The following is a 575,884-nucleotide window of genomic DNA, read 5'->3' on the forward strand; positions in this document are numbered from 1 at the left end:
GCTGATATATATAAATCAAAGCTCAATTCACTTTTATGTGGTCATAAATCAGCTGTGAAGACCTCAGGAAAGGAAGATAAGAGATAAACTCTCCATCAGAAGGAGCTCACAGACAAATTCTCAGTTAACTTACTCTGCTTTCAGCAATAGGAATTGCAACACAGACGTTAGCAGATCAATAGTACAAAACTTTTAATGAACTCCGATTGCAAAACAGATATTTTCAGACAAAAATTCATGCATTTAAGTAAAACAAAATTGTGCCTAATGGTGTCCATATTGTATAAGAATGGATTAACCCCATCACTGCCAAGAAATCTGTTAATGTTAAGCAGACATTCAAGAGTACAAGGGGATTAACACAAAGATAAAGGGGAAAAAAATCAGAACAAAATATAAAATTATCACTTCAGTTCAGAAAGTTAGCACACTATATCTTTCTTAATCAAATACATTAAAAAGGAAGCTTTTCAAAATAAAAGCTGTGCTCTTCAATAAATAGTTTTGTATTTTATCTTGCTTAGAGAACACACAGCCCCAATAACTCTTCTGAAGCCAGGTAGGAAGTCTACGCTCAGAGTTTCAAGGTGGTCCTGTTCCCACTAAGACAAAATATTGTATCAGTATGTCCTTCTGAAGTAATAAGGCAAAACTCGCAAGAGGTAATAAACATTTACTATCTTGCCATATGGTGGGAAGGGATTTGGTTTGAAATCCAGGCATGGTTATGTTTCGTTCCTCCTGGCATCATAACAGTTGAATGAGCACATTAATATTACACTCAAGAAAGTACCAAAGAGATGTAGGTAGTCAGAGGCAGGAGCTAGAGCTACTCACAATGAATTCTAACACCGTGACAGGTTTACATCAGAGAAGAACTCTGCACTGAATACACATGGCTGCATTTTCAAACAACGTTCAGACTGACTTCTATGTCATTAGAATACCCATTGAATGATCTAGCAAGTAAAGGTCCAACAGTACAACTGTCCATAGAATAGAGTGATATCTGCTTTGCCCTAAACTTTTCTAGAATACAGAAAGCTACGCAGGCCAAAGCATTCCCTGTCACCTGGCACTTTATAGTGACAACAACAGAGACATCATGACGTCATTATGAGCGTCAAGTGTGGTATCTATAGCTTGAAAGATGGTCAGTCTAGTGGTGGCTAATCCCTATGGTGAGTACCAAACTCATGCAATCTATCAACACTATCTTGGAGAGAACCTCTAATAACAAATATTGTTCGGTGGCATGGTTTCATAGTTTGATCTGTGTCAGTAAGAAATGATCAGGACCGAATGAAGGTTAAAATCTGCCATCCAAACTAAAATTTTCAACCGGTTTTATTTTCTAGGATCAGCAATGCACAAACAAAAACTTGAAAGGTTACCCAGGAGTGCACCATCCATGAAGTGAGTGGAGAACATTCCCATTAATTCCTTACTCTGGCAACAGGTCTAATTAAAGCAGCAAATTGTCTCTTCAGTGAGGAAGAGGACTTGGATTCTAGTGCTACCTACTAGAAGTAGCAATCCTAAAAAAGAATATTAACCCTTTAATGAGTCTTGCCATATGACTTTGGTTAAAAGCCAAACCAGGCAATCTATTTGCATAAACGTGTTTCAGGGAGTTTGCTCCTCATCATGGCGAAGCAGCTGGTCTGATTTGGCTGGATGAGAGGCCTCTGACGAGGGTCTAACGGGTAACATCTATAATTGGGGAGAGTGATATGTCAGGCATGTCACTCTCTACAAGGAAAGATGTTACCTTTGTTTCAGAGTTATATAGGTACCATTTATCTTACGAATACCCTGGTGTTACCCAAATAAATATATTTACTGCTTATAAAAACACTAAAAGTAACTGAATTATAAACAATAACACAGTAAACAAAAGTTTTTCTAAGGATGGCAAAGGGTCTGGTACTCAGGGTGAAATAGATAAAGAAACAATTTAGCATATAATTAGTTATGCAGATTCTTGTAATGTCACTGCATTGTTACTGTTTTGTTCCTGGTGGTGGAAAAATCTTTTTCTTCCTGTATACTACAAATTACAACCTGTTCTCAAAATTCCCTAATATCTCAATGTGTTATTAGGTGGATTCCTGTTGTGAATTCTGCTCTTGGGCTCCCTCCGGTGGTTATGAGTGGTAGTGCTGCGGTAGTTGAATCGCAGCATTTATCAGGTGTATCTATTTTTTGCAATTTGGGCTGGGCTATATAGCCTTGCTTGATCCTTTAGTCAGTGCCAGTTGTCCATTGTTTTTGGAGAATTCACATCCCTTCTGGTCTCTCCTGTTTGCTGTGCTTTTCTTCAAAAATAAGTCCTGGCTTTGTTTTTTCTGTCCACCTGCTGTGGACCTTATAGTTCTGTGCATTTTCATGTTTTTGTCTTGTCCAGCTTAGTCTGTGAAGGATTTTTTGCAGCCTAGCCATTTCTCTGGAGATGCAGATATACCCTCCATGTCTTTAGTCAGATGTGGTGTTTTGTATTTTCTGTGGTGGATATTTTCTAGTGTTTTAATACTGACCGCATAGTACTCTGTTTTATTCTTTCTTTTTAGCTAGTATGGCCTCCTATGCTAAATCCTGATTTCATTTCTGCGTATGTTATTTCCCTCTCCTCTCACAGTCAATATTTGTGGGGGGCTGTCTTTCCTTTGGGGATTTTCTCTGAGGCAAGATAGGTTTCCAGTTTCTGTCTTTAGGGGTAGTTATTTCTTAGGCTGTGTCGAGGGGTCTAGGGAGTGTTAGGTACCCCCCACGGCTACTTCTAGTTGCGCTGTTAAGTTCAGGGTTTGCGGTCAGTACAGGTTCCACCTTCTCCAGAGTACGTCTCATGCTGCTCCAAGGCCACCAGATCATAACAGATTCCCAAGCGAAAGGTCACTGGTTTGAATCGAAGTGCAACCATGAAGAATATTTACAAAGAAAAGAAAAACATCATCATTTAGCTCATCGATAGCAGTCTCTCGGCCAAGAAAATTGCCAAACCGCATCATGTGAGCGCCATGACAGTTGGAATAATACGAAATGAAGTCTGTGCATCCATTCAAAAGCCAAGAGGTGGACGTCCAGGCAAAATATCGGAGACAATAAGTTGGCTAATCACAAGGTCTGTCAGTTCTGGGCGACAAAGACGGCAGTGGAGGTGGCTCATATGCTTTGTAATAGTGAGATCACAGACCTCCATACAGGCAACGTGCGACGCACCTTACACAAGTCTGGAATGGTGGCCCGAAAAAAGGTGAAGAAGCCTCGACTTCAATATCGTTATAAAAAGCGATTGCATAAGTTTGCAAAAAAGTACAAAAAGTGGACAGTAGAAAATTGAAAATTGTGACTTGGAGCGATACGAAAGCCGCTAGATTGGCTCAATTGGATGCAAATAGGCCAGGAAGAAAAAAGGGAAAAAGGGACTAATTGATAGAGGAATTAAAGGGAATGTCACCACATTTGACCCATCTAAACTATTAATATGGGCATACAGGCTATAAACTGGTGAAAACAGTCTTACCTGTATGTTTCATATCAAATGTGTTGTTGCTGAGAAATCACCTTTTTCACTTTATGTAAAGTTATATGAAAAAGTTTGGGCACCCCTATTAATCTTAGGCTTAATGTTTTATTAAAATTGTTTTTTTTTGCAACAGCTATTTCAGCTTCATATATCTAATAACTGTTGGACACAGTAATGTTTCTGCCTTGAAATGAGGTTTATTGTACTAACAGAAAATGTGCAATTTGCATTCAAACAAAATTTGACAGGTGCATAATTATTGGCACCCTTATCATTTTCTTGTTTTAGATACTCCTACCTACTTTTTACTGACTTACTAAAGCACTTTCTTTGGTTTTCTAACCTCATTGAGCTTTGAACTTCATAGCCAGGTGTATGCAATCATGAGAAAAGCTACTTAAAGTGGCCACTTGCAAGTTGTTCTCCTGTTTGAATCTCCTCTGAAGAGTGGAATCGTGGGCTCCTCAAAACAACTGTCTAATGATCTGAAAACAAAGATTATTCAACATAGTTGTTCAAGGGAAGGATACAAAAAGCTGTCTCAGAGATTTAACCTGCCAATTTCCACTGTGAGGAACATAGTAAGGAAATGGAAGAACTCAGGTACAGTTCTTGTTAAGGCCATAAGTGGCAGGCCAAGAAAAACATCAGAAAGGCAGAGAAGAATGGTGAGATCAGTCAAGGACAATCCTCAGACCACCTCCAGAGAGCTGCAGCATCAACTTGCTGCAGATGGTGTCACTGTGCATCGGTCAACTATACAACGCACTGTGGACAAGGAGAAGCTGTATGGGAGAGTGATGCGAAAGAAGCAGTTTCTGCAAGCACGCCACAGAGTCGGCTGAGGTATGCAAAAGCACATTTGGAGAAGCCAATTTCTTTTTAGAAGAAGGTCCTGTGGACTGATGAAACCAAGATTGAGTTGTTTGGTCATACAAAAAGGCATTATGCATGGCGGCCAAAAAACACAGCATTCCAAGAAAAACACTTGCTACCCACAGTAAAATTTGGTGGAGGTTCCATCATGCTTTGGGGCTGTGTGGCCAATGCCGGCACCGGGAATCTTGTTAAAGTTGAGGGATGCATGGATTCCTCTCAGTATCAGCAGATTCTTGACAATAATGTTCATGAATCAGTGACAAAGTTGAAGTTGCGCAGGGGATGGATCTTTCAGCAAGACAATGATCCAAAACACTGCTCCAAATCTACTCAGGCATTCACGCAGAGGAGCAATTACACTGTTCTGGAATGGCCATCCTAGTCCCCAGACCTGAATATCATTGAACATCTGTGGGATCATTTGAAGAGGGCTGTCCATGCTCGGTGACTATCAAACTTAACTGAACTGGAATTGTTTTGTAAAGAGGAATGGTCAAAAATACCTTCATCCAGGATCCAGGAACTCATTAAAAGCCACAGGAAGCGACTAGAGGCTGTTATTTTTGCAAAACGAGAATCTACTAAATATTAATGTCACTTTTCTGGTGGGGTGCCCATACTTATGCACCTGGCAAATTTTGTTTGAATGCAGATTGCTCATTTTCTGTTAGTACAATAAACCTCATTTCAAGGCAGAAACATTACTGTGTCGAACAGTTATTAGATACATGAAACTGAAATAGCTGTTGCAAAAAATCTATTTTTATAAAACATTAAGCTTAAGATTAATAGGGGTGCCCAAACTTTTTCATATAACTGTAAGTGACCTCTTCCAGGCTCCGAGGCGGATGGTGCCTGGAGATAACTCTGCCCCCAGAGATTATTTTAAATGTAAGGAGGAGTTACCAGAGTGATGTGACATGGTTACCAGTGTTATGTGCAATGGTTACCACTGTTACGGTACCAGTGTGATGTGTAATGGCCGCTCTCTGCTGTCCTGATAACTGACACATCTGCAGGTTCCTCTCAGCTTCAGTTTTCAAGTTTTCAGGTCACAGGCAGACAGGGCTGCAATATTGTTGCAATACATCAGAGCCGAGAGAGAAGAAAAAATGTGCTTGTAAAAGACAAATTTAATTTCTCCTGTCCTGTGTTGGGTACTTCTCTCACACTGGGAACGCCTCCTTCTTGTAAAATAAGCTCAGGAGGCAGAGTTATCTTCAGGAACCATCTGTCCCAGAGGCTGGAAGAGGTTACTTATATAAAGTGATAAAAGATTATTTCGGTAGTCTATAACCTGTATGGCCATATTAATAGTTTCAATAGGTCAAACGTGATGACAGATTCCTTTTAAGGAACTGTCAAGTTCGATGGAGGAAGCCTGATAATATGAGGTTGTTTCACAGCCAAAGGCGTAGGATTCTTGACCAGGAAAGATGGTGGTCTCAATGCTGAGCTATATATGAGTATCTTACAAGACGAGGTACTTCGTACACGCAAGTACTATTGGTATGAAAAGGACAACATAGGTGCTTGATTGGTCATCACAGTCCCCAGACCTCAACCCAATTGAACACTTGTGGTTGAGTTTAAGAAAAAGCTGTATACATTCCCAAGTGAGAACTTTGGGAACATGTAGAAGAGACCTGGGATCAGATTTTGGTGGAGACATGCTTGAGTCTGATCGAGAGTATGCCCAGAAGGATTCAGACAGTGTGGAAAACCAAAGGTGGATTTACAAAATACTAATAAAATAATAAAAATTTAGATTTTCAGTAGTGGATAGTAAGATATGGAGCCTGAAAGTCAAAAGATCAAAACATTGTTACCCTTTTGCTCATCAGTGTATAGCAAGTAGGAAAAATCACTAGCTCTTCTCACATTCATTATGCCATTGCCATTTAAATTCCTTTGAATAGGCTGCTTAGCTTTAGAACCCCCTTTTAAAAAATATATCCTAAAATACCTCATAAACATTGAAGTATTGGCAAGAAGAGGCAACTATCTAATGCATATGGGGACCTCTGACTCTTCCCTGGCTCAAGACTCAGGCTGATAAGGGTTGGGTAATTTGAATTCAGATGCCAGGCCCTTTTGTTTTCCAGGAGATAATCTGCTTCAAGAGCTGTCTTTCCTGTCTATTCTAGAAAGCACATGAACGCGGTAGAACGCATTGACTTCAATGATCTGTGTGTAACACTTCAGTTCTTCTATGGTGGTTCTGCAGGAAAGCCAAACACTATTCAAACTACATCTATTTGCTTGGGGTCTCCTCAGGAATGTGTTATCCAGGTTTTTCCAGAAACCCTTCTAATAGAATGGGATTACACAACATGAGCATCCCTGAATAACTGTTACACTGAGGTGCCCTCCTGTGGTTAATTGCACTAGGTTGAGTAGCTCTCTATACAAGTCATTTGCATTATTGCACTCATGTAGGCATGTGTCTGCTGTTTCATAAGGGCTAGCTATGTATCTAAGCAACTAACAAATACACTTTGTTAAATTGAGGAACATCACATGATACAGGTAACCTAGAACTTAAAGTTTATCTCCAGTAGAGATCTTCATACTAGTTATTAAAAATGTAAAATGTTAAATTATTACTTAAGGTAAACATAAGCAATAAACTTAGAGTCAAAGGCTGAATATAGTCTTTTTCTCATAAAATAGCCAGTGTTAAAAGCATGATGGGTACTTGGTTTATTTCCCCAGAAATCTTCAGAAAGCTTTGAGTTATGTTGGGTTCACAAGATTAGTCTCTTGATTTTACACACTCTAACAGCCATAAATTACTAACTAATCTCTGTTATTCCAAACCCACACATCATGAGGAACAAAGAGAATACCTTTTCCGTCACTTTATATATATATATATATATATATATATATATATATATATAGTGTTCTTGGTAATTAGGTCATCATTGGGAGCCCTCAGAGCATCATTATAGGGGCCATCTTTTTCTGCTGAAATGACCCTGCTTGGTACGGTAAATATAATGGACACTAAATGGCACAACTGGAAGTTTTTAATTCAAGCCTTTGTGGTCAGTGTTAAAAAACCCTCTTCACACATTCATTCACTATTACAAAAAAAATTGTAGGCATAATTGTGAAGGTGAGGTTGAAACAGTAACCACAAAAAATGCTACCATCTCGGATTGGAATGTTTCTAAACTGGTGGACTACACTTTGACACCTGACCCCAGGTCTGGTAGGCCAAATGCCAAAGAATATTTGCTTCCTCACAAGCGGCCATTTTCTTCCCCGGTATCTTTCTCTTCAATTGCTTCTAGGCCTCGTTTGGATTTTGAATCAGTTGTCATGCTTGAAGCTTTGCTTAGACCACTGGATAGACAAGCCTGCTGGATTTGTCTCATGTTCTCCATTGCTTCATTTTTGGCATTCTTCAATAAATCTCCCTGGCCCTAAAGAAAAACAAGAAAAAGTTTAACAATGGATCCACAAATTCAATGCTATACCTGGTCATGTGAAAGAGCATTTTCATTCACTAAAATGTCACTAGTGAACAAATTTACATATGTGGATTTGTCTGGACTAAGACATTGGATCTCAGATATCATTTTATTCACCTTCCTATGACCTTCATGCCCATACAGATGTCTTAGAAGGGGCGACCTACTGACAGAGTCCCTTTAAATTAGGGAATAAAACATATACATAATTATATACGCATACATTAATTTATAACAGCAGTGAATTATCCACAAATATACATATATATATTTGTGTATACAGTTTAGTTATTGCTGGTATCTATTTATATAATTGTCTTGTAATATTTTCATTTCCTGTTCAGTCCAGATGTCACTGTATCCCAGAATTCCAAGCGGCGGAAGTTCACCGACCGCCATATTGGGACACCCAAGTGATGGGTGTCTCAATATGGAAACTGCTGCTTGTATCAACCTATTGCGTGGTACCACCAGCGGAACACCATCGCACCACACACAAACACTCAATATGCCGTACGCACCACTCACACACACACACACACACACACTTTCACACTCACTTTCACACTCTCACACACACACACTCACTCACGCAGCCTCTTGCGTGGTACCACAAGTGGAACACCGTCGCAAACACGCCACAGCAAGGAACAGCCGAATAATTCACTGACTGCCGCCATCTTTGTACAGGAGGAGTGCATGCGCAGTTTTAATGTGACCACCGCCATCTGCCTACACAAAGATGGCTGCGGTCTGATTTATTGCGCCTTTGTGAATTATGTGCAGGTGCAGTGAATCATTCGGCTGATCCCGGCGGCAGATGCACGACGTGTCTACAGGCAGAGGAAGCCGGTCACATTAAAGGGGTTTTCCCTCGAACAAAAGTACATTTTAAAAATTTACTGTGTCTGAATACCACATCTCCTGGGCAGGGGAGGAAGCAAAAGATAATGCTGACATTACAGCAGGGAACCACAGTGGATTCATTTTGTGAGGTAAAATATTTCGTTGACTGTTTTTAAGAAATATTTTACCTCACAAAATGCATCCTCTGCGTTGTCCTGCTGTAATGTCAGTATTGTTTTTTGCTTCCTCCCCTGCCCAGGAGCTGTGGTATGTTCAGTACATGATCAGACACAGACAATTTTTAAAATTAACTTTTGTTCGTGGGAAAACCCATTTAAAAAGCAAATACCAATGCCAACATGGCTCCTCATAAAAAGTATGTCAATAACAATGAAAAGAAAGCAGCAAAGGCACAACGTCGAAGACAACAAAGGGCAAATGAGACTCTTGAAGAGCAACAGCAATGCTGGGACAAAAACAATGCATATAAGCGTAGGCGTCAATCACATGAGTCCCTTGATGCAAAAGTCATTAGATTATCACAGGATGCCATTAGACAACAACAGCGCTGTATGCCTGCGCCATCGTGACAGTACCGCCCTCCCGATGCGATAGCATCAGGCCTCCATCTAGTATATACATAAATAAATGCCAGCAGTGAATTAACTGCAAACAAATATATATATTATATATGTATATAGTATAGGGGTCCCAACCTTTGGCCCAAGATGTGTGGCTTGCGGCTTTCTGCCAGTTTGAAGAATAAGCACTAGGTCTAGCAATCAGCTATGAAGAGCAGGAGTCCAAATGGAGACTTTTGTGAGTAGCCTGGCACATAAAATAAGGTCTTACTGTGAATATACAGTCGGGCAAAAAAGTATTTAGTCAGTCAGCAATAGTGCAAGTTCCACCACTTAAAAAGATGAGAGGCGTCTGTAATTTACATCATAGGTAGACCTCAACTGTGGGAGACAAACTGAGAAAAAAAAATCCAGAAAATCACATTGTCTGTTTTTTTTAAAATTTTATTTGCATATTATGGTGGAAAATAAGTATTTGGTCAGAAACAAAATTTCATCTCAATACTTTGTAATATATCCTTTGTTGGCAATGACAGAGGTCAAACGTTTTCTGTAAGTCTTCACAAGGTTGCCACACACTGTTGTTGGTATGTTGGCCCATTCCTCCATGCAGATCTCCTCTAGAGCAGTGATGTTTTTGGCTTTTCGCTTGGCAACACGGACTTTCAACTCCCTCCAAAGGTTTTCTATAGGGTTGAGATCTGGAGACTGGCTAGGCCACTCCAGGACCTTGAAATGCTTCTTACAAAGCCACTCCTTCATTGCCCTGGTGGTGTGCTTTGGATCATTGTCATGTTGAAGGACCCAGCCACGTTTCATCTTCAATGCCCTTGCTGATGGAAGGAGGTTTGCACTCAAAATCTCACGATACATGGCCCCATTCATTCTTTCATGTACCCGGATCAGTCGTCCTGGCCCCTTTGCAGAGAAACAGCCCCAAAGCATGATGTTTCCACCACCATGCTTTACAGTAGGTATGGTGTTTGATGGATGCAACTCAGTATTCTTTTTCCTCCAAACATGACAAGTTGTGTTTCTACCAAACAGTTCCAGTTTGGTTTCATCAGACCATAGGACATTCTCCCAAAACTCCTCTGGATCATCCAAATGCTCTCTAGCAAACTTCAGACGGGCCCGGACATGTACTGGCTTAAGCAGTGGGACACGTCTGGCACTGCAGGATCTGAGTCCATGGTGGCGTAGTGTGTTACTTATGGTAGGCCTTGTTACATTGGTCCCAGCTCTCTGCAGTTCATTCACTAGGTCCCCCCGCGTGGTTCTGGGATTTTTGCTCACCGTTCTTGTGATCATTCTGACCCCATGGGGTGGGATTTTGCGTGGAGCTCCAGATCGAGGGAGATTATCAGTGGTCTTGTATGTCTTCCATTTTCTAATTATTGCTCCCACTGTTGATTTCTTCACTCCAAGCTGGTTGGCTATTGCAGATTCAGTCTTCCCAGCCTGGTGCAGGGCTACAATTTTGTTTCTGGTGTCCTTTGACAGCCCTTTGGTCTTCACCATAGTGGAGTTTGGAGTCAGACTGTTTGAGGGTGTGCACAGGTGTCTTTTTATACTGATAACAAGTTTAAACAGGTGCCATTACTACAGGTAATGAGTGGAGGAAAGAGGAGACTCTTAAAGAAGAAGTTACAGGTCTGTGAGAGCCAGAAATCTTGATTGTTTGTTTCTGACCAAATACTTATTTTCCACCATAATATGCAAATAAAATGTTAAAAAAACAGACAATGTGATTTTCTGGATTTTTTTTCCTCCGTTTGTCTCCCATAGTTGAGGTCTACCTATGATGTAAATTACAGACGCCTCTCATCTTTTTAAGTGGTGGAACTTGCACTATTGCTGACTGACTAAATACTTTTTTGCCCCACTGTATGTGTGGCGGGGATGGGGTGAGAAATAAATATAGTAAACTGGAGATAGGATGATACTTTTAGTTAGAAGGGAGCTTGAAGCTGGAGAGAGTGCTTGATACAAGATTACAAAATGAGGGTAAAGAGGGAACCCTTGGATGTACCGTAATTATTCTGCCTATCTAGGAGAGTAGCACAAGATCTCAGAGTGCTTTCTATGGATAAGTTTTAGATGTCATCACACAGCTAATGGATAGCTCTGAGTGTCACTACTGTGGGGGAGAAGGGGCACTGGATGTGGCTTGCGACCATCTTTGAGTTGAATGTAGCTCTCAAGGTAAGACATTTTGGGGATTGCTGATATAGTGAATAAACTGCATAACCTACATCAATGCAAATAATTAAATTAACTTGATTAATTCCCCATATAAATGTATGATTTTGATTTTGTCAGAGTCACAAAATCTTGTTCGCCCTGCCCAAATCTCAGCAGCTTCACAGCTTTTGTGAGAGCAGAAGCAGCAGTAGGAATAAGAGAAGTGAAGAGAGCTGAGGAACTCAGGAGAGCATGTAAGGACTAGCCCAAACAGAGTTGGGACAGCTGAGTCTTCCTGCAACATCTTCTGTCACCTCAGGCTGATAAAAGAATTAGTAAGGGCCTTTCACACTGCGCTTTGTCACACATTAATTGGTCCTATCAGGGCTTATGTCCTGACCCCCGCGCCAAAAGGGATTCAGGCATATGCGCTGATGGGTGCCGAAAGAGTCACCGTGTGCTGTGTCGTGCATCATTTTCTGGTGTATACATCTATTGGTGGTGGACACTCAGACGTAGTAGACTGCTAAATTACTTGCCCCAAAAAGCTTTTCTAACTTTTTGAGAGACAAATTAAATTACAAAAAAAGATTAAAAAAAACAATTAAATATAAAAAATAATAAATGTATTACATTTATTAAAGGGTTTTCACTTATTAAGGTGCGCCCGACCCCCAGCAGGCAGGAAGCCTGGAGGCAGGGAAGCAATGTGTTTCTGAAGGCAAGCTGGAAACAATCCTTTAATAATTTTAAAAAATGGCTAAATGTCTCAAAAGGCATTAAGAGGCATCAATGGGTTAAGTAGGGACGAAAAACTTAAATATTCTGGAGTAAAAAGCTTTGAAAAATCGCATAATTTTAATACTGGCGGAAGTACTAAAATTATGCAATTTTTGGTATTCTGACACCATTTTCACCCAGTGCCAACAAATTAGGCAAACTTTTGCCAGGACAGGGGTCTGGCAACTGCTGCTCGTCAAATTCAGTAGGGTCAGCGGCATTCGCTATTCCAAAAATCTAACTCCAGCAAGAACTGGAGTAGGATTTATAGCGAAGAGTACATAGAGCTGTACACTGCTCATCCGGCACCCCTGATTCAAAAAAAGGGGTCTCATCATCAAGACTGGTGTGAACAACATTGGCCTTGATGAATCAGGCTCTCTGTGTGCATTTATTAGACATCTATCACAGTGACAAAGCAAATGGGTGCATACAATAAAATCAACTTCTCCAATAACATAAATATCAATACATTTCAATGAAAATGACAACAATGTTTATATTTTTTAGCTTTTGCAGGTATTTATAATACTTAAAGAGAACCTTTCAGCCCAATTTTGTGATGTAAAGACATAGCTGTAATGTCGGTGTAATGAAGATTACATTGATACCTTTCGTGAAGATATCAGCATTTTTGTTCTTCTTTAATCACCATTTGAAGTTTAATGCTAGTTAGATTTTGATGTACAGGGGCCAATGTCACGGGTGTGTCTGACTGCATAAGGTCTCAGTAGTTTGCTTTGCAGACTTCTTCCTGGTCCTTCTGACTCTAGGACCCAGTGGCAACCTTCCTTCTACTCTAATGGACACACCTGGGACCGAGTGTTTATAACTCCCAGCTTGCTGCTGGAAGTTGCCGGTGATATTTCCATTTTCCTGTTGAAGCTTGAAGCTATAGCAGTCTGCTATCTTCCTCTTTGGTGTTTTGAGGACGTATGTGTTTCTCTCTGAGTATGCTCAAGCTAAGTGTTCCCCTTATTTGTGTATCCCATTTGTGTTTAGTCCTTCCCTTTACAAGGCTTATCGTCAGGGTCAGGCAGGGGTTAGGTATCCTGCTCGGCGATAGGTGCGGAACCTATATAGGGAGGCTTAGGGCAGATAGGGTGACGTTAGATCTGTCTACGGGTCTCCACTCCCCCTTCACTAGTTTTGAGCTCACTTCCCCTTATCCCTTCTTGTTGCCCTTAGCCTTTCCTACACTGTGTGTGACAGCTAGACTGTGCATTGGGTCTTCTCCTCTCTGCAAATGATTCCGCAACCACTCTGCCTGCCTCCAGTCTATGAATGACCTGCCTCCTGTCTTTGAAATCTCAGTTGTGACCTGCCATTTAAGGACTGGAGGCAAAGAAGCCAGGGAATCACAGACAGGGTGGAGAAGATCCAGTATACAGTCCGGCCCCTGTGCACCAAAATATAACTAGCAAAAAAACTTCAAATTGTGATTAAAGAAGAACAACAAAGAGGATTTTTTCGCCAAAGTTATCAACTTAATCAGTATAATAGCACAATTACAGCAATGTCTTTACTTTACATTACAAAATTGTGCTGACGGGTTCTCTTTAAGCCGAACAGAGCATATGTAATGAATTGCATAAATAATTATTATTCAGTAGGAAGCATTGTTCATACTAGGGGACAATACATATTGTACAGTGTACTTTAATAAGTAGTACAGTCTTTGTGCTCATGACACGCTAAGACCACAGTTTAACCATGACTTCACATTAAAAATAGATTAACCTTGTCAATAATTTAGATACTGAGAGCTGCTTAAGTGTCAGTTCTATGCTTAATCGTCACAGTTCTTTTAACGTAGAAATGACATGCAAATATGTATTTTTTTCATGTAATAAGCACATTTTCCATGTACTGTATAATTGACACTGTCAATTGCGTATGGCTCAAAAGTTCTTCATCATGAAAGTTCTCGGCCAACAACCTACTAGTCTAGTTTTTTCTGTATTCTGTCATTTTTGCAGTGCTGATGTTGTTGTAAGTTACTTTATAACAACTGTATCTCTTTTTTTTTTAACCCCTTACTGCCATTGGATGGGACAGTACGTCCAATGGCAATACCCCCACTTTGATGTGGGCTCCGGCGGAAAGCCCGCATTAAAGCCAGGACATGTGAGCTGTTTTGATTCTGAAATGGTTTTTTGTGACACATTGACCTTTATGTTAGTGGTAAATTTAAGATTATACTTTTTGCATTTATTTATGAAAATATCAGAAGTTTGGAAAAAAATTAGCAATTTTCAAAATTAAGTTTTTATGCCCTTAAACCAGAGAGTTGTTTTTTATACCTTGAGAAAGGTGCCAGTCTGGTGCAGAAACGCATTGCTACTAAGAAAAAACGTTTTGGAATCCCAAGGCTCTTCATTCCCGCAGCACAGCCAGCCTAAACCTGCCAGCTTCCATTTGTGCTGTTATACCTCTGGAAGAAATTTTCCTCCAGCCACTGGGCAGCAGCAGCGGTTTTCCATGCCTGCACACAACACCTTTAGGTGACTGCTAGAGTTGAGCGACCTTGACCTTTTTAGAGTCGAGCCGGGTTTCGCGAAACCCGACTATCTCAAAAGTCGGGTCGAGTGAAATCGGCCGATTATGACGTAAAGTCGGGATCGACCGAAACACGAAACCCAATGCAAGTCAATGGGGCAGCATAGTCGGCAGTGAGTGGGGGCCAGGAAAACACCTAGAGTGCCCATTTTAATGTCAAAACCATCCATTCTTCTTAATGAAGCTTGTCAAGCGTAATTTACCTTATAATAATTGGAAGGCATTTGAAATTGGGGGTCATTTGGCTAAAGTTGTGGTGGGTAGGGCTGGTTCAAGTAATTAGTGGGCCCAGGAAATCTGGACCACGTCACGGCAGTGGAGCAGGGAGAGGTAAGTATTTCAACTTTGCAAGTGCTGTGAACCTGAGCAAGCAGGGGGGGCCCACTCGTTGGCATTGGCACTGGCACAGGGCCCCTCAAAGTACAGCGGTGTGTTTGCACGGCGGGGGCGCCTCCCACCGGCAGCAACACTTTTGCATACTATGAGAGGCCCTGTGCCAGTGACGTCGCCATCTAGTATTCCTCCCCCCACCTGATGAAGGAACCTGCACTTTCATCTGCACCTTCCTCTTTGTCCCCGTGTAAGGTGGTATGGTATGCGGGAAGAGCAACCTGACTTTCAGCAGGGTCACAATGTTGTTGTGTAGCGTGCACGGGGAATGTTGCGTTATGGGTCAATGTACCAGCAGACTCATCTATCACTGGCTGGGCAATGGGCAGGATGAGGAGGAAACACAGATATAGGCCCAAATAATAAAGTGGGCTAAATGCAGTTCAAAATTGGTAACACAGGAATAACCAGGGGGCATTGCAGTGGAGGACAACTGGAATGAGAGGCTGACACAGAGAGTAGGCCCAAATCAGTAAGTAGTCGAAATGCAGTTCAAAATTGGCAACCGTAGTAAACAGGCGGCACAGCTTTGTTCAGTGGAGGAGAACAGCAAGGAGTGTCAGACACCGATAGTAGGCCCCAACCCAACTAGTAGGCCAAATGCAGTCTAACATTAACAACTACTTAACGAGCGCCTGAAAACGGAATTTCAGGACAGGAAACCAGGAGAACAGCAAGGAGCGGCAGACACTGTTAGTAGGCCCCAAACCAACTAGTACGCCAAATGCAGTTGTTCCATTTAACCACAATTTAACGAGAGCCTGAAGATAGAAGCTCAGGAAAGGAAACCTGGGGAACACCTTGGAGTGTAACACACCATCTCTCTCCACCCGATACCCATTTTGTAGGCCTAATGCAGTGTAGTTTTCTACAACTACTAAACGAGAGTCGGAAGATCGAAGCAATGGCGAGGAAACCTGGAGAACACCTTGGAGTGTAACACACCATCTCTCTCCACCCCATACCCATTTTGGAGGCCTAATGCTGTGTAGTTTTCTACAACTACTAAACGAGAGTCGGAAGATCGAAGCAATGGCGAGGAAACCTGGAGAACACCTTGGAGTGTAACACACCATCTCTCTCCACCCCATACCCATTTTGTAGGCCTAATGCAGCCTACTTTCCGACAACTACTAAACGAGAGCATGAAGATCGAAGCTCAGGAAAGGCAACCTGGGGAACACCTTGGAGTGTAACACACCCTCTCTCTACACCACGGAAGGGCTGATTCTTAGGAAGGAAGGCTGTCGGAAAGAAGCAGGGCGCGTCCGAGGGTGATTATATTCTTATTAGGTATATACTCACCCTCGGACGCGCCCTGCTTCTTTATATGTAATGAATGTTTATTTGCAATGTGGTTTTGACTTACTCTATTTTTTTGGTAAATAATGATTTTATTATTTTCATTGTTTTGCATCTTCTTGGCAATAATATAAAGAAGACGCGACAGGACAACACTCGGTGGATGCCATATCTGTGTTTTAAATTGAAAAAAACTTTCAGTTAACTACTTGCAGGAGAAAGTTATTGTAGCTGGTGGCCATTTTTAGTACTGTACCAGATTTTTGTTGTATGTGTTTGTTTTTAATGTTAAAATGTCTGCATTTGATATCTCTCCAGTATTTTCTTTTTTATAAGCAAAATACTTATTTTTATATTTTCTGATGTTGGTTCAAGGGGTACACGGGCAGCAGTAGACAGGTCAGTGGAGGCCTAGTGGAAGGAGGGACCGCAGACAGGCTTCGAAGCCCTAACATAATAAATTGGGCTGGCTGTAGGCAATTTAAAATTGGTTCCAGGGGAACCCGGGCAGCAGTAGACAGGTCAGTGGAGGCCTAGTGGAAGGAGGGACCGCAGACAGGCTTCGAAGCCCTAACATAATAAATTGGGCTGGCTGTAGGCAATTTAAAATTGGTTCCAGGGGAACCCGGGCAGCAGTAGACAGGTCAGTGGAGGCCTAGTGGAAGGAGGGACCGCAGACAGGCTTCGAAGCCCTAACATAATAAATTGGGCTGGCTGTAGGCAATTTAAAATTGGTTCCAGGGGAACCCGGGCAGCAGTAGACAGGTCAGTGGAGGCCTAGTGAAAGGAGGGACCACAGACAGGCTTCGAAGCCCTAACATAATAAATTGGGCTGGCTGTAGGCAATTTAAAATTGGTTCCAGGGGAACCCGGGCAGCAGTAGACAGGTCAGTGGAGGCCTAGTGGAAGGAGGGACCGCAGACAGGCTTCGAAGCCCTAACATAATAAATTGGCCTGGCTGTAGGCAATTTACAATTGGTTCCAGGGGAACACGGGCGGCAGTAGACAGGTCAGTGGAGGCCTAGTGGAAGGAGGGACAGCAGACAGGCTTCGAAGCCCTAACATAATAAATTGGGCTGGCTGTAAGCAATTTAAAATTGGTTCCAGGGGAACCCGGGCAGCAGTAGACAGGTCAGTGGAGGCCTAGTGGAAGGAGGGACCGCAGACAGGCTTCGAAGCCCTAACATAATAAATTGGGCTGGCTGTAGGCAATTTAAAATTGGTTCCAGGGGAACACGGGCAGCAGTGGCCTGGTCAGTGTAGTAGTAGTGGAAAAACGGGCCGCAGACAGGCTTCGAAGCCCTAACATAATAAATTGGGCGGGCTGTAGGCAATTTAAAATTGGTTCCAGGGGAACCCGGGCAGCAGTAGACAGGTCAGTGGAGGCCTAGTGGAAGGAGGGACCGCAGACAGGCTTCGAAGCCCTAACATAATAAATTGGGCTGGCTGTAGGCAATTTAAAATTGGTTCCAGGGGAACCCGGGCAGCAGTAGACAGGTCAGTGGAGGCCTAGTGGAAGGAGGGACCGCAGACAGGCTTCGAAGCCCTAACATAATAAATTGGGCTGGCTGTAGGCAATTTAAAATTGGTTCCAGGGGAACCCGGGCAGCAGTAGACAGGTCAGTGGAGGCCTAGTGGAAGGAGGGACCGCAGACAGGCTTCGAAGCCCTAACATAATAAATTGGGCTGGCTGTAGGCAATTTAAAATTGGTTCCAGGGGAACCCGGGCAGCAGTAGACAGGTCAGTGGAGGCCTAGTGGAAGGAGTGACCGCAGACAGGCTTCGAAGGCCTAACATAAGAAAAATGTCAATACAATGGTATTGACAGTGCCAGGCATTGAAGGATGTCAGCGCATAGACTAAACATTGGTGGAGCTGTGAGAGAAAATTTTGCAAGTGGTAGAGCACTGTTTGACCTGGGGGGGGGGGACTGTCTTGTGGCCGGCGGTACAGGCCCAGGGCCCCTCATATTACAACGGTGTGTCTGACGTTGGGTGCGCACCACCACCGCCAGACACTTTATTGTACTATGAGGGACCTAGTGGCAGTGCCGTCGACCAAAAACGGGCACACCCACCTCTTCAGACAAACAGTACTCTCACGGGTGCTGGCGCCAAGTGGCGATACCACGGCCCCGTGTGGGGACTTTGGCCATTTAGGGAGGTGTTAACATGTCGGATGCTGGACAATCAGGTGCTGCAAATTACGAGATTGGAAAAGTCGTTCAGAATAGTCCACAGGCAAGACCTTTACATAGGAAAGCTAGGTGTCAGCTGGGCAAGGTGGGGCAAAAGATTTCGAAATCCAGTTGTGGTTCATTTTAATGAAGGTTAGATCATCTACATTTTGGGTAGCCAGACGAGTCCTTTTTTCTGTTAGTATTGAACCTGCAGCACTGAATACTCTTTCTGATAGGACACTAGCTGCCGGGCAAGCAAGCTCCTGCAATGCATATTCTGCCAATTCTGGCCAGGTGTCTAATTTTGATGCCCAGTAATCAAATGGGAATGACGGTTGAGGGAGAACGTCGATAAGGGATGAAAAATAGTTAGTAACCATACTGGACAAATGTTGTCTCCTGTCACTTTGAATTGATGCTGCAGTACCTGTCCTGTCTGCGGTCATAGCAAAATCACTCCACAACCTGGTCAGAAAACCCCTCTGGCCAACGACACTTCTGATTTCTGCCCCTCTAACACCTCTGGTCTGCTGGCCCCTGCAGCTCGTGTTAGAACGATCACGGGCGCTGTGTGCAGGGAATGCCAGAAGCAAACGGTCAACAAGAGTTGATTGTTTGGTTGCTAATATTAGTTCCAAGTTCTCATGTGGCATTATATTTTGCAATTTGCCTTTATAGCGAGGATCAAGGAGGCAGGCCAACCAGTAATCGTCATCGTTCATCATTTTTGTTATGCGTGTGTCCCTTTTGAGGATACGTAAGGCATAATCCGCCATGTGGGCCAAAGTTCCAGTTCTCAAATCTGTGGTTGTGCTTGATTGAGGGGCAGTTTCAGGCAAATCCACGTCACTTGTGTCCCTCCAAAAACCAGAACCCGGCCTTGCCGCGCCAACAATTTCCACTGGCCCCGGAAAAGCTTCCTCATTAAAAATATAATCATCCCCATCATCCTCCTCGTCCTCCTCTTCGCCCGCTACCTCGTCATGTACACTGCCCTGGCCAGACAATGGCTGACTGTCATCAAGGCTTTCCTCTGCCTCAGCTGCAGACGCCTGATCCTTTATGTGCGTCAAACTTTGCATCAGCAGACGCATTAGGGGGATGCTCATGCTTATTATGGCGTTGTCTGCACTAACCAGCCGTGTGCATTCCTCAAAACACTGAAGGACTTGACACATGTCTTGAATCTTCGACCACTGCACACCTGACAACTCCATGTCTGCCATCCTACTGCCTGCCCGTGTATGTGTATCCTCCCACAAAAACATAACAGCCCGCCTCTGTTCACACAGTCTCTGAAGCATGTGCAGTGTTGAGTTCCACCTTGTTGCAACGTCTATGATTAGGCGATGCTGGAGAAGGTTCAAAGAACGCTGATAGGTCTGCATACGGCTGGAGTGTACGGGCGAACGGCGGATATGTGAGCAAAGTCCACGCACTTTGAGGAGCAGGTCGGATAACCTCGGATAACTTTTCAGGAAGCACTGCACCACCAGGTTTAAGGTGTGAGCCAGGCAAGGAATGTGTTTCAGTTGGGAAATGGAGATGGCAGCCATGAAATTCCTTCCGTTATCACTCACTACCTTGCCTGCCTCAAGATCTACAGTGCCCAGCCACGACTGCGTTTCTCTCTGCAAGAACTCGGACAGAACTTCAGCGGTGTGTCTGTTGTCGCCCAAACACTTCATAGCCAATACAGCCTGCTGACGTTTGCCAGTAGCTGCCCCATAATGGGAGACCTGGTGTGCAACAGTGGCAACTGCGGATGGAGTGGTTGTGCGACTGCGGTCTGTGGACGAGGTCTCGCTTCTGCAGGAGGACGAGGAGGAGGAGGAGGGGGTGCGAATGGCTACAGCCAACTGTTTCCTAGACCGTGGGCTAGGCAGAACTGTCCCAAACTTGCTGTCCCCTGTGGACCCTGCATCCACCACATTTACCCAGTGTGCCGTGATGGACACGTAACGTTCCTGGCCATGCCTACTGGTCCATGCATCTGTTGTCAGGTGCACCTTTGTGCTCACAGATTGCCTGAGTGCATGGACGATGCGCTCTTTAACATGCTGGTGGAGGGCTGGGATGGCTTTTCTGGAAAAAAAGTGTCGACTGGGTAGCTCGTAGCGTGGTACAGCGTAGTCCATCAGGGCTTTGAAAGCTTCGCTTTCAACTAACCGGTAGGGCATCATCTCTAACGAGATTAGTCTAGCTATGTGGGCGTTCAAACCCTGTGTACGCGGATGCGAGGCTAAGTACTTCCTTTTTCTAACCATAGTCTCATGTAGGGTGAGCTGGACTGGAGAGCTGGAGATCGTGGAACTAGCGGGGGTGCCGGTGGACATGGCAGACTGAGAGACGGTGGGAGATGGTATTGTTGCCGCCGGTGCCCTAGATGCAGTGTTTCCTACTACGAAACTGGTGATTCCCTGACCCTGACTTCTTTGGCCTGGCAAAGAAACCTGCACAGATACTGCAGGTGGTGCAGAAAATGGTGGCCCTACACTGCCGGAAGGGATGTTGCGTTGATGACTAGCTTCATTGGCCGAGGGTGCTACAACCTTAACCCCTTTCTGCCATCAGACGTACTATTGCGTCCATGGGGGGTGGGCCCTACTTCCCAAGGACGCAATAGTACGTCATATGCGATCGGCAGCGCTCACGGGGGGAGCGGCGCCGATCGCGGCCGGGTGTCAGCTGCCTATCGCAGCTGACATCCGGCACTATGTGCCAGGAGCGGTCACGGACCGCCCCCGGCACATTAACCCCCGGCACACCGCGATCAAAGATGATCGCGATGTGCCGGCGGTGCAGGGAAGCACCGCGCAGGGAGGGGGGCTCCCTGCGGGCTTCCCTGAGACCCCCGCAGCAACGCGATGTGATCGCGTTGCTGCGAGGGTCTTGCCGCCCTCCCTCCCTGCTCCAGGTCCCGGATCCAAGATGGCCGCGGATCCGGGTCCTGCAGGGAGGGAGGTGGCTTCACAGAGCCTGCTCAGAGCAGGCACTGTGAAGCCTGCACTGCTGCATGTCAGATCAGTGATCTGACAGAGTGCTGTGCAAACTGTCAGATCACTGATCTGTGATGTCCCCCCCTGGGACAAAGTAAAAAAGTAAAAAAAAAATTTTCCAAATGTGTAAAAAAAATTAAAAAAAAATATTCCTAAATAATGAAAAAAAAAAAAAAATATTCCCATAAATACATTTCTTCATCTAAATAAAAAAAAAAAAAAACAATAAAAGTACACATATTTAGTATCGCCGCGTCCGTATCGACTCGCCCTATAAAACTGGCACACTAGTTAACCCCTTCAGTAAACACCGTAAGAAAAAAAAAAAAAAAAACGAGGCAAAAAACGACGCTTTATTATCATACCGCCGAACAAAAAGTGGAATAACACGTGATCAAAAAGACAGATATAAACAACCATGGTACCGCTGAAAGCGTCATCTTGTCCCGCAAAAAACGAGCCACCATACAGCATCATCAGCAAAAAAATGAAAAAGTTATAGTCCTGAGAATAAAGCGATGCCAAAATAATTATTTTTTCTATAAAATAGTTTTTATCGTATAAAAGCGCCAAAACATAAAAAAATGATATAAATGAGATGTCGCTGTAATCGTACTGACCCGAAGAATAAAACTGCTTTATCAATTTTACCAAACGCGGAACGGTATAAACGCCTCCCCCAAAAGAAATTCATGAATAGCTGGTTTTTGGTCATTCTGTCTCACAAAAATCGGAATAAAAAGCGATCAAAAAATGTCACGTGCCCGAAAATGTTACCAATAAAAACGTCAACTCGTCGCGTAAAAAACAAGACCTCACATGACTGTGTGGACCAAAATATGGAAAAATTATAGCTCTCAAAATGTGGTAACGCAAAAAATATTTTTTGCAATAAAAAGCGTCTTTCAGTGTGTGACGGCTGCCAATCATAAAAATCCGCTAAAAAACCCGCTATAAAAGTAAATCAAACCCCCCTTCATCACCCCCTTAGTTAGGGAAAAATAAAAAAATGTATTTATTTCCATTTTCCCATTAGGGCTAGGGTTAGGGCTAGGGTTAGGGCTAGGGTTAGGGCTAGTGTTAGGGTTAGGGCTAGGGTTAGGGCTAGGGTTAGGGCTAGGGCTAGGGTTAGGGCTAGGGTTAGGGCTAGGGTTAGGGTTAGGGCTAGGGTTAGGGTTAGGGCTAGGGTTAGGGCTAGGGTTAGGGTTAGGGCTAGGGTTAGGGCTAGGGTTAGGGCTAGGGTTAGGGCTAGGGTTAGGGCTAGGGCTAGGGTTAGGGTTGGGGCTAGGGTTAGGGCTAGGGTTAGGGCTAGGGTTAGGGCTACAGTTAGGGTTGGGGCTAAAGTTACAGTTAGGGTTTAGATTACATTTACAGTTGGGAATAGGGTTGGGATTAGGGTTAGGGGTGTGTCAGGGTTAGAGGTGTGGTTAGGGTTACCGTTGGAATTAGGGTTAGGGGAGTGTTTGGATTAGGGTTTCAGTTATAATTGGGGGGTTTCCACTGTTTAGGCACATCAGGGGCTCTCCAAAAGCGACATGGCGTCCGATCTCAATTCCAGCCAATTCTGCGTTGAAAAAGTAAAACAGTGCTTCTTTCCTTCCGAGCTCACCCGTGTGCCCAAACAGGGGTTTACCCCAACATATGGGGTATCAGCGTACTCAGGACAAATAGGACAACAACTGTTGGGGTCCAATTTCTCCTGTTACCCTTGGGAAAATACAAAACTGGGGGCTAAAAAATAATTTTTGTGGGAAAAAAAAGATTTTTTATTTTTACGGCTCTGCGTTATAAACTGTAGTGAAACACTTGGGGTTCAAAGTTCTCACAACACATCTAGATAAGTTCCCGGGGGGGTCTAGTTTCCAATATGGGGTCACTTGTGGGGGGTTTCTACTGTTTAGGTACATTAGGGGCTCTGCAAACGCAATGTGACGCCTGCAGACCATTGCATCTAAGTCTGCATTCAAATGGCACTCCTTCCCTTCCGAGCCCTCCCATGCGCCCAAACAGTGGTTTCCCCCCACATATGGGGTATCAGCGCACTCAGGACAAATTGGACAACACATTTTTGGGTCCAATTTCTCCTGTTACCCTCGGGAAAATACAAAACTGGGGGCTAAAAAATAATTTTTGTGGGAAAAAAATTTTGTTTTATTTTTACGGCTCTCCATTATAAACCTCTGTGAAGCCCTTGGTGGGTCAAAGCGCTCACCACACATCTAGATAAGTTCCTTAGGGGGTCTACTTTCCAAAATGGTGTCACTTGTGGGGGGTTTCTACTGTTTAGGTACATTAGGGGCTCTGCAAACGCAATGTGACGCCTGCAGACCATTCCATCTAAGTCTGCATTCAAATGGCACTCCTTCCCTTCCGAGCCCTCCCATGCGCCCAAACAGTGGTTTCCCCCCACATATGGGGTATCAGCGCACTCAGGACAAATTGGACAACACATTTTTGGGTCCAATTTCTCCTGTTACCCTCGGGAAAATACAAAACTGGGGGCTAAAAAATAATTTTTGTGGGAAAAAATTTTTGTTTTATTTTTACGGCTCTCCATTATAAACCTCTGTGAAGCCCTTGGTGGGTCAAAGCGCTCACCACACATCTAGATAAGTTCCTTAGGGGGTCTACTTTCCAAAATGGTGTCACTTGTGAGTGGTTTCTACTATTTAGGTACATTAGGGGCTCTGCAAACGCAACATGGCGTCTCATCTCAATTCCTGTCAATTTTGCATTGAAAAGTCAAACGGCGCTCCTTCCTTTCCGAGCTCTCCCATCCGCCCAAACAGTGGTTTACCCCCACATATGGGGTATCAGCGCACTCAGGACAAATTGTACAACAACTATTGGGGTCCAATTTCTTCTCTTACCCTTGGAAAAATAAAAAATTGGGGGCGAAAAGATAATTTTTGTGAAAAAATATGATTTTTTTATTTTTACGGTTCTGCATTATAAACTTCTGTGAAGCACTGGGTGGGTCAAAGTGCTCACCACACCTCTAGATAAGTTCCTTAGGGGGTCTACTTTCCAAAATGGTGTCACTTGTGGGGGGTTTCAATGTTTAGGCACATCAGTGGCTTTCCAAACGCAACATGGCATCCCATCTCAATTCCTGTCAATTTTGCATTGAAAAGTCAAACGGCGCTCCTTCCCTTCCGAGCTCTCCCATCCGCCCAAACAGTGGTTTACCCCCACATATGGGATATCAGCTTACTCAGGACAAATTGTACAACAACTATTGGGGTCCAATTTCTTCTCTTACCCTTGGAAAAATAAAAAATTGGGGGCGAAAAGATAATTTGTGTGAAAAAATATGATTTTTTATTTTTACGGTTCTACATTATAAACTTCTGTGAAGCACTTGGTGGGTGAAAGAGCTCACCACACCTCTATATAAGTTCCTTAGGGGGTCTACTTTCCAAAATGGTGTCACTTGTGGGGGGTTTCAATGTTTAGGCACATCAGGGGCTCTCCAAACGAAACATGGTGTCCCATCTCAATTCCTGTCAATTTTGCATTGAAAAGTCAAATGGCGCTCCTTCGCTTCCGAGCTGTGCCATGCGCCCAAACAGTGGTTTACCCCCACATGTGGGGTATTGGCGTACTCAGGACAAATTGTACAACAATGATTGCGGTCCATTTTCTCCTGTTACCCTTGGTAAAATAAAACAAATTGGAGCTGAATTAAATTTTTTGTGAAAAAAAGTTAAATGTTCATTTTTATTTAAACATTCAAAAAATTCCTGTGAAGCACCAGAAGGGTTAATAAACTTCTTGAATGTGGTTTTAAGCACCTTGAGGGGTGTAGTTTTTAGAATGGTGTCACACTTGGGTATTTTCTATCATATAGACCCCTCAAAATGACTTCAAATGAGATGTGGTCCCTAAAAAAAAATGGTGTTGTAGAAATGAGAAATTGCTGGTCAACTTTTCACCCTTATAACTCCCTAACAAAAAAAAATTTTGGTTCCAAAATTGTGCTGATGTAAAGTAGACATGTGGGAAATGTTACTTATTAAGTATTTTGTGTGACATATATCTGTGATTTAATTGCATAAAAATTCAAAGTTGGAAAATTGCGAAATTTTCATAATTTTCGCCAAATTTCCGTTTTTTTCACAAATAAACGCAGGTACTATCAAAGAATTTTTACCATTGTCATGAAGTACAATATGTCACGAGAAAACAATGTCAGATTCACTGGGATCCGTTGAAGCGTTCCAGAGTTATAACCTCATAAAGGGACAGTGGTCAGAATTGTAAAAATTGGCCCGGTCATTAACGTGCAAACCACCCTTGGGGGTAAAGGGGTTAAGGGACGTTTGGTAGTTAGTCCAAGCTTGCAAATGCATGGTGGTTAAATGTCTATGCATGCAACTTGTATTGAGACTTTTCAGATTCTGCCCTCTGCTTAAGGTAGTTGAACATTTTTGACAGATGACTTTGCGCTGATCAATTGGATGTTGTTTAAAAAAATGCCAGACTGCACTCTTTCTAGCATCGGATACCTTTTCAGGCATTGCAGACTGAGCTTTAACCGGATGGCCACGCTGTCCTCCAACAGGTTTTGACTTTGCCACGCGTTTTGGGCAAGATACGGGCCCGGCAGATGGAACCTGTTGCGATGTTGATGCCTGCTGCGGCCCCTCCTCCTCCGCTTCAGAACTGCTGCCGCCTGCACCCTGTTCCCCCAATGGCTGCCAATCGGGGTCAAGAACTGGGTCATCTATTACCTCTTCTTGTAGCTCGTGTGCAACTTCGTCTGTGTCACCTTGTCGGTCGGTGGTATAGCGTTCGTGATGGGGCAACATAGTCTCATCAGGGTCTGATTCTTGATCAGCACCCTGCGAGGGCAATGTTGTGGTCTGAGTCAAAGGACCAGCATAGTAGTCTGGCTGTGGCTGTGCATAAGTGCACTCCATGTCAGATTCAACTTGTAATGGGCATGGACTGTTTACTGCTTCACTTTCTAAGCCAGGGACGGTATGTGTAAAGAGCTCCATGGAGTAACCCGTTGTGTCGCCTGCTGCATTCTTCTCTGTTGTTGTTTTTGCTGAAGAGGACAAGGAAGCGACTTGTCCCTGACCGTGAACATCCACTAACGACGCGCTGCTTTTACTTTTACCAGTTTCACGAGAGGAGGCAAAAGAGCTAGAGGCTGAGTCAGCAAGATAAGCCAAAACTTGCTCTTGCTGCTCCGGCTTTAAAAGCGGTTTTCCTACTCCCAGAAAAGGGAGCGTTCGAGGCCTTGTGTAGCCAGACGACGAACCTGGCTCCACAGCTCCAGACTTAGGTGCAATATTTTTTTTCCCACGACCACCTGATGCTCCACCACTACCCTCATTACCAGCTGACAATGAACGCCCCCGGCCACGACCTCTTCCACCAGACTTCCTCATTGTTTTAAAAACGTTACCAAACTAACGGTATTTGTTGCAGTCACACAACTTACACGGTGAGCTATAACTTCAGTATGATTTAGCTACCCCTTTACAGGTGGGTGAGACCACAACGAAAATCAGGCACAATGTTACACACTCTGTTGTTGGTGGCAACACATGAGAGAGATGCCACACACGCAGGACTGTCACTGAAGCGCAAATGTAAATATTAATCTCCCACTGATTTGTGTTTTTTTTTTTAAAAAAAGGAGACTTTAGAAAAAAAAAAAATAAAAAAAAAAATGATTTTTTAAGGAAGAATTTAGAAACCAAATAAAATAAAATGATTTTTTTTAGGGAGAATTTAGAAAACAAATAAAACAAAAAATAGGCTTTCTAGGGCCCACTGAGAGAGGACGCACACAGGAGTCAGGAGTGGCACACAAGCCCAGAGGCCAATATTTATCTCCCACTGATTGATTAAGTGATTTTTTCAGGTAGATTTTGGAACCGAAATCAAGCAAAAAAATTAATAGGCTTTCTATGGCCCACAATTGGAGAGAGAGAGATGGCACACCCAGGAGTCAAGACTGGCACACAAGCAGAAAGGGCAATATTAATCACCCACTGATTTGTTTTTGTTTTTTTTTTTTCAGGGAGACTTTAGAAAAAAAAAATACAAAAAAAATGATTTTCTTTCAGGAATAATTTAGAAACCAAATAAAATAAAATGATTTTTTCAGGGAGAATTTAGAAAACAAATAAAACAAAAAATAGGCTTTCTAGGGCCCACTGAGTGAGAGAGGACGCACACAGGAGTCAGGAGTGGCACACAAGCCCAGAGGCCAATATTTATCTCCCACTGATTGATTTAGTGATTTTTTCAGGTAGATTTTGGAACCCAAATCAAGCAAAAAAATAAATAGGCTTTCTATGGCCCACTATTTGTGAGAGAGATGGCACGCTCAGGACTGGCACACAAGCCCAGAGGCCAATATTAATCTCCCACTTTTTTTTTTTTTCCAGGGAAAATTTATAAACCCAATAAAAAAAATAATAAATAGGTTTTCTATGGCCCACTATCTGAGAGAGAGAGATGGCACGCTTAGGACTGGCACACAAGCCCAAAGGCCAATATTAATCTCCCACTGATTGATTTATTGATTTTTTCAGGTAGATTTTGGAACCCAAATCAAGCAAAAAAATAAATAGGCTTTCTATGGCCCACTGAGAGATGGCACACACAGGAGTAAGGAGTGGCACACAAGCCCTGAGGCCAATATTTTTCTCCCACTGATTGATGTAGTGATTTTTTCAGGTAGATTTTAGAACCCAAATCAAGCAAAAAAATAAATAGGCTTTCTATGGCCCACTGAGTGAGAGATGACACAGACAGGGATGGCACTCTAGCAGAAATGCCAATCTTAATCTCCCACAAAAAAAAAAAAAAAAAAAGGAACTGTCCTTCAATTACTATCTCCCTGCAGTAATCTCAGCCAGGTATGGCAGGCAGCAATAAGGAGTGGACTGATGCACAAATTAAATAAAAAGTGTGGACAAACAAACAAGATAGCTGTGCAGAAAGGAAGGAACAAGAGGATTTGTGCTTTGAAAAAAGCAGTTGGTTTGCACAGCGGCGTACACACAGCAATGCAGCTATCAGGGAGCCTTCTAGGGCAGCCCAATGAGCTACAGCGCTGAGGGGAAAAAAAAAAAATGTAGCTTCCACTGTCCCTGCACACCGAAGGTGGTGTTGGGCAGTGGAAATCGCTACAGCACAAGCGGTTTGGTGGTTAATGGACCCTGCCTAACGCTATCCCTGCTTCTGATGAAGCGGCAGCAACCTCTCCCTAGGCTCAGATCAGCAGCAGTAACATGGCGGTCGGCGGGAACGCCCCTTTATAGCCCCTGTGACGCCGCGGACAGCAAGCCAATCACTGCAATGCCCTTCTCTAAGATGGTGGGGACCAGGACCTATGTCATCACGCTGCCCACACTCTGCGTTTACCTTCATTGGCTGAGAAATGGCGCTTTTCGCGTCATTGAAACGCGACTTTGGCGCGAAAGTCGCGTACCGCATGGCCGACCCCGCACAGGGGTCGGATCGGGTTTCATGAAACCCGACTTTGTCAAAAGTCGGCGACTTTTGAAAATGTTCGACCCGTTTCGCTCAACCCTAGTGACTGCTACCATTGATGATACAATACCTATCCCTTTCCAGATGGTATTGCCTTATTTTGGGTGCGCTTCTGTCCAGAGCTTCTCTACACCAGAGAATTATGTCACATCACATAGATAATAAGATTTACCACATGTCTGCTTTACATCAGCATCGATTTTGAAACATATTTTTTGTTACAAAGTTAGAAGGATTAATAGTTAATCAACAATTTCTCATTTTTTCAACAAAATTTAGAAAACCAAGTTTTTAGGGACCACAACACGTTTCAAGTGACTTTGAGGGGCCTATATGACAGAAAATAGCCAAAAGTTATGCCATTTTAAAAACTGCTCCCCTCAAAGTGCTCAAAACCACATTTAAAATAGTTATTAACCCTTCAGGTTTTTTCACAGGAATTAAAGCAATATGTAAGGAAAAATCTTACTTTTTACACAAATTTGTTGTGCAATTTCTCCTGAGTACGCCGATACCCCATATGTGGTGGAAAATTACTGTTTTGGTGCACTGCAGAGCTCGAAAGGGAAGGAGCACCATTTGACTTTTGGAACGCAAAATTGCATGAAATCAATAGCAGACGCCATGCTGTGTTCGCAGAGCTCTTGATGTGTCTAAGTTGTCGGAATAAGTGACTCCATTTTGTAAGCTATACCCCTCAATAAACTTATCTAGAGGCGTGATGAGCACCTTGAACTCACAGGTGCGTCACAGAATTTTATAACATTGAGTTGTGAAAATTAAAAAATAAATTTTTAATGCAAAAATGTTGGTTTAGTCGCAAATATTTCTCCTGAGTACACAGATACCCCATATGTGGTGGAAAACTACTAGTTGGAGACATGGCAGGACTCAGAATGGAAGGAGCGCCAATTGAATTCTGGAGCGCAATTTTGGCAGGAATACATTGCGGATGTCATGTCAAATTTTAAGAGCCGTTGCCATGCCAAAATAGCAGAAACAGCCACAAGTGACATCATCTTGGAAACTACACCTCTTGAGGAAATCATCTAGGGGTGTAGTAGCATTTTTAACTTTTAGGCGATTCACAGAATTGTATAACATTAGGCTGAGTAAATGGAAAATTATCATTTTTTCCACTAAAATGTTGCTTTGGCCCCAAGTTTTTAATTTTTAAAAGGGATAATAGGAGAAAATGAAAGATACAATTTGTTACACATTTTCCCATGAGTATGCAAATACCTCATATGTGATCAAAAACGGCTTTTGAGGTTCAGTGCAAAGCTCAGAAAGGAAGAAGCGCCATATTGGAGTTCAGATTTTGCTGGAAAAGTTTAAGGGTGCCATGTTACATTAGCAGAACCCTTAAGGTGCCAGAACAGCAGAACCCTCTATACGTGACCCCATTTTACAAATTACAACCCCAATGAATTCATCTAGCGGTGCAGTGAGCATGTTGACACCACATGTGCTTCATAGAATTTTACACCATTGGGAGGCGAAAAATAATTACACTTTTTACACTAAAATGTTGTTTTAGCCCCAAATTTTTTATTTTTAGAAGCGCTAATAGGAAACAATGGACCTCAGTTTGTAGTGCAATTTCTCTTAAATGTGCCAATACCCTAAATGTAATTGGGAACTACTTTTCAGGCACAGTGGAAAGTTCAGAGTTATGGAGAGAGAAATGTAGTGCATATTTTGTGGTAAGGTTTGTGGTTGCCATGACACACTGGAAGAGCCCTTGTGGTGCTAGAACAGCAGAACTCCCCCCCATAAGTGACCACAATTTACAATCTGCATATCTCATTGAATTAATCTAAGGGTGCAGTGACACTACGATTGTGTCACAGAATTTTATACTATTGGGCAGAGAAGAAAAATAATTTTTAGTGTTGGTGGAGCGCCCGCTAGGGCCGTGGGAATACTCGGTACCGGGCCGGTTCTTAAAGGGATGTAGTCACGGCTGCAGTGACCCGGTCCATGGCTTTGGGCGTACAATATAAAAGTCAATTAAAGGGTAATAAAGTTTATGAGATTGTTCATGACGCCACCTGTGGTGTTCGGCAATGGATGTGTTGTGAATTCTGCTCTGGGGTTCCCTCCAGTGGTTGTAGGTGGGAATGCAGTTGTCTCTGAGTCGCAGTCCTGGCCAGGTGTATCTGCTGATTGCAGTTCTTACTGGGATATTTAGGTGTGCGGGATTCATTAGTCCTTGCCAGTTGTCAATGTTTCTTGTGAAGTGTTGGATCACTTTCTGGCTTCTCCTGCTTAGCTGCCAATTCAGCAAAGATAAGTGTCTGTTTCTTTTTCTGTGGCACACTTGCAGTGTGCTTATATTCTGTGCTATTCATTTGTTTTTCTCTTGTCCAGCTTAGACTGTGTCAGTGTTTTCTCTGTCTTGTTGGATTCTCTGGAGTTGCAGATATACGCTCCACATCTTTAGTTAGATGGTGGAGTTTTTGTATTTTCTGCTGTGGATATTTTTGGAATGATTTTTAATACTGACCGCTTAGTATCCTGTCCTATCCTTTCCTATTTAGCTAGTGTGTGCCTCATTTGCTAAATCCTGTTTCCTGCCTGCGTGTGTCTTTTCCTCTACTACTCACAGTCAATATTTGTGGGGGGCTGCCTATCCTTTGGGGTTCTGCTCTGAGGCAAGGTAGAAACCTAGACACCTCCGGCTGTGTCGAGGTGTCTAGGTTTTGTTAGGTACATCCCACGGCTACTTCTAGTTGCGGTGTTAAGATCAGGGTTTGCGGTCAGTATAGTTACCACCTACTCCAGTGAAAGTTTTCATGCTGCTCCAAGGTCACCTGATCATAACAGTACAACTGGCCAATAATGAGTTAAATGCATCTCAGAAGAAGGGAAGAAAGGTCTTAAGCCATTTTTTTTCTTCAGTCTACTTTGTCTTCTCCTCCCTCTTTATCTCTGGGTGGCTGAAGAGCCTGGTGCTAGCATGAATGTTCAGGAATTAGCTTCTCGTGTAGACCAGCTTGCTGCTAGGGTACAGGGTATTTCTGATTATATTGTTCAGATTTCTGTTTTAGAACCGAAGATTCCTACTCCTGATTTGTTTTTTGGTGACAGGTCCAAATTTTTGAGTTTTAAAAACAACTGTAAACTGTTTATTGCTTTGAGACCTCGATCCTCCAGTGATTCCATTCAGCAGGTTAAAATTGTCATCTCCCTGCTGCGTGGCGACCCGCAGGATTGGGCATTTTCCCTGGAATCTGGGAATCCGGCTTTGCTTGATGTAGACTCCTTTTTCCAGGCTTTGGGATTGTTATATGATGAACCTAATTCTGTGGATCAAGCTGAGAAGACCTTGTTGGCCCTGTCTCAGGGTCAAAAGGCGGCAGAATTGTATTGTCAGAAATTCAGAAAATGGTCGGTGTTGACTAAATGGAATAATGATGCTTTGGCGGCAATTTTCAGAAAGGGTCTTTCTGAATCCGGTCTGAGTGAGTCTATGTCTCTGGCCATTCAGATTGATCGGCGCTTGCGGGAGCGCAGAACTGTGCGCGCTGTGGCGTTATCCTCAGAGCAAATTCCTGAGCCTATGCAGTGTGATAGGATTCTGTCTAGAACGGAACGAAAAGGTTTCAGACGTCAGAATAGGTTGTGTTATTATTGTGGCGACGCTTCTCATGTCATTTCTGTCTACCCTAAGCGGACAAAGAGGATTGCCAGTTCAATTACCATCAGTACTGTACAACCTAAATTTTTGTTATCTGTGTCCTTGATCTGCTCATTGTCATCATTTTCTGTCATGTCGTTTGTGGATTCAGGCGCCGCCTTAAACTTAATGGACTTTGAGTTTGCCAAGCATTGTGGTTTTCCCTTGCAGCCTTTGCAGAACCCTATTCCTTTAAGGGGTATTGATGCTAGACCCTTGGCTAAAAATAAGCCCCAGTTTTGGACACAGGTGACCATGCGCATGGTGCCAGCCCATCAGGAAGATTGTCGATTTCTGGTGTTGCATAATTTGCATGATGCTATCGTGCTGGGTTTTCCGTGGTTGAAGGTACATAATCCTGTGTTGGATTGGAAGTCCATGTCTGTGACTAGTTGGGGTTGTCAGGGGGTTCATAATGATGTTCCTTTGATGTCAATCTCTTCTTCCTCTTCTGAAATTCCAGAGTTTTTGTCTGATTTTCAGGATGTATTCGATGAGCCCAAGTCCAGTTTCCTTCCACCGCACAGGGACTGCGATTGTGCTATTGACTTAATTCCAGGCTGTAAGTTTCCTAAGGGTCGACTTTTCAACCTGTCTGTGCCTGAACATACCGCCATGCGGAGCTATATTAAGGAGTCTTTGGAGAAAGGGCATATTCGACCATCTTCTTCACCGTTGGGAGCGGGGTTCTTTTTTTGTTGCTAAAAAAGATGGTTCCTTGAGACCCTGTATTGATTATCGCCTCTTGAATAAGATCACGGTCAAGTTTCAATATCCTTTACCTTTGCTTTCCGATTTGTTTGCTAGGATTAAGGGAGCTAGTTGGTTTACGAAGATTGATCTTCGGGGGGCATATAATCTTGTTCGTATTAAGCAGGGTGATGAATGGAAAACTGCGTTTAACACGCCCGAAGGCCATTTAGAATACCTTGTGATGCCATTCGGACTCTCTAATGCTCCATCTGTTTTTCAGTCCTTCATGCATGATATCTTCCGGACTTATCTAGATAAATTCTTGATTGTATATTTGGACGATATTTTGATTTTTTCCGATGATTGGGAGTCTCATGTGCAACAGGTCAGGATGGTAATTCAGATCCTTCGTGACAATGCTTTGTTTGTGAAAGGGTCTAAGTGTCTCTTTGGGGTGCAGAAGGTTTCTTTTTTGGGCTTTATTTTTTTCCCCTCGTCTATAGAGATGGATTCGGTTAAGGTTCAGGCCATTCATGATTGGATTCATCCCACATACGTGAAGAGCCTTCAGAAATTTTGGGGTTTTGTAAATTTTTATCGCCGTTTCATTGCTAATTTTTCCAGCGTGGTTAAACCCTTGACCGATTTGACGAAGAAAGGCGCTGATGTGGCGAATTGGTCCTCTGCGGCTGTCTCTGCCTTTCAGGAGCTTAAACGTCGATTTACTTCTGCTCCGGTGTTGCTCCAACCGGATGTTTCTCTTCCGTTTCAGGTTGAGGTTGATGCTTCTGAGATTGGGGCAGGGGCCGTTTTGTCTCAGAGGGATCCTGTTGGTTCCTTGATGAAACCGTGTGCCTTCTTTTCCCGTACGTTTTCGCCTGCTGAACGCAATTATGATGTCGGCAATCGGGAGTTGTTGGCTATGAAGTGGGCGTTTGAGGAGTGGCGACATTGGCTTGAGGGAGCTAAGCACCGTATTGTGGTCTTGACCGATCATAAGAATTTGATTTACCTCGAGTCTGCCAAACGGCTGAATCCTAGACAGGCTCGATGGTCCTTGTTTTTTTCCAGTTTTGATTTCGTGGTCTCGTACCTTCCGGGTTCTAAGAATATTAAGGCTGATGCCCTCTCTAGGACTTTTTTGCCTCATTCTCCTGAGATCTTAGAACCGGTCGGTATTCTGAAAGAAGGGGTGGTCCTTTCTGCCATTTCCCCTGATTTACGACGGGTTCTTCCGGAATTTCAGGCTGACAAACCTGACCGCTGTCCTGTGGGGAAACTGTTTGTTCCTGACAGATGGACTAGTAGAGTGATATCTGAGGTTCACTGTTCCGTGTTGGCTGGTCATCCTGGCATTTTTGGTATCAGAGACTTGGTTGGTAGGTCCTTTTGTTGGCCTTTTTTGTCGCGTGATGTGCGTTCTTTTGTGCAGTCCTGTGGGACTTGTGCGCGGGCCAAGCCTTGTTCCCGTGCTAGTGGCATGCTTTTGCCATTGCCAGTCCCTGAGAGGCCCTGGACGCATATTTCGATGGATTTTATTTCTGATCTTCCGGTCTCCCAGAAGATGTCTGTTATCTGGGTTGTTTGTGACCGGTTCTCTAAGATGGTTCATTTGGTGCCTTTGCCTAAATTGCCTTCCTCTTCAGATTTGGTTCCGTTGTTTTTTCAGCATGTGGTTCGTTTGCATGGTATTCCGGAGAATATTGTATCCGACAGAGGTTCCCAGTTTGTTTCTAGGTTTTGGCGGGCCTTTTGTGCTAGGCTGGGCATTGATTTGTCTTTTTCTTCTGCATTTCATCCTCAGACAAATGGCCAGACTGAGCGAACTAATCAGACTTTGGAGACTTATTTGAGATGCTTTGTGTCTGCTGATCAGGATGATTGGGTGGCCTTCTTGCCATTGGCCGAGTTTGCCCTTAATAATCGGGCTAGTTCGGCTACTTTGGTTTCGCCTTTCTTTTGTAATTTTGGTTTTCATCCTCGTTTTTCTTCTGGGCAGGTTGAGCCTTCTGACTGTCCTGGTGTGGATTCTGTGGTTGACAGGTTGCAGCAGATTTGGGCTCATGTGGTGGACAATTTGGTGTTGTCTCAGGAGGAGGCTCAACGTTTTGCTAACCGTCGTCGGTGTGTTGGTTCCCGGCTTCGGGTTGGAGATCTGGTCTGGTTGTCTTCCCGTCATGTTCCTATGAAGGTTTCTTCCCCTAAGTTTAAGCCTCGGTTTATTGGTCCTTATAAGATTTCTGAGATTATTAATCCGGTGTCTTTTCGTTTGGCGCTTCCGACCTCTTGCTATCCAGAATGTCTTCCATAGATCTTTATTGCGGAAATATGTGGTGCCCGTTGTTCCCTCTGTTGATCCTCCGGCCCCTGTGTTGGTTGATGGAGAGTTGGAGTATGTGGTTGAGAAGATTTTGGATTCTCGTTTTTCGAGGCGGAGGCTTCAGTACCTTGTCAAATGGAAGGGTTATGGCCAGGAGGATAATTCTTGGGTTTTTGCCTCTGATGTCCATGCTGCTGATTTGGTCAGTGCCTTTCATTTGGCTCATCCTGATCGTCCTGGGGGCCCTGGTGAGGGTTCGGTGACCCATCCTCAAGGGGGGGTACTGTTGTGAATTCTGCTCTTGGGTTCCCTCCAGTGGTTGTAGGTGGGAATGCAGTTGTCTCTGAGTCGCAGTCCTGGCCAGGTGTATCTGCTGATTGCAGTTCTTACTGGGATATTTAGGTGTGCGGGATTCATTAGTCCTTGCCAGTTGTCAATGTTTCTTGTGAAGTGTTGGATCACTTTCTGGCTTCTCCTGCTTAGCTGCCAATTCAGCAAAGATAAGGGTCTGGTTCTTTTTCTGTGGCACACTTGCAGTGTGCTTATATTCTGTGCTATTCATTTGTTTTTCTCTTGTCCAGCTTAGACTGTGTCAGTGTTTTCTCTGTCTTGTTGGATTCTCTGGAGTTGCAGATATACGCTCCACATCTTTAGTTAGATGGTGGAGTTATTGTACTTTCTGCTGTGGATATTTTTGGAAGGATTTTTAATACTGACCGCTTAGTATCCTGTCCTATCCTTTCCTATTTAGCTAGTGTGTGCCTCATTTGCTAAATCCTGTTTCCTGCCTGCGTGTGTCTTTTCCTCTACTACTCACAGTCAATATTTGTGGGGGGCTGCCTATCCTTTGGGGTTCTGCTCTGAGGCAAGGTAGAAATTTCTATTTCCATCTATAGGGGCATTTAGTCCTCCGGCTGTGTCGAGGTGTCTAGGTTTTGTTAGGCACACCCCACGGCTACTTCTAGTTGCGGTGTTAAGATCAGGGTTTGTGGTCAGTATAGTTACCACCTACTCCAGTGAAAGTTTTCATGCTGCTCCAAGGTCACCTGATCATAACATAGATGGTCGATGCTGCGGTTCAGGTCCCCTGGGGCAGTTGGTGACGCAGAAGAGTTGGTACAGCTCTCCATGGTTAGAGCTAGGCCCCAAGGCAGTTATGGTGTTAAATGTGATGGTGGTGGTGAAAGTGCAGGGCAGGTGGCGCAGCAATCATTCAGAGGACACAGCAGGGTGAAGTTTCCTCAGTTTACTCACAGTTCATATAGACAGTCCCCAGCTGGGGGTTGTGTACTCTTAGTCCCATGGATCCTATGTGGCTGTCTTTTTGGCAAATGTGTGTAGCTGTGGCTTGTACAGTGACCACAACCTCCGGCTTGCTATCTAAGCCTTGTAGTTCTCCACTAGTCTGAAAGCCGGTTCCCCCACTGCGACGTGGTCCCTCCACCCAACTACAGTCGGCGTGGATTCGGGTCCCAGATGTGGATTGTTCACTACCCGTGCCCCTAGGACCTCTTCTTCCTCTCTCACTCTCTGGAACTTCTCTCTGTCTTCCTTGTTCTCTTTTCTCTGGTGCTGGGATGAGCTCCTCACTCAAGTCCCCAGCTTTAACTGTCTCTTATGTCTCCTCTGCTCCACTCCTGCTCACAGACTCACCAACTTTTTAGACCTTTCCTGACTCCTTCTTGTTTCCATGACAATTCTACTCTCTCCACCCACACCCTCTACCTAGTCCCTCCCTGCACCTGAGAGGTCTGGTGTTGGATGAAAGTGTTTGGGTTCTGGTTAGTGCCACCTTCCTCACCTGAGAGGAGAACCACACCTCTGGCTGAGGTGCAGTACCTCTGTGGCGACTGGACCCTCAGGGGTGCCACATTAGTGCCCTCACTCACATATGCAAATTATCTCTAAGTAGTCCTGCAAGATATTGTTTCTTACAACTGCCCAGGTTATTAGGCTTAATTGACATTCTCCACATGGCTCACAGCAGATCTCAGACTACAGCAACTTTGCTCATTCACAAGACTTTATTCCTCGCTAATCAGGTGCAATGCGCAGGTGAAGGTGGGGAGAGCTCATCCGATTTCCTGGCAGGAAAGAAAGAATTTTTGTGAATGCAGAAAATTGCAGTCGGTTGAGACATGCTGTGGGCCATGTGAAAAATGTTAATCAAACTTAGGGGTGCTTGATTTGTGACTTTGACAGTTTATGGAAACAACACCTTTCTTGACTCAACAGAGATGATTCACTTGTGTGAATGGGGGCATTAAAAGTTATTTGTGCACAAATATGACTAACTGTATGCTACATAAAGAACATGAATTTATTCCGGAATTGCTGGGTTATGAATTGAAATAATACGTGAAACATTGGATGCCTGAGGACCTGACAGATTTCCTTTAAAGCTTCAGCATACTATGACATCTTGGACAATAGGCTTCCAAGTTTGTGGAAACAATTTGGAGAAGGCCCCTTTCTGTTCTGGCATGACTGTGTCCCAGTACACAAAGCAAGGTCCAAAACGACTAAGGGTATGTTTCCACGTTCAGTTAACACTCTGGGTTTGACGCTGCATTCATCCGCAGCGTCAAACCCGTAGCAGCCAAATGTTACAGGAGAGTGGATGGGCTTTGAAGAAATCCCATCTCCACTATGTGTGCACGGATGCCTCTGGTTTCCCTGCATAAACAGACCTGCAACGCGTCTTTCCAGACCGCAGCATGTCAATTTATCTTGCGGAGAAGCTCCATCTCCGCAAGATAAATATCACCATCCAATGTATAGCACGCGGTGATTCCGCATAGTTCAATGAACACAAGTGGAATCACCTGCGTTCAAAAGCCGGCAGCACTCTGGACTGAGCGGACATGTGCTAATACTGAACATGGAAACATACCCTTCGTGAAATAACTTGACTGGATCCTACAGAATCCTCCCCCTCATCTCAGGCACTTTGGGGTGAACTCCACAGAACCTTTAAGGTGAACTGGAAAAGATATTGCAAGCCAGAACCTCTCAGTTAACATCAGTAATTGAGCTCACAAATGCTGTTTTGGATTAATTGCCAAAAACTCTATAAACACAAAATACTGTAGAAAAACCGCCAAGTAGAGTGGATGCCGCAAAATTGGAATAAACTTCATATCAATGCCTATAGATTTAGAATGGGATGTCTTTAAAATATCCTGTAGATGTAATGTGTAGGTGCCTGAATACTTTTTTCCATATAGTATATGTTTTTCAGCTTAAAGAGGGTCTTTTGCCAAATTCTTCATGTTGAACTGGTAAGATGTTGTCATATTAGCTGCAAAGAGGAATACATTTTTTTTTTATTTCACTTCTCCGCTACTGATATATCAGCAAAGTATTTGGCACCTAATGAGCTAGCAACACTTAAGTCCAAGTCGGTGTTATCAGATATTTTTCACTGGGGGCATGTCATTCTTCCGCATGTATGAGTTCACCAATCATAAGTAGGCCGTCACACAGCAGAAAATGAACACGCTGCCGCAATTGCTTAGAAGAGGTTTCTCTAAGTTTAGCTGTGTCACATTACAAACCTTACTTTCAGGTCTCCTGCTCTCATTCTACTGTCAGCTCTGTTGCACTGCCCCTCTACCACATTGCCTGGCCAGAGATGAGTCACACTTATATCTTTTATACTCAAAGCAACTGGTAATAGCTCTATTGTGAGAGCACAAGAAGCTACTCCTGTGTGAGACGTAATAACAGCCTGATCTGTTCTCATTGCAGAGTGATTACAAGTTGCTCTCAGCACAACTGAGATCAGTGTGACTCATTTCCGGACAAGTAGTGTGGAGGGGTGAGGCAGTACAGCAAAGCAGACCATTATATGAGAGGAGGAGAGCTGATAGAAGGGTTTGTAAATGTGACACAGCTAAACTCAGCTGCACTTTCTAATCATGCAGGAGGGAACACCAGGAGATCATGCTAAATCATTACATCTCACATACTGAGAAACCTGGTCTAATCTATTGTGGGTGGGCATGTTCTTTTACTGCTGGGTTGCTATCTGCTTATGATTAAGTTTCTCCCATGCATTCCCCCTACGCTGGAACTCTCTACCCCAACATATCATTTATTATGTATACCCCTCTTCACATGTAAAGCATCATGGAGTAAATGACGCTATAATTATAAATAATAATAATAATAATGATAAAAATAAGAAAATTGGGCAACTCATACAGGGAGAAGAAATACACGCCCCTAGAAAAAATATTTTATATCAAATAAAAGTAGTTAAGAATAGTCAACACATTAGGTCCCAAATACTTGTTTGCTAATATCTCCGTAATGGAGAAGCGAAATAAAATAAATAAAATTAACAAAACTTGTATTCCACTCAACAGGCACTATTACATTATGTACCCAGTAAAACAAAAAATTTGGTGAAAGGACCTCTTTATTATCTTTATGTAAAATGTATGTGTTGTGATACATGTCTTCACATGTACATATTTCCTCTAAGTGATCACCCCCTGGCTTTTTCCTCAGTTTTTCATGTTTTAACAAATTTTATTTGGGTTTTTTAACAAAAATTCAGTAACAAATATGGAACATTTTTGCTCTGGCATGGTATTTTTCTGGAATGATGAATGCAGAATCTTTGCACATTTAAACACAGTGTCTTGTAATGAAATATCCCGCGTACAAAACACAGCCTATTAACTTGAGAACAATGGGTGTTTCATTGTTTTCTAATGCCAATTTTCAACTTGGCAAATTGTAAACATAAATTAAAATAAATAAGCGCAGAGCAAATTTTTATTGCCTGGGGAGATAGAAATTTCTAGTGACTAGCATGAAATATTCCAGTCCCAAGTAGTTGCTACCACGTGGTGGTGCCAAGAGACTACAATAGTGTATTTTAGAAGCTGGCTGAAGATAAGAGACACAAATTAGAAGCATGTTTCTTCAGCAGAGAGGACAATTACCGTTGCCAAATTATTAGATCAGCTCTGAGGTCAATATTTGGGCTCCTGATCATTAACCCTAGCCTGGACGGATCTTCAAACAACTGGTATTGATTACTTATTCCTTTTTGTCCAATGTCATTATTACACTTATGATAATTATTCTGGATCTAGTCCAGCACCTCTCTTTTAGGACCCCTTCACACATCCTGATATTTCAGTAATGGAAAAACTAGTAACGGTGCTATTTGTGTCCGTGCGTTCGTGTGTACAATCTGTGTGCTGATCGTGTACACCAGCTATGAGACAGCTAGTGGAATAGAATGAAGAAAAGAAATGACAGATGTTAGGTGTTCGATGTGCAAAGACAGAGAATAGATAGCAAGCAAGATAGATAGATAGCAAGATAGATATTCGTGAGAAATATAATTACCGTAGTTCCTTGTGTGTGTATTTTACTATACTTGTATTACGCTAATAAATAACTAATTGAAAAAAAACGACATGTGGTCCCCCTTATTTCTGATTACCAGCACAGATAAAGCAGACAGCTGAGGCTGATGTTATAAGGCTGGGAAGGTCCATAGATACACCAATTCTGACACTTTGCCTGTCTCTTCTCAATTGCCATGGTGTGTTTTACCTGTGCTCACTATTAGTGATGAGCGAATATACTCGTTACTCGAGATTTCCCGAGCATGCTCGGGTGTCCTCCGAGTATTTTTTCGCGCTTGGAGTTTTAGTTTTTAGCGCCGCAGCTGAATGATTTACATCTGTTAGCCAGCATAAGTACATAGCAACAAGGCAACCCCCACATGTACTTATGCTGGCTATCAGATGTAAATCATTCAGCTGCGGCGCTAAAAACTAAAACTCCGAGCACTAAAAAATACTCGGAAGACACCCGAGCGTGCTCGGGAAATCTCGAGTAACGAGTATATTCGCTCATTACTACTCACTATCAAAAATAGGGGGTCCCCACAGCATTTTTTTTAAATTATTTATTACGTACAATACAGTACACAAGCAAGGAAGTAATTATATATCTCATGAATACTTATCTTGCTATTGATCTTCCCATCTATCTATATCTTTGCACATCTAACACCTAAAAATCTGTGATTTCTATTCTGCATTCTATTCCAGCATGTGTCACACGAACAGGCACACTGATGTCACACTTAATGTCATAACATGCGTACGTGTGCGAGACGTATTGACAGCCGTGAAAAAAACGTACATGTCGACGTGTTGGTCACATGGTCCATGTGAACACACACACGTGTGCACAGCCCCTAATGCATAGTTCAATACTTCTACTCTCAGTTTTGGAATTAGCATAATATTATAAGGTTCACGATGTGTATCATATAAATTTACTTTTTTTATTCCATTTTTGCAATCAAACAGACTTTAAGAAGCTAATTAACACTTGTAGACAACAGCATGACTACAAAAATGCAGCATAAAATGAAAATGTGGTTTTTTTTTTAGTATACCGCAGATTTGGGATGTAATATCCCAAATTCAGAAATGGCCAAATGTGACTAAAGAATATGCTGACCATAGGGATTGCCATATTACATTTTTTGTCTATTAAAGGAAAAAATGGGAAAAAAGTGAGAACGTTTCCAGAGATAGGGCAAGTTGCTGTTAAAAAACTGAAACACTATAGCTGCTGTTAGCTAGAATTAATATTTTCCCCTTATCAAAATACAAAACAGCTGATCACACGTGCCTCTTATAACAAAGTGTGAAGAGGATATCAGGGGATTCTACCTGTGATTACCAGCTATTATCTTTTGTATTGGTACAGGGGGCTGTAATGCACAATCTCTGGTCATCATTTCTCTCTTTCTCTTCACATTATGGCTCTGGTTCTCTGGACCTTCAGCACCACATTATAGTAGTCAAAGTTAATGTTACTAACACCATCGCCAACATTAGCAGGAGAGCAGAAAAGCAATGTAAAATGTTTTATTTATTATCGTTTTCCCACTCTGGTAAGAATTGTTGAATAGTAGATGTGTATTTAAATGAATTAATTAAACAAGTGTAAGGCTGTGTGCACACGATGCAGATTTGGTGCAGAACTTTCTGCATAAAATCTGCACTAAATCTGCATCTCCTGGCAGAATCCGCAGGTGCGTTTTTGATGCGTTTTTGTGCGTTTTTGATGTGTTTTTTATGCAGATTTTACCAATGGATTTCTATTATGGAGGGGTGCAGAAACGCTGCAGAACTGCACAAAAGAAGTGACATGCACTTCTTTGAAATCTGCAGCGTTTCTGCGCAGATTTTTCTGCACCATGTGCACAGCTTTTTTTTTTTCACATTGATTTACATTGTACTGTACTGTAAATCATAGTGCAGTTCTGCAGCGTTTCTGCTGCAGAAAAATCTGCTGCAGTTCTGCACTAAATCTTCATCGTGTGCACATACCCTAAAAAGTAAACTAAACTAAAACCGTCTAATTTTACAACAGGATAAAATGTATCCATCATTGGCTACACAGAAATGTTGTTCAATCCAATACTGAAAAATCCTTTTTTTTTTCCAAAGCTGGTCTCTTCGCACCACAGATCTCAGGATATGTTGAGCCAAGAGGACAAAAAGGTAGAACACATCTGTACATTGGAATAATGTCTGAGATAATCCGGAATTCTAAACCCAGTCTATGTGCACATGTAAGGCTACGTTCACATTTGCGTTGTTGTGTGCTGCGTCGGCGACGCAACGCACAACGCACGCAAAACGCTGCATTTTGTGACGCATGCGTTCATTTTTATAGCGCAAAAAAAATGCAACAAGCAGCGTCCTCTGCGCCCTGACGCTTGCGCCCAAAAAACGCATGAGTCACAAAACGCAACACAACGCATGTTCATGCGCCCCCCATGTTAAATATAGGGGCGCATGGCGCATGCGTCGCCGCGGTTGCGCCCGACGCACCGCAAATGTGAACGTAGCCTAAGCATTTGCTGTGGTTTTGTCACGTTTTCTTTCGTGCAGTTGTCACAAAAATTGTAGTATGTCCTACTGCCAGCAAAGTGAATGAGATTCCTGAAGTCCCATGAAAATGTTGCCTATTTTTTCTTTGCAGCTTCAAAGCGGTTTCAAATCTTCAGCATGTCGATTATTTCAGTGTTTTTTAAAGTGTTTTTCTCCCATTCCAATGCATGGGGGAAAACACATCAAAAACGCAAGCAAAAACGTCAAATATGCATTATTTCGTGCAGCATTTTTCTGCCAATGCATTAGTCTTTGCAGCAGGTCAGTAAAATAACCATAACTTCCATCTCCCCCTCCAATCCAGAGCAGCTGGTGGTGGTCTTTTTCAAATCTCTCTTTTACTGGGAAAAGGGGAGATGTGATTTCATCTTTTATATATTTTTATATTTTTTTATATATTTTTAAAAACTTTTTATTTTTTAATCTTGCGAATGCTTGATTACTTATACTATATACAGCAATATAATTACAGTATATGCTGCAATAGACGGCTTCTTATGAAGTCCAGCAATAGGACCAACTTGTTTGTGATGGGGGCCTTCATCAGACCCCCAGCTGCCATGTTAACCCTTTGACACCACTTACCATAGTTCTTTGGTGCTTCCAACTGCTCTGTAATCTGCTAGTAACTTTTTTTTAATAAGAGAAAATCACTGATGAAACAATAACGTTAAAAACTAAACAGTGATGAAAAGCTGCTCCAAAACACTATGGAGAATTTCTACTAAATATGACACAGTTCTGGTTTATTTTGGCTGTGGAGATCCAACTGTAGTTACATAACAGAGGTACATACAGGCACAGAGGGATCATTTTAGTTCAAAAGAGCTATAGAATCTCATGTTCTCTTTTAAACGTGCGTCTCCCAGGCAGGAGTCGTTACAAAAATAATCCAGTTAGGATCCTTGGGCGACTGCCTGATGACGCCATTCAAACACAATCTACGCTCAAAGGCATACAAATGGAATCACACAAAGCAAGGGCTATTTTAGGACATGCGATAATTTGCTAACATTACATAGCCCTTAATCGTCCATCACATTCTTAAACCTAATATTTAAACATTCTTAAGTCAGAGAACAAAATCTAAAAGGAGTCCAATTTACATTAATCATGAATAAGGGAATTTAGCAAACTCGCAGTAATTTTTTTTAATAAGCTCATACGTAGACTGTGTCTATAATGGAACCATTTATGTCAATGCTACAAAATTGAATAATATCCTATATAAATGTATTAAAAAATATTTCCCCCTTCATCTATTCCCTATAGTCAACCTAGTATGCAAGTCAAACCAGGTCAGAAGACAGTAAAGGTAATAATGGGCTTAGTAAAAAAAAAAAAAAAAAAGAGGGAACTTGGAGAGTGGTTAGCGGATATTTTGTCCCTGTAACAGGAAACCGAGAAAGGGCATGAATCAGATGAGAAGAGACAGGCCATGTAGAGGGCACCTCGATAAAGGTAGTGAAAAAGCCTGCAGTTTGCTGGGCTATACGGTTTACGAAACAAGGCTTCATGCTGTGTTACATGCAGGAAAAAATGATAAAAATGCTTCTGTAAAGGTCTAAGGGAGAATGTTTCTCCTTGTGGGGAGTGCCAAGCTGGTGTAAGGAGACTTATAGGCCATGCAATGCTCCTTTGGGAATTCAAGTTCTCTTCTTCTCTGAAGAAGCTATTTGCATCTGTAAGGTAGAAGCATTTTCTGTTAGTATGACAAATCTGGTACCGTGGCAGGTAATGGGAACAAACATGTTTACAATGATGCCTGAGGGGAGAGAGGTGGGACACAATGTCTACCAAGAGGGACTCTGTTGCAAAAAAATGTAGCACTATGGCTGATAATTTGGACTATGTATTTGGCAATGGGGGCACTGTGTTTAGACATGGGAGCTCAGTACCCACAGGTAAAAACAGTAATCAAAAGTCACAGTTACTATATTGGGGCTGAGCACATATTAAAGTACAGCCCTCCCAACATATGTAAAGGATATAGTCACGATAGTGGAGTACTCCTAATAATATGGCAAAGCTGAGAACGGAGTAAACGGAAATCCACCAAGAAGTAATATAAACCAAATACATTTTATTAAGACTTAACATTAAAAGTATACTAAAGAAAGAGTACATGACAATTAAAGAAATGTGGAGGAAGCATGGAGATAGGCAAGGAGAGGGTAGAAGTCAGAGAAGGACATAGGGAAGCAGAACCACAAGATGACTAAAGCGTATGTATTCAGTTATAGGATGTATCCTGTATACCAACAGCACAAATTGCCATAAGGGATCACTTCTGCTTACCCATAGTAGGTCTGTTCTCAGGTCCAGAGTTTGTAAAGAGTAGGAGAGCTGAACAGCTCACCTCAATCAACTGCTTAGTGGCCACTGCTGGGTGCTACCGATCAGCTCCACCACTAGAGCGGAGAACAGCTAATCGTGGGGGTGCTGGATGTCAAACCCTCTCTGACCTGATATTGATGAACTACACTTAGGATAGGCATTTTAGGAAGAGAAAAAGAGACGATTCATAAACAGGCACATCTCAAATGTAATATTTTTTTTTCGGTAATACAAAAAAAAACAAATTCATACAAATTAAAACCACTTAAAAATGTGCACAAAACTAATGTCCCACAATGAAAATAACAGTCTAGGCTCAAATAATTAGGCAATAGACTCCCCCACAGGAGATATCAACAAGTAGCCAAGAAAGGACTACCCAGCAAACATGTAACAAAGAAATGAAGATACAAAGAAATACATATAAACAATAACAAAACATCAGATATCACACGAGCAGTACCAATAATAAAGATGTGAATTAACACATTGAATATACACCAGTCCAAGGGAAAAGGATAAATGAATTAGATGCTAAGAAAAATCCCTGTCAGGGACAAAAGAATCCCCATACGTATTGCCATAATTCGGCTTCCTCAGGGGGTGGAGCTGTTATAAGTGCATCATTGTTGTATATACAATAGCTTAAAGGGAACCTGTCACCTGAATTTGGCGGGACTGGTTTTGGGTCATATGGGCGGAGTTTTCGGGTGTTTGATTCACCCTTTCCTTACCCGCTGGCTGCATGCTGGCTGCAATATTAGATTGAAGTTCATTCTCTGTCCTCCGTAGTACACGCCTGCACAAGGCAATCATGTCTTGCACTGGCGTGTACTATGGAGGACAGAGAATGAACTTCAATCTAATATTGCAGCCAGCATGCAGCCAGCGGGTAAGGAAAGGGTGATTCAAACACCCGAAAACTCCGCCCATATGACCCAAAACCGGTCCCGCCAAATTCAGGTGACAGGTTCCCTTTAAGTAAAAATCAAAAACATGAAGAAAACAAATAGCAAGGGAGAAAGTAATTGGATGGAATAAGATGGGATATATTGATTCTTACCCTTTAGGATAGGTCATCGATATAATCACAGTGAAACACCCTTTTAAGGAAAAACATGATCCCATTAATTGGTAAATATCTCACATTTTCGTGTTAAATCAGCTCTCTTTAGTCCTCAGCAAACATCCATCTGGTACAGAGCACTGACTGCTCTGTGCAAAGACTCAGCTTCAGCTAAGGACGGATTACAGGGTTTAGAATAAATCTATATATTTTTTCTAAAGAGTAGGCGGTAAAATCATGTTATATATAGAGTCTTAGGTTGTGACAGACAATAGCTCATTTCAAACAAGAGGGAACGAGAATTAAACAGCCTTTGTGTTTTGTTTAGTAATAACTTAAGGGTGAAAATCCAAAGGCTGTGTATGTGTGTGGGATTAGGGGGGATAATGGCAACGGTTTAGTAACCCATAGAAATATAAGTTGTTATTACTACAATGTGATGCCAGTATTTATAGTGTCAATTATTTAACAGAAATTGCATAGGTTACGAATACTTCCTTATTGGTGTTTCATGTAGAAAATTAGCGCTGTTCTATGTAGTAATAATTATATGATCATGGCAGTCTCTAGGCCACTGATGGGACCTTGTAAGCAGAGACCAGATGGACCGCCAGAGCATCAGCCCTGAATCGGAGGAGGATTGGATAGCTAAGTAGTGTAGAAAAACTGCGATCATAATATTCAGACCGCTTTTCTCAGATGAGGAGACATCGGTCATGTGAAAAAAAACTTGCAAGTGGCGGAATGTGAAGAACAAACCTGATATACATGTCTAAAAAAACCTGCATACACATAGCACATTGACTAACAAAACATGTCCCATCGTACAAAAGAAACAACTTCACCAAGAGAAATAGGTTATGAGTAACAGAAATCTTGACGAGCTGCATTTAACTTAAGGGAAGAGTTCACTATTGAACACTTTTGTCTCAGTGACATGTCAGAAGATGACTAAAGGTGGACCTCCTCTATAAGAAGAACGTAATTTCCATGACATTAGTTAAAATGTATAGCAAAAAACTGGGCACTCATCTTAACGTGATCAAGTGAAGTTTTAATGGTGTCCACAAGGTAGTAACAGAAACGTTTTGGTCCTGATAATGGACCTTCATCAGTCACCGTTATAGTATATGTAGAGATATGGGTGGACCCATGAGATCACTTATTACTAGAGGTAGTCAATCCAGGCTATTTGTGAAATGACTGCCTTTATTGAGGTGTGAGTGGTCAGGATAGGGGCGACAGATCAGAGCATATAGTAAAGAGCTGCCTGCATATAGAGGACACGGTATCCACCGCTCGTCCCCACGCCATCCAGGCAGGCGCACGCTACCCGGGCTTTCTGGAGACCGGCTAGCCCTCATACAGGTCATTCCTCCTCTATATGCAGGCAGCACTCTACTATATGCTCTGATCTGTCAGCCCCTATCCTGACCACTCACACCTCAATAAAGGCAGTAATTTCACAAATAGCCTGGATTGACTAACTCTAGCAATAAGTGATCTTATGGGTCCATATAAATAAAAAAGTAGAAAAAACGCAGTAGCACTCATCAATCAGTGGCAATACAAACGTTGTTTATTGGAACATGCAGTAAACCATCTTCACGGTTCCAGGGAGGGAGTGAGAGTAGGAGTGCGACAGGCAAGACGACGACGGTCATTTCGCGCTAATGCCAAGCGCTTCAACGGGTCTCATGGGTCCACCCATATCTCTACATATACTATAATGGAGACTGATGAAGGTCCATTATCAGGACCAAAACATTTCTGTTACTACCTTGTGGACACCATTAAAACCTCACTTGATCACGTTAAGTTGAGTGCCGAGTTTTTTTGCTATATATCTTACGGTGTGGGAACCTACTCTGGCACCTCCCTTAAACGGCTGTGCACATGCTTATTTATTTACATTAGTTAAAATGTGGCACAGAACCTCCATATGTCATCCAGGGCTAAAACTGTGGCACAAAGCATCGCAGAACCTATAATGCAATGTTCCTAGAGGACACATTGACTTATAGAGGCTCGATACAAAGGAAGACAGCACACCAATGGGTTTATAATATGGACCAGTATGTGTAACACTGCCCATCTTATGTACAATGCAAACAGCATTAACATGTCTGAGATTAACTAAGTACACCCTCTCTGAATCTTATTGTTTTACATATTGGGATTTACTTCAAAAAAATCAATTGATGCTTGGAAAATCCTAAAGTTCGGTAAACACAAACTCAGACGAACAACAACCCATACAAATGATACTGTGTCACTATTAATTGAACCCCTTTCTCAGAGAAATTTTCATTTCTGCTCTTTCATTATTCCCTCCCCTTCTTCCAAGAGCCATAACTTTTACTTTTCTCTTAATTTTCTAATGACAGGTGTATGAGGGCTTGATTCTTGCAGGAGGAGTTGTATTTTATTTTACAGCATCTATTGTGCTGTAAAAAAAATATCTAGCAGCATGATTTTCTAGGTCAGTACAATTACAGTGAAATTAACCTTGTATGCTTCTTTTTATATAAGTTGTGAAAAACAATTGGATATATATGGTACTGTATTTTTTAGATTATAAAATGCACTTTTTTCCCTCCAAATTTGCATCTTATAATCCGAATGTAGCTTACCAGCTGCAGTGGAGCGGAGTCACAGGAGGTAGGGTCGCTGCTGCAGGAGGCCGACGGCAGGAGAGAGACAATGCTGCGGGTCCTGTGCTAGGAGTGCATGTCCTGGTGGTATGAGGCTGCAGGCCTTGGGCTTTCATAAAATTTTGAACGTAGTCCCCTTCCCATTAATTTCACATCGGGAAATTTACAGCATTTAACGAGTTAATTATTACTATTTTTTATGTTTTTAATGGGGGATGGTTGATTAAAATTTTTATAATTTTTTAAAACAATTTTTCTTTAGTCCCTGAAATTACTTGTATTACTTGGTAACTTCAAATCTCAGAGAGACAGGAGAATCTGGGAGTATAAACTTATGACAACCATTGGCACACTTAGTGCAGGAATGAATGTGTTGCATGGATTTATGTCTTTTTACATCAATGAAGGAATTTGCACTTCAGACCTTATGGGGCATCATAACACAGAACCAGACCCCAATCAGAGGACAATAAAACATTCACTCCCTTTCTACGAACTGTTCCAATATTTATGGACACAACTGTTTACCACTCTCCCATAATGACAGTTCTGTGCTGTGTTGTATATAAATATGTGATTCTACAGATGTTGTATTAGTCTATGCCTGATGAAGAGGCCTGAGTAGTCTCGAAAACCTGCAATTTGTTACCATCTTTTCAGTTAGCCATTAAAAGGTATCAACCACTGAGGACTCGCAATTCCAAATATTAGTCCCTTTAGGGGACATGAACCTGCAATCATCTGATCTACCACAGTATTGAAGTATATAATAAAAATCACAATCTTTTAAAAAGCTCACAGGCTGATCTTCACAGAATCACCATCATGGCAGGTATGGGTTCCTTCAGCAAGCTGCGATGCCGTTGTTTGAGGCAGATGCTGGCTATGTACACAGCCAGCGCTTGCCAGGTATGACACAGTCTCAGCTCCGGAGAAGGCATCATACATGGGTTTCCAACATAAGATGTACCAGTAGGTACAATGTTAGGAATGGGTTAACAAAAGCCAAACAAAATGCAGAAATTGTGTGTGAGAAGTTAAGAACACCCTTATGAGCATGACTAATTGTTCATCAGTAAGTGGGACCACCTCCATAAGCGCAGAGTTTTGACAGTTTGTATTCAGGAATGTGTTAATATCAGCAATCGTCTTACAGAAACAATTATTGCTTCTTTAAGCAATTGTCTGAGAAGGGTTTTAAGGTCATTTCCAAACAATAAAGGAATCCACCATTGTACAAAGAGAAAGATGATTCACAAGTGGAAAGCATTCAAGACAGTTGACAATCTTTCCAGGAATGGACGTCCCAGCAAATTCACCCCAAGATCAGAGCATGCAATGCTCAAAGAAATTGCAAAAACCTAAGAGCTAATGCTCAGACTCTTAAAAACCTCAGCTTGAATGTTAATTGTTTACATTCACTACAGTACAATTGGAGAAAGACTGAACAAGTATGTCTTCATTTTGAAGGCTTGTTAAGATAAAGCATCTTCTTTCTAAAAAACAACATGGCAGAAAAGCTTAAAATTAGCAAAGTTTCATCTGACCAAACTGCAAGACTTTTGGAACAATGCCCGTTGGACAGTTAAGGACTAAAATTTGGATGTTTGGCCATAATGTCATCCACCAGGTTTGACCAAAATCAACCAAAGCATATCAGCAAAAACCCCTCATATTAGTAGTCAGCATTGTGGTTAAGAGGTGATAACTTGTGCTTGTTTTGCAGCTACAGGACCTGGGCACCTTGTGGTTATTGAGTGCACCACGAACATTATTAACCCCTTAAGCCCCAAGGGTGGTTTGCACGTTAATGACCGGGCCAATTTTTACAATTCTGACCACTGTCCCTTTATGAGGTTATAACTCTGGAACGCTTCAATGGATCCTGATGATTCTGACACTGTTTTCTCGTGACATATTGTACTTCATGTTGTTGGTAAAATTTATTTGATATTACCTGCATTTATTTGTGAAAAAACTGAAATTTGGCGAAAATTTTGAAAATTTCGCAATTTTCCAACTTTTAATTTTTATGCCCTTAAATCACAGAAATATGTCACACAAAATACTTATTAAGTAACATTTCCCACATGTCTACTTTACATCAGCACAATTTTGTAACCAAAATTTTTTTTTTTAAGGGTTAAAAGTTGACCAGCAATTTCTCATTTTTACAACACCATTCTTTTTTAGGGACCACATCTCATTTGAAGTCATTTTGAGGGGTCTATATGATAGAAAATAACCAAGTGTGACACCATTCTAAAATCTGCACCCCTCAAGGTGCTCAAAATCACATTCAAGAAGTTTATTAAACCTTCAGGTGTTTCACAGGAATTTTTGGAATGTTTAAAAAAAAAAAAATGAACATTTAACTTTTTTTCACAAAAAATTTACTTCAGCTCCAATTTTTTTTTATTTTACCAGGGGTAACAGGAGAAAATGGACCCCAAAAGTTGTTGTACAATTTGTCCTGAGTACGCCGATACCCCATATGTGGGTGTAAACGACTGTTTGGGCGCATAGCAGAGATCGGAAGGGAAGTAGTGCCGTTTGACTTTTCAATGCAAAATTGACTGGAATTGAGATGGGACGCCATGTCGCGTTTGGAGAGCCCCCGACGTGCCTAAACATTGAAACCCCCCACAAGTGACACCATTTTGGAAAGTAGAACCCCTAAGAAACTTATCTAGATGGGATGTGAGAGCTTTGAACCCCCAAGTGTTTCACTACAGTTTATAATTCAGAGCCGTGAAAATAAAAAATCTTTTTTTTTCACAAAAAATATTTTTTAGCCCCCAGTTTTGTATTTTCACCAGGGTAACAGGAAAAATTGGACCCCAAAAGTTGTTGTCAAATTTGTCCTGAGTACGCCGATACCCCATATGCGGGGGGGAACCACCGTTTGGGCACATGGCAGAGCTTGGAAGGGAAGGAGCGCCGTTTGGAATGCAGACAGATGGATTGGTCTGCAGGCATCACATTGCATTTGCAGAGCCCCTGATGTACCTAAACAGTAGAAACCCCCCACAAGTGACCCCATATTGAAAACTAGACCCCCCATGGAACTTGAAAAAGGCATCAGCCGAAACGCGCATCGGGGTGGGCGCGGTAGTGAGTGCACAGTGACCCATATTTTCATCTACGGGTACGTACTATCTTTACATCTACGACTGTCCCTGACACAGACGATCTATATTACTTGGCAGTTATGTTCGTATTACCTTCTATGTATGGTATATTGTCCCTAATATTGGATACTTAAATGCGCACCTACCTGTGCCCTGGTTATGCGTGTTGAGGATACCATGGGGGATCTTTTCCCCGCTGTTTGTTCACCTGCTACTCTTAATAAAGATTATTTGTTTATTTGCAAATAATTGGACTTTTGACTGCTCTTTTTTTCTCTTTGGTTTATCTTTATATAGATGTGTTGTGAGAACTTTTAACCCCCAAGTATTTCACTACAGTTTATAACGCAGAGCCGTGAAAATAAAAAATCATTTTTTTCCCACAAAAAAGGGTTTTTAGCCCCCCAAATTTTTATTTTCCCAAGGGTAAGAAGAGAAATTCGACCCCAAAAGTTGTCCAATTTGTCCTGAGTATGTAGATACCCCATATGTTGGGATATAAACCCCTGTTTGGGCGCACGGGAGAGCTTGGAAGGGAAGGAGCAGTTTTACTTTTACATTGCAGAATTGGCTGGAATTGAGATCGGGCGCCATGTCGCGTTTGGAAACTCCCAATTCTAACTGAACCCCCTAACCCAAAAACACCCCTAACCCTAATCTCAACTCTAACCATAACCCTAACCACACCCCTAACCCGAACATGCCCCTAACCCTAATCCCAACCACACCCCTATCCCTAACCACACCCCTAACCCCAATACACCCTAACCACACCCCTAAATCCAACACACCCCTAACACTAATCCCAACCATAACCCTAACCACACCATTAAACCTGACACACCCCTAACCCTAATCCCAACCGTAAATGTAATCCAAACCATAACTTTAGCCCCAACCCTAACCCTAACTTTAGCCCCAACCCTAACTTTAGCCCCAACCCTAACTGTAGCCCTAACCCCAACCCTAACCCTAGCCCCAACTCTAGCCCTAACCCCAACCCTAGCCCTAACCTCAACCCTAGCCCCAACCCTAACCCTAGCCCCAACCCTAGCCCCAACCCCAACCCTAGCCCCAACCCTAACCCTAGCCCCAACCCTAGCCATAACCCTAACCCTATTGGGAAAATGGAAATAAATACATTTTTTAATTTTATTATTTTTCCCTAAGGGGGTGATGAAGCGGGTTTTGATTTACTCTAATAGCTTTTTTTAGCGGATTTTTAGGATTGGCAGCTGTCACACACTAAAAGACGCTTTTTATTGCATAAAATAGTTTTTGCGTCTCCACATTTTGAGAGCTAAAATTTTTCCATATTTTGATCCACAGAGTCATGTGAGGTCTTGTTTTTTGCGGGACGAGTTGACGTTTTTATTGGTAAAATTTTCGGACACGTGACTTTTTTGATCGCTTTTTATTCCGATTTTTGTGAGGCAGAATGACCAAAAACCAGCTATTCATGAATTTCTTTTTGGGAGGGCGCTTATACTGTTCCACGTTTGGTAAAATTGATAAAGCAGTTTGATTCTTCGGGTCAGTACGATTACAGCAATACCTCATTTATATCATTTTTCATGTTTTGGTGCTTTTATACGGTAAAAACTATTTTAGAGAAAAAATAATTATGTTTGCATCGCTTTATTCTGAGAACTATAACTTTTTTATTTTTTCGCTGATGATGCTGTATGGCTGGTCGTTTTTTGCGGGACAAGATGACGTTTTCAGTGGTACCATGGTTATTTATATCCGTATTTTTGATCGTGTGTTATTCCACTTTTTGTTCGGCGGTATGATAATAAAGCGTCGTTTTTTGCCTCTTTTTTTACGGTGTTCACTGAAGGGGTTAAATAGTGGGAGGCGAGGTCGTTACGGACGCGGCGAAACTAAATATTTATATAGTATTTATGGGAACAATATTTTTTTTTTCTCTCTATTTAGTTTTTTTTTTTTTTTTAACACATGTGAATATTTTTTTTTACACTTTATAACATTGCCCCAGGGGGGCATCATGTTATAGGGTCAGATCGCTGATCTGACACTTTGCAGAGCATTGTGTCAGATCAGCGATCTCACAGGCAGTACTCCAGGCTTGCTGGCGCCTGCTCTGAGCAGGCGCTGGTAAGCCACCTTCCTGCAGAACCCGGAAGCAGCCCCGCACCATTTTGGATCTGGGGCCTACAGGGAGAAGGAGGTAGGAGACCCTCGGAGCAACGCGATCACATCGTATTGCTCCGAGCATCTCAGGGAAGCACGCTGGGAGCCCCCTCTTTGCGCGATGCCTCCCTATGCCGCCGGAACGTTGCGATTATGTTTGATCGCAGTGTTCCGGGGGTTAGTGTGCCAGGAGCGGTCAGCAACTGCTCCTGGCACATAGTGCCGGATGTCAGCTGCGATAGTCAGCTGACACCTGTTGGCGATCGGCCACGCTCGCCCCTGAGAGCATGGCCGATCGCATATGACGTACTATCCCGTCACTAGGAATCAATTCCCAGGTCACCTCGACGGGATAGTACGTCATATGGGATTAAGGGGTTAAATAGCAAAGAATTCTAGAATCAAATGTGAGGCTATCCATCCAAAAGCAAAAACTAGGTCATAAAACCGGAAAGTGATCCTAAGTACACTAACAAATCTACATCAGAATGGCTAAAAAGGAAAGAATAAAACGTTGTCATGTCTCAGCCATAGTCTAGACCTCAATCCAATGCAGGTAAATAATGTGGCGGGTCTTTGAGAGAGCTGTACATAAACAAAAACCCATAAACCTCAGTGACCCTAAAGAGTACCCATCGTCTCTTTTTATGTAAAGGGAATTAGATTTTGCTTCCCCCACCTGAGAGCAGCATGATGTAGCGACTCAGACCAGGATTCCAAAGATGTGTTACTTACTGGACTATGTGCTACAGTTTTAATAAAATCACCGTTCTCTACTGCAGATCTACTAAGTACTCCTACCTCCCAGCCTCCCAAAAAGGCCCCTTCTTTGATAGAAAGCTCCAAATTGTCAGATCTCGCCATTCATAGAGGGATCTAAAAACCTTTGGTGGCTGCTTTTGAAGTTTAAAGAAGACACATCAAGTTCTCACTATCCAAGTAAAACAATGGATGGCTTTATTCAATAATCCACAAAAGATATGATATGAAAAGCGTTTCAGATCAATTATGTTTAATTAAGTAATAAGGCACATCCAAAGATAGACTAAGTGTGAAAAAGAGAGATGCCGTAAAGGGGCTACCAGGTACACATAAAATTGGCCATTTTTATGCGCTAAACGCTCTCATTTTTCATATTTCTAGTGCAGTAATGCAGTTCAAATTTCGTGTTTTCAAGTTTACATGTTTTAGCGCTGCAGTGTGCTGCCTTATTTACTTAACTATATGCGAGTTGGCGACTCTAGGTTCAGCACCTGTTCACACTTAGTCTATGTTTGGATGTGCCGGTCAGGTTTTTTAAATGAAATCAGATCAATTATGATCCTTCTTCAGGGTATCTATACTATATGTCTTGTTCATACTTTTTGTGGATTATTCAATAAAGCCATTCATTATTTTATTTGGAACATGGGAGCTGGATGTTTCTTCGTTTTCCCGCTCATTACACAAACAGGGTGATCCATGCACCTGGTGGTGAGAGTGAGCTGGACTTTTTTTAATATTGCTCTCACAGTTAAAGAACAAGATCTCGCTCTTTACACTAATCCAGCGTTGTCGCGTAGTTTACTGAGCTGTTACTGAATGATAACCGCTGTAATGATGGCGTCGTTTTTGTAAATAAACAATGATACTGTATCATTTGTTATGTGAACATCTTCAATTGCGGTTGTAGTTGCCAAAAGTTTTTAATTCTTCTAGGACCAGATTTTTTTTTTAATGGCGTCATGAAACATAAAACCAAAGGATTCAAACTTTGCTTAGCGTACATAGCTTTTCTCATGACTGTAGGTTTGAAAACAATGGTTAATAGAATTGTATCTGTAATATTGGATTATGCCACATATTACAAAAGCAGTAAAGGGCTAGAAGGAAATAAAAAGCACAAAAGGGTCTTATCTGGGTACAAGGAGATAAATTCTATTTAAATTTACTCACCAGATTGAGCCCTATCACAGGCTCATAAAGACATAAGCTGCTGCAGATCCACCGGCCTTCTCCTGCCCAACCAAAGATTAAAAAATGGGATATAGAGGTAGATTCTTCTCTGCGCCGCTTATAAAATTAGAAGTCCAATTAAGTAATCCAATGAAAAAGTGGCTTTATTCAACGCGTTCCGAAGCACCACAGCTCCTTCATCAGGATAACCATATAGAATGTACCTTCTATGTGGCATCCTGATGAAGGAGCCGTGATGCTTCGAAATGCGTTCAATAAAGCCACTTTTTCATTGGATTACTTAATTGGACTTCTAATTTTATAAGCGGCAAAGAGAAGAATCTACCTCTATATCCCATTTTTTTACATATTACAAAAGAGGCAAGAGGAGGTTATGACAATTTTGCCATTTCCAATCACATTCACAAAGCTCATTGTTGCTTTTTATTTAAGCTACATTTTTATTTAAGGCAAAATTGTATTTAATTCTATTTTGCACATCTTCCAAGTCATGTGTCAGGATCCCCTTGAAATGAAAATATCTAATTGCATATTTCATTCACAACCCATGGTTAAACAGCTGGGAGTGTTAATTACATTTCCATTCTTTTTCACCAAGTACAAAACACCTTTAGTATACATTTAGAGAAAGTAAATGAATTGCACATTTACCATAATGCAGGATAAAGTTCTTGCAGCTAAGTTCTTATCACTTAAGTGTTCCATTAATAATGTTGTTTCAAAATATGAATAGGAACTTTCTATTGTTCGTCATCTCTACTTACTATAAAGAAACAGTGATTGAAGATGACACCAATGAAACTGAAAAAAACTGCATTGTGCATGAACAAAGGCTAAGAACCATTTATGACAGCTTCAATGCATTATTACACTGATCATTATGAAGAAAGCCAAGATGTCAATGAATTATGAAACTTATGTGATGAACTCCTCTCACTGCATCCATTAATGAAAATATCTCCACCTGAGAAGATATGTCTACAATTGTTTGCAATCACCTTTACATACAATAAGGTGGCGCCCTCCATGGGATAAGGGATGTAAGTTCCTCTCTGGGGTATCAATTTATTGAAAACTCTAGATGTAAAAAGAACCCATGCTCACAACCATATTCCGAATTCAAAAACTATGGCTCAATACTGTACCTCTGATTTTACACAAAAGATTTTTTTCTTCTGAATTCTTTGAGAATTCTTGGAAAATAGCAGATTACAAGTATCACTAAAAACATATTTCCCATTATTGATTGACTCCAGTGTTTCACATTCCTACTAATAAATATATATTGAGCCTATACTGTTGTATCATTGCTGATCTCTTCCTGATGTTATGTAAATGGAAAATCAATGTTTATTTCCAAAAGCAGAAAATCTATACTGCTGGTGACATAGCAGATCTGTCTTCTTTCCAATCCTTTCTAAACTTTTTTTCATGCGCCGTCAACATCTCAGTTCTCATATGGGCCAGACCATGTTATCCTCAAAATATTAATGGGCTAGGCTAGAGTCCTGCTTCTCTGAATTGCTAGTTTTTCCAAGCTATATGATGAGTCAGTCTACTACTTCTTCAGTTTTCAAGTTCTCATAGGTGCCAAAATATATCTTCCACTCAATTATGTATCATACAACAGCTTTCCTAAAAAAAAAGCTTACACTCACCTCCTGCGCCATTCCAGCAGTGTTGGCACTTGAGTTCCCAGGGCACTCATGTGGTTATGACACGAGCCTGGCGCCCAATCAGCGTTGGCGTCACCGTCTCCACCTTTGGAGAAATCAAACATCAAGAAGAAGTGAAGGAACGGCCACAGCCTGGACTTCCTCTTCATGCCCGATTTGTCCAAAGGTCGGGCCAGCGACGCCAGCGCTGATTGGGCATCATAAGAACTGAGCGAGAGTCCCAGGAATCCAAGTGCCGACACCGCTGGAACGTCGTCAGAACGGGAGGGGAGTAAAAAAATGTTTTATTTTATCGGGGCCAAGTGTGGGGTATGAAAAGGAGTTGTTCAAGTAATGGACAACTTCATTATAGTGATAAAATATGTTCTATCGGGACTGTAAGGTGATTGATTTTAAAGATACAAACCCTTCAGACATTAAAATAGAAAATAATATTTCTAGGGTAGTGAAAGTTACAATACATATAAAACAGACTGAGTTCCAGTTCAAAGGCATATGCTACTTTTAAATGCCCAATTTTCTTAGCAGCCTATACACAGGGGATAGAGCCATTACCTTTATTCATCTTTTACAGTTATAATTATTACAGTGGCTCTCTATGCCAAGTCTGTGTTTACTCTCCGTGCTATGAATATATCGCACTATTTGCCGCACTGTTATTTTAACTCTAGCATAAAACGAGCCGGATTACTTATTGTTACACTTTGCCGTCTTTATCCTCCTGGAAATATAAAAGCACATAATAACAACCCACACTTCGGTCTGTGATTTTCCAGTGCCACATTCGTAAATTACTGTTGATTTTAGCCTCTACAAAGTAATGCCACAATTTTTTTCCTGGATGCAAATTATGGGAGAAACCACAATTATGTTTCCCGTTAGTAAATTCTCTCTATGTGCATCTCATTTTTTAGTACTTTAATATAATTTGGGGATTTTAGTAGAAAATGAACTGCACATATTTAATTGTGTACTATTAATTAAAGGGGTGTTCACATCTTCATTTTTTGGGAGCACACTACCCCTTGCATCCAGGAAGCCATAAAGCAGAGCAGTGAATCTTGCCTGAAGACTGACAGCTCAGAAGCGGCATAGTGTGAACTAAGTGCTTTCCCAAGCTGTTAGCACAGGCAGCTTTGCAAGGGCATTGAGGCTGATCGGATCCAATGATCCGGAAAGCTTCAGAGCGCCATGACCAAGATCTTGGACGCAGCGCATGCTACTTGCATAGGTAACTTGAAATGTAATCAAGGCGTTGTACAGTATAAAATTAAGGCCTTCATTCTTGACAAGGGAGATGATTTTTAATAAGAATTAAATTGCAAAGTTGCAATTTTACCCATTTAAGAACTTAAGACAACCTTGTTATACTCAGAAAATGATTATGAGCATTTTCTAAAGGAGCACTGTGGGCAAAACTTGCACAATGCGGTATGTCTAGGGAGGCCTCTCAAATTACCTTTAATATTTCTTCTCTGAAGTGGTCTTTAACTAATAAACTGATTGCTAGAACAAGACATTCTCTTTATCCTCCATGGAGAGGCAATGTTGCCTGTGTGGGTCATTACCTACCAAAGGGACAAAGAGATCGATGGAGGGCCTCTGAAAATTAATCTAGTCAAAACCTATACCTCATCTCTGAAAGTACATTTTGGAACAAAAATGAAGTGTGCACTTAAAGTGAACCTGACAGCGGATACATGCTGCCTGATTCATGGGCAGCATGTATCAGACACTGGCTGCAGGATAACGCTGGTGTCTCTGCATCCCTTCCCCTGGCAGAGACCCCAACGCTCTCTTCGTAACAGCCCTGCACCTTCTTCTCCTCCTTCTGCCTTTCCTGCCTTGCCTCCGGCGCCCCTACTCTTCGCCTTCTTCCCCAGCAGACGCCAACATACTCATCACCGCGGTCCTGCGCCCGTGCTCTGCGCACTGCTTGCAGATCCTCGGGCGCAGTGCTTAGGGCAACCGTGCGGTCCAGACTTCTAAAAGGGAACCTGTCAGCAGGATTGTGCTGAGTAACCTACAGACACTGTCAGGTCGGCGCCGTTATACTGATTAAAATGATACCTGGGTTGATGAAATTCGTCCTGTTCTTGTTTTTTAATCTGTATTTTCAATTTTGTGTTAATGAGATTCTCGTGCTCCGGGGCGGCCTGTGAGGGGTCTTCATGTGGTGGTCTTCTTAGGTATTCATCTATATGGCTTATGACAGGTCACTGATCATTTACACTGCTATAAAAGCTGTACGCAGACTACTTTACATTGTATCAAAGTGTCAGATCTCCAGTGTTGTCCCGTGAAAACATAGAATAAAATATTTACAAAAATGTCAGGGGTGTACTCACTTTTGTGATTTACTGAATCTATTCATACTGGTTCAGATACATGTCGCTACATTCATAACGTATTCAGAAAGATAAATAATGGGTTAATACATGTTTTATTCAATTGTCCAGGCCATGACTATCTGATGCATTTGGGGACAGAGTTTGGTGAAGCGAGCACTGTGTGTCAGAACTATATCTCCTTGTCCTCCACTCACACAGAACAATGGTGGTGATGGTGAGCTAAGGCTGGGCTGAGAACACAATACCCTGCTTTCTGTTAGTCTTTCTGGGCGATCTCTCTCTACTTACTGCCGCAAGCTCCTAAATTAAATATGATTTATGCTTAACCCCTTCTTTGACAGGAAGACATATGTCTGGCCTAGAAATGTGCGCTAGAATTTTACAGAGTAAGACATATGTTCTATAAATATAAAAATGCCTTCATGCACTGACTAAACATAGACGGTCAGCCTCTAAATATTTAATGCATCGAGTCCCAGAACTTTCTTATCATTCAGAAACCCAATACTGCACTAACGTACAACGAAACAATCCCACATAGCTCCGGTTGTTTAAAATGTAGCTGGGCACTTTAGTAAGAAGATGGGTTAATGTAAAAAAAAAAACCGATGGGTTTATTTTAAAATGCTTATTCTTTTATGTTACTCTGATTTCCATATGACAGGGAATCACATTTATTCTCCAGCATCATCTTTCTTATCACAAGGATGCATGCAGACACACAGCATGGACGCTCTGAATTAGGGGACAAGCTAGGTCACATTAGCTGTGGCTGGCTGAGGAACGCTGGAACACAAAGTCAACTGCTCATGGTTCTCCAAGCCAGTGGTCTGCAAACTCTAAGGCTATGTGCACACGGTCAGGATTTCTTGTAGAAATTTCCGGAGCGAAACCGGACATTTTCTGCAAGAAATCCGCATGCGTTTTTCTCGCGTTTTTACTGCGTTTTTGGTGCGTTTTTTTTTGCGTATTTTTCTGGAGATTCCCAATGCAATAATATAGTGGGAAATTCGCAAAAAATCTGCAAAATTAATGAACATGCTGCGTTTTTATACCGTGCATCATGTGCACAAAAAATGCGGAATGCATTCTAAATGATGGAATGCATAATGTATGCATTTTTTTCCGCATTTTTATAGCGTTTTTATAGCGGAAAAATGCGAAAAATCTGTAACGTGTGCACACAGCCTAAAAGGGAACCTTTTATTGTAGCCACATACAGTGTTGTCCGGTCCAATGGTCATCTCTGGTCTTGATCCAGCACCTCCTCTCTTTCCACAATCACTGTCCTCCATCCCTGCTTCATGTGCATGATGTGTCCTACATAGTGTTGAGCGATACCTTCCGATATCGGGAAATATCGGGATTAGATTGGATCGGCCGATATCCAAAAAATATTGGATATTGCCAATACCGATACCGGAAACCAATGCAAGTCAATGGGACACAAATATCGGAATGAAAATAAGCTCTTTCTTTCCTTGTACATTCTGTTCCGGAGGGAAGAAGAGTGTGGGCGGTGCGTGGGCGGAGACTGCGCGTCTGTGTCGGACCGTGGGGGGTCTGTGCGGGCCTCTCGGGGGTCTGTGCGGCCTGCCGGGGGTCTGTATGGGCCTCTCGCCGGTCTGTGTGGCCTGCTGGGAGTCTGTGCGGCCTGCCGGGGGTCTGTACGGGCCTCTTGGGGGTCTATGCGGTCTGCCGGGGGTCTGTGCGGCCTGCCGGGGGTCTACGGCCTCTCGGGGGTCTGTGCGGCCTGCCGGGGGTCTCTGCGGGCCTCTAGGGGGTCTTTGTGTTTGTGTCCAGGCATCGTCCGATGGGACTATTATGAAAAAAGCTAGAAGTTATGCAAAACGTGATCGCTCCTCCAAATAATATGAGAAGTAAGCAGCTTCTTATAATAAACTCTTAAGTAGAGTTGAGCAAAAGGATTTTCAACACCCTGGTCCAGCAACCATGTTAGTAGTCCATGACCATGGGGACCAAAGCACTGGGGACCTCCTACTTCTTGCAACATGCCGGGAACCTCTTCTAATTAGCATGTCCTGTAATGATACCTCAGTGAAATGTGACAAAAGCATAAAGTTTCAGGGGCCTACTAATCAGAGGAGGAGTGGGGACTCTGCAGGTAATAGGAGATTCATGGGGCTTTGATCTGGGGGCCATGGACTTCTGATGTGACTTCCACATTAGAGCACTGGAAATTTAATTGTTCAAATTTTATTTAGACTGAATCTAAACATTTTCAGGCCATTTGTACTTATCAGTAATTTGGTTTCTAATTGTTAGCCAAAACCTTAACTGAACCATAAACAGTAATAATGGAAAGATTTACACCTATTCCATGTTTTCAATCTACTCCTGGTTTTGGTTTGCAAATAGGGATCAAGGAGTTCCAACTGTGTAGCTGAATGTTCATTTACATAACCATGCCACTTTCTATTGGGCAACACTCCATCCATGCACCGCCTTACCCTGCTCCATGCTTGCGGAAGCAGGTGCTCCTAGTGGACCTTCCAGGAGAGTTACAAATACCAAACAACAATGAGAATATTACTTTTCTCTGAACTTTCATTTAAACTTTCTTTAGTCCCTCTAGGACACTTAGTTCTACTAGGAAATTTGGGCCTAGCAATGCTCATGTGGGAAATGATATATGCAAATTTTCTCTTTAGAGAGGAAGTGGACTATATCGCTAGTGCGACCTATTGAAGATAGCAATCCTAAAAGTTAATTTTAACCCTTTAACCACATGATTTAGGATAAAATAAAGCAAACCAGACCCTACATTTGACATGTGTTTCTTGGTATTAGCCCCTCTTCAGTGCAAAGCAAGAGATTTGCCTATGTGAGAGGCCTCTGAGAAGCGATCTAAACAGGAATGTTTGTTGTTACGGAGAGTCCTAAGCTGATGAAAGTAGACTTACACACCATGTAATGCTGGGCTGGGAAATTAAATATCTGCATAATACCTGAAGAGGCTATCTGGATATTTAATTAATGTGTGTCTGCAAATGGAAGGACTTTTATGACTTCTTACCCTAAGTCATTTTGGAAGGCTCATTAAAAGGTCAATATTGACTTCTGGGATTGCTACATCAAATGCTAGAGTTCAAATCCTCTTCCTCTCTGAAAAAGTTATTTGCATTCAGAATTTTTGGACATTTTGGAGTGTCAAGTGTCGAGAAGAAACTAGGAAAGACATCCCAGCGGAGACCGGATAAGCTTTAGAAGAGGAGCTGGAGGAAATCGTTAAGAGTATCACTTTTTACCCTTTCTGAGCCCTTTGAAGAACAAACGTCTTCAGCAGCACAACCTCTCTAGAAAATGATGCACTATATATATATGTGTGTGTGTATATATACATATATATGTATATATAATTTGTATTTTTTCTACATTAAATATTTTTATTTGCTTAACCTCCAATACCAATTTAAGAACACTTTAAGATCACTGGTGCTTAATGTTAGGTAGTCCTGAAGCTTACAAAGCAGTGTCCTCAAATGGTTGTAAATATCAATAGGAGTATGCAATCCCATACACAGAGTAAGAGAAAAAAAACTAAAACACAGCCTTAAAGAAACAAATCACAAGGTTTTCCCAAGGTTATAAACTAAAGCCACCACCACTATCTGCTCTATTGCCCCAACTCCCTCTGCATATGCATAAAAAATACCTCTTGTACTTCTGGCATATGGCGTGGGTCATCCGGTCAGGCATTCTACTTTATCCACAAATCAGTGAAACTCTTGCTTCTGAATAAATAAAGCATTGGCTTGTGGGAAGTGAAATCGCTGCTGGGAAGTATGCATTATAAGACTTTGCTGTGCCCTTATTGGCTGGAACAACGTGTGCCTGTGCAGGTCTATGGTTCAACGGCACGGGTGCAGCGATCAGTGGATGACATAGAACACATCCACATCAATCAAGAAAAGGAGGTCAGCATCTGCCGGGATTAAGGAGATGCTGAGAAAAGGAAAAAAGACACCCAATGAACAGCACCGTGCCATATATGCTAGAGGTATAAAAAGTATTTTTTGGCTTATGCAGAGAGAGCAGGGGGGTGTAAAACACAGGTTGGTGGACTGCAGTAATAGAGCAGTTAAAGGGACACTGTCACCTGAATTTGGAGGGAACAATCTTCAGCCATGGAGGCGGAGTTTTTGATTCACCCTTTCCTTACCCACTGGCTGCATGCTGGCTGCAGTATTGGATTGAAGTTCATTCTCTGTCCTCCATAGTACACGCCTGCGCTAGACAAGATTGCCTTGTGCAGGCGTGTACTACGGAGGACAGAGAATGAACTTCAATCCAATATTGCAGCCAGCATGCAGCCAGCGGGTAAGGAAAGGGTGAATCAAAAACCCAAAAACCCCGCCTCCATGGCTGAAGATTGTTCCCTCCAAATTCAGGTGACAGTGTCCCTTTAAAGGTGATGGCTTTAGTTTATATTGGGAAAACCTGGTTACAAGTTCCCTTTAAAAAAAAAGAAAGAAATAATTGAACCAAGAAATAGAAAAAAATAGTAAAGTAGAATGAGAAATCACAGGGAAAAAATGCAAAGAAGGGCTGTTGGGTCAGGCCAGTGAAATGAAAGCCATCTATCAAAATGTCGAATGGTACTTAAGAATGCAATCCATGAAGCATTGTGTTCTACAAATCTTCATCTTTATCTGATAGGTACAGGACATTTATCATTCGTCATGATAGTATATTTTGAATTGACAGTTGTTTACTAGTATTAGGTAACTTTCATGACTTTCAATTCTGAAAGAACAGCAGTGATAAGTGAGGCGAAGATTCTAGATATGCATGTGGTTTCAGTCAATAAACCTTATGTCGGGGTACAGCCTATGTTTGGACAAGTGACAGAACAGACGTTAGCCTTTGGACTCTTCCACCGTCCACAAGGCATGGTGCTGCTCTCCCACAAGTTATTTCTATGTTTCCATGTAGTGATGCTTTACAAAAGGAGCAGCACATAAGGTTTACAGAACTGCTAGATGCCATTTCTCTTACGGTATTTCACGCATACATCCTATGTAATATTATATACAGAGGGTGAAATAAGTATTGAACACGTCACCAATTTTCTAAGTACATAGATTTCTTAAGGTGCAACTTACATGAAATTCTCACCAGATGTCCATAACAACCCATCCAATCCACACAGGCAAAAAAAAGCAAACCATAGATGTTCATAAATTAAGTTATGTGTAATGATCAGAAATGACACAAGGATAAAGTATTGAACACACTTACTGAAATGTATTAATACCTCGAAAGAAAAGTATCTGTTGGTGGTGACAGCTTTAAGACGCCTCCTGTATGGAGAAACTAGTCGCATGCTTTGATTTTGGCTCATTCTTCCATACAAACACTTTTCAAATCCTAAAGGTTCCGTCAGCTCCTTCCCTGATCTCTGAGCTTTACTACCTTTCAAAAATTTTCTACTGAATTCAGGTCAGGGGATTGGCAGGAGCATTTTAGTAGCTTTATCTGCTTTCTGTGAAATCAATTGAGAATTGGCTGTGTGTTTTAAATCTTACTTGAAATGTCCACCCTCGTTTCATCTTCATTATCCGTTCATAGAGATATTGCGAGAGAGGGTTCAGAAGATAGCGATGTCTGGTCTCACAAACTCCTGTACTGGTTAGAAGTACTTCACTATCTTATTAAACAGTGCAGGTTTTTTCCTTGCTGGCAGTGCAAGGGTTAATCTGTTCAGTTGAAGCTTCTGGAAAGCTCCTACCTGGATTGTCTCACCTGTTCAATGTTGAACACTCCCCTCTGCTATATATACTCGCCTCTTGCACTTAGGAATTACCAGTGTGTTTTTACTGGCTGGTTTGGAGTTGCAGGTGTAGTTCGTTTTTGGAGTTGGTGTTTGGAGATCTGTTCAGGAGACTGTTGCTTGGAGTTTTGTTTGTGTGCACATCATCATCCTCTCCTATTAGGCTTCTCCTTTAACCCTTCTGTGTTCCTCTCGGTTGTTTAGCAAGTGTATTTTGTATGATTGCTATTTTAATTTATTCCTGTTCATCTTCCCTTATTTGTCTGGTTAGAGTTATCCTACATACCCAGGCTTTCCATCTCCCTGGATGGGGGAAGGGAAAGATAAGGATTGATATAGGAGAATAGCAAGGCACATGAACATCTCCACCTTCAGGAGTAATACAGGGGATAGGGATAGACTAGGGCGCCCCTAGCTTTAGTGACGTGGTTAGCGCCCACAGTCCCAAGGCATTGCGTGACATCCTTTTAGACGGCAGCAGAATGTCTCAGTACATTTTTCCTTCCTTCAATTATTTGAAGTTTGCCAGTGCTGTATGCTGAAAAACTTTACTGTCGGTATGGTATTTTTGGGGTGATATGCCGTGCCTTCTGGTTTCCAAATATGGGATGTATTATGGCATCCAAATAGTTCAATTTTGGTCTCATTTGAACAGACTATATTGTCCCAGTATTTCACAGGTTTGTCTAAATGTTGTCGAGTAAACTTTAAATGTGCTTGAACATGCTTTTTTTCAGCAATGGAGTCTTGCATGGTGAGTGTGCATACAGACCACGGAGGTTGAATACATTACTTATAGTTTTCTTTGAAATAATTCTACCTGCTGATTCCAGGTCTTCCTGTAGCTCTCCACAGGTGGTCCTTGGCTCTTGGACAACTCTTCTGATTAATTTTATTCCTCTGTCTGAAATCTTGCGGGGAGCACCTGGTTGTGGCCGATCTATGGTGAAATAATGTTCTTTCCACTTCCTAATTATAGCCCCACTGGAACCTTCACTAGTTTAGAAATGATTCTTTAACCAAAGTCATCAGTATGTATTGTAACAATAAGGTTGCAAAGGTCTGGAGACAGCTCACTGGTTTTACCCATCATGAGTTGTTTTTTTTGTGTGGCACCGTCGTAATGAGACACCTTTTATAGGCAATTAGTTGAACCAGGTGATATTATTTTTCGCTAAATGGCAGGATTGCTTTTTAATTACTGACAGATTTCAGCTGGTGTCATGTCTTTCCAAGGCTTTCTGCACCTCTCTTTCTTCATGTGTTCAACACCTTTCACTGTGTTATTCCTCATTATTACACATAACTTAATTTATGGACATCTATGGTTTGATTCATTTGCCTGTGTGGATTGGATGGGTTGTTACACACATCTGGTGAGAATTTCATGCTAATAGCATCTTTAGAAATATATTTACTTAGAAAATTGTTGACGTGCTCAATAGTTATTTCACCTGCTGTAGGTGGAGTGCAAAGTGGAGTAACTTTGTGCATTACATTTTTCCTTTGCTCTACAGCCTCATTACTTACTCCAGAAATATTACTATACTAAAATACATATGCACCAAATCTTGAAGAAGTTTACATTATCATAAATAGGCAAAATCGCAAGGTGCTTGCAAAAACATTTTTGTAATTGGCTTGTTATTAAATATCTTCTGGGCTTTCTAGAATGGAACCATTTTAAATTTTACGGTTTGCTTAGATGCCTAGACTGCAGAGGTGCCCAGTAACCACTGGTGGCTGGTCACCTAGGCAAGGAGAGCAGGAGAGGCAAGGAGAGCAGTGCTTACCTAGGCAAGGAGAGCAGTGCTTACATGATCTTTGTTATAGAGCTTGTAAGTACTCATGTGTAGCTGGCTATATAGCTGGATCCAGCCAGGTTCAGTGCATCCACACCAACAATGCTGCAGGGGCAAAGCTGCCTCTGCTTGCATCTTCGGAGAGAGCACATTTCGGGAAACAGGTACAACCATGCTACTGGTTTGAAATGTCAGTGATTCAGAAGCGCATTGCCTCCCGTCAAGCAAGGACTCGGGATACAGAGGAGTGGTGCACTACTGAGCAATGATCTTAAGACAATTTGTTTAGTATGAAGACCAAATGGGCCTCAACAAACAATGTGCCATTTTGTGATTTTACAAAAAATATATAAATCACATTTGTCACAATTCTTCCCAATGATCAAATGCAATGGTGATTGACCGGATAAATGGAGTCAGTTTTCACAACTTTTTTGATTAGTTAGATTGTTTTGGAGCGAAAACTAATCCTAATAGAAAAGTTATTTTGTCATCCACTATTCTGGGATACTGGAGCAATTTGTCATCACTTTCTCGATTCACTGAAGAGTACCTGTTTAAGGGGAATCAGTCACCACATTTGACCTATCTAAGCTATTAATATGGGCATACAGGCTATAGAATGCTGATAAAAGTCCTACCTGTATGCTTCATATCAGATGTGTTTTTGTTGATAAATCATCTTTTAACACTTTGTATAAAATACCTCTACCAGGCTCTGGAAAGGACGCTGCCTGGAAGATAACTCTGCCTCCAGTTTGCTTTAAGGAGAATTTCAGAAGATTCAAGATACAAAGATTGGCACCATTTCCGGCCATTTTCTGGGTTGTAGCCTGCATTTTTCACCATTTTTTTTATATCTCCAATTGTCCTTAGACACTAGCTGCTATGAAGTATTTCATATGGCGCATGCAAAGAATGGAGGAGATCCTGCTCCTCTAACTCTCTACAGCAGCGGTGTCAAACTGCATTCCTCGAGGGCCACAAACCATGCGCGTTTTCAAGATTTCCTTAGCATTGCACAAGGTGCTGTAATCATGATGTGTGTAGGTGATTAAATTATCACCTGTGCAGTACAAGGAAATCCTGAAAACATGACCTGTTTGCAGCCCTTGAGGAATGCAGTTTGACACCCCTGCTCTACAGCACACACTCAGAAGCAGCATGGAGGGCAACCTATAGCAGTAATGAGAAGACTAGCTGAGAATCCAACACTAGGGCTAGCAGCTGCTAACTGCTGCCCCATTTTTCCGACCTCCCACTCTATACACTTCTATTCACAGAATTTTGAAGGTATTTTTCATACCTGCCCTAATATTTTTGCCCACTTTTTATATATTGGTCACAGTGTGCTTCAGTCAATTGAGAATTCCACAGTTTGGCACTTGTTTAGTTTTGCTAAATTTCCTAAAATCGGATTTTTACAGTTGAAATCAATATTAAAAACACATCAGGTAAAGAGATTGCAGTGTGCTATTTTTCTAAGAGGCTTAAGTACTGAAAGGATTACGGATCGGAGAAACGATTCTAGGAAGAATTGCAATTAGTGGCTGTAATTATCAAAGCAAGTTAGATCTGATTACTATTCAGAAAACATGTCTCATTGGTTTATTATGCTATACACACATACATACAGCTCTGGTAAAAATTCAGAGACCACCACATCAAAACCCTGTCATGGGCAGCCCAATCTCCAGACCTGAACCCCATTGAAAACCTCTGGAATGTAATGAAGATGATGATGGATAGTCACAAGCCATCAAACAAAGAAGAACTGCTTACATTTGTGCGCCAGAAGCAGCGTGAAAGACTGGTGGAAAGCATGCCAAGAAGCATGAAAGCTGTGATTAAAGATCATGGTTATTCCACAAAATATTGATTTCTGAACTCTTCCCGAGTTAAAACATTAGTATTGTTGTTTCTAAATGATCATGAACTTGTTTTCTTTACATTATTTGAGGTCTGAAAGCAGGTTTTTTTTTTTTTTTTTTTACAATTTTTCTTTGTCAGAAAAAAAATACAAAATTTACTGGTTGGAAATTTGGAGACATGTTGTCAGAAGTTTATAGAATAAGAGAACAATTTATATTTTACTCAAAAATAAACCCATAAAGAGGAAAATCAGACAAACAACATTTTGCAGTGGTCTCTTAATTTTTGCCAGAGCTGTATGTTCCTTGATGCAATCACAAAGCCAGCGTCTAGTTCATGCTGCCCGTCATTTGGGCAGCATAACTCTAATAACAGGTTCCATGTATGTATGCCCCACAAATAAATTATTTCTGGAAAAATTATCTTATTTATTCCAGATGGACTGGGCGGTGCAATCAATTTGTAAGGAATCTCCAGAGAAGGGAATTTTCTAAATTTGAGAAAGCTTTTCAACTACTGTATTTTGATATTGTAGACATAGGAAAAAAGCCAAGCAAATTTCCAACACACAAGTTGGCATCTTGAATTACAGGTTGGTCTTCCAATTTTCAACATGTTTGCACTATTTTAACAACCAGGTTATTTTACCTTCTTCGTGACTAGGCACATTTTTGGTTTTTTTCCTGCTTGCGGTTTAAAGAGCTATAAAAAAATTTTCTCGATTGAATACCGGTATATATATATTAATTTTCCAGTTTTTTTTTCCCCGAGGGTCTACTTTGTATGCAATCTTCATATACTCTTCATTTTATTGTTAAAATCAAACGTTTTTTTCACAATTTATTTGTTATACAGCCAAAAAGGACCACTAAAGTACCTTTCAAAATGTGATTGTCCCTCTATAACATGTATTTTTATATTTTGGACACATTTTTAGTCAAAGTTTACGGCGCTAGTAACAGTGATTTGAAATGGCAGCAAGTTTTTTTTTTCCCTGTATTTCAACATTTATTTTTTCTGATTTGCCCTGTAACTGGGGATAGTACATTAGCTCAAGTTACAGGGCAAAGTTAGCTTCCTGGCTGCATAGATGAGCTGACTGGGTCTTCTATGACTTTCATCCCTACAGCTAGTGATCACATGATTACTGAGCCCAAAGGAGAAAATGCTGTCAATGCTTCATATAGTTTATACACAGCTTGACTCCCCATGGAGACGGGAATGTCTAACAGTCGGCTCTCCAATCGTGCAGCTGCTATAATATGTAGTGACATTTTAGAAATTCATTGCCGAGTATAATATGGACCCGTCTTATGTTTAAAGGCTTTGGGTGGTCTGGAAGAAGTTAAGGAGCCCACAATGACTCATGAACTTTCTACCATCCATTCCACTACAGCTTCCATGTCCCTGGCCCTTTCTTTTTCATTATCACAGAATTTTAATGGATTATTGTTTAAAAAATGTTTTAACGTCACATCATAACTAAGTCACTGGTGAGTTTGCCTTGTCTAGTCATTGAATACAACCCTCTTGTCACACTATTCTATTGGTTGATGAGGCACTTTGCATCCATATCTACTACATGCTAGACCACTATGGTTTTGTCATGTAGGACAGAAAAGCCCATTGGTCCTTTTCATCTTCCTGCTATCTCTTTGAACCTCGGGCCAATTTCCACCTATTGCTAACAATAGGTTACCTCTGGTAATCAGGGAGGTGTCTTCTTTCCCCAGGGGGCACAAAGCCACAAAAATTGCCTGTCTCAATGAATTTATCTTAAAAATATATTTGTGCCTTGTATTGTTATGATCCGGTGACCTTGGAGCAGCATGAAAACTTTAACTGGAGTAGGTGGTAACTATACTGACCGCAAATCCTGATCTTAACACCGCAACTAGAAGAAGCCGGGGGGTGTACCTAACAAGACCTAGACACCTCGTCACAGCTGGAGGACTAAATACCCCTAAAGATGGAAATAGGAATACTATCTTGCCTCAGAGCAGAACCCCAAAGGATAGGCAGCCCCCCACAAATATTGGCTGTGAGTAGGAGAGGAAAAACACACACAGTCAGAAAACAGGATTTAGCACAAGAGGCCGCTCTAGCTAAAATAGGAAAGGATAGGACAGAGTTCTGTGCGGTCAGTATTAAAACCCTTCCAAAAATATCCACAGCAGATTATACAAAAATTCCTCCATCTAACTAAAGACGTGGAACGTATATCTGCAACTCCAGAGACTACTAAACTCAGAGCAGGAATACAATCAAAAACAAGCACACAGCTTGTGTGCGATAGAAAAAGAAACAGACACTTATCTTTGCTGAATTGGCAGCTAAGCAGGAGAAGCCAGACAGAGATCAAATACTTCCCAAGAAACATTGACAACTGGCAAGGACTAATGAGTCCTGCAAACCTAAATACTCCAGTCAGAACTGCAATCAGTAGATACACCTGTCCAGGACTGCAGCCCAGAGACAACTGCATTACCACCTACAACCACCGGAGGGAGCCCAAAAGCAGAATTCACAACTTTGTATTTCACATTTCTTAAATCATACATTGTCAAAACTAGAGTAAAAGCATGGTCTGTAATCTCTCTTGGTATCTCTGTTGCTTACACTTTACTCTTTTGGCGTCATTTTTCTGGCTCAATATGACTTTTGGGGTTTGGAAATACTTTGCAAGTTTGTTGATCATTGTATTAACCATTAGATAGCCCAATTTTTTGTTTTGTTTGATTTTTAAAGACAGTCACGAATTGAACACCAAGCTAGGGTTTATACCAGAGAAAGCTGAATGTGTCAAGTAGCACTGTACATACCTTCAGCACTGTGATGTTCCAGGCGAAGCTCTCAATAGCTTTGCTCAGTTTTCTGCCTTTCAGCCCTTCCTTTGTCCCCAGACTATGCAGTTCCTCATGAAATTCCATCCCTACATAGAGCAAAGACAAGAAAGGGAAGTCTACAGGGCAGAACCAAGAACTATTTGTGGAGATAGACAAAAGAACTGTGTTGTATAGACACTTCTCCCTCCAACAGATTTTTACTTCTCTTACCAATTAGGTTATTTCACATCTTTGTAGTTTTTATGACTGAGTGGGATAATTTGTCAATCCTACTAACTGACAAACTTGCAAATATAAAATTATCATCTCCAACATCCACTACCTTTTTGCATTTAAAGTTTTTAACGAGTAATAGAAATGGTAAAAACAATACGTGAATTTATTATTTATCTCATTTTCATCCGTGCTCTTCTCCTTGCTTAACCAAATATATATTGCAGGAAATAAGCAATGACAATATGACTGCAAGATTACACCTTACAGAGTTTATTTGCAGTCTGTTACCATGCAGGCACACAGCTCTGCATAAAAGCTGAAGACATGAAAATCTAGCACATTTTTAATTAAGACTACTTGCAATATTTATTCAATTTTAATTTTTAGATGCTTTAAAATAAAATTGGTTGTGATGGTGGCGCAGCCTTAACCTGATGTCAAGACCCAAAAAATCACAAGACCCATTCACAAGACCCCTTCATGCAGCACAAGCTTTACCAGTCTTCATGGCTTTAATCTGGCTTTATACACAAGATATTAAGCATGATAGTTTTGATTTCTGAATGTAGAAAAAAAATTGGGGTCATACCTGTTTTCTGACACTGCAATATCTTCTCATGGATTACATCTGCTGCCTCGATCAAAGACCGGCTCTCTTGTATCATCTATGAGACCAAACAAACATCCAAACAGGTAAATTATTCTTGACATTATTATCCCTGAAAAGCAGTAAGATGACCAAGGGGTTCCTGACAATTGGGATAGCAACAGACGAAGGTATTACAATAATCCTTTCAAATGCCAATCTAATCCTCCATTTTCAGGTGTACATCCAAAAACTCCTATTCATCAAGGCAATTTTTGTCAGAATTCAGAAATAAATTGCTTTCAGGGGAAAAAAAAAAAAAAAAAAAATCGCTAAATCTTGCAACTTTTGATGTTCTTACACAAGTTTCAGCCTTGCTAAAATGGGTGGTGCTAAAGCGAAATGGGGGTGTGATGCCACAGCAGGTCTAATTTATGACGAGCTTTGCTGTACTTACCCCAGAAGACTGGCAAAAGAGAGTATGGAATTGCAGTTGCTACTTTCTGTGAGGTAAAACATTTCACTGCTTGTTTACAATGTTTTACCCTCTTGGGAAAAATCAGCTGCAATCCCATTCTGAGAAAATATTCTAAAAAATTCCCACGCTAGAGTTCATATGAGTTAATGCCACCAGGGGGCGGAGCACCGCAAGTCAACGAAGCTACGTTCCCCTGCATTCCATTCATTCCCCAGTTTTTACAGCCAGGGCAGCTGCATTAGCAGGCTCCTGGTTGTACATTTATTTAACCCCTTCAGATGGATTTACATCGTGGGACATGACTGTACGGCGGACAGGTATGGGATATTGTGTTTTTTTATTTTCCTTTTTTTCAGAAGAACGAGGGTCGTCCGTTGGATTGAGCGTACAATAAAGATATTAAAACCCCATGTGTTTATTTATTTCATTAAAATACTTTATTCATAATGTGTGTGTGTGTGTGTGTTTTTAACCCTTTATTACTATTGGATTAATAATGGATAGGTGTCTTATTGACATCTCTCAATTTTTAACCAGGCTTAATGTTGCCTTACATTAGCAAGGTGACATTAACCCCTTATTACCCCTTATCCCACTGCTACTCGGGAGTGGGAAGAGAGTGGCTAATTGCCAGAATAGGCTCATCTTACAGATGTGCCTTTTCTGGGGTGGCTGGGGGCAGATGTTTTTAGCTGGGGGGGGCAATAACCATGGCCCCTCTCTAGGCTATTAATATCTGCCTTATTATTATTATTTATTGTTATAGTGCCATATATTCCATGGCGCTTTACATGTGAGGAGGAGTATACATAATAAAAACAAGTACAATAATCTTAAACAATACAAGTCATAACTGGTACAGGAGGAGTGAGGACCCTGCCCGCGAAGGCTCACAATCTACAAGGGATGGGTGAGAATACAGTAGGTGAGGATAGAGCTGGTCATGCAGCGGTTTGGTCGATCGGTGGTTACTGCAGGTTGTAGGCTTGTCGGAAGAGGTGGGTCTTCAGGTTCTTTTTGAAGGTTTCGATGGTAGGCGAGAGTCTGATGTGTTGTGGTGGAGGGTTTCAGAGTAGGGGTGATACGCAAGAGAAATCTTGTATAGGATTGTGGGAAGAGGAGATAAGAGGGGAGTAGAGAAGGAGATCTTGTGAGGATCGGAGGTTGCGTGTAGGTAAGTACCGGGAGACGAGGTCACAGATGTATGGAGGAGACAGGTTGTGGATGGCTTTGTACGTCATGGTTAGGGTTTTGTACTGGAGTCTCTGGGCAATGGGGAGCCAGTGAAGGGATTGACAGAGGGGAGAGGCCGTGGAATAGCGGGGGGACAGGTGGATTAGTCGGGCAGCAGAGTTTAGAATAGATTGGAAGGGTGCGAGAGTGTTAGAGGGGAGGCTGCAGAGCAGGAGGTTGCAGTAGTCAAGGCGAAAGATGATAAGGGCATGGACTAGGGTTTTTGCAGATTCTTGGTTGAGGAATGAACGGATTCGTGAAATATTTTTGAGTTGAAGTCGGCAGGAAGTGGAAAGGGCTTGGATATGTGGTTTGAAGGAGAGATCAGCGTCAAGGATTACCCCGAGGCAGCGAGCTTGTGGGACTGGGGAGAGTGGGCACCCATTTACTGTAATGGATAGGTTCGTTGGGGAGGGTCAAGTGAGATGGGGGAAAGATGATGAATTCTGTTTTGTCCATGTTAAGCTTGAGAAATTCTAGCGGAGAAGAAGGATGAAATAGTGGACAGACATTAAGGGATTCTGGTTAGTAGGGAGGTGATATCTGGTCCAGAGACGTAGATCTGTGTGTCATCAGCATAGAGGTGATACTGAAAGTCATGAGATTCTATGAGCTGTCCCAGGCCAAAGGTGTAAATGGAGAAGAGCAGGGCCCCAAGGACTGAACCTTGTGGGACTCCGACAGATAGGGGGCGAGGTGAGGAGGTGGTGTGTGAGTGGGAGACGCTGAAAGTCCGGTCTGTTAGGTATGATGAGATCCAGGATAGGGCCAAGTCTGTGATGCCAGGGGATGAGAGGGTCTGTAATAATATGGAATGGTCCACTGTGTCAAAGACAGCCGACAGGTCGAGGATGAGGAGAACAGAGTAGTGTCGCTTGCTCTTGGCGGTTAAGAGGTCATTGGTGACCTTAGTTAGGGCAGTTTCAGTGGAATGGTGTGACCAGAAGCCAGATTGTAAGCGGTCAAAGAGGGAGCAAGAAGAGGGATGGGAGGACAGTTCAAGGTAAACGTGTTGTTCCAGTAGTTTGGAGGCATAAGGGAGAAGTGATATAGGGCGATAGCTAGATACAGAGGTTGGGTCAAGAGAGGGCTTTTTGAGGATAGGTGTGATGGAGGCATGTTTAAAGCTTGAGGGGAAAACACCAGTTGTTAGTGATAGGTTGAAGAGATGGGTTAGGGTTTGGATGAAGACTGTGGTGAGGTTTGGGATGAGGTGGGATGGGAGCGGGTCAAGTGCACAGGTGGTGAGATGCGATCTTGAGAGTAGAGTGGAGAGTTGATCTTCAGTAATGGTGGAGAAGTTGGTTTTGGAGGTGGAGGGCTGGGAAGTCGCCTTCAGTCACTGGCTTTCCCACTCTGGCGGAGAAAATTGCGCAGGAGCCCAAGCCATTTTTTTCAGTGATTTAACCATTTATTTTAATACCTAGAGATCCCAAATTTTGTACACACACACTACTAACATTATTAGTGAGGAATATGTAAAAATATAACAGATATGAAATGGTTTACTGTATGTAAACCATGTCTCATATCCTGTCGGGTTTGATAAGGAGACAGCAAAAACCGGCAATTGAATTACCGGCTTTTATGCTATCTAGCTCTGCATTAAATATATATACACACACACACACATACATATACAGGAGTTGGACAAAATAATGGAAACACCTGGAAACATGAACAAAAGTTAGTTTAATCTGGTGTAGGTCCACCTTTTTCGGTGATTACAGCCTCAATTCTCCGAGGTATGGATTCATACAAGGTGTGAATTGTTTCCAAAGGAATTTTAGCCCATTCTGCAGTTAAAACACCCTCCAGTTCTTCGAGCGACAATGGCAGCGGAAATCGACATCTAACTTGAATCTCTAAAATCGACCATAAATGCTCAATAATGTTAAGGTCTGGGGATTGTGGGGGCCAGATGAGATGCTCAACTTCATTAGAATGTTCCTCGTGCCATGCTTTAACGATTCTAGCTGTATGAATTGGTGCATTATCATCCTGAAAGATGGCGTTCCCCTCCGGGAACAGTGCTTGAACCATTGGATGAACTTGGTCGCCCAAAATGCCTAAATAATCTCGGCTGTTAATTATGAAGGGATATCACTGACCCAGCGGATCTCCACGAAATAGCACCCCAGATCATCACAGAACCTCCACCATGTTTTACGGTTGGGAGAAGGCAGTCTGGATGGAATGCTTCTTTCGGCTGTCTCCAAACGTACACTTGGCCGGAGGTCGAAAATAGGGTAAACTATGATTAATCTGAGAATATCACTTTCCACTGCTCGAGGGACCAATTCTGGAGGTTTCTACACCACTCTAAACGCTTGGAAACATTTGTCATTGAGAGCAGCGGTTTTCTAATTGAAGCTCTTTCGTGGAATCCACATTTGTGCAGCTCCCGATGAACAGTTTTTGTGGAAACTGTTCTGTAGGTGTTCATTGAGCTCAGCAGTGATTTTTGGAGCCGTGGTCTTGCGATCCTCTCTCACAATTTGCTTTAGAGTCCGACGGTTTCTCTCAGTCAACTTTGACTTTCGGCCGGACCTGTGCTTTGCTGTGGACATTTTTCCTTCTCTTTCAAACACAGTCATTACTTTGGAGACACTACCTCTTGACACGCCAAGCATTCGGGCACTTTCTATTACACTAGCGCCTGCCAAACGAGCACCAACAATTTGGCCTCTTTGAAAATCCGAGAGGTCTGCCATTAGTATCAGGTTCTCATCAATACTCTTACAATTATGCAAAACAAACAATATTTACATACACATATCACATAACACAAATAATCAACTACAAACCATTACCATATGTCACGGTTTGCATGTTTATCACGTTTGAAGATTATGATGTCAAAACGTTAGGTGTTTCCATTATTTTGTCCAACCCCTGTATATAGACTGTATATATGCTCTCATGAATATTTGAGCCCATGGATCCATTCTATATCCATTTTGCAAGCCGGTGAGAAAATCTCGCCGTACGGATGCCATACGGATGCCACACAGATAATTTTTGGAGAAAAAATTGCATCCTCGCATTGAATAAGGATCACTGTTCAGGAACTTTTCTGTGTATCTCGGCCATAAAAAACAGACCGTATTGTGATACGTTAGGTCTGACCCAGGCAAAAGGGTGTAAGAACAGATGATACAAGGGTCCTGTTTTACATGGAAAAACCAGGGATAGTTAGATAAATATGTTGAGGCTGTAGGCTAGTCTGAAGAAATGCGTTTTTAGGGCACGCTTAAAACTGTGGGTATTGGGGAATAATCAAATTGTCCTGGGTAGTGCATTCCAAAGATAAATTTATATTGAAATCTCAAATGGATGGGTAACGACTGCAATGACTGTCACAGGATAGAGGCAACGGTGTAACGGTTGATGAGGAATATGATCCTGGCTGCTGCATTCAGGACAGATTGGAGAGGGGAGAGTTTAGTAAGAGGGAAACTGATTAGTAGAGAGTTACAATACTCCAGACGAGAATGAATAAGAGCTACAGTAAGAGTTTTACAGAGTCAAAAGTAAGAAAAGGTTGAATTCTAGAAATGTTGTTTAGGTGTAGATGACAAGAGCGAGCGAGTGATCAGATGTAGTGAATGAAAGATCTGACTCAACTATGACCCCATGACAATGGGCAAGTTGCTGGGGAGTAATGATAAAGCCACACACGGATATGGCAATATCAGGCATAGGTAGGTTTAGTGGAGGGAGGAGACACAAGAAGTTCAGTTTTTGACAGGTTCAGTTTAAGATAAAGGGAGCACATGATGTTAGAGACAGCATTTAGACAATCACTGGTATTTTATAATAATGCAGTCGGGATGTGAGGAGTAGAGGTGTATAATTGGGTGTCATCAGAATAGAGATGGTACTGAAAACCAAATCTACTGATTGTTTGTCCAATGGGGCAGTATACAAAGAGCAGGAGGGGGCCAAGGACTGATCTTTGAGGAACTCCTAAAGTAAGGGGAAAAGGAGAAGAGCCAGCAAAAGATACAGTGAAGGAGCACTCAGAGGTAGGAGGAGAACCAGGAGAGGACAGTGTCCTTGAGGCCGATAGAGCGGAGCATACTGAGGAGGAGTTCGTGATCCATAGTGTCGAATGCTGCAGAGAGATCCAGGAGAATCAACATGGAGTAGTGACCATTAGATTCAGCTGCTAGTAAATCACTTTAGTGAGGGCAGTTTCAGTAGATTATAAAGAGAGGAAACCTGATTGTAGAGGGTCAAGAGGAGATTGATCTGAGAGCTAGCGGATTAGATTACAAAGATACTGGCTCACATGAGGTCTGCCCCAGGAAAGGAAGACCAAGAGTCACCTCTGCTTCTGAGGATATCCGAGTCACCAGCCTCAGAAATCGCAGGTTAACAGCAGCTCAGATTTGAGACCAGGTCAATGCCACACAGAGTTCTAGCAGCAGACACATCTCTACAACAACTGTTAAGAGGAGACTTTGTGCAGGAGGTCTCCATGGTAAAATAGCTGCTAGGAAACCACTGTTAAGGACAGGCAACAAGCAGAAGAGACTTGTTTGGGCTAAAGAACACAAGGAATGGACAGTAGACCAGTGGAAATCTGTGCTTTGGTCTGATGAGTCCAAATTTGAGATCTTTGGTTCCAACCACCGTATCTTTGTGCGATGCGGAAAAGGTGAATGGATGGACTCTACATGCCTGGTTCCCACCACGAAGCATGGAGGAGGAGGTGTGATGTGGGGGGATGCATTGCTGGTGACACTGTTGGGGATTTATTCAAAATTGAAGGCATACTGAACCAGCATGGCTACCACAGCATCTTGCAGCGGCATGCTATTCCATCGAGTTTGCTTTTAGTTGGGCCATCATTTATTTTTCAACAGGACAATGACCCCAAACACACCTCCAGGCTGTATAAGGGCTACTTGACCAAGAAGGAGAGTGATGGGGTGCTACGCCAGGTGTCCTCCAGTCACCAGACCTGAACCCAATCAAGATGATTTGGGATGAGCCAGACCGCAGAGTGAAGGCAAACAAGTGCAAAGCATCTCTGGGAGCTCCTTCCAGATTGTTGGAAGACCATTCCCGGTGACTACCTCTTGAAGCTCATCAAGAGAATGCCAAGAGTGTGCAAAGAAGTCATCAAAGCAAAAGGTGGCTACTTTGAAGAACCTAGAATATAAGACATAATTTCAGTTGTTTCACACTTTTTTGTTAAGTATATAATTCCACATGTGTTAATTCATGGTTCTGATGCCTTCAGTGTGAATGTACAATTTTCATAGTCATAAAAATACAGAAAAATCTTTAAATGAGAAGGTGTGTCCAAACTTTTGGTCGGTACTGTATGTGGAGTCGGGAAGGATTTTTTTTCCCCAATGTGGAGCTTACTGTTTGCCACATGGTTTTTTTTGTCTTCCTCTGGATCAACATATTAGGGCATGTTAGGTTAGGGTATGGGTTGAACTAGATGGACTTAACGTCTTCTTTCAACCTTAAAAACTATGTCACTATGTTACTTCTTCCGTGACTGATTCAAAGACAGAGAGTGAGCTAGATGCAGTGGGGGGAGGGAGAACAGTGCACGATATGAAGGGATTGGGAGAGAATTTCCTGTCGGATATGGTCAATTTCTTCTTTGAAATAATTGGCCAAATCGTCAGTGCTGAGATCAGTGGTAGAAGCCTGCACTCTTGGATTGAGAAGGGAATGAAAAGTGTCAAAGAGACCTGTAGGATTATTGGATAGTGAGGTGATGAGGGTGTTGAAGTAGATTTGTTTTGAGATATGAAGGGCAGAGTTGTATGTTTCAAGTATAAACTTACAATGGATGAAAACTTTGGCCAGATTAAACTTTCTCCACAGACGTTCGACGCACCTGGAGCACCGCTGTAGGAAACGTGTTTGTAGAGTGTACCAGGGTTGTCAGCATTTGTGCTGAGTTGTTCCATGTGTAGGAGCTTCAGCTTTTTCCAGGCCACTTTGCAGTGTTTTACTATAATGTTTCAGTGCAAAGTAAGGAGATGAGAGGGAGAAGATTGGGACCAATGATGACTGCAAATTCTTCATAAGTTTCTAGGTGTCAATGACATGTATATTTCTATAAGTGTGGAAAGTGGGCATGTCCTGAGTGGGGTGACCGTTCTTGACAGGGAATGAAAGAAGGTGGTGGTCAGACAGTGGGAGAGGGGAGTTGGTAAAATCATGCACTGAGCAGAGCCGGTAGAAGACCAGGTCAAGCATATTTCTGTCTTCATGTGTAGGAGAGTTAGTAAGCTGTGAAAGGCCAAAGGAGGAGGTTAGAGATAAAAGGTAAGTGGCAGATGGGGAGAGGGGATCACCAATGGGGATGTTAGAGTCTCCCATGATGAGAGTGGTGATGTCACAGGATAGAATATATAGAAGCCAGGTGGCAAAGTGATCAAGGAAATGATGGGAGGGGCCCGGAGGACGATGCACAACCAACACTCGAAGGGATGAGGGGATGTAGAGTCTGACAGAATAGACCTCAAAAGAAGGGAAGATAAGCGAGGGTACTTGGGGGTACAATTGAACAGGAAGAGTTTTCCAGGCCTCTTTTTTAGGGATTTTTTGCAACTGTTTTTGGTGCTCCATACCCTAAAAGCAACAGACTATTTTAGTAAAAAATAATAAATGGCATAATAAAACCCTCTCATATAGTCAGAATTTGCAGAAGCAAATCTGCATTGGATGGTAAATCAAAACAACAGTAAAAAAACCTGCAGCTACAGTTAAAGATTACTGGCAAAAATGCCCATGCTGATTTACAAATCATTTAGCTCTATTATGGTTCAGTGAAGCTAACTGGCAGTTTATCAGTGTATAATCTGCAAGAAAAAAAATATAGTGAATTGCAACATTTATAAAATGGTCATTTTTGCATCTTTTTTCCCATTGCGAATGAATGGGGAATAAATAAAAACATTCACATCATTACTGTTAACTTTATTCTGCACAATTTTAAGAGCAAAATCCTTAAAGTGAACCTCTCAGCAGAATTATGCTCAGTAAACTACAGACAGTGTCAGGTTGGCCCTGTTATACTGATTAAACCACAACCACAAGATGCATTTCATCAACCAAGGTTTATTCTTTATTTTCAGTTGTGAGTTAATGATATACTCGTGCTTCAGGGTGGCCTGTGTGCGAGGGATCTATAATATTAATATATTCATTATATTTAATGATATACATTTCTTGAGAAAAAAATTATCTACATCAAAATGGCGCTGGCAGCCGCACCTGCACATTAGCACTATTCGGAAAGCAATAGATGCTACTGCGTAGATGCCACTGCTGGCGCCATTTTAATAGAAAAAAAAATTGGTCTCCACCAACTGTCTGCGCAGTAGCATCTTTCGGATCAGTTTCACTTGTCTTTCACAAGGGGGACTTGTCAGGGAGTCACAAAAACACTGAACTTTAGGAAGGCAAAGTTTGACGAGCTTAGAGATACCCTTAATCTGGTTGACTGGGACAATATCCTCAGAAATAAGGATACAGATAATAAATGGGAAATGTTTAAGAACATCCTAAATAGGCACTGTAAGCGGTTTATACCTTGTGGGAATAAAAGGACAAGAAATAGGAAAAACCCAATGTGGCAATGTGGCTAAACAAAGTAGCAAGAGGGGCAATTAACAGTAAAAAGAGCATTTAAACTAAAGGAGGATGGCACCATTGAAGCTCTAAAAAACTATATGGAAAAAATACTTTATTTAAAAAACTAATTCAAGCTGCCAAAAAGGAAACAGAGAAGCACATTGCTAAGTAAAGTAAACTAATTCCAAACTGTTCTTCAACTATATCAATAGCAAAAAAAAAATCATAAGTGAAAGTGTAGGCCCCTTAAAAAATTGTGAGGAAAGAATGGTTGTAGATGACGAGGAAAAAGCTAATCTATTAAACATCTTCTTCTTCACAGTATTCACGGTGGAAAATGAAATGCTAGGTGAAATGCCACGAGACAAAGAAAACCCTATATTAAGGGTCACCAATCTAACCCAAGAATAGGTGCAAAAACCCTCTAAATAAGATTAAAATAGATAAATATCCGGGTCCGTATGGCATACACCCACGAGTACTAAGAGAACTACCGTATATACTCGAGTATAAGCCGACCCGAGTATAAGCCGACCCCCCTAATTTTGCCACAAAAAACTGGGAAAACTTATTGACTCGAGTATAAGCCTAGGGTGGAAATGCAGCATTTACCGGTGAATTTCAAAAATAAAAATAGATCATTATTTCCCCATAGCTGTGCCATATAGTGCTCTGCACCGTTCATATTTCCCCATAGGTGTGAACCATATAGTGCTCTGCACCGTTCATTGTGCCCCCTAGCTGTGCCATATACGGTGCTCTGCACCGTTCATTGTGCCCCATAGATGTGCCATATACAGTGCTCTGCACCGTTCACTGTGCCCCATAGATGTGCCATATACAGTGCTCTGCACCGTTCACTGTGCCCCATAGATGTGCCATATACAGTGCTCTGCACCGTTCATTGTGCCCCATAGATGTGCCATATACAGTGCTCTGCACCGTTCACTGTGCCCCATAGATGTGCCATATACAGTGCTCTGCACCGTTCACTGTGCCCCATAGATGTGCCATATACAGTGCTCTGCACCGTTCATTGTGCCCCATAGATGTGCCATATACAGTGCTCTGCACCGTTCACTGTGCCCCATAGCTGTGCTGTGCCATATACGATGCTCTGCACCGTTCACTGTGCCCTATAGCTGTGCTGTGCCATATACGGTGCTCTGCACCGTTCACTGTGCCCTATAGCTGTGCTGTGCCATATACGGTGCTCTGCACCGTTCACTGTGCCCCATAGCTGTGCTGTGCCATATACGGTGCTCTGCACCGTTCACTGTGCCCCATAGCTGTGCTGTGCCATATACGGTGCTCTGCACCGTTCACTGTGCCCCATAGCTGTGCTGTGCCATATACGGTGCTCTGCACCGTTCACTGTGCCCCATAGCTGTGCTGTGCCATATTCGGTGCTCTGCACCGTTCACTGTGCCCCATAGCTGTGCTGTGCCATATACGGTGCTCTGCACCATTCACTGTGCCCCATAGCTGTGCTGTGCCATATACGGTGCTCTGCACCGTTCACTGTGCCCCATAGCTGTGCTGTGCCATATACGGTGCTCTGCACCGTTCACTGTGCCCCATAGCTGTGCTGTGCCATATACGGTGCTCTGCACCGTTCACTGTGCCCCATAGCTGTGCTGTGCCATATACGGTGCTCTGCACCGTTCACTGTGCCCCATAGCTGTGCTGTGCCATAGACGGTGCTCTGCACCGTTCACTGTGCCCCATAGCTGTGCTGTGCCATATACGGTGCTCTGCACCGTTCACTGTGCCCCATAGCTGTGCTGTGCCATATACGGTGCTCTGCACCGTTCACTGTGCCCCATAGCTGTGCTGTGCCATATACGGTGCTCTGCACCGTTCACTGTGCCCCATAGCTGTGCTGTGCCATATACGGTGCTCTGCACCGTTCACTGTACCCCATAGCTGTGCTGTGCCATATACGGTGCTCTGCACCGTTCACTGTGCCCCATAGCTGTGCTGTGCCATATACAGTGCTCTGCACCGTTCACTGTGCCCCATAGATGTTCCACATAAATTTGTGCCGCCGCTGCCGCAATAAAGAAAAAAAAACACATACTCACCTCCCTTGATTGCAGCTCCCGGCGTCTCGTTCCGGCGCCTCCATCTTCCCGGCGTCTCTGCTCTGACTGATCAGGCAGAGGGCGCCGCGCACACTGTATGCGTCATCGCGCCCTCTGCCTGATCAGTCAGAGAGCGCAGACGCCGGGAAGATGGAGGCGCCGGCCGGGAAGATGGATCGGCGCCCGGCGGCTGGAACGAGGACAGGTGAATATGCTATACTTACCTAGTCCTGGCGATCCTCGCGCTGTCCCCTCCTGTCTTCGGTGCCGCAGCTTCTTTCTCTATCAGCGGTCACCGGCACCGCTGATTAGAGAAATGAATAAGCGGCTCCGCCCCTATGGGAGGTGGAGCCGCTTATTCATTTCTGTAATGAGCGGTCCCACGTGACCGCTGAAGAGAGGAAGAAACTGCAGCGCCGAAGCCCGTGGGACGGCAGGGACAGCGCGAGGATCGCTGGGACTAGGTAAGTATACCCCAGCGCCCTCAGCCCCTCACCTGCCGACCCCACCGCTACCGTGACTCGAGTATAAGCCGAGGGGGGCACTTTCAGCCCAAAAATTTGGGCTGAAAATCTCGGCTTATACTCGAGTATATACGGTAAGTAATGTAATAGACAAGCCATTATTTCTTATATTTAGGGACTCTATAGCGACAGGGTCTGTTCCACAGGACTGGCGCATAGCAAATGTGGTACCAATATTCAAAAAGGGCTCTAAATGTGAACCTGGAAGTTATAGGCCAGTAAGTCTAACCTCTATTGTTGGTAAAATATTTGAAGGGTTTCTGAGGGATGTTATTCTGGATTATTTCAATGAGAATAACTTTTTAACTCCATATCAGCATGGGTTTATAAGGATTCGTTCCTGTCAAACCAATCTAATCAGTCTTTATGAAGAGGTAAGCTGTAGACAAGTTCAAGGTGAGTCATTGGATGTGGTATACAGGTCCTTCTCAAAAAATTAGCATATAGTGTTAAATTTCATTATTTACCATAATGTAATGATTACAATTAAACTTTCATATATTATAGATTCATTATCCACCAACTGAAATTTGTCAGGTCTTTTATTGTTTTAATACTGATGATTTTGGCATACAACTCCTGATAACCCAAAAAACCTGTCTCAATAAATTAGCATATCAAGAAAAGGTTCTCTAAACGACCTATTACCCTAATCTTCTGAATCAACTAATTAACTCTAAACACATGCAAAAGATACCTGAGGCTTTTATAAACTCCCTGCCTGGTTCATTACTCAAAACCCCCATCATGGGTAAGACTAGCGACCTGACAGATGTCAAGAAGGCCATCATTGACACCCTCAAGCAAGAGGGTAAGACCCAGAAAGAAATTCCTCAACAAATAGGCTGTTCCCAGAGTGCTGTATCAAGGCACCTCAATGGTAAGTCTGTTGGAAGGAAACAATGTGGCAGAAAACGCTGTACAACGAGAAGAGGAGACCGGACCCTGAGGAAGATTGTGGAGAAGGACCGATTCCAGACCTTGGGGAACCTGAGGAAGCAGTGGACTGAGTCTGGTGTGGAAACATCCAGAGCCACCGTGCATAGGCGTGTGCAGGAAATGGGCTACAGGTGCCGCATTCCCCAGGTAAAGCCACTTTTGAACCATAAACAGCGGCAGAGGCGCCTGACCTGGGCTACAGAGAAGCAGCACTGGACTGCTGCTAAGTGGTCCCAAGTACTTTTTTCTGATGAAAGCAAATTTTGCATGTCATTCGGAAATCAAGGTGCCAGAGTCTGGAGGAAGACTGGGGAGAAGGAAATGCCAAAATGCCTGAAGTCCAGTGTCAAGTACCCACAGTCAGTGATGGTGTGGGGTGCCATGTCAGCTGCTGGTGTTGGTCCACTGTGTTTCATCAAGGGCAGGGTCAATGCAGCTAGCTATCAGGAGATTTTGGAGCACTTCATGCTTCCATTGGCTGAAATGCTTTATAGAGATGAAGATTTCATTTTTCAGCACAACCTGGCACCTGCTCACAGTGCCAAAACCACTGGTAAATGGTTTACTGACCATGGTATTACTGTGCTCAATTGGCCTGCCAACTCTCCTGACCTGAACCCCATAGAGAATCTGTGGGATATTGTGAAGAGAAAGTTGAGAGACGCAAGACCCAACACTCTGGATGAGCTTAAGGCCGCTATTGAAGCATCCTGGGCCTCCATAACATCTCAGCAGTGTCACAGGCTGATTGCCTCCATGCCACGCCGCATTGAAGCAGTCATTTCTGCCAAAGGATTCCCGAACAAGTATTGAGTGCATAACTGAACATTATTATTTGATGGTTTTTTTGTTTGTTATTAAAAAACACTTTTATTTGATTGGATGGGTGAAATATGCTAATTTATTGAGACAGGTTTTTTGGGTTATCAGGAGTTGTATGCCAAAATCATCAGTATTAAAACAATAAAAGACCTGACAAATTTCAGTTGGTGGATAATGAATCTATAATATATGAAAGTTTAATTGTAATCATTACATTATGGTAAATAATGAAATTTAACACTATATGCAAATTTTTTGAGAAGGACCTGTATCTTGATTTTTCCAAGAGTTTGATACCGTGCCACACAAGAGGTTGGTACAAAAAATGGGAATACTGGGTCTGGGGGAAAATGTGTGTAAATGGGTTAGTAACTGGCTTAGTGATAGAAAGCAGAGGGTGGTTATAAATGGTATAGTCTCTAACTGGGTCGCTGTGACCAGTGGGTTACCGCAGGGGTCAGTGTTAGGACCTATTCTCTTCAACATATTTATTAACTATCTGGTAGAAGGTTTACACAGTAAAATATCAATATTTGCAGATGATACAAAACTATGTAAAGCAGTTAATACAAAAGAAGATCGTATTCTGCTACAGATGGATCTGGATAAGTTGAAAACTTGGGCTGAAAGGTGGCAGATGCAGTTTAAAGGGACTCTGTCACCTGAATTTGGCGGGACTGGTTTTGGGTCATATGGGCGGAGTTTTCAGGTGTTTGATTCACCCTTTCCTTACCCGCTGGCTGCATGCTGGCTGCAATATTGGATTGAAGTTCATTCTCTGTCCTCCATAGTACACGCCTGCGCAAAGCAATCTTGCCTTGTGCAGGCATGTACTACGGAGGACAGAGAATGAACGTCAATCCAATATTGCAGCCTGCATGCAGCCAGCGGGTAAGGAAAGGGTGAATCAAACACCTGAAAACTCCGCCCATATGACCCAAAACCAGTCCCGCCAAATTCAGGTGACAGGTTCCCTTTAACAATGATAAATGTAAGGTTATATGGAGCGCCCCCACATGCAGGGCCGCGGGTTACTCGGTACTGGTCCTCTCTGGCTCAGTTCTGGGGATGTCACGGTGGCTGGACCCGGTCCGTGACCCTGCTAAGGGACATCCAATAAAAGGTGATACAAGTCTGTCAAGGTTTCGTGACACCACCTGTGGTATTCGGTCAGGGCGACCGACGCTGATTGGGGTCCACTGGGGTGATGTGATGGCAGCTAGATGGTAAACCTTCCTACAGGTGAAGTATGTCCCCAGGGCTTCCCAGTAATGTGGATGGTGATGGTGTGAGGTGCAGACAATAACGATGACACAGGGTTGAAGTCTCTTTACTGGTGACTTCAGGATCCTCAATCCAGAGCACAGTTAACAGGGCTGTCTGAGACCGGCCGGTCCGAAGGCACATCCAGAGTTCCCTTTGCAGGTGGAAATCGTTGCCTACCACTAGCGCCTGTGTGTTGTAGTGCTTCCCTGCAGAGCATTCGGGATAGTCCTCACAACTTCTGTTCTCGTTCTTTCTCGTTATTTCTATTCTCTGTCCCACAAGTTGGTTATGGCTAGGACGCACCCGTTTCACGGGTAGGCTCGGAGCTCTTCCGGGACCCTAGACACGCCCCTCTCCACGGTTGTCCCCTATGTCTGCTTAGGTGATGTATGGTAGACAGCCAACCTATAATTAACTGTCCTGCGGTATTTGAAGTAAGGCATAAAGTCAGTCACTTCCTCGGTGTTCCGGGCAACGGCTACGCGCCTCAGTAGGATGTTTCCGTTCTCGGGGCACGACTCCTACTGGCTCTCCTTTATGCTTGATCTCATTTCTCACTGTCCACAATATCCTTCGCTTTGTGTCCTTTCTAAGGATACCGCCGCAAGGTAGTGCAGGCGTGGTTCCGTTTCGTTCTGTTCTTGTCGCCAAGTCTCTGCCAGGTTCCCACGCCTGACAGGGACTCCCCTGAAGTCCCCCCCACAACATCCCCTGCCACGGGATGTTGCCTGGGCAAAACCCAGTCAGCTTCTGTCCTAACTTCCTATCCAACCCCTAGTTTTATCAGTGTGAGGAGTGGCCTAATAAATAAAACCTTTTGCTCCCCCTAGTGGCCGGAGTGTGAAGTGTAATGTGTGCTTGTGATACCTGGTCAGATGAACTCCTTTAGTGCCATCAGACGTACCATCACTCCCCTTAGTGGCAGAGCGACATTACTGCAACGACCAGGTCTCTGGGGCGCTGCATTATACACATGGAAAGAAGGAATTAATATCACCATTACACACTGAACGGGAAACCACTGGGTAAATCTGACATGGAGAAGTACTTGGGGATCCTAGTTGATGATAAGCTTACCTGGAGCAGCAAACAGGATCATGAGGTGCATTAAAAGAGGTCTGAATACAGATGATGAGAGCATTATACTGCCTCTGTACAAATCCCTGGTTAGACCGCACATGGAGCACTGTGTACAGTTTTGGGCACCGATGCTCAGGAAGGAAATAATGGAACTAGAGCGAGTACAAAGGAGGGCAACACAATTAATAAAAGGGATGGGGGAACTACAATACCCAGAGAGATTAGCAAAATTAGGATTATTTAGTCTAGAAAAAAGACGACTGAGGGGCGATCTAATAACCATATATAAGGAGACAATACAAATATCTCTCCGAGGATCTGTTTATACCAAGGAAGGTGACGGTCTCAAGGGGGCATTCTCTGCGTCTGGAGGAGAGAAGATTTTTCCACCAACATAGAAGAGGATTCTTTACTGTTAGGGCACTGGGAATCTGGAATTCCTTGCCTGAGGAGGTGGTGATGGCAAACTCAGTCAAGGGGTTCAAGAGAGGCCTGGATGTCTTCCTGGAGCGTAACAATATTGTATCTCCGGCGGCAACATTTTGATGGAGCCAATTTTTTTTTCTCTAGCCAAATAGAACCGGTGGCGGTAGCATCTATCTCATTCCAAATGATCCTACTGCACAGGCACGGCCGGCGCTATCTTGGAGGAGACAAATTTATTTATTTTTTCTCTAGCAAAATGGCACTGGCGCCTGCGCAGTAGCATCTATCCCGTAACAAATGATGCTACTGAGCAGGCGCCACCAGCGCCATTTTGGTTAGGACTTTTTTTCCCCTCCAGAAATGTATATCACTAAATTAAATGAATATATGGATATTACAGATCCGATCATGGTACAGCACAGGCGCCGGCATGATGAATGTAATTTTTTTTTTCAAACAATAAGAACACAGTATACATTATCTAAAATAGGGGACAGGACACTGAGGGACCAGTGACCTGTCATAAGCCATATAAGATGCATATGTAAGCAGAGCACCACATGAAACCCCCCCCAAAGGCCGCCCTGAAACAAGTGAAAACTACAAATAAAGATTAAACAACAACCACAAGACGGATTTCATCAACCAAGGTATCATTTTAATCAGTATAATCAGTATAACAGCACCAAACTGACATTGTGTTCCATTTAAATTGCCTACAACAGCACCAGATTCTGCTTAATGAATATCTTGATAAATTTGCCATCTCCTACAACAGAAACAGATGTTGTAGATAGGTGCCTGGGAATATCCTATTAGAAGGATAACTACTGTATGTTAATTTGCATTTGTACTGCTACTACACTGTGTACAAAACTGAGCAAAAAGTGCCGTGTTCAAATATGGAAATGTGTCACTTAGGCCAATATCTTAATAAAAAAAGAAAGAATTCTCTATGCTATCATCTATAATATATTCAAAATCTGTAGGAGGGTATACAAAACGTGGGATATCAAAGATGGTTTAATTATTAGATGTATGAATGTTTAAAAGGTTGAAAACTTCAATTAGTGTTAACAAGTTTACAAAGATAAGTTGGGCTGGCAGCTGCTCTGCTAAATCCTGTCATCGTCTCCGCAACCGCAAGTAAAGAAGCAAATAAGCCAAAGTGATGTAATATATTACACAGTATACACTTTAGTATATTTGCGCAGATTACCGGTAAGTCAAGCATACCAACTTTAAGGGCACAAATATATAGCCTTCTTTGAAAAATTTGTGTACAGCCTTGAAAGGTTTTAATTGGGTCGTAAGTTGAAAGCTTATTTTCACATAAACGCATGATGTATCAGAAATAGATTCCATCCCTGTCTGACTAGTAGGCATCTAACTGCCAAGGCCCCTAACCTTAGGATGAAGGATACAAAAGCTATGCTACCCACTCCACAAGGAACTATTCAAGTGAATGGGGCTGTGGAGTGGTACGGGGTGGTGAGAAGTGCTGCTGTGCAAAGTAATAAACATATATGGGGACAGTACGAATAACCTATAGTCTCAGGACTAACGGCTGTCCTGTAAGACAGGCCACCCCGAACAGAAACTGCTTCTACAAAGGTAAAAAAAAACCTAGATACTGGAGATATAGGAACATACTTAAAGGAGTTTTCCAATTATAACTCTAGTCAAGTGAGTGGCTCGTTCTGCTCATTAGTGAGGATCACAGAGATCAGCCCACAACCAATCTAGTAACCATCACCTATTAAGTGGATTGGTGATAACTTGCTCTAACCAGAATACCCCTTTATGCTGGCAAAACATGTCAGCTATCTTGGTGCGGCTGATTATCCATGTGTAGTGAATGAGCTTTGGGTGTTAAAATATATTATGCCTGATCCTTATTTTCCCTAGCATCATCTGCCGGGAAGAGTCTGAAAACCCCCTGACACAAAGGTTAATAACTATTAATTCCTGCTGTTTCAACCCAGACAAAATAACAAAAATTTGGAGTATGGCATCAGCTATTACTGCAGGTAGATGTATCATTATCAGGTAAAAATTAAATTGCTTTATCAGCTTTTGTTGTGTCCTGTAGTTGGTCAAGTGCATGGAAAGAGTCCTGACTGGTTCCAGGTGAGATAATATTCAACAATGTACAATATCAGTCAGTTCTAATTTTTAATACTATTATTTGGATGCAAGCATTGTTGGCATCGGTAGACTTCTACTGCACAACACTGTTTCCCCCTACTTCCTAAGTCTCCACTCTATCAAAAGACCTTCATACGCATTAGACTAATGTTGGATGAAAACGCCGGTAATGACAGGTTGAGCAGACGGTCTAATAGGTAAGGGGGGCGCTGGCCAATTGATGGTCGGGAGAGATATCGATCACACATGTCTGATTTCAGACTGCAGAGAACATTGTTCTCTCTGACAAACAGCCAGCGATCCGCTAGATGACTTTCTCATAGAGAACAATTACATTGTTCTGGAATGGCCATCCCAGTCCCCAGACCTGAATATCATTAAACATCTGTGGGATCATTTGGAGAGGGCTGTCCATGCTCGGTGACCATCAGACTTAACTGAACTGGAATTGTTTTGTAAAGAGGAATGGTCAAAAATACCTTCATCCAGGATCCAGGAACTCATTAAAAGCTACAGGAAGCAACTAGAGGCTGTTATTTTTGCAAAAGGAGGATCTACTAAATATTAATGTCACTTTTCTGGTGGGGTGCCCATACTTATGCACCTGTGAAATTTTGGTTGAATGCAGATTGCACATTTTCTGTTAGTACAATAAACCTCATTTCAAGGCAGAAACATTACTGTGTCCAACAGTTATTAGATATATGAAACTGAAATAGCTGTTGCAAAAAAAAAACAATTTTTATAAAACATTAAGCTTAAGATTAATAGGGGTGCCCAAACTTTTTAATATAACTGTAGCCTGACATCAAGCTTAGATATTATCCTTACATTCGATCTAAATCCATGTTAATGGAGAATATAAAGATTCTTCTACAGACCAATTCTGAAGTCGCTGCAGTGAGTCAGACACTACAAAATGCTACAGAGAACAAATCCAACAAATTCCTTTGAGATTAGACAAGTGTAAAATGTCCAAGACTTCTTTCCAATGTTGGTTTATATAACATAATTGCTGTGCTTTCAGCTGGATTGTACACTTGCAGGACAGGAAAGAATTCATTTCCATGAGATATATTCCTGTTATTCCAAATCAACCCTAGAGCTCAAAGAGGAGCATATAGAAACACAGCACACAAATAAGCAAAATGATTGGCAAAATGCCTAACAATTACAAATCTGCTGACATTCTTAATCTCCTGCTGGCAGTCTAAACAAGATCTGCCTGGCACAAATTTAAAGTTGCTTTTTTCCTATTTTTGTTTTACTTTTCATAAATCCACCAGTAGCAATTACCTCCCTATTTCTGTTACTGAACAGAAGGCTAGCGTGAATGACAAATACCATGCACATTTCCTATATGTATTTTTACCTAAATGGTGCTTCTTCTGCACTGCCATTTGTTTTTGCTTTATGCTTTTTTTTGTTTAGCTAACATTTGTTCAAATAATGGAGATATAGGTACATTACCACGCTCCTGTAGATATACTGCTGTTTGGAAGGATGAAAAAGTGCAGTCTGGTTTGGGGGCCAATGTTAAAATATACCGTATGTACATATGCATGATAGGTATATAGGAGTATATGTTGACAAGTGGCTACCCCCAACAAGGTGCAGTTATTGTAGGTGCTCTCATAGCACAGGTCTATGGTGCTATTCAAACAATGGAGTGGAAATTGGTATCTCAATTAACATAGGCACATTTTGAGATAAAAGTTTAACATAACTTGTGTTATTATCAATATTAAGTATCAACATCTATTTCCTATTATAGCACATACAAAAACTACAGCAAATATATGTGCCTTGGCGGGGTAGCCAATTGTCAACCTATACTTCAATATACCTATTCCACATACATATTATTTTTTGACAAAACCAGCCTGCACATTTTCATCCTTCCAAAAGCAGCATATCTGCAGTGGCACGGTAGTGTCCCTATATCTCCAAGTTTTGACATTTTAATGAATCAGCACACAGACCCGTATCTCTACTAGCAGCCCTATTCATCCAGCAAAGTTCTACCTCCCAAAAGTGACAGGTTAAGCACCAGTGTTTTTAACTGATTTTTTTTTTTTAAAGCAGGTATTAAAGTTATTAAAGTTGCCAACTACCTGCCTGTTCTATTATAACCCGGCTCAGAACGGTCATGGACTGCTCCTGCTGGCGATTCAGCTGCTTCAAGTCAACAGAGCAGCTTTTTACTTTCCAGGATGCTGTTGATGTGGTATGACTGCCAATGTCATGCTGATTGACAGCCAGCTTCCCGCAGTTAGGAATTAGTGAGCCGGCTGTCAATGAGCATGACATGGGTAATCACGTCCCGTCAACAGAGCAAAGCGGAAGAGAAGCCATTGCTCTATTGTTGTGACATCAGAGGAAGTCGCAGACTCATAGGCAGGTACAGTGTGTGACCGCTCTGCATCTGCAGAAATCTGTGCTAGGCAGAACAGGCAGGTAGTTAGCAACTACTGTAACTGCATGTTAGTTCTTATGCGCATAGTAAAAGAATTAGATAGCCCTGGATAACACCTTAAATGATTGGTGGATTGGTGGGAGACTTAGGGCTCACGCAGACATGGGCATATTGGTCCGAGCACGTACTGCTCATGCACGGACGGGCTATGTGACAGCACATATGTTTCTGTGAAGCTGTCACGCTTGAGTTGGGAGAGCCGCGTCCAGTCCATGCATTAGAGGTCTGAGTGTGGACTGATTTGCAAGGACCTCTGCATGAGCCCAAAGTCAAAAGTCCATTTTTTTGCAAACAAGAAAAAAATCAACCATTTTTCATCAGTGTACTGCATCAGACTTTCATCCATTCATGGTTCGTATGTCAGTTGTTAACATCAGCGAGCATCGTTTTTTTATATGCAAAAAAATCAAAATCAAAAAGGTGGTTTCCAAACATCTCCTACCCAGTAGACACTAAAAACAGACAGCATTAAAATGCCATGTGGATGACATTTTCAGGGACTCTCTGTCCTTTTCAATCAACTATTGGCTTGAATGGGCCATTTTGATCCTCACGTTGGGAGGATGGCTGACATGTTTCATAGTAACATAGTAACATAGTAACATAGTTAGTAAGGCCGAAAAAAGACATTTGTCCATCCAGTTCAGCCTATATTCCATCATAATAAATCCCCAGATCTACGTCCTTCTACAGAACCTAATAATTGTATGATACAATATTGTTCTGCTCCAGGAAGACATCCAGGCCTCTCTTGAACCCCTCGACTGAGTTCGCCATCACCACCTCCTCAGGCAAGCAATTCCAGATTCTCACTGCCCTAACAGTAAAGAATCCTCTTCTATGTTGGTGGAAAAACCTTCTCTCCTCCAGACGCAAAGAATGCCCCCTTGTGCCCGTCACCTTCCTTGATATAAACAGATCCTCAGCGAGATATTTGTATTGTCCCCTTATATACTTATACATGGTTATTAGATCGCCCCTCAGTCGTCTTTTTTCTAGACTAAATAATCCTAATTTCGCTAATCTATCTGGGTATTGTAGTTCTCCCATCCCCTTTATTAATTTTGTTGCCCTCCTTTGTACTCTCTCTAGTTCCATTATATCCTTCCTGAGCACCGGTGCACAAAACTGGACACAGTACTCCATGTGCGGTCTAACTAGGGATTTGTACAGAGGCAGTATAATGCTCTCATCATGTGTATCCAGACCTCTTTTAATGCACCCCATGATCCTGTTTGCCTTGGCAGCTGCTGCCTGGCACTGGCTGCTCCAGGTAAGTTTATCATTAACTAGGATCCCCAAGTCCTTCTCCCTGTCAGATTTACCCAGTGGTTTCCCATTCAGTGTGTAATGGTGATATTGATTCCTTCTTCCCATGTGTATAACCTTACATTTATCATTGTTAAACCTCATCTGCCACCTTTCAGTTTCCAACTTATCCAGATCCATCTGTAGCAGAATACTATCTTCTCTTGTATTAACTGCTTTACATAGTTTTGTATCATCTGCAAATATCGATATTTTACTGTGTAAACCTTCTACCAGATCATTAATGAATATGTTGAAGAGAACAGGTCCCAATTCTGACCCCTGCGGTACCCCACTGGTCACAGCGACCCAGTTAGAGACTATACCATTTATAACCACCCTCTGCTTTCTATCACTAAGCCAGTTACTAACCCATTTACACACATTTTCCCCCAGACCAAGCATTCTCATTTTGTGTACCAACCTCTTGTGCGGCACGGTATCAAACGCTTTGGAAAAATCGAGATATACCACGTCCAATGACTCACCGTGGTCCAGCCTATAGCTTACCTCTTCATAAAAACTGATTAGATTGGTTTGACAGGAGCGATTTCTCATAAACCCATGCTGATATGGAGTTAAACAGTTATTCTCATTGAGATAATCCAGAATAACATCCCTCAGAAACCCTTCAAATATTTTACCAACAATAGAGGTTAGACTTACTGGCCTATAATTTCCAGGTTCACTTTTAGAGCCCTTTTTGAATATTGGCACCACATTTGCTATGCGCCAATCCTGCGGAACAGACCCCGTCGCTATAGAGTCCCTAAAAATAAGAAATAATGGTTTATCTATTACATTACTTAGTTCTCTTAGTACTCGTGGGTGTATGCCATCCGGACCCGGAGATTTATCTATTTTGATCTTATTTAGCCGGTTTCGCACCTCTTCTTGGGTTAGATTGGTGACCCTTAATATAGGGTTTTCATTGTTTCTTGGGATTTCACCTAGCATTTCATTTTCCACCGTGAATACCGTGGAGAAGAAGGTGTTTAATATGTTAGCTTTTTCCTCGTCATCTACAACCATTCTTTCTTCACTATTTTTTAAGGGGCCTACATTTTCAGTTTTTATTCTTTTACTATTGATATAGTTGAAGAACAGTTTGGGATTAGTTTTACTCTCCTTAGCAATGTGCTTCTCTGTTTCCTTTTTGGCAGCTTTAATTAGTTTTTTAGATAAAGTATTTTTCTCCCTATAGTTTTTTAGAGCTTCAATGGTGCCATCCTGCTTTAGTAGTGCAAATGCTTTCTTTTTACTGTTAATTGCCTGTCTTACTTCTTTGTTTAGCCACATTGGGTTTTTCCTATTTCTAGTCCTTTTATTCCCACAAGGTATAAACCGCTTACACTGCCTATTTAGGATGTTCTTAAACATTTCCCATTTATTATCTGTATTCTTATTTCTGAGGATATTGTCCCAGTCTACCAGATTAAGGGCATCTCTAAGCTGGTCAAACTTTGCCTTCCTAAAGTTCAGTGTTTTTGTGACTCCCTGACAAGTCCCCCTAGTGAAAGACAGGTGAAACTGTACAATATTGTGGTCGCTATTTCCTAGATGCCCGACCACCTGCAGATTTGTTATTCTGTCAGGTCTATTAGATAGTATTAGGTCTAAAAGTGCTGCTCCTCTGGTTGGATTCTGCACCAATTGTGAAAGATAATTTTTCTTGGTTATTAGCAGAAACCTGTTGCCTTTCTGGGTTTCACAGGTTTCTGTTTCCCAGTTAATATCTGGGTAGTTAAAGTCCCCCATAACCAGGACCTCATTATGGGTTGCAGCTTCATCTATCTGCTTTAGAAGTAGACAGGTTCATACACTATAATGAAAAACACAGATAGTACACACATGACAAAAAATGAGGCCTAACTAGTTCTGCAGTCCTTTACTAATTTCTGATTAGTAATGCAATGTTGTGGTTCCCTGCACTGCAGGTGGCTGGAAGCATCTCTGTGCAGGGAAACACAATATTCCCCAATTAATTTGACTAAAACTTATCATTTAGGCGTAGAGCAAAATTTGAGTACCGTGGCAGTGTGAAAGAAAAGCTAAAGAGACCTCTGTCCGTTCTTTCTCCAGATTAAGCAGATAACTCCCAACAATTTACCATGAGACACAAATAAAACTTCACTAATGTAATCAAATTGCCAAGACTGAAAGTTCCTGATATAATTCTAAGATACTAAGCAGGTTATTCCCAGCTAAATACTGGTTGATGAAGTATTTTTTTTTTAAATTCTGAAACCTCTCTCAATTTTATTATAGGTCTGCCTACATGAACTAGGAATTAGTCCCACTATGGACAGCGCTGCGGGTCGGAAGAATTCAGAAACTCGCTCGATTAATTTTACTCATAAAAGGAGATATTCCAGTAACATACAGTACATACTTATTACATTTTATACCAATGAATTAAAAAATATAAATATATGCACAGAGTTGCCTTTAAAAATAGATGATGGAAACGGACCATTACTAACACAAGCCGACTTATTTTCCAATAAATTCTGGTTACACTAAAAGATTAATGATGTAATTTTGTCACACAAAGTAAAAACTGAACAGTTCCTTTAAAGTTTAGTCATTTTTCCAAACCAAATCCAATAGTGGCTAATGTGCCCGATCACGGATACTGTACACCCTTATCTTCGCGCTCTGAAATAGGATAGGACATTTTAGAGGTTAGGAAACTTTAAAGGCACAAGGCAATAGCACTCTGCAAACACTGAATGCATCAGTTACACTATTGTCACATTTATAAAATTGTGAGGTTCTTCGAGCAGATTTTGATCAAAGTACCTGAGCCTATCTGGCTGAGACAAAACAAGCACGTTTTAGAAGAGATGCTATGCTAAACAAACTTCTCTAATTAGGCATTAAGTACACTTGTTAAAGAAGCACTGCACTATACATTTTTTTCTTGCACGTGTGTATATGTGCATATAATGTAGTGTGAGTGTACTAATATACTCACCTAACACCGCTCTCTCCAGCGTCCAGAACCGTTTCGGTTCTCTTCTAAGTGACATCACGGCAATTGTGACTATCCGCTTACTCAAATTCAAATTCAAATGAGCTTTATTGGCAGGACTAAGTACATGTTAGCATTGCCAAAGCATATGGTAAAAATACGGGGGTGGGGGATGGGGGGCATATAGAGGTCCAGGGAATATCAAATTCTTTTTAGAGGATAGGGGATGTTTCCAGGGTGGGGTATAGGAGTCCATGACATATCGGGCTCTTTAGTCGGGGGATAGGGATATGTCCAGTGTTGGGGTACGGGAGTCCATGACATATCAGGCTCCTCTTAGTCTGTGGCAGGCACTGACATATTCCGCTGCTACGGCCACTGCACTTTCCTCTTCCCCCAGTATTATCGGCAGTTTCTCTTCCTCCTCCTTGGAGGTGAAATCTGGGAGGAGATCAGACAGCCTCTTGAAGTGAGTGTCCCTCACTGCGGAGTATTTGGGGCACCTCAGCAGGAAGTGGGCCTCATCCTCCACGGCCTCCTGGGGGCACTGCTGGCAGAGTCTGTTCTCTCGAGGCTTGTAGTTCTGTCGGTGCCGCCTGGATTCGATGAGTAGGCTGTGGGCGCTCAGTCTGTACCGGCTCAGGATCTGTCGATCTTTGGGGTTTTCTAGTTTCTCTAGATATGGGGCCAGTTTGTACTCCCTCTGTAGATTCCGGTATATTGTCAGTTTCTGGGATTTGTTTATGTCGTTCCTCCAGATGCTGAGATATTCCTCTTTGACTTTGTGTACCATTTTCTGGATTTCACCTTTTGTCAGGCCATGGAGGTTGATGGCTTGGTCAGACTGGCTTTGGGTACTTTTCCTTGGGAGGCTTCCTGAGGCTTCCTGGTGTAGGAAGGCTTTGTGATGGTAACTCTATGCATCAGGCGGAAGTCTCTTTTACAATGTGAACCTGTGGTGTCTTGCTGTGATTTTCCATAGACTTACAGTCGTGCTCAACAGTTTTACATACCCCGGGGCAGAATTTTTGCTTTCTTGGCTTTTTTTCAGAGAATATGAATGATAACACCAAAACCTTTTCTCCACTCATGGTTAATGTATGGGTGAAGCCATTTATTATCAAACTACTGAGTTTTCTTTTTATTAAATCATAATGACAACCCAAAACTTTCAAATGACCCTGATAAAAAGTTCACATACCCCATTTCTTAACACCATGTATTGCCCCCTCTAACATCTATGACAGCTTGAAGTCTTTTGTGGTAGTTGTGGATGAGGTTCTTTATTTTCTCAGATGGTAAAGCTGCCACTCTTCTTGGCAAAAAGCCTCCAGTTCCTGTAAATTCCTGGGCTGTCTAGCATGAAATCTCCCCAGAGTGGCTCAATGATATTGAGGTCAGAAGACTAAGAATGCCACTCCAGAACCTGCAATTTGGTCTGCTGTAGCCAATGACAGGGCAACTTGACCTTGTGTTTTGGATTGCTGTCAGGTTGGAACATCCAAGTACGCCAAATGCGCAGCTTCTGGGCTGATGATTGCAAATTTGCCTCCAGTATTTGCTGATAACGTGCTGCATTCACCTTTGGTTCAACTTTGACCTGGTTTTCTGTGCCTTTGTAGCTCACACATCCCCAAAACATCAGTGATCCACCTCCGTGCTTTACAGTAGGAATGGTGTTCTTTTTATTATAGACCTTGTTGACCTCTCTTCAAATGTAAGTGCAATTTTGGTCTCATCACTCCAAATTACCTTGTTCCAGAAGTATTAAGGCTTGTCTCTGCTTTTTTGCGTATTTATTGTAGGTGAGATACTTTGTAGCATTTGCGCAGTAATGGCTTTCTTCTAGCGACTCGACCATGTAGCCCATTTTTCTTCAAGTGCCTCCTTATTGTGCATCTTGAAGCAGCCACACCACTAGTTTTCAGAGAGTCCTGTATTTCAGCCGATGTTATTTGTGGGGTTTTTCTTTGCATCCCAAACAATTTTCCTGGCAGTTGTGGATGACATTTCTGTTGGTTTACTTGTCCGTGGTTTTGTGTTTATAGAGCCCCTGATTTTCAATTTGTTAATCACAGTTTGAATGCTGCTGACTGGCATTACTAATTCCTTGGATATCTTTTTGTATCCCTTTACTGTTTTATACAGTTCAACTACCTTTTCCCATAGATCCATTGACAATTCTTTTCCTTTCCCCATGACTCACAATCCAGAAATGTCAGTGGCTGGATGAAAGATTCAAGAGTCTGTTTGGGTCCCAGAAACTCACTCAGCTTTTATGCACACACACTGATTGCAAGCAAACAGGTCACATGAGAGGATGTTACCTTTAGTAGCCATTCAAACCACCCAACCACTAACCATGAGTGGAGAAAAAATTTTGGTGTTATTCATATTCTCTGAAAAAAGAGCAAGAAAGCAAAAATTCTGCCGGGGTATGTAAACTTTTGAGCACAACGGTCCATTGTAAAAGCCACCTCCTGGGTCATACAGAGCCCAGTGCGACCCAGCAAGATTTGCAGAGCAGTGATGTCATGGAGCAGTGAAGCAGAACAGCGCTGGACACCAGAGAGAGCAGCAGTAGGTGAGTATATTAACACACTGCACTACACTACATGGGAATACAGTGGACATCCCTGCATATGCAGAGAGGCAGATAAGTACAAGTCCCTCTTCTCCTGCTCCCTGTCTCTCCTTCGGGATGTCAGGTACACCGCTTTTGGTGTGTTTTCCTCACACAGTGGAGTACTGCTGGCAGGGAAAGCAAAGACAAGTAAACTTAGTTATTAAACACATACATTTAGTGTTTATATGACTTATAGTGGGGTCATTAAAGAGGGTATAAGGGGACTGATAAAGAGCTCCTAATACCTTCTAGGGGAAAATCCTGATGACGGGTTCTCTTAAAATGCGAATTCTTTTAAATGTTCCTTGTCCAATCATTGATGGAACACTAATGTCAGTTTTGCACAATGAGTGGATGTAATACTAGGTTTGAAACTATGATAGAGTCTGGTATTGTACACGGGGGCCTGACAATGGCATTGCCATAAGGGTGTGAAATCATCTAATCATACAGATGAATATTTGGATCCCAATTCATCAAACCATTTCCATCAGAATTCTGGTGTAGATCGCTTTGAAAAGTTGCAACTCAGAGTCACGCAAAAATGTTGAGACTTTGCTGTTCTCTTGCTAGTTTTTGGAGAAGCTGGGGTGGGACACGGTTGTGACTCCACAGCTCATCTAATTCATGATGAACTGTGGTATTCCCTATGCCAGGAATCCCACTCTAGTCCCTGACTGGAGTAAGATTTAGGACATGGCGCACTGAGGTACATGCCACTCGTCAGATGCTCCAGTTAATGAAGAGCTATGCACCTCTTTATGAATCGGTCTGGTCTGTCTCCACCATGCCCCCTCATCAAGACCAGTGAAAAACTAATTGCTGGTCCTGATGAATCAGGGTTTGATTTTTATGTATACTCTGTGCATCCCAGTAATCTAATATTTCCTTATAGATGTTCTAAGAAAGTTTAGCTTTCCTTGGGATGACTGACGATACTGCTGACCTACTTCCTATGCTGAAATTTGGTTCCAATGCAGGAGGGTTGTTTGGGCTGAGGGACCCCCGCTATCCTTTAACCCTTAAAGCATGCACAGGATTTTTTCTGTATACGGTTATCTATGCACATAGATCTTTTCCACAAAGAGGTAAATGTCTGTTTGAAATCACAGTGGAGCGCACCAGCTAATATAATGGGAGTTTTCTATTGTACAATTTGTATGAAAATCATTTCGCTGGCTAAATAATGAAAACAAGTCATTATTTTCCAAATGGAACGTGGTGTAGTCTAACAATGTTTAATGACCCACAGCACGCTAGGAAAATCATTATGTGCCTGTAGCACTCTTATTATAAGGAGGCTTCTGAAAGGCAATGCTGGCAGCGAGAAATGCTTGTGTTACGCTATACAATACACTCTAAGGTATTCATAGGATTAATAGTGTAACTTGTGTACACTCTCAGAAGCATTGCTGACACGGCCAGCAACGGGGCCATCAATCACGGGTATAAACAGACATGCCAACCTGCCTTGTTTCATGGCAGTAGGTGTAAGTCAGATGCATTGATGTCGCCTTTTTCACGTATGACAAAGAGGACTTATGACTGTCCAGAAAAATCAATGAAGGTATATGAAATTCAAAATGATGTCTTGAGTTACAAAGCACTCATTATTGCAGATGCCGGAAAGCATACACTCCCTGCTGCACTGTCTATACGGGCAAGAGAGGATGGAGGTGTATGCGCCGACATTTGTAGCCTCTAGAAAAGCTTAAAGAAAACAATGTCCTGCTGATGACTCATATATTACTGTGTCCATGAGACAAAAAAAACGAAGATCAAAAATATAGTTTTCAATATTTTTCAATTTAGTATGGATTTCCACTACTAATGGCAAGGGCAGACATCTTTTACATATTTTAACTTCCACAAAATTGTGCAAATTGATAAATCTGCCCCATAATTTATTTTTTTCTTTTATATAATTAATGGGAAATGAAAAAAATGGAGGCAGCAAACTAGCTTGAAAAGGTGAAAAACTTGGGTTACTTAATATCCCATAATGGTGACGTTTTGGTTCTGGTTGAGAACTGTTTTTGAGAAAGGTTGTCACCCAGAACCGAAATGTCACCATTATAGGATATTAAGTAACACAAGTTTTTCACCTTTTCAAATTGGTGTGCTGTCTCCATTTTTTCATTTTATACTGAAGGTTTAGTCTTTGTCTTGGAGGCTTGACACCCCAACTTTTTGCTGGTGCTGCTTCTATTTTGTTTGTTTTTTTCTATAATTAATGTGGCTAGAATAATTGGATGATGCTTTTCCTGTTACTAGGCATGAGCCGATGCTCTACTTTTTGGGAGGACACAATGTTGAGATGATGCCTCTTAAACGTCAGTAAAATAAACATTTGCTCGTTTGATAAACCGGCTGCAATGTTTTCCGGTAGACGCGAGACTACATTAACACTTATAGTCCAGGACCGCAGTGCGTCCCACAGGCAGCCTGCATCATAGAAGTGACCTATTTGTTAGCATTATTCGGACAGCACGGATAACACACTCATTACATAGCTGTCATCGACTCATGCTGGCTGCCCTGCATGTGTGATGTGCGCTAACCCAGCTGAGAAGAGACCAACATATACAGTATTTTTAGCTACTAGGGATGAGGAGCGCATAACAGCTATTTCTACAAAGCCTTGTTCGGCACTGACACAATAATTAGTTTGCCCTCAATGGGAGCAAATAAATGATACAGAAGCTATAAATAAGGCAGACCAAATAATAGCAGCCATAGTGGTGCCGCTATCAGACAGAAAATGGCACACCATTTCAAGAGGAGTCTCATTTTTACCATTCTCGGTAGCAACTCAACAGTAATTTAAGATCCTGTTTTTTTCCCCATTTTCCCTTTTACGATTTTGATCATTACAGTCCATTCATGAAGAAAGACGAAGTAATAATAACAGCAGCCAAGAACAACAGGTTTATTTAACTGGCCAAAATGTTTGAGGTGCACAGGCTTACAGGCTAATATGTCTCCACGTAGAGGAAAAATGTAGAATTCCAAGATGTAGATTTTAATGTCTTGTTCTTCATGAGGAACCAATCCCGTCCATTCATGGACAACACAGGTAGTTACTAAACTACCTGCCTGTTCTGCCTGGCACCAATCTTTGCCAGCTCAGAGCGATCACGGATCAGCGATTCTGATGACAGTGAGGTCTGATTATTTTTCCACGGACCAATAGATATGAATGACGAAGTGCAATATGATAATTTGATGCAACTTGTGTATGCTGCCAGTGGTCTGAAAGAAAAATCGGATGGAGACAAGTGTCAAAATGACGGATAGCACTGGTCCAATTTTTACAGTTGTCTACACAAGCTATTAGGATTATATGGGTCCAGGAGGTCAGATCCAAACCAAGTGATAAGATATATTATCAATGATTTCAGCCTCATGGAGGTAGACACAGGTACACTGTCTCTTTAAGACTCTCACTGGTTTATTAAGAATGCTGCATAAGCCAATGCAGAGTTAGCAAAAATAAACAAGGCCTTCATGGCCTAAGGAAAAACAAAAAATAACATACAACACAGTACGTGTGGTTGCGGGGCTCTGCCCATTCAGGGAGTTAATATATAATGGTTCAGCTTCCTTTTCATGACACATAGCACTGCAGTTCCACTCTCCAGGTGTACCGAACCATGAATGCCTCAGAAGGCCAAATGTTTAGACCTCAAACAACCTCCCACCCGCTCTATGGTTGTCCAAAATCCCCAGGCCTCAAAATGAGCCGATTAACCCCTCTCAACACATAGTGTGCTGGAGCAAATTTCTGGTTTTCACATCACTGAAGCTAACACCCTCAGTGAAACGTATCTCCCCTCTAGCACTTTTCCAGTGACTATGTCACATACCCCCCTGCCCAAAGATGGGGGTTTTGGCACCTTCACTCACTATACAGGGCAGTTTGGACAGGGTATTTGCGCTCCCATGCAATTTCAAGGGCTTGTGCGTCACAGGAAAACAAAAGTCCTGAAACGCTAGAAGCCACCTAGTCACCTGTGCATTGTTCCTCTTCCTTTCCCTCATTCATCTCAGTGGCACATGATCTGACAATAGTCTAAACCTTTGGCCTAACAGGTGGTTTTCTTCTCCCTAGATGGTGGACCTTGTAGTTTACGTCACTAATTTTTTTGACCATCTCGTAAGGCACCTTTCGACAGTGGGTATCAATGTCTAAGAAGAGGTTTCACATGCACCCATTCAGATGGAGACGTTTATTCTCAGTGAGGTAGGTCAAGCGTAGGACCTGGTATAAGAGAGATGCCGTAAAGAGGCTACCAGGTATACATAAAATTGGCCATTTTTATGCGCTAAAAGCTCTCATTTTTCATATTTCTAGTGCAGTAATGCAGTTCAAATTTCGTGTTCTCAAGTTTGCATGTTTTAGCGCTGCAGTGTGCTGCCTTATTTACTTAACTATATACGAGTTGGCGACTCTGGGTTCAGCACCTGTTCACACTTAGTCCATGTTTGGATGTGCAGGTCAGGTTTTTGAAATGTAAGACTCACTAAAGAGACTGAGGATAGGAAAGGTATCTTTGCGGTCAGCACAAAAAACTACAAAAAGACCACGCAGAGTGTGCAAAAAGACCTCCGCACCGACTCACGGTGCGGAGGTGCCACTCTGCATCCCAGAGCTTCCAGCTAGCAAGGCAAAATCATGATAGCAAGCTGGACAAGAAAACAATGAACAAATAATTAACTAGCAGGGACTTAGCTTCTGCTGGAGTAGACAGGTCACCAGAAAGATCCAAGAGCGAACTGAACCAGTACAAGAACATTGACAGCTGGCATGGAGTAACGATCTGAGTGGAGTTAAATAGAGCAGCCAGCCAAAGAATAAACTAAGTCACCTGTGGAAGGAACCTCAGAAGCAGCAGCTCCACTCACAGCCACCAGAGGGAGTCCATGGACAGAACTCGCCAAAGTACCATTCATGACCACAGGAGGGAGTTCGATAACAGAATTCACAACAGTACCCCCCCTTGAGGAGGGGTCACCGAATCCTCACCAGAGCCCCCAGGCCGATCAGGATGAGCCAAATGAAAGGCACGAACTAGATCGGCAGCATGAACATCAGAGGCAAAAACCCAGGTACTGGAGTTTCCGTCTCGAAATACGAGAATCCAAAATCTTCTCCACCACATACTCCAACTCCCCCTCGACCAACACCGGGGCAGGAGGATCAACGGAGGGAACCATAGGCACCACGTATCTCCGCAATAACGACCTATGGAACACATTATGGATGGCAAAAGAAGCTGGAAGGGCCAAACGAAATGACACAGGATTGAGAACTTCAGAAATCTTATACGGACCAATGAAACGAGGCTTAAACTTAGGAGAGGAAACCTTCATAGGAACATAACGAGACGACAACCAAACCAAATCCCCAACACGAAGTCGGGGACCAACACAGCGCCGGCGGTTAGCGAAACGTTGAGCCTTCTCCTGGGACAATGTCAAATTGTCCACCACATGAGTCCAAATCTGCTGCAACCTGTCCACCACAGTATCCACACCAGGACAGTCCGAAGGCTCAACCTGCCCTGAAGAGAAACGAGGATGGAAACCAGAATTACAGAAAAAAGGCGAAACCAAAGTAGCCGAGCTGGCCCGATTATTAAGGGCGAACTCAGCGAAAGGCAAGAAGGACACCCAATCATACTGATCAGCAGAAACAAAGCATCTCAGATATGTTTCCAAAGTCTGATTAGTTCGTTTGGTTTGGCCATTTGTCTGAGGATGGAAAGCCGAAGAAAACGACAAATCAATGCCCATCTTAGCACAAAAGGACCGCCAAAACCTCGAAACAAACTGGGAACCTCTGTCCGAGACGATGTTCTCCGGAATGCCATGCAAACGAACTACATGCTGGAAAAACAATGGCACCAAATCAGAGGAGGAAGGCAATTTAGACAAGGGTACCAAATGGACCATCTTAGAGAAGCGATCACAAACCACCCAAATGACAGACATCCTTTGAGAGACAGGGAGATCTGAAATAAAATCCATGGAAATATGCGTCCAGGGCCTCTTCGGGACCGGCAAGGGCAAAAGCAAACCACTGGCACGAGAACAGCAGGGCTTAGCCCGAGCACAAGTCCCACAGGACTGCACAAAAGAATGCACATCACGTGACAAAGAAGGCCACCAAAAGGATCTAGCCACCAAATCTCTGGTACCAAAGATTCCAGGATGACCAGCCAACACCGAACAATGAACCTCAGAGATAACTTTATTGGTCCACCTATCAGGGACAAACAGTTTCTCCGCTGGACAACGGTCAGGTCTATCAGCCTGAAACTTCTGCAGCACCCGCCGCAAATCAGGGGAGATGGCAGACAAAATTACCCCCTCTTTGAAAATACCCGCCGGCTCAGGAACACCCGGAGAGTCAGGCACAAAACTCCTTGACAGGGCATCAGCCTTCACATTCTTAGAGCCCGGAAGGTACGAAACCACAAAATCAAAACGGGAGAAAAACAGCGACCATCGAGCCTGTCTAGGATTCAACCGCTTGGCAGACTCGAGATAAGTCAAATTCTTGTGATCCGTCAAGACCACCACGCGATGCTTGGCTCCTTCAAGCCAATGTCGCCACTCCTCGAATGCCCACTTCATGGCCAACAACTCTCGATTGCCAACATCATAATTGCGCTCAGCAGGCGAGAACTTTCTAGAAAAGAAGGCACAAGGTTTCATCACCGAGCCATCAGAACTTCTTTGCGACAAAACAGCCCCTGCTCCAATCTCAGAAGCATCAACCTCGACCTGAAACGGGAGCGAAACATCTGGCTGGCACAACACAGGGGTAGAAGAAAAACGACGCTTCAACTCCTGAAAAGCCTCTACAGCCGCAGAGGACCAATTGACCACATCAGCACCTTTCTTGGTCAAATCAGTCAACGGTTTAACAACACTAGAAAAATTAGCGATGAAGCGACGGTAAAAATTAGCAAAGCCCAGGAACTTCTGCAGGCTCTTCACAGATGTCGGCTGAGTCCAATCATAAATGGCCTGAACTTTAACAGGGTCTATCTCGATAGTAGAAGGGGAAAAAATGAAACCCAAAAATGAAACTTTCTGAACTCCAAAGAGACACTTTGACCCCTTCACAAACAAGGAATTTGCACGAAGGACCTGGAACACCATTCTGACCTGCTTCACATGAGACTCCCAATCATCCGAAAAGACCAAAATATCATCCAAATATACAATCATGAATCTATCCAGGTACTCTCGGAAGATGTCATGCATAAAGGACTGAAATACAAATGGAGCATTAGAAAGCCCGAATGGCATAATCAGGTACTCAAAATGGCCCTCGGGCGTATTAAATGCCGTTTTCCATTCATCGCCCTGTTTAATACGCACAAGATTATACACCCCTCGAAGATCTATCTTGGTGAACCAACTAGCCCCCTTAATCCGAGCAAACAAATCAGACAGCAGCGGCAAAGGGTACTGAAATTTGACTGTGATCTTATTAAGAAGGCGGTAATCAATACAAGGTCTCAAAGAACCATCCTTCTTGGCCACAAAAAAGAACCCTGCTCCCAACGGTGATGACGACTGGCGAATATGACCTTTCTCCAAGGATTCCTTTATATAACTCCGCATAGCGGCGTGCTCTGGCACAGATAAATTGAACAGTCGGCCCTTAGGAAACTTACTACCAGGAATCAAATTAATAGCACAATCGCAATCCCTATGACGAGGTAGGGCACTGGATTTGGGCTCATCAAATACATCCTGGTAATCCGACAAAAACTCAGGGACTTCAGAAGGAGTGGAAGGCGAAATTGACAGCAATGGAACATCACCATGTACCCCTTGACAACCCCAGCTGGACACAGACATAGATTTCCAATCCAATACTGGATTATGGACCTGTAGCCATGGCAACCCCAAAACGACCACATCATGCAGATTATGCAACACCAAAAAGCGAATATCCTCCTGATGTGCAGGAGCCATGCACATGGTCAATTGAGTCCAGTACTGAGGCTTATTCTTGGCCAAAGGCATAGCATCAATTCCTCTCAATGGAATAGGATACTGCAAGGGCTCCAAGAAAAAACCACAGCGCCTGGCAAACTCCAAGTCCATCAAATTCAGGGCAGCGCCTGAATCCACAAATGCCATAACAGAATAGGACGACAAAGAGCAAATCAGAGTAACGGACAAAAGAAATTTAGACTGTACCGTACCAATGGTGGCAGACCTAGCGAACCGCTTAGTGCGCTTAGGACAATCGGAGATAGCATGAGTGGAATCACCACAGTAAAAACACAGCCCATTCCGACGTCTGTGTTCTTGCCGTTCAGCTCTGGTCAAAGTCCTATCACACTGCATAGGCTCAGGCCTATTCTCAGAGAATACCGCCAAATGGTGCACAGCTTTGCGCTCACGCAAGCGCCGATCGATCTGAATGGCCAAGGACATAGACTCATTCAGACCAGCAGGCGTGGGAAATCCCACCATGACATCCTTAAGGGCTTCAGAAAGACCCTTTCTGAAAATTGCCGCCAGGGCACACTCATTCCACTGAGTAAGCACAGACCACTTTCTAAACTTCTGACAATATACCTCCGCTTCATCCTGACCCTGACACAAATCCAGCAAGATTTTCTCTGCCTGATCCACTGAATTTGGTTCATCATAAAGCAATCCAAGCGCCAGAAAAAACGCATCTACATCACGCAATGCAGGATCTCCTGGCGCAAGGGAAAATGCCCAGTCTTGAGGGTCGCCACGCAACAAAGAAATAATGATTTTTACTTGTTGAACGGGGTCACCAGAGGAGCGGGGTTTCAAAGCAAGAAACAGTTTACAATTATTTTTGAAATTCAGGAACTTAGATCTATCCCCAGAAAACAAATCAGGAATTGGAATTCTAGGCTCTAACATCGGATTCTGAACCACAAAATCTTGAATGTTTTGTACCCTTGCAGTGAGATGATCCACACAAGAGGACAGACCTTGAATGTCCATATCTACACCTGTGTCCTGAACCACCCAGAGGTTAAGGGGAAAAGAAAGACAAAACACACTGCAGAGAAAAAAAATGGTCTCAGAACTTCTCTTATCCCTCTATTGAGATGTATTAACACTTTGGGCCAGCTGTACTGTTATGGACCTGGTGGTTAGGAGCACCCGGAACGACCTGTTAAACTAACACAGGACAAGCTCTGGGAAGTGGGAGCTCTGCTGACTGCAACCCCTAATCCTATCACACACACTAGAAATAGCCGTGGAGCGTACCTAACTCTGCCTAGACGCCTCTTCACAGCCTAAGAGCTAACTAGCCCTAGAGATAGAAAATAAAGCCTATCTTGCCTCAGAGAAATTCCCCAAAGGAAAAGGCAGCCCCCCACATATATTGACTGTGAGTTAAGACGAAAGTCACAAACACAGAAATGAAACAGGTTTCAGCAAAGGAGGCCAGACTTACTAAACAGACTGAGGATAGGAAAGGTATCTTTGCGGTCAGCACAAAAAACTACAAAAAGACCACGCAGAGTGTGCAAAAAGACCTCCGCACCGACTCACGGTGCGGAGGTGCCACTCTGCATCCCAGAGCTTCCAGCTAGCAAGGCAAAATCATGATAGCAAGCTGGACAAGAAAACAATGAACAAATAATTAACTAGCAGGGACTTAGCTTCTGCTGGAGTAGACAGGTCACCAGAAAGATCCAAGAGCGAACTGAACCAGTACAAGAACATTGACAGCTGGCATGGAGTAACGATCTGAGTGGAGTTAAATAGAGCAGCCAGCCAAAGAATAAACTAAGTCACCTGTGGAAGGAACCTCAGAAGCAGCAGCTCCACTCACAGCCACCAGAGGGAGTCCATGGATAGAACTCGCCGAAGTACCATTCATGACCACAGGAGGGAGCTCGATAACAGAATTCACAACACCTGCGGCCCCTCACCGAGTTGATAGTCCACACTGCAGGAGGGCTAGGCATAGTATGAATAGTGCCTCCCCATGCTGCAGTCCATCTATTCAAAGCACATAGGACAATGGGTGGCTATATGTCCAGGACCATGACATCTCCAGCATAGCAAGTCTTTACCAGTGGCCTTTGGAAATCCCTCAGCGACGCCTTGGTACCTATCACTCCCCCCAGTGTTGGCTCTACTACCCCTTTTTAGGGATTCAGGCTCTCTCAGTATGGGGATGCAACACCACCCGGTTTTCTTATGGACCTCTCGACCACCTGGTACCTTTCTGCTAAGCAAACCAGGCATTTCTGGGGTTCCCCTGGGCAACCCAGGTCTTCACTGGCCTGGGAAGGGAGTGGATAAATCTGTCCATTACGACCTGCTCCACCAGCTGGGCTGGGGTCGAGGACTCCGGCTGCAATCACTTCTATACCAGATGCAGCAAATCAAACATTTGGGAGCGAGGGGGTTTATCATCTCAATACGCCAAGTGGTGGATCCATTGCGCTCTGACAGACAAAGTTACCCCTGAGCAAACTAGTATCTCAGTTTTTAGTTTTGCATATTCCCGGGCATCTTGTAAGACCAGATCATAATCCTTCTGGGGCTCGACAGTTAAGTAAGTAGGGAGAAAGCACCGCCGCCCATTGGTCTGGCGGTAGTTTCTCCTGCTCTTATAATAATAATAATAATAATAATTTTATTTATATAGCGCCAACATATTCCGCAGCGCTTTACAAATTATAGAGGGGACTTGTACAGACAATAGACATTACAGCATAACAGAAATACAGTTCAAAACAGATACCAGGAGGAGTGAGGGCCCTGCTCGCAAGCTTACAAACTATGGGGAAAAGGGGAGACACGAGAGGCTCTTCTACCAGCTCAAAAACAGTCAAAAATGCATCCACATCATCCCCCGGGGTCATCTTTCACATCGCTCGTCTTACCGCCTTACGTACGTATCTGTCATCACCTTGACTTCGAGGAGGGGAGGTAACTCTGCTGCAGACATCCCCTGCCAGGAGTTCCATCTGCCATTGCTGCTGTTGGTTCTGTTGCATCAGGAGTTTATTTGACTCCTGCTGTACTTGCTGATGCTCATGCTGCTGCTGGCTTAGGATTAGGTGCTTGATCAGCTCCTCCATTTTGTCTGACCGCTGATCCATCCCTATAGCCGCTATCACCCAGGACATGTGGATTATCCACAGCAATCACACTTGCTCCCTGGGGATCTTGCCCATACTTCTAGCACCAACTGTGGTAGATTGACTCACTTGTCTGCATCATGGAGGTAGTCACAGGTACGCTGTCTCTTTAAAACTCTGGTTTACTGCATGAGCCAGTGCAAAGTGAGCAAAAATAAACAACAACTTTCTGGCTTAAGGAAAAACAAAACATAGCAAACAGCGCAGTCCGTGTGGTTATGTGGCTCCGCACGTTCAGGGAATTCACATATAATGGTTCAGCTTCCTTGTCATGACACGTAGCACTGGAGTTCCACTCTCCAGGCCTACCGAACCATGAATGCCTCAGAAAGCCGACTATTTAAACCTCAGACCACACCCTGGGGTGGAGATAAGGTGGACAACCTCCCACCCGCTCTATGGTTGTCCACAAAAACCCAACCTTCAAAATGGCCGAACACAAAAGACCTGAAAAATAAATATTCAAATATATGGGATTATTGTGTCCTTGCACGTGAAAGCAAGAAAAAAGAAGGACATATAAAAAGCAAGGATGAATTTGGTGTGAGAAGGATTAGCCTGTTACATAAAACACAAATCACTACAAAGGATTATGAAAAGACCTAATTCATTGGAAAATACAATTTCACCTTGCGACGATTAAGAGTAAGAATAAGGCATATGACAATAAAGAATTGGCGCAATCCCTGGCATAATAATGACCGTGCCATTGAAAGGCAACTGAAAAACTGAACACCCAAAAAGAAGACAGGACATTTTGAAGAAAAACTATTCATGTGCTATAAGAATGGATTTGATGGTAAAAGGAATGGTAATAGGCCTGCAGTTCCACGTCTTGATTACATTTGCCAAGCATACAAAACTGACACGTCTCAGTAATAATAAGTCAGAAGAAATGACGTTCTAAGCAGTCTTTCATAAAATCCCACTGTCCAGACCTTCCAATAATTGGCTTCAATTCAGGCTGTGAGGAAATCAATTTTATACTTGTGTAGACCTACATTCATTGTTATTAAATGTCTGGAATGACTCGAGATAGCAGGGACATGTATACGAAGGGCAGTTACAAGATAATTTACTGCTGAGCTAGGTAATTCTTACAGGGTTACAATGACAATGGTCCTCTGGAAATCCTAGAACAATGCCGAGGATAATAATGTATATTTCATGTTTGCTACAAAGCCTCAGTAGGAAAACTCACAAAATCGCCCCTTATTTTATGCAGACTTTTCCTTATTTGATGTTTTTTAATGATATTTAAAAGGAGCACATATGCTATTTGCTGCGGTTACTACTATAGTGTGTATTAGGCCACGTTCACACGCTCAGTATTTGGTCTTTTTTTTACATCCGATTTGTAAGCCAAAACCAGGAGTGGGTGATAAATACAGAAGTGGTGACGTGTTTCTATTATACTTTTCCTCTAATTGTTCCACTCCTGGTTTTGACTTACAAATACTGATGTAAAATACTGACCAAATACTCAACGTGTGAACTTGGCCTGACTATTAGGCAGGGTTGACATCGCGATTTACTCTGGAAAATGAGATTTGGCCATATGCGCTGATGTGGTCATTGACCGTCTAAGAAGCAGATGACATCTTCTTGTTGCCTAAAATCGGTGTATAGGGATGAAGATGATATCCGACAGAGCACACAGTAACTCTACCTGCATCATTCCAGTTAACGTTAGCACATAAGCCCAAATCCAATTTTTCAAAGTTTCGGATGTGAGCCCTGATGGAGCCAATGATATTAGGGTAAAATATAATGTGAACATAGCCTTACTCATGGTCAAATGGGAGTATTAAGCTATGTTCACACAGAGATTTTGAGGAGTTTAAAAACAAGTTTTCAAGCGTAAACCACTTCAGGAAATTCTTATGTTTGGAAAAAAAAAATTGTCTCCTGAAGCATTTTTTTGGTCTTGAAGAATTTTGGTAGAGTTTTTAGCTAAAGGGTTATTGCAGTGCCTAGTCAGGAGCAGATTTCATCAGGATCCACTAGTAGTGACATTACACCAGGCATTTTTTTTTTTTTTTAAACCTCCTTTAACCCTGCTGTTCTGTTCGGTCTGGGGAGACCTATTTTGAACTTTGGTATTTTTTGGGGTGTTCAAGATGCGGTTCTGAAACTTGTGGTTGATTGACTTAAATGAGGATGGGTCGGTCGGCCACGGGTTTCAGAGCCGCATCTTGAATATTTTAAAGAATATTGAAGTTCAAAGTCGGTCATTTTTGACCAACAGAACAGCAGGGTTAAAAAATGCTCAGAAAAATTCTTCAATTGAACAGCAAAGTGGATTTCCCATAGAAACGTATAGGAAGAGTTTTCCACAATTTTCTAAAGTGATTTATGAGAAGGATTTTGGGGCAGATTTGCTCCAAAAAAGAAAAAAAAAACCTCGATGTTAAACCACCCCCCCCCCCCCACCCCAATGAAAAAAAAAAGAAATTAAGGGGAAGGAAGAATAATAGAGTTTTAAGAAAGGATTCACCTGAATGCTCAGAAAATACCCAGATTTCAAAAACCCTGCAGTTTTTCAGTCAAGAAAAAAAACAAGAACTGTGTGCATTAAATTTTGGAAATCTCACAGATTTAGCTGGTACTTTAAAAAGTAGGTTTAAATTAGCATTAAAAAAGCAGAGAAAAGTTGCAACATATAAACGTAGTGTAATTGTTGCGGATTTTGCTGCAGGTTACCTGTGTATCTACAGTACATCAAAACCCGCAAGTCACAAAAAAAAGAAAAACTTACGCTTAAAAAGTTAAAAGTCATTACATTCACTACCTATCACTTCTAGCCCCTGCCAGGCTCTATATAAAGCCGGTTTCACACGTCAGTGGCTCCGGTACGTGAGGTGACAGTTTCCTCACGTACCGGAGACAATGACTCACGTAGACACATTAAATTCAATGTGTCTCTGCACATGTCAGCGTGTTTTCACGGACCGTTTCACGGAGACATGTCAGTGTTCGTGGGAGCGCACAGATCACACGGACCAATTAAAGTCAATGGGTCCGTGTAAAACACGTACCGCACACGGATGTTGTCCGTGTGCCGTCCGTGTGCCATGCAGGAGACAGTGCTACAGTAAGCGCTGTCCCCCCCAGCGTGGTGCTGAAGCTCCATTCATTTCTTCACTCCAGCAGCGTCGCTAAAGAGAAGATATGAAAAATCATTTTTTTGTGTGTTTTTGGTGTTTAAAATAAAGATCCCTGTCCCCAACCCCCTCCCACCCCCATTGCGCCCCACCGCTGTTAATAAAATACTCACCTAGCTCCCTCGCTGCTTCCTCTCCGCAGCTTCTCCTGTATGAGGGGTCACGTGGTGCCGCCCATTACAGTGATGAATATGCGGCTCCACCTCCCATAGGGCTTACTTGTAGCGCTGTCTCCTGCACGGTCCGTGTGGTACCCAGTTGGCACACGGGCGGCACACGGCTGCCGCACGTGTGCCACAATGATGTGCAACGTGAGCACATGGACATATGGACACGGATAATTCCGGTACCGGAATTATCTGGACGTGTGAGACTGGCCTAACATGGACTAGTCTCCAGTGATGACTTCTAGACCCACGTAACTGCTCTAGGCGTTCGGAGGCTGCGTCGGTCTCATGGGATGAAACATCATTGCAAGACACTAATTTGTAACTGGACCATCAGGACAACACTCAATGAAAAGTCAGAATCACTAAGGTACGGAAGTATAATTTTTTTTTTCCTTTTAGGTGTTTTTTTCTGTTAGTAAATCAGCATCGGAACGATTTGGTGTGGATCTGACGCTGCCGTATTTGGTGGGTTCGCAAACATGCCAATTGTGAACATACCCTTAGTATGGTTAGCACATTCAGGAAATACAATTTTTTTTTTACAGAGTAGCAGAGCATGTTGGTGCTGCACAAGAAATAAAGTGTAAATATAGGGCAGCAGGGTGGAGTTTGTATGTTCTGTGTGGTTTACTCCGGGGTCTCCAATTTCCTCCCACACTCCAAAGACATACTGATAGGGAAATTAGATTGAGCCCCAATGTGGACAGTGATGGCAATGTCTGTAAAGTGCTGTGGAATATGATGGCGCTATATAACTGAGTAAAATAAAAAAATAAATAAATGGTAGAATGTCAAATGATCAGAGAAAAATCACTGCAACTATTTAGACACGGGAAACAATTACACAGCAGGGAACTGAGATGTATTCATTAATTGTCAAAATAATTTTTCTTACTCAAGACAGATATGCATTGATTTTTCGTGGGAGATCAGTAATGGAACAGCTGCAGACCATACCTTTCAATTTTCAGCTGTCATTACTGATTTTTTTTTATCAGTGACCTCAATATCCTGGGTGTACTTTGAAGATCAATATCAAATACATAAAAACTCTGTGATTTATTACACTCATTTTATGAATTTATATATTCTTTAGAAAGTGGAATAAATAGGGCTAACAAATTTTATTTACATCTCTGCTACTGCAGGTTTCTCGGCTACTGCAGGTTTAACCATGAAAATGCCGTCAATCTACAGGCCCCATGTTATAGAGCGGGGTCAGTAGATTGATATATTATGTTGTGAGAAAATATTAACCCCTTCCCGACCTTTGACGCATACGCTGCGTCATGAAAGTCGGTGCCATTCCGACCCATGACGCAGCATATGCGTCATGGAAAGATCGCGTCCCTGCAGGCCGGGTGAAAGGGTTAACTCCCATTTCACCCGATCTGCAGGGACAGGGGGAGTGGTAGTTTAGCCCAGGGGGGGTGGCTTCACCCCCTCGTGGCTACGATCGCTCTGATTGGCTGTTGAAAGTGAAACTGCCAATCAGAGCGATTTGTAATATTTCACCTAAAAAACTGGTGAAATATTACAATCCAGCCATGGCCGATGCTGCAATATCATCGGCCATGGCTGGAAATACTAATGTGCCCCCACCCCACTCCTCCGATCGCCCCCCCAGCCCCCCGATCTGTGGTCCGCTCCCCTCCGTCCTGTGCTCCGCTCCCCCGTCCTCCTGTCCGCTTCCCCGTGCACCAATCACACCCCCCGCGCTCCAATCAAACCCCCCCGCACTCCGATCCCCCCCCCCCCCCGCACACAGCGACCCCCCGTGCTCCGATCCACCCCCCCCGCACAGCGATCCCTCACCCCGTGCTCCAATCCTTCCCCGTGCTCCAATCCTCCCTCCCGTGTTCCGATCCACCCCCCCCATGATCCGATCCACCCCCCCGTGCTCCGACGCCCCCCCCGTGCCCTGATATCCCCCCCCTTATACTTACCTGGCCGCCCGAGGTCCGTCCGTCTTCTTTCCTGGGCGCCGCCATCTTCCAAAATGGCGGGCGCATGTGCAGTGCGCCCGCCGAATCTGCCGGCCGGCAGATTCGTTCCAGAGTGAATTTTGATCACTGAGATATAACCTATCTCAGTGATCAAAATAAAAAAATAGTAAATGACCCCCCCCCTTTGTCACCCCCATAGATAGGGACAATAAAAAAAAATAAAGAATTTTTTTTTTTTTCACTAAGGTTGGGGTAAGAACTAGGGTTAGGGTTAGGGGTAGGGTTAGGGTTAGGGGTAGGGTTAGGGCTAGGGGTAGGGGTAGGGTTAGGGCTAGGGTTAGGGCTAGGGTTAGGGGTAGGGTTAGGGCTAGGGTTAGGGTTTCGGTATGTGCACACGTATTCTGGTCCTATGCGGATTTTTCCGCAGCGGATTTGAAAAATCCACAGTGCTAAACCGCTGCCGATTTATCGTGGATTTACCGCGGTTTTTCTGCGCATTTCACTGCGGTTTTACAACTGCGATTTTCTATTGGAGCAGTTGTAAAACCGCTGCGGAATCCGCAGAAAGAAGTGACATGCTGCGGAATGTAAACCGCTGCGTTTCCGTGCAGTTTTTCCGCAGCATGTGTACAGCGATTTTTGGTTCCCATAGGTTCACATTGAACTGTAAACTCATGGGAAACTGCTGCGGATCCGCAGCGTTTTCCGCAGCGTGTGCACATACCTTTAGAATTAGGCTATGTGCACACGGTGCGGATTGGCCGCTGCGGATCCGCAGCAGTGTTCCATCGGGTTTACAGTACCATGTAAACATATGGAAAACCAAATCCGCTGTGCCCATGGTGCAGAAAATACCGCGCGGGAACGCTGCGTTGTATTTTCCGCAGCATGCCAATTCTTTGTGCGGATTCCGCAGCGTTTTACACCTGTTCCTCAATAGGAATCCACAGGTGAAATCCGCACAAAAAACACTGGAAATCCACGGTAAATCCACAGGTAAAACGCAGTGCCTTTTACCCGCGGATTTTTCAAAAATGATGCTGAAAAATCTCATACGAATCCGCAACGTTGGCACATAGCCTTAGAGTTGGGTTGGAATTAGGGTTGTGGTTAGGGTTAGGGGTGTGTTGGGGTTAGGGTTGTGGTTAGGGGTGTGTTGGGGTTAGGGTTGTGATTAGCGTTACGGCTACAGTTGGGATAAGGGTTAGGGGTGTGTTGGAGGTAGAATTGAGGGGTTTCCACTGTTTAGGCACTTCAGGGGGTCTCCAAACGCAACATGGCGCCACCATTGATTCCAGCCAATCTTGTATTCAAAAATTCAAATGGTGCTCCCTCACTTCCGAACCCCGACGTGTGCCCAAACAGTGGTTTACCCCCACATATGGGGTACCAGCATACTCAGGACAAACTGCACAACAATTACTGGGGTCCAATTTCTCCTGTTACCCTTGAGAAAATAAAAAATTGCTTGCTAAAACATCATTTTTGAGGAAAGAAAAATGATTTTTTATTTTCACGGCTCTGCGTTGTAAACGTCTGTGAAGCACTTGGGGGTTCAAAGTGCTCACCACATATCTAGATAAGTTCCTTGGGGGGTCTAGTTTCCAAAATGGGGTCACTTGTGGGGGGTTTCTACTGTTTAGGCACACCAGGGGCTCTGCAAACGCAACGTGACGCCCGCAGACCATTCCATCAAAGTCTGCATTTCAAAAGTCACTACTTCCCTTCTGAGCCCCCACGTGTGCCCAAACAGTGGGTTACCTCCACACATGGGGTATCAGCGTACTCAGGAGAAACTGGACAACAACTTTTGTGGTCCAATTTCTCCTGTAACCCTTGGGAAAATAAAAAATTCTGGGCTAAAAAATTATTTTTGAGGAAAGAAAACGTATTTATTATTTTCACGGCTCTGCGTTATAAACTTCTGTAAAGCACTTGGGGGTTGAAAGTGCTCACCACACATCTAGATAAGTTCCTTTGGGGGTCTAGTTTCCAAAATGGGGTCACTTGTGGGGGGTTTCTACTGTTTAGGCACACCAGGGGCTCTGCAAACGCAATGTGACGCCCGCAGACCATTCCATCAAAGTCTGCATTTCAAAAGTCACTACTTCCCTTCTGAGCCCCCACGTGTGCCCAAACAGTGGTTTACCCCCACACATGGGGTATCAGCGTACTCAGGAGAAACTGGACAACAACTTTTGTGGTCCAATTCCTCCTGTAACCCTTGGGAAAATAAAAAATTCTGGGCTAAAAAATTATTTTTGAGGAAAGAAAACGTATTTATTATTTTCACTGCTCTGTGTTATGAACTTCTGTGAAGCACTTGGGGGTTCAAAGTGCTCACCTCACATCTAGATAAGTTCCTTTCGGGGTCTAGTTTCCAAAATGGGGTCACTTGTGTGGGGTTTCTACTGTTTAGCCACATCAGGGGCTCTGCAAACGCAACGTGACGCCCACAGAGCATTCCATCAAAGTCTGCATTTCAAAACGTCACTACTTCACTTCCGAGCCCCAGCATGTGCCTAAACAGTGGTTTACCCCCACATATGGGGTATCAGCGTACTCAGGAGAAACTGGACAACAACTTTTGGGGTCAAATTTCTCCTGTTACCCTTGGGAAAATAAAAAATTGCGGGCTAAAATTCATTTTTGAGAAAATAATTTTTTTTTTTTATTTTCATGGCTCTGCGTTATAAACTTCTGTGAAGCACTTGAGGGTTCAAAGTGCTCACTACACATCTAGATTAGTTCCTTTGGGGGTCTAGTTTCCAAAATGGGGTAATTTGTGGGGGATCTCCAATGTTTAGGCACACAGGGGCTCTCCAAACGCGACATGGTGTCCGCTAATGATTGGAGATAATTTTCCATTTAAAAAGCCAAATGGCGTGCCTTCCCTTCTGAGCCCTGCCATGCGCCCAAACAGTGGTTTACCCCCACATATGGGGTATCTGCATACTCAGGACAAACTGGACAACAACATTTGTGGTCCAATTTCTCCTATTACCATTGGCAAAATAGGAAATTCCAGGCTAAAAAATCATTTTTGAGAAAAGAAAAAATATTTTTTATTTTCATGGCTCTGCATTATAAACTTCTGTGAAGCACCTGGGGGTTTAAAGTGCTCAGTATGCATCTAGATAAGTTCCTTGGGGGGTCTAGTTTCCAAAATGGGGTCACTTGTGGGGGAGCTCCATTGCATAGGCACACAGGGGCTCTCCAAATGCGACATGGTGTCCGCTAACAATTGGAGCTAATTTTCCATTCAAAAAGTTAAAAGGCGCGCCTTCCCTTCCGAGCCCTGCCGTGTGCCCAAACAGTGGTTTACCCCCACATATGAGGTATCGGCGTACTCGGGAGAAATTGCTCAACAAATTTTAGGATCCATTTTATCCTATTGCCCATGTGAAAATGAAAAAATTGAGGCGAAAATAAATTTTTTGTGAAAAAAAAGTACTTTTTCATTTTTACGGATCAATTTGTGAAGCACCTGAGGGTTTAAAGTGCTCACTAGGCATCTAGATAAGTTCCTTGGGGGGTCCAGTTTCCAAAATGGGGTCACTTGTGGGGGAGCTCCAATGTTTAAGCACACAGGGTCTCTCCAAACGCGACATGGTGTCCGCTAACGATGGAGATAATTTTTCATTCAAAAAGTCAAATGGCGCTCCTTCCCTTCCGAGCCTTACCATGTGCCCAAACAGTGGTTTACCCCCACATGTGAAGTATCGGTGTACTCAGGAGAAATTGCCAAACAAATTTTAGGATCCATTTTATCCTGTTGTCCATGTGAAAATGAAAAAATTGAGGCTAAAAGAATTTTTTTGTGAAAAAAAAGTACTTTTTCATTTTTACGGATCAATTTGTGAAGCACCTGGGGGTTTAAAGGGCTCACTATGCATCTAGATAAGTTCCTTGGGGCGTCTAGTTTCCAAAATGGGGTCACTTGTGGGGGAGCTCCAATTTTTAGGCACACGGGGGCTCTCCAAATGTGACATGGTGTCCGCTAAAGAGTGCAGCCAATTTTTCATTCAAAAAGTCAAATGGCGCTCCTTCCCTTCCAAGCCCTGCCGTGCGCCCAAACAGTGGTTTACCCCCACATATGAGGTATCAGCGTACTCAGGACAAATTGGACAACAACGTACGTGGTTCAGTTTCTCCTTCTACCATTGGGAAAATAAAAAAATTGTTGCTGAAAAATCATTTTTGTGACTAAAAAGTTAAATGTTCATTTTTTCCTTCCATGTTGCTTCTGCTGCTGTGAAGCACCTGAAGGGTTAATAAACTTCTTGAATGTGGTTTTGTGCACCTTGAGGGGTGCAGTTTTTAGAATAGTGTCACTTTTGGGTATTTTCAGCCATATAGACCCCTCAAACTGACTTCAAATGTGAGGTGGTCCCTAAAAAAAATGGTTTTGTAAATTTCGTTGTAAAAATGAGAAATCGCTGGTCAAATTTTAACCCTTATAACTTCCTAGCAAAAAAAAATTTTGTTTCCAAAATTGTGCTGATGTAAAGTAGACGTGTGGGAAATGTTATTTATTAACTATTTTGTGTCACATAACTCTCTGGTTTAACAGAATAAAAATTCAAAATGTGAAAATTGCGAAATTTTCAAAATTTTCGCCAAATTTCCGTTTTTATCACAAATAAACACAGAATTTATTGACCTAAATTTACCACTAACATGAAGCCCAATATGTCACGAAAAAACAATCTCAGAACCGCTAGGATCCATTGAAGCGTTCCTGAGTTATTACCTCATGAAGGGACACTGGTCAGAATTGCAAAAAACGGCAAGGTCTTTAAGGTCAAAATAGGCTGGGTCATGAAGGGGTTAATTATAACCTGTGTTTTAAACATCTTTTCTGGCAAAATTATTGTCGCGGTGTGACTCGACCCAACTGATGGTCGGTCAGCTAATGGCACAATACACATACAACGGGGATGGTATAGGTGAGAGGAAGGCCCTACCCGTAGGTAATGAGGAATGGTCATTACCTGAGCTCAAACCTGAGCCTGACCCTGAACTCCCCTAACGCCCTATGCGGGTCCTTCCCCCTGACGCCATCAGGATCCCTCGTCCCTAGTAGTCACCTATTATTGCCCTGGCTAGTGCACTGGCCGGCAAGGAACACTAGCCTCACCTCTGCAGATAATACAGACAGGGGAAAGTGGCAAACACTGAAGGGACAAGGTAACAAAAACACCACACTTAGCTTATGAACACCGCTGCTAAGCTCCACACCACAGATAACAACAGCAACTGAACTCCAAACACTAGATGTGGCTGCCACCAGAGCGCTGCTCCTGTTAGGCTGGTCTCCAGAATGGAACTGTATCACCAACAGTCAGCTGATGCATCAGGTGACCTTTTAAAGGATGGCGGGAGTGGTCACCACCTACATCAGCTGACCCTGCAGCACTGCAGTAACATCAGATTGCCAGCGGGGGAAAGAAACTGACATTAACCCCAATGGTCCAAAAGGAAAAAAGTTTTAAAAAGAGTAGAACCAGAGCTGCCACAAATCCAAAAATTGATCATAACAATTATATAATCACTCTAATCTTCTCCCCCTGTTTTATAACCTCCTGCAGACTGGACTGCATTTTCATGGTGACAGGTTCCCTTCAAACACTACTTAACAATTTAAAGGCATTGTCCAGTACCTTGATATTAATGACCTATTGCAAAAGTTCTTCAAAATCTGATTGGCTGGAGTTCAACACAAAACACCCCAACCGATCAACCATTCATAGGCACTACAGCTCATATCCTGCTAAAGCAGGGATGAAAAACTCAAATATACAGAGGGCCACATTTAAAAACTAGGACAAAGTCGCAGGTCAACCTTGATATTTATTTAAAGAAAAGTCTGCAATAAAAGTCTACAACTGAGTAAGTTTTTCCTTATCATGAAATATAACCATAAACCTTTTCATATGGACACAAACTTAGAGGGGTTGTCCCACGAACAAGGTACATTTTAATTAATTGATCTTAAAAGTCAGATCATATAACCGGAGCATTGGGTATATCAGCCCCCAGAGCAGGGGCGTACATAAAAATGATCCCATATGGGGTCCCATTGCAAAAGATCTATGTGCCCGTCCCTCCTCCCAAAAAAAACAGTATTTGCTGGGGTCACAGAAGAGCTGCACTTTCCTTGTGCTCATTGTACGATGCCAACAAAAGTGCTCCCCAAACAGTTTTATACCCCCAACAGTGAATTCTTCCACAGTACGCTCCACATGTACATTATGGTGTCCCTAATGCACCCCCCCCCCACAACCAGCCCCCCTGGGAAGGTATGGTGACCCCAATAGAGTATGATGCCACAACTTTTATCCCCAAACAGCTCTCCACACAGTATAATGGGCCCCATATAGTCTTCCATACAGTGTAATGGGCCCCATATAGTCTTCCATACAGTGTAATGGGCCCCACATAGTACCCCATGCAGAATAAAGGGACCCACATATTCCTACATGCTGAATAGCCCCCACACTGCCTTCCATACAAAATAATGGGCCCCACATGGAGTTCCATACAGTATAATGGGCCCACATAGTCCTCCATACAGTATAATGGGCTTCATAATGAATGTATAATGTGAAAGAAAACTAAATTAACTAAAAAATACACATATTTGGTGTTGCAGTGTCTAGAATGACCCGACCTATAAAACTGACACACTATTTAGCCCCTTCAGTGAACTCTGTAAAAAAAATAACTAAAAAGTGGCAAAAAACTAAATGCATTCAAAAAGTCAAATGTAAATAAAAATGGTATCAATGAAAATGTCATATTGTCCCACAAACAAGAAGCCACAATACAGCTCCATCAGCTGAAAAATAAAAAAGTTATAGCTCTCAGAATACAGCGATGTAAAAATTACGGTATACTTTTTTCTATAAAATAGATTTTATTGTGCACGATAAATCTGCTTCTTTCTCCTCTTGGACTGATCATTCATTTTCCAAATTCTCAATTCATGGTTAAAATCTGTATTCAGTGAAGACTGATATATACATTGCTAAGCTAAAAGTTGACGGTTGCTACTGATAACTTCTATGCAGACAGGAGGGGATATGGGGGGAAGTTTAGCTCGGATGCTAGCTCTCCTGCTAACATATTATCAGTAGCAGCAGTCATTTCCCATTTCAGCAATGTAAAAACTGACTTCATTGAATACAGATTTTACCTGTGAATTCGTAATTTTGAGAATCAATGATCAGTCCAAGAGGAGAGAGAAGCAGATTTCTCTGAAACGATATTACAAAGTTGCTTATTTTCATGTGTACTATTGATTTATGAAATAAAAATTAAAACAACATTTACTCTCTAAGCTTCTTCTCGTTGCTTCTCTCAGCACACCCTGCTTGATCATTGTCTATTCAGAATTAGCTAGGGTGGTCTGTGTGTTATATGCACCTTATAGTATGCCATACTCAAACACAAATACTTTCAAGAACTATATTGTAACATTCAGCACCGCACTGTCTATTTTGTATGAAATTATGTTTCTATATAAACTGAAAGGAGATGTTTCATTGAAAGCATAAAACCAAATTCATCAAAACGTTTCTGATGGATGTAAAAAAGCTTTTTTAATCAAGATTCAAGAGAGCAAATATGAGAAACCTTGGGCGATAGCCTCTTTAGATACTGCAAAGGCTTTCGATTCAATGGAGTGGAAATTCTTGCAGCGTGTGCTTCTGAAATTTGGTTTCTCAGACAAATCTTGCAGGTGGATTGAACTACTTTATTATATGCCCAGAGCTAATATCCTTGTTAATGGCTTGCTATCGGACTATTTTGACTTGGGTAGGGGAACTAGACAGGGCTGCCCACTATCCCCAATGCACTTTGCTTTTGCAATCGAGCCAATTGCACTTGCAGTTAGACAGGACCCAGTAGTGGAGGGAATCAATATAAACTCTAGGGTGGGTAAAGTGGGAGTATATGCTGATGATTCGGGACTCTTTCTGGATAAAATAGAGCAATCTCTTCCAAGGGCAAATTACCTTAGTAATTGTTTTGGGGAGCTGTCTGGTCTTAAAATTAACTGGAGTAAGTCTGTGATTACGCAGTTCGTAGGCAACATAACTGTACCCGTGCCTTGTGGTTAACAGGTAAAATATATATAGAAAAAGCATCACTGCATAATATGCACACCATTCAAATAATAACAAATATACAAAGAAAAAATATATAATTTATTAATGCACTTAAAACACACCAAACAATAAATAAAACATACTTAAAAACCGACACAAAACATAACAGGTTGAATCATATACAAAATAAGGCAACCACCAAATCCTAACCTAACTGGCTCATATAATGGTATCCCATGCGGCCATAACAGGGTAGAAGCCACTAATAAGGGTCCAACAGGGGAAAGTAAGTGTATTCCCACAAATGCATGGCCTAGGCTAGATAGGAAACCAAAGTCCTAGAATAAACAGGACAAAGGAAAGGCAATCAGCCATATAAGCAGCACCAATAAAGACTCATAATGAGATCCCAAAGTGCATACAACCTGGTGTAAACCGATATCCCACGCGTATCGCCCGGCGAACCGGGCTTCCTCAGGGAGTGTGTGGAAAAGCGCAAATGTAGGGCTTATATACATACAACATAAATGACAAACAACATACCGGTGTGCAAGGCCCGGCCAACCGGAAGGAGCAGGAGAGTCGCGCGGTCATATGACATAGCAAGAGCTAATGGAACATAAGGCTGACACATCGCATACAGATGAAGCACCGCCTCCCATCAGGAGAACAAAAGAGCAGGCGCCTGCGCGGACACCCAATAGCAAGCCGCACAGACGCTGAGGCCGGCACCATGGGAACCAGCGGCACCCCAAGCTCCACCTCCCATAAGGAGAGTAGGAGAGCAAGCGCCTGCGCGGACATAAGATAACAAGCCGCACAGACGCTAAAGCCGGCACCATGGAGACCACACGGCACCCAAAGCAGGGCCAGCCGGGCGTGTCCACGGAGCCGGTGTGCCCGCAAAACTCCACCCCCAATCGGGACCCGGAGGAAACAAGCACCCATGTAAAAAAAAAAATAGAGAAACATGGATAGAGCGGTGACAAAAAACAATAACACCGCAAGAATAGCCTAGCCCCCAAGGTGGATATGTCCAAACAATAGCCCATGTGAAAGATCCCCAATAAATGGCTAAATCTAAAAATAGATAAGCCACCTTTATTTGGAAAGGTGATGAACAGGGGTGCAGCAAATTTATTGATGCTTTAAATAATAATGTACACAATATCATTCTAACGTACTCTTTTTCCTCTACGACAGTCTCCTTTCTGGACTTACAGGTTCTGGTCAGTGGCAATGAATTATCGACAAGGCTGTTTCGCAAGTCCACCGCGACCAATAGTCTATTAGACTATAGAAGTTTTCATCCTAAGCACACTAAAGATGGCGTTCCTATAGGGCAGTTCTTAAGGATTTGAAGGAATTGTACCTCTGATGAGGATTTCCGGATAGAGGCCCGTGGACTGACGGACCGATTCAGACAGCGACACTATCCTAAAAAGAGTATCTCTAAGGCCTTCCAACGTGCGGCAACCTATACACAAGAATCGTTATTGGAGCCTCGGAACAAGGTACGAGATGGCAAATCAAGGTTTATTACCAATTATAATGATAATTGGTCACAGATTCGATGTATCCTTCAAAAGCATTGGGATATTCTGGCCACTGATTTACATACGTCCTTGGTGGTAGGAGATCAACCCCTTCTTACAGCCAGGAGGGCCCCAAATTTTCGGGACCTGCTGACTAATAGTCATTATCAGAGACAGACGACTAGATTACACCGGGGTGTAGTGCTGCATGGATCCTTTGCCTGTGGTGATTGTAACATCTGCCCACATATGGCTCCGACTAGGGATTTTTTTATCAGCCCTAAAGATGGTAGCAAGCATAGACTACGCTCCTATATCAACTGTAAAACGTCGTATGTCATTTATGCTTTGATCTGCCCTTGTCAACATATCTATGTGGGCCAGACTTCCCAGGAGCTACGCCGTAGGACTCAAAAACATTTCTCTGCCATAAATCTGGCGGCTACGGACTCCGCTAAAGGGAAGGTGCTAACTCCGGTAGCTGCACATTATTTAGTCCATCATGGTGGCCGGGTGTTGAACACCAAAGTTGTAGGTCTGGAAAGGCTCCAACCATCTAATAGGGGGGGAGCCTATAAACGGTCCCTCTTACAAAAGGAGGCTCGCTGGATTTTTAATTTGGGTTCTGTTGACCCCGCAGGATTAAACGAAGAATTGCTTTTCACCGGATTCCTGGGCTAATGTGTCGCCGGACGTATATCTTTGGTTATCGGGAATTGGATATGGAGGATGTTTGCCTTATATCGTCTAAACATTTGGATTGGTACCTTGGAGCACGTATGGATTATGGACTGCCCTATGAGAGCTTCTCGTCTGGATTTCCGGATTGGTACCTTTAAGCACTCATGGATTATGGACTGCCCTATGAGAATGTTCCTCCAGCAGCCTGTGTATATTTGCTATACTGTTCTAGTTGATTCCTGCCTTGTTAGGTTATTTTTGGTTTAGGTGTGGTGTTTTATACTGTTTTATGTAGGCTTATTATGGCCTCTTTTATAGGTTATTACAGATACTTGGATGTTTGGGTCCTATTATTATATAGGTTTTTAGGACTGGCTCATTAGGTAGGTGGATAAGCCACTTTGGCTCTGGGATATTGTTAGCCTTTAGTACTGGCTCATTAGGCAGGTTAATGGCTTTCTATTCCATGCTGGGTTATTATTATTTTTATTTTTATTGTTTTTTTCATTTTTTTCTTTATATTATATTTATATGCTTTGAGCCCGCTCCACCTCTTTCCCCCCTCCCCCCTTTTGTGCCTTGGGTTATTATGCCCTACTGTACATGCCTTACTCATTCATGGAAATTGTAATAGCATTTTATACTAACATGTAGACCTTTATATTATGGGATGTTGTAAGATATAATAAAGTTGGTTTGAATCATTCTGGACTTATGCTCAATATATTTATATTGTGTGCTTTATATATGTGGCTGCTTGCGGTGAACTCTCCGGAGAGTGCTTGATGTATGATTGGATGTACATGGTATATGGTCTAAATAATCCCCTCTCCTCCTTGCCCTGGGGTCTATTGGGGTTATGCGTGCTCTCCCTTGCCCTTTGGTTTACATCTTATATATGCTATATTAGATCTTGGCTTATGGTTGCTATCTGGGTAGTATCAGGCAATCTGCCCATGTGTTTGTTATGGTCTCTATGGTGGCTTATCTATTTTTAGATTTAGCCATTTATTGGGGATCTTTCACATGGGCTATTGTTTGGACATATCCACCTTGGGGGCTAGGCTATTCTTGCGGTGTTATTGTTTTTTGTCACCGCTCTATCCATGTTTCTCTATTTTTTTTACATGGGTACTTGCTTCCTCCGGGTCCCGATTGGGGGCGGAGTTTTGCGGGCACACCGGCTCCGTGGACACGCCCGGCTGGCCCTGCTTTGGGTGCCGTGTGGTCTCCATGGTGCCGGCTTTAGCGTCTGTGCGGCTTGTTATCTTATGTCCGCGCAGGCGCTTGCTCTCCTACTCTCCTTATGGGAGGTGGAGCTTGGGGTGCCGCTGGTTCCCATGGTGCCGGCCTCAGCGTCTGTGCGGCTTGCTATTGGGTGTCCGCGCAGGCGCCTGCTCTTTTGTTCTCCTGATGGGAGGCGGTGCTTCATCTGTATGCGATGTGTCAGCCTTATGTTCCATTAGCTCTTGCTATGTCATATGACCGCGCGACTCTCCTGCTCCTTCCGGTTGGCCGGGCCTTGCACACCGGTATGTTGTTTGTCATTTATGTTGTATGTATATAAGCCCTACATTTGCGCTTTTCCACACACTCCCTGAGGAAGCCCGGTTCGCCGGGCGATACGCATGGGATATCGGTTTACACCAGGTTGTATGCACTTTGGGATCTCATTATGAGTCTTTATTGGTGCTGCTTATATGGCTGATTGCCTTTCCTTTGTCCTGTTTATTCTAGGACTTTGGTTTCCTATCTAGCCTAGGCCATGCATTTGTGGGAATACACTTACTTTCCCCTGTTGGACCCTTATTAGTGGCTTCTACCCTGTTATGGCCGCATGGGATACCATTATATGAGCCAGTTAGGTTAGGATTTGGTGGTTGCCTTATTTTGTATATGATTCAACCTGTTATGTTTTGTGTCGGTTTTTAAGTATGTTTTATTTATTGTTTGGTGTGTTTTAAGTGCATTAATAAATTATATATTTTTTCTTTGTATATTTGTTATTATTTGGATGGTGTGCATATTATGCAGTGATGCTTTTTCTATATATATTTTCTCTGGTTCTGTTTATTACTGCTCTTTGCACCCTCCTTACTTATGTCACATTTATATAGCTGTGCGCCTTGCCCCTATTCTAGTACTAGTTGTTTATACCCCCCTTGTGGTGGGTGTTTTCTTGAGGCTGCACGCGTTCTATTGTTGAACTACTATTATTATTGTGGGTAGTTCGTATATATTTTTTACGCCCATTATTTTGACCGGTTCTGTTTTTATAGTGGTGTGTGGTACGGCCGCTATGGATTGGGAGACTCGCGAGGCGGCTTGGCGAGCACAGTCGCAGAATGTATTTGCCTCAGGGGAACATATCACTCCCGACTCTGACTTCAATCAACTTTCATCTGAGATTACGGCAGCCCATCGAGCAGGCATCAGACTCTGGTGGAATATACGGAGTCTGGAAGAGTATGTTAAGACTAGTATTGTACCCCGGGGTTTAAGAGTGTCTATTTTTCCGGCTTGGGAACCTTCCCCTGATTTTCAAGTGACCTGGGAACAGGGATTGCTCAAATGTTCAGGCATTATTATTAATATGCTTTTGGAACACGATAGAAAACTTCTTGCGGATACTAAAGTCAGAATTAAGGAGTTGGAATTGAAATTGACTAAATTTGACGACATTACCCAGGTTCAGCCATTTAAGGTCAAGCTGAAGGGGACCCTGGATAAGTATGATAATGAGATCATGCTAAGAAAGAAATCTAAATTTTTAAGAGACCGCAATGATTTTGAGGCACAGAGGGCTTTCAAATGGAGACATCAGGGCAATCCAAGACAGGGCCCCTGCAGGGGCCCAAAAACCAAGGTGGATACGCGGTCCCTAACTTATATTTGTATTATCTGGCTGGTCAACAAGATGGACTTAATAATGCAAAAGCTCATCTTATGCATTTTTTTGGGTGGGAATACACCGTGGGCAATATTAGATGGTTCATCTAGACCACCCCATGGTTTGTTATTTGCGCATAGCTTAGCAATACTGGTTTGGCAAGAAAGTAAACGTATTTTGAAATTCCCCGATCAAATTGGAGAAATTCAGATATGGAATAATCCCCGAGTTCTCGCACCTTCAAAATTTACAGGACCCGGGTTTCTGGAAACAAAATGGAATAACAACACTTAATCAGTTTTTTGAAAATGAAAGTTTAGTATCATTCGAACAAATCCATGTCAGGTTCAGAATTCCCCACAGAGACTTTTATAGATATCTGCAACTGAGACAAGCCATGATGTACCAGTTCCCGTTTCCTAGAATGAGAATATCTAAATACCCACTGATAGGAGTATTATCAACTCAAGAACCTACAGGTGTGATATCCTTCCTCTATACCTTTTTGTTAAACTCTAAAATTGCACCCACTCAGCTCGCTGTAGACCGTAAATGGCGACACTTAATACCCTCTATCACTGATGATCAGTGGAGCGATATCCTGGAGGCACATACGATGGTGTCGCCAGCTGCAAATAACAAGTTAATACAATTGTATATTCTTCACCAATCCTATCTGACCCCAAGTAGATTACATAAATTTGGTAGAGGGGCAACTGATGAACGTCATAGGTGTGGGGAATCCGGGGCTGATTTCTGGCACGTTATTTGGAACTGTAGAATTATACAAAGATTTGGAGTGAGGTCATAGCTACATTGGAGCGGATAATGGGGATACCGATCAAATGTAGTCCAGAGTTGTGCTTCCTAGGTGCCGTGGATGAGGAGATGTAGGTCCACCATGATAGAATATTTCTTCGGGAAGTTCTATTTATGGCTAGGAAAGCGGTAGCGTTGAGGTGGAAGGGGGGAAGCTCCTTTGATTAATCAGTGGAAGAAACTAGTGAATGACATAATTCCTTATGAAAACATATTATACAGAAACAGAGGATGTCCCCAGAAATTTCAGAAGATTTGGGAAAGGTGGTGTAACTCGCCATTGACGCACTTGGCTCCGGGAGCTATGGTCTCTTCAATCTCGCGATATAGTCCCTGATGTAAATCCATTCTGGACCATGAAAGTGATGATTTATGTAGAATTAATAACACGTCTATTATAACCTGACCTGGTACGAGCTTAAAAACTTTTACAAAGACTTTGTTGATTAGGAAGTGCAATGCCTGGTAGAATATATTATACTGAAGGATATGTTTCATTTGTTTGTTTGCATACTTTATTATTGAAAGTATGATGTCATATCTATGTCAATGCGAATGTCGATACACGGATTATTTTGACGCTATGCTATGTTGCCATATGTTTGTTATCTTATTTTGTGGAATATTTCACTAAAAAGAGTTTAAAAAAAAAAAAGATGCAAGAGAGAATTGACATTTTTCATACAAAGGAATTAGGATGTGAATTTTTTTCTACATTTTGACTTTGAAAAGTCGAAAAATTTCTGAACGCAAAGCTGTTCAAAAATGTTATGACTTGACTTTTTCGTCCTGCTCCAACATGTATAACTAAGGCAAGATGGGGGTGTGATGGGGAATGGCGACTCTTCCCCCTCCACTTGTCTAATTCATGATGAGCGCAGGCATTCCTTACGCCACAAATCTTGTTCCAGTCTCAGACTGGAGTAAGATTTGTGATGGGGAGTACATGGAGGCGCTTGACACTTGGCGCTTCACACTTCACCTTGCACCCATATCAAGACTGGCATGAAAAGTGTCTGTCTTGATAAATCGGGGCCATAGTGTTTTCACAGTATTCTCATTAATTTTACTAAAAGGTAGTTCTCACTTGTGATCTTAGGCGAGACACCTCTCCTCTGCCGCCCAGCCTTCTGTTTGCTGAGGGGCAGTGTACTCCTAAAGATTGACAGTTCATACCAGATGCATAGTTGCTCAGCTGGTTCTTCAAACTGTGCACACTGGGATGCAGCTACCCGGATTATACATTCCAGCGAACAGGCCAGCTTTAGATCATTGCTTACAGTGCTTTATTGGAAAGAGCCTGAAAGCACTGCATATGCTCGGTCATGCTGCTACACTGCAGCAGTGGCTGGTAACCTAGACAACGAGGATTAAACAATAACAGTAAAAATCCCTATGTTCCTGTGAATGAAAATGATTTTTATTAATATTTAATTTGCAAACTTGTTTGATTTTATAAGCAGGGATGACACAGCATTTCTTCTTAATGATGTCAGACGTAAATTCAGTAGGCACAGAGACACAGGCTATTATCTTTATGTTGACTGTTTAGTTGATGGTTATTGTAACTTATTGTCTGTTATCTTTGCAAGGCAGGGACTCAGGGTCACTGAACAATGGAAGTTTGGTTAATATGTTGATTGACCTTTGGAAGAACACAGGTGGCTGAGTGGTTAAGGCGATTGTCAATAGAGCAGATCTGTGTTCTTCCAGCCATAGTCCCCTAAGGTGACATCCTGTAGAAAGTTCCTGGCTGTGGTTTTGTGAAGTTTCTGGACTCTCCCTTTTATATGGTTCACAACTATTGTCCTTCAAGCCACATCCAGAGGATGGCGTGATGAGATTAACTTGCATTGTTTGTGGATTTAATCAATTTGCATAGTTTTTTCTTCTTTGTTTTTCAAGTCAACAAGCTACAGGACCAACATAATGGTCAATAAAGATATTAAGCAAACATTCATTGTTCAATGATCCTGCAACCCTGGCTTGCAAAGACAGCAGACAATAAGTATCAGACAATAACTATCAACTGAAAGCCAACATAAAGATAATTGTCTATATCTCTGTGCCTACTGAATTTATGTCTCTCATCGCTAACAAGAAATGCTGTGTTGTACCACAAGCATATTGTAATTTACTGATTTTCTTTACTGATGTTGAGAAAACCATTTTAACGTCATTAAAATAAAATCTCACCGTAGCATCACTGAATAGTTAACAATTAAATGAGTAAATATTAGCCAAATGATATATAGCAACTGAATCATAAAATTCTCTTGTGCTAATGCTTGAAAATGAACAAGAAAATATCGTAAAGGGAACCTGTCATTTGATTCATGCTGCCTGAACCACAGACAGTATGAATAACACATCGGTTGAGTTAATGCAGTCATGTATGTTTTACTCTGAAAGGCTGCGGCATTTCAGAGAAAATATCCTTTGAAACGTCAGTCATGGACTATGCATGGCAGCTCCCGAATGGCTTCTCTCTGTTCTATCTCCTTTATTCACACATAGGGATAGGCCACTGGGGACAGATCTCTTAGGCTAGTCATCTGAGACGCATAGTCCTTGAATTACTTTTCAAATGATCTTCTCTGAAACACTAAGTCTAACATCCACGACTGTAATGATGCAGCTGGTATCCGATACATACAGCCTGTGGTTCGGGTAGCCTGAATCAGGTGACCGGTTCCCTTTAAGGTCATCCATGGAGTGCTTCAAAGCTATCAGCAATATATGGAAGAATTCTCTAATTTTGTTATAAAGTCTATAAGAAACAAACAAACAAAAAAAAGAGTATTTCTGAGAGTGACAGAGCGCAAAAACAGAAAAGAGACAATGAAGTGACTGTCTATAATGTGGTGATCACACAATGCTGTCAAGCATCATTACTTGGATCCTGTTCTGTGTAGATTGTAAGCTCTTATGAGCCGATATCGTTTGTACATGTCCCCTAATTGTAAATTGCTGCGGCATATGTTGGCGCCATGTAAGTAAAAATCATTATTATGTTTGCGCATTTCTGTTGCAGCCTTTTAATCTTATTTGATGAGTTCTCCCGTTTCCACTAGTTTCCATCAGTTTACCCATCAGAATAAAGGCTCATACACTCAGCAGATTTTTGCCGTATGAGAAAAACGGACCGAGCTTCATCAGTTTCTTCAGATTTTCACCAGAGTTTGGTCAGAGTTTCAACGTTTTTTTCACTGATGAGAAAAAAAAAATTCTCCACCTTCAAGCTCATTCACACATCCATGTACGAGAAAATCGTACCGATTATTCTGATCAGTCTTGGATCAGAGTTTGATCAGAGTGTGGTCCGAGTGTCATCGTTTTTTCTCGTACGTGGAGAAATAATAAAAAACAGTTTCTCCACTTTTCTATAGCTGTTCGATTTTTTTCACGGATCTATTGACTTGCATTGAAATTTTTAATCAGACGCTTGGATCAAAATCAGAAGTTTCCGCGATTTCCCTATGCACCACTCGGGCCGCAAAAAATGGTGGTTATGTGAATGGCCCCATAGCATAATCTATCTGTGAAAAACATGGATAGCATTCGTACGTAAAATTTAGATGTCTGAATCAGACCCTCTCCTTTGGCATCCCATTTTTTTTTTTACTTGCGTTGCTGATTTTGACGTGCCAATCGGATCAATATCAGACAAGTCTGACGATTTTGCATGAACCACTCAGTTCGAGGAAAACATCTGACAATCTGGCATGTGAGCAGCCCTATAGATTGACACAGGTATGAGTGCAAGCCGTGAAAAAAACGGATAGCATTTGTAAGAGAAAAACTGTGTGAATGAGCCCTTAGTATAGGTGTCCATGTTTATTGGGTGAAAACCAATCCTACAAAAACTTATGACAATGGCAAAATATCGATGTAAGATGTAAAGGATGGTAAACAGATGCAAGTGATGGTAAATATACCATAGGTCAGTACCAACCGTTTCATAGGAGCTGAGCAGTTTTTTCTGCACATCAGGTATGGTTCCTAAGGATTCCAGATAAGGGTAACTGTCTTTCATGATGAGGTTCACAGACGGCGTGCTGCCACTATTCACCAGCCGTGATGCGAGGGACAACATACACTGCTTGAGGCTGGAGCTGGTAGGGAGTCCACAGAGCTCCTTCAGGGACACCAGAGCATTCTACCGTAGAAAAAATAAGAAGCAAATCAACACAAGAGCAAATACCACCAACCATTGTTTTGTCTACCATAGACTGGCTTCTTAGTGTTAACAAAAAGTTTGACAGTCATTGAAAGGGGTTGTCCGACATTACGGTACAAGTCTGCAGTCACTTTGCGTGGATTCTCCGCTGCCGACGGCAGAAGTGTCGAACACGTGACCACAACAATGTGCATACATGCCGTCACTTGCCAACTAGACTGACGCAGCCTCGCTTAATGCAAGTGCATTGAATGAGGGCAGACATGTCTAGTTGGAAAGTAGCAGGAAGTCTGCAAATCGGATACTTGCAGTCACATCACCGCCCGCTCCCGCGAGCTGTGAGGATTCACAAGTCTGCAGTCATATAGAGTGACTGCAGACTTGTACCCTAAGTCTGGAGCACACTTAACTAGAGTATTATTTACTGAAAGAATTTGGCCAATTTCCCTTTACCTTTCGTTTCACTTTTTCTTTACACCGATCTTTTTTACTTCAGTTCTTACATAGAACAGCATTTTTAGTGGCCAAATATTTTTTCTGTTATTTTTTTAATACTTTATTTTGAATTTTTTCCTTGTTTTGTCCCCCAATCGGCTCCATACAGTATTATTGTTTTATAATTAACCATTAGTAATTCTGGCCTCTATGCTGTAATAATGTTCTGAGGATGCACATGCAGTTGAAAGGAAACGCTGATATCGGCAGCCCCTGGGGCAGGCCACGATCGTCTCAGAGGTCTAAAGGCCACACAATGGTGCCTGGGGGACACATGTTTGAGTCCCCCTGATCAATATCTTACCTGGTTTCACTCTTAGGCCGGGGTCACACTTGTGAGTGCAATGCGAGAAACTCGCGCGAGTCTCTCGCCTCAATACCTAGCACTCAGGACCGGAGCGTTCAGCTACATAGAAATACATGTAACTGCACGCTCCAGTCCCAAGTGCAGGTGGCAGTGCCGGGTATTGAGGCGAGGGACTCGCAAGTGTGACCCCGGCCTTAAATAACAAAAAAAGTACATTTCCAGGAGCAATATCTAAGGTTTTGGCCAGCACTGGTTTACATAAAAACATACATTAAATATCACCTGTCACCAGGTTAAAAGTGACCAAATTTGCTCTTCTAAAATTTCTGCTGCTCCTCTAGGCATTCAGGTTTTTCTTTTTCTAAATCCATCATGCCGTTCCAGGGGCCTTTTTAATTAGTATATACAATATGCTAATTTTCAAGGTCTTTAACTCACAGGGTTCGCTGGGGGCGTATCTTTAGGCTGCTCTGCATATTCACACTGTAAGCACCGCCCCCTTGTGAAACACCATTAAATTAGTTTATTGGCTGCATAAATAAAAAGGTCCACATCTCTGAAACCGTCTGGCGTGTTTAATAAAAAATGGTGAAAACAATTCGATAAAAAATACTGCGGAGGAGCAAGTAGAAAACTAGAGCAAACACTGGCCACTTTTGACCTGATGGCAGGTCTCATTTTATGAAATATGTGTTTAGACTGAGTTTACTATTGTCAATTATTAGACTAAAATTGGTAGTTTGTGTCATTGCATTTGCATACTAATTGTTTTGCTCACTGCAGGGGCAGTGGGATTGGCTAAAGCCTTGATAATGAAAACTGGTATTATTATTGATGACTCTTAGATCTCTGGCACAATTATACTTTTATGTGCTGCAAATAAAACCATCTGCATTCAAAGCTTATGTTACATGGAGCAACTACGGATCAATGAGTAAAATGTAACATCTTTTAAAAGTATTTTTAAATATATATATTTTTAAGGGAATTCATCATCAGGTAATTTCTATATAGTATGAAAAAGTAGTGTGATGTAGGGTAAGAGACCCTGATTCCAGTGATTTGTATTGGGCTCCTTAAAATCTAGCACTGCTCTGAATGCTGAGCTCTTAATAACACCGCCCACACCACTAATTGGCTGGTTTCTGTGTGCACAGTGCATAGGCAAGAAGCTGCCAATCAGTAGGGAACGCAGGGTTACATAGAGAAGGAGGTCTACATGGTAAGAAACAACTAGTCCTCTAGTAATAATCTGATGATAAAACACTGATTTTATTGCAACAACTGGCAGCCAGTAAATGACATTAGTGCAATCAGGGTCTCTACACCTACATTATGCTGCTCTCAGATAAAATAGGAAAAATCTAACATATCCTCGTTAGCTATTAGTACCAATAAGTATGCTTAAAGGGCTGTGATCAAAAGAAAATCACTAGACTAGAAAAAGTATGAGAATAATTGAGATTGTTCTTAAGAGATTTTGTTGTGGTTTTAGTTGACAATGAAATATGGTCAAAGTTAGAAAATGTGGTCAAATGAAAAAATAATCCCCCGCCATACCCATCAGGGGTGTAAAAATCGCGGTCGCGGAAGGAATGATAGCGACCGAGTCCATCCTGCAGGGGGTCCGCCCCAAATTCAGCCGGATGTGAATCACGCTAGATGCTGGCAGTGAGATCTGGTGACCTGGATAGACACAAAAGTCTTACCATAGCTCTCGAGGACGCCGGTTCTAACCTCCTTCATCTTTTTTTGGTTTATGTGCATGACATTGCTTACGATTGAGAAGAGTCTCTGCTAACGCTCACTTGGGTGCAGAGGAAATTGGCAAATAAACTTTACAAGCTAGTATCTACGCAATGGAGATGACAAAGAAAAAAAACTATTTTTATTCTGATATTCAGCCACTTGATCATAGTATGGTAAGTTTAGCATGTCCTTTATAATGAATAATCAAACAAATTAACTAAACCCAATAAGCGCACCTTACCTGCATGTTTTCTCGGACATCTGTGGCTTCCCTCAGAGGATGAACAGCAAGTTTAAAGATGTCATCCAAAACTTTAAGGCCAGTGTTTCTTAGCATTGTGTAATCCCTGGCTTTTTTCCCTATCCTTGCAGATAATCCACGCTTTTGAGCCTTTCCTCCTCCTGCTCTGTTGGTAATTGCAATGTGAACAAACAATTTAGCATGTTCCATTGTGTCTCCGACAAAAGAGCGTAGCGGCACATGTCTGTATCCAGGCTGTAAACACTCAATGGGTGTAGTATACTGGCCAATAAATTCATCCCCAATGTAGTCATCGTCAAGAACCATAAAGCGCACCATGGCTAACTCTGGGAGGTTTACCTGAAATTCAAAGCTTTCATCAAAAATTGGGTTGTCACCATTTTGTTGCATTGTTTTAGTCCTTTGTTCTGCACAATCGGCGGGGATGCCATGAATTTCAATACACACATATGGGTCAATTACATCCCCTTTCGCACATGCTCCTTTTGGTTTAGGGAAATTTTGTCCACTGATAATTTTGATGTGAAGAACCTGAGGGGATACACCAGGCACTACACCTTTAGTGTTCGCACTAAAATACGACACTTGATCGCGCATAATGGATGGTCGAAGAATATACCCACAGCCCCCATTTTGAAGGAACCAGCCGATGGTGAGATCCATCATTGGACCTGGAGTTTGAAAATTCATAGCCACAATCTGACAACCACAATTCCAATAATCCTGCGGATTCATATTACTTGAGTCTATTCTCATTGGACTTGGATAAACCCTTGTTAAAAACTTTTTATTGTAGTTTACAAAGTCTTCTGGATACTCGTTAGCAATCCGACTAGCTTGGCTCTCACTAAAAGAACAGATTTCACCATAACTTTGGTTTTTCATGGAGACATCAAAATCTTTGTACTGCACCGATTTGCAAATTGATACTAAATCTGATAGCTCTCTACAAAGTTTGATCAATCTCTGTTCTCCAAAATAATCTTCTGACATTCTTCGAGACATTTCGGCCTCCTCATCTTCATCGGTTACTTCTCCTTCTAAGAGGTCAAAATCAGATGGCAGCTTTTTACCTTTTACAATAATCTTTTTCTTAAGTTTTTCAGGAGATGGAAGGTAGGAATCTGCTGGCAAAGTCGTTTCTGTGTAGAGTTTACTCCCAAAGATCTTCTTTATATGTTGCACCATTACCTTTTGCTGTTGTATAGAGCAGTGGTTGCCAATGCAAAGTATAAGAGGATACTCAGAGGAGACGAAGGCATATTTGTTAATTACTTCAATAACGTTACGAAAGGCTAATGGTGAGGTCATGCTATTTCGGTTGCAAATGATTGGCTCGTTATCTGGTCCATCACTGACATCAAGCTCAATGCTTCTGCAAGCCATTTTCAGCGCCCTCACATATCCATTAATATCTGCTGGACCCCTAAATTGGTCTTCAATTAAGTAAGTATTGTGGGAGGCGTTGATATAATAGTGCGACAATGGTTGTGTCATGTCCTGGCTAACCTTTTTATGAACAGGATCAAATATATCACATTCCTGGGACAAAAGATACTTCGTAAAACCATCAATGGTAAGAAAACCCTTCAAGCATCCTTCTTGAGTAAGCTCATACTCTTGTATTATGTCCAAGCACATATCTTCTGTTACCTGAGTCATCCCTTGCTCAGACTCTAAGAACAATAGTAGATCGTTTGCATCTAGGTACTCTTTATTTTTGGAAATTTGTACAAGAAGAAAATACACTTCGGGTCTTGTACATAGTTCACTAAAAGCTTCACAGAATTCTTCTTTGGTCACCCTGGTGGTAAGTTTTTCTTTGCTCTTCTGGATTTCTTTAAACTTTAACCTAACCTTTGTTTCTTTAATAGCAGGAGAAAGCTGTTTGATCAGTTCAACTGCCGTATCTTCTAACATAATGCCATTCCCGTCTACATCTGCGGCATCAAAGATAGATTTTAACCAGGTAAATCTGGGTGTATTTTGCCCACCTTCTACCAAATCCAATGATTGCTTGCTATGAGAGACTAGATATCTTAGACCTGAGACCCAAATATTGGCCACGTCAGCGGAATTAGCCACCAGGTCTAAAGACTCATAATTCTCTCCATGAATTATTGAAAATGCACTGTCCTCACAAATTTGGTCTGCCAGTCCATTGTTCCTGAATGTTTCCGTGTTTTTGCCAAGTCGTATTTCTTTGATGGCAGAAATGTCCAACTTGGCCTTTTCGAGATCTTTTTTAGAAGGCTCCCAACGTAAAGCCTGCAAATCAGCATCAAGTGTGAAAAAACGGCTGTAGATGCGAGAGTTTGGACGCACTTTCTTTAATTCACAACCTCCTTGCATAAAACTGATGCAATCGCTGGCGCTGCTTATTTTCTTCTCCGATGGCATGCTGCTAAACGATACCGTTTTCTTTCTGCCAGGTTTTTGGTTTGCAGGGTCCTACAGGAAAAAAAGAAAGTCTATAAGACTCAAAAATGTTACTTTGATAAGGTCACCAAATACTGTACGCCATGCAGTAGTGTAACGTGAACAGACAGTTTTTTGTGGGAGAGACACTCAATGGGTACCATTACTTTTGAAGGAGATTCTAAAGAATTAATGCTTTCTAAAGGGGGCATCGATACATGGTTAGGGGGCACAACACTTTCTCTGCCCCAGGTACTAAACACTACGCCATGGATCCTATATATTAAGTAAAAAACATAAACAATTTGCAACGCTTTTACTAGAATCAATAGGAACATTTCATGGCCCTAACGAGCAGACACTCCATTTTTAAGGCACTTGCAGTAAATTTTGTGGAATATCTATTAAAGTTTTACCAGTTAATTAAAAGGCATGAGGTATAGAGAACACAGTAAGGCTGCAGACCTGCTGCAGTACATTACCCATTTATTATTACTTATGTTCCTGCTCCTATTCTACTTAACATGTGCTATAATTCTTGTAGATAATGAATTTGTACCACCATAAACTAGTATTGAACAGGTATTAATGGAGACGCAGCAGCAATAAGGTTAGTGCCAAACATATTGTACAACAGTATTATAGAGATAGCTGACATATACACATGGAAGAGTTACTTATAATTGATAGATGTTAAAGGGAACCTGTCAGCAGGAAGTTCATACCCCCCATCCTCAAACTATTTATATGTGCATGTAGCTCTTTCAAAGACAAGTCCAGCAATAAGTTTACATAACCAGTCTGCTCCTCTATTACTGAGAAATCAGTATTTGTATTGATATGAAAATGAGGCTGAATAACTAATTACAGATTTAAAACCTTTGTCACTGTGTGACTTCAGGGAAAGGAGCATCACTCAAGCAGGAGGCGGCGATGCTGGGAAAGTAATAGAGCTGGAGTGACAGAGGCATCAGATCTACAAATAACTCTTCAGCCTCATATTGCATACAAAATCAAACTCGGATTTCTCAGTAATGGAGAAACGTACTGACCATGAAAAGGTATTACTGTACGTGTTTTTGAAACAGCTACAAGCACATATAATGAATTTGAGGTGGAAAATCCTGATGACACTTTCCCTTAAAAAGCTGAAAACAATTCTCCAAGGAGACATACATGGCCACGAGTGAAAACAAATCCTTCAAATCCATCCCTTCTACTATCAATACCTTATCTAATGGATTATATTCATGGTAGGATCTGGAGCTGAGCTAGTTTACATCACTGAATTCTAGACATTTGTTGGACATTGAGTTATGTAAGAGTCCCAAAAAAGGAGACTAAAGGGACCAGCATTGGGCTTTAGAAGCCCCTTGTGATGTCCCTGGTCATATATCATGAGTCATGACCATCATCAGTCAAACTCGGACTACTGTTTATCTTTAGATTTAGCAGTAGCGATAAATTCTCAAGCTCTGGGCTCCCTGGAAGATTTTCCTTACATAGAAGAAATGGTTTGGTTAATATTTTATCTTCATTGCATAAAACAGATTATAAAGAGATCAGCATGCTTTTTGAGGAAAAGTATACAACATGTCAGTGATAAATGGAGGGATAAAGATTCTCATAGCAAATAATATTCAGTGGTCTTTTATTCCAAGCTAGAAAATCAATCTTCTGGGTGTTCACCTCCAAAGTCTACAATTCATCTACTCCACTAATCTAACACAAACATCCAATAAGTGGGACATGGTTGGTTGTTTTTTTTAACCCATTAGGACATTGGCAAGCAGAGCATTTAGCCATAGCCCACAATTCTGGAAAAGCAGTAGATGCCAGCTTAGGCCAAGCTCACGTCTATACAGTGTGTTCTGCTGGATGTATACACCGGTATTGCTAAAAACTGTACTCAAACTATTTGGCAACTTGCCCATCGACTAAACTGGTCAAGGAGTAATTTAAAAAAATATATTTTAACTACGCTTTGGCAGGTTTATGTTGTTTTGCTTTTTTTTTTTTTAATATGGGGGGAGGTACAGCAAAATGTAGATGACCACATTTACCTGATCCCCCCACCTTGCCTCCCAAAAAATGTATAGTTTTTGGATTTCTCCATTATATTATTCTACATACAGTAGAATAATGGTAATAATGGGAAGATTTTGACCAAATAAAGAGGTGTCGTATCCCAATGAGCCATGATTTGAAGTACTGTACCCAACATTCTAAATTCCAAATGGTCTCCAAATAATAATTAAATTCACTGTCTAATCCAACTGGAATAACATTATTAAAATGGAACTTTTATCGTTAATTTTAAAACAAATAAGTGTGGATTCACAACACCATATAAAAGCTAGGTCCTGTGTAACATAACAGTGCAGGATAATAAAAAATCAACCTATCATAACTGATATGTGGTTATTTAACCGGATTTATAAATGTCGAGAACTAAAAATAACATAGTCACTCCTATATTATTTATCTTAGTTAGGACTGAGTATGCTATTTTCTGATAATAGCTGATAATGATATAGTCCCTTCTATCTGATAGCAATATTATCCAAGTGAGTAGTCTTCATTTGGCAACCATCCTAACTAAGATTGACCAGTGGCCAATAACCCAAAAGAAATAGGACTGATTAGATACAATCTTCCCTATGCTGGACGATCAGAAAAACTATCTTGTGGATGAACAGGATAGTAACTAAAGGCAATGAGTGCTCAACAGATGACCACTGACTAATCAGCTGGTAAGAGAGCCAACTAATACCCTGAGAGATAAGCCCTAAGTACAGAAATACCAGTTACGATAGGTTGATCCTTTATTACCAACTGCTTTGTTAGGTGTTATACAAGAGATAGTTTTTATGTGGTGTCTTGAATCCATACATTTTAATAATATTACTCCAATTGGATTAGACACTGAACTGCACTTATCAATCTGACTCCAGGTTTCGTGTTCTCCCACCCGATGCTGTATTGTGGTTCATTGGCATTTTATGAAATTGGCTATAGTGTATACATGCATGATTGAAAAAGAAGAAAAGGATTCTGAGCGCAATGGCAACAGGGATGAACGTAAATGTGATTACAAAGCTGCAAATATTTCTGGGGAATACAAATAAACTGACAGTCAAGTCTTCAGTTTTCATGTTCGATTTTTGTAAATCAAATGTAATAAAAGTAAAGTTAAATAGTAAAACTAGAAATAAAAATTAATACAGTCTATAAGTCACAATTAGAAAGAGGCAAAACAATAACAATTTATATCACTGTTTAGCGCCTTGTCAAAACAGGAATTTAGGTTTTGTTCATAACCGGTCTGCAGCTTCTGCCTCCAATGCTTTGGCAAGTGAAGTGCTAACATCGGCACTGAATGAACCTGAAGCCTATGGGGTTCTACCAAGGTGTTGGTTGTTAGAGACTTTCCTTCCATTCTAGGTCTTTACATAATTGACATATTCATCTCTGGACCACAGACCAGAAGAACAAACTGTTTATCACGGGGAGGTCTGGGTGTTGAATCAGTAGTGTAGCGATTCTGAGGATAGGCATGGTGATGCAACGCATCAACATCTTCTTTAGCTCTTTCTTTGTCCTGGAAGCCCCATCAAAAATCTACATTCTCATCTACTGGCTGAAAATATGAAGCCACATCACTGCAACCACTGAGCCATGAAATAGCAAAGTTCAAATCCAGGTTACAGAAAGTCGATTCTTGCGCTGTATAACGTTCTAAAGTGAATCCGCCACATTGATGTCTTAATACAGACACTGGTGCATACAGCTCAACCCAGAGCCCGGATCAGGGGACAAAGGCAAGGCTGCTCTTATCAGCTTCAAAACATTATGCATTCCAACCCAAGGCTCCACATTAGTTTTGGGGGCTGTTTATTAAGTGAACCTTCACACTTTATGAAAGCATACAGTCATGGCCAAAAGTATTGACACCCCTGCAATTCTGTCAGATAATACTCATTTTCTTCCTGAAAATGATTGCAAACACAAATTATTTGGTATTATTACCTTCATTTAATTTGTCTTAAATGAAAAAAACACAAAAGAGAATGAAGCAAAAAGCAAAACATTGATCATTTCACACAAAACTCCAAAAATGGGCCAGACAAAACTATTGGCACCCTCAGCCTAATACTTGGTTGCACAACCTTTAGCCAAAATAACTGCGACCAACCGCTTCCGGTAACCATCAATGAGTTTCTTACAATGCTCTGCTGGAATTTTAGACCATTCTTCTTTGGCAAACTGCTCCAGGTCCCTGATATTTGAAGGGTGCCTTCTCCAAACTGCCATTTTTAGATCTGTCCACAGGTGTTCTATGGGATTCAGGTCTGGACTCATTGCTGGCCACCTTAGAAGTCTCCAGTGCTTTCTCTCAAACCATTTTCTAGTGCTTTTTGAAGTGTGTTTTGGGTCATTGTCCTGCTGGAAGACCCATGACCTCTGAGGGAGACCTAGCTTTCTCACACTGGTCCCTACATTATGCTGCAAAATTTGTTGGTAGTCTTCAGACTTCATAATGCCATACACACGGTCAAGCAGTCCAGTGCCAGAGGCAGCAAAGCAACCCCAAAACATCAGGGAACCTCCGCCATGTTTGGCTGTAGGGACCGTGTTCTTTTCTTTGAATGCCTCTTTTTTTCTCCTGTAAACTCTATGTTGATGCCTTTGCCCAAAAAGCTCTACTTTTGTCTCATCTGACCAGAGAACATTCTTCCAAAACATTTCAGGCTACAACATTTTGGCAAACTCCAGCCTGGTTTTTTTATGTCTCGGGGTAAGAAATGAGGTCTTCCTGGGTCTCCTACCATACAGTCCCTTTTCATTCAGATGCCGATGGATAGTATGGGTTGACACTGCTGTACCCTCGGACTGCAGGGCAGCTTGAACTTGTTTGGATGTTAGTCGAGGTTCTTTATCCAACATCCGCACAATCTTGTGTTGAAATCTCTTGTCAATTTTTCTTTTCTGTCCACAACTAGGGAGGTTAGCCACAGTGCCATGGGCTTTAAACTTCTTGATGACACTGCTCACGGTAGACACAGGAACATTCAGGTCTTTGGAGATGGACTTGTAGCCTTGAGATTGCTCATGCTTCCTCAAAATTTGGTTTCTTAAGTACTCAGACAGTTCTTTGGTCTTCTTTCTTTTCTCCATGCTCAATGTGGTACACACAAGGACACAGGACAGAGGTTGAGTCAACTTTAATCCATGTCAACTGGCTGCAAGTGTGATTTAGGTATTGCCAGCACCTGTTAGGTGCCACAGGTGTTACAGGTGCTGTTCATTACACAAATTAGAGAAGCATCACATGATTTTTCCAACACTGCCAATACTTTTGTCCACCCCCTTTTTTATGTTTGGTGTGGAATTATATCCAATTTGGCTTTAGGACAATTCTTTTTGTGTTTTTTTCATTTAAGACAAATTAAATGAAGATAATAATGCCAAATAATTTGTGTTTGCAATCATTTTCAGGAAGAAAATGAGTACTATCTGACAAAATTGCAGGGGTGTCAATACTTTTGGCCATGACTGTATAGTCATTGGGTCAAAGTATGCAGTATAGGAAACAAACACATTTTTGCCTAATTGATTGGTCAGAAGATTTTGGTTCCATTCTTTCATGACATAGTAGTGGTGTTTATTACAGTGATCTACTCAGCTGTTAGACTTGTAATGTGGACAGCACATCCCATAATGCCAGAAACTACCAGATGTACTGGCAAATTGGAGGGATTAAAAAAGAAATCATTAGTCTAGTGATTGCCCATTCTTTTTTATCATCAGCCGAAAATTCTCATTTATTAGCAGTACTTCTAGACTGCCAATTTTGCATGTGTTCCCACTTACAAAAAATGGAGAGATGTGTAATTTTTATTGTATTTATTGTACGTATACTCAGCACGGTGGCTCAGAGGGGCAGCACGGTGGCTCAGTGGATAGCACTGCAGCCTTGCAGCGCTGGAGTCCTGGTTTCAAACTCCACCAAGGACAACATCTGCAAGGAGTTTGTATGTTCTCTCCGTGTTTACGTGGGTTTCTTCCGAGCACAGAGGTTTCTAGCCACATTCCAAAGACATACTGATAGGAAATTTAGATTGTGAGCCCCATTGGGGATAGCGACAATAATGTGTGCAAAACTGTAAAGCGCTGCGGAATATGTTAGCACTATATAAAAATAAAGATTATTATTATTATAAATGAGAGACAGAATCTAAAAAAAAAAAAAAAATCACATTATATGATTTTTAAATAATGAAATTGCAATATATTGCATGAAATAAGTATTTGATCAACTAACAACCAGCAAGAATTCTGGTTCTCACAGACCTATCAGTTTTTTTTTTAAGAAGCCCTCCTACTCTGCACTCATTACCTGTATTAATTGCAGCTGTTTGAACTCATTACCTGTGTAAAAGACACCTGTCTACACACTAAATCACACTCCAACCCCTCCAACATGGTCAAAACCAAAGAGCTATCTAAGGACACCAAGGACAAAACTGTAGACATGTACAAGGTTGAGATGAGCTACAGGACAATAGTTAAGCTGCTTGGTGAGAAGGCAACAACTGTTGGCACAATTAAAAACGGAAAACGGAAGAAACACAAGGTGACTGTCAATCTTCATCGGTATGGGGTTCCATATAAGATCCTGCCTCGTATGGTAAGAATGATTCTGAGAAAGGTCAGGAATCAGCCCAGAACTACACGGGAGGACAACACGAAACTACACAGTCAATGACCTGAAGAGAGCTGGGACCTTAATCTCAAACATTACCATTAGTAACACACTACACCGTCATGGATTAAAATCTTTCAGGGCACTAAAGGTCTCCTTGCTCATGCCAGCACATGTCCAGGCCCGTTTGAAGTTCGCTAATGACCATCTAGATGATCCAGAGGAGGCATGGGAGAAGCTCACATAGTCAGGTGAGCCAAAAATAGAACTTTTTGGTATCAACTCTGTTAGGAGTCGAGTTCCCGCCGCTGCACAGGGGGAATCTCGAACCATGTCTGCTGCGGTCTCCCATTCTGCATTGGCCGCAGTGGAGCCTGCTCAGCGGAGACGTCGGTCCCAGCGTCACACTGAATCTGATACTGTGCAAAGGGTTACTGCTGCCTCTCCAGGCTTTACTATTGTACCCTGCACTGGTCTGCGGCGAGCAGGCTTTTCTGGGACTAAGTCCTGCTTTGCACACACTGAGCATGCCCAGGGCAAGATCTCTCAGTGGAGATCAAGGGTCACATGCTCAGGTACTGCAGCAACTTCCATTGGTCCTCCAGGAAAGCCCTGTACCTGATCAAGTTCTGTGGCAGCCTTCCATTGGTCCTTCTTGGAAGGTCCTGTAGGTGCTACAGCTATAAAGGGTTCTCATGACCGCACGGCCATGCGCTAGTGTCAATTTATGTATGAGCTCAGCACCAGTGTGGTCATGTTTTGTATGCAGTCAGGGACCCGGCTGAAATAAGCCCCTAGAATGCTGGCACCTCCGGCAAGGAGTTTCATCTTTGCATTTGACTGCATGACCACCATCTGCTCTACTAAGTAGCTGTGTGCCTCTGTGAGCCAAACAGGGCACAGCGTTATCTTTGCTAACAGACTCTGTGAAGTAACAGAATCTGTTTATACCACTATATAGTACTGCTATATCTAACTGCAGGTGCTTTCCTGCACGGTGGATCCTGAGTTGCGAACGCACCAATTTCCTCTAATAAATATATATTCGGTGCGTTCCGCCAACCCTAAAAAACTCCACTTGCCATATTTGAAGGAAGGAAAAGGATGAGTACGACCGCAAGAACACCATCCCAACCGTGAAGCATGGTGGGGGAAACAACATACTTTGGGGGTGCTTTCTGCAAAGTGGACAGGACGACTGCCGTATTGAAGGGAGGAAGGCTGGAGTCATGAATCGCAAGATTTTGGCCAACAACCTCCTTCCTTCAGTAAGAGCATTGAAGATGGGTCGTGGTTGGGTCTTTCAGCATGACAATGACCTGAAACACACAGCTAGGGCAACTATGGAGTGGCTCCGTAAGAAGAATTTCAAGGTCCTGGAGTGGCCTAGCCAGTCTCCAGACCTGAACCAAATAGAAAATCTTTGGATGGAGCTGAATCTCAATGCTGCCCAGTAACATCCACGAAACCTGAAAGATCTGGAGAAGATCTGTATGGAGGAGTGTGCCAAAATCCCTGCTGGGAACCTGATAGCCGATACAAGCTGCCCCATCCAAGGTCAGCACGCATCAGGCACTGGATGTATCATTTTAGCAAGGTATGTTTGACTCTGAAATGCCATTGCGAAAATAAGTAACTTTGTGATATATTGTGACAGAGTCACTGGCACAGTGTATGAAGGGAGATATGTGTCACTGCGTATAATACAGTTAGTGATGTAGAACCAGATTGTTTTGCCTCCAGCATGCTAAGTGATGAGAGGGTTAATTTTAAAGTAACAATCGGCTAGTTTTATGTGAGCACCCATAGAGGAGGGAGGGTGCTCACCCTATCTCCTCTTAGAGAGCCGACACCAGCATGTGTACTAGCAGGACCTGCGGTGATGTCACGATCATGTGATCATCACATGGTCTTGGTTAAACACCTGGACATGAGAGACAGTCTGGGTGGTGTGTTGGGAGAGGGAACACGCCCACGTGGCTCCAGGAGCAGAGGACATTGCCAGGTGTCTGCAGGTGGAACCTGCAGAGAAAGGACTCTGTTGCACTTTATTTGCTTTGTTTTCCATTAAGCCAGGAAGGCTCTGCTTTTGTTTTCCTGAACTCTGCCTTGGTCTATGCTGACCTTAACAAACCAGCAGGTGTTTCACTATCGAAGTGGTCCTGTGTCTACATGAAGAAGCAGCCAAGCGTGTCAACCCCTCACAATATCCCCTCACAATATATTAGAGAAATTTGCTTCTTTCTCCACAGAACTTTATGAGCACCAACTGTCATCTCCCAGCTCCTCAATGAGAAAATCTGCATTCACTGAAGACACATTTTACCACTCAATTGAGACTTTTAAGAACGATCAATCAGTTCAGAAGGAGAAAGAAGCAGATTTCTTTAATAAGATATATTACAAAGTTTCTTATTTTCACATGAGCTATTAATTTATGGAGAGAAAAAAAACAACGCTTAATCTTTAACCCCTTTCTGCCATTAGACGTACTATTGCGTCCATGTGGGGTGGGCTTTACTTCCCAAGGACGCAATAGTACGTCATATGCGATCGGCAGCGCTCACGGGGGGAGCGCCGCCGATCGCGGCCGGGTGTCAGCTGTTTATCGCAGCTGACATCCGGCACTATGTGCCAGGAGCGGTCACGGACCGCCCCCGGCACATTAACCCCCGGCACACCGCGATCAAAGATGATCGCGATGTGCCGGCGGTGCAGGGAAGCACCGCGCAGGGAGGGGGCTCCCTGCGGGCTTCCCTGAGCCCCCCGCAGCAACGCGATGTGATCGCGTTGCTGCGAGGGTCTCACCTCCCTCCCTGCTCCCTCCAGCCCCGGATCCAAGATGGCCGCGGATCCGGGTCCTGCAGGGAGGGAGGTGGCTTCACAGAGCCTGCTCAGAGCAGGCACTGTGAAGGCTGCAGCGCTGCATGTCAGATCAGTGATCTGACAGAGTGCTGTGCAAACTGTCAGATCACTGATCTGTGATGTCCCCCCCTGGGACAAAGTAAAAAAGTTAAAAAAAAAAATTTCAAATGTGTAAAAAAAAATAAAAAAAAATATTCCAAAATAATGAAAAAAAAAAAATATATATTATTCCCATAAATACATTTCTTTATCTAAATTAAAAAAAACAAAACAATAAAAGTACACATATTTAGTATCGCCGCGTCCGTAACGGCCCGACCTATAAAACTGGCCCACTAGTTAACCCCTTCAGTAAACACCGTAAGAAAAAAAAAAAAAAAAACGAGGCAAAAAACAACGCTTTATTATCATACCGCCGAACAAAAAGTGGAATAACACGCGATCAAATAGACAGATATAACTAACCATGGTACCGCTGAAAACGTCATCTTGTCCCGCAAAAAACGAGCCGTCATACAGCATCATCAGCAAAAAAATAAAAAAGTTATAGTCCTGAGAATAAAGCGATGCAAAAATAATTATTTTTTCTATAATATAGTTTTTATCGTATAAAAGCGCCAAAACATAAAAAAATGATATAAATGAGGTGTCGCTGTAATCGTACTGACCCGAAGAATAAAACTGCTTCATCAATTTTACCAAACGCGGAACGGTATAAACGCCTCCCCCAAAAGAAATTCATGAATAGCTGGTTTTTGGTCATTCTGCCTCACAAAAATCGGAATAAAAAGCGATCAAAAAATGTCACGTGCCCGAAAATGTTACCAATAAAAACATCAACTCGTCCCGCAAAAAACAAGACCTCACATGACTCTGTGGACCAAAATATAGAAAAATTATAGCTCTCAAAATGTGGTAACGCAAAAAATATTTTTTGCAATAAAAAGCGTCTTTCAGTGTGTGACGGCTGCCAATCATAAAAATCCGCTAAAAAACCCGCTATAAAAGTAAATCAAACCCCCCTTCATCACCCCCTTAGTTAGGGAAAAATAAAAAAAATGTATTTATTTCCATTTTCCCATTAGGGCTAGGGCTAGGGTTAGGGCTAGGGTTAGGGCTAGGGTTAGGGCTAGGGTTAGGGCTAGGGTTAGGGCTAGGGCTAGGGTTAGGGCTAGGGTTAGGGCTAGGGTTAGGGCTAGGGCTAGGGTTAGGGTTAGGGCTAGGGTTAGGGCTAGGGTTAGGGCTAGGCTTAGGATTAGGGTTAGGGCTAGGGTTAGGGCTAGGGCTACAGTTTGGGTTGGGGCTAAAGTTACAGTTAGGGTTTAGATTACATTTACGGTTGGGAATAGGGTTGGGATTAGGGTTAGGGGTGTGTCAGGGTTAGAGATGTGGTTAGGGTTACTGTTGGGATTAGGGTTAGGGCTGTGTTTGGATTAGGGTTTCAGTTATAATTGTGGGGTTTCCACTGTTTAGGCACATCAGGGGCTCTCCAAACGCGACATGGCGTCCGATCTCAATTCCAGCCAATTCTGCGTTGAAAAAGTAAAACAGTGCTTCTTCCCTTCCGAGCTCTCCCGTGTGCCCAAACAGGGGTTTACCCCAACATATGGGGTATCAGCGTACTCAGGACAAATAGGACAACAACTTTTGGGGTCCAATTTCTCCTGCTACCTTTGGGAAAATACAAAACTCGGGGCTAAAACATATTTTTTGTGGGAAAAAAAAAGATTTTTTATTTTCACGGCTCTGCGTTATAAACTGTAGTGAAACACTTGGGGGTTCAAAGTTCTCACAACACATCTAGATTAGTTCCCTGGGGGGTCTAGTTTCCAATATGGGGTCACTTGTGGGGGGTTTCTACTGTTTAGGTACATTAGGGGTTCTGCAAACGCAATGTGACGTCTGCAGACCATTCCATCTAAGTCTGCATTCCAAATGGCGCTCCTTCCCTTCCGAGCTCTGCCATGCGCTCAAACGGTGGTTTCCCCCAACATACGGGGTATCAGCGTACTCAGGACAAATTGGACAACAACTTTTGGGGTCGAATTTCTCCTCTTACCCTCGGGAAAATACAAAACTGGGGGCTAAAAAATAATTTTGGGGGGAAAGATTTTTTTTTTTAATTTTCACGGCTTTGCGTTACAAACTGTAGTTAAACACTTGGGGGTTCAAAGCTATCACAACACATCTAGATGAGTTCCTTAGGGGGTCTAGTTTCCAAAATGGTGTAACTTGTGGGAGGTTTCTACTGTTTAGGTACATTAGGGGCTCTGCAAATGCAATGTGACACCTGCAGACCATTCCATCTAAGTCCTCATTCCAAATGGAGCTCCTTCCCTTCCGAGCCCTCCCATGCGCCCAAACAGTGGTTCCCCCCCACATATGGGGTATCAGCGCACTCAGGACAAATTGGACAACAAATTGTGGGGTCGAATTTCTCCTGTTACCCTCGGGAAAATACAAAACTGGGGGCTAAAAAATAATTTTTGTGGGAAAAAATTTTTGTTTTATTTTTACGGCTCTCCATTATAAACTTCTGTGAAGCCCTTGGTGGATCAAAGCGCTCAGCACACATCTAGATAAGTTCCTAAGGGGGTCTACTTTCCAAAATGGTGTCACTTGTGGGGGGTTTCTACTGTTTAGGTACATTAGGGGCTCTGCAAACGCAATGTGACACCTGCAGACCATTCCATCTAAGTCTGCATTCAAATGGCACTCCTTCCCTTCTGAGCCCTCCCATGTGCCCAAACAGTGGTTCCCCCCACATATGGTGTATCATCGCACTCAGGACAAATTGGGCAACAAATTTTGGGGTCCAGTTTCTCCTGTTACCCTCAGGAAAATACAAAACTGGGGGCTAAAAAAATAATTTTTGTGGGAAAAAAATTTTGTTTTATTTTTACGGCTCTGCATTATAAACTTCTGTGAAGCACTTGGTGGGTCAAAGTGCTCACCACACCTCTAGATAAGTTCCTTAGGGGGTCTACTTTCCAAAATGGTGTCATTTGTGGGGGGTTTCAATGTTTAGGCACATCAGTGGCTCTTCAAACGCAACATGGCGTCCCATCTCAATTCCTGTCAATTTTGCTTTGAAAAGTCAAACGGCGCTCCTTCCCTTCCGAGCTCTCCCATCCACCCAAACAGTGGTTTACCCCCACATATGGGGTATCAGCGTACTCAGGACAAATTGTACAACAACTTTTGGGGTCCAATTTCATCTCTTACCCTTGGGAAAATAAAAAATTGGGGGCAAAAAGATATATTTTTTCACAAAAATTGATTTTTTATTTTTACGGTTCTACATTATTAACTTCTGTGAAGCACTTGGTGGGTCAAAGTGCTCACCACACCTCTAGATAAGTTCCTTAGGGGGTCTACTTTCCAAAATGGTGTCACTTGTGGGGGGTTTCAATGTTTAGCCACATCAGGGGCTCTCCAAACGAAACATGGCGTCCCATCTCAATTCCAGTCAATTTTGCATTGAAAAGTCAAATGGCACTCCTTCGCTTACGAGCTCTGCCATGCGCCCAAACAGTGGTTTACCCCCACATGTGGGGTATTGGCATACTCAGGACAAATTGTACAACAATGTTTGGGGTCCATTTTCTCCTGTTACCCTTGGTAAAATAAAACAAATTGGAGCTGAATTAAATTTTTTGTGAAAAAAAGTTACCGTATATACTCGAGTATAAGCCGAGATTTTCAGCCCAAATTTTTGGGCTGAAAGTGCCCCCCTCGGCTTATACTCGAGTCACGGTAGCGGTGGGGTCGGCGGGTGAGGGGGTGAGGGCGCTGGGGTATACTTACCTAGTCCCAGCGATCCTCGCGCTGTCCCTGCCGTCCCACGGGCTTCGGCGCTGCAGTTTCTTCCTCTCTTCAGCGGTCACGTGGGACCGCTCATTACAGAAATGAATAAGCGGCTCCACCTCCCATAGGGGCGGAGCCGCTTATTCATTTCTCTAATCAGCGGTGCCGGTGACCGCTGATAGAGAAAGAAGCTGCGGCACCGAAGACAGGAGGGGACAGCGCGAGGATCGCCAGGACTAGGTAAGTATAGCATATTCACCTGTCCTCGTTCCAGCCGCCGGGCGCCGATCCATCTTCCCGGCCGGCGCCTCCATCTTCCCGGCGTCTCTGCTCTCTGACTGATCAGGCAGAGGGCGCGATGACGCATATAGTGTGCGCGGCGCCCTCTGCCTGATCAGTCAGAGCAGAGACGCCGGGAAGATGGAGGCGCCGGAACGAGACGCCGGGAGCTGCAATCAAGGGAGGTGAGTATGTGGTTTTTTTTCTTTATTGCGGCAGTAGCAGCGGCAGCACAGATTAATGTGGAGCATCTATGGGGCACAGTGAACGGTGCAGAGCACCGTATATGGCACAGCACAGCTATGGGGCACAGTGAACGGTGCAGAGCACCGTATATGGCACAGCACAGCTATGGGGCACAGTGAACGGTGCAGAGCACCGTATATGGCACAGCACAGCTATGGGGCACAGTGAACGGTGCAGAGCACCGTATATGGCACAGCACAGCTATGGGGCACAGTGAACGGTGCAGAGCACCGTATATGGCACAGCACAGCTATGGGGCACAGTGAACGGTGCAGAGCACCGTATATGGCACAGCACAGCTATGGGGCACAGTGAACGGTGCAGAGCACCGTATATGGCACAGCACAGCTATGGGGCACAGTGAACGGTGCAGAGCACCGTATATGGCACAGCACAGCTATGGGGCACAGTGAACGGTGCAGAGCACCGTATATGGCACAGCACAGCTATGGGGCACAGTGAACGGTGCAGAGCACCGTATATGGCACAGCACAGCTATGTATGGGGCACAGTGAACGGTGCAGAGCACCGTATATGGCACAGCACAGCTATGGGGCACAGTGAACGGTGCAGAGCACCGTATATGGCACAGCTATGGGGCACAGTGAACGGTGCAGAGCACCGTATATGGCACAGCACAGCTATGGGGCACAGTGAACGGTGCAGAGCACCGTATATGGCACAGCTATGGGGCACAGTGAACGGTGCAGAGCACCGTATATGGCACAGCACAGCTATGGGGCACAGTGAACGGTGCAGAGCACCGTATATGGCACATCTATGGGGCACAATGAACGGTGCAGAGCACCGTATATGGCACAGCTAGGGGGCACAATGAACGGTGCAGAGCACTATATGGTTCACACCTATGGGGAAATATGAACGGTGCAGAGCACTATATGGCACAGCTATGGGGAAATAATGATCTATTTTTATTTTTGAAATTCACCGGTAAATGCTGCATTTCCACCCTAGGCTTATACTCGAGTCAATAAGTTTTCCCAGTTTTTTGTGGCAAAATTAGGGGGGTCGGCTTATACTCGGGTCGGCTTATACTCGAGTATATACGGTAAATGTTCATTTTTATTTAAACATTCCAAAAATTCCTGTGAAACACCAGAAGGGTTAATAAACTCCTTGAATATGGTTTTGAGCACCTTGAGGGGTGTAGTTTTTAGAATGGTGTCACACTTGGGTATTTTCTATCATATAGACCCCTCAAAATGACTTCAAATGAGATGTGGTCCCTAAAATAAAATGGTGTTGTAGAAATGAGAAATTGCTGGTCAACTTTTAACCCTTATAACTCCCTAACAAAAAAAAATTTTGGTTCCAAAATTGTGCTGATGTAAAGTAGACATGTGGGAAATGTTACTTATTAAGTATTTTGTGTGACATATCTCTGTGATTTAATTGCATAAAAATTCAAAGTTGGAAAATTGCGAAATTTTCATAATTTTCGCCCAATTTCCGTTTTTTTCACAAATAAACGCAGGTACTATCAAATAATTTTTACCATTGTCATGAAGTACAATGTGTCACGAGAAAACAATGTCAGAATCACCAGGATCCATTGAAGCGTTCCAGAGTTATAACCTCATAAAGGGACAGTGGTCAGAATTGTAAAAATTGGCCCGGTCGTTAACGTGCAAACCACCCTTGGGGGTAAAGGGGTTAAAATAGGTAGGTATAGATAAATAGTGATCACTGAGAAAGCCACATTATCTTCACCATGAGGAACAATGTTAAACCAGAACAAGCATTGCAGTTTCCTGAGAATACTGAGACCTATCAACTTAATCAACTTAGTAGTTTTGGATCATAATTGGTTGTCCACAGCAACCAACTTCTTACAGCTTTCAATTAACTTAGCAGCTATCATTAAGCTACCCTAAGCCTCCATTAATAGACAGAACATAGCTCCACAGTAAAGCGGACCCTTTCTTTGTAAACAGGCAAAAAATGGAAAAACTCTAATCCAATAATATATGTACAGGACATTGCTAATCACTTCATCTTGTAGGGTATATGTCGTCTCTCTACAGGAAGGCTGGTCTTGTTGCTTAGAGAGAAAATGCTTCACGATTTCCAGCCTTGCTCTAAAAGAACATGCTTGCTTGGACTTGCCCTCAGGGTCAGTGACAGAGGATAGAGAATATCACTTCTGAGCAGGTTATTTTACTCAATAACCATGGATACGTTCCTGATAATGACAACCTGATGGATGCGTTTCTGAAAATCACTTAGTCCTTGAGCTCTAATATTTTCTGTCAGACTGCTTACATTTCCACACAATCTTTTTTAATCTGTATGTATTTTGGCAAAATAGGTTGAAAACTAGTATGGCCTCCACTATAACTCCAAAAGTGGTGGTCACATAGTCTCTCGAGAGTAGGGGTTGGCAACCTCATGTCTGAGGAGCCGATATAGAAGCAAAAATCAAAGAAGAAGCGCAGTGTGCCATGCAATTTGGAAGTCAAACAAGACAAATTGTTATAAGATTTACCCCATTGTGATATTTGACCAAATGACTACCCGTGTCATGGCAATGGTGTTTGTAACCTATGGGGCTGCTGTTTCATTCATTCTATTTTGACTCCTGAAAGAACCCAAGACCTTTGATTTAGATAACGGACTGTATTAAATGGAATTTGTCACCAGGACCAATAATATCATTTATGCTCTAAAAATGGTTACTTAGTAAGGAAGAAAAGTAGCGCTTAGGGAAAGGTAGAGCGCTTAGGCCCCTTTCATACATCGGTTTTTTGCTATCAGCCACAATCTGTCGAATTTTGAAAAAAAAAACGGATCTGGCGACTGATGCCACTGGATCCATTTTTTTCCCATAGCCTTGTATTAGCGATGGATTGCGATGGAAGGCCTCACGTTTCATCCATTTCATCCGTCGTTCGCCGGATCCGTCAAAAATTGTTTGTCCGGCAGCCGGAGACAACAGACAAAGTAACCTTTTTAGTGTCTGTCAAAAAAAACGACAGCGACGGATCTGTCGCCGTACGTTGCTTGCTAGAATGGAAGCCTATAGCGCTGGATCCAGTGAAAAAAACGGATCTGTCACATCAGTTTTTCACTATCTGCGACGGATCCGTCGAGCCAACGGATTGTGACTGATGGCAAAAAACTGATGTGTGAAAGGGGCCTTAGTGACAGCTGTGGTGCCAGGCATAGTGAGCCTCCGTGTGTGACTTCTAGGCACCTTACTCTCAGCCATACTTGCCCAGTACTTACCTTGCCATTTTCCTTATTGGAGACATTGTAAACCTTGACATTCTGGTATTATACCTACCCGGTTATCCAACTGATATAGCTTGTCATCCTAGTACACCGCCTGGTTGTTATTATTGTTATTATTTAATGGCTTTCAGCTCAATCTCGAACCACGGCGACTTGATGGATGAATGTAGGAAGATCGATATTGCGTAAGCCTAGATAAGTCCACCAGGGTCCTCTTCACAGTTATCTTGATAGCATCAAGCCATCAGATTGCTGGACTTCCTCCTCACCTTGTTCTTTCTATTCTTCCGACCATGATGTTCTTCTCCAGTGATGGCGCTCTTCGTATGTTGTGTCCAAAGTAGGTAAGTCATAGTTGGTAATCCTTGCTTCGAGTGACGTCTGACTTGATTTGTTCCAAAAAAATGATCTGTTTGTTCTTCTTGCCATCTATCATACTGATAACATCCTTGTTAATGTTGCCGATACTCTGCCCACCCACGGTTCATCTGCGCTTGCAGGTTAAACCTTTATAATTGTGCGTTCATTACCAATTACAGGTGACCTGGGTTTTAGCCAAAGTGGACGTTGGACTATGTCATTTTAAAAAACTCCTGAAAAAGCATTTTCCGGGAATAACAATAATGAAATACATAGTAACATAGTTATTAAGGTTGGAGGAAGACTTTAAGTCCATCTAGTTCAACCCATAGCCTAACCTAACATGCCCGAACATGTTGATCCGGAGGAAGGCAAAAAAAAAAACCCATGTGGCAAAGAGTAAGCTCCACATTGGGGAAAAAAATTCCTTCCCGACTCCACATACGGCAATCAGACTAGTTCCCTGGATCAACGCCCTATCAAGGAATCTAGTGTATATACCCTGTAACATTATACTTTTCAAGAAAGGCATCCAGTCCCCTCTTAAATGTAAGTAATGAATCACTCATTACAACATCATACGGCAGAGAGTTCCATAGTCTCACTGCTCTTACAGTAAAGAACCCGCGTCTGTTATTATGCCTAAACCTTCTTTCCTCCAGACGTAGAGGATGCCCTACTAAAAAAAAGAAATGTCTTTAATAAATTAATTCTTAAATACATTTAAATCACAATAGTTTTGTTTAGGGAGGTAACTAATCACTATTGAATTAAAGTGGCCGCCATCCTGTTACACTGACAGAAACCTGTCCCAGGGCAGCAGGCGCCTGTGAGCATGTGCAGTGGGAAGCTCCGCCTCCTCCCTTCATATATAGGAAGATGTGCGCCACTAATACTGCAGTTACGAGAAATGCCGAGGTAAGAAGCAGCTCACAACAGAGCTTCTACTGCTCATGCTCACAGGCTCCTGTACCAACACTCTAGGACAGGCTTCTGTCAGTATAACAGGACAGACATTTTATTTCTATAGCGATTACCTCCCTAAACAAAACAATTGGGATTTGCATATTAAATATATTTAAAGTAAATGTCATCATAAATAATGTTGTAGTTATTTGTTTTAGTATTCTTTGAGAACCCCTTTAAATGAGCGCTCATACCCGTTTCCTAACCTGAGAAATAAGAAAATAGCTTCCCCTGATGGGTGAAAATATAGCGGGTGTTAGCTGTAAACTAGAGCCGACACCCTTCTGCATCGGTCACAGTCGGTGTTAGCAATCATGGACATATAACCCCCTAGATGCTGCTATCAATAACCACAGTGGCATCGCTGAGGATCTGTTTATACCAAGGAAGGTGACGGGCACAAGGGGGCATTCTTTGCGTCTGGAGGAGAGAAGGTTTTTCCACCAACATAGAAGAGGATTCTTTACTGTTAGGGCAGTGAGAATCTGGAATTGCTTGCCTGAGGAGGTGGTGATGGCGAACTCAGTCGAGGGGTTCAAGAGAGGCCTGGATGTCTTCCTGGAGCAGAACAATATTGTATCATACAATTATTAGGTTCTGTAGAAGGACGTAGATCTGGGGATTTATTATGATGGAATATAGGCTGAACTGGATGGACAAATGTCTTTTTTCGGCCTTACTAACTATGTTACTATGTTACTATGTTACTAAATGGTTACTACAGGGAAGCGACTCACTTTTTAACCTCATCGGCAGCCTCGAGATCACTTTTCTGTGGCGCTCATGGTTGCCATGGCAATCCGAGGCCAAGCCGTGGTATTGAGGTCTGCCGGCCATTATGATCTGTTAGGCTGTTAGCAACAAATTTTAATGGAAAATATTTATATTTATTGGTAATTATTTTTAATTTGTTTATTTTGGATAAAATGCTCATTAAATTTGAAATTATATTGCACTGATTTTAGAATTATCAATTTTCTCGCATGCTATGTTAATTAATATTGTATTTCCATGTAGATAGCATTCATCCCGTGTGATAAACACTTCAAAGTCTGAGCGCTTCCAGATGTGACATACTTGATTAGACTAATGGAAATACATTTCAATGATACATTTGGCGACACATCTCCAATGAGCTTTGATCATTAAACAGATAAATACATAAATTAATAAATAAATCAATAAATAACGAATTTCAGTTTTGCATTAGGACTACACAAAAATGTCCTACTTCTCAGAATTCTGAGCAGATTACAACATTACAAATTGAATGTGAGCAAATAAAATCTTGCAGGGGACGCCAAGTTGTTTTGAGTACCTTATGTATTAAAGGGAATGTCTGATCAGTTTTTACATGTATTTTTAAATAACGTTTGTTTTTATTTTCTATGTCACTTTCTGTATAAAGAAAAACATAATAACAATATAAAAAATATATATTTCTTTCTCTGTGTATGTATATATATAATAATATGTACAGTGAAGGAAATAAGTATTTGATTCCTTGCTGATTTTGTAAGTTTGCCCACTGACATAGACATGAACAGTCTATAATTTTAAGGGTAGGTTAATTTTTACAATTGAGAGATAGAATATAAAAAATAAAATCCAGTAAATCACATTGTATAAATGTTATACATTTATTTGCATTTTGCAGTGAGAAATAAGTATTTGATCCCCTACCAGCCATTAAGAGTTCTAGATCCTAAAGACCAGTTAGACGCTCCTAATCAACTTGTTATCTGGATTAAAGACTGCTGTCTTACATAGTCACCTTTATAAAAGACTCCTGTCCACAGACTCAATTAATCAGTCAGACTCCAACCTCTACAACATGGGCAAGACCAAAGAGCTTTATAAGGATGTCAGGGACAAGATCATAAACCTGCCCAAAGCTGGAATGGGCTACAAAACCATAAGTAAGATGCTGGGTGAGAAGGAGACAACTATGGTGCAATAGTAAGAAAATGGAAGAAATACAAAATGACTGTCAATCGACATCGATCTGGGGCACCATGCAAAATCTCACCTCGTGGGGTATCCTTGATCATGAGGAAGGTGAGAGATCAGCCTAAAACTACATGGGGGGGAACTTGTTAATGATCTCATTGGTAACACAGTACGCCATAAAGGTTTAAAATCCTGCAGTGCCTGCAAGGTCCCCCTGCTCAAGAAGGCACATGTGCAGGCCCGTCTGAAGTTTGCCAATGAACACCTGGATGATTCTGTGAGTGATTGGGGGAAGGTGCTGTGGTCAGATGAGACAAAAATTGAGGTCTTTGACATTAACTCCACTCGCCATTTTTGGAGGAAGAGAAGTGCTGCCTATAACCCAAAGAACACCGTCCCCACTGTCAAACATGGAGGTGGAAACATTGTTTTGGGGATGTTTCTCTGCTAAGGGGACAAGGTTAATTCATTGCATCAATGGGAGAATGAATGCAGCCGTGTACTGTAAAATCCTGAGTGACAACCTCCTTCCTTCCACCAGGACATTAAAAATGGTTGGTGGCAGGGTCCTCCAGCAATACAATGACCCAAAACATACAGCTAAGGCAATAAAGGAATGGCTCAAAAAGAAGCACATTAAGGTCATGGAGTGGCCTAGCCAGTCTCCAGACCTTAATCCCATAGAAAACTTATGGAGGGAGTTGAAGCTCCAAGTTGCCAATCGTCAGCTTCAAAATCTTAATGATTTAGAGATGATCTGCAAAGAGGAATGGACCAAAATTCCTCCTGACATGTGCACAAACCTAATCATCAACTACAAAAGACGTCTGACTGCTGTGCTTGCCAACAAGGGTTTTGCCACCACATGTTAAGTCTTGTTTGCCAGAGGGATCGAATACTTCTTTCACACTGCAAAATGCAAATAAATTTATATAATTTATACAATGTGATTTTCTGGATTTTATTACTGATATTCTATCTCTCAATGTTAAACTTAACCTCCCCTTAAAATTATAGACTGTTCATGTCTTTGTCTGTAGGCAAACTTACAAAATCAGCAAATAATTTTTTCCTTCACTCTATATATAAAAAATTAATAATATATACATATTTATCAAATCAAACCAAGGACAACATCTGCAAGGAGTTGTATGTTCTCCCCGTGTTTGCATGAGTTTCCTCCGGGTTCTCCGGTTTCCTCCCACATGCCAAAGACATACCAATGAGAGAGAGAGAAAGAGAGAGCAGCAATAGCCTATCTTTTTTATTTATGCACCTAATGAGCATGCGCAAAGGTCATTGTGCAGCAAGTGGAAGCAGGAGGAGCTGGAAGCAGGAGGAGCTGTGGCGTCAACTATTCTAATAGATGAATAATTCTGCCTGTGATGATAAAAAACAAAACATCTGAAAAATCATTTGGACAGTATAGGTAGTATAAGTCTAAAATAGTCTGATGTTATTAGTATAAAAATTGCAAGCTATTTTTTAATACAGATTGCAATATGAAAAAAAAAGAATGAAAGCCAGTTTGTCTTTTACATTAAGAACAATACCATATACCTGATGCGATCATTTTCATAACAACTAAGGTCAATGAGGCAGAAAGAAATGAAAAGCGCAAATAGCTATATTGCTCTGCCTAGTAAATGATTGCCTATTCAAATCTTTAAAACCCATCCTAAACGATAGCATTAAACATCATGTTTTACTACTTGTGGTCTATATAGTAGTATCATCATAATGGGATTCTATTAATTCTTTTGCTGCAGCCCATAATTCTTCAGGCCCAAGCTGTTCATTTCCACTTGTGGGAAAGAGAGTAATCTTGACCAGATGTCCCCTCGGTACACAGAAAACGGATTTTCTCTTCACAGCAATTGTATCTTGTGCTGGGAATTGATACAATGTAGCAGACTAAGTTGCTTTGTGCCTCTGATATGAGAGACGTTGAATGCTTGGAAACTATGGTACTATAAAAGCAGGCATTTTCATGCATATCATGTACAAATTTTTATGTTGATTATTTTGATTTTATGTATTTGTATTGAATGTATTTTCCATTAAAAATTATCATTTGTTTGATGAAGACATCACCGTTTTAGTTTCCACCTAGGACTACATGACAACTTTAGTTATGCATCAGTAAGCAGGGCTGTGGAGTCGGAGCCCATTTTGGTGGAGTCGGTGTCATGGAAATTGAGGAGTTGGAGTCAGAGGTTTGGCTTACCGACTCCACAGCTGTGGCAGGGCTGTGGAGTCGGAGTCGTGGAGTCGGAGCACATTTTGGTGGAGTCGGTGTCATGGAAACTGAGGAGCCGGAGTCAAAGGTTTGGCTTACCGCCTCCACAGCTGTTGCAGGGCTGTGGAGTCAGAGTCGTGGAGTCGGAGCACATTTTGGTGGAGTCGGAGTCATGGAAATTGAGGAGTCAGAGGTTTGGCTTACCGCCTTCACAGCCCTGTCAGTAAGGCAAGTCATGTCACCAAAAACATTTGTGTTACTTGTCTGCTATTTGCTGCCACGCGACTATTTAAAGGGACACTGTCACCTGAATTTGGAGGGAACAATCTTCAGCCATGGAGGCGGGGTTTTGGGGTTTTTGATTCACCCTTTCCTTACCCGCTGGCTGCATGCTGGCTGCAATATTGGATTGAAGTTCATTCTCTGTCCTCCATAGTACATGCCTGCAAAAGGCAATCTTGCCTTGCGCAGGCGTGTACTATGGAGGACAGAGAATGAACTTCAATCCAACATTGCAGCCAGCATGCAGCTAGCGGGTAAGGAAAGGGTGAATCAAAAACCCCAAAACCCCGCCTCCATGGCTGAAGATTGTTCCCTCCAAATTCAGGTGACAGTGTCCCTTTAAGAGCTGTGATTTGGTTGTAAGGCAAAAAAAGCCAAGCGGCGGACAAGTCACATTGAAGTTTCAGTTACAGCTGACTTGCAGTGTATGATGAAGTGTGCAACATACGAGAAAAAAATAAGACAGGTTCGGATTTTTAGACTTTCGCAAGTTAGCAACACAACCTCATTGGCAATCATTAGATACAATGTGACATTGTGATCTTCAGGTCGTTTCCATAATAACACATCACTGATTACTAAATGGATTCTGCAAGAAAAATACAGAATTGCATGCTGGCTATTTGAATACAGTAGGTGACCATATAATGTATAGTCAGGCTACGACCGACAGTGCACAAGCCGCTCTATGTTATGTAATGATTTATCAGTCTTATTATAAACACAGATAGGATAACGCAATACTGTTTTATACAGTGAAAATCACAGGATCCACCTCTCACAATAGGTGATAGCCATAGTTCACCCCCTCACAATGGCTATTGCCCAGATCAGAGAAAACCAAGAAAATAACTATTAAATCGGGTTTTTAAATCTAAATATATTTATTTATATTGATCTAAATCAAATCAATATTAGTTGTGACTACCCTATGCCTTTAAAGCAGGATCAATTTTTCTAGGTACTCTTGAACGCAGATTTTGAGGAAACTTGACAAGGAGGTTGTTCCAAACATCTCGGAGAACTAACCACAAATCTTCTGTGGATGTGATGTTGCTTGTGCAAATCCTTCTTTCTCTTCATAAAATCCAAGACAGACTCAATGATGTTGAGATCAGGACTTTTATGTGACCCTTATCACTTCCACAAATCCTTGTTCTTCTTTACGTTGAAAATACAGTAGTTCTTAACCCCTTAGTGACCGAGCCAAATTTTTTAAATCTGACCAGTGTCACTTTATGTGGTAATAACTCTGCAACGCTTCAACAAATCCCAGTGATTTTGAGATTGTTTTTTCGTGACACATTATACTTTATGATAATGGTAAATTTAGTTCAACATTTTTTGTGTTTATTTATAAAAAATATCAAAAATTTGAGAAAAATGTTAAAAAATTAGCAATTTTCGAAATTTGAATGATTATCCCTTTAGTCCAGATGGTCATACCACAGCAAACCATTAATAAATAACATTTCCCACATGTCGGCTTTACATCAGCACCATTTGTAAAATATTATTTTATTTTGTTAGCAGTTTAGGAGGTTTAAAAATGTAGCAGCAATTTTTCATTTTTTCAAAGAAATTTACAAAATTTATTTTTTTAGGGACTTATCCATGTTTGAAGTGACTTTAGGGGTCCCATATATTGGGAAACCCACAAACGTGATACCATTTTAAAAACAGCACCCCCTGACATATCAAAAACTGCGGTCAGGTAGTTTATTAACCCTTCAGGTGCTTTACAGGAATTAATGCAAAGTGGTATGACAGAAATGAAAATGTGTATTTTTACCACCTAAATGTCTCTAACTTCTAAACAGATTACTACAGCCGTCAGACTCTAAGGCCGCTATTTGGCCATGAATTGCCATGGCAAACATCAGGACAACAAAATCATGATATGAGGGCACCAATTGGGACAAAGAAGAAGTCCCCACACTCTGTTAACCATTTATAATGATGTAGTCACTATTGACAGCAGCATCTAAGGGGTTAAACAGATTTAGATGGTGCAAATACTGATCGTGGCTGATACAGCAAGTTGTCAGCTATAGTGTACAACTGACAGATGCTGGATTGTCACCTGTATGGGGAGGCTATTCTCTTATATCTCAGGTCAGTTAAAAGACGTATTGGCGGTCATTAAGGGGTTAATGACATTGGCTGTATGCTTGGGGTTGTCATCCTTCTACTTTTTGAGCCAATCAGAAGACTCCCTGATGGTTTTGCATGATGAATGATTATCCGCTTGTATTTCTCAGCATTGAGGACACCATTAATTCTGACCAAATCCTCAAGTCCATGTGCTGAAATTCAGTCTCCAAACATGCAAAGAACCTCTACCATGATTCAATGCTGCCTGCAGACAATCATTATTGTACAGACCTCTAGCCCTTCTGCGAACAAACTACCTACTGTTACAGCCTCTTCAAAACTTGGATTCATCAGTCGGGACCACTTACTGACATTTTTCTGCACCCCAGTTCCTATGATTTTGTTCACAGCAAGTCATTTGGCCTTGTTTTCAAGTGAAAGGTATCACTTTTTGTCAACAACTCTTTCATAAAGAACACTTCCGAATAGACTTATTCAAATACTGAGCTGATGGCACTGCTGGACAGCTTCTGATCTTGAAGGGAAGTAAGCATATGATTTTCATCTGCTGCACTAAGTCTTTTTGGCAACAGCCAGTCTTGAAGCCCCAGTCGGCTTTAAAATCTTTGCCTTAAAGAAACCGTGCTGATGCAGTTTAACTAGCTTGTCTTTCCCACAACCTCACCTTTGTAGCAGAGTTTGTCTTTTCCTCACCCAATTTTGAAGCTCCTACATAATTGTTTTGTTTCAGATAATTACCTGTGTTTCAACCTACATGTGGTCTAAGGGATAACATATCTCCTTTGGGAGAGTGAAGTGTCTGAAATGCCAGTGTAATGAGATTTATAGGGCATGCAATGCTTCTCTGGGAAACTAAATATGTAAATTGCCTCTTCAGAGAGGAAGTCATATATAAAAGTTCATTACTCTTGCCGTTACACCACAGTGAGAAGACTCTTATACAGCAAAATCAGATCTCATGCTTTATACTGAGGAGTGGCAACATCCCGAAACACGTGTCTGCAAATTGAGATGCTGGTTTAGCTTTTATCCTAAGTTATATGGCATTGTTCGTTAAAGAGTCCATATTGACTTTTAAGATTGCTACTTCAAATAGGTGACACTAGAGGTCTAGTCCTCTTCCTCTCAGAAGAGGAAATTTGCATATTTAAAGGATGGGTTCACATTACGTTTCTTCAGTCCGTTACACGGACTGCGTTACACCATGGCATAACGCGGTGTAACACAGTCCATTAACGCTGCCATTAAGCCCTATTTCGGGCGCATCGCTAGCGCACGCCCAAAATGGGCATGCGCTAGCGATGTGCCGTAATTGAGTGACGAACCCTGGGAAGCGGGCGGCAGCGTTTCAGGGTCAGTCACCACTAGCGCAGATAGAGCATCTGCTAGCTCTATCTGCGCTAGCGCGATCGAATGTCGGCACTTGCGTTAGCGCAGTCTGTTTAACGCATGTGTTATACGGGCTGCTTTAAGGCAATGTGAACCTAGCCTAACCCAGATGTGAAAATGATAATTAGAACCTGATTGGTATAATACACTTGACTATAATCTACAAAACCCCTCACTTAGTGGAAGGGTGCCTAGAAGAACTGATGCTGTTTTGAAGGCAATGGGCAGTCACTTCATATATTGACTTGATTTAGATTTCTCTTTTGTTCATTCACTTTGCATTTTGTTAATTGATAACAATAAACTATTAACAATTCTACTTCTTAAACTACTCTTTCTATGCAGCAAATTTTCCACACTTGCTAAAACTTTAAATTTTTGCACACTACTGTACATAACACATATTACATTCACAAACAGTAAGGCTATGTGAACATGTTCAGTATTTTTAGGGTCTTTTTAGCATTTTTCCGGCCGTTTTCTGCCGAAAAAACGCTAAAAAAACGCTTACATAAGCATCCCATCATTTTCAATGCATTCCACATTTCTTGCCCACAGGCTGTGTTTTTTTCAACGGTGGAATCGCATTCCGGAAAAAAAGCAGGATGTTCATTCTTTGTGCGGAATCGCGACGATTCCGCACACATAGGAATGCACTGATCGGCTTACTTCCCACATGGGGCTATTCCCACCATGCGGGAAGTAATCGGATCATGTGCGGTTGGTACCCAGGGTGGAGGAGAGGAGACTCTCCTCCAGGCTCTGGGAACCATATACTTGTAAAAAAAAAAAAGAATTAAAATAAAAAATTGTGATATTCTCACCTTCTGGCGTCCCCGGCAGGCTTCCCGCTCCTCGCGATGCTCCCGTTCCCAGTAATGCCTTGCGACAATGATCTGTGATGACGTAACGGTCTCACGTGATGCTACGTCATCTGGGGTCATTGCCGCAAGGCATTATTTGGAACAGGATCTGCCGGGAGCCTCACGAGGATCGGAAAAGCTGCGGGGGCCATCGGAAGGTGAGAGTATCACAATTTTTTTTTTAATTATCATTTTTAACATTAGATCTTTTTACTATTGATGCTGCATAGGCAGCATCAATAGTAAAAAGTTGGTCACACTTGTCAAACACTAAGTTTGACAAGTGTGACCAACCTTTCAATCAGTTTTCCAAACGAGGCTACAGATCGCTTAGAAAACGCTAGCATTCTGCAAGCTAATTATGCCTGCAAAACGCTAGTGTTTAGCGGGAATATGCATGCGAATGCTACATGCGTATTTCCCGCAGCAGGGAGTTGCAGAATTACAGCGGAAATTTCAGCGGCAATTATGCAACGCGTGCACATAGCCTAACAAAGAATTTGCAAAAAGGTTATGCATCTAAAAAACAGATTTAAAACAATTGGATGCCATTTTTTGCTGACACATTCCATTTGAAGACCCAGTTTTTAACTGTTAATCTGCTGGAGAGGACAATACTCCACACACAGTAGCTTCCAGTAAATTGCTCATTCATTACTACACTTTCCATGGCTGAGAGTGTGGGGCTAAATCTACAGAGAAAAGTGGTTTGATTGACAAATAACACACTTACGCTGTCCTGTTTCTCCAAGAACACCTGTCAACTGAGCTCAAAAGCTGCTGTCACCTCATCTTTCTCCAAAAATGGAAGACTTGCATGTAGTTAAAAAAAAGGGAAGGGATGATCATTTTTAAAGACACTGATAATAAAAATAATTAAAGGGGCTGCGGCAGAGGAATAGTACAATGCAGATTTCTAAGAAGAGATATCTCATCATTGTTATATCATGGAGATTAGTAATGATGTCAGTACGTCCTCTTTATAAGGCCTCGTTAAGACATTATTAGCTAACAGAGTCTAGGATTACCCTACTGCCTGGTACAAAACATATTTTATATATGTGTGTATATATATATATATATATATATATATATATATATATATATATATATATATATATATATATAATTTATTTTACATTTTCCTGTATGTAGAAAGAATTTTGAAGAATCGTTTTGTCCTCACTTTTATTTTTCCATCAATATAGCCATATGAGGGCCTGTTTTTGGCGGGACGAGTTGTACTTTTGAATGACACCATTTATTCTATTACATAATGTACTGGAAAAGGGAAAAAAATTCCAAGTGCAGTGAAGCTGCAAAAAAATAGCAATTCCGCAATTTGGGGGAGGAGGGGGTGGGATATGTTATTTACCAGGTTTATTATAGGGTAAAACTGACGATTCTCCAGGTGAGTACGAGTATGAAGAAACCAAACATGAATACATTTTTTTATTTAAATGGTAAAACAAAAATTCGGAAATTTGTAAGTAAAAGAAAGCACATTTTAGCTTTTGCCACCATTTTCCGTAACATTTTCAATTTTTGGCATCTTAGGCTGGGAGAGGACTTATGTTTTGCACCCTGAGCTGACATGTTTATTGATGCCATTTTGGGGTAGATACGATTTTTCGATCATCTTTTATTGCAATACTGTGACTGCCCAAATAACAGGTCTGGCATTTGGAATTTTTTTTATTATGCCATTTACCAATCAGATTCATTTATTTTATATTTTGATAGATCAGTCATTGCTGAATGCAGAAATACCAAATACGGTATGTATCTTTTTTATTTTCAATAGGGCAAAAGGGAAGTGATTTGAACTTGTGTGTTTATTTTTTTTCATATTTTAAAAACTTAACTTTTCACTGTATTTAAAGGGGGACTTGAAGCTGCATTTGTCTAATTATACATAAAATCACCTATGAATGCTGGCCTCGAGCCGGCGTTTACAGGAGTATCGTAATGACAGGGACGGGAGTCATCAGCAGATCCCCCCAGCTGTCTGACAACACAACCCATTGGCGTTCCACCATCACGTCACGGGTGCGCCGATGGGAGCATGTAATGATGCACCCTCTGCTGGTTGTCAGACATTGACAGAGGGATTTAGCAGGTTAACATCCATGGTCGGAACACCGCTCCATCTGCGGCTGTTAAAAGCACATGATAGCTGATTAAATTAGCTGTCAAATGCAGGAAAATATGCGGGCTCGGGGTGTGAGCCCGCATCAAAGTCAGGGACACAACATGACGTAATTGTACGTCATATGTCGTGAAGGGGGTTAAAAAGTTAACCTTTATGAGAAAATGATTAGCAAATTTACCTGTGGGCCACTTTTCTTTAATTGTGCTGAGAATTCTCAAAATATCCAAGATCCACCTCTTTCCCCCTACATGGGTATAGAGCTTCTCAAATTACCCACTTATTAATTGTTCCAGAATGGTTTAGTGCCATTTAGACAACATTCGATAATGTTACACTTTTATATCTCAGAACAGAGTCTGGCTCTAAGTCTTATTATAGACTATGCCCCAGTGGACTGAAGTTTCTTTCTTGTTGTTCTCAATCACAGCTGCCCCCTGAGAACACTAGGAAGTATATACACTGTACACATCAGCAGAGTTGCTGGAACAGAAATGTAGAATTTGTAATATTCCACGATATCTACAAAATTTGTATCCTGTAGAAATTCAAAGAAATTAATTTTATCTTAAAGGGAATCTGTAAGCAGGCTAATGCTATGTAATCTGAGAGCTGCATGATGTAGGTGCTGAGATCCTGATACCAGCATTGTATCACTCACTGGGCTGTTGGTGTAATTTTCCTAGAATCCTTGTTTTCCATGCTGCAGATCTAGCAGTTCTCTGAATGCTGAGAGCATTGCGTGTGTAACTCCGCCCACATTACTGATTGGCAGCTTTGTGTGTACGCTGTACATCATCAGCAATCACTCAATGAGCGGTGGGGGTGGGGTTACACAGATTAGCCTGACTGACCTGCATGTGAGCAGGGGTGAACCTAGCCTCTCTGCTGCCTGAGGCGAACGGCAAAATGGCGCCCACATCCCCCTCCCCCCCCGTAGTAAAATCAGTAAAGAAATCTGGTTTACTCTTTAGTAGGCTAACCCGACGCACATGGAAAATACATACACTTTTAAATAGGAATATATTTGAAACATCGATCTTTACATTTTCAGGGACTAAATGCCGCCTGAGGTGAAGTAATCAGTGATCAACTTGCTTCATTTTAAGTGTGCCCTTGGCCGGGGAACAGTGCTTACTGTAGCGCTTCTTCCCTGGCAGGCGTCCGTGTCGTACAGATGCGGCACACAGTTGCCACACGTATTACACACACGGACACGAATATCTCCAGTACCGTTTTTTCCGGTACCGGAAATATCAGGATTCACACGTTCAGTATTTGGTCAGTATTTTACCTCACTATTTGTAAGCCAAATCGGGAGTGGGTGATAAAATCGGGACTGTCCCGCTGGATCCGGGACGGTTGGGAGGTATGAAATTTGCTCCCCACCATACACCGACCTCGTACACGCACGGTTCCACACACCTCATACACACACAATTCTGCTTTGTATGCCTCTTACACACACGGCTCCACTCCGTACACCTCGCGCACACACACGGCTCCACTCAGTATACACGGTTCCACTCCGTAAGCCTTGTACACATGCGGCTCTGCTCTGTACACCTTGTACACACGCAGCCATGCTACATACACCTCCTACACACATGGCTCCACTCCGTAAACCTTGTACACATGCGGCTCGGATCCATACACCTCGTACTCATGCTACTCTGCTCCGTACACACACAGCTCCACTCCATACAACAAGTACACACATGGGTCCGCTCCATACACCAAGTATACACACGGCTCCACTCCGTACACCTTGCACACACGCGGCTTAGTTCCACACAAATCGTACACACACACGGCTCCACTCCGTACACCACATACACACACGGATCTGCTCCGTACGCCTTGTACTCACACAGCTCCACTCCGTACACCTCGTACACACACTGCTCCGCTCCATACACCTCGTACACACACGGCTCCGCTCCGTACACCTCGTACACACACACACAGCTCCACTTCATACACCATGTATACACACGGCTCCACTGCATACACCTCGTACACACACAGCTCCACTCTGTACACCAAGTACACACACTGCTCCGCTCCATACAACTCGTACACACATGGCTCTGCTCCGTACACCTCGTACACACACGGCTCCGCTCCACACAGGTCATACACACAAGGCTCCGCTCCATACACCTCGTACACACACGACTCCTCTCTGTACACCAAGTACACACACGGCTCTGCTCCATACACATCGTACACACACGGCTCCGCTCCTTACACCTTGTACACACACATCTCTGCTCCACACAAATCGTACACACATGGCTCCGCTCAGTACAGTCCGTACACACACGGCTCTGCACTGTACACACACGACTCCACTCTGTACACCAAGTACACAAACGGCTCTGCTCCATACACCTCGTACACACACGGCTCCGCTCCATACACCTTGTACACACATGTCTCTGCTCCGCACAAATCGTCCACACATGGCTCCGCTCAGTACACTTCATACACACACGGCTCTGCACTGTACACACCCAGCTGTGCTCCGCACACCTCGTACACACACGGCTCTGCTCCATACACCTCGTACACACACGGCTCCGCTCCATATGCCTCGTACACACACGGCTCTGCTACATACACCTGGCAAACCCCTCCTGACCCCACACATCAACTTCTCGTCATACAGCACCATGACAACCAGCACAGCAGTGTCCTGCATACATGAGGACCCTGATCATGTGACCGCTGACTCCTCCCCCTCCTGTGACCCCATCACAGGTCTTGTGTGCACAGAGCAAACATCTATGAGCAACCAGAGGAGATGCATGGAGAAGAGCGACTTCAGCGTCAGGACCTGTGATGATGTTACGTGAGTTGGGGAGGGCTGGATGAGGAGATCCAGGACGGAGCCCTGAATAGACTCAATAGCGTAGCGTAGTAACTGAACCTGCATCTCCGACGCAAATCCAGTTACTACACCGACAGAATCTGCCGCCCCCTCTCTTCAGGGACGGCAGTGCTGCCTGAGGCAAATCGCTCAACTCGTCTCATGGTAGCGGCACCACTGCATGTGAGGCCTAGTCCAGCAGTGATAATCTACTCCAGATTGTATTGAAACTACAGCAAGCTGCTGAGCAAGTGACACATCCCTGCAATTAGGGTCTCTGCCCCTACATTATGCTGCTGTCAGATTAAATAGTAAAAACCTGCTCATGGATTCCCTTTAAAATAAAAAAATAAGATTTTTTTCCTTAAAAGAACTACGAACAAAAATAAGTGCACACAGTAAGAAGGCTCATTACTGAGATAATACTGGCACAAAAAACTGCCTTGTGAAATATCAGCAGAACTAGGACAGTTTAGAAAAGTATGAAAAGAAATGCTCGTTCTGTAAAATAACTCTGACACTTCTGTAATGGGCATTTATGGTGGGTGCTGAGTAGCCTCACTGCTTTTATGTAAGCTGAACAAGAAGAGGGTGCCAGCAGGTGCATCTATAAACATAGCTAATGACGGCCATTATACACTCCCTCAATGTTAATCTGTCAGATCGGGACAGAAAAGTGAAGATGTCCTTAAGGGACAATCAGATTCTAGCAGCAATGGTCTTTCAGGAGGAGAAGGATATACAATTATTCATATGACAGGCGGCCATCTTATTTTTCTAAGGATGCTTTCACATTGAATTTCGGCTGCTGTTTTGTTCCCCCCGTCAGGACTTACGTCCGAAATGGCTATAATGGTGGCGGCAGAGCGAATGTGCACGCTGCGGTGCATCATTTTTGGGTGTGTACACCTACTGGAGACGGAAACCCAGAAACAGTCTACAACGTGAGTGTCCGCCTCCAGTAGGCATAGACGCTCAAAAAAGATACACGGCAGAGCGGACGTTCACTCTGCCAGCACCATTATAGTCTATGGCCCAATCGGTGCATACATCCAACTCCTGTTTTACGGGTGGTCCGGACGTAAGCCCTGACGGGACCACCGGATGGGAAAAGGAACGCAATGTGAAAGCAACAGATGGGTGAAATTTGACAAAATATGAGTTTCAGCACTTATTGTTGACACACTACTATATTTTTTACAAACAGTGTGCAAAAGTTAAAAGTTAACTCTGATTCAGAAATATGAGGGATCATGGATCGTGTGTTACCTTAGAGCAGTAGGATCTGGTCACATGTACAGGTTTATACAAGTACTAATAAGTAATATTCATTTGCTTTTGTTTTGTTTGTTTTTTTATAAGTAATCAACAGTACAGCTAGAAATAAGAAAATTTGCCATACATCTCCTTAGAGAACGCTGTTTTTTTCTCCTTTTGGGCTGATCATCAGTCATTCTCAAAATTCTTAATTCACCGGTAAAAATCTATCTTTCGTGAATTATAAGTTTACAAATATAGGAGATGACAATTGGTGCTCATAAAGTTCTATGGAGAACAAATATAGGAGATGACAATTGGTGCTCATAAAGTTCCATGGAGAACTGTCACTGTGGTTTCAGGAGGACTTGCAGCAGAATGTCTGTGTCGGCCTATAGTTCCTCCCCTCTCCATAGAACTGTCACCTCATTAATGGGAAAATCTATCTTCACTGAATGCAAATTTTACCAATGAAAGTGAAAAATAATTACAAGAGGTGAAAAAAACAGATTTATCTGACAAGATATATTAAGCAGCTTATTTTCATGTGTACTGTTGATTTATGAAAGGAGTGAAATCAGAAGTCACACTTTAAGTTTGCAGTTTGCAACCAGTGTCTGTCTAGGTCACCAATCTGGTAATTTGGGTTACTGTTTTAGGCCTCTTTCACACTTCAGTCTTTTGGCGTCAGTCACTACCGACATAGTGACGGATTGACGGATCCGTCACAAAATTGTTGCGAAAACGGTTCTAACAGATCCGTTTTTTTTGACGGATCCGTTACTTGGGGGTTGTCTGGGAGAAGTATCTACTTTTTGGAGCATGCGCAATTGAAAAAACGGATTGGGGCGACGGATCCGCCGAAAAAAAGGTTGCGGCGGATCCGTCGCCCATAGGCGCCCATTCTATGGAATGGCGGACGCGACGGATCCGTCGCGATCCGCCATTTCGGCGTTGACAAAAAACGATCCAATGTCCGTCTATTTTCAGAAAACGTCCGCCAAATTTTGACGGATCCATCACATGGCGGATGGAACGGACGACCATCCGTCACAATCCGTCACTAATGCAAGTCTATGGGAAAATAACGGATCCATCAAAAAAAAATGACGGATCCGTTATTTGAGGAAAATGGCGGTTTTAGACTGACGCCAAATAACTGAAGTGTGAAAAAGGCCTTAGACTCGCTAGTTGAAGGGATTGGAAATGTATGCTTACTTTAACAAATGTGTTGGATACATAGTTATTAGTAAGTGATGGAGGAGCATGTGTCCAGGCTCACTGGCGGACAAAGACAGGAGAGAGACCCTGTACCTCTAGGGCCCCTGTGCGGCAGCAGAGGTTGCACCAAAGATATGTATGCCCCTGTTCAGACCTGTCCATTAGACTCCGCTAATAGAACAACAACATAGGAGAAGCAATATACTGTTATTCTTAGGCCCCTTTCACACATCAGTTTTTTGCCGTCAGTCACAATCCGTTGGATCGACGGATCCATCGCAGATTGTGAAAAAATGATGCGTCAGATTCGTTTTTTGGACAGATCCGACTAGCGGATCTGGCTAAATAAATCAGAGCATGCTCAGTTAAAAAAATGGAATCCGTCACCAGATTCTGTCATTTTACGGATCCAGCGCCCATAGGCTTCCAGTCTAGCAAACGACAGATGGCGACGGATCCGTCACTGTCCGTTTTTTCGACATACACAAAAAAACATGGACTTTGTCCAATGTCTCCGCCGCCGGACAAACAATTTTCGACGGATGAAATGTGAGACCATCTGTTGCGATCCGTCGCTAATACAAGTCTATGAGAAAAAAACAGATCCGACAGCATCAATCACCGGATTCGTTTTTTTTTTCAAAATTCGACGGATTGCCACCGATAGCAAAAAACTGATGTGTGAAAGGGGCCTTAGCATCACTTAGTTTACTGCATGCAGGTGTTCTCACACAATCAGAGCATCTAGGCTTAGAATGCAGCAGAGCTGATGAAGCTAGCCCCGACCACAGCCCAAATAACCCCACCCATACCAGTTTCTCTGTGTACAAAGTCCATAGACAGTGAGGTGCTTATCACAGAAGGGGGCGTTGTCGGACTAATGTAAATGTAATCCATTTTTCAAGACGTAACATTTTCAGTTTTTTGTCGATAGAACTGTGCGAGGGTTTTTTTTTGTGAGGCAATACAATGTTTTCATTGATACCATTTTGGGATAGATGTGACATTTTAATTGCTTGTTACAGCATTTTTTGCAGTGTTGTGGAGACCAAAAAAAAACACCACTTTGGCCATTTTACCTTTTTACTGCTCAGTGTGTTTACCAATCAGGTTAATTATACATTGATCAGACTTTAAAGAATCTGACAATACCACGTATTTGTATATTCTTATTGTCTTTATTTTTAATAGAAGAAATGGGGGGGGGGAGGGTGATTCAAACTTTTATGGGGTTTTTGACCATATTTTTAAACATTTTCTTTACTCTTTACTGCATTTCTTAGCTTGAACCTGTGTTCGTCTGATTGCTTGTACGATATGCAGAAATATCACAGTATTGCTGTGCTTTTTGTAAGGTGTACACTGTAATTTCTACATTTGCACACAGAGATAGCAGTGTATTTGAATAAGAGCATAAGAGCATATCTCAGCAGTTCATGGAGAAAATGAATTGTGATTATGAGAACTGCTCCAGCCAAAGCAGCATGACCAGTGGAGATCATGCTAGATTTTGAAGGACTGATAGCAGCTAGGGATCAGGAGCTGATTAGCAGGGGAGATGACCCAAGAGGGGCAGGTGAGCAGCTCTGCCTAACTGCTGTATATAAATTAATAGGCTGGAGTCAGGTGGCTGATATTTTATGAGTTAACTCCTCAGCCTGTTCTCATAGCATGAGAAGGACACCAAATAGAAAAATCAAAGTTAATTGTAAACTTGGTTAATTTTATGCTGTGTAATTATACAAATCATATAACCCTTTAAAAATGTTTCGACAAAACATTCACTCCTGTGCTTTGGGTAATTGTGATTAGTCTCTGTAAAAAGTCAATAGGGAAGATTTACTAAATTCTATGGTAATATCATACAACTTAACGTTAGACTAGATAAGTCAAATTTATCACAAAAGCTCATGTTAGATGATTCATTTGGCACATCTTTAGACAGTTATCTAAATTTCTACACCCTTAGCTACACCCACTTTGATGCACTTTGCATAGAAGATCAGTCCCAATGAGCTTCTTACCCAATGAACGTTGATTTGCTGGTTAGATGGACTTTCAAAAGATCTGAGGGCAAAAGTAGTTCTACTTTATAATAAAGATATCCAACAATTCATTCTGCTCAATTTAATATTAAGCCATGGTCAAGTAGACAAATAGATTTCAGACGCATTTACCAAGAAAAAGCTACAAGCAACTTCTACATGAACACAGTCTTCCCAGAAACAAAGTGGTGTGAAAGGTTCTGGAGTAGACGTTACAGTTTCTTGACCTTAGCATCATTGAGACATATTGAGGAGAACTCTAGCTGGATTCCATAGGCTTTTTCACAAGAGGAATAGACAGCTTTATCAGCTAATAAAATAAAGGTCACAAAAGACTGCAAGATATCATTATTGTGAGAGCAATGCACAATACTAAGTACTCAACTTATATAAGGTTTTGAAAAGGACTATTTTAGGCAACAAGATGAGGTGTTAGGCTCAACAGCTGAGGTGGACCCTTAGGGACCCAGGGGATTAATGCAGCAAACAAGAGGGCACATGTGCAGCAAGGACTTGGCACACAGGAATATCAGGAAAGCAGGACACGTGACGTGGAGACCCAGCAGGGAATGAAGAAAGTAAAACACAGTATGCACAGAAGGTGGATAACACCAAACATATAGGTCTAGAGTTTCAATACCAAAATACACGTGTGTGTCAATGCACCTTAAATAGGAAGATGATGTCAAAGATCCCCACTGGGCAACTTTCAAAACTCGATGTGGAGCACAACAGAGGGCAGCGGATGCAGGGGATGAAGGAGTGGACTGGAATACCTGGGACAGGCGTGAAACATGAGGATTATCACAAGTCCTCACAAATGTCAATCAATAAGTGGCCACCTTGATTTTTGGCAAATCATCTCCACCTCCTTTACTGCTGATGGGTAATTGGGATTCAGCAATTTTTTAATGAATATTAGGCCACTTCTGGGGCTAATGAGCGCTTCTTTAGGAAGTACTACAGCAGAATTGTATACTAGTGGTGGCAGCTTAATAGCAATAAACAACTGACCTGTGATGAGCGAGTGTACTCGTTGCTCGGGTTTTCCTGAGCACGCTCGGGTGATCTCCGAGTATTTGTTAGTGTTTGGAGATTTAGTTTTCATAGCGGCAGCTGAATGATTTACAACTATTAGCCAGCTTGATTACATGTGGGGATTCCCTAGCAACCAGGCAACCCCCATATGTACTCAGCCTGGCTAGCAGCTGTAAATCATTCAGCTGCCGTGATGAAAACTAAATCTCTGAGCAGTCATAAATACTCGGAGATCACCCGAGCGTGCTCGAGAAAACCCGAGCAACGAGTACACTCGCTCATCACTACTGACCTGTTCCCTTTGATAAGGAAAAAAAATGAATCAGGTTTCCCAATCAAATTGATATATTTTCATACAATTCTGAGATGCTATTTTTCATAGATTTCCTATATTTACTTCATTTATTTCATTGTCTTTTATTTGAGATGTTTGTTTTAAAAATGTTCTTAATTTGTCCCTTATGGGAAGAGTATAAGTATTTATATAAGAATCCCTTCTATAAAGAGGATTCTACAGGAAGCCTGAGAGAAGAAGCTGTCAAATGTTGTCATTTCACCCCTACAGAGGTCAAACTAACAGATGTTAACATGCAGAGTTACAGCTCAGGGCATTGCGGTATAGGAATCCATACCAGCCTCCTAATTACAGTAACGAGAGTAATGAGCAGTGACATCTTCTAGCCCGGATCAGTCTTAGCCACAAGCGAGATGTAGGAGTTCCCTGAAGCACATAAATAGGCCTAAAATCATTGTGATGATACATAAACTCATGACATAGATGGGCATGTTCATTAACATTGTAACTATCCGCTCTGTGGAAAGTATGAGAGTAAACCAATGACTTGTTCTGGACAGGCTGGATTCTTCATAAATGATGGTGTGGTTTGCACATGGTGCTCATTGTCCTCCTGCAGAAGGGTCACAATAAAAAGACTGCACACATCAAGTACAGTGGGGCAAAAAAGTATTTAGTCAGTCAGCAATAGTGCAAGTTCCACCACTTAAAATGCAGTATTAGCTATGTTATGCAGTATTAGCCCTCTGTGTCTGTACTGCTACATACTTAGGCAGGTAACTGGTTCATGCAGCTTTACATGAACACCTGAGCCTTACACTATAGCTGGTCCGAATAACTAAAGCAATTGTTACCATCCACCTCTCGTGTCTCCCCTTTTCCCCATAGTTTGTAAGCTTGCGAGCAGGGCCCTCACTCCTCCTGGTATCTGTTTTGAACTGTATTTCTGTTATGCTGTAATGTCTATTGTCTGTACAAGTCCCCTCTATAATTTGTAAAGCGCTGCGGAATATGTTGGCGCTATATAAATAAAATTATTATTATTATTATTATTATTATTAAAAAGATGAGAGGCGTCTGTAATTTACATCATAGGTAGACCTCAACTATGGGAGACAAACTGAGAAAAAAAAATCCAGAAAATCACATTGTCTGTTTTTTTAACATTTTTTTTGCATATTATGGTGGAAAATAAGTATTTGGTCAGAAACAAACAATCAAGATTTCTGGCTCTCACAGACCTGTAACAACTTCTTTAAGAGTCTCCTCTTTCCTCCACTCATTACCTGTAGTAATGGCACCTGTTTAAACTTGTTATCAGTATAAAAAGACACCTGTGCACACCCTCAAACAGTCTGACTCCAAACTCCACTATGGTGAAGACCAAAGAGCTGTCAAAGGACACCAGAAACAAAATTGTAGCCCTGCACCAGGCTGGGAAGACTGAATCTGCAATAGCCAACCAGCTTGGAGTGAAGAAATCAACAGTGGGAGCAATAATTAGAAAATGGAAGACATACAAGACCACTGATAATCTCCCTCGATCTGGGGCTCCACGCAAAATACCACCCCGTGGGGTCAGAATGATCACAAGAACGGTGAGCAAAAATCCCAGAACCACGCGGGGGGACCTAGTGAATGAACTGCAGAGAGCTGGGACCAATGTAACAAGGCCTACCATAAGTAACACACTACGCCACCATGGACTCAGATCCTGCAGTGCCAGACGTGTCCCACTGCTTAAGCCAGTACATGTCCGGGCCCGTCTGAAGTTTGCTAGAGAGCATTTGGATGATCCAGAGGAGTTTTGGGAGAATGTCCTATGGTCTGATGAAACCAAACTGGAACTGTTTGGTAGAAACACAACTTGTCGTGTTTGGATGAAAAAGAATACTGAGTTGCATCCATCAAACACCATACCTACTGTAAAGCATGGTGGTGGAAACATCATGCTTTGGGGCTGTTTCTCTGCAAAGGGGCCAGGACGACTGATCCGGGTACATGAAAGAATGAATGGGGCCATGTATCGTGAGATTTTGAGTGCAAACCTCCTTCCATCAGCAAGGGAATTGAAGATGAAACGTGGCTGGGTCTTTCAACATGACAATGATCCAAAGCACACCGCCAGGGCAACGAAGGAGTGTCTTCGTAAGAAGCATTTCAAGGTCCTGGAGTGGCCTAGCCAGTCTCCAGATCTCAACCCTATAGAAAATCTTTGGAGGGAGTTGAAAGTCCGTGTTGCCAAGCGAAAAGCCAAAAACATCACTGCTCTAGAGGAGATCTGCATGGAGGAATGGGCCAACATACCAACAACAGTGTGTGGCAACCTTGTGAAGACTTACAGAAAACGTTTGACCTCTGTCATTGCCAACAAAGGATATATTACAAAGTATTGAGATGAAATTTTGTTTCTGACCAAATACTTATTTTCCACCATAATATACAAATAAAATGTTAAAAAAAACAGACAATGTGATTTTCTGGATTTTTTTTTCTCAGTTTGTCTCCCATAGTTGAGGTCTACCTATGATGTAAATTACAGACGCCTCTCATCTTTTTAAGTCGTGGAACTTGCACTATTGCTGACTGACTAAATACTTTTTTGCCCCACTGTATATACTGAAGATCTGCTTGGTTAATGGAAAAAAGAGAAGATACGCAGCAGGTAAATTTGATGCGAAAGAAAAAACATGCTTACTCAACTAGGTACTGTAATATTTCGACCATTATTTGGTCTTGGTCATGATTGACAAAGACCAGGAATAGTTGAATCATTTTGGATTTTTAATGTCCTCTAGACCTGGAAATGTCACAGTTTTGCATGACCTAACATTGCAATGCTAAAGTAGTTGGATCCTATTTACACTCTTGCCAAAGGTGAACATTCACAATTTTTTAGCATATTAAACTGGCCTCATCATGGATTAGTGGCTGCAGAGCTGTATAAAACGTATTGTTGTCTTCTAAATTCTCCTCCATTACAGAAATATTATCTTGTAAAGTTCACATTCCAATTTAAGCAATTCCCAAGTGGACTTTAGCAGAGATTCATGTCTGGGGGCCGTGTTCAGGAAAAAAAAACATCCACAGAGAAGCTTGGAATAGGGTTTCTCCTGTGAGACATGGAATTACAGACAGACCTGTCCTCAGTGATCTCTGCACCTAATGGGTACAGTAAAGCAGAGCTGTGTCATGACAAACACAAGCTTTCATCGCAAGGCAGTCAGGGTGGTAGGAGAGGAAGTACAGCAGAGCTGACAGTGCTGAGAGATAAGAGCTGGAGGTGATTGTAATGACACTCAGCTCTGCTGTACTTCCGCCACAGTGACAGCCTCAAGTTGATAGCTGGAGTTGCTTGCAATGACACATAGCTCTGCTGTTCTTCTCTGCATAGTATGTACAGAAATTTGGAGGCGAGCAGGGCTGTGTGCCACAGGAGAAAGCCTGTCCTAAGCTTCATTTATTCTGCATTACATCTCTTGTTTATAGTTGGTCACTGTCATGGAAGGGAAAAAGTAAATGCCCCCTGAGATAAATCTCTGCTAACGCCCACTTTGACATAGCATAAATTAGCATCTAAAGTTTACAAGATAATATCTTCGCAATGGAGATAATTAGTAAAAAAAAATAAGTTTTACTCAGCTCTGCAACCACTATTTCACCAGCTGACCACTTTAATATGCTTAAATTGATGAAAAGTTTTCTCTTTAGCTCCAGTAACAAACATCCCATCTCCACACTTGTCATAAAACAAAAAGGAGGAGAAACGCATTCTTCTAAAGTGACAAACCGCAAGGTATTTCTTATAAAAAAAAAAGATTATACTTACAGGTTATTGAATTAAAACTTCACTTCACACAGTGAGTTTTACCTTCTGCCCCAGGAAGAAGCTGAATGGCGAAACTCAGAGTTGCGCATCTGACCTCACTGTGTTTCTGATCTTATCACAGAAAGGATTTTATTATACTTATAGGATACTGCAATAAAGTGTATGTTATAAGAAAAACTCTTTGATGAATTACTATTGGAGAACGTGATTCCTTCACCCTCTTGCTTTAAAGGGAACCTGTCACCCCCCCGGCACCTGCGCTGTAAGTTCCCATCATGTGATGGGAGTCGAAGGGCAGCGCAAACTGCGCATGCCCGAAAAAAGAAACTTACAGCGCAGGTGTCGGGACCGTTAATGACTGCAGAGGAGGCGGCGCCCGGAGAGGCTGAGGGATGGCTGGGAGGCGTTTGTGTCCGGGAGGAAAAGACATGCCCCCTGGACAGACTACAGGTATGAGGGGCTAATCATGAACACAAATAGCTCAGCGTTGGCAGGAACAAGAACTAAAATAGCCACCTTGACAGAATACTGCATTAATGCTTAACAAGATGGTTCTTTTAGTTAAAAAAGCCTGGGAGGAGTGACAGGTTCCCTTTAAGTCAAGTATGGAGTGAAGACATTTGTGACTGGAGTTAAAGATGCAACAAGGGATAGTATGACCAAGACTGCTATTGGAGTGTGAATGCGATCCAAATCTTTTGCTCTTTTTGAAGATGTTTGCAGCTTTTTATTTGATGTCCAATGTTGCAGCTCTCTAGGATTTCAATCATTTAGAAACTGATTTTCCTTTAAAATTTGACGTTTTTGACATTGGTAAAATAGAGTGCTGCTGTCTTTTGAAAACTAATTCTCATGTAAAGTGGATGAATGTAAGCGGTGGTATCAAAACAGCTGCCTTACATGTACTTTATAGTACCCATTGCATATAATGATTTTTATTGAGTAGATGTTATTCATTTGTGTCATTTATTTGCTCCAAGTTGTATAACCATTCAACAATGTCTAACTGTTTTTCACAAGTACTAATGATCCAGAGACAGGCAATATTACAACATTGTGGGGTTCCCCATGTATATTTGTCTTCAGACAAATAGCTTTTATTACAAAACGATGTGAAACATTAGGGAAGTAAGAGGGAAGGCACTGGAAATAAAGCATAAAGGAAGATTTACAAACTTGCAGTCACTTTTTGGCCCCCAAATATACCCCTTCATTCATTGCATTGTTGTAATTTCATCTGGTAGAAAGTCCATTGCGCCCCTCAGGCATCAGTTACAGGGCGATTGCAATGCTCTATAATTACACAGCTATTATGATGTTAAATAGTATGATTGATTACTAATTACAGATATTATAGAAATGTACTTTAAAGACAAACTTTTCTTAATATATAACAATCATATCATATTATACAGCACTGTGTACTTACAAGTGCTCATTTTGCCTTTCTAGCCAGTTAAACAGAACGTCACCAGAATGAGGCATGATAAACTAAAGGTATGAGCATAAAGGCGCTGTTCTACTGATTTAATAGGTACTTCTCTGTAGAAATCCACAGCTTGTTTGGCTGTAATAATACGCCCACATCGGAATCCCTCCCTTTGATGTGGGCTCCAGCACCAAGCAAACATCTTTCCCGTCACATGTCAGCTGTTTTGAACAGCTGACATGTGCCTCTAACAGCCGTGGGTGGAATCGCGATCGACCCACGGCTGTTAACCTGTTAAATGTCACTGTCAATCTCTGACAGAGGCATTTAACTCGTGCTTACCGGAAGCAAAAGGGAAATCCCACCCATCCGTGAACAGTCACGTGATTGTGGGTCACCGATGGGTCGATATCACAACCAGAGATCTGAAGGGACTTCTATGGTTGTTATTGCTGGATTGCTATAAGCAACGTCCCAGTGGTCGGCACTCATAGCAAGTGAGCATTTCTGCTTCACAAAGGCGATTTGATCATCACCTGTGTGTAGCACAGGCAATCAGACAACTGCAGCTTCTAGTCTCCCATAGAGACTATTGAAGCATGCAAAAAGTAAAAAAATAAAAATTACCATAAATATTAAAAAAATTAAAAAAAATAAAATCACCTCCCTTTCACTCCATTCAAAATAAGACAATTTTAAAAAAATAAAATATACACATATTCGGTATCGCTGCATTGAGAATTGGCCAATCTATCAATATAAAAAAATAATTAACCCGATCGCTAAATGGTGGAACAAGAAAAAAAATCACAACACCAGAGTTATGTTTTTTGGAAGCCGCTACACTGCAAAAATGGGTGATCAAAAGAACATATCTATACGAAAATAGTATTAATAAAAACAGTAGCTCGGCATGCAAAAAATAAGCCCTCACCTAACCAGAGATCATGAAAATTGGAGACACTAAGTCTTTGTTACCAAAGTTTGGATTTTTTCTCACCATTTAAAAAAGAACCTAGATATGTTTGGTGTCTATGAACTCATAATTACCTGGAGAATCATAATGGCAGGTCAGTGAACATGGTAAAAAAGCAAACAAAATGCTCTGGTGAATCCTTCAAAGTTCTATGTAGCAACAGGAGGTCAATTTTCCTGCATGACTCATCAGTCACAGCAAAAGTCCCTGGCAGGGGGAGGGAGCAGCTGGTTCAGGAGTTGTCAGGGAAATAATTTCTGCAGGGAAAAAAGAGACTTCCTTTTTCTACATAGTGCAAAGAGAATTTATTTGGTAGAAAGGCAAAATGAACAATTGTAAGTGCACAGTGCCAAATAATATGATGATTGCAATATATTAAGAGAATAAAAATGTTGATGGGAGGAGTGCTTCTTTAATGGGGCTGTGCCTGATATTCACAATACATGTTTGCAGCACAAACAAAGGTGATGTCACGACTCTGTTGTCGGGTGTCCCAGGACCAGGAGCTCCTTCCCTGTACCCAACACTAGGGGCACCCTAGCTCACCTTGCTTCTCGGATTACTTCTGATGGTGAAGATACCAGGGTCACGTACTTTGCCTTAGCTCCTGAATCCACTCTCAGTCTGTACCCTTCCCTCACCCAGGGAAGAGGGGAGTAGTAGTGTACCATAATAGAAGAAACAGACTAACAAGATAATACAAACAGGGATAAAGGAAAATACCAATCATACAACAATACAAACATAAACAAAAGAGGTAAACACCGGGGAGTGAAGAATGGAATTAAACCAAAGAACGAGAAGAAAGGGAATTATCACACACTCAAAACCTAGCAATAGTTACAGATAAATCCACCAAACACCTTCTCCAATAACAGCCACCAATAACCTCCAGCCATGCATCAAAAGCTACTCCGACAATGAGCGCTAGGCAGGGCCCAGATTATATAGGAAATGGGTGTGGTTAACACTGCACAGCTGAGCCTTAATACAGGAAAGCATCCAGGAGCTCTCATCTGAGCACTACTAAAAGAAACTCACACCGTTTAATATGGAGGTGAAATGCTTCTAACCAGTGCCGGAGTAGGAGAAATCAGATCCTGCCGTCTTCCGGCTCCTTTTTTGTTGTGGTAAACCCGTGAAGGTGATTTCTGAAAACCTCAGAAAAAGATGTGTTGATGCTCATCACTCTAGAAAAGGTTATAAACCATCTCTAAAGAGTTTGAACTCCATCAATCCACAGTCAGACAGATTGTGTATTATTTTTGGTTTATATGAGAAACATTATGTTTGGATAAAGAAAAACACTGCCCTGTAACATACAAGCCTCATACAATCTGTAAATCACTGTGGTGGTAGTAACATTGTTTGGGCCTATTTGCTGCATCTGGACCAAGATAGCAGGCTATCAGTGATGGAACGAAGAATTCAGAATTATACCAGCAAATTCTATAGAAGAATATCAGGACATCAGTCTATGAGCTGAATCTCAACAGAACGTTGGTCATGCAGCAAGACGAATCTAAGCGCACAAGCCCTTCTTCAAAAAATGGTTAAAGAAAAATAAAGTTAATGTTTTGGAATGGCCAAGTGAAAGTTCTAACCTTAATCCTATAGAAATGTTGAGTATGGACCTGAAGAGAGCAGTTCATGGGAGAAAACCCACCAACATAACAGAGTCGTTTTGTCTGGAGGAATGGACTAAAATTCCTCTAAGGGAAGAGACAGAGTGACGTATTTCTCGTGTGAGAATCGCATTGCACTGCACAGACTTGACTGGCACCTTTCCTGACCTGAGCAAGATAGCGTGATGGATTACTATGCAGGTGTCAAGCCCAGGTCAGGAGAGCCGACAGCCAGTATGAGGTTGACAATGAGATTCTCGCACGAGAAATATGGAAGTCAGTCTCTGCCCTAAGCCAAAGTGCCAGACTATTCAAACATGTATAAGAAACATTTAGATCATTATTGCTGCACAGGGGACATACCAGATACTGAAAGCAAAGGTTCACATACTTTTGACAATCACAGATATTTATGAGTCATTTGTTTGATTTGGTTCAATGTCTACTTTCAGTACTTTAGGTAAAGTTTGATGTAGTTTTAGGATTTTCTGGCACTCCATTCATAAAATTAATCTTTTTATTAGAAACTAGCTGAAGAGCCCGGCGTTGCCTGGGCATAGTAAATATCTGTGGTTAGTTATAGCACCTCACTTCTCTTATTTTCCCATCACGCCTCTCATTTTCCCCCTCACATCTCTCATTTTCTTCCTTACACCTCTCATTTTCCCCCTCACTCCTCTCATTCCCCCCTAACACTTGTCATTTCGATCTCACATATGTCATTTTCCAATTACTCCACTATTTTCCCTCACTCCTCTCATTTTGCACTCACACCTTTTCATTTTCACCTCACACCCCTCATTTTCACCTCACACCTCTCATTTTCCCCTCAGTATATACATGTTTGTCATATATATAGTATACACCTGTATGTTATCTCCTGTATATATTATATACCTGTATGTCATCTCCCCTGTAAATAGTATATACCTGCTGTATGTCATCTCCTCCTGTATATTGTATATACCTATGTGTCATCTCCTCCTGTATATAGTATATACCTGTATGTCATATCTTATGTATATACTATATAACTGTATGTCATCTCCTATATATAGTATATACCTGTATATTATCTCCCCTGTCTAAAGTATTAAAGTATATACCTGCTGTATGTTATCTCCTCCTCTATATACCTGTGTCATCTCCTCTTTTATATAGTATATAACTGCACGTCATCTCCTCCTGTATACAGTATAAACGTGTGTCATCTCCTTCTGTATATAGTATATACATGTCATCTCCTCCTGTATATAGTACATACCTGTAGGTAATCTCCTCCTGTATATAGTATATACCTGTGTGTCATCTGCTCCTGTATATAGTATATAACTGTGTCATCTCCTGTATATAGTATGTACCTGTATGTCATCTCCTCCTGTATATAGTATATACCTGTGTCATCTCCTCCTGTATATAGTATATATATGTGTGTGTCATCTGCTCCTGTATATAGTATATATCTGTGTGTCATCTCCCCTGTATATAGTATATACCTGTGTCATCTCTCCTGTATTTAGTATATATCTGTGTGTCATCTCCTCCTGTATATAGTATATACATGTGTGACATCTCCCCTCTATATAGTATATACCTGTGTGTCATCTCCCCTGTATATAGTATATACCTGTGTCATCGCCCCTGTATATAATGTATATGTGTGTGTCATCTCCTCCTGTATATAGTATATACCTGTATGTCATCTCCTCCTGTATATAGAATATACCTGTGTGTCATCTCCCCTGTATATAGTATATACCTGTGTGTCATCTCCCCTGTATATAGTATATACCAGTGTGTAATCTCCTCCTGTATATACCTGTATGTCATTTCCTCCTGTATATAGTATATACCTGCGTGTCATCTCCTCCTATATATAGTATATACCTGTGTGACATCTCCCCTCTATATAGTATATACCTGTGTGTCATCTCCCCTGTATATAGTATATACCTGTGTGTCATCTCCCCTGTATATAGTATGTACCTGTAGGTCATCTCCCTGTATATACCGTAGTATATACCATTGTGTCATCTCCTCCTGTATATAGTATATACCTGTATGTCATCTCCTATTGTATATAGTATATACCTGTATGTCATTTCCTCCTGTATATAGTATATACCTGTGTGTCATCTCCTCCTGTATATAGTATATACCTGTGTGACATCTCCCCTCTATATAGTATATACCTGTGTGTAATCTCCCCTGTATATAGTATATACCTGTGTGTCATCTCCCCTGTATATAGTATGTACCTGTATGTCATCTCCCTGTATATACTGTAGTATATATCATTGTGTCATCTCCTCCTGTATATAGTGTATACCTGTGTGTCATCTCTCCTGTATTTAGTATATATCTGTGTCATCTCCCCTGTATATAGTATATATGTGTGTGTGTCATCTCCTCCTGTATATAGTATATACCTGTATGTCATCTTCTCCTGTATATAGTATATACCTGTGTGTCATCTCTCCTGTATTTAGTATATATCTGTGTGTCATCTCCCCTGTATATAGTATATACCTGTGTGTCATCTCCTCCTGTATATAGTATATACCTGTGTGTCATCTCCCCTGTATATAGTATATATCTGTATGTCATCTCCTCCTGTATTAGACCGCATTCACGCATTATTTGGTCAGTATTTTTACCTCAGTATTTGTAAGCTAAATTGGCAGCCTGATAAATCCCCATCCAACAGGAAGCCCTCCCCCCTGGCAGTATATATTAGCTCACACATAATAGACAGGTCATGTGACTGACAGCTGCCATATTTCCTATATCGTACATTTGTTTCTCTTGTAGTTTGTCTGCTTATTAATAAGATTTTTTTTTGAAGGATAATACCAGACTTGTGTGTGTTTTAGGGCGAGTTTCATGTGTCAAGTTGTGTGTGTTGAGTTGCATGTGGCGACATGCATGTAGCGACTTTTGTGAGATGAGTTGTGTGGCGACATGCGTGTAGCAACTTTTTGTGTGTCGAGTTGCATGTGACAGGTTAGTGTAGCAAGTTGTGGGCAGCAAGTATTGCGCATGGCAAGTTTTGCGCGTGGCGAGTTTTATGTGTAGTGCGTTTTGAGTATGTGCAAGTTTTGTGTGAGGCAACTTTTGCATGTGTTGCAACTTTTGTGCATGTGGCAATTTTTGCAAGTTTTGCGTGTGGCGAGTTTTCCATGAGGTGAGTTTTGCGTGAGCCTAGTTTTGCATGTGGCGAGTTTTGAGCGGCGACTTTTGTGTTTCGACTTTTATGTGGCGAGGTTGGTGTATGCGTGGTGAAATGTGTGCTATGGGTGGTATATGTGTTCAAGCACGTGGTAGTGTGTGGAGCATTTTGTGTGTGTGTTCATATCCCCATGTGTGATGAGCATCCCATGTCGGGGCCCCACCTTAGCAACTGTACGGTATATACTCTTTGGCGCCATCGCTCTCACTCTTTAAGTCCCCCTTGTTCACATCTGGCAGCTGTCATTTTGCCTCCAACATTTTTCTTTTAATGTTTTCCCCATTATTTAGATAGGGGCAAAATTGTTTGGTGAATTGGAACGCGCGGGGTTAAAATTTCGCCTCACAACATAGCCTATGACGCTCTCGGGGTCCAGACGTGTGACTGTGCAAAATTTTGTGGCTGTAGCTGCGACGGTGCAGATGTCAATCCTGGACATACACACACACACACACACACACACACACACACACACACACACACACACATTCACCTTTATATATTAGATTAATTTAAAAACAAGAGGATCCATTATGAGGACAAAACCTTAATGTGTAAGGTTTTATCGTCATGACGGATCCTCTTGTTTTTAAATTAATTTGTAATAAAAAGATTAATTTTATGGCTGGAAATGCTGGCAAATCTTTTTCTTCGTCGTCAGCTGAGATTTACCAGCACATACTGGCACCCATTCATCAACTTTCCGCTGTATCCCAAATAATATTGGCATGGTGAGCTTCTTTATTTCTTTTTCCTATCACCATTACTGCCCACTACTAGACATATAGATGTATGTAGGTGTGCCAGATCTGGTGCACCAAACCACCTTCAGGCTGTGTGCACACGTTCCGGATTTTTTGCGTTTTTTCGCTATAAAAAGCGATAAAACCGCGAAAAAAAACGCTCACATTAAGCATCCTATTAAAAGAATGCAATCCGCATTTTGTATGCACATGCTGCGTTTTTTTCCTGAGCGGAAACGCATTCTGGAAAAAATGCAGCATGTTCATTAATTTGCAGAATCGCGGGGATTCTGCACACATAGGAATGCATTGATCTATGCCCACCATGTGGGAAGTAAGCGGATCATGTGCGGATGGTACCCAGGGTGGAGGAGACGAGACTCCTCCACGGACTGGGCACCATATAATTGTTAAAAAAAGAGAATTAAAATAAAAAATAGTGATATACTCACCTTCTGACGGCCCCCAAAGTCCTCCTGCCTCTCAGTGGTGCACGTGGCGGCTTCCGTTCCCAGGGATGCTGTGTGCGAAGTACCTGAGATGATGTTGCGGTCACGTGACCATGACGTCATCCAAGGTCCTTCACACACAGCATCCCAGCCGCCAGCAGCATCAATAGTAAAAAGTTGGTCACACTTGTCAAACACTATGTTTGACAAGTGTGACCAACCTGTCAATCAGTTTTCCAAGCGATGCTACAGATCGCCTCGAAAATGCTAGCATTCTGCAAGCTAATTACGCTTGCAAAACGCTAGTGTTTAGCGGGAATACGCATGCGATATACCCGCGGCAGGAGTTGCGGAATTGCAGCGGAAATTTCCGAGGCAATTCCGCAACGTGTGCACTTAGCCTCAATCGACAGAACAGTGGGACTGTTGGGATTTGGACCTCCATTGTACTGGTATTAATTAACTAGGATAAATCATCAATTTTAAAATGCCAGAAACCCCTTTTAATGTAACAGTAATTAGACATGACATGACTTGATGTCTGCAATAATATAAAAGGTCACTCGGCGGCAGTCTAATATCAGTCGGTTCACAAGTTATTCTTGGTTTTTCAATAGAATAATGATTGAAGTTGCCTGCTGGGAAAGTTTACAGTTTTCATATCACAGGACAGAGGATAGATTCTACTTGTGTATTTTGATAATTCAGTAAGTTAGGAGATAATTTAAATAAAATAAAATATTCCTGAGCTGAACTCAAGGTCACTTCGCAGGGAGCTAAGTCAGCAGCAGGTGACGGATCATAAGAAAATAACCTTCACCCCACACACGGCTGATAATTTGGCATTGTCCTTCACCAAAGCTGCATATTCACACAGGACAATGTTTCTAAACTAAACTGCAACTTCAATTTGTTGTCAAAGAGCATACAACTTTCACATACACAAAGTATTACAGCAGGCATTCCTTTTAAAAGAAGGCCCAATTGGACCTTGAAGCACTTTACTTTCCCATTAATGTATCTCTATGAGGGCTTGTGTTTTAAAGGGAACCTGTCACCCCCAAAATCTAAGATGAGCTAAGCCCACCAGCATCAGGGGCTTATCTACAGCATTCTGTAATGCTGTAGATAAGCCCCCGATGTATCCTGAAAGATGACAAGAAGAGGTTAGATCATACTCACCTGGGGGGCGGTCTGATCCAATGGGCGTCGCAGTCCAGTCCGGGGCCTCCCATCTTCTTACGATGGCGTCCTCTTCTTGTCTTCACGCTGCGGCTCCGGTGCAGGCATACTTTGTCTGCCCTGTTGAGGGCAGAGCAAAGTACTGCAGTGCGCAGGTGCCAGGCCTCTCTGACCTTTCCCGATGCCTGCGCACTGCAGTACTTTGCTCTGCCCTCAACAGGGCAGACAAAGAATGCCTGCGCCGGAGCCGCAGTGTCAATACAAGAAGAGGATGCCATCGTAAGAAGATGGGAGGCCCCGGACCGGACTGCGACGTCCATCTGACCCGACCGCATCGGGACCTCCCGTAGTTGAGTATAATCTAATCTCTTTTCCTCATCTTTCAGGATACAGTACAGACCAAAAGTTGGACACACCTTCTCATTTAAAGATTTTTCTGTAGTTTCATGACTATGAAAATTGTACATTCACACTGAAGGCATCAAAACTATGAATTAACACTGTGGAATTATATACTTAACAAAAAAGTGTGAAATAACTGAAATTATGTCTTATTAGGTTCTTCAAAGTAGCCACCTTTTGCTTTGATGACTGCTTTGCACACTCTTGGCATTTTCTTGATGAGCTTCAAGAGGTAGTCACCGGGTATGGTTTTCACTTCACAGGTGTGCCTTGTCAGGTTTAATAAGTGGGATTTCTTGTCTTATAAATGGGATTGGGACCATCATTTGTGTTGTGCAGAAGTCTGGTGGATACACAGCTGATAGTCCTACTGAATAGACTGTTAGAATTTGTATTATGGCAAGAAAAATGCAGCTAAGTAAAGAAAAACGAGTGGCCATCATTACTTTAAGAAATGAAGGTTAGTCAGTTCGAAAAATTGGGAAAACTTTGAAAGTGTCCCCAAGTGCAGTGGCAAAAACCATCAAGTGCTACAAAGAAACTGGCTCACATGAGGACTGCCCCAGGAAAGGAAGACCAAGAGTAACCTCTGCTTCTGAGGATAAGTTTATCCAAGTCACCAGCCTCAGAAATCGCAGGTTAACAGAAGCTCAGATTAGAGACCAGGTCAATGCCACACAGAGATCTAGTAGCACACACATCTCTACAACAACTGTTAGGCCTCTTTTCCACTTGCGAGGAAAACGGACGAGTGCAATCCGATAAAAAAAAAATTGGATTGCACTCGGACCAATGTTATTCAGTAGGTGACATTCCATTTGCGATTTTTTTCTCAGCCAAAATCGGACTGAGAAAAAAATCACAGCATGCTGCGTATTGCTGCGATTCTCGTACGAGCCTCGCCAATGCAAGTCAATAGGTGCGAGAAAAAAATCGCACAGCACTCGCACCATGCGAGTGCTGTCCGATTTTTATGCACCGGTGTCCTTTGAAAAGCCAGCAATTCAGCGTGGTGTACAGTAAAATCACACTGACAGCTTAGATTAGAGTAGATATATACACATAGAATAGGTACATACATATATATATATATATATATATATATATATATATATATATACATATATATATATATATATACATATATATATATATATACATATATATATACATATATATATATACACATATATATATATATATACATATATATATATATATATACACATATATATATATATACATATATATATATATATATATACATATATATATATATATATATACATATATATATATACATATATACATATATATATATACATATATACATATATATATATACATATATATATATATATACATATATATATATATATACATATATATATATATATATATACATATATATATATACATATATATACATATATATATATACATATATATATATATATATATATATATATATATATATGTCAGGGAGACGCCTATATATATATATATATTTATATTTAATGCAGGGCAAGATAGCTTAAAAGCCAGTAATTCAATTGCCGGCTTTTGCTATCTCCTTCACAAACCCAACATGATATGAGACATGGTTTACATACAGTAAACCATCTCATATCCCTTTTTTTTTCATATTCCACACTACTAATGTTAGTAGTGTGTATGTGCAAAATTTGGGCGCTGTAGCTATTAATTTAAAGGGTTAAATCGTGGAAAAAATTGGCGTGGGCTCCCGCGCAATATTCTCCGCCAGAATGGTAAAGCCAGTGACTGAGGGCAGATATTAATAGCCTGGAGAGGGTCCATGGTTATTGCCCCCCCCCCTTCCCTGGCTAAAAACATCTGCCCCCAGCCACCCCACAAAAGGCACATCTGGAAGATGCGCCTATTCTGGCACTTTTACTGTACACTGTGCTGAATTACCGGCTTTTCAAAGGACAGCGGTGCGTTAAAATCGGACAGTAATACGGATGTCATACGGATGTTGCGATAAAAAAAAATCGCATGACACTCGCATACGTTACATCCATTTTTTCGGTCCGTAAATCGGACCGTTTTTTTTCACTCAAGTGGAAAAGAGGCCTTAAGAGGAGACTTTGTGCAGCCGGCCTTCATGGTAAAATAGCTGCTAGGAAACCACTGCTAAGGACAGGCAACAAGCAGAAGAGACTTGTTTGGGCTAAAGAACACAAGGAATGGACATTAGACCAGTGGAAATCTGTGCTTTGGTCTGATGAGTCCAAATTTGAGATCTTTGGTTCCAACCACCGTGTCTTTGTGCAACGCAGAAAAGGTGAACGGATGGACTCTACATGCCTGGTTCCCACCATGAAGCATGGAGGAGGTGTGATGGTGTGGGGGTGCTTTGCTGTTGACACGGTTGGGGATTTATTCAAAATTGAAGGCATACTGAACCAGCATGGCTCCCACAGCATCTTGCAGCACCATGCTATTCCATCCAGTTTGCGTTTAGTTTGGCCATCATTTATTTTTCCACAGAACAATGACCCAAATACACCTCCAGGCTGTGTAAGGGCTATTTGACCAAGAAGGAGAGTGATGGGGTGCTACGCCAGATGACCTGGCCTCTACAGTCACCAGACCTGAACCCAATCGAGATGGTTTGGGGTGAGCTGGACCGCAGAGTGAAGGCAAAAGGGCCAACAAGTGCTAAGCATCTCTGGGAACTCCTTCAAGATTGTTGGAAGACCATTCCCGTTGACTACCTCTTGAAGCTCAAGAGAATGCCAAGAGTGTGCAAAGCAGTCATCAAAGCAAAAGGTGGCTGCTTTGAAGAACCTAGAATAGAAGACATAATTTTAGTTGTTTCACACTTTTTTGTTAAGTATATAATTCCACGAGTTAATTCATAGTTTTGATGCCTTCAGTGTGAATGTACAATTTTCATAGTCGTGAAACTACAGAAAAATCTTTAACCCCTTCCCGACCTTTGACGCATACGCTGCGTCATGAAAGTCGGTGCCATTCCGACCCATGACGCAGCATATGCGTCATGGAAAGATCGCGTCCCTGCAGGCCGGGTGAAAGGGTTAACTCCCATTTCACCCGATCTGCAGGGACAGGGGGAGTGGTAGTTTAGCCCAGGGGGGGGGGGTGGCTTCACCCCTCTCGTGGCTACGATCGCTCTGATTGACTGTTGAAAGTGAAACTGCCAATCAGAGCGATTTGTAATATTTCACCTAAAAAACTGGTGAAATATTACAATCCAGCCATGGCCGATGCTGCAATATCATCGGCCATGGCTGGAAACACTTATGTGCACCCACCCCACCCCTCCGATCGCCCCCCCAGCCCCCCGATCTGTGGTCCGCTCCCCTCCGTCCTGTGCTCCGCTCCCCCGTCCTCCTGTCCGCTTCCCCCGTGCACCAATCACACACCCCCCGCGCTCCAATCAAACCCCCCCGCACTCCGATCCCCCCCCCGCACACAGCGACCCCCCCCCCCGTGCTCCGATCCACACCCCCCGCACAGCGTTCCCTCACCCCGTGCTCCAATCCTCCCCCGTGCTCCAATCCTCCCTCCCGTGTTCCGATCCACCCCCCCATGCTCCGATCCACCCCCCCGTGCTCCGACGCCCCCCCCCCCCCGTGCCCTGATCTCCCCCCCCTTATACTTACCTAGCCGCCCGAGGTCCGTCCGTCTTCTTTCCTGGGCGCCGCCATCTTCCAAAATGGCGGGCGCATGTGCAGTGCGCCCGCCGAATCTGCCGGCTGGCAGATTCGTTCCAGAGTTAATTTTGATCACTGAGATATAACCTATCTCAGTGATCAAAATAAAAAAAATAGTAAATGACCCCCCCCCTTTGTCACCCCCATAGATAGGGACAATAAAAAAAATAAAGAATTTTTTTTTTTTCACTAAGGTTGGGGTAAGAACTAGGGTTAGGGGTAGGGTTAGGGGTAGGGTTAGGGCTAGGGTTAGGGTTAGGGCTAGGGTTAGGGTTTCGGTATGTGCACACGTATTCTGGTCCTATGCGGATTTTTCCGCAGCGGATTTGAAAAATCCACAGTGCTAAACCGCTGCCGATTTATCGTGGATTTACCGCGGTTTTTCTGCGCATTTCACTGCGGTTTTACAACTGCGATTTTCTATTGGAGCAGTTGTAAAACCGCTGCGGAATCCGCAGAAAGAAGTGACATGCTGCGGAATGTAAACCGCTGCGTTTCCGTGCAGTTTTTCCGCAGCATGTGTACAGCGATTTTTGGTTCCCATAGGTTCACATTGAACTGTAAACTCATGGGGAACTGCTGCGGATCCGCAGCATTTTCTGCAGCGTGTGCACATACCTTTAGAATTAGGCTATGTGCACACGGTGCGGATTTGGCTGAGGATCCGCAGCAGTGTTCCATCAGGTTTACAGTACCATGTAAACATATGGAAAACCAAATCCGCTGTGCCCATGGTGCAGAAAATACCGCGCGGGAACGCTGCGTTGTATTTTCCGCAGCATGCCAATTCTTTGTGCGGATTCCGCAGCGTTTTACACCTGTTCCTCAATAGGAATCCACAGGTGAAATCCACACAAAAGACACTGGAAATCCACGGTAAATCCACAGGTAAAACGCAGTGCCTTTTACCCGCGGATTTTTCAAAAATGGTGCTGAAAAATCTCATACGAATCCGCAACGTTGGCACATAGCCTTAGGGTTGGGTTGGAATTAGGGTTGTGGTTAGGGTTAGGGGTGTGTTGGGGTTAGGGGTGTGTTGGGGTTAGGGTTGTGGTTAGGGGTGTGTTGGGGTTAGGGTTGTGATTAGGGATACGGCTACAGTTGGGATAAGGGTTAGGGGTGTGTTGGAGGTAGAATTGAGGGGTTTCCACTGTTTCCAAACGCAACATGGCGCCACCATTGATTCCAGCCAATCTTGTATTCAAAAATTCAAATGGTTCTCCCTCACTTCCGAACCCCGACGTGTGCCCAAACAGTGGTTTACCCCCACATATGGGGTACCAGCATACTCAGGACAAACTGCGCAACAATTACTGGGGTCCAATTTCTCCTGTTACCCTTGAGAAAATAAAAAATTGCTTGCTAAAACATCATTTTTGAGGAAAGAAAAATGATTTTTTATTTTCACGGCTCTGCGTTATAAATTTCTGTAAAGCACTTGGGGGTTGAAAGTGCTCACCACACATCTAGATAAGTTCCTTTGGGGGTCTAGTTTCCAAAATGGGGTCACTTGTGGGGGGTTTCTACTGTTTAGGCACACCAGGGGCTCTGCAAACGCAATGTGACGCCCGCAGACCATTCCATCAAAGTCTGCATTTCAAAAGTCACTACTTCCCTTCTGAGCCCCCACGTGTGCCCAAACAGTGGTTTACCCCCACACATGGGGTATCAGCGTACTCAGGAGAAACTGGACAACAACTTTTATGGTCCAATTTCTCCTGTAACCCTTGGGAAAATAAAAAATTCTGGGCTAAAAAATTATTTTTGAGGAAAGAAAACGTATTTATTATTTTCACTGCTCTGTGTTATGAACTTCTGTGAAGCACTTGGGGGTTCAAAGTGCTCACCTCACATCTAGATAAGTTCCTTTCGGGGTCTAGTTTCCAAAATGGGGACACTTGTGGGGGTTTCTACTGTTTAGCCACATCAGGGGCTCTGCAAACGCAACGTGACGCCCACAGAGCATTCCATCAAAGTCTGCATTTCAAAACGTCACTACTTCACTTCCGAGCCCCAGCATGTGCCTAAACAGTGGTTTACCCCCACATATGGGGTATCAGCGTACTCAGGAGAAACTGGACAACAACTTTTGGGGTCAAATTTCTCCTGTTACCCTTGGGAAAATAAAAAATTGCGGGCTAAAATTCATTTTTGAGAAAATAATTTTTTTTTTTTTTTCATGGCTCTGCGTTATAAACTTCTGTGAAGCACTTGAGGGTTCAAAGTGCTCACTACACATCTAGATTAGTTCCTTTGGGGGTCTAGTTTCCAAAATGGGGTAATTTGTGGGGGATCTCCAATGTTTAGGCACACAGGGGCTCTCCAAAAGCGACATGGTGTCCGCTAATGATTGGAGATAATTTTCCATTTAAAAAGCCAAATGGCGTGCCTTCCCTTCTGAGCCCTGCCGTGCGCCCAAACAGTGGTTTACCCCCACATATGGGGTATCTGCATACTCAGGACAAACTGGACAACAACATTTGTGGTCCAATTTCTCCTATTACCATTGGCAAAATAGGAAATTCCAGGCTAAAAAATCATTTTTGAGAAAAGAAAAATTATTTTTTATTTTCATGGCTCTGCATTATAAACTTCTGTGAAGCACCTGGGGGTTTAAAGTGCTCAGTATGCATCTAGATAAGTTCCTTGGGGGGTCTAGTTTCCAAAATGGGGTCACTTGTGGGGGAGCTCCATTGCATAGGCACACAGGGTCTCTCCAAACGCGACATGGTGTCCGCTAACGATGGAGATAATTTTTCATTCAAAAAGTCAAATGGCGCTCCTTCCCTTCCGAGCCTTACCATGTGCCCAAACAGTGGTTTACCCCCACATGTGAAGTATCGGTGTACTCAGGAGAAATTGCCAAACAAATTTTAGGATCCATTTTATCCTGTTGTCCATGTGAAAATGAAAAAATTGAGGCTAAAAGAATTTTTTTGTGAAAAAAAAGTACTTTTTCATTTTTACGGATCAATTTGTGAAGCACCTGGGGGTTTAAAGGGCTCACTATGCATCTAGATAAGTTCCTTGGGGCGTCTAGTTTCCAAAATGGGGTCACTTGTGGGGGAGCTCCAATTTTTAGGCACACGGGGGCTCTCCAAATGTGACATGGTGTCCGCTAAAGAGTGCAGCCAATTTTTCATTCAAAAAGTCAAATGGTGCTCCTTCCCTTCCAAGCCCTGCCGTGCGCCCAAACAGTGGTTTACCCCCACATATGAGGTATCAGCGTACTCAGGACAAATTGGACAACAACGTACGTGGTTCAGTTTCTCCTTTTACCATTGGGAAAATAAAAAAATTGTTGCTGAAAAATCATTTTTGTGACTAAAAAGTTAAATGTTCATTTTTTCCTTCCATGTTGCTTCTGCTGCTGTGAAGCACCTGAAGGGTTAATAAACTTCTTGAATGTGGTTTTGTGCACCTTGAGGGGTGCAGTTTTTAGAATGGTGTCACTTTTGGGTATTTTCAGCCATATAGACCCCTCAAACTGACTTCAAATGTGAGGTGGTCCCTAAAAAAAATGGTTTTGTAAATTTCGTTGTAAAAATGAGAAATCGCTGGTCAAATTTTAACCCTTATAATTTCCTAGCAAAAAAAAATTTTGTTTCCAAAATTGTGCTGATGTAAAGTAGACGTGTGGGAAATGTTATTTATTAACTATTTTGTGTCACATAACTCTCTGGTTTAACAGAATAAAAATTCAAAATGTGAAAATTGCGAAATTTTCAAAATTTTCGCCAAATTTCCGTTTTTATCACAAATAAACACAGAATTTATTGACCTAAATTTACCACTAACATGAAGCCCAATATGTCACGAAAAAACAATCTCAGAACCGCTAGGATCCATTGAAGCGTTCCTGAGTTATTACCTCATGAAGGGACACTGGTCAGAATTGCAAAAAACGGCAAGGTCTTTAAGGTCAAAATAGGCTGGGTCATGAAGGGGTTAAATGAGAAGGTGTGTCCAAACTTTTGGTCTGTACTGTACATCGGGGGCTTATCTACAGCATTCCAGAATGCTGTAGATAAGCCCCTGATGCTGGTGGGCTTAGCTCATCTTCGATTTTGGGGGTGAGAGGTTCCCTTTAAAGAAATAATTATTTTTTGACACTAATTACCCCCCCACACCCCCCTCACACCACCAAAAGAAAACAAACCAAAACAAAAAATAAAGCAGAAATTCATCCATTACTCCTGGCTGTTTTTTAGTGCACAATAAAAATAAAGTTATTTTTATTGTGTAGGTTGATTTGCACATTAAAATATGTTATATGGTTTGGTCACTCCATCCGATGCATCCAAATACACACAGTATAGGGGTTTGTTTTGGGGAGATGCATTTTTTATGTTATTCCTATTATTCTGGGTTGTTGTTTTTTTTTTGGGGGGGGGGTTCAGACTGAATATTATACTATCCTCTATGCTTTGCTATTAATCCATTGAGGCATCGACCCAGCAACACATGGGCAACAAGAGGTGGTTTCATCTCTATTTTCTCAAATGAGCTAATATATTATATACAGGTATACAGTCAATAGACTTAACTGCCAAAAACTTCATAATACCTATGTGACTGGAGCTGTGCAATCATCATCAGTAAATGTGAATTTAGATGCTCAAATTTCTCCCCAAACACGAGCCAATCAAGTATATCAAATCGATCAATGCTTGTGAATGACTCATTCACACAGGATTCATGCAAACTGAATGGAAACAGAACAATCATTAATCAAATCATTCTGACCCCATACAGCTTGCATCCTATTGGCAGAACATCCCTCTGTTAGAAATGGCCATGTGCTACCACTAGTGTACTTCGGGATAACTGATATAATTATTCCATTTATCATACAGTAAAGCCTGGTGCCTGAAATGGTGACCTCCTTCAGAGAACATGAAGCCATGTAATTTCCAACAAGGTTACCATGTGATCACATGACCCAACTGTACAGAAGGAATTATTAAACAGAGAAAAATACAACTAATTACAGAAAAACCAAAATAAAAACATAATAAGCAAATACCCTGCAGTGACTGAATAAGCAGCAATACTGCATCAAAATAATATAGGGTACTTAGTTAATATAATTTTGATTAAAAAAAAATTATGGCTGCAAGTCTACTAGCCGGGTTAAATCCTTCTCAGCACTTATCCACATGCATGTCACTTGACAAACGGTAAGGTTTTTAATATCAGAGGTTAGGATTGTCCCGATTAGGGTCACCTTGACGTGGTGGGATGGATTTGCATTTCTTTGATCAAAATTATACTAAATTATTTTAATGCACTATTGCAGTTTATTCATTTACAGCACAGAATTTGCTTATTATGTCTCTATCTTAGGTTTAGTCTGTTTAGTGGCCAGTGTGAACATGCACTAACATGCTACATGCCCACCAACTTATATCCCAGTTCATTTATTGGTTTTGGTTTAATTACAGTACAACCAGTAGAATTATACATATCACATACAGTATATGGACTAGCTACAAACTGATTACAAAAATCAGTTAACTGCTACTTTATTTTTTGGAGAGTGGTGTCTATATTCTACTGAAGCTTTATTGAATGTTACACTACATTTTTTTGAAGCAGTGATGCCTTGATCACTTGTATAATGTTACACTGGCAGGCATCCTTGAAAGGTCAGGCCATGTAGGCAGATAATAATGGCGAACCTAGGGGACAATGTTATAGATCCGTGGCTGCGACAGTAGCCGATCCACATCCAGGGATTGTGCTGCAGGGAGCAGATGGCCAGAATGATTGTGCCCCTTACTTGGTGACATGAATCACAGGGGGGATATTTTTGATTATCCCACCGCTGCTACCAAGATATCATGGAGCGGGGGTGCTTGGTTGCCCCAGTTCTTTTTTCAGGGATTTATTTATATCCCACTTCCCAGTTTCGGCTTGGAATTTGCAGCTCTCTGGCGCCCCCCCCCCCACCCTCTGGTCAGTCAAAGAACTGCACCTAGGGTAATTAGTCACCAGTAAGGCTGCCCAGTTGTGTACTGGCTATTGGGCATGCTGCCGTGAGGGTGACATAACTATTCCAAGCCGCAGCCAGGCAATACTTTTATAAACCCCTTTCCGTCACTGCCAGCTATACCCTACAAGCTCAGTACACTCTGCTGCCACCAGCTCCTATTCCTATGATTAATAGTGGCTCGTGAGCCAGCCCAATCAGTAGCGTAATTTACTTCAGAGGATGTTGGAGGTACGTTTTAGAGCAATGAAAACAAAGCTAGTAAATATTATAGCTTTTACTCCAAAAAGATTAGACAGTGTTTACAAAAGGTATAAAAAAAGATATTACAAGATGAGACAATTATAGTATGTACAGAACAATTACAAAATAAAAGGGATTAAAAATGAAAAAGCACTTACAGTTCTCATATCATGGCTGGCCATGTGGTGGGGGAAGGGCGGTACATCCCAATGCATCAGAGCAGATTTGTAGAGCCTCTCTCAGCTGACTGCCTGGGCAAAAATCTGAAGACCTAAAATGAGGCTGAATCTCTTATACCCTCTGCTCGTGACATCACTGAGGGGCTGGATACTCCCCCTTTGGAAAGGTATGGAAAGCCATCTATTAAACATAACTCGGGGGTATGAACCACGTATAGCGACGGTGGAACTACCATTCTTCTGAGCATGACCTCGGCATTAATTTGAGCCCAAACATGGAGTATCTGTATGACCCGGTTAAGTACTAAGCCATTTCTCGCATTCTGCTGGTACGGGAAATTAGAAAACGCACTGGTGTGTAGCTCCATTGTTGCACATCCCAAAAATGTAAGATTCACACCTATACCACTACTTGGGATCAAGTTATTCCATCTATTAAGTATTTAAATTAACAAAAGAGCACATTTCCACAACTGCCTTAAGCCAACTTAGGGCCATAAACTACTCAGTGGGGGGTTGCTATCACACTAGCATCATGTTGCACAAAGTGTGTAGTGAGATGGAGCTGGGAGGAGGGGGGGGGGCAAAAAGCCCACAGCATGTGTCTGTAAAGCCATGGAACCTTCTAGAAGTATACTCAGGGTATGGCATAATTATATTATCATGACACTTGGTCAAATATTCTTTGGACAGTGTGGATACTATTGACATGCCAGACAGCGAAGTACAATCGTGATCCAATGGGTATACTAAGCAGATCCCGTTAGATCACATACAGTCATGGTGCAGAAAATGGTACCCTTCTCAATGTAAATATATACAAATTTAGGAAAAGTTTTATTTTAGAATGGTATTACAGGATAGTACTTGTAAGCTGAGGAGGCTCAAGGACTCATTCTGTATTATGGAAGACTTGTACTGGACATTGCATCAGAAACATAGCACTAACCGAAAAATAAAAATGCAAAAATTGGCAACTTTATTTATAATGCTCTCGGCTTGTGGATCAACACGGTATGGACTGCATGTCATTTGCTATAAACCGTATGGATCTGAAAGGTACACTAGTCTCAGTATATTGTAGGTTTGCCTTGTAGGCATCTTCTCTATACAGTAAGCCACATACATGGTGTTCAATGTCTCATCCATACAGCAGTATGGTTTATTTCATAATCAATATGTCAAAATAAATGTTAACACAAACAAGTCCATTTATACCAATGGCACAATCATCATACAGAGGGTGAATGTATTCAATTCAATGTTAAATCTATTTTCACTAATAGTAAAAGAAAAAAAGTCCTTTGGAAACTACGTGATCAGGATGATGACATACCGGTACTTTTCTTCTCTTCAGCACCTTGTATTCTTCCATTTATGATTTCAAAAGACAAATAATCAGGTTGGAGCCTAACCTGCTTCAGAAACCAGCTGTCCCTAATTATGGCTGGAAGTAATGCTAAACACATTACATGGGACCTATTCATTATTGCATTTAATTCTTTTTTTTTGTCAAGTTTTCGTGTTTTTTGCCCTTTTTTCTTTTGCGCCATGTTCCTTTTTTAATTTTCGCTTTTCGTTAAAGTCTATTTTGTATGTGTTGACCAGTTTCTTTACGTTTGTCATTGTGGGCGAGGGTTGAGATTTTTACGTGTTTTAAGCCAATTTATTCATTGCAACTTTTTAAAAAGTCGCCACATTTTCTGCAAATGTATTCCAGTTTGATTTTACGTACGCGTGAAATTTTTGTGTAAATATTTTAACATGTGACTTTTCATGCTGAAAACTTGCAAAAAAAAAGTTAAAGACAAGAAGAAACTGAATTTTTTATTTTCAATAATTTGGCAGAAAAAAAAACATGAAACAAAAGACGAAAAGAAAAAAAGCTTTAAAAATTATGCAAAATGATGAATTGGTCTCTATGTATGTTCTCCCTGAACACACAGATTTCGGTGTAGTGTACGGTCAATGAATTTCCCAGGTGCTATATAACCCTGTGTGATGACTGATACGTTGTAATTTGCTGCACAAACGTGATCATATGAGCTGATGTCGCCTCTGTTCTTTTCATCATGTGTTAATGTGAACTTTAATCTATAGAACAGAAGGAGGACCCAAAAGATAAAGCAATGGATCAAAATCACTGGCTGGTGCCTTAATTTGCAGATTGTATGTGCTCTATACAAACAAACGAAGACAACTTGCTTGAGCCTCCAGCAAAAATCAATCCCAATTGAATCAGGGGTGAATCGATTTCCCCAGCTAGGGCACAGATTACATTTACAAGCTTATAGCTGTGTCACATATCTGTCCGATGTAATAGCCGCCACAAGTCCTCTCATCTCTGCTATCATCGAACATGTTGTAAAGATAAAGATTGAAAAGGCTTCTTGGCTACAAGAGCGGCACACAGGACTTCTCCGGAGGTAAGCCTCACTGCAGTGGGCACCTTCCCGATGGACCATGCAATGATGCCGGCGGGTCCAGGGCTGCAAGTCCAGTAAGATGTGGACTACAAGAACGGCTAAAGTGGAAATGACCCAAGCCCCTGTGATTTGGCAAAAATAAAACTGCTACCGCAATGGCCGTAAATAAAGATGGTATCCACAAAAACAGGAAGTCATAAGGAGAACATTAAAATAATTATACAAACCAAGAATATGTTTTCCCACAACCCCTGACACACATTTCTTCCTCTCTAGTACAATGAATCAAATACATTTCGTTTTTTTTCCTCCTTTTAAAAAATAAACAAATAAAACCTCAGCGTAAATTCCCATTCATTTAGGTGCACAATGACATGTAATAATAATTCAGAAAACCACAAAGGACACGCTTAGGATATGAAAGAAACTATTATATAGTGTAAGAAATACCTTACAGGAAGATTTTTCACTAATTCGTCTATCACAAATACTAGATTTATCAATATGCATCACTGGCAAAGTAACGTTGCAGCAATGCTGGCAGGGATGGCACTCCCGATGCAGCAATGATGGTGGAAATGGTGCTCCCGATATAGCAATGCTGGCAGGGATGGTGCTCCCGATATAGCAATGCTGGCAGGGATGGTGCTACCGATATAGCAATGCTGGCAGGGATGGTGCTCCCGATGCAGCAATGATGGCAGGGATGGTGCTCCCGATATAGCAATGCTGGCAGGGATGGTGCTCCCGATGCAGCAATGATGGCGGGGATGGTGCTCCCGATATAGCAATGCTGGCAGGGATGGCACTCCCGATGCAGCAATGCTGGCAGGGATGGTGCTCCCGATATAGCAATGCTGGCAGGGATGGTGCTCCCGATGCAGCAATGATGGCGGGGATGGTGCTCCCGATATAGCAATGCTGGCAGGGATGGTGCTCCCGATATAGCAATGCTGGCAGGGATGGTGCTCCCGATATAGCAATGCTGGCAGGGATGGTGCTCCCGATATAGCAATGCTGGCAGGGATGGTGCTACCGATATAGCAATGCTGGCAGGGATGGTGCTACCGATATAGCAATGCTGGCAGGGATGGTGCTACCGATATAGCAATGCTGGCGGGATCGCGCTCCCGATGCAGCAATGATGGTGGGAATGGTGCTCCCGATATAGCAATGCTGGCAGGGATGGTGCTACCGATATAGCAATGCTGGCGGGGATGGTGCTCCCGATATAGCAATGCTGGCAGGGATGGTGCTACCGATATAGCAATGCTGGCGGGGATGGTGCTCCCGATATAGCAATGCTGGCAGGGATGGTGCTACCGATATAGCAATGCTGGCAGGGATGGTGCTACCGATATAGCAATGCTGGCAGGGATCGCGCTCCCGATGCAGCAATGATGGAGGGGATGGTGCTCCCGATATAGCAATGCTGGCAGGGATGGCGCTCCCGATGCAGCAATGCTGGCAGGGATGGTGCTCCCAATACAGCAATGCTGGCAGGGATGGTGCTCCCAATGCAGCAATGCTGGCAGGGATGGTGCTCCCAATGCAGCAATGCTGGCAGGGATGGCGCTCCCGATGTAGCATTGCTGGCAGGGATGGCGCTCCCGATGCAGCAATGCTGGCAGGGTTGGTGCTCCCGATGCAGCAATGCTGGCAGGGATGGTGCTCCCAATATTGCGGCCAGCATGCAGCCAGCGGGTAAGGAAAGGGTGAATCAAACACCCGAGAACTCCGCCCATATGACCGAAAACCGGTCCCGCCAAATTCAGATGACAGGTTTCCTTTAATTCTCTTTTTTATGACTATAAATGCTATTGGTGGTTTGTAAAACAATGCAGCAAACCAAATCCCAGTTTACTTCAAACAGCTAAGGGTTTTTAATTGATTTGTTTTCTTTTTTTAAACTCTTCTTGCTGAATCTGACTCTATGTCCTTACAGTGGCATGTAAAAGTTTGGGCACCCTGGTCAAAATTACTGTTATTATAAGCAGTAAAGCAAGTTGAAGATGAAATGATTTATAAAAGGCCTAAAGTTAAAGATGACACATTTCCTTTGTATTTTAGGCAAAAAATTATACATGTATATTTTCTATCCTTTTTTTTATTTTAGTCACTTAAGGACCGAGCCACTTTGTACGTTAATGACCAGACATCAAGAATTAAAAAGTTTGAAAATTGTGAAATTTTATCCAAATTTCAGATATTTTCACAAAAAAACAAATCTTATTGAACATATTTTACCACTATCAAGAAGTACAATATGTCATAAAAAAACAATCTCAGTGGGATCCGTTGAAACGTTCCAGAGCTATAACCTCATAAATTGACATTGGTCAGATATAAAAATAAATGAGGCTTGGTCATTAACCTACAAAGTGACTTGGTCCTTAAGTGGTTAAAATGAAGAAAAAAAAAAGAAAATATATACTGTATATATTTTTTTCCTAAAATACAAAGGAAATATGTCATCTCAACTTTAGGCCCTTTAAAGATCATTTTATCTTCAACTTGCTTATCTGTTCACAATATCAGTAATTTTGACCAGGGGTGCCCAAACTTTTACATGCCGCTGTACATCAATAACGTTTTTCTATATATATTTTCAGATAGGCAGCTTTTCTCCTATTCCATGTACCATTTTTTTAGTTTTTCTTCTCACCCAAGCATGGGACAATACATTGGAGGACCTTCATAGGGTGACACAATAACATGCAAAAGAGAAACCTAATGAGGTTGGTTGGCCACACCACAATAAATTATTCTAAAGGACCCATCCGTCATCTGTACTGCAGTGCGCAGGCGCCTGGAAAGGCCAGAGAGGCCCGGCGCCTGCGCACTGCAGTACTTTGCTCTGCCCTTAACAGGGCAAATCAGCACGCCTGCGCCGCGACAGAAGCAAGGAAGAGGACGTCATCGCATGAAGATGGGAGGCGCAGCAGGACCGCCCCTGGGTGAGTACAATTTAATTTTTCTTATCTTTCAGGTTACATCGGGGGCTTATCTACAGCATTACAGAATGCTGTAGATAAGCCCCTAATGGCGGTGGCCGCAGCTTAGATGTGAAAAATGAGGTGACGGATTCCCTTCAAAGGACGTCTTTGAGAGTCTTGCTGCTATTGACGGAGTCATGTTACTGTTGGCATCTAACACATGATCATCTGCATCCTACCTGTACGTGCCTGGTAGGTATATCATTAAATTAACTGCCCTGAACTATGAACAGAGGAAATGGATGCCAATTATATGAATATTATGATAAATTAATTCATCACTTTATCATTATATGTAGATAAACACAGATGGCATGACAGGTAAATGTCCTTCTAGCTTCCTCTATTCAGAAAAGACTTTATGGAAACAAAAGGGAAGTGCATGAATGGCAAGTGACGATCAGACTGTAACTAACTGCAGCACTCCAAATAGTCATAGAAATAATCTGAAAATCGAGAAGGAACATTGTTTTGTTTTTTTAATTCACAGATAATATACACTGTACTTCTGCAAAATGGGACAGTTATAAAACAAAAAGGTATCCACTTACTCTTGCCTCAAATAACCATAAAAGGGAACCCGACAGGAGATTCATGCTGCCTGAACCGCAGGCGGAATATAGCAGACACTAGCTATATTATTGCAGCTCTATACATTTTACTCAAACGTTGTTACAGAACAATAAAACTTACTTTGTAAAGCAGTCAGAGGACTGTTCTTCTCAGAGGATGAGTCCAAGAGACCAATCCTTGACTGCTTCTCCCTGCCCCACTGCGTTAGGATGACAGATCTCCCCCTATGTGTTTGTCTATAGGGAGAGACACACACTCCACAAAGAGAAAAGTTCCCCCTTTTAACCACTGGTCAGAGGCCTTTAACCTAACTCAATCAGATCTCTTGCTTTGCACTGATGAGGGGTAAACACCCAGAAACACGTGTCTGCAATAGAGTTTCTGGTTTGGCTTATTATCCTGATTCATTTGGCAAGGTTCTTAAGGAAGAGCGATACTGATTTTTAGGTTTGGTAGCCTAATAGGTGGGACAAGACGATCTGCATTGGGAGAATCATTTCACTCTAGGAGAACAGGTCACGGAGAAGTCACCTGGCATCGGCCCCTTGGATTAGCCATAGAAGACACAAGGGTAAAGGGTAAAAAATGGCAGAAGTCGTACATGCCAGGACATCAATGTAATCTTTTTAACATTTATTTCCTTTATAGGTTGTTTAAGGTTACCATTCACTCTGGATACCTGGCTGCATAATGGAGCAAACGTCATATTGGTGACTTGTATGTGCCATTGTAATTCTATGCGATATGTTACATTATGCTAAATGTTATTCCTAAGTGGTTTTATGTTCTTTTAAATGAACGGGCGTTGATGTAACATATGTTTTATTTCATTTGCTATTTTATGTGCAATAACTGACATGTTACATGAATGTATGTCACAGCACATGGAATAGTGGATAAGTGAAGATGTCAAAAACTTTATTAGCAGGGAGATATCTTCTGGGTCAAGACATTTCTCATGCAAAGTGTTACTAGGTAGCATATAAGAAGTCTGAAGTGCTGCCTTGAAGGTTTGGAACTTTGTCTTAAAGAGATAAGTCCCCCATGCACAATGGTTTGGTCGATCGCTATCTCTACTGACTCCTCCATACACATGAGCACTGTGCTCAATCTGTGTTCTCTAAGGCCATGTGCACACGTTGCGGATTGTATGCGTTTTTGCCACGTTTTTTTCGCAATGAAATCGTGGAGAAAACGTAGCAAAAACGCATGCACAGCCCATTCAATTCAATGGGATTCCGCAATGCTGTGCTAATGCTGAGTATTTTTCCGCGGTGGAATTGCATTGTGGAAAATTCCGCAGCATGCTCATTCTCTGTGCAGAATCGCGGCGATTCCGCACACATTGCATTGTAACACTCACTTCACGCATGTGGCTATGCCCATTATGCGTAAAGTGAGCGCTTCATATGCGGTGGTACCCGGGTCTGTAGGAGAGGAGACTCTCCTCCAGGCCCTTGGGAACCATATTTCTGCTAAAAAAAAAGAATTAAAAAATATTGATATACTTACCTTCCGATGGCCCCCGGAGTCCTCCCGCCTCTCAGTGGTGTACGCGGCGACTTCCGTTCCCAGGGATGCATTGCGCGAAGGACCTGGGATGATGTCGCGGTCACGTGACCGTGACATCGCAAAGGTCCTTCGCGCAATGCATCCCTGGGAACGGAAACCGCCGGGAGCGCCACTGAGATAGGGGGCCGTCAGAAGGTGAGAATAGTCTTTTTTTTTTTTTATTATTATTATTTTTAACATTCTATATTTTACTATTGATGCTGCGTAGGCAGCATCAATAGTAAAAAGTTGGTCACACTTGTCAAGCACTATGTTTGACAAGTGGGACCAAACTGTCAGTTTTCCAAGCGATGCTAATTTTGCTTGCAAAACGCTAGTGTTTCGCGGGAATATGCATGCCAATTCTGCATGCGTTATACCCGCAGCAGGGAGTTGCAGAATTGCAGCGGAAATTTCAGCGACAATTCTGCAGCGTGTGCACATAGCCTATGAGATAGTCAATAGCATTGGTTACAGCTAATCTCACCGAGAACAAAAGGATAGTCAGCTCGAAATCCGAAATTCTGGATCCTTCTCACACCCAACATCAGCAGTCTGGGTAGACAGGATGGCGTCACAAATATAAGATTATTGACTGAGCAGGCTAATTTAATCAGGTAAGACTGAAGTCAGTCCAATATGTCTGGGAACCTTAAGATTCGGATGAACATGTTGGGTTGTGATTCGCCGTTGACTCTGGGCATCAAGTGTACTCATGCCCCCTTAGTAATCCTGTGAGAATCCAAGAAAGTGTTTTCATACCAGTAGAGGTCTGTCCAAGAAAGGGGGGTGTCCGGCACTGTGAGTGGCTGGTGAACTGCTAGGAGAGAAACACAGAGACTGCTATGATGAGCAGGAGGTAACATAGTAACATAGTTAGTAAGGCCGAAAAAAGACATTTGTCCATCCAGTTCAGCCTATATTCCATCATAATAAATCCCCAGATCTACGTCCTTCTACAGAACCTAATAATTGTATGATACAATATTGTTCTGCTCCAGGAAGACATCCAGGCCTCTCTTGAACCCCTCGATTGAGTTCGCCATCACCACCTCCTCAGGCAAGCAATTCCAGATTCTCACTGCCCTAACAGTAAAGAATCCTCTTCTATGTTGGTGGAAAAACCTTCTATCCTCCAGACGCAGAGAATGCCCCCTTGTGCCCGTCACCTTCCTTGGTATAAACAGATCCTCAGCGAGATATTTGTATTGTCCCCTTATATACTTATACATGGTTATTAGATCGCCCCTCAGTTGTCTTTTTTCTAGACTAAATAATCCTAATTTCACTAATCTATCTGGGTATTGTAGTTCTCCCATCCCCTTTATTAATTGTGTTGTCCTCCTTTGTACTCTCTCTAGTTCCATTATATCCTTCCTGAGCACCGGTGCCCAAAACTGGACACAGTACTCCATGTGCGGTCTAACTAGGGATTTGTACAGAGGCAGTATAATGCTCTCATCATGTGTATCCAGACCTCTTTTAATGCACCCCATGATCCTGTTTGCCTTGGCAGCTGCTGCCTGGCAGGTGCTGCTGAGGAGATTGCCAACTAACCAATTGTCAGAAAATTGGCACAAACCACAGCAAATTGTTGGAAATTTCAACCATCTACCTATTTCCACATAAAACAGTTGTCTTATGTGCGACTGTAGAAACAATAAAACTTGTTGCTTTATGGAAGACTCTGTGTAGATCCACTCTGGCATCAAGGGCCTGAACATTCTCATATTTACGAGGGCATACCATCATTAATTTATTCTACAAATAAGGGTTCTGACGTCAGATAACATTAAAAAGAACAGACCTCTTGACAGTGCCATATCTCTTGAAATCGTTATGACCAGAGTTTTCATTATTTATAATACTGAAGTCTGGAACTAAAAGCAGTGGTGATACACATGCCATGGCAATGTACATACAGCACTGGTTTACCAGTATGAGTTAGAAACCAACATAAATTCTCTTAATAAACACGATTTAATGTTATAGAGGTTGTCCAGTACTTTCTAGTGATTTCATCAATGGGTCTCCTGGGATTTGCGTGACATCGCTATACCACATGATCACTGCAGTCAATCAGCGGCTTCTAATGGGCTGCAGTTCTCACCATCAGAATGAAGCGTTAGCGAAGCGCCACATCAGCAGCCGATGATTGTTATGCCACGTGATCACTGCTGCCAAAGTCATAGAGAGACCCATCACTGGAATGGTACCAGTGCGGGAGGTGAGTGTTATTTTTTTTTTCACATGGGAGAATATATTATTTAAGAGGGATTTGAACAATTAGTAGACAACCCCTTTAAAGGACCAAAACAACAGGACAGAGGGAATGAGATCAGAGTTCTTAGTAGGGCGATGGCCATACATGTAAAATCACATAAATATGGTACAATACACAAACAGCCAGGGTCGCTTTAGTGATTTTGAAAAGTTCAGAGTGAAATCAAATGTTTCAGCATTAGTGATGCAAATGGAGATGTTTTGGAGTTGTGAGTATGACAGTGATAGCTGGAGACGGCTCTGCGACTCGTAATCTCAGGGAAAAACAAGTGCGTGCAGTTTGTCCTGCAACCTCTTTACATGAGTTTCTTAAGAATGAGTTCAGATGGTCACACGGCACTTGTGCTGACCGTGGGGACGCGCTGCCCACCGCCTTAGCACTTTACTTCCCTCTGAATAAATAAATCAGATACTCTATAGTGCAGTGGAATACGGGGGTGAACACAAGAACAAGCGGCATTGTCTGGTAAGGTTCCCAAAGGAAAAAAAATAACAAATATCTTCTAAAAGTGAAATATATCAAACAGGAAAACCAGGCAAACTGATGATCATTATGTCAGATAAGATTGGATGTATCCATGGTCTTGGACCACCATTGGTTACAATTAATGGAAATCTGACAAAATTCAATGAGTTCAGTAAAAGTGTGCACCAAATGTTGTGTCAGATTGTGTCAGCTGTAGCTTTTCTAGGGATTAAAAATCACTTACGAGTCTGCCCAAGTTATTACAATAATAAACTTTTCAATACCTTTGGAATTCTACACTGTTTGGGTTCCCAGCCATATCTCTGATTGCATGTCGGTGAGAGCGGGCTGCTGTAAAGCTGTCATTATGTTTGACACATCACTGAAGTGGCCTGTGATTGGCTGGCCGGATTATACACCATCAACAAGCCGGTCTGTAAAACACATTTCAAGGGGGACCTCAACAGCAGGATGATGGTAAAGATGCATATTCATATAAACATTCAAACATCTCAGACATGGGATTATGCACAACAAAGCACCTTCTTCCAGATACTAGCTGTGTCCCCTACATGGCATGTGGAAGAAGGTGCTTTGGTCAGATGAGATCAAAGTAGAACTTTTTGGGCTAAATGCAAAATGCTATGTGTTTGGGTATGTGTACACGTTCCGGATTATTCACGGATTTTGCGCATTTTTTGCAAGTTTTTTCGGTGGCATTCCGTGGCAAAAATGCTTAAAAATGCATACATTAAGCATCCCATCATTTTTAATGGTTTTCGCAATTTTTGTGCACATGTTGCATTTTTTTCCGCAAAAAAGATGTATGCGGAAAAATACGCAGCCTGTTCATTAATTTTGCGGATTTTAAGCAGATTTCCCACTATATTATTGCTTTGGCAACCTCCGGAAAAAAAAATGCGAAAAAAACGCACAAAATGTGCACAAAATACGCGATAAAAAAAGCGACAAAAAATCGTGCAGAATTCCTGCGGAAAACCTCAGGATTTTCTCAGGAAATTTCTGCATACTTTCTGGACATGTGCACATAGCCTTTCAGAAAACTAACACTGCACATCACCCTGAAAACACCATCCCCACCGTCAAACATGGTGGTGGTGGTGGTGGCAGCATCATGTTGTGGAGATGCTTTTCTTCAGTAGGGACAGGGAAGCTAGTTAGAGTTGATCGGAAGATGGAAGGAACTAAATAAAGTGCAATCCTGTAGTTAAACATGTCAGAAGCTGCAAAAGACTTGAGACTAGGCTGTAGGTTCACTTTCTAGCAGGACAATGACCCTAAACATACTGTTAGAGCTACAAAGGAATTGTTTAGATCAAAGTATATTCATGTGTGTGAATGGCCCATTTAGAGTCCAGACCTAAATCCCATTGAGAATCCGTGGTAAGACTTGAAAATTGCTGTTCACAGACACCTCCATTCAATCTCACTGGGCTAGAGCTAGTTTACAAAGAAGAATGGGCAACAAATTCAGCCTCTAGATGTGCAAAGCAGGTAGAGGCATACCCCAAAAGACTTGAAGCAGTAATTGCAGAGAAAGATGGTCCTAAAAAGTATCAGACTACAGTAAAATGAATACAAAGGCACGTCACAATTTTCAGATTTATATTTTTAAAGTATTTAGAAAACCATATATCATTACATTTACCCTTCACAAATACTTGCTACCTTGTGTTGGAATCACATACAATTCGTTTAAGATTATGGGTGTAAAGTAAAAAAAATGTGGAAAAGTCCATGGGGCATGAATACTTTTTCAAGGATATATATATATATATATATATATATATATTGTGGGAATATAGCTCATCAGGGATCTCTGCTTTGGCCCAAGCAGGTGGCTATGGAGTCACAACGAAGAATAGCAGGCTAGCGAGTTCCACACAGGTATGTGTCAGGTGTATTTATTGTACACATTTGCCGTACAATGTTACACGTGCCAAACATGAAATAAAATGTCTAAGGCCGTCTGGCCACTAACTAACAACGAGATACTAACTGCAAAATAAACCTATACAACAAGAAAGAAGTTTGTGCAACCTTACTGTGTCAGCTCCCAGACCAGCAGATGAGAGACTGAGATCCCAGCAGTTCCTTGATTATATCAGCTGAAGCAAAAGCTGGATCGTATGTGTGGAAGTGAAGCACCAGAGCTTTCAGGCTGATCACTAAAGAAACCAGGACCGGATTACAGAGAAATAAACAGCTTCACAATCAATACCGTGATACATATGAAATGAAACGGGGAGAAACATATCTGTTTTCTAGTACTTCTCCCCTTGGCACCTCACAATATATATATATATGCAAAAACAATAGAAACAGCCGGACAGCACCACTGCCAGGAAGAACAAAGTGGGAACCGCTCACCTGTGCTGAATAGGCCAAGATATCTGATCCTGGGTGCAGAGATCCGCTGGAGAAAAGTCCATGTAATGTTCCCAATACGAAGAAAAAAATGGAGCGCACTCGCCGATCATGCTGTGCAGGTCTCTTTATTCGAACGTAATGTGATACATCTTCACGACCGGGGGTGCTGCACAAGGGGTGCGGCGAAGCTTGACGACGGCCGTTTCGCGCCTATCTGGCGCCAGATAGGCGCGAAACGGCCGTCGTCAAGCTTCGCCGCACCCCTTGTACAGCACCCCCGGTCGTGAAGATGCATCACATTACGTTTGAATAAAGAGACCTGCACAGCATGATCGGCGAGTGCGCTCCATTTTTTTCTTCGTATTGGGAACATATATATATATATATATATATATATATATATATATATAGTGACAGAGTGATGGAGGAGAGATACATGTCACTGCGCAAGATGGTGTCAGTGATGTAAAACCAGAGTAGTTTCCTCCAACACACTACTTGTTGAGAGATTAAATGAGAGTTAGGTTATGGGCTAGTTTTAGTGGTCCTACATAGAGTGGGTGGGAGGGGTACACCGTATTTGTATTTCCGCCTGCAGAGTCCTGACAGGACCTGTGTGATGTCAGGATCATGTGATCAGTCACATAGTTGAGGAGTCACAAGGTCTGGGTTTAAATGACTGAAGGACAGATTTCAGTGTTCAGTATGTGCCTGGAGAGGGAGCACTCCAGGAAGGTCTTGCTTGGACTTGGAAACCTGAACAGTGTGTGTTCTGCCAGCTGTGAGCGGAAGGAACCCCGCTCACAGAAGGACTGTGTTTGTTCTGCCACCATTTTGTTTGGTTTCCTTTTTTGCCCAGAGGGCTGTATTTTTCTATAGTATACTTTATGTTGCTTGCAATAAACCAAAGGAAGCTCTCAAAGCTGCAGCGTACCCGCGTCTACCTCCATGTGTAGCCGAGTGGGCCGATCTACCACTATATATATGCAGTATATGTGCATATATGTATGAATATATAATATATATATATATATATATATATATATATATATATATATATATATATATATATATATATATATATATACACACTGTAGATATATATATGGGGATATGTGAGCGTCAGTCCCACCCATCTCTTTGTTGCTCCTAAACCCGGTCCTGATATGCCCTATTAACTCTCTTAGCACTATACATGCTGGATCCTGCTTTTCCTGGCTTAAAAATCACCAAAGCTACTAACCTTGACGATGCATATCTCCCCTCAAGGATCTGTGCGGCGGCCATCTTACAATATATATAACATATCTCGAACTCTTATTGGAATCAAGCCTTTTTGCACCACCAGTCCATAATTGGTCAATTTACTCTGCATCTGCATATGAGCAAAGGTATACGATTAGGGATGAACTAATAGCTTTAGATAACTCCTTATCCAAAAAGCTGTAGTTCTTATCGAATAGCTGCATCGGGAACCCGGATACCTGGATCTCTCCTGCTGATCAGCTGTCCGGCCCAATAAACAGGTTCTCCATGCATGCGCTGTGACTGTCACACAGCCGCGACACATGGAGCTGCGGCGCGGATAGCTGATAAGCAGGAGCGATCCAGGTATCTGGGTTCCCGATGCAGCTATTCGATAAGAACTATAGCTATTCGGATAAGGAGGGACCCGAAGCGATTTGCTCATCCCTAGATACAATGTATCACCTGCAGCTACTTGGCAAATAGTAAAAAAAAAGTCTGATTTACAAAACATGATGTATGGAATTTCTATTATATTCATTTTTTTAATAGACAACCAAAGATTATACAATTTAAAAAAATAGTTTTATTGAAACCAAAATTTCTACATAAGAAATCCCAATATATGGATATCCACAAATAGCACTTTCTCAGTCCAATTTAAAGGATAATGTCACAAGTGAGTAATGTAATGTAGTCACAAGTGAGTAATGTAATGTAGTCACAGAGGATTTAATTACATTTTATTTAGACCAAGCAATCTACACATCATAAAGTGCTCAGCTTTCTACAGGATGTCGCCTTTCTCCGCCTAATTCATTAGTTCATGTGTACACCATGCAGGACAAGCCTGAGAAAAGAAATATTTCTGTTACCCAGCTGGTGAAATATTCAGCATTCACTACGTTCCCAGGCAGACTTCCTGGCTGCCTGCTCCTTCCTTCCTCTCACTTGTGTATCTTTGTCCTATTTGCAACAATTCAAACTTCCTATAATCTCAATATACAGAAATTAATCACAAATTTCCAAGCATCGCTCCTGGACTTCAGTTCTTCAAAGAACAATAGCACCAATCAGGATGTTATTTTTGGGGGCTGTTCACACTCGGGTTATGTATCTGATGTACGTTTCGGTATATCAGACTCTGACATAATCATACATGACCTTTCCTTGACATCTGCAGAACGTTAGGGTATGTCCAGACGTTCAGTAATTGGCAACACTTTGGATGCAGAAAATGTCCGCTGTGTCCAAAGTGCTGCTGGCTTTTGAACGCAGGTCAATTCGCATGTGTTCATTGAACCATGCGGAATCACCGCGCCCAATACATTGTATGGGTGAAATTTATCTTGCGGAGACTCGCGTCTCTGCAAGAGGAATAGATATGCTGCGGTCTAGAAAGACGCGTCGCATGTTCGTCTCCGCGGGCGAGAGCACACATAGTGGGCGTGGGATTTCTTTAAATCCCATCCACTATGCTGTAACATCTGGATGGTGTGGATTGGACACTGCGCAAGTACACAACGTCCAACCCGCAATGTTTACAGACCGTGTGCACCTAGCCTTATAAAATGTATTTATTAATGCATAAGACATACAGGTGCTTCTCACAAAATTAGAATATAATCAAAAAGTTAATTTTTTTCAGTTCTTCAATACAAAAAGTGAAACTCATATTATATAGAGTCATTACAAACAGAGTGATATATTTCAAGTGTTTATTTCTGTTAATGTTGATGATTATGGCTTACACCCAATGAAAACCCAAATGTTATTATCGCAGTAAATTAGAATAATTAACAAAAAACACCTGCAAAGGCTTCCTAAGCATTTAAAAATGTCTCTTAGTCTGCTTCAGTAGGCTCCACAATCATGGGGAAGACTGCTGACTTGGCAGATGTCCAGAAGGCAGTCATTGACACACTCCACAAGAAGGGTAAGCCACAAAAGGTCATTTATAAAGAAGCTGGCTGTTCTCAGAGAGCAGTATCCAAGCATATTAATGGAAAGTTGAGTGGAAAGAATAAGTGTGGTAGAAAAAGGTTCACAAGCTACCGGGATTACCGCAGCCTTGAAAGGATTGTTAGAAAAAAGGCCATTCAAAAATTTGGGGGATATTCACAAAGAGTGGTCTGCTTCTGGAGTTATTGCTTCCAGAGCCACCACACACAGACATATCCAGGACATGGGCTACAAGTGTCGCATTCCTTGTGTCAAGCCACTCATGACCAATAGATAACGCCAGAAGCGTCTTACCTGGGCCATGAAGAAAAAGAATTGGACTGTTGCCCAATGGTCCAAGGTGTTGTTTTCAGATTAAATAAAATTTTGCATTTCATTTGGAAATCAAGGTCACAGAGTCTGGAGGAAGAGTGGACCTCCAAGCTGCTGGAGGTCTAGTGTGAAGTTTCCACAATCAGTGATGGTTTTGGGAGCCATGTCATCTGCTGGTGTAGGTCCACTGTGTTTTATCAAGACCAAAGTCAGCACAGCCGTCTACCAGGAAATTTTAAAGCACTTCATGCTTCTCTCTGCCGACAAGCTTTTTGGAGATGGAAATTTAATTCTCCAGCAGGACTTGGCCCCTGTCCACACTGCCAAAAGTACCAATTCCTGGGGTAAAAACAACAGTATCACTGTGCTTGATTGGCCAGAAGACTCGCCTGACCTTAACCCCATAGAGAATATATGGGGTATTGTCAAGAGGAAGATGAGACTCACCGAACCCAACAATGCAGACGAGCTGAAGGCTGCTATCAAAGCAACCTGGGCTTCCATAACACCTCAGCAGTGCCACGGACTGATCACCTCCATGCCTTGCCACATTGATGCAGTAACTGATGCAAAAGGAGCCCCGACCAAGCAGTGAGTGCATTTACTGGAGGTATATTTCAGTAGGCCAACATTTCAGATTTTGAAATCATTTTTCAAGCTGGTGTTATAAAGTATTTTAATATACTGAGATACTGAATTTGGGTTTTCGTTGGCTGTAAGTCATAATCATCAACATTAACAGACATAAACACGTGAAATAGATCGCTCTCTTTGTATTGACTCTCTAATATATGAGTTTCACTACTTGTATTGAAGAACTGAAATAAATTAACTTTTTGATGATTTTCTAATTTTGTGAGAAGCATCTATACATGAAAATCAACCCCAAATATTTCCAACAAATCCATTTTTTAGAACCCTGAAAATAAAACAGTAAACTCATGTCTAACAAGACATACCTGTAAATTGCTTTTTCATTGCAACATGTTTTTTATTGCATCTCACATATATGCCTACAATTTTTTTAAATATGGTTTTAGTCACATTTTTACTCTACGGCACTTTGTTATTTAATAGGAGCCAAAGTCCAGGAGAAGAAAGAAGCAGATTTCTCTGATAAGATAAATTACAAAGTTTCTTATTCCCATGTGTACTATTGACTTATGAAATAAAAATTAAAACGACAGATACTCTTTAAAGGGAACCTGACGGCTGATAAATGCTGCCCAATCGCACAGCATGTACCAGAGACTGTGTGTATGATTTCTGTCATGTGTGTTTCATTCTTAAACCCTCTGGCGTTTCACACTACACACAGTTTAATAGCCGCCAGGGCCGGAGCCGCATGGGAGACTAGTTGGACAGGCGAGTGCCATACTTCTCCCCAGCCGCTGCCATGGGATGACAAGTCTCTGCCTACGTGTGTGGGCAATAGGAGAGTTATGTGAACTTTCATACTTTTAAAACTTTCTTTCTCCTGTATTTGTTAGCTGCGTGAACCTGTGTTTGTCTGATCGCTTGTACTATATACAGCAATACCACAGCATTGCTACATATAGTAAAAATCACAGTCTCCTTTAAAGCCCGGCCACAGGCTGGATTTGAAAGGAGGTCCGTGACGACAGGCACAGAGGTCTTCAACAGACCCCTGCTGTCATAGCAATCCATCGGTGGCACGCGTGTCATGGGGCGCCGATGGGCGCATAGAATTGTGCACCCCTATGCTCTCATTGTTAATGCTCAACGTTAAAGTCAGGGACTCACAGTGGCATTTAACAGGTTAACAGCTGCTGCTGTCAGAGGCAGGTTGTGTGTCTCACCCCGTGAGCCCGCTCCACACACCCGATACAGACGTGCGCGGTACATGTACGGCGAATGTCAGGAAGAGATTAAAATAAAACTCTAAGAGGCCAATTCATTAAGACTAGTGTTCTACAGACAAGTCTTAATCAAGGAGCAAAGTGGGGTAAAAAGCTCCGGATTTATGAAGAGGTACCTGGTAATGAATCTGGCACTTCTTCTGCATCGAACGCTTCACCAGAAATGTTACCTGCAATCCAGGACTGGAGTAACCCTTGCAGAACGTGCCCCATCCTGCCCATTATCCACCCGCTTAGGCAGAGCTGGCACGAAAAAAAAACAAAAGTCGCCACATTTTTTTCAACCTTTAAAAGTGTTTTGCGCCAGTTTCTGATGTAAAAGAAATAATACATTGTGGTATATCTTTGTCAGACCGCGAAGACACAACCCACGGACAATTCATCTCATTCAGGCCCCTTTATGTTCACCTCCTAAGCTGTGGAAATGCTTGTAATAAGATTGCTGCATTTGATGGATTTACAATTAGCAGATCTAGCTGAAATCATATTTACATTCTCATAATGAAATATGACTTGTGCGGTGTTATTGGCTGTCTACATGCTACATTAATCTATTCATAGCTGTCAATCAGGACGTAGCGGTGACCAATCAGCTGCCAGTAATTGAATCTCCTTCCCAGACACATTCATATTGCAATCAATGGCAGGAAACTGTCATTCTATTAAAATTCTGGTAAGTAAAAACCATGAAGAGAAGAGGACGACCAGTCTAAAAATAAACAGCAGATGAGAACACTGCAGATTGTTTTACAAGCGACAGTATGTCAATGAATTGTATTATAAGGCAGCATCACAGATTATTTTAGAAGCCTCTCCAAGTCTACAAATAACATTACATAATTATTGGCAAAATGATTTCAATCCATGTGAAATATGAAAGGAAATATTAACCTGTTAAAGAAATCATTAAAAATTAAAGTGCTTACATTTTCTATTAATCATTTTAAAAAGTTTTAAAAATAGCGTTGTTCTTTTTTCCTATATTGTCCATATAAAATAACAATCTTGGACTAGTAGCGCGAGTGTACAGACTGCCCAGTTCATATTTGAAAGAGATCAGTTTTCAGCAGTCATTTAAATATCATCAGAGACAGGATAACAATGAAAGGTTAAAGCCTATATTATGAAGCTGGAGGCAAATGACAGTGAAGCTGGTGGCAGATAACACAAAATCCAACAGTGACAACAGAGAATGAATGCAGCTCAAGTCCTTCCCTCTCTGTATAGTGAGCACAGCAAATGTAACAGAGCAAGCTTGTAACATCGTCCCATACAAAGAGCTGACCACCGTCAATTAAATCTTTGTAACCATACCTCACATTTACCAAGAAGTGCATCATTTATGCCAAATCTTTACTGTACTCAATCATAATTATCGAATGCTATACGGTAATGGTACAATTTGAGCAAATTATGCCGACACAACTGTTTACACAAGGTGGTACACTTCTCAGTGATACATAAGAGAGACTAATGTGTCAAATGCTTCATATGTAAGTCCGCAAGGACAGGGTCCTCTCCCCTCTGTACCAGTCTGTCACTGTAAATTTGTTTACTGTAAACGATATCTATAACTCTGTACGTAAGCCCTTTTCTCATGTACAGCACCATGGAATTAATGGTGCTATATAAATAATAATAATAAATATTCTGCTTAAGATTATTGTACTTGATTTTATTATGTATACCCCTTTTCACATGTAAATAGCCATGGAATAAATGGCGCTATAATAATAAATAATAATAGTATGCAATTCTTTTTTTTCCACAAATTGTGACATTTTGGGCATGCAAAATGTTAAAAAAGGGCAGCATACTAAGGTATTAAATGTCACACATTAATGTAGAATTTTGGGTTAAGCTGAAATCAATTTTCAATTAATCATTAGCCACAAAAATCGTTCAAGTAGAGAATGGCACTTCAAAGCGACTTATAAGTTTAACACACAATATGAGCTGCAACCTTCAATACAAAGAAAGGGTCCAGTTCTGAGTAGAGGTCCATGATAAAATGTAAGTGTTTCCACTTACCTTCAAAGCTCAACCGCATCTGGGAAGGGAGATTCATAGCAGCACTTGGGCTTATTCCCATTCAGATTTATTCCCTTAACAGTGTCCCCTACATGACATTTTCTGCTTATAATTATGCTTTTTAATTTTTTGTTTGAATTAATAAAATGGAATTTTATCCTGGACCTCTACTCAGGACTGGAGCCTTTATTTGTACTGAAGGTTCCATGTTCGCATGTTGTGCGTTATAATTTTCAAGGAATGTTCATAAAGAGTTTAGGATAAATGTATTTGGGCCACAATTTTTTTTAAGACCGCTATAACCTGTCTAGAATACAAGCAGTCCAACCCCTACTTACAAAAGTCAGATGTCCACCAACACCTAATACTCACCTAACAGCTACGTGCTGCACCACATATTCTCTAAAGACCAAGACTCCTGGCCGAGTCTAGGCCATTGCTCAATGCTCATCATAAGTGTGTGTCACCATCGTAACCTTATGATGCGCAGTGAGCTCCAGCCTGGACGTGGACAGAAGTCCTGGACTATAGTGAGAAGGATGGAGAAGCTGTGCATACGTAGACAGAAATGAGAGGACAAGACAGAGAGAAGTGAGAAAAAGAAAAAAATTAATACTCCTTTCTTCGACCTCCCTACTGATTGCTGTTTGGTCCTCTTCATTCCACCGACACGTGCAGCATCTCCAAGACTTTCAGCCATGTCCAGGCCCCGGAGGTCATTGTGCGTCATTAGGTTGCAATGCCGACGTTGTGACCTTTTAATGGACAGTAACCTTGGAGGTTTGGACTCGACTGGAAATCTTAGTTTACAGTAAAGAGGCCAGAGATCCGGCACATGGCAATGGAAAGAAGAAAACTGGATGGCAGAGGGCGAGTAGCGAGGCAGCCAGAGCAGTCAGCAATGAGGTGAGTATTAGGGATTTCTCCCCTGGCCCTGTTCCAACAACTCTGGACTCCAAACAAACCTACAGAACGTATTGAGTTTGTAACCCAGGAACTGGTATTACTATATTCAATTTTTTATTGCGTGGGTACTAAAAATTGCTTTAGTGAATGGTGTAAATCATCGGTAAATTTGGAATAGGCATTCACAATAATGAAATGTCTCAATTTCCACAAAATGTTTGAAATTCTAAACATTCCCCACTGGTTTCAAACAGACAGCAATGTAGTTATCACTAAGTGTCTCCAAGACTAGCTTATTCTGGATGACGACATACACGGGAGCTGTAATAACAGCGATGCCAATCATTATACTCATTACACAGGCTTATAATAAAGAGTCAAGGCTATAAAACAAATGCAAAATATTAACATTTCATAACTAGAGCTCTAACTACGCTATTTTAGGCTAACATTCACTTTTGTTCTTAAATATTCAATTATTTGGCTTGTTGGAAGCTTTCAGGCCACAATTGCCAAATTCCACAACATCAATTAAAATGTTTAATTTGTGTAAATTTTACTAGAACTAATTGCCTCGTATCTATGGTTACAGTTACATTTCAGGGTAATATTTTTTTCCTTTCTAATGTGAGGACGCCTTTTCTATAAGAATTTCCCATTTTTCATCCTTAAAGCACAGCAGTAAAATACTTACAAAATTATTTCTTCCTGTGAAATTGATGGAGAAAATGAGAAAATAACATCAGTATTGTCAGTATTGTCCATATACTTTATACTCAGGACCACAAGGCCTTATAGTTTTCAAGTCTTTTATTATGTGATGTGACCCACTGTGTAGTTCAAAATCCACAATTTAGGCTTTATGAAAACTCTGTGACTTGAAGCACACTATGGCACCTACCATACAATGTAAAACTTCTTAAAGGGAACCTGTCACCCCGAAAATCGCGGGTGAGGTAATCCCACCGGCATCAGGGGCGTATCTACAGCATTCTGTAATGCTGTAGATAAGCCCCCGATGTTACCTGAAAAAGGAGAAAAAGACGTTATATTATACTCACCCAGGGGCGGTCCCGCTGCTGGTCAGGTCGGATGGGCGACTCCGGTCCGCTGCGGCGCCTCCTATCTTCTTTCCATGACGTCCTCTTCTGATCTTCAGCCACGGCTCCGGCGCAGGCGTACTTTGCTCTGCCCTGTTGAGGGCAGAGGATAGTACTGCAGTACGCAGGCGCCGGAAAGGTCAGAGGCCCGGCGCCTGCGCACTGCAGTACTTTGTCTGCCCTCAACAGGGCAGAGCAAAGTACGCCTGCGCCGGAGCCGTGGCTGAAGATCAGAAGAGGACATCTTGTAATGAAGATGGGAGGCGCCGCAGCGGACCGGAGACGGACGTTTGACCTGACCAGCAGCGGGACCGGCCCTGGGTGAGTATAATATAACGTCTTTTTCTCCTCTTTCAGGTAACATCGGGGGCTTATCTACAGCATTACAGAATGCTGTAGATAAGCCCCTGATGCCGGTGGGCTTACCTCACCCGCGAATTTCGGGGTGACAGGTTCCCTTTAAACAAAACGAGTCAAGTGAAAAGTAATGTGAGTGCTCACTTTTCAGATGCAGGTAACGACATTTTGGAGTCTCCATGTCTTTACATAACCTCAGGGGGCAAATCCCCACATCTTTACCATAGGTGAGGTTCCTCAGGGGAGTGGCTTCCTTCATGCAATCTTCGCACCCAATAACAAATAACAAGGAGTCGTATGGTCTATCATTATTGAGGTGGTCCTGTGCAAATTGAGCACATTTTTATACACTTAAAGGAGACCGATCACTTGCCATAAACACGTAGAAAATGTTTTAGCCTGGTGCCTATCAATAATCAATAATCAATAAAGAGGGTTTTTTGTTTTGTTTTTATGTTTTAGAGCCGCTCTGTTTCTGGGATATGGCCCTTCCTTCCTAGTATGTAAATCTAGACGGAGGCAAACGTCTCATGAAGAAGCCCTCACAGAAGAGTTGACACTTAGAGAAGAGGAAAACGTCTCCTTGGGTAAAAAGGCAATGTTTACATACAGGAAAGAAGCGGCCATATCTCAGAAATGAAAAGGAGAAGGAACAAAACAAACAATACCCCAGATTCAGGAGAACGGCAGCATGTGCATATTATTGGCAGGCGACAGGTCCTTTTTAAGGAACATTTACGTTTTTACACAATGCAGGCCTATGATGTGAGTGGATGATTCTATTAAGTGGCTGACAGCAATCTTTAAATCCACGTACACATAGTGTGACCTCCTATAGGGCCCAACAGCCCAGATTCAGTGAGGAATTAAAGGGAAAGTCTGCTTAAGTTCTCATTGTCTGTCACTATGACAGTACTCCTATGAATCCTACGTTGTGATTCCCTCAGCTGTGAACTAAGCATGCCTCCTGGGCTGTCTATTTCATAGCCGTGGGGGGAGTCAGGCTCCATTTTATTGTAGTCCAGAGCTGTGCTCTGAGATACAATTTCCCCATCTGCACTCACAGTGTTTACCGGGGAGAGGTAACAGGAGGTGCGGGAGGAGAGCAGGAATATGAGCACCAGGGCGGCGGTGGTGAGCACAGGTGGGCAGCCAAACATTGCACTATTAATGCCAGGACACCAAGCTGTTCTCACCCCTGGAAGAAGCCAGCGGTGAGAACAAGGCAGCGGAGGAGCTCCATCCAGCGCACAAAACAGCTTGGTAGCCTGGTACTACTAGTACAATGTCAGGTGGCCAAACCTGTGCTCACCGCCGCTGCACTGTTCAGAGCACAGTAGTGTAATCATCACTCTGCTGTGCTCTGCACACGACTCAGCTCGGCTCAGTTATTGTAAAGCTTCATTCAGACATCCCTGCATTACAGACATCACAATTCCACTTACACTGAGCAGAGCCCTGTATCTAATCCCATCATGTGTGATACAGTCTGCTGAGCTGTTTAACGTGTGATACACAGACTGTATCTAGTCTTATCATGTATGAAAGAGGTCATTATCATTTGTGATACAGCCTGCTGATCTGAGTATCTAATCCTATCATGTGTGCCGCAGGCAGTGCACGGAATTCTATCATCTGTCATACAGCGAGCAGCATAGCCCAACTAACCGGCCGTCTTCAGTGACACTGTCACTTCACAGCATCACTTTGTAGTCACAATCAAACTGTCTCTGCACTCGGATTATAAACTTCATTCTCCTTTAACCTTCTGCAAATGCCCAGAATGGGAGGAGTAACATCAGGAACATGTCATTAGATCCCGCCCACTTTTACTGCAGTCGTAATACGATCCAGCAGTGAACTAGGTTTTCATGACAAGTTTCAGAAGTTACTCCCAGTTTAAAATATGAAAGCTTTTACAATTGTTATTCAGATTTTATACCATTAAAAAAAAAAATTTAAAAATTAGAACATTAAAATTTTACATTTTTTAAATTGTTGAACTTTTTTAGGGGGGGCGCCACATTCCCTTTAAGTCATTTCAGTACATAAAAGGTAAATGTTTCTGAGTGGGGCAGTTAGTCTTTTATGCAAATAACAGGATATTTTTACATAAAACAAAAAGGATTTAATCTTCTGGATTCCCACCAACATAAATAGAAGTCTCTGTAATGTGACAACACAGTAATGTAATGTGTACTTTTGATTAACCTAAAGTGGATTAAGACTTCAACACTGAAAAATCCCATACACAGGAACTCCCTAATATTGTCCTGATACGTGAATTGTTCCACATTGAACACAGAATGGAGCAGACGGGACGGATCTATCGCGTGTGTGATTAACGCCTCAGGGCACCTTGTATAGCTGTCAGCTAATCGATGGTTCGGCCGACCGTTCGGCTGGCAGCCATCTTTCCTGACGTTCCCATGCACAGGAGCACTCGCTCTGCAGAGGGACAGAGAGAAACCTAGGTTATGTTTAAACCAAGAATATGGTACAAAAAATACTTGTTTATGGAAAACGTTTTGTCAGTTTCATTAGCTTTTCTTGGATGAGAAGCCCTCCCCTGTAGGTTTCACAATCTTTCCATATCATCCAGCAGTCAGTGAGTAAAAGCCGGCACGTGGATAGTATGTGAGCGCTGACAAACTTTTTCACAGATCCAAAATTGTGAATTTTTATCTGACACTCAGATAAAAATCGAACATGTCTCCATGATTCTCCAAAAAGCACAAATATGTGAACATCTCCATTCCCTACTATAGGTACAAGTGTTATCCATGAAAAACACGGGTAGCACTCACACAACAGACGTGTAAATGAGCCCGATTCCTGAATCTTATCCCTCTACAGGATATCAGTCATTTTTCTTGTACTCAAAAAACAGACTGAGTTTCATCAGCATCAGTGTTTTTGATCTGAGTGTCATCAGAGTTTGATCAGCATCAGATTCTACCATCAGAGATTGGTCCGTGTCCGTTTTTACCATCAGAGTTTGGTCCGTGTCAGTTTTTACCATCAGAGTTTGGTCCGTGTCAGTTTCTACCATCAGTTTCTTCAGTGTCCGTTTTTACCATCAGAGATTGGTCAGTGTCCGTTTTTACCATCAGAGATTGGTCAGTATCCGTTTTTACCATCAGAGATTGGTCAGTGTCCGTTTTTACCATCAGCGATTGGTCAGTATCCGTTTTTACCATCAGAGATTGGTCAGTATCCGTTTTTACCATCAGAGATTGGTCAGTATCCGTTTTTACCATCAGAGATTGGTCAGTATCCGTTTTTACCATCAGAGATTGGTCAGTATCCGTTTTTACCATCAGATTGGTCAGTGTCCGTTTTTACCATCAGCGATTGGTCAGTATCCGTTTTTACCATCAGAGATTGGTCAGTATCCGTTTTTACCATCAGAGATTGGTCAGTGTCCGTTTTTACCATCAGAGATTGGTCAGTGTCCGTTTTTACCATCAGAGATTGGTCAGTATCCGTTTTTACCATCAGAGATTGGTCAGTGTCCGTTTTTACCATCAGCGATTGGTCAGTATCCGTTTTTACCATCAGAGATTGGTCAGTATCCGTTTTTACCATCAGAGATTGGTCAGTATCCGTTTTTACCATCAGAGATTGGTCAGTATCCGTTTTTACCATCAGAGATTGGTCAGTATCCGTTTTTACCATCAGATTGGTCAGTGTCCGTTTTTACCATCAGCGATTGGTCAGTATCCGTTTTTACCATCAGAGATTGGTCAGTATCCGTTTTTACCATCAGAGATTGGTCAGTATCCGTTTTTACCATCAGAGAGTGGTCAGTGTCCGTTTTTACCATCAGAGATTGGTCCATGTCCGTTTTTACCATCACAGTTTGGTCCGTGTCAGTTTCTACCATCAGTTTCTTCAGTGTCCGTTTTTACCATCAGAGATTGGTCAGTATCCGTTTTTACCATCAGAGATTGGTCAGTATCCGTTTTTACCATCAGAGATTGGTCAGTGTCCGTTTTTACCATCACAGTTTGGTCCGTGTCAGTTTCTACCATCAGTTTCTTCAGTGTCCGTTTTTACCATCAGAGTTTGGTCAGTATGCGTTTTTACCATCAGAGATTGGTCAGTGTCCGTTTTTACCATCACAGTTTGGTCCGTGTCAGTTTCTACCATCAGTTTCTTCAGTGTCCGTTTTTACCATCAGAGATTGGTCCGTGTCCGTTTTTACCATCACAGTTTGGTCCGTGTCAGTTTCTACCATCAGTTTCTTCAGTGTCCGTTTTTACCATCAGAGATTGGTCAGTATCCGTTTTTACCATCAGAGATTGGTCAGTGTCCGTTTTTACCATCACAGTTTGGTCCGTGTCAGTTTCTACCATCAGTTTCTTCAGTATCCGTTTTTACCATCAGAGATTGGTCAGTATCCGTTTTTACCATCAGAGATTGGTCAGTGTCCGTTTTTACCATCACAGTTTGGTCCGTGTCAGTTTCTACCATCAGTTTCTTCAGTGTCCGTTTTTACCATCAGAGTTTGGTCAGTATCCGTTTTTACCATCAGAGATTGGTCAGTGTCCGTTTTTACCATCAGAGTTTGGTCAGTGTCCTTTTTTACCATCAGAGTTTGGTCAGTGTCCTTTTTTACCATCAGAGATTGGTCAGTGTCCGTTTTTACCATCAGAGTTTGGTCAGTGTCCGTTTTTACCATCAGAGTTTGGTCAGTGTCCTTTTTTACCATCAGAGTTTGGTCAGTGTCCGTTTTTACCATCAGAGTTTGGTCAGTGTCCTTTTTTACCATCAGAGTTTGGTCAGTGTCCTTTTTTACCATCAGAGATTGGTCAGTGTCCGTTTTTACCATCAGAGTTTGGTCAGTGTCCGTTTTTACCATCAGAGTTTGGTCAGTGTCCTTTTTTACCATCAGAGTTTGGTCAGTGTCCTTTTTTACTATCAGAGATTGGTCAGTGTCCGTTTTTACCATCAGAGTTTGGTCAGTGTCCGTTTTTACCATCAGAGTTTGGTCAGTGTCCGTTTTTACCATCAGAGATTGGTCCGTGTCCGTTTTTACCATCAGAGTTTGGTCAGTGTCCTTTTTTACCATCAGAGATTGGTCCGTGTCCGTTTTTACCATCAGAGTTTGGTCAGTGTCCTTTTTTACCATCAGAGATTGGTCACTGTCCATTTTACCATCAGAGATTGGTCAGTGTCCTTTTTTCCATCAGAGATTGGTCAGTGTCCATTTTTACCATCAGAGTTTGGTCAGCGTCAGTTTTTACCACAGAGTTTGGTCAATTTAACCAGTTTTTCAGACATGAAACAAATGCTGATAGAGGTTTCTCAGGTTTCTCCTATGATGTCACATACCATGTAACCTACATCGCTGTTGCTGTTTTATACTGAGCACTTTAACTGAATAAAGAAAGACGTTTGTTCACAAGTTCGTTGAACTAGATTTTCTTCTGTTTTGTGAACAATCTACTAGTCCCACGTACTCGGTCCTGTTTAGGCCTGGTACCTTCCAGCGTTATTATCTCTGTGTCTTGTGGATAGGTGTCCACTCCTAGGACCCATTTCTGGATGGCCACTCTGTCTATTAGATACTTGTAATCCAGATCTTGCTATCACTGCTCTTTGGTCTCTTCTCCCCTAGGGCCACCCCAGAATGCAGTACTGCTCACTTTGAGCCTTTAGATCCACTCACTACACACTCCTGGCCCTATTTAGATTTCAGACAAGAAATCATCACTTTCCCTATAACTCAGCCCCTCCCACTCTGGGCTAGTCCAAACAAGTAACTAACTGTTCCTACAGTCAACCTTCACATATTACAAACATTACTAACATATTTAACACACATCACAATCCACATTATCACCCAACATAGAAACTTGATTGTTCAAGGGGGAAGCATGGGCAGCATATCTATATCCTTACAGTCTTACGAGAAAAACTGAAGTTTGAATGAGCCCTAACTTCAAACTACTCAGCTTTCCCTGCTCTATAACATGATGCCTTGTCGATCGGACTGCATGGTCAGTGTGACTGGTTCCCTTTAACAAAAAGTGAAGAAAGCAACTGCAAAGCGACAGTAAACAAGAGACTTTGGTATTAGCGCTGCGTGAGATGTGATGAATAAGGTCATTGTCACACTATTTCTGCACTGGCAGATAATTCCACCAACTCCAAGTCTAATTTTCTAAAAAATTACTGCAAAATCAAAAGGTAGATTCACGCTTCCTTCCATTAGGAGGCTGTAATTTGTATGCAGGACAATGCTCCATTCACACCGGCCCACTGTGCCGGGCACATACAAAACAATCTGTTTTCTCTACAGCACAAATCACAGTAGTAGGTATAATTTAGCAGAGGGTGGACACTTTAGAGCGGCTTGTACACTGGATGCGGACCGGTATGAAAGGCCATTGGATAAAGGGTCTGACCTGCAGAGCCGCAGCAGAATTTGACACAAATAATTGCTCTAGATTGATCAGGACTAAACGATAACAACCATCTGGTCCATGTTCTGAAAGCCATAAAACGTCACATTTAGATTGATCTTCTTATTCTTATCTGCAAGATTATATATTATGGCCATAAGTAAAGCATTTCTAGCCCAATCTACCACAGAAGACACGCAGTGAACAAAAACAAGACGCTTTAATTTCATTTCTGCCACTTTGCTGACCTTTAGCTTTTACCATAAGTTTTCACAGTGTGACTTTTGCTTACGCATACATAAAGTATAGACAAGTGTTCTGGCATGTTCTATGATAAAATGTGCCCCCTCAATAATGACTGGATCTTAAACAAAGCTGGAAATCAATAAAACTGCCCCTCTGGCAAATTAAGAAGTGACGATACACCATTGCAACAATTTTATTAAACATATGTACAGAGGACCTATCAATTAATCAACAAAAATCTATTAAATACCTTCTTTAAAAAAAATCCTGATCTCCGCTGATTCCGACGCTTTTTTCCATTTTTCCCTGCATCACTACATTCCAGAGATATTCACATTTGTTGTTTTTGAGCGCAGTATGTGAAATTTCTGCTTGTACTGTAGTTTAAATGGGCATTTCTTCGGTGACTTTACAAAGGGTGGGAGCTTTCACCCCTCCCATTACGATACTTCTAATCACAGCTTGGCAGCGTCCAAGACTGCTAAATCAGCTACTCAGTTGTGAATGGCAGCATCTTGAAGGGAAGGGTAAAAGTGCACTCTCCCAGAGAAGACTCTGAACAATTCCATTGTACTCCAAACAGAGATTTCACATACTGCACTCCAAAATAAACGTGAATATTTCTGCAGTAGAGTGATGCAGGAAGGAAAAGAGCATCAGAACTGTATGAGCTCAGGGATTTTTTTTCTTAATTACCGTATTTAACTTACGGTAATTATTTCAGTAAGTGACAGGCCATGTTTAAAAGTTTTCTTACAGTCTAACCTAAATAAATGGCAATGGTTTGTGCACATCTGGAGTTAGTAATGCTGTTTTGCAATATAAATATATATCTTTCCATCTTTCCATTACTGATGATGCAAATAAGGTCAATAGGCTCTCCATTCTGACTACTACGTGTAAGATGAGGTTCACATATACCCTACAGCTGTCTGCACTTGGCCATACAGGGTGTCATTACTAATTCTTAGCTTTTAAAATGGGCTCCTTGGCTGGGCTTAAAAAAAAGATATCCACCTGGCAATTAATGAAATACACAAACTGCACTTCATAATCTCCAGAATAAGTTACACCAGTGCCTGGATAATAATGGTTATGATGCAAATATTGGGAACTAGATGGTGGCCCGATTCTAACGCATCAGGTATTCTAGAATATGTATGCAGTTTATTTATGACGTTTTCAGAAGAAAGCAATTTATACACAGGATTCGGCCGGCCTACCGCGACCAATTAGCGAAGCGTGGTTCAAATTCCGTGCCAATTTGCGGGCGGACTGCGCCTGTCACTGATTTGGTCACGCCCGGCCGCGAACATCAATGAAGCCAGGGCCAGCTCCAGGTTTTAGAGGGCCCCGGGCGAAAGAGTCTCAGTGGGCCCCTCTCTTTAACACCTACCACGATTCATGATGCACAGATACAGCAGACAAATATACCACAGCCAAGTAGCATATAACACAGCCCACGCAGTATATAACACTGCGCATGTAGTATATAACACTGCGCATGTAGTATATAACACTGGCCACGTAGTATATAACACTGGCCACGTAGTATATAACACAGCCCATGTAGTATATAATGCTGCCACGTAGTATATAACACAGCCCACGTAGTATATAACACTGCGCACATAGTATATAACACTGCCCACGTAGTATATAACAGCCCACATAGTATATAACACTGCCCAAATAGTATAACACTGCCATGTAGTATATAACACTGCCATGTAGCATATAACACTGCCAAGTAGTATATAACACTGCCACATAGCATATAACTGCCCACGTAGTATATAACACTGCCATGTAGCATATAACACAGCCCACATAGTATATAACACAGCCCACACAGTGTATAACACTGCCACGTAGTATATAACATAGCCCACATAGTATATAACACTGCGCACCAATCAGCGATGTGGGATTTCCATGACAGACAGACAGACAAGCAGACAGAAGTACCCCTTAGACGATAATATAGATACGGTAGATATAAAACGCTAGTGCATGCCCTTATCTCCCGCCTCGACTACTGCAGCCTCCTACTCTCTGGACTCCCCTCTAGCACTCTGGCACCACTCCAATCCATCCTACACTCTGCTGCCCGACTAATCTACGTGTCTCCACGCTATTCCCCAGCCTCTCCCCTATGTCAAGCCCTTCACTGGCTTCCTATCGCCCAGAGACTCCAGTTCAAAACCCTCACAATGACATACAAAGCCATCCACAACCTGTCTCCTCCATACATCTGTGACATGGTCTCCCGATACCCACCTACACGCAACCTCCGATCCTCTCAAGACCTCCTTCTCTACTCCCCTCTCATCTCTTCTTCCCACAACCGCATCCAAGACTTCTCCCGTGCTTCCCCCATACTCTGGAACTCACTACCCCAACACATCAGACCCTCGGCTACCATAGAAACCTTCAAAAACAACCTGAAGACTCACCTCTTCCGACAAGCCTACAGCCTGCAGTGATCCTGAAGTTACTGAACCGCCGCACAACCTGCCCTACCCTCTCCTAGTGTTTCATCACCCACCCCCTACATACTGTGAGCCCTCGTGGGCAGGGTCCTCCCTCCTTATGTACCCGTGTGCCTTGTTATCTGCTCATGTTTAATGTATTTGTCTATATTTGCCTCATATTCACATGTAATGCGCCATGGAATAAGTGGCACTATAAAAATGTATAATAATAATAATAATAATAACGTAGAACAACTCATTCAGCAAACTTTAACATTCAATATATATATATATATATATATATATATATATATATATATATATATATATATATATATATATATATATATATATATATACACACACAAAATAAAGTATTAATTTACTATGTATATACAGGTGCTTTTCACAAAATTATAATATCATCAAAAAGTTAATTAATTTCAGTTCTTCAATACAAAAAGTGAAACTCAGTGAAACCCCGACACAATTTGGGGTCTCCGCTATACCGCGGGGGTTTAGTCATACGAGGCGGTGGGTGCGGAGCCAAAACCTGGGCAGGGGCCAAGGTGACAGACTGTAGAGAAAGAAGACTGTTATCCACTGAAGCCATATAATTAAGGATGTGACCTTGGGTGTTGCGTTTTTGGGTGAGTTCCTGCTGGAGACTGGCCAGCTGGGACGCATTACCCGGGTCAGAGGGCTGTAACGCGGATAAACGGGACTCCATGATCTTTAAAAAGGCCATGATCCTGGTTTGATTCTCCCATAGGAACACCAGTTCCTTTTGGGTAGAGGCAGAGGCACCAGCGGGGTCCATGACCTGACTGTACTGTAAGAGCTAGAGGAACTCCAAAGGTGAACCCACTGGACCGCGGCAGCAAACCTTCCTAGGGCAAGTAGACCTGGTGGACAATCCCCTGGAATTAGGGACTCTGCTCCAACACCATGCTGCTGCTCTCTGATAACATAGCAAAAACATGCTGACAGATTCAGCCTAAATAATATTGAAATAATCATTAAATACAAGCAATCATTTGCTTTTCTGATATTGTAGGGTGCATTTATCCTGGCTGATTTAACTTTCACCTTCATGACCAGGCCTAATTTTACAATTCTGACCAGTCACTTTATGTAGTAATAACTCTACAACGCTTCAACAGATCCCACTGATTCTCGTGACATATGGAACTTCATGATAGAGTAAAAATTTCTTTGATATGACTTGCATTTATTTTTTATAATCAGAAATATGGATAAAATTTGTAATATTTCGTGATTTTCAAACTTTTCATTTCTATGCCCTTAAATCAGAGTCATGCCACAAAATATAGTTACTAAAGAACATTTACCACATGTCTACATCAGCAGAATTTTTGAAACCTAATTTTTATTAGTTAGAATGGTTAAAAGATGATCAACAATTTCTCATTTGTTCAACAAAATTCACAAAAACATTTTTTTTATTGGCCTCATGACATTTAAAAGGACTTTCGGAGGCCTATATGGCAGAAATTTCCCAAAAGTGACACCATTCTAAAAACTGCACCCCTCAAAGTGCTCCTCTGGCTATCCTCAGTCCCTGATAACGCCAGTTCTTGGTCAGGTAATCAATAAATAAGAATATACTGATATTAGTAGAGTGGTTAGTCCGCAGTCACTTTAAAAGTGAATTGAATACTTGATTATAAACAAAGTACGTATGTTGGGAATAGCCTCATCCGACAGAGTGACATTCCTTTTCGAACTCTGAGGTAGTGCACATTATATTCCAACATATTAGACTATTTATTATGGAAATTATATCCCAGGTTTAGTGATTTGATGCCATGGGTGTTTTCCAGAAACAAGTAACAGTGGATGTTGCTGAGTGAAAATTGCAAATCTGCCATTGGAGTGCCCATACATTGAGATAACCAGTACGTTGTAGTGCCCAGTACGTTGTAGTGCCCAGTACATTATTCTCAGCTCAAGCTTCTGGAGACATGGCAGGCTCTCGTCGCCACAGAAATGCCAACCATGTGGACGCTAAATGTGGTTTAGGCACATTGGGACTCAGAAGGGAGGAGGCATTTGGATTTGGGAGCACAGATTTCCCTGGATGTTCTTTGGGGGGCGTGAGGAACCACAGTGCTTTTCCACAGCCTTATTACCAGTATCATGGAAGCCTCCTATATTTAAGTTAACAGATGGCAGACCTGAGTGAGGGCTTGCTTTTTTTGTGGATTGAGTTAAAGCTTTTATTGGGAACATTTTACATAGCATTTATGATCACATTTATCTGGTGCTCTACACTGAACACTTATCTCTGAGTGAGGCGATTCAGATGAAACCCCCGAGGGATCTATTCACTATAATTAGACAGCAGAGTTATGCTGGACTCCGTCTGGCCTCTGTTTGATGGTGTCTTTTCAGAGGTGCAAAAAAACTGTGGCGGACTGTGCTTTTATGTACGCTTATAAGACAGGCACCATCAGAGAATAGGCCAGACGGCATCCACAGTGTCCCCATCTACCTCATTCTAAGGAATGCTCCGCCAGGGGTTCCATTTGAATCATGTATTTCAAAGATTTACATGGAAAGAAGAAGAAAACAAAGGTGAGCGCAGGATAAATGTGAGCCGAGCCTTACTACCATCTTTCGGTGGCAGAATGAACAAATCAATAGTAAGACAAGAATTGGTTTTGTTCATTTTGTTACACCGTTCCTTGGGCAGTATAAGTGATTAGACGACTTTATTCTTCAGGTTGGTGCGATTACAGCGATACCAGATTTATATTGTTTTTTCTTTTTGGCTGTTGTCACACACTAAAAGACACTTTTTTTGCAATTTTGCATCTCCATGATTTGAAAGCTATATTTTTCCATAATACTGCTGACATGTGACTGTTTGCTTTTTGTGGGACTAGTTGAAATTTTTATTAGTACCATTTTCAGGCACATGACATTTTTTGATCATTTTCTATTAGAATTTATGGGAGGCAGAATGAACAAAAATCAGCAATTCAGGAATTGTTTTTTTTTTAATGATGTTCTGTGTTTGGTAAAATTGATAAGACGGCTTTATTCTTTGGGTCAGTGCGATTACAACAATACCACATTTATATAATTTTTTTCATAGTTTGGCTCTTTTATGCAATAAAAACTACACTTGATTCTGCGAGCTATAATGTTATTTTTACGCAGATGGAGATGTATGGCTGCTTCATTTTTGTGGGATAAGATGACGATTTTATCTATACCATTTTTACTTACGGTACATTTGTCTTTTTTATTGTGAATAGTGAAAAAAGCATAGTTTTTTGCCACAATTTTTTTTTTCAGTGTTCACTGAAGGGGTTAAGTAGCGTAACAGTTGTATAGGTGCGGTCGTTCCAGGTGCGGCAACATCAAACATGTGCACGTTTTTATGTTATTCCTTTTTAAAATAAAATATATTTATTTATGGGTACTATATATATATATATATATATATATATATATATATATATATATATATATATATATATATATATATAAATATATATATATATATATATATATATTTTATTATTTTTTTTTCATTTTGTAATTTTGAAATAAAATATTTTACGTATTCCCTCTATTGGACTCTGACTTTCAGCAGCCTGATCACTGTTATAAAGCATAGCAATGGAGGAGCATTGTATTGCATTAGAAACTGGCAGGTCTACTCTCACACAAGCTTGCTAGCCTGGTGACTGGGATGTCGTCATGACAACCTCGGGTTATTATGGCAACAAAGGAGGCCCTCGCGATGACGTTGAGGGGGCGCCGATCAGAGGGCCTGCCTTTTAAGTTCTGCAATCGATATCGATAACAGCATTTAGGGGGATAAATTGCAGGGAGTGATACGGGCACCACCCCTGGCAGTGAGAGTCGGGTGTCAGCTGTCAGATTCTCTGAACGCCCGGTGGTGATCGTGTGTTCACAGCTCCTGTGTGCACAAAATCGCCAGGATGTATCCATACATTCAAGGTCGGGATACGTCTAAGGTCAGGAAGGGGTTAAAATAACAACCCTTTTAATTTTCATTTCATAGATCAATAGTTCACATGAAAATAAGCAACTTTGTAATTTACCTTATCAGAGAAATCTGTTTCTTTCCCTGCCAGAACTGATAAGTCATTATTAAAATTCTCAATTCTGGAGTAAAATCAGTATTCAGTGAAGACAGACTGTCCCTTTACTGAGAGAAGGGATGATGGCGGCGGCTACTGATCAGAATCTAGAGAGGAGGAGGAGGGCGGGCTCTGCCTCTAGCTCCTCCCTCCTCCCGTCTGCAGCCCCCACACCGCTTCATTTTCTCTGCGTGGACACTGCTTTAATAAGATGTCACACTGGATTTAAATGCTACTTCACAGTAGATTACCACTATATACGCAAGCAAGAGCCTAACAGTAGTGTGAAGGGGGTGTTGTTGCACCCGGCCCTGGAGTCCAGGGGGCCCAATTAGTTCCTATTGCCCATATGAGAAGTCTTAAATGCACTTGATAGTTGGGGACCCCATTGGAGATATTCCATTGGGGCTCATAAGCCTCCAGTTACACCGCTGGCTGACAGGTTCCTTTTAGCAATTATTTGGCCCTGTAAATTTGCCCTTATTCTTCCCGACTGGCTCATTACTCCACTGGATCCATAGAGGATATCTTTAATTAAAATTTTACAAAAACTGCACATCAAGAGCTCTGCGGGGGAAGTACTTTGTGAAATTCAGGGAAACGTTAGATAGAACACAATAAATAAACAACACAAACTTTCAATAAAATACTGACAAAGAAAACAATGCGGCACATCCTAGACATTCCAGATCTCCGCAACTAATGAAGCCGGGCTTAGTTCCCATCTGAGCTACCCAACATCTCATAACAGAAATGATGTTTATACAGTAAGTGATGTACGTCAGGGTCATAAAATCTACATCTGCGGAGGTGAGCAAACACAACCCAGCAAGGAGACTTCTCTCCAGGGCTACATTGTGTTGCGGCAATAAACGCTGGTGATTAACCTTTAACAGTTCCTGGCTACAATCTTTTGTTCGGCACCAGAACACAAGGTGGACCACTGCCGATTTTGTAAAAACTTCAGCAACAGTAGTTATAAACAGCTTGCAGCATGAATTCTTGTGTTTAGTTTAAGTGAGCAAAAAAGGTTTCACATTGTCACTTAGGGTCAAAAAAGACATTTGTTCAATCAATCACCTGGGGACATGTACAGTGGCATGTAAAAGTTTGGGCACCCCTGGTCAAAATTACTGTTGTTATGAACAGTTAGGCAAGATGAAGATGAAATGATCTCTAAAAGGCCTAAAGATAAAGATTACATATTTCCTTTGTAATATATATATATATATATATATGCACACATATATTTGTCATTTTTAACGTTATAAAAACTTTTGCATCAGCACATTTTCCTTTTTGTATTTTTAAAATCTAAAAAATGACAACATTATATATATATATATATATATATATATATATATATATATATATATATATATATATATATATATATATATATATATATATATTTTTTTTTTTTTAAATTTTGTTTTATTTTTATTTTTTTCCTACCTAAATACAAAGGAAATGTGTCATGTTTAACTTTAGCCCTTCTAGAGTTGATTTCAACTTGCTTAACTGTTCACAATAACAGTAATTTTGACAATCGGTGCCCAAATAACTAGAGTCTTTTTATGAATAGATTGCGGAGAGGAGAAAAAATTAGAAAGGGAAAGAAGAAATAGAAATGGAAAGTGATATTTTGGTTATGTTAAAAGGTGTCCTCCCATTTTTTTTTTTTTGTTCTACCCTGGAGGCTTTATTTCTTCCGCCTGGTAAATAGACAGTTTGGAATGAGGGAAAATTGGGTAAGGATGGGAATAGAATAATTTATAAAAATGGTAAGTAACTATTTATACAATAGTTTTGTCCCCATTCATTAATTATTTAACGACCTTCGGCTTGATCTCGAGCCATGGTGACTTGATGGATGAACGCTCTATAGGAAGATCGATCTTGTGTAAGCCTAGATAGGTCCACCAGGGTCTTCTCTGCTGTTATTTTGAGAGCATCAAGCCATCAGTCGCCGCTCTTCCTCTTCACCTTGTTCCCTCTATTCTTCCGACCATAATGTCCTTCTCCAGTGATGACTCTCTTCGTATACTGTGTCTAAATTAGGGAAGTCGTAGCTTGGTGATTCTTGCTTCGAGTGTCATGTCTGGCTTGATTTGTACCAAAATTGATTTGTTTGTTCTTCTTGTGCTCCATAGCATTGATAACATCGTTCTCCAGCACCACATTTCAAAGACATTGATTCTTCTTCTGTCTTGGTTCTTTATCGTACAGATTTCGCATTCCATATATTATTACAGAAAAGACCAGACTATGTATGAGCCGTGTCTTAGTCGACAGTGAAATGTTCTAATGTAAAATGTTGCCTTGATTTATTAGTATTATGTACAAGTATTATTGTCTTATTATAAATTAATTTTGTTTATTGAAAAAGAAATAAACAAAAAAGAAACAAATAAACTCATATAACACCTAAAACCTACGTTATAGAGATAACAATTTCTTTGCTGACCTGCCCTACTTCTGTCATAAAGCTAGGTATGTAAAATAAAGTTAGGAGTTCATACAAGAATATGTGGGCAAAAAAAAAACAATATATACTCCAGACTCAGTATTTGGAGCTGTCTGTGTCACCTTCCTCTGAGTCTAATGGAAAATGTCGATTCACTTCTGAATAAAACTCTGCAGAAGTAAAGTTTTTATTTGATATGGACGTAGATTATCTCAGCCTGGGGTACAGAAAGTCATTCTGCTTCTACTAAAAATTCTTTGCTTTCCTGTTCTCTAACATGAATAGAGGGAAAGTAAAAATTGCTTTCATTGCTACAGCGCAAATGGCATTAAAATGTAAAATGTGACCCCCAAGAAGCTTCGGGGTGACATTTTTAGTGATAATGAGCAGTAACAACATTGTTCAACTCTGAACAGAACTTGCCCCGACGTTATAACGAAAAGTTCCATTAGTAAAATTCTGTCTCTACATCGAATCCATAAATATTGTGTAAAATAAGAGAATTTTACCTGTCATTTTCACATTCATTATAATTATATAAAAAAATAATAATATTAGATTACTAGAGGAGACTAAATATGGATCTTCGTATATTGTGGTATTCCTCGGAGGCCAGTGACTGGCTGCAGTGGTCACGTCATAGTATGTGGCACATTATTGCTATAGCCAAGTACACAAAATCCAGCAGTACCTAACCACCTAAGGTCAAAAAAAGCATCACGGAGAGGTTGATTTCTCTGGTTTCTGGTTGAGACCATTTTTTTTCTTACTTAAAGGGGTTGTCCGGCCTTAGGCTACAAGTCTGCAGTGATGCTAAGCAACTGCAGAATTGTGAATCCTCATATTGTGCACACAGAGTGCGGTGAGGATTCTCCGATGCCGAGAGAATGACCACAAGTATGTGAATATCAGGCATGCGGTCACATGCTAACTAGACATGCAAGTGTATTGAGTGAGGCCGGACACGTCTAGTTTGAATGTGGCCAGAAGTATGACCTTCGCATACTTAAAGTCACTTGATCGCTTGCTCCCAGTGCTGACACCAGAGAATCTTGAGAGCGCACAGTGTACACCAGGGGTGTCAAACTGCATTCCTCAAGGGCTGCAAACAGGTCATGTTTTCAGGATTGCCTTGTACTGCACAGGTGAAAATTTAATCACCTACACACATAATGATTACAGCACCTTGTGCAAAGCTAAGGAAATCTTGAAAACACGCATGGTTTGCGGCCCTCGAGGAATGCAGTTTGACACACTTGGTGTACACAATGTGAGGATTCGCAAGTCTGCAGTCACATAGACTGACTGCAGACTTGTAGCCTAAAGCAGCATACCATTTTTAGAATTTACTGGGAGGCAAAAAAAAATCTTTGCACTAACATATTTCCAACGTTTTTCACAGCATACCCCATGTATGCCACTGTCTATTGCCATATGCAGAACAAGTCAACTCTCCCATCAGAACGAGCTCATTGATGGATTTTGTTACTCATGGCTTTCTGAGCTCCTCTAGGCAGGTTTATGACCACAGACCACATCAAAGTTGAATGAATACAATAGCCAATAAAAATAAATGGCGCAAAATTTTTACTGAAAGCAGATTAAAAGGATTATTTTTAGCCTTAAATACGGTACGTGCATTTGAGAAGAAAATGTTAAAAAAGGTTTTAAAAGGGTAAAAAAAAAAAAATTAGCTTAAAGGTAATCAACCTATTTCAGATTTGTCATGACTTCCAGCTCACTCCATGCTCCATGAGAAGGCGTCTTACAGTGCGGTCAGACAGGTATATGGCCCGAACTGCTCAGGCAAAACGCTGCAGAATCTTGGGGGCATCTGAACATATTCCATCTGATCTGACAGGAGATCTGAGCTTAGCAAAGAAACAATCACTCCATGTTACGGTGCTGTAACTACATGTTGATTTATGGGCTGCAGAAAAGAAAAGCTTTATGGTCAGAAAATGAAAAGATGCTTATACTATGTGGAATTTACTAACACAGAGTTTCCAGGAGATGCGAAGGAAAATCTTATTCTAACGATCTTGAACTAGATATTGAGCTTTATCATTTTAAAGATGATAAAAAAATATTAAAATACGAAGAAGAGTCTCTTTGTAAAAGGAATCCGTCAGCAGGTTTTTTGCTCTGTAATCCAACAGCAGAATGAGGTAGGTAATCGAATTCCAGCAATGTGCCACTTAGTTTACCGGGTGGAGCAGTTATGGTAGAATCACACTTTTCTCTGCTGCAGATCTAGCAGAGCTCAGTTGTTGCCCGGTGTATATCCCTGTACACACCACAGCTACTTGTGTGCATTATATACTGACAGAGCGCTGCTAATCAGTGCTGGGGATGGGGGTTGAACTAGGAGGCACAAGGCCAGTTGTCCTGTAGTGATAATCGCCTGCTGATAAAACACTTATTGTATTAAAACTGAAAAATATAGCCCATTGCTTTAATCAGGGTCTCTGCCCCTACATCATGATACTCTCATATTACACAGAAAAACCCTGGTGACAAATTCTCTGTAAAAGGAACCTTTCATGTTAGATAATGATATTAACCTGCAGATATAAGGTTAATCTTCAGATTAAGGCCGGCGTCACACTTAGTGTAGGGAAATACATTTTTTACAGGCGTAATACGCAGAAAAGTTCCTGAACAGTGATCCGTATTCAACACGAGGATGCAATATTTTCTCTAAAAACTATCCGTATGGCATCCGTACAGCGAGATTTTCTCGCCGGCTTGCAAGATGGACATATAATGGATCCATGGGCTCAAATACTCGTGAAAACATATATACAGTCTATATATACAGTACAGACCAAAAGTTTGGACACACCTTCTCATTTAAAGATTTTTCTGTATTTTCATGACTATGAAAATTGTAAATTCACACTGAAGGCATCAAAACTATGAGTTAACACATGTGGAATTATATACTTAACAAAAAAGTGTGAAACAACTGAAATTATGTCTTATATTCTAGGTTCTTCAAAGTAGCCACCTTTTGCTTTGATGACTGCTTTGCACACTCTTGGCATTCTCTTGATGAGCTTCAAGACGTAGTCACCGGGAATGGCCTTCCAACAATCTTGAAGGAGTTCCCAGAGATACTTAGCATTTGTTGGCCCTTTTGCCTTCACTCTGCGGTCCAGCTCACCCCAAACCATCTCGATTGGGTTCAGGTCTGGTGACTGTGGTCAAATAGCCCTTACACAGCCTGGAGGTGTGTTTGGGGTCATTGTCCTGTTGAAAAGTAAATAATGGTCCAACTAAACACAAACCGGATGGAATAGCATGCCGCTGCAAGATGCTGTGGTAGCCATGCTGGTTCAGTATGCCTTCAATTTTGAATAAATCCCCAACAGTGTCACCAGCAAAGCACCCCACACCATCACACCTCCTCCTCCATGCTTCACGGTGGGAACCAGGCATATAGAGTCCATCCGTTCACCTTTTGTGCATCGCACAAAGACACGGTGGTTGGAACCAAAGATCTCAAATTTGGACTCATCAGACCAAAGCACAGATTTCCACTGGTCTAATGTCCATTCCTTGTGTTCTTTAGCACAAACAAGTCTCTTCTGCTTGTTGCCTGTCCTTAGCAGTGGTTTCCTAGCAGCTATTTTACCATGAAGTCCTGCTGCACAAAGTCTCCTCTTAACAGTTGTTGTAGAGATGTGTCTGCTGCTAGAACTCTGTGTGGCATTGACCTGGTCTCTAATCTGAGCTGCTGTTAACCTGTGATTTCTGAGGCTGGTGACTGGGATAAACTTATCCTCAGAAGCAGAGGTGACTCTTGGTCTTCCTTTCCTGGGGCGGTCCTCATGTGATCCAGTTTCTTTGTGGCGCTTGATGGTTTTTGCCACTGCACTTGGGGACACTTTCAAAGTTTTCCCAATTTTTCGGACTGACTGACCTTCATTTCTAAAAGTAATGATGGCCACTCGTTTTTCTTTACTTAGAATTTGTATTATGGCAAGAAAAAAGCAGCTAACAGTCTATTCAGTAGGACTATCAGCTGTGTATCCACCAGACTTCTGCACAACACAAATGATGGTCCCAACCCCATTTATAAGGCAAGAAATCCCACTTATTAAACCTGACAGGGCACTCCTGTGAAGTGAAAACCATTCCCGGTGACTACCTCTTGAAGCTCATTCATTTGTTAATTCATAGTTTTGATGCCTTCAGTGTGAATGTACAATTTTCATAGTCATGAAAATACAGAAAAATTTTTAAATGAGAAGGTGTGTCCAAACTTTGGTCTGTACTGCGCCCCCTGCTGGCATAAACTCATATGAACTCTAGCGTGAGAAAATATTCAGAAAAATTACCACGCTAGATTTCATATGAGTTTATGGAAAAGGGAAACGCTACGGGTATCGGAAAATTGCGCAATTTTTTTTAGAAAAGTTTGGAATTTTTTTCACCACTCAGATAAAAAAGAACCTAGACATGTTTGGTGTCTATGAACTCAATGACCTGGAGAATCATAATGGCAGATCAGTTTTAGAGTATAGTGAATCTAGCAAAAAAGCCAAACAAAAAACAAGTGTGGGATTGCACTTTTTTTGCAATTTCACTGCACTTGGAATTTTTTTACCATTTTCTAGTACACAGCATGATAAAAGCAATGGTGTCGTTCAAAAGTACAACTTGTCCTGCAAAAAACAAGCCCTCACATAGACATATTGACGGAAAAATAACAAAGTTATGGCTCTGGGAAGGAGGGAAGTTAAAAACGAAAACGCAAAACCGAAAATAGCTCCGGTCATGAAGGGGTTAAATTAAGCTCTGGAGGCAGACCTATTCCAGGTCCATAGATTGTAAAAGCTCATTTACATGTAAGAAAATGTGGTGCATAGAAAATTAGATGATTCCAGCTCACCTGTTCAGATCTTGGGGGGCAGGAGAAGGAACTATGTGATCTCGTGTATAACCAAGACTTGAGAAAGACAGAATAATCCAACACCTAAAACTCCAAAGTTTATTCCATGATCATAAAAACGATGAATCAAAACATGAAGAAAGCCACGCGTTTCAAATGCTCACGGTCATTTATCAGATAAAGAACTTTGATTTTAGGAGCTAGATTTTTATCTTTTTTCAAGTCTATCGGTGTAACTCGTGTCCCCCAGAACAGGATCGGCCCACGGAGAGCAGGTTCTCTTTTGTAGATGGGGGTCCTTCTCTATGAAGACCATGTACCCTATTAGGGCATCTGGTTGGCGGTTGTCAAGAGTTGTCAGTTTTCCAGGCACTGTAGCAATTAAATTTGTAAGCGAATTGCAGCTTTACAATATTTTGTGTTATGCTTCTGGAATATGTCTGTACAACAGAGCAATAATTCAGGTTTATTTCTGTTTGGGAAAGTTAGGGATGAGGGCAACATCAAAAAGACAAGTTCTGTACACATAGGGAAACACTGAGTCCGGCTTTGTTTTTCATCGCTAAAACACCAACAAGGCAGCAAACTGAGTTTTCACAGGCTTGAAAAAGAAAAAACTACGGTAATCTACTGGAAATCTGAAAATCTCTATTTTTGTAGCACAATTATTATTAAATGTAGCAAAAATGTCTAACTGGTAAAAACAAATTCATACACTAAAATCTGTATTCTGCCAAAGCTGTAAAGTTTCCTATTGTCTCTTCTGATGATCATAGATATCAGATTTTTTCGATGGATTTTAACTCTAGCAGATTCTGCCAATTATACAACATCTATGGAGTGGTCGGTTACCCCATGGGTTTTCCAAAAGTAAGCAATCTAAACAGTTACATGTTATTCAGTGTGCTTCCATAAGCTGCCCTAGATGTGTCTGGCAGCTACTTATCTCCCTTGTGCTCCATGATCATATTTTGGGGATTCCTTATAGACACCATGCTCCAATCATAGATTTGTATTTCATTCTAGCAATGACTAACGCTGGAAACGTGAATGAATACTAATCTGGCATCATCCTGATAGATAATAGACGTACCTACTTAACTTCAACATGAGACCCCTGGGAGCATTCACACATTACACTCTACATGCTGGAGGAATAAAGTATGTGAATTATCTTTGCGCTCTTAGGATCTGGATGCGGTCACCTTCCTGGGCAAAATGACTATCGTTTCCGACTGTGATTTCAATTTTGTCTGCTAATTTAGGATATAATATCATAAAAATTATTGCACCTCTTCACCCCCAACATGAGATATACTTCAAAGGGAATCTATCAGCAGGTTTCTGCTATGTAAACTGAAAGCAGCATTAGGCAGAGACTGATTCCAGCGATGTGTCACTTACTGTCTGCTAGTGTTAATAAAATCAGTGTTTTATCAGCAGGAGATTACCATCAGAGGACCAGTTGTCTTGTGCCATCTAGTCCTCTTGCTCTGTGCAACCCCGCCCCCATCATTAGCAGCCTTCTGCCAATATACTGTTTACTGTAGTGTTGTGCAGCGCTCCTGTGTTCACTATCAGAAAGCCGATGATAGAGATAAGCCACCGTCATAGATGTCTAAGAGAAAAAGATTGCAGTCCAAAATCAGACATGTCCAATCCCCATCTTCTGGTAATCACCAGGCCAGCACACCCATACACATTAGAGCGTCGGCCAAAGACGTCGATATCTGCGAGCTTAGTCGATATTAGTCTGTCTAATGAGTGTGGAGGCCGTTACTGTCTAATAAGGAAAAAAAAAAGCAAAAACACCCAATATGGAAAATGTTTTTCATCAATATTTTTTTATAGCCATATTCCAATCCAATGAGAAACATACTGTGACGTGCACAAACAAAAAATATTCACCCCAATTAGGCAACAATGACTGAGTCCTATAGAAGATGTCATCACTTCTGAACATGGTATATCAGTGAATCATGGAGATGGGGTAGCAGGAAGAATTATCAAAGTGTAAAGCAACACGCCATCTTGATGCAACGTTTCACGGACATGCCCCTTCTTCAGGCAACTAGGTGTGTGTTCTTTTCTTTCTAGGCCTCATTCCGTTTTCAGTAAACAGTAGAATGATGTGCTTTACCAAAAAACTTTATCTTGGTCTCATCTGTCCACAAGATGCTTTCCCAGAAGGATTTTGGCTTACGCACGTACATTTTGGCAAACTGCAGTGTAGCTTTTTTAGGTCTCTGTGTCAGTAGTGGGGTCCTCCTGGGTCTCATGCCATAGCGTTTCATTTAAATCAAATATTAATGGATAGTTCACACTCACACTGATGCACCTTGAGTCTACAGGACAGCTTAAAGGGAACCAGTCACCTCTAAAATCGAAGGTGCGCTAAGCCCACCAGCATCAGGGGCTTATCTACAGCATTCTGTAATGCTGTATATAAGCCCCCAATGTATCCTGAAAGATGAGAAATAGAGGTTAGATTATACTCACCCAGGGGCGGTCCCGCTGTGGTCCGGGTCCGATGGGCGTAGCGGTCCGGTCCGGGGCCTCCCATCTTCTTACGATGACGTCCTCTTCTTGTCTTCATGCTGCGGCTCCAGTGCAGGCGTACTTTGTCTGCCCTGTTGAGGGCAGAGCAAAGTACTGCAGTGCGCAGGCGCCGGGCCTCTGACCTTTGCTGGCGCCTGCGCACTGCAGTACTTTGCTCTGCCCTCAACAGGACAGAAAGTATGCCTGCGCCGGAGCCGGAGCGTGAAGACAAGAAGAGGACGTCATCGCATGAAGATAGGAGGCCCCTGACCGCGACGCCCATTGGACCAGAACCGGAAGAGGGACCGCCCCTGGGTGAGTATAATCTAACCTCTATTTCTCATCTTTCAGGATACATCGGGGGCTTATCTACAGCATTACAGAATGCTGTAGCTACGCCCCTGATGCCGGTGGGCTTAGCTCACCTTCGATTTTAGGGGTGACAGGTTCCCTTTAAATTTCTTTGGAACTTGATTTTGTCTCCTTATCCACCATCCAGACTATCCTGGGCTGCAATCTTTCATCAATATTTCTCTGGCACCCACATCCAGGGAGATTAGCTACAGTGCCATGGATTGTAAACTTCTTTATCATGTTCTGCACAGCGGAAAATGGAACATCAAGATCTCTGGCGATGGACTGATATCCTGTAGATTATTGACATTTTTCAAAAATTTTGGTTACCAACTCCTCAGACAGTTTTCTTCTCCTCTTTTTGTTCACCATGATTAGTGTGGCACACTGTTGTGAATTCTGTGGCAGAGCTCCCTCCTGTGGTCACAAGTGGTACTTCGGCTGATTCTCTCTGTGAGCTTCTGTTGGTGGAGGGAAGTGGTACTGCGGCTTCTGAGTTTCCTCCCTCAGGTGATCTGGTGAGGTCGTTAGGTGCTTCTCTACTTAACTCCACCTAATGCTTTGATCCTGGCTTCCTGTCAATGTTCCAGTGTTGGACTTGCTTTTCCCTGGATCATTCCTGTGGCCTGCTGCTCTGCATAGCTAAGTTCTTCTTTGCTATTTGTTTGCTATTTTTTCTGTCCAGCTTGTCTAATTTGTTGCTGGAAGCTCTGGGACGCAAAGGGTGTACCTCCGTGCCGTTAGTTCGGTACGGAGGGTCTTTTTGCCCCCTTTGCGTGGTGTTCTTTAGGGTTTTGTGTAGACCGCAAAGTTACCTTTTCTATCCTCGATCTGTTAAGAAAGTCGGGCCTCACTTTGCTGAATCTATTTCATCTCTACGTTTGTCTTTTCATCTTAACTCACAGTCATTATATGTGGGGGGCTGCCTTTTCCTTTGGGGTATTTCTGAGGCAAGGTAGGCTTATTTTCTATCTTCAGGCTAGTTAGTTTCTCAGGCTGTGCCGAGTTGCATAGGCAGAGTTAGGCGCAATCCACGGCTGCCTCTAGTGTTGTTTGGAGAGGATTAGGGATTGCGGTCTGCAGAGTTCCCACGTCTCAGAGCTCGTTCTATGATTTTGGGTTATTGTCAGATCACTGTATGTGCTCTGACCGCTATGTCCATTGTAGTACTGAATTGCCTTTCATAACAGCACACACAGACACACAATGCAAAGATTGAGTCAACATCTCCCCTTCTAATCTGGTTTCAGGTGTGATTTTCATATTGCTCACACCTGGTACTTGCCACAGGTAAGTTTTTATCAAGCATCACTTGCTTGAATCAAAGTTGTTTATCCAGAATTTTGGAAAGGTGCCATTTTTGGCGGTTTTGTGTGAAATTATGTCCAATTTGCCTTTTTTACTGTTTTTTTTTTGTGTTGTTCCAATACACACAAATGAAATAAACATGTGTATAACAAAACACGTGTCATTGCAATATTTTCTGAGACAAATACTTCATTTTCTGGAGCAATTTCAATGGTGCCAACACTTTTGGTCATGACTGTGTATATTTTTCTGTTTAAAGGGACTCTGTCACCTGAATTTGGAGGGAACAATCTTCAGCCATAGGGGTGGGGTTTTCGGGTGTTTGATTCACCCTTTCCTTACCCGCCGGCTGCATGCTGGCCGCAATATTGGATTGAAGTTCATTATGTGTCCTCCATAGTACACGCCTGCGCAAAGCAATCTTGCCTTGTGCAGGCATGTACTATGGAGGACAGAGAATGAACTTCAATCCAATATTGCAGCCAGCATGAAGCCAGCGGGTAAGGAAAGGGTGAATCAAACACCCGAAAACTCCGCCCATATGACGCAAAACCAGTCCCGCGAAATTCAGGTGACAGGTTCCCTTTAATAAGTCCCATCTCTTAAAAAGTGCAATTGTAACTGATATTGTCACTGTGGCTGAAAATACAGACATTTAGATCTGAATATAAAGATTTTTAGATCTGAATATATAGACATTTTGCTCCACGAGTAGGCCACCTTTCATCATGTAAATGACAAATGCACTCTACATCTCCTATATATATGTACGCTCCTGAATACTGCATGGAAAAACATTTCTAGTCATATATACAACAACTTATATTTTATGACTTATGTGAAAATCATAGACTGTTTCACCAGGCACAATTTTAGCGAAGAAAGAAGCAATACAAAAAATAAAAAAAGGATTCTTCGGGGCACACAAAGAGCTTGCTAACCCTCACTCATCTATATATGGAAACGTCTGCTGGCATTGTCAAAAAAAGAAGGACATCCCTTTCATACTGAGAGCTGCTAAACTAACACAGGGAGAGAGGTGCGATGCGAGCTGCCGGAGTTAACGCTTCCTCTCCCCATGATCTCTAGGATTAACAGGAGTATTAGCAATATTAAGGGAAATATTACTTTTAATTAAGAAGCACCCTCGGTGCAGGATTTCCATGAAGGTTTCCTTGCAAATTAAATTTCTGCAAGTTTTTAAATGGAATAAAATGACTTTTTATACGGAATATTAAAATCTCTCAATCAACAGTGATGCTGTCATATATACGGTAGACATACGTGAAAGGAAACATACAGTTGTGGCCAAAAGTATTGACACCCCTGCAATTCTGTCAGATAATACTCAGTTTCTTCCCGAAAATGATTGTAATCACAAATTATTTGGTATTATTATCTTCATTTAATTTGTCTTAAGTGAAAAAACACAAAAGAGAAAGAAGCAAAAAGCAAAACATTGATCATTTCACACAAAATTCCAAAAATGGGCCAGACAAAAGTATTGGCACCCTCAGCCTAATACTTGGTTGCACAACCTTTAGCCAAAATAACTGCGACTAACCGCTTCCGGTAACCATCAATGAGTTTCTTACAATGCTCTTTTGGAATTTTAGACCATTCTTCTTTGGCAAACTGCTCCAGGTCCCTGAGATTTGAAGGGTGCCTTCTCCAAACTGCCATTTTTAGATCTCTCCACAGGTGTTCTATGGGATTCAGGTCTGGACTCATTGCTGGCCACCTTACAAGTCTCCAGTGCTTTCTCTCAAACCATTTTCTAGTGCTTTTTGAAGTGTGTTTTGGGTCATTGTCCTGCTGGAAGACCCATGACCTCTGAGGGAGACCCAGCTTTCTCACACTGGGCCCTACATTATGCTGCAAAATTTGTTGGTAGTCTTCAGACTTCATAATGCCATGCACACGATCAAGCAGTCCAGTGCCAGAGGCAGCAAAGCAACCCCAAAACATCAGGGAACCTCCGCCATGTTTGACTGTAGGGACAGTGCTCTTTTCTTTGAATGCCCTTTTTTTTACTCCTGTAAACTTTATGTTGATGCCTTTGCCCAAAAAGCTCTACTTTTGTCTCCTCTGACCAGAGAACATTCTTCCAAAACGTTTTAGGCTTTTTCAGGTAAGATTTGGCAAACTCCAGCCTGGCTTTTTTATTTCTCGAGGTAAGAAATGGGGTCTTTCTGGGTCTCCTACCATACAGTCCCTTTTCATTCAGACGACGACGGATAGTACGGGTTGACACTGTTGTACCCTCGGACTGCAGGGCAGCTTGAACTTGTTTGGATGTTAGTTGAGGTTCATTATCCAACATCCGCAAAATCTTGCGTTGAAATCTCTTGTCAATTTTTCTTTTCCATCCACATCTAGGGAGGTTAGCCACAGTCCCATGGGCTTTAAACGTCTTGATCACACTGCGCACATTAGACACAGGAACATTCAGGTCTTTGGAGATGGACTTGTAGCCTTGAGATTGCTCATGCTTCCTCACAATTTGGTTTCTCAAGTCCTCAGATAGTTCTTTGTTCTTCTTTCTTTTCTCCATGCTCAATGTGGTACACACAAGGACACAGGACAGAGGTTGAGTCAACTTTAATCCATGTCAACTGGCTGCAAGTGTGATTTAGTTATTGCCAACACCTGTTAGGTGCCACAGGTAAGTTACAGGTGCTGTTAATTACACAAATTAGAGAAGCATCCCATGATTTTCCGAACAGTGCCAATAATTTTGTCCACCTCCTTTTTTATGTTTGGTGTGGAATTATATCCAATTTGGCTTTAGGACAATTCTTTTTGTGTTTTTTCATTTAAGACAAATTAAATGAAGATAATAATACCAAATAATTTGTGTTTGCAATCATTTTCAGGAAGAAACTGAGTATTATCTGACAGAATTGCAGGGGTGTCAATACTTTTGGCCACAACTGTATGAAGTAATAGGCAACGGGATAGGTTAATTGTTGGGTCCACAGTTTGCATCTGATTGAAAGCTTGACACTATATTTTGAAGGGAATAACACTGCAACATAAAAGCAACATGTACACAAAGACAATAAAAAGATAGTAGTAATCTGTCAAATCTCTCATTATAAAGATATTGTGGTTGTCAGATGGCTCAGCTCCATCTCTCACACCATCCAAGAGGATGTGATTTAATAAAAGCTAGAATGCAAAAGTCACAAACTGAATTTGGGTTGGATTTCTTTTTCATCGCTCACTGCATTGTATTTAATTGTCACCTTTCTTAATCGATTCTCAGGACTCCAGTCCATTGGCAGGTCAGTAATCTGAGACCGCTGGAGGGGTGGCCTGAAAATCTCCTTACTTCCCAGCATTCCCAGCTCGATGTCATCATTGCAGCATGACGCACACATAACAAAGAATCAAAAAAGCACCAGGAATGCCGAGCGGCAAGGAGATTCACAGGTCTCTTCTACAACGATCACATATTACTGACCTGGCTGATGTAAAAATTGATTAGCAGGACATCGCTACACTCAATATATACCGATAAATGTGGTGCAAAATTCACAGATTTACAAAAAAAAACATGACTAAGTGATACTCTGTCACGAGGCGTATATGCCATGCATGCTTGTGTGTGGTCACCAAGCTGACTGTGACTTACAGCTGATCAAGAGATTTGTAAGTCTGACATGATCATGCATAATGTTTTCCTTTGTCCATAACCACATGCAGGGGTCTCAGCTCTCTTGTAGCCCCGGATGAGAGTATGGGAATGACCTCTCCCACCCAGGCTCTTTTGGTTGCTCCTAAATCCCGGACCCCAAATCCTGTAAAAATAAATCCATTTCAGTAACCTTACCTCCTGCTTTCTTACACATATTAAAGAAATGGTAATAGTCTACATACAGCTCTGAAATTTTAAGAGAAAACCAAGCTTATGCCTCTGCATAATACCAGACCCTGCGGTAACTGTGCAGCCAGTGGTGTTTGTATACCAAACAAATTGCATGTCTGCTCCAAAGATGCAGGAAGAAAACGCATCCAAACGAACGACTGTCCAAAGGCACCATGACTCCAGCACAGAAAGGACCAAGCCCCATTCTGCTGTGTTCTGAGATTTGGGTGTAGCAGCATGAACCTACATCGGGCAGTAGAGCCTTAACTTCTAATACATGGCATGGTCTAATCAGTGTTGGTCTTAAACGGATTTGTCCAGGCTTAGCATATCATGTCTGTAGGGATAGGTCATCAATATCAAATCAGTAGGGGTCCAGCAACCAAACCCCTACTGATCAGTTGTGTAGTACTTCATACCTGGGAAGCTTAAAGGGAACCTTACACCCTCAATGTGGACAGCATGAATCAGAGCTGGGCTCCACTGCAGGGCTTTATCATGTTTAAGGTATTAGTGACGTATTTTTAGGGCAAAGTCAGATAGCCGTATAAATCAGACCAAGATTGGACTGCAATTCACAGACTGGCCGGCGGCTCTCCCGACCCGAGTGTGACAGCTGTACAGAAATATATGCAGCTCGGGTAGGGAGAAACAGTGGCCAGTCCGTGCATTGTGTTCCAATCCCAGTTTGATTTATACAGCCGTCTGACTGTGCTCTTAGGATGAGTTACCAATATCAGATAGTTAGTGGTGCCGATCCCTTACCTATCAGATGTTTGAAAGGGAACCTATCATCTGAATAATGCTGCCCAAACCACAGGAAGTATGAATCAGAGCAAGGTTACATGACTGAAGCCAGGTATATTTTCCTCTGAAATGCTCTGGGATTTCAGAGACAATATACTTTTATTATCTGGCCGGGAACCATAGTTGAAGATCAGACTATTCTGGTGCGGTCCCCAGCTGATTGTTTCCATCACCACTAGAGGTGATTAATGGGTCTTCTGCTATGGGAGAGACTTGTTAATCACCTGCAGCGGCTCTTGGAAAAGCCAGATATTTAAAGCAATCTGTGTTATAATGATAACTGATTCTAAGGATACGTCATTAATATCTTAAACCTGGAAAAACCCATTAATACAGTATAATCTGACTTACAGGCGGATGCAAAAATCATTGCACAAAAGAAAATAGATTATGTGATTCAGATACAGTTCACTAAACAGAGTACACAATCAATCCCAATGTATTAATGCACAGCTAGTCGATATTGTGGATAGATTGCATCTCTATCAACACGATATGAAAGCTTATTGATAACTGCTTGTGTTACATTTCAGAGAATTGTATCTTCTCCTTAATGAAAGATACAGTTTATCTGTTTCTAGAGAAGCTGGATAACAGCCGACACTTCCATAGTTTCCCTCTGTTATGTAGCTTTCATGGACCACTAAAAGTTGAATACAGCTGTATATCCAAGCTCCCTGAACTAAACCAGAGAAGTTTTCCTTCACGGCACTGGGAAAGCTGGGAGGATTCCTAGAAACAGATGAAACCGGTAAATGACTGAACAGAATGTCCGGATTGTTTGCATGTGGATGACATCCCCTACATACAGTCCCCTACATACACATCTATCTACAGAGGGGCTGCACAAGGAAACATCTTCTTCTACCATTCAGAAGGTATTCTAAGAAGGGAAATCCATTTCAAGGCTGGCTGTTCACCCAGATGGAGCTTTCAGCAAGAGGCACCTCTGGGTGACAGCTAATAACACAGCTCTGACACAATGATTTCTCAGATAACTGCTCGGACAAAACTGTTAAGAGGCTCCTAGGAGAAGGTGACATTGCAGCTCATTTTACTCCCTAGATGGAATGAGTGACACATTTCAGACTCAGGGAGGGGTACAAGGATGAACAAACAAATGAAGATCAGGAAAACATATAAAGAAGCCATAATTAATAGAGCAGAAATGCCCTGCATCATATCATATATCATAAGAAGCCAGTGCAACCAAAGAGACCAAGGTGCTGCCGACTGGAGCCTTTTTCTACCGAAATGAAAGCATTTGCCGATAATTGTCTTGGCTTTTTTTTTTAAAAAAATTTGAACTAGTTTAGAAAAAAAAAACTCCTGGTATATGGGTATTAGCTCTTCACCAGATTGAAGAAAGCTGACTCTATAAGAGCAAACTATTGGAGGGAGCGACCCTACAAGTCTATGTCTGATGAAACACCTCCAAACCTGTATCCACATTGCCACTTTACGGAGGAGAGCTAATCTGCGTCCATTGCTTGGCATGTCAGTAGTGATGAGCAGACCTGGTAAAATTAGAATTTGCCTGTTTGTGTGGATTTTCCAGAGAAACATGATTTCCAGAGAAGTTATTCTCCACTAATTTAATGTCCCTTGATATGCTCTGTGGTCTCTTCAGATCCCAGAGCATATCAAATGCAAGAGGTAAAAAATGAAAATATCCTCATACTCTGCTCATCGCTCACCTCCCTAGCCTCCTTGTCACCTGTCAGGTCCTCACCATATCTTCTTGGTCACCGCTGCTCACATTGAAATCCCAGAAAGGCAAATGCATGAAAGGTCACAATGTCCGCCATGATTTAACACATGCAGCAGAGCACCCAGTGGTTTCAGTGAGAGCAGCATTGACAAAAAATTGAGGCGAGGAAAGGATGGGTGATGGTGAGGAGCAAAGGGACCGGATAGGTGAGTGGTACGGAGCAGGAGGACCAGATACATGAATGGTGAGAAGCAGAGGACCAGACAGGTGAGCAGCGAGGAGTAGGGGGAACGGACAAGTGCGTGGTGAGTAGGGGGACCGGATAGGTGAACGGTGAAGCATAGAGGGACAAGACAGGTGAACGGTGAGGAGTAGGGAGACCGTATAGGTGAACGGTGAGGAGCAGGGGGACCGGATAGGTGAACGGCGAGGAGTAGGGAGAAAGGATAGGTGAGCGGTGAGGAGCAGGGGGACCGGATGGGTGAACAGTCAGGAGTAGGGAGACCGGATAGGTGAACAGTGAGGAGCAGGGAGACCGGATAGGTGAGCGGTGAGGAGCAGGGGGATCAGACAGATGAACGGTGAGGAATAGAGGGAACCGATAGGTAAACGGTGAAGAGTTGGGGGACCGGATACGTGAGCGGTGTGATGAGTAAAAGGATGTTTTTTCATTTTTGAATCTTTTGATGGCCTTTTAAGGTTCAGAAAAATGGCAGCCGCTAGTCGCCAGTTTGATGAATCAACAGGAAAACAATAAAAAAAACAAAAAAACAGCATTTTGGCAAATGAAGATTTCTATAACATTTGAGTATAATTCAATTCCTCGGAAATATATTTGCTCATCTCTACATGTAAGACTATCTAAATTAAATAAACTAAAGTGTGTTTTCTAATTAGGAGTCCTACGAGTAACCAAGACCTTTCAGGGGGGTGATTTGAACTTGTGGGTTTTTAAAAAAAAAAAATTCATATTTTTACATTCTTTTCTTTATTTGCTTTTCACTTTATTTAATAGTTCCCTTAGGAGACTGAAGCTGCTATTGTCCGATCATCTGTGCTATTCATTGCAGTGCTTTAGCACTGCAATGTATAGTGAAAATCATGATCTCCTATGAATGCGGCTACGAGCCGGCGATAACAGGAATATTATAATAACAGACATGGGGTCAGTGTCATGATCCCAGTGCTGGGTTTCACCTGCATGCCAGGGGTTAATGTGTTGATCAGTGCAGGCTCTGACCTGCACACCTGGGGCTTGTTATTGGCCTCTCTTTGGTTCGGGGTGAGCTTCTTATAGTCCTGGGAAGCTTCAATCTCTGTCAGTTATACTTTTGCTATTGGCTGAGTGTGTTGACCTCTGTTTGCTTGTGCCTTGTGCCAGTATTGTAGCTTGCTTGTATGGTTCTGACTCGGTTCTGTTCCCTGGTGTGATTTTGCCTTCTGATTCTGTACTGTGTATCTGCTTCTCTGGTTTTCTGACTCCTGCCACGTCCCTGACTATTCTTTATTTCCTTGCTCCTTGTGTACTGCGTTTCCGCTCCCGTTTATTGACCTCGGCTTGTCTTGGATTGCGCCTCCCTCTGCCTCATCCTTTCCCTGGTGTCCGGTGACTCCCTTTCCCTTCTCCTGTACCCTTTGTTCCTGTAGTATCCTGCATACTCCTGCTACAGGACACTAAGCCCCGCCCCCTGTTGTCACGTGACCACGGGTCCTTTCAGTACATTCACTGCCTGGCGTTCTGCTCACTCCAGCTCAGCTGTTACGGTGTTTTCTTGCCCAGCTCTCGGACGCTGTGAGTATAGCTGTCACAGGCTGTCTGAGACTCTGGGTTCTCACTGTCAGGGCAGCATAAACCACTGGGGAGTGCCACCTGGTGGTTTCTCCTGATATTATAACTGACCTTAAACTTTTTTTTTTTTTTCCCTGCAGCATGGACCCGCTGCATGCTTTATCTGAGCAGGTGAAACACTTGACTCAGTTGCTGCAGAACCTAAATTTGGAGCACCAAACTCTGGCCCAGTCCCAACGGCAGGTTGCGGACTCGGTTCAGGGGGCGCTATCCGCAGGGTTTCAGCAGCCGGGGGCTAGAGATGTCTTGTTAGTCCCACCCGAACCCCCGGTTAAGTTACCAGATATGTTTGCTGGTAACAAAAGAGATTTTAGAGTGTTTAAGGAGGGCTGTAAGCTTTTCTTTTCTCTGAGACCCCGCTCCTCTGGGGATGAGAAACAGAGGGTGGGGGTGGTTATGTCCCTGCTTAGGGGGTCCCCACAAGCCTGGGCATTTTCTCTTTCCTCTTCTGCCCCAGAGAGAATGTCTGTGGATGTGTTTTTTGAGGCCTTAGGGCATATTTATGATGAGCCGGATAGAGTGCGTTTGGCTGAGGACAAGGTGACGAGTGTCTGTCAGGGGAAGCGCTCGGCAGAGTGGTTCTGTTCTGAATTTTAGACGTTGGACAGCCGAAGTTTCTTGGAATGATGCCGCCCTTCGGGGGTTGTTCCGTAGAGGCCTGTGTGAACGTCTGAAGGACGCCCTGGCACTTCATCCTCCACCTGACTCCCTGGAGGATGCCATGATTCAAGCGGTTCGCATGGATCGCAGACTGCGGGCAAGAGGCGTTATGCAACTCGAAACGTCCTTATTTTCCAGTGGAGGTGAGACCCGGACTCATCCTGCGGCTATGAAGGTGAGCACGGTCACCTGTGAGATGGAAAGAAGACGTCGCCAGGAGAAGCAGTTGTGTTTCTATTGTGGGGAATCTGGACATTGGAGGAAGGACTGCCCATCCTGACCGTCATCCTCCAAGGTGGCGGGAAACGACTAGGTCTGGGTAGTAGTCGAGGAGGCTACCCAGACCTTCAGGTACGGTTTTCCTCACTTGCAAAAATTGTGCTTCAGGTGGAACTGGAACTTGGTGGTGGTCCTGTTCAGACTACCGCCTTTGTTGACTGTGGTTCTGCTGTTAACTTGATTGACACCCGGATTATGACTCTTCATAAGATAGGGAAAGTTAGGCTTCAGGATCCTGTTAAACTGGTGGCGATTGACTCATCCCCTCTTACTCGGGACGGTATCTGTTTTAGGTCTGAACCTTTTTCTCTGAGAGTGGGCCCCACTCATGTGGAAAAATTAAGTTGTCTTGTGTTAGATAATTTGCCTGCGGGACTGGTACTGGGAATGCCTTGGCTTCAACACCATAATCCTACTATTGATTGGGTGATGGGGGAGATCACTCAATGGGGATGCAAAGATAAATGTTGTAATCTGAAACCTCATGTTAACTCTGTTAAATCCATATCTGTGTCATCTGTCGGTCTGGAGGGTATTCCGGAATACCTGAAGGATTTCAAAGACGTGTTTTCCGAAAGTGAGGCTGAGGCGCTGCCACCACATAGACCCTACGATTGTGCCATTGATTTAGTACCCGGAGCCAAGTTACCTAAGGCTCGGTTGTTCAATTTGTCTGGTCCTGAGCGTCAAGCTATGAAGGAGTACATTGCTGAGAGTCTCCGCAAAGGGCATATCAGGCCTTCTGTTTCACCTGTGGCAGCAGGATTCTTCTTCGTGAAGAAGAAAGATGGTGGTTTGCGGCCGTGCCTTGACTTTCGGGAACTTAACAAGATAACAGTTAGGAACACTTATCCGCTTCCCCTCATTCCAGACTTATGTAACCAGTTATCAGGGGCACAATGGTTCTCCAAATTAGATCTCCGGGGGGCCTACAACCTGATAAGGGTTCGGGAAGGGGACGAATGGAAAACGGCGTTCCTCACATCAGAGGGACTCTTTGAAAATCTCGTTATGCCATTTGGGTTAACTAACGCCCCTGCTATTTTCCAGAACTTTATCAATGTGGTGTTTTCAGACCTGATAGGCCGTTTTGTTGTCATTTATTTGGATGATATTTTGGTATATTCCCAGGACAGTCAGTCTCACTTGCAACATCTACGGACAGTTCTCCAGAGACTCAGAGAGAACCAATTGTTTGTGAAATTGGAAAAATGTTCATTTTTCGTTCAAGAACTGTCTTTTTTGGGGCTGATTGTGTCCAGTATGGGGTTTTGTATGGATCCTAAGAAGGTGCTGGCAATTGCAGACTGGGTTCAGCCTCGAGATCTCAAGAGGCTCCAGCGCTTTTTAGGGTTTGCGAACTATTACCGGAGATTTATTAAAGGTTTTTCACAAGTGGTTAAACCACTGACGGATCATACCCGGAAGGGTGCAGACGTAAAAAATTGGTCGGGACTTGCTAAGGAGTCCTTCTCTGCGCTTAAGAAATGTTTCATGTCAGCCCCGGTGTTGGTTCAGCCTGACCCGTCCAGACCTTTTATTGTGGAGGTGGATGCTTCTGAAGTGGGGGTGGGGGCAGTGTTGTCCCAGGGTCCAGTCACCCTCACTAATCTCAAACCCTGTGCCTTTTTCTCCAAGAAGTTCTCTTCCGCCGAGAGAAACTATGATGTAGGCAATAGAGAACTTCTTGCGGTCAAGCTGGCATTCGAAGAATGGAGGCACTTTTTGGAAGGGGCGGCTCACCCTATCACTTATCATGGATCACAAAAATTTAGCATACCTTGAATCTGCTAAGAGGCTTACTCCTAGACAAGCCCGTTGGTCACTTTTTTTTTTTCACGATTCGATTTCTCCATTACTTTTCGACCGGGGTCCAAAAATGTTAAAGCGGATGCCCTGTCCAGAAGTTTTGACCCGGTGTCTCCCCCCGAGCCGCTGTCCTCCATTCTTCGCCCGGGGGTGGTAGTAGCGGGGATCTCGTCTGAGTTGGAACAAGAAATTTTGAGGGCTCAGTTCCTAGCTACGACAGCTAGACCAGGGGATAAATTGTTTGTTCCAGATTTATTGCGGCCTAGACTCCTGCAGGAGTTTCATGGGTCTAGACTCAGTGCTCATCTCGGTATCACAGCCACTAGAGAGGCTGTAGCCAGGGTGTTTTGGTGGCCTTCACTTGGGTCTGATGTTAAGAGATTCATTTCTGCTTGTGGTGTTTGTGCCCGTTCCAAAAGCTCGCATAGCCGGCCGGCTTGGGAACTCATACCTTTACCGATTCCTGATAGACCATGGACTCATCTCTCCATGGACTTTATTACCGGTCTTCCACCTTCCAGGGGTAATACCGTGATCTGGGTGGTGGTGGACAGGTTTTCCAAACAGGCCCATTTCATTCCCTTGGCAGCATTGCCCTCAGCAGAAACTTTCTCAAGGTTGTTTGTGCTGCATGTGGTCCGTTTGCATGGGGTACCCCTGAATGTTGTGTCTGACAGAGGGGTGCAGTTTGTGGCCAAATTTTGGAGGGCATTCTGTAAGAAATTGGGCATCTCACTCTCCTTCTCGTCGGCGTATCACCCGGAGAGCAATGGTCAGACGGAACGCACCAATCGATCCCTGGAACAGATTCTCAGGTGTCTGACCTCCGCCAGACAGGAGGATTGGTGTGATGCGTTACCGTTGGCGGAATTTGCTTTTAACAACCGGGTGAGTCAATCCACCAACATGTCCCCATTCCTGATCAATTATGGGTTTAATCCCCATTTTGGGGAATTTTCTCGATTGGATTCCGGCTGTCCAGGAGCTGAGGGGTCTGTTCAACGGTTAAAAAATATCTGGGCTGAAGTCCAGCGTAATATCTCTCGGGCCCAGGGGAGGTATAAATATTTTGCGGACCGGATAGGTGAGTGGTACGGAGCAGGAGGACCAGATACATGAATGGTGAGAAGCAGAGGACCAGACAGGTGAGCAGCGAGGAGTAGGGGGAACGGACAAGTGCGTGGTGAGTAGGGGGACCGGATAGGTGAACGGTGAAGCATAGAGGGACAAGACAGGTGAACGATGAGGAGTAGGGAGACCGTATAGGTGAACGGTGAGGAGCAGGGGGACCGGATAGGTGAACGGCGAGGAGTAGGGAGAAAGTATAGGTGAGCGGTGAGGAGCAGGGGGACCGGATGGGTGAACAGTCAGGAGTAGGGAGACCGGATAGGTGAACAGTGAGGAGCAGGGAGACCGGATAGGTGAGCGGTGAGGAGCAGGGGGATCAGACAGATGAACGGTGAGGAATAGAGGGAACCGATAGGTAAACGGTGAAGAGTTGGGGGACCGGATACGTGAGCGGTGTGATGAGTAAAAAGATGTTTTTTCATTTTTGAATCTTTTGATGGCCTTTTAAGGTTCAGAAAAATGGCAGCCGCTAGTCGCCAGTTTGATGAATCAACAGGAAAACAATAAAAAAAACAGCATTTTGGCAAATGAAGATTTCTATAACATTTGAGTATAATTCAATTCCTCGGAAATATATTTGCTCATCTCTACATGTAAGACTATCTAAATTAAATAAACTAAAGTGTGTTTTCTAATTAGGAGTCCTACGAGTAACCAAGACCTTTCAGGGGGGTGATTTGAACTTGTGGGTTTTTTAAAAAAAAAATTTCATATTTTTACATTCTTTTCTTTATTTGCTTTTCACTTTATTTAATAGTTCCCTTAGGAGACTGAAGCTGCTATTGTCCGATCATCTGTGCTATTCATTGCAGTGCTTTAGCACTGCAATGTATAGTGAAAATCATGATCTCCTATGAATGCGGCTACGAGCCGGCGATAACAGGAATATTATAATAACAGACATGGGGTCAGTGTCATGATCCCAGTGCTGGGTTTCACCTGCATGCCAGGGGTTAATGTGTTGATCAGTGCAGGCTCTGACCTGCACACCTGGGGCTTGTTATTGGCCTCTCTTTGGTTCGGGGTGAGCTTCTTATAGTCCTGGGAAGCTTCAATCTCTGTCAGTTATACTTTTGCTATTGGCTGAGTGTGTTGACCTCTGTTTGCTTGTGCCTTGTGCCAGTATTGTAGCTTGCTTGTATGGTTCTGACTCGGTTCTGTTCCCTGGTGTGATTTTGCCTTCTGATTCTGTACTGTGTATCTGCTTCTCTGGTTTTCTGACTCCTGCCACGTCCCTGACTATTCTTTATTTCCTTGCTCCTTGTGTACTGCGTTTCCGCTCCCGTTTATTGACCTCGGCTTGTCTTGGATTGCGCCTCCCTCTGCCTCATCCTTTCCCTGGTGTCCGGTGACTCCCTTTCCCTTCTCCTGTACCCTTTGTTCCTGTAGTATCCTGCATACTCCTGCTACAGGACACTAAGCCCCGCCCCCTGTTGTCACGTGACCACGGGTCCTTTCAGTACATTCACTGCCTGGCGTTCTGCTCACTCCAGCTCAGCTGTTACGGTGTTTTCTTGCCCAGCTCTCGGGCGCTGTGAGTATAGCTGTCACAGGCTGTCTGAGACTCTGGGTTCTCACTGTCAGGGCAGCATAAACCACTGGGGAGTGCCACCTGGTGGTTTCTCCTGATAGTCAGAAGCCGCCACCGGCCTGTCATGACAAACCATCCGTGCCTTGCGATCATGGGACAGGGACACCGATGGACGGGATCAATGACGTGCTTACGGCCGGGGCGTGTTAAATACCGCTATCAGTGATTGACAGCAGGATCAAACTGTTTAACAACCAGGCTGTTAAAGGCACATGATGACTGATTACGTCAGTCATTATGTGTGAGGAAAGATGCAGACTCAGTGTGTCAGCCCGCATCAACATCAGTGACACGATATACAGTGCCTTGCGAAAGTATTTGGCTCCCTGGAACTTTTCAACCTTTTCCCACATATCATGCTTCAAACATAAAGATACCAAATGTTAATTTTTGGTGAAGAATCAACAACAAGTGGAACACAATTGTGAAGTGAAACAAAATTTATTGGTTATTTTAAATTTTTGTGGAAATTCAAAAACTGAAAAGTGGGGCGTGCAATATTATTTGGCTCCTTTAATTAATACTTTGCTGCGCTATCTTTTGCTGCAATTAAAGCTGCAAGTCGCTTGGGGTATGTGTCTATCAGTTTTGTACATCAAGAAACTGAAATTCTTGCCCATTCTTCCTTGGCAAACAGCTCGAGCTCAGTGAGGTTTGATGGAGAATGTTTGTGAACATCAGTTTTCAGCTCTTTCCACAGATTCTTGATTGGATTGAGTTCTGGACTTTGACTTGGCCATTCTAACACCTGGATACGTTTATTTGTGAACCATTCCATTGTAGATTTTGTTTTAGGTTTGGGATCATTGTCTTGTTGGAAGACAAATCTCCGTCCCAGTCTCAGGCCTTTTGCAGACTCCAGCAGTTTTCTTCAAGAATGGTCCTGTATTTGGCTCCATCCATCTTCCCATCAATTTAAACCATCTTCCCTGCCCCTGCTGAAGAAAAGCAGGCCCAAACCATGATGCTGCCACCACCATGTTTGACAGTGGGGATGGTGTGTTCAGGGTGATGAGCTGTGTTGCCTTTACGCCAAACATATCATTTGGCATTGTTGCCAAAAAGTTCGATTTTGGTTTCATCTGACCAGAGCACCTTCTTCCACATGTTTGGTGTATCTCTCAGGTGGCTTGTTGCAAACTTTAAACAAAACTTTTTATGAACATCTTTGAGAAATGGCTTTCTTCTTGCCACTCTTCCATAAAGGCCAGATTTGTGCAGAGTACGACTGACTGTTGTTCTATGGACAGACTGTCCCACCTCAGCTGTAGATCTCTGCAGTTCATCCAGAGTGATCATGGGCCTCTTGGCTGCATATCTGATCAGTCTTCTCCTTGTTTGAGATGAAAGTTTAGAGGGACGGCCGGGTCTTGGTCGATTTGCAGTGGTATGATACTCCTTCCATTTCAATATGATCGCTTGCACAGTGCTCTTTGGGATGTTTAAAGTTTTGGAAATCAATTTGTATCCAAATCCAGCTTTAAACTTCTCCACAACAGTATCACGGACCTGCCTATTGTGTTCCTTGGTCTTCATGATGCTCTCTGTGCTTCAAACAGAACCCTGAGACTATCACAGAGCAGGTGCATTTATACGGAGACTTGATTACACACAGGTGGATTACATTTATCATCATTAGGCATTTAGGACAACATTGGATCATTCAGAGATCCACAATGAACTTCTGGAGTGAGTTTGCTGCACTGAAAGTAAAGGGGCGGAATAATATTGCACGCCCCACTTTTCAGTTTTTGAATTTCCAAAAATTTTTAAAATAAACAATAAATTTCGTTCAACTTCACAATTGTGTTCCACTTGTTGTTGATTCTTCACCAAAAATTCACATTTGGTATCTTTATGTTTGAAGCATGATATGTGGGAAAAGGTTGAAAACTTCCAAGGGGAAGAATACTTTTGCAAGGCACTGTATGATGTAAATATATGTCATACTTCGTGAAGGGGTTAAAGAGGATCTGTCACTTACTCTTGAAAAAAAATCTCGAGATCCCTGGATTCTGCTGCGCTTTTCCTTTTAATACTGTGTCACTCCATTGCACAGATATTTACAATTGTCTGCCCTATATATTTATGTATACTGCACTTTGTTGTATCTCAGTTTAGCGCGGTGATTATTTTATATATTTATTATTTTTTACTACTAACAGGGATCCACACAGAACCTGTTCTAATCACCAGATATTTAGTTGTTTCTTTTGAAGCACAGAACGTGAAATCCCTGATTGCAGTTTCTTCTGGGGGAGTGCTGGGGAGTGCTCTTTAACCCCTTCCCTCCCAGATGCCACCAATCACAGCACTACCAGCCGAGCAGTCTCAGACACTGCAGAGCTGTGATTGGCACTAGCTGGGAGGAAGGGCTGAAAGCGCATGCCTCCATAGAAGACTCTAAAGAAACATCTTGTTGGACTGTAAGGCCGGGGTCACACTTGCGTGTGCAATGCGAGAAACTTGCACGAGTCTCTTGCATCAATACCCGCCACTGCCGCCGGCACTCGGGACCGAAGCGTTCAGCTGCAAAGATACATATATGCTAGCCACCTTAGGGAGAGACCCAAGTTGGGCTAAATGTAGCGGGACGAAAGAGACCGAAAAGCCCTCTACTTAAAGGAAATACATAGTGGATGCTTTCCTGAAACGGAAAGTACTTGCAAGCAGCATAATAAAAAGAATAGCAGGTTTACCCAGAATCCTTTGCAGTAGGCGGAGCTATGCAAATCATCTATTTCCACCCCAGTCTAATCCACAGCGCTTGGAACCGCCAAGTGTGCAATGCTGCGGATTAGTTTTTTAAATTTACACAGCCAACCAATTCCTACCTGTAGACACGTGTTTCGGGCTTTAGGCCCTCATCAGCACAGGGCTGGAATTGGTTGGCTGTATGGAGTGTAAATTTAGAAACTAATCCGCAGCACTGCACGCTTGGCGGTTCCAAGCGCTGTGGAAAGCATCCACTATGTACAGCTGCAAAGAAACACATGTAACCGCACACTCTGGACCCGAGTGTCGGGTATTGATGCGAGTTTTTCGCATTACACATGCAAGTGTGACACCGGCCTAAATAGAAATTTCACCAAAAGGCAGAAAATGTGAATATGTCTAAAATGCAGTGATGCAGCACAAAACGTAAAAAGCAGCATAATCAGGAGAGCTCAAGGGTTATTAGAAGGTGCTTAACTCAACTTTTTTGATCAAGTGTCACATCCTCTTGAATTGGTTGTATCTATTTTCATTTAACATAGCTAACATGAATGAATAGTATCAACACATCCAAAAACAATGAAGAATCAGAAAACTATGCAGTAAAAAGCCCAGGAACAGCTAGGATGTGAAACAATTTTTCTCAACTCACAACTTTTGGATGTTACCACCTGACCCTGCTGTGGTATCAAAGGGTAGAATGCAGCTTCTCAACAACCTGGTCACCACAGCCCCTTAATGGTGCTGCACCACGGCTTTAACTTTCCTTCTCAGATAAGCTGCAATGGGGAATTTGGTTCATAAAGCCAAAACATTTGTTATTTGCTAGATCAATTGTATTTTTTATTACTACAAGAGATGGTGCTTAACGATTTGCAGGAGCCCATGAGTAATCTGTGGCCGTCGGATGAAAGATTTGAACACCGACTCTTACCTGCCAGAACTCGCGACTCTTTTGATTAGCCAATCTGGTGCAACGCCATATGTGCGTTATGCTGCAATGACGATGTTGCACCAGACTGGCTAACCAGCTATGAATGCCATGAATGCTGTTCTGACAATCATCGGAACGGGTCTTGCAAGTCGACTCTCACCAGTTTATTACATGATGTATGTATTCAAAATTTGATTAAAGGGAGTTGGTTAAAGCACCACTTGTGGGTTTTTTCTTTCAATTTCAACACCAGAGTGGTATCACGAATGTATGTTCCATGCGTGTAGTAGAAAAGTTACCAGCTGCAGTCTTCTGCTGTTCTCAGTGCCGCTCCTGTCCTGTTCTGAAAGTTGTCACCTGCTGGAATGCTCCAGTGTTTGCTGGGCAGACTGGATTCCACTCGTCATTTCTAAGTCTATGAGAGTCAGAACGGCTTATATTGAGGGCTTGTATCGTTAGTACTGACTTCCAGTCAGTCAGAAGCTGCCGTCACAAGTTGGCAGAACTGGACGGAAGTGACGCAGAGAAGAGCAGAAGACGACGACAGGCAAGAATTGTACTAGGAGCATGGAACAGACATCCGTGAGACCACTCTGGCAATGAAATTTATTAAAAAAACCACAGAAGTTGAGCTTTAATAGACATGTAAAATAACTTTGTACGTTTAACCTACAAGACATACCAGACATTTTACACTGCACTGTCCAAACTAAAACACCATCGTAGAATTTCGCACTGATTCATTTTGGAGCAGATGAAGAATTTGACATTATTCTGAGCCACAAATTAGGAATTCATTATAGTAAAGCTGCAACAAGTTACAAAAAGGTGTAATTCTCTCCACAGGTCCGTGAAATCATTCACCAGAACTTCACCTGACAAGAATTTCTGCAACATTCCAGGTCCTCAGGAAAACACCAGCTTGCCAATTATCTGTAGCAGATTCATTTTTCAGCAAAAAAAAAAAATCTAAGCATTCAAAGGCTTGGACAAAAGAAAACAAAATAGACAGTTTGGACCTACACAATACAGGAAATATATCACATTCACATGGAATTTCAGTCAAAAAAATTTTTTTTTCCCAAAATCTAATTCTTAAATGGAGATTTTTCCCCTTTTTCAGCAGCCATAATTTATTTTTTCATTAGCATGGCTGTATGAGGTTCTGCTTGTATTATGTTGTACAGCTGTTTTGGGGTACCATATACCCTATATAAATTACTGTGGCTTTTCTTGGTGACACAAAGGCAATATTTAGTTTAGTTTTTTTTTTTACCATCCAAGTCTCACAAGAAATAACTGGTTAAACTAAATTTTCAGGATATTATGACCTCGTTAATATCAAATTTGCATAGGTTTTTTTGTGTGTTTGTATATGTGTTATATGCGTGTAATAAAATGTATTTTATGTGAAAAAGAAAAAGGATTATTTTATATTTTTGTTTGTGGGAATTTTTTATTGTTTATTATGTTTTAAAGGGAACCTGTCACCCCATTTTTTCAGATTGAGCTATAAATACTGTTAAATAGGGCCTGCGCTGTGCGTTACTATAGTGTATGTAGTGTACCCTGATTCCCCATGTATGCTGAGAAATACATTACCAAAGTCGCCGTTTTTGCCTGTCAATCAGGCTGGTCTGGTCAGGTGGGCGTGTTCACAGCGCTCTTTTCTTCCCCAGCTTTCCGTTGGTGGCGTAGTGGTGTGCGCATGTCCAAGGTCCGAATTCCCTGCGCCCACGTGAAGACACCGCGCGATCTGCGCTGTCATCCCTTTCATCAGTGGGGGCAGCCATCTTCCTGGGGCCGCGCGTGCGCAGTTGGAGTGCTCTGCTGCACGGGGCTTCAGGAAAATGGCCGCGGGATGCCGCGCGTGCGTACAAGAGATCGCGGCGGCCATTTTCCCAAAGCCGAGATGCAAACTCGGCTTTGGGAAAATGGCCGCCGCGATCTCTTGTGCGCACGTGTGGCATCCCGCGGCCATTTTCCTGAAGCCCCGTGCAGCAGAGCACTCCAAGTGCGCACGCGCAGCCCCAGGAAGATGGCCGCCCCCACCGATGAAAGGGATGACAGCGCAGATCGCGCGCTGTGTCTTCACGTGGGCGCAGGGAATTCGGACCTTGGACATGCGCACACCACTACGCCACCAACGGAAAGCTGGGGAAGAAAAGAGCGCTGTGAACACGCCCACCTGACCAGACCAGCCTGATTGACAGGCAAAAACGGCGACTTTGGTAATGTATTTCTCAGCATACATGGGGAATCAGGGTACACTACATACACTATAGTAACGCACAGCGCAGGCCCTATTTAACAGTATTTATAGCTCAATCTGAAAAAATGGGGTGACAGGTTCCCTTTAATGTTTTTTAAGATATTTTATACATTTTTTTTTACACAAAACATCATAAAAAATCTGAGGAACATTTTTTTCCCTTTATTGATCATTTTTTCCACTGTAACTTGGATACTCCAGTTTCTCTTTATCTGTCTTAGCCAAATGAGATGTTGCAGATAGTGATTCAGTATTGTTAAAATTATATTTCAGTGTTCATCCTCGGAAAGCAATTCAAATTCAGAATAATCAGACTAAATCTTTGCCAAGAGCCAAAAGGTATAAGCACACAAAATCTTTTTGGGAAAGTTATAAAGATGCCTGGAAGACGCATCGATGTCTTTTGTAGCGTTTTGCCATAGATTTTGCTTAAAGCACCACTCCAGCATTTCTTTTGATTGTAGTGCTGGATCGGTGCTTTAAATATCAGTCCCCTGCCTATGTCTCATAGTCACCTGTCGACCCCATCATTCTTTACCAGCATCGCTCCGATCCATCTCCGGCGAAAAGTGACCTGCCGCTGCTCTCCAGCGTCTGCTGGGGCACATCAGGGGTCACTTTTCAATACAAGTCTATGAGAACTTTGTTTTGGCTCTCAAACTTGTATTGAGCACGTGACATAACTTTTGACTTGTCAGAAGTTACGGGCACAAGATTGTGCCACAGGACCAAAGCGGTATCGGTAAGAGGTGAAACCACCAGAAGGTAAGTATAAAAACGGGACAGGGGGCTTACATTTAAAGCATCACTCCAGCGCTGAAAAAAAAACATGCTGGAGTGGCGATTTAAAAAAATAAATTAATAAAACACTAGCGGTTTCTTCATTATTCAATGTAATGAAAAAAACGACAGCAAAAAAAGATGTCACAAAAACCATGAGAAAACCCCCCAAAAAAATGCCGGCAGGCCAAAAAAAGCAGAAAAACTCTGAGGAAACAACCGGAAAAAAAATAATACAACTCAGGAAAAATGTTTCTTGGACCGGCTTCTGTTTGAAAAAACTAGTCGTGTTCACCAAAGTTTAAAAGACATTATTTGCACATAGAATAATGCTTATGTTCAGGTTTGGCCCAAACAGGCATCGTAAGGTCATCAGTATTACTGCTTAAAACTGCGGGTGGTAGAGGGCCCAATTTTGGGTCAGTAAGAAAATACAGAGGCATAACAAATAGTGCAGTGGGTGCAGGGGTTGCAGTCACACTCGGGCCCTGAAGCCTACAGGAAGGAGACCCAAAATGTCCTTGTTCCATGTGAGACGACCAATACTGTTAGGGTATGTGCACACGCTGCAGATTTTGCTGCGGATACGCGTTTCCGCAACTGCGGATTCGCAGCGGTTTCCCATGAGTTTACAGTACCATGTTAACCTATGGGAAACGAAATCCGCAGTGCACATGCTGCGGAAAAAAACACGCGGAAACGCAGCAGTTTACATTCCGCAGCATGTCACTTCTTTGTGCGGATTCGCAGCGGTTTCCCATGAGTTTACAGTACCATGTTAACCTATGGGAAACGAAATCCGCAGTGCACATGCTGCGGAAAAAACCACGCAGAAACGCAGCAGTTTACATTCCGCAGCATATCAATTCTTTGTGCAGATTCCGCTGCGGTTTTACACCTGCTCCAATAGAAAACTGCAGGTGTAAAGCCGCAGCGGAATCCGCAGTAGAAACCGCGATAAATCCACAGGAAAAACCTGAGCAGTTTTGCACTGCGGTTTTTCCAAATCCGCTGCGGAAAAATCCGCAGTCCTTCAGAATACGTGTGCACATACCCTTAGGCTATGATCATACTAATTTTTTCCGTCACCTTCAGGGGTTTAGCCTAAGCCCCCAAATATCAGGACAGACCCCCGATGGGACATTCAATGCAATGACACGAATGAGTCCAAAGGCACTCTGTTTGCATTTTGTTCTGAAAGTTTCCATCTATGCAGATGGGCACAGATATGTAGCAGGCCACATTCTGTATGAGTCTGAACTGACGGACATTTTCAGTAAAAATTAAAAAAACAACAGGTTGTCTGAACTCCATTGGTGTAATTGCATTCTATATGAATATGCGGCTCCACCCCTATGGGAGGTGGAGCTGCATATTCATGACTGTAATCGGAGGCACCACGTGACCGCTTATACAGGAGAAGGTGCGGCGAGAACAGGACGCTGCGAGGGAGCCGGGTAAGTATTTTATTAACAGCGGGCGGGAGCACAGGGGGTGGGAGGGGGGTGGGGACAGAGATCTTTATTTTAAACACGAAAAAAAAAAAAAAAGGTTTTTTCATATCTTCTCGCCAGCGAACGCTGCTGGAGAGAAGATATGAATGGCGGCTTCAGCACCACGTGGGGGGGACAGTGCTTACTGTGGCGCTGTCTCCTGCACGGCACACGGACAGCATCCGTGTGCGATACGTGTTTTACACGGACCCATTGACTTTAATGGGTCCGTGTAATATGTGCGCTCCCACGAACACTGACATGTCTCCGTGTTTTGCACACGGACACACGGTCCGTGAAAACACACTGACATGTGCAGAGACAAATTGATTTCAATGTGTCTACGTGAGTCAGTGTCTCCGGTAGGTGAGGAAACTGTCACCTCACGTACCGGAGCCACTGACATGTGAAACCGGCCTGAAAGAGGGTTCTCATCTTCAAAGAAGTTGTCTACTGCTTGGACAACTTCTTCTCATACCCCTCGCTTGAACCCCATAAAATAATTATGATTACACTTACCTTCCATGATGACACCACTCCCGCAGTATCGCCACTCGGTCTCCCTGAGCTCCCATGCTGTTATTGTGAGACGTGACACCAGCATCACTGTCACCGCCTCCTGTCACGGACCGCTCCTCGCACATTAACCCCAGGAACACTGCGAAGAAAGATGATCGCAGCGTTCCGGTGGCATACGGAAGCATCGCGCAGGGATGGGGCTCCCTGCATACTTCCCTGAGACCCTCGGAGCAACACTATATGATCGCGTTGCTCCGCGGGACTCCTACCTCCTCCTCCCTGCAAGCCCGGATGCAAAATGTCCACGTGGGGCCTTCCAGGTCCTGCAGGGAGGTAGCTTTCAAGCGCCTGCTCAGAACAGGGCAGGGAAGCCTCCCTGCAGTGCCTGTCAGATAGCTGATCTGACACAGTGCATTGCAAAGTGTCAGATCAGCGATCTGTCACTATACCGTGATGCCCCCCCCCCCTGGGGCAATGTAAAAAAGTGGGGGGGAAAATTACGTGTAAAATAAAAAAAATTCCTAAAGAAAAAAAACTAAAATATTGTTTCAATAAATACATTTCTTTATCTAAATAAAAAAAACAATAAAAGTACACATATTTAGTATCGCCGCGTCCGTAATGACCCGACCTATAAAACTTTCCCACTAGTTAACCCCTTCAGTAAACACCGTAAAAAAAAAAGAGGCAAAAAACGACGCTTTATTATCATACCGCCAAACAAAAAGTGGAATGACACGCGATCAAAAAGACAGATATAAATAACCATGGTACCGCTGAAAACGTCATCTTGCCCCGCAAAAAACGAGCCGCCATACAGTGTCATCAACGAAAAATTAAAAAGTTATAGTCCCAGGAATAAAGCAATGCAAAAATAATTATTTTTTATATAAAAGTTTTTATCTTATAAAAGCGCCAAAACATAAAAAAATGATATAAATGAGGTATCTCTGTAACAGTACTGACCCAAAGAATAAAACTGCTTTATCAATTTTACCAAACGTGGAACGTATAAGCGCCCACACAAAAGAAATTCATGAATAGCTAGTTTTTGTTCATTCTACCTCACAAAAATCTGAATAAAGAGCGATCAAAAAATATCACGTGCCCGAAAATGGTACTAATAAAAAGTCAACTCGGCCAGCAAAAAACAAGACCTCACATGACTCTGTGGACCAAAATATGGAAATATTATAGGTCTCAAAATGTGGAGACGCAAAAACAATTTTTTGCAATAAAAAGTGTCTTTTAGTGTGTGACGGCTGCCAATCATAAAAGTCCGCTAAAAAATCTGCAATAAAAGTAAATCAAACCCCACTTCATCACCCCCTTAGTTAGGGAAAAATAATAACATTTTAAAAAATGTATTTATTTCCATTTTCCTACTAGGGAGAAGGTTAGAGTTGAGGCTAAAATTAGGGTTAGGGTTGGGGCTAAAGTTAGGGTTAAGGCTACAGTTAGGGTTGCGGCTAAAGTTAGGGTTGGGGCTAAAGTTAGGGTTTGGATTACATTTACGGTTGGGATTAGGGTTAGGGGTGTAGTTAGGGTTATGGTTGGGATTAGGGTTAGGGGTGTGTTTGGATTAGGGTTTCAGTTAGAATTGGGGGGTTTCCACTGTTTAGGCACTTCAGGGGTTCTCCAAAAGCGACATGGCTTCCGATCTCAATTCCAGCAAATTCTGCGTGGAAAAAGTAAAACAGTGATCCTTCCCTTCCGAGCTCTCCCGTGCGCACAAACAGGGGTTTACCCCAACATATGGGGTATCAGCGTACTCTCGACAAATTGGACAACTTTTGGGGTCCAATTTCTCCTATTACCCTAGGGAACATACAAAACGGGGGCTAAAAAATAATTTGTGTGGAAAAAAAAGATTTTTTATTTTCGCGGCTGTGTTATAAACTGTAGTGAAACACTTGGGGGTTCAAAGTTCTCACAACACATCTAGATAAGTTCCTTGGGGGGTCTAGTTTCCAATATGGGGTCACTTGTGGGGGGTTTCTACTGTTTAGGTACATCAGGGGCTCTGCAAATGCAACGTGACGCCTGCAGACCAATCTGCATTCCAAACGGCGCTCCTTCCCTTCCGAGCTCTGCCATGTGCCCAAACGGTGGTTCCCACACACATATGGGGTATCAGAGTACTCGGGACCAATTAGACAACAACTTTTGGCATCCAATTTCTCCTGTTACCCTTGGGAAAAAAACAAAATTGGGGGTGAAATGTCATTTTTGTGAAAAAAAGATTTTTTATTTTTATGGCTCTGTATTATAAACTTCTGTGAAGCACTCGGTGGGTCAAAGTGCTCACCACACATCTAGATAAGTTCCTTAGGGGGTCTAGTTTCCAAAATGGTGTCACTTGTGGGGGGTTTCAATGTTTAGGCACATCAAGGGCTCTCCAAACGCGACATAGCGTCCTATTTCAATTCCAATCAATTGTGCATTGAAAAGTCAAATGGCGCTCCTTCCCTTCCGAGCTCTGCCATGCACCCAAACAGTGGTTTACCCCCACATATAGGGAATCAGCGAACTCAGCACAAACTTTACAACAACTTTTGGGGTCCAATTTCTCCTGTTACCCTTGGTAAAATAAAACAAATTGGAGCTGAAGTATGGTAAATTTTTTGTGAAAAAAAGTTAAATGTTAATTTTTTTTAAACATTCCAAAAATTCCTGTGAAACACTTGAAGTGTTAATAAACTTCTTGAATGTGGTTTTGAGCACCTTGAGATGTGCATCTTTTAGAATGGTGTCACACTTCGTTATTTTCTATCATATAGACCCCTCAAAGTGACTTCAAATGTGATGTGGTCCCTAAAAAAATGGTGTTGTAAAAATGAAAAATTGCTGTTCAACTTTTAACCCTTATAACTCCCAAACAAAAAAAAATTTTGGTTCCAAAATTGTGCTGATGTAGAGTAGACATGTGGGAAATGTTACTTATCAAGTACTTTGTGTGATATATCTCTGTGATTTAAGGGCATAAAAATTCAAAAGTTGGAAAATTGCGAAATTTTCGAAATTTTTGCCAAACTTCCGTTTTTTTACAAATAAAAGCAGGTAATATCAAAGAAATTTTACAACTACCATGAAGTACAATATTTCACGAGAAAAATGTGTCTGAATCATCAGGATCCCTTGAAGCGTTCCAGAGTTATAACCTCATAAAGGGACAGTGGTCAGAATTGTAAAAAATTGGCTCGGTCCATAACGTGCAAACCAACCTTGGGGTTAAGTGAGTTATTACATCATGATGGGTTGGATCAGCTGTATATGACAAGTGGATCTCTGATCCCATATAACTGAATTTTTGGCTCTGGTTAAATGATTAACTGAAGAAATAAAAAATGTACAAAGAGCACCATAGGATGGAGTCTGGTGGTGTTTTTCCTGATTAAGAAATTAGTGCACTTTGAAACATGTTAAGAATAAAATCGCATTATCTATTCTACTATCTCAAATGTTTCCTGACATTTCTATCTGTTGAGCAGCCAACAGCGTAGTATATCTGCTTCTCCACATCAATTCATTTCTAAGTTGGATCTACCAACCTGCGGAGCAGCCGGACCCCCAATCTCTGAGTGGTTTCTCAACACCACCAGTTGAACAGTTTCCGCATAATGAAACGCCTGTTGCCTGGATATCGCCCTATTTTGTGCTTTTTTCTCCTTTAAATTTCTATACAAATTTAATATTTTGGCACAATCCAAATGATTCACAGTATCAATGTGATTAGTTTCTGCTCCATAAATATTATTATTATTGTCTCCTGACCCTGCAAAAGGCAGTAATATACCGCTAGTTCCCTGGAGCCAATTTACTCCCCTCCTTTCTCTAAATACCATTTCATGATACATAGTTAATCTTACCTATTACGGTAGGAAAGGGGTACACAGCCTTTATTGATCTCGGGTCACATCATCAGATCATAGTAATCCCAAGGGCCACAATCAAATGTAACAGTACTCTCACCTGAGACATATAGGGAATAACCAAAGTATAAAACAAACGTATCTGATAAGTGGACGCCCACTTTAAGAAGAAGGAGACGGTGATCAGTGTATTCTGCCCCACAGAGAATCATTCAGTGCTCAAGAGCTGACCATTTGACAAGCCACCATGCGGGGCCACTGCTTGGTGAGGAGGTAAGTGAACGACGCCGCTTACGGTTTGGCACTTCATTGCTGTAAACAAAGACCAGTGGGAGACCATCGGGGCAGGATTGGTGGGGATGGTACAGCCAAACACTGTTTTCTTTTGTTATTTTATAATATTGTTTTATTTTGTTATTTTATAACTAGATGGCAGCCCGATTCTAAAGAATCGGGAGTCTAGAATCCATATATACTTTATTTATTCAAATGTAAGAATAATACAATCTAATATATAATTGCCTAGAATACTACTTCCTGCAATTTGTGCCAACTTCCGTGGCTTTGTCCGGAGCTAATGTCCGGAGCTAATGTCCGGAGCTAATGTCCGGAGATAAGTGACGTCAACAGTGTCCAGTGTCTGATTGGTTGCCGCCTGCTGCGAGCGACCAATCAGAAACGTGCCGTACTGTGACACACTCCGCCCGCCATTTTGGTGTGATTTTTGAATTTTTACCTCACAGCAAGTTTCTACTGCGTGGAGGCGGGCCCAGTGACGTTGCTCTTCAAGCTCCTGCCGAATTTCGTCAAAAAAATGATAATACCATTTACCAAAACTATATATATTTAGTTGTGAAGTGGTTCAGTGACATTTTCACACCAATTTTGAACTTTTGTTTGGTGTTTTCTCCATATACTGCCTATTATTTTTGTTCTTTCTTACTATTATTTATTAATTGTATTATTCTTACATTTGAATAAATAAAGTATATATGGATTCTAGACTCCCGATTCTTTAGAATCGGGCTGCCATCTAGTTAATAAATAATAGTAAGAAAGAACAAAAATAATAGGCAGTATATGGAGAAAACACCAAACAAAAGTTCAAAATTGGTGTGAAAATGTCACTGAACCACTTCACAACTAAATATATATAGTTTTGGTAAATGGTATTATCATTTTTTTGACGAAATTCGGCAGGAGCTTGAAGAGCAACGTCACTGGGCCCGCCTCCACGCAGTAGAAACTTGCTGTGAGGTAAAAATTCAAAAATCACACCAAAATGGCAGGTGGAGTGTGTCACAGTACGGCACGTTTCTGATTGGTCGCTCGCAGCAGGCGGCAACCAATCAGACACTGGACACTGTTGACGTCACTTAGCTCCGGACATTAGCTCCGGACATTATCTCCGCACATTAGCTCCGGACATTAGCTCCGGACAAAGCCACGGAAGTTGGCACAAATTGCAGGAAGTAGTATTCTAGGCAATTATATATTAGATATTGATTTGCTTTTAGCTTGATGTTTATATTTTCTGCCTGTGATATTCTTTGCCAATGTACAGAATATTTGCAAAGTTTTTGATCTAGTTCAGTGGTTAAAAGGTACCATTTTATAGCTTGCCGCTACCACCAGGGTTAAGAAGCTCATGGGGTTTGGAGATGGTATGATTCTCACTTAACCTGCAGAGCAATGGAAATTGGAGTTCCTTTATAATCAGCCATTAACAAAATTAAAAGGCTGAATGTCACATCTGCCTGACAGCTCCTTACAGCAAACCGTCACCTCCATCATAATTATCTTCAAGCGCCTGCAACCTGGCAACGTCGGCCGCCCCGTCTATTGCTCAGCTTCACAACACTAAGCAGCACAGTAATAGCTGCTCCAGGTTCACGTTCACCGGCCGCACCGAGCACAACGATTTCACATGTTCATTCCCAAGTGCGATTAGGTAGGAGCAATCAGTGATCTGTTCTCCTTTTGGATTATCTGTTGTTGAACCTTACAAAATCTCTCTCTCTTTCTCAATCTATTATATATATATATATATATATATATATATATATATATATATATATATATATATATATATATATATATAATAATATAATATATTGTGAGGCAGTGACCGGTGTCATATGCAAGGGTCGCTATGTGTCCCCCAGGATGTGCTTGGAAGCATATTAGATCTGCTGGAGTGCCCTGTGCTCACAGCAGGTTGCCTGTGAGACACAGGGAAGAATAAAAGTAAGTGTGAACTGGGTCAAGTTATTTGTCCCAGAATTTATTCAGGAAAACCTGGTATGGGCTTTTATTTTGAAACGGACTGCAGGATGGTAGTGGGGCCGGTCCGTTTCCTCCAGCCCAGATCTTATAGTGGCCCATGGCCATAGAATCTGGAGGATAGAAAAAACCCCAGCAAGAGAGTTTGGGTGTGTCAGTCTGGTCTGGGAGTCAGACCTAGGAGGAGGCTTGTGGAGAGCTCCTTCCGTGTGGAGAAACACGGGCCAGGCAGAGCCTGAAAAGCCAGACACCCCAGCGTACACGGGGGGGTGTAATACGCTCACGGCAGCGGACTGTGGACTGTTGTTATTTTTTCCCGGCTGCATACCGAAGGACTTATTTGCTTTCTTTCCCTGTTTGTGAGTATGCTATGAAATAAACAAGACTTTGTTTGAACTTTATATGGGTCACTGCCTATTCACTGCACAGCAAGCACATCGCTACATCACAATTGGTTGGAGAATGCGGAGCAGTGTGAATTAAGGCATACCCCAACGCCATTTGCATGTCTGTTATTAAGCCTTCTACACTGCAACTCAGGCCTACAGACAAAATGGAGGAGATCCTGAGGCAGCTAGTCCTCACACAGCAACAACAGCAACAAACTAATAATCTGTTGCTGCAGCAAATTACAGCCCTGCGAGAGGCACCTCCAGCACCGACCCCGGAACATCGCGATGCCCGTGACAAGGTCCGCTCCGCTTTGAGGAAATTGAGTCCGGAAGATGACGTGGAAGCCTTCCTCACCGTCTACGAGCGCACGGCAGAACGGGAGAATCTGCCAGCAGCACAGTGGGCTGAAGTTGTGGCTCCGTTCTTGAGGGGTGATGCGCTAAAGGCCTACTTTGACCTCAGTCGGGAGGATGCCCAGGACTATTCCAAGTTAAAAGGTGAGATCCTTGCCCGACTGGGGGTTAATACTTATGTGAGAGCTCAACGGGTGTTTTCTTGGACTTTTGTGGAAGCCCAGCCTGCCCGGTCTCAGATTTTTGACTTATTGCAGCTTGTGAAACGGTGGCTCCAACCTGAGACTTTATCCACAAGTCAGATAGTGGAGAGGGTGGTGGTCGACCGACTGGTGAGGGCTCTGCCAGCGGCCATTCAGCGTTGGGTGGGTCAAGGGGACCCGGGTACCCTAGACCAGGTTGTAGGCCTGATAGAGCGTAATAAGGCCACCCAGGACTTTATACAGGACACCGCTCCGCTTCGGCTGTCACATAAGGCTCCGCCAGCTCAGGAGTCTGAGAAAAGTCCACGGCCCTCCACTGGGACAAGACCGGACCGAGTCCGTGCTGAGGGGTTGTCTCGGAAAGAGAGTGACCACAGACCTGTATCCCCTAAACTGGCTCCAAGGTTACCTCGTGCCACAGTCGTTACGTGTTGGCGGTGCCAAGAACCTGGACATGTGGTTGCTAATTGTCCCCTAACAACAGAACCCATGGACTGCGGGTATACCCGCCGCGTGTCTATGTATGCCCAGCCAGTCTGCATTGCCACTACAGACCCTGCCGGTACCGAACCTCAGCTGTGCAGAGTGCTCGTTAACTGGTACCAGACAGATGCTCTCTTGGACTCGGGGAGCCTGGTGACCCTGGTACACGGGTCCCTGGTTGCTGGGGACAGTCCTAATGGACGAAAGGTGGGGGTAGTGTGCATACATGGGGACCTCCGAGAGTACCCGACTGCGGAGGTCACGTTCTCCACCCCATGTGGAGCGATAAAACATGTGGTGGGAGTGGTAAAAACTCTTCCATATGGGACTGTGATGAGTAGAGACTTACCATTGTTCTGGTCCCTCTGGGAGACCAGAGTTAACCCTCTCAGGGTAAAAAGCATTCCGGGTGCAGAACCCGAAGATCCCGAGTCAGGGACACCTGCCGTAGGGGTCGCCACGATAGGGACAGTGTGTAATCCCGATAGGTTTCCCCTAGAGGTATTGGCAGGGGAAGTGGAAGAGAATCCACCAATTCATGAGCTGGAGGTGTCACCTGGTAAGTTTGGGACTGCCCAGCTCCAGGATCCCACTCTGACCCGGGCAAGGGAAAGAGTAATCGAGGTAAATGGGGTGGCACAACAACCTGGTGCAGAAAAGGAATTTCCCCGGATGGCGGTCATCCAGGAGTTACTGTACAGGGTTGATAAAATCCGGGATGAGGTGGTGGAACAACTGGTAGTGCCCCAACCCTATCGTCGGGCGGTGCTCGACATGGCTCACACTCACATGTTGGGGGGGCACTTGGGGGCCAAAAAGACGTTAGAGCGCATATTACAGAGGTTCTTTTGGCCTGGTGTCTACGCGGAGGTTACAAAGTACTGTGACACATGTCCTGAGTGTCAAGTAACCTCACCCACCACGAACTACCGGAGTCCGTTAGTACCTCTGCCCATCATAGAAGTACCCTTTGAGCGGATAGCGATGGATCTGGTGGGACCAATAGTAAAATCCGCCCGGGGCCATCAGCACATATTAGTAGTCGTAGACTACGCCACCAGGTATCCAGAGGCGATACCGCTCCGGCACACTTCGGCTAAACTAATAGCCCGTGAACTGTTTGCCATGTTTTGTCGTCTTGGGCTCCCCAAGGAGATCCTTACAGATCAGGGAACCCCTTTTATGTCTAAAGTGACTAGGGAGCTATGTAAATTGCTCCAAATTAAACAGTTGCGTACGTCAGTGTACCATCCACAAACCGATGGGTTGGTCAAGAGGTTTAATAAGACCCTCAAGGCCATGCTCAAAAAGGTGGTCACCAAGGATGGGAAGGATTGGGATATGTTGTTGCCATATTTAATGTTCACCATACGCGAGGTACCGCAGGCGTCCACGGGGTTCTCCCCATTTGAGCTATTGTATGGCAGGCACCCGAGGGGGCTGCTGGATGTAGCCAAAGAGACATGGGAACAGGAGCCCACTCCACATAAGAGTGTTATCGAGTATGTGGCAAGTATGCAGGATCGGATTGCAGTCGTGCAACCCATCGTAAAGGAGCATCTGTTGGATGCCCAGGCCGCTCAGAGCCGTACCTATAATAAAAGGGCCATGGTCAGGTCCTTTAAAGGAGGAGACCGGGTGTTGGTACTAGTGCCCACCCCAGAGAGTAAACTCATGGCCAAGTGGCAAGGGCCGTATGAGATACGGGGAAAGGTGGGGGAAGTGAATTACAAAGTGTACCAACCCGGGAGAAGAAAACCCGAGCAGTTGTACCATGTAAACCTGCTAAAGGCCTGGAAGGACCGAGAATGTTTGGTCACAGATGCAACTACGGTCATACAATCGGAGGTCCCTCTGGCCCTGGCCAAGGACACAGCCAGGTGTGAGGTAAAGGTCAATGATGCCCTCACAAAACAGCAGCGGCGGGAGGCTCGAGCTTTGGTACAGCAGAATATGGATGTATTCTCAGAGCTGCCGGGGCGAACCTCAGTGATTCAGCATGACATTGTCACTGAGCCCCGGGTAAAGGTGCGGATGAAACCGTACCGAGTGCCAGAAGCCCGAAGGCAAGCCATCGCGGCCGAGGTAAAGCAAATGCTTCAGTTGGGAGTCATTGAGGAGTCCCGAAGTGAGTGGGCTAGCCCCATTGTACTTATACCAAAACCTGATGGGTCACTACGCTTCTGTAATGACTTTAGGAAGTTAAATGAAGTCTCAAAATTTGACCTGTATCCCATGCCACGGGTGGACGAGCTAATTGAGAGACTGGGGAAGGCCCAGTACTTCACCACGCTGGATCTCACGAAAGGTTACTGGCAGGTTCCCTTAACAGAGTCAGCGAAGAAAAAGACTGCTTTTATAACCCCAGAGGGTCTCTTTCAATACATTGTCTTACCATTTGGGTTACATGGGGCTCCGGCCACATTCCAGAGGCTGATGGACATTGTGTTAGCACCACATAGAGATTACGCATCGGCCTATTTGGATGACATAGTCATCTTTAGTACCGACTGGGATACCCATCTGTCCCAGGTACAAGCAGTGCTAGAGTCTCTTAGAGCCGCAGGGTTAACAGCAAACCCAAAGAAATGTGCGATAGGTCTCACGGAAGCCCGGTACTTGGGATACGTGATCGGCCGGGGGGTTATCAAACCTCAAGTGAACAAAATTGAGGCCATTCAAAACTGGCCCAAGCCCTTAAGTTCCAAACAAGTGAGGGCATTCCTTGGCATCATTGGGTATTACCGTCGGTTTATATCCAATTTTGCTGGTAAATCGGCTTCCCTAACGGACCTGTTAAAAGGGAAGAAAACGGTGATGGTCAAGTGGAATCCTCAAGCAGAGGAAGCGTTCCAGTCCCCGAAGTCGGCGTTGTGTGGGCAGTCGGTCCTCATCAGCCCCGACTTCAAGAAAACCTTTATTGTGCAAACCGATGCCTCAGAGGTAGGCTTAGGAGCAGTGCTGTCGCAAGAGGTGAACGGGGATGAGCATCCAGTCACCTATTTAAGCAGGAAACTGACCCCGGCAGAGAAAAATTATAGCGTAGTGGAGAAGGAGTGCTTGGTGATCAAATGGGCTTGGAGTCCCTACGCTACTATTTGCTCGGGCGTCAGTTTCGGTTGGTAACAGACCATTCACCCCTTGTCTGGATGAGAAATGCAAAGGAAAGGAATGCCCGAGTCACCAGATGGTTCTTGTCACTACAAAATTTCAGCTTCTCTGTGGAACATCGAGCTGGGAAATCACAGGGAAATGCAGATGCCCTGTCACGGGCACCATGTATGCTGACAAATGTTCAACCCCACAAGTCTGAACAGAGGGGGGGGTATGTGAGGCAGTGACCGGTGTCATATGCGAGGGTCGCTATGTGTCCCCCAGGATGTGCTTGGAAGCATATTAGATCTGCTGGAGTGCCCTGTGCTCACAGCAGGTTGCCTGTGAGACACAGGGAAGAATAAAAGTAAGTGTGAACTGGGTCAAGTTATTTGTCCCAGAATTTATTCAGGAAAACCTGGTATGGGCTTTTATTTTGAAATGGACTGCAGGATGGTAGTGGGGCCGGTCCGTTTCCTCCAGCCCAGATCTTATAGTGGCCCATGGCCATAGAATCTGGAGGATAGAAAGAAAACCCCAGCAAGAGAGTTTGGGTGTGTCAGTCTGGTCTGGGAGTCAGACCTAGGAGGAGGCTTGTGGAGAGCTCCTTCCGTGTGGAGAAACACGGGCCAGGCAGAGCCTGAAAAGCCAGACACCCCAGCGTACACGGGGGGGTGTAATATGCTCACGGCAGCGGACTGTGGACTGTTGTTATTTTTTCCCGGCTGCATACTGAAGGACTTATTTGCTTTCTTTCCCTGTTTGTGAGTATGCTATGAAATAAACAAGACTTTGTTTGAACTTTATATTCACTGCCTATTCACTGCACAGCAAGGACATCGCTACATCACTATATATATATATATATATATATATATATATATATATATATATATATATATATATATATATATATATATATATATATATATATATATATATATATATATATTACACACCAGACCCAGGGAAAAAGTGAGAGCGCTTATCAGAAAATCATTAGCGAACAGTGTGTGGTGCCAATCGCCAAACACAGACTTCTCCTGGAAGTCCATTGTAATGTTTAGAGTTCCAGAGGAAGTCCATTGCAGGGAGACAGAGATAGAAGATTTTTTTCCAGATCCAAAGTTTGGGTCTCCATTGTTTTCAATGGGGTTCGGGTTCTGGTTCAAGTTCAGGTACAGTTCTGGTACTCAAAACGAACTTTGAACTAAATTTCGGGTTGGCTACCAGAACCCAGAAGTTCCACGAGTCCGCTCATCCCTAATTGCCAACTTTCTCCTTATGCCGGGCATAAGAAGATGGCTCTCAATCAGTGGTGGGTGAACGGGGGAGGGGAGCTCATGAAGGGCTCAGCAGTATGCAGCTAATGGAGAAGACTCCAGGGCTGCAGTGATAAGTAGGGACTGCTGAGCTTCACTTGTACCATTGGTGGAATGCAGCGGTAAGTAGGGACTGCTGAGCTTCTCTTGTACCATTGGTGGGCTGCAGTGATAAGTAGGGACTGCTGAGCTTCACTTGTACCATTGGTGGGATGCAGCGGTAAGTAGGGACTGCTGAGCTTCTCTTGTACCATTGGTGGGCTGCAGCAATAAGTAGGGACTGCTGAGCTTCTCTTGTACCATTGGTGGGCTGCAGCAAAAATTAGGGACTGCTGAGCTTCTCTTGTACCATTGGTGGGCTGCAGCGATAAGTAGGGACTGCTGAGCTTCTCTTGTACCATTGGTGGGCTGCAGTAATAAGTGGGGACTGCTGAGCTTCTCTTGTACCATTGGTGGGCTGCAGCAAAAATTAGGGACTGCTGAGCTTCTCTTGTACCATTGGTGGGCTGCAGCAATAAGTAGGGACTGCTGAGCTTCTCTTGTACCATTGGTGGGCTGCAGCAAAAATTATGGACTGCTGAGCTTCTCTTGTACCATTGGTGGGCTGCAGCAATAAGTAGGGACTGCTGAGCTTCTCTTGTACCATTGGTGGGCTGCAGCAATAAGTAGGGACTGCTGAGCTTCTCTTGTACCATTGGTGGGCTGCAGCCATAAGTAGGGACTGCTGAGCTTCTCTTGTACCATTGGTGGCAGTGAGAACAGATAAAGCATGGCAAGCGGCAGTAATCTGTCTGTGCACGGTCAGCGAGGCTAGGCTGTAACATGCAATATCACTCACGAACCAAACTGGCCAGCTCAAAAGAGTTAGCAGTCAAGGGCATTATTATTAAGTGTCTCACAAGAGTAATGAGTATCAATCGTTATAATTTTTATTTCATAAATCAATAGTACTGATGAAAAGAAGTAACACTTTAATATATCTCACCAGAGAAATCTGCTTCTTTCACCTTATGGATTAACCCCTTAATGACCGCCAATACGTCTTTTAACTGACCTGAGATATAAGAGAATAGCCTCCCCATACAGGTGACAATCCAGCATCTGTCAGTTGTACACTATAGCTGACAACTTGCTGTATCAGCCACGATCAGTATTTGCACCATCTAAATCTGTTTAACCCCTTAGATGCTGCTGTCAATAGTGACTACATCATTATAAATGGTTAACAGAGTGTGGGGGCTTCTTCTTTATCCCAATTGGTGCCCTCAGATCATGATTTTGTTGTCCTGATGTTTGCCATGGCAATTCATTACCAAATAGCGGCCTTAGAGTCCGACAGCTGTAGCAATCTGTTTAGAAGTTAGCAACATTTAGGTGGTAAAAATACACATTTTCATTTCTGTCATGCCACTTTGCATTAATTCCTGTAAAGCACCTGAAGGGTTAATAAACTACCTGACAGCAGTTTTCAATATGTCAGGGGGTGCTGTTTTTAAAATGGTATCACGTTTAGGGGTTTCCCAATATATGGGACCCCTAAAGTCACTTCAAACATGGATAAGTCCCTAAAAAAATAAATGTGGTAAATTTCTTTGAAAAAATGAAAAATTACTGCTACATTTTTAAACCTCCTAAAATGCTAACAAAATAAAAGAACATTTTACAAATGATGCTGATGTAAAGCAGACATGTGGGAAATGTTATTTATTAATGGTTTGCTGTTGTATGACTATCTGGATTAAAGGGATAATCATTCAAATTTAGACAATTGCTAATTTTTTAACATTTTTCTCAAATTTTTTATATTTTTTATAAATAAACACAAAAAATATTGAACTAAATTTACCATTATCATAAAGTATAATGTGTCACGAAAAAACAATCTCAAAATCACTGGGATTTGTTGAAGCGTTGCAGAGTTATTACCACATAAAGTGACACTGGTCAGATTTCAAAAATTTGGCTCGGTCACTAAGGGGTTAATTTCACTCTCAGTCTGTAAAGTGTGTAGTCAGTGAACACAGATTTTCCCAGTGCTGAGATGGGGGATGGCAGTTTGTGCTTTTAGAATTCTATGGAGTGGAGAGGAGCTAGAGGCCGACAGACTTTGCAGCTACTGACTTCCCGAATATTGTTTATTTTTCTATTCCTCTCGACCATGTAAAGAAACTATACAGTTGCTTTATCATCCCACATGTGAATACCAATCAAATTTGTGATGTGTTACATTTGAACTTTCTCAGATATTGTGCATCTCATGTGTGAATACCGCCTTTATCACATGGTGTTAACCTGTTTCTGGGAGTAATACCATCCTCTATTATAGAGACACAAACATTCTGCTACAGCTCTCCATAGAGCTTTATGAGCATCAACTGCCATCTTCTATTTCGGTAATGGGAAAGTCTGCATTCACTGTAGACAGATTTTATCTGTGAACTGAGAATATTGAGAATGAGTAATCAGTCCAGGAGAAGAAAGAAGCAGATTTCTCTGATAAGATATATTACAAAGTTTCTTGTTTTCACATGTATTATTGATTTCTGAAAAAAAAAAATTAAAACAACAGTTAGGCTATGTGCACACGTCAGGATTTCTTGCAGAAATTTTCCTGACAAAACACAGACATTTCTGCCAGAAATCCGCATGCGTCATTACCGCGATTTTACCGCGTTTTTGACAAGTATTTGGTGCTTTTTTTTGTGCATTTTTTCCCAAATTCATAGAATTGCGGGAAAAACGCAGAAAATCCGCAAAAATAATGAACATGCTCATTTTTTTTTACCGCGATGCATTTTCGCGGAAAAAAATGCATCCATGTGCACAAAACATGCAGAATGCATTCTAAATGATAGAATGCATAATGTATGCGTTTTTAATGAGTTTATATAGCGTTTTTAGCTTTTTGAATAAAAGTCTGCAGTCATTCAGACTGCAAAATTGGGTGCGATACGCACACTGCCATGATTTCTGAAAACGCCAAAAGCTGCAACATTTTTTTAGCAAATTTGCTTTGTGTAAAAATGTTGTAGCTTTTCAAAGTGTTTTATGCCAGGAAACTGGAATGAAAACAATGTTTTCTACATTTGTCTTTTTTTTTACAAAGGCAAGTATGTAAGCACAATGTACCGTAATCACAGATTTCAAGCAGGCAATGCCTTTTTCAGGATACTATACAAATAATCATTTATTTATAACATTGTCAAATTAACCTAGTAATTGCTAAAAATGAATAATTAAATCTTCTCTTTTTTACAACATACTTATGTTGTAGCTCTTAACAAGAAAAGACAATTGATACCTTTCTGTAGCCAAACCATTCCTCCATCAGCCAGAATGCGTTTTGCACTTACAAGCAAATGACCCTGGAAGTGCAATGGGACGTGGCGATGCACTTCCAGCTTCTCGGCTCTTCGGCTTCGTCTCCTGCCTCCTCTGCTTGACTGACAGGTCTTTGGCTCTGTGACTGTGCTTCAAAAGCTGTGAAGTGATTAAAAGAAGTGACCCATCCACTCTTCTGGCAGCTTCCATTTGGAAGCCCCCACTATTTTATGTATAGAAATTAATAAAAAATTAAAAAAAACAGTGGTGGGAACCAACGCAAAGAGGTCCAAAAAGCCACTAGAAAAGACATTCCTGATAAAACACTGAATGTGCACATACTCTTAAAGTGGGTTCTGGGGCACAGAACTAACTGGGGTACCCTTACATTTCATTTATAGCACAGATTTGAAAATTATTATGGCGCCGCACTACAGCCTAGTGCAGAAGAAAAGACGACTCTTTGCAGTATTAGGGTATGTGCACACTCTGCGGATCCGCAGCGGATTGGCCGCTGCAGATTGGCAGCAGTTTTCCACGAGTTTACAGTACCATGTAACCCTACGGAAAAAAAAAATCCGCAGTGCACATGCTGCAGAAATAAACGCGCGGAAACGTAGCGTTGTTTATTCCGCAGCATGTCAATTCTTTGTGCGGATTCCGCAGCGGTTTACACCTGCTCCATAATAGGAATCCGCAGGTGTAAAACCGCATGTGAAATCCGCACAAAAAAATGCAATAAATCCGCGGTAATTTTTTACAATTTACAAAAATCGGTCCGGAAAAATCTGCAGAGTAATCCGCAGCGTGTGCACATAGCCTAACAGCTATATGAACCATGTTACTAAGCCAGGCACCCTTCCAGCGGGAGCAAACACCTTTAGAATGGTGCCTCCCATGGAGGCGAGTAGAAGTGTTATTTGATAAGGGGAGGATGTAGTGATTGAGAAGGGTTGTCCGAGTAGTGGATAACCCCATTAACTGCCCAGAGCAGAGATTAGAAAAAAATGTCAGCATGAACATAACCTTAGATGGTCAGTCAATCCTGCCAAAATCAGCAGGTTCAGTAGCATTAAATCTAATGTGTATTGGGGTGGTTACTAGATCTCATTCCTGTGTAAGTGAGTCTCAGGGCATGTCCTATTTCTAATTGGAGGTCGTCAGGGATTTATTAACAGTGTCAATGTGCAGAGGTAGATATGTAGGCTAAAGGGACTAGGCAAATATTCATACAGACGCCATTATGGTTCATCAATATTCAAGTCATAAAGACAAAAATGCTAAAAACAAATATAAAATATATCTAAAATGTTTTGTACAAAAACAGCATAACACTAAGACAACAGCTGCTTATATAGGTTTAGAGAGGACCAGTCGCCAGGTCAGAAGTGGCCAGGGTTTGCCCATATTCTGTTCTCACTGATCTCCTGAGTACGCCAGTCTTTGTTTTTTGAAAATTCGCCACATGGTGGCAGAGATATGGGAACATTTTTCTGGTCTTTACAAGAGGGCGTGGCTCACATGACTCCTTGGGGGCGTGTCTTTAGGCTGCTCTGCATAATTACTCTGTGAACCACGCCCCTTTAGTAGAGACCAGAAAAGTTAGCACTAGATAAAAAGTCCCATATCTCTGGAACCATATGACAGATGTCCAAAAAAACTAAATATGGAATACTCGGGGGTCAGCAGGAATGAAGTTACCGTAGATTACAACCAGCATCCTACTTTGATCCTGTGATGGGACCCCTGGTGAAATGTCCTTAACATGGCTAACCGCCCATTGTAAAGTTTGCAGAACATTGCTAATCTGGTTTTCATGTCTTTGTCACTACTAATATCAGCGCAGTTACAGCTGCTGTAATTACTGCAGACAGAATATTAATTACCACTTTGCTCTCTTGCAGCACATCCCACGGCAGTGACAATACTTATAATATGACTTGCTCTTATCTAATAGAGTGCTCTGTGAAGATACTACTTCTTCCATGAATTTCCTGCAGAGAAGACACGTCAAATGTCCGACTCCGCACACTCAAATCTGCAAGATCACAACACTACGTGCACATCACCATAAGGATAGCACTGTCCCTTTAATAATCCACCACCAGTTAGAAAGGCGGTAGTCCTCAGGTTTCAGATAACAGTCAATAACAGGTTAATTTCAACACAATATTTTGGCCTGGTTGGATGTTGTGGATCCACTAAATTATTATTAACCCTATTATCACTAGGAGCCATGGACAAACGTATAGGGATACACCTCTTAAAACACCGAATTCAGGTTTTTTATTTTGTACCAATGCCACCCTGGGACAAAAAAAAAAACAATGGTGGCAATGGGACATCCTTTAATGACTGGAGGATTTTTCAATTTGTGCTTTGATTTTTTCCTCAAGTTTTAGTTTTGAATGAAACCATTCATTTAACCATACGATGTACTGAAACAACGGGAAAAATGTTTTTTTTCTATTGCGTTTTTTTATCTTTCCTTTTTGTTTTATCCCCCCTAGGGGAACTAGCAATCATTTGATCACTTCTCCAGTATACTGCAAAACTACAGCAATGGAGTAAATAGCAAAATCACCAAGCACAGTGTCAAGCATTGGATGCCATGGTGTAAAGCCGCCACCACTGGACTCTGGAGCAGTGGGAACAGGTTGTGTGGAGTGAAGAATCACACTTCTCTATCTGGCAGTCTGATAGAACAAGTCTGGGTTTGGTGCATGTAAGGAGTGTGTTACCATTGTTGGGTCAGTTTGATGTTGCAGAACATGACTGGCGCATACAGAGTCCTGACCTAAACCTAGTGGAACGAATTTGGGCTTGTAGCGCCAGTGTCCCTGCACGCTTCTCCTTCCCCCCCCCCTGGCAGGGACGATGACTCCCTTACCGTCGTGGCCCTCCGCACTTCCTTCTCCTCTGGCTGCGGCTCAGGTCTGTGCACAGCTCACAGATCCATGGGCATTATGTTTAGGGCATGCGCGCTCCCTCGTGATTGCTCGGCCACAGGAGCTGCTGGCGCTGGAACGAGATGCAGCGAGGGCGCGGAGGGAAGGTAAGTAGGATGTGTTTTTTTTTTTATAGAAACCATGCATACAAGGACGGGGATAAGGAGCCATGCATACAGGGACGGGAATCCATGCATACAAGGAGAGGGACAGGGAGCCATACATACAAGGACGGGGATGGGAAGCCATGCATACAAGGACGGGAATGGGGAGCCATGCATACAAGGACAGGGATGGGAAGCCATGCATACAAGGACGGGGACGGGAATCCATACATACAAGGACGGGAATGGGGAGCCATGCATACAAGGACAGGGATGGGAAGCCATGCATACAAGGACGGGGATCCATACATACAAGGACAGGGATGGGGAGCCATGCATACAAGGACGGGGATGAGGGGACAATGCACACCGGCTTATACTCAAGTCAATACATTTTCCCAGTTTTTTGTGGCAAAATTAGGTGCCTCGGCATATACTTGGGTCAACTTATACTCGAGTATATACAGTAACTATTAAATATCTTACAAATTAGAGCCAATCTGGCAAAACCAAAGTCATATTATTAATCAGCATCACAAACTTAATAAAAAACTGTTTAGACGTGGTTGGCACCAAAATCACTGACTTTTTCCATAGCCCAGCATGCTGCCAGGTTACATAATATGACACTGCTTAATCAAGGATATTCTATGTACTTTTCTTAAAAACCTGCAACATTAATCATAGAGAAAAGGTAACAAATCCATCTCCAGCAGAAACATTATCTGAAGTTTGTCGTTCAGTGTGTAGCAAAGCCTGTGAACTGCAGCTATTTACAAGACATTTTTTCTTTTTTTGGCATATAGATGTTTTTCTTGTTTTCCCACACGCCATCTGCGCTAAGCAGTGAGATAAAAACACCGACTCCAATATCTTTCCTTCTTCAAGGCCAATAGAACAGCACTGTGCCCTTAAAGGTGGTGAGGGTGCGGAGAAGATAACTTGTGTTTTATCCCCCCTCACGCTTTGCCTCGGTCTCGGTGCCAGCTAACCTCACACCACACTGGGAGATACACAGAAGAAATTCAGTATTATGTTATTCTATGCAGTTTACTTATTACATCTCCATTTTGAGCTTTAATTTTATTAACCCCAACACTGCCAAAAGTTTTGGTGTTTCAAACTTGTTTACATTATTTAACTTTGCAGCAAATTGTGGACTTATTTGGAAGGTAAGTCCATTTTTAATCAACGGATGTTAGAAACAAGGGCAAAAAATATCTAAATCTTATAAAGAGGAAAGGAAATATTGTAAAGTAAATGGTAACATCACCCGTGGTTATGGCCTGTACTGTACCCATCCATCATCGCAGACTTTACAGTGAAGAGAGATAATGCATGTGTCCCCTACTAACAGTTGTGATCTAGGCAGAGACCATCGCAGCAAAAGCTGAAGAATATGGGAGCTGGAGTGGTGAATAAATATACGGACTCAGGTTTTGTATTGGGAGTTTTGAATATTGGTATCGGTGACAATAATTCTCAGGTTCTGCGTGGGGCAACACTCTAGTGGTTTCATGTGATATTCATTACCTTCCTTTGGTATAGGTCATCAATATCAGGTCAATGAGAGTCCAACACCTGCATCGATCAGCTGTTATTAGATCCAGTGGTGGCGGGCTGTATACACTGAATGGAAATGCACAGTTTGGTTCCATGTGTAGTGACTAATGTCAAGTACTGCACATCAGCTCTAATATGATCTAGCATACCAGAGGAGAAAGCAATGGGGCCCCGCAAGAACTCCTGGTACCTCCGTCATTCCCAGATTCTTCTGTTTCTCCCCCAGCACATGCGCAGGGTTGTGTTGGGGTTAGGGGTGTGTTGGGGTTAGGGTTGGGGTTAGGGCTGAGTTAGGGTTGGAGTTAGAAATGGGGGATTTCCACTTCCAAACGCGACATGGTGTCCGCCATTGATACCAGCCAATTTTTAGTTCAAAAAGTCAAACGGAGCTCCCTTCCTTCTGAGCCCTACCATGAGCCTAAACAGTGGATTTCCCCCACATATGGAGTATTGGTGTACCAGGAGAAATTTCACAAGAAATTGTGTGGTCCACTTAATCCTGATACCCTTTCGAAAATTAAAAAAAAGTTTGGGCCTGAAATAATTTTTTATGAAAAAAAAAGTTAAATGTTAATTTTTTCCTTCCACTTTGCTTTAGGTCTCATGAAGCATCTGAAGGGTTCATAAACTTCTTGAATGTGGTTTTGAGCACCTGGAGGGGTGCATTTTTTGGAATAGTTTTGCTTTTGGGTATTTCCTGTCATATTGATCCCTCAAAGTGACTTCAAATGTGATGTAGCCCCTAAAAAAATTGTTTTGTAAATTTTGTTGGAAAATCACTTGTCAACTTTTAACCCTTATAACTTCCTAACTAAAAAAATTATGTTTCCAAAATTGTGCTGATGTAAAGTTGACATGTGGGAAATGTTATTTATTAACTACCGTATATACTCGAGTATAACCCGATCCGAGTATAAGTCGAGGCAAGGCACCTAGTTTTGCCACGGAAAACTGGGTAAGCTTATTGACTCAAGTATAAGCCGGGTATGCATTGTCCCCTCATCCCTGTCCTGCTATGCATGGCTACCCTTCCCTGTCCTGGTGTGAATGCCTCCCCATCCCTGTCCCTGCCTGCATGCCTCCCCTGTCATTGTATGCATGCCTCCTCCTTCTCTGTCCTGGTATGAATGCCTCCCCCGTTCCTTCCCTGTCTGCATGCCTCCCCCGTTCCATCCCTGTATGCATGCCTCCCCCGTTCCTTCCCTGTATGCACACCTCCCCTGTTCCTTCCCTGTCTGCATGCCTCCCCCGTTCCTTCCCTGTCTGCATGCCTCCCCCGTTCCATCCCTGTATGCATGCCTCCCCCGTTCTTTGTATGCATGCCTCCTTATCCCCTGTCCCTGTGTGCATGCTTCCTATTAAAAAAACAAATACAAAACATCCTAATCACCTACCTGCGCAACCTCGGTGATGCCAGGCACTGCATTTTGTTCCGGCTGCCGGCGCCTGCCTGCAGTTCTTCCTGTGCTCAGCGATAACGTGGTACCTCTCATTCATCACCTTAATGAGTGGTACCACGTGACCACTGAGCACAGGAAGAGCTGCAGACGCCGGTGGCCAGAACGAAATGCAGTGCCAGCACCAAGAGCGCACAGGTAGGTGAGTATGATGTGTGCTGGAAGCCACCGACTCCTGTCACCCACTGCTCCGGCGTCCCCCCTCCTCCGCCGGCTTTCTGTACCGTGACTCGTGTATAAGCCGAGGGGGTGTTTTCAGCACAAAAAAAATGTGCTGAAAAACTCGGCTTATACACGAGTATATACGGTACTTTGTGTGACACCACTCTCTGATTTAAGGGCACAAAAATTAAAAGATTGAAAATTGCAAAATTTTCTACATTTTTGCCAAATTTCTGGTTTTTCAAAAATAAACTCAAGTCTTATCGATTAAATTTTACCACTAACATGAAGTACAATATTTCATGAATAAACAATCTCAGAATCATCAGATATGTTGAAGTGTTACAGAGATATAACCTCATAAAGTGACAGTGGTCAGAATTGTAAAAATTGGCCTGGTCATTAAGGACAAAAATTGGCGCTGCAACTACTAGCCCCATTGAAGTTTGCCAGAGAAAGTAAAAAAGTGACATTACCAGATATCATATGTTTCCTCCATACTGCCTTATGGGCAAAAGGATCATGGAGATTGAAAGAACTCATTCAGACATCCATTTTTCAAGTACGCTTCTATCTGTTTTTCATGGCTAGCACTCGTACCTAGTATAGTCTATGGGGCTACTCACTTACTCGCGTTTTTTTTACACAGACCTTTGAGGTTAGTACAAAATTGCTGGACAAATCCAGTACTGATCTGAGTGTCAGATCAAAATCGACAATGCAAGTCTCTGGAGCAGGGAAAAGGTTCTGACTACACCTAGAGTGCCGTCCGTTTTCCACAAATTGCTAGATAAGAAAAGACAAAGAAAGACTTTTTTGTTTCTCATCCCAAGAAAAGCTGCTGAAACTCGGCCCAAACTCTGATGAAACTCTGGTGTAAATCTATTGAAACTGAACAAAATTACTGATAAAACTAGGACCATACAGCTCTGGCACAAATTAAGAGACCACTTTAAAATGTTCAGTTTGACGGATTTTTCTCTTTATTGGTATATTTTTGAGCAAAATGTAAGTTGTTCTTTTATTCTATAAACTTCTGACAACATGCCTCCCAAATTCCAAGCAATAAATTTTGTATCTTTTTTCTGACAAAGAAAAATGGTCAAAATTAAAAAAAAAAACAGTGCTTTCAGACCTCAAATAATGCAAAGAAAACAAGTTCATAATCATTTAGAAACAACAATACTAATGTTTTAACTCAGGAAGAGTTCAGCAATCAATATTTTGTGGAATAACCATGACTTTTAATCACAGCTTTCATGCGTCTCGGCATGCTTTCCACCAGTCTTTCACACTGCTCCTGGTGCAACAATGTAAGCAGTTCTTCTTTGTTTGATGGCTTGTGACTATCCAACATCCTGCTGATTACATTCCAGAGGTTTTCAATGGGGTTCAGGTCTGGAGATTGGGCTGCCCATGACAGGGTTTTGATGTGGTGGTCTCTTAATTTTTGCCAGAGCTGTATTTCTCGTAGGCAAAAAAAAATGGACATCTGAATGAGACCTTACTCAAAGCTACGTGTATGTTTACATAAAGCTCTTTCGCATTAATTTTGAAGCAGATCTTGGTGAAAAACAGCTTCATACACTGTTTGAATACTCCTCCTATTAATGTAAATGGGAAATCCCACTTTGGTTTTAATACTGTAAGTTTTTTTAACTGACGCGGTTTGGAAAACCTTGTTGTGTAATAAATGTAAATAACTAAAAGTGACACGTTACATCATTGATGAGCAATCATTCTGCGATCTGCTCCAAACCGGACACTGTTAAGTCAGAAGGCAGGAAAAAAAATTCTGTGAAAAAAAAAAAGTAAAAAAAAAAAAAAAATTGAGTCAAGTCTGAAAACATTGGATTTCTGAAGTGTATTTCTGTTAAAATAAATGTATTTTTACGCCTCAAACAAGCTATGTGTGAGCATACTCTAAGGCTGTGTGCACACGATGCGGAATTTGTGCGGATCCGCGGCGGATTTTTCAGAGCAGAAACGCTGCAGTTCCGCACAGTGATTTACAGTACAATGTAAATCAATTGAAAAAAAAAAAAAAAAAGCTGTGCTAATGGTGCGGAAAAACTCGCATGAAAACCGCTGCGGAACAAAAGAAGTAGAATGCTTCTTCTTTTGTGCGGAACTGCAGCGTTTCTGACCCCTTCCATAATAGAAATCCGCAGGGGTAAAAAACGCAGAAAATCGCACAAGATCCGCATCAATTCTGCATCAAAACCGCACAAATTCAAAAAATGAAGTCTTCTATAGCAGTGTTCCCCAACTCCAGTCCTTAAGGCCCACCAACAGATCATGTTTTCAGGTTTTCCTTTGTTTTGCACAGGTAATGCAATTATCACCTGTGCAATACTAAGGAAATCCTGAAAACATGACCTGTTGGTGGGCCTTAAGGACTGGAGTTGGGGACCCCTGTTCTATAGCATTCAAATATGTAATCGTGCTGGTAAAGGCATCCATACAGAATAGACCAACGCTGGCCAATCCTGCCAGTGTCGGCAAGCTCATAAGACAGTCTAATGGTATGGGGGCTTCCAGGCTCTCCTACGACAGGTGATGTCGGGGAAGACTAGGAACTGGCGAGGATCTTCTTGTTCTCAGCATGATGTCGCCACCAGAGGAGTCTGGTAGATAACAATTGAGCTCTCGGCAGAGACAGCACTTGTGTGTATGGAGATGTCGGGAAAGATAGCGGATGGTTGAATGATGGGGGGATTAAGGCTTTATTTGGGTATGACTCTAGTCTGACATTGGAGGACAGCTCTACTGTTACACTCATTATCTAACACTTCAGTAAACTGACTCTCTATGAACTGACTTCATGTAACGTGTGCAAATGGAAATATTGGAACAGTGCCGGTCCTCAAAGTGGTCTTTGTCCTGTGATGTCTTAGTAAGGGAAATGCTGCATGCTGTGTGAGTGTGATTAAACGTAACATATATACTGGCTGAGAGCACAGCGCAGTGAGCCAGGAGATAGCAATGACATCTGTCTTTGCTCCCCCTTCATTTTCTCAAGCATAAAGCAGCAGCAGAGATTTACAGAGATAAAGACCCTTTACTGCGCTGTCACCCAGCATCAGTGAGTGTATGCAGACAGTGACAAGGCCTGTGACAATTTTACACAAGTTCTGAGGTTTCTACCAGCAATCATATTCTGCCCTGGCACTAGAACATATCTGACACAGAAAACCAGACATGGGCCTCCAAATACGAGCAGAATATGGCGACTGAAAGAAAATCAGGGCAGATTTTTCCACTAGACAAAAGAAGAATGTACCAATAGAAAGTCCCCGGAGGAACGGCACCTGTTCCTCAAAGTCAGGAGTCATGTAAGACTCCATAAACATACGCATGTGATAAAGCCCTATTTGTAGTTGATTACTTTTCAAACTACCTATATCTAGGTAACAAAAAATGTTGGTTTATAAGAGGGGTCACATATTTGCCTATACTCAGCAGATGATTAAATCCAGAAGAGAAGAAGGATTCTTTAAGTTCTTACCAGTTTAATAAACTAGGACCTAAACCAAAGTGAGCTTATGACAGGACTTTACTTGGGTTTTACTATTAGGATTCATCACAACAGGAAAGGGGCCATAAAAACTCTGTCGTTGGGTAATATATCCAAATCTCTTGAGCAGAGATGGGCAGATTGATTTATGGGACTCTAGTCCATTGGCCGGGTCAGCAGTCTCTGGCTGCAAATCTGTAACCTTCTGGCATCCCCGGTACGGATTTTGGTTAGCTGGCGCAACGTCATCATTGCGGCGTGACACAGAGACCTGGCCAATGGACCTGAACCTCGCGAATGAATCCGCCTTGATGAATGCTAGTTGAGAACTTTAGAAAAGTCGCCAATTTCATGCTAGATGCCATATCAGGAGCGTGGAGATTGACCACATCTGCCTCTCTCTCCATTGGTATACAGAGCTGAAGAACCCATCTAGTAATGCTGCCTTCACTTGATCCTCGGTGACCAACTCCACATTACCATTATCTTGGTGACCCATCTGAATGGACACATTTGGTTTGTCAAAATGCAAGCATTATACATAGCATGTGCCAACTTTTGTGTGTTTTATATAATTTTTACACATAACTGCTGCATTTAGAAATAGTTTTTTAGAAAGATGTTCGCCATGTAAGGCTCTGCTCACGTCTCTGTGCACTACATGTGCTGGGAAAGCTCCTAACGCACATTCCAAAAATATCCATAGTGTCCCTAATTACCTACTAGAGGCCAAGGAGTGTAATCTCCGCATATCCTGGAAAGCATAGTCTGACAGAGGCATACAGAATGTTATGTGGTATACTGCTTTTATGCAATAAGTGCTAAGGTCTGGTTGGCACAGAAGCACAAAGTAGGGCAATAATGCAAGAGATGATAGAGGGTGAGAGTGAGAGTGATGGCAGTGCTCACCTGGGGTGGTCGTGTATAAGAGCCTTAGAATCCATGGCTGCAGTCCCATGGCGGGAGGGAAAATTCTTCCATAAAGCAATTCACTTTAGTGAATTAGTACCTGGGCTGCACTTGTGGATATGAACAAATATAAATAGGGAGCTATCCAAAACCAACACAATACTAACAATTACATCTGTGGTGCAGTGAAGGCCAATGTGGTCCCAAGCTACATTTTACCGACTTTTTAAAAAACATAGTTCTATTTATCCATCTAGTTTAATTATAGTCAATGAATTGATTCTATTTGTTTGCTTCTCACTTTGACTTTCTTAGGTCCCTTGATAAGAATTCTCTATGGGAGGCTTCTTTTTTTTTTTTTTTACTTGATGCTCGGCGGAATGGTTGTCATGACAACTAAGTATGCTCCTTCATGTGGCAGACATTAAGCCAGCAGGTAGCATGGTCTGATACCTAGCACTTTACAGTGGTGGCATGTAATTACGAAAACTATAAATGTGGCTGAGCTGTCCAGATAGCAGACAGCAACTGAGCAGAGAATTAAAATGACAAATCAGTCATTAGTATTCTCACACGGATGCCACCCAAGGGGACAATGCAATGTGACCTCTGTTACCGCCATTGGAGTGGGTTCTATTAGCAACCTCCATGAGCATTTCTCCACAACTCTGACCATGGAACAGCTGTAATCAAAAGTATTGGCACCCCTGAATATTAAGTACACCATGGATAAGATCTCCTGGCATACAGTAATGGCCAAAAGTGTTGGAACCCTTGAAATTGTTCCAGAAAATGAAGTATTTCTCCCAGAAAATGATTGCAATGACACATGTTTTGTTATAAACATGTTTATTTCCCTTATATGTACTGGAACAACACAAACAATGAGAAGAGAAAAAAAGAAAATTGGAAACAATTTCACACAAAACCCCCAAAATGGTCAGGACAAAATTGTTGGCACCTTCAACTTAATATTTGGTTGCACATCCTTTGGAATAAATATCTGCAATCAATCGCTTCCTATAACCATCAACAAGCGTCTTACACCTCTCAGCTGGATTTTTGGAGCACTCTTTTCTTTGCAAACCGCTCCATACTTAAATAGGTTGAAAAAAAAGACCTAGGTCCATCAAGTTCAAGGGTGCCAATGCCAACACTTATGGACATGGCTGTAAAGTGTTTAGTGAAACTACTTGAAAAATATAAAAGTTGCATGTTTTATACAGAAAAGCACAAGACAGAAATACAAATATAAAAACATAGCAGAAAAATATTGCAAAATTGAAACCAATGCTAGGACACGATTAATGGCACATTTTGTTCTGTTTGGAAAAAAAAGCCAAAACTAGACTAATCTGTGATTAAATAAGCGTTCGTCCCATCAACATTTTTATCCTCTTAATATATAGCAATCATCATATTATCTATGCTATGTACTTACAATTGCTCATTTTGCCTTTCTGCCCAGTTAATTCTTCTCTTTTCCATTAGGTCAATGACATCATGTGATTAAAAGCCGACTAGCTGAATTTTTCTCAGCTTTAAGTAGAAACATGAGGTCAATTTTCCCTGGCAGGAGCGAGCAGCTGGGTCAAGAGTTGAAGAGGGGAATGATTTCTGCAGGGATGAGAGACTTCCTGACTCTACATACAGCAGAGAAAAGATAAGAATAAGCCAGGTTTAATAGCAAAGGGAGCAATTGTAAGTACACAGTGTTGTATAATATGGTGATTGCCAGGGTTGTAACAACCACGGTCCCGATCAGGCCAGTGCGGGTGTGGGTCCGCCGACGCCAGCAAGAACTTCAACTGGATGTGCACCCTCAGACGCACATCCAGTTGAAGTGCACTGCTGTGCACAGACCAGTCGTATCAATGTGCGACACTACACACTGCCAGCCAATCAGAGACCAGCAGTTGACGTTGGTGTGCACATGACTGGGGGATATATGGCAGTGACATCATTTTCGCCCATCGCTTGCACACTGAAGTCAGCTGTTGATTTCTAAATTATTTTTCATATATTACTACATTAAAAACAAATGATAATGTTTTAATTTTTTTCTTAAATGTTAATATTAACATTTTTTCAAATGTTGGAAAATAAATGTTTTAATCTATATTTGTGACTGTAGAACAACACCTGTGCCACCAACACATCAGACCAGCGTCTGTGACCATGTAACTTCACTGGGCCATAGTAACAGAATACCTGCAGCTAAAGTAGGAGCGTCTTACAGAAAATGATCATTTTACCATATAAAAGCAGCAGAAATAGCCACACTTCTGCTCATATACTCAACCACACTCGCAGATCACCCATGTTAATTGCATTATAATGAATTTCGATACCCGGTAGCATTTTTCATAATACACCAAATCTTGTTTACAGCAGGTATATTGTAAGGAACCAAGCGGATCATGCAAGCGTGACCGGTAGACTGGATACAAGCGCTCAATACTCCATGCTTTAACCCTATAAAGCCTGTTTTCCTATGAACGATTATACGCATATATAACGAGCCATACAAGCATTCAGAAAAGTATAAAGCATTTCAATTTGTGGATTCACACGTGGCAGATTTGTATGAAGAAATGTCTGCGTCTGTCCTGTTTATCTCAATGGAAATAGTAGAAATCCCAAACAACTCCATTCATATCAGTGATAGGATAAATGCAACAGATCTTGCATGTATTAATCCACTCAAATAGAAGTCATCCTGAGACAGAAGTTGTAAACTGATGTATGCGCAGTGCATGTTCAAATGAAAATGGAGCTTCATCTCCCGAAGCTGTCTGGCAGCCTTTTAGAGTCTATTTCATAGCAGCTGTCAATCAAGGGGCCAGCACTGGGTAATCGTATCGTCCTTAAATGGTTTTCCGGGACTTAACATTTCATAACCTAAGAGATAGGTATAGGTTATCGATGGGAGATCGATGGGAATCCCCCCGTTCTCCTGAACTCTACTCCACCCGTGGCCATGTATGGGGTCAACATCACAGCTCGAACATTGCTTACTGGCTGCTGTTGACTACTGCACTTTTGCTCCCATTTGCCTTAATGAAAGTCTAAGAGCAGAATTCGGAAGCAGACACTGAGCAATGTATGGAGCCGCTGTATTTTCCGCCGATTTGTGGGGGCGCAGGGTGTTTGGACCCCAACTGATCTCTATTCAATGGATAGATCATCAAATGTTAAGTCACCGACAATCCCTTTAAGTGTGGGACCCAAAATAATGCTGTGTCCTGTCTATGTGACATCACTGATTTCCGACTAGATATTAGATGGAAAAATATAGCTTCTTCTGGCTAAATAAGTACGGTATTTTCCTAATTAACAGTTATAATAAAAAATGCCCCCCGTCTGCAGCCATTACCGCTGGTCAGGTGACCCCCTGCTCTGATATCATTCATTTCCAATGATATCCAGCTTGAAGAGCCCGTCCTGCCTTGCACAGACATAAGAGGCGTCAGGACTGGTGCCCCAGAGTTGTCTGAGGTCCAGCTGTACTTGCCGTTCGGCTACCGGCTATTCTGATGCATCGGCGCACGCTCGGCACGGCTGTGACCCAGAATGGACCCATCAGTGGTGTAGGTCCATTTGAAGAACGGCATATGACCAAGAGTGACACCTAAAGAATGGTACATTTAAAAAAAATCAATTAAGGACATATTTCTATCAGGGCTGTGGAGTTGGAGTCGGAGTCATGGAGACTGAGGAGTTGGAGGTTTGGTTTACCGACTCCACAACCCTGGTTTCTTTAGCCAAGATGGGATATTGGGGATAACCTTTTTTTTTTTTTACATCAGACAACGTATTTTAATATAGACATTAGGATTTTGAGCATACAAAAAAGGGGGAGCACACAGATGACTAATAGGATTACAAATGAGGTACAGAACTAGAACTATTCTCCATTTTTGCAGGTTTATCATTTAGAAATGAATGTCCACCGACTTTGTCCCCAAAAGTTAGATGGCTGTAAGAGGCGTCAGTGTGTCAGTTTATCTGACAGTCTTTCACATATGCATGCGCTGGTTTTCTATCATCCCACATGCAAGACTTACCCATTCAAAACCACTTACAAATGTATGAGGCAGAATATTTGCACATCCGATCGAACCTTATAAAGCAGAAAGGTCAGATTTAAATGCAGATCTACATAGTGAAACCTCTGATTATGAATGCAAAACCTTGCTGCATGAAGGGTGTTCTTAATTATCATCTGCTTGAAAAGTGGAGATGTAATTAGCTTCTAGTGAAGAGTCATGGAGCACGAGGATGGGAAGGAGATGAATTGATGAATCGTGACCTCTGTACTCCAGTCCAGCAGCCCCCCAACAGATATGGTCGAGTGGTGTTATCACCATGTTATACTTTATTAAAAATGAAGAGCACTACACATGAGGGGCCCAAATGTCATCTCAGTGGGACTCAGAGGAAAATGAGCAACGGATGCCTAGTGCCAGTTACCATACATCACGATGGAAAGGCAACCTATTCATAGCCTGTTCAGACACATATACTACTTCATATTAAAGGGTCAGTCTGGGACCTTTATATTGATGGCCTATCATTAGGAAGAGTCATCAGTATCTGATGGGAAGAGGTGATAGACGAGGATTACTCTCCTACCGATCAGCTGCTCCCAGGGGCACAGCCCAGCTCAATCAACTGTATAGTAGCCATGGCTGGGGGATTGAAAATTCGCCCCCTATTCAAAACAATAGAGGCGAATGTTCTGTTCCCAGCAGTCGCCACTATGCAGCGGACGGGAGCTGTGTAGTTTCACTCAGCAGCTGAGTACATCAAGCCACCACCAGCTGGTCAGTGGGAATGTTGGGTGTCGCAACTCCACCGATCAGATATTGATGACCTAAGGACAGCCCACCAATATAAAAGTCCTAGACAACCACTTTAACTAACTTGACTCAAACCACCATAATATGAGTTTTAAGTGGATCTAAATCTAAGATACGGATGCATTTATGCAAAATCTTCACATCAGAAAGTTGACAGAACTACTCCAATAATCTAGAAAATAACTTAAAGCCTTGTTTAAAGATTCACACATTTGGATAGTAAAGCTGGCGGTCAACCCAATGAGCAGTTGGACAAGAGAATCGGACCAATTATGCTAATGACACTTGGTTCTGTCTGGGTGTGATCCGAGTGTGATCCGAGTGTCATCTCAGTGTCATCTCAGTGTCATCTCAGTGTGATCCAAGTGTCATCTCAGTGTGATCCGAGTGTCATCTCAGTGTGATCCGAGTGTCATCTGTTATGATATGGTGGTCTAGGAGCAACATGGAACGAGCTCTGAAGGAAGTGGTAACTGTACTGACCGCAGTACCTAAGCTCAACACAACACTAGAAGTAGCCGTGGAATGCTCCTAACTCTCCCTAAGCATCTCGCCACAGCCTAAGAGCTAACTACCCCTAGAGAAAGAAGCAGGAAAGCTATCTTGCCTCAGAGAAAATCCCCAAAGGATAGATTAGCCCCCCCACAAATAATGACTGTGAGTGGAGAGGGAAAAGACATACACAGAATGAAACCAGGATGAGCACAGGAGGCCAGTCTAGCTAAATAGATAGGACAGGATGGAATACTGTGCGGTCAGTATAAAACACTACAAAAATCCACGCAGAGTTTACAAAAAATCTCCACACCTGACTAAAGGTGTGGAGGGCAAATCTGCCTCCCAGAGCTTCCAGCAAGACAGAATTAATTCACACTGATAAGCTGGACAAACATAGAAAGCACAGAATGGATAAGTCCACAATCTATGGACAGAAAAGAGCAAGCAAAAACTTAGCTTTGCTGAACTGGTCAGGATAACAGGGAACTCCAAAGAGATGTGAATCCAACCAGGAACCATTTACAAGTGGCACTGGCTGAAGAAAGAGCCAGGCCTAAATAGCCGAGCAGAAGAGACAATAAGTGGAGGCAGCTGAAGACAGCTAACTCCAAGGAGCAGCCATACCACTAGAAACCACAAGAGGGAGCCCAAGAGTAGAACCCACAAAAGTGCCACTTACAATCACCGGAGGGAGCCCAAGAGCGGAATTCACAACAGTCATCTCCGTGTGATCCGAGTGCCATCTCCGTGTGATCCGAGTGTCATCTCAGTGTGATCCGAGTGTCATCTCAGTGTGATCCGAGTGTCATCTCAGTGTGATCCGAGTGTCATCTCAGTGTGATCCGAGTGTCATCTCAGTGTGATCCGAGTGTCATCTCAGTGTGATCCGAGTGTCATCTGAGTATGATACATATCTTTCACATGAGAAAATCAGAGCACAGGTGTGGAGAAGACTGAGAACTTAATTTCTCCATCTTCTCCAAGTATTTTCACATGCAGAATCAGCGTAAGAAAATAATCGCAGATCTCCACTGCCCCATAGAATAACATTGGGCCGAGTGCTATCGGATAAAACACTCAGCCGTGTTATACGCTAGTGTGAGTGTACCCTAAGGTGGAGAAGGAGCTCTTGAAACCTGCTAAAAAATATGGCTTACACAAAGTCTCTCTGAGGACACACCTTTTGAGTAGCTGCATGCCCTTACAGAGACCAACAGGCAACAATCCAAAGTCTTATAGGAAACGCTAACGGGTCCATTGAGATGACATTCACTATTTTGCTGGACTGCAGACACAACTTTTTCACGTAAATGTCATACTGTAAAACTGAATTAACAGTTCACAGAATGGAATTGGAAAATATGTTATTCTCTATTTTGCAAATTAAAAAGAACATTTCAACTCTGCCATTTTTACATTTTTCAGTATTGATTTTGTTTTTGGAATGGAATATGTTTTACAAGAGAAGGAAGAACACTTTAACTTCTAGAATAATGTTGCAGAAGATAATCAGATTAATGACAAAAGCTTTATTTTGTTGCCTGAGATATGAATATTTCATTTTTAGGCTAAATTGTTTTTCACTTTATTGAACAGTTTGGGGCTTCTGGTTGGGATTTGTCTCAAGTATTCAGCACCCACTGTTGGCCGGATGGTGAAAATGTTAAATAAATACTAACAAAATAAGGGAAGCTGCCAACATCTGGAGCCTCTCTGCTCCACAGACTATTTTCCCTCCCAAATGCCATATGACCCTGTAGGAAAATTCTTATTTATGATCCTCAAACATTGAATTGGTCTTTAGGATGAAGTACAAGGATAATTGGGAAATCCCGAACACATGCAAGTCAATGTTGACTTCTGAAGTAAGACTATGTTCACATTTGCGTCTAATAATTTTTTAAAGGAAAAATAGCACAGTGTGTAGCCCAATTATTACAGTATGTCAAAATGACGGTAGAGTAGTGGAACCTGACAACCCTATTGTAAATCAAAGGCGGTACATCGAGCATTACGGGTGTCCATGACCAGTGGCTAGCGTTTTATGCTGATAGATTGTTGGCTATACTAAAGTTTCACAGATTTCTTTGCATGCATTTATTTGCCTACAGAAAACAATTCCCCTGGTAGTAACTACTATTGGGCAGTACAGTGGACAGAAAATTGGGGTTCAGCATGGTGCTATGAAAAGACCATTAGAAAGCCCCACTGTAAGGAACTTCTTAGGACTACAACTATATGTGTATTACTTGGGAAGGAAAGGAAAGTGAGGTCAAAGCACAACGTTCTGGGTTGAGTAAGACTTGGTTGGCTCAGAAGGCATGCATCAGATAGTAGCCATAGACAGAATGGATGCCTAGGCATCTGTCTACTATTGGGACCCAGCGTAAAACAAAATGAAAATATACTACATGATATATGTTTCTTTGCAGTGGGCCTTGCATAGAAAAGTGCGGTCTGCTGTGATTGCTGTACAATAAAACAAACTGTATGAAGGTGCATACCTGCAGGATGGAGGCAGAAAGAAGTCATTTTTGGCCCTTTGCTGGTGAATAGGGGTCTATGGGACCCTGAGGAGGTAACAAATAATTGTGGGGTTACCTCATACCCACCTACTCTCCTTTCAGGTTCCTTCTTGTGTTTTTTATAGTGTTCACTTTAGCATTATTTACAAAATATACACTGCTCAAAAAAATAAAAGGGAACACTAAAATCCCACATCCTAGATATCACTGTATAAAATATTCCAGTTGTAAATCTTTATTTATTACATAGTGGAATGTGTTGAGAACAATAAAACCTAAAATTATCAACGTAAATCACAACTAATATCCCACGGAGGTATGGAGTTTGAATGATGATCAAAATAAAAGTGGAAGATGAAGTTACAGGCTGATCCCTTCAGTGGAAATTCCTCAAGACAAGGAAATGATGCTCAGTAGTGTGTGTGGCCTCCACGTGCTTGTATGACCTCCCTACAACGCCTGGGCATGCTCCTGATGAGGCGGTGGATGGTCTCCTGAGGGATCACCTCCCAGACCTGAACTAAAGCATCCGCCAACTCCTGGACAGTCTGTGGTGCAACGTGACGTTGGTGGATGGTGCTAGACATGATGTCCCAGATGTGCTCAATCGGATTCAGGTCTGGGGAACGGGCGGGCCAGTCCATAGCTTCAATGCCTTCATCTTGCGGGAACTGCTGACACACTCCAGCCACATGAGGTCTGGCATTGTCCTGCAATAGGAGGAACCCAGGGCCAACTGCACCAGCATATTGTCTCACAAGGGGTATGAGGATCTCATCCTGGTATCTAATGGCAGTCAGGCTACCTCTGGCAAGCAGATGGAGGGCTGTGCGGCTCTCCAAAGAATTTCCACCCCACATCATTACTGACCCACTGCCAAACCGGTCATGCTGAAGAATGTTGCAGGCAGCAGATCACTCTCCATTGCGTCTCCAGAATCTGTCACATGTGATCAGTGTGAACTTGCTTTCATCTGTGAACAGCACAGTGCGCCAGTGGCGAATTTGCTAATCCTGGTGTTCTGTGGCAAATGCCAAGCGTCCTGCACGGTGTTGGGCTGTGAACTCAACCCCCATCTGTGGACGTCGGGCACTCAGACCATCCTCAGAGTCGGTTTCTAACCGTTTGTGCAGACACATGCACATTTGTGAATTGCTGGGCTCTGGCAGTGCTCATCCTGTTACTCCTTGCACAAAGGCTGAGGTAGCGGTCCTGCTGCTGGGTTGTTGCTGGGTTGTTGCCCTCCTATGGCCATCTCCACGTCTCTTGATGTACTGGCCTGTCTCCTGGTAGCACCTCCAGCATCTGGACACTACGCTGAAAGACACAGCAAACCTTCTTGCCACAGCTCGCATTGATGTGCCATCATGGATGAGCTGCACTACCTGAGCCACTTGTGTGGGTTGTAGAGTCCATCTCATGCTACCATGAGTGTGAAAGCACAACCAACATTCAAAAGTGACCAAAACATCAGTCAGAAAGCATTGCTACTGAGATGTGGTCTGTGGTCCCCACCTGCAGAACCACTCCTTTATTGAGTGTGTCTTGACAATTGCCAATAATTTCCATCTGTGGTCTGAAATTATATTGTTGTTAAAGTGTTCCCTTTATTTTTTTGAGAATATATATATATATATATATATATATATATATGTATATATATATATATATATATGTGTATATATATATATATATATATATATATATATATATATATATATATATATATATATATATATATATATATATATATATATATATGCTATTGAACCCGTTCTACGCCCGGGTGGCGAGCATTTATATTGGTATATGGTCTCCATCATGTGCTGCTGCCATCCTGCGCCCGTTCTGTCATGTGCTGCTCCCATCCTGTGCCACTAATGTATTATATGCCCCCTGTATGCTGCTGCCATATAAAAAAAAAAAAATACCATACTCACCTATCGTCCGGCTCCACTGCAGGTGTGTCTTCAAGAAAATGGCGCCGGAAAGCGCAGACTGCGCAGGCGCCGATTCCGGCAGCAGGAATCGGCGCCTGCGCAGTCCGCGCTCTCCGGCGCCATTTTCTTGAAGACACACCTGCAGTGGAGCCGGAGTGTGTCTTCAAGAAAATGGCGCCGGAAAGCGCGGACTGCGCAGGCGCCGATTCCGGCAGCAGGAATCGGCGCCTGCGCAGTCCGCGCTTTCCGGCGCCATTTTCTTGAACACACACTCCGGCTCCTCTGCCTGTGACTGGACTCTGTCACAGCAGAGGAGCCGGAAGATGGAGCCGCACGCAGCGCTGGAACGGAGGACAGGTGAATATACTTACCCTCCCTCCTGGCGCGTCCACGGTCCCTGACTCTCCGGTGGAGATCGCGGTATGCGTTCAGTGCTTACGCATACCGCGATCTCCTGGGAGCGTCACTCTGTGGGGGCCAGACTGCGCCGGCGCTTGCGCCTGCGCAGTCTATAAAGGCTTCGGACAGAGTGACGCTCCCAGCGTTATATTATAGATATATATATACACACACACCCCTATACTATATGTAGACATTTATTTTATCTATTCTATTTTAACCTGTCAGTGTGATTTTACGTTCCACCGAACTGAATTGCCGGCTTTTCTATAGGACACCGATGCGTATTTCTCGCAAGTCACACTGATGGTCCGTGTGCTGTTCTAGTTTTTCTCGCACTGGTAAACTTTCCTTGGCGAGTCTCGGCCGTAATACGGTACAAATTGCAGCATGCTGCGATTTCTCTTGCACGTATAATACGGCCGAGAAAACAATGGATGATAGGAGCTGCCCCATAGATCACCATTGGTCCGAGTCCAATTTTTTATCACATAGCACTAGTCCATATTTTTCTCTAGTGTGACTCCGGCCCAATACTTATTATGGTGTATTGGTGAATCTTGTATTTAGTTTTGTGCTTTAATGCAATTGTTAAACATATTAATGGGATTTTTTAGCCACATGGTTTATTTGTACTGATTCACCAAATAAACTACATTAATAGTTATTAATTACGTGTGACCCGGTTTATAAAGCTACCTTTTCGTTTTCATGTGTTGCTATACTGGGATCTCAGGGGACATTGCAGTATATGTCAAGGTATGTATACTATAAGCTGATGGCACAGAGGAGGTTAACACTTAAAAGGGTTGTCCAGTCATGAGGTACAAAAGTCTGCAGTCACTCCTATGTGACTGCAGATTTATAAATCCTCAGTGAACACACTGAGTATTCTCCGGTGCCAGGAATAGGCGATCATATCACAGCGAGTATGTGTTTTTCTTACTTCCAGCCACATTCCAACTAGACGTGTCCAGCCTCACTCAATACACTTACATTAAGTGAGGCTGCGCACGTCTAGTCATCATGTGACCGCATGTATGCATTGGAAAATTCTCGCAGCGCGAAAACAGAGTGACTGCAGACTTGTACACTACGGCTGGATAACCTCTTTAACCTAAGTCATTCATAATTTAGATTTTTCCAAGCAAAAGCAAAAAAGAAGGCAGAGAAAGCACTTAAAAATTGTTCCTGGATGCTAATTTTTTGGAATACTAGCAATTTGATTCATATTGAGTTCTTCTTGCCCTGCCATTAAAAAAAATAAATAAATGGCACAGGTTCCTGGAGTCGTCTGCTGCCTCTCTAAAGTCTGCAGAAGTTTGCCTGACCCTGATCTAAACCCTTACCAGCAAGTACTTAATTTATATTAGTCCAATTAGATTTTTTTTTTGGAACATGACATCCACATAGTCATACAATGTGCAGATGAATACCGAAGCCATAACATATGAATGTTCATAATGATCAAACACAAGGATAGTGAAGATTATGTGCACATTCCAAAGTCAAAGAAGTGGAACAGGTGTCCGATGAGAGAAAAGAAAAGACTTTACCTATAATTGATGAATCACAAATTTTGATGATATTTAACACCCCGGCAATGTAGAAGAGAACAGAAAATTTAACAAGACAGCAAAACCAGACACGAGGATTAATGTTGGCACTCACGAAAAGCCGCTAATGACAGAATGACACCAAACATGAAGGCAACAGATCTTATAAGGCTCTACTACAACCCAAGAAACTGGTGAGCACACTGTCTGCCAGTGCTAGGGCGTCTGAGAATCCTTCATCTGATATGCACGGCATAAATGCCATGTAACGCACCTCGGGAAATGTGCTTTTCATGGCAGTTACAATCAAGCAGTGTTTTAATTTCCTATTAAGAAAGTATTATTTTCCCTATAACTCAAACAACTTACATCTTTGATCCTGCAGACTATACACTGGGGGCAATCACCAAATGCGGTCAGAGTGGTATTAATATAATATAATCCATGGGGACCCGCGCCAGCTGTGCGGTTCAGCTGTGAAAAGGTCTCTCGTCTGAACTTCTATTTTGATGTCTGCAGAGGCCTTTCTAGCAGCTACTAAATAGTCTGATCCTGTAGAGTCACCATATGATACCAAACACTTACCGGAAACTAAAGTGCACCTGAGCTGTGTAGGAAGACATGTTACACTCCAAAGCATCACTTTCCTACTTGGAAAGGGCACGATCATCGAGGTCCATTGCCTATAAAAGAATCTACTGCACGCTCAGCAAAGAATTACCTGAACTTAGCTCATAAAAGCCAACGTTTTCACCACCCAAGGTTGTCAGCTGACTTGTAATAAGAATAAAGAGGAAGAAATGCCCAGGAAAGCTCTTGAAACAGAAGGATAAATTCCTTAGGCCGGTTTCACACGTCCAGATAATTCCGGTACCGGAGAAAACAGTAGCGGAGTTATCCGTGTCCGTGTGTCCGTGTGCACCGTCCATTGTTGAACAGTAATAGGAACTAGTCAGGGAGGAAAAAGCAGAATCGTGATAACAGTTACATAAATCAGCCTAATACATCCAGCAGATCGCGGAACCTATATACACAAAGCTGCGGCCAGAAACAAATCCCAATAGTGTTCTATTCAGATGTAGCTGCACGTATGATCTCCAGCTTTAAAGGGGTTGTTTGGGTAAAAATGAAGATTTCCCCAGTGGCTTGGTATGTTAATAAACAACAAAGCTATACTCTCCTCCCTGGGACATGTGATTGGCCGCCGTGGTCAGGTGATTTCCGCAGCAAAGCGTTAGCGATGTCACCGATGACACGCTGTGGATGTCACCTGACTGTGACGGCCAATCACATGTCCCAGTGGTCCTGTTACCGCTCTAAAGGGTGACAACTTCCTGCTGGTGTATATACAGACTACAGGGCGTCCTGTGCTGGATCCGGGTAAGTGATGGGAGTTACAGGGAGCTTCCTCCGTTGTGTTTTAACACTCCGGCCACACTATGGAAATCTTTAATTTTGCCCATTAAGTATAAATGCATCTGAAATTAAACATGAAGCAAATTGGCAATAGGTTTCTAATAATATAGGTGTCTAATAATAAAAATAAAATTCCTCTATCATCTTGTCTTGACAGCTCCAATGCAGATCTATGAGTCTCCATAGTAACTGACAAACAACCCCTGTATAGTCTAATCCAGCAGTAAGTCATAGTGCCTTCCATCTCTTTGCTATTTATGCTCATGCACGAGGAAGGAAGAGCGTAAGCAGTGTCACAGAATACAGCGCTGTCCATTATCATGGAGATGAATAGGTTTGCATAGGAGCTGTAGAAAGAAAACTTTAAAAGGTCACCTGTCAGTAGAATCACCCTTCCTAAGCCGTCTATATGGGCATGTAGGTCATAGGAAGCTGAATAACATGATATTTTGATATCTGTGATCCAATTATTCCAGAGAAATACACATTCTTTTTTTCTTCATATGTAAAATTGGCTGTAATAATCAATGAGCCGGACATGGATCTCCTTGAGGATCTGCCTCCGAAGCTTATTGTAAATAAAAGGGAGCATTACCAGTGTGAGACATGTAGATCAAGAGAGCAGACTGTCAGTCATTACATGTCTCACACTGGTAACATCTCCTTTCATTTAAAATAAGCTCTGGAGGCAGATTTTTGGACAGATTTATGTTATGCCTATAAATCTTAAAGGTTCATTTACATATTAAGAAAAATGTGAAAAATCCATTGAAAAGTTATCTCATATTTCATTTAGATGCACTGGGTCAATAAAAACCATTATTATGATGGTAAGAGAAGCTGCAGGGTGACATTCTGGACTCAGATGTGGTCTTTGTATGTGAGGTTTCATGGTTTGGTGTTACATTCTGGATGACTCTGCCACCGCACCAGTGACAACCACCATCAGAACGTGCAGTGGAGTTACAATGATGCATTAACCCTCACCTGTCTACAGGTGTTATATAGGTGTTATACAGGTGTTATGTTATATAGTTGAGCAGTTTGATTTTGAGAGATTCAGTATAACTTGTAACTCCTTATCATGTTTATTCATATTCCTGCTCACCAATGAGTCGTCCGGCTGCTGGACTGCATTACTGAACCTTTTCCTGTATGTAGCTACAGGGTTTCCATGAAAGACTAAAAGATAAGGGTCTGCAATGTCTTTAGAATAGATTAATACAATTGTATCAATGTTTGATTTAATAATGTGCCAGCGAGAGAGCAACAGCTTAGCAATCTGCTACAAAAGACCGGAAATCAAAAAACACAATCAGGATGGGATTTCATAGGATATTACAAAATTAATCCATTGACTCGCTAAGTATCTACATAATAGAGGGCACTGCGGAAAGCACGGTAAGTGAAAAACATGATTTGTGTGAGCATGGGAGCAGAAAGGTAGAGTTAAGGTCACATCACAGGAGAACGCTTAAAGGAGTTGTCTCTTTCCCCAAAAATAAAAAAAAGAAACTCTCAGCATTAAAAAGGGGTTTCCACTACTGAAATATTTTTCAATTCTGTCCAGTATGATGTGAAATAATAAGAGATTTGGTCCCGCTTTTAACACATTTAGGAGGCCGTAATGGTACAGCGAATATACCCCCAAAAAAACGTAGAGTGGGATTAATGTGGTCTTTCTCCTAACATATTAAAGAGGCTGTAATGGCACAGCGAATATAAAAATCGTAGAGTAGGACTGCCCCAAGAGAATGCCGTGAAGTGGCAGGGTGGCTCAAAGAATTGATCAATTGTTTGCTAAATGTCTCATTTTGATATACAGTTAGAAATTAATATCTGCATGTGCACTTTTCATATTGCGTTCTGACCACAAGCAGCGCTGGCTTCTCCCCTTTTGTACTAACCTCTACTGCCATTAATAGGCTGTAAAAACCCAAGAAAAAAAAACAAAATGAGCATGAAACTTGTAGTAAGTAAATAGTAATAGTACATGTAAATAATATACGGTACTTCGTTAACACTAATTTGATTTTTTTTTAAATCGTACAAGCCATCCCACCACAACAAGGTGTACTCATCGGGTCGGTCCTGTCTCTAATATTAAAGCCTTACCTTGTGTCAGACGACCTCAGTGTAGAGAAGGGAACTGTCGGCTGACTCAAGGTAGAGTGTTAATACTAGAGACAGGATAGGATGGTCCCGATGGCTGCACCTTGTCGTGGTGGGATGGCTTTTATGCTTTTTTTATCCAAATAGTGTTACTTAAGTACCCCATGCTATTTACATGTGCTATTACCATTTATTTATTTATTACAGGGTATGCGCTCATTTTGATTTTTCTAGGGTTTTGTCTGCAAAATGACCATGCAATTACACACTGAACTTATACCAACTTCTGCTCATTTCTTTGGTTTTGCCATTAATAGACTGTAGTAGAGACACGTCCGGGCGTCCAGAACAGGATGCATTGTTTTATACTACGTTGGTCAGCTTTCAAATAAAAATTCCAAGAGTGGATAACCCCTTTATTGTAAAGAATTAATCAACCCCATTACTGTAAAAACAACTGTTGTAAATCTTATTTTCACCCTTTTTTTCTAATTCACTGACCCCCTCTGCAGCACAGCTGTTTTCTGAAGACTGTCCTAAATGGATTAAAATGATGCAACAAGTGCGTATTACTATATGGGACCGGAAAGGAAGAGGTCTGAAGTGCGGCTTCAGAGAAGAATGCCAGTGCAATCAATGCCCTTGATAGGTACGGGCATAGCATATATCTTTTTCTACTTAGCCAAATCTCAAGCGGTTTGGGTTGACTATTTGGTGACCACAAAGGACGGTAATACTAGGACATTCAGCGCATTGCCGACTTCTTCAGCAGCCGTGGACTTACTCAGAGCTGCTCTACACAGAGATTAATGATGTGCACCATTCTGTTCCTGGGAAGTAAGGAGATCCTGGAGTGTGTGAAGAACCCGAGAGGTAGGGGATCCACGTCTTGCTCAGCTGTAATGTTACAATATGAGAGGAGCTAGTACTTTAGCAAAGCCTTCTTCTTTTCAGTGGATAGCAGATTATGACAACTACAATAAGACGCCAGTGAGAATGCAGAACACATAGCGGTAACGTCACCATCCGATGGAAATATCTCCCAATAAACTGAGTAGTCAAATTATTTCTCATTTACTTACTTCACTGTCTCAAGAACTACATTTTACCGATCACTTATGGAGTCTTCGGACAAATCCTTATTTATCCCCATCTCGCCATATACCTGTCAGGCACCTGGAGCAGGACGCACAGCAGTACTGTTATTAGTATTACAGCTAGCCTCCTCCTCTGGGGACAGTGAATGGCTCGCTCTATAGAAGTCTGCATACAGTGTCTATATTCAGGCTATGTACTGTCCCAATATCTTTACGGTTGAATATTCATTTACTGGTATTTCCTTAGCAGAAATTTTCACATTGCTAACTGGGATTTGCATGTATCCTCTTCAGAAAAGAAAAGGACTTGGACTCTAGTGCCACATATTGGATGTATCAACTTTAAAAGTCAATATCATTCATTTAATGAGCCTTGCTACATGACAAGAAGGAGCACTAACCCATAGACCACCAGTCAGAGGCCTCTTACCCAGCCAAATCAGACTTACTGCTTTGCACTAATGAATTATATCATAAAATCATAAAATGATAGAGTTGGAAGGGACCTCCAAGGTCATCGTGTCCAACCCCCTGCCCAATGCGGGACTCACTAAACCATCTCAGACAGATGTCTGTCTAGGCTTTGTGGCAATTCACCACCTCTCCTGGCAGCCTCTTCCACTCATTGATCGCCTTCACTGTCAAAAAGTTTTTTCTAATATCTAGTCTGTGTCTTTTTTCCCTTTCTGTTTCATTCCATTGCTTCTCGTGTTTCCATGTGCAAATGAGAATAATAATGATCCCTCTACACTGCAACATCCCTTCAGATATTTTGCAGACAGCCACCAAGTGTCCTCCCAGGCCTCTATCCTGCAAGCCAAACACTCCCAGATCCATCAACCGTTGCTCACAGCACACCCCCCGCAGTCCGCCCGCCATCCTGGCAGCTCCCCTCCGACACACCTGCAGCAGGTGTAGAGGGGCACAACCACCCAACGCAATTCAGAATCTACGCCTCCCCCAATACATCCCAGAACCGTTCCCACCCCCTTCGCTGCCGCACCACACTGCCGACTCATGTGCAGTCTGCAATCCAATAGCACACCCAAGTCCCCACCACACGCACTGCCCCCCAGCTCCACTCTTCCCATTCTGCAGATGCAACCCTCGCCTTTCCCACACAGATGCAAACCACCCAAAGTGTGTCTGAAAATGGAGTTTATGGTTTAGTTTCTTATCCTAAGTAATGTGACAATGCTTGTTAAAGGGTCAATCTTGACTTTTAGGATTCCAATAGGTGGTGTTAAATAATATATGCATGATCTATAGCATAATATATGTGTTACCATATTATTTGACTAGCTAATCAAATTAGCAAACCGTACCTATTCACATCAGTGAAGGAGGGTAAGCACGGTAAATACTATAAAAAATATCCATTTTTACTAATGAATACACATGCCTGTATGTAATTCAGGGATATACATCTCTAGCAGCAGCATATTCCTTTCTTTAGGGCTTTGCCTTTTTACTGGTATTCTGTTTATTAATTTGCTGAGAGTTTGCACTTGGCTTATTTAATAATATTTAATGTATTTACCTTGCTGTGTATTTTTTCTATTATTTAGCTGGCCTTCATAGGCATTTTAGTTAGGCCATCCCTCACATTGTGAGGCACCTTTGTTATTCTTTTTACATCTACTGTTATCATGTGTATCCATTAATAATTTTTTTTTTACATATTTAAAAGTGTTTACTGTGCTTACCCTCCTTCACTGGTGTGAATAGGTACGGTTTGCTAATTTGATATCCAATAGGTGGTGCTAGAGTTCAAGTCTGCTTCCATATTTAATTTCCCAAAGAAGCACTGCATGGCCAATAAGTCTCCTTACGCTTGGCAGTCTGTACAAGGAAAAACATTCCCCTTAGCTGTGGATGTGTCACTCATGTTCTGTAGACATTTGTGCAGAATCGCTACCCAGAGCTGAATGTGATACATTCTCTTCTGATTTGCTGCACTTTAAGCATACCCTTTTTCCTTGAAGGCCTTACAAATAGATTTCATGCTATGTTTCCTGGTGTAAGCTAAGCCTCGGTGTCCTCAGGCAGAAGCTTTCAGCAGTTAAGTGCTTAGTTTGTTATACAAAAGAGATCATAGAGAACAGATTGCAAATGATGTACAATGGGAAAAGGCAATGACCACAACATGGAGCATGAAGAGCAATTCTCCACTGGATTAATGTTTGCTTACAAGTCTTCTAACTTTATCTGAAGGATTTTGCATGTGATGAGTATATCAGGTTATCTCAAGTGATTCCAAAGTTTTACATCTTTTATTTGAATAAACTGCTGAAAGAATGTAAAAGAGTTATTTCCATCTTCTTAGATGTATATTGTCAGATAGCGAGTGTATAAGAAAACACACTTACAGTTTACAGCTTATTAAAATTTATAGCCCTTAATATATTCACTTTTTTTTTTGCATTAACAAAAGTTCATTACCTGGGAGACCGACCACCACTGCTGTCGAGCTTGTAAGCACTGCGCTGAAGCTGGCCAGGATTAAGAGGTCACATCGCGCTCCTTTTCAGCTGCAAAATATTGCTTACAAGCTCAATAGAAAAGAGCTTGCAAGCACTGCACATTTTTTGCTGTCTAGAAGTGGTGGTCAGTTTCCAAGGCAACAAGCTGTAAACAAAGAAAGTGTTAACATATATCTCAAGAGCGGCTGAAAATTTTATTAAACTGTAGATACAAAAACGGCTTTCATTTACAAGTACTGTCCAACAATAACTATTTATGAAGATGGGAATAACTCTTTTAAGGATGTGAATCCTTTGGGTGATAAAGAGTTATACAACCTTTTAACATGTATGGTTTATCCTTAGTATAGGCCAGCGTTCTTCCATTCACCTGAAGTTTTATATTCTTCTATCAAAGCCCCAAACCCTTCAAGTGCTCTAGCTCCCCATTAGTATACCCAGCCCTTGGCGTTGACTGAATGTCCCAATTTTATCTTCAGGGGGTGGCATAGAGCACTGCACGACAGGATTGGGACTGTCCTCCAAGTACTTGTGAGCTCATTTTCATAATAAATCAAACTATATTAATCTGCAATGCCCATAGTATATGGCACAAAGGTGTGCTTGGACTTCTGTTTTCCTCTACTAGCCAGCAATGTTTGTTAGTTAAGCAGCTATCCAGCTCCTCACCAGCTGTCTTTGAACAAGAGATAAAGCTTCATAATATACAGTATATAAAGCTAACAATCCAATGAAAGGAAAATATTTAGGCAAACTAAAAAACAAAAAGAAATTTACAGCATTCCAAAAAAGTGACATTTTACTCCAGGCAGTATGATCCAAATCAACCCATGGTCTTAAAATAAAAAATAGATCAATATATCAATCCAGTATATCTAGTTATAGACCTGGGCAAAGTGCGACTCGGGGGATACATCTCGCCCTCTGGCAGTTGAAGGTCCAGCCCGAGGACTGAAGAAGGGCTGAAATCAGTGGCCCAGGGCTACAACATGCCCGCCACCCAACATGACATCGCCAGGATGTGGATAGCGGTGAATACATCGGGGGAGCAAGGAACAGTCGGCTCATTCCTCCATCAATGAGTATGTGTGACCGAGACAGAAGACACAATGAGGCGACTACATAGCGTCTGCTTGTCAGAGCGTCGGTGCACGGGATACCGTCGGCTTGTCAGAGTGTCGGTACAACGGAAGCAGAGCGCCAGGAGAACGAGAGCGAGATAAGTATGTGTTGTTTTTTTTTATACATATGCTTATGGGATGTATACCTGTATATAGGGGGCTATGTGAGGGCTAATGCTGTGTACAGGGAGGCTATGTGAGGTCTCACACTGTATATAAGGGACATGTGAGGGTTCATACAGTATATAGAAAGGCTATATGGGGCTCACACTATATCTAAGAGCTATATGGGGACTCATACTGTATACAGGAGATAATGTAGGGGTTCACACTGTATATAGAGAGGTTATGTGAGAGCTCATACTTTATATAGGTAGCTATGTGTGGGCTCACACGGTATATAGGAGAATGTGTGGGGGCTCATGCTGTATATAGGGGACTGTGGGGGGCTCATATTGTGTGTAGGAGGTTGTATGTGGGCTCACATGGTATATAGGAGGCTGTGTGGGGCTCATACGGTATATAGGGGAGCTGTGTGGGGGTTCACACTGTATATAGAGAGGTTATGTGAGAGCTCATACTTTACATAGGGAGCTATGTGTGGGCTCACACGGTATATAGGAGGCTGTGTGGGGGCTCATGCTGTATATAGGGGACTGTGGGGGGCTCATACTGTATGTAGGGGTCTGTAGGGGCTTATAATGCAGGGCTGCGTGTGTGAATCCTGCTTAATTTTGCACAATATTAAGTGACACAATATGTTAATATTAAGTATCATTTATTTCAGCCTATTGATTCGCCCCTTCACAAAGGTCACCGTCTCTCATGTGGCCCCTGGAGAAAATTAATTACCCACCCCTGTCTAATGGAGCCATGGTGGAAGAGAGACTGTTGCAAGACTGGATGGTAAAAAATGTAAAGAAAAAATATTACAACTACATCTGGGTGATCATAGTGCTCTGTTGAGATAATCTACTATATAATTGTCTAAGGGGTACTTCCATCTGTCTGTCTGTCTGTCTGTCCCGGAAATCCCGCGTCGCTGATTGGTCTCGCCAGCTGCTTGTCCTGGCTGCCGCGACCAATCAGTTACGGGCACAGTCCGATTAGTCCCTCCCTACTTCCGTCCAGTCAGTGCCCGGCGCCCGCTCCATACTCCCCCCCCCCCCAGTCAGTGCCCACACAGGGTTAATGCCAGCGTTAATGGACTGCGTTATGCCGTGGGTAACGCACTCCGTTATTGCTGCTATTAACCCTGTGTGTCCCCAACTTTTTACTATTGATGCTGCCTATGAAGCATGCGAGCGGCCTCCGCTAGCTTCCGTTCCCAGAGATGCATTGCAAAAGTATCCAGAAGACTTAGCGGTCTCGCGAGACCGCTAAGTCATCTGGGTAATTTCACAATGCATCCTGGAAACAGAAGATGGCGGCAGCCGCGCGCGTCTCAGCACAGCTTCGCTGGATCCCGGCGGGTGAGTATATAACTATTTCTTATTTTAAATATTTTTTTAACAGGGATATGGTGCCCACACTGCTATATACTACGTGGGCTGTGTTATATACCGCGTGGCTGCTATATACTACATGGCCAGTGTTATATACTGCGTGGGCTGTGCTAAATATTATGTGGGCTGTGTTATATACGGTTTGGGCTGTGCTATATATTACGTGGCCAGTGTTATATACTGTTTGGCCTGTGTTATATACTACATCGCCTGTGTTATATACTGCGTGGGCTACTATATACTGAGTGGGCTGCTATATACTGCGTGGCCTGTGTTATATACTGCGTGGCCACAGTTATATACTGCGTGGCCTGTATTAACGCATCGGGTATTCTACAAAATGTATGTATGTATATAGCAGCCACATAGTATATAGCACAGGCCACGTAGTATTTGTCTGCTATATACTACATGGCCTGTGCTATATACTATGTGGCTGCTATATACATACATACATACATAGATATTCTAGAATACCCGATGCGTTAGAATCGGGCCACCATCTAGTTCTAAATATAAAATTGCTAAAAATAAGAAAAGGTTTCATTACTAGAGACAGGAATGCAGAAAATATTTGCACTGAACGATAAACCTCCTCCACCCCCAAGCAAAATAAAAAATATGAATGCAGTTATCAGGCAGCATAAATAACAGCTTGTACTCATCAATACCTGGAGCAATTAGTGATCTTCCGGTATATATAAAGTAAAAAAACATGAGCCATGCAATCTGACGCCGCTACATGTCCACAGCACAAGTGACTTGTGTCCGGCGCGGACAATGACTACCGTACTGCGCTTTCTCTGGGTCTTAGAGCTAATCCTCAGAACAAGCCGTCTATTAGCTGTCTGCCGACCTACAAGCCGCCTTGCGACCAGGACAAGGAGGATCGTTTTTCATCACATTACATAAGGATGCCTGGCACGGCAGAGTGTGCAATTCATTACCGTCTTGTTTACTTGACAAAATCGCTATGTTTGAACAACACCCATAAATTATGTATAGGCCATTTATAAGTCATAATTAGTCGCTGCTCAGGTTTCATCGTGCCACGAGCGTTGTAATCCAACTCTTCCACGGCCGCAGGGAAAGGCTACGGCGGATACTGTAGTCACGGCAAGCTGATTTCTATTTATGTACTGCATAAAAATAACAGGGGAAATATAGAGCACAACCATTCATAGAATTTCATGCATTCTCTATTTTAGACAAGGAGAAATGTATTCTCAGTAATCATAAATAATGAAAAAATAATATTAATGAAGAATGTTTCTAAAAATTACTTTTTAAAAATTAAAACAATTTTGATAGACATGAGCACAACTCAAAAAAGTCACAACTGTGGAGTTCAGATCACTCCTATTATAGAGAGGTGAGAAGTAGAGGAGACAGAATCGGTGCACAGGACTCCGGTCCATCGGCCAGGTCAGTATGACCGTCTGATGGGAGGCGGGCAAGTCTCCTGACCGCCAGGCATTCCTGCCTCTTCTTTTGATTAGCCGGTCTGCCATTACCTTATTACAGCGTGATGCACACGCGACATGTCGCCAGGCCGGCTAATCAAATGAAGATCCAGGAATGCCAGCAGATAAGGAGATTCGCAGGGCACAGATTACTGACCTGGCTGATGGAACGGGGTCTAGGAAAATTGATTCTTCCATCTCTAGTGACAAGGCCTGCGGAGGTCACACCTTTCTCCTCTGGCTAAGTCTACTAACAAGACCCACTTTTGAACCAACAAGGAACTGCTGGGTTTTCCAAAAATTGTAACTTATCCCCTATCCATAGAATGGAGGTTACTTTCTAATTACTGGGGACTGAGCACTGGGAGCCACTAATCCTAAGAACAAGACTCTGCAGAGCCCCACCAGAGCAGAGCACAGGTTGAGTATACGTACCACTACTCCACTAATTAACTATGGCACTGCTGGAGATAGTCATGGACAGCTAGGTGAATATGGAACTGCCATCAAAACATAAAATTTGCCAGTGGGAGTTTTGGGGGGTAAAACAAGTACAGGGTGGGTCATTTATATGGATACACCTAAATAAAAAGGGAATGGTTGGTGATATCAACTTCCTGTTTGTGGCACATTAGTATATGTTAGGGGAAAAACTTTTCAAGATGGGTGCAGACCATGGCGGCCATTTTGAAGTTGGCCATTTTGAATCCAACTTTATTTATTTCAATGGAAAGGGGGTCATGGAACATCAAACTTATTGAAAATTTCACAAGAAAAACAATGGTGTGCTTGGTTTTAACGTAACTTTATTCTTTCATGAGTTATTTACAAGTTTCTCTATGTTTACAGCCATTGACATGTCGCAGAGGTTAACACGTGGTAAACGCAGTATCTGGGTCATTGCAGCAGATTTCAATGCAAGACAACCTACGTGACCACCCATCTCCCATGCTACAGTTAGCAAACTGCATGCCAAATTTCGTGAAACAGGTTCAGTGTTGTATTTGCCAAAATGTGGATGCAAGAAAACTGTCACTAATGAAGAAACATCAGTGGCTGAAGATGCACTGAAGATGGCACATTCCCTGAGTTTTTCCAGCAAGATGGTGCACCACCACATTATGGGTGTCAGGTCCGAGCATTCCTACATGAACAGTTTCCTGGAAAGTGGATTGGTCGTCGTGGGCCAGTTGAATGGCCACCAAGGTCTCCCGATCTGACCCCATTAGACTTTTATCTTTGGGGTCATCTGAAGGCAATTGTCTATGCTGTGAAGATACAAGATGTGTAGCATCTGAAACAACGGATACTGGAAGCCTGCGCTAGCATTACTTCTGCGGTGTTGCTATCAGTGTGTCAAGAGTGTGAGAAGAGGGTTGCATTGACAATCCAACACAAAGGGCAGCACTTTGAACACATTTTATAAGTGGTCATAAACTTGTAAATAAATCATGAAAGAATAAAGTTACGTTAAAACCAAGCACACTTTTGTTTTTCTTGTGAAATTCTCAGTAAGTTTGATGTGTCACATGACCCTTTTCCCATTGGAAAAAATAAAGTTGGATCCAAAATGGCCGACTTCAAAATGGCCGCCATGGTCACCACCCATTTTGAAGAGTTTTCCTCCTCCCATATACTAATGTGCCACAAACAGGAAGTTGATATCACCAACCATTCCCATTTTTTTTAGGTTTATCCATATCCATATAAATGGCCCACCCTATAAAGAAGCTGTACTCACCCCTGCACTCATCTCCAACCCTGCCACATCGATGAGCACTGCTGGACCAGGACCAATGACATCAGCAACCATGGGCGACTCATGATCCTCCAACAAATCATTCACGCCACTATTGGCCAGCAACATCATAGGTTCTGATCTGGCATAGCCCATCATTGCAGTGGTCATGTGGAGGCTGCAGCCTTTCTGTGTTCCCTGAGGGAGGATCTCACGTGACAGCCAGGTACCACAGTGCTGACGTCAGAGGGGCAGCACCAATCAGACAGTGCCAGTCAGAGAGAATGTTATTTTTTTACTTTACATATTTTTTTTAATTCTATTTTATAATATACAGTTTAGCTTTTAAGATGGTGTTGTCCATGACTAAATTATTTTTTTATACTATAAGCCAAAAAACTAACAGGCAGGTAGTTGTTAACTTGTCCATTTCTTTGGGAAGCCACATTAACAAATGGTCCAGTCAGATTTAGCAAAATCCGCATGATGAGTATTTGGTGAATTTTTTATGTTGCAGATTTTCTGCAACATTTCTGAACCTATTAGATAAGATTGGCTATTTGCATTTTTTTCATTGCCATTTTATGTGTGTGGTTTTTACATGAGATTTTTATCACGTTTTTTACGCGTTTTTTGTCTATTATTGGTATGCCACGTTTTACATAAAGCTTCTTTGTTTTTTAGGCCATGTTCACACTATGCGGTTTTTACTGCGGAACCGCGGCGATTTTGCCGCTGCGGGTCCGCAGCTGTTTTCCATGCAGGGTACAGTACAATGTTACCCTATGGAAAACAGAAACCGCAGTGCACATGATGCGGAAAAACCCGAAAAAAACCACACTGAATTGCTGCGGAAAAAAAGAAGGACCATGTCACTTCTTTGTGCAGAATCGCAGCGATTCTGCACCCATAGAAATGCATTGATCCGCTTACTTCCCGCATGGGGCTGTGCCCACCATGCGGGAAGTAATGCGGATAATGTGCGGGTTATACCCGGGGTGGAGGAGAGAAGACTCTCCTCCAGGCCCCGGGAACCATATTTGTATTAAAAAAAAAAGAATTAAAACAAAAAATCATGATATACTCACCTCTGAAGTCTCAGCGCTGCACGCGGCCGTCCGGTCTCAGGTTTGCTATGCGACCAGGACCTTCGGTGACGTCGCGGTCACATGACCGTGACGTCACCGAAGGTCCTGGTCGCACAGCATCTTTGGAACCGGACCGCCGCCTGCAGCGCCGAGGAGATCGGGACGTCAGAGGGTGAGTATATCATCATGATTTTATTATTTTTAACATTACTATTGATGCTGCATATTGCTGCATATGCAGCATCAATAGTAGGGGTAAATCCCGCAGCGGAACCCGCAGCGGAACCCGCAGCGGAACCCGCAGCGGAACCCGCTGGACAAACCGCGATAAATCTGCAGGGATAACCGCAGCGGGTTTGCCCTGCAGATTTATCAAATCCGCTGCGGGAGAACCCGCAGGATAAAAAAGGAACGTGTGAATGTGGCCTTATACTTCCTGGTAAACAACTTTGAAAAAACTTTTTTGCTACAGTCATGTGCGGTTTACATACATTTTTTAGTGCGTTTCTGCAGCAGAAAAACACTAAAAGCACATATGTGTTTCTTATCTGCAGATTTTCTGCATCTCATGCAATTCTATAGGAAAAATGCATATAAAACTCAGCGAACCTGCAAAAGAAATTGACATGTTGTGGATTTCAAATACACACTGCAGGTCAGTAAAAAGAAAGCCCAGGGGCAGGGGCTGGCTGGGCCGGGTGGCAGGAATTCATATGCCCCCCGGGCCGGTGCTTAAGCACCTGTAGTGCGCGGTGGTGTCATCACGCCAGCCACCACCCCGACATGCAGGCTGCAGCAGTATGTGATGAGCTGGCTCCTGTCCTCTTCTGCGGTACTGCCACTCTGAGGAAGAGAGCCAGCAGCAATCAAGATGAAAGGTCAGCATACCTGCCTGTGGGTACGCAGAGCTCCCAGGGAGAGAGAAGCTTCTCCAGCTCTTATCTGCTATCCTGGCAGAGAAGGAGAGATCGGGGGATGTGCGGGGACAGTGCTGCTGTGAGCAGGTGAAACTGAAGAGCTGCACATGGACATCAACCACCGCTGCACCACAGAGGAGAGTGTGTGAGGTGTGTATGAGGTATCTGGTGTGTGTGATGCTGTGTGTTTGATGCTGTGTGTGTGATGCTGCGTGTATGTGATGCTGCGTGTGTGAGAGCTGTGTGTTTATATTATGCCTTTGTGTGTGATGCTGCATGTGTGTGTGATGCTGCATGTGTGTGTGATGCTGCATGTGTGTGTGATGCGTGTGTGATGCGTGTGTATGTGTGATGCTGCGCATGTGTGTGATGCTGTGTGTGTGAGAGCTGCGTTTGTGTGATGCTGCTTGTGTGTGAGGGCTGTGTGTGTGAGGGCTGTGTGTGTGAGAGCTGCGTGTGTGTGATGCTGCATGTGTGTTATGCTGCATGTGAGAGCTGTGTGTGATGCTGCGTGTGTGTGGAGCTGCGTGTGTGTGGAGCTGTGTGTGTGTGGAGCTGCGTGTGTGAGTTGCATGTGTTTGTGTGATGCTGTGTGTGAGAGCTGCATGTGTGAGAGCTGCGTGTGTGAGCTGCGTGTGTGAGAGCTGCGTGTGTGAGAGCTGCGTGTGTGAGAGCAGCGTGTGTGAGAGCAGCGTGTGTGTGTGATCTGCGTGTGTGAGAGTTGCCTGTGAGCTGCATGTGTGAGAGCTGCATGTGTGTGTGAGCTGTGTGTGAAAGCTGCGTGTGTGTGAGCTGCATTTGTGTGAGCTGTGTGTGTGTGAGAGCTGAGTGTGTGTGACCTGTGTGTGTGTGAGCTGCATGTGTGTATGAGTTGAATGTGAGCTGCATGTGTGAGCTGTGTGTGTATGTGTGATGCTTCGTGCATGTGATGCTGCGTGTGTGAGAGCTGCGTGTGTGTGATGCTGTGTGTGTGAGCTGCGTGTTTGTGTGATCCCTCGTATTTGTGTGATGCCTCGTGTTTGTGTGATGCTGCGTGTGTGAGAGCTGCGTGTGTGTGTGTGATGCTGTGTGTTTTAGCTGCATATGAGCTGTGTGTGTGTTTGTGAGAGCTGTGTGTTTGTGTGAGTTACGTGTGAGCTGCGTGTGTGTGATCTGCGTGTGTATGTGTGATGCTGCATGTGTGTGTGAGCTGCATGTGTGTGAGCTGCATGAGTCATTATACAGTGGGGCAGTGTGTGTGTCGTTATACAGTAGGGCAGTGTGTGTGTCATACAGTGGGGCTGTGTGTGTGTCTGTCATTATACAGTGGGGCTGTGCGTGTCATTATACAGTGGGGCTGTGAGTGTCATTATACAGTGGGGCTGTGTGTGTATCATTATACAGTGGGGCTGTGTGTGTGTCATTATACAGTGGGGCTGTGAGTGTCATTATACAGTGGGGCTGTGAGTGTCATTATACAGTGGGGCTGTGTGTGTCATTATACAGTGGGGCTGTGTGTGTGTGTCATTATACAGTGGGGCTGTGTGTGTCATTATACAGTGGGGCTGTGAGTGTCATTATACAGTGGGGCTGTGTGTGTCATTATACAGTGGGGCTGTGAGTGTCATTATACAGTGGGGCTGTGTGTGTCATTATACAGTGGGGCTGTGTGTGTGTGTGTGTGTCATTATACAGTGGGGCTGTGAGTGTCATTATACAGTGGGGCTGTGTGTGTATCATTATACAGTGGGGCTGTGTGTGTGTCATTATACAGTGGGACTGTGAGTGTCATTATACAGTGGGGCTGTGAGTGTCATTATACAGTGGGGCTGTGAGTGTCATTATACAGTGGGGCTGTGAGTGTCATTATACAGTGGGGCTGTGTGTGTGTCATTATACAGTGGGGCTGTGAGTGTCATTATACAGTGGGGCTGTGTGTGTGTCATTATACAGTGGGGCTGTGAGTGTCATTATACAGTGGGGCTGTGAGTGTCATTATACAGTGGGGCTGTGTGTGTGTCATTATACAGTGGGGCTGTGAGTGTCATTATACAGTGGGGCTGTGAGTGTCATTATACAGTGGGGCTGTGTGTGTCATTATACAGTGGGGCTGTGAGTGTCATTATACAGTGGGGCTGTGAGTGTCATTATACAGTGGGGCTGTGTGTGTCATTATACAGTGGGGCTGTGAGTGTCATTATACAGTGGGGCTGTGAGTGTCATTATACAGTGGGGCTGTGTGTGTCATTATACAGTGGGGCTGTGAGTGTCATACAGTGGGGCTGTGTGTGTGTCATTATACAGTGGGGCTGTGAGTGTCATACAGTGGGGCTGTGTGTGTCATTATACAGTGGGGCTGTGAGTGTCATTATACAGTGGGGCTGTGTGTGTGTCATTATACAGTGGGGCTGTGAGTGTCATACAGTGGGGCTGTGTGTGTGTCATTATACAGTGGGGCTGTGAGTGTCATACAGTGGGGCTGTGTGTGTGTCATTATACAGTGGGGCTGTGAGTGTCATTATACAGTGGGGCTGTGTGTGTGTGTCATTATACAGTGGGGCTGTGAGTGTCATACAGTGGGGCTGTGTGTGTCATTATACAGTGGGGCTGTGAGTGTCATTATACAGTGGGGCTGTGTGTGTGTCATTTTACAGTGGGGCTGTGAGTGTCATTATACAGTGGGGCTGTGTGTGTGTCATTATACAGTGGGGCTGTGTGTGTCATTATACAGTGGGGCTGTGAGTGTCATTATACAGTGGGGCTGTGTGTGTGTCATTATACAGTGGGGCTGTGTGTGTCATTATACAGTGGGGCTGTGTGTGTGTCATTATACAGTGGGGCTGTGTGTGTGTCATTATACAGTGGGGCTGTGAGTGTCATTATACAGTGGGGCTGTGTGTGTGTCATTATACAGTGGGGCTGTGAGTGTCATTATACAGTGGGGCTGTGAGCGTCATTATACAGTGGGGCTGTGAGCGTCATTATACAGTGGGGCTGTGTGTGTGTGTCATTATACAGTGGGGCTGTGTGTGTGTCATTATACAGTGGGGCTGTGTGTGTCATTATACAGTGGGGCTGTGAGTGTCATTATACAGTGGGGCTGTGTGTGTCATTATACAGTGGGGCTGTGTGTGTCATTATACAGTGGGGCTGTGAGTGTCATTATACAGTGGGGCTGTGAGTGTCATTATACAGTGGGGCTGTGTGTGTCATTATACAGTGGGGCTGTGAGTGTCATACAGTGGGGCTGTGTGTGTGTCATTATACAGTGGGGCTGTGAGTGTCATACAGTGGGGCTGTGTGTGTCATTATACAGTGGGGCTGTGAGTGTCATTATACAGTGGGGCTGTGTGTGTGTCATTATACAGTGGGGCTGTGAGTGTCATACAGTGGGGCTGTGTGTGTGTCATTATACAGTGGGGCTGTGAGTGTCATACAGTGGGGCTGTGTGTGTGTCATTATACAGTGGGGCTGTGAGTGTCATTATACAGTGGGGCTGTGTGTGTGTGTCATTATACAGTGGGGCTGTGTGTGTCATTATACAGTGGGGCTGTGAGTGTCATACAGTGGGGCTGTGTGTGTCATTATACAGTGGGGCTGTGAGTGTCATTATACAGTGGGGCTGTGTGTGTGTCATTTTACAGTGGGGCTGTGAGTGTCATTATACAGTGGGGCTGTGTGTGTGTCATTATACAGTGGGGCTGTGTGTCATTATACAGTGGGGCTGTGAGTGTCATTATACAGTGGGGCTGTGTGTGTCATTATACAGTGGGGCTGTGAGTGTCATTATACAGTGGGGCTGTGTGTGTCATTATACAGTGGGGCTGTGTGTGTCATTATACAGTGGGGCTGTGAGTGTCATTATACAGTGGGGCTGTGAGTGTCATTATACAGTGGGGCTGTGAGTGTCATTATACAGTGGGGCTGTGTGTGTCATTATACAGTGGGGCTGTGAGTGTCATTATACAGTGGGGCTGTGAGTGTCATTATACAGTGGGGCTGTGTGTGTCATTATACAGTGGGGCTGTGAGTGTCATACAGTGGGGCTGTGTGTGTGTCATTATACAGTGGGGCTGTGTGTGTGTCATTATACAGTGGGGCTGTGTGTGTGTCATTATACAGTGGGGCTGTGTGTGTGTCATTATACAGTGGGGCTGTGTGTGTCATTATACAGTGGGGCTGTGAGTGTCATTATACAGTGGGGCTGTGTGTGTCATTTTACAGTGGGGCTGTGAGTGTCATTATACAGTGGGGCTGTGTGTGTGTCATTATACAGTGGGGCTGTGTGTCATTATACAGTGGGGCTGTGAGTGTCATTATACAGTGGGGCTGTGAGTGTCATTATACAGTGGGGCTGTGTGTGTGTCATTATACAGTGGGGCTGTGTGTCATTATACAGTGGGGCTGTGAGTGTCATTATACAGTGGGGCTGTGTGTGTGTCATTATACAGTGGGGCTGTGTGTGTGTCATTATACAGTGGGGCTGTGTGTCATTTTACAGTGGGGCTGTGAGTGTCATTATACAGTGGGGCTGTGTGTGTGTCATTATACAGTGGGGCTGTGTGTGTCATTATACAGTGGGGCTGTGAGTGTCATTATACAGTGGGGCTGTGTGTGTCATTATACAGTGGGGCTGTGTGTGTCATTATACAGTGGGGCTGTGAGTGTCATTATACAGTGGGGCTGTGAGTGTCATTATACAGTGGGGCTGTGTGTGTCATTATACAGTGGGGCTGTGAGTGTCATTATACAGTGGGGCTGTGTGTGTGTCATTATACAGTGGGGCTGTGTGTGTGTCATTATACAGTGGGGCTGTGTGTCATTTTACAGTGGGGCTGTGAGTGTCATTATACAGTGGGGCTGTGTGTGTGTCATTATACAGTGGGGCTGTGAGTGTCATACAGTGGGGCTGTGTGTGTGTCATTATACAGTGGGGCTGTGTGTCATTTTACAGTGGGGCTGTGTGTCATTATACAGTGGGGCTGTGTGTGTGTCATTATACAGTGGGGCTGTGAGTGTCATTATACAGTGGGGCTGTGTGTGTCATTATACAGTGGGGCTGTGAGTGTCATACAGTGGGGCTGTGTGTGTCATTATACAGTGGGGCTGTGAGTGTCATTATACAGTGGGGCTGTGTGTGTCATTTTACAGTGGGGCTGTGAGTGTCATTATACAGTGGGGCTGTGTGTGTGTCATTATACAGTGGGGCTGTGTGTCATTATACAGTGGGGCTGTGAGTGTCATTATACAGTGGGGCTGTGTGTGTGTCATTATACAGTGGGGCTGTGAGTGTCATTATACAGTGGGGCTGTGTGTGTCATTATACAGTGGGGCTGTGAGTGTCATACAGTGGGGCTGTGTGTGTCATTATACAGTGGGGCTGTGAGTGTCATTATACAGTGGGGCTGTGTGTCATTTTACAGTGGGGCTGTGAGTGTCATTATACAGTGGGGCTGTGTGTGTGTCATTATACAGTGGGGCTGTGAGTGTCATTATACAGTGGGGCTGTGTGTGTGTCATTATACAGTGGGGCTGTGTGTGTGTCATTATACAGTGGGGCTGTGTGTCATTTTACAGTGGGGCTGTGAGTGTCATTATACAGTGGGGCTGTGTGTGTGTCATTATACAGTGGGGCTGTGTGTGTCATTATACAGTGGGGCTGTGAGTGTCATTATACAGTGGGGCTGTGTGTGTCATTATACAGTGGGGCTGTGTGTGTCATTATACAGTGGGGCTGTGAGTGTCATTATACAGTGGGGCTGTGAGTGTCATTATACAGTGGGGCTGTGTGTGTCATTATACAGTGGGGCTGTGAGTGTCATACAGTGGGGCTGTGTGTGTGTCATTATACAGTGGGGCTGTGAGTGTCATACAGTGGGGCTGTGTGTGTCATTATACAGTGGGGCTGTGTGTGTCATTATACAGTGGGGCTGTGTGTGTGTCATTATACAGTGGGGCTGTGAGTGTCATACAGTGGGGCTGTGTGTGTGTCATTATACAGTGGGGCTGTGAGTGTCATTATACAGTGGGGCTGTGTGTGTGTCATTATACAGTGGGGCTGTGAGTGTCATTATACAGTGGGGCTGTGTGTGTGTGTGTCATTATACAGTGGGGCTGTGTGTGTCATTATACAGTGGGGCTGTGAGTGTCATACAGTGGGGCTGTGTGTGTCATTATACAGTGGGGCTGTGAGTGTCATTATACAGTGGGGCTGTGTGTGTGTCATTTTACAGTGGGGCTGTGAGTGTCATTATACAGTGGGGCTGTGTGTGTGTCATTATACAGTGGAGGCTGTGTGTCATTATACAGTGGGGCTGTGAGTGTCATTATACAGTGGGGCTGTGTGTGTGTCATTATACAGTGGGGCTGTGTGTGTGTCATTATACAGTGGGGCTGTGTGTCATTTTACAGTGGGGCTGTGAGTGTCATTATACAGTGGGGCTGTGTGTGTGTCATTATACAGTGGGGCTGTGAGTGTCATTATACAGTGGGGCTGTGTGTGTGTCATTATACAGTGGGGCTGTGTGTGTGTCATTATACAGTGGGGCTGTGTGTCATTTTACAGTGGGGCTGTGAGTGTCATTATACAGTGGGGCTGTGTGTGTGTCATTATACAGTGGGGCTGTGAGTGTCATTATACAGTGGGGCTGTGTGTGTCATTATACAGTGGGGCTGTGAGTGTCATACAGTGGGGCTGTGTGTGTCATTATACAGTGGGGCTGTGAGTGTCATTATACAGTGGGGCTGTGAGTGTCATTAAACAGTGGGGCTGTGAGTGTCATTATACAGTGGGGCTGTGTGTGTCATTATACAGTGGGGCTGTGAGTGTCATTATACAGTGGGGCTGTGTGTGTGTCATTATACAGTGGGGCTGTGTGTGTGTCATTATACAGTGGGGCTGTGTGTGTGTCATTATACAGTGGGGCTGTGTGTGTGTCATTATACAGTGGGGCTGTGTGTGTGTCATTATACAGTGGGGCTGTGTGTCATTTTACAGTGGGGCTGTGAGTGTCATTATACAGTGGGGCTGTGTGTGTGTCATTATACAGTGGGGCTGTGAGTGTCATACAGTGGGGCTGTGTGTGTGTCATTATACAGTGGGGCTGTGAGTGTCATACAGTGGGGCTGTGAGTGTCATTATACAGTGGGGCTGTGTGTGTGTCATTATACAGTGGGGCTGTGAGTGTCATTATACAGTGGGGCTGTGTGTGTGTCATTATACAGTGGGGCTGTGTGTGTCATTATACAGTGGGGCTGTGTGTGTGTCATTATACAGTGGGGCTATGCGTGTGTCAGTCATTGTTGCATTCACTCTGTGTCATTCTATGTAACTGCAGACTTGTGCATCTCACATTGCTTAGGGGTTAGCGCTATCGATTTTAGGGGCATAGTGAAGATTTCTATTTTATTTTTCCAGGGGAGCAAGTTTTATTTTCAGAGATCATGGAAGTATTATATTCAAAGTGGCGCAGTGTGTGGATTTATTGTTTTCACGAGCACTGTGTATAGCAGTATTATTATTAGGTATAGGAGCTAGTAAGAAAGCTTAGGCCTCATTCAGACAGCTTTTTTTTTTTTTTCATTTTATGGTTTCTGTTTTTCACAAATAAAAACACATTCTCTAGTCTATGGGGCTGTTTAAATGTCCGAATCTTAGTTGTTGACAGTCGTCTGCAAAAAAAATACAATCACAGAGAGGTGACCGTTTTTGATTGGAGACATGGATGAAAATTACCCATATACAGTAAGTCTATTGACCCATCATTATGCAATCTGTGTGCGGTCTGATTAAAGATTTTTACGTACGAGTGTTATCCGTGTTTTTTATGGACAGCACTAATACCTGTGAAAGTCTATGAAGCCATTCACATGTCCGTGATTTTTCGGGGACCCAACAGTTCACGTAACATCGCAGAGATATTCCTTATTTTGATCTGAAGAACAGAACAAAATCGGCAATGCCAAGTCAATGGGTCGGTGACCAAAATCAGACCACAGATAACATCATAATAGAGAATATCGAGAAACCTTTTTTTTCCTTTTTTTATTTCTCTAAATATAAGAAAAACGGATGACACTCGGACCGCACCATGATAAGGTCAGATCAGAAGAATCAATACCATTTTCTCGCACGTGGAGAAATCGTAAGGGTGAATGAGCCCTGATGTTGTAACAGATAGGAGAAGTTTTGCAGGACTTTTCTCCATTAGCGGGAAAAGTGACAACAGACCAAACACTGGTAAAACTCGGATCCAAAAATGATGAACAATGATCCATGCTTTTATACAAGAGAAAAATCACGGACATCTGAATGAGGCTTTAAAAATGATGTGTCTCGGCAGCACAGTGTCCTGTGTAAACGGGACAATGTGCTGCTGATAACGTGATCATTCTGTGCAAATAGAGCATCATTTTAACGATCATTGAGTGGACATAATGTAGTCGGCCCCTGTAAACCAGCTATTAAACTGCTTATTGGCTTGCATGTAGCCTATTGGTATTGGTTTAATGGCCCCTCAGAGACTCAGCTAATGGCTCACTGAGTGTCTCTCTCTGCTCTCTTGCCTGCTTGAGGTCCTTGATGGCACCAATGCCACAATGATCCTGTTCAGACCCTGCTAACGTTCCTAGATCTGCATAGGCCAGAAAAGTAGAAGCATCCAGTCCACTTACATAAGTGGCCGACTGCAAAATCATTGTCCGATTATGCAAACTTACTGGCTGAATTTCCCCGAATGTGATGAATCAGGCAGTGTCTTCAAATGTAAAAATTCTCCACAAAAAAATAAGATTCTCCATTACATATACCTGACGAAGCAGGGGAGTGAGGCAACATGTCAGAGGAGTCATTAAATCTACGAAAGCGGAATTGCCTGAAGCTGAAGTGGTTCGGCTGAAAACAATGCGGACTAATGAGCGCTGGTTTTGCATAATTTGGACATCAGCTGGATTATGCTTTCCATAAATTAATTTCAGATCAGATTGATGACTGAATTACTGTGGCGATACACAGCAGAAAAACTAAAAGAAAACCCAAGCGCTAATATGAGCTATTTATGGCATTAGAACAATGGCAGCTGTTCCATTTTTATTAAACCAGTAAGTTGGGAAATTACTAAAATAAGGGTCTTGATTCAATGCTATTGTCAGAAATCCTCCATTAGTAGCTGGAAAGACCTGATCATTGAAGAAGGGTTAAGGGGCGTTTCATGTGCCTTTCTGTTAGGCCACAGTCGCACGTTCAGTATTTACCTCAGTATTTGTAAGCCGACACCAGGAGTGGGTGATAAATACAGAAGTGGTGACGTGTTTTTCTATTATACTTTTCCTCTGATTGTTCCACTCCTGGTTTTGGCTTACAAATGCTGAGGTAAAAAACTGACCAAATACTGAACGCGGCCATAGTGCATTTTCTCATGTACAGCACCATGGAATCAATGGTGCTATATAAATAAATAATAATAATAATAATAATAATTTTTATCAAATTCCTTTCAGATCATCAAAACTGTCACAGATTTCTAAAACTGTCACATGTGAATTCACTCTTCCCATCTAAATCTATCTATCGCCATGTCAGTGAATGGCACACAAACTCCAGACATACTATCGAAATGCTCCTACTGCAGAAGTGATCGATTCCAATAATAATGGTAATAAAGGGTTTTTTTTCCACCACTTTATTACAGATGACCTGTCCTTATCCCTAGGGTCACAAGAGCATATATTCCCTCACTCGAGAGAATCGGGTCATTTATGCAAATCACACTCTGATTGGAATGTGATCGTAGTGTGCTCCGATTCTCTCGGATTTCTCCATCTTCTCCATTGTGTCAGCCTGTGGAAATTGGACTGCACTCAGATATCATCCATGTGCAGACCAGTGTTTTCCCGAGGACTCATTGACTTGCATGGCCAATTGCGATCCGAGCACGCGGACTCGGTCCGAGGTAAAAAAAAAACAATCAAACATGTGCACGGCCCCATAGAATAACATTGGTCTGTGTTCGATCTGAAAAATACGTCCACATGTACGAGCTCTTAGAAGAGGTCATCAGAACTAGATCAGAGGGATTCGACACGCGGCTGCCTGCACTGATCAGCTGTTATCAGCTCTGGCAGCAGACACATGTAAACGATGTGCAGCTCAGCCCCGCACACCATTTAGGGGTCATTGCCGAGAACTCAGCTCACATTCAGGTGAATTAATTATGGTCCTTTGCAAATTAATCTTTGCCATTAACAAATCCTCGTTGTATCATCTTTTAGCAACCATCTATAGTTTCGGCTCACGTGTTAGAGCTCGTGTACACCATTCACTTTAATATGTCAGGATACCACCAATTTTACTTTGTTTTCTTTTCTTCAAGGCTATGTGCACATGTCCGGAATTGCTGCGGACATTTCGGCGGCAATTCCGCAACTGTGCAGTGGGGAAAACGCATGCAGAATTGGCATGCGTTTTCCCGCTAAACGCTAGCGTTTTACAAGCGTAATTAGCTTGCTTCTGCTTCTTGCTTCTAGCGTTTTCCAAGCGATCTGTAGCATCGCTTGGAAAACTGATTGACAGGTTGGTCACACTTGTCAAACATAGTGTTTGACAAGTGTGACCAACTTTTTAATATTGATGCTGCCTATGCAGCATCAAAAGTAAAAAGGAATAATGTTAAAAATAATGAAAAAAAATAAAAAGATCATGATATTCTCACCTTCTGGCGTCCCCAGCAGCCTTTCCACTCCTCGCGATGCTCCCGTTCCCAATAATACCTCTCGGCAATGACCCAAGATGACGTAGCAGTCTCGCAAGACCGCTATGTCATCACAGGTCATTGCCGCAAAGCATCCCTGAGAACGGGAGCATCGCGAGGAGTGGGAAGGCTGTGGGAGCTGCCAGAAGGTGAGAATATCACGATTTTTTATTTTAATTCTTTTTTTTTTTTTTTTTTTTTACAGGTATATGGTTCCCAGAGCCTGGAGGAGAGAGTCTCCTCTCCTCCACCCTGGGTACCAACCGCACATGATCCACTTACTTCCCGCATGGTGGGCATAGCCACATGGGGAAAGTAAGCTGATAAATGCATTCCTATGTGTGCAGAATCCAAGCGATTCCACACAAAGAATGAACATGCTGCGTTTTTTTCTTGGAATGCGATTCCGCTGCGGAAAAAACGCAACATGTGCACAAAAATTGCAGATTGCATTCTAATAGGATGCTTAATGTATGCGTTTTTGGCGGCCGCTCCAGCTGCTTCAGTGACTGCAATATATGAAAGCCCCTGGAACACTGCATTACTAGATCAATCATAAGCAATTCATCCCAATACATTACTACAGTAATTAAGTGGCCAGAACAAGAACGGAGAATTCTCTAGTGGGTAGTCAGCTTTCAGGCGATATGGGTAGTACAGAGGCTGCTAATGTATCAGTGTTACATTGTATTCATTCTCACATTATCAGCAAGCACCAAGGATCTAACACTCATAACACCAATTAAATTATCTTCTGGAGATTACATGCGATATGAAGCAGGATAGTTACAGAAGTTTAATATACAAACACAAGGTCTTCCCCTGGTGTCTACCCTTAATCTAGATTGGTACTGTTCATGTGCAGTGGTCTTCTGATTGGGTGCCAAGAGCACTACCACCTCTCTGCACATATCCGCCACCCTCCTGGCCGGATGCCACTTTTACAAGCTGTAGATCCTTCTGAACAGTGATGCAGAGATGGGTCTGCTCAGATTTGCATTGTGTAAATACAATGAGGCCTACTGCCTGTATCCCTTCCCGATGTGCCTGCTATTTGCACATTCTGCAGGTTATAGGTTGTTAGTTAAGGTGGGTTGGTCCAAATGCCATGAATGTTAGAGCGAAATAAGGGAGTGGATCCAGCACTTCAAATAAAATCCCACATTTTATTTCCATCCATTAAAAACAAGATTCCAGGGAAAAAAAATCACATTCTACAATGAAGAGCTGTATATTTTGTCTGATCTGCACTCCTTACATTAGGTTATGAATATGAAGTATCACTTCAAAACGCGTCAACCAGGACATTAACTTCCTCTTGGGACTTTCTCCTCTGATGTTATATTCATCCATTGTAGAATGTGAATTTTTCCCTGGAATCAGGTTTTAATCGATGGAAATAAAACTTGGGATTTTATTTGAAGTGTTGGATCCACTCCCTTCTTTCTCTTTATGGACTCCCTTTCCTTGGATTTGGGATTCTGTGCACTCGTGGATAGGTGAGCTGACCATAGCTTTTCTTTCAATAGCTAGAGACCCTGATCTATTCTGAGAATAGGCCTCTCATGTCCCCTCTTTAATGGGGTGAAGTAACTACACGTGCATGGCCGCTCCCCATTATAGGCTACTTGAATATGAGTGAGCATGCTTCGTTGTATCTCATATTTAAAGAGAACCTGTCACCAGGTCAAAAGTAGCCAATTTTGCTGTCAATTTTATCCTGCTACTCCCAAGAATGTCATTTTTTTTCAATCTGCCATATGGATCCAGAGATATGGGCCATTTCATTTTGCGCTAATTTTTATGGTCATTACAAGGGGCGTGGATTACATGATAACAATGCAGAGCAGCTTAAAGACAGCCCCCGAGGATCTGTGGGTTACGCGCCCTTGGTACAGACATAAAAAGTAGCACTATATATAAAGTATCTCTGGAACGGATTTGCAGATTTTTTTTATAAGCAAAAGCTGAATATTCAAGGGAGCTGTAATTATACAATTAAAGCAAAAAATTGGCTTTTTTTTTTTTTTTTTTTCACACAGGTCCTCTTTAAATCACGCTAACTTAGGAATGGCCACAGTCATGGTTAGAAACAGTAAGTTTACCCATGGTGGTTTCCATTTCACACACATGGCTTCTACAATTAATATGTCATCAGAGTTTTATCAGAGGAACCCCAATCCAATCTTGATACAGGGATCCTATGAGAGGCAGCAGCACATACATGTTCACTCCCCAGTTTACACTATTTAACAATGTGTAAACAGGAACACATGGGCTACTCACACAGTGAACAAGTCTGTAGGAACATGCTCACACACCACCAAGAAACTTGAAAACACAAAAGAGCATGGTAGAACCAAAAACACTCAGTTTCAAAGAATAACAGTAATCTGCAAGTGCTAGTAAAAAGATGTAAAAAACAGGGTATTTGGTTGATACGTTTTTTGCAAAAAATGTATACTAAGCTGCTCCACCAAACGTCAAGGTATACCCATATCAGAGCAGTCCTAACTGATGTATGCAATCCCTATCTGATGTATTTAAAAACCTGATCATCTGTATATTACCTGTGTGAACAGGGTTCAGAGAGGAAAAGTCCATGTGCAAAAAAACGTATCAACCAAATACCCTGTTTTTTACATCTTTTTACTAGCACTTGCAGATTACTGTTATTCTTTGAAACTGAGTGTTTTTGGTTCTACCATGCTCTTTTGTGTCTTCAAGTTTCTTGGTGGTGTGTGAGCATGTTCCTACAGACTTGTTCACTGTGTGAGTAGCCCATGTGTTCCTGTTTCCATAATTGTTCTCTTGTGTCTACAAGACTGGGGAGTTACCCACCACTCCTCTTGGGCTATCTGCACAAAAGCTGTTCCACTCAGCATGTCCACATGGACTTTTCCTCTCTGAACCCTGTTCACACAGGTAATATACAGATGATCAGGTTTTTAAATACATCAGATAGGGATTGCATACATCAGTTAGGACTGCTCTGATATGGGTATACCTTGACGTTTGGTGGAGCAGCTTAGTATACATTTTTTGCAAAAAACATATCAACCAAATACCCTGTTTTTTACATCTTTTTACTAGCACTTGCAGATTACTGTTATTCTTTGAAACTGAGTGTTTTTGGTTCTACCATGCTCTTTTGTGTCTTCAAGTTTCTTGGTGGTGTGTGAGCATGTTCCTACAGACTTGTTCACTGTGTGAGTAGCCCATGTGTTCCTGTTTCCATAATTGTTCTCTTGTGTCTACAAGACTGGGGAGTTACCCACCACTCCTCTTGGGCTATCTGCACAAAAGCTGTTCCACTCAGCATGTCCACATGGACTTTTCCTCTCTGAACCCTGTTCACACAGGTAATATACAGATGATCAGGTTTTTAAATACATCAGATAGGGATTGCATACATCAGTTAGGACTGCTCTGATATGGGTATACCTTGACGTTTGGTGGAGCAGCTTAGTATACATTTTTTGCAAAAAACGTATCAACCAAATACCCTGTTTTTTACATCTTTTTACTAGCACTTGCAGATTACTGTTATTCTTTGAAACTGAGTGTTTTTGGTTCTACCATGCTCTTTTGTGTCTTCATATTTAACAATGTGTGTATGAGCAATTGTTTCCATATCTTCAATGAAAGAGGACCCAGTACCTCCTTCTGAGGATTTGCAGGTGGTGCTAATTGTTGGACCCCATTTCTGACATTTTTAACATATAGAATCAGTATGACAAACATTTCTGTTCGGAGAAACAACCCTTCGAGTAGATGACACTTTATTAGGTTCCTAAATAAAAATAAGATTTTGAAAGAATTTCTAAAATATTTATGGACCCTTTCAACTTTACTATCCAATCAATCAAATAAGGGTGCATTCATAACACTGGCAGACAACCTGTGACTGCCCAATGTCTGGACTACAGGATCAATCATTTCTTCTTGTAGATTCATTTCTAACCCCCACAAGACGTGATCTAATTAAGCCAATTAACTAAATCTGACTTTTCTCACTAGATCACCACCGTGCTACTTCAGGATAAGCTTCTGGATAAACCTACCAAAAGGAGAAATGAGATAATGACCAGCAGCGAGGTGAGCATGCATCTATACGGTCTTCTGTCACAGCAGAAACATGAGGCCACCTCACCCCAGAAACGTGGACATCGTAATGAAGAGACAGGGCCTCCAGCACAAAGAACATATATTCATTTACATCCCAGTAATAAGACGCCTTGATGTAAAGCAATTTGTTGAATCAGGTTTACTTGCGAAACAATCTGCTCTATACATCTAATTATTTATTTATCTGCTGGTATTACCTTTAATCAAAGATGTGCACGCATGACACACTATACAGGTTCATGGCTGCGACGCTGAGGATCGGCAGTCTTCAAGATGCGTCTACCTTAAACAGGTAGCAAGGACCTTTCCAAAATGTTTATCAACTAATGTGAAAAAAAGTCATAAAATTCTATGCGGAAAATCCACAAGTAAAATACACATTTGCATTATTATTAGTGCATTTTTCCACTGTGTAAATACACTAAAAATACATAAAATCCACACATGACTATATTAATAAAGATTTGTCAAAGACAAACACCAGGAAGTATCAGAAACGTTGTTTAAATTATGAGATACCAAAATTAGACACAAATGTCATAAGTGTGATAATTCACCTAATAAGTGCGTAAACTCTGCAGAAAATCTGCAACATCAAAAACTTACCAAATACATGTTGTGGCATTGTGGCCTTAGGCTAGGTTCACATTGCGTTAGAGCAATCCGTTTAGCGGATACGCTAACGGAATGCGCTAACGCAATGTCCAAAAAGGGATTGCATATGGCAATCCCGCTAGCGCAGATGCCCGATCTGCGCTAGTGAAGAACGGACCCTGAACGCTGCAAGCAGCGTTCGAGGTCCGTCCGAAAATAACGGGACATCGCTGACGCATGCCAAAAAAGGCATACGTTAGCGATGCATTAGCGATCCGTTAGCACATTGCAGTCAATGGGTGCGCTAACGGATCCGTTACATAGCATTAATTGCGACAATTGCACCATGTAACAGATTCCGTTAGCGGACACCCACTAACGCAATGTGAACCCAGCCTTAGGCTACTGATAACAGTTATTGTTATATGGATATGAACAATCTGATCACCCGATGATGAGTGTTTTGCTCACTGGTTCGGTGAGTGACACTATGGAACGATAATCAGTAACGAGGGCTTTTACAAATGCTCATTTGCTGATTAGCTTGATTGGATGGATCGTTAACGCTTTAAAGTTTACAAGGTTTAAAAATAATGTAATATGGTGAAAGTAATATCCAACCAGTCCAGAATTCCAGAATGTGAACGCAAACAATAACAAGATCGTGCTATAGACTAAGCATTTATTATAAACTCCCGGAAAAGAGGACTAACCTTACAAATGCACGACGTGAGCTCTAATTATGCTTGTGTTGTATGTCTTTCCCATCCCAACAACTGGGAGAAATGGCTCTAAGTCAATAACTAATACAGCACATATTAATTTTCTCAACAATGTAAAAAGGATGTAAGAATTGGAAAAAAAAACAAAGGCAATGCTGCTTCATTGTGCTCAGTGACATGACAAATAAAGCTGAACAATACTATGTATCGCCAGGCTTTGTCTCTCTGCAGGTTCCGCAAAGGAAAAGCCGCCTCTATCATTAACCACACAATTCAGTAACATAGTTATTAAGGTTGAAGGAAGACTTTAAGTCCATCTAGTTCAACCCATAGCCTAACCTAACATGCCCTAACATGTTGATCCAGAGGAAGGCAAAGAAAACCCATGTGGCAAAGAGTAAGCTCCACATTGGGGAAAAAAATTCCTTCCCGACTCCACTTACGGCAATCAGACTAGTTCCCTGGATCAACGCCCTATCAAGGAATCTAGTGTATATACCCTGTACCATTATACTTTTCCAGAAATGTATCCGGTCCCCTCTTAAATTTAAGTAATGAATCACTCATAACATCATACGGCAGAGAGTTCCATAGTCTCACTGCTCTTACAATAAAGAATCCGCGTCTGTTATTACGCTTAAACCTTCTTTCCTCCAGACGCAGAGGATGCCCCCCTGTCCCTGTCTCAGGTCTAAAATTAATAAGATCATCAGAAAGGTCTTTGTACTGTCCCCTCATATATTTATACATTAAAATAAGATCACCCTTTAGTCTTCGTTTTTCCAAACTAAATAGCCCCAAGTGTAATAACCTATCTTGGTATTGCAGACCCCCCAGTCCTCTAATAACCTTGGTCGCTCTTCTCTGCACCTGCTCCAGTTCAGCTATGTCTTTCTTATACACCGGAGACCAGAACTGTGCACAATATTCTAAGTGTGGTCGAACTAGTGACTTGTATAGAGGTAAAATTATCTTCACCTCATGTGCATCTATGCCTCTTTTAATGCATCCCATTATTTTATTTGCCTTTGTAGCAGCTGCCTGACACTGGCCACTAAGGCCGGTTTCACACGTCCGTGGCTCCGGTACGTGAGGTGACAGTTTCCTCACGTACCGCAGCCACTGACACACGTAGACGCATTAAAATCAATGCATCTGTGCAGATGTCATTGATTTTTTGCGGACCGTGCCTCCGTGTGCCAAACACGGAGACATGTCAGTGTTCGTGGGAGCGCACGTATTACACTGACCCATTAAAGTCAATGGGTCCGTGTAAAACACATACCGCACACAGATGTTGTCTGTGTGCTGTCCGTGTGCCGTGCAGGAGACAGCGCTCCAGTAAGCGCTGTCCCCCCCACATGGTGCTGAAACCGCGATTCATATCTTCTGTGCAGCAGCGTTTGCTGCAGAGAAGATAAGAATAATCCTTTTTTTTTTTTTTTTTTAAGTTTATCGTGTATAAAATAAAGGTCCATGTCCCCACCCCCTGTGCACCCCCCCCCCCACTGTTCTGAAAATACTCACCCAGCTCCCTCATTGGCTGTCGCGGCTTCCCCTCCCATAGGGGTGGAGCCGCATATTCATTACTGTAAATGAGCAGCCCCACGTGACCGCATACAGTAGAAGGCGCGGCCAGGAGAGGAAGCAGCGACAGCCAATGAGGGAGCTGGGTGAGTATTTTCAGAACGGGGGGGGGGGGGGGGGGGCGCACAGGGGGTGGGGACATGGACCTTTATTTTATACACGATTAACTTAAAAAAAAAAAAAGGATTATTCATATCTTCTCTGCAGCAAACGCTGCTGCACAGAAGATATGAATCGCGGTTTCAGCACGATGCAGGGGACAGCGCTAAACTTTAGCGCTGTCTCCTGCACGCTCCGTGTGGTACCCAGTGGGCACACGGGCGGCACACGTGTGCCGCACTGATGTGCCACAGAAACGGATAATTCCGGTACCGATTTTTTCCGGTACCGGAATTATCTGGACGTGTGAGACTGCCCTAAATGAGAGTTTGTCATCCACCCATACTCCCAGGTCTTTTTCATTGACGGTTTTGCCAGAGTTTTAGAATTAAGCACATAGTTATACATCTTATTACTTCTTCCAAAGTGCATGACCTTACATTTATCCCCATTAAAGCTCATTTGCCATTTATCAGCCCAAGCTTGTAGTTTACATAAATCCTCCTATAATATAAAATTGTCCTCCTCTGTATTGATTACCCTGCAGAGTTTAGTGTCATCAGCAAATATTGAAATTCTACTCTGTATGCCCCCTACAAGGTCATTAATAAATATGTTAAAAAGAAGAGGGCCCAATACTGACCCCTGTGGTACCCCACTGCTAACCGCGACCCAGTCCGAGTGTGTTCCATTAATAACCACCCTTTGTTTCCTGTTGTGAATTCTGTGGCAGAGCTCCCTCCTGTGGTCACAAGTGGTACTTCGGCTTATTCTCTCTGTGAGCTTCTGTTGGTGGAGGGAAGTGGTACTGCGGCTTCTGAGTTTCCTCCCTCAGGTGATCTGGTGAGGTCGTTAGGTGCTTCTCTACTTAACTCCACCTAATGCTTTGATCCTGGCTTCCTGTCAATGTTCCAGTGTTGGACTTGCTTTTCCCTGGATCATTCCTGTGGCCTGCTGCTCTGCATAGCTAAGTTCTTCTTTGCTATTTGTTTGCTATTTTTTCTGTCCAGCTTGTCTATTTTGTTGCTGGAAGCTCTGGGATGCAAGGGGTGTACCTCCGTGCCGTTAGTTCGGTACGGAGGGTCTTTTTGCCCCCTTTGCGTGGTTTTCTTTAGGGTTTTATGTAGACCGCAAAGTTATCTTTTCTATCCTCGCTCTGTTAAGAAAGTCGGGCCTCACTTTGCTGAATCTATTTCATCTCTACGTTTGTCTTTTCATCTTAACTCACAGTCATTATATGTGGGGGGCTGCCTTTTTCTTTGGGGTATTTCTCTGAGGCAAGGTAGGCTTATTTTCTATCTTCAGGCTAGTTAGTTTCTCAGGCTGTGGCGAGTTGCATAGGCAGAGTTAGGCGCAATCCACGGCTGCCTCTAGTGTTGTTTGGAGAGGTTTAGGGATTGCGGTCTGCAGAGTTCACACGTCTCAGAGCTCGTTCTATGATTTTGGGTTATTGTCAGATCACTGTATGTGCTCTGACCGCTATGTCCATTGTGGTACTGAATTGCCTTTCATAACAGTTTCCTATTCCTGAGCCAGCTCTTAACCCACTTACACATATTTTCCCCTATCCCCATTATTCTCATTTTATGTATCAACCTTTTGTGTGGCACCGTATCAAAAGCTTTTGAAAAGTCCATATACACTACGTCCACTAGCGGCGATGATCGTACTACAACTTCTCTGCTGTAAAAACAGTTATCTGTGGAGTATGGCGCATGTTCATTCACATGTCAATCACTAATAATGGGATTTGTGTCTCAATCACAAGATCTGCTGGATACAAACAATATTTTACAAGTACTGATTTTTGTCTTTTTTATCCCTACAGCTTTATGTATCACCATGAAATGCCAGTAAATAATAAAGATACCGTAAGTTGTCCACTTCCTCTTAATGAAATAAACAGCTTTCACAAATGACTACAGGGGCTCCCAGGGACTGCACCAATGGCAGACTATGGGCTCTTCTCTATGGCCATATCACTCCGACTTCCAGGAGGGCAGAGCTGTAGACAAGGATACGCTCACTTTCTTGATCGTGTTCTTGTGTTTTTATTTCAGCGCTGGAGTGGTGCCACTAATCTAAGCTACCTGACCCTAGTATTATACTCACCAGCCGTCGTCTTCAGCTCTTCTCGGTGCCGAGCCGCCATCCAGTGACCGCAGCTTCTGACTGAGCTGAAGTCAGTGGTAGCGGTCACAAGCTCTCAGTGTAAGTCTTTGAGAGGCTCCTGCTGGCTCACATCGAGTTGTGACTTCCGGCTAGTCCAGCAAACAGTGGGACAATGTGGCAGGTCACAACCTGCAGAAGACGACCGGAGCGGCGCCAATAACAGATGAAGATGGCGGCTGGTAAGTCTAATAGTAGTGGCAGAGAATTTACATCAGTGACACCACTCCAGCGATAAAATAAAAAAAGCTGGAGAGGTGCTGGATATACCGACAAGTAATGGATGTTGGGAAGCGGTTTTGTTTATCAAGGAGAGAATTCTGCAATCATGAAGTCTATACTTCATCACATCCTAATGACTCTACATCAGATTCGCTACTGCAACTGTGTAATATTAACACTTAAAGTGATTGTTCTGGGCAAAATAAAAAACTTTTCCCCAGCAACTGGATAGGTGAAAAATAACGAACTCGGTCGCGCTCCCCTAACATCTGCAAGGAGTTTGTATGTTCTCCCCGCGTTTGCGCAGGTCACTCCATGATCTGTGCAGAGTAGGGAAGCCATGATGTTACAATTCTGCCAGCTAAGAACTTCTGCAGCCTGTGATTGGCTGCAGCGGTTAGGTGACTATAGAAGCGAACCATCAGATGTTTTATGACAATGAACTGTTCAAAGTCAGCTGACTGCAGCAGCCAATCAGAGACCGCTACAGTCTGAAGTGATGACATCAGCGGGATAAACTACTCTGCCCATCAGCGCCAGTGTGAACAGAGCCAACATGACAAATAGATCTGGGGGGGAAATGTGATCTGATGGTTATTCCAATGAGTTGTCACAATGCAGATTTATTCTCTGCGAGTTGTGGCATTTTGCTCAAATATGTCATTCGTTACGGATACCTGGGGATCCATAGTATTACACAGAATTGGTAATATTTTCTATAACTAGAGCAGTATCCATAACGCTACCTGATGGGGTCGGCACCAATAAGTAAAATGATAGAAATACACTGATGTAACAGAAAGTGAAACTGGTGTGAGAGGGTCGGGGGCATCCCTGCTAATTGGGCATGTTAGCCAATAAATGTCGGTGCCCAAAACAAAGGGAAGGAAGCACTTTACCCCAGGACTCCACTAGACGGATACAGAGAAACACAGGGATGTGGTCCGAATACAGAGCAGGAAGCCCAGACGGCCCTGTTTATCCACGGAGACATTTCACTGCTAATCAGCAGTGGGAGCTGAATTGTATCAGGCTCATATGTTTCCAGGGAGGAAATGCTTCTCGCTCCGCGCTGGGTGGATCTGGAAAGCGGTGTCCTCATTATGGGGAAACATTGTGAGAGTGGAAAAAACATCATCTGAAGCCCAGGCAGGCTAGAATACAGTAGACCCAGAAATTAACAGCACTTTAGGACTTTTCTTACATGTATTGTCTATTTTTCACAATGTCGTCGCAGATATAAATGGAACCCAAGGAGCAGAGTTTTGTAAACAAATGAAGTTTTCAAAGTTTTTAAAAAATGGTACAATGCTAGGAAGTGCCAAAAACTCAAACAGCAGGGCTCATTCACACCTGCGATTTTCGCACAGATGACATCAGAGTGTGGTCTGAATTTTAAGGACTGTCAAGATGGAGAAAGTGGAGATTTTTTCTTCTTATTTGTTCACACACGAGAAAAAAACAGATGACCCCAGGACCATCCTTTGATCAAACTCTGATCAGAATAATCAGTCAATTTTTCTCGTACATGGAACAATCGATGTGTGAATGAGCACTTAGGGTCTGACATGCTTAACCCTCGCTAAACTTAAGAAGAGAGGTACTGCCACACTGCTGTAGTGCTGGATACCCTCCTATGTTTTTCTACTTAATTGCGCCCCCTGGCAATCTGGCTGTGCAGGGCACTGCAGCCGGACCTGTTCATTTGAACAGAACCCTGCTGCATAGTATCCTGGACTGCAGGTAGTTGGGACACTAGTGGAAACAACAGGGGATGCTCAGCACATCAGAGCTTTGTCCCCTTTATTTTCAATATGAGGGTGTCACCTTCGCTCCTAACAGTTGGTTTAACACTAGGACTACTGGTATAGTCATTTTGACTACAGGTCCTTCTCAAAAAATTAGCATATAGTGTTAAATTTCATTATTTACCATAATGTAATGATTACAATTAAACTTTCATATATTATAGATTCATTATCCACCAACTGAAATTTGTCACGTCTTTTATTGTTTTAATACTGATGATTTTGGCATACAACTCCTGATAACCCAAAAAACCTGTCTCAATAAATTAGCATATCAAGAAAAGGTTCTCTAAACGACCTATTACCCTAATCTTCTGAATCAACTAATTAACTCTAAACACATGCAAAAGATACCTGAGGCTTTTATAAACTCCCTGCCTGGTTCATTACTCAAAACCCCCATCATGGGTAAGACTAGCGACCTGACAGATGTCAAGAAGGCCATCATTGACACCCTCAAGCAAGAGGGTAAGACCCAGAAAGAAATTTCTCAACAAATAGGCTGTTCCCAGAGTGCTGTATCAAGGCACCTCAATGGTAAGTCTGTTGGAAGGAAACAATGTGGCAGAAAACGCTGTACAACGAGAAGAGGAGACCGGACCCTGAGGAAGATTGTGGAGGAGGACCGATTCCAGACCTTGGGGAACCTGAGGAAGCAGTGGACTGAGTCTGGTGTGGAAACATCCAGAGCCACCGTGCACAGGCGTGTGCAGGAAATGGGCTACAGGTGCCGCATTCCCCAGGTAAAGCCACTTTTGAGCTACAGAGAAGCAGCACTGGACTGTTGCTAAGTGGTCCCAAGTACTTTTTTCTGATGAAAGCAAATTTTGCATGTCATTCGGAAATCAAGGTGCCAGAGTCTGGAGGAAGACTGGGGAGAAGGAAATGCCAAAATGCCTGAAGTCCAGTGTCAAGTACCCACAGTCAGTGATGGTGTGGGGTGCCATGTCAGCTGCTGGTGTTGGTCCACTGTGTTTCATCAAGGGCAGGGTCAATGCAGCTAGCTATCAGGAGATTTTGGAGCACTTCATGCTTCCATCGGCTGAAATGCTTTATGGAGATGAAGATTTCATTTTTCAGCACGACCTGGCACCTGCTCACAGTGCCAAAACCACTGGTAAATGGTTTACTGACCATGGTATTACTGTGCTCAATTGGCCTGCCAACTCTCCTGACCTGAACCCCATAGAGAATCTGTGGGATATTGTGAAGAGAAAGTTGAGAGACGCAAGACCCAACACTCTGGATGAGCTTAAGGCCGCTATTGAAGCATCCTGGGCCTCCATAACATCTCAGCAGTGTCACAGGCTGATTGCCTCCATGCCACGCCGCATTGAAGCAGTCATTTCTGCCAAAGGATTCCCGACCAAGTATTGAGTGCATAACTGAACATTATTATTTGTTGGTTTTTTTGTTTGTTATTAAAAAACACTTTTATTTGATTGGATGGGTGAAATATGCTAATTTATTGAGACAGGTTTTTTGGGTTATCAGGAGTTGTATGCCAAAATCATCAGTATTAAAACAATAAAAGACCTGACAAATTTCAGTTGGTGGATAATGAATCTATAATATATGAAAGTTTAATTGTAATCATTACATTATGGTAAATAATGAAATTTAACACTATATGCTAATTTTTTGAGAAGGACCTGTACTTGCACTTCAGTAGTTCTAGTCGGGGTCACGAGTCCAGTAGTCCCAGTGTTAAGAGATTGACATAAATGTAATGGCAAAATAGAACCAATATTTTATTTCCTTGCGCATTACCGAGTAGTTACTGTTTTCATTCACATGCAAATTAGGCATTAAGTGCTTTAGGCAGTACAGAGCACTTAAGCAGTCTCAGCCTTTTGACATTGCTTCCCCGCCCAGCACCGCCCTCTGTAACTTGATTGATAGTTCACAATCTGATTTCCTTGCTTGATGTCACTCAGGCAGTGAGCCATCAGTCAAGGAAAAGAAGCTGGTGCTAGTTGAGGAAGCAAACTCTGGAGGCAGAGGCTTGGGAAGTGCTAAGTCACGCCCAGAGCACTTAACACCAGATTTGCATATGAGAATAACAACGCTAATTTCTCGGAAAAGAACGCAACAGATAGAAGATATAAAGCTGTTGATGGATTTAGTTTTCAAAGACCCGCATGCCCTAAAGTTCGGTTTGTGGTGGATTGATCTTGCTGACAGATTCCCTTTCAAGCACTAAAAAAAAAATACTAGAAAATATATGTATGCGAGTCCTCATTATCAAGTGGCTAAACTTATTTTCCCTGCAAATCTCAGTAAGGCTTCTTATAAAAAGAATAGATTGTGTTTAGTTGAGCTAAACCTGTATACGTTTTTCAGTAGTTAATGTGTGCTCCACTTGATTCACATTGTACCTAAACAGGCAGAGACCTGTCAAGAGATCCATTCTGAGCAGAGGGAAGCCGTGGGGTGCTGCCCAGTGGACAGGCCTCCTCTGTGTGGCTCTTTGGAATGAGGGTTCCTGTCGCTGCTTTATACAGCCTGCGGCTACGGCAGCATGAGTCTGCTGACTGATTCCCTTTAAATGTTTTAATCAGAAAGCAAATTCAAGTGCATCAGCCGTAATAGTGTGCCATTTCCTGAAAAACATGTTTCGACACAAACTAACAGACATTTTATAAATAAATGTATATTACGTTATTAGGTGATGTTATCTACTCACTTCCGGGACTCCAAATTAAAGAACACCCAACAAATACATATGAACCTGTACCGAAGACACTGAACATCTGGGGGGTCCTTTACCTAATGTGATAGTTTTGAGGAACTAAATAATCCAGATGCATAAATATATACAGAGGGAAAGGACAGGAAGACAGATAGTGCTGTGCTGGTATCTAGGCATGTACATGTGATTTTGCGTGTGCATGTCTCTATGTGTATGGGTTAGGGCCTTTGTATAGGTTGGTGCGACCTCGAAACGCGTTGAGAATAAACCGCATAACATGTGAACATTACGGACTTTGGAATTCTTTGATCCTACCAGAAGTGAGGCACTATCCGCTTTCCTGTCTTTTCCCTGATAACTACTTTCATCTGGATAACGCCCCATGTGCACTTTCTGGTCATTTTCAGTTTTTCTTAAGTACTGTATATACACGGATATTCACCCATAGGCATACACACAAAGATACGCATAAAATCATGTGTGCATACCTAGATACATGCAGGTGACAATATTGTAAGTGGCCCAGGTAAGTAAGTAAACCACAATCATTTGTGGGATATTACCCACCTGGTAAACCAGACACTATATAGGAGATTCTAAACTATACTTTTTCTCCTCCACCATTTGCCCACCATATAGTGTCTGATACCCCTTATATAGCCCATCTTATCCCCCAAAATCTCAAATTCAGTGGCTCACTGTTCCTGAGAAAAGTATAACAGCCTTCCTGAAGTGCTCACAAAGGCTAATGTACATAATAGGCACTTTAGGGCCCCTGGATATATGGGATGTAAAAATGTGTAATGCCTAATAGAATCAACATAGATTTTCCAGCTCAGCACTATTCTATTTAATTATAAAATAACCTTCACTGTACCCAAAAATGACTGTTACGGCACTGTTGCAGGATATTCCTGAGCTGGGGGCTCCTTCCCTAGCACTAAAATTAGCTATCCCTGCTCCTCAGATTACTTCTGAAGGTGAAGACGCCGTGGCCATGTGCCTTGTTGAGCTCCCATATCAGCCCTTAACTTTCCCCTCCCCAACTCAGGGAAGTGGGGAGTTGAAATGTATTAGTATACACAAACCAGACTAACAAGGGAAGACGTACAGGGATAAATTAAAATACCAGTCATACAAATATACATTCACAAACAACAGAGTGAAACACCAAGAAGTAAAATAAGGAAAAACCAACTACGAAAGGATGAGGATATGCACACAGACAAATGACCAAGCAACAATCTTCTGAACAACGCTCCAAACGCCTCAAACAACCACACGTCCAACTCCAGAACCAGGCAATATGAAACTAACACTGGCAAACCCTGATTGCCAGAGGCAGTATATACAGCAGAGGGGAGTGGCCAACACTGAATAGCTGAGACCATCAAAGCAGGAAAGCTACAGGAGCTCTCAACTAAACAGATTAACCTATGCACTGATAGAAGAAACCTGCACTGTTTAATATGATGGTGAAGTGTTTCTAATCAGTGCAGGAGTAAGTGAAATCAGACATCTGTGACATTGACCGCATACCAGATCTGCAAATCATAAAGAACACCAATCATCCATAAAAGGGGTTGTCCACTACTTGATAAGTCCTTCTTAACAGCTCCACTGTCCATAAAAAACAAAAAAAACTGCATACTTAGCCAATAGGCCTGCACCATGCCTACGATCGCAGGGTTGTCAGGAAAGAATTGCCAGTAGTTGACAACCCCTTCTTTAAGTCCTGTACATTATGTATATGAACTAGTTAAACCTGATGTCAATATATCTTTAAGAATTAAAAATCTGATCTGCCAACATATAGTGAACGCTCTCTATTATATTAATTGGGTATAAGGTACAGGACAAGCAGAGATATAAGCCGTCTTCCTCCTAAGAAAGGAAAGAGATAGAAGTGATAGATTTATTGGAATTTCAGAAATACAGAAAAATAAATAAATGTTTTTAAAGAAAAAAATGAAGAGCACAAGCAAAATGGATCTGGAGACCTGTGAGCACTCCTGACATGTCCAAGTAAATCTACGCAATGAAGTAACAATTCTGGTCTATAGGACCCTGTATTGTGCGGTTCCTCCTGGGTGTAACCAGTTGGGCGCGTGTCCATGTAGATCCTGGCATTGTCCAATCAGTGCTAACTGTGCGATTATGAAGGCACATGGGGAAACAGTGGCATCCATTTGTCTTTTATTCACACAATTCCTAAAAGAATAACAGAGGAACAGCAAATGCAGAGTTCTAGGTAAAGATGCTCTAAGATTCTTAATGTTTGGGGAATACAAGGATTTCTTAAGGCAGACATGTCAAAAGAGCAGACGGATCCTCCACAATGTCAGAGTCAATCAAGTGAATGATCATCATGTCATGTGACGCTTGATACATGCTTGTGTATGTAAATGTGACAAAACACAGCATTTGCTTTAACAGACACAAAACCTCAGAAAACTGACAATTCCGGCTCACTGCGACACGTGTGATAAAACGTCCAATTCTAAGAAGCAGGTTTATAGAGAAACAGAAAAGATTGCCTTCTCGTTAGTAAATGGTGATACTGCTGAGTGAGAGTCTGAGGATGTTTGCATCCTAATTTAATCAGCAGCTCGTTCAGTAGCAGCCGCTGCTGCCACAGGCAAGGACCAGCAGTATGCGTCTACGAGAGAAAACCACAGAACTCGCTGCCGCTTACAATCTGCTCCTCACAACTAATTAGCCAAGAAGTGCCCAATTTAAGCACTTGTTCACACAGGGGAATAATTGCTTATAGAAATAAACTGAAAAACAGGTCTTCAGAGGCACAGCCCGCGCAGAAGGAATTGTCATGCACAAAATAGCTGCAAATATGCCGAGACTTAACGAAGCCTATAAATCGTACTCAATCTCAACTATCATTAGCTTGGTAGCAACAATTATCATGAACGCTTACTGACCATTATTCCATGGACCTAAGTATCGTACTAGATGGTTAAACCTAATAAATTAACCTTTAAGCATTGTTCTATCTGAAAAAGGACTCGTTCTTATTTTGTTCACACTGTTCCCCTGAGTATGGCGTTTTTTCTTTTTCTTAAATCCACCATACGGTCCCAGAGATACAGGCCTTTAAATTCCTAGCCAATATTTATGGTTGTTACCAAAAGGGCGTGGCTCTAAGGGCTCCCTGGGGGCGTGTCTTTAGGTGTTCTGAGCCACACCCTCTTCATAAAGACCAGGAAGATTAGCAGTGGATGAAAAAGCCCATATCTCTGGAACCGCATGGCGGATTTAAAAAAAACAAAAGTCAGCATACTCAGGGGAGTAGGGAGAATAAAATAAGGGCAACAACTGGCCACTTTTGACCTACTGACAGGTCCTCTTTAAACTAAAATTTCTCCGCACGTGTCATACTTATCTTTTGAGTATCGTTTACTCAACAGCTGGCAAAAAGAGTGACCATTTGGCATCTATCTTGACTGTCTAGTAAATTGCCACAACTTAATTTACTGTAAGGGAAAATGCAGTCAGTAGATGCAAAATAGACCGTATAGATAGTACAGGTCCTTCTCAAAAAATTAGCATATAGTGTTAAATTTCATTATTTACCATAATGTAATGATTACAATTAAACTTTCATATATTATAGATTCATTATCCACCAACTGAAATTTGTCAGGTCTTTTATTGTTTTAATACTGATGATTTTGGCATACAACTCCTGATAATCCAAAAAACCTGTCTCAATAAATTAGCATATTTCACCCATCCAATCAAATAAAAGTGTTTTTTAATAACAAACAAAAAAACCAACAAATAATAATGTTCAGTTATGCACTCAATACTTGGTCGGGAATCCTTTGGCAGAAATGACTGCTTCAATGCGGCGTGGCATGGAGGCAATCAGCCTGTGACACTGCTGAGATGTTATGGAGGCCCAGGATGCTTCAATAGCGGCCTTAAGCTCATCCAGAGTGTTGGGTCTTGCGTCTCTCAACTTTCTCTTCACAATATCCCACAGATTCTCTATGGGGTTCAGGTCAGGAGAGTTGGCAGGCCAATTGAGCACAGTAATACCATGGTCAGTAAACCATTTACCAGTGGTTTTGGCACTGTGAGCAGGTGCCAGGTCGTGCTGAAAAATGAAATCTTCATCTCCATAAAGCATTTCAGCCGATGGAAGCATGAAGTGCTCCAAAATCTCCTGATAGCTAGCTGCATTGACCCTGCCCTTGATGAAACACAGTGGACCAACACCAGCAGCTGACATGGCACCCCACACCATCACTGACTGTGGGTACTTGACACTGGACTTCAGGCATTTTGGCATTTCCTTCTCCCCAGTCTTCCTCCAGACTCTGGCACCTTGATTTCCGAATGACATGCAAAATTTGCTTTCATCAGAAAAAAGTACTTGGGACCACTTAGCAACAGTCCAGTGCTGCTTCTCTGTAGCTCAAAAGTGGCTTTACCTGGGGAATGCGGCACCTGTAGCCCATTTCCTGCACACGCCTGTGCACGGTGGCTCTGGATGTTTCCACACCAGACTCAGTCCACTGCTTCCTCAGGTTCCCCAAGGTCTGGAATCGGTCCTTCTCCACAATCTTCCTCAGGGTCCGGTCTCCTCTTCTCGTTGTACAGCGTTTTCTGCCACATTGTTTCCTTCCAACAGACTTACCATTGAGGTGCCTTGATACAGCACTCTGGGAACAGCCTATTTGTTGAGAAATTTCTTTCTGGGTCTTACCCTCTTGCTTGAGGGTGTCAATGATGGCCTTCTTGACATCTGTCAGGTCGCTAGTCTTACCCATGATGGGGGTTTTGAGTAATGAACCAGGCAGGGAGTTTATAAAAGCCTCAGGTATCTTTTGCATGTGTTTAGAGTTAATTAGTTGATTCAGAAGATTAGGGTAATAGGTCGTTTAGAGAACCTTTTCTTGATATGCTAATTTATTGAGACAGGTTTTTTGGGTTATCAGGAGTTGTATGCCAAAATCATCAGTATTAAAACAATAAAAGACCTGACAAATTTCAGTTGGTGGATAATGAATCTATAATATATGAAAGTTTAATTGTAATCATTACATTATGGTAAATAATGAAATTTAACACTATATGCTAATTTTTTGAGAAGGACCTGTATATGCATACATTACAAACCATTAATTGTATACATCAGTGGTCAAAAAGGTAAAAAGTCCAATTTTTTCATATACTTTGTAAATTATTTGATGATCATTTTCTAGATCGCTGCTGTCAGTATATGAATGAAACAGTCCTGGGAACCCTGCCTTGTACAGACCTAGCGTTGCTTCCCTGGTAAGAGGATACAGTTGCTTCAAATCTAAACAGGACCTGACATCTCTGCTGACAAGTCTGTTTATTGTCGGTGTAGTTACACGGGGAAGATTTGTTCTGCTCATTTCGGCAACAACCCCATTTATATTAGTATGGCTTGCAGAAACCATTATATATGCTGCAAAGCAGCCCTAAATCAGTGATAAGCTATGTTCACATGCAACATTTTTGCAGTATTTTTTTGCTGCATTTATTTTTCTGCAGAAAAGAAGCACTGTACTTTGCACAGTATCAGCAAAAGCTGAGATTTCACAAATCTCATGAAGACACTTTATTTTTTTCCTGACCGAATTTAAGAACTGCAGCATTTTTTAAATCTGAGGCACATCAATTCTTTCAGCGTTTTCACCCATACAAGTCAATAAAAAAAGTGTAAAAATGCTGCAAAAGAACAGCAAACAGGTTCTGCTGCGTTTTTGATGAATAAGACAAATTTTTATTAAACATGTACTATAGACAAATCACCAGCAATTTGCCGCAAAAGCAGCAACAAAACAGCAATTTTACTTCCTAGAGAGCAAGTTTTGGCTGCAAAAAGAAAACGTTGCAAAAATGCTGCATGTGAAAATTGCCATATAGAAATTATTTTTAGCTAGAAATCTGCCACGTGTGAACATATCTTTTTTGGTAACTTTTTGAAATGTGCAATAAATTATTTTATCCAAGCGCATCTGCTTTACAATGTGCTGTTCTGCTCCTCTATTATTCCTCCTGAAATTGTATGCAGAATTTAATAACACAGTATTAAAATTTCTCTTGTCAAAAGGATGATCAATACACAGTCTGACCATGCCAAACAGGTCTGGCAGGGGCCGAGGCTTTGAAAAGACTTGTAACATTCAGTTTCAGAAATTTCCAAACAAAAAAAGTAAAACATTAAAATGACATAATGCAACACTGTAAGGGCTTGTGCCAATGACTGTATTCTAGGGCCAAGTGCGATCCGAAAAAACAACTGATTGCAGTCGGACCAGTGTTATTCTATGGGGCCATATGTCTACTTTTTTCCTTAGACAGAGCAGGTCCGGGGGAAAAAAAATCTGCATGCCCTAGTTTGATCTGATATTTGGATCGCACTTGGCCATACAAGTCAATGAGTCCATGGAAACCATCGGAAGACATGACAGAATGAAGAAGTGAAGAAGATGGAGAAATGTTTGTCTCCATCTACTTCTCATCTGAGAGAATCGAATTACACTATGATCTCACTGTAATCAGAGTCTGATCAGTTGATTAGTGTGATTTACATAGTCAGTCTGAGTCTCGTCTGTGAGAACATGCGCCCCTGTGACCCTAGCCTAAGGATGTTCCAGGATCGTTAATTATCAGGAAATTAACCAATTTTTAGGAAACAAGCGTTTATTCCAGAAGACATGTCAGGACAGGGCATAGGTCCTTCTTAACCCCTTTACCCCCAAGGGTGGTTTGCACGTTAATGACCGGGCCAATTTTTACAATTTTGACCACTGTCCCTTTATGAGGTTATAACTCTGGAACGCTTCAACGGATCCCAGTGATTCTGACATTGTTTTCTCGTGACATATTGTACTTCATGACAGTGGTAACATTTCTTTGATATTACCTGCGTTTATTTGTGAAAAAAACGGAAATTTGGTGAAAATTATGAAAATTTCGCAATTTTCCAACTTTGAATTTTTATGCAATTAAATCACAGAGATATGTCACACAAAATACTTAATAAGTAACATTTCCCACATGTCTACATCAGCACAATTTTGGAACCAAAATTTTTTTTGGTTAGGGAGTTATAAGGGTTAAAAGGTGACCAGCAATATCTCATTTTTACAACACCATTTTTTTTTTAGGGACCACATCTCATTTGAAGTCATTTTGAGGGGTCTATATGATAGAAAATACCCAAGTGTGACACCATTCTAAAAACTGCACCCCTCATGGTGCTCAAAACCATATTCAAGAAGAATATTAACCCTTCTGGTGCTTCACAGGAATTTTTGGAATGTTTAAATAAAAATGAACATTTAACTTTTTTTCACAAAAAATTAACTTCAGCTCTAATTTGTTTTATTTTACCAAGGGTAACAGGAGAAAATGGACCCCAAAAGTTGTTGTACAATTTGTCCTGAGTACACGGATACCCCATATGTGGGGGTAAACCACTGTTTGGGCGCATGACAGAGCTCGGAAGCGAAGGAGCGCCGTTTGACTTTTCAATGCAAAATTGACTGGAATGGAGATGGGACACCATGTTGCGTTTGGAGAGCCCCTGATGTGCCTAAACATTGAAACCCCCCACAAGTGACACCATTTTGGAAAGTAGACCCCCTAAGGAACTTATCTAGATGTGTGGTGAGCGCTTTGACCCACCAAGGGCTTCACAGAAGTTTATAATGCAGAGCCATAAAAATAAAACAAAAATTTTTTCCCACAAAAATTATTTTTTAGCCCCCAGTTTTGTATTTTCCCGAGGGTAACAGGAGAAATTGGACCCCAAGAGTTGTTGTCCAATTTGTCCTGAATACGCTGATACCCCATATGTGGGGGGAACCACCGTTTGGGCGCATGGGAGGGCTCGGAAGGGAAGGAGTGCCATTTGGAATGCAGACTTAGATGGAATGGTCTGCAGGCGTCACATTGCGTTTGCAGTGCCCCTATTGTACCTAAACAGTAGAAACCCCCCACAAGTGACCCCATATTGGAAACTAGACCCCCCAGGGAACTCATCTAGATGTGGTGTGAGAACTTTGAACCCCCAAGTGTTTCACTACAGTTCATAACGCAGAGCCGTGAAAATAAAAAATCTTTTTTTTTCCCCCCACAAAAATTATTTTTTAGCCCCCAGTTTTGTATTTTCCCAAGGGTAACAGGAGAAATTGGACCCCAAAAGTTGTCCTATTTGTCCTGAGTACGCTGATACCCCATATGTTGGGGTAAACCCCTGTTTGGGCACACGAGATAGCTCGGAAGGGAAGGAGCACTGTTTTACTTTTTCAACGCAGAATTGGCTGGAATTGCGATCGGACGCCATGTCGTGTTTGGAGAGCCCTGTTGTGAATTCTGTGGCCAAGCTCCCTCCTGTGGTCGTGAGTGGTACTGCGGCTGGTTCTGTCTATAAGCTTCCTTTGGTGGATGAGATTGGTACTGCGGCTTCTGAGTTTCCTTCCTCAGGTGATGAGGTTAAGTCGTTAGGTGCTGCTCTATTTAACTCCACCTGGTGCTTTGATCCTGGCCTCCAGTCAATGTTCTAGTATTGGTCTTGCTTCCTCCTGGATCATTCCTGTGGCCTCTCTATCCTGCATAAGCTAAGTTCTGCTTGTGTTATTTTTGTTTGCTATATTTTCTGTCCAGCTTGCTATATTGGTTTTTCTTGCTTGCTGGAAGCTCTGAGACGCAGAGGGAGCACCCCCGTACCGTTAGTCGGTGCGGAGGGTCTTTTTGCCCCTCTGCGTGGTTGTTTGTAGGTTTTTGTGTTCACCGCAAAGCTATCTTTCCTATCCTCGGTCTATTCAGTAAGTCGGGCCTCACTTTGCTAAATCTATTTCATCTCTGTGTTTGTATTTCATCTTAACTCACAGTCATATGTGGGGGGCTGCCTTTTCCTTTGGGGAATTTCTCTGAGGCAAGGAAGGCTTATTTTTCTATCTTCAGGGCTAGTTAGTTTCTCAGGCTGTGCCGAGTTGCATAGGGAGCGTTAGGCGCAATCCACGGCTACCTCTTGTGTGGTGTGTTAGGATTAGGGATTGCGGTCAGCAGAGTTTCCACTTCTCAGAGCTTGTCCTATGTTTTTGGTAAATGTCAGGTCACCTTGTGTGCTCTGAACTTCAAGGTCCATTGTGGTTCTGAATTACCTGTTCATAACAGAGCCCCTGATGTGCCTAAGCAGTGGAAACCCCCCAATTATAACTGAAACCCTAATCCAAACACACCCCTAACCCTAATTCCAACGGTAACCCTAACCACACCTCTAACCCTGACACACCCCTAACCCTAATCCCAACCCTATTCCCAACTGTAAATGTAATCTAACTTTAGCCCCAACCCTAACCCTAACTTTAGCCCCAACCCTAACCCTAACCCTAACCCTAGTCCTAACCCTAGCCCTAACCCTAACTTTAGCCCTCACCCTAGCCCTAACCCTAACCCTAGCCCTAACCCTAATGGGAAAATGGAAATACATTTTTTTAATTTTTCCCTAACTAAGGGGGTGATGAAGGGGGGTTTGATTTACTTTTATAGCGAGTTTTTTAGCGGATTTTTATGATTGGCAGCCGTCACACACTGAAAGACGCTTTTTATTGCAAAAAATATTTTTTGCGTTACCACATTTTGAGAGCTATAATTTTTCCATATTTTGGTCCACAGAGTCATGTGAGGTCTTGTTTTTTGTAGGACGAGTTGACGTTTTTATTGGTAACATTTTCGGGCACGTGACATTTTTTGATCGCTTTTTATTCCGATTTTTGTGAGGAAGAATGACCAAAAACCAGCTATTCATGAATTTCTTTTGGAGGAGGCGTTTATACCGTTCCGCGTTTGGTAAAATTGATAAAGCAGTTTTATTCTTCGGGTCAGTACGATTACAGCGACACCTCATTTATATAATTTTTTTATGTTTTGGCGCTTTTATACGATAAAAACTATTTTACAGAAAAAATAATTATTTTTGCATCGCTTTATTCTCAGGACTATAACTTTTTTTTTTTTTGCTGATGATGCTGTATGGCGGCTCGTTTTTTGCGGGACAAGATGACGCTTTCAGCGGTACCATGGTTATTTATATCTGTCTTTTTGATCGCATGTTATTCCACTTTTAGTTCGGCGGTATGATAATAAAGCGTTGTTTTTTGCCTCGTTTTTTTTTTTTCTTACTGTGTTTACTGAAGGGGTTAACTAGTGGGTCAGTTTTATAGGTCGGGTCATTACGGACGCGGCGATACTAAATATGTGTACTTTTATTGATTGTTTTTTTTATTTAGATGAAGAAATGTATTTATGGGAATAATATATATATTTTTTTTCATTATTTAGGAATATTTTTTTTTTTTTTTTTTTTTTTTTTTTTACACATTTGGAAAAAATTTTTTTTACTTTTTTACTTTGTCCCAGGGGGGGACATCACAGATCAAAGATCTGACAGTTTGCATAGCACTCTGTCAGATCACTGATCTGACTTGCAGCGCTGCAGGCTTCACAGTGCCTGCTCTGAGCAGGGTCTGTGAAGCCACCTCCCTCCCTGCAGGACCCGGATCCGCGGCCATCTTGGATCTGGGGCTGGAGCAGGCAGGGAGGGAGGTAAGACCCTTGCAGCAACGCGATCACATCGCGTTGCTGTGGGGAGCTCAGGGAAGCCCGCAGGGAGCCCCCTCCCTGCGGGAAGCTTCCCTCTACCGCCGGCACATCGCGATCATCTTTGATCGCGGTGTGCCGGGGGTTAATGTGCCGGGGGCGGTCCGTGACCGCTCCTGGCACATAGTGCCGGATGTTAGCTGCGATAAGCAGCTGACACCCGGCCGCGATCGGCGGCGCTCCCCCCGTGAGCGCTGCCGATCGCATATGACGTACTATCCCGTCGGTGATCATAGGGGCCCACCCCACCTCGACGGGATAGTACGTCTGATGTCAGAAAGGGGTTAACAAGTCATACACAAGGCCATGTACAGTGGGGAAAAAAGTATTTAGTCAGACAGCAATTGTGCAAGTTCTCCCACTTAAAAAGATGAGAGAGGCCTGTAATTGACATCATAGGTAGACCACAACTATGAGAGTCAAAATGAGAAAACAAATCCAGAAAATCACCTTGTCTGATTTGTCAAGATTTATTTTGCAAATTATGGAGGAAAATAAGTATTTGGTCACCTAAAACATGCAAGATTTGTGGCTCTCACAGACCTGTAACCTAAGAGGTTCCTCTGTCCTCCACTCATTACCTGTAGTAATGGCACCTGTTTGAACTTGTTATCAGTATAAAAGACACCTGTCCACAACCTCAAACAGTCACACTCCAAACTTCACTATGGTGAAGACCAAAGAGCTGTTGAAGGACACCAGAAACAAAATTGTAGCCCTGCACCAGGCTGGGAAGACTGAATCTGCAATAGGCAAGCAGCTTGGTGTGATAAAGTCAACTGTGGGATCAATAATAAGAAAAAGGAAGACATACAAGACCACTGAATCTACCTCGATCTGGAGGTCAACGCAAGATCTCACCCCGTGGGGTCAAAATAATCACGAGAACGGTGAGCGAAAATCCCAGAACCACATGGTGGGACCTAGTGAATCAGAACCAAACCAAAGAATGGTAGCCGTGCGGCACTAGAACCACAACTTTTCACAGGTGTGTGGATGAGCGGCGGCAGCGTCGGCTGCAACACTATCCAGAGAAAACAGCTCAGGGTGGTGCTCACAGAACAATCCACAGAGGACCAAAGGCTTCACTGACGGTATATCAGAAGAAAAAATATGGCACTCACCCCTAGAAATGCTGTGATGAAGTCCTTTATTTGCTACAAACAGCAATCAGGTACACATGGAGAGGCGGCAGGACGTGAACAGGAGAGGGTGCGGGGAACCAGTAAGGACTACGGCCGTTTCGCGCAAAGCGCTTCAACGGGTCCAGGACCCGTTGAAGCGCTTTGCGCGAAACGGCCGTAGTCCTTACCGGTTCCCCGCACCCTCTCCTGTTCACGTCCTGCCGCCTCTCCATGTGTACCTGATTGCTGTTTGTAGCAAATAAAGGACTTCATCACAGCATTTCTAGGGGTGAGTGCCATATTTTTTCTTCCGATATACCGTCAGTGGACCTAGTGAATGACATGCATATAGCTGGGACCACGGTAACAAAGGTTATCTCATCAGTAACACACTACGCCGCCAGGGACTCAGATCCTGCAGTGCCAGACGTGTCCCCCTGCTTAAGCCAGAACATGTCCGGGCCTGTCTGAAGTTTGCTAGAGAGCATTTGGATTATCCAGAAGAGTATTGGGAGAATGTCATATGTTCTGACAAAACCAAAGTAGAACTGTTTGGTAGAAACAAAACTCATCGTGTTTGGAGGAGACAGAATGCTGAGTTGCATCCAAAGAACACCACACCTATTGTGAAGCATGGGGGTGGCAACATCATGCTTTGGGGCTGTTTCTCTGCAAAGTTACTAGGACGACTGATCCGTGTACATGAAAGAATGTATTGTGAGATTTTGAGTGCAAACCTCCTTCTATTAGCAAGGGCATTGAAGATGAAATGTGGATTGGTCTTTCAGCATGATAATGATCGCAAGCACATCGCCAGGGCAATGAAGGAGTGGCTTTGTAAGAATCATATAGAGGTCTTGGAGTGACCTAGCCAGTCTCCAGATCTTAACCCCATGGAAAACCTTTGGAGGGAGTTGAAAGTTCATGTTGCCCAGCGACAGGCCCAAAACATCACTGCTCTAGAGGAGACCTCCATGGAGGAATGGGCCAACATACCACCAACAGTGTGGGTCAACCTTGTGAAGGCTTACAGAAAACATTTGACCTCTGTCATTGCCAACAAAGGATATATAACAAAATATTGAGATGAACTTTTGTTAATGACCAAATACTTATTTTCCACCAGAATATGCAAAACAAATCTTGCCAAATCAGACAAGGTGATTTTCTGGGTTTGTTTTCTCATTTTGACTCTCATAGTTGTGGTCTACCTATGATGTCAATTACAGGCCTCTCATCTTTTTAAGTGGGAGAACTTGCACATTTGGTGGCTGAACAAATACTTTTTTCCCCACTGTAAGAACTCTGTATATTTGGGGCAAGGACAGGAGTGGCTGCCATTCTGAAAATCAGTAAACCCTTTCTCAATGAATTACTCCATGGCATTAAAGATATGGCTCTTGTACTGAGGCATAATTGTCCATGAGCCATTACAGTCTGGACTCCAGCTCATCAGGACAGGACAGAGGTTTATATTTAACTCATAGGGAATTACTTACACTCCATATACTGTATGTGAACACTAAATCCCATTTCCTTGTGACTGTCATAGTTACTCAAATCTATGATGTTAGTGAGAAAAATTCCTAAAAGAGTTGTACTATCTAGAAAACCTCTGGACCGGCGACAGGAAATTTGTGAGGGTCAGGATAGGCTAGCCATGGAAATAAAATTAAAACTAAAATGTATATTAATAAGTCTTCAAAAACAAAAATGCAAAGTATTGAAACACAGATAACACTGGATAAAACACCAATAAGTGATATTAGGCTAAGGTCCCATGATAAGTTTTTGGTACATTTTTAAATCTGCGTATTTAAAACAAAAAAAAGCACGTAACCTATTAACTTAATGATTGCAGAAATGGTGCAGAAACGTGCACACCTTAAAGGGAACCTGTCACTCCCAAAATGGAAGATGAGCTAAGCCCACCAGCATCAGGGGCTTATCTACAGCATTCTGGAATGCTGTAGATAAGCCCCCGATGTATCCTGAAAGGTAAGAAAAAGAGGTTATATTATACTCACCCAGGGGCGGTCCCGATTCTGTTTTGGTCCCATGGGAATTGCGGTCCGGTACGGGGCCTCCCATCTTCATAGGATGAAGTCCTCTTCTGGTCTTCACGCCGCGGCTCTGGCGCAGGCGTACTTTGTCTGACCTGTTGAGGGCAAAGCAAAGTACTGCAGTGCACAGGCGCTGGGCCTCTCTGACCTTTCCCGGCACCTGCGCACTGTAGTACTTTGCTCTGCCCTCAACAGCGCAGATAAAGTACACCTGCACCGGAGCCACAGCGTGAAGACAAGAAGAGGACATCATCCTATGAAGATGGGAGGCCCCAGACCGGACAGCGACGCACATCGGACCCGAACAGCACCGGGACCGCCCCTGGGTGAGTATATTCTAACCTCTTTTTCTTACCTTTCAGGTTACATCGGGGGCTTATCTACAGCATTACAGACGAAAAGCAATAAACAAGAAGCTGAAATGTCTGGAAGAACAAGAACAACAATAGAGTGAGAGCAGGATCCAGCCGCCAGATAGAAGCTCGGTGCACAACGCACCATCTGCAGATACTGGGCCAATAAAGGTAATGCCCTGCAGGCTTCCCTTCACCACTAATACCTGACATAGTTTTCACTAGAAGTCAGCAGCTAGTACTGACTTGCCACACACCTGACTCGTAGAAAATAATACCTAATCCTGAGACCTGTGTGGAATTCACAATGCGTAATCCCACTAGTTGTCATACGTCAGACCATTCATGTGCATGATAAAGCCAAGGACATTACACACAATTTAATCACTTAATTTTCCCAAAAAACTTGACAGCAATTTAAAAAATGTCTTTCCCCACGTAAGGTCTTCACAGGGGCTGTTTGGACCATTCTAACATTGGTATCTAACCTCTGTTCTCCATTGGCCCATACACAGCACATTACATGGGTCCCACTCGTGTTCATGCAGATTCTATGGGGTGTACAAGAACATAATGGCCAAATAATTTTGGAAAATATTAGCCAAATAATACAGCAATACAGCCATATCATAGCACATCATACCTCCTACATACAGTGCACTTATTTAGCAGTGCTAAAATAAGCTTCTTTACCTACTCGTTAAGCTACCCAGATGCCATAACTTACAATCAGCTGATATATAGAAAACATTCCCATCCTACGGTCCTGTGAGGTTTCATTCTTTGGCCCTGTACTGTTGGAGATGTGGTCACCCTCCTGCTAGGCTGTGATCCCATCACGAAAATTTGGTGATTTTTTTCATTTTGCATTTTTTCGGCAGCATTTCTGCACCAATTAGGTAAATTAAGTTACTTGCGTTTTTGATGCTGCAATTTTGATGTGTCATGTTTTCAAAAAAGCTGCTTTGTTTCTGAAAAAGAACGGCGACGTGCATTCGAAACGCGCTGCTTTGCTCCGGTCTCTCGCACCTTACTTTTGAAATGGATTTTTAACCCAATAATGATACACTAAAAAATATTTTTACCAGAATCTGGAACCCATTGTTTTGTTCCCTATTTGCCACGTTTGGTCAGAACGTCGTTCCTTGCACACTGATCGGTCGATTCAATGGTGAGCTGGCTTTTTCCCTTCCAATTTTTTCCTGGTATTTGCCAAAACGTAATTGATTCAATCATGTGTGGATTACATGATGCTTTTACTGGTGGATTTTTTATTTCTTACACAACTTTATGGGAAAAATGCACATATAAAACTCATGTACAGGCAAGAGAAAGTAACGATACATAGATTTGAAACAAATACCGCAGGTCAGTTTACACTACATTAAAAAAAGCACAGTTGGCATAACATTTCTCTAAATCCCATTCATTTTACTGAACTGTAATACGCAGCGAAAAAAACACAACAGCAAAAAGTCACCAAAAACTCTTCGAGTGAACACAGCCCTAGAGTAGTCATAAAAAGGGAAGGTCAAGACGTTCCACAAGTCCAAACACTGCTTTCCAAGGAGAAAATAATGATTTATTGAGACATTGCAGTTAAAAGCATATCAAAATCTCACCAGAGTAAAGATGTGGGGGATTTTTTGTTTTGTTTTGTTTTTTTATTGCAAATTGGTTTTTACTCATTTTACAAAATTTGTCTTTACAGCACCACTGTGCTTTAAAAAATGCAAGGCAAGAAGAGCTTTGAAAAATGAAAGGCAAATATGCCAAAAGACAATCAATAAATCTACGGGAAGATGTCACAACGAGAATGAAATCAGTCTGATAAGGAGGGGAACACCTGGACAGGAAGATAACTCTTATTAACCCTAAGGGGGCACAATATGAAAGTTTTCGAGCAAGTGTCAATTATAATGGACCATATAAAAGTAGTTACAAAATAAATATAAAATAAAGAAGATTGGAACACAGGAATATAGAACACGAAATAGAACTGTAAAAATCAGTTCAAGATATATCTCAAGTAGAACATTCAATAGTAACAACAAAGGAAATACAACAATGATAGCTACCAAAAACAGCCTCAAAGTATGAGGAACATAAGAGAGGGAACCACGGACAGACTGCTCTCGACACGCATTTAGCAACAAACGATTCGTCTGGAGGTAAAAAAAAATATAGATTAGTGCATGCTGCCATTTTTGCACATAGACTATTGGTTCGTGTTAAAAAAAGGTTCATGTGAACTGCCACTGATTAACATTGGTCTGTGTTCTCTACATGTTAAGTCCGTTTTGGTGATGGGCAGCACATGAACTGAACATATGCTCATGTGAACTTAACCTTTAGGCTATGTGCACACGTTGCAGAATTGCCATGGAAATTTCTGTTCAAATAATTTTTATTATAACTTTGAAATTTAATATTAGCATGTGGAAATAATCATATAGTCAGCTCGCAAGGGAATAAGGGTAAGGAGAGGGAGGGAAGCAGGGGAGATGGGTTTGGGGAATGGTATCCTGTGATCATACTTGTTCAAATAATTTTATTATATCTTTGAAATATAATATTAGCATGTGGAGTCAGCTCACAAGGGAATAGGAAGGAGAGGGAAGGAGGTAGGGGCGGTGGGTTTGGGGAAAGGTAAGAACAACATTGTGGACACGCTGTCCATTTTAAACAAAATTTGATAATGATTAACATTTTTTAACAGATTAACATATAGTAACATAATAGCATATAATAATAGCAAAGAGCATATAAGAAGTCGTAATAACCTCACAGGTATGTAGAAGCCATCATCTTTCCTTTAATGCGATAGATTGGAGTTTACCTCAACCCATTTCTTCCATTTCCTATCATGTTTCGTATAGTAATTATTTAAAATTGCGAAGTTTTCTTTGTATGTTTCCCATGGAAATTTCCACGGCAAATCTGCAACTCCCTGCCGCGGGAAATACGTATGCAGAATTGTCATGCATATTCCCGCTAAACACTAGCGCTTTGCAAGCGTGATTAGATTGCAGAATGCTAGCGTTTTCCAAGCGATCTGTAGCATCGCTTGGGAGACTGCTTGACAGGTTGGTCACACTTGTCAAACATAGCGAGACCGATATGTCATCACAGGTCATTGCTGCGAGGCATTACTAGGAACGGGAGCATCGTGAGGAGCGAGAAGGCTGTGGGGGACGCCGGAAGGTGAGAATATCACGATTTTTTATATCAATTCTTTTTTTTTTTTAACAGGTATACGGTTCCCAGAGCTTAGAGGAGAGTCTCCTCTCCTCCTCCCTGGGTATCAACCACACATGATCTGCTTACTTCATGCATGGTGGGCATAGCCACATGCGGAAAGTTAGCAGATCAATGCACTCCTATGTGTGTGGAATCTGCCGCAGGAAAAAATGCAGCATGTGCACAAAAAAATGCGGAATGCATTAAAAATGATGGGGTGCTTATGTAAGCGTTTTTTTAGCGTTTTTTCGGAGGAAGACGGCCGAAAAAACGCTAAAAATCCTGAACGTGTGCACATAGACACATGGACAAATATGCTGCCTGTAATATGAGCCATTCCCAATGCTGCTTGTTGACTATTTCATTTTCCTCTAGCAATTAATGATACGAATAATCATTAGTCCACCTTCTCCCATTATTATCAGCACCAAATCATGGGAATAACTTACTTGTCGGCTGATTGCTGGGCAGGTTAAGACGAGGCAATAATGGAGAGGAACTTGGGGCATTGATCGGGAATGTTCACTGCCTCATGCAAAAGGGTCTTAACTGACTAGTTTCCGTCACAGAATGTATTTTAGGAAACTATAATGGTAATTTAGCATTGCACTTATAAAAGGGGCTGCACCACACAATCCAGAGATTCATTAACACAACTGTAGCACTATAACGGCAGTATATGCTGCACATGATGGCGATTAAACTAGTATATGATGCACATGATGGCGACTAAACTAGTATACGCTGCACATGTTGGCGACTAAATTAGTATATGCTGCACATGATCGCGACTAAACTAGTATATGCTGCACATGATGGCGACTAAACTAGTATATGCTGCACATGATGGCGAATAAACTAGTATATGATGCACATGATGGCGACTAAACTAGTATACGCTGCACATGTTGGCGACTAAACTAGTATATGCTGCACATGATCGCGACTAAACTAGTATATGCTGCACATGATGGCGACGAAACTAGTATATGCTGCACATGATGGCGACGAAACTAGTATATGCTGCACATGATGGCGATTAAGCTAGTATATGCTGCACATGATGGTGACTAAACTAGTATATGACGCACATGATGGCGACTAAACTAGTATATGCTGCACATGATCGCGACTAAACTAGTATATGCTGCACATGATGGCGACTAAACTAGCATATGCTGCACATGATGATGATTAAACTAGTATACGATGCACATGATGGTGACTAAACTAGTATATGCTGCACATGATGGCGACTAAACTAGTATTTGATGCACATGATGGTGTATGTAAAGCGCTGTGGAATTAATGGCACTATAAAAGTGAGTAAAATAAATAAATAATTGGGATTAAAATAGTGACAACTTAGGCTCCACACACAGGAGTGTACAAAGAGCAGTTCTATCCTGGCTGAAAATATGCCCAGGCTGCTCCATGGGTAGGGCAGCATCGGAGGTATCGTTACTGTGTTCTAGCCAGTACATGACAGCGGTACATAATCTGTGCTGACAGCGGTACGGTACTGATTTGGTCAATATAATAAAGGTCTTGCAGAATGGCATTGTCCCTAAAATTCCCTAGATAGATTTGAAGTGTAAGGACAGAGCAAGTTCATATTACAATAGAAAGAAGGAAATTGTAGTTTCCAATCACAACTGATGTACTTCAATGCTAGTGCAGAGGCGCAGAATAATATAGTGATTATTTTGACAGTTCCAATGGTTATTTTCACTTTTATGAAATCAGTATTTACGTTTTAAAGTTTTCCAGAGAACATGTCATGTGTTTGTTCATCTAGAAGCCTTCAGAGACCTTAAACAAAGTGAAATACTGAATATGTTTCTTAAGGGGTCCATTCTGTTATTTGTGGGGGCTGCACCATTCCTTGGGATTAGAAGTGCACTTTTAGGCACTTTAAGGGTATGTTCACATTATGTTTATCCCTGGCATTTTTTGACAGTCCTCATGCAGCCCAAAATAAGGACACTGCCACCATCATGTTTCACTGTAGGCACCATGCATTTTTGAAAATTAATTTTTCTAAATGCATATTGCCTAGAGTAACACATCGTGGTGTCAGTGTCCTTATGTGGGGCTGTATCTGTGCTGCTGGTGTTGGGGAGCTACATTTCATGGATGATATAATGTATTCACAGATGTACTGCTCTATATTGAAAGACAAGATGTTCCCATCATCCTGAGTCCTTGGTAGACGTGCAATGACCCAAAACACACATCTGTTGCATTACCGCGCAGCTGTGACCTAAAGGTGTGGGCTGATGAGACTACTGCTCCCATCGGGCTGTGCCTGCTTTCGCTGATAACAGTGACAGCAGGTGCTGCTGATGGGAGACATAGCTTCATCTGCCTGCACCTGTGCTCACAGTTAAAAAAAAAAAAAAAAGTTAAATTACATACATATTCCATTATACTCACTGTTAAATATGCTTAATTTGCACATTTATTTAATCAAGACTATTTACAAGGTGCGTTACTCTTAAAGTAAATGTCATGATATTTTCAGAAAAAATGTAGTGGTTTATTGAATTGTCCACAGACAAACCACATTACAGCAAAACATAAAAATAGATGAAATAGTTACGAACAGATTGTCCATTTGTAAATATCAGTGCTTGTTCCTCATCGTTTCTGAGATGGAGTAGAAGTCATCTTTCTTTCATGGAGTAGAATCATGGCTACCAGCTGTTCCTTCCTTGTGTGACTTGTCTGATGTCCATGGAGAATGATGGAGAAGGCAGGAGGTGACAGCCCCCATGTGGCAAAACCCCCACCCTTCTGTGAGTCTCAGTTATATATGTGTCCTACAGATCACATGTCCTCTCTATACGGTGTTAACTTATACTCTGAGCTATATATATGGATCGCCCCCAGACACAGGGCCACGAGTTCTCGGTACCGGGCCTCTCTGGTTCGGTTCTGAGGCTGTCACGGTGGCTAGACCCGGTCCGTGACCCTGCTAAGGGGCGTCCAGTAAAAGGTGATAGGAGTCTGTCAGGGATTTGTGACGCGACCTGTGGTGTTCGGTCAGGGTGACCGACGCTGCTGTGGGGTCCGCTGGGGTGATGGAATGGCAGCTGGATGGTGTACCTTCCCACAGGTGAAGTATGTCCCCAGGGCTTCCCAGTAAGGTGGATGGTGATGGTGTGAGGTGCAGTTAATAACGAGGACACAGGGTTGCAGTCTCTTTACCTCTTTACTGAAGACTTCAGGATCCGCAATCCAGAGCATGCTTAACAGGGCTATCAGAGACCGGCCAGTCCGATGGGCACTTCCAGAGTTCCCTTTGCAGGTGGAAATCAGTGCCTACCACTAGCGTCTGTGTGTTGTAGTGCTGCCCTGCTGAGCATTCGGAATAGTCCTCACAACTGCTGTTCTCGTCAGTTCACTCTTTCTAATTCTCTCTCGCTTGTTCCAGATGTTACTAGTTTCTCTTCCCCCAGTATGTTATGGCTAGGACGCACCCGTATGACGGGAAGGCTCGGAGCTCTTCCGGGACCCTAGAGACGCCCCTCTACACGCGTTGCCCCCTATGTCTTTGTAGAAAATTGAAGGTAGACAGCCAACCTATAATTAACTGTCCTGCGGAGTTCGAAGTAAGGCCTAGAGTCAGTTACTTCCGTGGTGTTCCGGCCACCGGCTACGCGCCTCAGTAGGATGTTGCCTCGGTCTCACGGCACGACTCCTACTGGCTCTCCTTTGTGCTTGATCTCGTTTCTCACTGTTCCACAATATCCTTCGCTTCGTGTCTCTTTTTTAGGATACCGCAACGGGGTGTGCAGGCGTGGTTCCATATCGTTCTGCTCTGTTTACTAGGCACCTGCCAGGTTCCCACGTCTGACAGGGACCCCCCTGTGTCTTCTCCCTGCAATACCCCCTGCCACGGGATGTTGCCTGAATCCAACCCAGTCAGCTTCTGACTAACTTCCTATCCAACCCCTAGTTTTACCAGTGTGAGGAGTAGCCCAATAAATAAAGCCTTTTGCTCCCCCTAGTGGCCGGAGTGTGAAGTGTAATGTGTGCTGGTGATACCTGGTCAGTAGAATTCCTTCAGTGCCATCAGACATACCATCACTCCCCTTAGTGGCAGAGTGTCATACTGCAACGACCAGATCTCTGGGGCGCTGCACTTACAGAAATAGCTTTTGTAACGTCAGCGAAAGACAATGTGTTCAGTACAGAATTCAGTATAAGAGTAATTCAATTAATAATTAATATTTAACACTCATATCACCAAATCCCCGATGCCCTCATCTCCTAGAACTAATGTAAAATAATAAACCACCTGTCCACCATAGTCCACGTAACCCGAGTGTCCCACGGCGATCTCACCTGTAGAACAGTCACATCGGGAGATGTGACCGCTCTACCCGGCTGCCGGCGATACATTGACAATCTCTCCCGCAGTGTATCACGGAGCTGCCGTGAGTTCACCGGCGTTCATCAGCTCCGGTGCTCTCACTTACGGCACCGCCGAGTGAGAACTTTCCCACACAGCAGTGGTGCCATAATGCAGTTCATCGGAGCTGATCAGCTGAACTCCGGGTCAGTGATACACTGTGAGAGCGATTACCTCCTGTCAGTGTATCGTCGGCTGTCTTTGAGTGCAGTAACATCACTGATGTGACTGCTCTCAAAGGGATCAGGAACGTCATGGGACATTATGGATTATCTTCTCTGCGGACAGTTGAGGAATACTGTGGTTTATTATTTTAATTTTGTTTTAGGAGACGTTGGCATCGGTAGATTAGGAATTTGGCAAGTATGGTTAAATTAAGATTATTAATGAGTCTGTGTCAATATTTCAAATAAATGACTTTACTCTGGGTGTGTGTTTTTGTAAACTATCACTATGGGTTTAGTAATGGATAGGTGTCTTATAGACGCCTCTCAATTACTAACCTGTGGGCTTTATGTCACCTGATAATATAAAGGTGACATCAACCCCACAAATATGAACCCACTTGCCACCACAACAGGGCAAGTGGGAAGAGCAAGGCTAAGTGCCAGAATTGGTGCATCTTATAGATGCACCTTTTCTGTGGTGGCTGAGAGTTGATGTGTTTAGTCTTCGAGGGGGCCAATACCCATGGCCCCTTCCTAGGCTGTTAATATCAGCCTGCAGCTGTCTGCCTAGCCTTTTCTGGTTAGATTTTATAGGTGGACCCTATGTCATTTTTTTTCTGGGGTCCACCTGTAAACTAGCCAGTAAAGTTTAAGCAAACAGCTGTGAGCTGATATTAATAGCCTGGGAACCTTTATATCTATTAGCTCCTTCCAGAATATTAACATCAGCCCTCGGCTTTCCCTCTGCTGGTTATTAAAATTACGCGGGAGCCCACACAATTTTTAATTTCCAGTTTTTTTCTTTAAAATTAACATTTGCTGTCTGCTTACAGCTTATGTATGTTCCTTCTGTTAAGGCTCCTACATAGGCTGTTGACAATGTGTGTGTTTGTGTTTACTTATCAGCTTTGTAATGAGGGTGTCAGGCTGACAACTTTTTCATTACTAAGCCTACAGCTAGGCATCAATGACAGCTGTTGACACCAAGCCCTACTACTGCACCAGCATCAAAAAGTTGGTGTTGAACCAAGAAATGACATTGCAAACTTTAAAAAAAAAAAAAATCTTTATTTAGCTACAGAAAACATTCATTGCTGTACTAAAAAGCATGCAAAAACGCATACAAAAAACACATGCAAAAACGTGCGTTGTTTCCCGTGTTTTCCTGCCAAGAGATGCAGAAACCTTGCAGAAATTTCTGCAAGCAGATACTCAGCGTGGGCACATAACCTTAGAAACCTTATAATGTCTATCTGACCCACTAAGATGAAATTTTATCACAAAATCTTGCCCTCAAGCCACTGAAAGGTAGACCCTGATCTGCAATATGACATCTAATTAGGAATTTCCATTTTCCTTTCCGTGGATGGCCACTTGGATATTTTGTATTCTCCATTGAACTGACAAATGCTTCTTCAAAACTCACCAGCCAGACTTTCCAAATTTGACTGTCTTCTCCAATGGTTGTCTCAGATTTTTCAGAGTATAGCCTTGTTAGACTACGATGTCCTTTCCAACCAATTTTTGTATTTTCCTTCATCACAACATTAGTGTGTGCCTACCGACAAATTTCCATTACCGCAACCTTGCTGTCCTCCACATAACATCTCACCATCTCACCGACAAGGGGTAGGAAATATGGAGACTTTGGATGCAACAAACTTCACATTAGCTCCCAGAGTTTGTTGTGTACAACATCCTCAGTGTTTTCCCCAATCCTTATGGAGGACCATTGGCCAGTCCCTACATCCTTATCTTCCTAAGCCTTACGTCTCCTCTACAGAATGTTTATGTTTTTACTAAAGGCTCTGGCCGACTTACACTTCATAACAATCCATAATAATATCTTTTTGCTTTGTTATAATTGTACATTTCTTTCGGGTACAGAACTGCCAACATTCTTATACACTGTACTTCTCTACTTCTTTTTGTCTAGACTTTACATATACATTTTAAAATGTTGCACCATTTGTTCTTGTATCTGTACTCCACAACAAAAGAAAATAATGGGTTACTGTAAATTTTTCTTACAAACCAGTAGATTAAAAAAAAAGTCAAGAGTTAGAAGCGCGACATCACGTTGCAGCGGCCAAGAAATATTAAAACAAGATTAGCATTGGAGATTATGGATCTGCTTATAGACATGGCTCAGGATATACAGAAGAGGCTTGTGGGTTTTCTATATATTAATGTTTTGATGGCTTAATAGAACTAACCCTTTAATATCCTGCCTTAATAAAAGCAGTACGCATAACCAAGTATGAATAAAATCAAACTGGGCTTCTAAAGTGGCATCCCTATGTCACAAAGTGATGGCACAAGGCCAGAATGCGCCAACTCCTGGGTCTCCCATGATCCTCAGAGTGAAGGGACTGCAGTGATTGTTTAGCAATGAGGCCCCCAATAAAAGTTCATGGCTTTGCTTCTGGGTCACCAACTTTGGTAGCAGCACAGTCCCATACACTTGCATGACTTTGAGTCCTAGGACTTGCAAAGATGCAGTTCATTTATTCTTGGGACAAGCGGGTGTCTGGACAACGGGACCACAAAATTCCGCTATCTTCCCCCATCATGATACAGAAACTGAAAAGAATGTCCCAGACGGCCATGCGGGTTCTGTTACTGCAGATTCAGTGCAGAGATGGGTTTAATTGTTTGTAACAATTAAGAAAGTAAAAACAGTAACTAAGGTGAGACAAGAATTTGTCATCATATGTAATTCTAGATAAGTGTCGATATACAGTGCCTTGCGAAAGTTTTCGGCCCCCTGGAACTTTCCCTTTTCCCACATATCATGCTTCAAACATAAAGATACCAAACGTGAATTTTTGGTGACAAAACAGCGTATCTGTCGTGTGTTACAGGAGGAGTATTGGGAATGAGATCGGACAGTGAAAATCACTGATGGTAAAAAATGATCAAACACTGATGAAATGCGGATCCAAAACACTGATCAACAATGGTCCGTGATCTTATGAACTAGGAAAATCACTGTTGTCTGACTAAGGCTACTTTCACACATCAGGTTTTTTGCATCAGGCACAATCCGTCGAATGTTGGAAAAACCGGATCTGGCGCAGATTGTGAAAAACCGATGCGACGGATCTGATTTTTTTCAACGGATTCGGCTAGCATATCTAGATTATTGGATAAAAAAAAAATTTTTTGGAGCATGCTCAATTTAAAAAAACAGTATCCGGTGCCAGAATCCGTCATTTTCCGTCCGGCTCCTTCCGGCTCCCATAGGCTTCCATTCTAGCAAACAGCTTTTTCGTTGGAGATAAAAAAAACATTGCTATGCACGTTTTTTCCAGAAACTGGAAACGGCAGATTTTCCGGATCCGGTGAAAAACGGACGAAACGCAATGTCATCCGGCGCAATCCGGCACTAATACAAGTCTACGGGGAAAAAAACGGATCCAGTGGCAACATTTGCTGGATCCGTTTTTTTTTAAATTTAGCTGGATTGAGCCTGACAGCGAAAACCTGATGTGTGAAAGTAGCCTAAGGCCTTAGTGAATGTACACACTGAGCTTTAAAATTAGATGTGGATTTGATAATGCAAATTAGAAATCAACCTTGATTTTTTCTGTGGATTTGTACAGATTAGTTTCACTCAGAATCTGCTTCATTAAGTTGTTAATCAAAGCACCTTAGGTACCGTAATTGAAGAGGCTTTCAAGTACACAGCCACACATCAACACACAGATTTCCTACCAAACTCATTGGTTTTTGCAGAAATTTGTGTGAAAAAAAAACCTTTTTGTGAACCTAGCCTAAATTACATTTTAACTTTTGTTGTCCGGTCCTTTTTTGACAAATGCACAAAGGAAACAGAATTATTAGAAAACAATGATACCTATATGTGAAAGTAATACCTGGCACTACATAAGCACTTTACAATCAAGGTCACCTGCAATCTATGTTACATTAAAACCCAACTGTAAAAAAGATATAGAAAAGGTTATGCTTTTGAATGGAAAGACTAAAGAGTTGTCTACCATTTTTTAAATTAAAAATGGGCCCACAGTGATCTGAAATTAAAGGGAACCTGTCACCCCGAAAATCGCGGGTGAGGTAATCCCACCGGCATCAGGGGCTTATCTACAGCATTCTGTAATGCTGTAGATAAGCCCCCGATGTTACCTGAAAAAGGAGAAAAAGACGTTATATTATACTCACCCAGGGGCGGTCCCGCTGCTGGTCAGGTCGGATGGGTGTCTCCGGTCCGCTGCGGCGCCTCCCATCTTCTTTCCATGACGTCCTCTTCTGATCTTCAGTCACGGCTCCGGCGCAGGCGTACTTTGCTCTGCCCTGTTGAGGGCAGACAAAGTACTGCAGTGCGCAGGCGCCGGGCCTCTGACCTTTCCGGCGCCTGCGCACTGCAGTACTATCCTCTGCCCTCAACAGGGCAGAGCAAAGTACGCCTGCGCCGGAGCCATGGCTGAAGATCAGAAGAGGACGTCATGGAAAGAAGATGGGAGGCGCCGCAGCGGACCGGAGACACCCATCCGACCTGACCAGCAGCGGGACCGCCCCTGGGTGAGTATAATATAACGTCTTTTTCTCCTTTTTCAGGTAACATCGGGGGCTTATATACAGCATTACAGAATGCTGTAGATAAGCCCCTGATGCCGGTGGGCTTACCTCACCCGCGATTTTCGGGGTGACAGGTGCCCTTTAATAAAAGAGAAAACATACATGCTGGGCCCCCATGTTTCCTTGTTACTTCTGCTCATGTGATTTACAGGTATCCTTATTTCTACTTTTAGATGAGATGACATGTAACTGCTGCAGCACACCAGTGGCCACAGTGACTGAATACACAGGTCACATGATGTGCACCGCTGAATCAGGGAGTGAGGAAACCAGTGGGGAATTCAGTAGGTGAGTATCACACAAAGTGCACCGCTGAATGAGGAAGCGAGGAAACCGGTGGGGAATTCAGTAGGTGAGTATCACATGAAGTGCACCGCTGAATGAGGAAGCGAGGAAGCCGGTGGGGAATTCAGTAGGTGAGTATCACACAAAGTGCACCGCTGAATGAGGAAGCGAGGAAACCGGTGGGGAATTCAGTAGGTGAGTATCACATGAAGTGCACCGCTGAATGAGGAAGCGAGGAAGCCGAAGGAGAATTCAGTAGGTGGGTATCACATGAAGTGCACCGCTGAATGAGGAAGCCGGTGGGGAATTCAGTAGGCGAGTATCACATGAAGTGCACCGCTGAATGAGGAAGCGAGGAAGCCGGTGGGGAATTCAGTAGGTGAGTATCACACAAAGTGCACCGCTGAATGAGGAAGCGAGGAAACCGGTGGGGAATTCAGTAGGTGAGTATCACATGAAGTGCACCGCTGAATGAGGAAGCCGAAGGAGAATTCAGTAGGTGGGTATCACATGAAGTGCACCGCTGAATGGGGAAGCCGGTGGGGAAATCAGTAGGTGAGTATCAGATGAAGTGCACTGCTGAATGGGGAAGCGAGGAAACCAGTGGGGAATTCAGTAGGGGAGTATCACATGAAGTGCACCGCTGAATGAGGAAGCGAGGAAGCCAAAGGAGAATTCAGTAGGTGAGTATCACATGAAGTGCACCGCTGAATGGGGAAGCCGGTGGGGAAATCAGTAGGTGAGTATCAGATGAAGTGCACTGCTGAATGGGGAAGCGAGGAAACCAGTGGGGAATTCAGTAGGTGAGTATCACATGAAGTGCACCGCTGAATGAGGAAGCGAGGAAGCCGAAGGAGAATTCAGTAGGTGAGTATCACATGAAGTGCACCGCTGAATGGGGAAGCCGGTGGGGAAAACAGTAGGTGAGTATCAGATGAAGTGCACTGCTGAATGGGGAAGCGAGGAAACCAGTGGGGAATTCAGTAGGTGAGTATCACATGAAGTGCACCGCTGAATGAGGAAGCGAGGAAGCCGAAGGAGAATTCAGTAGGTGAGTATCACATGAAGTGCACCGCTGAATGGGGAAGCCGGTGGGGAAATCAGTAGGTGAGTATCAGATGAAGTGCACTGCTGAATGGGGAAGCGAGGAAACCAGTGGGGAATTCAGTAGGTGAAAAAACCAAAAACAACTAACCTAAACAATAATCTTTATTTCAAAACCATTAGATTAAAACAAGCACGACATCCCAACTCCTTATGATAGGAGTGGGTCTATAAAAAGCCCGGTTTTGGTGGGAGAAGGGCAAAAGTACAGGGAGCAAAAAAATGGACAAAAAATCCTACATATCCCTAATATCTGCTCCCTGCCTATCTGCGGAGGTTGGCACCCTTTTGGACGCAATATGGCGCCCCCGCTCCTCGTCGGCTGGCCCTAAATACCCTACAAGTCCCTTAATGTGATGATGTCTAAATAGGGTAAACCGACAACCCACACACACCAAATACCAGTAATAAATCACCAACGTAAAAGCCCAGCCGGGCTGGTCTGACCGTACGAGCCCTATACTCTATAATACTCCGCTGATAGCTATGGCTAGTATGCCCTAGCGAATCCCTAACCAAAAAACCCTGCCTGTCAGCGGAGGTTGGCACCCTCTTGAACGCAAATGGCGCCCCCGCTCCTCGGCGGCTGACCCTGCTGACCCTCACTGTGTCCCTACAAACGTAGGTGGATACTACACACGAGGGGTGCCTGAGGGACTAAAACGGTGACCCGTGACTCTGAACCCTTCTAGCTTCGGACAGACCATACAAAATACACACAACAACACACACAGGCTCATACAAGCAACACTGTATTGAGTATTTTGTTGCAAAAGACAATATGTACATGAGTAGATATATTTTTATTCTAATGATGTTGCAAAGAATAATATATCCAAATAACCACAGGGTATTTCTAAAGTGCTTCAAGCGGGGTGACTGATAAACGTAATACCCCCACCATCCGAGGAAATACAGATAGACCAAGATATACTATCCTCGGTGTTGAAGCCAAAACTTAGTATCCCAAAAATGCACTCATGTTAAATACATGTCAATAAAGCGTCTAAGATTGGTGACATTTACATCAATAAAATTAGAAATAGAAAACCTAATCCACTTATCTGCGGTCAGGTTTCGCCTCTACGCGTTTCCCCCCCATGATGTGGTTCCTCAGGAGGCATATGGGAAAAATAGACTTCCGTGTGTTCAAGTCACATCAGAGATGAATGCTGTGCCCGGTTGTGGGTGCAAGGAATACACCGGCCAAAAACACCCCCCTTAAATAGTCCCTGCCTTAAAGATGAAAAAATGTAGGGGCTACAAATCATACATACATACCGCTGTTTGTATCGTCCCATCACTACACACGCATAGGGAGCCCCATGGTAGCTGTATACACTCTCCGCCGCCATTGCTGTGTGGCCCCTCAGCGTTGTCTCACGGCGCGTGCGCCGCTCCCAGGCACTAGAGGTAAAAGTGCCCGGAACGCGACTGCGCATGTGCATGGCCGCCATTTTCCTATGTATCGTCTCCCACAGAAGAGAGACCACACAAACACCCGGCCGCCATTTTCCTGTGTACCATCTCGAAATTGGAGCCCCACATAGGATATTTTAACCCTTGGCGTCATTACTTTACGGCCCCTTGATTAACCGGCAGCCCGTGTGCCGTGTTCAGGCGCTGAAGATAGAGGCGCCCAGGACGCGACTGCGCATGCGTACGGCCCCCATTCTCCCATGTGTCATTTCACACAAGGGAGGGACTGCGCAGGAACCCGGCCGCCATTTTTCTGTGTACCACCTCAAGCCAAAGGGAAAACTGCGCAGGAGCCAAGAACCGAGACCCTGACATAAGTCCAGCGTCATACTTACAGCGCTAAGCCGCGCAAGGGTCTCTATATTGCTCCTGGGCCACTGACATTGACCATATGCCCCATTAGTCTCTCCAAACGGTGGTATTCTATAATACACTATATAAGAACTCCTACATAGAACTAATATCAAAAGGCATTTTCATTAAAATGGGCAAACATAATGCAGAATAAATATAATTCTACACAGATTTATTATTGCAGAGTTTAATCTCCAAAAAACAGATGATGGTACATGATGGTATGTGACCTAGAAAGCGTACGCTACATCCACAACCACTAATCCAACTTCACTGATATATCGATAAATTGGGGTGCGCATGAATGACGGATAAACAAAACACCCCCTAATATTTAAATAATTTTACTGCACGCCATCTAATAGGCCTGCAGTCATACACAGTTAACATCAGGGAAGAAACGGGAGGAAAAAACAGAACTGGCGTAAACAATTCACACAAAGCACCCATAGGTTAACCGCTCATTCAGTCCTCCAGGGACCACTGACCCCATCCTAAAGATCCACTGGGTTTCTTTTTGGAGAATAACCCTATCCCAATCACCTATCCTTCCATTTTGTTTTACCACCTCTAGGACACAGAACGAGAGAACCCTACTGTCACCCTGGTGTATCTCCCATACATGTCGTGCTATCGGGGTATCTCTAGCATTCTTTATGTCACCTAAGTGCTCTCCAATTCTCCTTCTTAGTTCTCTTTTCGTCTTTCCGATATAGTTTTTAGGGCATGTACATGTAGCCATATAGACCACACCAATGGTCTTACAATTGGCAAAGTCCCTGCAAAAGAAAAGTCTTCCACTCGATGCACTGGTAAAACTTTTACCTGGTGCTACGAAATCACAGAAGGAACAATTGCCACATCTAAACGTGCCATTAATACGTCTATCCAACCATGTACCTTCACGCTTAGGTCTTTTATAGTGGCTGTGTACGAGTCGATCTTTTAGGGATCTTCCCCTACAAAAGGTGATCTGGGGTCTATCCGGGATGAAACCTGCCAGAGTTTCATCCAGCTGTAGAATGCTCCAATGTTTTTTGAGGATGTTAAAAACCCGGTCGGACTGATTATCATAGGTTCCAATGATCCTCGTGATGTTATCGGCCTCCGGTTTCTTATGGGTCTGTAGGAGAGCTCCTCTCTCCCTACCCAGAGCATTTCTAAAAGCTGGATCCAACACCTCGTCCGGATAGCCCCGATCCCGGAACCTCTCCCTCAGATCATACGCTTGTGCCCTGAAAGTAGCAGGGTTGGAGCAGTTTCTCCTTGTTCTCAGGTATTGGCCACGAGGGATGCCCCTCTTAAGGGGAGCCGGATGATGACTCTCCCACCTAAGAAGTGCATTCGTGGCTGTTGGCTTTCGAAATAGTCGTGTATCTAGCATCCCATTGGTATTAACAGTGATCTTCACGTCCAAAAAAGCTAGTTCACATCTATCACTTTCTGACGTGAATCTGAGACCAAAGCCGTTGTTATTTAGCCCTTGTACAAAACTGCTAAATTCCGTTTCTGTACCTCTCCATATGACGAACACGTCGTCTATATAACGATACCAGGCTGATATCTTGTTGGCCCACCATTCCTCTACTCCAGAAAACACCACGGTTTCCTCCCACCAGCCCAGGAGGAGATTTGCATACGAGGGCGCACAAGAGCAACCCATCGCGGTCCCCCTGAGCTGGTGGAAGTACTTACCAGGGAGCAGATATTAGGGATATGTAGGATTTTTTGTCCATTTTTTTGCTCCCTGTACTTTTGCCCTTCTCCCACCAAAACCGGGCTTTTTATAGACCCACTCCTATCATAAGGAGTTGGGATGTCGTGCTTGTTTTAATCTAATGGTTTTGAAATAAAGATTATTGTTTAGGTTAGTTGTTTTTGGTTTTTTCTATTTGAGACTAATTCTGGCTTATCAGAAATTGTACTTTTTTCACAATTCAGTAGGTGAGTATCACATGACGTGCATCGCTGAATGAGGAAGTGAAGAAATCGGTGGAGAATTCAGTAGGTGAGTATCACATTAAGTGCACCGCTGAATGAGGAAGCGAGGAAACCGGTGTGGAATTCAGTAGGTGAATATCACATGATGTGCACCTGCAACTCCCCAGGTACCCGGTTGTTGCAGTGATGTTGCCTTTCTTTCGGGGAGGGTGAGGTTACGCTTGGAGGCAAGGGAGATTCTCTCTATCAGGTAAGACACTTGCATTCAACACATCTGAATCTAGGCCAGGAGGGTAAGCTCAGGACCTGGATTCAGGGGAGCTTCCTTACACTTTATGTATCCTGGTCTGGAGGAGGAGCCAGCCAGTCTGAGAGAGGAGAGGAGAAGGACATCTGGAGCAGATGTGGGGGCCAAGCAGCCACAAGGGAGCTGCTACCCCTGGAAAGAGTGAGAATTTGAAGGAGAGTTGAATAGTGGAGGAGCTTAGAGGGAAGACGCACAGAGGAGGAAGAGGCTCAGCAGGGAAAAAGCGGAAGGACACCCTGGGAGCCAGAGCGCAGAACCGGGTACCGGGAGCGTGAGGCTATAGTGGGACTCTAGGACACTTAGCAGAACCGGAGGGCATAGGACTGCCTAAGTCTGAGGTGAAGCACTTAACTTTAGAGCCCGGGGCATGATAGAGTCCCTATAAACAGGCTTGAACTGCCTATTGTACAGACATCTATCTTAGGACAGGAGAGCGGGGACTTGCAATAAGCCTCAAGCGGCAGGGACCTAAACAACTAAATAGCGCAAGTATGAAAGGCTTATGGACCTCACCTGGGAGAGGGATCTCCTACTGCTTTGAAGCCGGCTGGACCACAGCTACCCTGCACTTGGTACCCTGGACTGAGGACTACTACTACCACCATCAGTAAACCAGGTAAAGACTGCAAATCTGTGTCCTCATTCTTTGCCATACCATCCACCACACCATCGGTGCCCTACATTTGGGAAGCCCTGGAGACCCCGCTTAACCTATGGGAAGTGTCACCATCTTACTGCATACCATTACCCAAGAGCACCCCGTTAAGCAGCGTCGGTCCCCATTGACCGAACACCACAGGTGGCGTCACGGACAATCAAATTTTACAATATCCCTTTAAAGACCTTTCCCCTTTAATTGGGCGCCTAGGGCCACGGACCGGGTCGCAGCCACCGTGACATCCCCTTTGAGACCGGTACCGAGTACCCCACTGCCCTGGCAGGGCGCTCCACACTGCTGAATGAGGAAGTGAGGACATAGGTGGAGAATTTAGTAGGTGAATACCACATAACGTGCACCGCTGAATGAGGAAGTGAGGAAATAGGTGGGGAATTCAGTAGGAGAGTACTTTTTTTTTATTAGCAGACCACCATTGGCCTATTTTTTTTTTTAAATAAAAAGAAGAGGTGGACAACTCAAACATGACATGTCACGAGGTCAAAAGTGGGCAGTGCTGTTTTTGTTCTTTTTTGGGGCTGTGTGCATGGCTCACATGGTAATAATGCAGAACAGCCTAAAGAACATAAAAATGAACACTAAATGAAAAGGCCCATATTAATAAACCCAATTGGTTGATTTTAGAAAAACAAAAAAATGGAATACTCAGGGGAGGAGCAGGAATAAAATAAGGGCAGAAACTGGTCATTTTTGACCGATAGCAGGTCTTCTGTAAAGGTCTGCAGAATCGCTATTTGCTATTATGCCTTTGTCTACATGAACACACCGTCATGTAATCTGTAGAACTAAATGGATCAAACATCTCCATGATACAGATAACAGCAAAAAATAAAAATCGGAAAGCACAGCTATGCAGATCACAAAATCCAGTCACAGCAATAGCTTAGAGTCATGGTGGAGAACATATGCGTTTGCCAGAGGAACCCATTGAAACAGCTTCCAGGGAACTCTTGGATATAGATCTGAAAGCTAGAGTACTTTATGGCCCACAGTTCTCCAGTAGATGTACACCAAGAATGGTTTAGAAGCGCACACATCATTAATTGATACTCCGTTTTAGCAGGATATTTATAAGTATGACGGCCGTTCCAGGAACAATGCATTTGGCATGGAGGTGGCATATCACTGGCTTCTCAGGTATGGTGACAGCAGCTTCCTAAGAGGGGAAAGAGTTTCTCGGAGAGGCCTCTTCTGTTTACAAAAGTCTCGTTCTGTTTCCTTTGCTCACAGCCGCTCTGGAGTGCATCACTCGTAGAGCCGCTCCGGAGACATATAAATCTGCCTTATTTCCACCTGCAGGGACGCCAGGGCTAATTGGATAAAATAGAGACAGACATCTTTTCTTCATTCTGTCTTTCCTTTCTACATTAGTAACATACATAACAATGGCCTGTCGGGGGTTCTGACCAACAATGTATTGTCCATCAGTCCCTCTGACAGCACGACGAAGCAAGAAATGGCTGTCACCTATGCAGTTATGGAGGGCGATTCTATTAAGTTCCAGCAGATGTGTTTCAAAGAAGAGAATATGAGAGTCAGAAAGCCAGTGAGCTGTGCTGGGCACGAAGAGCTCACATGGAGCATGAGAAGGTCTTCTTGATAGAAGCCCCATAATATCAACAACATATCCGAGCACCTTACATCTGACTGATTTCTCCCATACCAAATCAAAGCACCTTTGGTAATGTAGTTTAGAAGAAATGTGAGTCCCTTCTTTTCCTAAAAATCTGTTTTAATGAGAGTGAGAAATGCCTTTGACCTATGCAAATACATCACATAACAGGTATTCGCGATCCATGTGAGCTTCAAAATTGTAACCCTTTCGTCCTACTCCCCACCTCATTCCTTTCTTAATAAAAGACAAAATAACCATTCCACACTCGAATTGGATTAATTGGCCACAGCAGCCTTTAACATTTATTACAAAACAGATGAAACAACAAACTCCCAGAAGGTGTGGTCTTCGAAGCCCCCAAAACTATGAACCGCAGGTTTAATAAGCCTACCTTGGCCCCAGGTCAAGTCTGATCTGTAGACGCCATGCACTAGTGCAGACAATCCTATTAACCAACCTCTCCAGTGTCCGAAACCCTTAACCACGGGTCCCCTATAATCCCTTCCCCAGAATTATTTAAACACCCGTCCACTTATATCCGCCCAGGGGGGTCCAGAACCTCTTGGGATCCCCTCCCCCACCGATCTGCCACTAACCAACTCCACCAACTTCGAAGACCTCCCCTCCATGCCAAACTGCCGTGACATACATTTATATTATTATTATTACTACTATTGTTATTATTCAAAAAAACAATACATTCTAAATTACAGTAATCCCATCTCTATGAAAAAATTAAAAACCAAGTAAAAACCACATCCATGAAAATGTAATAACCAAATATAGCTTCTTAACACTGGTAAGAGGTACCTAAAATGGCTGCCCCATTGAACATGGCTTACCCTTTTATATTACTCCCTCCTCTCTCCACCTCTGACCCTCCTCCCCCATGTCCTGACCCCAGCTCAAACTCAACCTGTTAACCCTGAGCTTCCCAATGCCCATCCAGCTCACTATATTCCCACCTAAACCCCATCATGTCAGCCTCCCTTCATGGGCCGGGCTCCAGTATGGCCTCTCTTGATCTAAGGAGAACGGTCACCAATAACATTTATCACCCTTCTATTATATGTGATAAACATTTCATTGGTTGGAGTCCAACTGATCACAAGATGGGGAGTTCTCTGTCACTGAATGGAAAGTTAGTACACCTAAGGTAGTACATATAAGTATAAGGTAGTACATATAAGTATAAGGTAGTACATGTAAGTACAAGGTAGTACATATAAGTACAAGGTAGTACATATAAGTATAAGGTAGTACATGTAAGTACAAGGTAGTACATATAAGTACAAGGTAGTACATATAAGTATAAGGTAGTACATGTAAGTACAAGGTAGTACATGTAAATATAAGGTAGTACATATAAGTATAAGGTAGTATGCATAAGTACAAAGTAGTACACGTAAGTATGTATAAGAAGTACACATAAGTATAAGGTAGTACAAAAAAGTATAAGGTAGTACACATATGTACAAGGCAGTATATGTAAGTTACTACCGTTATATTCACTTTCTGGGTTTGTGGTAGTGGGGGCACACATGTGACCACATCTCCTATAGACAGTGAATGTAGTAGATGTCACACATTAGCACTATTGTTTCATGTCACATGGGATCCTGGTTCTCATGGTTGACTAGAGTCCTGATAGTCCAAAGTACACAGATTGTACTTTTATCATTATCATCTTTCTTGTAAAGAAGGAAGTACCGTACATGTTATTGTTGGGACAACCCATTTTACACAAGTAGGAAAATTACATTGAAACTGCACTGGTCCATAACATCATCTAATCTAAATGCATTGAAACCATTTTCAGACAGACAGGACACATTGTTGAGGACTTAGAGAAGAGTAACGATAGATGGAGAATGCCGGTTTCACACGTCCTTCATTCATGGTCTGAATTTGGACCACAATGTCCAGACCAGCAGTGGGTTCCCTGACCAGACCTCAAAGGCATTAAATATGCCTATGTGTTTTGTTGACATGTATTTTTGGAGTGAACATCCAGGATTTCTCCTTTCTGGAATGTATTAACATTATTGAATAATAATAACGATATCACACTGATTGGCGCTGCCGCCTTGCAGCACTGGGGTCCTGGGTTTAACCTAAATGAAGGTTAATATCTGTATGGAGTTATGTTCTCCTATCATTTTGGAGGTCTACTATGATTACTCCGTGTTACTCACGCACACCAAAATATACCCATAGGTTAAATGGCTTCTTAGTAAATTGGCTTTCCTGTCTCCTAGATGATTGGGACTCGGAGCTGTGGCCAGAATTCTCTGCTCCTGGGGTAAAGGTTCAGTCTGCTGCCCTAGCCCCTCAATACCTTGTCCAAAGCAACGTGTCCCCCAGGAACCCCCTAGGTGAGCTGCTGCTGAGAATAGTATGCTGTATAAATTAATAATTTTAGTCTTGGGGGTGGGGGAGGCAGCAATTAACAAGGATTCTGTGATTTTTTTTAGGTCACAATCATCAATCACTGAAAATGTTTTCATTCGCCAACTTCAAGATGTATCCAGACAGCTGAATTCCAAGAGGAGAGATGGAAGTCTCTTATGCCTAGGTAACAGCTCTTACTAAATATAGGAGGAGAGCTACCATCATCCACAAATTATACTGTACTATTACATCTTTGTCCTGGCAGTTTGCCAACAAGTCTCATCTCAATTCATGAAAGCAGCAATTAACACCTTGGAGACTGGATCGTGTTGGTGACTCACACCTCCAAGGCAAAAACTCCCTTTACAGGGTTCATGCAATGTACAGAAACTCTTCTACTATTAATTTTAATTAAGGGGGGCGTCCGGCCTTAGGGTACAAGACTGGAGTCGCTCAATCCTCAGAGTGCATGCACTTCGTGCTATGAGGATTCACAGCTGACGGCATCGGGAGCGGGTGGTCATATGACCATAAGTAGTCAATATGTATACGTCCAGCCACATTCCAACTAGAAGTGTCTGGCCTTGCTCAATACACTTGCGTGAACGTCTAGTAGGCATGTGACCACAAGTATGCAAATTGCATGATTGCTGTCGAGCACCCGCTGCTCCCTGCCCCAGAGAATCCTAACCCGCATGTGATGTGAGGATTCACAAGTCTGCAGTCAGACCTGTACCCCAATGCCGGACAACCCCTTTAAAGACACAACTTTGATAAGAGGTTTGAACAATCAGGGGCTAAGTTCACACATCCAGTAATGACCAATGTGAAATAGATCCTGCAGCAATCAGTTACCTAAGCAGAACAAAAAAAACACGCAGACACAACATTGTCCAGCACAAAAAAAAGATTGCAAGTGGATTTTTTTTTAAAATTTTTCTAACATAGCAGTCTATCAAAAGTAGATACATTAATTAGCCATCCATTTTTCTTCCATTTGAAAATGATCCATTTTTTACTTACTGGACCAGTTTTATTCAGATGATTACTGGACATGTGAACCATAACCCTGATGCTGACCTTTCCACCTCACAACACGAGTCTCAGCCTAAGGGCTTGTTTCCACATGCGAGAAATACGTCCGTGTCTCGCATGTGGAAACGAAGCTCTGGCGCCGGCACTCCGGAGCGGAGCGTGCGGCTGCATGTGTTGATATGCAGCCGCAGGCTCCGCTCCGGAGTGCCGGCGCCAGAGCTTCGTTTCCACATGCGAGACACGGACGTGTTTCTCGCATGTGGAAACAGGCCCTAAGAGCTCATACCCATTTGCGAGAAAAACGGACAAGTGCAATACGATTAAAAAAAAAAAAGTAAAAAAAAAAAAAAATCGCACAGAACTCGCACCATGTGTGTGCTGTCCGATTTTTACGCACCGGTGTCCTTTGAAAAGCCGGCAATTCATGGGCGGCTACTGTAAAATCACACTGACATGTTAAGAATAGAAAAGATAGAATAGATGTATACACATAGAATACATATATATATATATATATATATATATATATATATATATATATATATATATATATATATATATATATATATATATATATATATATATATACACACACACACACACACACACACACGTCAGTGACACACACAAATATACAGCTCTGGCAAAAATTAAGAGACCACTGCAAAATTTTCAGTTTGTCTGATTTTTCTCTTTATAGGTATATTTTTGAGTAAAATATAAATTGTTCATTTATTTCAAGCAATAAATTTTGTATTTATTTTCTGAAAATGAGAAATGGTCACAATTAAAAAAAATGCATTGCTTGCAGACCTCAAATAATGCAAAAAAAAAAACAAGTTCATAATCCTTTAGAAACACAATACTAATGTTTTAACTCGGGAAGAGTTCAGAAATCAATATTTTGTGGAATAACCATGATTTTTAATCACAGCTTTCCTGCGTCTCGGCATGCTTTCCACCAGTCTTTCACACTGCTTCTGGCGCACAAATGTAAGCAGTTCTTCTTTGTTTGATGGCGTGTGACTATCCATCATCCTCCTGATTACATTCCAGGGGTTTTCAATGGGGTTCAGGTCTGGAGATTGGGCTGCCCATTAATAGGGATGTGATGTGGTGGTCCTTCATCCACACCTTGATTGACCTAGCTGTGTGGCATGGGGCATAGTCCTGCTGGAAAAACCAACCTCAGAGTTGGGGAACATTGCCTGAGGAGAAGGAATCAACTGTTTTTCCAGGATAACCTTGTATGCGTCTTAATTCATACGGCCTTCACAAAGATTAACCTGACCAATTCCAGCCTTGCTGAAGCTTCCCCAGATCATCACCGATCCTCCACCAAATTTCACAGTGGGTGCAAGACACTGTGGCTTGTACCCACCATAACCTCTTTGACATAATTCTGTTCACATAGAAGGCTACAGTTAGCCCAAAAAAAGAGAAAAAGGATATACCCACTCAAGCATACATATTTATAAGGAGGAAAACGAGTTTTCTTGGGTAATAAGAGTAAAAAGGTCAAAATTTATTGATAATTCACATTACATATAGTAGATTTTTATGAATAAGACAATCAAGTAAAGTGACACATGTGCAGATACAAAACAGGGGTAACCAGGAATCACAAACAGAGTTTGTCCCTTAGTGCAAGGTAATCCATCTACGGTAATCATAAAGTGCATGTGCATTAGAATATGGCACTAGTAAGCGGCCCTGCCCAATACAATACTTATAATAAGGAGGGGGGTCCATGTAATATAGTACCCAGTAGGGTCAGGGCCCACTTACCGCGGGCACACACTGGATGGAACCTGGGGTGGGTGTAGACAAAGCCCGACGCGCGTTTCGCGTCTCCAATAGAACGCTTTCTCAAGGAAAGTGACAATAACCCATACAGGAGGACCTTTTAAGGTCAAAAAGTTCATCACATGCCCATAGTGGGCCAATCAGAGTGGCCGGATAGCGGCGCATGCGCACCGCACGTCACAGGTCCTGACAGTGCAAAGGAGCGTCCACGTTACTGCGCACGCGCGGGGATTAAAAAAGAATCCCCAGGCGCGCAAGCAAGGCATCAGGACGCGCCGTCGCACAGCAGGGATCCCGGGCCTCGGCGCGCATGCGCACAACCACTATATCACCAACGTAGGGAGATATAGTTGGTGATATAGTGGTTGTGCGCATGCGCGCCGAGGCCCGGGATCCCTGCTGTGCGACGGCGCGTCCTGATGCCTTGCTCGCGCGCCTGGGGATTCTTTTTTAATCCCCGCGCGTGCGCAGTAACGCGGACGCTCCTTTGCACTGTCAGGACCTGTGACGTGCGGTGCGCATGCGCCGCTATCCGGCCACTCTGATTGGCCCACTATGGGCATGTGATGAACTTTTTGACCTTAAAAGGTCCTCCTGTATGGGTTATTGTCACTTCCCTTGAGAAAGCGTTCTATTGGAGACGCGAAACGCGCGTCGGGCTTTGTCTACACCCACCCAAGGTTCCATCCAGTGTGTGCCCGCGGTAAGTGTGCCCTGACCCTACTGGGTACTATATTACATGGACCCCCCTCCTTATTATAAGTATTATATTGGGCAGGGCCGCTTACTAGTGCCATATTCTAATGCACATGCACTTTATGATTAGATGGATTACCTTGCACTAAGGGACAAACTCTGTTTGTGATTCCTGGTTACCCCTGTTTTGTATCTGCACATGTGTAACTTTACTTGATTGTCTTATTCATAAAAATCTACTATATGTAATGTGAATTATCAATAAATTTTGACCTTTTTACTCTTATTACCCAAGAAAACTCGTTTTCCTCCTTATAAATATATACTGTGGCTTGTACGCCTCTCCAGGTCTCCGTCTAACCATTAGACGACAGTGTTGATCTGGGGATGCTTCAGCAAGGCTGGAATTGGGCAAGTGGTTCTCTGCGAAGGCCGTATGGATCAAGGTTATCCTGGAAAAATTGTTGATTCCTTCTGCTCAGGTAATGTTCCCCAACAAGATTCTCCAGAGCCTGGTCTTGAATGGAGGTGCAGATGCTCGACTTCCGCTCCATTCACTGCCTATGGGACTGGCAGAGAGGTTGCGTCGATGTAAACTTGTCTATTGTATCTTCTGTATATATTATTATTATATCTTATTACCATCATTATTACTGTGTAAGACATACGTCCTAACGAATAGGCAGAGAAATAACTGATGTCTCCACAATGTACCCCGCACTATCAATTATCTAGAAAATCTCTTTTTAATGTCAAAATGAACTAGAGCTTCCTGGATAGACATATTTCTGCCTCTTGCAGTGTGGGAATAAATTTAGAAGTGACCCTAAAAGTGACAAAATGTTCCTTCAGGAAAGAGACATGTAAAAACAAAAAAACTGCCTGTGACTCTGATCTCCAATTCTATAGGCTTTTCCAATAGTACATGAGGATTCAATTAGCAGCAAGGAAAAGCTGCCGGGACCACGCTGAAAAGCCGATAATATCTTGGTCACCAAAAAACGTAGCCTTTTAACCCCCTCCTTGCATGTCAGGCATCTGAGAGCGATGACGGAGAGATCAGACATATCTAGCATTCGGATCAGAACTCGGCAGCAGGAAAAACACGGCCAGGCAGGAGAGGGTTAACTGCGGCTCTCGCTATATGGAACGGAGAGTATGCAAATAAATGTATGAAAATAATAATGGTAATCAGGAAAAATAACAGCTCGGTGGCAGCCGTCAGCAGCTGTAATCTCCAGGGGTGCAGAGAAAGCAAAGGCTTTGGAAGGAAGAGGGTGGTGGTGAGGCCGGGGGAGGAACGATGAAGCCAGAGAGGGCTTTGACAAAGCCATACACCTCCACATAGTCTGCTGTGACTTTCTATTCCTGGATCCAATAACAACAAGCTTGTAGCACTTTGCTGGAACTTGCCCAGTCATTTCAGATGGCGGAGAGCTCTATCGGGCCCTGGGGTTCCTGCCAGCGATAGCCTGAGAAGCCACTTGCATTAACCCTGCCTATTCCCATGTGTGCCAGCCGCCAGAAAGGAAAATGATCGCTATCATATTTACTTCCGATAACAATTGGATCAACAGAACCTGAACATGTGCCAGAGCTCATCTGCCCATCGGGGTCTCTAATAACGGTCTACCCCATTGCTGGATCTCATCAATGCTCCGAGCCATCATCCATCATGGGAAATGACACCCAATGCCATTTGTATCCCCATGTCCCCAGTGTAGCTTTGTTATTATTTATTAAGAATCAGCCTTACACTAAGGCAGTGGGTCAGCCATAATATTGTGCCTAATTCAGTACACAAAGCTCATGTACAGAAACGTCCAGGACCAAATCTCCCAACGTCCTCAGATGCAGAAGTGCAAGGTCATAGCTAGCACCGCGGAGCCCCTACACTAATGTTCATAGCCCCCATGGGAGCAGTGACAGCGAGCGGGCTAAAGCTGCTATTGATTAATTTAATTGCGCTCACATACCTGACAGCCATGCTAAGCCGATCTTATTGGGTTTGGTGTGAATGGATCCGGCCTGATCTGCTTATTCCAGGGTCTAAGAGCCAAACACAAAAAACTTATGAAAATTCTTTACTTACAGCTCTGATTATTATTGCCACGTCTTACAGCCTTTCTACACGTACAATGCACATCATTGTACACACTGTATATGACATCGCTGATTTCCGGCTCTTTACAGGATTATTAAGGAGATGACAAGCTACATACTGTACACTGGACACAGATATAGTCTACCTCCCTCCAGGGAAAACACTTAAATACATGTGGCCATGTTTGCGTAGACGTTCTTTAAAGACAACCTGTCAGCATGATTCTGTAAAGTAGACGCATGGCTGTAATTGCTCAGTATTACAGATCACATTGATACCTTTGGTGAAGAATTCCGCTCTCTGGTTCTTCTTTAATCACCATTTGAAGTTTTCGGCTACTTTGATTTTGGTGCACAGGGGCCGGACTGTGCACGGGGTCTTCTCCTCCTTCTCTGTGATACCCCGGACCCTCCGTCTGTCTCCAGTCTGTGAATGATGGGTCACTGCTGAGATTTCAAACAGAGAAGACAGGTCATAGACCAGAGGCAGGCGGAGGGGCCGAGGTATCACAGAAAGGGAGGAGAAGACCCTGTGCACAGTCCGGCCCCTGTGCACCGGAACCTAATTAGCAGAAAACTGCAAAGGATGATTAACGAAGAACCAGAAAGCGGAATTCTTCACCAAAGGTATCGATGTAATCTGTGTTAGTCTACGTTCACATTAGCGTCGCGTCGCCGTTGCGTCGGCGACGCAGCGGCGACGCACGGAAAAACGGGCGCAAAAACGCGCGCGTTTTGCGACGCGTGCGTCGTTTTTGACAAAAATCGGACGCACAGAAAATGCTACATGTAGCGTTTTCTTGCGTCCGACGCTAGCGTCGGAAACGACGCACGTGGCGAAAAACGCCACCAAAACAACGCACGCGTCCCCTATGTTAAACATAGGGGCGCGTCGCCGCTGCGTCGCCGACGCAACAGCGACGCACATTAGCGTAACGCTAATGTGAACGTAGCCTTACAGAGCATAAGAAGTCTGATTTACATCCAATTTTTCAGTGTGTTCGTTTTTACATCCATGTGACGCCCATGTGCGATTCATCTTCATACAATATACTTGATCAAATACAGTTCCTAGGTTTATAGAATATCAATATAGCATCCAATTTTTAAGCGTACATTTCTGTGTGAGATTTTTTTTTTTTTTACACACTTAGAGAGAAAAATAGCAAGAGGAGCACTATTTAGCATCATGGGTCCAAGTGCAGTCCGATCAAAAATCAGGCAGCAAATATGCGATTTTTACACTTGTATTCATGGGCCCCAAGGGTGCTTCCACAGTGCATCTAGGGTCACGTTCGCTGGCCCTGTGGGGGCATACATCCGAACCCAGCAAAGAGGGATTCGGACGTATGCGTAACTTCTTGTAGGCGTACACTCCCGAAAATGATGCACAGCAGAGAGCACATTCGGTCTGCCGTCACCATTACAGTCTATGGCCCCTTTGGCGCATGCATCCAGACCCCGTTTTGCCTGGGGGTGGTTCAGATGTATGTGCAGACAGCACCACTAAGTACAGCGTGAAAGCTCCCGAATACTGAATATTTGTCACAATACAATGGCTCCTGCTCTATAACATGCCACCTGCAAAAGGGACCTGCATTTTCAACAGGATGTACTCCAGGATTAGAAAAGGAGGCTGCTCAGGATCAGGAAATATGGCTGCTTACTTCCAGAAATAAGGTGACACATCTGTCCACAGGTGTACTGCAGATCAATCCCATCACTGCACCGGAGCTAAGCCGCAATGACGGCTACAAACCATGGACAGGTGCTGTGCCGTCTCCAGAATTTCTGCTCAAACGTGATACAAATATCAGTTTGCGAGGCAGAGACCGTCCATGATGTGACAAAGGGGCGCATCTTACTCTAACGGGCTTGTGTTGCAGATTAGCCTATGCATAAAACACAAATTTTTTGGGGGGAAGTAAATTTTTTACTAACTTCTCTAACTAATGGCACGGATGTGGAGACCAGCTAAGGCTACGTTCACATTTGCGTTGTGCGCCGCTGCGTCGGCGACGCAACGCACATAAAAACGCACCAAAACGCACACAAAAACGCTGCGTTTTGCGACGCATGCGTCGTTTTTTGCCGAAATTTGGACGCAAGAAAAATGCAACTTGTTGCGTTTTCTTGGTCTGACGCTTGCGGCAAAAAAGACGCATGCGTCGCACAACGCAACAAACAAAAACGCATGCGTCCCCCATGTTAAATATAGGGGCGCATGACTCATGCGTCGCCGCTGCGTCGCCCGACGCAAACCCGACGCAAACTAGCATAACGCTAATGTGAACGTAGCCTAAATACCTGCACAGCCCTTGTGCACACAGTATATCTGTATATTACACACTGTATAGCCCAAACTGCTCACATTTATACCATCCAATAACAGATCTTGGAGATGTAGATGGTTGTGTGCAGCAATTATGTTCTGCAGTACGTGACCTCGGGCACTAAAGCTCCGGCTTCCATGAGCTGGTCCACAGCTGACATACAGCCCTATGTATACAGCCTTGTACATGCTACAAGCAAACAAGGGAGCGTCTGTAGCCGCTCTCCACCACCCAGCAGCCGCAGGCAATTCTGCACAAGTGTGAACACACAGGGGTCACAAGTCAATGACATTTGTGTTCAGAATATTGGCATGTGTAACAGAAGACCAAAGACACGGCTCGCAACAATAGCTGACTATGATGACCTAGGATGGCCAGCACGCTCACCCACACTCAGTGAAAGGACCGATGGGGCACAGTTAGGGATCAATCATGGTCTACTTGGCCAGCCAGAACAAATGATGTCAGGATCTCACCACCAGGGAGGGTCTGGGCCAAAATCTACAAATATTGCCCAATTCACTTGTCTCCTTAACCATATATAGTGTTAGAGGTATTATCCCACAAACAAGATACCTATCCTATGGATATGTTTAGGAAAGGGTGGCTTTCTACTGGTAAAACCCCCTCAATCCCGAGAAAGGGATTCCCGAGTTCCCCCAACTGAATGGATCGGTTGTATTCATGCCTCACCATGGTTCCCCTCACAACCATAGACCCATAGGCTGAATGGAGGAGAGGTTACGTATATAAACTACTGCTCCCACAGGGACCTCCGTTTTTGGAATCAGTGAGGGTTCCAGTTATCAGACCCCCCACTAATCGTATATTTAACACCTATTCTGTGGGTTGAAGATAAATGACTTTGCTAGGATTGCTCTTTATAATAAGGACACAAGGAGTCCATCAGTTAGATAAAACAGAGATTACTTAAACCAGAGAGGACAGTGCAGCTTCTAAACAACAACTTTGAAAAGTTTTGAAACAAGGACAAAGCAAAACTGTGATACAACTGTGTAAGGCTGCTTTCACAAGTCAGTTTTTTGCCATCAGGCACAATCCGTCGAATGTTGAAAAAAATGGATCCGTCGCAGATTGTGAAAAACTGATGCGACAGATCCGTTTTTTCGACGGATCCGACTAGCTGATCCAGCTAATTGGATCCAAAAAATTGGAGCATGCTCAGTTAAAATAACGTAATCCATCGCCGAATTCCATCATTTGATGGATCCGGCGCCATAGGGTTCCATTGTAGCAAACGATGGACGGCGACGGATCCGTCGCTGTCCGGTTTTTCGACGGACACAAAAAATGTTACTATGTCCTTTTTTCTGGCTGCCGGAAAACCAATTTTCGATGGATCGGGCAAAAAAACGTGAGGCCATCCGTCACAATCCGTCGCTAATACAAGTCTATGAGAAAAAAAAGGATCCGGCGGCAACTTTTGCCGGATCCGTTTTTTTCAGAATTCGCCGTATTGAGCCTGACGGCAAAAAACTGCAGCCTAAGTTGCGTGTATGGTATGTGCTGCAGATTTCTGATGCATCTCACCCTGACAAGATGAGCTCACTATAATAACGCCTCCAGAGAACTCAAAACACTTTTTATTGATTTTGTATAAAAGTTTGCAATGCATAATTACATATTTTGCTTTTCAAAGTGTTGAACATAAAAAATAAGGAATTAATATAGCAAAACCTGATATTAACTTTAGGAATAAATTGAGGCACTACAATATTAGCAGCATATGTAAATGACTGGTGAAAACGCCTGCACATAGTTTAAGGGATCTTCCACTGCCATAGCAATGATCTGTCCTTAGGAGAAGTCATCAGTATTTGACTGACCCCCACCAGTCTGTTATCCAAAACGGTATATTTGTTTTTACCATGGGCCTAAGATCTACAGTAATAGGTGAGCAGCTGCTACCTACCTGCCTGTTGTATAGCGCTTCGATCTCTGCCAGAATTGAGCGGTCACAGACTTTCACTGACGTCATATTGGCAGAGCAGCTGCTTCTCATCCGCTCTGCTCTGTTGACAGGGCGCAACTGTTGACGTCATGCTGATTTACATCTGGCTCCCCACAGTTAGGCAGCGGGGAGCCGGATGTCAATCAGCATCATGTCAGCAGTCACACCATGTCAACAGAGCAACCTGTAAGAAGAAGAGCTGCACTATCGACGTGGAACAGCTGACCACCGGTTAGGGGCGGTTGGTGACCACTCTGAGCCAGCACCAAGTAGAATAGGCAGGTAGTGGCCTCTGTTAGCAACTACCTGCCTGTCAGTTTTACATCCCCTTTAAATAGTAGCTGACCGGCAGTACCAGGGGGCAGACACCAACGGTTAGAGGGAGCTGTGCGGTTCAGCTCCGTTCATTGTTTACATCCGGAGGAGCTAATAACAGCCGATCTGGTGGTGGTCCCGGGTGTCGGACCTCCGCTGATGTGATATTGATAACCTCCTAAAGACAAGCTATCAATACGATAGTAGTGGAAAACCCCTTTAATGTCAAACCCAGAAAACTTTTCAACACATAGAAGGGCAACAAAAGATTTCTTAGACTAACGTGCAGTTACTTACGTATTCTTGGCTTCTGTCATTACACAACTGAAACCGTGCACTTTTAGGAACGGATCATCAGCCTTATAACAGTGGTCTGCGCCCCATGGTTGGTGAACTGGAGGGAAACTACAACTCTCATCAGTGTTGTTGAAGTTTCAGCAACAGACAAGACCAGTTGGGAGTTATGGCTCCAAAACAGATGGAGCGATGACGGCTGTGATCACGGCTCTACAGTATAATTAATAGCAGCTGATTTTAGATCACTGCATTTTACAATACGGCCATGGACCACCCATGGCTAATGGGGAAACCCAGCCAAGTCTTTAGAGGGGGTTTCCATCGTCGCTTTATCCGACTACGAACACATGCACATACATCTGATGCACGACAGGTAACACTACGGCCCGAGCAGGCGTGCAGCTGGACAGCAAACAGATGGGGTACGCCGGAAGCCGCACATAGACAAAAAAGGAACAGAATATAGTTACAGGGTGGATTGCAGAAAAGACTTTAATCCAAGTTCACCTATTTTATACGTACAGCCCCGATGTAGAGGAAGGTACAAACATCCCGTGACCAAATTCACCATAGAGTGGAACATTTCCGGATGTCTGCTGGCAAATGGACCAAGCTTCAACATTAAAGGGGTTGTTCAGGATTTAAAGGGATTATCCAGGATTTTAAAAAAAAACACCCTCTTATTTTACCCATCACTTAAATGCAGATGCGCCATTCATTATTACTTTCCTGTAGCTGCTGTGTGTCCACATGACTGTAGCAGCCCAGTACTAGCCTAGCACTTTTATTCTTGCCATGCTTACAGGTATCTCTGCTGAGGACAGTGATTGGTTGCAGTGGTCATGTGAATGTGCAGCAAAGTAAGCAGAGGGCAACACGGATCACTGGGGAGGCTTGCCACCTATCTATCTCATATATATATATTACCTATATTGGTATTCTCTGTGGTTAGGAAAAATATATATAAATCTTGGACAATCATTTTAACATCTGGACCACCCATTTAATGCCAGTAACAATGTATGCACAAATGTAATCTGTGAGCAAAACATTCGATAAGAGGTTAGATTTCACAAGAAGTGTGTACTCTAGTACGGAAGCTTGATAAACGGAGGGAAATCTATTTTTCACACTTCCATCCTAGTAATTGAATTTGACAGCGGATGTGACACTCGCATTTCATGAAAGGCAGCGGAGGAGCAGCGAGTGCAGCAGCCCAGTTCTCTGCCCCGTCCCTGTACCTACATACCCTGGCTTCAGTAGCACCCAGGTCTCCGCACAGATGCCCTACCAGACCACACACATGGCAGACTGGATGGTGGTGCCCCCTGATACCAATCTGGTGCTTGCATTCAGTAGAAGGGCCGGTGGTGCCAACTGAGGCCAGAACCCAGGACTGTTGCTCACATATGGTGGAAAGGCTGGAGGAACATATTCTATGATTCACCTTGTCACCCAGAAGAAGTGCTGAGATCAAACAGAAAAGTGGGCACCACTTACAGGGCACAGAAGTTGGCATTGGTCTCCTAAGTTGTTTCACACTTGTGGACTGATCCCTCAACCAATCAGAGCTCTGCTGATGGGGTGAAGTCTAGCATGTGGCATGAACTGTTATGCCAGCTACACCGGGTGCCAATCAATTTACCAATAACTGTGCTTTATACTGTGTGACCTTCAAAGGGAATGAGACATCCACGAGAAGAACCGCCAAACGCTTGTAAACATCCAGCACCATGTGCAGTGCCCACCCAGACATCTCCATGCCACCTTGTGATCAGCAGTCACATCTATAGCGCTGTCACTAGATTCACTGTAAGGGGACGAACTTCACTGCTCTGTCACCAGATCCTGGGCTATGGGTGCTGCCACCTCCCTCATCTACACCACAGATGGTGGAATACTGACCATGCCAATCACACAGCTATATCCCAGACAGATCCAGTACTGGCAGACAGATCAGGGACTACTACCCCCATCATACCCAGCAGGTGAGGACAGTCACACTGACTACTACAGTACACACTGGCTATTACCAGCATTGGTGGACAGATCAGGGACTACTACCCCCATCATGCCCAGCAGGTGAGGACAGTCACACTGATGCACAGTAACCATGACTACCAATGTACACAGCTGTTACCAGCATTGGCGGACAGATCAGGGACTACTACCCCCATCATACCCAGCAGGTGAGGACAGTCACACTGACTACTACAGTACACACTGGCTATTACCAGCATTGGCGGACAGATAGGGGACTACTACCCCCATCATGCCCCGTTCAACATTATGATGGGGGAGGACAGTCACACTGATGCACAGTAACCCTGACTACCAATGCTATATGCCAGGCAGACCAGGGACTCCCGCCCCCACCATGCCCAGTGCGGCGCCCTCTCAGGGGTGGGTGGTGGTGGCAGTGTCACACAGCGGGGCTCACCTTGATGATGCTGCTCCTCCTGGGTGCCGCCTTGGCTGCTTCCATCAGGCTGACCTCAGTCACCCCGCTCCTGCGTTCCCTGCCCCGGCCATGCTCCGGGCACAGCTCACACGCCCCGTCTGGCCCCTCTGCCATGGCACTCAGAGCCTGACAACTTCCATTCCCCAGGGGCTCTTCTCAGATAAGCCTGGCAGCAGTGGCGGCAGTGACGGGCGGCGGCGCCGTTGTCTCAGTGCTGCACGCCGCTGACAGTCACACACAAAAACTGAAGGAGACTCCGATGTGTGGAAGTGGGAGCCAACCCAGCTCCGCATGAGGTAGCCGGGCACAGCTGGGCGAACCCGGGGAGGCAGCCCCGACTGCGATTGGTTGACCTGTTCGTGAGCTTTCTTCCGATTGGCTGCCAATGTGCGGAGTAGTATTGGGCTGCGGTTATTTACGCCGCTGATTGGCCGGCTTCCTGCGGTGGGCGGTGCTGTCCAGTGACAGTTCCATGTGCATGGGAGGGGGGTTGTTGTGAAGGAGGGACCGGGCGTGCTCGGGGCTGAGTGACATCCTGCTCCGTGCAGGGCGCTCCGGGGCGCCGGCATCCTTTGTCCGAGAGGTGCTGAAGCGTCTCCTGTGGAAAGCGAAGCCATGTTCTGCCAGCTGCTAGTACACTGGTCACCGTCACTGGCTGAGTGCGTCCTACATACTTATCATCACCTGGAGAATCACACAGAACAATCGGTTATCAGTCATAGTGATCAAGTGTAACCGTGCTGATCAGGTGATCGATACTTCAGGGTTACACCGATCTTCACAAGCGGATACTGGCCGATAGGATTCAAAATGCAAACCTTTCTGCAATTTACTGCTTCTTAAATTTATCACCATTTTTGTTTATAGCCTGTTGTCTTGGAGACCGACCACCACTGACAGACAGCAGAACAGCACAGTGCTTACAGGCTCTTTCCTATTGATCTTCTAAGATGGTTTGCAAGCTGGCGAGGATTGCTAGCGCACGCTGTTACCGCCTACTTCTGGTCAGCTTCAGCACAGTGCTTACAAGCTAGATAGCAGCAGTGGTCGGTCTCCTAGGCAACCAGCTGGAAACAAAGGAAAAGTGTTAAAGGAACCTGTGATGTAAAGTAACACTATTAACCTGCTGATATGGAGTTCATTTGACGGTTACTAGTCTGGTCCGGGCACTTACACCCCTGCTGCCAAGAAGGGACCACCCCAGTGACTTGAAGCTGAACAATGAAGTTAATTTGTGGGGTCAGGCACGCGCATCCCTGCAGCAAAGCATCACGGCAGCTAAGCATACAGACGCCGCAGTTATTTCAACGGCAGTTAGTCACGGCAGGAGTCAGAACCCCACTCTATGTTCTGTTTCTTCTGGGTATGTCTTCTGAGTAAGCACTTCTTATTACTTGGATCTAGCTTTTCTATTAACCCATCTTACTTCTTCGCCATGTTTACCTATGCCCCTACAGTGTTTGCTCCACTAGTCCTCTCTCTCCTTCGCTATCACAAATCCCAGCACTCTCTAACCTAGTAATCATCTCCCCCTCCCTCTTACCTCCCCACCTGTCCTCTGCTGACCGCTCCTCAACCTCAAATCTGTCCTACAAACACATAAAACAATTCGGCCACTCTCTTTCTCCCACCTGCTCTCTCTCTCTCTGCTTCTCCTCACTGCTGGAGACATATCTCCCATCCCTGGACCCCCACATCTCATACCTCCCATTACTACTCCCTCCTATCACTCCCTATCCAACATGAACTTCCGCAATCTTTCCAACATAAAACCCGTGCCCCTGACGCCCACCCCCCTGCTCCCTCTCTCTGGAGCACTCTGGAATGCCCGCTCAATCTGCAATAAGCTTCATGTGATTCACGACCTTTTTCTCTCCCGCAATCTTGCCTTCCTTGGCCTCACAGAAACATGGCTAACACCCTCTGATACCGCCTCCCCTGCTGCGCTGTGTTACGGAGGCCTCCACTTCACCCACACCCCTCGACCCGGCAACAAACATGGAGGAGTGGGTCTTCTCCTTTCTTCAAACTGCACCTTTAACCCAATCCCACCTCTTCCCTCCCTTATCCTCCCTGTTATGATCCGGTGACCTTGGAGCCGCATGGAACTTTCTCTGGAGTTGGTGGAAACTGTACTGACCGCAAATCCTGAACTTAACACCGCAACTAGAAGTAGCCGTGGGGTGTGCCTAACAAATCCTAGACACCTCGACACAGCCGGAGGACTAAATACCCCTATAAATGGAAGTAGGAGTTCTACCTTGCCTCAGAGCAGAACCCCAAAGGATAGGCAGCCCCCCACAAATATTGACTGTGAGCAGTAGAGGAAAAGACACACACAGGCAGGAAACAGGATTTAGCAAAAGAGGCCACTCTAGCTAAAATAGGAAAGGATAGGACAGAATACTAAGCGGTCAGTATTAAAACCCTTCCAAAAATATCCACAGCAGAAAATACAAAAAATTCCACCATCTAACTAAAGATGTGGAGCGTATATCTGCAACTCCAGAGAATCCAACAAGACTGAGAAAACACTGACACAATCTAAGCTGGACAAGAGAAAACAAATGAATAGCACAGAATTATTAAGCACACAGCATGTGTGCCACAGAAACAAAAACCAGACACTTATCTTTGCTGAATTGGCAGCAAGACAGGAGGTACCAGACAAAGATCCAAAACCTCCCAGAACCATGGACAACTGGCAAGGACTAATGAATCCTGCACACCTAAATACCCCAGTCAGAACTGCAATCAGCAGATACACCTGACCAGGACTGCAACTCAGGGACAACTGCATTACCACCTACAACCACTGGAGGGAACCCAAAAGCAGAATTCACAACACCTCCCCTCTTTTGAAGTCCATTCTGTCCGCATCTACTCTCCCTCCAACCTCCAAGTGGCCGTCATATACCGACCTCCGGGCCCGGCCACTGCCTTTATTGACCAATTCTCCACCTGGCTTCTTCACTTTCTCTCTGCTGACATTCCCACCATCATCATGGGTGACTTCAACATCCCCACTGATACCCTTCAGTCAACAGCCTCCAAACTTCTGTCCCTTACCTCATCCTTTGGACTTAGTGGTCCTCCGCAGCCACCCACACGGATGGGCATACACTAGACCTGGTATTCACCCGTCTCTGCTCTGTATCTAACTTCACCCCCTCCCCTCTCCCTCTATCCGACCACCATCTGCTCACCTTCTCATCCCTGTCCTCCTCACCAGTCATCCATGTCCAGCAACATGCGCACCCACGCAGAAACCTTGCACACCTAGAGACCCACACACTCTCTGACTCCATCCTACCACTGGCATCCATATCCTCACTCCACGACACAGACACTGCCACTGCTTTCTACAATGCCACTCTCGCATCAGCTATTGACACGGTTGCCCCTCTCGTCCATGGCAGAGTGCGACGTATCAATAGACATCCTTGGCACAATAACACCACCAAAAAGCTCCGGCAAGTGTCCAGGGTTGCGGAGCGGCGTTGGAAGAAAACACACTCGCAAGATGACTTCACTGTATTCAAACAAGCAACACTCGCTTTTAAATCTGCACTCACCTCTGCTAAACAGGCCTACTTCACAACCCTCGTATCTTCCCTATCCTACAACCCCAAACAGTTATTCAAAACCTTTAACTCCCTTCTCCGCCCCCCACTGCCCCCTCCAACCTCCCTCATCTCTGCTGAGGACTTTGCCACACACTTTAAAAATAAGATCGACCAGACAAGGCAAGTCTTTATTGTTCAACCACCACAACCCCTTTGTATACCAGACCAATGCCCAAACCCCATAACCTCCCTATCCAACATCACTGAAGGGGGGCTTAATTGTCTCCTCTCCAAATCGCACCTCACCACCTGTGCGCTCGACCCCATCCCATTCCACCTCCTCCCCAACCTCACCACCACACTTATCCCATCCCTAACCCACCTCTTCAACCTATCACTAACTTCTGGCACCTTCCCCTCTGCGTTCAAACATGCCACAATCACGCCTATCCTTAAAAAGCCAACCCTCGATTCAACTGCTATGTCCAGCTATCGCCCAATATCGCTGCTCCCATTCGCTTCCAAACTCCTGGAGCAGCACGTCCACGCTGAACTCTCCTCCCACCTCTTATCTAACTTGTTGTTCGACAATCTACAATCTGGTTTCCGCCCCCATCACTCAACTGAGACTGCCCTGACCAAAATCACTAACGACCTACTTACCGCCAAAGCTACTGGAAAATACTCTGTACTCCTCCTTCTAGACCTGTCCTCTGCTTTCGACACAGTTGACTGTTGTGAATTCTGTGGCAGAGCTCCCTCCTGTGGTCACAAGTGGTACTTCGGCTGATTCTCTCTGTGAGCTTCCGTTGGTGGAGGAAAGTGGTACTGCGGCTTCTGAGTTTCCTTCCTCAGGTGATGTGGTGAAGTCGTTAGGTGCTGCTCTATTTAACTCCACCTAGTGCCTTGATCCTGGCCTCCAGTCAATGTTCTAGTATTGGACCTGTTTCCTCCTGGATCGTTCCTGTGGCCTGCTGCTCTGCATAGCTAAGTTCCGCTTTGCTATTTTGTTTGCTGTTTTTTTCTGTCCGGCTTGTCTATTTGTTTTTTTTCTGCTTGCTGGAAGCTCTGGGACGCAGAGGGTGTACCTCCGTGCCGTTAGTTCGGTACGGAGGGTCTTTTTGCCCCCTTTGCGTGTTTTTTGTAGGGTTTTGTGTTGACCGCAAAGTTACCTTTCCTATCCTCGCTCTGTTCAGAAAGTCGGGCCTCACTTTGCTAAATCTATTTCATCTCTACGTTTGTCTTTTCATCTTAACTCACAGTCATTACATGTGGGGGCTGCCTTTTCCTTTGGGGTATTTCTCTGAGGCAAGGTAGGCTTATTTTCTATCTTCAGGCTAGCTAGTTTCTCAGGCTGTGCCGAGTTGCATAGGGAGCGTTAGGCGCAATCCACGGCTGCCTCTAGTATGGTTGGAGAGGATTAGGGATTGCGGTCAGCAGAGTTCCCACGTCTCAGAGCTCGTTCTATGTTTTTGGGTTATTGTCAGGTCACTGTATGTGCTCTGACCTCTATGTCCATTGTGGTACTGAATTACCTTATCATAACAGTACTGGAGGCCCAAAGTACTAATGATTCTCAATAGAGGGAAAAAAGAAGTTCTGAGACCATTTTTTTTCCTCTGCACTGTGTTTTGCCTTTTTTTTCCCCTAGACATTTGGGTGGTTCAGGACACAGGTGTAGCGATGGACATTAAAGGTCTGTCTTCATGTGTGGATCAGCTCACGGCAAGAGTACAAAATATTCAAGACTTTGTGGTTCAGAATTCTATGTTAGAACCGAGAATTCCTATTCCTGATTTGTTTTTTGGAGATAGAACTAAATTTCTGAGTTTCAAAAATAATTGTAAACTATTTCTAGCTTTGAAACCTCGCTCCTCTGGTGACCCAGTTCAACAAGTTAGGATCATTATTTCTTTTTTACGTGGCGACCCTCAGGACTGGGCATTTTCTCTTGCGTCAGGAGATCCTGCATTAATTAATATCGATGCGTTTTTCCTGGCTCTCGGATTGCTGTACGATGAACCTAATTCAGTGGATCAGGCAGAGAAAAATTTGCTGGCTCTGTGTCAGGGTCAGGATGAGATAGAGGTATATTGTCAGAAATTTAGAAAGTGGTCCGTACTCACTCAATGGAATGAAGGTGCGCTCGCAGCTATTTTCAGAAAGGGTCTCTCTGAAGCCCTTAAGGATGTCATGGTGGGATTTCCTATGCCTGCTGGTCTGAATGAGTCTATGTCTTTGGCCATTCAGATCGGTCGACGCTTGCGTGAGCGTAAATCTGTGCACCATTTGGCGGTATTACCTGAGCTTAAACCTGAGCCTATGCAGTGCAATAGGACTTTGACCAGAGTTGAACGGCAAGAACACAGACGTCTGAATGGGCTGTGTTTCTACTGTGGTGATTCCACTCATGCTATCTCTGATTGTCCTAAGCGCACTAAGCGGTTCGCTAGGTCTGCCACCATTGGTACGGTACAGTCAAAATTTCTTCTGTCCGTTACCTTGATCTGCTCTTTGTCATCGAATTCTGTCATGGCATTTGTGGATTCAGGTGCTGCCCTGAATTTGATGGACTTGGAGTATGCTAGGCGTTGTGGGTTTTTCTTGGAGCCCTTGCAGTGTCCTATTCCATTGAGAGGAATTGATGCTACGCCTTTGGCCAAGAATAAGCCTCAGTACTGGACCCAGCTGACCATGTGCATGGCTCCTGCACATCAGGAGGTTATTCGCTTTCTGGTGTTGCATAATCTGCATGATGTGGTCGTGTTGGGGTTGCCATGGCTACAAGTCCATAATCCAGTATTAGATTGGAAATCCATGTCTGTGTCCAGCTGGGGTTGTCAGGGGGTACATGGTGATGTCCCATTTCTGACTATTTCGTCATCCACCCCTTCTGAGGTTCCAGAGTTCTTGTCTGATTACCGGGATGTATTTGATGAGCCCAAGTCCGATACCCTACCTCCGCATAGGGATTGTGATTGTGCTATCGATTTGATTCCTGGTAGTAAATTCCCAAAAGGTCGACTGTTTAATTTGTCTGTGCCTGAGCACGCCGCTATGCGGAGTTATGTGAAGGAGTCCTTGGAGAAGGGGCATATTCGCCCGTCATCGTCGCCATTGGGAGCAGGGTTCTTTTTTGTAGCCAAGAAGGATGGCTCGCTGAGACCTTGTATAGATTACCGCCTTCTAAATAAGATCACGGTTAAATTTCAGTACCCCTTGCCGTTGTTATCTGATTTGTTTGCTCGGATTAAGGGGGCTAGTTGGTTCACCAAGATAGATCTTCGTGGTGCGTATAATCTTGTGCGTATTAAGCGAGGCGATGAATGGAAAACTGCATTTAATACGCCCGAGGGCCATTTTGAGTATCTAGTAATGCCATTCGGACTTGCCAATGCTCCATCAGTGTTTCAGTCCTTTATGCATGACATCTTCCGAGAGTACCTGGATAAATTCCTGATTGTGTACTTGGATGACATTTTGATCTTCTCGGATGATTGGGAGTCTCATGTGAAGCAGGTCAGAACGGTGTTTCAGGTCCTGCGTGCTAATTCTTTGTTTGTGAAGGGATCAAAGTGTCTCTTTGGTGTTCAGAAGGTTTCATTTTTGGGGTTCATCTTTTCCCCTTCTACTATCGAGATGGACCCTGTTAAGGTCCAAGCCATCCATGATTGGACTCAGCCGACATCTCTGAAAAGTCTGCAAAAGTTCCTGGGCTTTGCTAATTTTTATCGTCGCTTCATCTGCAATTTTTCTAGGATTGCTAAACCATTGACCGATTTGACCAAGAAGGGTGCTGATGTGGTCAATTGGTCTTCTGCTGCTGTGGAAGCTTTTCAAGAGTTGAAGCGTCATTTTTCTTCTGCCCCTGTGTTGTGTCAACCAGATGTTTCGCTTCCATTCCAGGTCGAGGTTGATGCTTCTGAGATTGGAGCAGAGGCTGTTTTGTCGCAGAGAAGTTCTGATTGCTCGGTGATGAAACCATGCGCCTTCTTTTCCAGGAAGTTTTCGCCTGCTGAGCGAAATTATGATCTGGGCAATCGAGAATTGCTGGCCATGAAGTGGGCATTCGAGGAGTGGCGTCATTGGCTTGAAGGAGCTAAGCATCGCGTGGTGGTCTTGACTGATCATAAGAACTTGACTTATCTCGAGTCTGCCAAGCGGTTAAATCCTAGACAGGCTCGTTGGTCGCTGTTTTTTGCCCGTTTTGACTTTGTGATTTCGTACCTTCCGGGCTCTAAAAATGTGAAGGCGGATGCTCTGTCTAGGAGTTTTGTGCCCGACTCTCCGGGTTTATCTGAGCCGGCGGGTATCCTCAAAGAGGGAGTAATTGTGTCTGCCATCTTCCCTGATTTGCAGCGGGTGCTGCAAAAATTTCAGGCTAATAAACCTGATCGTTGCCCAGCGGAGAAGCTGTTTGTCCCTGATAGGTGGACGAATAAAGTTATCTCTGAGGTTCATTGTTCGGTGTTGGCTGGTCATCCTGGAATCTTTGGTACCAGAGAGTTAGTGGCTAGATCCTTTTGGTGGCCATCTCTGTCGCGGGATGTGCGTTCTTTTGTGCAGTCCTGTGGGATTTGTGCTCGGGCTAAGCCCTGCTGTTTTCGTGCCAGTGGGTTGCTTTTGCCCTTGCCGGTCCCGAAGAGGCCCTGGACACATATCTCTATGGATTTTTATTTCAGATCTTCCCGTCTCTCAAAAGATGTCAGTCATTTGGGTGGTCTGTGATCGCTTCTCTAAGATGGTCCATTTGGTACCCTTGTCTAAATTACCTTCCTCCTCTGATTTGGTGCCATTGTTCTTCCAGCATGTGGTTCGTTTACATGGCATTCCAGAGAATATCGTTTCTGACAGAGGTTCCCAGTTTGTTTCGAGGTTTTGGCGAGCCTTTTGTGGTAGGATGGGCATTGACTTGTCTTTTTCCTCGGCTTTCCATCCTCAGACTAATGGCCAGACCGAACGAACCAATCAGACCTTGGAAACATATCTGAGATGCTTTGTTTCTAATGATCAGGATGACTGGGTGTCCTTTTTGCCTTTGGCTGAGTTCGCCCTTAATAATCGGGCCAGCTCGGCTACCTTGGTTTCGCCGTTTTGCTGCAACTCTGGGTTCCATCCTCGTTTCTCTTCAGGGCAGGTTGAGTCTTCTGACTGTCCTGGTGTGGATACTGTGGTGGACAGGTTGCAGCAGATTTGGACTCATGTAGTGGACAATTTGACCTTGTCCCAGGAGAAGGCTCAACGTTTCGCTAATCGCAGACGCTGTGTGGGTCCCCGACTTCGTGTTGGGGATTTGGTTTGGTTATCTTCTCGTCATATTCCTATGAAGGTTTCCTCTCCTAAGTTTAAACCTCGTTTCATTGGTCCGTATAGGATTTCTGAGGTTCTTAATCCTGTGTCTTTTCGTCTGACCCTTCCAGATTCTTTTTCCATACATAACGTATTCCATAGGTCATTGTTGCGGAGATACGTGGCACCTGTGGTTCCATCTGTTGATCGTCCTGCCCCGGTTTTGGTGGAGGGGGAGTTGGAGTATATTGTGGAGAAGATTTTGGATTCTCGTGTTTCAAGACGGAAACTCTAGTATCTGGTTAAGTGGAAGGGTTATGCTCAGGAAGATAATTCCTGGGTCTTTGCCTCTGATGTCCATGCCCCTGATCTTGTTCGTGCCTTTCATGTGGCTCATCCTGGTCGTCCTGGGGGCTCTGGTGAGGGTTCGGTGACCCCTCCTCAAGGGGGGGGTACTGTTGTGATTTCTGTGGCAGAGCTCCCTCCTGTGGTCACAAGTGGTACTTCGGCTGATTCTCTCTGTGAGCTTCCGTTGGTGGAGGAAAGTGGTACTGCGGCTTCTGAGTTTCCTTCCTCAGGTGATGTGGTGAAGTCGTTAGGTGCTGCTCTATTTAACTCCACCTAGTGCCTTGATCCTGGCCTCCAGTCAATGTTCTAGTATTGGACCTGTTTCCTCCTGGATCGTTCCTGTGGCCTGCTGCTCTGCCTAGCTAAGTTCCGCTTTGCTATTTTGTTTGCTGTTTTTTTCTGTCCAGCTTGTCTATTTGTTTTTTTCTGCTTGCTTTAAGCTCTGGGACGCAGAGGGTGTACCTCCGTGCCGTTAGTTAGGTACGGAGGGTCTTTTTGCCCCCTTTGCGTGGTTTTTGTAGGGTTTTGTGTTGACTGCAAAGTTACCTTTCCTATCCTCGCTCTGTTCAGAAAGTCGGGCCTCACTTTGCTAAATCTATTTCATCTCTACGTTTGTCTTTTCATCTTAACTCACAGTCATTACATGTGGGGGCTGCCTTTTCCTTTGGGGTATTTCTCTGAGGCAAGGTAGGCTTATTTTCTATCTTCAGGCTAGCTAGTTTCTCAGGCTGTGCCGAGTTGCATAGGGAGCGTTAGGCGCAATCCACGGCTGCCTCTAGTATGGTTGGAGAGGATTAGGGATTGCGGTCAGCAGAGTTCCCACGTCTCAGAGCTCGTTCTATGTTTTTGGGTTATTGTCAGGTCACTGTATGTGCTCTGACCTCTATGTCCATTGTGGTACTGAATTTCCTTATCATAACAGTTGACCACTGCCTCCTACTACAGATCCTCTCCTCCTTTGGCATCAAAGACCTCGCCCTATCCTGGATCGCCTCGTACCTTTCCAACCGGACATTCAGCGTCTCCCACTCCCATACTACCTTCTCATCCCACCCTCTCTCTGTTGGAGTCCCCCAAGGCTCTGTTCTAGGACCCCTACTCTTCTCAATCTATACACTTGGCTTGGGACAACTCATAAAGTCCCATGGATTCCAGTACCACCTCTATGCTGATGACACTCAGATCTACCTCTCTGGCCCAGACGTCACCTCTCTGCTCTCCAGAATCCCAGAGTGCCTATCAGCCATATCCTCCTTCTTCTCCTCTCGCTTCCTCAAACTCAATGTGGACAAATCTGAACTCATCATCTTTCCTCCATCCTACAAATCTTCCTTCCCTGACCTATCTATCGCAGTCAATGACATCATGCTTTCCCCCGTACCCGAAGTCCGCTGCCTCGGAGTAACCTTCGACTCTGCCCTGTCCTGCAAACCACACATCCAAGCTCTTTCCACCTTATGTCGCCTCAGCTCAAAAATATCTCCAGGATCCGTCCTTTCCTCAACCCCCAATCTACTAAAATGCTTGTGCACGCCCTCATCATCTCCCGCCTTGCCTACTGCAACATCCTTTTCTGTGGCCTCCCTGCTAACACCCTTGCACCTGTCCAGTCCATCCTTAACTCTGCTGCCCGACTAATTAATCTATCTCCTCGCTACTCCTCCGCTTCCCCCCTCTGCAAATCTCTTCACTGGCTCCCATTCCCTCAGCATATCCAGTTCAAATTACTAATACTGACCTACAAAGCCATCCACAACCTGTCTCCTCCATATATCTCTGAACTAATCTCTCGATATCTTCCCTCACGTGATCTCCGGTCCTCCCAAGACCTCCTTCTCTCCTCCACACTTATTGGCTCCTCACCCAATCGCCTCGAAGACTTCTCCCGAATATCCCCCATCCTCTGGAACTCTCTGCCCCAACACGTCCGACTATCAACCACAGTCGGATCCTTCAGACGGAACCTGAAAACTCATTTCTTCAGGAAAGCCTACAGCCTGCACTGACACCGCTGCCGCCTCATCACTACCGAAGCTACCGTTTCACCAACACCGGAGCTCCTGCAACCCTCAACCTACTGTCTCCTTCCCCATCATCCTGTAGAATGTAAGCCCGCAAGGGCAGGGTCCTCGCCCCTCTGTATCAGTCCGTCATTGTTAGTTTGTTTACTGTATGTGATATCTGTAACCTGTATGTAACCCCTTCTCATGTACAGCACCATGGAATCAATGGTGCTATATAAATAAATAATAATAATAATAATAAATAATAATAATATTAATTTCCTCTTGGCAGTTGGGGTCTAAATGCCGGTGCCGCACGATGTCAGGCCGCTATTAACCTGCAGATTAACCCCTATATCTGCAGGTAATAGCGTTATTTTACATTACAGGTTCCCTTTAATATCTTAATAAGAGCTGAAAAGGTTAAGAAGCAGCAATTTACATGAACTATCCAACAAAACCCACCTATGAAGATGTTTCAGGTGGTTCTTATCCTCAGGATCATTTATGGAGTAACTGCTGTTGTTTTATTATTTTTATTGTATATCAATAGTAATTATAATAAGAATCTCTGTAATACATCTTATTAGAGGAATCTGCTTCTTTCTCCTTCTGGGCTGAACATTCTTTCTACAATTTCTGAATTAACATATAAAATGTGTCTTCAATGAATGTAGATTTCCCCATAACTGAGATGGCAGTTGGTGCTCATAAAGTTCGATGGAAGACGGGCCCATTTGATTCCAGGAGATCTTGCAGCAGAATGTCTGTGTCTGCCGCTCCACAGACATTTTGAAAGCACAAATTGTCATTTTTACTGAATACAGATTTTACCCATTAATTGAGAGTAAAAAATCAATACAGTAGGAAAAAGAAGCATCTACTATATAATTGTCTTAGGGTCACTTCCGTCTTTCTGTCTGTCCTTCTGTCTGTCACGGATATTCATTGGTCACGGCCTCTGTCTGTCATTGAAATCCAAGTCGCTGATTGGTCGCGGCAAAACAGCCACGACCAATCAGCGACGGGCACAGTCCAGCGGCAACATGGCTGCTCCTTCCTCCCCGCAGTCAGTGCCCGCTCCATACTGCCCTCCGGTCACCGCTCACACAGGGTTAATGGCAGCGTTATCCAACCGTGCTATGCCGCGGTGTAACGCACTCGGTTAACGCTGCTATTAACCCTGTGTGACCAACGTTTTACTATTGATGCTGCCTATGCGGCATCAATAGTAAAAAGATCTAATGTTAAAAATAATTTAAAAAATAAAAAATAGTTATATACTCACCGTCCGTCGGCCCCTCGGATCCAAAACAGGCCTTTCCCGCTGGCGACGCTCCGGTAAACGATCCATGCTGCGATCTCGCGAGATGATGATGTAGCAATGCACTCTTCAGACCGGAGCGCGCGAGGACTCAGCGTCGGTAACCGCTTTGCTTGGATCCAGGGGCTCCGGAAGGTGAGTATATAACTATTTTTTATTTTAATTCTTTTTTTTTTTTTACAGGGATATGATGCCCACATTGCTATATAGTGTGTGGGCTTTGCAATATACTACGTGGCTGGGCAATATACTACGTGGGCTGTGCAATATACTACGTGACTGGGCAATATACTATGTGGCTGGGCAATATACTACGTGGCTGGGCAATATACTACATGACTGGGCAATATACTACGTGGCTGGGCAATATACTAGGTGGCTGGGCAATATACTACGTCACTGGGCAATATACTACATGGGCTGTGCAATATACTACGTCACTGGGCAATATACTACGTCACTGGGCAATATACTACGTGGCTGGGCAATATACTACGTGGGCTGTGCAATATACTACGTGGCTGGGCAATATACTACGTGGGCTGTGCAATATACTACGTGGGCTGTGCAATATACTACGTAGCTGGGCAATATACTACGTGGCTGGGCAATATACTACGTGGCTGGGCAATATACTACGTGGCTGGGCAATATACTATGTGACTGGGCAATATACTACATCACTGGGCAATATACTACGTGGCTGGGCAATATACAACGTGACTGGGCAATATACTACGTGGCTGTGCTATATACTACGTGGACATGCATATTCTAGAATACCCAATGCGTTAGAATCGGGCCACCATCTAGTAAGCTATAAGTTTCTTATTTTCCTGTGTCCTATTGATTTATGGAATAAAAATTAAACAACAGTGACTCTTTAAATCATGATCTGCTACTCTCAGGAACCCAGTGCGCAAAGCAAACAGTGCTACCGTGCTGCCCATAGGTGCAAACCTCCTGCTGAATCAGGAGCATCTGAAAAGTGGCGTGCGCTTCTGCAGAAGTCTTACTCCAGTCGGGGGACTGGAGTAAGATTTGTGGTGTAGCGAACCCCGCCAATTGTTATGAACATGACAAGTTGGGTTTGCCACTTCCTCGTTCTGCCCACTTTGTTGGAACTGGGCAAAGATGGCATGATGAGACTGCCAAAAGACGCTACATTTTAGTGCAGCCTCATATTGCACCAAATCTTTGTGATTTTTCAAAGATCTTTACACAAGAATTCTGGAGTAAATCATTTATCGTTTTGATGAATCAGGTGTGTATTTTTCTTTTCTAGCCTGCTCCTTGTGACTTTTTGATGTATGGAAATACAAAGAATCTTTTTTTTGTCTGCACATGACCAAAATATTCCTTGATGGCGCTGTTATAAACTGATCTCTTCCTAAATTTTCCAAGGCTTGAAAATACGTATTTGCTTCCACAAGGAGGGTAGGATGAAAGGTTCTCTAATTGGACTCCCGGCAGCCTACATACACTGAGATGATGTACATTTCTAGCTTTTTAAAGGTTTGAAGCCTTTATCACAAATATTTTGTCAGGATGACAACTGCAGCATGTACTATGGCTGAGGCTGACCTTTAAGCATGTTTTGCTGCTAAGCCGCCTGTTACTAATAGGTGACATGAACCACTACAACACAGCAAAGATTGAGTAATCTGCATAAGGTGTTAGGTACCAACCATGATGAGTAGCTTTCTACTTTCTTGGATTACATGTAGGGGACTTAGTTAAAGGGAATCTGTCACCTCATTTTGCCGCTATAAGCTGCGGCCACCGCCATTAGGGGCTTATCTACAGCATTCTGTAATGCTGTAGATAAGCCCCCCCTTCCTCTCCCCGATGTAACCTGAAAGATAAGAAAAACAAATTAGATTGTACTCACCCAGGTCCGGTCCGATGGGGGTCGCAGGCCCGGATCCGGAGCCTCCCATCTTCATGTGATGGCGTCCTCTTCCTTGCTTCTGTCAAGGCTCCTGCACAGACGTAATTCTCTGCCCTGTTGAGGGCAGAGCAAAGTACTGCAGTGCGCAGGCGCCAGGGAGGTTCAGAGGGGCCCCGGCGCCTGCGCACTGCAGTACTTTACGCTGCCCTCAAATGGGCAAAACAGTACGCCTGCGCCGGAGGCAGGAAGAGGACGTCACCACATGAAGATGGGAGGCGCTGGACCCGGACCTGCGATACCCATTGGACTGGACCGCATCGGGACCGCCCCGGGTGAGTATAATCTAACTTGTTTTTCTCATCTTTCAGGTTACATCGGGGCTTATCTACAATATTACAGAATGCTGTAGATAAGTCCCTAATGGCGGTGGTCGCAGTTTATAGCGGCAAAATGAGGTGACAGATTCCCTTTAATGCATTTTAAGGTTCACAAGAAATAAAGAAGTGGAGAAAAAAATGCTTAGTAGATGAACTTCTTTTGGACTGCCCATAGACTTTAAACGTCCGAGTGGTCCCCATCCTTCTATGCAGTTACATTCTAAAGTAACGCTTCGTATCATCACAGATACATGTGATCATCTAGCGGGCGATCTTCTCAAACATATTGTCATCAGAGTGAAGCACTGCCGTCTCTCGTCCAGCTCCATCACTACCTTATTATGATGTCTCATTTTACAGCAAGAATCTGCAGGTGGCAGAGGCAAAAGCAGAGTGGTGGTGCCTCGGTCACTTCTCCCACAGCTTCTATCATGGATTCAGGATATCTTCAGAGGAGATGATAAAAGAAGCTGTGCTAAGTGACCACCGTGCCACCCCCTGATTACGTCTTGTTCCGGGGGGGGGGCGATAGACACCGGAGTCAAGTTGGTCTGCAGTTAGACTTTAGCTATTAGCTATTAGATTTTCATGTATGGTGAATTATACATAGAGTGAATATTGTTTGGGTAAAATTTTGTTCAGGATTTTGAGATGTTTATTTTGACTACTTGTGGTCCTGGGTTATTCACGTAAATCGCTTATTTATGTTGCGCATAATCAAACGTACTCAATCGTACATAAGTTCAATTTGAAAAGAGGTACGCTGGACCACTAATACTCAAAATGACCAGCTCAATGTCCTGAATAATACAGTTAGGGCCAGAAATATTTGGACAGTGACACAATTTTCGCGAGTTGGGCTCTGCATGCCACCACATTGGATTTGAAATGAAACCTCTACAACAGAATTCAAGTGCAGATTGTAACGTTTAATTTGAAGGGTTGAACAAAAATATCTGATAGAAAATGTAGGAATTGTACACATTTCTTTACAAACACTCCACATTTTAGGAGGTCAAAAGTAATTGGACAAATAAACATAACTCAAACAAAATATTTTTAATTTCAATATTTTGTTGCAAATCCTTTGGAGGCAATCACTGCCTTAAGTCTGGAACCCATGGACATCACCAAACGCTGGGTTTCCTCCTTCTTAATGCTTTGCCAGGCCTTTACAGCCGCAGCCTTCAGGTCTTGCTTGTTTGTGGGTCTTTCCGTCTTAAGTCTGGATTTGAGCAAGTGAAATGCATGCTCAATTGGGTTTAGATCTGGAGATTGACTTGGCCATTGCAGAATGTTCCTCTTTTTGGCACTCATGAACTCCTGGGTAGCTTTGGATGTATGCTTGGGGACGGGGTCATTGTCCATCTGTACTATGAAGCGCCATCCAATCAACTTTGCAGCATTTGGCTGAATCTGGGCTGAAAGTATATCCCGGTACACTTCAGAATTCATCCGGCTACTCTTGTCTGCTCTTATGTCATCAATAAACACAAGTGACCCAGTGCCATTGAAAGCCAATCATGCCCATGCCATCACGTTGCCTCCACCATGTTTTACAGAGGATGTGATGTGCCTTGGATCATGTGCCGTTCCCTTTCTTCTCCAAACTTTTTTCCTCCCATCATTCTGGTACAGGTTGATCTTTGTCTCATCTGTCCATAGAATACTTTTCCAGAACTGAGCTGGCTTCTTGAGGTGTTTTTCTGCAAATTTAACTCTGGCCTGTCTATTTTTGGTATTGATGAATGGTTTGCATCTAGATGTGAACCCTTTGTATTTACTGTCATGGAGTCTTCTCTTTACTGTTGACTTAGAGACAGATACACCTACTTCACTGAGAGTGTTCTGGACTTCAGTTGATGTTGTGAACGGGTTCTTCTTCACCAAATTAAGTATGCGGCAATCATCCACCACTGTTGTCATCCGTGGACGCCCAGGCCTTTTTGAGTTCCCAAGCTCACCAGTCAATTCCTTTTTTCTCAGAATGTACCCAACTGTTGATTTTGCTACTCCAAGCATGTCTGCTATCTCTCTGATGGATGTTTTCTTTTTTTTCAGCCTCAGGATGTTCTGCTTCACCTCAATTGAGAGTTCCTTTGACCGCATGTTGTCTGCTCACAGCAACAGCTTCCAAATGCAAAACCACACACCTGGAATCCACCCCTGACCTTTTAACTACTTCATTGATTACAGGTTAATGAGGGAGACGCCTTCAGAGTTAATTGCAGCCCTTAGAGTCCATTGTCCAATTACTTTTGGTCCCTTGAAAAAGAGGACGCTATGCATTACAGAGCTATGATTCCTAAACCCTTTCTCCGATTTGGATGTGGAAACTATCATATTGCAGCTGGGAGTGTGCACTTTCAGCCCATATTATATATATAATTGTATTTCTGAACATGTTTTTGTAAACAGCTAAAATAACAAAACTTGTGTCACTGTCCAAATATTTCTGGCCCTAACTGTATGTGCCCAAAAATTATCAACTCTATGTGTAGCTCAGAAGTTATTCACGTAAATCGCTTATTTATGTTGCGCATAATCAAACGTACTTAATCGTACCTATGTTCAATTTGAAAAGAGGTACCCTGGACCACTAGTACTCAAAATGAACATCTGTACCCTATAGGGTCACAGGTAGTGACTACTTTGCACTGCAGCATATCTATTACTACTCCTGCCTCTTTCCCACTTCTGTGTCGGTATAGGGTTCACCACTGCACTAGGGTTTTTTTCCTCCCTTCCCTTGTTTGACTTATGTGTTGTACGTGATTTGATTTTTATACATACCTAGTAAAGGTTAAGTTTTACATTTATATCCAATTATTCCCATTTTATTCTTGTTGGATTTCCTACCCTGCTTTATAGTTGATAATTTTTTTGGCAAATATTATTCAGGACATTGAGCTGGTCATTTTGAGTACTAGTGGTCCAGGGAACCTCTTTTCAAATTGAACTTATGTACGATTGAGTACGTTTGATTATATGCGACATAAATGATTTACGTGAATAACCCAGGACCACAAGTAGTCAAAATAAAAATCTTAAAGTCCTGAACAAAATTTTACCCAAACAATATCCACTCTATGTATAATTCACCATACATGAAAATCTAATAGCTAATAGCTAAAGTCTAACTGCAGACCAAATTGAGTCCGCTGCGATAGACGCTGTGAGGAAGTGAGTACAGCCCCAGACTCCTGTGACATTTGTTCCAGGAGGAGTGATGGATGCTGGTTGGGAGTGAGTGCAGCCCCAGCCTCCTGTGAAGACCTGTTCCAGGAGGGGTGATAGATGCTGGTTGGAAGTGAGTGCAGCCCCAGCCTCCTGTGACATCTGTTCCAGGAGGAGTGATGGATGCTGGTTGGAAGTGAGTGCAGCCCCAGCCTCCTGTGACATCTGTTCCAGGAGGAGTGATGGATGCTGGTTGGGAGTGAGTGCAGCCCCAGCCTCCTGTGAAGACCTGTTCCAGGAGGGGTGATAGATGCTGGTTGGAAGTGAGTGCAGCCCCAGCCTCCTGTGACATCTGTTCCAGGAGGAGTGATGGATGCTGGTTGGAAGTGAGTGCAGCCCCAGCCTCCTGTGACATCTGTTCCAGGAGGAGTGATGGATGCTGGTTGGAAGTGAGTGCAGCCCCAGCCTCCTGTGACATCTGTTCCAGGAGGAGTGATGGATGCTGGTTGGGAGTGCAGCCCCAGCCTCCTGTGACATCTTGCTCCAGTAGAAGTGATGGATGCTGGTTGGAAGTTAGTGCAGCGCCAGCCTCCTGTGACATCTGTTCCTGGAGGAGTGAAGGATGCTGGTTGGGAGTGCAGCCCCAGCCTCCTGTGACAACTTGCTCCAGTAGGAGTGATGGATGCTGGTTGGAAGTGAGTGCAGCCCCAGCCTCCTGTGACATCTGTTCCAGTAGGAGTGATGGATGCTGGTTGGAAGTGAGTGCAGCCCCAGCCTCCTGTGACAACTTGCTCCAGTAGGAGTGATGGATGCTGGTTGGAAGTGAGTGCAGCCCCAGCCTCCTGTGACATCTGTTCCAGGAGGAGTGATGGATGCTGGTTGGGAGTGCAGCCCCAGCCTCCTGTGACATCTTGCTCCAGTAGAAGTGATGGATGCTGGTTGGAAGTTAGTGCAGCGCCAGCCTCCTGTGACATCTGTTCCTGGAGGAGTGAAGGATGCTGGTTGGGAGTGCAGCCCCAGCCTCCTGTGACAACTTGCTCCAGTAGGAGTGATGGATGCTGGTTGGAAGTGAGTGCAGCCCCAGCCTCCTGTGACATCTGTTCCTGGAGGAGTGATGGATGCTGGTTGGGAGTGCAGCCCCAGCCTCCTGTGACATCTGTTCCTGGAGGAGTGAAGGATGCTGGTTGGGAGTGCAGCCCCAGCCTCCTGTGACAACTTGCTCCAGTAGGAGTGATGGATGCTGGTTGGAAGTGAGTGCAGCCCCAGCCTCCTGTGACATCTGTTCCTGGAGGAGTGATGGATGCTGGTTGGAAGTGAGTGCAGCCCCAGCCTCCTGTGACATCTGTTCCTGGAGGAGTGATGGATGCTGGTTGGGAGTGCAGCCCCAGCCTCCTGTGACATCTGTTCCTGGAGGAGTGATGGATGCTGGTTGGGAGTGCAGCCCCAGCCTCCTGTGACATCTTGCTCCAGTAGGAGTGATGGATGCTGGTTGGAAGTTAGTGCAGCGCCAGCCTCCTGTGACATCTGTTCCTGGAGGAGTGATGGATGCTGGTTGGGAGTGCAGCCCCAGCCTCCTGTGACAACTTGCTCCAGTAGGAGTGATGGATGCTGGTTGGAAGTGAGTGCAGCCCCAGCCTCCTGTGACATCTGTTCCTGGAGGAGTGATGGATGCTGGTTGGAAGTGAGTGCAGCCCCAGCCTCCTGTGACATCTGTTCCTGGAGGAGTGATGGATGCTGGTTGGAAGTGAGTGCAGCCCCAGCCTCCTGTGACATCTGTTCCTGGAGGAGTGATGGATGCTGGTTGGAAGTGAGTGCAGCCCCAGCCTCCTGTGACATCTGTTCCTGGAGGAGTGATGGATGCTGGTTGGGAGTGCAGCCCCAGCCTCCTGTGACATCTGTTCCTGGAGGAGTGATGGATGCTGGTTGGGAGTGCAGCCCCAGCCTCCTGTGACATCTTGCTCCAGTAGGAGTGATGGATGCTGGTTGGAAGTTAGTGCAGCGCCAGCCTCCTGTGACATCTGTTCCTGGAGGAGTGATGGATGCTGGTTGGGAGTGCAGCCCCAGCCTCCTGTGACAACTTGCTCCAGTAGGAGTGATGGATGCTGGTTGGAAGTGAGTGCAGCCCCAGCCTCCTGTGACATCTGTTCCTGGAGGAGTGATGGATGCTGGTTGGAAGTGAGTGCAGCCCCAGCCTCCTGTGACATCTGTTCCTGGAGGAGTGATGGATGCTGGTTGGAAGTGAGTGCAGCCCCAGCCTCCTGTGACATCTGTTCCTGGAGGAGTGATGGATGCTGGTTGGGAGTGCAGCCCCAGCCTCCTGTGACAACTTGCTCCAGTAGGAGTGATGGATGCTGGTTGGAAGTTAGTGCAGCGCCAGCCTCCTGTGACATCTGTTCCTGGAGGAGTGATGGATGCTGGTTGGGAGTGCAGCCCCAGCCTCCTGTGACAACTTGCTCCAGTAGGAGTGATGGATGCTGGTTGGAAGTGAGTGCAGCCCCAGCCTCCTGTGACATCTGTTCCTGGAGGAGTGATGGATGCTGGTTGGGAGTGCAGCCCCAGCCTCCTGTGACATCTTGCTCCAGTAGGAGTGATGGATGCTGGTTGGAAGTGAGTGCAGCCCCAGCCTCCTGTGACATCTGTTCCTGGAGGAGTGATGGATGCTGGTTGGGAGTGCAGCCCCAGCCTCCTGTGACATCTTGCTCCAGTAGGAGTGATGGATGCTGGTTGGAAGTGAGTGCAGCCCCAGCCTCCTGTGACATCTGTTCCAGTAGGAGTGATGGATGCTGGTTGGGAGTGCAGCCCCAGCCTCCTGTGACAACTTGCTCCAGTAGGAGTGATGGATGCTGGTTGGAAGTGAGTGCAGCCCCAGCCTCCTGTGAAGACCTGTTCCAGGAGGGGTGACAGACACTGCGTGGAAGTAAGTTCATTCACAGACTAATGAAGCTTTGTTTGAGAATCCATTCAAGCAAAACATCACATAAAGTGAAGTAAAACAAATTACAGTAGATATTTATAGAAGACATTATGTGTATCGGACCCCCACTTTAATATCAAATCAATGGGGTCCAACACCAGTGAATTTTTGTTACTAAGACTTGCATAAGCACACAGTGAAACAGAACACAACAGCTCTGTACACCTAATAGTGGCCATTCTTGAGTACTGCAGTTCATCTCCCGTTCAGGATTGGTAATATTTTAGTATTGGACAACCTATGTAAAATCAAAAGAAAATGTCTATCCAGATATATATAAATATAAATTGTAGTGCAGTGGGGTTGGTTCAGTGTGACAGACCGTGACCACAAGAAAAGTTCACAGCACACGTGTTTTAATGTCCACACTCACACAGTGTACAGCTACGTCAATAACAGAAGATGGTGGGTGCTAAATATGAGACTGAGGAGCAGGAACTTAGATTAGTGGCACCACTCCAGTGCTGGCATTAAACACAAACAGAGAACTGGTGCTTTTATGATGCCATACTCATACCAAATCATAGTATCTGTTTTTCTGTGCTGTTGACTTGCAAGTATTTTTTCTATAAAATATTCATAAGGCATTGTTGACAGAATCAAAATAGAGGTCTCTGGTCTCCATGAAGTGTAAGCAGAATGTATTTGAATAATATATTTGCTTTTGTCTCAAAATGCACAGTGGACCAGGCCTCATGATGACACTCTTAGAGGCAAATGTGTGCAAAAAATATTTGGTCACTATGCTTGCAAAATCGGCAATGTAATGAATACTTATTTTTCTGTGTGTGTGTATATATACTGTATATATATATATATATATATATATATATATAAATTTATATATTTATTTCAATATATCAGGATGGGGCCCAGGATGAGGGACATATACCGTACTAGGATGGGGGGATATATATATATATATACCAGGATGGGACTCCAGTTTGTGATCAGTGGTCATTTCTGTTGTAATGTATGCAGATTTATGGTGTAAATTATAATGAATTTGTCGGCTGTGTTAGACCATTTCCCCTTCTGGCAAAGCTCTGCCTAATTTTCATAAACCTTCCAATTTTCATTAATTGCTACTTCATTCTATTGATCAGGTATACCTCTAGTGTGATAACACAGCACCTTTAATGACACATATGCAAAATACTGATGTAACAAATAATGTCAGTTGTGCCCCAAGTGACCATGATAAGATTTTTATAAAAGTTATTAAAGTGTTTATCTGGGACATTTGTATTTTTTTCTTATGATGCTAATGGAGCGCCCCCGTAGGGCAGTGGGGTACTCGGTACTGGGCCCTTCGGTTCTCAAGGGGGATGTCACGGTTGCTGACCCGGTCCATGGCCCTCGGGAGGTCCGTTGTAAATGGAGGAAAGGTCTTTAAAGGGGAAATGTTCGTGACGCCACCTGTGGTATTTGGTCAGGGTGACCGACGCTGCTTAGGGGTCCGCTGGGGTGATGTTATGGCAGCTAGATGGTATACCTTCCCACAGGTGAAGTGTATCCCCAGGGCTTCCCAGTGTGTAGATGGTGGATGGTGTGAGGCGCGGTGAAGAACGAGGACACAAGGTTGCAGTCTCTTTACCTTTTTTTATTGAAGGCTTCAGCATCCACAGTCTAGAGCACCAGATCACAGGGTAGGCAGAGTCCATCCGGTTTGGAGGCAAATCAAGAGTCCCCTTAACCAGGTGGAAATCAGTAGCCTTCCTCTAGCGCCTAGGTGTTGTAGTACCTTACTGCTGAGCTTCTCATAAGGTCCTCACAACTGTGGTAGATGTTCTAGATGTTATGTCTCTCTCTGTCCCCCGGATGGATAGGACAAACCCGTATGACTGGTGGCCTGAGGCTTTTTACAGGGACTCTAGCATGCCCCAGCCTCCACAAGTTGCCATCGTGCCTCCTGGGTATAGGGCGGATCAGTAACTTGAAATTAGCTGTCCTGCCGGTCTCTGGAGCAAGGCATAAAGGACTGTTGCTCCCTCGGTGTTCCGGCTACCAGGACCTGCACCTCAGAAGGAGGCAGCCTGTGCAGGGCAGAACTCCTTCTGGTTTCCTCTCCTTTTGCTATGACTTCTCCTCACGCTTTACAATACAGTTCTTTCAGTGTCTCTTTCTAGAAGCTGCCGCACGTGGGGCAGGAGCAGCTTCGTGGCCTTCTGTCTAGGCCTCTGACAGGATCCCACCCCTGTCAGGGACCAACTACCTGAGCGGAGCTCAGATAGCAGCTGCCTAACTTCCTATCCAGATCACCAGTTTTACCTAATTGTGAAGAGTGCCCTAATAAATAGGAGCATAGCTCCCCCTGGTGGACTGGAGTATGAAGTGTGTTGTGTGTTGGTGTTACCTGGTAGTGATATCTCCTTTATTGTCTCCAAACGAAACATCACTCCCCCTAGAGGAGAACGATATTACTGCAACAACCAGGACCCTGGGGCGCTGCACTAAGAACTTACTGGCCGATAGCTGCTACCTGCCTGCCTGTTCAGCGCTGCACAGACCTCTGCCGGCTCAGATCGGTCTGCTGATGTCATATTCTTCTCTTCCTATCTTTGAGATGGATTGAGGATTATCATTCATACGCTAAGTTCCCCTCAATTGTATAAAAAATTGTTGGATTTTCATTTGTAATGTCATCTGTTTGCTGTATCATTTTTATATATCAGCAGTGAATAAATATGTAGGAGACCAAAAACAGTTTACAACATGAAGAACTGCAATGTATCTGTAAAAATCAGATGCTATAGGGTTGATCTATGTGGGATCCGATTTTTTTTTTGTGCACTCATAGTCGTGAATGGGCTAGTCTCATCCGAAGACACTGGTTCATGCTGTGATTTATTTCAAGTAGATATTTGGTCCATGTCAAGAAAGGTCATCTGTACAGTCTTATTAAATAATGTTGATCGTATTCCTCCTGTGTGATGTCATTTTTTTCCTTGTACATCACTCAGATAAAAATGTAAATGTAAAAATGTGTCCTATCAACATACCTGAATGTGCACCTTTATAAAAACCTGTGTGCAGCCAGCAATGGAGGGTAGTAATGGAATGTCAGGGGCATGAGCTGAGCCGCCTATGTCATCTGTCTTTTGCATGTTTCAGTTGAGTCTTAATTGTTGCAAATGTGTGCCAAATATCTAAAACACACGTTACATTTTCTGTATGTGTTATAAATTGATGTTCTGCGTTGGGTACAGCCAGGGTGTAGCTCAGGCAGCTGGCAATGTATGTGTGCTGAGGGCCAGGGGAGAAGCAGAGACCCCCTACCCTGGCCGCGGTACTTAGCTACACGCCTGAAACAAAACTATTAAACTAAATCCTAGTAAAGTAAATCCTAACAATGATTTTGGTGACAGATTAATTATTGCAATCCATTCTTTATTCCTATTAACTTTCTAAAATAAACAAAATTACATAGACGCATCTAAATCTTTGAATACAGTTATGTAATTCAGTAATAATGTCACAGGTGGATAAAATCAATCACACCGCCATGCAGTCTGCCTTTACAGATATTTGTACATGAGTGCATTGGTCTGAAGAGCTCACTGTGTGTGATGGTGGCACTCTACAGGATGCCACCGCTGTAACAAGTCAGTTCTTCAATGCTCCTCAACTCAGCCTGGAAGTGGCAGACCATAGTAAGTTGCGGAGCGGACTCACCGATTGCAGAGTGCAAACCTCCTCTAGTGATAACATCCACACTAGTGATGAGCGAATATACTTGTTGCTTGGGTTTTCCCGAGCACGCTCGGGCGGTCTCGAGGATTTCTGACTGCTCGGAGATTTAGTTTTCATCACGGCAGCTGAATTATTTACAGCTATTAGACAGCTTGATTACATGTGGGGATTCCTTAGCAACAAGGCAACCCGCACATGTACTCAGCCTGGCTAATAGCTGTAAATCATTCAGCTGCCATGATGAAAACTAAATTTCAGAGCACTAACAAATACTTGGAGGTCACCCGAGCGTGCTCGGAAAACCCAAAGCAACAAGTTCACTCGCTCATCCCTAATCAGCACTAGTGTTGACCGAACACTGAAATGCTTGAGTGCTCGGCACTCGAATCGAGCAAGTCGGACACTCGAGCGTGCTAGACTAGAGTGGCGAGTATAATGGAAGTGAATGTGAAACTCAAGCATTTTTCCTGAGGACAGTGTCTTTCTGTCTCTCTCCTCTGTCAGAACATGTCCCCAAAGTTCTACAGCTCACAAAGAGTCCGGTTGACAGAGGAGTCACTGCGCTCCCAACAGGAGAATTCCCTGCTAAACTGCGGCGCGTAGCTCAGAAGATTCAAATGAGCTTTTTATGAGGACCCGAGCACTCAAGCACCACGCGATACTCGATCAGGCACCCCAATGCTCGAGTGAGTATCAAGCAGTGCCAAGCACGCTCACCCATCACTAATCAGCACAAAATTAGTGCATCATGAGCTTCCCGACATGGGTTTCCAATGCCGAGCAGCTGCATGCAAGACTTACGTTATCAAGCACAATGCCAAGCGTTGGTTGAAGAGGTGTAAAGCAGTCACCACTAGACTCTGGATTAGCGGAAAATTGTTCTTTTGGGTGTGAATTCAAGCTCCTCTATCTGGCATCTGATTAACGAGTCTAGGTTTGATGAATGCCAGGAGAAAATTTACCTGCTTGACTGCATTGTGCAAACTGGAAAGTTTGGTGGAGGAGGAATATTGCTCCAGTGAAGGGAAATCTCAATGATTCAGCATGCTAATACATTTTGGACAATTGTTGCTTCTACCATTCTGGCAACAGTTTTGGGAAGGCCCTTTTCTGTTCTCTATGACTAAACAACACTGCACAAAACAAGGTTCGTGATGACACGGTTGGGGAAGAGTACTATGAGAGACCTGCATTGGTCGTCCAGAGTCCTGACCACAACTCTAATGAACACGTTTGGGATGAACTAGAACAGAGATTGTGAGCCCAACCCTCTCATTCAACATCAATGTCTGGCCTCAAATGCTTATCTGAACAGATAAACAAATGTCCCATCGGACACCTTCCAAAATATTGTAGAAAGCTTTCCCAGAAGAGTGGAAGCTGTAAAGTGGAAATCAGCTCCATAATAATGTCTATGGATTTAGGAAACGCTGCCACAAAAGCTCTTGTGGGTGTAATAGGTAGACGTCCCAATACTTATGTCCTTATAGCGTACATCTTGTTAGCTCTGCTCCTAGTGTGTCTAACAGAAGACGCTTTAGCTCCACTGTGGTCATTTGGGGATTGGATTAATAGTATTGATTCAATAAACGATCCACTTGTTTGTTCTCCTACTTGTAACAGAGTCTATTAGACTTTAGTAATAATCTATATTTGCTGTCAGGCTGACAATTATGCCACATGTAATATACCGTAATCTTCTCCATACCAGGTCTCACCCGCTGTTACCATTAACAATGATCTATTAGGTAAATGTCCCTGTTAATCTGTCAGTATTCTTCTATAATTATGATCAACTTCATAATAAATTAACCAGGGCTGAACAGCACAGAATTTTCAATATTAAAAGTTGCATCCAAATTTCACTATTAGATTATTATTATTATTATACATTTTTATAGCGCCATTTATGCCTTGGCGCTTTACATGTAAAGAGGGACAAATACATTAAACATGAGCAAAAAGCAAGGCCCTAACAGGTACAGAAGGAGGGAGGACCCTGATTATCAAACATATCGATATTATTTGCAGAAACTATTTTTCTCTAGTGATTTCCACCATTGTGCCTGAAATACTTTTTTTCAGAATGATCATAATGATATATAGCGGAGTCCACCTAATGATGTTTGGCTAAGAACGGGATTCATCTTCAAGGAGCTCTTCCAGATTATTGAATGATGGGACTGGTATTTCCTCTGTGAAAGCAGCAAGTAAGTGATTTGCATACACATGGCGACCAGATGGGAGCGGCTTTGCTGAATGCAAGTGTATTGAGCAGGTAGGATACAGTCTAGTCTGAATGTGGCTCAAAGTATGAAAAAGGCACACTTGTAGTCACATGACTACCCACTCCAGGCACTGACACCAGAGAATCCTCACAGCGTGCAGTGTTCGAGCTCACCGGGTGAGGTGGATTCATAAAGCTGTAGGTGCAGGTGGACACATGGACCCAGGGTGTTTGCACAGCAGGCTGGCAGGGACATTAAAGGGAATCTGTCAGTCCAGTACGAGGATTGTGATGCAGTCCTTGGGCATACAGCAGTTAGTCTGACAGATACAGTGACACTCACAGAGGGGTGGGCTTGATTATGAGCGGGGGAGGATTGAATATTCATGTCCCATTTACATATGTTTGACTTGCTGGTGCGCTACAATAAATTTGTCCGGGGCATACAGCGACACAAAGGGGCAACGTGTTATGACCTGGTGGTCAGGACAATAATGGACCTGGTGGTTAAGAGCACACGGAATGACCTGATAGTTACTGATAATTAAGGACGAGCTCTGGGACGTGGGAACTCTGCTGACCGCAATCCCTAATCCTATCAAACACACTAGAAATAGCCGTGGATTGCGCCTAACGCTCCCTATGCAACTCGGCACAGCCTAAGGAACTAGCTAGCCTTGAAGATAGAAAAATAAAGCCTACCTTGCCTCAGAGAAATTCCCCAAAGGAAAATGCAGCCCCCCACATATAATGACTGTGAGTAAAGATAAAAATACAAACACAGAGATGAAATAGATTTAGCAAAGTGAGGCCCGACTTACTGAACAGACCGAAGATAGGAAAGGTTACTTTGCGGTCAGCACAAAAACCTACAAAAAGACCACGCAGAGGGCGCAAAAAGACCCTCCGCACCGACTCACGGTGCGGAGGCGCTCCCTCTGCGTCCCAGAGCTTCCAGCAAGCAAGACAACAATAGAAATAGCAAGCTGGACAGAAAAATAGCAAACCAAAGAAATACAAGCTGGAACTTAGCTTCTGCTGGGAAGACAGATCACAAGAACTAGACCAATACTGGAACATTGACAGGTGGCATGGAGCAAAGATCTAAGTGGAGTTAAATAGAGCAGCCAGCTAACGAATTAACCTCGTCACCTGTGGAAGGAAACTCAGAAACACCCACCAGAGGAAGTACATGGACAGAACCAGCCGAAGTACCATTCATGACCACAGGAGGGAGCCCGACAACAGAATTCACAACAGCAACGTACAGAAATAAAAGTTACATATCCTGAAGAGGCTACCCAAGCCCTATTTCAGTATACTATTAGTATACTACACAAAAATCACCTCACAGATTCCCTTTATGGGCCCGGACACCTGGCTATGCTGAGTGGCAGACAAACAAGCAAAGCAGGGCACACCTGAAGCCACAAAACTAGGAGGACTGACAAAGAGGAAAATGGCAAGGCTGAAGCAGAACTTGGATGTAGGTTGTAGAACAGACAGCAGATTGTAGTGTATTGTGAACAGACTCCAGTAACAATTTGTAATGCTTACAGCAAAAAACAGGTTAACCAGCAAGCGTTGTCGCGCAGTAGGGGCAAATTATAGAAATCACAGGCATCCAAGGATGGCAATAGAAATAACTGGATGGTGGTAAACTGAGCAAATTACAGTTTCAATACTCAGAAAAAGAAGTGTGTCATAGTGGACCCTAAAAGGCCTTGGAAGATATCCCTGAGGGATATCTGGACACTTTTAAGACCCAACGTGGAGCACAACAAAGGGCAGCAGCCATAGGGGAAGGGAGTGAAGTCCGGCCCAGAAAATTACACAGGTGTGTAACACTGGTGATATTCTGCAAACCACAGTTTTTGGTAGCCTGCATTCAGCTATGACTCATTACAACTCTACAGGAGATGCAGCAGCCGCGGGCTGAGTTATAAGCGATAAAAGGTATTGATGACAAAACACCTTCAAGTAATAATACTATTATAGTGTATATCAGTGTTCTCCAACTCCGGTCCTCAAGAGCCACTGGCGCGCCCTGTTGTGAATTCTGTTGTCGGGCTCCCTCCTGTGGTCATGAATAGTACTTCGGCTGGTTCTGTCCATGGACTTCCTCTGGTGGGTGTTTCTGAGTTTCCTTCCTCAGGTGACGAGGTTAATTCGTTAGCTGGCTGCTCTATTTAACTCCACTTAGATCTTTGCTCCATGCCACCTGTCAATGTTCCAGTATTGGTCTAGTTCACTCCTGGATCGTTCTTGTGACCTGTCTTCCCAGCAGAAGCTAAGTTCCAGCTTGTATTTCTTTGGTTTGCTATTTTTCTGTGCAGCTCGCTATTTTTATTGTTGTCTTGCTTGCTGGAAGCTCTGGGACGCAGAGGGAGCGCCTCCGCACCGTGAGTCGGTGCGGAGGGTCTTTTTTGCGCCCTCTGCGTGGTCTTTTTGTAGGTTTTTGTGCTGATCGCAAAGTAACCTTTCCTATCCTCGGTCTGTTCAGTAAGTCGGGCCTCACTTTGCTAAATCTATTTCATCTCTGTGTTTGTATTTTCATCTTTACTCACAGTCATTATATGTGGGGGGCTGCCTTTTCCTTTGGGGAATTTCTCTGAAGCAAGGTAGGCTTTATTTTTCTATCTTCAGGGCTGGCTAGTTCCTTAGGCTGTGCCGAGTTGCATAGGGAGCGTTAGGCGCAATCCACGGCTATTTCTAGTGTGTTTGATAGGATTAGGGATTGCGGTCAGCAGAGTTCCCACGTCCCAGAGCTCGTCCTTTATTATCAGAAACTATCAGGTCATTCCGTGTTCTCTTAACCACCAGGTCCATTATTGTCCTGACCACCAGGTCATAACAGTACAGGTGGCCCAAAGTACTAATGCATCTCAATAGAGGGATAAGAGAAGTTCTGAGACCATTTTTTTTTCTTTGCAGTGTGTTTTGTCTCTCTCTTCCCCTTTACCTCTGGGTGGTTCAGGACACTGGTGTAAACATGGACATTCAAGGTCTGTCCTCTTGGATGATATTTTGGTCTTTTCGGATGATTGGGAGTCTCATGTGAAGCAGGTCAGAATGGTGTTCCAGGTCCTTCGTGCGAATTCCTTGTTTGTGAAGGGGTCAAAGTGTCTCTTTGGAGTTCAGAAGGTTTCATTTTTGGGGTTCATTTTTTCCCCTTCTACTATCGAGATGGACCCTGTTAAAGTCCAGGCCATTTACGATTGGACTCAGCCGACATCTGTCAAGAGCCTGCAAAAGTTCCTGGGCTTTGCTAATTTTTATCGGCGCTTCATCGCTAATTTTTCTACTGTTGCTAAACCGTTGACTGATTTGACCAAGAAGGGTGCTGATGTGGTCAATTGGTCTTCTGCAGCTGTAGAGGCTTTTCAGGAGTTGAAGCGTCGTTTTTCTTCTGCCCCCGTGTTGTGCCAGCCAGATGTTTCGCTTCCGTTTCAGGTTGAGGTTGATGCTTCTGAGATTGGAGCAGGGGCTGTTTTGTCGCAAAAAAGTTCTGATGGCTCGGTGATGAAGCCATGTGCTTTCTTTTCTAGAAAGTTTTCGCCTGCTGAGCGTAACTATGATGTTGGTAATCGTGAGTTGTTGGCCATGAAGTGGGCATTCGAGGAGTGGCGACATTGGCTGGAAGGAGCCAAGCATCGCGTGGTGGTCTTGACAGATCACAAGAATTTGACTTATCTTGAGTCTGCCAAACGGTTGAATCCGAGACAGGCTCGATGGTCGTTATTTTTCTCCCGTTTTGATTTTGTGGTTTCGTACCTTCCGGGCTCTAAGAATGTGAAGGCTGATGCCCTGTCAAGGAGTTTTGTGCCTGACTCTCCGGGTGTTCCTGAGCCAGCGGGTATTCTCAAAGAGGGGGTAATTTTGTCTGCAATCTCCCCTGATTTGCGGCGGGTGCTGCAAAAATTTCAGGCTGATAGACCTGACCGTTGCCCAGCGGAGAAACTGTTTGTCCCTGATAGATGGACTAGTAGAGTTATCTCTGAGATTCATTGTTCAGTGTTGGCTGGGCATCCTGGAATCTTTGGTACCAGAGATTTGGTGGCTAGATCCTTCTGGTGGCCGTCTTTGTCACGGAATGTGCGTTCTTTTGTGCAGTCCTGTGGGACTTGTGCTCGGGCTAAGCCCTGCTGTTCTCGTGCCAGTGGGTTGCTTTTGCCCTTGCCGGTCCCGAAGAGGCCCTGGACGCATATTTCTATGGATTTTATTTTGGATCTCCCCGTCTCTCAAAAGATGTCGGTCATTTGGGTGGTTTGTGATCGCTTTTCTAAGATGGTCCATTTGGTACCTTTGTCTAAATTGCCTTCCTCCTCTGATTTGGTGCCATTATTTTTCCAGCATGTGGTTCGTTTACATGGTATCCCGGAGAATATCGTTTCTGACAGAGGTTCCCAGTTTGTTTCGAGGTTTTGGCGATCCTTTTGTGCTAGGATGGGCATTGATTTGTCTTTCTCCTCGGCTTTCCATCCTCAGACAAATGGCCAAACCGAACGAACTAATCAAACTTTGGAAACATATCTGAGATGCTTTGTTTCTGCTGATCAGGATGATTGGGTGTCCTTTTTGCCGTTGGCTGAGTTCGCCCTTAATAATCGGGCCAGCTCGGCTACTTTGGTTTCGCCGTTTTTCTGCAATTCTGGTTTCCATCCTCGTTTCTCTTCAGGGCAGGTTGAGTCTTCGGACTGTCCTGGTGTAGATACTGTGGTGGATAGGTTGCAGCAAATTTGGACTCATGTGGTGGACAATTTGACATTGTCCCAGGAGAAGGCTCAACGTTTCGCTAACCGCCGGCGCTGTGTGGGTCCCCGACTTCGTGTTGGGGATTTGGTTTGGTTGTCGTCTCGTTTTGTTCCTATGAAGGTTTCCTCTCCTAAGTTTAAGCCTCGTTTCATTGGTCCGTATAAGATTTCTGAGGTTATCAATCCTGTGTCATTTCGTTTGGCCCTTCCTGCTTCTTTTGCCATGCATAATGTGTTCCATAGGTCGTTATTGCGGAGATACGTGGCGCCTGTGGTTCCATCCGTTGATCCTCCTGCCCCGGTGTTGGTTGAGAGGGAGTTGGAGTATGTGGTGGAGAAGATTTTAGATTCTCGTGTTTCGAGACGGAAACTCCAGTACCTGGTCAAGTGGAAGGGTTATGGTCAGGAAGATAATTCCTGGGTTTTTGCCTCTGATGTTCATGCTGCCGATCTGGTTCGTGCCTTTCATTTGGCTCATCCTGGTCGGCCTGGGGGCTCTGGTGAGGGTTCGGTGACCCCTCCTCAAGGGGGGGGTACTGTTGTGAATTCTGTTGTCGGGCTCCCTCCTGTGGTCATGAATGGTACTTCGGCTGGTTCTGTCCATGGACTTCCTCTGGTGGGTGTTTCTGAGTTTCCTTCCTCAGGTGACGAGGTTAATTCGTTAGCTGGCTGCTCTATTTAACTCCACTTAGATCTTTGCTCCATGCCACCTGTCAATGTTCCAGTATTGGTCTAGTTCACTCCTGGATCGTTCTTGTGACCTGTCTTCCCAGCAGAAGCTAAGTTCCAGCTTGTATTTCTTTGGTTTGCTATTTTTCTGTCCAGCTCGCTATTTTTATTGTTGTCTTGCTTGCTGGAAGCTCTGGGACGCAGAGAGAGCGCCTCCGCACCGTGAGTCGGTGCGGAGGGTCTTTTTTGCGCCCTCTGCGTGGTCTTTTTGTAGGTTTTTGTGCTGACCGCAAAGTAACCTTTCCTATCCTCGGTCTGTTCAGTAAATCGGGCCTCACTTTGCTAAATCTATTTCATCTCTGTGTTTGTATTTTCATCTTTACTCACAGTCATTATATGTGGGGGGCTGCCTTTTCCTTTGGGGAATTTATCTGAGGCAAGGTAGGCTTTATTTTTCTCTCTTCAGGGCTAGCTAGTTCCTTAAGCTGTGCCGAGTTGCATAGGGAGCGTTAGGTGCAATCCACGGCTATTTCTAGTGTGTTTGATAGGATTAGGGATTGCGGTCAGCAGAGTTCCCACGTCCCAGAGCTCGTCCTTTATTATCAGAAACTATCAGGTCATTCCGTGTGCTCGTAACCACCAGGTCCATTATTGTCCTGACCACCAGGTCATAACAGAGCCCCACCAGGGCAGCGGGGTACTCGGTACCGGGTGCGGTCTTAAAGGGGATGTCACGGTGGCTGTGACCCGGTCCGTGGCCCTGGGTGCCCAATTAAAGGGGAAAGGTCTTTTAACACTAGGACTACTAGACTCGTGAACCCTGACTAGAACTACTGCAAGTAAGTAGTCAAAATGACTACACTAGTAGTCCTAGTGTTAAAGGGTATTGTGAATAAAGTCTATTGTTCGTGATGCCACCTGTGGTTCTCGGTCAGTAGGGACCAACGACGCTTAAAGGGGTCCTCTGGGGTGATGGTAGGCTGGCTAGATCGTGACGCTTCCCACAAGTGAAGCGGGGTCCCCAGGGCTTCCCAAGTGTATGGCACCGATGATGTGGTGGATGGTATATTAAAGAACAAGGACTCAGGATTGCAGTCTTTACATGGTTTACTGATGGCCAGCTTGGAGGCAATAGGAGATTCCTCTCCCAGGTGAGGTCCGTAAGCCTTTTCTACTTGCGCTATTTAGTTGATTAGGTCCCTGCCGCTTGAAGCTCAGTGCAAGTCCCCTCTCTCCTGTCCTAAGACAGATGTCTGTACGATAGGCAGTTCGAGCCTGTTTATAGGGTCTCTATCATGACCCGGGCTCCTAAGGTTACTGCTTCACCCCAGACTTGATGCAGGCAATTGACATACAGTTCTATGCCCTCCGGTTCTACTAAGTGTCCTAGAGACCCACTATAGCCTCAGACTCCCGGTACCTGGTTCTGTGCTCTGGCTCCCAGGGTGTCCTTCCACTGTTCCCTTGCTGAGCCTCTTCCTCCTCTGTGCTTCTTCCCTCTAAGCTCCTCCACAATTCAACTCTTTCAGAAATCCTCTTTCCAGGGGTTGCAGCTCCTTCGTGGCTGCTCGGCCCCCACATCTGCGCCAGACTTCCTTCTCACTCCTGGAGACCAACTGTCTCCCTCCACTGTCTCCCTCAGACTAACTGGCTCCTCCTCCAGACCAGGATACATAAAGTGTAAGGAAGCTCCCCTGAATCCAGGTCCTGAGCTCCTCTTCCTGGCATAGATTCAGATGTGTTGAATGCGAGTGCCTTACCTGATAGGTAGAATCTCCCTTGCCTCCAAGCGTGATATCACCCTCCCCGAAAGGAAGGCAACATCACTGCAACAGCCGGTTATCTGGGGTGTTGCACCACCAACAGGTCATGTTTTTCAGGATTTCCTTAGTATTTCACAGGTGATTGAATGCTTGCCTGTCCAGGTGATGCAATTATCACCTGTACAATACTAAGAAAATCCTGAAAACATGACCTGTTGGTGGGTCTTGAGGACCGGAGTTGGGGAACATTGGTGTAGATGAACCTACATTCTATGTTCCAAGGAAAAAGACTGTTGAAAGTAAAATGCATCTTTGAAGCATAAAATCAAGACTTTCCCATTGAAACCAAATATTTGTATTTCACTTTATGAAGATAAAATTATCACTATATTAAAACATTGACACAATTAAAAAGGTAAAATAAACAAAACTGTAAATGTTCATCTGATAACAACTTGGCCCAGTGTAGTAAGTGCTCTGCCATCTGCCAAGTAACAACCTGCACTCACACTGAAAATATTGATTGACAAGTGCAGCAATGGTAGCATTTTTTGAAGAAATACTTAATAGGAGGAGACATAACAAGCACACACAGAGACGGATGGAAACTTCACAGGGAGAAAATCCTACCTGCAGCTTTAGACCATGACCTCTGAATCTGCCCCTTCTCTTGCACAGCAGAATTTCAGGCACTTTATAAAGCTCCTCCAGCTATTAGTATGTTTTCTCTACCTCTAAAGCACTTTCCTCCAAGCTGCAGAAAATAGTAAAGCAATTCTGATCCATTTCTGATCTTATTGTGTGATAAAGCATTAGGGACCTGAGTTTGATATGTCCAACAGATAAGTGCCATCTTCTGACCTTGTGTAGCAACAATTTCCTATTCGCTAGAGCAAAAAACTTGTGTTTGAAACCAACACAGTTGCATTGGCATGTTCAAGCATTTAGCATGAAATATTCATATCAGTATAATCAATTTTTATTCACTAAAATTTTGAAAAATTTTACTGGGATTCATATATCACTGTCATGCAACCAATATTCGCAGTCATATTGCAGCTCCAGGGGACCTGGATATTGATTTTACACACTAATATTCATATCTTCTCTACAGAAAACGCTGCTGCAGGGAAGATATGAATGGGGCTTCAGCATCAGTGGGGGGGGACAGCGCTTAATGTAGCGCTGTCTCCTGCACGGCACACGGACTGCACACGGACAACGTCCGTGTGCGGTACGTGTTTTACACGGACCCATTGACTTTAATGGGTCCGTGTAATACGTGTGCTCCCACGAACACTGACATGTCTCCGTGTTTGGCACACGGAGACACGGTCCGCAAAAAATCACTGACATCTGAAAAGATGCATTGATTTTAATGTGTCTACGTGTGTCAGTGGCTCCGGTACGTGAGGAAACTGTCATCTCACGTACCCGAGCCACTGACGTGTGAAAACGGCCTAACCCAGAGGTCTCAAACTGCATTCCTCAAGGGCCGCAAACAGGTCATATTTTCAGGATTTCCTTGTACTGCACAGGTGATAATTTAATCACCTACACACATAATGATTACAGCACCTTGTGCAATGCTAAGGAAATCTTGAATCTTTGCGGCCCTCGAGGAATGCAGTTTGAGACCCCTGCTTTAACCCCTGTACAGGGATCTGGACTTACACAGGGGTCCTTGGGCGAGGACCACAGAGTCAGCTGCTTTCAGTGGCGCAAGCTGGCAAAAAGAATAGTCAGATAGGTAGCTGGGTCAGATCCAGGAGGTCACATCAGGAATAGAATTAAAAAAACAAGGGGGTAGACAAATGCCAAGCCGAGAGGTCAAAGAATGGGAATGACCAGAACAAAATACAGGGCTACTGCGTATACCAGGATAGCAGAACTATTGACTGGCAATGGGAACTGGCTCTCACAGGTTTATACAACCCCTGGCAAAAATGATGGAATCACCGGCCTTGGAGGATGTTCATTCAGTTGTTTAATTTTGTAGGAAAAAAAGCAGATCACAGACATGGCACAAAACTAAAGTCATTTCAAATGGCAACTTTCTGGCTTTAAGAAACACTAAAAGAAATTAAGAACAAAAAATGTGGTTGTCAGTAATGGTTACTTTTTTAACCAAGCATAAGGGAACAATTATAATATTATAGTATTATATACTAGTGATGTTTTGGAGTGTTTTTTTGTTTGTTTATTTTTCATGATTCCATAACTTTTTCCTCAGAATTGAGTGATTCCTTAGGCTACTTTCACACATCAGGTTTTTTGTGTCAGGCTAAATCCGTCTAATGTTGTAAAAAACGGATCCGACTTTTTTGCGAAAAACTGATGCGCCGGATCCGTTCTTTAGCTTGATCCGGTCTTCCTTAATGCGCATGTATTTTTTGTCTTTCTGGTTCCGGGGAAAGGGAGAGAGATTCTTCTTTCACACCTCCGTTTCATCTGTTTTTGGGCCGATTCCGTCACTGTGCATTTTTTTCCGCCGGACAAAAAAAGTTGCAGTAGACGTTTTGTCCGTCCACCGGAAACGACTATTTGGACGGATCCAGCAAAAAAACGGATGAAACGTGTGGCCATCAGGCACAATCCGGCACTAATACAACTTTATGGGAAAAAAATCCGGCGGAAAAAAAACGGATCCGTTTTTTAAAAAAATTGCCGGATTGTGCCTGAAACAAAAAGCCTGATTTGTGAAAGTAGCCTAAATTGAGTGACTCCATAATTTTTCCCCTATTCTTGGTTAAAAAAAGTAACCATTACTGACTACCAGAAAGTTGCCATTTGAAATGACTTTAGTTTTCTGCCATGTCTGTGATCTGCTTTTTTTCTACAAAATTAAACAACTGAAAGAACATCCTCCAAGGCCGGTGATTTCATAATTTTTGCCAGGGGTTGTATAGTAACTTCCCAACCCAGTGCTGACAGCAGATAGAAACCTAAATTAACAAGCCTGCAGCTTCTGGAGGGCCCAAGTCTCAGGAATAATAGAGGTGTGGCGCCGCCTATTGGCCAAAGCAGAAAGCGGCACAAATGTTACAGTCACCAATCACACTGTCCTAATGAAAACAATCAATTCAAAACAGTGAATTGACTCCTACAACAGAATTATTTCACATATTATCTTTATTTAGGAAACATCTTAAGCATCACCTTAAAGAATGAATATAAAATTGTAGTTTGAAATGAAATAATAATAATTAGATGGATAAATTTCATTTCTTAAATAGCATCAGATAGCATCATAGACATAGAGTGCTGATTCCTCTGTGGCTTGTGAGGCCTAAGAAGAATGGATATTTTCACTATAGTGATGGTTTTCCAATATTTTTCACAAAGTATATCAGTATATCAAAGTACATCTCAGTAATTTCCAACTATTTTTCAATTCTAAGATGAATGATGATGTAAGGAAATGGTGATTTGCATTGTTTTCACATCCTGTTTCTCTCCTAGTGAAATTAATGAGGTGCTTTATAGCAGGTCTGACACCAGATTTCACATTTTACAAACTGTATACCTTATTAGGCTGGAGTCACACTAGTCTGTAATACGGACTAGTGCTATGCGATCGCATAGCACTCGGACCAGTATTCTGCTATGGGGCAGCTCACATCCCCAGTTTTTTCCTCGGCCGTCTTCAGCATGCTGCGATTGTCACCGACACTCGGCCGAGAAATGTCTCACTCGCACCCATATAAGCCTATGGGTCCGAGCGAGACAGCGCACATCACTCAGATATCATCCGAGTGCTGTGCGCTAAACGCTGACCCCGGCAATGGAGGAGATGGAGAAAGTCATTTCTCCACCTCCTCCACGGCTGTGCTCCGATCCTCTCTGTGCGAGAGGCTCGGAGCACAGACGCATGACACTAGGCTCCATCTCGCAGCAGAGCAGGAGCCGAGGGTCATTAGCATATCGCATCCGATGCAATACGCTAGTGTGACCCCAGCCTTAGATAGATCTCTTGGACCCAATGAGGCCAGGATACTCCTTACTTTTAAAATCCAGGATAACTGAGTATTCCCGATATTAATATGAGCATTTTGTGAGTCCATCTACAGAATGAAGTATCGCAAAAGTCCCAGTGTATTCAGTTTTCAGCCACCCGCCCGGACAGACAGCTGCAGATTATGTGAGCAGTTTGAGACTTCAGCAACAGGAGGGACACTAGCTGTCAATCAGGCGAGGTTGATGTTCCACTTACATAAAGGACTATACAGGCATTCTGACATGGATTTTTATAGTAAACTAGCTGAAGAGCCCGGCGTTGCCTGGGCATAGTAAATATCTGTGGTTAGTTATAGCACCTCACTTCTCTTATTTTCCCATCACGTCTCTCATTTTCCCAATCACATCTTTCATTTTCCCCCTCACACCTCTCATTTTCTCCCTCACTCCTCTCATTCCCCCCTAACACTTGTCATTTCGACCTCACATCTGTCATTTTCCGATCACTCCACTATTTTCCCTCACTCCTCTCATTTTGACTCATACCTTTTCATTTTCACCTCACACCCCTCATTTTCACCTCACACCTCTCATTTTCCCCTCAGTATATACATGTTTGTCATCTCCCTTATATATAGTATCCACCTGTATGTCATCTCTTGTATATACAGTAGTATATACCTGTATGTCATCCCCCTGTATATAGTATATACCTGTATGTCATCTCCCCTGTATATAGTGTATACCTGTATGTCATCTCCTCCTATATATAATATATACCTGCTGTATGTCATCTCCTCCTGTATATTGTATATACCTGTATGTCATCTCCCCTGTATATAGTATATGCCTGTATGTCATCTCCCCTCTATATAGTATATACCTATGTGTCATCTCCTCCTGTATATAGTATATACCTGTATGTCATCTCTTCTGTATATAGTATATACCTGTATGTCATCTCCTCCTATATATAGTATATACCTGTATGTCATCTCCTGTATATAGTATATACCTCTATGTCATCTCCCCTGTATATAGTATATACCTGCTGTATGTCACCTCCTCCTCTATATACCTATGTGTCATCTCCTCTTTTATATAGTATATACCTGTATGTCATCTCCCCTGTATATAGTATATACGTGTGTCATCTCCTCCTGTATATAGTATATACTTGTATGTCATCTCCTCCTATATATAGTATATACATGTATGTCATCTCCTCCTGTATATAGTATATACCTGTGTGTGTAATCTCCCCTGTATATAGTATATACCTGTGTGTCATCTCCTCCTGTATATAGTATATACCTGTAAGTCATCTCCTCCTGTATATAGTATATACCTATGTGTCATCTCCTCCTATATATAGTATATATCTGTGTGTCATCTGCTCCTGTATATAGTATATACCTGTGTGTGTCATCACCTCCTGTATATAGTATATACCTGTGTGTCATCTGCTCCTGTATATAGTATATACCTGTGTGTCATCTCCTTGTATATAGTATGTACCTGTATGTCATCTCCCCTGTATTAGACCTAGTTCACACGTTATTTGGTCAGTATTTTTAGGGTATGTTTCCACATTCAGGAAACGCTGCATGTTTGACGCTGCGTAGAGCTGCAGCGTCAAACACGCAGCGTCCAGATGTTACAGCATATTGGAAGGGATTTCATGAAATCCCGTCTCCACTATGCGGTAAAACACGCAGGCAGCAGACCCGCGTAAACGGACATGCGGCACGTCTTTTCAGAACGCAGCATGTCTGTTTACAAAGCGGCGACGCTCCGTTGCCGCGCCGTAAATTTACCATAGACTATCATTAGATGCGATAAAATCGCATCTAATGATTAATCACATGCATAGAAACTGCATACACGCAGCTTACTACGCATGTCTGCCAGCTCACCTGTCCTGCCGCCGGAAGTCCCTTGTCCACTGCAGTTCTGGCAAAAACTTATGTTATCGCGAGAACTGCCGTGCACTTGACCGGGAGTTATCTCCGGTCACTAGTCTGGTTCTCGCAAACAGCTGATCAGCGGTTTGTGCGAACGCTGTAGTGTAGGTGATCGCTGGAGAGTTATCTCCGGTGATCATCTACCGGCTCTGCTACATCTGGATGTCAGGCATCCAGATGTAGCAGAGCTTGACTCGTCTACACTGTGTGCACATACAACACACAACATACAACACACAACATACACCATACAATATACACGATACAACAAAATGTGACAACATGCAACATGCGACAACATGCAACATGCGACATGCGACAACATGCAACATGTAACATGATACATGCAACATGCAACATGCGACAACATGTGACATGCGATGACATGTGACAAAATGCAACGACATGCGGCAACATGCGGTAATATGCAACGACATGTGACATGCAACATGCGACAGCATGTGACATGCAACATGCGACAACATGTGACATGCAACATGCAATGACATGCGACAACATGCAATATGCAACAACATGCTACATGCAACATGCAACAACATGCAACATGCGACAACATGCAACATGCGACAACATGCAACATGCGATAACATGCAACACGCGACGACATGCGACATGCAACATTTGACATGCACCATACAACATGCAACATACCCCATACAACACATACATACCGTACATACATATAGACATACAGTACATTAAACATAGATTACATACTCACCATCACTTGTCGCTTTGATCCCCGAAGCCAGTGTCACCTGTAAAAAATATTAAAATAATAAGCAAACACTATACTCCCTGATCGGCAGAAATCCAATTAAAACGAGTGTCCCACGACAATCTCCCGTAGAGAGCAGCAGCATCAGCTGATGCGAACGCTCTCCTGGGCTCCAGGAATACAATGAAGGAAGGTATCCTTCCGCACTGTATTCCGCCACCACTGTAAAAAAAAGTCCCTAGTCTCACTTGTGGCACTGCTGTGTGAGAAAGTTCCCACGCAGCAATGCCATAAAGTGAGACCCTGAACTGAGGTAACCTCAGTAATACACAGCAGGAGCCATTGTCTCCTGTCAGTGTGTCACTGGAGGTCCTATAGAGCAGTGACATCACCCGATGTCACTGTTCTATAGGGGAGATCGTCGTGGGACTATCGTTATTAATTGCACTACGGCGGACAGGTAGTATACGGTTTATTATTTTTAATTTTTTTGCAGGTGATCGAGTATGGTAAGTATGGTTAAATTAAGAATATTAAAATACTTTTTTCAAGCTGTGTCTTTATTTTGTTTTTTAACTCTTTCACTACTCTAGGATTAATAATGGATAGGCGTCTTATTGACGCCTCTCCATTATTAACCCGGCTTTATGTCACCTTACAATATCAAGGTGACATTAATCCCTTATTACCCCATATCCCACCGCTACACGGGAGTGGGAAGAGAGGGGCTAAGTGCCGGAATTGGCACATCTTACAGATGCGCCATTTCTGGGATGGCTGGGGGCTGGTATTTGTAGCTGGGGGGGCCAATAACCATAGCCCCTCTCTAGGCTATGATTATCAGCCAGCTGCCTATATATAAAATATAGGGTGACCCCACATCTTTTTTTGGGGGGTCCCCCTAGCTTTATAGCCAGTAAAGGCTATGCAGACAGCTGTGGGCTGATATTCATAGCCTAGAGAGGGGCCATGGGTATTACCCTCTTCCCAGGCTACAAATATTGGCCCCCGGCCGTCGGCTTTCCCCCTCTGGCACAGAAAATTGCACGGGAGCCCACGCCATTTTTTTCCCATTTTCTTTTTTAAATTAAACGTTCATTCATAAACATCGGCCTTGCTATTTTAACGCATCGGGTACTCTAAAATATGTATGTAGTTTATTTACGAAGTGGAGTTTAAATCCCACTGCAATATCGCTGATTGGTCGCGGCCAGCAATCAGCGAATCGTGGTTTAAACCCCGCGCCAATTCACGGCCGGACTGCACCTGTCACTGTTTGGTCGCGCCAGCCTTCCGCGACCAATCAGCGACGTGGGATTTCCTTTACAGACAAACAGATGCTTAGAGGATTATATATATACTAGATGGTGGCTCGATTCTAACGCATTGGGTATTCTAGAATATGTATGTATGTATGTACGTCGCGCTGTGATTGGGAGTTAAATTCCGCGCCAATATTGCTGATTGGTTGCGGCCAGCCGCATAGTATATAGCACAGCCACATAGTATATAGCACAGCCACGTAGTATATAGCACAGCGATGTAGTATATAGCACAGTCCACATAGTATATAACACAGCCATGTAGTATATTGCCCAGTCACTTAGTATATTGCCCAGTCATGTAGTATATAACAGCCACATAGTATATAGCACAGCCACGTAGTATATAGCACAGCCACGTAGTATATAGCACAGCGATGTAGTATATAACAAAGCCCACGTAGTATATAACACAGCCCACGCAGTAGACAGCACAGCCACGTAGTATATAGAAGCCACGTAGTATATAGCATAGCCACGTATTATATAGCACAGCCACGTAGTATATAGCACAGCGATGTAGTATATAAGACAGCCCATGTAGTATATAACACAGCCCACGCAGTAGACAGCACAGCCACGTAGTATATAGCAGCCACGTAGTATATAGCACAGCCACGTAGTATATAGCACAGCCACGTAGTATATAGCAGAGCGATGTAGTATATAACACAGCCCACGTAGTATATAGCACAGCCCACGCAGTAGATAGCACAGCCACGTAGTATATAGCACAGCCCACATAGTATATAGCACAGCCACGTAGTATATAGCACAGCGATGTAGTATATAACACAGCCCACGTAGTATATAGCACAGCCCACGCAGTAGATAGCGCAGTCACGTAGTATATAGCAGCCACGTAGTATATAGCAGCCACGTAGTAAATAACAGCCCACAAAAAGAATTAAAATAAAAAATAGTTATATACTCACCTTCCGTCGTCCACTGAAGCTGTCCCTCTCCTAGCGATGCGGCCAGCAGCTGAGAGATGCATTGCGAAATTACCAAGATGACTTAGCGGTCTTTGCCAGAGACCGCTAAGTCATCTGTGTAATTTCGCAATGCATCTCTGGAACAGAAGCTGCCGAGAGCATCGGGAGGAGCGGGAAAGCTGCGGAAGCGACGGAAGGTCAAAAGAGCTCATATGAACTCAAGCGTGAGAAAATATTCAGAAAAATTCCCACGCTAGCGTTCATATGAGTTTATACCAGCAGGGGGTGCAGCACCGCAAGTCTACGATGCTACGTTCCCCTGCTTCCCATTAATTCCCCAGTTTTTACTGCCAAGGGCAGCTGCATTAGCAGGCTCCTGGCCGTAATTTTTTTTAACCCCTTCAGATGGATTTACAGCGTGGGACGTGACTGAGCGCCGGACAGGTATGGGATATTGTTGCTTTATTAGTTTTTTTCTTTTACAGAACGAGGGTCGTCATTTGGATTAAGAGTATAATAAACTATTACAACACCCTGTGTCTTTATTTCAATAAAATACTTTTTTCCTAATGTGTGTGTGTTTTATTATCTCTTTACTACTATTGGATTAATAATGGATAGGTGTCTTATTGACACCTCTCCATTATTAACCAGGTTTAATGTCACCTTACAATAGCAAGGTGGCATTAATCCTTTATTACCCCATATCCCACCGCTACATGGGAGTGGGAAGAGAGAGGCTACGTGCCGGAATAGGTGCATCTTACAGATGTGTCTTTTCTGGGGTGGCTGGGGGCAGATGTTTTTATCCAGGGGGGGTCCTATAACCATGATCCCTCTCTAGGCTATTAATATCTGCCCTCAGTCACTGCTTTCCCACTCTGGCGGAGAAAATTGCGCGGGAGCCCACGCCAGTTTTTTTGTGAATTAACCCTTTATTTTAACAGCTAGAGCCCCCAAATTTTGCACACACACACTACTAACATTGGTAGTGAGGAATATGAAAAAAAAGGGATATGAAATGGTTTACTGTATGTAAACCATGTCTCATATCCTGTCGAGTTTGATAAGGAGATAGCAAAAGCCGGTAATTGAAATACAGGCTTTATGCTATCTAGCTCTGTATTAAATATAAATATATGTATCACTGTGTCTCACTGACATACAGTATATATATATATATATATACCTATACTATGTGTAGACATTTATTCTGTCTATTCTATTCTAACTTTGTCAGTGTGATTTTACTGTACACCGCACTGAATTTCCGGCTTTTCTAAAGAACACCGGTGCGTATTTCTCGCAAGTCACACTGATGGTCCATGTGTAGTCCGTATTTTTCTCGCCCCAATAGACTTTAATTGGCGGATTTTTTGCGCAATATGCTGACAAACGCAGCATGCTGCAATTTTCTCAGCCCGTAAAATACGGCTGAGAAATATACGGCAGATAGGAGCTGTCCCATAGAGAATCATTGGTCCGTGTGCAATGCGTAGTTTTTGCGCCTCTCATACGTCCATAAAACTCTCTAGTTTGACACCGGCCTTAGGGCTCATCTCCACTTGCGAGATAAACGGACGAGTGCAATCCGATAAAAAATCGGATTGAACTCGGACCAATGTTAATCAATAGGTGACATTCCATTTGCGATTTTTTTCTCAGCCGAAATCGGACTGAGAAAAATCTGTGTCGGCTGAGAAAAAAATCGCAGCATGCTGCGTATTGCTGCGATTCTCGGACGAGACTCGCCAATGCAAGTCAATGGGTGCGAGAAAAAAAACGCACAGCACTCGCACCATGCGAGTGCTGTCCGATTTTTACGCACCCGTGTCCTTAGAAAAGCCGGCAATTCAGCGTAGAGTACAGTAAAATCACACTGTCAGGTTAGATTAGAGTAGATATATACACATAGAATAGGTATATATACATATATATATGTCAGGGAGACACCTATATATATACAGTGGGGCAAAAAAGTATTTAGTCAGTCAGCAATAGTGCAAGTTCCACCACTTAAAAAGATGAGAGGCGTCTGTAATTTACATCACAGGTAGACCTCAACTATGGGAGACAAACTGAGAAAAGAAAATCCAGAAAATCACATTGTCTGTTTTTTTATCATTTTATTTGCATATTATGGTGGAAAATAAGTATTTGGTCAGAAACAAAATTTCATCTCAATACTTTGTAATAAATCCTTTGTTGGCAATGACAGAGGTCAAACGTTTTCTGTAAGTCTTCACAAGGTTGCCACACACTGTTGTTGGTATGTTGGCCCATTCCTCCATGCAGATCTCCTCTAGAGCAGTGATGTTTTTGGCTTTTCGCTTGGCAACACAGACTTTCAACTCCCTCCAAAGGTTTTCTATAGGGTTGAGATCTGGAGACTGGCTAGGCCACTCCAGGACCTTGAAATGCTTCTTACGAAGCCACTCCTTCGTTGCCCTGGCGGTGTGTTTTGGATCATTGTCATGTTGAAAGACCCAGCCACGTTTCATCTTCAATGCCCTTGCTGATGGAAGGAGGTTTGCACTCAAAATCTCACGATACATGGCCCCATTCATTCTTTCATGTACCCGGATCAGTCGTCCTGGCCCCTTTGCAGAGAAACAGCCCCAAAGCATGATGTTTCCACCACCATGCTTTACAGTAGGTATGGTGTTTGATGGATGCAACTCAGTATTCTTTTTCCTCAAAACACGACAAGTTGTGTTTCTACCAAACAGTTCCAGTTTGGTTTCATCAGACCATAGGACATTCTCCCAAAACTCCTCTGGATCATCCAAATGCTCTCTAGCAAACTTCAGACGGGCCCGGACATCTACTGGCTTAAGCAGTGGGACACGTCTGGCACTGCAGGATCTGAGTCCATGGTGGCGTAGTGTGTTACTTATGGTAGGCCTTGTTACATTGGTCCCAGCTCTCTGCAGTTCATTCACTAGGTCCCCCCGCGTGGTTCTGGGATTTTTGCTCACCGTTCTTGTGATCATTCTGACCCCACGGGGTGGGATTTTGCGTGGAGCCCCAGATCGAGGGAGATTATCAGTGGTCTTGTATGTTTTCCATTTTCTAATTATTGCTCCCACTGTTGATTTCTTCACTCCAAGCTGGTTGGCTATTGCAGATTCAGTCTTCCCAGCCTGGTGCAGGACTACAATTTTGTTTCTGGTGTCCTTTGACAGCTCTTTGGTCTTCACCATAGTGGAGTTTGGAGTCAGACTGTTTGAGGGTGTGCACAGGTGTCTTTTTATACTGATAACAAGTTTAAACAGGTGCCATTACTACAGGTAATGAGTGGAGGAAAGAGGAGACTCTTAAAGAAGAAGTTACAGGTCTGTGAGAGCCAGAAATATTGATTGTTTGTTTCTGACCAAATACTTATTTTCCACCATAATATGCAAAAAAAATGATAAAAAAACAGACAATGTGATTTTCTGGATTTTTTTTTCTCAGTTTGTCTCCCATAGTTGAGGTCTACCATTGATGTAAATTACAGACGCCTCTCATCTTTTTAAGTGGTGGAACTTGCACTATTGCTGACTGACTAAATACTTTTTTGCCCCACTGTATTTATATTTAATGCAGCGTGAGATAGCTTTAAAGCTGGTAATTCAATTACCGGCTTTTGCTTTCTCCTTCACAAACCCGACATGATATGAGACCTGGTTTACATACAGTAAACCATCTCATATCACCATTTTTTTTGCATATTCCACACTACTAATGTTAGTAGTGTGTATATGCAAAATTTGGCCGTTCTAGCTAGTAAAATAAGGGGTTAAATGGCGGAAAAAATTGGCGTGGGCTCCCGTGCAATTTTCTCCGCCAGAGTAGTAAAGCCAGTGACTGAGGGCAGATATTAATAGCCTGGAGAGGGTCCATGGTTACTGGCCCCCCCCTGGCTAAAAACACCTGCCCCCAGCCACCCCAGAAAAGGCACATCTGGAAGATGCGCCTTTTCTGGCACTTGGCCACTCTCTTCCCACTCCCGTGTAGCGGTGGGATATGGGGTAATGAAGGGTTAATGCCACCTTGCTATTGTAAGGTGACATTAAGCCTAATAATGGAGAGGCGTCAATTACGACACCTATCAATTATTAATCCAATACTAGTAAAGGGTTAAAAAAAAAACACACACACATTATTAAAAATTAATTTATTGAAAAAATCACAAAGGTTGTTGTATTAATTTATTCTACTCTCAATCCACTCACTGAAGACCCTCAATCTGTAAATTAAAAAAAAATAATAAACCAACAATATACATACCTTCCGAGGATCTGGCACGTCCAACGATGTAGATCCATCTGAAGGGGTTAAAATATTTTGCAGACACGAGCTCCGCTAATGCAGGATGCTCATTTCTGCAAAACCCCGGCGAATGAAGCTAAATATAGGTCAATGATCTATATTTAGCTTCATTTGCGGTGAGGCGCCCTCTGCTGGCTGTTCCTAGATCGTGGGAACTTTCCTAGAAAGCTCCCAGGCTCGAGTTCATAAGAGGCGCCCTCTGCTGGTTGTCCTCATATGAACTCGAGCCAGGGAGCTTTCTAGGAAAGTTCCCACGATCTAGGAACAGCCAGCAGAGGGCGCCTCACCGCAAATGAAGCTAAATATAGATCATTGACCTATATTTAGCTACATTCTCCGGGGTTTTGCAGAAATGAGCATCCTGCATTAGCGGAGCTCGTGTCTGCAAAATATTTTAACCCCTTCAGATGGATCTACATCGTTGGACGTGCCAGATCCTCGGAAGGTATGTATATTGTTGGTTTATTATTTTTTTTTAATTTACAGATCGAGGGTCTTCAGTGAGTGGATTGAGAGTAGAATAAATTAATACAACAACCTTTGTGATTTTTTCAATAAATTAATTTTTAATAATGTGTGTGTGTTTTTTTTTTAACCCTTTACTAGTATTGGATTAATAATGGATAGGCGTCATAATTGACGCCTCTCCATTATTAATTAGGCTAAATGTCACCTTACAATAGCAAGGTGGCATTAACCCTTCATTACCCCATATCCCACCGTTACACGGGAATGGGAAGAGAGTGGCCAAGTGCCAGAATAGGCGCATCTTCCAGATGTGCCTTTTCTGGGGTGGCTGGGGGCAGGTGTTTTTAGCCAGGGGGGGGGCCAATAACCATGGACCCTCTCCAGGCTATTAATATCCGCCCTCAGTCACTGGCTTTACTACTCTGGCGGAGAAAATTGCGCGGGAGCCCACGCCAATTTTTTCCGCCATTTAACCCCTTATTTTACTAGCTAGAACGGCCAAATTTTGCATATACACACTACTAACATTAGTAGTGTGGAATATGCAAAAAAAAATGGTGATATGAGATGGTTTACTGTATGTAAACCAGGTCTCATATCATGTCGGGTTTGTGAAGGAGAAAGAAAAAGCCGGTAATTGAATTACCAGCTTTAAAGCTATCTCACGCTGCATTAAATATAAATATATATATATAGGTGTCTCCCTGACATATATATATGTATATATACCTATTCTATGTGTATATATCTACTCTAATCTAACCTGTCAGTGTGATTTTACTGTACTCTGCGCTGAATTGCCGGCTTTTCTAAGGACACGGGTGCGTAAAAATCGGACAGCAATACGGATGTCATACGGATGTTGCGATAAAAAACTCGCATCACACTCGCATGACACTCGCATGGCACTCGCAGACGTTACATCCGTTTTTTCGGTCCGTGCATCGGACCATTTTTTTCTCACACAAGTGGAGATGAGCCCTTAGGACGAGTTTCATGTGTCAAGTTGTGTGTGTTGAGTTGCGTGTGGCGACATGCATGTAGCGACTTTTGTGAGATGAGTTTTGTGTGGCGACATGCGTGTAGCAACTTTTTGTGAGTCGAGTTGCATGTGACAGGTTAGTGTAGCGAGTTGTGTGCAGAAAGTTTTGCGCATGGCGAGTTTTGCGCATGGTGAGTTTTATGTGTCGTACGTTTTGAGTATGTGCAAGTTTTGCGTGAGGCAACTTTTGCATGTGTTGCAACTTTTGTGCATGTGGCAATTTTTCCGCGTGTGCAAGTTTTGCGTGTGGCAAGTTTTCCATGAGGTGAGTCTTGCACGTGTGGCTAGTTTTGCGTGAGCCTAGTTTTGCATGTGGCGAGTTTTGCTTGTGGCAAATTTTGCGTGTGGCGAGTTTTGAGTGGTGACTTTTGTGTTTCGACATTTATGTGGCGAGGTTGATGTATGTGTGGTGAAATGTGTGCTGAGGGTGGTATATGTGTTCAAGCACGTGGTAGTGTGTGACGCATTTTGTGTGTGTGTTCATATCCCCGTGTGTGGTGAGTATCCCATGTCGGGGCCCCACCTTAGCAACTGTACGGTATATACTCTTTGGTGCCATCACTCTCACTCTTTAAAGGGACACTGTCACCTGAATTTGGAGGGAACAATCTTCAGCCATGGAGGCGGGGTTTTGGGGTGTTTGATTCACCCTTTCCTTACCCGCTGGCTGCATACTGGCTGCAATATTGGATTGAAGTTCATTCTCTGTCCTCCGTAGTACATGCCTGCACAAGGTGCAATCTTGCCTTGCACAGGCGTGTCCTATGGAGGACAGAGAATGAACTTCAATCCAATATTGCAGCCAGCATGCAGCCAGCGGGTAAGGAAAGGGTGAATCAAAAACCCCAAAACCCCGCCTCCATGGCTGAAGATTGTTCCCTCCAAATTCAGGTGACAGTGTCCCTTTAAGTCCCCCTTGTTCACATCTGGCAGCTGTCAATTTGCCTCCAACACTTTGCCTTTCACTTTTTCCCCATTGTGAAGATGGGGGCAAAATTGTTTGGTGAATTGGAAAGCGCGGGGTTAAAATTTCACCTCACAACATAGGCTATGACGCTCTCGGGGTCCAGATGTGTGACCGTGCAAAATTTTGTGGCTGTAGCTGCGACGGTGCAGATGCCAATCCCGGACATACACACACACATTCAGCTTTATATATTAGATACAGCATACTTATCAGGTCTATGGGATCCATTTAGTAGTGTCTGCAGCTTGTACTGTGAAATCCGATGCCCAATCCACCTTTCAGGACTCTCTCACATGACCGTATAAAGCAGAGAAGTGCAATCCGATAAAATAGGTATTGCACTCAGACCAATATAATCAATCAGGCAGCACTGATAAACGTTTTTTTCTCATACCGATTCAGCGTGAGAAAAAAAATTGAAGCATGCTGCTATTTGACTCTGAAATCAGATGAGACTCACCTATTCAAGTCTATGGGTGTGAGAAAAAAAAAATCGGACACCAGTAAAGCATTCTGGTTTTATGCATACATTAGAATTCTGTAACATTGGAAGCTGTAAATGCTCCTGTAAACGATTAATAACTCCCTAGTGAAAAAGCAGATTGCAGGGATGACAAGTGAAAAACAAATTATTCCACTTTTCTGAGTGAAAATCGGACCACTTCTTATACAGTCATGTGACCATAGCCTAAAAGGAACGTACCGTACAGGGGATAGGAAAGCCAGGTAGGACTGGGTTAGGCTACTTTCACACTAGTCCGTCGGTACGGGCTGTCGCAAACCGTCGGGCTGTCGCAAAGCGTCGGCCAGTAGTACCGACGAACAGTGTGATTGATTAGCACAACGTGGGCAGCGGATGCAGTTTTGCAACCCATCCGCTGCCCATTGTGAGTCCTGGGGAGGAGGGGGCGGAGTTTCGGCCGCGCATGTGCGGTCGAAAATGGCGGACCCAATGCACAAAAAAGTTACATGGAGCGTTTTTTGTGCGTCGCGGCCGCCAAAAACATGACACATCCATCCCAGGACGGATGCGACGTCTATCGAGAAAAAACGCATCCTGCGGGCATCTTTGCAGGATGTGTTTTTTCTCCAAAACGACGCATTGCGACGTCCGTCACACGACGCTTGTGTGAAAGTAGCCTTAGATCCTAGCTCTGCAGGTCTTGATTAGATGCACCTGGCTAGCACTGATAAAGAACCAGGACGGGTGTTCACCTTCATCTCTCTGTCACCTGGGGGGGAGCAGAGCAGAGCAGAGCAGAGCAGAGCAGAGCAGAGCAGAGCAGAGCAGAGCAGAGCAGAGCAGAGCAGATTGTGGTGGAGCTGGAGAGACACAAACCACAGTCTCTGTGAAAGGAGTCTGCACAGTCTGTGTGCACCAAATTGCAAGTATCAGTGGTTGCTATGGACAATAGCCATTTTATTTGACTGAACTGGGACTAGCCATGTATAAGTAACCAAGGTGTATTTTGCTTAACTAGCGCCTGGATTTTGTGTTTATGGTTTAGTTTTTGGCTCTGTGCAATGTGTGGAAATAAATGGCACATTGTTTAGAGACCAGAGGGTGCAGACATAAAGACCTGTCAATCACCTCTAACAGGACTGTGAGAAGTCAGTCTGGATCAAATCGGAGAGCAGATCAGGGTTCCCAATTTAATTTTCTTTGGACACCTTATCCAAAAATCACAGGGGGACAATATATTTTATGGACACACTAAAATTAACCCCTTCATGCAGCAGCCCATTTTCGTTTTTGCGTTTCTGTTTTCTCTCCCCTTCTTCCCAGGGCCATAACGTTTTTATTTTTCTGTCATTATGGCCATGTGAGGGCTGGTCTTTTGCAGGATGAGTTGTACTTTTGAACGACAAATGGCGGGTGATTTAACCCCTTTACCCCCAGGGGTGGTTTGCACGTTAATGACCGGGCCAATTTTTACAATTCTGACCACTGTCCCTTCATGAGGTTATAACTCTGGAACGCTTCAACGGATCACGGTGATTCTGACATTGTTTTCTCAAGACATACTGTACTTCATGATAGTGGTAAAATTTCTTTGATATTACCTGCGTTGATTTGTGAAAAGAAACGGAAATTTAACGAAAATTTTGAAAATTTTGCAATTTTCCAACTTTGAATTTTTATGCAATTAAATCACAGAGATATGTCACACAAAATACTTAATATGTAACATTTCCCATATGTCTACTTTACATCAGCACAATTTTGGAACCAAATTTTTTTTTGTTAGGGAGTTATAAGGGTTAAAAGTTGACCAGCAATTTCTCATTTTTACAACACCATTTTTTTTTAGGGACCACATCTCATTTGAAGTCATTTTGAGGGGTCTATATGATAGAAAATACCCAAGTGTGACACCATTCTAAAAACTGCACCCCTCAAGGTTCTCAAAACCATATTCAAGAAGTTTATTAACCCTTCTGGTGTTTCACAGGAATTTTTGGAATGTTTAAATAAAAATGAACATTTAACTTTTTTTCACAAAAAATTTATTCAGCTCCAATTTGTTTTATTTTACCAAGGGTAACAGGAGAAAATGGACCCCAAAAGTTGTTGTACAATTTGCCCTGAGTACGTCGATACCCGACATGTGGGGATAAACCACTGTTTGGGCGCATGACAGAGCTCGGAAGCGAAGGAGCGCCATTTGACTTTTCAATGCAAAATTGACAGGAATTGAGATGGGACGCCATGTTGCATTTGGAGAGCCACTGATGTGCCTAAACATTGAAACCCCCCACAAGTGACAACATTTTGGAAAGTAGACCCCCTAAGGAACTTATCTAGATGTGTGGTGAGCACTTTGACCCACCAAGGGCTTCACAGAAGTTTATAATGCAGAGCCGTAAAAATAAAACAAAAATTTTTTCCCACAAAAATTATTTTTTTAGCCCCCAGTTTTGTATTTTCCCGAGGGTAACAGGAGAAATTGGACCCCAAAAGTTGTTGTCCAATTTGTCCTGAGTGCGCTGATACCCTATATGTGGGGGGGAACCACTGTTTAGGCACATGGGAGGGAAGGAGAGCCATTTGGAATGCAGACTTAGATGGAATGGTCTGCAGGCGTCGCATTGCGTTTGCAGAGCCCCTAATGTACCTAAACAGTAGAAACCCCCCACAAGTGACACCATTTTGGAAAGTAGACCCCCCTAAGGACCTCATCCAGATATGATGTGAGAACTTTGAACCCTCAAGTGTTTCACTACAGTTTATATCGCAGAGCCGTGAAAAAAAAATCCTTTTTTTCCCCCAAAAATTATATTTTAGCCCCCAGCCAGTATAGTATAATGCACCCCCATAGGCAGTCTATAGTATAATGCACCCCCATTAGGCATCCAGTACAGTATAATGCACCCCCATTAGGCAGCCAGTACAGCATAGTGCACCAACCATAGGCAGCCAGTACAGTATAATGCACCCCCATTAGGCAGCCAGAACAGTATAATGCACCCCCCATAGCCAGCTTGAATAGTAAAACGCACCCCCATTAGGCAGCCAGTACAGTATAATGCACCCCAATTAGGCAGCCAGTACAGTATAATGCACCGCCATTAGGCAGCCTGCATAGTATAATGCACCCCCATAGGCAGCCTGCATAGTATAATGCACCCCCATTAGGCAGCCAGTACAGTATAATGCACCCCCCACAGGCAGCCTGAATAGTATAATGCACTTTAATTAGGCAGCCAGTACAGTATAATGCCCCCCGATAAAAAAATAAATAAATACAATACTCACCTCTCTTCCTCCTTGCTCCTGTGGTGCTCTGAGTGCCCACTCATCTCCGGACAGCGGGTGCCGAGCAGTGACGTCTTCACCACCCCCTGTCAGTGTCGGTGACGTCAGGTGCAGATGAGATGATGGGAGAGGGAGCGTAGCGCTGCTTCTCTCATCAATGCGGTCAGCTGTATCAGCATCCAGCCGATACAGTTGACCCTGCGATGACAAATGGGGGGGCCCACTGCTGGCACAGGGCCCCCCCACGCCTGCTCAGGTGCACCACAGCGGCCAAGTGGCAGAGTAGGGAGATCGATTCTCCCTGCTCAGCCGCAGAATGTAACTGTATTGGCGCAATGTGCTTGCCGGTACAGTTACATAGATTAGCTCCGGGTGGGCCCCTGTTATGCTGTGCTATCAGGCAACACAGTGTGCAGTAATCAGCGCACATACAGTGATATGGCAATAACCCAAAAACAATAGAACAAGCTCTGAGACGTGGAATCTCTGCAGACTGCAATACCTGAACCTATCCTCACACAACTAAAAGCAGCAGTGGATTGCGCCTAACACTACCTATGCAACTCGGCACTGCCTGAGGAGCTGACTAGCCTGAAGATAGAAATACAAGCCTGACTTGCCTCAGAGAAATACCCCAAAGGAATAGGCAGCCCCCCACATATAATGACTGTTAGCAAGATGAAAAGACAAAACGTAGGAATGAAATAGATTCAGCAAAGTGAGGCCCGATATTCTAGACAGAGCGAGGATAGCAAAGAGAACTATGCAGTCTACAAAAAACCCTAAAGCAGAACCACGCAAAGGGGGGCAAAAAGACCCACCGTGCCGAACTAACGGCACGGCGGTGCACCCTTTGCGTCTCAGAGCTTCCAGCAAAAGAGAATAGCACAGCTGGACAGAAAAAACGGAAACAAAAACAAAGTAACACTTATCTAGCAGAGCAGCAGGCCACAGGAAAGATGCAGTAGCTCAGATCCAACACTGGAACATTGACAAGGAGCAAGGAAGACAGACTCAGGTGGAGTTAAATAGCAAGGCAGCCAACGAGCTCACCAAAACACCTGAGGGAGGAAGCCCAGAAGCTGCAATACCACTTGTGACCACAGGAGTGAATTCAGCCACAGAATTCACAACAGTACCCCCCCCTTGAGGAGGGGTCACTGAACCCTCACCAGAACCCCCAGGCCGACCAGGATGAGCCACATGAAAGGCACGAACAAGATCTGGGGCATGGACATCAGAGGCAAAAACCCAGGAATTATCCTCCTGAGCATAACCCTTCCATTTGACCAGATACTGGAGTTTCCGTCTAGAGACACGAGAATCCAAAATTTTCTCCACAATATACTCCAATTCCCCCTCCACCAAAACAGGGGCAGGAGGCTCCACAGATGGAACCATAGGTGCCACGTATCTTCTCAACAACGACCTATGGAATACATTATGTATGGAAAAGGAGTCTGGGAGGGTCAGACGAAAAGACACCGGATTGAGAATCTCAGAAATCCTATACGGACCAATAAAACGAGGTTTAAATTTAGGAGAGGAAACCTTCATAGGAATATGACGAGAAGATAACCAAACCAGATCCCCAACACGAAGTCGGGGACCCACACGGCGTCTACGATTAGCGAAAAGCTGAGCCTTCTCCTGGGACAAGGTCAAATTGTCCACTACCTGAGTCCAGATCTGCTGCAACCTGTCCACCACAGAATCCACACCAGGACAGTCCGAAGACTCAACCTGTCCTGAAGAGAAACGAGGATGGAACCCAGAATTGCAGAAAAATGGAGAGACCAAGGTAGCCGAGCTGGCCCGATTATTAAGGGCGAACTCAGCCAACGGCAAAAATGACACCCAATCATCCTGGTCAGCAGAAACAAAACATCTCAGATATGTTTCCAAGGTCTGATTGGTTCGTTCGGTCTGGCCATTAGTCTGAGGATGGAAGGCCGAGGAAAAAGATAGGTCAATGCCCATCCTACCACAAAAGGCTCGCCAGAACCTCGAGACAAACTGGGAACCTCTGTCAGAAACAATATTCTCAGGAATGCCATGCAAACGAACTACATGCTGGAAGAACAAAGGCACCAAATCAGAGGAGGAAGGCAATTTAACCAAGGGCACCAGATGGACCATTTTAGAAAAGCGATCACAGACCACCCAAATGACCGACATCTTTTGAGAAACGGGAAGGTCAGAAATGAAATCCATCGAAATATGTGTCCAAGGCCTCTTCGGGACCGGCAAGGGCAAAAGCAACCCACTGGCACGTGAACAGCAGGGCTTAGCCCTAGCACAAATCCCACAGGACTGCACAAAAGCACGCATATCCCGTGACAGAGATGGCCACCAGAAGGATCTAGCCACTAACTCTCTGGTACCAAAGATTCCTGGATGACCAGCCAGCACCGAACAATGAAGTTCAGAGATAACTTTACTAGTCCACCTATCAGGGACGAACAGTTTCTCGGCCGGACAATGATCAGGTTTATTAGCCTGAAATTTCTGCAACACTCTCTGCAAATCAGGAGAGATGGCAGACACAATGACTCCTTCCTTGAGGATACTCGCCGGCTCAGATAACCCCGGAGAGTCGGGCACAAAACTCCTAGACAGAGCATCCGCCTTCACATTTTTTAGAGCCCGGAAGGTACGAAATCACAAAATCAAAACGAGCAAAAAATAACGACCAACGGGCCTGTCTAGGATTCAAGCGCTTGGCAGACTCGAGATAAGTAAGATTCTTATGATCAGTCAATACCACCACGCGATGCTTAGCTCCCTCAAGCCAATGACGCCACTCCTCGAATGCCCACTTCATGGCCAGCAACTCTCGGTTGCCCACATCATAATTACGCTCAGCAGCAGAAAATTTCCTGGAAAAGAAAGCACATGGTTTCAACACTGAGCAACCAGAACCTCTCTGTGACAAAACCGCCCCTGCTCCAATCTCAGAAGCATCAACCTCGACCTGGAACGGAAGAGAAACATCTGGTTGACACAACACAGGGGCACAGCAAAAACGACGCTTCAACTCCTGAAAAGCTTCCACGGCAGCAGAAGACCAATTAACCAAATCAGCACCCTTCTTGGTCAAATCGGTCAATGGTCTGGCAATGCTAGAAAAATTACAGATGAAGCGACGATAAAAATTAGCAAAGCCCAGGAATTTCTGCAGACTTTTCAGAGATGTAGGCTGAGTCCAATCCTGGATGGCCTGGACCTTAACCGGATCCATCTCGATAGTAGAAGGGGAAAAGATGAACCCCAAAAATGAAACTTTCTGCACACCGAAGAGACACTTTGATCCCTTCACGAACAAGGAATTAGCACGCAGTACCTGGAAAACCATTCTGACTTGCTTCACATGAGACTCCCAATCATCAGAGAAGATCAAAATGTCATCCAAGTAAACAATCAGGAATTTATCCAGATACTCACGGAAAATGTCATGCATAAAAGACTGAAAAACAGATGGAGCATTGGCAAGTCCGAACGGCATCACCAGATACTCAAAATGACCCTCGGGCGTATTAAATGCCATTTTCCATTCATCTCCCTGCCTGATTCTCACCAGATTATACGCACCACGAAGATCAATCTTAGTAAACCAACTAGCCCCCTTAATCCGAGCAAACAAGTCAGATATCAATGGCAAGGGATACTGAAACTTAACAGTGATCTTATTAAGAAGGCGGTAATCAATACACGGTCTTAGCGAACCATCCTTTTTGGCTACAAAAAAGAACCCTGCTCCCAATGGTGATGACGATGGGCGAATATGTCCCTTCTCCAGGGATTCTTTCACATAACTGCGCATAGCGGTGTGTTCAGGCACGGACAAATTAAATAAACGACCCTTAGGGAATTTACTACCAGGAATCAAATTGATAGCACAATCACAATTCCTATGCGGAGGTAGGGCATCAGACTTGGGCTCTTCAAATACATCCTGATAATCAGACAAGAACTCTGGGACCTCAGAAGGGGTGGATGACGAAATAGACAAAAATGGAACATCACCATGTACTCCCTGACAACCCCAGCTGGTTACCGACATAGAGTTCCAATCTAATACTGGATTATGGGTTTGTAGCCATGGCAACCCCAACACGACCACATCATGCAGATTATGCAGTACCAGAAAGCGAATAACTTCCTGATGTGCAGGAGCCATGCACATGGTCAGCTGGGCCCAGTACTGAGGCTTATTCTTGGCCAAAGGTGTAGCATCAATTCCTCTCAACGGAATAGGACACCGCAAAGGCTCCAAGAAAAATCCACAACGTTTAGCATAATCCAAATCCATCAGATTCAGGGCAGCGCCTGAATCCACAAACGCCATGACAGAATACGATGACAAAGAGCATATCAAGGTAATGGACAGAAGGAATTTGGACTGTACAGTACCAATGACGGCAGAGCTATCGAACCGCCTAGTGCGCTTAGGACAATTAGAAATAGCATGAGTGGAATCACCACAGTAGAAACACAGCCTGTTCAGACGTCTGTGTTCTTGCCGTTCAACTTTAGTCATAGTCCTGTCGCACTGCATAGGCTCAGGTTTACTCTCAGACAATACCGCCAGATGGTGCACAGATTTACGCTCGCGCAAGCGACGACCGATCTGAATGGCCAAGGACATAGACTCATTCAAACCAGCAGGCATAGGAAATCCCACCATGACATCCTTAAGAGCTTCAGAGAGACCCTTTCTGAACCAAGCCGCCAGTGCAGATTCATTCCACAGAGTGAGTACTGACCACTTCCTAAATTTCTGACAATATACTTCTACATCATCCTGACCCTGGCATAAAGTCAGCAAATTTTTCTCAGCCTGATCCACTGAATTAGGCTCATCGTAAAGCAATCCAAGCGCCTGGAAAAACGCATCAACATTACTCAATGCAGGGTCTCCTGGCGCAAGAGAAAACGCCCAGTCCTGTGGGTCGCCGCGCAAAAAAGAAATAATAATCAAAACCTGTTGAATAGGATTACCAGAAGAATGAGGTTTCAAGGCCAGAAATAGCTTACAATTATTTTTGAAGCTCAGGAACTTAGTTCTGTCACCAAAAAACAAATCAGGAATAGGAATTCTTGGTTCTAGCATAGATTTCTGATCAATTGTATCTTGAATCTTTTGTACATTTATAACGAGATTATCCATTGAGGAGCACAGAGCCTGAATATCCATGTCCACAGCTGTGTCCTGAAGCAGTCTAATGTCTAGGGGAAAAAAAAAAAAAAAACTGAAGACAGAGCTGAAAAAAAATGATGTCAGGACTTCTTTTTTCCCTCTATTGAGAATCATTGGTTTGGCTCCTTGTACTGTTATGCTGTGCTATCAGGCAACACAGTGTGCAGTAATCAGCGCACATACAGTGATATGGCAATAACCCAAAAACAATAGAACGAGCTCTGAGACATGGAATCTCTGCAGACTGCAATACCTGAACCTATCCTCACACAACTAAAAGCAGCAGTGGATTGCGCCTAACACTACCTATGCAACTCGGCACTGCCTGAGGAGCTGACTAGCCTGAAGATAGAAATACAAGCCTGACTTGCCTCAGAGAAATACCCCAAAGGAATAGGCAGCCCCCCACATATAATGACTGTTAGCAAGATGAAAAGACAAAACGTAGGAATGAAATAGATTCAGCAAAGTGAGGCCCGATATTCTAGACAGAGCGAGGATAGCAAAGAGAACTATGCAGTCTACAAAAAACCCTAAAGCAGAACCACGCAAAGGGGGGCAAAAAGACCCACCGTGCCGAACTAACGGCACGGCGGTGCACCCTTTGCGTCTCAGAGCTTCCAGCAAAAGAGAATAGCACAGCTGGACAGAAAAAACGGAAACAAAAACAAAGTAACACTTATCTAGCAGAGCAGCAGGCCACAGGAAAGATGCAGTAGCTCAGATCCAACACTGGAACATTGACAAGGAGCAAGGAAGACAGACTCAGGTGGAGTTAAATAGCAAGGCAGCCAACGAGCTCACCAAAACACCTGAGGGAGGAAGCCCAGAGGCTGCAATACCACTTGTGACCACAGGAGTGAATTCAGCCACAGAATTCACAACAGGCCCCCTCAGAGCACGGGGCCCAGGGCCACCACCCCCTCTGCCCCCCTGGTAGCTATGCTACTGCTTCATGATGATCACTGACAACGATATAGGTTGGGTTATTACGGACGCGGTGATACCAAATATGGGTACCTTTCTTTACTCATACAAATATTTATTTTAAGTACAATATATACAGTATATCTATTTTTATTATTATTTAGTTTATCTTAATATTTTTTTTTTTTAACATTTTTTTTAAAATTTTTGTTTACTTTTGAACTTTCTCCCACTATGGGACTTTCACTTTTGCAGGTTGATTGCTTGTAAAGCACAGGAATGCAGGAACATTTCTATGTTGTTCAAATTGTCAGCGCTGCACTGACAGACAAACTTGTTAGATCATGCAGTGAGCATGATCTAGCAAGTTTTCTAGCTCTGGTGACCCGGATGTCGTCATCATGACGTCGGGTCACCATAGCAACGATCGGGACCCCACGATGACGTTGCAGGGGTGCTGATCTCTAGATGCTGCAATTGATTTCGATCGTAGCATTTAAAGGCTTGGAGGGCCGGGAGTGGTGCGACACTGCTCCTGACACTGAGTGCTGGGTGTCAGTTGTCAGAATCAGCGGTGATCGTGTGTGTAAAGTACCTGTGTGCAGGCGATCACTCTGACGTATCCATACATCAAAGGTCGTTAAGTACCAGGCGACCTGGAAGTATGGATACATCCAAGGTCGTAAGAAGGTTAATAATGTTTTCAAGTAATGTCTTCTAAAAGAAGAGTCGTCTGCACACCATTAATATGGCTGATTTCTGACTCACTACAACAGTAATTGACATTTTAGAACATGACACATTCTTCTGTTGGCACAGAGCATCCACCTCCAGGCAGATCCAGCCAGCATACAGTATCTTAGAGTATTCTGTTGAGAGCATAGTGAAAATCAGCATTTATAGATCAGTAGGTTGAAGCAGTATGAGCATGGATCACCCTCTCAGTAGGGCAATGGGGTTACTCGGATCCGGGCCCTTCTTCTGTATTCAGTGGGGATGTCACGGTGGCTGACCCGGTCTGTGGCCCTAGGGGAACGTCCGTTGTAAATTGAGGGGGGAAAGGTCTTTAAAGGGATAATGTTCGTGACGCCACCAATGGTATTCGGTCAGGGTGACCGACGCTGCTTAGGGGTCTGCTGGGTGATGTTATGGAAGCTAGATGGTGTACCTTCCCACAGGTGAAGTGTATCCCCAGGGCTTCCGAGAGTGTAGATGGTGAATGGTGGATGATGTAAGGTGCAGTGAATAACGAGGACACAAGGTTGCAGTCTCTTTACCTTTACTGAAGGTTTCAACATCCACAGTCCAGGGTAGGGACCACAGGGTAGGCAGAGTCTGGCCGGTCTGAAGGCAAATCCAGAGTCCCCTTATCCAGGTGGAATTCAATAGCCTTCCTCTAGCGCCTGGGTGTTGTAGTTCCTCCCTGCTGAGCAACTCGGTGAGGTCCTCACAACTATTGTAGATGTTAAGTCTTTCTCTCTGTCCCCCTGATGGATAGGACAAACCCGTATGACTGGTGGCCTGAGGCTTTTTATAAGGACCCTAGAGACACCCCGGCCTCCACAAGTTGCCACTGCCTCCTGGGTATATGGTCGGGCAGCCAACGTGGAATTAACTGTCCTTCCAGTCTCTGAAGTAAAGCATAGAGATCCTTACTCCCTCTGTGTTCTGGCTACCGGTACTGCGCTTCAGAAGGAGGCAGCCTGCTTCTAGCTGGTCTCCCTCTGATATTCTTCTCCTTTTGCTATGACTTCGTTTCTCACTCACTGCAACACAATTCTGTTCAATGTCTCCTTCTTGGGATGCTGCCGCATGGGATGCAGGCGCAGCTCCATGTACCCTCGCCTTCCGCAGGCCGCAGTCTGGAGCTGGCTGGAACCCACTCCAACCAGCCTCTGCCAAACTCGGTCGGGGCTGACTGACTGTCTCCTAGTCCCTCCAGTCAGCTTCTGTCTAACTTCCTAACCAACCCACCAGTTTTACCCAAGAGTGAGGAGTGCCCTAGTAGATAGAAGCATGGCTCCCCCTGGCGGACTCGAGTGTGAAGTGTGTTTTGTGGTTGTGATACCTAGACAGAAGATCTCCTTCATTGCCTTCAGATGTAACATCACTCCCCCTGGTAGAAGAATAACATTACTGCAACGACCAGGACTCTGGGGCGCTGCATATATACTGTATATATACAGCTCTGGCAAAAAAAAGACCACTGCAAAATTTTCAGTATGTCTGATTTTTCTCTTCATAGGTATCTCTTTGAGTGAAATGTAAATTGTTCTTTTTTTCTATAAACTACTGACAACATGTCTCCGTAGTTCCAAGCACTAAATTTTGTATTTATTTTCTGAAAATGAGAAATGGTCAAAATAAAAAATGCACTGCTTGCAGTCCTCAAATAATGCAAAAAAAAAAAAAGTTCATAAAAAGTTCATGAAGTCTCTTTGACCTCAATGTGTTGGCTGCGTTATAAATTTTAATGCAAGTATATTAGAAAATAGATTGGATTATGGCACTAAATAGATAGGGATTTAGAATGAAAATTACTTCTGCCTTCGGACCACCCCTTTAACTTTTGGGAGATATCTTATATGTTTTAGGTCCATTAATTCTGAGCTGGTTGGTTCAGCAATGTGTGCTAAGACAATAGTTGCAAACCATCTACAAATTTACAGACAGTCCGTAAAAAACTCGGTGCTTTTCTCTGCCATCTGTAGCATCCAGAAGAAAAATGCACTGTCCGTGAATTTCCCCACCATCCCCAAAGTTTGCACTGTGAATGCACTAATAGGCTGCCATGTGCAGTGCAAACAAGACCTGTCCAGGAAGATGACGAGAAGAGTCACGTGGCAGCCTGGAAGGTGGTGTTAGAAAATGATGGCATTCTGCTGCTGACCTGCCTGCTGCTGCTGTCGGCTGGCTGAGCTGACAATCCGGGAATCAGCGCACTACAGGTAGTTGGGTGTCACAGAGAGTCAGAACTCAGAAGACGCAGAGGACACTGGAGCACTGGCAGCGGGGAATGGGTAGAGGTGAGGATTTTGTTATATTTTTTTTATGAATGGAGCAATATATGGGGCCCATTATTCACTATGTAACATTATATTGGGCCAATATATACTATATGGAGCACTCTATGGGGCCAATATACTGCGTGGAGCACTATATGGGGCCAATATACTATATGGAGCACTATGTGGGGCCATTATACTGTATGGAGCAATATATGAGGCCATTATACTGTATGGAGCATTATATTGGACTCATACTGTAAGGAGCAATATATGGGGCCATTATACAATATGGAGCAATATATGGGGCCCATTATTCTGTATGGAGCAATATTTGGGACCCATTATACTGTATGGAGCACTATGTGGGGCCATTATACTGTATGGAGCACTATGTGGGGGCATTATACTGTATGGAGCAATATATGAGGCCATTATACTGTATGGAGCATTATATTGGACTGATTATACTGTAAGGAGCAATATATGGGGCCATTATACAATATGGAGCAATATATGGGGCCCATTATTCTGAATGGAGCAATATATGGGACCATTAAACTGTATGGAGCACTATGTGGGGGCATTATTCTGTATGGAGCATTATATGGGGCCCATTTATTCTGGATGGAGCAATATTTGGGATCCATTATACTGTATGGAGCACTATGTGGTGTTGATAATACTGTATGGAGGACTTGTGGTGTGTCTTTTATGTTGTTCATTGTGTTATATAATTGTGCTTTATGTTGCTTTTTATTGATAGACTCTTTCATAGCATTTTAAACATTTGCTTAGCTTTCTACATTGGTTGTGTATGGATCACAGACCGTTCTAGTATGATTTTCGTCCTCTAAGATGTCTGTCTTTGTCGGAGAGCACTCCTAGTCTTTACGTGGCATGGTCTTTAGGGGTCGTGTCAAATGTTCATAAAATTTTAGTCCGCCCGTGAATTTAAGTCCAGGTGTTCAAAATTTTTTTTTTAGCGGGTTGGCAACTCTGGCTGAGACCCCATTGATTGCTCAAAGGACTTCATAGAAGTACACAGCTCAGGAGACAGGATTATGACTTTCTACTGCATCCGTTCTGCTCTGTGTGCTCTCCTGTCTCATGAGCTGCACTTTTCTTGTCTTTTGAATGATTGGTTAAAGAAACATCCCACCCCATGTGAACCCTTTTTCCAAAAACATCTCACCCCATGCAGCCCTTTTTTTCCAGAGGCATCCCACCTTCTGTAGCCTCCTTTTCCAGAGAATTTCTACCCCTTTTCGGCCCCCTTTTCTAGAGTCCTCCCACCCATGCCGGCCCTCTTTTCCAGAGACCTAACACTCCATGTGCCCCTTTTTGCATTCTGAGCCCCCTTTTTTTTTATATACTGGGCTGCCGCTTCTGTACATTCAGCCCACCAATCCTGGCTGCCCCTTGTAGCTCCGGCAACGTCTCCTCCATTGCAGCGGTCTACAGTAACGTCGGCAGCATGATGAGGTAAGCTCATCTTGAGAATGCACACACCGCTGCACGCCAGGTCAGGGAGCTGATTGGAGCTCCACTGACCACAGAAGTGGCAGACGCGCAGGGTGTTTTATTTGTACTAATGTCATAAAGATTCTAATACAAAGGAATACAGGGACACTCCACCCTGCAAAGACTACGGTTTTCTTCTGAAGTCTGCCAAGAGAAGGGAAGATTAAAAAAAAAAAAAAAAATTCCTGAGCCTGGCTCCGCCCTCAGTGACATGCCGCCCTAGGCACTGGACCTCCGATGCCTAGTAGTAAATACAGGCTTGCTTGGGAAGATGAACACATTTCAGCCATCATAAGGATGACCCACTAATGTAAACTTTATTCTGTCTTTCTGTAATTTCAGTTTTAGGCTATATTCATATTTTACCCTCATGTCAGTGGCTCTATAGGGACATATGTGTGATGCCCTTGAAAAGGCAATCTGGAGTATTGGCCAGTGATGGTAATGTTGTAGACAGTCACTATGTGTTCTGTCAGAAATCATTTTCAGCCATGTCCTCCTCCATGTCTTGGAGCCCACTTCAAATAGGAGGATAAAAATGACTGACAGAGGACCCAGTGTCTCCGTCTGCATCATTAGTCATTGGCTCTATCAGAACATACGCCTGAATCTTGTCTTACAGTACATAAGATGTGAACCCCAACAGAGCCACTGATATGAGAGTAAAATGCAATGTGAACATATCCTTTTCAACAAAACTGAATTCTATTAAGTTTATTTTTTGGTGCCTTTTTAGTGGGTCTTTAACCAGTCTCTTAAAGGGAATCTGTTACTAAGTCTGAGGCTGCCGTCACACTAGCAGTATTTGGTCAGTATTTTACATCAGTATTTGTAAGCCAAAACCAGGAGTGGGTAATAAATGCAGAAGTGGTGCATATGTTTCTATTATACTTTTCCTCTGATTGTTCCACTCCTAGTTTTGGCTTACAAATACTGATGTAAAATACTGACCAAATACTACTAGTGTGACTGCAGCCTGAGAGCAACAAAAAACTGGACCAGTAGGAGTAGCTGGCCAGAAGAAGAGACCCATATAAATTCATGAAAACTTTTATTATCAATACATAAAACAAGGAAATATTGAAAAATGTTAAAGCACAAAACAGCAATTCTCAGAGTACCATGTCGGGGGAACCCCAGCACTATCCAATGATAAATTATTAAGAAGAATAAATGTGCCCGAGCCCTGTAACAGGATAAACCTCCTAAATGCATAGGTAAAGATAGTTTGTGCAATAGAAAAGTCACATATGCAACAAGTCATGGAAATAACAATAGCTGGTGAAAAATAAGGGCCGATTAAATAAAGTGCTGAGTATAGGGAACAGGTGCAGACAGTGGAATGAACTATACAAGGTAAGTAACTATCAAAAGTGAATAAGGTAGAGGGGTGTAACTATCATCCCCTGACAAACACATTGTGGCGACGGAGTTTTAATGGCTTTGGAGTAAGTTTCCTTCACTTATTCGTTATAATGCCTTTAATTTAGTTCTATTTACCTTGTGCATTTGCCCGCTGGCTACACTGAGGGTATGTGCACACGCTGCGGATTACTCTACAGATTTTTCCGGACTGATTTTGGTAAATCCGCAGGTAAATCATAAATTTCCTGCGGATTTACTGTGGTTTTTCCGTGGTTTTTGTGCGGATTCCACCTGCGGTTTTACACCTGCGGATTCCTATTATGGAGCAGGTGTAAACCGCTGCGGAATCCGCACAAAGAATTCACATGCTGTGGAATAAACAACGCAGCATTTCCGCTCATTTTTTTTCCGCAGCATGTGCACTGCCGATTTTGTTTTCCATACATGGTACTGTAAACTCATGGGAAACCGCTGCTGATCCACAGCAAAATCTGCAGCATGTGCACATAGCCTTATATCACTAGTTAGGCCGGCGTCACACTAGAGAGTTTTACGGACGTATGAGAGGCACAAAAAAAAATGCATTGCACATGGACCATTGTTTCTCTATGGGGCAGCTCCTATCTGTCGTATATTTCTCGGCCGTATTTTACTGGCTGAGAAAATCGCAGCATGCTGTGTTTGTCAGCGTATTGTGCAAAATATCCGCCAATGAAAGCCTATGGGGGGAGAAAAATACGAATATTCAGAAAAATTCCCACGCTAGAGTTCATATGAGTTTATGCCACCAGGGGGCTCATCACCGCAAGTCTACGAAGCTACGTTCCCCTGCATTCCATTAATTCCCCAGCTTTTACAGCCAGGGACAGCTGCATTAGCAGGCTCCTGGTTGTAAAATTATTTAACCCCTTCAGATGGATTTACATCGTGGGACATGACTGTACAAAGGACAGGTATGGGATATTGTTGCTTTTTTATTTTCCCTTTTTTTTCAGATGACAAGGGTCATCAGTTGGATTGAGAGTACAATAAAGATGTGTATTTATTTCATTAAAATACTTTATTCATAATGTGTTTTTTTTAACCCTTTATTACTATTTAATATCGGATGTCTTATTGACCTCTCTCCATTATTAACCAGGCTTAATGTCACCTTACTTTAGCAAGGTGACATTAACCCCTTATTACCCCATATCCCACGCTACTCGGGAGTGGGAAGAGAGAGGCTAAGTTACAGAATAGGCGCATCTTACAGATGTGCCTTTTCTGGGGTGGCTGGAGGCAGATGTTTTTAGCTGGGGGGGGGGGAAACCATGGTCCCTCTCTAGGCTATTAATTTCTGCCCTCAGTCACTGGCTTTCGCACTCTGGAGGAAAAAATTGCGTGGGAGCCCATGTCAGTTTTTTCCCTGATTGAAACCCTTTATTTTAACACCTAGAGCTCCCAAATTTTGCACACAGACACTTCTAACATTAGTAGTGAGGAATATCTAAAAATATAAGGGATATGAAATGGTTTACTGTATGTAAACCATGTCTCATATCCTGTCGGGTTTGATAAGAAGATAGCAAAAGCCGGCAATTGAATTACTGGCTTTTCTGCTATCTAGCTCTGTATTAAATAAATATCTGTATCTATATATCTATATCTTTATATCTGTATATATGTTTTCACGAATATTTGAGCTCATGGATCCATTCTATGTCCATTTTGCAAGCCGGCGAGAAAATCTCGCCGTACGGATGCCATACGGAGGTTTACATGTGCAAAATACGCAGCCACACCTTGCCTGCGGATGACCTACAGATCACTGTTCAGGGAACATTTCTGCGTATTTGGTCTGTAAAAAACGGACCGTATTTTTATACGTTGTGTGTGACTCCAGCCTTACACAGAGAGTGTCAGTGATTAAGCCATACATAAGGGGCACTAATGACAACTAATTTTTATCCTACAAATTTTAAGGCATGCAATATTGGATATTTAATACCCCATTGTGGGAATTTGAATATTTGTTTGATTTACACCATTGTTGATTTTTTTTTTTTGAAGGATTCTACAACAATTTGTTGTTTTTTGAATAATAATTGTTTACATGTATTTGCACTATGTACTTTTACATAATTCTTAATATTAAGCCAGTATGCTCCTTATAGTGTAACTAACCAGCCTCTGGATTGCATCTGTATATTTTTACATGGTTGTTAATAACATTAAATATTATTGGACTATACTTTAGTTTCTTTTTGATGTGATTATGACCTTTAAACACATGGTGAGGCCATATAATAGACCCCATCTGAGGCATCCGGAAAAAGAAAATAAAAAATGAATGAGCCACAATACCTTGTAACACCGGGACCGCAAGGATGGTGAAGGTAGATAGTCCGGGCGTTCTCCTTCATCCCGATGCGCGTTTTACCCTGAGCGTCTTCCTGGGGCGAAGTGCCAGGATTGTTATTTATGAACATTTCTTGATTTATTCATTCTGTCTGATAGTAGCATGATATAGGGGCAGACACCCTGATTCCAGCGATGTGACACTTTGCAGAATGCTGCAGTTTGAATTAAAAACTGTTTTCTCCGCTGTAGATCTCGCAGTTCTCTGAATAATAATAAAAATAATCTTTATTTATATAGCACCAACATATTCCACAGCGCTTTACAGTTTAACAGTTTCAAACACAACAGTCATAAGTAACAACATTAACAATACAATAATTAAAGCGAAATAAAATGACCCTGCTCATGAGAGCTTACAATCTACAATGAGGTGGGGGAGATACAAAGCACAGGTGTGTATTTACAATGATGGTCCAGCCATCTTCAGGGGGTGGGGGATAGATGGAGATAGTGAATGGGCTACACACACACAAACATAAAATGACTGATTAGGGAACGTGATAGGCCGCTCTGAATAAATGTGTTTTGAGCAAGCGCCTAAAACTATGCAAAATGTGAATGGTCCTATTATCTTGGGGTAGAGCATTCCAGAGGATTGGCGCAGCACGGGAGAAGTCTTGGAGTCGGGAGTGGGAGGTACGGATTAGAGCAGAGGTTAGTCGAAAGTCATTTGCAGAGCGCAGCGGTCGGTTAGGCCGATAGACAGAAATGAGGGATGAGATGTAAGGGGGTGCCGCATTGTGGAGAGCTTTGTGGGTGAGAACAAGTACTTTCAATTGTATCCTGTAATGAATGGGCAGCCAGTGTAATGATTGGCGAAGAGCGGACGCATCCGAGTAACGATTAGCCAGATGGACGACCCTGGCTGCTTCATTAAGGATGGACTGGAGAGGGGAAAGTCGTGTGAGGGGGAGGCCAATTAATATAGCGTTACAGTAGTCCAGGCGGGAGTGGATCAGGGCGACAGTGAGGGTTTTTGTTGTTTCCATGGGGAGAAAAGGGTGGATTCTAGAGATGTTCTTTAGGTGTAAGCAGCACGAGCGGGCAAGAGATTGTATATGGGATGTGAAGGAGAGGTCGGAGTCAAAGGTAACACCCAGACAGCGCACCTGCTGCCGGGGTGTTATTATGGTGCCACCCACGGAGAGGGAAATGTCAGATTTAGGGAGGTTAGTAGACGGCGGGAGCAGAAGTTCAGTTTTGGAGAGGTTGAGTTTCAGATAGAGAGCGGACATGATGTTGGAGACTGCAGACAGACCGTCAGTGGCATTCCGTAGTACAGCGGGGGTAAGGTCAGGGGATGACGTGTATAGTTGTGTGTCATCAGCATAAAGATGATACTGAAGGCCAAATCTGCTGATGGTCTGTCCAATTGGGGCTGTGTAGAGGGAGAAGAGAAGGGGGCCAAGGAATGAGCCCTGAGGTACCCCGACAGTGAGAGAGAGGAAGTGGAGCCAAAGAACAGAACACTGAAGGAGCAGTCTGACAGGTAGGAAGAGAACCAGGAGAGAGCAGTGTCCTTAATGCCTAGTGACTGGAGCCTAGAAAGTAGGAGAGGGTGGTCAACAGTGCCGAAAGCTGCAGAAAGGTCGAGAAGAATGTGCAGAGTGGTCACCGTTACGTTTTGCTGTCAGAAGGTCATTGGTCACTTTGAGTGCAGTTTCAGTCGAATGTAGGGGGCGGAAACCGGACTGTGAAGGGTCTAGGAGGGAGTGAGTGGAGAGGTAACTGGTAAGGCGGGAGTATATCAGGCGCTCCAAGAGTTTAGAGATGAAGGGGAGATTGGAGACCGGTCTGTAGTTATTTGGGCAGGATGGGTCGAGAGCGGGTTTCTTTAGTAATGGAGTAATGATAGTGTTTGAAGGAGGATGGGAAAATGCCAGAGGAGAGGGAGAGATTAAAGATTGTAGTTAGGTGAGTTGTGACGACTGGAGAGAGAGACTGGAGGAGGTGTGAGGGAATGGGGTCGGTGGTGCATGTAGTCGGACGAGAAGAGGAGAGGAGCCTGGAGGCTTCTTCTTCTGTGATGGGATCGAATGTGGAGAGTGAGCCAGGGAAAATGCAGGGAGTGATGGGAGTCACTGAACTTGGTGATTGGGAGCGGATTTCCTGACGGATATTGTCTATTTTCTCTATAAAGTGGGAGGCCAGGTCATCAGCACAGATGTCTGTGATAGGGGCTTGTGCTTTTGGCCTGAGGAGGGAGTGAAAGGTGTCAAAAAGTTTCTTAGGGTTGTTGGCTAGTGATGAGATCAGGGTGGTGAAGTAGGTCTGTTTGGCGAGGTGAAGGGTAGAGTTATAGGTCCTTAACATAAATTTGAGGTGTATGAAGTCTTCTGGTGTGCGTGTTTTCCTCCATAAGCGTTCAGCACACCTAAAGCATCGCTGGAGAAATCGGGTTTGCGATGTGAGCCAGGGCTGTTTCACTCTGTGTTTGGAGGTTCTGAGGGTGAGGGGCGCTACTTGGTCAAGAGTGCTTCTAAGAGTGTCATTGAAGTGATGTACAGCCAGATCAGGACAGGAAAAAGAAGAGATTGGGGACAATGATGAGTGTAGGGAGTCTGAAAGTGTATGAGGGTTAATGGCATGTAGATTTCTGAATGTGCGGTAGGTAGGAGTGTGCTGGGGTGGGCGAGGATTTGTGAGTGTGAAGGAGAGAATGTTGTGGTCAGAGACGGGAAGCGGTGAGTTATCTAGGTAGGAGATTGAGCAGAGCCGGGCGAAGACCAGGTCAAGGGTGTTACCGTCCTTGTGTGTCTCAGAGGTTGACAGCTGTGCGAGGCCTAGAGAAGTGGTTAGTGATAGAAGCTGGGATGCAGATGTGGAAGTGGGGCTGTTTATGGGGATGTTGAAGTCTCCCAGGATAAGGGTTGGTAGTTCTGAGGACATGAAGTGCGGCAGCCAGGCAGAGAAACGGTCCAGGAAGTGGATGGGTGAGCCTGGGGGCTGGCATATGACCGCTACTCTGAGGGAGAGGGGACGAAAGAGCCTGATGGTGTGGACCTCAAAAAAAGGGAATGAGTGATGATGCTGGGGGGGATGACCTGGAAGGTGCATTGTGGGGAGAGAAGTATGCCGAGTCTACCACCATGTCTATTTGTGGGTCTCGGGGAATGTGAGAATTGTAAGCCACCATGGGAAATGGCAGCAGGAGAGACCGTGTCAGAATTCTGAATCCAGGTTTCCATGAGGGCCAGCAGATTCACATACAGAATACTGTATGCAGCTTGATGTGTACACTGTGCATAGGCAGAAAGCTGCCAATCTCTGGTGGGTGCGGAGTTATACAGAGCTCATGAGTATGGAGGACTACCTGGCAGCAGGTTTACTAGTCTTCTACTGACAAATCCCTGATGATAAAACTGTGATTTTATGAAAACTACAGTGAGCAGACCAGTTAGTGTTACATCGCAGAAATCAGGGTCTTGGTCTCTGATTATGGTGCTCTCAGATTAGGGGGCAAAAACCTGGTGTCAGATTCCCTTTAAAGAGACAATAGATTTCAAATGCAGCACAGCATTGTAAGTAAATATTTCCTTACAGAAACATTTTCCAGGCTGATTTCTACAATCTCAATTCCAAAAGGTCGTGTGTAATTCGACTATTATGTTCAATCAGGTCTCCAAACTAAATCCCCTTAGAGCCCCTCCAGCCTGTAAACACTCTATTTGCAACTGTGTCCATTTTCCAGTGTTTTCTGCACCAGTGTTTTAGAGACATTTATGATGTTTGTGCCAAAAGAACTCGATTCTTTGCACTATGGTCAACATTTTTGTTGGAAAGCCCCATTTCAAAGGTTCAAATGTTAGTAAATTGTCTAAACTCATGTGAGTTGCCCACCAGGGGCCAGGGTACTCTGCACCGGGTCCAGTCACAATTAAAGGGGCAGTCACGGTGGCAGCGACCCGGTCCGTGGCCCTGGGCACTCAAGTTAAGGGGAAAGGTCTTTAAAGGGGATTTGGTAATAGTTTATTCGCGACACCACCTGTGGTTCTCGGTCAGAGGGACCGACGCTGCTTAAAGGGGTCCTCTAGGGTGATGTCGTTGCAGCAAGATGGTGACACTTCCTACAGGTGAAGCGGGGTCCCCAGGGCTCCCAATGTGTATGGCAAGTGCAGCACCCCAGGGTCCTGGTTGTTGCAGTAATGTCATTCTTCCACCAGGGGGAGTGATGTTATGTCTGAAGGCAATAAAGGAGATCACCTTACCAGGTATCACAAACCACACAACACACTTCACACTCCAGTCCACCAGGGGGAGCTATGCTCCTATTTAGTAGGGCACTCCACACAATTGGGTAAAACTGGTGGTCTGGATAGGAAGTTAATAAAGGGACGGATGATTGACCTCGTGGAGACCAAAACATCCAACATCGCGGAGACACCATCACGTGTTTCTCAACGCAGTCAGTGAATAGCCAGGCCTTTCCCCGGGAAGGAACAACCAAGGGAAGGGCAGCATCCAATAAAGGAAAACATCCAATAAAGGAAAACCACCTGTGCCAAGCATGGTATCCATCCACAGACAGCTGTTTCGGGGTTTTTGCCCCTCATCAGTGTGGAGTAGGAAACTGGCTATCAGGAGCAGTGCCTAGTAGAAAGTCTATAAAGGCACGGATGATTGACCTCGTGGAGACCAAAACCTCCAACACCGCGAGACACCATCACATGTTTCTCAACGCAGTGATCCAGAACACTGCCCCCAAATATGCAAATGCATGTACATGCATTTGGATAGGAAGTTAGGCAGAAGCTGACTGGGCTTCACCCAGGCAGCACCTGTCAGGCAGACAAAGGAGAGGAGAAACATCTAGCAGCTGCAGACAGGAGGGTCCCTGACAGGGGTGGGATCCTGTCAGAGGCCTAGACAGAAGGCCACGGAGCTGCACCTGCTTACCAATGCGGCAGCATCCTAAGGAAGAGACATTTTCAAAGAGAAAAAAAAAAAAACTCCAAGTAAATGTGGCGCTAAGCACCTACGGATTTTTTTAATTCATCCACTTCAAGTGAAAAATGTTAAAAAATTCATTTATTTTCTCAAAATAAAATATATTTGTAAATTTTTTTAAAAAACAGTACAACGCGTTTCGGCTGCTATTTTTACAGTGCAGCCTTCATCAGGTAGTAAAAAAACAAAAAGAACAAACAATACAATAAGCACTATAAAATGATTTTTTTAAAAAAATTTACAAATATATTTTATTTTGAGAAAATAAATGAATTTTTTAACATTTTTCACTTGAAGTGGATGAATTCAAAAAATCCGTAGGTGCTTAGCGCCACATTTACTTGGAGTTTTTTTTTTTTTTTTTTTCTCTTTGAAATTGCCACCTATGTGGATCTGAAGCAGGATCAACACATAGTTCTCCAAAGTGAGCTGCACACCTTATTGGATTATACAACATACGAAGAAGAGTTGCCTAAAGAATTGATTCCTTGAGAATCTCAACGTGCATTTCTTACCGATAGAAGGTGAGCATAACTACAAATAAAAGAAATGTTTTTAACTTGTTGGTAAAAACATATTACGCTCAGAGGAAGCGCCGCACTTGTCTCTTTTTTTTTTTTTTTCCCCTCTTTCCCTAAACCAGGGTATTTCTAAGGAAGAGACATTGAAAGGAATTGCGTTGCTGAGAGTGAGAAACGAAGTCATAGCAAAAGGAGAGGAAACCAGAAGGAGTTCTGCCCTGTAAAAGGCTGCCTCCTTTCTGAGGCGCAGAAGCCGGTAGCCGGAACACCGAGGGAGTCATCGTCTCCAAGCCTGGCTCCACAGACTGGCAGGCCAGCTAGTTCCATATTAGTTGCCCGACCTTATACCCAGGTGTCCCTGTAAAAGCCTCAGGCCATCAGTCATACGGGTTTGTCCTATCCTTACCATCTGGGGGACAGAGAGAGAAAGAGACATAACATCTAGAACATCTACAACAGTTGTGAGGACCTTACCGAGAAGCTCAGCAGGGAGGTAGTACAACACTCAGGCGCTAGAGGAAGGCTACTGATTTCCACATGGATAAGGGGACTCTGGATTTGCCTTCAGACCAGCCGGACTCTGCCTCCCTTGTGATCTGGTGCTCTGGACTGTGGATGCTGAACCTTCAGTAAAAAGGTAAAGAGACTGCACCCTTGTGTCCTCGTTCTTCACTGCGCCTCACACCATCCACCCTCTACACTCTGGGAAGCCCTGGGGACATACATCACCTGTGGGAGGGTATACCATCTAGCTGCCATAACATCACCCCAGCGGACCCCGAAGCAGCGTTGGTCACCCTGACCGAATACCACAGGTGGCGTCACAAACATTATCCCTTTAAAGACCTTTCCCCCCTATCTTTAACAGATGTCCCTAGGGCCACGGACCGGGTCAGCCACCGTGACATCCCCCTTGAGAACCGAAGGCCCAGCACTGAATACCCCACTGCCTTACTGGGGGTGCTTCAAACTTTGCTGTCACGAACAGGATCTACTTAAGCCTGAAAATCAGGTAATGTGAGCCTAAGAACTGTGCCAGAATTGTATTTAAACTGTGATTTACTAAAGAACTGTGTATTGCCATTTGCCACCAAAATTCCCGCCAAAACCGCCGCCATTACAGCCCCATGAGGAGCGTAGGAGGAGGGCGTGCCAACATGGGAGGAGACTACCAAAGCGGCGCCAAAAGTGACGACCGCCCCCTCCAACTACTGCTACGAGATGACGACGTGCCCAGCAGCCAAGGAGCTTCGCCCCCAGAAAATGGAGGAACAGTGTGAGTGTGCTGCTGAAGACCCAGGAGCAGAGATGGTGACCAGCGGGTACCTGAGCGACGACGAAGTGACCCAGAACTGTCTTGAATCACTGGAGGCGAACCTGAACTCGCCACTGCTGGAGGATCCGGACCTCCTGGAGTCGCCGGCAGAGGAACCGAGCCACCAACTCCCGGACGCCGAGCCGACAGCAGTGAAGAAATGGAAGTCGGCCCTGTGCAGGAAGATTGCACTGGAAGAATTGCGGTCCGGGCAGCAGCAGACTCCAGCGCCCTCATCAGTGGAGCAGATCGACATCGGTGGAACCACATCAGATGCAGGTACAGAAAACGCCCCTACTCCACTAACCGATCCTGCTCCAGTGACCGCTCCTCTTCCAGACTGTGACCAACCGCCAGCTGCCTCTCCAGCCCCGACGACCTCCCGCGCCGCTGACTGGACACCACCCCTGCGCATGGCAAACGAGGGCATACCGGTGGATGTGAGCCTGAGGGGGTGATCTTTCGCTGGGATGCACCAAGGGATGGGGTGAGCGGGTCTTATATTGCCATGCTCACCTGGGAGGAGTATAAACAATGCTTGCTCTCACACTGGAAACACCGAAAGGAGGAAGAGCAGAGTGCCCAATGTAAAACACCGCCCAGTAGGACCAAACACTGTAAACCGAGTCCTGCGATGCGGGGGACAGTAATAACCTTTCACCCGAAGAGGGGTTGGGGCTTTATACAGGAGCTAGGACTGCAAACCAAAGTTTTTGTTACTAGCCATAATGTGGAAGCCCAGTTCCGCGACGGTCATCCTAATCGAAACTTGTGCAGAGGGGACCATGTGACCTATACCCGCCACTGGAGCGAGCAAGGTTGGTACACTAAGAACGTTAAACGATGTGAACCTGCAGTGGCACCACCTGCTGCCACTACTAAGAAGAAGCTCAGCAGGGAGGTACTACAACACTCAGGCACTAGAGGAAGGCTACTGATTTCCACCTGGATAAGGGGACTCTGGATTTGCCTTCAGACCGGCCGGACTCTGCCTGCCCTGTGATCTGGTGCTCTGGACTGTGGATGCTGAACCTTCAGTAAAAAGGTAGAGACTGCACCCTTGTGTCCTCGTTCTTCACTGCGCCTCACACCATCCACCCTCTACACTCTGGGAAACCCTGGGGACATACTTCACCTGTGGGAAGGTATACCATCTAGCTGCCATAACATCACCCCAGCGAACCCCTAAGCAGCGTCGGTCACCCTGACCGAATACCACAGGTGGCGTCACAAACATTATCCCTTTAAAGACCTTTCCCCCCTATCTTTAATGGATGTCCCTAGGGCCACGGACCGGGTCAGCCACTGTGACATGCCCCTTGAGAACCAAAGGGCCCGACTCCGAGTACCCCACTGTCCTACTGGGGGCGCTCCACAAGGATGGTGGGTTCCCAGTAAATAACGGATGACAGAGTTGCATTCTTTGCCTGGTTTACTGATGGTAACAGGCCTCAGTCCAGGGTACCGGCAACAGGTGGAGATGGAGTCCAGGCAGCCTGAAAACAAGTAGTAATCCACTTGGCAGGTCAGGTTGGAAGCCTTCCTCTATGTCCTGGTTTTCTGTTCCCTTGCTACCTTTAGTTTGCTGGAAAGGTACCCCTTCCTCTCTCCTGTCCTGGGACAGTACCTGCACGGTAGGCAGCTTGAGCTGTTCTCTTGGGGGTCTCTGACACGGTGACTCCAGGCTCTAACTGCTGATGTACCTCAGGTGTGGTATGGGCAATTTACATATAGTCCTATGCCCTCCGATTCTGCTGTGGACCTTGCAGTTATCCACCACCTCGGGCTCCTGGTGCCTGGTTTCTGCTCTCTGGCTCACAGAAGGCCCGATTGCGGCCTCCTTAAGCTCCTAATCTCTCCTCTGAGCTCCTTTCTTGCCCCTCAGACTGTCTAACTCCTCCTCCAGACCAGGATGGAAATTAGGTAAGTTCCCCTAAAACAGGGTTTTGAGCTCCCCCTTCTGGCCTGGAGTTAGAGTGTGTTGTGTGTAAAGCTTGCGTGCCAAAGGGATCCCACTTGTATCCAGGCATGGCACTACCCTCCCTGAGATGAAGGCAGCATCACTGTGGCACCCAAACTCCTGGAGTGCCACACATGCACGATGAGCCAAATCGAACCCTCAGTTTGCGCCACTATGGTAAACTCTGAACATCTTTTGACTGCCAAGTCCAGCTATTAGACAGCATTAGTGTACTGTATTGTATACTCTTCTTTGTCTATTTAATGCACCACACTACCAAAACTCTTCTGTGACCTATTTCATGTGATGTAAATTATATTATACCGCGAGAAGAGCATTTATGGAAATACAGGGGCTTTCTTTTGTGATTTGTGTAAATATCAATATATTTACTTCAATATTCTGTTCTTTTGTTATCTAGGCTAATCTCACTGGGCAATTTTCTCTGCAACTTTGCAAAGTTTTGTTGTTACTCTGTATATTTTTTTATGTAACAAAATAATTATGTATTTGTCAAATGAGTTGGAAAAAACTATTTATAAAAAGTAAAAAAGGTGTAGAAATTTATGAAAATATTTATATTGTACATTTTCAAGGTTTCATTGCCACCTAGTGACTTTAACAAGTACTGAGCGTCCCACTTTTTCTTCTAATAATGAACTGTCCAAATATCTTAACATTTGATGCAAAAATCCGTGAAACTGATTTTTAATTGCAGAAAATCTGATGCGTATTAATCGTTGCATATAAATTCCTCCTCTCATAGTTATTCCACTTATTTTATAAGTCTGGGAATTTTGTATATATTTTTTTAATTGTTGTACATTTCTTTTCCAATAGTTTTTATTTATTATAAAGGAGAACTTATAGTGTAATTACAGGTACATAATTTATAAGTTATTAATACCAGTAAATATATACGGTGGTACCTGTGTTATGATGTTGTTCATGAAAGGAAACAACAATTTTAAAACAACAAGGGAAACAGTAACAACAAAAACAACAATTATTTAGATTGAGAAGGTACATACTCAATAAGAAAAATTAGGGGTAGATTTTGTTCCAGCGAGCCCATTTCTTTCTTGGAGAATTTAGTATGGCAGTCCTTGGCTATAGCAAATTTAAATTCATAAGACCTGTGAAGGGAGATTTTTTTTTCGATTTTAAGTCAGTGAGTTTGGGAGGAGTCTGGTCCTTAGAGTGGAAAGCAATTGCACCCTTAACCACTAGTAGAATGTGAGTATTTATGGATCTAATATCTGGGCTAAAGCCTTCCAGGTGAAAAGATAGCAACGCCATCTGTGGAGAGAGTGCGACAGCTTTGCCAATTATTTCATTGGTAAGAATGGTGATTTGAGACCAAAGGAGTTTTGTTTTGGGGCATCTCCAGGAAACGTGGAGGAGATCTCCGTGGTGTCCACAATTCCTCCAACATAATTAGGAATGATCTGAGTTAAGGTGTGCTAATCTGGCAGGTGTGTAATACCACCTTGATATGAGCTTAAATTGTGTTTCTTGTAGTGATTTGACAAGCTTGAAGCATAAGTGAATAATAAGGCGTCTTCCCATTTTTCAAGATGGAAGGACGCTTTTAGGTCTTTCTCCATTTAGTCATGTATGGACTTTGGTCATCTCATTGTCTTGGTTAAACCAATCGTAAATATAACTGTGACTCCAAAAAATTCTATGACTGTTATTGCATAGGAGATTTAATGTTGCTTCCAAGAGATTTGTTTTTTTTTCTGAAGAAAAGCTAGAATTTGATCATTAACCCCTTCCGGCACTGTCTCACGGTGAGCGCGTCGGTGCTAGCGCCGATCTTGGGCATTTATCCCCTCTGATGCCGCTGTCGGTAGTGACAGCGGCATAGAGAACAATTGAGCAAGGAGGGGGCTCCCTGCACGCTCCGACCGGAACACATTGTTCCAGTGTTCTCCATGGAGACACCCAGCTCTAAAATGGTGGGGTCCTTCCGGGTCCATCAGTGAGGTGGCCTGTCAGCGCCTGCTGAGAGCAGGTGCCGGCAAGCCTCCTGCACTGCCTGTCAGATGGATGATCTGACGCCATGCTATGTAAAGTGTCAGATCGGCGATCTGACATGATATAGTGATGTCCCAACCTGGGACAATGTTATAAAGTAAAAGAAAAAAAATTAGAATGTGTAAAAAAAAAAAAAAAAAAATTTTTTTAAAAATCCCCAAATAAAGATAAAAAATATATATTTTTTCCAATAAATCAATTTATTTATGTAAATTAAAAAAAATAAAAGTACACATTTGGTATTGCCGAATCCGTAATGTCCTGTTCTATAAAACTGTCCCACTAGTTAAGCCCTTCAGTGAACACCATAAAAAAAAGAGGCAAAAAACAATGCATTATCATACCGCTGAACAAAAAGTGCAATAAACGAGATAAAAAAGACGGATGTAAATAAAAATCGTGCCGCTAAAAACGTCATCTTGTCCCGCAAAAAACCACACGGCTCCATAGACATAAAAATAAAAAAGTTATAGCTCTCACAATAAAGCGATGCAAAAATAATTATTTTTTTCTATAAAACATTTGTTAGTGTGTAAAAGCGCCAACATGTAAAAAAAATGATATAAATGAGGTATCACTGTCATCATACTGACCCAAATAATAAAACTGCTTCATCAATTTTATCACACGTGGAATGGTATAAACACCTCCCCCAAAAGAAATTCCTGAATTGCTGGTTTTGGTTCATTCTGCCTCTCAAAAATCAGAATAAAAAGCGATCAAAAAATGTCATGTGCCCGCAAATGGCACTAATGAAAACGTCAACTCGTCCCACAAAAAACAAGACCTCACATGACTCTGTGGGCCAAAATATGGATAACTTATGGCCCTCAAAATGTGGTGAATGATGCAAAAACTATTTTTTACAATGCAGTTTCTTTTAGTATGTGACAACTGTTAAACATAAAAACCCACTATAAAAACTTGCTATAAATAGTAAAAAATCATCCCCTTAGTTAGAGAAAAATAATAAAATAAAAAAATGTATTTATTTCCTTTTTCCCGTTAGGGTAGGGGTTAAGGTTAGGGTTGGGATTAGGGTTAGGGCTGGAATTAGGGTTAGGGTTGGGATTAGGATTAGGGTTCGGATTAGGGGTAGGGGTGTGTTAGGTTTGTGGTTAGGGTTATGGTTGGGGGTAGGGATGTGGTTAGGGTTATGGTTAGGGTTGGGATTTGGGTTAGGACTAGGAGTGTTGGGGTTAGGGTTGGAGTTAGAATTGGGGATTTCCACTGTTTAGGCACATCAGGGGTCTCCAAACGCGACATGGCGTCTGATATCAATTCCAGCCAATTTTGCATTGAAAAGTCAAACGGCGCTCCTTCCTTCCCGAGCTCTGCCATGCGCCCAAACAGTGGTTTACCCCCACATATGGGGTATCAGCATACTCAAGACAAATTGTACAACAACTTTTGGGGTCCAATTTCTCCTGTTAACCTTAGTAAAATAAAACAAATTGGATCTGAAGTAATTTTTTTGTGAAAAAGTTAAATGTTCATTTTTTTTTTAAGCATTTCCAAAACTCCTGTGAAGCACCTGAAGGGTTAATAAACTTCTTGAATGTGGTTTTGAGCACCTTAAGGGGTGCAGTTTATAGAATGGTGTCACTTTTGGGCATTTTCTGTCATATGGGCCCCTCAAAGTCACTTCAAGTGTGAGGTGGTCCCTAAAAAAATGGTTTTGCAAATTTTGTTGTAAAAATGAAAAATCGTTGGTCAACTTTTAACCCTTATAACTTCCTAACAAAAAAATTGTTTCCAAAATTGTGCTGATATAAAGTAGACATGTGGGAAATGTTATTTATTAACTATTTTGTGTGACACATCTCTCTGATTTTAAGGGCATAAAAACAAAAATTTTGAAAATTGCAAAATTTTCAACATTTTCACCAAATTTCCGATTTTTTTAAATTTTTTTATTTTTCACAAATAAACGTAAGTCATATCAAATAAATTTTACCAGTATTATAAAGTACAATATGTCAAGAGAAAACAGTCTCAGAATCACCTGGATCCGTTGAAGCGTTCCAGAGTTATAACCTCCATAAAGTGATAGTGGTCAGAATTGAAAAATGGCGCTGTCAGGAAGTTGAAAACCGGCTTCGGGGTGAAGAGGTTAAAGGGACTCTGTCACCTGAATTTGGCGGGACTGGTTTTGGGTCATATGGGCGGAGTTTTCGGGTGTTTGATTCACCCTTTCCTTACCTGCTGGCTGCATGCTGGCTGCAATATTGGATTGAAGTTCATTCTATGTCCTCCGTAGTACATGCCTGCGCAAAGCAATCTTGCCTTGTGCAGGCATGTACTACGGAGGACAGAGAATGAACTTCAATCCAATATTGCAGCCAGCATGCAGCCAGCGAGTAAGGAAAGGGTGTATCAAACACCCGAAAACTCCGCCCATATGACCCAAAACCAGTCCCGCCAAATTCAGGTGACAGGTTCCCTTTAAGGATTGTATACTGGAGGAACAATGATGACGGGAGGTTATATTTGCTTTAAGTTGCTATACTTAGAGAAGTTTTTCCCATCATGTATGTCTCCCAGTTCTTTAATACCTTTTTCTGACCAAATTGAAGGGAGAGTCAGATTATCAAATGATAGAATGAGAGAGAGTGGTAATTTTTTAAGATGCTCATTTTGGGTGTTCCTCTCTTTGGTTTGGAAAGTTTTGCGTGGATATCTGTTGTTGTTCAGCACAATTTCTAAATCCAACAATGCCGGAGGATTGTCGTGTGATAGCCATTGGAGACTTTCTTTTATTAGGTTTGTGTGGTAATGAGCCGATATATTTGGACAACCTAAACCTCCGGAAGATGATTTTTTTTGTAGATGGTGTCGGTTGAAGTTCTGGGTTTTTTCTTATTCCATTTAAATGAGTTAATTGATGAATGGAGGTTTGTCAAATAGGAAGTTGGTATTGGGAGGAGTAGGGATCTAAGGAAAATGTACATTTCTAAGATCATTAGCAGCAAATAACAAAAATGTAAAATAGTAAAAATAGTAAATACTGATTGAGGCAGAACAATCACGTGGAATATTTGTAAACTTTAGATTGAGAGGTGAAATTCTAGTAAGGAATGAAGGTAATGGATAATTAAGATTGAAAGAAATGTTTGTGTTGCAGTTATTAAAAGCTTTGGTTAGTGTTGGACTGACTTTGGAAGATATGGACAAAATGAATTGTAGTGGATTTGTTGTAAGACTAATACATCATTCAGATAGAACATGTATCCATTATTATCTGTGGAGCTGTTCGTGTCCGTGTTTTTTTTTTTTTTTGGCCACTGAAGTGATTTACAAAAAGAAATGGAGACTCGTCCACTTTTTATCTAAGTAACGGATCACCATACAAGTCTATGGGTCTGTGAAAATGTATTATTGTTATTATCCATATGCAATCCGTGGGCCGTCCATTTTTAACATTGTAGTGGATAGAAGAAAATTTGCAATTTAATTTTTCATATGAAAAAAAATCATTGATGAAAGACTGATGGTAAAAACGGATTAAATACTGATAAAAACTGGATCAAAAACATTGATGAAAACTGCATATCATGTTTCTAGGTGATTTTTACCACACAATGAACACCATTAAAACAAAACCAATGGCAGAATTGAATTTTTTTAACCATTTCATCACACATGGAAGTGTTTTCTAATGTTTCAGTAAATTATAAGGTAAATAAATGGTGGCATTCAAAACTAAAACTTGTCCTGAAAAAAAAACAAAATGGAGCAAAAGGACATTGTCCATTAACCTAACCAGTTCGTCTTGCAATTATCCTGCCCTCTGTAACCATGTCCACAGCACGTTGTTAAAATAAAGGACAAAGGTTTTTTTTACTGGAAGACTTGTGTGGTGCTGCTATTTTCTTCCTGTTTAGACATACAAAATGACGACCACTGTAAAACACCCTTCTTAACAGCTAAAGTGGCCATAGTAAAATAAAAAAACATAGGCTTACAGAAACCGCCGCTCCTCCGATGACAATGTCAGCATTGTGTCTCCTGGTGGTCATGGACATCGGTTTTGATGGAGTTTTTCAGGCTTCTTCAGCCTTCAAGTAGTGTTTTATAAACCATTTCATAAATTATTGCTTATAGTTGGGATCCAAAAAGTATAGTTTCTCCTTGCGGAGAGTGACATGTTAAGCATGTCGAGATGAGGAGACTTAAAGCCGCAATGCTCCTCTGGGAAATATGCAAATTGTCTCTTCAGAGAGGAAGAGGACTAGAACTCTAGAGCCACCAATAGGAAGTAGCAATCCTAACAGTCAATGTCGACCCTTTAACAAGCCTTGTCACATGACTTAGAATAATAGCCAAACCAGAATCTCAATTTGCAGACAGTGTTTCGGGGTACTGCCCCTCATCAGTGCAGTGGAGATCTGGTTTGGCTGAATGAGAGGAGTCTGACCGGGATCCAAAAAGTATAATTTATCCTTGCGGAGATTGAGATTTTAAGCATGTCGAGATGAGGAGACTTAAAGCCGCAATGCTCCTCTGCGAAATATGAAAATTGTCTAGGGGCAGTACCCCGAAATAGTGTCTGCAAATTGAGATCTGGTTTGGCTCTTATCCTAAGTCATGTGACAAGGCTCCTTAAAGGGTCGACATTGACTGTTAGGATTGCTACTTCAAATAGGTGGCACTACAGTTCTAGTCCTTTTCATCTCTGAAGAGACAATTTGTATGTTTATACCTGTAATTTATGTCAGAACTATATTTCTTTAGTGTTTTTTTGGCCCTTGATCAACAAGTCATTGAGATTAATTAAAGAAATGCACCTCAGAGCAGAGCTGCTATATTGTCTTTTAACCCCTTTCTGTCATCGGACGGAATAGTACGTCCAATGGCAGATCCCCTGCTTTGATGCGGGCTCCGGCGATGACTCCGTATCAAAGCCAGGATATGTCAGCTGTTTTGTACAGCTGACATGTGCCCGCAATAGTGGCGGGCAAACGCTGACAGCTGCATTTAACAAGCGCTTCCGGCCATATGACACGTGATCGGGGGTCATCGGTGTGTTGGCATAACAACCAGAGGTCTCCTGAAGACCTCTATGGTTGTTGATGCCAGATTGCTGTGAGCGCCACCCTGTAGTCGGCACTCATAGCAATGCTGTAATTCAGCTACATAGGAGTGACCTGAGCATCGCTCCTATGTAGCAGAGCCAATCAGGCTATGCCAGCTTCTAGTCTCCCATGGAGGCTATTGAAGCATGGCAAAAGTGTAAAAAAAAAAAAAAAAAAAGTTTTAAAAAATGAAAAAAAATAAAAAAATATAAAAGCTCAAATCACCCCCTTTCGCGCCATTCAAAATAAAACAATAAAAAAATCAAACCTACACATATTTGGTATCACTGCATTCAGAATTGCCCGATCTATCAATAAAAAAAAAAGAATTAACCTGATTGCTTAACGGCATAGCAAGAAAAAAATTCCAAACGCCAGAATTACGTTTTTTTGGTCATTTTCTTACAGGGACACCATCAGTAAAGGATTTACTGAGTTTTATGGGAAGGAGTATTGACAGTGCAGACAACCAATGACTGCTTCTCGGAAAGTCACATGTTATAGGGAGAAGCTAACTGTTATGAGGCGGTAAGATGTGAGTCACTCAGAAAAGGATGGTGATGGCAGCAAGGACTGGTTTGTGAGTGTCTGACAGGAAACAGGCCTCTACAGGGATCTGAGCCCTGCCACGGGGAGATAGAAGGGAAGGCAGCGGACAGCTGCCACTGTGAGAGGATTTTCACTGCCTTTCTGGGAGGGCAAGTCGCCTCAGAGAAGAAAACAGCTCAGCCGCTGAGGTGTAACTGAGTGAGGGTCTCCACAGAGAGAGAACCTGAAGGCAGCCAATATCACTCTAAGAAACTGCCTGTCTGCAAATGTTCATCTGTAAGGAATAGGCTGACCCGTTTACCTCACAGCTGTATATAGTTATCTTCCAGATTACCTCCAGTAAAATCAGTTCTAAATACAAGCTCTTCCAGTTCTATCAGGCCGTGGCAATCAATCTCAATGGATTTTATCTTGGACCTACCTCCCTCTAAGGAATTGACCGTTATGCTTGTTGTGGTGGATTGGCTTACAAAGATGGCCCATTTTATTCCAACTAAAGGAATTTGTACCGCTGAACAAACCACAGAATTAGTGGTCAGAGATATTTAGGCAGCATGAAATTCCTGACAATGTAATTTCTGATAGAGGTGTTTACACAAAAATTTTGGAAAAGCTTCTGTACAGAGTTAGGATTTAAACTACACAGTCCAATATAATGACCACTGAGTATATCCTCAAACACAAACTGGATCAATACATAACCCCCCAAAAAATCTTTTTAGGATAAAGAGGGTCCATTCAGATTTCCTTTAAAATTAATAAATATTTTATTTCTCAAACAATAAACAACACTATTAAAAATCCAAGCAAGTATTGCTAATAGTGGCAAATTCAGGCATAACAACTGGCTTAAGTTCTCAAAATAAGTCCAAAAAGTATTGCAGTAGTATTATGGGAAAAATAGTCCCTATATAGTGCATGTGCTTCAGCAATAAAGGTTTAATCCCAACATACTCATACTATTTTAAGCAGGACTTTTGCCAATGTAACCAGACCAAGTAAATAAATAAATATATCCATATCTCAAAGAAGTATACTTACATCGATAATTATAAACAGGTCCGCAACGCCAGTGAAAATGCGTGATTAGATGCCACCACCCCGACGACGCCGTTTCGCTAAATGCTTCTTCAAAATGGGGGCGATAGTAAAGGAAGAAATCGCCTTAGTTTTATACACCGGTGCTAAAATCTCATTGGTGCTCAGTGTTTATCGCCGCATGTCCACTTTAACTGCATCCGTCTATAAACAAAGACTTCCGGATCAAGCTGCGCTCGGTCACTGCGTGGAGCGCAAATAGACCATACTGCGCAGGACCGGAAGTCATCGGTGCCTTGAAACAGACATGCGCGCCTTCTGCAGCCACAATGTGTGTCTATACCGTGGCGATGTTCAAAAGAGGCGTGATTACAGCGCGAGAAATCGGAAGTGTTACTGTGTGCCTATATATATATAAATAAAATGAATGAAAATATACTGGGTGTCACGGGTAAGTATATAGGACATAAAGTACCAATATAATAAAAGAAAAAGAGAAGAAAATATGCACACCCAAAGTGCATTTGTACCATAATAAGTATAAAAAGTGCAAACGTGACTAACGTGCATTCAATGTAAGTGCCGATATACTATAATGCATTATGTGCCGATTAATAAAACACCGGAGTATTTAAAAACGGTAAGGGAAAGGGAGAAAAGAAAAAAGAAGGAAGAAAGATGTACATGTATCTCACAGTACATACCAATATCCTAACACGGTACCAAGAAAAAGTGACTGCAGTGCATAAACTCTAAAGTGATACTCACAAGGGCAATTTATACAAAAAATAAATAAAATGAATAATAAAATACCGTATAGACCTATATATATATATATATATATATATATATATATATATATATATATATATATATACAGTGGGGCAAAAAAGTATTTAGTCAGTCAGCAATAGTGCAAGTTCCACCACTTAAAAAGATGAGAGGCGTCTGTAATTTACATCATAGGTAGACCTCAACTATGGGAGACAAACTGAGAAAAAAAAATCCAGAAAATCACATTGTCTGTTTTTTTAACATTTTATTTGCATATTATGGTGGAAAATAAGTATTTGGTCAGAAACAAAATTTCATCTCATTACTTTGTAATATATCCTTTGTTGGCAATGACAGAGGTCAAACGTTTTCTGTAAGTCTTCACAAGGTTGCCACACACTGTTGTTGGTATGTTGGCCCGTTCCTCCATGCAGATCTCCTCTAGATCAGTGATGTTTTTGGCTTTCCGCTTGGCAACACGGACTTTCCACTCCCTCCAAAGGTTTTCTATAGGGTTGAGATCTGGAGACTGGCTAGGCCACTCCAGGACCTTGAAATGCTTCTTACGAAGCCACTCCTTCGTTGCCCTGGCAGTGTGCTTTGGATCATTGTCATGTTGAAAGACCCAGCCACGTTTCATCTTCAATGCCCTTGCTGATGGAAGGAGGTTTGCACTCAAAATCTCACGATACATGGCCCCATTCATTCTTTCATGTACCCGGATCAGTCGTCCTGGCCCCTTTGCAGAGAAACAGCCCCAAAGCATGATGTTTCCACCACCATGCTTTACAGTAGGTACTGTAGGTATACAGTATCCTCTGTGAGCTGTAATTGATTAATCCTCTGCAAAGCTGCTGATGTATCCTGTATGTATGAGGGTAGACTCTGCACCAGAGGTTTTAGATACACATCAATTGTGGCACAAATCAGTTCACACAAGCCCCCATTCCCTGAGACTATGGGTCTCCCTGGTGGGTTAGTTGGGTTTTTGTGCAATTTCGGCAGTAGGTAAAAAGTTGGAAGTCTCGGTTGTAGTTTTTTAATGCTCTCCAACATTTTCTTTGGAATGATGCTCTCCTGGACTGCTAATTCTAGGATATTGATCAATCTATCCTGAAAACTGGTAAGGGGGTTGTAAGTCAACTTTTTATAACATTTTTCGTCATCTAGTATTTTATGGGCTTGAAACTCAGAGTCTATTAGGCCAGATGACAAGATTGCCCCCCTTGTCAGCGGGTTTTATTGTTACCTCTGGAAGCTTTTCAAGTTGTTTAAGGGCCGCCCTTTCCTCATAGTCCAAATTGGACTTTCACTTGGGACTATTTTCCAACTGCTCAATATCATGGCTAACTAATAGTGTTGAGCGATACCTTCCGATATCGGAAAGTATCGGTATCGGATAGGATCGGCCGATATTCAAAAAATATCGGATATCGCCGATACCGATACCCGATCCCAATGCAAGTCAATGGGACCAAAATATCGAAATTAAAATAAACCCTTTCTTGCCTTGTAGGTTCATCCTACATGAAGGAAAACAACTAAGAATAATGTAGGATGTATTGTGGGAGGTGGCGGAGACATTAAAGGCAATGAGGTTTAGCCCAATCAAATAGAATAGCATGTTTTTTGTTTTTTTTAAGACGTTCGGAGTGAAAAAGATATTGAGTATGTAAATTTTTTTTTATTTTGTCAGATATTGATGTTTCACTATTCCACGCCCTTCCCCTTCTTTTTTTTTTCTTTTTTTTTTTTACTTTTCCCACACTTTCATCTTCATCATCATCAGCATCTTTGACATCAACTTCTTCTTCACCTTATTCATCTTCTTCTTCATCTTCTACCTATTTTTTTTTTATTACATTCTTCATATTCATTTTATTCAACTATTATTATTCTTCCTATTCTACATATTCTTTTTATTCCACTGTTATTATTCTTCCTATTCTACTTCTTCATCATATTCTCATTTGTGACAGGCATTCCCGTAGTTGTTATCTATAAAAGTTGGAAGATTACACCTTCCGTTCTGCCAGTCACAAAAGTTACATTTGTCCGCGTTCAGTTTGGCCTGCAGCATCAGGCTTTATCCAGGGGCACCACGAGGAGGAACGGACTCACCCCCATACACTGCTTAGTCTTCTTCTGCATATAATTTAGATAATATCTTTTGCTCTGATATTAAGTGTTATGCTTAATGTTCTTCTGCTCTTTGTTCTGCAGCCTCTTGTTCTTCTGCTTCTCGGTCTTCCATGTCGTCGTCTCCAGGGTCGTCGTCTCCAGGGTCGTCGTCTACGCCGTCATCGTCTCCGCCGTCGACGTCGTCATCGGGGTGGTCTTCCGGGTCGTCGACTTTAGGGTCTTCAACTTGGAAATGTAGCAGAAGGTACAAGAAGGCTGAGAAAATGCCAAGAACCAGCTGATGGAACTGGAACTCGGATGGCTACCCGAAGGTTCAAGAGCCTATGGAACTACCGAGGACCAGCTGACGTTACTGGAACCCGGTTACTAAGCAGGAGGTACCCGTGCTAAAAAGCACTACCAAGGACCGCCTGACGTTGGCGGAACTCGGATACCCAGAAGGAGGCACCTAAGCCAAAGGCTCTGCCCGGAACCAGCTGACGGTACTGGAACCTGGATGGGGAGCAGAAGGTACAAGAGCAAAAGACACTGCCGAGAACCAGCTGACGGTACTGGAACCCGGATGGGTAGCCGAAGGTCCAAGAGCCAATGGAACTACCGAGGACCAGCTGACGTTACTGGAACCCGGTTACTAAGCAGGAGGTACCCGTGCCCGAAAGCACTACCAAGGACCACCTGACGTTGGTGGAACTTGGATACCCAGAAGGAGGCACCTAAGCCAAAGGCTCTGCCCGGAACCAGCTGACGGTACTGGAACCAGGATGGGGAGCAGAAGGTACAAGAGCAAAAGACACTGCCGAGAACCAGCTGACGGTGCTGGAACCAGGTGGTGGACCTGAAGGTCCACAGGAGAGGAGAGAACAGCTAGGCCGCGAGGCAGCCGCAGTTACCAAACCCCAACAGTCCTACAGGGGGAGCTGGGCCTACTAGCACTACAGAACCAGCCTTGACTACCAGTTCACGCAGCCCACATAGGAAGCTCCTAAACTGGAGGCACCCTGGAGTTGGCTAACCCGACCGCACCACGACGGGGCAAGCATAGGCGTCTCAGTGAGCTTGACACAACCCGGAAACAGCTGGCAGTGCTGAAACCAGGCTTGGCACGAGGGAGTACCTGTGTCAAGAACACTGCCGAGAACCAGCTGGCGGTGCTGGAACCCAGATGCGTTGCCCCAGTGTGCAAGAGCCAATGGCACGACCGAGGACCAGCTGACGGTGCTGGAACTCGGTTACTAAGCTGTAGGTGCCCGCGCTTAAAAGCACTACCAAGGACCGCCTGACGTTGGCGGAACTCGGATACCCAGGAGGAGGCACCTAAGCCAAAGGCTCGGCCCGGAACCAGCTGACGGTGCTGGAACCAGGTGGTGGACCCCAAGGCCCACAGGAGAGGAGAGAACAGCTAGGCCGCGAGGCAGCTGCAGTTACCGAACCCCAACAGTCCTACAGGGGGAGCTGGGCCTACTGGCACTACAGAACCAGCCTTGACTACCAGTTCACGCAGCCCACATAGGAAGCTCCTAAACTGGAGGCACCCTGGAGTTGGCTAACCCGACCGCACCATGACGGGGCAAGCATAGGCGTCTCAGTGAGCTTGACACAACCCGGAAACAGCTGACGGTGCTGAAACCAGGCTTGGCACGAGGGAGTACCTGTGACAAGAACACTGCCGAGAACCAGCTGGCGGTGCTGGAACCCAGATGCGTTGCCTATTAAAGATTGTCTTCCTAGACCCTCAACTAGCGGTGTTGGAGCTAAGGGTAAGCAGGGGGAGCAGAGTGTAGGCCGAAGCCTGCACTGGAGGCAGCTTTGTGTCTGCGTTGCGTTTGCAGGACACTTTGCCGGCTACACAGTGGGGGAACAGCTGGCGTTGCTGAACCCCACTAACACAATGGCGTGTGTTTTTCTCTGTGCAGCTAGCACTTGCGGTCAAAAACTAGCGATGTTAGAGCCCATGTTGAAGCAGGAGGAGGAGGAGAGGAGCAGAGTGTAGGCCGAAGCCTATTTGAACCAATTTCAAAGGAAACCTTTAACCCCCCCTCAGGTGTTACAAAGTACAAGAGACACACCTTGTGCAGTATTAATGCTGCACAAGTGAAAGGTTGCTCTATTAATTTGTCTACTTGCACACGCTGAATGAAAGACGTACACAATTTAGCCCATTCTACAGTCAAACTGTAGTGGATGCGTGACTTGGCTTTTTAAGGAGACGCAGCACAGGTGTCCCAAATAACGCCTTGGTGCTTGGCGCAGCTTCCTCAGCGTTGTTATTTGCTGTACAGGAGTCTGCGCTCTTGTGTTATCCCTTGGCAATGCCCTGTTAGAGCTGCCCGTCTTATGACCTCATTTCATGTTGGCCGGTGCGGTTAACGATGGCCATAAATCCCAGACCCACAGTGTCTTTTCATAAAGTCACACTGCGGTGCTGTGATTCGTGGCCTTGAGCAGTAAATATTTTGGCCGCTCACACACGTCCTTACACCTGCTTCAGACTGGGCGGCCTCTGCTGATCCCTTCTCGCATGCCGCGGCCATGAGGCTGCACAGTCTGAAGAAGGCGGAAGGAGATGAGTTAAGACAGGTGAAGATATGCACTGCTCGTGCCCATCACTCACACCCTCGCAGTCAAAATAAGACAACGAGGAGCATTGTTTCAGGCAGGGCGGACGCACAGGCGCAACAAGCCAACCAATGATGTCAGAAGACGGGAAGCGCTACCAAGGGGGGTGCTGCGTATCATTAGAAAGGAAAGTCACACCTCAGGGACAGTGGAATGGTCTCAATGAGACACATTTTGTACGTTTTGAGTTCCACGTGGGCAAGGACAAAAAGTCAGCCACCTTGTACAAATGCAGCAGTACTGCTGTACAAGGTGGCTGTTATACATAGAAACACCTGGGGGTGGGGGGCAGGCTCCCTTCAATTTCAGTTCATGTGCCTGCGTGGCGTTTGCAGGACACGTTGCCAGCTACACAGCAGGGGAACAGCTGGCGGTGCTGAACCCCACTAACACATTGGCTGGTGTTTTTCTCTGTGCAGCTAGCATGTCCGGGCAGAAACTGGCGTTGTTTGAGCCCAGGGTCAGCAGGAGGAGGAGAGGAGCAAAGTGTAGGCCGCAGCCTGCACTGGTGGCAGCTTTTGGTCAGTTGTGCCAGCGTGGCTTGTGCTGGACACGATGCCGACTACACAGCAGGGGAACAGCTGGCGGTGCTGAACCCCACTAACACATTGACTGGTGTTTTTCTCTGTGCAGCTAGCATGTCCGGGCAGAAACTGGCGGTGTTTGAGCCCGGGGTCAGCAGGAGGAGGAGAGGAGCAGAGTGTAGGCCGAAGCCTGCACTGGTGGCAGCTTTTGGTCGGTTGTGCCAGCGTGGCTTGTGCTGGACACGATGCCAACTACACAGCAGGGGAACAGCTGGCGGTGCTGAACCCCACGAACACATTGACTGGTGTTTTTCTCTGTGCAGCTAGCAGTTCCGGGCAGAAACTAGCGGTGTTTGAGCCCAGGGTCAGCAGGAGGAGTAGAGGAGCAGAGTGTAGGCCGAAGCTTAGTTGAACCAATTTTAAAGGTTACCTTTAACCCCCCCCTCAGGTGTTGCAAGGTACAAGAGCCACACGTTGAACAGCATTAATGATGCACAAGTCAAAGGTTGCTCTATATAATTTTGCTCCTTGCACACGCTGAATTAAACACGTACAGTATTTAGCCCATTATACTGTCAAACAGTTGTGGAGGCGTGACTTGTCTTTTTAAGGAGACGCAGCACAGGTGTCAAAATTTGCACCTAGGTACTGGGCGCAGATTCCTGAGCGTTGTTATTTGCTGTACAGGAGTCTGCGCTATTGTGATCCCTTGGCCATGCGCTGTGAGCGCTTCCTGTCTTCTGACCTCATTTCATTTCGGCCGTTGCGGTTAGCGATGGACATGAATCCCAGACCCACAGTGTGTTTTCAAAAAATCACACTGCGTGGCTGGGATTCGTGGCCTTGTGCAGTAAATAGGTTTGCCGCTTACACATGTCCTTACACCTGCTCCAGACTGGGCGGCCTCAGCTGATCCCTTATCGCCTACCACGGCCAGGAGGCCGCACAGTCTGAAGAAGGCGGAAGGAGATGAGTTAAGACAGGCGAACATATGCACTGCTCGTGCCCATAAACCACACCCTCGCTGACAAAATAAATATGACAACGAGGGGCGTTGTTTCTAGCAGGGCGGATGCACAGGCGCAACCAGCTAACCATGATGACAAAAGACGGGAAACGCTACCAAGGGGGGTGCTGCGTATTATTAGAAAGGAAAGTCACACCTCAGGGACAGTGGAATGGTCTCAATGAGACACATTTTGTACGTGTTGAGTTCCACGTGGGCAAGGAGAAAAAGTCAGCCACCTTGTACAAATGCAGCAGTACTGCTGGCGTTGCTGAACCCCACTAACACATTGGCTGGTGTTTTTCTCTGTGCAGCTAGCACATCCGGGCAAAAACTAGCGGTGTTTGAGCCCAGGGTCAGCAGGAGGAGGAGAGGAGCAGAGTGTAGGCCGAAGCCTGACTGGTGGGAGCTTTTGTTCTGTTGTGCCAGCGTGGCTTGTGCTGGACACGTTGCCGACTACACAGCAGGGTAACAGCTGGCGGTGCTGAACCCCACTGACACATCACCTAGTGTTTTTTCTGTGTAGACAACACTTCCAAGTGGCAACTGACAGTGTTGAAACCCAGGGAATCAAAGAGGAGCAGAGTGTAGGCCGAAGCCTGCAGTGGAGCAAGTTGAAAGGGAACCTTTAACCCCCCCCCCCCCCCAGGCATTTGTTGCTGAAAGAGCCATCTTGTACAGCAGTAATACTGCACATGGAAAATGGTGGCTCCGAAAATTATGCTCCTTGCAAACGCTGAAGTACACACTCATATAATGTGTCCCCTCACACCGTCAAACCATCCCGGAAGTGGGACTTTCCTTTGTAATGTGACACAGCACAGCCGTCATTCCAACCCCCTTGGTGCCGGGCGCCACCTCCTCAACGTTGTTTGGTTCTGTCACGGAGCCCGCGCTGTAATGTTATCCCTTGGCCATGCACAGTTAGCGGTGCCCGTCTTCTGACATCATGTAGGTGTCAGGCTGGCAGTGCCTGTGCGTCCAAGCTGCCCGAGATCCAACCTTGCAGTGTCATCTAATGTAGTCCCACTGCGGGCCAGGGATCCATGGGCATGCGCAGTGCATATCATCGCCTCTCACTCACCTCCTTCCTGCTTCTTCAGACTGTGCGGCGTCACGGCCGTGGCATGCTATTAGGGATCAGCTGACGCCGCCTAGTCTGAAGAAGCGTGAAGAAGGGGAGTGCGAGGCTAGTATATGCACTGCGCATGGCCATGGATACCAGGCCCACTGTGGGATCACATTAGACGACACTGCGAGGTGTGATTTCGGGCAGCGTGGACGCACAGGCGCAGCCAGGACGACAACAAATGATGTCAGAGGACAGGCAGCGCAAACTGTGCATGGCCAAGGGATAACATAACAGCGCAGGGTCCATGACGGAATCAAACAACGCTAAGGAGGCAGCGCACGGTGCCAAGGGGGTAGCAATGACGGCTGTGCTGCGTCACATTACAAAGGAAAGTCCCACCTCCGGGACGGTTGGACGGTGTGAGGGGACACATTACATGAGTGTGTAGTTCAGCGTTTGCAAGGAGCATAATTTCAAGAGCGACCTTTCCCTTGTGCAGTATTAGTGCTGCACATGGTGGCTCTTTCAGTAACAAACGCCTAGGGGGGGGGGGGGACAGGTCCCCTTACATTTTAGTTGTGCCAGCGTGGCGGTCGCATGACACGTTGCCGGATACACAGCTGGGGATCAGCTGACGTTACTGAACCCCAATAACAGAGGAGCGACTGTTGACTGTGCACACAGCACTTCCAGGCACCAACTGGCGGTGTTAGAGCCCAGGGACAGCAGGAGGAGCAGATTGGAGGTATTGCCGCACACACAGCTGGGGATCAGCTGACGTTACTGAACCCCAATAACAGAGGAGCGACTGTTGACTGTGCACACAGCACTTCCAGGCACCAACTGGCGGTGTTAGAGCCCAGGGACAGCAGGAGGAGCAGATTGGAGGTATTGCCGCACACACAGCTGGGGATCAGCTGACGTTACTGAACCCCAATAACAGAGGAGCGACTGTTGACTGTGCACACAGCACTTCCAGGCACCAACTGGCGGTGTTAGAGCCCAGGGACAGCAGGAGGAGCAGAGGAACAGAGTGTAGGCCGAAGCCTGATTGGAGCAAGTTGAAAGGAAACCTTTAACCCCCCCCCCAAGACGTTTGTAGCTGAAAGAGCCATCTTGTGCAGCACTAAGGATGCAAAAGGAAAAGGTTGCTCTTTTAATTATGCTCCTTGCAAACACCGAAGTAAACACTAAAAATGTGTCCCTTTATACCGTTAAACCGTTCCGGAGGTGCTAATTTCCTTCGTAATGGGACACAGCACAGCTGTCATTCCTATCCCCTTGATGCTGTGCGCTGCCTCCTCAGCATTGTTTTAAGCTGTCACGGAGCCTGCGCTGTTCTGTTAGCCCTTGGCCATGCCCAATTAGCGCTGCCTGTCTTCTGACATAATTTGGTGTCAGGCTGTCAGTGCCTGTGCGTCCACGCTGCTCCAGATCCCACCTCGCAGTCTCATCTAACGTAATCCCACTGCGGGCCTTGGAACCATGGGCATGCACAGTGCATAACCTCGACTCTCACTCCCCTCCTTCCCTCTTCTACAGACTGTGCGGTGTCACGGCCGTGGTATGCTAGGGATCAGCTGACGGCGCACAGTCTAAAGAAGGCGGAGGGAAATGAGCGAGAGCCCGAGGGGAAGATATGCACTGCGCATGCCCATGGATCCCAGGCCCGCAGTGTGACTCAATCAGAAGACACTGCGAGGCGGGATCTCGGGCAGCGCGGCCGCACAGGCGCAGCCAGCCTGACACCAAATTATGTCAGAAGACAGGCAGCGCAAATAGGGCATGCCCAAGGGATAACAGAACAGCGCAGGCTCCGTGACAGCTTAAAACAACGCTGAGGAGGCAGCGCATGGCACCAAGGGGGTAGGAATGACGGCTGTGCTGCGTCACATTACGAAGGAAAGTCCCAGCTCCGAGACGGTATAACGGTATCAGTGAACACATTTTATAAGTGTTAAGTTCTGCGTGTGCAAAGAGCTAAAAAAAAAGAGCTACCTTTTCCTTGTGCAGCATTACTGCTGCACACGATGGCTCTTTCAGTAACAAACGACGGGGGGGGGGACAGGTTCCCTTACATTTAGGTTGTTGTGCCAGCGTGGCGGTCGCAGGACACATTGCCGGCTACACAGCTGGGGATCAGCTGACGTTACTGAAACTCAATAACACTGGGTCGTATGTTTTTACTGTGCAGCCTGCACTTCTGAGCCGCAACTGGCGGTGTTGGAGCCCAGGAATAGCAGTTCAGGTGGTAGAAAGATGAACACAGCAGGAGACCTGGATGACACCCAATTACTTAATCAGGCAGAGGAGTGGCAAATTCCTGCGAGATCCAGGCCTGGTTCATTTTCAGGAAAGTAAGCCGGTCAACGTTATCGGAGGATAGTCGCATGCGACGGTCTGTTAGTACACCACCTGCGGCACTAAAGACACGTTCCGATAAGACACTAGCCGCAGGGCAAGCCAGCACCTCCAATGCATACTGGCTTAGCTCTGGCCATGTATCCAGCTTAGAGACCCAAAACTTGAACGGGGAAGAGCCGTCTGGGAGTACAGTAAGAGGGCAAGCCATGTAGTCTGTCACCATCTGACGGAACCGTTGCCTCCTGCTGACTGGAGCCGCCGGTGATGGTGTAGACATTTGGGGCGGGCACACAAAAGTGTGCCAGAGTTGTGCCATACTGGGCTTGCCTTGGGCAGAGGCACTGCTTCTGCTCCCTCTTTGGGCAGAGCCTCCCCCACTGCCTCGACGCACTGAGCTGCTTTGTAAAGCACTAGCAGCACTCCTCTCAGTTGGACAGGAGAAGATGATGGAATTCACCAGTGTGTCGTGGTACTCCCGCAATTTACGCTCCCGGGTCAACGCAGGGATGAGGTTTTGGACGTTGTCCCGGTAGCGAGGATCGAGGAGGGTGAACACCCAATAATCAGGCATGTTGAGAATGTGGTCGATGCGGCGGTCGTTTCTCAGGCACTGCAGCATGAAATCCACCATGTGCTGCAGAGTGCCAACTGGCCCAGAAACGCTGTCCCCTGCTTGAGACATGATCTCTGCCCGCTCGTCATCACCCCACCCTCGCTGTACACACTGACCACTGGACAATTGTGTCGCTCCCTCCTCTGGACGGAGCTCTTCCTCCTCCATTGACTCCTCCTCATCCTCCTCACAAATTGGCCCCTGCGTACCCCTTTGTGAGGAACCACGTGGCGCTGACTCTCCAGAAGCTGATGGAAAAGGTGACTCCTCATCCTCCACCTCTTCCACCACATCATCCCTTAACCCTTGCAAAGTTTGCTGAAGCAGGCAGATAAGGGGGACAGTCATGCTGACTAGTGCATCATCTGCACTTGCCATCCGCGTGGAATAATCAAAAGGACGCAAAACCTGGCAGACGTCCTTCATAGTGGCCCACTCTGTGGTTGTGAAGTCTGATCGGCGCTGACTGCGACTTCTTTGCGCCTGATGCAGCTGGTACTCCATAACTGCTTGCTGCTGCTCACACAACCGCTCCAACATATGTAACGTGGAATTCCACCGGGTAGGTAGGTCACATATGATGCGGTGTTCCGGAAGGCGGAATCGGCGCTGCAGAGCAGCAATGCGGGATCTGGCCAAGCTGGAACGCCGCAAGTGAGCACACTCTAGGCGGACCTTGTGCAGCAGGGCATCAAGATCCGGATAGTCCCTCAGAAAACTCTGCACAACCAAATCTGTACCTGGCTCAACAACATTAACCCAATGGGCAGTGAGGGAAACATATCGCCCCTGTCCATGCTGACTGGTCCACGCATCGGTGGTGAGGTGGACCTTGCTACTGACGGCGTTCAGTGGCGCATGTTTTATGTTTGCCTCAACATGCCTGTGCAGGGCAGGGACAGCCTGCCTGCTGAAGTAAAAGCGGCTGGGCACCTTGTACTGTGGGACTGCCAATGCCATCAAGTCACGGAAGCTGTCAGTCTCCACCAGCCTGAACGAGCGCATTTCCAGGGACAACAGTTTGGCAATGCCTGCATTCAGAGCCTGTGCTCGGGGGTGGTTGGCCAAGAATGCCCGCCTTTTCTCCCATGCCTGGACTACCGATGGCTGTAGAGTAGACTGGGAGTGTGAGGATGACTGGGAAGGTGGTGCTGTGGGTGGAATTACACTAGGTCTCTGGACAACAGTGGAGGAAGAGGCAACACGAGATGAAGAGGTGGTAGCTGCCGCTGTTGGTTGGCCTACGTCTTCACTGTGTTTCTGTAACTCCACCGCGTGCCTGTTCCGCACATGTTTCCACATATTTGTGGTATTGAGGTTGCTGACACTTTTACCTCTTTTTACTTTCTGATGACACAGCTTGCATTTGACAAAACAAATGTCATCTGCAACTGTGTCAAAAAAGGACCAGGCACTGCAAGTCTTGGGAGCGCCCTTTTTGGCTTTGGAAAGAGACAGGCTCCTAACGGGTGCCAAAGTGGAGGCTACAGGCTCCGCAGTCTTCCCCCTCCCTCTCCCTCTTTGGCCCGTAAGGGGAAGCTCTTCCTCAGAGCTGCTCCCACCACCTTCCTGTTCCTCACGCCACGATGGGTCAAGGACCTCATCATCTCCACTACCCTCTGCCACCAACTGCTCCTCCTGGGTAGTCTCGGCAGCACAGTACGCATCAGAAAGCGGCACCTGAGTTTCATCATCAGATGCGTACTGCGCTGTGGTCACCGGAGGCACTGGCCCACCTGCCTCTTCAGAGTCAGAGAGATAAAGCTTTTGGGCATCACTGCACACTGCCTCTTCTTCCATTTCTCCAATGCTGCTTGGCTGGCCCCCTGTTTCCAAGCCAAGAGATTCAGAGAACAGAAGTAGAGACGGCTCCTGTCCTGGGCTCTCTGACTGCCTGGCCAATTTGGCAGGTGGTGAAGAGACAGATGGCTGCTCTCCAGTGCTCTGTGCCTGAGAGGATGTGGCACTAACTGAAGTCGATGCCGAGGCGTTAGCTGCCATCCACCCGACAACGGCTTCAATTTGGTCTTCACGTAGCAGCGGTGCACGGCGCTCTCCGACAAAGCTGCGCATGAAGGACTGTTCCCTGCTGAAACTGAGTGACGACGAGTCACCGGCGCCCGCAGCAGGCACAGAATCACCACGTCCTCTCCCTGCTCCTCTCCCTGCTCCGCGCCCACGCCCACGTGCCTTACTCCCTGCCCTCTTCATCTTGGTTGACAGATAAAGATAAGCAGAAAAGTACTAAGGCCTTAGTGTGCTTATTCCTGAAATGCTCCTCCTAACAGGTGTAAGAAACACTAATGTTGTAAATTGTGGACTAAACTTTATTATTTTTCAAATGTGGCCTACACAAGTGTTAAGTTGTGTTTGGTGAACTTAACTTTTTTTTTGGTGCAGATCGGGCTACAGAGCAAGTTTAAATCACACGGAGACCGTGTAGACAGCCGTAAACGGCGCTGCAAGGCCAAAAAACCCTCCTCTCGGTTATCCTATATAGTGTTTTTCCACTATTTAGCTGGATACGAGTGGAAAGACACTAATAGGAATTTTTTTTTTCAAATTTTAAACTGGCTGCACTATTTGAAAAAAAGGAAATTGTTTTTCAAGGTATGAGGCAGTAACGCACCCTGAGCTGAATCCAACCGGCTATGGCTGCACACAGACTACAGGGCGAGCTGCGCTCACACAGAGACCGTGCAGACAGCCGTAAACGGCGCTGCAAGGCCAACAAACCCTCCTCTAGGTTATCCTATATAGTGTTTTTCCACTATTTAGCTGGATACGAGTGGAAAGACACTAATAGGAATTTTTTTTTTCAAATTTTAAACAGGCTGCACTATTTGAAAAAAAGTAAAATTTTTCTCAAGGTATGAGGCAGTAACGAACCCTGAGCTGAATCCAACCGGCTATGGCTGCACACAGACTACAGGGCGAGCTGGGCTCACACGGAGACCGTGCAGACAGCCGTAAACGGCGCTGCAAGGCCAAAAAACCCTCCTCTAGGTTATCCTATATAGTGTTTTTCCACTATTTAGCTGGATACGAGTGGAAAGACACTAATAGGAATTTTTTTTTTCAAATTTTAAACAGGCTGCACTATTTGAAAAAAAGTAAAATTTTTCTCAAGGTATGAGGCAGTAACGAACCCTGAGCTGAATCCAACCGGCTATGGCTGCACACAGACTACAGGGCAAGCTGGGCTCACACGGAGACCGTGCAGACAGCCGTAAACGGCGCTGCAAGGCCCAAAAACCCCCCTCTAGGTTATCCTATGTAGTGTTTTTCCACAATAGAGCTGGAGACTGGTGGAAAAACACTAATAGGAAATTTGAGAAAAAATGTGCAGCAGGCTGCACTAAGAGCAAAAAAGGACAACTGTGTGAGGCAGTGTGAACCCCCCCTGAGCTGAATACAACCGGGTATATGGCTGCACACAGACTACAGAGTGAGCTGCACACACACACACACAGAGACCTTGCAGAACGCTGTTAAAACAGCGCTGCAAGGCAAGAGCAAGGTGAACAGTGAAGAACACACAGCGTTTTGCAAAATTAGCCTTTGGAAAGGAAAATAAAGCAATTAGCTAGCTCGACTGGCCCTCAGTTAGAACACAGCATCCTGTCCCTAACTGAAATCACAGCAGAGTGAGCGCAAAATGGCGGCAGCGTTTTTTATAGTGCAGAGTGACATCATTTCAGCAGCCAATCCAAGCCTTGCCAGTACTTACATGCCCACCATGCTAAACAGGATGTGCCCACACTTCCAATCATTCCTCATTGGCTGCTGCATTCAGTTTGAATTCTGGGAACTTACGATTCCGGTATCCGATACGCGGGAAGTATCGGAATTCGGTATCGGAATTCCGATACCGCAAATATCGGCCGATACCCGATACTTGCGGTATCGGAATGCTCAACACTACTAACTAATCTCGTGAAAATTTCCACAGATGAACATGTACTTATAGGTGGAAATGTTTTAGATTTTTGCCATAAGTGGTGGGGAAAAAAGGAGGAAGGACCTACCTCTGAGCTCTCCTCAGCTAGGTCCTCCAAATTCATTAAGGCTTCTTGTTCGCATGCCGTGGAGAGGAGAGGATCTATATCTGACCTAAAATGTAATTTCTTCAACATGATCTTTCTGGAAAAAAGGTGCAAGTCCTTCACCACCTTGAATTTGTCTAAATGACAAGACGGAGAGAAAGTTAGTCCTCTCTCCAACACTTTAATTTGGGATGGCGTAAGGGTATGGTCAGACAAATTAATTACCTTCATTTTATCATCATTTCTCTTAGTTTTTTTTTGAGAATATGTCCGGATATTTTTGATACTTTTTATTGCTATTCCTAGTCTGCATATGTCCATCACTTGGGCCTTCGGTATCACTGCATGAGATACTGCTTTCTGATGCCGAGATCACTTCTCTTGGAGACCTATGTGAGTGATCACCTCTATTATGTTTTTTTGGGAGCTGCCACCTAAAAATCAAATCCATCTCATAATCCTTAGTGTCTCTGAGATATTTTTTTAGTTTAATTTGGCTGATCTCTTTTTCCCAGACATCCATTTCCTTCTCAATCGATTTTAAACAATTGTCCAATAATTCAATGGTTAATTCTTGTTTTAAACTATTCTGCATTTCTTCTATTTCTTTATCCATCCTGCTAAGTGATATCGTATTCTTCTCTATTATAATCCTAATAAAGTCAAGAGAACAGTTTGTAGCCACCATTTTCCATCTTGTAATAAGATCTTTTTCCTCAAGATCAAAAGAGGGGTACACTTGGACCCGCAGGCCCCTGGGTACAATTTTCTGTTCTAAATATTGTTCTAACGTAGTTTTATTCCACCAGAGTTTAATTTTTTTGTGTACCGTCTTCTTATACTGCAACATAATTTCCTTATTATTTGTCCCTTGCTTGAATAGGTCCTGAGCTTTGGACCGCCAGGTGTTTTCCCTGGCTTTCATGTCCATTCTAGACAATCTGTTAGAAAACAGTTATTCACAGATTAAACTACAGTCCAATATAATGACCACTGAGTATATCCTCAAACACAAACTGGATCAATACATAACCCCCAAAAAAAATCTTTTTAGGATAAAGACAGTTCATTCAGATTTCCTTTAAAATTAATAAATATTTTATTTCTCAAACAATAAACAACACTATTAAAAATCCAAGCAAGTATTGCTAATAGTGGCAAATTCAGGCATAACAACTGGCTTAAGTTCTCAACATAAGTCCAAAAAGTATTGCAGTACTATTATTGGAAAATTAGTCCCTATATAGTGCATGTGCTTCAGCAATAAAGGTTTAATCCCGACATACTCATACTATTTTAAGCAGGACTTTTGCCAATGTAATCAGACCAAGTAAATACATAAATATATCCATATCTCAAAGAAGTATACTTACATCGATAATTATAAACAGGTCCGCAACGCCAGTGAAAATGCGTGATTAGATGCCACCACCCCGACGACGCCGTTTCGCTAAATGCTTCTTCAAAATGGGGGCGATAGTAAAGGAAGAAACCACCTTAGTTTTATACACCGGTGCTAAAATCTCATTGGTGCTCAGTGTTTATCGGCGCATGTCCACTTTAACTGCATCCGTCTATAAACAAAGACTTCCGGATCAAGCTGCGCTCGGTCACTGCGTGGAGCGCAAATAGACCATAAGTCATCGGTGCCTTGAAACAGACATGCGCGCCTTCTGCAGCCACAATGTGTGTCTATACCGTGGCGTGTTCAAAAGAGGCGTGATTACAGCGCGAGAAACCGGAAGTGTTACTGTGTGCCGATATATATATATATATAAATAAAATGAATGAAAATATACTGGGTGTCACGGGTAAGTATATAGGGCATAAAGTACCAATATAATAAAAGAAAAAGAGAAGAAAATATGCACACCCAAAGTGCATTTGTACCATAATAAGTATAAAAAGTGCAAACGTGACTAAAGTGCATTCAATGTAATTGCCGACATACTATAATGCATTATGTGCCGATTAATAAAACACCGGAGTATTTAAAAACGGTAAGGGAAAGGGAGAAAAGAAAAAAGAAGGAAGAAAGATGTACATGTATCTCACAGTACATACCAATATCCTAACACGGTACCAAGAAAAAGTGACTGCAGTGCATAAACCCTAAAGTGATACTCACAAGGGCGATTTATACAAAAAATAAATAAAATAAATAATAAAATACCGTATAGATCTAATAAATATATATATATATATATACACAATGCACAAAATCAGTGCACTAAAAATTGTCGCCAACATGTATACTATTATAACGTTCATATCACATAAGGCATATACCTAAAATATAAAGGTGCTAAATACAGTGCTTGAATATATACCATATAAAATATAAAAAGATATATATATAAAAAAACTTTTTACATACATATTAGTAAATATTATACGCACATACATGAAAGAAAGACCTAAAACTAAAGCTGCTTAATACAGCATTAAAGATATAAGGTCCATGGTACAACATGTCATATAGAAGCAGGACTCTCAATTTCTTCTCCACAGATCCCTCACACGGCGGTTTCATCCAAGATCGTTCAATAAGGTAAGATGGCTCTCCCAATGGACAACAACGAAGAAACGGATAACAGGCAAGACAGAAACAACTAAAAGAAAACTACAAAAAAGAACAGTATTAAAAACAAATATAAAAACATGATAAAAATAGAAATTTAATTAAAGAAATGCACTAAAGCCCAAATTTTCATGTAATCCTTGGGGTGCTAAAGTGCCCAATCTATAAATCCATTTGCTTTCGATCTTAGCTTAGGGAAGTCTTTGTTTATAGACGGATGCAGTTAAAGTGGACATGCGCCGATAAACACTGAGCACCAATGAGATTTTAGCACCGGTGTATAAAACTAAGGCGGTTTCTTCCTTTACTATCGCCCCCATTTTGAAGAAGCATTTAGCGAAATGGCAGCGTCGGGGTGGTGGCATCTAATCACGCATTTTCACTGGCGTTGCGGACCTGTTTATAATTATCGATGTAAGTATACTTCTTTGAGTTATGGATATATTTATTTATTTACTTGGTCTGGTTACATTGGCAAAAGTACTGCTTAAAATAGTATGAGTATGTCGGGATTAAACCTTTATTGCTGAAGCACATGCACTATATAGGGACTATTTTTCCCATAATACTACTGCAATACTTGTTGGACTTATTTTGAGAACTTAAGCCAGTTGTTATGCCTGAATTTGCCACTATTAGCAATACTTGCTTGGATTTTTAATAGTGTTGTTTATTGTTTGAGAAATAAAATATTTATTAATTTTAAAGGAAATCTGAATGGACCCTCTTTATCCTAAAAAGATTTTTTGGGGGGTTATGTATTGATCCAGTTTGTGTTTGAGGATATACTCAGTGGTCATTATATTGGACTGTAGTTTAATCTGTGAATAACTGTTTTCTAACAGATTGTCTAGAATGGACATGAAAGCCAGGGAAAACACCTGGCGGTCCAAAGCTCAGGACCTATTCAAGCAAGGGACATCCCGTACGTTGGACAATTTCAAAGATAATAAGGAAATTATGTTGTAGTATAAGAAGACGGTACACAAAAAAATTAAACTCTGGTGGAATAAAACTACGTTAGAACAATATTTAGAACAGAAAATTGTACCCAGGGGCCTGCGGGTCCAAGTGTACCCCTCTTTTGATCTTGAGGAAAAAGATCTTATTACAAGATGGAAAATGGCGGCTATGAACTGTTCTCTTGAATTTATTAGGATTATAATAGAGAAGAATACGATATCACTTAGCAGGATGGATAAAGAAATAGAAGAAATGCAGAATAGTTTAAAACAAGAATTAACCATTGAATTATTGGACAATTGTTTAAAATCGATTGAGAAGGAAATGGATGTCTGGGAAAAAGAGATCAGCCAAATTAAACTAAAAAAATATCTGAGACACTAAGGATTATGAGATGGATTTGATTTTTAGGTGGCAGCTCCCAAAAAAACATAATAGAGGTGATCACTCACATAGGTCTCCAAGAGAAGTGATCTCGGCATCAGAAAGCAGTATCTCATGCAGTGATACCGAAGGCCCAAGTGATGGACATATGCAGACTAGGAATAGCAATAAAAAGTATCAAAAATATCCGGACATATTCTCAAAAAAAAACTAAGAGAAATGATGATAAAATGAAGGTAATTAATTTGTCTGACCATACCCTTACGCCATCCCAAATTAAAGTGTTGGAGAGAGGACTAACTTTCTCTCCGTCTTGTCATTTAGACAAATTCAAGGTGGTGAAGGACTTGCACCTTTTTTCCAGAAAGATCATGTTGAAGAAATTACATTTTAGGTCATATATAGATCCTCTCCTCTCCACGGCATGCGAACAAAAAGCCTTAATAAATTTGGAGGACCTAGCTGAGGAGAGCTCAGAGGTAGGTCCTTCCTCCTTTTTTCCCCACCACCTATGGCAAAAATCTAAAACATTTCCACCTATAAGTACATGTTCATCTGTGGAAATTTTCACGAGATTAGTTAGCCATGATATTGAGCAGTTGGAAAATAGTCCCAAGTGGAAGTCCAATTTGGACTATGAGGAAAGGGCGGCCCTTAAACAACTTGAAAAGCTTCCAGAGGTAACAGTAAAACCTGCTGACAAGGGGGGCAATCTTGTCATCTGGCCTAATAGACTCTGAGTTTCAAGCCCATAAAATACTAGATGACGAAAAATGTTATAAAAAGTTGACTTACAACCCCCTTACCAGTTTTCAGGATAGATTGATCAATATCCTAGAATTAGCAGTCCAGGAGAGCATCATTCCAAAGAAAATGTTGGAGAACATTAAAAAACTACAACCGAGACTTCCAACTTTTTACCTATTGCCGAAATTGCACAAAAACCCAACTAACCCACCAGGGAGACCCATAGTCTCAGGAAATGGGGGCTTGTGTGAACTGATTTGTGCCACAATTGATGTGTATCTAAAACCTCTGGTGCAGAGTCTACCCTCATACATACAGGATACATCAGCAGCTTTGCAGAGGATTAATCAATTACAGCTCACAGAGGATATGATAATGGTGACGGCCGACGTTGAGGCTTTATATTCCTCTATTAGACATGAGGACGGCATCCGGGCCGTCTCCCTGTTTTTGCAAGAAAGTAATTTGGAAAAACCTATGGTTGAACTATTATTGATTCTGTTAAGATTTATATTGGAACATAATGTGTTTGTTTTTAAAAAACTAAATTTTTTTGCAATTACAGGGGACTGCCATGGGGGCCGCCTGTGCCCCCAGCTATGCGAATCTTTTTATGGGGGCATGGGAACATGACATTTTTCACAATGAACAAGGAAAAGGAGAACAATTGGTCCAACAGTGGATCAGATTTATAGATGATGTGTGGTTTTTGTGGGAAGGGTCGATAAAAGAATTGAACATCTTTATGGATTATCTGAATCAGAATGATCTGAATATCAGACTTACTTACAAGTATGGGCGGGAGGTGGAATTTTTAGATCTGTATATTTCTACCCCTTCTGATGGGAAAATAGTAACGAATGTACATCGCAAACCCACCGCCACAAATACCTTGCTACATGCCACCTCAGCTCATCAAAAATCTACAATAGACGGGATTCCAATCAGTCAGTTTATGAGAATAAGAAAAATTTGTTCAAATGATGATATCTTTGTGAAACAAGCTGAAGATATGTCCAAACGCTTTCTTGACAGAGGCTATAGCAAGAGGCAGATCAAAAAAGGCTTTAGAAAGGCGATTAATATACCTAGGGAACAATTACTATATAGAAAAAAAAAGTTAAATGTGGATGGTGAAGAACGTCAACAAATAAGGTTCATAACAGATTACAACAAGCAATGGAATGATCTTACATGTATAATTAACAAACATTGGAAGATGTTGCTGATGGACCCTATTTTAAAGAAGATTCTGCCACCAAAACCTTCTATGGTAGCAAGACGGGCACCTAATTTAAAAGATTCTCTGGTACACAGCCATTATGATCCATCCCGCCTTCGGCCTCAAGAGAGAAGCTCCGAATTTGTTTTTTTCCCATGTGGGATGTGTAAAGCCTGTCGAAATCTGGTAAAGAGCAAAAAGTTTAGGAATCATGATGGTACAAGAATTTTTGATATCCATAAGACCTTGAATTGTACATCATAAGGGGTTATTTATCACGCCGAATGCCCTTGTGGAAAGATCTACATAGGGCTTACAACAAGAGAGCTTAAAATTACAACGCGTGAACATATAAGGGACATTGAAAAATCTCTTCCCATCACAGACGTGAATAGTTTGAAAACCCTGCCTAAGCACTTTAAGATTTACCATGGGAGCAATCCACTGGGCCTAAAGATTAAAGCCATCGATCAAATTGATTTGGGGGTGCGGGGTGGCGATTTATGGAAGGCCTTGCTAAGATCGAAAGCAAATGGATTTATAGATTGGGCACTTTAGCACCCCAAGGATTAAATGAAAATTTGGGCTTTAGTGCATTTCTTTAATTAAATTTCTCCTCAACTACTAGGTGATTTTTATCATGTTTTTATATTTGTTTTTAATATTGTTCTTTTTTGTAGTTTTCTTTTAGTTGTTTCTGTCTTGCCTGTTATCCATTTCTTCGTTGTTGTCCATTGGGAGAGCCATCTTACCTTATTGAACGATCTTGGATGAAACCGCCGTGTGAGGGATCTGTGGAGAAGAAATTGAGAGTCCTGCTTCTATATGACATGTTATACCATGGACCTTATATCTTTAATGCTGTATTAAGCAGCTTTAGTTTTATGTATTTTTTTCATGTATGTGCGTATAATATTTACTAATATGTATGTAAAAAGTTTTTTTTATATATATCTTTTCATATTTTATATGGTATATATTCAAGCACTGTATTTAGCACCTTTATATTTTAGGTATATGCCTTATGTGACATGAACGTTATAATGGTATACATGTTGGCGACGATTTTTAGTGCACTGATTTTGTGCATTGTATATATTGTAACGTGGCTAAAGGTTGGATAGTCGACAGGAGGTATGTATCACAGAGAAGGCTTGTCGCTGTGATGTGACCCGGAGTGTTTTTTGTAATGCACATAAAGCAATAAGAAATTGTTTAGGATATTTGGGTCCAGGTTACGGGTAGCTATGAGAGATGGGAGGGTCTGGCTACCCATGTACCTCACCCCTGGGTAAGGGGCATAACCGTGAATATCTATGTTTGTTTCAGGACCTGTGGTGATGTCAGAACCACATGTCTAATCATGTGATGGGTTCCTGGGTGTGGTTTCAGGCTACATAATGGAGGTATGTAGCACATGGTGAGAGAGTGTTTGGAAGTCTGTCAGGGTGGACACACTTCCATGTGTCCTGGCTGGACACTGCAGAGTGGCCTGTGTGTTGGACGGTTCCACGTGGGGACAGGCATCCTGAACAACACACAGAGACCTGTTGTGAATTCTGTTGTCAAGCTCCCTCCTGTGGTCATGAATGGTACTTCGGCTGGTTCTGTCCATGGGCTTCCTCTGGTGGTTGTGAGTGGGGCTGCGGCTTCTGAGGTTCCTTCCACAGGTGACGAGGTTAATTCGTTAGCTGGCTGCTCTATTTAACTCCACCTAGATCATTGCTCCATGCCACCTGTCAATGTTCCAGTATTGGTCTAGTTCACTCCTGGATCGTTCTTGTGACCTGTCTTCCCAGCAGAAGCTAAGTTCCTGCTTGTTTTTCTCTGTTTGCTATTTTTTCTGTCCAGCTTGCTATTTTTATTTTTGTCTTGCTTGCTGGAAGCTCTGGGACGCAGAGGGAGCGCCTCCGCACCGTGAGTCGGTGCGGAGGGTCTTTTTGTGCCCTCTGCGTGGTCTTTTTGTAGTTTTTTGTGCTGACCGCAAAGCTACCTTTCCTATCCTCTCTCTGTTCAGTAAGTCGGACCTCACTTTGCTAAATCTATTTCATCTCTGTGTTTGTAATTTTCATCTTTACTCACAGTCATTATATGTGGGGGGCTGCCTTTTCCTTTGGGGAATTTCTCTGAGGCAAGGTAGGCTTTATTTTTCTATCTTTAAGGCTAGCTAGTTCCTTAGGCTGTGTCGAGTTGCATAGGGAGCGTTAGGAGCAATCCACGGCTATTTCTAGTGTGTGTGATAGGATTAGGGATTGCGGTCAGCAGAGTTCCCACGTCTCAGAGCTCGTCCTATATTATTAGTAACTATCAGGTCATTCCGTGTGCTCTTAACCACCAGGTCCATTATTGTCCTGACCACCAGGTCATAACAGAGACCATATTTAGGCTGGAGAGCCTACGTGCTGGACATGGCACAGCCTGAATGCTTACAGGTCTGAGAGAGAGCGGAGCTCTACTATGGACACTGAGGACTTTTCCGTCTGATGTAAGACTGTTTACCCTTGTGTTGCTGACTTATGTGGTTTATGGAGTGAATAAACCTACATGATTGCTGAAGAGAATGTGCCTCCTGTTTCCTCCTATGCATCCGAGCGAGTACAACCCCTACAATTGGTGGTGCGGGCATGTGCTGGTCAAAAGAGAGCAGGACCATAACATAGAGCTACTTAAAGAAACTGTTGAACAAGAAAGGGTCCTGAGGCAAGCAATTGAGCACAAAGTGGGTGACCTAGAGAAGGAGGTCGTTGAACTCAGAGGTCACCTATCAGCGTGTCAGGCCATGTATAGGGCCATATTAAAAGATATGGAGGTGCTCAGAGAGGCCCAAGAGAAGAATCAGCAGGAGCTTCTCCAGAGAGAGGATGAGCATCGCTGCTTGGTAGAAGAGCAAGATAAAGTTCTCCAAGAGCTCAAGACAAAGGAGACTAATCAACAGCTCCAGAAATCCACAGATGACCGGGAAATCGGACTGTTGCGCTCTCCCGATTTGATCGCGGTGAATGAGAATAAGCTGGAGAGGCTGACCAAAGAAGGGGCCTCCACGGAGGAAGAAATCCAGCAAGGGAAGTGCCCTGCAGATGGCCGAGCAAAGGACATCGAGGTCTTGAAAAACTGCACTGATGCTGAGGACGAGGAGGTCCAACGATATGACCAAGAAGGTGAGACTTCTATCTTCAAGTACGTAATAGACGTACCCAAAGACATGCAAGAAGCGTGTGCCAGTGAGGAGGTGCATGAAGTGTTTAAAAAGGCGGTTGACGCGTGTAGGGTGCACTGGGCACCTGAGACCCATCAACTGGTCATACTGTCCACTAAGGAAGTCACAGTGAAGCGGATGGCTGTCCTGAGAGAGATGCATCTACAATGCCTTCGCACAAAACAAATGATCATGTTGAAGAATAAGGAAGCCGCTCGACTTCTGGAGCTAGCAAGAGAAGCTCAAAGTCGGTTGGGTATTGTAGAAGATGTCGTGCAAGTGCCCAGAGGTCTGGTGCGGAAAGTCATTGGAAGATTTGGCAAGGTGATGCAAGAGATGGTGAATAGGTCCGGTGTTCTGAGAGTGAGCATTCCGGCTGATGAAGATGGGATGGTTCCATTCCCTGTCGTCGGATCCATGGAGAGCCTTGGGAATATCCAAATGCTCCTGGTGTATCGTGTGGCATACCTGAAACAGATAGAGCAGCTAAGACGTGAGAGGGAGCCGATCAATATAGAGCTGCAAGGATTGGCAAACAGGTTGCCACCACCTTCAACTCGTGGTCTAAAGAGGCAAAGAGGTTCTCTAAAGACTGGAAGTCCTCAAGCAGAAGTTAACAGAGGATATAGAGGTAAAGTGAAGAGCTGCTCTCCAAAGAAAGACAATAGGAGAGATCAAGAACCGAGAGAGAACCGAAGGTGGTCAGATGGAAGAGTTAGAAGTAGTGACTCCTCAGTTAGTTCAGGGCTCAGTGACCTAAGCGGGAGATCCTATAGCAGACGAGATGACAAGGGGTCATCGTTGTCAAAGGATGTGATGGAAAGGGATGACGAATGCCGACGAAAGGGTTCAATAACAGGCCCTGACTTAGACAGACGGTTTGACTGTCAGGGACGACTGAGAGGGGTCTCTAGTCGGTTTAGGACAAGTGCCAAGCCCCACGGCTTTAGGCAGAGGGGGGAGGTATGTAGCGTGGCTAAAGGTCATGTGATTAATGGACGGTATGTATCGCAGAGGTGGGTGGCCCTGTGATAGAAGCCTGGGTATGTTTTGCTCAAGCAGATCTACTGCTGAGGGATTTGTTTACATTGGGAAGGCTTCCAGGTGATTGGAGAGATGGGTGGGTTCAGTCACCTACAAACCCACCCTAAGAGGCGTGTTTGAATACCTAAGATGGTTTTGTGTTGAAGGACCTGTGGTGATGTCACACTCACCTGACTGACCATGTGACAGGTATCTGGGTGTGGTTACACTTATGTAAAGAGGTGTGTGTAGCCCATGTGGTGAGTGTTTGGGAGTCTGTCAGGGTGGACACACTTCCATGTGTCCTGGCTGGACACTGCAGAGTGGCCTGTGTGTTGGACGGTTCCAAGTGGGGACAGATGTCCTGAACAGCACACAGAGACCATATTTAGGCTGGAGAGCCTACGTGCTGGACATGGCACAGCCTGTATGCCTACAGGTCTGATAGAGAGCGGAGCTCTAATATGGACATTGAGGATTCATCTGTCTGAAGTAAGACTGTTTACCTGTTGTTCCTGTTGCTATGTGGTTTATGGAGCAATAAACCTGTGAACTTTTTATGAAACGTGCCTCCAGAGTGTCATCCGCCGCACCTGAGCGAGTACAATCCCTACAATATATATAGATCTATACGGTATTTTATTATTCATTTTATTTAGTTTTTGTATAAATTGCCCTTGTGAGTATCACTTTAGAGTTTATGCACTGCAGTCACTTTTTCTTGGTACCGTGTTAGGATATTGGTATGTACTGTGAGATACATGTACATCTTTCTTCCTTCTTCTTTTATCTTTTCTCCCTTTCCCTTACCGTTTTTAAATACTCCGGTGTTTTATTAATCGGCACATAATGCATTATAGTATATCGGCAATTACATTGAATGCACTTTAGTCATGTTTGCACTTTTTATACTTATTATGGTACAAATGCACTTTGGGTGTGCATATTTTCTTCTCTTTTTTCTTTTATTATATTGGTACTTTATGTCCTATATACTTACCCGTGACACCCAGTATATTTTCATTCATTTTATTTATATATATATCGGCACACAGTAACACTTCCGGTTTCTCGCGCTGTAATCACGCCTCTTTTGAACATCGCCACGGTATAGACACACATTGTGGCTGCAGAAGGCGCGCATGTCTGTTTCAAGGCACCGATGACTTCCGGTCCTGCGCAGTATGGTCTATTTGCGCTCCATGCAGTGACCGAGCGCAGCTTGATCCGGAAGTCTTTGTTTATAGACGGATAGACGGTTAAAGTGGACATGCGCCGATAAACACTGAGCACCAATGAGATTTTAGCACCGGTGTATAAAACTAAGGCGGTTTCTTCCTTTACTATCGCCCCCATTTTGAAGAAGCATTTAGCCAAACGGCGTCATCAGGGTGGTGCCATCTAATCACGCATTTTCACTGGCGTTGCAGACCTGTTTATAATTATCGATGTAAGTATACTTCTTTGAGATATGGATATATTTATTTATTTACTTGGTCTGATTACATTGGCAAAAGTCCTGCTTAAAATAGTATGAGTATGTCGGGATTAAACCTTTATTGCTGAAGCACATGCACTATATAGGGACTATTTTTCCCATAATACTACTGCAATACTTTTTGGACTTATTTTGAGAACTTAAGCCAGTTGTTATGCCTGAATTTGCCACTATTAGCAATACTTGCTTGGATTTTTAATAGTGTTGTTTATTGTTTGAGAAATAAAATATTTATTAATTTTAAAGGAAATCTGAATGGACCCTCTTTATCCTAAAAAGATGTTTTTTGGGGTTATGTATTGATCCAGAATTAGGATTTACTGTAAATTTGTCTACAGCCTTCCACCCAAAGTCCAATGGCCAGACTGAAAGAACTAACCAAAGTCTTGAACAATATCTGTTGTTTATTTCTTACCTGCAGGATAACTGGGTGGACTATTTACCAACAGCAGGATTTGCCTATAATAACTCCAGACACAGTTCTACATCCCAAAGCCCATTTTTTTGCTAACTATGGCTTGCATCCAGTATTTATTTATAATCTTTGGCTTCTGCTGTTACTGACAGACTTGCAAAATTTCGGTGAGCTCAGGAAGAAGTAATTGAGATGTTACAAAAGGCACAAGAAGATTACAAAGAAACAACGGATAAACAATGCAAAGCCCCTCCTACCCTTCAGGTTGGTGACAAGCTTTGCCTTTCTACAAAAAAAAACTAAGAACTAACGTACTGGCTACAATATTGGATCAAAATTTCATAGGACCTTTTCAAATTTCTGCACTAATTATCAGTTGCCTTTTGTTTTTGTTTTTTAATGATACTATTTAAACCTTTTGTCTAATGATAATATTTCGATAATTAAACACAGCTATGGATGCACAATTTGAGTGCACTCATATGTGACACTTTGGCACTTTTAAGTGCACTATTAACATTTTTTATGTTGATGAATTATTGAGTATGAATTTGTGCAAATAAGTGGCTCACTGTTTGCCTTTATCTAATGTTATAATCTAGCAAGCACAATGCACTTTGCTAGCATAATTCACTTTCACTCTAACGTACTTTGTGTACACACGTATTATTATCAGTAATTTAATCATGCTGCACATTTTCTATATGGCACACATTCGCAAGCATTCAATACACCATAATACTTAGACAAAAATAGAGCACATTTTTTCTTTTCATTTTCCCGGTCTAGCGCATGCAGGGCTGCCCCGCTCTTTGACGCCTACACGAGTGGCCATTGGGAGCCTAGCGCATGCGCCATCTCCATGACGGCCCTTGTTAGCTTGCGCTCCACGGCCCTGGGTTTATGTAACATAGTAACATAGTTAGTAAGGCCGAAAAAAGACATTTGTCCATCCAGTTCAGCCTATATTCCGTCATAATAAATCCCCAGATCTACGTCCTTTTACAGAACCTAATAATTGTATGATACAATATTGTTCTGCTCCAGGAAGACATCCAGGCCTCTCTTGAACCCCTCGACTGAGTTCGCCATCACCACCTCCTCAGGCAAGCAATTCCAGATTCTCACTGCCCTAACAGTAAAGAATCCTCTTCTATGTTGGTGGAAAAACCTTCTCTCCTCCAGACGCAAAGAATGCCCCCTTGTGCCCGTCACCTTCCTTGGTATAAACAGATCCTCAGCGAGATATTTGTATTGTCCCCTTATATACTTATACATGGTTATTAGATCGCCCCTCAGTCGTCTTTTTTCTAGACTAAATAATCCTAATTTCGCTAATCTATCTGGGTATTGTAGTTCTCCCATCCCCTTTATTAATTTTGTTGCCCTCCTTTGTACTCCCTCTAGTTCCATTATATCCTTCCTGAGCATCGGTGCCCAAAACTGGACACAGTACTCCATGTGCGGTCTAACTAGGGATTTGTACAGAGGCAGTATAATGCTCTCATCATGTGTATCCAGACCTCTTTTAATGCACCCCATGATCCTGTTTGCCTTGGCAACTGCTGCCTGGCACTGGCTGCTCCAGGTAAGTTTATCATTAACTAGGATCCCCAAGTCCTTCTCCCTGTCAGATTTACCCAGTGGTTTCCCGTTCAGTGTGTAATGGTGATATTGATTCCCTCTTCCCATGTGTATAACCTTACATTTATCATTGTTAAACCTCATCTGCCACCTTTCAGCCCAAGTTTCCAACTTATCCAGATCCATCTGTAGCAGAATACTATCTTCTCTTGTATTAACTGCTTTACATAGTTTTGTATCATCTGCAAATATCGATATTTTACTGTGTAAACCTTCTACCAGATCATTAATGAATATGTTGAAGAGAACAGGTCCCAATACTGACCCCTGCGGTACCCCACTGGTCACAGCGACCCAGTTAGAGACTATACCATTTATAATTTTATGCGTCTCAGTGATGAGCGTCGTCGGCCACGCATGCGCAGAAGAAGCCGGAACTATACTCACTGCCCGCTGTACTGCACCTGTTATAGTCAGACACACCTCCGCAGTAACTGTTGCTCATTGGCCAGTCATACTATATAATCAGCCTCATCCCTCCCCAACACACGCCTCCTAACGAAGAAGCGAAACTTGCGTTGGGGCGGCAGGGACGCTACACGTAAGACCTACTCCATGTAAGTGCTGCTAATTATAACCTTATTACATTGCCATCATTGATTCTGACTGGGTGCAATACCCCTACACTGTGTAGTTGATGTGCTTGTGACTTGGATTTGTATTAACTATTTATATGCAGGCACTGTTTTGGAACCACTTGTTGTTTACATTAGTAGTAGCTGTCCTTGCTTTTCAGCAGTTACCTTGGGTACTTTTTGTTCTTTCAAAAATTGTGTAATAAAATTCATGATATATTGGCACTTTATACTGTGATTCTCTTCTGTGTTTATACATGATTCAGTTTTTTTTTGCCCATGAGACTTGATATGGGTTTAGAGATACAGTCCATAACAATGCCTAAATAGTGGAAACCCCCGCAAGTGACCCCATTTTGGAACTAATCTAGTGTTGTGCCTGTTGTATCTGGTATGTGATTTTTATAATGAGTAACCTGAGTTGTGTAGTGTACTTCAGGTTGGCATACATGACTTGTGTAGGGTACGTCAGGTTGGCATACATGAGTTGTGTAAGTCAGAAATGAATTTAGTAGTCCATGGATGTGCGGCACAGTCTGAACCAATCTTTTATACACAGGTCAGGATTGTCGGAGGCAGGTGTCACATTGATAAGTGGTGTACTTGTGTATACCACTTCTGTAACACACTGTGCACCTTTTTTGCAACATTACTTTCTTTGTGGTTTGTGAGACCATCCAGGGAAATGTTGGCTTGGTAGGATACGAGCACCTTCAGTTCCAGAAGTATGCTCCTTCCTGTCTTCCAAAAATTAGGGCCTTGATCACTACCTCCTGGAACTGAAGGTACAATGTACCAGTCTGGCCTGCAAATCGTGATAGCATGTAAGCCTTGTACATGGTCATCTGTACAATGTGTACGGCAAGCTTCTTGTACCATACCTTGGCTTTTCTCATGACATTGTACGACTGGAGGACTTAATGGGAGAGATCAACCCCCCCCCCATGTTTTTGTTGCACCCCAGTACATAGTTTGGTAACTTGCGTAGAGGTACCTCATACAGTGGTGGGGGTGTTGCCATCACCATGTATGGTGGTCAAAAAAAGAAATCCCTCTTATCCTTGTACCTCACCACCAGCATGTTGTCGCTACATTGGGCATGGCTCTCACCAGGGTTAGACACTGACAGCTTGGGGGCCCTGTGCAACAAATGTGTCTGGGCCCCCCTCCTTTTATATGTAATATATACACACAGTGGGGAAAAAAATATTTAGTCAGACACCAATTGTGCAAGTTCTCCCACTTAAAAAGTTGAGAGAGACCTGTAATTGACATCATAGCTAGACCACAACTATGAGAGTCAAAATGAGAAAACAAATCCAGAAAATCACCTTGTCTGATTTGGCAAGATTTATTTTGCAAATTATGGTAGAAAATAAGTATTTGGTCACATGAAAGCATGCAAGATTTCTGGCTCACAGACCCGTAAGTTCTTCTTTAAGAGACTCCTCTGTCGTCCACTCATTACCTGTATTAATGGAACCTGTTTGAACTTATCAGTCAAAAAGACACCTGTCCACAGCCTCAAACAGTCACTCCAAATGCCACTATGGTGAAGACCAAAGAGCTGTCGAAGGACACCCAAAAAAAAAATTGTAGCCCTGCACCAGGCTGGGAAGACTAAATCTGCAATAGGTAAGCTGCTTAGTGTGATGAAATCAACTGTGGGAGCAATAATAAGAAAATGGAAGGCATACAAGACCACTGATAAACTCCTTCGATCTGGGGTCCACGCAAGATCTCACCCCTTGAGGTCAAAATGATCACAAGAATGGTGATCCCATGAATCCCTGACACTCCTGTATAGTATGTAATTGATAAAGGCCAGATGCGGCCGAAATGTTTTGCCTTGACTACATTAAAAGTAAAAAAAATTCATCCTTAAGTTGAGTGCCCAGTTTATTTTGTGTTACCACAAGGGTAACAGCCCCATTTTTGTTTCCCTGCATTAGATGGATTCTGGGATTTAGCCACATAGTGGCTATTGACAAGGATGTCTTTCAGATTTTTACTCTTCCTCGCTGTCATAAGGGGTGAGAGATAACTTTAGACAGTGCCAGTAAATATAAATCTTATCGCAGAATTCCCTCGTTTTTTGTCTCCAGGTAAAATAAGCACTTTCCTAGAAGTTCCCTTGACCCTGAGATAGCTCCTCCTAATACATTTCTTGCTGTATCCACGACTTGTAAATCTTTCCCTGGGGCTCCGTGTAGTCCGAACGGCATCCGGGTATACTGAAAGCACCCATCAGGTATATACAAAAGATAGAGAGATTTTGTCTAGGATTAAATAAAGTTTATTTTATAAAATACATAACAAACTAAGCATCATAAGCATCAGATGCATAGGGATTGATAAGAGAGGGAGTGTGACACACTTTCATCAGTGTGGACAACTGTTGAACTTGCGATGAAAGGTGGGGTGCCCGGGGATGGCACCAGGCCTCCCCACTCCAGGTCATGGGAGCCATAGCAGCCCGGTGGCAGAGCTGGGAGATCAAGCGCCGCATAATCTAACTGTATGGGCGCACTGTGCACGCTGATACAGCTACAGTAGCTTAGCTCCAGGTGAACCCTTCAATGCCTGGGGCCCAGGAAAACCGCCCCCTCTGCCCCCCGGTAGCTATGCTACTGGACCTAGGTCTTTTTTCAACATATGTAACTATATATAACTATGTAATTTGAGGATTTCAGAATTTCCCACTAGGAGATGTACCAAAGAAAGAACCTAATAGTTTCAGGATTATTCATCATATATCCTTCCCGAAAGGATCATCTTTAAAAGACGAGTTAGATAGTTCTTGTGTCAGGAAATATATATATCTTGGTACCGTGTTAGCTAGTAGATAGAAAAATATTTAGAATTGAGAGTCCTCAGTGGTTGATACCATCTTTTCAGTTAGCCGTTAAAAGGTAACAAATTTCAAGCTTTCGAGACTACACAGGTCTCTTCATCAGGCAAAGACTAAAACAAATTCTGAAGAATCACATATTTATGCACAACATAGCACAGAAAAAAAAGGGAAAAACCATGGATAAGACAGGTGACATGAAGCAGAATTACCATGAGTGATAAAAAGTTATGTCCATAAATATTGGGCCAGCTCTTAGATAAGGAATGTTTTATTGTCCTCTGATTAGGGTCTCTGTTGTGATGACCCCTCATAGTCTGAGGGGCAAGTTCCTTAGTTGATGTAAAAAGACATAAATCCGTGCGACACATTCATTCCTGCATTAAGACTGTCAAAGGTCGTCATTAGTTTATATTCCAAGACTCTTCTGTCTCTCTGAGATTTGAAGCTACCTTTTAACACAAGTAATTTCATGTCCATAATGTTATGATTTGGGAGACAAAAATGTATTGCCACAGGTAGATCCATTCTTTTTTCTTTTATTGTATGGCAATGAGAGTTCATCTTTGTTCTCAGTTTCTGCCCTGTCTCCACCACATACAGACCCCCAGTTGGACATTTAGTACAAATAATTAGCTACACCACATTAGAAGTGTCACAGCTGAAAGTACCTGGTATCTTGTAGTCCTGATGTGAATTAGGGATCTTTATCTTGTCCGTGGTCATTATAAATGGACAGGTTTTACATTTTTTCTTATTGCAAGGAAAGGTACCTGCAGCTGTTGGAGTGGACAAGAAGTTCTTGACAATGATGCTTCTTAGATTTGGGGGCTGCCTAAAACACAGTAGTGGGGGGGTCTGGAAAAATGGATTGTAAGTGGGCATCTTTTTGCAGTAAAGGTTGTAATTTCCGTGCAGCTCCCCTTAGCACCTCCAGATTTGGATTGTAGGTAACTACTAGAGGTACCCGGTTATTTTCTTCTTTAACTTTGTAATGTAGCAGGTGATTCCTTGATATTCTGGTGGCTCTTGTAATCTGGTTTTCAATTGTTCTTGGATGGTAGCCCTGATTCAAAAAGGTCTTTCTGAGGTGACCAAGGTGCTCATCCCTATCCATTGGGTTGGAACATATACGATTGTATCTGATGGCTTGGCTGTAGACAATAGAGTTTTTATGTGTTTTGGATGGAAACTGTCCCATTTAAGGTATGTTGGACGGTTGATTGGCTTCTGATACAGGGATTTCTCTATTTTATTGTTCTGCAGCCTAATGATGGTGTCCAAAAAGTTAATTTCAGTGCAGGAGTAGTTGAGTGTCAGTTGATGGGCAGTCGTCGGGCAGACAAGATACCAACTTGTTTAGTTCCTTGTAATAGCCCTGTGTAGGATCCGACTCCAATTTTTTGTAGTAGCGTGTGTCCATAAGTTGTCTGTTTGCTTCCCTCATATAGTCTGATGTGTTCATCATGACTATTGCACACCCTTACTGAGCAGGTATTTGGATGGGTAGTGGGTATTCTTAAACCCCTGGTAAAGGATACACCCAACTTCATTCAGGACACAACTGACCTATTGAATAAACTATCAGCAATATGCTCCATATTGTATAATGGCCACACATGATGCTCCATACTGTATAATGGCCACACATGATGCTCCATACTATATAATGACCACACATGATGCTCCATACTGTATAATGGCCCTACATGATGCTCCATACTGTATAATGGCCACACATGATGCTCCATACTGCATAATGGCCACACATGATGCTCCATACTGTATAATGGCCACACATGATGCTCCATACTATATAATGACCACACATGATGCTCCATACTGTATAATGGCCCTACATGATGCTCCATACTGTATAGTGGCCACACATGATGCTGCATACTGTTTAATGACCACACATGATGCTCCATACTGTATAATGGCCACACATGATGCTACATACTGTACGGTGGCCCCACATGATACTACATACTGTATAATGGCCACACATATTTACTCCTACACACGCGGCTCCGCTTTGGACACCTCATATGCACACACGGCTCTGCTCCGTACACTCATACACACACACGGCTCCGCTTCATGCACCTCATACACACACGGCTCCGCTCCGTACACCTCATACACACATACACACGGCTCCGCTCTGTACACCTCATTTACACACACGATTCCGCTCTGCACACCTCATACATACACACGGCTCCGCTTCATACACACACACGGCTTCCCTCCGTACACCTCATACACACACGGCTCCGCTCCATACACCTCATACACACACACGGCTCCGCTCCGTACACCTCATACACACACGGCTCTGCTCCGTACACTTCATACACACACACACTGCTCCACTTCGTACACCTCATACACACGGCTCCGCTCCGTACACCTCATACAGACACACACAGCTCCGCTCCGTACACCTCACACACACACGGTTCTGTTCCGCACACCTCATACACAGACGGCTCTGCTCTGTACACCTCATACACACATGGCTCAGTTCCGTACACCTCATACACACACGGCTCCGCTCCGTACACCTCATACACACACGGCTTTGCTCCGTACACCTCATACACACACACACGGCTCCGCTCCGAACACCTTATACACACACGGCTCCGCTCCGTACACCTTATACACACACGGCTCCGCTCTGTACACCTTATACACACACACACGACTCCGCTCTGTACACCTGATACACACACACGGCTGCACTCTGTACACCTCGTATACACACACGGCTCTGCTACATCCACACTGTAAACAACTCATGACATTACACATAAGCTTACCATCTAGCACCATGACAGCACAGCAGAGTCCTGCATACACGAAGGCCCCTGATCATGTGAGTCCTGACTCCTCCCCTCCTGTGACCTCATCACAGGTCCTGAGCAAGCTTCAGTGACTCCTCTCTTCCTGGTCCAGCGTCTGCTACCCGTCACCTCACCGCAGACCACAGCAGTGACAGCCGGCTGGACAGCAGCATAATATATGCTAGCAGGTGAGGAGGGGGGCCCGTTTAACTGTCATATCACATGCGTGCAGCAGAGTGGGCTGTTGTGAATTCCGCTCTTGGGCTCCCTCCGGTGGTTGTAAGTGGCACTTTTGTGAGTACTGCTCTTGGGCAAAGCTAAGTTTTTGCTTGCGCTTTTCTGTTCACAGATTGTGGACTTATCTGTTCAGTGCTTTCTATGTTTGTTAGCCAAAGCAGAAAAATATGCGGCACTCACCCCAATCTGGCAGTAGAAATCGTGAATTTTATTGGAGAAACTTAAAGAAAAGCATCCGTTTTCTATGTTTGTCCAGCGTTATCAGTATGAATTAATTCTGTCTTGCTGGAAGCTCTGGGAAGCAGATTTACCCTCCACACCTTTAGTCAGGTGTGGAGATTTTTTGTAAACTCTGCGTGGATTTTTGTAGTGTTTTATACTGACCGCATTCCATCCTGTCCTATCTATCTAGCTAGACTGGCCTCCTGTGCTCATCCTGGTTTCATTCTGTGTATGTCTTTTTCCTCTCCACTCAGTCATTATTTGTGGGGGGCTAATCTATCCTTTGGGGATTTTCTCTGAGGCAAGATAGTTTTCCTGCTTCTGTCTTTAGGGGTAGTTAGCTCTTAGGCTGTGACGAGATGCCTAGGGAGAGTTAGGAGCATTCCACGGCTACTTCTAGTGTTGTGTTGAGCTTAGGGACTGCGGTCAGTACAGTTACCACTTCCTTCAGAGCTCATTCCATGTTGCTCCTAGACCACCGCATCATAACAGCGGGCCCCCCTGCTTCTCCTGTTAGCAGTAATACTACCGCCGGCTGTCATTCACATTCACTGCTTTGTATGCCCGTTGGGGGCCCCCTCCCGCTCTGGGCCCCTGTGCGGTTGCACAGGTTGAACAGGTGGTATGTCTGCCCATGGCAATAGGTCCTCTACCAGAAGGAACCATCCTGGCCACCATGGATGTTGAAGCTTTGTACTCCAATATCCCACACCAGGATGGATTAAATGCCTGCAAATTCTTCCTGGAAAACACAGGGACTGATGCCGATTCTATGGTGAAACTTATAAAATTCATCCTCACCCACAATTACTTTGAATTTGACAAGAAGATCTATCTACAGGAGACTGGCACAGCAATGGGAAGTAAAATGGCCCCACAGTATGCAAATCTTTTCATGGCCAAGCTTGAAAGCGACTTTTTGTCCTCATGTCCCATCAGGCCTCTGGCCTTCTATGGCTACATTGATGATATTTTAATCATCTGGACGGAGTCTGAGCCACAGCTAAAGACGTTCCATGAACAGTTTAATCAATTTCATCCTACCATCAACTTGACACTCAACTACTCCTGCACTGAAATTAACTTTTTGTACACCATCATTAAGCTGCAGAACAATAAAATAGAGACATCCCTGTATCAGAAGCCAATCGACCGTCCAACATACCTTAAATGGGACAGTTTCCATCCAAAACACATAAAAACTCTATTGTCTACAGCCAAGCCATCAGATACAATCGTATATGTTCCAACCCAATGGATAGGGATGAACACTTGTGTTTTAGGCAGCCCCCAAATCTAAGCAGCATCATTGTCAAGAGCTCCTTGTCCTCTCCAACAGCTGCAGGTACCTTTGCTTGCAATCAGAAAAAAATGTAAAACCTGTTCATTTATAATGACCACGGACAAGATAAAGATCCCCAATTCACATCAGGACTACAAGATACCAGGTACTTTCAGCTGTGACACTTCTAATGTGGTGTACCTAATTATTTGTACTAAATGTCCAACTGGGGGTCTGTATGTGGGGGAGACAGGGCAGAAACTGAGAACAAGGATGAACTCTCATTGCCATACAATAAGAGAAAAAAGAATGGATCTACCTGTGGCAATACATTTTTGTCTCCCAAATCATAACATTATGGACATGAAATTACTTGTGTTAAAAGGTAGCTTCAAATCTCAGAGAGACAGAGTCTGGGAATATAAACTGATGACAACCTTTGGCTGTCTTAATGCAGGAATGAATGTGTCGCACGGATTTATGTCTTTTTACATCAACTAAGGAACTTGCCCCTCAGACTATGAGGGGTCATCACAACAGAGACCCTAATCAGAGGACAATAAAACATTCCTTATCTAAGAGCTGGCCCAATATTTATGGACATAACGGTTTATCACTCATGGTAATTCTGCTTCATGTCACCTGTCTTATCCATGGTTTTTCCCTTTTTTTTTCTGTGCTATGTTGTGCATAAATATGTGATTCTTCAGAATTTGTTTTAGTCTTTGCCTGATGAAGAGACCTGTGTAGTCTCGAAAGCTTGAAATTTGTTACCATCTTTTCAGTTAGCCATTAAAAGGTATCAACCACTGAGGACTCTCAATTCTAAATATAGTTCTTGTGTGTCAGTTAAGTTTCCATAATTTGAAGACGCAGTTGTACTATTACGCTGTTTTGGTCAGGGTGCATTAATGTCAAATTTGCCTTCAGGTTGCTTCCAGTTAATCCTGTTGGTTTTTCATCATTACATTTTTGTTTTCAGTTATTTTTTCATCGACAAAAGCCTTCCAATGGGTTTTGGACTTTTTTATTTTTTATTTTGAGGCAATATCCTTTTTTTTGTATTGAGTGCATGCTAGACGTGAACCGACTGTGGGTATAGTCCATTATTTTGATGATTTTTTGTTTATTGGCCCTCTAGAATCAGCAGTCTGCTTGCATTTGTTGCAGAAATTTATCATAGTTGCAGAATTCTTTGGTTTTAAATTAGCAGAAAATAAATGTTTTTTTCCTATTTATGCCATAGAATTTCTCAGCAATGAAATTGATTCCTTACACATGAAATTTAGACTCCCCTCGCAAAACAATTCATAGAATTTTGGATACGATTTTGGTCCTCATTAGACGCAAGAAAACGTGTTGCTGGAAGAATGGCAGTCACTGCTTGGGTACTTAGCTTTCACATTAAGCGTCATACTAATGGGAACATTTTTTTTTTCAACATGGTTGTATTTTCGTCAGTTAGTTTTATTATACTCGCTCGTGGGGGCGGTCTGGTGTGGTCCTGTCCGATGGGTGTCACAGGTCTGGGTCCTGCGCCTCCCATCTTCTTGGTATGCTGACCTCCTGTTGCTTCATCGCTCCCCGGCATTGCGTACTTATCTGCCCTGTTGAGGGCAGAGCAAAGTACTGCAGTGCGCAGGTGCTGAGCCTCTCAGACCTTTTCCGGCGCCTGTGCACTGCAGTACTTTCCTCTGTCCTCAATAGGGCGATTTTGAAGAACTTAGTATTGTTGGAATTATTTACGGTGATAGTTTCTGTGATTATTTGGGGTCAGGTGTTCAAGAACATTTATACTGACAACCAAGGTTTAATTTTTGCAGTAAATAGCCTTGATTCTAAGAATGTAAATAAATGGTAGTCAATTTATTTAGGCATTTACTCTTAGTCTGCCTTGAATTTAACATCTGGCTCAAAGCAAGACATGCTATAGCAAAAAACCCAGCGGTTGATACTTTCTCATTTTCAATGGCATATTTTTCAGACGATGGACCCAAGAGCGGATCAAGAAGGGTTCTGATGCCCACCTCACTTATGGAGTTTGATCTTCAATTAGCTTTACGTTTGGTTTGTCCAAAAATCTAGGATGATTATTCTAGTTCATTTTGTGACAATGTCATTAGTAATGCATATTCATCTGATTTGGTTTTGGCGGTTTATTTTGTTTCTTGGTTGGTCGGTAGTAATTATTCTTATTCATCTTTGGACCGTATTTTGCACAGTTTCTTTTTTCTAAAAGCTATTTGAGACTAGGCCAGTGAATACCATTTTTCAAGTAAAACAGTTGTTGAAAGGAGGAAAAAGGGCCAGTGCTGCAGAGGATAAGCAAGACTCTATCATCATCAAGTTATTGTTTAGAGTGTTAGGTGAGTTGGATGTTCATCGAATTTTGAGAGCAAATTTTGAGGGTATGTGCACACGTTGCGGATTTCCTGCGGATCCGCAACTTTTTTTGCCTTGGAGAAATGCTGCAGATCCGCAATTGAATTACAGTACAATGTAAATCAATAGGAAAAAAAAATGCTGTGCTAATGGTGCGGAAAATTCCACGTGGAAACGCTGCGGATTAAAAGAAGTAGCATGTCACTTCTTTTGTGCGGATCTGCAGCGTTTTTATACCTATTCCATTATAGAAATCCGGAGGGGTAAAAAAACGCAGTAAATCCGCACAAAAAGCGTGACAAATCTGCACCTGCGTTTTCTGCCAAGAGATGCAGAATCCGTGCAAAAAATTTCTGAGGCTAATCCGGAACGTGTGCACATAGCCTTAAAGTGATTTTTCTATCACTTTTTTGCAGCGTTGAGGATTGAAGAGTTGGTGTCAGAAAGCCGGCATCGTCTTTCAGGAATGTTATCGAAGGATATTATACTGTAATGGACAATGGTCTTGACTATTTGCATAAGAAAATCTAAAACTGATTAATTGGGTAGAGGGACTTGATTGCGCCTCTCAGTTATCAATAATGATATACTGTATGTCATTATCATTGCCTTTTAGAGTGTTTTTCTGCTAGTCCCCGGTGTGACTGTCCATTTTTTATCCATGCAGACTATTCCTATTCTAATAGGTTTCAGTTCAACTATATCCTTAAAAAATCTTTGAAGGCTTTGTTCGTAGATTTACCGTATTTAATTTCTCTTCTCATTCTTTTTAAATCAGTGCTGCCACAGAACTTGTTAGGTTGGGTTTAAGTGAAGAATCTGTGATGCATCTTGATGGATAGTTCTTCATATCGTCACGTTCATTCGGAGGGTTTTGTTCCAGGTTTATTCTGAGATGATCTGGTTCATTTTTCAGGTCTTGGCGCAGATATATTTAATCTGGATATGATTAATGTTATTGAGGCTGCAGTGCTTGGGGGGCCATGCCGTCTCGTTGACTTTCATGGCTTGTGGAAGGTAATACCGAGCTCTTGGGCTATGTGATTTTATGGGTATTTATTAATGGACTGGATGATCAGCTGGAGTTAATTAAGGACTGAACCATTATTGGGATTGAGTTATGTAATGTTTTAATTGATTCATTTATTCAGCTATTTTATTGATTAGTTTATTTCAATATCCTCAATAAAGCATGGCGGCCTGTTTTTTATGCCAACCAGTTGTGTGTCTTTATTACTTTTACATTTAAAAATAGTACATATATTGCCATGATGCTGTCCAGCCCAGGAAGACCACTGTTGAGCACAAGTTAATGCATATTGACTCTCATCATACTGTAGTTTCATGGTGAAGGTTTTATGGGGCAGATCACCAGGTTTTTTCCCAACCCATAGTACTTAGCCAGGTGTTGTCACGTGTCACCACCCTTCTGGCGCTTTGATCTGGCTCTAGGAAAGGAGAGATTACTTTTGTCTAAATGCTAAAAAGTGAAAGAAAGGAAAAAAAAAATTAACTGTGATACATACTACTGACACAAGGTGGCGATATTGTCTTATAATTATCTAAAGTGATGACAGGTCACCCCCAGTATCGAACAAAAAATGGAGTTTAAGGGTGTAGAATGATGGTGAAATATCAGGTAGACGAGTGAAGGAATTGGGTGGAGCTTGGAGAGGCCAAACGTCAGAGGTGCAGAAGTGACATCCTATGGGAGTAAGGTATTATGGGAGATGAAGTGAAATTTTAGTTTTACTACTACATGGTGTCCAGGCAAGGACGGATTGGGACTAAAATTCAGCCCCGCATGTCAATACCCTCCCTTTCCTCAGATTGGGGTCTGTATATATAATATAGATTTACTACTACCTATATTTCAAATAACACTGCTATATAAGATTCAGTAATACTATTGCAATATAACAGACAACCCCAGCATATACAGTAGTAATAATACAGCCATGGTGGTTATTAAAGAAGCACTCCCATCCTTATTTTTTATTAAATGTGTGTATATGCATGTAGTGTTGTGTGAGTGTATTTATATAGTCACTGTAGCAATATGTTATATCAGGGGTGGGCAATTAATTTTCCCAAGGGGCCACCGAGAAACTGGCACTGCTATGGAGAGGGCCGAACCAATCGGCTGAACTTAACATGTAACACTAGTTGTTACAGTGGCATTGCTTTCCTCACAGCTTCCCTGTATATAAATATATATTCTGGTCTGGGGGAGGAGCTAGACAGTCTGTCACAGACAAGGAAAGAAGACAGTCTATCAGAGTGACAGAATGGAGAGGAAGAAGACGGTGACAGTCTGAGAGAGAAAGAGGGGGCCGTGCAGCCACGAGAGGTGATGCAGTTCCTAGAAGGAACAAGAACAGAACAGTTTGTAGAGACAATGAAGGAGGAAAAGGAGAGTTGAGAGCTGGAGAGAGAAGCTGCGACTGGGCTTTCTCCATGCTGAGAGCAGACACCGGTAGCCGGAAGACCGAGGTTGTGGGGGTAACTATGCCCCACGGCAGAAACCGGCGGACAGCGGAGTGCAAGTTACCTGTCTACCATTGACACCTAAAGACACAGTAGCAGAATAGAGCCCTGGTGGTGATAAAGATCCTGTAAAAATGTAAAAAGTCTCGAGCTACCTGTCGTACGGATAGTGTCCTACCTACAAGGGGGACAGAGAAGAAACGTGAGGACCTTGTGTGAGGCCTAAGGCAGCAAGGGACTACAACGCAGCGCTAGAAGGAAGGCTTCCAACCCCACCTTGTAAAGGGGATTCCAGATTCACTTCCAAGCCGGCCGGACCATATCTGTACCTGTGATCCGGTACCCTGGACTGTGGATGCCTGAATTCATCAGTAAAGAGGTAAAGAGACTGCAACCATTTGTCCTCTGTTTCTTTCTACACCACCTACCACCTGTCCCAACTACACCGGGAGCCCCGGGGACCCAGCTTCACCTGTGGGAAGCTATACTATCCCAGCTGCCATAACATCACCCCAGCGGACCCTTTGACCCCTGACTGAGTACCACAGGTGGCGTCACAAACTTTTATTATTTCACAAACCCCTTTAAAGACTGTCCCTTTTACTTGGGCGCCCAGGGCTACGGACCAGGTCACCGCCGCCGTGACACATCCCTTTAAGTACCAGACCCGGTACCGAGTACCCCATGGCCCTGGCGGGCGTTTCATATATCTATTCAGTGTAAGAATCTAATCTTGTTTTCTAATATACTTCAATGAAAAATTCCCTAACGTACCCTCTACATTCTAACTTCTTGTCTTTTTTTTTTTAACGTACCATGACATTTTGTGTGAGATTCACCAGTGCATGCTGGGATACTCGAATGAGCCATCATCAGGAGTCAGACACTGCAGTCACTGCCACAAACTCTGCACCCTCTCTGAAATTAGGCGCCATCAGTGATGTCTGTTTTGGAGGCTTGGCTAGTCCTGCTCATCTGATAATGTGTCGGTTGTAAATTCTGATGCATACTCAGTATGAGCTTCCTGTGCTATATGTGCAGCATCCCGGGTAGCCGGTTGCTGCAGTGATGTTGCCTTCCATTCGGGGAGGGTGATGTCTCGCTTGGAGGCAAGAGGGATTCTTTCTATCAGGTAAGGCACTTACATTCAACACATCTGAATCTAGGCCAGGAGGGGGAGCTCAGGACCCGGATTCAGGGGAGCTTCCTTACACTTTATGTATCCTGGTCTGGAGGAGGAGCCAGTCAGTCTGAGGGAGTTGTATAAAAAGGAGGACATAGAGTTAGCACAAAATACAAACTTTATTAGAATCAAAAAGATATACAAGAATAAAAATGGATATCATAGGTCAAAAATTGTAATGTGTGAACCATACCCAGGTGAAGTTACTTGACCAGTGATTCACACTCTAAACCAGGAAGATAGGCTTGAATTTCTATCTGGGTAATTATATAAAGTGTGGGTATAATATAATACCTTCCCAGGGAACTGTGTTCCCAAATATCCAAACACCCACTACTCATATAACTAAACCCACATGGGACACATATAGACGGTAAATCAAATACATATCGAAATCAATAATTACCCATGTCCAGTTAAGGTGTGAGTCCCGGATACCCCAACGCGCGGAAGGAAGCGAGGCTACAATTAGCACGCGAAACGCGCGTTGGGGTAACCGGGACTCACACCTTAACTGGACATGGGTAATTATTGATTTCGATATGTATTTGATTTACCGTCTATATGTGTCCCATGTGGGTTTAGTTATATGAGTAGTGGGTGTTTGGATATTTGGGAACACAGTTCCCTGGGAAGGTATTATATTATACCCACACTTTATATAATTACCCAGATAGAAATTCAAGCCTATCTTCCTGGTTTAGAGTGTGAGTCACTGGTCAAGTAACTTCACCTGGGTATGGTTCACACATTACAATTTTTGACCTATGATATCCATTTTTATTCTTGTATATCTTTTTGATTCTAATTAAGTTTGTATTTTGTGCTAACTCTATGTCCTCCTTTTTATACAATTGCTTATTGAGTATTGCCTTAAATATGGATATTTGTACCGTACTGGTATCTCTTAAATAGTCTGAGGGAGTTGTAGAGGAGTGAGGAGAGAAGAAGGACATCTGGAGCAGACGTAGAGGCCCAGCAGCCATGACGGAGCTGCAGCCTCTGGAAAGAGAGATAACGAGAGGAGTTGAATTGTGAAGGAGCTTAGAGGGAAGAAGCACAATGGAGGAAAGTGCTCAGGAGGGGAACAGTGGAAGGACACCCTCAGAGCCAGAGCGCAGAAGCCGGGTACCAGGAGCCCGAGGTCGTGTTGTTCTCCAGGACGCGCGACAGAACCGGAGGGCATAGCACTATATGTCATTTGCCTGTACAAGTCTGAGGTGAAGCAGTGACCTTAAGAGCTGGGTCATCTAAGAGATCCTATAAACAGGCTCAAACTGACTATCGTACAGACATCTGTCTTGGACCCTGTCAGCAAGCTTTAAGCCGCAGGGACCTCGCCATCTGGCGCTATTAGGAAAGGCTTACGGACCTCACCTGAAGTGGGATCCCTTATTGCCTCCAAGCCGGCTGGACTACAGCTACCCTACACCTGGTACCCTGGACTGAGGATTGCTTCCATCAGTAAACCAGGTAAAAGACTGCAAACTCTGTGTCCTCCATTTATTCGTCGGCATACACCATCTTTGCCACACACCTTGGGAGCCCTGGGGACCCGCTTCACCTGTGGGAGGCCTTACCATCTTGCTGCAACAACATCACCCAGAGGACCCCTTTAAGCACTGTCGGTCCCTACTGACCGAATACCACAGGTGGCGTCACGAACATAGACATTACAAATTCCCTTAAAGACCTTCCCCTTTAATTGGGCGCCCAGGGCCATGGACCGGGTCGTGGCCACCGTGACATCCCCTTTAAGACCAGTCCCGGTATCGAGTACCCCGCTGCCCTGGCGGGGCGTTCCATATGCCTTTTGAATGCACAGTGACAGTGCACTCCTTTACGTCTTTAAGGAGACGAGGTTACCCGGCAGGGACTATTCCAGTCTCTGAAACAGATGACGCTTTATATCATGGTGGGGAAAGCAGCTGTGGCAGTGACCACATCATCTTCCCCCTGATGATGTCAAGTGTGAGTACCCCAAAATGCACTGGGATTGTCAAACATGTCATTTAAAGTTTAAAAAGAAAAACTCAAGCAGACAGGAAGTTAGAGTAGAGAGGGAATGTTAGAAATGTTTTAACTGAAATATATTAGAAAAGTGAATAGATTATTGAATTAAATTTAGTATGAAAGTCACCTCTGGTTTCGGATCACCTTTTAATTCTGCATAATATTAATTTTGTCACTATATAAAAAGCAGTTGCTTATGTGATGAAGGTTACATGAGCGTATAAAAAAAATTGTTATCTTCATCCAGAAAAAGACGATTTTCCATCTGTATTGCCATCCGTATGGCATCCATTTTTATACATCAGAAGTGAATAAAATTTTAAAGAAGAAATACAGTGTCCTGTGTTAGTAGTGGAAATGTATTCGTAAAAATCGGATGCTATATGGATGGTTCATATGGGATCAATTTTTTTTATTTTTGCAAACACATAGACTTCAACAGGCGAGTCTGATCTGAAAAACAGAAGAGACCGATGGGTGCTGTGACATTTCTCACACAGACATTTTCAAGCTGTAATCTAAATAGCTCAATTGCATAACATTGCTCCTAGTGCTCTGTATGAGGACGGGTTTATTTTTTTTCCGTAGACAGCACTTGGACAAATATTACAGTTGTGTAATGCTATTGGTATCGTAACATGTAATAGCAGTTGATCAAGCAATAAATTGGGAACATTGGAAAAAAGTTTTTCTCCCACCTCTACTCCACATGCAGAGATCCACATCACATATGGGCAGGAGCTGACAGGCAGGGGGTGATAATCCTTATTGCAGTTTATGGAGTGGATGTGATAAGCCACAGATCATAGGGGGAGTACTATGGGGAACTTAACCCTTACCTCTCCTGCACAGGACATATGGGGTACTCGGTACCAGGATCAGTCGCAAAGAGGGATGTCACGGTGGCTGCGACCCGGACCGTGGCCCTGGGCATCAATGTTAAAAGGGAAAATGTTCAAAGTTTGTCGTGACACCACCTGTGGAGTTCGGTCAATAGGGAGACCGACACTGCATTAGAGGGGTCCCCTGGGGGATGTTGCAGAAGCCCAGATGTTACACTTCCCACAGGTGAAGCAGGGTCCCCAGGGGTCCTATGGTGTGCGGCCGAGATGATGGTATGTGCCGATGAATAGAGGAGACAGTTGTAAATCTTTACCTAGTTTACTGTAGGTTACTGGCCACAGTCCAGGGTACCAGGTACGGAGGATGGTGGTTCGGCCGGCTCAGAGGCAAGTGTGAGTTCTCCTGTACCAGTAGAGGTCCGTGAGCCTTTGCCAACTAGCGCCTTTCAAGGTGAGTACCCTGCTGCCTGAAGCTTCCTTCAGGGTCCTCCAGTTTTCCCCCGTCCTGGGACATGTACCTGCACGACGGGCAGCTTGAGCCTTTTTACAGGGACTTTAACATGCCACAGGCTCCTCAGGTGCTGCTGCGTCTCAGGCGTGGTGCGGGCAGGTAACGTGTAGTGTCATGCCCTCTGGTTCTACTCTGTCCTGGAGTCCCACAAAAGCCTCGGACTTCCGGTTCCCGACAACTGTGGTTCAGCTCTGAGGGTGCCCTGCCACAGTTCCCCTCTGAGCTCTGCTCCTCTCCTGTCCTCCTTCCCTTCCAGCTACTCCACATTCAACCCTTCCAGGTTATCTGCCCTTCCAGGGGCTGCAGCTCCCTTGTGGCTGCCAGGTCTCTCTGTCTGCACTCAGTTCCAGAATTCCTTCTACTCCAGTGTCTCTGAACAACTGTCTAACTCCTCCTCCAGGTCAGGATCTTTACACAGGGAAGCTCCCCTGAATCTGAGCATTGAGCTCCCCCTCCTGGCCTGGCTTCAGAATGTGTTGCATGTGAGTGCCTTACATGGTGAAGAGAACTCCTTTGCCTCTGAGCATGACATCACCTTCCCCGAAGGAAAAGCAACATCGCTGCAGCAACCGGTCAGCTGGGGTGCTGCACATACAACAGTACAAGCTGGGAGGAAAGGGTTAACTCTCACATACAAAGGTGAGGACTCCAGCCCTCTGGCTGTGAGTGTCAGCGGGCCGGGCTGCACAGGAGCACTCAGGGGGCCGGATGTGACTCGCAGGCCCCGCAGTTTGCACAGGCCTGTGTTATGATGATTTGGCCTCTAGGGGTCTCACTATGTTTGTGTGTTCTATTGTGTAGTTGGAACTTGTTGGTCTGTTTTGAGAGAGACTCATGTAATGGAGGATTACACCGCATGTATAAACAGCCTGTAAATGGGTGGGGGGCTGGCAGCAGCGGAGCAGTGGGTCCCAGGAGGCAGGAGCGGCTGCCCCAGCTAACATGTGTGCCTGCTGCACAATGTTCCCTACACCCATAGTCCTACCCACCTCTATGCACTGAAGCCAACATCAAGAGGTGTGAAGGACTATGGGCATGGGGAGCTGTGAATATTATATGAATATTCACTACTCTCCATACCCATGGGAGAACAGTAAATATTCATTGTCTTTAACTGTGGCTATCAGTGTGCCTGCTATTAAACAGAATGAATATTCACTGCTCCCCACGCTCATAGTCCCGGGCATGGAGAGCAGTTTATAGTTTATAGACTAAAAGAACAATTTACATTTTACTCAAAAATATACCTATAAAGAAAAAAATCAGACAAACTGAACATTTTTCAGTGGTCTCTTAATTTTTGCCAGAGCTGTATATACCAGGAAGGGGTACATGTATGCCAGGATGGGGGACATATAAACCAGGAAGAGCCCAGGATCCAGGACATTACTGCATAATGAAGGGGGGAGTGTACATATGTGTCTTTATAGGATTTAGAATGCTTCAAGGACCTGTACACTTGACCAACACTTGACCACACTGGCATTAACCCTGTGTGAGCGGTTACTGGAGGGGATTATGGAGCGGGCACTGACTGCGGGGAGTATGGAGCGGGCGCCGGGGACACTGACTGCGGGGAGTATGGAGCGGAGCGCCGGGGACACTGACTGCGGGGAGTATGGAGCGGAGCGCCGGGGACACTGACTGCGGGGAGTATGGAGCGGAGCGCCGGGGACACTGACTGCGGGGAGCGGGGAGTATGGAGTGGAGCGCCGGGGACAGTGACTGCGGGGAGTATGGAGCGGAGCGTCGGGGACACTGACTGCGGGGAGCGGGGAGTATGGAGAGGAGCGCTGGGGACACTGACTGCCGGGAGTATGGAGCAGGCGGCGGGCACTGTGACTGTAGGGGAAAGACTAATCGGATTGTGCCCATCGCTGATTGGTCGCGGCAGCCATGACAGGCAGCTGCCAAGACCAATCAGCGACGCGGGATTTCCGTTAAGGAAGTTGAGGACAGAAAGACGGAAGTTCCTCTTAGACAATTATATATATAGATAATGCACCACTCATAGTCCTCCATACAGTATAATGCTCTACCCATAGTCCATTCAGTATAATGCACTCCCCATAGTCCTCAATGCAGTATAATGCACCCCCCTAGTCTTCCAAAGTCCATACAGTATAATGCTCTCCCCATAGTCCTCCATAGGGTTGAGAGAAACTGATCGGACAAATTCAAAAATCGCCGACTTTCGGCAAAGTCGGGTTTCATGAAACCCGACCCGATCCTAGTGTGGGATCGGCCATGAGGTCGGCGATCTTCGCGTCAGTCGCGTTTCGTATGACGCGTTCAGCGCCATTTTTCAGTCAATGAAGGAGGACGCAGAGTGTGGGCAACGTGATGACATAGGTCTCGGTCCGCACCATCTTAGAGAAGAGCATAACAGAGATTGGCTTGCTTTCTGTGGCGTCACAGGGGCTATAAAGGGGCGTGCACACCGACCGCCATCTTACTTCTGCCGATCGTAGCATAGGGAGAGGTTGCCGCAGCTTCATCAGAAGAAGGGATATAGTTAGGGAGGGAAGATTAAGCCCCGAAACTGCTTGTGCTGTAGCGATTTCCACTGTCCAACACCACCATTTGTTAGCAGGGACAGTGGAGTCTATATTTTTGTGCATCAGCTCTGTAGCTTATTAGGCTGCCTTATAAGCAGGGCCGGCGTCAGCACCCGGCGCACCTGGGCAAGTGCCGGCGCCCTGAGCAGGCAGGGGATTCACTCGCCGGCGGGGACACTGGCGTGCTATAGAGCCAGCCCCCGCGAGTGGACCCACCACCTGCTCCGGGCCCCGGCACTTGTGATACTTACCTCTCCCAGTTCCAGCGCTACAGCGTCTTCCATTCTCTGACTGTGACGTTCAGGTCAGAGGGCGCAATGACGTCACCCATGCACGTCCTCTGCCTGAGCAGTCGCAGTAAAGAGAGCAGGAAGATGCCGACGGTGAGGAGTCCAGAGCAGAGCCGCGTCACGCAACAAGAGGTGAGTATTTCATTTTTTTTTTATATTTGGAGCAATATATGGGGACCATCAGAAGGGGCCCATATATGGATCATTATATGGGGGTAATTCTATATGGAGTATCTTATGGAGCCAATAATATAAGGAGCATCTTATGAAGCCAATTCTATAGGGAGCATTATATGGGGCCAATTTAATATGGAGCCAATTTAATATGGAGCATCTTATGGGGCCAATTATTTTTGGAGCATTATATGGGACCCATTCTGTAAGGAGTATTATATGGGGCTCATTCTGTATGGAGCATCATATGGGGCCCATTCTGCATGGAGCAATATATGGGATACTGAATGGGGCAGATCATATACTGTATGGAGCATTATATTAGGCCCATTATATATAGAGCAATAGATGGGGCCCATCATATACTATATGGAGAATTATATGTAGATCACTATACTGTATGGAGCATTATATGGGGTCAATTCTGTATGGAGCAATATATGTGGCTCATTCTGTATGGAGCACTCTGTGGTGTCCATTATACTGTATAGAGCATTATATGAGGCTCATTATTCTGTTTGGAGCAATATATGGGGCTCATTATTCTGTATAGAGGACTATGTGGTGCCAATTATACTGTATGGAGCACTATATGGGGCCATTATACTGTATGGGGCAATATATGGGACTCATTATTCTGTTTGGAGCAATATATGGGGCTCATTATTCTGTATAGAGGACTAGACTGTCTGGTTTTCTGTGCTAATGTAGAATGTACAATAGATATCACTCATGTAATTTAAGAAGTAAGTGAAATCTTTGGCATTGTACTATACCTATATTTCTCTGCCGTATCGGTGCATTATGAATTGTGGTATGTGTTAAAGGGGCCCACTGGGACTCTTTCGCCCCGGGCCCATGAAAACCTGGAGCCGGCCCTGCTTATAATGCTCCCTGATAGCTGCATTGCTGTTTGCACGCCGCTGTGCAAACCAACTGCTTTTTAAAAGCAAAAATCCTGTTGCTCCTTTCTGCACAGTTATCTTGTTTATTTGTCCACACTTTTGTGTGCAGCAGTCCTTTTTATTGCTGCCATACTTTTCCTGAGATCATTGTAGGGAGATTGAAATTGTACTACAGTCCTTGTATTTTTTCATATCTTCCAGCCACTTTCTGCCACTTACATTGTGTTGTTTTATGCACTGGGCCTGAGGTTTGGTTTAGTCTCCCCCCAAAAAAGTGAAATTCAGATTATCACAATGTGGATATATTTCAGTCCTGTTAGTTTGTGGTATATCAGCCAGCCACTTTCTGCCACTTACATTGTGTTGTTATATACACTGGGCCTAAGTTGTGGTTCAGTCTCCCCCAAAAAAGGGGAGGTTCAAATTCTCACAAAGTGGATATACTTCTATCCTGTTAGTTTGTCGTATATCAGCCAGCCACTTTCAGCTACTTAAATTGTGGTGTTTTTTGCACAGGGCCTGATTTTTTGTTCAGTCTCCCAAAAAAAAAGGGAGATTTAAAATCTTAACTCGTTTATATACACCAAAAGAGGAGGTAGAAAAAACGCAATAGCACTCACCAATCTGTGGCAGTTCAAACGTCCTTTATTAGAACATACAGCGAGCAATCTTCACGGCTCAAGGGAGGGAGTGAGAGTAGGAGTGCGACAGGCAAGACGACGACGGCCGTTTCGCGCTAACACCAAGCGCTTCCACGGGTCTGAAGCGCTTGGTGTTAGCGCGAAACAGCCGTCGTCGTCTTGCCTGTCGCACTCCTACTCTCACTCCCTCCCTTGAGCCGTGAAGATTGCTCGCTGTATGTTCTAATAAAGGACGTTTGAACTGCCACAGATCGGTGAGTGCTATTGCGTTTTTTCTACCTCCTCTTTTGGTTTACATGGACACTTTGTTTCACGCAAGCACCTCCTGTCTCTTGATCGGACTACCAATTGTTCAGAAATTTCCCACATTGAGTTGATAATCTCTGATAAGTTGAGCGGTGCCGCTTACTTTTTTTCTTTTTTGGTTTGGTCGTTTATATACACCTTCTACCTTGTTTTACAGTACCATACAACGGTTGTTATTTTGGTTAGATTTTCCAAAAAATGAGGAAGTCAGGTGGAAGAGGCCGTGGGCGGTGGTTGCGAGCTGGTACTGATGGTGGTGGGTGTGCATCTGGTGGTAGTGGCAAAAACACAATAGCACCTAAGGCTTGAGGTGTTGAGCCAGCGTCATCGTCTGGCTCCACAAGGCCTCGAAGGCTCCCTTATCTGGGCGTTTGAAAACAGCTTTAAAGCCGGAGCAGCAGGAAAATGTTTTGGCTTTCCTTGCTGACTCAGCTTCTAGCTCTTTCGCCTCCTCTTCAGAAAGTTCCAAATATAAAAGCAGCGAGTCGTCAGTGGATGCTCCTGGTCAGGAACAAGATGTCTCCTTGTGTCCTTCACCCAAACCAAATGTGAAGGATGCGTCAGGCGACACTACAGGTTACTCCATGGAGCTCTTTACACATACCGTGCCTGGGTTAGAAAGGGAAATTGTTAACTGCCCATTACAAGATGAATCGGACATGGAATGCACTGATGCACAGCCACAGCTAGATTATAATGCTGTTCCATTGACTCAGATCACTACATTGCCCTCGCAGTGTATTGAGCCAGAATCTGACCCTGATGAGACAATGGTGCCCCGTCCCGAACGCTATAGCACCTTACACGGTGACACAGAGGAAGGTGCACATGACATTGAAGAGGAGGTGATAGATGACCCAGTTGTTGACCCAGATTGGCAGCCATTCGGGGAAGAGGGTGCCGCTGCCAGTAGCTCAGAAGCGGAGGAGGATGATCCGCAGCAGCCATCTACATCGCAACAGCTGTCATCTGGCAGGCTCGCATCAGGCCAAAAACGTTTGTCTAAAACAAAAACAGTTTTAGGACAGCGTGGCCATCCGGTGAAGGTAGCACAGCATGCAATGCCTGAAAAGGTATTCCATAGTAGGAAGAGTGCAGTGTGGCAATTTTTTAACCAAGATCCGAATGATCAGTCAAAAGTTATCTGTAAGAAATGCTCAAAGACCTTTAGCAGAGGTAAGAATCTTCAAAATTTAAATACAACGTGCATGCTTAGACATTTAACCAGCATGCACGTGCAAGCCTGGACTAACTACCAAACGTCCGTACCGTTGGTGCACCTGCTCAGAATGAAGGTAGTCAGCAATGCCACATTGCTTCCCTCACTGTAAGCCCACCAGTTAGGACACCACCAGCAGCAAATGTGGAGGTATCGTCGCAAGGCCAAAGCAGTCAGGGAATCACAAGGTTACTGGTAGGAAACACTGTATGTAGGCAAACATCGAGAATACCATCACCAACCCTCTTTCAATCCGCCATGTCCACTACCACCACCGCTAGTTCCACCATATGCACCTCTCCAGTCCAGCTCACCCTACAAGAGACTCTCATTAGGAAAAGAAAGTACTCATCCTCTCATCCGCATACACAGGGTTTGAGCGCCCACATTGCTATACTAATCTCGTTAGAGATGATGCCCTACCGGTTGGTTGAAAGCGAAGCTTTCAAAGTCCTGATTGCCTACGCAGTACCACGCTATGACCTACCCAGTCGACACTTCTTTGCGAGAAAAGCCATCCCAGCCCTCCACCAGCATGTCAAAGACCACATTGTCCATGCACTGAGGCAATCAGTCAGTAGAAAGGTGCACCTCACAACAGATGCATGGATCAGTACTCAGGGACGTTATGTGTCCATCACGGCACACTGGGTTATTGTGGTGGATGCAGGGTCCACAGGGACAGCCATAGTGGGACAGTTCTGCCTAGTCCACGGTCTAGGAAACAGTTGGCTGTAGGCATTCGCCACCCTTCCTCCTCCAGAAGCGAAAGCTCGTCCACAGAACGCAGTCGCACGACCACTCCATCCGCAGCTGCCAGTGTTGCACACGAGGTGTCCCATTATCGAACAGCTAGTGGTAAGCATCAGCAGGCTGTGTTAGAAATGAAGTGTTTGGGCGACAACAGACAAACCGCGGAAGTACTGGCCGAGTACTTGCAGCAACAAAATCAGTCATAGCTTGGCAGAGTACATCTTGAGGCAGGCAAGGTAGTCAGTGATAACGGAAGAAATTTTATGGCTGCCATAGCCCTTTCAGAACTTAAACACATACCTTGCCTGGCTCACACCTTGAACCTGGTGGTGTAGTACTTCCTCAAAAATTATCCGGAGTTACCAGCCCTGCTCCTTTAGGTATGAAGACTTTGCTCGCACATCCGCCGGTCGCCCGTACACTCCAGCCGTATGCTGAACCATCAGCGATCGCTGAATCTTCCCCAGCACCGCCTAATAATCGAAGTTGCAACAAGGTGGAACTCCACACTGCCCATGGTTCAGAGGCTGTGCGAACAGAGGCGTGCTGTAATTAATTTGTGGAAGGATACACATACACGGGCAGGCAGTTGGATGGCAGACATGGCGTTGTCTGGTGTGCAGTGGTCGAAGCTCCAAGACCTCTGTCAAGTCCTTCAGTGTTTTGAGGAATGCACAAGGCTGGTTAGTGCAGACGACGCCATCATAAGCATGAGCATCCCACTAATGCGTCTGCTGATGCCAAGTTTGACGCACATTAAGGAGCTGGCGTCTGCAGCTGAGGAGGAGGGAAGCCTTGATGACAGTCAGCCATTGTCTGCTCAGGGAACTCTCCTGGACGAGGTGGCGGACGAAGAGGAGGAGGAGGAGGATGATGGGGATAAATATTTATGGGAGGAGGATGCTTCACAGGGGGCAATAGAAACTGGTGGAGTTGCAAGGTCAGGTACAGGGTTTTTGCGGGACACAAGTGATGTTGATTTGCAAGAAAGTGCTCCTCAACCCAGCATAAGCAGTGAATTGACACCTGAAACATTGGCCCACATGGCTGAGTATGCCTTGCATATCCTAAAAAGGGACCCCAGCATTATCAAAATGATGACCGATGACGATTACTGGTTGGCCTGCCTCCTGGATCCACGATATAAAGGAAAATTACAAAATATCATGCCACATGAGAACCTTGAGCAAATATTGGCTACCAAACAAGCAACTCTTGTAGACCGTTTGGTTCAGGCATTCCCAGCACACAGCGGCGGTGATGGTTCTCACACGAGCCGTAGGGGGCAACATGGCAGGGGTATTAGAGGTGCACAAATCCGAAGTGGCGTTGGACAGAGGGGTTTTATGACCAGGTTGTGGAGTGATTTCGCAATGACCGCAGACACGACAGGTACTGCTGCATCGATTCAAAGTGACAGGAGACAGCATTTGTCCAGTATGGTTGCGAACTACTTTGACTCCCTTATCGATGTTCTCCCTCACAGGTCATTCCCCTTTGATTACTGGGCATCTAAAATAGACACCTGGCCTGAATTGGCAGAATATGCATTACAGGAGCTCGCTTGCCCTGCTTCTAGTGTGCTATCAGAAAGAGTCTTCAGTGCTGCTGGTTCAATACTGACCGAAAAAAGGACACGTCTGGCTACCCAGAATGTTGATGATCTAACCTTCATTAAAATGAACCACTCATGGATTTCAAATTATTTTGCCCCACTTTCTCCTGCTGACACGTAGCTTGCCTGAAAAATGTCTTGCTTTTGGCCTCCTCTTACTGACTTCTCCAATTCCGTCATTTACAGCTGCTGAATGTCCACCATAGGCCATTTTTATACCTCCCTAAATGGGCTGACTCCCCCCACAGGGCCATGGTCACCACCTGGCGCAAGCAGGACAGATGGGTGCGCCCACTCTTGGGTGACGGCACTGGCACAGGGTCCCTCATAGTACCATGAAGTGTCTCTGACGGTGGTGGTGCACAACCAACGTCAGACACACCGTCGTAATATGAGGGGCCCTGTGCCAGTACCGCCGCCCACGAGAGAGTGTTCCCCCCAGCTCGAACAGTTCTCTACCACTTGCAATACTTACATTTCCCTGCTCCACCACTGTGTAGTCTGTGCTGTTAAATCCTTCAATGGCACTGCCAATACATATTTGTTGAAATGATAGATGATTAGAGTTGAGCGACTTTTACTTTTTTAGGATCAAGTCGGGTTTCACGAAACCCGACTTTGTCAAAAGTCGGGTGGGGTGAAATCGGCTGATTATTTCGAAAAGTTGGGGGCCGACCGAAACACGAAACCCAATGTTAGGTGTCAAGTTCCCGCTTCTGCACAGGGGGGAATTTCGAACCATCTCCGCTGCGGTCTCCCATTCTTCTCCAGCCGCAGTGGAGTCTGCTCAGCAGAAATGTCGGTCCCAGCGTCTTGCTCAGTCTCACTCTGTTAATAGAGTTACTGCTGCATTTCCTGCTTCTGCCATTGTAGTCAGTGCTGGGTAGCGGCGAGCAGACGCTTTTGGGACTAAGTCCTGCTTTTTGTGTTCTGAGCATGCCCAGAGTGAGTTCTCTCAGTGGAGATCGAGGGTCACATGATCAGATACTGCAGCTAGCTCATTGGTCCTTCTTTGAAGGTCCTTGTGGGTGCTACTACTAAGTCCCGTTTTGCACTCTGAGCATGCCCTGGGCAAGATCTCTCAGTGGAGATCTGGGGTCACATGCTTAGGTACTGCAGCAACTCCATTGGTCCTTCTGTGAAGGTCCTAAACGTGCTGCAACTATTTAAGGCTCGCATGGCCGCACGGCCATGCGCTAGTATAATCTTGATAATGTGTGTGTGTTGATGGATGTATGCCGATGGATGAAAGTCGTTCTTTAAAATCCCCTCCCTATTGTATGACTGCTCGCGGAAGGTGGATGATTGCTACCTAGCGCCCGACTTAACCATCAGCACGTTACACACATTACAGCCTCCAATTGCTGTGACCGCCAGTGTGGCGCCGTGCGCTTTCACAGCGCTTTCCTGACCCAAGCCTGGGTGGTTAGTGGCGTTTGCCAGTGCGGCACCGCATGCACTCTCGTGCTTCTTTATTATAATTATTTCAGTCACTCTGACACCTCAGTAGCGGTGTCGAGCGCATGAGGTCTATATGTACTCAAATCCTGTGTCTTGGGATTGAGTTCTAAGACTCCTTGCTTGCGCTTTTGGTGCAGTACCGCAGTCCTGTGACGCAACAGGGTTTGCTTCCTTCACACAGGGTGAGGTTAACCCGTGTGTGTATTCATATTGTACTGCCATATAGTCCGTCATTACTTGGCAGCAGGTTCCATCTCTGCACGGTGGACCCCGGGCTGCAAACGCACCTTACTCCATCTGTCTTATTATTTGGTGCGTTTCGCTAGCCCTAACACCCAATGCAAGTCAATGGGGAATCAAAGTCGGCAGTGAGTGGAGGACAGGAAAACACCTACAGTGTCCATTTTAATGCCAAAAACATCAATTCTTATTTCTTAAGCTTGTCAATCTTAATTTACTTTATAATAATAGTTATGCATTGAAAACAGGGGGTCATTAAATAGTTAAAATATACAGGGGCCCTGGTCTCCATTTAGACCAGTTAATACTTTACGCCTACTACTACTGTCTGCTACTCAGCAGAGGAGCCCACCCCAGTACCTAGCTATGCCGCCTGTTTAGTCCTGTTACCAATTTTGAACTGCATTTAGCCAACTTTATTATTTGGGTCTATATCTGTGTTTCCTCCTCATCCTGCCATTGCCCAGCCACTGCTAGATGATTCTGCTGGTACATTGACCCAGACCACTACATTCCCCTTGCACTCTACACAGCCTGAATCTGACCCTGCTGAAAGTCAGGTTCCCCTTCCCGCATACTATACCACCTTACATGGGGAGAAAGAGGAAGGTGGAGATGAAAGTGCAGGTACCTTCATCAGGTGTTGGGGGGCATACTCGTTGGCGACGTCAATGGCACAGGGCCCCTCATAGTACGCAAAAGTGTCTCTGGCAGTGGGAGGCGCCACCCGCCATCAAACACACAGCTGTACTATGAGGGGCCCTGTGCCAGTGCCAAGTGCCAACGAGTGGGCCCCCCCTGCTTGCGCAGGATCACAGCACTTGCAAAATTGAAATACTTACCTCTCCCTGCTCCACCGCTGTGACGTATTCTGCATTTCCTGGGCCCACGAAAATCTTGAGCCAGCCCTACATCCCCCCACAACTTTAGGCAAATGACCCCCTGTTTTCAATGCCTAACTATTATTATAAAGTAAATTAAGATTGACAAGCTTAAGAAATAAGAATTGATGTTTTTGGCATTAAAATGGGCACTGTAGGTGTTTTCCTGTCCTCCACTTACTGCCGACTTTGATTCCCCATTAACTTGCATTGGGTTTCGTGTTTCGGTCGGCCCCCGACTTTTCGAAATAATCGGCCGATTTCACCCGACCTGACTTTTGACAAAGTTGGGTTTCGCGAAACCCGACTCGATCCTAAAAAAGTAAAAGTTGCTCAACTCTAGTGAATAGTGATATTACTTCTTTTTTACATATGGTATGGTGCCATATCCATCTCAATAGATTTCCCTATTTCAGGATACTATTAGTAATTAGTATACTACAAAAAAATGATCTGACACATTCCCTTTGATAGAGAACACAGACCTGGCTCCTGAATAATTAAGGACCTCAAACCATACTCATTAAATACAGACTCAAGGGTAGAAACCCTAACCATTCCAGACCCCAGACTAGATCCAGCACCGATTTATTGACACCACACCAGAAACTAAACTACTCTGTTACTGCCCTCAACTTAACCCCTTAATGACAGCCAATACGCCTTTTAACTGACCTTACATATACAAGAATAGCCTCCCCATACAGGTGACAATCCAGTAGCTGTCAGCTGTACACTATAGCTGACAACTTTCTGCATCAGCCACATCAGTGTTTGCCCCATCCAAATCTGTTTAACTCCTTAGATGCTGCTGTAAATAGTGACTACATCATTATAAATGGTTAACAGAGTGTAGGGGCTTCCTCTTTATCCCAGTTGGTGCCCTCAGATCATGATTGTGTGGTCCTGATGTTTGCCATGGCAATTCATGACCAAATAGTGGCCTTAGAGTCTGATTGCTGTAGTAATCTGTTCAGAAGTTAGAGGCACTTAGGTGGTAAAAATACACATTTTCATTTCTGTCATACCACTTTGCATTAATTCCTGTAAAGCACCTGAAGGGTTAATAAACTACCTGACAGCAGTTTTTGATATGTCAGGGGGTGCTGTTTTTAAAATGGTATCACGTTTGGGGGTTTCCCAATATATGAGACCCCTAAAGTCACTTCAAACATGGATAAGTCCCTAAAAAAATAAATTTAGTAAATTTCCTTGAAAAAATGAAAAATTACTGCTACAATTTTAATCCTCCTAAAATGCTAAAAAAATAAAAGAACATTTTACAAATGATGCTGATGTAAAGCTGACATGTGGGAAATGTTATTTATTCATGGTTTGCTGTGGTATGAGTATCTGGAGTAAAGGGATAATCATTCAAATTTTGAAAATTGCTAATTTTTTTACATTTTTCTCACATTTTTGATTTTTTTTATAAATAAACACAAAACATATTGACCTAAATTTACCATTATCATAAAGTATAATATGTCACGAAAAAACAGTCTCAAAATCACTGGGATTTGTTGAAGCGTTGCAGAGTTATTACCACATAAAGTGACACTGGTCAGATTTCAAAAATTTGGCTCCATCACTAAGGGGTTAAATAAGTGCAAGAACATAAAGAAGCGAGTATGTGGAGTTCCCAGGAGGTTCATCGTTTGTTATGGACCTCTAGGCTAAGAATGAATGGAGCAACTTCTATGGCTTTGATCTCTCTGGTCTACGGGATGTCTGGAAACAATTGAGCATTCTAAGAATCTATGATTGCTCATGTATTTCCATATCTTCTGTAAAGTTATATGGAGAGAGCTATGCACACCTTTACATTCTCTTCCTAGGTGCTTGGGTTGTATCAGCTGAGGACCACTGTTGTCCTAAATGGTGGGTTGTCAGAGATGATCAAAGGTGCAAAACTCCATTATAAAAAAAATGGTAAAACAGCAAAGGGAAAATGATATTTTAATGAACACAGTACCATATACTCCACATACTGCCCAAGGAGTTAACAAAATAACTACTGTGCAGCGAGTCCCTCCCCGTGGTAGGTGTGGTGATGTTCCTGGCAGCAGAAATTTGAGCCAGTGTTTGCAGAGCTGAAACTGAGTAGGACACTTTTCCCTTGAGACTTAGCTATTCGAGACATCTCTGTACTTACCAGTATAATATACGTGTATATACAGTACACCATATCCCCAATGTTAGCACCTTCAGGTAACACACATTTCAGTAACTGCCTCCCCATGACAATGCAAGATTTTTATAATATGATCAACACTTCCCAATGATTGAAGTGCCCTTAGGGCGCTGCTAGAGTTCAAGATGAGGACAGCTGTCATAGCTAGCAGGGTATCACCATAGTACGGGTTTTCTACGTATCATATTATGGTAAATAATATATGGCTACATCTGCATTTGGATGATGTATTTGTCTATTCCGTTTTTTATAACAGACTAACGGAATTAATGTTTAAAGAGGATTTGTCATCAGGTCAAGAGTGTTCAGTTTTTACTTTTATGACTATTCCTTTTTTTTGTATTTCTTAAATCCGCCATACTGTTCCAGAGATATGAGCATTTTTTTTAGTTATAGTTTTTATGATCTTTATGGTCTTTTTATGGCGGTTGCTCAAGGGATTCTCTGTGTCTTTAGGCTGCTCTGCATTATTACAATGTAAGCTTAACCTACTTAGTAAAGATTATAAAAATTAGCACTGAATAAAAGTCCCAAATCTCTGGAACCATATGGTGGAATTAAACTGTGACGCCCAAGAGACCGGGGTACCCAGCACCGGACCAATGGGGTCTGTCTCTTGAGGGGGGTGTCACAGGTGGCTTGACCCGTTGCTGTGGCCTCAGGCAATGCACAGTGTAAAGGGTATCGTGAGGGAACAGGCACTTACTTGATCAGCAGCAGGTTCTCCCAGCAGTGATGATCCCAATCCTGGATAGATGGCTATTGTCCAAATGAAAGACTGAGGCACTGAAACGTTTAACCAGTTTACTTTAACAAAAAAGGATTTACAACCAGTCCTGTCACCGGAGTCTGTATGGGAACTCTGAGTTACTTTGACCCTGCCGGGGTCTTCGCCTCTTATTGTACGCAATATCTGTGTGGCCCTGCTGCTGTATGTGAACTGGCTGCCGGCCCAATCTGTCCCCTCCGGGTCCTGGTTTGACGGGCAACCCGAGTCCTTTTATCGGCTTACCCCCTCCAGGAGTACCGCTGAACTCTGTGTCTGTTGCTGCGTCCGACCCTAGTGAAGCTGATATCACCTCACGTTTTTCCGGTTGCTGTATTATATGTAATGAATACAGCCACGGATCCGGTATCCGTCTTTGCGCCTGTTCTGGGTAGTGATTAATGCTACCCGGTTCTCACAATGTCCTTTTTCTCTATCCCTCTTCTCCTCAGGCCGGTGATTTAGGCCTGGTAACAGTCACAGGGCTGTTAGAGATTCAACTGTATGACCTCTCACTTTCAGCTCCTTAGCCCAACTGCCAGTTCTTCTCTCAGACCAGAATGGATCAAGGGGAGTCTCTGGAGCTCCCCCTTCTGGCCGGAGGTGGTAGTGCAGTCTTGCTATTTTAGTATTTGCATTTACTGTCAGTAACTATTTTTGTGGCAAATACCCCTAGGGGTGCCACATTCCCCCTTAGTTAAGAACAGTACTCCGGGACTGTGGGACAATAACATTTTGAAATAACAATTAATATGTACAGAGTCTTAAAAATGAAAGGGATAGTCGAGGTACACCGGGGACGAGTGCCGGTACGACTTTTGAACTGTGGAGAGGAAGAGGTCACTTTGCCAAGGTATGCTACAATGGCAAAGCTATATACTGTTGACAACAATGCCATCACAACCATTGAGCCCTTAGAACCAACCTGTCAGGTGGAAGGCAATGGCTCAGATGGAGAAATGGAGGATTGGTGCCAACAGCTACACGTGGGCATAAATTCAACACCTACCCATCAAAAACAAGGGGTGTATAGGCTAGTGACGGAATATGAACAAGTCCTCAGTAAACACCCATTGGACTTCGGACGGATAGAAGGGGTAGAACACACAATCCCCACCAGTGACCATCCCCCAATAAAAGAAAGATATAGACCCATACCGCCCGCTCACTATCAATGTGCAAAAGATATGCTGAGGGAGATGAAACAGGCCGGGGTAATAAGAGACAGCTGTAGCCCCTGGGCGGCCCCTCTAGTGATTGTCAAAAAAAAGGACGGAACCATGAGAATGTGCGTAGACTACCGGAAGATTAATAACATCACCCATAAAGACGCCTACCCCTTGCCTAGGATAGAAGAGTCCTTAACTGCTTTGAAATCTGCTAATTATTTTTCCACCTTAGACTTAACAAGCGGGTATTGGCAAGTCCCTGTGGCTGAGCGAGATAAGGAAAAGACGGCATTCACCACACCAATGGGTCTATGTGAATTTAATCGCATGCCGTTCGGACTCTGCAACGCATCCGGTACCTTCCAGCGGCTGATGGAATGCTGCCTCGGACACAAGAACTTCGAGACCGTCCTCCTGTACCTAGATGATGTGATCGTCTACTCAAAGACTTACGAACAACACTTAATAGACCTGGCAGAAGTGTTCGAAGCCTTATCCAGGTATGGCATGAAAGTCAAGCCATTCAAATGTCACCTTCTCAAGCCAAAGGTACAGTATCTGGGACACATCGTGAGTTCGGAGGGAGTAGCACCAGATCCCGAGAAAATAAGCGCCATAAGGGATTGGCCAAGACCTACCAGCGCAAAAGAAGTGAGACAATTCCTGGGATTGGTGGGTTACTATCGCAGATTTATAAAAGGATTTACCAAGTTGGCAGCACCCTTGCAAGACACCTTGGTAGGGCAGACGAAGAAACCTTGAAACCGAAACCCTCCTTTTCAGTGGAACGACGAAAGGGAAGACTCCTTTGAACAACTAAAGAAGGCACTAACCGGAGAAGAGGTTCTGGCATACCCAGATTACCATCAACCTTTCATCCTCTACACCGATGCCAGTAATGTGGGACTAGGAGCGGTGCTGTCACAAAAGCAAGAAGGTCGGGAGAAAGTCATCGCCTTTGCAAGTAGAAAGCTCCGGCCTACTGAAAGAAATTCAGAAAATTACAGCTCCTTCAAATTGGAACTACTGGCAGTAGTTTGGGCTGTGACTGAACGTTTCAAACACTATCTGGCCGCTGCAGAATTTATTGTCTATACTGACAACAATCCGTTGACCCACCTGGACACAGCCAAATTAGGTGCGTTACAACAGCGATGGATAGCCCGGTTATCTAATTACAACTTCAAGATCAAGTATCGAGCAGGTCGCAAGAATGGAAATGCCGATGCCCTATCCCGGATGCCACACTTGAGAGATGTAAAAGAAGAAATGGGGGAGCTTGAAGAAATTGAACTACCAGCCTTCCATCATCCCAAGGCAAAACATCATCAGTCAAGTACCTATCAGAAACAACAAGAGGTGAATTTAAATCCGTTAGCACACCATAGATGGGCTGACACCCAAGACAGCAATCCGGCTGTGAAGTTGGTGAAGGAACTGTTAACTGAGCAAAGTGCATATCCCGATGAGGATGCCCCAGAAGAGACGCATCAACTCTGGAAAGAGAGAGGCAAAATGTTCCTGTATCAAGGGAAGCTCTGTAGAAGGTACACCAATCCGAAAACACATGAATTGGTTTGGCAGATTATCGTGCCTAAACAAGATGTCAAGATGGTCCTCGAAGCTTACCATAATGGTGCTGGTCACTTCGGTTGGAAAAAGTTAGAAGTACTTCTAAGAGAAAGATTTTATTGGGTCGGGATGAGAAAATCAATCGAACAGTGGTGCAGAAATTGTGGCCCGTGCAACCTCAGAAGAAACGATCAAAAGAACCAAAGAGCACCACTGCAGCCCATAATCACCAAACAACCACTTGAACTTGTAGCCATGGACCACGTGAAGTTGACACCAAGCCGGTCTTGCTATGTCTATGCCTTGACCATCGTGGACCATTATTCACGCTTCTTGGTAGTAGTACCCGTAAAAGATCTGACAGCAAAAACAGCAGCCAAAGCGTTCCAAACGTACTTTTGTAGACCCCATGGATATCCGGAACAGGTTCTCACCGACCAAGGTACAGCCTTTGAATCAGAGATCTTCAGAGAATTCTGTAATATGTATGGTTGCAAAAAGATCCGGACGACGGCCTATCATCCACAAACAAACGGCTTATGCGAGAAGATGAACCATATTGTAATAGAACTACTAAAGACTTTACCTGAGGCAGAAAGGAATCAATGGCCAGAGAAATTGCCTGACTTGGTGGATCTGTATAATCATGTCCCGGTGAGTTCCACCAATTGCACCCCAGCTTACCTTATGCGTGCAAGACCCGGCCAATTACCAATCGATCTAGAAATGGGAATTCTGAAACCAGACGCAGAAGTCCAAGACTCCAATTGGGATATCATACGGCAAAAGCAGTATCGCCAAGTGCAAGAGAGTGTGGAAAGAAGCCTTCAGCAAACTAGAGAAAGACAAGAGCGAACTTTCAACCAGAATGCTCTAGCGACCCCATTAAGACCAGGTGACCAAGTGCTCAAGAGAAATCGTCGAACCAATAAACTGGACAATCAGTGGGAAGCCGTACCCTACACAATTTTACCAACAAGAGTGGATAATCCTAAAATGTGTCTCATTAGCAAAAACGGAGGCTTAACATCTGTACTAGTGTCAAGAGACAATCTTAAATTATGTCCGGAAGCATTGAAAGAGCCAGACGTTGTCCAGCCAGAACCAGAAGTTATTCAACCCATACAGGTTCAACCAGTAAAGGAAAAAGAAGAGGAAGTGTATCACACCTGTATAGGAGACTTTCCCAAAACCCTACTAACATACCATGGTGCAGTAGTGGTTCCCATGGTGGCCTTTTACCCAACACCAAACCCAATACCAGAAGTCCCAAGACAGGAAGAGGCTGACCCCGTACTAAAGGAGGTTCCAGGCCAGGAAGAACAGATTCCTGGTCAGAGTAATCCCATTCACGGTGGACTTGCCAACTCCATAGTCGTGGAATTATCTTTAGCAGAGCGGGCAGATACTACATCCGCAGTAGACAGTAGTACACCACATGAAGAGACACCGCTATTACGTAGATCACAGCGTAGTACCCAGGGTCAATTACCGGCCAGGTATGCAGATTACCAACTATAAAGCTCATAATGTGAATTGTATATATGTTATGCCGTATATAGTTAAACAGAAAATGTAGTATAGTCATTGTTATCAGTCTGCAACGTTTAAGCCCAGTGCCTACAGAGACTTGTCTGTATGAACTTCTTGCATATTCTTGAACTTTTTATCAGCCCGGAGGCACTAAATCAAAGCTCCGGAAAGACTGCTTTTTGAACTTTGCTCCTCGCTCTTTTTGAACTTTCTTTAGACTTTATATTGATAACTCCGTTGGAAAAATGGAACTAAATTCCTGGACACAAAGTGCAGTGCCTTTCCTAGTACCTTCAAGGATAGAACTGTATTAATGGACGCTATTTGAAGTGACTTTGTACAGAACTATATTTTTGTTTCCTCGAGTGGTTTTTGTAACTTTTCATTTTTAAGACTCTGTACATATTAATTGTTATTTCAAAATGTTATTGTCCCACAGTCCCGGAGTACTGTTCTTAACTAAGGGGGAATGTGGCACCCCTAGGGGTATTTGCCACAAAACAAATGAAAAAATTGAATTCTCAGGGAAGCACAGGGAATAAAAGTGCAAACAATATCCACTTCTTAGCTGGTGTCAGGTTCTCCTTAAAGAAGACCTTTCACCAAATGTTTCATGTTGAACTGAACACGCAATGTAATAATGGCTGCTGAGCGCAATAAAACATTTTTGTTTTGCTATTTATTTTGCCTCACCGAGCAGAGATATTAGCAATCAAAATATTTGGCACCTGATTAGTTAACTTATGTGAGGTCCAATTGGGTGTTATCAAATAGATTTCACTGAGGGTGTGTACTTTTTTTTCCCTGTATGATGCTGGCCAATAGTAAGCAGGCATCAAAGCAGTAGATAAAGAACATGTCCCCTCACCAGTCTACAACAGGTTTCTGTGTGTGAGATGTATGTAAATCCTGGGAGTAGAGCACAGATGACAAACACCTTTCAGATAAGGTCATAATATGAGCAGAGCAGTCTGTAGTTTTAATGTCTCACTCAGGAGTAGCCTATTCTCCTGTTACTGAAGAACAATTTCAAGTTGACAGCAGACATAAGTGTTACACATCTCGAGACAGGCAGTGTGGGGGGATAGGACAGTACAGCAGAGCTGACAGTGCTATGAGAGTAGGACAGCTGATAAAAGGGGTTTTAATGTGACACAGCTAAGCTCAACTGTGCTGCCCTTTTCACACATTGACCTTATCCGAAAGGAATTAGTCATCTACTCTAATCTTCCAGCACTTTGTAATCATGCAGGAGAGTAGACCAGGAAATCAGGGCTGTATCATTACATCCCACACACTGAGAAACTTTCTTTAACCTATGTTGAGTGCATTCTTCATTTTTCATTGTGTGGCTTATGACTGATCAGCATCATACATGAGGAAGAAGTACATGCCCACAATGAAAACTATCTGATAACACCCATGTACAGTATATTTAACTGTCAGATACTTTCATTGCTAATATCTCCTCAACGGAGAGCCGTTTTATTCTGCTCTGCGGTCGCTATCATTGTACATCTTGTGTCCAGTTCAATATGAAAAATTTGGCAAAAAGTCATTTTGAAACCGGATCTGCTGCATAACTGATCCAAATGGAAACAGAGAGGCCAATTATATAGGGTCCATCTTGGAATTAAAAGGTCTGCGCAATGTGTTTTTTCTTATGTTCAAAAATCGTACAAAGTGTCCCCCTGCTTCTGTTTGGATAATATACTGTATGCAACTGGTCCATTTTGGACGTTAATTATACAGTTGTGTGAAAAAGTTTTTGCACCCTTAATGATTTCTTATTCGTTTGCATTTTTGTCACACTTAAATGTTTCAGATCACCAAACAAATTTAAATATTAGACAAAGATAAAACGAGTAAACACAAAATGCAGTTTGTAAATGAAGGTCTTTATTATTAAAGAAAAAGGAAATCCAAACCCACAGGGCCTTGTGTGAAAAAGTTATTTCCCTGTAAACTTAATAACTTGTGGGGCCATCTTTAGCAGCAACAACTGCAATGAAGCGTTTGCGATAACTGACAATCCATCTTTTACAACACTCTGGAGGAATTTCGGCCCACTCATCTTTGCAGAATTGTTGTAATTCGGCCACATTGGAGGGTTTACGAGCCTGACTCACCTTTTTAAGGTCATGCCACAGCATCTCAATAGGATTGAGGTGAGAACTTTGACGAGCCATTCCAAAGTCTTAATTTGGTTTTTCTTAAGCCATTCAGAGGTGGACTTGCTGGTTTGTTTTGGATCATTGTCCTGCGGCATAACTCAAGTACTCTTCAGCTGAGGTCACGAAAAGATGGCCGGACATTCTGCTTCAGTATTTTTGTTAGACATCAGAGTTCATGGTTCCATTTACCGCAGCAAGTCTTCCAGGTCCTGAAGCAGCAAATCAGCCCCAGACCATCACATTACCACCCGCATATTTTACTGTTGGCATGATGTTCCTTTTCTGAAATGCTGTGCTACTTCTGCACCAGATGTAATGGAACATACATCTTCCAAAAAGTTCAACTTTCGTCTCATCAGCCCACAGAGTATTCTCCCAAAAGTATTAGTGATCATCAAGATGTTTTCTGGCAAAACTGAGAAAAACCTTTGTGTTCTTATTGCTCAGCAGTTGTTTTCTTCTTGGAACTCTGTCATGAAGGCCATTTTTGCCCATTTTCTTTCTTATGGTGGAGACATGAACCGTAACGGAGGCAAGTGATGCCTGCAGTTCTTTAGATGTTGTTGTGGGGTCTTTTGTGACATTTTGGAAGAGTCAATGTAACAATAAAACAACACGGCACTCGTGACAATGTATAGAGTAGGTGCTCAAGTAGGGTTTCCAGCCCAATTAATCCAAATAAGAGAAAAGCTTGGCACTCTGAATGAGCATTAAAATCATAAAAGACTGCCTCTTATTAATCAGAGAAGGCATCAATACATGAAATAATGGCAGTAATCACATTATAAGTTGAAAGTTTATTATCTTCAGCCCATCCTTTACGGGCGTATCTTGAGCAGTCACTCTCACAAAGTTTTTTGGAAGAGTCGTTGCTGCGCACTTGGGGTAATTTTGGTCGGCAGTTGCAGTGAAGAATCAGGTGGCCACATTTCCTCTTAAGAATCAATAGGCTTAATATAGGGGTTCAGCCAACCAATTCGAGTGGTACTAGATCCTTTATGATTAGACAGCATATCACATGTGCCATGAGATATGTTAAATACTACGCAACATGCCCCTGCGGACTGATATATGTTGGCCTCACTACTCGCCAACTGAAAGTCCGTATCAGGGAGCATGTACTCGGAATACAGGCGGCCTCCGGCCACACGGATGTGACTACTTTAAAGGGACTCTGTCACCTGAATTTGGAGGGAACAATCTTCAGCTATAGGGGCGGGGTTTTCGGGTGTTTGATTCACCCTTTGCATGTTGGCTGCAATATTGGATTGAAGTTCATTCTCTGTCCTCCGTAGTACATGCCTGCACTTCAATCCAATATTGCAGCCAGCATGCAGCCAGCGGGTAAGGAAAGGGTGAATCAAACACCCGAAAACCCCGCCCCTATGGCTGAAGATTGTTCCCTCCAAATTCAGGTGACAAAGTCCCTTTAAAGACATCGCTGAGACATTTTAAGGCTTTTCATTGGTGTGATGCGACACTCCTGAGGGTTAGGGGCATTGATGCCCTGAAGATTAATATTAGGGGGGGTCAGCTGTCCAAACGGCTGGTAAGGCTTGAGACACGTTGGATATGGCTCCTCCAGACTTTCATTAAGATGGACTTAATGAAAGTCTTTCTTTTGCCCCGTTTTTGTAGTTCCCCGGTTGTTGTGCATCTTTTTGTGATTACTTTTCCGCATATACTTGTTTGTATTGATTTCAATTGATTTTATTTTCTTATTTCTAGTATTCCCTGATTATGGTGCAGTTTATCATGTGGGAGCTTTCTGTGTTACACTATGCGTGGATCTTGGACTCTTCAATATACATGTATCAACATTGATTCTGATGGCTTTAATAACAGCACTACTATCCACTATTGGACAAGTGTGCTTTTGCACAAACACTTCTATTATGTTTGTTATTTTTAGATATGTACATGTAATGATTTATGAAGATTGTATTTTTCTTATAGTAGATTCTGCATAACATTGTATAGATTGTTTATAGCATTTATATGAATGTTATCTTAATATGTATTCTATGGCATGCTGATGCATTAATGATGAATCCTGTACATTCTATTTATGGCTATCACGACTATATGTATCCCATATGTTATGTGTATTATTTTATGGTGCCAATAATGTAGACAGATATTGATTGAATATTGTTATCCCCTTTTCTCTAGTTATCATTTATGTATCACATATGACATGAGTGCTGCTATATGGTACCTCTGAATACATTGGTGCCATTTGTATAGATTTATTGTTGCATCAACGTTTTTTAATATACGTACAGTGATAATTCAAGTCTGGCCATAATCAGTGTGGCTGGCTAGCGGCGTTCTGAATTTGATATGCATTGTCAGTACCTGTATTCATTATTTACGTTTTAACGGTCTGTTATTCACTATGCGCCCTTTACTAAGATGGCCGCGCTGTATATCCTGCGCATGTGTGGTCGCGTCACTTCCGATCCCAGTTATCGCGGTGTTGGCGGCTCTGGATGACATGGGGCCCCATGTGTTTCCGTGCCGCACGCTTGGCGGGCTGGTGTCCGGTTGTTATGGAGACTAGCTAGGTAAGCGCTGCTATTTCCGTCCCTGCAATTATTTAATCTTTGTCCACTATGTATGGACACGCCCACTGAGGAAGGTACTAGCCGAAATGCGCGTCGGGGTGGACAGGAGCTGTGTGCTTGTGTGATTTGACATCTTGCCTCTTAGTATGTACACCTGCTGCACTTGCATTTAACATTATGCCACAAGTATCCATGCTGTTGGTCTATTATGTCTTTATCTCTATATGATCTATTTATGCTCACATTTTTTCTATTATAGCATGGATGTTTGATAGAAGCATTGCCACATGTGCCCCTACCTGTCCTATTGTGTGTGCTGGATTTTAGCACAGGGGATTTCCCACTTGCTGTATTTTTTACCTGTTATTATTGAATAAAGTATTTTGCACTTTTGTACATTTGGATTTTATGACTGCTCCTTTCTGTATGGATAATTCTTGGTGTTTGATGTGCACATGGGTTAGGTATTAATGACAGCTCAACTGAACAAACACCGTCTCGTCCTATCCAAAGACCACTGACAATATTGGTTACTGGACTGGCTACTCCACCCCCATTTTTTGGCAGCCGAACAGTGGTACGCCTTGTAGATGAGGCTCAGAAAGAGCATATGGCAAGCGCTGAATCAAGTGGTCTCTCCTCTTCTTCCTAGACCTTAGCATCACACATAGTACAATCCTCAGAAGTGGCACCCCAATCATCCTTGTTTCCCCCACGTCACAAATTTCTAAACGTCCGACTAACTGTGGGGAACCACAGATGGGCCAATCTGCAGAGCTGTTCACACATTCTATTCCATGGGTGTCACAGTTCACACCGTGCTGCCAACAATATGTCATGGATCCCAACAATATGTCAGGGATCCTGGGGAGGATGCCTTTATCGTCCCCACTACTCACACCAATTTGTCACGAAGCGGGGTGTTTTGGTTGCCCCTGGTTCCTTCTGAAGGGGATTTATCTATATTCCACTTCCCAGTTCTGGTTTGGAACTTGCAGCTCTCTGGCGCCCCTTTACCCTCAGGTCAGATAAGGTACTGCACCTAGGGTAATTAGTCGCCAGAAAGGCTGCCTGGTATGTACTGGCTATTGGGCTCGCTGCAGCAAGGGTGATTTAACTACTCCCACTCAGGCAGGAACAATAATTATCAACGGCACCATCGCTACAAAGATTCACAATCGCACAGGACAAAGTATGCTGCCACTGGCTTTGATTAATGGGTCCGGAGCTACCCCAAATCAGTAGTGTAATTTACTTCAGAGGAAGCGACAGTTCGTTTATAGAGCAGAGAAACAAGCTAGTAAATTATATATTATTCTCCATAAAAAGGGTAGGCAGTGTTTACAAAGTATAAAAGATATTATAAAGAAGTCAAAGTCAAGTGTACATTACAGATTACAAGTAAAATTCAATTAACATTGTAAAGAGAACACTTACACGTCGTTCAGATCATTTCATAATCATCATGGCGGCTGTGTGCTCAGGAGATACATCCAGGTGCATTAGAATAGCTTGCTTCCTGGGCCAAGACTAACTCACAACTCAGCAGGCGTAAGAAATGCCCTCTTGTTGTGACATCACTAAGTGGGCTGAGTTATGACATGCAATCCTCTTTTCTCTGAATGAGAAAACCATTTTTTACGCATATCTCGCTGTATGAACCTCGTAAGACATGAGGCTCATGATGTTCCCCACGTCAGGGGTGTTCTTTTAAGTTTAAATACGGAGCAATTACCTGAACCATTTACTGAGAAATCCACACTTTGCACTGGTTGCGTTTATCTGCTTGCGCTTTCAGTGGGTGATAGGTCTACCGATGGACATCCGGAATATATAATTCTTATATGTCTAGCCCGGGTGAGTGCCCATATATCACGTTAATAGAACAAAGGAACTCAGGGCTTCTACACCAGTTCCAACTACTCTTAGGTGGGAGGGGGGAAATGAGCAGCCTTCACAGAGACTGCTATCTGCAGCTACAGCCATTTATTCTCGTGAGGGTTTTGAATTTACCCACATAACAGCAGGCAGAATAGAAGAGAGGGGGGGTTGGAATGGCCCGCAGCATCTGTTCTCTGCTCTTGGATGTAGCAGAGCTCAGTGTGCGTGATAGTACACAACCAAATACCTCATGTTCCTGACAATGGGCATCAGAGGTCTGCTCCAAAGATTCAAAGAATCCAGAGAAGGAAAGCACCTGCACGGATGCCCAAAATTTTTTCATGTTGGATCCGGGGCCAGATGATGTAGAGTCCAAGCAGGATCCAGACCCTCATCACCAGATGTTAGCCACCGGGTGTGGAGGTGATCCCGATGAGACTCAGATACCAGAGGTGCATGTGGACTGTACTGTGGTGACAGGGTAGGAACAGGAAGAGAGTGACTCTTAGGGTGACTAGTGTGAGAACACAGAGGATGACAATGAGGTTATAGATGCCACTTGGTGTGAACCCAAAAGGTACGCAGCGGAGTAACTTAGCAGAGAAGTAGAACGACAAGGAGTTTATGTTGCGGCTTCCCGCACAGACACGGAGTGATGCAACCACAACAAGCACTGTATCCTCAGCCACAACTCTGACTGTGGCCAGCACCAGTCACGAGTCTGCAGTTCGCAGGGGCGGAAAGGTTTGCCTAGCCTGGGCCTTTTTTGAGACAGCAAAGCTTGACCCAACTAACGTTCGCTGCCAAATTTGCAAAAAACAAATACTCAGTAGAGGCAAAAATTGCAATAATTTGACAACTACATGCATGAACCTTCACATTTACGATCAACATGCCTTAGTTTCGGAATCTCACTGCGCCAAAATGTAGACTAGTGGGCCACTGGCTATCCAATCAACCACATCTGCTGATTCTTCCTCCTTTTGTCACCATGCCAAGTGTTCTCACATAGGTCTCTGGCCACCGAAACTCCACTTGTTTACACCTACATTTCAGGGTGAGTGAGAGCCGGTCAGCTGTTACTGAAGTGGACATGCCTGCTGTTTTTGTGTCACCTAGCACAACACATCTTTCTCAATCCACCATAACATCTCCGCCTGCACCTCACTCACAGTCCAGCAGTTTGTCCTGTTCACCCTGCTCCACCCTCTCTCAGCACTCCAGGTTACCCTCAGTCCCACGGTTGTGGTCACATAAAAGACTGTTTCCTCTTACAGATTCCAAAGCTAAGAGCTTGAACTCCACCATCTCCAAGCTGTTGCCCATGGAAATGCTGCCTTTCCACCTGGTGAAAGATGATGGATGTCGCAGTCCCCCAGTACCAGTTGGCAAGTCCCATTACTTGTCTAAGAAAGCTGTGCCTGCGAGACACCAGCCTGTCGCAGACAACATCACCCTTTCCCTGAAAAAATCTTTGTCTGCCAGGGTGCATTTCACCACTGATGCCTGGATAAGCAAGGGTGGTACATCTCGCTGACTGAGCACTGGGTGACTCTGGTGGCTGTGGGAGTAGGCAGTCAAGGAGCTGCTCCACAAGTCTTGGAATCCCTAAGGCTTGCAGGACAAACCTATGTATCTAACACTTCCTCCACTGCTTCTGGCTCCTTAACTTCCTCTAAGGCATCCACCTGTGCCCTCAACCTCTCCCTTAACGAGACACATGTTGCAACAGTGAAAAGAGAATCCCCCACCTTCGTACTGCGCAGACATGACTCACCGCAATCAGGCAGTGTTAAAATTAATATGCCTTGGAGATCGCAATCACACAGCTCAAGAGTTGTGGACAGCTATCCAGGCCAAGTTAGAGCAATGGCTGTCTCCACTGAACCTGGAGCCAGGGAAGGCAGTGTGTGATAACGGTGCAAACCTGGTGGTGACCTTACTCCGGGGCAACCTCATACATGTGCCTTTCATGGCTCACAAACTCAATCTGGTGGTACAGCAATTTCTGCGCCACTATCCTGGCCTGGATACATTGATGCAGAAGCATGGTCACTGAGTGCTTACTTCCAATGATCGTACCCCACAGGTCATCAACTTGTATCACTACATAGGTCTTTCGGCCTACCGGTTAATCGATTGATATGTGATGTTCCAACATGGTGGAATTCCATTCTGCACATGTTCCAGCGACTGTGGCAGAAGCGACGAGCAATGGTGTAGTATGTCCTTTTGCATTGCCTGGCCAAAGCAGTACAAACGTGGGGTAAATCACGCTTACAGAGTGGGTATAGATGAAGGACCTCTGCACCATTCTGCACAGTTTTGAAATAGCTACTAATATGGTTAGCGCTGACTATGTTATCATCAGCATCACTATTCCAGTCATCTACACGCTGGCACACACTTTGAATAGTCTGCGGGAGGAGGTGGTGGTGCCAGAGGAAGAGAGCGAAGCAGAGGAGGATGCGGAAGAGATAACAATGTCTCCAAGTTCCGGACTGTTGTCGAATATGCGGGTGCCATGGGAGGGTGGATTACAGCAATTGAGGGGGGCTAATGGTACCAAACAAACTGTTAGTGAAGGTGCAGGATCCAAGGAACAAATTGAGGAGGACAAGGAGGAAGAGGTGATGGAATGAACAGGCAGCAGTCAGAAGATGAAGAGGATAATGACCCCCTCTCTGTTGTCCGTGGTTGGCGGGAGGGGATGGAAGAAGCAACCTTGAGTGTTACCCTGCCACCAACACACCATGGACTTGAACCTCATGGAAGTGCCTGATACATGAGCTCCTTCTTTCTGCACATCTTCAACATGATGTCTGTATTCTTAGGGTCACAAATAGTGCTGACTACTGGGTTGCCACTCTGTTAGATCCACGGTAAAAGAGTAAAAGAGTACATTTTCCAGATGCTTCCCCCCTGGAAAGGGGCGCATGCATGCTAGAGTATCATAACACACCAGTAGACAATCTTAAGAGTAGTTTTCCCCAAGACAGCATTGAGGCACACAGTGTGCATAGCAGTTCTAGACTTCAAACCCCGGAGAACGTCAAAGAGTCATTGCAAAAATGTTAGCAGCAGTGTAAGTGGCTTAAGCAATTTCTGTCAGTCATTTCACACATTTTGTTAGACCAGCCCATACACTAGCAGAACAGAGTACAAGTCTGACACATTGTGAATGACTGGAGAGGATGCTGCAGGAGTATCTTGAAATCAAATAAAAAAATAAATAAAAAAAATAAAATAAAAAATAAACGAGTGGCCTGAGCTGGCCTGTCACGCCTTGGAGGTTTTGTCATGCCCAGTAGCCAGCTTTCTCTCAGAACCTGTCTTCAGCGCTGCTGGTGGTGTTCTGACGGATAACCGAATCGGTCTGTCCCCTGAAAATTACACCACCTAACTTTAATCAACATGAACAAGTCATGGATATCTAATGACCTCTGCACCCCAGTCTCAGACTGGGTAGACTGGGTGATGGTGTTGTTTTTAGTGTCATGCATTGATCTCATGGTATTGCAGTCTCTACCACCTTTGTGGTCTCTTTATGTACCTTCTGTTGCTACTGCTGCTGATGTTAAAAATTTTTTTTGAAATGTGGAGACTCAAAATTGGGTCTCCATTTGCTGGTTTGCTTGCAGTGGAAGGTATGTCAAAGTCTTATTATGCTGTTTCTACTCTGTGGAAATTGATGCCACTTTAGTGGTGTGTGACAATATTTTTTATTAAATGTGGAGAGTCCAAGTTGGGCCTCCTTCATGTGTATTGCCTGTAGAAGCAGAGCTCCCAGACAGGCAGGCCTACATTTACTTTCACTCAACTACCTGTTTTACTATCTTTATATTTTTCTACTTCTAGTACTGTATGAAACTGATGTTTGTGCCATCTGAAAGTGGCTGGGAAAAAAAATTGGAGCTGTTGCATGAGGTATTAGGGCTCCCATCAAAGAAGGCTTACACCGCTCTCTAAACCACCAAGTCTTCATTTAAACTTCAATTCAAAGCTGTATTGATGCCACTTTTCATGATGTCTGCCCCTAATTTTAGGTGTTTAGGAAGATTTTTGTCACCCCTAAAGGTGTGGTGCATGTGTTTGGTTTGGCCTCCCATTGAATTTAATGCGGTTTGGGTATGTTCGTTGAACACGTTCACTGAACCAAACATTGAAAGGTACATTCATCTCTAGTGGTGATATTATGGCTTCTTTTGTGTGTTTATTTTTGGTCTAAAATGCTGCACCCTGATATCACTCCCCTTGAGAAAGCACTTATGTGAAACGCATGTCGGGGTGTTCTGTGGCATCACAGACAGAGGCTTACAGCAACATGGGTAAGATCAATTTATGAATTACTGCTCCATTTGTTTTTGTTTGTTTTTTTCCTGATCTGGTGAAGCCTTGCTATGATCATTTAACTGTGTTGCAGCCTGAATTTTGGTCTGTTCCCCTACATGTATAGACTTGATTCTCTAATTTTTCTATACCTCATACATGTCTCGTGGTACACACGGTTCATGTTAACTTTATATTTGTATGTTGATATTTCTAATAAAGATTGATGTTTTCTAATAACTATTTCTTTATTATGGGGTGTTTTTTAGATAATTTTTTATCCTTTTTGATATTATACACTATAGTGAAATTTTCAAAACTCTACATAGAGAGCACTTTGGATGATTTTGCCATATTTTTTTTTTGGGGGGGGCGGGGATGAAATGTAATTTGCATAACATGCAGCATACTGTGGATATGGCATTTTTATTAGTGTTTTCTCATCTGCTTTTCTATTGGAATTGAAAGACGTAAGAAAAAAATCCATATAAAAGCACTATTAAAATGCTTGAAATACAAAACTTCTTTTACTTGCTTGAAGGAGTCCTAAAGGAATTGTAAACCAAGTAATAACAATTTATCTGTCAGAGCACAAGATGTGCTTACTTTGTGGAAGAGCATTGCACTGAATTGATGGCTGAGGCTATTCTAACAGGCAGGGCACAGTTTGTATACTGTCCGTTAAATGACCACCGATTGGCTATATACAAGCTGTTTGGCGTCATTTACTGGTCAACCTACAATTCTGTACACACAAAATGTCGTTAATATAATCATTCTGCATGCATAGAACATCATGTCATCGGCAGGACATGGCCTAATTACACAGGACGATGAGCTGCCAATAACAATGATTTTTAAACATACTAAAAATCATCACACCTGACGAACAAGCGTTTTACTAATTTCTTGGATGTCTGCCAACCTGTTAAGATTTTAGGCTGATAATCGGGAATGAGCATTCCTTCAAATGTTCATTCCCCAATTATCAACCCATCTAAATGGGTGTTTAATATGGAAGAGCAAGCACTAAAATGATCAGCTGCTCGTTGCTTGAACCGAGCAATTCCTAATACTCGCATGCTTGCTTCGAGTAATGAATATAATGGGTGTCAAAGGGTAAGAAAAGCTTTTTTTATATAGCAATGTACTGGACGTAAGGAGTCGTAATATGGATATATGGATGAACAATATAATACCAATACATTTAAGTTTTTTTATGCTTTTATAATAATGAAATGTACATCAGATCTTGGAATAGTCTATTGGTGAGCAATATAATATCAATCAATTTTTATCAAGTTTTTTTCAGGCTTATATATAAATGACCTGTACCCAAGAAGATGTACACCATGTTCCAAATTATTATGCAAATTATATTTTTCTTGGATTTTCCTAAATGGTCGGTGCAAATGACAGTCAGTCTAATAAAAGTCATCACCTGTTAGATTATACATCGAATTTTATTGAAGAAACCTCCCAATGATAACAGTATAATCTCCAAAATGAATAAAAACTCAAAATGCACTGTTCCAGATTGTTAGGCACAGTAGAATTTCTAAACATTTGATATGTTTTAAAGAACTGTAAATGCTCATTTGTGGAATTTGCAGCTTTAGGAGGTCACCTTCACTGAACAAAAAAGCTATTTAACTCCAAAACCTCCTAACAGGCCAAGTTACATGTTAACATAGGACCCCTTCTTTGACATCACCTTCACAATTCTTGCATCCATCGAACTTGTGAGTTTTTGGAGAGTTTCTGCTTGTATTTCTTTGCATGAAGTCAGAATCGCCTCCCAGAGCTGCTGTTTTGATGTGAACTGCCTCCCACCCTCATAGATCTTTTGCTTACTGATACGCCATAGGTTCTCTATAGGGTTGAGGTCAGGTGAAGATGGTTGTCACACCATGCGTTTATCTCCTTTTATGCCAATAGCAGCCAATGACTCAGAGATATTCTTTGCAGCATGAGATGGTGCATTGTCAGCATGAAGATGATTTTGCTCCTAAAGGCATGTTTCTGCTTTTTATACCATGGAAGAAAGTTGTCAGTCAGAAACTCTATATACATTGCAGAATTATTTTTCACATCTTCAGGAACCTTGAAGGGTCCTACTAGCTGTTTCCCCTTGATTCTGGCCCAAAACCTGACTCCTCCACCTCCTTGCTGACGTCGCAGCCTTGTTGGGACATGGTCGCCATCCACCAATTATCCACTACTCCATCCATCTGGACCATCCAGGGTTGCTCAACACTCATCACATCATCAGTCACAAATCTCTTCACAGTATGATGATCACTCTTAAGTTTTTGTGAAATATCTAATGTTTTCATACCTTGTCCAAGGCATTGCACTATTTAACGCTTTGCAGCAGCAGAGAGATCCTTTTTATTTCCCATATTATTTGAAACCTGTGGCCTGCTTAATAACGTAGAACATCATTTTTTAAGTAGTCTTCCTTTAATTAGAATCACCTGGAAAAGTAATTATCACATGTGTTTAAGATTGATTTCAGTGATCCATTGAACCCAGAGACACAAGTTTATTTGAAAAACAAAACAATTAAATCTTTATGACACAAATCCAATTTGCATAATAATTTGGAACATGGTGTAATAACCTATGGATGAGCAATATAATGATGATAACTTTTGAACAAGTTTTTTTTTAAGTTATATACCAAAGAAATGTACACCAGACAATGGATTGTCTCATCAATATAAAAATGATAACATTTTGAAAGAGTTTTTGGAGGGTTCTATACCAACCAAATACACCCAAGAACAGGAAATACTGTATGGATGAAAAATGTGACCCATCAAATTGTTTAAACTTTTTTTGAGTCTTATATATCAGAACACAGAATAGTGCATGGGTAAGAAATGTGAAGAAACAAACATTTTCCAAATGTTATATACAACCAAAATGTGACAGAAATTAAGTAATACTGTATGAATGAGTAATCTAATCCTAAATTATTTTTCTACGTATGTTGTAAGTTTTACATACTACCATAATTGTTATGATGCGGTGGTCTAGGAGCAACATGGAACGAGCTCTGCAGGAAGTGGTAACTGTACTGACCGCAGTCCCTAAGCTCAACACAACACTAGAAGTAGCCGTGGAATGCTCCTAACTCTCCCTAGGCATCTTGTCACAGCCTAAGAGTTAACTACCCCTAAAGACAGAAGCAGGAAAACTATCTTGCCTCAGAGAAAATCCCCAAAGGATAGATTAGCCCCCCACAAATAAGGACTGTGAGTGGAGAGGAAAAAGACATACACAGAATGAAACCAGGATGAGCACAGGAGGCCAGTCTAGCTTGATAGATAGGACAGGATGGAATACTGTGTGGTCAGTATTAAACACTACAAAAATCCACGCAGAGTTTACAAAAAAATCTCCACACCTGACTAAAGGTGTGGAGGGTAAATCTGCTTCCCAGAGCTTCCAGCAAGACAGAATTAATTCATACTGATAACGCTGGACAAACATAGAAAGCACTGAACGGATAAGTCCACAATCTGTGAACAGAAAAGCGCAAGCAAAAACTTTGCTGAACTGGTCAGGATAACAGGGAAATCCAAAGAGATGTGAATCCAACCAGGAACCATTTACAGTTAGGGCCAGAAATATTTGGACAGTGACACAAGTTTTGTTATTTTAGCTGTTTACAAAAACATGTTCAGAAATACAATTATATATATAATATGGGCTGAAAGTGCACACTCCCAGCTGCAATATGATAGTTTCCACATCCAAATCGGAGAAAGGGTTTAGGAATCATAGCTCTGTAATGCATAGCGTCCTCTTTTTCAAGGGACCAAAAGTAATTGGACAATGGACTCTAAGGGCTGCAATTAACTCTGAAGGCGTCTCCCTCGTTAACCTGTAATCAATGAAGTAGTTAAGAGTAGGGTTGAGCGACCTTGACCTTTTTAGAGTCGAGCCGTGTTTCGCGAAACCCGACTATCTTAGAAGTCGAGTCGAGTGGAATCGGCCGATTATCGCGAAAAGTCGGGTATCGCCCGAAACACGAAACCCAATGCAAGTCAATGGGGGAGCATAGTCGGCAGTGAGTGGAGGCCAGGAAAACACCTACACTGCCCATTTTAATGGCAAAAACATCCATTCTTGTTAAAGAAGCCTTTCAATCGTAATTTACCTTATAATAATTGGAAGGCATTTGAAATTGGGGGTCATTTGGCTAAAGTTGTGGGGGGTAGGGCTGGTTCAAGTAATTAGTGGGCCCAGTAAATCTGGACCACGTCACGGCAGTGGAGCAGGGAGAGGTAAGTATTTAAACTTTGCAAGTGCTGTGATCCTGAGCAAGCAGGGGGGGCCCACTCGTTGGCATTGGCACTGGCACAGGGCCCCTCAAAGTACAGCGGTGTGTTTGCACGGCGGGGGCGCCTCCCACCGGCAGCAACACTTTTGCGTACTATGAGAGGCCCTGTGCCAGTGACGTCGCCAACTAGTATTCCTCCCCCCACCTGATGAAGGAACCTGCACTTTCATCTGCACCTTCCTCTTTGTCCCCGTGTAAGGTGGTATGGTATGCGGGAAGAGGAACCTGACTTTCAGCAGGGTCACAATCTTGCTGTGTAGTGTGCACGGGGAATTTTGCGTTATGGGTCAATGTACCAGCAGACTCATCTATCACTGGCTGGGCAATGGGCAGGATGAGGAGGAAACACAGATATAGGCCCAAAGAATAAAGTGGGCTAAATGCAGTTCAAAATTGGTAACACAGGACTAACCAGGGGGCATTGCAGTGGAGGACAACTGGAATGAGAGGCTGACACAGAGAGTAGGCCCAAATCAGTAAGTAGTCGACATGCAGTTCAAAATTGGCAACCGTAGTAAACAGGCGGCCCAGCTTTGTTCAGTTGAGGAGAACAGCAAGGAGTGGCAGACACCGATAGTAGGCCCCAACCCAACTAGTAGGCCAAATGCAGTCTAACATTAACAACTACTTAACGAGAGCCTGAAAATGGAATTTCAGGACAGGAAACCAGGAGAACAGCAAGGAGTGGCAGACACCGATAGTAGGCCCCAAACCAACTAGTACGCCAAATGCAGTTGTTCCATTTAACCACAATTTAATGAGAGCCTGAAGATAGAAGTTCAGGAAAGGCAACCTGGAGAACACCTTGGAGTGTAACACACCATCTCTCTACACCCCATACCCAATTTGTAGGCCTAATGCAGCGTAGTTTCCAACAACTACTAAACGAGAGCATGAAGATCGAAGCTCAGGAAAGGCAACCTGGAGAACACCTTGGAGTGGAACACACCATCTCTCTACACCCCATACCCAATTTGTAGGCCTAATGCAGCGTAGTTTCCAACAACTACTAAACGAGAGCATGAAGATCGAAGCAATTGAGAGGAAACCTGGGGAACACCTTGGAGTGGAACACACCATCTCTCTACACCCCATACCCAATTTGTAGGCCTAATGCAGCGTAGTTTCCAACAACTACTAAACGAGAGCATGAAGATTGAAGCTCAGGAAAGGCAACCTGGAGAACACCTTGGAGTGGAACACACCATCTCTCTACACCCCATACCCAATTTGTAGGCCTAATGCAGCGTAGTTTCCAACAACTACTAAACGAGAGCATGAAGATTGAAGCAATGGAGAGGAAACCTGGGGAACACCTTGGGGAGGCAGACACCGTTAGTAGGCCCTACCAAAGTTGTACACCCAATGCAGTTTTAAAATTCCTAGAGGCTGAAAACAAGACTATTGACGCTCAGCTTTTTTCAAAGGAACACAGCTGAATTGAGTGGCGCAGACAGACACAGTTAGTAGGACTCACACCAAAAATGTGGCTCACTGCAGCAGAAAAAAGTTACAGGGGTACACAAGCTGCAGTGCTCTGGGCAGTGGAGGACAATTTCAATAGTGAACCGCAGACAGACTTTGTACGCCTACTATTAAAAAAAGGATGCTCTATGCAATTATAAATAGGTTCTAGGGGTACACGGGCAGCAGTGGTGTGGTCAGTGGAGGCCTAGTGGAAGGAGTGACCGCAGACAGGCATCGAAGGCGTAAAATAATAACACATGGCTGTAGGCAATTTTAAATTGGTTCCAGGGGTACACGGGCAGCAGTGGCCTGGTCAGTGTAGTAGTAGTAGAAAGAACGGACCGCAGACAGGCATCGAAGGCCTAAAATAAAAAAATTGGGCTGGCTGTAGGCAATTTTAAATTGGTTCCAGGGGTACATGGGCAGCAGTGGTGTGGTCAGTGGAGGCATATTGTAAGGAGTGACCGCAGACAGGCATCGAAGGCCTAAAATAATAACACATGGCTGTAGGCAATTTTAAATTGGTTCCAGGGGTACACGGGCAGCAGTGGTGTGGTCAGTGGAGGCCTAGTGGAAGGAGTGACCGCAGACAGGCATCGAAGGCCTAAAATAAAAAAAATTGGGCTGGCTGTAGGCAATTTTAAATTGGTTCCAGGGGTACATGGGCAGCAGTGGTGTGGTCAGTGGAGGCCTAGTGGAAGGAGTGACCGCAGACAGGCATCGAAGGCCTAAAATAAAAAAATTGGGCTGGCTGTAGGCAATTTTAAATTGGTTCCAGGGGTACACGGGCAGCAGTGGTGTGGTCAGTGGAGGCATATTGTAAGGAGTGACCGCAGACAGGCATCGAAGGCCTAAAATAATAACACATGGCTGTAGGCAATTTTAAATTGGTTCCAGGGGTACACGGGCAGCAGTGGCCTGGTCAGTGTAGTAGTAGTAGAAAGAACGGACCACAGACAGGCATCGAAGGCCTAAAATAAAAAAATTGGGCTGGCTGTAGGCAATTTTAAATTGGTTCCAGGGGTACACGGGCAGCAGTGGTGTGGTCAGTGGAGGCCTAGTGGAAGGAGTGACCGCAGACAGGCATCGAAGGCCTAAAATAATAACACATGGCTGTAGGCAATTTTAAATTGGTTCCAGGGGTACACGGGCAGCAGTGGCCTGGTCAGTGTAGTAGTAGTAGAAAGAACGGACCGCAGACAGGCATCGAAGGCCTAAAATAAAAAAATTGGGCTGGCTGTAGGCAATTTTAAATTGGTTCCAGGGGTACACGGGCAGCAGTGGTGTGGTCAGTGGAGGCATAGTGGAAGGAGTGACCGCAGACAGGCTTCGAAGGCCTAACATAACAAAAATGTCAATACAATGGTATTGTCAGTGGCAGGCATTGAAGGATGTCAGCGCATAGACTAAACATTGGTGGAGCTGTGAGATAATTTTGCAAGTGGTAGAGCACTGTTTGAGCTGGGGGGGGGGAACTGTCTTGTGGCCGGCGGTACAGGCCCAGGGCCCCTCATATTACAACGGTGTGTCTGACGTTGGGTGCGCACCACCACCGCCAGAGACACTTTATTGTACTAGGAGGGACCCAGTGGCAGTGCCGTCGACCAAAAGCGGGCACACCCACCTCTTCAGACAAACAGCACAACTCACGGGTGCTGTCGCCAAGTGTCGATACCACGGCCCCGTGTGGGGAGTTTGGCCATTTAGTGAGGTGTAAACATGTCGTATGCTGGACAATCAGGTGCAGAAAATTACGAGATTGGAAAAGGCATTCAGAATAGTCCACAGGCAAGACCTTTTCATAGGAAAGCTAGGTGTCAGCCGGGCAAGGTGGGGCAAAAGATTTCGAAATCCAGTTGTGGTTCATTTTAATGAAGGTTAGATCATCTACATTTTGGGTAGCCAGACGAGTCCTTTTTTCTGTTAGTATTGAACCTGCAGCACTGAATACTCTTTCTGATAGGACACTAGCTGCCGGGCAAGCAAGCTCCTGCAATGCATATTCTGCCAATTCTGGCCAGGTGTCTAATTTTGATGCCCAGTAATCAAATGGGAATGACGGTTGAGGGAGAACATCGATAAGGGATGAAAAATAGTTTGTAACCATACTGGACAAATGTTGTCTCCTGTCACTTTGAATTGATTCTGCAGTACCTGTCCTGTCTGCGGTCATAGCAAAATCACTCCACAACCTGGTCAGAAAACCCCTCTGGCCAACGCCACTTCTGATTTCTGCCCCTCTAACTCCTCTGGTCTGCTGGCCCCTGCAGCTCGTGTGAGAACGATCACGGGCGCTGTGTGCAGGGAATGCCAGAAGCAAACGGTCAACAAGAGTTGATTGTTTGGTTGCTAATATTAGTTCCAAGTTCTCATGTGGCATTATATTTTGCAATTTGCCTTTATAGCGAGGATCAAGGAGGCAGGCCAACCAGTAATCGTCATCGTTCATCATTTTAGTTATGCGTGTGTCCCTTTTGAGGATACGTAAGGCATAATCCGCCATGTGGGCCAAAGTTCCAGTTCTCAAATCTGCGGCTGTGCTTGGTTGAGGGGCAGTTTCAGGCAAATCCACGTCACTTGTGTCCCTCCAAAAACCAGAACCCGGCCTTGCCGCGCCACCAATTTCCAGTGGCCCCGGAAAAGCTTCCTCATTAAAAATATAATCATCCCCATCATCCTCCTCGTCCTCCTCCTCCTCTTCGCCCGCTAACTCGTCCTGTACACTGCCCTGGCCAGACAATGGCTGACTGTCATCAAGGCTTTCCTCTTCCTCAGCTGCAGACGCCTGATCCTTTATGTGCGTCAAACTTTGCATCAGCAGACGCATTAGGGGGATGCTCATGCTTATTATGGCGTTGTCTGCACTAACCAGCCGTGTGCATTCCTCAAAACACTGAAGGACTTGACACATGTCTTGAATCTTCGACCACTGCACACCTGACAACTCCATGTCTGCCATCCTACTGCCTGCCCGTGTATGTGTATCCTCCCACAAAAACATAACAGCTCGCCTCTGTTCGCACAGTCTCTGAAGCATGTGCAGTGTTGAGTTCCACCTTGTTGCAACGTCTATGATTAGGCGATGCTGGGGAAGGTTCAAAGAACGCTGATAGGTCTGCATACAGCTGGAGTGTACGGGCGAACGGCGGATATGTGAGCAAAGTCCACGCACTTTGAGGAGCAGGTCGGATAACCCCGGATAACTTTTCAGGAAGCACTGCACCACCAGGTTTAAGGTGTGAGCCAGGCAAGGAATGTGTTTCAGTTGGGAAAGGGAGATGGCAGCCATGAAATTCCTTCCGTTATCACTCACTACCTTGCCTGCCTCAAGATCTACAGTGCCCAGCCACGACTGCGTTTCTTTCTGCAAGAACTCGGACAGAACTTCCGCGGTGTGTCTGTTGTCGCCCAAACACTTCATAGCCAATACAGCCTGCTGACGTTTGCCAGTAGCTGCCCCATAATGGGAGACCTGGTGTGCAACAGTGGCAGCTGCGGATGGAGTGGTTGTGCGACTGCGGTCTGTGGACGAGCTCTCGCTTCTGCAGGAGGACGAAGAGGAGGAGGAGGGGGTGCGAACGGCTACAGCCAACTGTTTCCTAGACCGTGGGCTAGGCAGAACTGTCCCAAACTTGCTGTCCCCTGTGGACCCTGCATCCACAACATTCACCCAGTGTGCCGTGATGGACACGTAACGTCCCTGGCCATGCCTACTGGTCCATGCATCTGTTGTCAGGTGCACCTTTGTGCTCACAGATTGCCTGAGTGCATGGACGATGCGCTCTTTAACATGCTGGTGGAGGGCTGGGATGGCTTTTCTGGAAAAAAAGTGTCGACTGGGTAGCTCGTAGCGTGGTACAGCGTAGTCCATCAGGGCTTTGAAAGCTTCGCTTTCAACTAACCGGTAGGGCATCATCTCTAACGAGAGTAGTCTAGCTATGTGGGCGTTCAAACCCTGTGTACGCGGATGCGAGGCTAAGTACTTCCTTTTTCTAACCATAGTCTCATGTAGGGTGAGCTGGACTGGAGAGCTGGAGATCGTGGAACTAGCGGGGGTGCCGGTGGACATGGCAGACTGAGAGACGGTGGGAGATGGTATTGTTGCCGCCGGTGCCCTAGATGCAGTGTTTCCTACTACGAAACTGGTGATTCCCTGACCCTGACTGCTTTGGCCTGGCAAAGAAACCTGCCCAGATACTGCAGGTGGTGCGGAAAATGGTTGCCCTACACTGCCGGAAGGGATGTTGCGTTGCTGACTAGCTTCATTGGCCGAGGGTGCTACAACCTTAAGGGACGTTTGGTAGTTAGTCCAGGCTTGCAAATGCATGGTGGTTAAATGTCTATGCATGCAACTTGTATTGAGACTTTTCAGATTCTGTCCTCTGCTTAAGGTAGTTGAACATTTTTGACAGTTGACTTTGCGCTGATCAATTGGATGTTGTTTAAAAAAATGCCAGACTGCACTCTTTCTAGCATCGGATACCTTTTCAGGCATTGCAGACTGAGCTTTAACCGGATGGCCACGCTGTCCTCCAACAGGTTTTGGCTTTGCCACGCGTTTTGGGCAAGATACGGGCCCGGCAGATGGAACCTGTTGCGATGTTGATGCCTGCTGCGGCCCCTCCTCCTCCGCTTCAGAACTGCTGCCGCCTGCACCCTGTTGCCCCAATGGCTGCCAATCGGGGTCAAGAACTGGGTCATCTATTACCTCTTCTTGTAGCTCGTGTGCAACTTTGTCTGTGTCACCGTGTCGGTCGGTGGTATAGCGTTCGTGATGGGGCAACATAGTCTCATCAGGGTCTGATTCTTGATCATTACCCTGCGAGGGCAATGTTGTGGTCTGAGTCAAAGGACCAGCATAGTAGTCTGGCTGTGGCTGTGCATCAGTGCACTCCATGTCAGATTCAACTTGTAATGGGCATGGACTGTTAACTGCTTCACTTTCTAAGCCAGGGACGGTATGTGTAAAGAGCTCCATGGAGTAACCCGTTGTGTCGCCTGCTGCATTCTTCTCTGTTGTTGTTTTTGCTGAAGAGGACAAGGAAGCGACTTGTCCCTGACCGTGAACATCCACTAACGACGCGCTGCTTTGACATTTACCAGTTTCACGAGAGGAGGCAAAAGAGCTAGAGGCTGAGTCAGCAAGATAAGCCAAAACTTGCTCTTGCTGCTCCGGCTTTAAAAGCGGTTTTCCTACTCCCAGAAAAGGGAGCGTTCGAGGCCTTGTGTAGCCAGACGACGAACCTGGCTCCACAGCTCCAGACTTAGGTGCAATATTTTTTTTCCCACGACCAGCTGATGCTCCACCACTACCACTACCCTCATTACCAGCTGACAATGAACGCCCCCGGCCACGACCTCTTCCACCAGACTTCCTCATTGTTTTAAAAACGTAACCAAACTAACGGTATTTGTTGCTGTCACACAACTTACACGGTGAGCTATAACTTCAGTATGATTTAGCTACCCCTTTACAGGTGAGTGAGACCACAACGAAAATCAGGCACAATGTTACACACTCTGTTGTTGGTGGCAACAAATGAGAGAGATGCCACACACGCAGGACTGTCACTGAAGCACAAATGTAAATATTAACCTCCCACTGATTTGATTTTTTTTTTTTTCAGGGAGACTTTAGGAAAAAAAAATAATAGAATAAAATGATTTTTTCAGGAAGAATTTAGAAACCAAATAAAATAAAATGATTTTTTCAGGGAGAATTTAGAAAACAAATAAAACAAAAAAAGGCTTTCTATGGCCCACTGAGTGAGAGATGACGCACACAGGAGTCAGGAGTGGCACACAAGCCCAGAGGCCAATATTTATCTCCCACTGATTGATGTAGTGATTTTTTCAGGTAGATTTTGGAACCCAAATCAAGCTAAAAAAATAATAGGCTTTCTATGGCCCACAATTGGAGAGAGAGAGAGAGATGGCACACCCAGGAGTCAAGACTGGCACACAAGCAGAAAGGGCAATATTAATCTCCCACTGATTTGATTTTTTTTTTTTTTTCAGGGAGACTTTAGGAAAAAAAAAAAATAGAATAAAATGATTTTTTCAGGAAGAATTTAGAAACCAAATAAAATAAAATGATTTTTTCAGGGAGAATTTAGAAAACAAATAAAAGAAAAAATAGGCTTTCTATGGCCCAAGGAGTGAGAGATGACGCACACAGGAGTCAGAAGTGGCACACAAGCCAGAGGCCAATATTGTTCTCCCAATGATTGATGTAGTGATTTTTTCAGGTAGATTTTGGAACCCAAATCAAGCTAAAAAAATAATAGGCTTTCTATGGCCCACAATTGGAGAGAGAGAGAGAGATGGCACACCCAGGAGTCAAGACTGGCACACAAGCAGAAAGGGCAATATTAATCTCCCACTGATTTGATTTTTTTTTTTTTTCCAGGGAGACTTTAGAAAAAAAAAAATAAAAAAAAAAATGATTTTTTCAGGAAGAATTTAGAAACCAAATAAAATAAAAATGATTTTTTCAGGGAGAATTTATAAAACAAATAAAACAAAAAATAGGCTTTCTATGGCCCACTGAGTGAGAGATGACGCACACAGGAGTCAGGAGTGGCACACAAGCCCAGAGGCCAATATTTATCTCCCACTGATTGATTTATTGATTTTTTTCAGGTAGAATTTAGAACCCAAATCAACCAAAAACATAAATAGGCTTTCTATGGCCCACTATTTGTGAGAGAGATGGCACGCTCAGGACTGGCACACAAGCCCAGAGGCCAATATTAATCTCCCACTTTTTATTTTTTTTCAGGGAAAATTTATAAACCCAATAAAAAAAATAATAAATAGGCTTTCTATGGCCCACTATCTGAGAGAGAGAGATGGCACGCTTAGGACTGGCACACAAGCCCAAAGGCCAATATTAATCTCCCTTTTTTTTTTCAGGGAGAATTTATAAAACCAAAAAAATTAAAATAAATAGGCTTTCTATGGCCCACTATTTGTGAGAGAGATGGCACGCTCAGGACTGGCACACAAGCCCAGAGGCCAATATTAATCTCCCACTTTTTTTTTTTTGTTCCAGGGAAAATTTATAAACCCAATAAAAAAAATAATAAATAGGCTTTCTATGGCCCACTATCTGAGAGAGAGAGATGGCACGCTTAGGACTGGCACACAAGCCCAAAAGCCAATATTAATCTCCCTTTTTTTTTCAGGGAGAATTTATAAAACCAAAAAAAATAAATAAATAGGCTTTCTATGGCCCACTATTTGTGAGAGAGATGGCACGCTCAGGACTGGCACACAAGCCCAGAGGCCAATATTAATCTCCCACTTTTTTTTTTTTTGTTCCAGGGAAAATTTATAAACCCAATAAAAAAAATAATAAATAGGCTTTCTATGGCCCACTATCTGAGAGAGAGAGATGGCACGCTTAGGACTGGCACACAAGCCCAAAGCCAATATTAATCTCCCACTGATTGATTTATTGATTTTTTCAGGTAGAATTTAGAACCCAAATAAAGCAAAAAAAAAAAAATAGGCTTTCTATGGCCCACTGAGTGAGTGATGATGCACACAGGAGTCAGGAGTGGCACACAAGCCCTGAGGCCAATATTTTTCTCCCACTGATTGATGTAGTGATTTTTTCAGGTAGATTTTAGAACCCAAATCAAGCAAAAAAAATAAATAGGCTTTCTATGGCCCACTGACTGAGAGATGGCACACACAGGAGTCAAGAGTGGCACACAAGCCCTGAGGCCAATATTTTTCTCCCACTGATTGATGTAGTGATTTTTTCAGGTAGATTTTATAACCCAAATCAAGCAAAAAAATAAATAGGCTTTCTATGGCCCACTGA

At 43.4% G+C, this 575,884-nt stretch overlaps 1 protein-coding gene across 2 annotated transcripts; it reads right to left on the reverse strand.

Annotated features, from left to right (window-relative positions):
• Positions 1–7,286: 7,286 nt before the first annotated feature.
• Positions 7,287–401,604, reverse strand: PLCL1 (phospholipase C like 1 (inactive)). Of its 2 annotated transcripts, none has more exons than XM_069733546.1 (6): positions 401,331–401,604; positions 139,762–142,233; positions 136,745–136,948; positions 74,305–74,380; positions 73,476–73,585; positions 7,287–7,836 (listed from the first exon to the last, which is right to left on the reverse strand). In XM_069733546.1, exons 1-6 carry the CDS (start codon positions 401,463–401,465, stop codon positions 7,654–7,656), a joined length of 3,180 nt encoding a protein of 1,059 aa, XP_069589647.1. In that variant the 5' UTR covers positions 401,466–401,604; the 3' UTR covers positions 7,287–7,653. The 2 variants fall into 2 exon arrangements, with proteins under 2 accessions (XP_069589647.1, XP_069589648.1); XM_069733547.1 differs by lacking the exon at positions 401,331–401,604 and adding an exon at positions 393,847–393,921.
• Positions 401,605–575,884: the final 174,280 nt, after the last annotated feature.

The sequence above is a fragment of the Ranitomeya imitator genome, chromosome 7 (genome assembly GCF_032444005.1).
Source record: "Ranitomeya imitator isolate aRanImi1 chromosome 7, aRanImi1.pri, whole genome shotgun sequence".
NCBI lineage: Eukaryota > Metazoa > Chordata > Amphibia > Anura > Dendrobatidae > Ranitomeya > Ranitomeya imitator.

Excerpts from the sequence above, each read along its gene's own strand:
- PLCL1 (XM_069733546.1), bottom strand. The coding sequence starts at position 401,465 with ATGGCAGAGGGGCCAGACGGGGCGTGTGAGCTGTGCCCGGAGCATGGC. Across the intron at positions 136,949-139,761 it reads ATGTCCGAGAAAACATGCAG|AATGCTCTGGTGTCCCTGAA; the intron begins GTAAGGTGCGCT and ends TTTCTACGGTAG. Across the intron at positions 73,586-74,304 it reads ATTGCAGTGTCAGAAAACAG|GGATGGAATTTCATGAGGAA; the intron begins GTATGACCCCAA and ends TGCTCTATGTAG.